Source organism: Tetrao urogallus (genome assembly GCF_951394365.1).
Source record: "Tetrao urogallus genome assembly, chromosome: 7".
Lineage (NCBI taxonomy): Eukaryota > Metazoa > Chordata > Aves > Galliformes > Phasianidae > Tetrao > Tetrao urogallus.
The window spans coordinates 49,208,549-49,782,966 of record NC_136820.1 but is presented as its reverse complement, the minus strand read 5'-3'; the positions used below and the strand labels follow the sequence as shown (position 1 = coordinate 49,782,966).

General features: G+C 46.5%; 17 protein-coding genes across 18 annotated transcripts; 6 read left to right on the top strand and 11 right to left on the bottom strand.

Moving 5' to 3' along the window:
• Positions 1 to 46,606: 46,606 nt before the first annotated feature.
• SEC22C (SEC22 homolog C, vesicle trafficking protein) lies at positions 46,607 to 57,570 on the bottom strand (the record flags this gene model as incomplete). Its single annotated transcript, XM_079538571.1, has 6 exons — positions 46,607 to 46,807; positions 48,104 to 48,169; positions 48,745 to 48,863; positions 53,502 to 53,684; positions 55,153 to 55,316; positions 57,389 to 57,570. 6 exons carry the CDS (start codon positions 57,568 to 57,570, stop codon positions 46,607 to 46,609), a joined length of 915 nt encoding a protein of 304 aa, XP_079394697.1.
• Positions 57,571 to 87,002: 29,432 nt separating this feature from the next.
• Positions 87,003 to 124,644, top strand: NKTR (natural killer cell triggering receptor; the record flags this gene model as incomplete). Its single annotated transcript, XM_079538694.1, has 16 exons — positions 87,003 to 87,060; positions 94,335 to 94,409; positions 98,636 to 98,743; positions 99,515 to 99,559; positions 101,049 to 101,136; positions 110,699 to 110,728; positions 112,136 to 112,281; positions 113,043 to 113,265; positions 113,526 to 113,681; positions 114,957 to 115,044; positions 117,691 to 117,836; positions 118,241 to 121,159; positions 121,402 to 121,497; positions 122,411 to 122,470; positions 122,972 to 123,070; positions 124,566 to 124,644. 16 exons carry the CDS (start codon positions 87,003 to 87,005, stop codon positions 124,642 to 124,644), a joined length of 4,416 nt encoding a protein of 1,471 aa, XP_079394820.1.
• A 21,459-nt stretch (positions 124,645 to 146,103) lies between these two features.
• ZBTB47 (zinc finger and BTB domain containing 47) lies at positions 146,104 to 152,913 on the top strand (the record flags this gene model as incomplete). Its single annotated transcript, XM_079538711.1, has 5 exons — positions 146,104 to 147,468; positions 150,757 to 150,904; positions 151,573 to 151,688; positions 152,156 to 152,300; positions 152,558 to 152,913. Exons 1-5 carry the CDS (start codon positions 146,179 to 146,181, stop codon positions 152,911 to 152,913), a joined length of 2,055 nt encoding a protein of 684 aa, XP_079394837.1. The 5' UTR covers positions 146,104 to 146,178.
• A 7,656-nt stretch (positions 152,914 to 160,569) lies between these two features.
• Positions 160,570 to 169,460, bottom strand: KLHL40 (kelch like family member 40; the record flags this gene model as incomplete). Its single annotated transcript, XM_079538227.1, has 6 exons — positions 160,570 to 160,681; positions 161,319 to 161,465; positions 162,092 to 162,277; positions 162,775 to 162,882; positions 164,923 to 165,083; positions 168,315 to 169,460. 6 exons carry the CDS (start codon positions 169,458 to 169,460, stop codon positions 160,570 to 160,572), a joined length of 1,860 nt encoding a protein of 619 aa, XP_079394353.1.
• A 4,826-nt stretch (positions 169,461 to 174,286) lies between these two features.
• HHATL (hedgehog acyltransferase like) lies at positions 174,287 to 184,419 on the bottom strand (the record flags this gene model as incomplete). The annotated part of the gene is made up of 11 exons (XM_079538098.1): positions 174,287 to 174,408; positions 175,695 to 175,836; positions 177,089 to 177,290; positions 177,449 to 177,484; positions 177,834 to 177,978; positions 178,648 to 178,819; positions 181,760 to 181,969; positions 182,754 to 182,948; positions 183,081 to 183,194; positions 183,494 to 183,561; positions 184,314 to 184,419. The coding sequence occupies 11 exons, from the start codon at positions 184,417 to 184,419 to the stop codon at positions 174,287 to 174,289; spliced, it is 1,512 nt and encodes a 503-aa protein (XP_079394224.1).
• A 6,936-nt stretch (positions 184,420 to 191,355) lies between these two features.
• Positions 191,356 to 219,589, bottom strand: CCDC13 (coiled-coil domain containing 13; the record flags this gene model as incomplete). Its single annotated transcript, XM_079538720.1, has 15 exons — positions 191,356 to 191,515; positions 192,045 to 192,154; positions 196,075 to 196,234; positions 198,657 to 198,785; positions 199,522 to 199,605; positions 201,547 to 201,683; positions 202,581 to 202,787; positions 203,830 to 204,006; positions 205,505 to 205,669; positions 207,045 to 207,149; positions 209,108 to 209,224; positions 209,499 to 209,588; positions 212,611 to 212,753; positions 215,135 to 215,283; positions 219,372 to 219,589. The coding sequence occupies 15 exons, from the start codon at positions 219,587 to 219,589 to the stop codon at positions 191,356 to 191,358; spliced, it is 2,151 nt and encodes a 716-aa protein (XP_079394846.1).
• Positions 219,590 to 222,134: 2,545 nt separating this feature from the next.
• On the bottom strand, positions 222,135 to 224,463 carry HIGD1A (HIG1 hypoxia inducible domain family member 1A; the record flags this gene model as incomplete). The annotated part of the gene is made up of 3 exons (XM_079538302.1): positions 222,135 to 222,184; positions 222,854 to 222,988; positions 224,361 to 224,463. The coding sequence occupies 3 exons, from the start codon at positions 224,461 to 224,463 to the stop codon at positions 222,135 to 222,137; spliced, it is 288 nt and encodes a 95-aa protein (XP_079394428.1).
• A 7,551-nt stretch (positions 224,464 to 232,014) lies between these two features.
• Positions 232,015 to 233,587, top strand: ACKR2 (atypical chemokine receptor 2; the record flags this gene model as incomplete). The annotated part of the gene is made up of 2 exons (XM_079538161.1): positions 232,015 to 232,021; positions 232,467 to 233,587. 2 exons carry the CDS (start codon positions 232,015 to 232,017, stop codon positions 233,585 to 233,587), a joined length of 1,128 nt encoding a protein of 375 aa, XP_079394287.1.
• Positions 233,588 to 235,239: 1,652 nt separating this feature from the next.
• Positions 235,240 to 236,772, top strand: CYP8B1 (cytochrome P450 family 8 subfamily B member 1; the record flags this gene model as incomplete). Its single annotated transcript, XM_079538660.1, has 1 exon — positions 235,240 to 236,772. One exon carries the CDS (start codon positions 235,240 to 235,242, stop codon positions 236,770 to 236,772), a length of 1,533 nt encoding a protein of 510 aa, XP_079394786.1.
• A 3,734-nt stretch (positions 236,773 to 240,506) lies between these two features.
• On the bottom strand, positions 240,507 to 402,093 carry OBSCN (obscurin, cytoskeletal calmodulin and titin-interacting RhoGEF; the record flags this gene model as incomplete). Its single annotated transcript, XM_079538679.1, is given in 121 exon segments — positions 240,507 to 240,684; positions 240,804 to 240,953; positions 241,418 to 241,493; positions 241,930 to 242,153; positions 242,954 to 243,193; positions 243,439 to 243,553; positions 244,568 to 244,738; positions 246,495 to 246,617; positions 247,487 to 247,654; positions 247,753 to 247,863; positions 248,082 to 248,204; positions 249,435 to 253,014; positions 254,479 to 254,556; positions 255,118 to 255,163; positions 255,434 to 255,586; positions 256,041 to 256,067; positions 256,883 to 257,055; positions 257,199 to 257,276; positions 257,842 to 257,902; positions 258,709 to 258,909; positions 259,560 to 259,641; positions 260,057 to 260,225; positions 261,054 to 261,166; positions 261,474 to 261,607; positions 261,861 to 261,984; positions 263,579 to 263,791; positions 278,865 to 278,970; positions 280,033 to 280,162; positions 280,740 to 280,842; positions 281,111 to 281,158; positions 281,161 to 281,277; positions 281,712 to 281,825; positions 282,960 to 283,137; positions 283,681 to 283,839; positions 285,248 to 285,412; positions 286,128 to 286,244; positions 286,376 to 286,535; positions 286,812 to 286,985; positions 287,744 to 287,826; positions 288,115 to 288,315; positions 289,146 to 289,285; positions 289,782 to 289,910; positions 290,226 to 290,245; positions 291,305 to 291,371; positions 291,922 to 292,140; positions 292,583 to 292,681; positions 292,784 to 292,816; positions 293,331 to 293,528; positions 294,089 to 294,207; positions 294,550 to 294,628; positions 294,990 to 295,268; positions 295,676 to 297,031; positions 297,912 to 298,184; positions 299,713 to 300,000; positions 301,593 to 301,865; positions 302,211 to 302,483; positions 304,568 to 304,834; positions 307,918 to 308,190; positions 308,880 to 309,146; positions 310,356 to 310,619; positions 311,493 to 311,759; positions 312,377 to 312,646; positions 313,033 to 313,299; positions 315,198 to 315,464; positions 315,840 to 316,112; positions 318,250 to 318,516; positions 319,597 to 319,863; positions 320,498 to 320,764; positions 321,800 to 322,066; positions 322,617 to 322,880; positions 323,214 to 323,480; positions 324,800 to 325,063; positions 325,255 to 325,518; positions 326,258 to 326,521; positions 326,828 to 327,091; positions 327,443 to 327,706; positions 330,636 to 330,899; positions 331,746 to 332,012; positions 332,727 to 332,990; positions 334,043 to 334,309; positions 335,374 to 335,640; positions 336,515 to 336,778; positions 337,132 to 337,398; positions 338,155 to 338,418; positions 339,021 to 339,287; positions 340,012 to 340,278; positions 342,579 to 342,845; positions 344,346 to 344,618; positions 345,468 to 345,734; positions 346,347 to 346,613; positions 347,245 to 347,514; positions 347,969 to 348,235; positions 349,598 to 349,864; positions 350,468 to 350,734; positions 351,419 to 351,688; positions 352,267 to 352,533; positions 353,234 to 353,338; positions 353,925 to 354,086; positions 356,127 to 356,280; positions 356,980 to 357,092; positions 357,409 to 357,675; positions 361,649 to 361,912; positions 362,130 to 362,399; positions 362,851 to 363,117; positions 364,093 to 364,368; positions 365,134 to 365,409; positions 367,181 to 367,456; positions 368,651 to 368,926; positions 369,712 to 369,987; positions 371,589 to 371,864; positions 373,171 to 373,446; positions 377,643 to 377,918; positions 378,572 to 378,847; positions 379,685 to 379,960; positions 382,564 to 382,836; positions 385,846 to 386,121; positions 386,808 to 387,074; positions 388,101 to 388,403; positions 391,983 to 392,243; positions 394,445 to 394,714; positions 400,968 to 402,093. Coding segments are annotated over 121 exon segments (30,423 nt in total).
• Positions 402,094 to 421,657: 19,564 nt separating this feature from the next.
• Positions 421,658 to 435,087, bottom strand: LOC306948895 (uncharacterized protein; the record flags this gene model as incomplete). Its single annotated transcript, XM_079538620.1, has 7 exons — positions 421,658 to 421,911; positions 424,231 to 424,411; positions 424,539 to 424,673; positions 426,865 to 428,644; positions 429,146 to 429,247; positions 431,448 to 431,614; positions 435,046 to 435,087. 7 exons carry the CDS (start codon positions 435,085 to 435,087, stop codon positions 421,658 to 421,660), a joined length of 2,661 nt encoding a protein of 886 aa, XP_079394746.1.
• A 10,414-nt stretch (positions 435,088 to 445,501) lies between these two features.
• Positions 445,502 to 448,096, bottom strand: IBA57 (iron-sulfur cluster assembly factor IBA57; the record flags this gene model as incomplete). Its single annotated transcript, XM_079538347.1, has 3 exons — positions 445,502 to 445,893; positions 446,982 to 447,328; positions 447,825 to 448,096. 3 exons carry the CDS (start codon positions 448,094 to 448,096, stop codon positions 445,502 to 445,504), a joined length of 1,011 nt encoding a protein of 336 aa, XP_079394473.1.
• A 5,388-nt stretch (positions 448,097 to 453,484) lies between these two features.
• GJC2 (gap junction protein gamma 2) lies at positions 453,485 to 454,732 on the bottom strand (the record flags this gene model as incomplete). The annotated part of the gene is made up of 1 exon (XM_079538088.1): positions 453,485 to 454,732. The coding sequence occupies one exon, from the start codon at positions 454,730 to 454,732 to the stop codon at positions 453,485 to 453,487; it is 1,248 nt and encodes a 415-aa protein (XP_079394214.1).
• Positions 454,733 to 482,431: 27,699 nt separating this feature from the next.
• On the bottom strand, positions 482,432 to 496,602 carry GUK1 (guanylate kinase 1; the record flags this gene model as incomplete). Its single annotated transcript, XM_079538300.1, has 8 exons — positions 482,432 to 482,467; positions 482,873 to 482,958; positions 483,277 to 483,361; positions 484,085 to 484,223; positions 488,175 to 488,271; positions 489,707 to 489,748; positions 491,006 to 491,119; positions 496,560 to 496,602. 8 exons carry the CDS (start codon positions 496,600 to 496,602, stop codon positions 482,432 to 482,434), a joined length of 642 nt encoding a protein of 213 aa, XP_079394426.1.
• A 614-nt stretch (positions 496,603 to 497,216) lies between these two features.
• Positions 497,217 to 499,535, top strand: MRPL55 (mitochondrial ribosomal protein L55; the record flags this gene model as incomplete). Its single annotated transcript, XM_079538509.1, has 3 exons — positions 497,217 to 497,242; positions 499,124 to 499,295; positions 499,392 to 499,535. 3 exons carry the CDS (start codon positions 497,217 to 497,219, stop codon positions 499,533 to 499,535), a joined length of 342 nt encoding a protein of 113 aa, XP_079394635.1.
• A 1,030-nt stretch (positions 499,536 to 500,565) lies between these two features.
• On the top strand, positions 500,566 to 503,015 carry LOC306948862 (multiple myeloma tumor-associated protein 2; the record flags this gene model as incomplete). The annotated part of the gene is made up of 8 exons (XM_079538574.1): positions 500,566 to 500,659; positions 500,740 to 500,890; positions 501,577 to 501,622; positions 501,706 to 501,785; positions 501,892 to 501,964; positions 502,140 to 502,219; positions 502,534 to 502,674; positions 502,745 to 503,015. 8 exons carry the CDS (start codon positions 500,566 to 500,568, stop codon positions 503,013 to 503,015), a joined length of 936 nt encoding a protein of 311 aa, XP_079394700.1.
• A 4,168-nt stretch (positions 503,016 to 507,183) lies between these two features.
• Positions 507,184 to 509,380, bottom strand: ARF1 (ARF GTPase 1; the record flags this gene model as incomplete). Of its 2 annotated transcripts, XM_079538212.1 has the most annotated exons (4): positions 507,184 to 507,345; positions 507,773 to 507,897; positions 508,408 to 508,518; positions 509,233 to 509,380. In XM_079538212.1, the coding sequence occupies 4 exons, from the start codon at positions 509,378 to 509,380 to the stop codon at positions 507,184 to 507,186; spliced, it is 546 nt and encodes a 181-aa protein (XP_079394338.1). The 2 variants fall into 2 exon arrangements, with proteins under 2 accessions (XP_079394338.1, XP_079394339.1); XM_079538213.1 differs by lacking the exon at positions 508,408 to 508,518.
• Between the last annotated feature and the right edge of the window lie 65,038 nt (positions 509,381 to 574,418).

Genomic DNA, 574,418 nt, shown 5'->3' with positions numbered 1-574,418 from the left:
CATGACCACTGATAACTGAAGCAATGCAACCCAGGGTTTGTGAAACTAGCCAAGAACGGACCAAATTTCAACTATACTCTGAATCTACTGGAGCTGAAGCCACGGCGTTTTGATTTTCTGGACTTATAACTAAAGATCTATTAAAGTCACCAGAGATTTGATTAATAGTTAATTGATTAATAATTTGATTAAGCAATGCAGCAAATCTGCAATCATTTCATCTCAAGCGGGCGGCTAAAATTCATCAGATTAATTACATATCTGATGGCAGGCTTACACTGTGCCCAATGCCACATGAGAGACCGAAGGTGTTACGGACATCTACACGAGAACAAAAGATGTAACACAGGATTTACAGCACATACCCATCATATTGTAAAAGCAACATTAGTCCTGGAAGGGAAACCCACAGCAACTACAGCAGCTCTAAGACTCTATGTTTAGGCAGCTAGACCTCACCTGAAGTTCCTACTCCTCATCTTGAAGCTTATTGGGACTATCTCAGCTCGAGGTATCAACAGTGCAGGTGTCTAAAGCTACACCAGGCCAATTCATCCTCTGTTTCATATCTTGATTTACTGTGACATCAAACTGTGTGCACTGAAGAGACTTTTAGGTGCAGAATTTATCAGTCCATATTTTAATTTACTGACAGGCACAACTCAGGGCAGCCTACGGGTAATGCTAGGGCTTCAAAGCTTCCAAAGGGAAAAAAGACTTAATGGTGTCATTTACATCACATTTATATCACACAGAGGTTCAAAGAGCATTGCTGTTAAGGTCTCAATTGGGTGGTAACAGCCAGTGGACAAATAATGGTTGCTAATAGGGCTAAGATAGAAATCTAATGGAAAACATAAAGAGAGCAAGTTCACAACCTGAAGTATAAAAAGTCAGCCATGCCTCACTGCTTTCTGCCCCTCTGTTTTCACCTCTTTTCCCCATGCTCTGGGCCCATGCATTCTTTACCCCAAGGTACCTTCTAACAGCATCATCTGGGAACATGAGATATTCACCTGCTGAGCCAAGAGGCAGAAGAACAGGGGCTGTAAGCAGCCTGTCGTGCTGTTTACCTCTGAGATAAGCAAGGTGGCTCTATGTTTGCAGCAGAAGTCTATTTTTGTTTGTCCTGCGTCAGTCAGAAATGTAAAGGAGCAGTTCTGCTGGCTGGCCAAACCAGCCTTCCTTTCTGTGCAAACAGCTGGACAAAGGAAATGGCATTTGTTGAAGTCACGGCAGCTCGTTAAACTGTGACCTGATGTGAAAACACGAGGGATTATCAGATAGCTTTTTATGGGTTGGTTTGTCAGTATGTTTTTAATTTCCCTGGGTCCCATGCAGTACTGAGAAACATCACACTCTTCTTTCTGGGCAGTTGCAAAGGTGCATTTGAAGGCCTCATTATTAATTCATTTTACATCCATTAGTGACAAAGCCTTCTTATTCCTGGCCATGGGAATCACCTGTGTCCATACAGACATGCAAAGCCATCATTTTTTTAGTGAGAATCAGGAGTGAGCGTAATGATTAATGCTAGTTGAGTGCTTTGTACTTACATCCATGAACATCTAAATGGGGTTGGAATGGATCTTTAAAGCCTATCTAGTCCAGCTCCCCTGCAATGAACAGGGACATCCACAGCTAGATCAGGTTGCCCAGGACCTGATCCACCCTGGCCTTGCAAGTCACTGTGACAGACTTTTTCCTTATAGCCAAAGAATTTTTCCTTATATCCAAGACTTATTCCTTACATCCTGTAGCTGGGCTGCAGGACAGTGGACCAATGCTATTGTGGTCTTTGCACTGTATATCTATCTTGACAAATGGAGGCACCAGAAAAAAAAAGAGGTTGGAAAAATAAAGATTACAGTAACAGGACATGCTTTGGAGAAGACTCAGTGTCATAGAATCATAGAATCACTTGTGTTGGAAGAGACCTTAAGGTTATCTAGTCCAACTCTCCAAGCCAATGATCTCAGTTTATTCTGTGCTTCGTTTACAATGCTAAGAGACTCGTCAGTATGAATAGTGATGCAGTGCAGAGCTTCCAAGCCAGCAGCTTCAAAATAAGTGCTCCTTTCTTTATGTATAGGGAAACTGAGGCTTGTGCAGTGACGTGGCATAGACTATATAAACATAAAAGTGAAAAAGCAAAGTATGAGCCACCACAGCTCATCCAAGCAGCATCTGACCTGTTCATCACATTATCCTGCACTGTGGCTCAGCAAGGGACCAGGTAAAATCTCTCTCCATAAAGAGGGTAACTCCTGCAGTAATCAAAGAATCCCACACTCATAGAATGGCTTGGGTTGGAAGGAACCCCAAAGAACATCAAGTTCTAATCCTCCTGCCACAGGCAGGGCCACCAATCTCCATATCTAACAATAGGACCAGATTGCCCAGAGCTCCATCCTACCTGGCCTTGAACACCTCCAGGGATGGGGCATCCACAGCCTCTCTAGACAGCCTGTTCCAGCACCTCAACATTCTCATAGTAAAAAGCTTCCCCTCACATCCAATTTAAACCTTCCCTCCTTGAGCTTCAAATGAACAGATGCTTGCTAGTTAACAAAGCACAGGGGAAGAAAAAAGTTCTCCTTCATTCTGGGATGCTATGGAAATAGGGATGCAGAAAAAGGACAATGAGATAAATACGCTTTGATCTCTTTTTTCTAGTACTGTCAGCTCTCAAATGCCTATAACAGCTGCCCATCCCTCCTCCTCGTGTAGGCTGCCAAGGCTCTGCACATCTTCAGCAAGGAGAGAGCAGCATCCTCTGCATAATAATGCCTTACAGCTTCCAGAGGAGTTGGCTGTGGTGAGGAGATGTGTCTAGCAATGTGCTTTTCGTTTCTGCTACGCACAGAGGGAGACTTACCTTGCACCTGCTGGGACATCACCTCATTGAATCCCTCCGAGTGCAGATGCTTGAGTTCAGCCTTATCACTGCATCATGCTCTGAAGCTGGTGACTTTATCTGCTGCATCTATTTGGTAAAAATTTCTTCCAGTGTTAAATTTGAAAATGCAGCTGAAGATGTATAGAGACGTGGATCTGTCAGAGAACGTCCAGGGGAGGGCCACAGAAATGATCCAAGGGATGGAACATCTCCCTGTGAGGACAGAATGAGAGCGCTGGAGAGGAGGAGGCTCTGAGGTGATCTGAGTGCAGCCTTTCAATATCTAAAGGGGATCTGCAGGAAGGAAGGGGACAGACTCTTCTATCTGTGGTGATAGAACAAGGAGAAATGGCTTCAAGCTCAAAGAGGGGAGATTTAGGTTGGATATAAGGAAAAAAGTTGTACACTCCTGGAGGAAGGCATGGGCAAACTGGTGAGCAACTTGCCTCATGCTGAGCAAGACTGAGCCACACCGAACCAAGGAGCAGAATACCTTTAGTGCCAGATCCTTCCTTTAGGGTAGAACACATCCCTCCAACCCTGCTGCACACATGGGAGGATTACAGAGTAACACCAGCATCCCAAAATCCCAGCTCCCCCAGTTTTGACATACCTTGCATTGCACAAGGACCCCCACAAGCTCACATTGGTCCATTCATTTCTTCCCACCATTACTGGGCACATTATAAAAGCTATTGCTGCCTTCTTTCTGCACCACTGATAAAATTTCAGGGCAGCTGCAGCTTCGCCCATCACTTGCAGGCAAACCTGGAGCTGAGGCAATTGTGCTTTCATTGCTGAGCATGGAAATCCTCTTTGCTTCCATTTAAGCAGTGGAAATGGTTATTGCTCCTTCAGCCTGTCTGCTGTCTGCATCCCTCACGAGGCCAGGGGAGCTCCGAAGGGTCAGTTGTGAAGGAGCAGGGCAAGGATGCAAATGAGATTATCCACAGGGCAGCTTTCACAAACAAGGGGATATCAACTGTGCTCTTTCCCAAGGGAGGGCAGGTGGTTTTTGGAGCACTGATTCAGTGCAGAGCCAAGGCCTCGCAAAGCACTTCGGTGCTTCAGTCAAATGCTTTGACATCAGTAAGTGTTAAAACTATTTCCTCATCTGTGCTGGTAAATTCGTGCAATGCCACCAGATGCTTACAAGCATTGAGAGAGGTGGCATCCTGCTCAGAGCCTCAGCTCTGCGTCCTCAGCTTCTCACTGGTGGGCTTCCACCCACCAAATGGTGCAGCCATGTCCCAAATCTCTTCCAGCAGACTCAGTGCAGAGGAAAGCTTGCTTTGCTGCTGCAGTGACCCACTTTCCTGCTGTATTTTGCTGGCTAACTCTCAACTCACGGCACCCTCAGGGACAAGCAATGAACAAGTGAGAAGTCCAGCTCCAGAGGCTGAGTTGCTTAAAAGTGGGATTCATTTCCTCCACCTGTGGTGCTCTAAAAGTCTACAAACTTTTTAGGCCATCTCTGGACCAGACAGAGCTGCCCACCTGCCAACTTGCCATGAGCTCTACCAGACCTCAGCTAGGGCAGCTGAGTGATACACCAGAACCATCTGACTCCCTCCGCTGGCTCTAGCAAGAGCTTAGAGCCCTAAAAATTTACTTTGGGCTGGACAGTAAGGTATCTGACAGGTATAGATGTCTGAAACCTATCCAAAATAATCAGTCTGTTACCTTTTTCCACCCAGTCCTGGAATGCACTCTCTGATCTGCATCCCAGACAGAAGGCTCAGCCCTGTGGGTCACAGCTCAGGAAAGCAAAGATTCGTTTATGAGTTGTTTTCCAAGCTGAGTTGTTTTCTGAGCTGTGCAGCAAGACTTCAAAATGCAAAGTGCAGTTGCCTGAGAAGGCTCTTCAATTGACCTGTAATTTTTTATTTATTTATTTATTTTTGCTTGTTACTGCTATCTATCTAAAACTCTGGTTAAGAATGGAAGATAAATTAGCCATAGACACTAGCATAGGCAGCTAGAGCAATTGCCCTCACAAATAAACCAAGTAAAGCTGCAGTCAGGTCAAGAAAAGTTCAGACAAGCATGAGAAGCATCCCTCCCCAGACTCTGAAAAATCACTGGGAAGCTCACGGTCTTTTAGTAGCAATGGCAGTACTGTATCACAGAGTTACGTGGTTACGTACTGTGCCTTTTTCAAAATTTTTTTTCCTCTAATTTCCCTATTTTATGCCTTCCAGACCACTTGTCTTTGATGATTTTTAATCAAAAGAGACAGTTCATGGATGTCAGCTGCACGCACGGCACTAATTGGAGCACTGGCTGAACTTTGCAGTGATGTCACAGGCACCTCAAAGGAGTGCTTTGGCCAAGTGGAAGCTTAAAAGCTCTCAGTAGACACCTCATGCGTTTTTTTGATCCATCCACGGTCGCTACAGGGAACTTTGTTGAAGAATAATAACCACAGATCTATCTGAATAGATAGATCACAGCAGACAGATAGATGCATCTGGTGTAACTCACCTGAAGAGACATAGAGCCCTCGGCCCAAGGTCCTCCTCTTGAAACACTCTCCACTAACACACTGAGTTAATGAAGAACTACTCTGGCCAACAATGTGATTCAACATATCTTAGCCAATCTATGTGGTCCTCTGTGTTCTCTGTGAGCTTCCTGGCTTGGACTCACCACTGGTTCTAATATCTCTTCATGAACTCCTTCTCATAGAGTTGTATCCTGCTATGCCCTGAATCCTTCTCACCTTCTTGAATGGATAACAAAGAATATCCTCAGATAGCAAGATCGATTAGCAAAAGTCACATTTCAGAAGACAGTGCAGGTACCAAAATTAGCACTGACATTTCCCTCTCTATTTATGACTCCAACCATTGAAGCAATGGCAATCACTTTTTGCTGGTTTGGTTAGTCAGTTCTTGGCAAGATACAGCACTTAAAAGTGCTTACTCAAACAAAAAACAAAAAAATCTACCTTGATATTTTTTACACCTGGCTTTGGGTTGTCTCAACATCTAACCATACCCACCAGGTGTTAAGCATTGTCTGACCATTAGTCTTGATGATCTTCAATTAAGGATAAGTAAATCAACCTGACCTGTTGGGAATCCACCCCAAATCATTTCCCAAGGAGCTCACTAAGACGTCCTTCTTTTCACAGAGTCATAAACAAGCAACCAGACTGCTTTAAGCTTATCTACTGGTTAAAGATAGCAATAATTATTCTACCTTCTGCACCCTAGTTCAAACACAGCAGCCACAGGGCAATAACCCTTATCTCCACTCCAGCTGTAAGGCAGAAATAGTCTTGGAGGAATGCCTGGCAAGAAGTCTCTCCACTGGCCTCATTAGAACTTGGACCAAATAGAGGCTAATCTTCAGATATTCCCCTACAGAGTTACACTCTTAAATGATTCATATAAATGAGGTACATACATTAAATTTATAATGCCACAGGAATCAACACACAAGCGTAAGGGAAAGCTCTTTATTGAAGCAACCTGGGCAAAATCCTTATTCTCCTATGGGGAAAAAAAGTCCTAAGGGATTTGGGATAAAAATGATTCTTCAAAGTGCACATTCAAAGAAAGGTAGAAGAATCATTTTGAATGTATCTGTGACATCTATTATTCCATAGAAAATTTATCATATTTGGTGCATTTGTAAATATATTCAAGGCAATGATTAAGCATTTTCATGACTATTTTACAGCCTGAGCTGCTCCGGAATTAAGCTGAATTCTGCAAAGTGACTTTCTTGTCAGAGGAAAAAAGGTATAGAAGTACTCAGTATTGTTTAAAAGTCAATTGTTTTGACAGCCCAACCTTCCACCAAAAGTTGGAGAGCCTTGATATATCTTAACTTGTATATGAACCTCACCTGTTGGCTACGTACTTATGGCCATGACCACAGCTCTCCTGAAAGAGCTCTGTTCAGCTTTCCACCCTGAAGTGTCCAGCACCAGGTGAGATGCTTCAGGGTGCCTCAGGCTCCAAGTATAGCTCCAGAAGCACACAAGTCTCTTGTTGCATCCTCGTGGATGTTTCAGACACCTTCAGAAACCTGCTTGGGAGGACTAGCAGGGGGAAAAGAAAAAAATAAGACAAAATTCAGAGTTTTCAAGAGGAGGAATTACAAATGGTGTGATGTGTCGAATCGAATGTTGACTCTTCCAGCCGCTGCCTAGGCACAGCCAGAAGTCCCCATGGGACACAGGGGCCACACAAATGGCTGCTCCACTCAGGGGCACACTGCAGCCATCTGGAGAGCAATAAGCTCAGCTGCATGAGCGATACAGAATCACAGAGTCACTCAGGTTGGAAAAGACCTTAAAGATCATTGAGTCCAACCATGACCTAACCATACTACCCTAACTCTAACCCTCTGTTAAATCATGTCCGTGAGCACCCGTTTCTCAATGTTTTTACTATAAGCACAGCCAAAAATGTCAGCAAAATTATGTTTCAAGGTCTAATGTCATCAGTGGGAAAAAAGCAGGTTTATGTTGGTATCTCCAGAACAAAAGTTTCTAGCACTTGGAGCAAAATGTATCACCTTTCCATATAAACAGCAGAAATCAAAAAGGGGAAGTTAGATTTCGTAACTATATAGAATAATACAGAATTCTACTTATATAGCAGCTCTCTGTCAACATCAACCCACATCCTCTCAGGGTTTAGAGAAAAGAAAGCATGTGCAAACCATACAGCATCAAGAACTGCAGAACAGCTTTTCCGAATGAACAAGATGTTTGCTCCAGAGTTGCAAATGGAGCATGGCTATACTTCAGTGCAACACTAAAATCTTGACGTTCCCACTGTGTTTGCAGTGTTGTCTCTACCTAGCATGGAGAAGTTCAAAACTGGAGTAGATGTAACAGCATCCAATCCACGTCTCTAGAGTCAATCCAAGACTCCAGTGGTGCTTAGGATGATTACCTGAACAGAACTCAGCCAAATGGCCATTGTCCTTATGAGAGCCTTCCAGAAATCCTGGACAAATCCTGGATAACTGGTCACATAGTACTATGCTATGTCTGTGCTGTATGCAATGGTAATCCAGCATATCCTGGGCATGCTGGATTTGTTACCATGCAGCACTTGGTCTGTCAGATCTGGATCCTCCAGGGCATGCTGCAAATCATTCCTGCAGCCCATGGGAGCTGCTATGCAATCCGTTACCCCTCCTGTTTGCAGAGCTGCTCACACAGCAGGTGTGCAAAAGTCATCTCACAGTGCATCCCCTGGATTCATCATCACACACCCTTGCTCACGTGGGTTTAAATACAAAGCACACGAACTGGGCTCCATATTCTCTAGGGTACCAAAGTGGCTCTGCGTGGCATTGCCACTGAAATTACAGGAACTTCTGCATGTTGGCTCTTTCCAAAATTGTTTTCTCAAGCCAAATTTTAAAAGTAATTCCCTAGTGCACTACTGCACAAATCAGCTGCATGCTGAAGACTTCTACCACTGCTATTCTTCTGGTTCAGAAAAAGTTAAATAGCTCTCTTCACTGGCAGTAAGAGCAGCTTAGATTATTATGCTATGGATTGATTGTTTCTTTAATTATATGCTGTCAATCCAAACTTTACAGATTTTCCAGATATATTTGTTTCTTTTTATAAGCACGTGCGTGGTTACGTAAATGTATGGGAGGTACATAAATAGGCTATTTTTTTTTCTCATTTCAGCATTAAACTGCAGGAATGACCTGCAGTCACACTTGAAATGGAAACTACTGCAAGCTCCTGAACTACTTTCTTCAACACATCCCCCTCTTCCCACCTCCTCTTCATCTCCCTCCAAAATCAGTTACAAAGGAAATAGTAATTAGCTTCCAGCATCAGACATTTCTGTATTATATGCTGCTCTCAACTGACAGATACCATACAGTAATTGGGTCAAATGCACAGATGCTCAGAATAACCAAAGCACTGTGGTTTTGCCTGCAGCTCAGTTGGAGAACGAATGGAGGATTTCACATTAAAAGAGAACCCAACACAGTTGCTTGCAGCTCAGCTTCTTTAAGGATGCCTGACTTGAGCTCTTTACTAGCATGAAAGATTTATGAGAATTTCTTGCAAAAGCTACCAATATCTGACTAGTAGAAAAATCATTTCACCTTTACAGAAAAAAACAGTGGGATAAAGAATCACAGGGATATTATTAACCATATCCAACCTGAAGCTCCCCTGGTGCAACTTGTGTCCATTCCCTCTGGTCACATTGATAGCTATGCAGGAGAAGAGGCCAACCCTCACTTTAAGGCTCAAGCCTCCTTTAAGGGAGTTGTAGAGAGCTGTGACATCTTCCCTGAGCCTCTTCTTCTTCAGGCTAACAAATCCCAGTTCCCTCAGATGCTCCCCATAAGACTTGTGCTCCAGACCCCTCACCAGTTTTGTTGATCTTCTCTGGACCTCAGTGTCTTGAACTGAGGGACCTAAAACTGAAGACAGTACTCCAAGAGCGGCCTCACCAGAGCCTCAGTCCAGTCCCATCTGTGGAAAAAGAGTTTAAAAGGGGCTCTAAAGGACAGGACAACTTTTTCAAAGGAGATTCTGAGAAGCAGATGGAATCTACTCCTGGTCATAGCTTTGCAGAGCCTTAAAATGTTTCAGTAGGGATGTTTGGACATCCATCTGGTCCTAGGGAGGCAACAGAGCATGCTGTACAAAAAGATACCAGTCAGTCTCCCCTTTTTGCTCTGCAAAGATCAGACATGTTTGATGTACACAGTGGTTTGTCCCTCTTCAAAGTCTTAGACTTGTCCAAGTTGCTCAGCAGAATTGCAGTCCTCATAATTTCCAGTCTAAGAGGGATACGGCTTCCTGCCTGGCATACAAATTAACAGATGCAGAAGAGCTCTTGATCCCAAAGTAAGGATCCTCAGAGCTATTAAGTCTTGACATGCTGGGCATGCAGATTCCAGCTTCAAAGAGCAACTCATCATTATTTGCACTGCAGTCAGAGCTAACAGCTTTTGAAGATGCCCACTAAAGACATTCCAGCTCTAGTCCATGCCCACCACCCTCTGGGGCAGAGCCTTTTCCTCACCCCTCAGATCCCTGTGAGGAGCTGTAAGGTCATGAGGGGCTGTATGGCCATGAGCCTTCCCCTCATCCTCCTCTGCTCTGCCAACAAACCCAGAGCCCTCATCTCTCCTCACAGCCCTCGCCCTGCAGACCCTTCCCCATCTCTGCAGCCCTCCTTTGGATGCTCAATAACAGCTCTGTGTCCTTTGGACACGGCAGCACCCAACCTGCATCCAGTGCTTGCCACAACACAGAGCAGAGGGGACAGTCCCTTCGCTCGCCCTTGTTCAGGTGGGTTATTTCCTTAATGTCAGAGCAGCAGGATTATCAGACAGAACCTAGTTTCTCAGCAGTGAATAGCACAGAAAGACTCCAGAGTCCTCACCATGCTTCCGCCCTGATACATGAAGATCTCTAAACCACACTTTACTGGGCTTTCAAACATTCTATATAGGAAGTTTGGGGGCTACCTTCCCAAGCCCCTCCATACCTTCCAGCACCTCTGGGAGCAGATGCAGCTCTGGCTTGCAGCTCAGGGACCAGACAAAAGGCCACCACTGCACAACACAAACTGACTGTATGGACACCGCTCATATTCAGCACATGGAAGCTGACAAACCTGCAAGCACTGGCATGAATCAGTGATGAGTGCTGCAGAGCCCTGTTAGAGAGCTCAGCTAGCTGGAGCAGAAGTGACCGGAAAGCTTTGGCTTGCAAGAGAAGAGAGAGGCAGCTTAGGATTAGGAGGAAGTTTTTCACACAGAGAATGAAGCATTGGAACAGGTTGCCCAAGGAGGCTGTGGATGCCCCATCCCTGCAGGCATTCAAGGCCAGGCTGGATGTGGCTCTGGGCAGCCTGGGCTGCTGGTTGGTGACCTGCACACAGCAGGGGTTTGGAGCTGGATGAGCTTTGTGGTCCTTTTCAATCCAGCCCATTCTATGAGTTTATGATTCTATGATTCTGCTGTCGGTCTGCAGAGATATCCAAGTGGCAGTTCCTGGGGCTGCTAATTTCCCAGGACAACGAGATGAACCTTTTCCTTTCATATTGCTGTTGGCTGGCAGGCAGTGTGTGTACCTGAGAACACCCTCAGCAGCATGAGAACACCTCATGTTCCCATACACACCGCATGCCTGGAGCTACACACCGCACTCGTGTGAGCTCTGTCACTTTTTGGAGAGCACGGCTCCAGAGAAAGAAGCATAAGCTGCTGCTCTCTGAATACTAATACAATACACGAGCACATAACATGCATGCTAATTGGTTGTATTGGGCATGCAGCTGTCTCTAAGAAACTGAATAACTCTGAATGTAGAGTTGGGATTTCTTACACTCTGCACCATTTATTACCTAACGCCACAAAGGCAGCAGCCCCACTTCTGCAAGGAGCCAAGACAAGGCAATCTGAGTCTATGCTTGCTTTCATTAAATGTTTCCCCATTCTACCAATTTCTTACTCAATTCGAGGTAAGGAAGTATGCCATTAAATATTCATAGCATTAAAGGTCACGTGTGGTACAATGGCACATGCAGATACACTGGGGGGAGAAAGAGATCTTTGAGTTTTCTTTTTCCTTTTTTATTACTTCCTTCCCTCTCTCCTTTATTTTCTCCTTTTTTCTTTTGTTTCTTTTTCTTATTTTTTTTTTTTTTTCTTTGGGTCATTTTCCCTGGAGGTGCTCAACAACCATTTAGATGTTGTACTGAGGGACATGGCTTATTGGGAAATACTGGTGGTAGTTGGATGGTTGGATTGGATGATTTTGCAAGACTTTTCCAACCATGGTGATTCTATGATTCTGTAAATGCCTGAAAGAAGGCTGTGGTGAGGTGGGGGTCAGGAAATGTGAAGATGTGGCACTTAAGGATGTGGTTCATTGCTCAGTATTGGTGGTAGGTGGATGGTTGGACTAGATGATCTTAGAGCTGTTTTCCAACCTTAATGATTCTATGATTCTTTTTTTTTTTCCTCTTTCTTTTACACTGGGGGGGAGTGGTTACATATGGCTGTTCTGTCTGGGTCACGATAACTATCAGAGAAAAGGAAAAAAAAACTTTTTTTCTTATAATGCAATGATCACAATTATATCTCCTGACAAAACTCCTTTGGAAATCTACAGCATTTGTTTTTGCAACGAGGAGGGCTTTTCCAAGCCTGATGAAGGGAAAATAATGAAAATGCTTTGAGTGCCACTAGCCTGGGATTAATCCAAAAGAGGAACATCAATAAAACATAATTTGTCCTTCTTCAGCTGATATTTATGATTAAGTCATGAGACGTGGAGTCCAATGCTCCTCTCCTCTCCTCTCCTCTCCTCTCCTCTCCTCTCCTCTCCTCTCCTCTCCTCTCCTCTCCTCTCCTCTCCTCTCCTCTCCTCTCCTCTCCTCTCCTCTCCTCTCCTCTCCTCTCCTCATTGCACCCTGCCACTGCAGCAGGCATTAAGCACCCAGTGCTGAGCATCACCTGGGTGACCAGGTATCTGCTGAGCAGAGGGTGTGAACTAAATCACACCTCCAGGCCTTTCCCATCTGCACTGCCTGGCTGCTGCACAAGCCCAGGTGTTGCTGCTCTCCTCACTTGTGTGTACTGCCAGCTTGTACAGGCAGAGTACAAATACTGTTAGTATAGTTACTAGTAGAGCATGGATCCAGATAGCAAACAACAGTGGATTAGGAGAGCATGAATAAACATGGGAGACAATAAACTTTCCCCTTGTCTTTAATTGTGGCGGTAGAAAATCGTCTTCCAGGGACAAATGGTTCAGGAACAAAAGCCAAGCCAGGGACTTTCTTTGCTGGTAGGTCAGAAAGCAGACTCAATTCAATGATTAACAGTTTAACTTACACAAAGTAAGATAGCTTGGTGCTATAAAGAGTTATATGAATGTACTTCACGGAGGTGAAGGTTGATAAGGGTCAATAACATCCAATTGTCTTCAGCAGATGGAGAAGATTTGATCTTTGTGATAATAAAAAGGGACTCTGAGGTTTTGTTGCTGTGGCACAGCAATTGTGTCTGTGCATACATTCCTACCTTCAAAGGCCCCGCTCTTTGGAAACTTAGTTTTTGAACGTGGGTACGCTCAGGAAGATTTCTTCATTTTTGATTTTAAGTAATCTTCAAAGAAAAAATGTGAATCCACGGCTCTGTTTTGAACTTAGAGCTTCATTTCCTTTGGCATCTGTTTTACTTTTATTTTTCTCTTCTATCACACAGAAATTCACAAGTGGCGTAGCACTGCCACGTAGGAATTCTCCGTGCCTTATTTGAATTGCACTTTATTTACTAATTAGGTTATGTTCAACATCTTGAGCAAATTTTCCTTCCCTTCCTATTTATCCGAGGGATTGTTTTGCTGGGGGTGTTCCTTGAACTTTGTGTGTTGATGTATCAAAGCTAGGACAGGGGTATGTCAAGATCCAGAAGCCTTAAAAATCCACCATATCTACTGCTTCCCTGGCGTTCTCAGCAGCAATGGAGCTGAGAATGGTTGGACTTGAGCTGTAGCATTGCTGTCTCTTCAAACACATTATAGTGCAGCCTGCAATCAGCTTATCAAAGCAATGGAGAGCAGTCAAGCCACAACCTTAGACTATCTTGTATTGGACTCTAGAGATCTGTAATTATTGTGGTCAACTGTGATAGCCATGGGCAATCATGGTGCTCCAAAATGCTGGAAACAGAATGAAGAAATCAATGCCATGCAAACTGGGTGTATGTACAGTGCCCCAGAAGAGGAAGGTGATTCCTCAGCTCTGCTGCCCTTCTTCGTCTCAGCTGACTGGTGACTGCTCTCTGGCGCAGCAAAGAGGTGGACTGAACACCAAATTACCTATCTGATGCCACCTGATACAGTCATCTTTCAGCCACTTTTACTCTTCAGTGGCTCCTGGAATCACAGATGAAATGGGACAGAGCTTTTTGTTTTGAACGATTCCTGGCTGTTTGGGTGGAAGGGGAAGGTTCCCTGGTTACTGACCTCGAGATCATGGTGGCTGGGTATGGGAAAATACAAGCAAAGCCAAAGACATGAGATCAGAAGCATACTCTGTCTGTGCTGGGAAATCCCTCTGGGCCTGTCCTTAACAGCAGTGAGAAAGACAGAAAGCCAATGTACTCATCCATCATCATGACAGTATCTATACAGGCAGCACTTTTCATCCGAGGAAACTGCGCACTTATCATATAACTGTCTGTAGAGTTTGCAGTACATTTCTCAGCCTGCTATCTACCCTCAACCCTTCCTGTGAGAAGCAGATCATGGGGTCACACAGTAACCCAAGGGGAAGAGACCCACAGGCATCATCAAGTCCACGGTTCCACATATAAGTGCACTGCTCAAAGGAAACCGAAGCAGTAGACAGTGTGGGTGGTAGAAAACTATTTAAACAGAAAATCAGCCTTGAAATTAAAATGCATGCAAATGTATTAGTCCAAGAAGGTGTAAATCAGCTGCCTCCATCACTCCAGGTGCTACACACACGAGCAGGAAGGAGAAAGGTGTTCTACTAATGGATCTCACTGCTCCTTTCTCCATGACAGGATGTTCTTCAGGGGCTTTTGTGCCCTTCCCAACCACATCCATCCCAAAGTATTCCGCATGCACCCCTCCCTGTGTTCATGACCAGGTGCTCACCTGATCCACAACAATTCTTAAAGGCAACTGGATGAGTTTGAATCCCAGCAACATGAAATTGTGAATCCAGCACCACAGGATCCTACAGTATCCTCTCATGGGCTGAATGGGGTCCTTCCCATCCAGGACTCTATCTCCTCTTCCATCAGCAGGTGGGATATATTGGACAACTCCTGCTGTTTCTGAGGTAACATGTCATCTCCATTTGCTTGAGTGAAGGATGGCACCTACCTGTCAAGCCAAGTAAGGCTATGGGAGGAGAGAAGAAGGCGTTTGAGTTCTCTCTTTCACCCTGAGCAAACTGAGAAGCAGAATTCAGCCCTGCCTGGTTGCCCAAGGATAAGCTGAAAGGAAGAAGACAGCCACTACCTGTCGAAGTATTGCCAAACAAATCCTAGGATTTGATCAGGTTGTGGTTTCAAATCAGGCTTTAAGCACTGCTCTCTGGTCACAAAGGAGAGCAAAGGACAGAAAACTATTCCCACTGGATGCTGTGGAGTTGCCATTCAGGATCAATGCCAGCAGTGAAGCTCCAAAATTTTGAGCAGCTTTTTAAAAAATCCCGTGTAGCTCTAAGCCCTGCTATCATTATTTCCTTTCTCAGTTACACCCACATTCAGCAAACAGGGGATGATTTCTCTCCCTCTATCACATCTGTTCTCCCCAGTGTCCCTGTCTCTCCCCAGATTTCTTATTACACAAAGAGGGGCCAAACCCTGCTGGTCCTCTACTTCTTCATCTTCAAATAGCCAGTTTTTCAGTATCTCCCTATCACTGGATGTGTTTAGGAACTGACTGCCTTGGTATCAGTCAGATACTTCTTTGGTGAAGATTTGGTGGGCGCTCTTCCTCTATTTGCCAGCAAGCACATCTCTGTCTCCTACTTGCTCGCAGTCTTCTACAGAAGCTTGTCGTTTTCTCTTGGTGATGCTCAGACAGCAGCCAGAAGCAGAAGGAAGGCTCATTTTCTCAGTGTAACTTCAGCTCTGAGAACTTCAGGTCTGAACAACGTGTCGGAGTTGTGATGGCTGCCATCCCATCTGCTCTGCATTCACCTGAGTTTCCTGCCATCGTGGCTTGATGCAATCAAGGAAATAGCACCAGATGTTTTTCTGCCTCCTGGGTACCACTGTCAAAAAGTCTCTGATCACTGTTAATAACACCGGTTTCAGTGAGGCCCAAATTCTTCTAATGCGATTAACAGGGGGGTAACAGAATTGGTTTTATTGCACCTCTACTGGGGCCTCATGGCCTATTGACGCCACATATAACTCCATGGGCCTACACACCCTTCCTTCACATACACCCACATTTGAAACCATCAGAAGTTTAATCACATTTTTCTTCCCAAATTGCAGCTCCAAGGCGACTGGGTGACCTACAGCTGAAAATGGAGGCTGTAGATTTGTTTTGATTAAGATGGATAAGCCCGTTTCATATTCGCAGCAGAGAAGGGCAGTCTAGGATTGGTATACATCACTGCTGGATCTGCCTCCAGCAATAAAGTCACAATTTCCACCATGAAGCTGAATGCAATTTGAACAGAGCCAAGCAGCTGGCCGGGAGAGGGCTGGGCCGTGGCAATTTAAACCTGGCTCTGATGGCAGGTCTCAGGAGGGAATTAGCTGCTGTTTATGCAGCATTCCAGATGTTCTGTTTCCTCTCTTCCAGAATTCTCATTTTCCTTTTCCAGTTTTGCTAATATGAAGATAAGGGAAAAAGGAAGAACAGGCAGAAGGTGTATGAATCCAGAACCTCCACCCCAGAGGGACAGGTTGTGCTGGCAATGCTCTTCATCGCATTCATTAGGATTTAATTGCTTGATTTCTATGTTTTGTGGATGTTGAATGTGTATACACACAGAGTGGAAAGAAAGTGGGTGAGCAAGACTAGGCTCTTTTTCAAGTGAACCACTTACCAGCGTTTGCAGAACGCTGTAACTTGCTTTTATCAACATGAAGAGGAAAGTTCAAAATGCTGCCCTCCTCCTGTGGCCTGATAACCATCCAGCCTGAGCAGAGTGCCACATTGGAGTAGACATGATAACGGTGAGATCTTTCTTTGTCCAAAATTGTGTTGCAAAATGCCTCGTATATATCAATAAAACTTTTGCAGTCTTGCAAGTGTCAACTAGTGCAATGTATTGATCATGCAGTGAATGTGTACTGAGGAACTTAATGTGTCCAGAGCACAGAGGGACCATCTCCAGCTTCTGCCAACTCTCCACATGCCAACCCAATTTACAGTCATTTTGCACTTGTCCACAGATGTCCAGTTTGGCATATTACTGCAAGAGGCAGATTAGGAGTTAAGTCAGTGTTCAGCACCTTTTTATTAGTATATCTCTCTGCTGTGAGAAGCTGCCATGATTTATCTAGAAACACATGAGCATACAGCTCCCAAAGGATTAAAGATACAGTGAATGCGTTGGATTCACTGGTGAGGCTACAGGCCAGAAACTCTGCAGCTATTGCCCACCTGAGGAGCCAAGATAAGTGCAGCCTGGATAGAGGTGAAAAAGATGAGAATGGGAGCACCAGTTCAGGCCACATGTGTTTCAGTTGCATCCTTATCTCACAGAACATATGATGAAATCCAGCGCTCCCGAAGGGAGCTGGCTTGTTTTGTCACCTGCCTTTCTCTCTGCCATCCCTTGGGGACAGGTTGATGAGATACCTCAACTGCACCAGAAGATGCTCCTGGCTGAATCACACCCCGTGGACAGAGTGCTGTTCTGCACTGCATGATTCCAATGGCAGCATGCCTGGGTTCCTCTCAGCTCACCGGAACGCTTTCAGCCTGAGCCGGACTCATTATGGAGTCAGAGCAACTCCTGCGCTCCGCATTCATTTACGCTCAGAGGCATTCACAAAAAGTTCATCTCTTTTCTCAGTACCAGGAAATCATTTCACTTGTCAGCAAGACAGAGCCTTTTTGATCAGCCTCAGACAGGATGTCTCAGGGTAAATGCTTTGCTGCCTGCAGCAAGGTGCAATCTGTGCTCCTTTCCAGGCATGATTTCCTTTGTTTTTCACCCTCAGGTTTTCCTTCATATAACCAGCTCTGCAGACTGGGACAATTTGCACACTGTTGGAGCCCATTAGATAAGTATTCAGCCTTTTCTTTTCAGTCTATATATTTTACTTCTTTTTAATTCAGAAAGGAATGAGGGCCCAACAGAATAACCTTTGCTGGACAACTTTTTGTTTGAGCTTGTCCCTGTATGTGGTGTAAGGGTAAAGTTCTTTATGATAAGGGCAGTGAGGCACAGGTTGCTCAGAGAGGCGGTGGTGCCCCATCCCTACAGACACCCAAGGTCAGGGGATGGGGCTGTGAGCACTGACGGAGCTGTGGGTGTCCCTGGGCATCGCAGGGACTTCAGAGGTCCCTTCCAAATCTAAGGATGCTATGATTTCTCTATGCAGGCTGGTGGAAAATTCAGCAGATCTTGGCTTCAGACCCACATGTGGGACACAGACCTGTCCATGTCAGCACACAAACCATGCTGGGAAACGGGGCAACAAACAGGAGGAGAACGGGTGATACCAACCTCTGACACATCCGTGCTGCCATGTTGTTCTTCCAAATGAGCAATTCTAAAACAAAAGGAGAAGGAGCATTCTTTAGAAGTTCAGGTGTTTTGATGACATTTTTGAAAGAAACTATTTCCACCCACGCAAGCTTTTCACTCTTCAAATTTTCCTTAATTGCTCCATTGTTACCTCAGCGCTCAAACTTTGATCAGAGCACTTTGATTCAATTGAAATGTTTTATTCTTAGTTGCCAGCAGCTCAAAACATCGCTTAATCTAATTGTTCTAATTACAGGGGGAGGGCAACTTGCCTGCTCAGAGCACAAGGTAGCAAACAGCTCTTTTGCCATAGCTATAGGTGCCATAGCTGAGGCACATGGTTCACCACAATGTTCCAACCAGGGCAGAAGGAGTGTGCATTTTCAGTTTATAAGTTCATCATGTCAGAGAGGAAGGGACATGAAAGGAGGTTGTGGATGCCCCATCCCTGCAGGCCAGGCTGGATGTGGCTCTGGGCAGCCTGGGCTGCTGGTTGGCGACCTGCACACAGCAGTGGTTGGACCTGGATGAGCACTGTGCTCTTTTGCAACCCGGGCCATTCTAGGATTCTATGATTCTGTGATCAAAGTCAGGGTTCAATTCCATTCCCTTCCCCCAGGCTTTCTGTAGCATCCATCTCAGTAGGCACAGCTGCCTCTCTCTGAGCTCCTTGTTCCATGTGAAGTCACTCAAGTGGGCAATTCACCTCCTCCTATGTATATGTCAAACATCTTCACTCTTTAAAAGCACCAGCTTCTCCCCTAAGCCCTTAATCAGAGCCTAGAGGCGTAATTTATCTGCCTGAAAGCAGATTTCTAGACTCGTTTGAGACTCATGGGGCTCTCCCACTTCACATCCAGCTGCCATTTGAGGACACCTGAGTCCCTTGTAGGTGCTGCCAGCCCTACACAGACGTCTCAGATACCCCAGATCCCATGAAAAGGCACTAAACACATACATTCTGTCAACTGAATAGAGCTGATCACAAACTTTAAAAGAAGAAAACAGTGCTCTCCTAGGAGCCTGCTCCAGTAAGTGAACCACCCTCCCCATTAATACATCTCTCCTTGCTGCGTTGTGTTCTTGTCGAGATTAAAGAGCCCATTACCATCCAACATTTTCCTCTCAGTGATGTACTTCTAAAGACTGCAATCAATCCCCCTATTGACTGCAGAGGGGTAGATGGTGTTTGTGAGGTCTCGCTGTAAGATCTATTTCCCAGCTCTGAAATCATTTCCAGGGGCAGCAGCAATAGGCGGCGTAGGGCAAAAAATAATCTTTGAATGGAAAATGGCTCTTTAAAAGAATTAATTCTCAGTCAATGCACATCATTCACAGGGCTCAGAACTGCATACGTACAATAAAGACTTTTTAAAGACCAATTTCTGCTCCTTCACAGCAGCACTGCCAGCACAGAATGCCATTCACATGCTCAGGAATGAATCCTGCTCTGTACAATGCAAGTCTCCTCTCACCCCACACCTGCTCTTAGCTCTCATGGGGTAAACAGCCAAGGTGAGTTTTCTATGGGAATTTCTCTTGTCTCTTACACTGAGAGAAATAGGTAGCATGTGAACTCCTGCATCCGCTGATGCCAAGGGCACGGGAGCAGGGAGCTCTGCCAAACAGCCAAATAGTTGAAGGGAAAGTCATTTGTTTAGTCACCCGTGCTGTTGGCTTTTATTACCGTGCTATCAACCTCTACTGCTTCCAACAGGAGGAACTGAGACATTTATTACAGTCGTCAGCTAATGCGGGGAAGTAATTATGCTAATGAACAAGACAAACAGAGATTTGTGAGGCAAAGTCGGAGGAATGAGCTCATGCCATACATCAGAGCACATTTTAGCAGGGTATGGGTGACACACATCCTCACGACTGGTGAAGGAAGGAACCAAACCAGCAATTTCGGGAACAGAGGGGCAAGGCAGTTATTGCTGCTCTGGAAAGCAGTGATCTAAATGATAAGGCATGGAGGGCACCTGGCCAGGGACCTGTGAGACATGCGCAGCCCGTGAGTCCAACCTCTAAATCTTATCTGAAGGACATAAACCATACAGCTGTACGCCACCAGCTGCCACAGATACATCATAAGAGAATGAACCACTCTCTCAACTCCCCAGTTAATCAATGCATTCTTGGGTTCTGCCAATGCACGTTGTCTTATTGTCTTTCCTTGCTTGACGTTTGCTTCCCACTGAAAACCCTCCTGTGACCTTTGCTCAGCTGATAGCTGGCAACTTGTCCCTGGGTTCGGGTTAGGATAACTTGTCCCTGCACAAAGGTTGTGATGTTTCAAATCACTGCAGTTGTGGTATTTAACACCCTTAGGGGCAGTTTGGCCATCGCAACACAGGTGTGAGCATGTCCAAACAGCTCATTCCTATAAGCACGGTAGCATCACTGAGATGAATCATTTCAAACCCATCAGCCTTAACCTGAATGTCACTCCACACTTACATCTTAGAGGGTCAACCAACACGTGGTGCCACGTGACAACCCATGGCACCAAACCACAGCTCTGGTTACAGAAGCATACTTGTCTTAGTTCCTGGGGCTGGGACCTGTTTCAGTAGAGGAAGTGGAACAAACTGCACTGCTATAAAGTTCTGTCTCAACTGTCCTAGGCTGACCTGGGTGCTCCTAGCAGCTGGGAGGGCTTGTATGGCACTGAGCTTGGGTGAGGCAGACCATAAACCCTCCTTGTTTGGCAGGATGGGTGGGAGCTCTGATTCTCTGGACTAATATTATCAGGGAAAACTCAATTACACTGAAGTTTTTCAAACTTATCAAGGAAATGCTTTAGGAGACACATTGTTTAGGAGTTTGCACAGGCAGTCAGTTGAGGAAGAAAGGAAAATGGGCAGCAGATCTCTCTTACGATAGATTTCCAATGTGTATTCAGATCTGTTCCTGGAGGCATTCAAGGCCAGGCTGGATGTGGCTCTGGGCAGCCTGGTCTGGTGGTTGGCGACCCTGCACACAGCAGGGGTTTGAAACTAGATGAGCATTGTGGTCCTCTGCAACCCAGGCCATTCTATGATTCTATGATTCTATGATTCTACTAACTGAATCGAGGAACATATCAGCATTCACTCTCCAGAGAATAATGGAAAGGGTCGAATAACTACGGAGAGCTTTGGATGCATCTTTGTCTTTCAGGTTAATTAAGGCATCAAGATAAATTGAAAGAATTAAAATGATGTGCTTCTTGGGTTATTCCTTAGGGCAAGAAGCTGACTGTGTGAATTTCCAGCATTTGTGTGCAATGAATCCTTCAGCAAGGCAAATAGAGGCATTGCCACATCCAGACCATAAAGTCTGTGAGCCCTGCAGGACATTTCTTCAGAGCCCGGAACTCATCTTGCCTCTCAGTACAGACTGATGGTGACCTGGCACTCAGGAGGATGCCCAGGGAAACCCTCAGAGCATTTTGTGGCTGCTCAGGTACCTCTGATTCTGAACCTCAAGCACTCTGCTGTGACTTGGAAGCCAGATTTTTGCATGTTGGAAAACAGACTGCATCCAGAAAGGTGGTGAAGTCTTCTCATATCCAGCTCCTAACCCCGGAAACAAAACATTTCTACAGAAGATGAAATTAAAGTCATAAGGAAAGATTTTCACTGTCACAAACACATAAAATAGATGCTAAAGACCAGAAACATCATCACTTCATGGATGCAGAGAACAGTTTCAAGTACCATTATCCCTGCTTGACTTGCTCTTGACAACACAACTTCCTCCCAGTGCTTGTTAATGCCAGCATAAAGAGAAGCCAACCACTGACAGATACCATCAATGCTAATAAGCAGCATGGTTGCTTGGCACACAAAGATCCTTCTGAGAGCTCCTAATAACTGAAAAGCAGCTGCTAATACAGCTACATCCCCTATGAATGTAAGTGAAAGCATCGCTAAATGGAGAAAGTGAACTGCAAGGGAATCGTACAATCTCCGTTGATTTCATGGCAGTAATAACATTTCAGTTTCAAATCCACCATTATTTCAAATGAGAACCTCTCAGAGATAGACCACAACCTCTCCCTTTCCCTTTGCCATGTTATCTCTTACCTCATGGCAACGCAGAGGTGGTCCCAACGCTGAGGACTGTGACAGCTCATAGGTCAAGGTGCACTAATCCTTATGGTAGCACAGCAAGGAAGGGAAACGTCCACATTCCAGATGATTTTATGTCTACAGGTCCTCGTGTACAGGATGAACACCGTGTCCTAGGAGAGCCTGCTAGGTCCTGTTCTCTATCTCTGGGGTCAGTACATCACATCCCAAGGGCACTGTGGCCATCCCTTCTGTTAGCCATCTTTGCCCACGCAGCCTTGTGAGTGCCTGGCTACGGGATGAAGGTCAGAGAAAGACCCAAAGTGGCTTTGATGAGAAATACCTACAGTTAGTTACACAGCCCCGGGCTGCATTCTTGACAGATCTAAGACCTCATTAGCGCAGTATTGCATTTACTTATGGAATTTGTAATGCACCTTGGGATAAAGCATGCTGTGTAAGTGGAACATAGCCAGCAGTTATCAACAATTCAAACAATGCAAAAATCAGGACTCTCAGTACTCATCCTCTTCATCCCTCTTGCAGTTCTTCGCATTGCTGGATGTACAGAGGAGGGAAAGAGGTCCGAAGGGCACCAAGGGGAGTAATTGCTTCCATTTGGTTTGTGGAAATTGTTAACAAGAAAAAGGTGAAAATCTTTTCTCTTTCAAGTGGGACTAAAAAGCAAAGATTTGATTGGAACTGTAAGGATTGGACAGCACAGGATTTGCACCAGTGACGGCTGCAGGTACAGAGAAGTGACTTCTGAGACAACATGCTGGGTCAGGGGTGAGCTCAATACAACTGGAGCAGGAACAAAGTGAAATGCAGCAACTGCTCTACAGAGTCCAAATGTCACAATGCACCAGACCTGTTTTGGTTGGGATGCACTGGGATCAAAGTCCTCTGAAACACTGAAAACCCTTTCACAGTCGCTGTGTTACAAACACATTTCTGTGTTTACATGAGGAATAACCCGGTGAGCTGCTCTGCCATCCATTTATATCCTTCACTGAGTCTTCAGCATTCTCCGCATAGTCCCCCTGCAACAGGAGGCTTCTGTCTGTCCAAATATTTATCTGGGTGTCATCACTTGAGCATCTGAGCACTTATTCTTCTTTAAACAGCCTACCCTTAGGAGAAGAAGTTTCGTTCCTGATCGTGAAGAACATCTCCATTAGGATGCCAATTGGGCCAGAGCAGCATTGCCAATGCTATAACAACATCAGATCATCTTTTTAACAATTCCAGGTAGCCTGCATTCCTATTTCATTCCTTCCAAGAGAAACCAGGTCAATCATGTCTTATGTCACGCTGCAGAGATTGCCTACCAACAGAAAAAAGAAGAAGCCTGGCAGCAATTACACCGAGTGCCCCATGTCCTCGTGTACTTTCTCCAGGGGGAAGCAACAGAAAGCAGTCCTGGCATTCCCAATGCAAACAAATCACGGAGTCATAGAATCATAGAATGGCTTGGGTTGGAAGGGACCTTTAAGATCACCCTTAAGATCCAACCCCCCTGCTGTAGGCAGGGACACCTCCCACCAGGTTGTTCAAAGCCCAACACAGCTTAGACTTGATCCCAAGCAACCCAGTGGCACCCATTAAACTTGCAGTGTCTGGGCTTCCTCCTGCCACCCATCTCTGCAGAGCAGCCCAGGTGCAGTGTTTTACAGCCCTAAGAATGACCCAGAGGTCAAAGAAAAAACATCCATGCCTCTGGAAAACCAGGTTTGATACAAGAGGGCTGCAATTTGTCTGAGCAGACAAAGCTGAAGGAAACAATATGGTCATTTCATGGTTTGCACTAGCCAAAAGCAGCAACTTCTCCTGTTCTGGAACCTGGAATGAGGAAAGAAAGGAAAGAACACGGCTTGCCAGCACTGAGGGCACCACAAACACGTCATAGGAAGCCTTGGGGTTAAGCTAACAGCCAGCTCCAGATGGGCAGGATGGTTCCTTCCTGAAATCTCTTCTAGAGCACCAGAAGCTTTGAACACTTCACAGAATCACAGAATCATAGCATTGCCTGGATTGGAAGGGACCTCAAGGATCACGAAGCTCCAACCCCCCACCAATGCAGGGCCATCAAGCTCCACATTTCATAGCAGCCCAGGCTGCCCAGGGCCCCATCCAACCTGGCCTCCAACACCTCCAGGGATGGACGGGGCATCACAGCCTCTCTGGGCAGCTGTTCCAGCACCTCACTGCTCTCACAGCACAGAACTTCCCCTGACATCCAACCTCAATCTGCCCTCTTTCAACTTCAAACCATTTCCCCTTGTCCTGCTATTATCTACCCTTTCAGCAAGTTGACTCCCCTCTTTTTGACTTTAATTCCATTTCTAGTTGCTAAAGGCTCAGGCAAAGCCATAGGATGTGCGACAGCAAGCCTGGCTGCAGAGGTTCCTTACCCTGACTTGGTCCCACCACTGCAGTGACAGCATCCACCACCAGCTTGGCTCCAAAGCTGCTACCTGACAGTGGGGTTTTGCAGGAGCAAAGCTCCTAATCCTTGCAAGTTTCTGCAAACCACCCCCACAGATTTCTTTTAGCAAGACAGTGAAATGTAACCCAGATAGACAGAGCAGAAATACAAAAACAATAATGAAAAGTAACACAGATATTAGTCAATGCACTGAAGTTAGTGGCAAAAAGGGTGCTCAGGCATCTCCATCCCCTATTAGCTTTCAGTCCAGGAGTTTAAGGATTTTTTTTTCTCACTGGAAATGTTGTGTTCGTCTCATTTCCTCCAACACCACCTAATGGCATGCAAGGAAACAGCAGCTGTATCCAGATAATTTGTGTGCAACTGGTGCTTCCAGGGGACATGGTGCACAGCTCTGTCATCACAGGTTTGCTTCAGTGCTGCTCCAGGGCTGCTGGCCATGGCCAGGCTCTTCCAGATGGATGTGTAGGTTTAATGGCACCAGGCAGGGACCTGCTGGCTCCATCTTACAACCACAACTAAGCCACCTGCCATACAGACCTCTTCTCAAGCAGGTCTTCAGCTTACATCTCTGGGGATGATCAGGTGTAGATGAGGATCACACAGGATGGGATGATCATGTGTAAATGAGGATCTCCCCTCACTGACCTCACAGCAAGACTTCTAATCTTGAGCTGCTGGGTCTTTTTGTCTCCCCAGATATTCCTCCCTTTTGTACTCCTTCCAGCCCCAATTGAAATGTTTAGCATAAGAAACATTCAGTGCAGTTCTCCTGATGCATTCCTGTGGATAGGTGTGATGCTGTCTCAACATGCACTGTATCAATACATTCTATTTTCAGCAGGAAGTTTTGGTGCCAGGATGTGTTTAGTGCTCCAAGTCTGCTTTTTAATGGAACACATAAGTGAATGTGAACGTGCCTAGATTAGCAATGAAATTCACATCAAGAAGTGACACTGTGGGTTTTACCAACAGAGGGGATGGATGCCATGGAGAAATACAAAGCCTTGCCTCTTTCTGCTCCCCAGAAAAGCCAAAGAATGTGTCTTTTTAGCAATGAAACTTGAGGCAAAGGCAGGTGTGACCCAACTCCCTCCATGCATCTTTCCAGATGCTCTGCCCCAAACCTGTAGAAATGCACAGGTTGTGGTGGTATTGAACCCAAAACAATTGGCCCCATCCATCTGGCCTGTCCTTCTTGCCAAGCAGAAGCTGTCCTCTGGCAGCACGAGGAGAGCTGTGCCTGGCTGACGGGCAGCTCAGCTTCGCTCTTTCAAGAGGTTACGAAGCACTCATCTTCCTCCTCACCCTGCGCAGCCTTTAATTAGAGCATCTGCCCTCTGGAGATCACCCAGGCTCAAGCATTCCTCTGGATTAGGAATAAAAGTGTCGTTTGGCACTGACAGGCACAATAATAAGAGACCTCGACAGGTCTGCCAGAGCTGAAAGCTGCTGGCAACGTACAGAAAAAAAGCCAGTGTCTGTGGCGTGTCAAGGATGTCTTGTCTCTTGAAGGGCAAAGCAAAGAGAGAGCTTGCTTTGCTTCAGCTATGCCACAGCACCAGCAGGAGCCTGAGCTCTCTGCAGACACCGCCATAGCATGGGCCACCAGAAAGACCATAGCATGGGGACACAGGAGAGCAGCACCAGCACCTGGCTTTGTCCCACGCCTCCCAAGTGACTTTGGTGGCTGTTTGACTGAACACGCTCCTCAATTTCCCAGATTTCCCAGCGAGACTCCCTGCCTGGTCCTAAATTCAGGTCAGATGTTAGGAGAAACTTCTCCAAAAGAGTGATGATGCATTGGAAGCGCGCAGGGAAGTGCTGGGGTCACTGTCCATGGAGGTGTGGAGATGTGGCACTTGGGGACATTACCTGTGGGCACGGTGGGGGTGAGGATGGACTTGAGGATCTCAGAGGGCTTTTCCAACTGCAATGGTTCTATGATTGCATGATTCTGTAAAAGGGGACTAAAGGCAGCCTGGGGAAATTTGGGCTGCAGTGTAGCTCACGGGGCTGCCCAACAAAGGTGCTGACTCTCTTTTTACCTTCCCCTCCACCACACAAACCTCCAAGCATGCATCTTGTCTGTGCCTCAGTTTCCCCTGTTTGAAATACACGGCGTTGGTCATGGCTGCAGAAGACTCCTGATGGAAGTGACACAGGGCAACACATTCCCTTAGTATGTGGGGGCCAACCCCCTCCATCACCACACTGCTTTTGGCAGGGTCCCTTGGCTGAGCATGAAGATGCTTTGGGAGAAAGACAACAGCAGTGTCTGCAGGCATTTGGATCCATTCAACACTCCTCAAGGAAAGGCACGTGCTTGTTAAGTCTATCTTCAGCAGCAGCAATCTTCTCTTGTTTGTTCATTACAGACATGCACGCTGCTTTGCTTTGCTTGGTGAATGCAGAGGGGTCTGTTCCACCTCCCACATATAGGGCTAAATTTGCTTTCTTCTAACATCCTATTTCTCAGCTCCATTGCCTTTTCACGCAGACTTTGAATTACAAGTGGCTGCACTCTGCAGGCAGAGCAGGAGCAGACTTCCCCTGTTCGGTTATGCCTGACATGGGCGTTTGCTCCTTGCTTGCCAGAATGCAGAAGGAAAACAAGCAGCACTTTTATCTTGGTCACATAAAAATCAGCCTGGCCCTACAGAGCAATGAGAAGGAAAAGCACCAGCACCCTGCTGCCTTCTATGCTCACACCATGTAGGTGTAACCAGCAGGGAAACCCTAAGGCACTCCACATGCACCTCCTGAACCTGTTCAGGCTATCTTTTCCTAAACACAACATCCGTGGGCATGCAGAAGGTGCTTCTCTCAAGTCTCCTTGCTGCTCGTTCTTATTCAGTCCTGAGGGGCAAAGGCACTGCTTTTATTGCTGGGATAACTATTTATGGCAATCGCTGCTAACAGCCAGAGAGAACGCACTTGCTAGAACACAACTTGAACACAAGCTCTCAGTTCCCAAGTAATAAAACTCAGTAATAGATTTCCCATGCAGAAGTTCAGTTCCCATCCAGCAGCATTTTCATTTTCCCTGTTTTTACTGCTATCGTCTTCATAAACAACCCTCCTAATGTCCACAATTGGACCCAGAGGTCACCTTTAGCCTCGGCTAGGTCACGATCTGCCACGTTCTTTTTCCTTCCCTTTGGGACAAAGACCTGGAGGCAGCTTTGGGACATCCATCTCCAACAGCTCTGGCAGCAAACTCTTAGCAGTGGAATCTGCCTCGAGCTCGCATGCAGACACATCCCCGTGCACATCCAAACCAAGCTTTCTCAGCTGGGTCCTGAGAAGAGCCACGAGGATGCTCAGAGGGCTGCAGCACCTCTCCTACAAAGATGGCATGAGCTGGGTTTATTTCACTTGGAGAAGAGAAGGCTCTGGGAAGACCTCATTGTGGCCTTCCAATATGTAGAGGAAGCTTAGAAGCAGGAGAGGAAACAACTGTTTAGATGGGTATATAGTGATAAAACAGCGGGGAATGGTTTTAAACTACAAAGAGGAGATTCAGATTCAATGTCAGGGAGAAGTTTTTCACTGAGAGGGAGATGAGGTGCCAGCACAGACTGCCCAGAGATGTTGTGAAATCTTCATCCCCAGAGGTGCTCAGGGCCAGGCTGGATGGGCAGTGCTGGTGTCTGCTGCTGGGGACTTCATCCCAACTGGAAGATATACTGGATAATTTTAATTATGGGAGGTTCTGTCAGAGCCCTGCCCCAAATTTCCAGCACAAAGCAAAGAGGAAAACTCAACTCCAGGCACCAAGCATCAGCAGATTACAGCATCCTGCTGTCTGCTGAGCTCTTCTGCTCTGAGCAAAGGGCTGAGACGTGGATGGTGATGTCTGACTTGAGCAGCTTCCTCCTTGAAGAGACACGGAGCCTCGAGCCAACAGGGAACTCCCAGCAGAAGGCCACTCAGGGAGCCGGAGGGAGGTGGTGCTGGCTCTGCCGCTGCTTTAATCAGCCTTTCCTACTGGCTTGCTTTCCCTAGAGTTGTTTGGAGCAGTCTTTGATGTTAGAGGGAAGGACGGGTGCAGGACTCAGTGGTGCACAGCCACAGATGTACTCATTGCCCTGAGCACTGCAGAAATGACGGAAAACATGATGGGAAAGGACATCAGGAAGACACTTGTCTCCCTTCTGCTTCAAGGCTTCATTAGTTTTACCTAAACTGCCCTGATGATGTGTTTCCAACCTTCTTTCTGCAGGAATATATGTTCTTCCCCAACATCCCTTCATGTTTTGCTCTACCCTTACCTCTAAAAACCTTTTCCTAGCATTTAACTAAAACTCCCCCGTTGTAGCATAAACCTACAATTCGTATCCTTTTCCCTTCAGATATGGAAAACAGTTTATTCCCTTCAGTTGCTATGTATCATTTTTCTGAAAACTATTAACATCTCCTCTGCTCTTTTCCCCAACGCTGAATGCATTTATCCCATATGGCAATAGGTTATAAGCTGTTCTGACATTTGTTTTCCAACAGATCTCAAAAACTGTCCTTCACCCAGTTTGGCCTCCTTCTGAGTATCTTTCCTTGTCTCCCCAGCCCTTAAATATCTGCTCTAATAACGTGAGTCATAGAATCAAAGGTTATCCCACATTAGAAGGAACCCACAAGGATCATCGATTCCACCTCCTGGCTCCTCCTCTGGATGCACAGCACCCTTCTCCATGGTGAAGCCATGGAACAAAAAGAGAGACCTCTGCCATAGGTTTCAAACACCAACTGCTTTTTTTTCTCAGCCACCACCAGCAGTATCCCTGAAAGAGCTATTTCACAATGGAGCAGAACATTGGATTCAGCTGTGCTTATAGTATAGATCTACCCAGTTCAGGGATCAGAACGGAGTGATTTACTGCCAGGTTTGCCATTTTTCACATGATGAGAGGTAACCCTCAAAGCCAATTTGTGAGACTGCTTTTCATCACCTCTGAGGGACTTCTAGAGCTACACCATGCGAGTAAAACAGCAATGGGAAGAGTGTTTGAGCACTGAAACTTGTCCGTGCCATTAACGAGTAGGAGTAGCACTGCAGGATCGACTCACTGGTGGGAAACAGCCTCTGCAGGAGCTGAGACACCATCCCTGGAGGTGCTCAAGGAATGTTCAGATGTTGCACTGATGGACACAGTGGGGAAATATTGGTGGTAGGTGGATGGTTGGACTGGATGACCGTGGCGGTCTTCTCCAACCTCGGTGATCCTATGGTTCTGTGATTCCCAAAATCACACCTGCAGTCTTGGCAAGGTACAGCAGCAGGTGTCAAAAACATCACACAAGCGAGCAAGAAGTTCAGAAGAAAGGACTGAACCCCTGAACTCAACCCCTGGCCCTTTCATTCCGCGTCATGGAATGTGCCATTAAATTTACCACAATGGAAAGTTTGTTTCTTATCAGCTCATCTCACCATTCCTTCTTCTCCCTCCTGTGTTTCCACACGTGCAGGCACACAGGTATTTGCACAAGGCTATCCCACGCAGCTGTCCCATAGAGCTTCCATAGGCAGCAAGCAAACGCACCCGAGCAAACATATGCCCAAGCACCCAACACAACCAGAATCTCCAGGACCATCTCTTTTGTTAGCTTCCCAGTTTGATCAGACTGCCGTTGTTCAGCTTTCTACACCATGTTCTCATTCATGAACTCATTTATTTGCACCACTTTTGAGTCGATGCGACTTCATTGACTTCTAAGGGCTCGCTCTGGATTCATGCTGGTTGAGCAGAACGGAACTACTCAGCGATTCCATTAAGTGTTCTCCCCTCAAAGTAATACATCCTAGATGAGAAGAATACCTCTGAGTGAACACAAATTCTGTAGAGCATAACATATTTCATTACAACACAAGTGTCTGCTTCGGTTCCTACAGCGAAGTTGCAGTCCCTGGAAAAGATAATAGATACAACTTAAACCAAAACAAGCAAGCAAATGTCCTGTGTGAAAGATGATGTAAGAAGGCCCTTGGCAAAACTCTCTTCAGAAACCTAGATTATTTTATCACCATTTTTAAAGGATTTGCCCAAAATGTATAGGCAAAAGGTGCAGTCCTGAGGGAAACACCACTTGATTAAAGAGAACGTGGACAAAGACGCCCTGCTTCAGGTGGTCCTGCTGGAGTGAGGTTGGACCAGATGCACCCAGAAGTTCTGCCAACCAGGCTGTGATGTTGCAACACCTCCCTATATTAATCCAGAGATGAAAAGGTGCGCCACATCGTGAAATGCATCTTCACATCACTGCCAGTTCATAAATACCTGTTGGCCTTGTCATAAAACCGTGTGGATGTTGTTGTAGTTTTACAGCTTCAGAACTTGAAGTCTCATGAGAATGCAAGTCAATGCAAACCCAGCAGGCTGCAGCCATCCAAGCTTCACCTCCTGCTGTGATTTCTGTCTGGGACAACTGATGGCATCAGGAGGGGTCCCTGTGCTGCACAGCTCTACCATTCTGAACAGGCTGCCACTGCTTCAAGTGTCCTGTCTTACAGAGTGGTAACCTGACCTAGGATCAGAGGGAATGGCCTCAAGTTGCACTGGGGAAGTCCAGGTTGGCTATCAGTCCCTGGAGGTGCTTAAGAACCACGGAGATGTGGCACTGAGGGACTTGGTCAGTGGGCACGGTGGGAGTGGGTTGATGTTTGGACTCAATGATCTTAGAGATGTTTTCCAGCTTTAACGATTCTATGATCAGTGTAACAACGTCCAACAGCAGCAACAGGAGACAGCAGAAGAACAGCTTCATTTATACAGGGCAAGCTGTGAGCAAGATGCATTCTTGCATCCAGCAATCTGAGAAATGAGTGAATCACCGGCTGATCTCCTGATGCCCACGTCCTCAGCATCCCACAGGGCACAGAAACTGCCAGCCCCAACACCATCCATAGCCGATGTATCTGCACGAGCCAGAGAGTGATTTCTTTTAATTTATTTTCTTTTAACAATAGCTGTTTGAGGTCCTTTATCTGTTGACTGTTGAGCTCTCTCATTAGTCATGTCCTCTCAGCATTAACTAATTGCTTTTCTAAGTTTCTCAGCAAAAACCTCATAGTGCCAGAGTCATGCAGACAAACAATATATGAGGATGAGCCAACAAAAGGCCATGAACTACGTGGTTTTTCCACACCATTACAGCCACAGTGAAGATGGAGCAGCGAAGGCACTCACACTCAGGAACAAACAGAATGGGGAACCACTTCTAAGATAACTCTACAAAACTGGGGGGAACCAAAGACCTGCAAGACACTCACTGTCATTTCCCTGTGAAGGACAGGGGCACTTCTACTGGCACATAGCAGCCCTACCTGGTTAATAACATCGCTATCATCACAACCAGACAATACAGCATAGTTTTGGCTTGGCACAGCAGTTTGTCCTTCCCTAAGCACCCTGACCTGAGCACTGGCTGTGAGAAAAGAAAGCATCTTCATACACAGCAGCCTTTCACAGTTGGCCTTGCATCAGCTCAGCTTGGCACGGGGACAGAGAGCTTGGCTTTGGTTTGAGGAAATGTTCCAGGAGATGATGGCACTAAAAGCAGGAGTTATTCTGGGAAATCCACGCAGGTTTTGGCTGTGGTCCTAAAGGAAGGAGGAAACGCGGGCAGTAGAGTCAATATAGCAAAGTTTTGTGACAGAGAGGTGAGCTTCAGCAGAGCCACAGGTGGGAGTCCCTGCCTGAAGCTGCTTTATCCCAGCTGAGAACACAGCCTTCCCACTTGAACTTAGATGCTTGCCCCAGAGAACAGCAGCTGTAGGCAAGGGCAAAGCAAACAGGGACTGCAAGACTTCAGCTTGGCTCTCGCTCCCACTGGTGGGCTTGTGACAGAGGGATACACACAAGTTCCTCTTCCTCACGGCTACACAAATGCACTCCCCACAGACATTTGCACACCTACACGTGTGTGCACGTGTGGCTTTGTGTCACCCCGTGCCCCACGGCAGTCTGCTCTGGGGAAACACAAGGGCTCCTCAAAAGGCATCAGACGCCGATATTCAGACAACCGAATCCCAGTCTGCCTGAGTTAGGGGAACAAAAAGACTCAAAGACACTAATTTGCATGTCTTATTAGCAGAACTCCATTAATATTCAGATGTTTATCGCACCACTTATACCACTAATCATTTCTTTTTAAGAGCTGCTTGTACACGCTCTGTACAAACCTACTTGCGGAAGAAAACCAGCAATTATGCTAAGCTCTCTCCAAGTAATTCCAGCCTCTGTCAGCCCAGCATCAGCGCCTGCTCATCTGGTGTGTGCTCCACCAGAGCCAAATCAGCCTAACCTGCTATCTCCATACTGAATTTTGGGATAGAACGCAATGCACCCACATTGCCTAAAAGCACCCGAGGTGCAAGGGGATGGGAAGACCACCGAGCAGCATTTCAGTGTGAAAAAAGAACAGCCTCCTGTAGGCTTTAGAGATACACCATCCAGCTCCTTCCCTTCTTGTGTTAACCAGCGCCACAGAGGAGGAGATCAAACCTTTCATTACACCAACCGTCCTATCCGAAAACAAAGAGGATTTTCTGAATGCACTGCCCTTTCCTTGGACTGAAATCAAACCAGAAGGATAGAAACGAAACACAGGGTAAGGTGAAAGGCTCCATGTAGGATTACATTTAACGTTCACACAAGCAGTGCATAGTTAGCACCTACGGGCCTCACGGCTATGGCTACACAAGACTCAAAACGATGGGATGGCAAGGGAGAGAGCAGGGATAGAATTATTTATTTACTTATTTATTGCCTGCCACTGCTGGGGCAATGAGATGCAGTATGGGGGGAAATGTAATTTACCATAAAATCAATGTCTCTATTGATTTTTCACGTCAAGTAGATTTATATATTTGGTTTGATGGGCCCAAGTTTCAAACAGATTTTATGAGTCTTCATTGGTGATGGAGATTGAGTGATTGGAGATGAAAAATATCCTCCTGCAGGCACTGCGGTGCTCCTGCTTGTACTCACTTGCCTGGCTGCTTTTATTCATGCACGCAGGGCATCTGGGGTAGCTGGCACCCTGGATGAAGTACACCCCATTCTGGTGCAGGGCTTGGTGGATTTGGGCAGTTCTTGGTGTATTTCTGACAGTGCTTGTTGATAAGCACAGGTGAGTTTTGCCTTTGGTTCCTCATCTCTGTTGGGCTCCAGAGCCTTCACTGAAGTCTGTAAGCTGAGCCAGCATGGAGGGGGACATCTGGGGACATCTTTCAGGATGATCTTTCAATTAAATCCTTTTTTTAGGATGCACCTATTCAGGCAGGCCATTTGGAAGGTGAGAGCTCTTTCCCAAGACAGCAGCTGAGTGGAGCTCCTTTGGCCAACTAGAGAAGTGCTCCCCTCGGTGCTCTCTGCGCAATGAATCCTAGAATGATACACTGGTGTGGGTTGGATGGGCCCATCCATCAAGGCCCATCCAGTGCCAACCCCCAGCAGCTCAGCCCCGTCCTGCCTGCCCTCAACACCTCCAGGGATGGGGCACCTCCCCAGGCAGCCCCTGTGGGTCATGTAGTCTCAGCACTACTTCACAGTGCTCCAGTGGGTTTGGGCTTCTGTACGTGGTGATTTGGAGCTGATTGTTTACCACGGATTGTGGTATCCAGAAAGAGGATTTTGGAAGGGAGCAGGATGGCAGGGAGGATGAAAACCAGTCAGTGACAACTCAGCGCTAACGAGAGCGACAGAGAGTAACCAAGAGATAGGAACAAGGGGTTTTGTTACCGTTATTATTTGTTATATCCCACACATAAAAAAATAAAGCTAGGGTATTTCTTGGGCCCCTTATAGTGCAGTGTAAGGAAAATTCAGCAAACCCACGGGTATGCTGATGCTAAGAAGCATCTCACGCTGCCATCCTGACTGCTTTTCAAGTCCCTAAATCAGCTGAACAGGAGGATAATGAATGCTGGAGAGGGAAAGCAACTGCACACTGAGCAGTTCTTTCATTTACTTTCTCCAGCGTATGCATCCAACTCTCCAGTGGCACTTTGCCCAGTTCATTTAACTTTAGCAGCTGCTAAATGAATATGTGATCAGAAAGCATTTCCAATAAATGTGATTACTCCACTGCTGGGGAGGCTTGCGGCGAACGCAGCCCAGCAACATTTTATACGCAACAATAAAAAGAAAGGGAAGAAATCAAACAAGGAGGCTTTTCTCAAGAAACCCCAGCTTAACTCGGCTCTCAGGAGCCAAAGGAAACCGGTGTTCAGATTCTAACCAGGTGGAAATCACTTTAAACTGTGAGCAGCATGTCTTCCTTTGGATCTCTACGCTCCACAGCCACCCTGATGGCTTTTAGGGGAAAAAAACCCTCTGGTGGAAATAAGAGTGATTTAACGCAGCAGCAGCTGCAAGCTCAGCTGGGAGAGGGGTCCGGCTGTGTGCACACATCTGCTGGCACCACGGCTTGGATTTTGCCCTCAAGCATTCAGGCACTGAAACTATGCCCAGCTCCTCTCTCAGCCGTGCCTCCCAGATCGCAGACGGCAGCCATAAAGTGCGGCCTCCCTCTGAGCAAATAAGACGGATGCAATAAAAACGTTCCCGACCGACGTTCATGCAGGTCAAAGGCACTCGTGAAAATGCAGTGCTTAACTAAAGGAGAAACAAAGAGAAGAGAACAGCTGCGTGGAGCCCCGTTATTTCTTTCTCTTTAAGCATGCCTCCAAAAGCCACTGCAACAGACGCAGAAAAAGCTAGGGCTTTTTAAATTTTGTTCTTGTTGTTTGGTGAAGAGGCTCCTTTTTAGGCTCCTTCACATGCTCCCACAGCAATAGAACTGAAGGTTGGAGCAAGATGCTTGCTTCTTTTTTCTTCAAGCGCTAAACTGGAAGAGGAGGGAATTGTTTCAAAGTTTCAGAATGCTCTGTGGGGTATTTTCATGAGAAATCTCATCACAACAGGTGATTTCCACGGAACTGTTCTTCAATAGCCTTAAAAAAAAACCTCTGCAGCTGCTTGATGCAAGAGGAAACCAAGAACAGAGAGAGCAAGAGGTCTTATGTACTGCAAAAGACTCTTGCATTGACAGCAGATCTTCTGATCTCAAGGGGACCTGAGCTTGGAGAACAGATGCTCTCATCACTTTCTTGAGCTTAGACACTCTGCTAACCATGATGGCTGATTTCTATGCCCACCTGACCCAGCCTGAGCCCTGGGTGGCCTGCCCCACATCATGCAGGATCTGTAGGGAGGAAGAATTGTGCACAGGTTCTTCACAACTGTGTCAAAGCCCATCCATCTCCTTGGCCTACAGGACTCTCTGTTGAGACGTACGCTGGTCAGTCCAAAGTGGGAACCCTTAAAAGTTAGAAAAACATTTACTCCAATTGAAATGCAAATGTTGTCAGCTGCTTTCACTAAGATGAGCCTCACAAATCTGGCCCCAAACTCAACTTGTACCTAAAGCAAGGGACTGGTTTGTCAAAGGTAGTCTGAAATGAGTCCTGCTGCTCAGGTACTTGAATATGCATCTCACGATCTGGCACAAGGTTTTCTTTTTAGGTTTTGTCTTTACTTTCATCTTCACTACACTTAAACCCTCAGGTCTCTCGGAATCACCAAGGTTGGAAATGACCACTAAGATCACCAAGTCCAAGCCCAGCCCATCCCCACATCCCGCTGACCGTGTCCCTCAGCACCACATCTCCTCGTGGTGCAGCAGCCATACGAGGCCAGGACCCATTTTGTCACCTCTCCACGCTCACATAAAGCAATGCTTACTGAACCTCGGTGCAAATATTTTGCAGGCCAAAGTTAACGTTGCTTCTAAAGCCAGACTCATTCAACCATTGCCCACTATTCCTTTGAGACTCCACCACACTGTGTACCAGGACCATTTGCACTCCTGACTACTCTCATTGGTACGGGAATGAATGATTTTCTCCCCAGGCAGAGCTGGGTGCGTGGATACGACCTGGGAAGAAGTGCTGCTTTTGAAGCTGGATCTGAAAAACTCTCAAAGTGCTTTTATTCCTTTGATCGCATACCCAGGAATGTCCAAATCAACACCAGGTCCCACAGTTAACCACCTGAAGCCCGTAATCACTCAGTACATCAGTGGATTTGGGCACTGTACAGCTGACCAGCCAGTATCGAATTAATTCAAGCTTAACCATTCTTTTACTAAGCATTTAGACCCTAAAAGGTAGCAGGGTCTGAACAAGGCTCAACAGTGAATTTTACCTACTTGAGACTGTCAGAACAGCTGCAGAGACCAGTATGTCCCCATCTTTAAAACCCTTATGCGATTAAACTTTTCAATCACAGCCTTCCGTGCCTCCTGAGGAAAAAAAAACCGTCCCACATCGAACGAACTGCTTCATCTTCAGGATGTTGTGTTCAAAGCCATGCACGGGGCCCTGGGCACCCAGCCCACAGCCCACATAGAGCTCCATGATTTTTAAGACCTTTTCTAACACAAGCCGTTCTGTGATATCTTAATGACTGGAAAAAATGATGTAAGGATGTAATAATACCCAAGGAAAATAAAAAAGGGTGTGTTCTAGAAAACAACAGAGACAACTTTAAATAGCAACTACGTGTAATGATGCTTCTTCATTACCACCAGTCCCTAAGGTCAGCTTTCCAAGCAGGAATTGGGATCATTCAAGCAAAAGCAATCCCCCCAGATTGCATCGTCAGCCATAAATCTGCTGTGCTGAACGTCACTGCTGTCCCCAGCCAAGGTTAATTTGCTGTAGGATGGCTGTTTGCACGTGTAAAAAGACAGACATCTCCCTGCCAGGAGAGCCATACGATGTGCACACTGAGTGATAACAGTGAGGGGCTTCAGATCGCTCTCTGGAGCCTTCATGCTGTTTCCAAATAACATTAAAAGCTGTTTTAGAGTGAGACAGTCCTTGGGATGATCGATTTGATTTGGGTTGCTGTTTGGGATATTTTTTATGTTATGCTGAAGTATCTAAGCAGCACGCAGAATCCTAAACCAGTCTGCCCTAGAGCATCACAGAGGCACTCACTGGAAGGGACACGCAGTCCAACTTTCTGCTCAACACAGGACCACCACCAGCACTGGTTCACTTTGGTCATGGCTTTGCCCAGCCAGGATGTCACAGCCTCTAGGGAAAGAGAACCTCCAACTGATGTGACCAATTCCAGAACTTTCCTTCCAATGGGATTCTATCTGCATCCAAGCTGCAGAGCTGCTCCATCCTCGTAGACCGCATGCCTTTGCCCACGGCCATCATGATTTATGGTCTGATTTTAGGGAGGTGCTGCATGGAGCGAGGGTTTGGACTCTGTGATTTTTACGGCTGCCTTCAAACTCAGGATATTCTATGATTCTGTGTTCTTTCAGAGGATTCCCTCCAGTTTCTCCACTTTCATTTTGGATTGGAGAGCCCCATGTGGACTCAGCCACGGAGGTGCAATCTCACCAGCACCACGCAGAGGTGCGGAGCAGGAGCCGAACACACACTGCTCGAGAGATGACCACGTCCTGTCAGTCCACTTGCAGGGAGCACTGCACAAATCTCTACTGTGAAACAAAAGGATTATCACAGCTAAATAATGCAGCGAGGTCAGTGAGGAAGAGCTTAAAAATCCAACCCTCCATCCGACTCACTCCTCCTGAGAAGCATCCCTCTCTGAATCGCCTTCAGGAGCAGGCAGCACAGACAACCTTCATTTCAGATTATAACTTTCCTCCGGAGCTCAGTTGTCGTCCACACATCAGCTGGCAATTCCAGGTTGGATTGCTTCTGCTTAAACCTGGTGAGCAGACAGCTGGGAGCTGTCACAACAGAGAATGTTCCCATCAGGTCACTGACCAGGAGTTCATTTCTAGGCTCACATCTGAGCTACTGCAGTGGACGCTGGGTCATGAGCTGGCTTTCTTGGCTCACAGAGGGAGCCGTTCCCAAAGGGAATCATTCCCATGGGAAACTCAGATGCCTTCATCATTCTTTAGCCAGGCAGGAGCAATGACTCTGCAGCAATGACCCAGCAATCCCTGATTATGGCCACGAGACCCTGTGAGCAACAAGAGAGTGGTTTCAGAGCAAGGCATTGGTGGATGAGTGTATATGATCTACACAGTGCATGAATGCACTTGGGGGCCCAGGATTTGTCTAGCAAGCCTAGAAACTTCAGCTGACCCCTTTGCACTGGGGTGGTAGTGAGTTGCAGCTTCCACCAAGGCTTTCCTCCCCAGCCAGGCAGCTCCACTGCAGCAGATTTACCGCCAGCAAAATCCATCCTGCTTTCCCAGCCCAGCCCTGGCAGTGAGCAGTGCCATCTCGTTTTGCAAGCACACATGTTTCTCCAGGAAGAAGTGTCCAATGTCAGCTCTGCCTCCATGAACCCCCAGGGAGCTTGGGCATCTTGGATGTGGGATGGTGATGGAGCAGATAGAACCAGGTTTTGCGTGTCCCAATTCCTGTCCTTCCCTGCCTCTTTGTTGTCTGTTTATCCTTTATGGCCCCATGCTGCTTTCTCACACCCATCCGAGCTCCCCTGCGATCACAAGGGGGGGAACATTGTGATCAGCACTGCTGCCAGCAAAAAGACAAGAGGAAGAAGAGCTCATAGCATCACCATTTCCCACTTATTAGCAAAGCTTCAGAAAGGAGGCTTGGCCTCAAATGCCTTTCTTTCCAATTTAACTTTCTGAGCAGGTGGATTAAGCACCAGCATGCATGCATGCCTCCAGACTTGTCGCTAATTAAGCCACTGGATTCTCCTCTCCTAAAGCCTCCGGTTCCTTCCAAAACCCTTCAGTCTGAGAACAAAGCCCCGAAGCTCAGAACAGCAGAGCCAGTGCTCAGCACAAAGCATCACGCTTTGCACCTTAAGGATGAGCGAGGCAAAAAAAGAAAACAAGATGACTTCGCTTTTGACAAATTGGTTCCAGCCTCGCTAGCTAAGTGGATTTGCATCCCCTGCTGTCTCCAGGGTGTTTTATCTCTGTTTTGCAAAAGCTACCGGGAGAACCGTAGCGTTCATACGAGCAGGTAGAAAATTGAGCAGGTTCCCTGGCCTCAATCCCAGCCTGGGCGCACAGTCTTAGCCTGTGTTCTGCTGCCTCCCAGTGCCTGCGAGAGAGAGCAGCAGAGAGCTCGAGGAGTCGCACTGAAGTCGTTTCGTTTTATTTTATTTTATTTTATTTTATTTTATTTTATTTTATTTTATTTTATTTTATTTTATTTTATTTTATTTTATTTTATTTTTATTTTTTCAGTTCCAATTTCTTCTCGCTGCATTCCAGCTTGTGTATGGAGGGGAGGGAGGATCAGGAGATCCTGTGTGAGCATGAGGAACATAGCCAGGGCCTGGAACAGAGCCTGCACAGCTTCTCTCTACTCGGTTCAGCTATCAACTACCAGAGCACAGAGCTGCTCTCTCCAACCCCAGCATCTGCAAACCAGTCTCAGCAAGAAGCTTCAAGGCAAGGGGAGAAAAACGATACTGTGACTTGAGAGCATATGGGCTGGATGCAGAGCAGCGGTGCAGGACACACTGGGGGAGCCTTGGCAGTTTGACCATGCTGCCAAGATGTCTCAAGCTCCAGGGGTTTCTGTTCCGTGAGCTGGGAGTTTCTCATGTGTATTAAACATGTGAAAGTAGAAAGTGTTACCTTGGGAGGAGTCCCACATTTGGGAAGGATGCTCCAGTTCCAGGCTATGCCTGAGGCAGATGCCCATCCTTGTTCAACTCACACATGCCTCGTGTTGTACCTAAGTTCAAATCACACCTGAGACAGCAAAAACCAACACGAGGCAGAGCCACTGCAACCCCTGCCCTCAGAACCATGCTCTCCAGGCTAAGGTTGCCATCCAAAAGGCAAATACAGGTAGTTTGGAGCTCATTGCACCAGATCTGAGCCCTCAGTGCTCAGCCAAAGCGTGCAGAAGGAGGCAGCACCTCCTGGAAGGCCTCTGTTGTGTTTTGCATACCAATGAGCACTAATGTATTTCAGAGCTGAACTTTCCACACAATTGCTTTTTAGTGTTTCCCTAAAAGAGCCCAGGAAATGAGGGAATTTCTAAATTCATGTCTTTTCTTGCATAATGAAAGAGTAAACCTCCATGGCTGTACCTCATGCTGTACCAACCAGTGCTTTACCTTTTAATGGTCGTTATTTCAGGCCTTATCGTTCTGATATGAACGAGACTTACTCCACCAAAGGGAATTCAATGTGCTTCTGTGCTTGGCTAATCTCATAGCTTACATAGGAATGGAAAGAAAAGACTTTTAAGAGCTCATTTTCTGTTACCGTTTAACAACCTTAAAAGTGGTTCTGTAGTAGTAAAAATTAGTATTTCTAGCTAGAAAAAGGAGCTAGAAATCACTCAAGGGAAAGACCTGCAGCTTTGGGGATGGGGAATCACCCCTCCTATTAGACTGATCATTTGGTTTCAGCTAATTGTTAAAGACACAGAAGTGCAAATTCATGCTGGCGTTCACCAAGAATTCAAAGAAAAGCTGCTGCCTTACTGGTGTACTGACCCTTCTCTGGGTCAGGCCAAGAGAAGGGACATGACCTTTTTTCTGCCTGCCCGCAGAGCAGCAGCCATCAGGTCTCCCCATAGTGGCTGATGGATACAAGTGAATGATGCTACATTCACAGCATGGCAAACGTCGGCAGAAATCATTCATTCTCATTCTAATTCTCATTTATTGGCAGACAACCCAGAGGTACCCAATTCCTACCCCAGGAGGTGCCTCAGGCCAGGCTGGATGGGCTCTGGGCAGCCTGGCCAGGTGGGAACAACCAGCCCAGGACAGGGGTTGGGTCTGGATGACCTCTGATGTCCCTTCCAACCCAACCACTGCTGGATTCTGGGGTGCACCTTCACACAGAGGCAGCACGTGTGAGGACAGAGCCGATCTTTTTCTCTGATTCTTTTTCTTGATCTTCCCTCCCTCCTCAAAGTTTTGGGATGCAATTGGGTCACATTTGTAAGCTGGCATACGGCAGAAGTTGAGTTCCTCTGTTTAAAACAAAAAACATGCATTTCCATCACCTCAAGAGCTGCTCCTTTTTGGCACGAGGACCCTCTGATCCGCCCGCCTCCTTTTATCAGCATCTTCAAAGAAAAAGGGAGTTATAATTGCTTTCTCCCTTCACCTTAGAAAGAAAAAAAAAATAAAGGGTAAAGCTGCTATTCTTCTCCCCTGGCATCTGGAGAAGAAAGATGCTTTGAGCAACTGCTTGTTTACAGAACAGAAATAACACCTCCCAGCCCTCAAAGGGCAGAGCAGTTGAGAATAAGGCTCCTTCTGCCCTCCCGCACCTTCAGCATTTGCTTTTTACCACCTACTGTCTGCACAACCCACTGTGCTGCCCTCTTCCCTCATCACAGGGGCACACGCAGGCTGTTCCACCTCTTTTCAGTGCTGCAGCACCTCAGATGTACTGCTGACATGTCAACGCCTCGAGCCAGCATCCAAGCATGCTCTGAGGGGAACAGTCAAGTCAATGCAAAGAGGGGGATGTACCTTTGTAGCAGAGGAGGAACAAAAATGAACCTGAAGTTCTGCTTTTCTTACAGCTGCCTTCTTGACCGCCATCTCGGCACGGAGCCTGCGAAGGAACAGGGAGACATCAGCACAAGGGTGCAAGCCTGGCTTCTTCCAGCTTTGTGATTTTTGTGAGATCCTTTGGCTCCTGATGGCCCAAAAGGGATTCCCACTGAGTCGTGCCATTCAAAAGCACCACTCTCTCCCAAAGCTAACTCACTGATACCCGAGCCTGCAGAGGGTGGGAATGCTGACCTTCCTGTCACACTCAGTCATCAACAAAAAGCCTGATGAGGTTGTTTTCGGAGCCTCTATCAAAGGTGGCTGAAATAAAAACCCGCATTTTCTTTTGTTATTTTGTATTTTACATATCCACAAACTCTTAGCTGACAGGTAGGACGAGCTCACGGACGTGGTTCAATTCACAGAGCAGGCTAAAACCGAGCAGCTATCTGCAGAACCCCCATTTCTCTGCCAAGCAGCTGGAAATGGACTGACAGGACTTTGCTACGTCAGACTTCAAATAATTCACTATTTCAGAACGCAGGGGTGGTAGGAAAAGCCTCTGCGATGTGGTTCTCTGCAAAGAAAGAGCAAGACTGTTAATGGCAGATGATATCACAGCCTGCTGCTTGAAAAAGCAAGCTCCTGTATGTGTTTTTTATACAGTTCAACTCATGAATCTCCAGTGTGTGGATAACTGCATCTAACAGCTACCCAAACCAACACAAGAGCTGCTTTTTGCTCAGAGACTGCACACGATGCAGCAGGCCTTGTGAGAGCATTCAAAACCACCCATTTCTGTTTGTGAAAGAGAATGACTGCACTGAGCTTAGCTCTGAGACGTTTTGGGTATGTCCACACTCCTGCATCCCAAAAGAGCCCGTCTACCTTGCTTCCAGCATGGCCAGCTACTTCAGAACTATAAAGGAAGGCAGCCATTACAAAACCAAACAAAAGCCATTTATTAGATATGTACATTTATACATACACATGCAAAATGATTTTATACACATTTACACAGGTTCAATTATTAATAGAGTGCAAAAACGTCTAAAAAGGTACCAGCCCACCTTCTATAAACTTAACAGGTATTTAGGAGAAAAAAAAGAACAGAAAATGGGGTTCATAAAGTGACCACGCTCTGCAAACCCTTAAGTTAATGAAGTTTCCTCTGTGCCAACTTCCTCACGCTGTGCTGCTGGGTGAGGAGAAGAACCTCCCAGGGACTCACAAACTGAATTAAGGAGATACAAGTCAACCTGCGTTCAACAGCTTGAACAAAAAGGGATGGATCCCTGTTTGGGGATTTAACACAGCCATAATCCCACGCTATGAGTCAGATTTCATGTACTCAAACTGCAAGTCATTCTTTTTTATTAAATCTTAAAGCACTGAAATCAATGTAAGCTATGCTATTCCTCCTGCTGTTTGGCTGGAGGAAAAGGTTTAACTGTGTCAATGCCATATGGATACAGCAGCCATTCTAAATAACAACACAAAACAAAAATTGGGTCAAATGCTTGCTCTTCCTTGTACCCAAATCAAAACCCACACCTGCAAAGTGCACAGATACGGTGCTCATGTGAATGCACACAGATTCTTTAATAAGGAAAAATTAAAAGGTTGTGAAGAGATTAAGCCTCACAGCAAATCAAAGCTTTGTCTGCTCAGAAAAAACCCAGTCATATCCTCTATCCATTCCCTAAAGCATTTCCACAAAGGCAGAATTGCACCAACTGATTTTATTTGACAAAGCATTCTCAGGAAGAAAAGAAAACACGAAGGGGAAGGCTGAATTTAATCTCTATCAACTCTAATTAGGTTAATTACAAGAGCTGTCTTAACACCTTGTTCTACCTTCCTCACCGAAGTGAGCTATTGCTCACATCACCTGGCACAGGGATGCATTTGTTTTATGATAAAGCAAACAGATGCTCAGGAGCCATCAGGAATATTACAGCTTCTTCCCATCAGCTAAACAGGGGGACGTGGAACACAAAGAAGATAATGGTTCCCTGGCCCCATGCCCTGGCTGTGATCTGCATGCCTTATGTGATAGCAAACCAGCTTTACTGAAGCCCTAAGGAGAACCAGTGCAGTTCTTTTGGATTCTCAAGCCTGACTGGAGGTGAAATAAAGGAGGAATGGGGAGTTTGAGGATGGCAGAGGGCCCTTTCACCAAGTTTTTGTAGTAGGAAATGCTTTATTCTTTCCCCACGGTTAGCCAGTAGGCTGATAGCCAGTCCATGCCCTAGGCAACCAAAAACGTGTCAGATCCACTATCTTCCTTAGACTCACAGCACAGCTGGGGTTAGAAGCAACTTTAAAGGCCATCCAGTTCCAATGCCCTCCCATGGGTGCAGCTGCCCCCAGCAGACTGGGTTAGCAAAGCATTCATTCCTAGGGAGAGATTTTTTTTTTACATGCCTTTAAACTTTCTGGGGACAATGTGGAGAAAGGGAGGTCAGGAGTTGGGCTGGTTGGTTTTTTGTTGGTTTGCTTTATAATTACTTGAGTTAGTTGTAATCCAGCTGCATTTCTTAGTTCCCCGCAGCCTCCAATCACACTGAAAAAGCACCTCACCAACCTCACCAAGTAAAACTGGGACTGACCATGGAAACCTAAAGCTTGGTAGCTCTAAAACCTGCACATCCGTGGGGACCCCCAGGTGCCAAAAGCACAGTGGCTCAATGCTGGCTTCATCTTCCATTCAGCTCCAGTTTTCTGCCAGAGCATACAACAGAAAACCAATGTTAACCCACCCCTTACAGCACACGGCCTTAGCAGTGCTCCTAACTGGCTGGCTGAAATCTTCCTCCATCATTTCTACTACATACTTCCAAGCACTTTAAAGCACTCACTATTTATTGTGACAGTAATTGGTTAGCATGGAATGGAAAAGAAATGCTTCTGTGCTACCATGCTGTCTCAGAAACCATTCAGGTTATAATGGGCTGCAGGTTGAAGTCAGAAGCATCAAAGAAGTGCTTCCAAGGTGCTACACAATTCTGGTCTAGCAATCCACTGACACCAGCAACGCTGGCATGATGAGATTCCAGGGAAATTCACAGATGTGCAAGAAACTTATTCTTTCTTGTGTTCCTGCAAACTCAGGAAGACATCTCTGCATGGTGTTAATCTCCCTGCAACCACCAGAGGTAGAGACTGTGAGAGAAAAAAAAGGTATCTTTGGTGGAAATGGAAATGGGGTCACCAGGAAATAGGCTTGTAAGGAAAAACAACAATAATAAAAAAGAAAAGCAATGCCCATAGTTGGACAATAACACGCTTACAGTTCCCTGTATCTTTCCAGTTTGAGTCTTCAATCCTTCAGGGACAGCAGCATCAAAATGCTATGCTTTGTTCGTGTATGTTATGCTTTGTTATGTTCATTTATGTGCCAAACTGCATCACATTCTGTGATCCTGATCACATACAGGAACACCCAGTGCAGCAGAGGTGAAGAAACTCAGCTCCTAAGTAGTAGAGCTAAGTAGCATCCAAACTTCCATGCTCATAAATTCATCTTAGTGTAAGAACTCAACACCAAAAACTAAAGGTGTTTCAGATTAAAAAAAGAGAACCTGCTCTTGCTCTCCATTACTGGAGATGGCTTTCAATTCAACAGCTGTACTTTGCTCTAAAGGTGAAGGTCTGTCATAAGGAGGCTTGGAAGGTTTGTTATCTGTACAGACCAAGCAAACATGGGATTGCCCTTACAGTGACAGTGACCTTAACCAAGGAAATAAAGGCCACCTGAGCTGAAAGGTCACTTGTGTTCGCTTGGTTCACTTTATGCTGCCCTAAGCATATTTGGGATTAAACAATAAGTACACAGTTAATGACAGTGTGCTGCTCAGCCAGGAGATATTTATAGCCTCTAGAGTTTTCGAAGAAGCCAGTCTTGTCCTCTCCTTCAAAACCCAGGAAAAACATACCCTGAATCTCATCCTAACGCTTTCTCCCATTGATAACTCACCTAACTATGGCAAACCACTCCTTTCCTTACATTTACCAAGAATCTTAACGCTTAGTAAATTCTACAGACAAAAATATTACCCACCACTTTACCTTCACTTCACTACAATGCTTTTAATATTTTTAGAAGCATTGGCAGGCCAAGACATTGGGCTGCCAAACTGTCACAAAGCCAGCAAGACAGATGGCAAAATGCTGTCTGGATGGTGGTAGTCAAGGAGTAAGAGCCTGTTTATGGTAAGGAGAACCTCGACCCATTGATGACACCTGACAAAATCTACCATGCACCATTAGCACACATTATGTGGAACACAGCTGAATTCTTCACTGTGTGAATGAACTACAGGAGTATCCTGTCATAATTCCACGTTGCTTTGGAACATCCTCCTTGCAGTAACCATTGTCACAAGTATTTAAAAATACTTCAAACTATTTTTGGCCATTTTAATTCCAAAAAAAAAAATAATTTTAAAAAGAGCGTTGCGAACCCAAAGTCTTTTTCATACTCCACAGTCAGGCTGTTTCTCCATAAGTTGCCTTGTCAGTATCTGGTAGGAGGAAAGAGATGCCACTCCTATGTGAAAGGCTATTTGCCAGAGATTCCGTAATCCATACAAGTAAATATTGCATGAACAAACAGAGCAGAAGAGTACAAATGTCTTCACCTTCCTCATGGAGCTGTAGAACAGGTACAAATAACACTGCAACAGAAACACAGGAAGAGTGTTAGCATTCAAGGACGTACATAGAGACAAGAGGCATAGCTGGAGGCACCCACTATTGCACTGATCACTAAGCAGCTCAGGGCTTCCTTTCAGCTCCCATGCTGGAAGTTCCTCCCACAAAAGCAGGGCAGCAGCCCCAGCCCACAGCTCTGGCTGAGCCTGTCAGCACAATCCCTCCTACCTACCTCAACTTGGAACTAAAGGAGTCTGAAGTTAGAGCCAGCTTGCAAAACCCACCGAGGATTTTTGGAAGCCAAAGGCTTAGAAGCAGGAAATGAGCAAAACTTGATCTGTTGCTGCTGTATTTGCTCTTGGGATAAGTGAAGGGCTTCATCCTCTAAGCTGACTTGGTAGCAAGACCATCATTTCTGTCAACGTGCGGCTCAAAAAGCGTTCAGGGCTTTTTTTTTTTCCTTTTTTAATTCAAAAATCAGGTAGAACCCACTTGCTAATTATGGACAAAGAGCAACAAGCCTTACAGGAGAAAACTAAAAATCTCACCCACTGCTGGCAGACAAATTAGTGACTTTAAACTCAGACAGCAACAGATCAGGCTTTCACACTTGTGGTCACAGCTTCCAACTGTGCCAAGGACACAAGTAAAGATCATGAAGTAGAAAGCACTTCACATTTCAGCTCCATTTATGCACGAGTATTTTGTGAAGATGACCTCTGCAGACAGGGAGAGAGTGAACTTGTTTATTTTTAAGCTTCTTTAGCTTCAGATTTAACAGGAGAAATGGAGGACAGAGCATCCCTTTGTAAAGACTGATCTGCATCTACTTTCAGATCCAGAATATTACCTCCATTTTGAAGCTCTGCCATAAACAGAGGTGTAAGAAGGCTGAAAGACACTCAACTGCCTATCTATTATGATCCAACAAATAGCAATTAAAAATAACTTTTAGTGTAAATGACATTTTCAGTGTGCTTGGCCTTTCGAGGCGGTTAGGTTACAAAAGTCTTTCAGCCCTGTCTGCCACTGTCAGAAAGGCATCATGAAATCCCTTTGGGAAACAAGCCACCTTTGGGTGTGCACTTGTCACACTCAGCTCAGTTACAGCACAGAAACACTGCAAAAGCTTGCAACTGCAATTTCCAAGGCTCATACATAAGGCACTCTTAATTGTAGCTGTGCCACTTCACTGGAATACCTTTGTGGAATCAACTAGATGAGATGCTAGAAACCAAGCTGTGCCTCTGCTTAGCTGGAAACCATTTTGCATTGTAAACTGTAATGTCAAAAATGAGAAAGCAGCTTGTTTAACATACCTGAAAAACACAGGCTAGAAAAGGTAGAAAAAATGCTACCACATTTCCAATTCCTTCATAGTCCTCCTGTTTGGATAAAGAAGCAACAAACAAGGAATCACATCAGCTACAGTTGTTAGCAAGCACTACTTCATATTTTAGAATATTATCGTTCATGAAGCAGCTCTCAGCCTAGTTTAACTTGATTGACTGCAGCAGTACCAAACAGCAACAAGATCAATAGGGTTGAACAAGGCACTAAAAGCTGAGGCTTATGTGATAACACCTGCTAAGTTAAACTCTGCATCTCTACCTTCAGGACACTTCTTTTGGTCTTTTTTTAAAGCTGTTTGCAGTTTCACATTTGTGTAATAAAAATTGCAAAGAAGTATCTAGAACAAAACAAAGAAGGAAAACAATCATCACAAACCCAGTTCTGAAAGACTAAAATACTCCTCCAAATTTCAGTCTCAGCAGAAAGGAATAAAGCACAGCATGCTGGACAGACAACAACATACTTGAGTTCCAGCAGGAGAGGAGAAACAAAACACTTCCTATGGAGAGATGTATGTTCTGCTACAAAGCAGAACAGCCGCCCTTAACCTGGTTACCCCAGTAACTCTCCTTCTTCATCTCATCGACAGCTTTCAAGTCAGTTTTACCTGAAAGGAATGCTCTGCTAGGTGAACTCCTCGGATGAGATTCAGAGCTGCACACATGATGTTCAGAACAAGTGACAGAATGCCCAGGGGGGTCACACGCTCCATTCTGTAGGCAGGAGCTAAAAAAAAAAATAAAAAAAGAGCACATCAAAAGAGAATGAAATGAGAGACAGTGAAAGTCAGCAGCACTGCTTTGAATCTGTTAACAGAAAGCAGCTCAAATGAGCTTTCATGGATGTTTAAAACCTTCCATGCTTGCTCCAGAGAAGACCAATAATGAACAGGAACAACTTCTCTGTCGCACTGCCCTGCTCAGTTTTGGACACCTAGAAATCAGTGTCAGCTCTGGAATTCTTCTAGAACGAATTGAGCAACAGAATTTGCTCCTGAGCCATTTGGCACTGATTTCTTTTGTGCTACATATATGTATTTTTGAACTGTTTATTACAGCACATTAACATACTGACTGCTCTTCTCTGGACAGTAGTTAAGTTAGAGAGATTTCTGATGTCTATAATAGCAGGAGAGCATTTCATCCCCTCCCCAACCAGCATTCACATTCTTCTTCCCACTGACAGCACGATGCTTCAGTCCAGTATCCTGATGGATCCAGTTTCTCTATGGAATCATACAATGCCTTGTATGGAAGGGACCTCAAGGATCACAAAGCTCCAACCCCCCACCAATGCAGGGCCACCAACCTCCCCATTTCACAGCAGCCCAGGCTGCCCAGGGCCCCATCCAACCTGGCCTCCAACACCTCCAGGCATGGACGGGGCATCACAGCCTCTCTGGGCAGCTGTTCCAGCCCCTCACCGCTCTCACAGCACAAAACTTCCCCCTGACATCCAACCTCCAGCTGCCCTCCCTCAGCTCCAAACCATTTCCCCTTGTCCTGCTGCCATCTCCCCTTTCCAAGAGCTGACTCCCCTCCTGTCTGTAGGCTCCCTTTAGGTACTGCAGGCTGCCATGAGGTCACCCCACAGCCTTCTCTTCTCCAAGCTAGGCAAGCCCAGCTCCCTCAGCCTCTCCTCACAGGGGAGGTGCTCCAGCACTCTGATCATCTTCGTGGCCTCCCCTGGACCCTCTCCAACAGCTCCCTGTCTTTCTTGCACTGGGGGCCCAGACCTGGATGCAATATGGAATTTGGTGCCCTAATCGAGCACCTGCCTGAAAGTAACATGCAACTGCTGAAGCCCAGGACTCAGATGCTCTGCTGCTACAACAGTTCCTGTGGCAGTTCTCCAGACAATACTGCCTCTGCTCCTGGCAGTGCCAGTCCACAGGGCAGGCTGACAGAACACAGCCAAAAAGGGGTTAGGAACCAGACTGGATGCAGCAGATTTTGGCTTCTGCTGCTTATTTTACACTGCACTGCATTTCCTTTCTTTCCCTCTCTCCCAACTGGCCTACATTCCAGAAGCAGCCATCTAGCTCTCTCTCCCTTCTCACCTCCTCCTCTACTATTATGTTCTCTAACACCCATGCACCCAATACTATTTATTCAGGATGACCTAATTGCTTCATACCTAATTTAGGTCAAAGCAATTACTATTGATTTGCACTTAACTGTGGAACGTGGCACTTCTAATTAAGGGCTGTGTTAGACCAAAAACTCACCTATTTCCCAACCTAGCTATCCTTGCCAGTCCAACATTAGCTTACACCCACGTCTTGCTATGTTCTGTCTCTGCATCACCACAACAACACTTTAAGCATAACAAGGGCAATCTGCACCTCAAGTATCAAATCCAGACGCTCTCCTGCACCAACATCCACGAGATAAAGGACAGAATGAAGGAGCCTTCAAGAAGCCTCCCCTGTCTCAGGATCTTCTGCCTTCTATCCAGAAGCAGGCAGCTCCTGACTACTGTAGATAAACTACATCACAAAGCAGAGATCGATTCCGGCTCTGCTTCAGTGGCAGATGAAATACTTCAACTGCTGAAGCACTGCCCTGCTGCAAGGCTTACAGAAAACACTTCTGTCTTCTCCTTTAAGGGAGATTTTGATTGATGGATTGTAAAAATCTCAGTGCCAAATTAACACAAGGATACAAATGATCTCTTATAAATGCCTACAAAATTAATTTGTGCGACACACATTCATACCTCCATAATTTTATCCCCAAAACTGCTACAGAAGAAAATGTATTAATCTGGCTTGCAATATGTCACATTATTTAGTATTACTGTGTATTACAGTCACACACATTTTCATCTAAATAAATGATGCAAGAAATCCAATCATTTAAAGGCAATTTTGCTGTTTTGCTATGCAGTGAAATGTGAAGTCCAAGCAAAACAGAAGCTGTACCAGCATGTTTTGTTCTTACACTGACTGCAGCACTGTTTCCTCTCACTTTCCACACATTAGATAATGTTGCAGCTATGAATTTATCTCGTGGAAATCTCCAGATAAAAGACTACTGTATCTCTTCCCTGAGCTGCTAAGATTTGCTTTAGAGGCAGATTGCATCTTCCATCAAGCACAAGTGCCATTCTTTGTACAGGATCTTGCAGATACACATGTCAAGAGTTCTCAGACCTCAGAGAAGAGCAGTGCAACGTATTGCTTCTACAGGCTGCAGACAAGAAGATGCAACACGATACACAAGTTACATTTTTGCTCAGCAGGATAGAAAGAAGTGCCATCACAGATTAGAGATGCCAGTCTGTGCAAACTGATCTTTAAATTGCTGTGGGGCTTTAAGCCCTTCTGAGGTTTAATCCACAAACGTAAACTGCACAAAATGAGTGAAATGGGTTCTGCCAGGGCAAGGTTCCTACAATTCAGGATGCAGATTTTATCATGTTTTCACCAAAAAACTTACATTTCACATTGCTTTTATAGCCACACCCCCTGTCTGCAAAGTGGGATGAGTTACACTTACACAGAGACACAGGTTAGACTGCTGCAACAAAAGCTGAGGCCCTGCAGATATTTGTTGACCAACGATACAAGGTTAAATCTTTCCAGAAGGAAGCAGGCTGGGTTTAATTAACAAAGGAATGAACAAAACAAAGGGAAAATGACAAAAAAAAAACGCCCTTTGTATTCTGTCTATACAGTGACAAAGACAAAACTGCCCTGACTCTTCAGACTCCTTTCAGGCTAAGATGAAGAAAAGCCAGAGGATGTGATCGTACAGCTGAAAGGCAGGCAGGAGCTACAGCCAATGTTCTCATCAGTCTGGGATTCATCTTCAGTATAGAATGTTTAATACTGCTCTCCTTTACAACCAGGACACTTTGGTGTAGGCTCAATAAGTCCCTTGTCTAGCAGAACCTGAATATAAATAACACTAATAAGGAAATAGACACCATGCACACAGCTAAACTTAGAGCTGCTAAGTGGGATTCAGCACTGAGAGGAGAGAAAGAAATAAACCAGGAAAGCTGACTGCAGCTGATGGAAACAGATGATCACCAACACGAGCCTTAAAATAAGGATAGAACAATTTGAGCATTCGGGTTAGGCCACAGAGAAAAAGCCAGCAAGACAGGGCAGATGGAAAACAAAAGAAAACAATTAATATGGAGGAACTGAGAACAAATTTCTGCTCTGTGGACACAGATCAGCCAGCATGTGTTTACTGGCACTGACGCTGTTCACAGTGGTGCAAATAATTTCTAAGCCCTGCCACATCATGAATTTATTTCACCTCCAAGCACGGTTTGGAGGCACACCCACAAGTCTGACTCCTAAAGCAAATGTTTTAATTTGTTTTTAATTCCTCCTGGTCACAGATCCATGACAAATGCCTGCATCAAATCAGATTCCAGTTCATCCATCGGAAACATGAAGACTGGGCAATTGTAATTTAATGTTATTAGCATTTTATAAGCCAAGAATAACAACAAAAAAGAGGAAATAAAAGCTCATGGTACCCTAGCTGTATTCAACCATAACACTAATGGGATTAGGATCATTTTATTTTGCAGAGGAAATAAGCAGGACTTTGATCACAGAACTGAACCACAAACAAGACGACGCTAACTTCATAATCACGAGACAGAGGGCAGCACTTTCAAAAGCAGGAAAAATGTCAGCATCTTTTACAGAAAATTCCCTGCTTCATGTAGACGTGCAGCTCACCTTTCACAACTTCAGTCAGATGCACTAGATTTTAAAGAGTAAAAGCATTGGAGAACAAGATGGACAGTCTGAGAATGAGCATTTCACCCTCAGCTCAAACACATTCTCCTAAATCTTCTCCTTCATAGAATCACAGAGTGGCCTAGGTTGAAAAGGACCACAGTGCTCATCTAGTTTTAACCCCCCTGCTATGTGCAGGGTCACCAACCGCCAGACCAGGCTGCCCAGAGCTTGGGCTTCCTTGGGGCTGAAGTCACCTAATGAGATGGTAATTACTATCTTCTAACTGAATTTGCACTGACCAATGGAAGAGAGGAGCTTCTTTAACCAAATACAATTCAGCAATTAACTGCTTTAAAAGCAGGATGCTTGAACACACAAAATGCCCGACTCAATTATAAGCACTCGCCCACAAGGAAAAGTTTATTGAAGGCTGGGAAAAAAATAAAAGCACTACCCCGAGCACATACCTGCCCCAAAGGCCATGAGCTCTTCCCCATGATACAAAAGCAGGCTTTTCTCCCACGTTTCATACACATTATATCTATTTCCCAGTGCAAATGAGCAACTGCTGCTGCATGCTTTCATGCACGCTTTGCTGCCACTTGCAGGGTGAGGTTCAGCAAGTCTACTGTCACCTGTGCACAGCAGTAACTTACCAACCTCCACATGCACTCCTGTGTGCCCACCATTAGCCATCCCATTCATCAGCTCTGCATCCTCCAGCTTCAGCTGAACAGGGGGCTGCAACCTCAGCTCCTCCTCCACCTTCTCCCAGCTGACCTTCGTTGCAGAGCCACTCATGTAATTAAAGCGGTGTTTTACTTTCTGAATGGCATCATCTGAAACATAAAAACACGCGTGGATTTAGCTCTGCGCAACTGGAGTCAGTTCTTCATCGTGGCCTGGGTTGCAAAGGAGCACAGTGCTCATCCAGTTCCAACCCCCTGCTGTGTGCAGGTCACCAACCAGCAGCCCAGGCTGCCCAGAGCCACATCCAGCCTGGCCTTGAATGCCTGCAGGGATGGGGCATCCACAGCCTCCTTGGGCAACCTGTGCCAGTGCCTCACCACCGTCTGGGGGAAAAACTTCCCCCTCATATCCAACTTAAACCTCCCTGTCTCAGCTTACAACCATTCCCCCTTGTCCTATCACTACCCAGCCTCACAAAGAGTTATCATCAAATCATGACATTCTGTCCTTTGAGGATTTGTTTTTCATTCTGTACTCCTACAAGTCCTGAATGAAGCAACTGGACATCACAACTTAAAGAGGCAACACAGACAAAACATATGATGGCTGTATAATGTGCTCTCATTACGGATTTCTCAATTTTTCTAAGCACAGTGATACCACGGAAATCCAGGTAGAACTGTGTGAACCCACTGCACTGCTGTATCCTCTCCCAGAATAGTTTATTGCTGCAAAGGAATGTGTTTTAAAAAGGCATGAGGTTCAGTAGAACATCTGTTACTTAGCAAGAAAACCATTTATATCAGGGTAAAAAAGAAACACTAGGCATGATTATAATAGAATCACAGAATGACCTGGGTTGGAAGGGACCTCAAGGATCACGAAGCTCCAACCCCACACCAATGCAGGGCCACCAACCTCCCCATTTCACAGCAGCCCAGGCTGCCCAGGGCCCCATCCAACCTGGCCTCCAACACCTCCAGGCATGGACGGGGCATCACAGCCTCTCTGGGCAGCTGTTCCAGCCCCTCACCGCTCTCACAGCACACAACTTCCCCCTGACATCCAACCTCCATCTGCCCTCCCTCAACTTCAACCCATTTCCCCTTGTCCTGCTGTCATCTCCCTTTTCCAAGAGTTGATTCCCCTCCTGTTTGTAGGCTCTTCAGGTACTGCAGGCTGCCATGAGGTCACCCCACAGCTTCTCTTCTCCAGGCTGCACAAGCCCATTACAAAGCACTACATGAATCTAAGTCATGCCAGAAGTGAATGTGTCCCTAACAATCTATTTTGTCTTCCTCTTTCCTTGTACCCATCTGTCTTCACCCATCAGATTCCTTGTGACTACATTATGAAGTGTGTGAGATGTGGATTTCTTGTTCTTCTGTGCTTACTTATTAAGCAGCACCACATTCTGCTCATCTATTACCAGGGAAGAACAATCATCTAATAGTTCAGCACACTTATAAAGTCTCCCCCTCCTCCTACACATGCATGCCAAGGCACACACACACACACACAGACTCATTCTTATGACCAAGCTTTGGCCAGGAGACATTATTTAACATTATTAAAGTATCAGACAATAAATTCTTAGTAGAGAACAAAGCTACAAACCAAATTCAAGAAAAGCATACGGTCTGGAAGCTAAACTGATGCTTGTTGTGTCATAGGAAGCAGCAAATTCCCATTGAAGCTCTTCCAGGAAGCAAAATGCCATGATGGTCGAATAACTGCTGGAACAGATGGCCATGCAGGCAATCTCCCCAGAAGACAGGAAACTGAAATATTAAAATAAAAAGGATTATCAACATAGAAAGGCAGAAGGGTCATTCAGAACGTGAGAAGTCAGCTGTGCTTTCTATCAAAACAAAATGTACAGACTGCAGTGAGTGAGGGAGCAGAGTGTGAGGGATGCATTGGTTTGGACAGTGCTGGGACAGTCCAGAAAACACCATGGGGAAGAAGATTTAGAAAGAAAGCACAGTAGCTTTCCACAAACAGAAACAAGGAAGCTTGCTCACCAGGGGCAAGCAGGTGGATTCCTCTTGCCCCCTGAATGCAGTGACTTCATATTAAGAGGTATTCGGTTCACTTGCATAAAACCAAGAATGCTATTAATGCTAAGTGATCTATAACAAAGCAAGATGATCTCCTGTAAGAAAAATAAAAATCCTCATCCAGAATTGACCAGAATACAAACAGGAGGGAAATCAACTCTTGGAAAGGGTTGATAACTGCAGGACAAGGGGAAATGGCTTGAAACTGAGGAAGACTGAGGTTGGATGTCAGGGGAAGTTGTGTGCTGTGAGAGCAGTGAGGTGCTGGAACAGCTGCCCAGAGAGGCTGTGATGCCCCGTCCATCCCTGGAGGTGTTGGAGGCCAGGTTGGATGGGGCCCTGGGCAGCCTGGGCTGCTGTGAAATGGGGAGGTTGGTGGCCCTGCATGCAGCAGGGGGTTGGAGTTTCATGATCCTTGAGGCCCCTTCCCAAGGCATTCTGTGATATTGTGAATAGAAGTTTATGTATCCAAGTTTCCACTTACAGATGCCCCTGAACCTACTAGGACACTGAACTGGCATTTCATGTGAGCAAGGCACAGCTGTGTAATTAAGGACATGTAATTAATTACTCCCATCTAGACTTTATAAAACGTGGGAGTCAGGGTACCTTGTTCAGGTGTCAGCACTCAGGGCAGCCAGCTAAACTTCCACAATCCCCAAAATAATCATAGAATGGCCTGGGTTGCAAAGAAGCACAATATGCTCATCCAGTTCCAACCCCCTGCTGTGTGCAGGTCACCAACCAGCAGCCCAGGCTGCCCAGAGCCACATCCAGCCTGGCCTTGAATGCCTGCAGGGATGGGGCATCCACAGCCTCCTTGGGCAACCTGTGCCAGTGCCTCACCACCCTCTGGGGGAAAAACTTCCTCCTCATATCCAACTTAAACCTCCCCTGTCTCACTTTAAAACCATTCCCCCTTGTCCTATCACTATCCACCCATATACACAGTCATTTCCCCTCCTGTTTCATCACAGTCTTGTATATCAGCAGAACACATTACTACTGAAGAGCATCAACACAACCTGAAGGAAAAGGAATTAAAAAGAATCTCTGATTTCCTAATTCACTCGGCTCAAGCTCATGTATCTGGTTTCCCCAGTAACTCCCTCTGAAAGAGACACAGTTCTAGCTGAGGATCACTGTAAGTTTTCCTGCAATCACAAACTAAAACTCATTTTTAAAACTAAACTGAATAGGAAACAAAATTTCTCTGAATAGAACCTTGATTTCTTGAAATAAAGACTAGCAGATCCTTCTCTGACAGAAGCAGGCTGAGATTTCTCATTTCTCCATACAGCTCCAGGCCATTGTAGGCAGATCTGTGCAAGTCAGGATAAGAACTGGAGGAACCCATGGATTTCCAGGTCAAGCAGATCACATCGTAGCAGATCATCTACTGAAAAGGCATCAGGAAGATCTGACTGTCTGCAAAGAATGGGGTTTGGGCTCAGTTTCAGACAAAGCTAGTTAATTCCTAGGCACCAAGACTCAGAAGTCCAATCCACTGCAGTTGCCAATAGTGACAAGTATCACCCATCAAGCAGAATGGGTTTGCTACAAAAAATGACAACCAAACTAAGCAACTCTTAACATATGCTTACAAAACTGAGTAGGAGCTGCACGGCTCTGGCACTGTGAAATTCAGTTTCCAAATACAGCCAGGAGGTTACAACCCAGACACACACCATAGGGTTTCAGAGAACACACCTCATCCTTAAAGTTCAACTAATCTCCAGCACAACCATCTTAAACTGAAGTCACAAAACAAGGCAGCTGAGGTAGGGACTCACTGGATGCTCAGCTCACGTCCTTTCGCTGTGCCTCGACTTGGATAGCGTGCCAGAACTGAGGATAATGCCTTCAATTTCTTTCTGCATTCCAAAAAGTCCTGGTTGAAATGAAAGTCCGTGGAGGCTGAGAGGGGAAGACCGTCTCTCACCCGCACCACACAGGCAAAGAAGATCATGGACATTCTCCACTGGAGCACTCATGAGGACAACCTGAAAACAAATCATGATTTAGGTTAAAGATACAGCAGCGGATGCCTCCTCAGATCTTTACAGACACATCTCAAAGAGCTATTTACCATTGCTCCCAACAAATCCTCTTTCAACAGCTCTGCTGCTGAAAGGCAATCAAAGTATTCCCAAAGGTCAGAGCTGCGGCCATCTGTTGCCTCTCAAACAGGAGAGGTGGGGATTAAATAGTGAAAATGTTCATGTTCTCCCTCCTACTTCACCTAAAGCATCAGAAATGCTGAGTTCTTTGTATTCACACAAACCAGCTCACTCCTAAGGACACTGCAGCTTCATTAGTCGTGTTAGTGCTGCAGCAAGGCCTGACTTTCCAGTGCAACACATTTGTAAAAATGGCTACAGCCTCTTTTTAGAGAAGCAATTACAGCTAAATATGGAACAAACGTTGCCCTCTCTTGGCTTCTTTTTCAGGTCACGATCTCCCACCGTAAGCTATTACTGGAAATTACCTGGTACATTCAGATCACACAGGAGATCTGTCCTTTACACACGCCATGAGCACTCAGCACAAGATGCTGGAAGACCAACAGGGCAGCTCCCATCGCCTCTGAAAGACAATCACAGGCAGAATTTAAGATAACCCACTAATCAGCCCTCATATATGCAAAACCTGCTGTGCAGTGGGTGAACACATCCTCGAAAGCAGTTTGCCTTAAGGAAAACAAAGCTCATTTTCTTCACCAACACATCCTAGATGCATTCAGAGACACCCCCTACCATGAAACGACAAGCAAAGTACTTTCGATACCACAACCACTGATTTCAAGTTACCCCAGCTTGCTGCAAAGCACCTCTAAATCTGCAGACATCAAGAGATTACCACAAACAACATGAGAAATAAAGAAAGGCCTTCGCTCTGCTTCAGGCAAACTAAATAAATAAAGCATTAGATGGAAAAAAAAAAACAAAACAAAACAGAAATATCACTGCAAAGTCAAATTTTTGTTAGGGGGAATGACAGCTTTAAGCAGCCTGTATCAAAAAATCCTTTCCAATGCTCCAAGTGTCTTTACAAGGCACCTCTCCAGTGGTTTTGCTGTCTCAGGAGGTAAGAGAGCAAAGCATGTTCCCTACAGCCATTCATAACCCCTTGCCTGCAGTGCTCCTATCATCTCCTAAGAGCTGAGCTCTCTTTTCCACCACTCATCTTAGTTGTAAAATCAAACTAAGCTTGCCAACTTCACTTCAGTGTGCAGCGGAATGAATTTCAACAGTAATCAGAATGATTGCACGTCGACTCGAGACCTCACATCCTCACATCCAGCGTGTGGCAGTAGCATGGATGGAGCACTGCAGAAAACTGCTTCAGCTTTAGCACAGAACACAAAAGGAAATTGCCAACTTGGAAGTATTAATGTTAACAGTCACTTTTAAGTACGGTCACACAGACCAGAGCTGCTTTACAATTTCTACAATCACAGAATCCATAGAGTTGGACTGAATGGCCTTTAAAGGTCCCTTCCAACCCCCCTGCAATGCACAGGGACACCACAAATAGACCAGGTTGCCCAAGGGCTGGTCCAACCTTGCCTTGAAAGTCTCCAGGGATGAGGGATCAACCCATCTCTGGGCAACCTGTGCCAGTGCCTCAGCACTCTCACTGTAAAAGACTTTTTCCTTACATCCAATCTAAATCTGCCCCTCCTGAGCTTGAAGCCATTGATTAATGGTTGGCAATGTACAGCTCAGCAATGTCCCATCTGGCAAACACCATGTGGGGACTGCACTGAACATTCTCATTTATCTTTCAGATACAGCCAGGAGATGACCAACAAAACAGAAAGACAACACATTTATTAAACAGGTATCTTTCAACTCACCGTACCATCAGCAGCCAGAGTTTAAGCTTAAAAATATACCTATATGTCCACCACTACAGATAACATCACCTGTAGTTAACTGCACAGCTCCCCAGGGTGCACAAGGCCTCATGCAGCAGGGTGCAAGGTGCTCAGGAAGCTGGCAATCAGGGATTCCATGATCTGCTGTGAGATCTATCAGTTCTCCATCAGGCACTCCTCCAAAATAAATGCCAGACTGCTGCAGAGAAAGAAGCCAAGGCTCCCCCAGAGGACAGAGCAGCTGCTGTAACTTACTATCATCACTGTATTCTTCCAGCAGGTTGGATTATTATTATTATTATTTTTAATCTACTTGCCTGCAAATGTTTTAGCTTTGCTGCCTAAGGAAATGAAGTACATGCAGTGATTCTATATCTACCAACCCCAGCACAGATACGGAGGCTCGAACCTTAAAACATCTGAGAGCAAAATGGCTGGAGATGCCTCCTCTGATTCCACACCTCCCATTCATAGAATCATAGAGTCACAAGGTTGGAAACGACCTGTAAGATCACCCAGTCCAACCATCTCATCACCATTGCCACCACAAGCACCAAACCACATCACGCAGCACGTCGTCCACACACCTTTGAACACTGCCAGGGACGGCGACTCCACCACCTCCCTGGGCAGCCATTCCACAGCCTGAAGGCATGTTTGCTCAGCTAATACCCTGCTCCACACCAAAGTTGTGTGCCACTCTCAGGTATCACTTCTAGAGATTTCTGGGAGGCTTACTAATAAACAGAACACACAGGATTTTCAGTGATTCAGGGGTTTACTTGCAACGGAGGCATAGCTGAAAAAGCAGAGCCAGAACAACCACAGTGCTCATCCAGCTCCAACCCCCTGCTGTGTGCAGGTCGCCAACCAGCAGCCCAGGCTGCCCAGAGCCACATCCAGCCTGGCCTTGAATGCCTGCAGGGATGGGGCATCCACAGCCTCCTTGGGCAACCTGTGCCAGTGCCTCACCACCCTCTGGCTGAAAAACTTCCTCCTAACATCCAACCTCAACTTCCCCTGTCTCACTTTAAACCATTCCCCTTGTCCTATCACCATCCACCCTCACAAACAGTCATTCCCCCTCCTGTTTATCTGCTCCCTTCAAGTATTGGAAGGCCACTATGAGGTCTCCCCCCAGCCTTCTCTTCTCCAAGCTCAACAAGCCCAGTTCCCTCAACCTTTCCTCAGAGGAGAGCTGCTCCCAGTCCTCTGATCACCTACGTTTGAAGAGGCTTTCAGAATCACCAGGTCCAACCACCAATCCAACCCACCAAGTCCTGTCACTGCACCACGTCCATCACTCACTGCCACGTCCACACCTCCCCTCAATCCCTCCAGGGATGGGGATTCTATCACATCTCTGGGCAGCCCATTCCAGAGCCTCACCACTCTCCCCGTGAAGAAAACACCTTCATAACGTACCATCCTGATCAAGGTGTACCCAGAACCGAGTCAATCTGTGATCCTGTCATTCCAGTCTGACTTAACTTCCTCCTCTGGCCCCTCTCTGTTTGCGTACGATTAGCTGCCCAAAGTATCTGCACTGGACTTTACGTGGCAGGCCTTTGAACTCAGCTCCTGAACTCTGACAACGTCTTTGTGCCTTTTGATTAAGCACGTATCAAATCTTCCGGAATATGAATCACTAACAACCAGTGGAGCCCAGCAATTTTACTGGCACAAAGCTAGTAAAGAACAAGCTGTAATTTGTAACTTCAGTAAGCACTGCTTGTTATTTTCTCGATGTGAAGCACCTGCACATCCTACACTTCAGCAGGAAACTGTTCAGTACTCCCCCAAGCAGTATTATTTAGAGCCCTCCAGCAAACAGGACTCCTCAGGCCGTTCCCACAGCAGGCACCTAACTGAACTTCTCCAGAAGGCAGCTCCTCCATCCCTCACTCCCTAAGCAGCAGCTCACTCTCCCCAGTGACTACCTAGGGATTATTAAGGCAGCTCAAATCAGATCTCTTACTGTTATGCAAGCTTCTCCGTAGAAGATTAGATTCAATTCACTAGCATCACATTTCTAAAGAAACTCCTGCCTTAATTTCCATACTTGGAATCCACGTGAAAGGCTCTGAAAGCAAACACACGCCAGTAAGTAGCTGATGGAGTGGGGGATTATTTTTAAAATAATATTCTTTAAGAAGTTATTTTAATTAACCATCACGAGCAGAAGTTTCCTTTTAAGAATGGCACAGCATGAACGGGTCACATCTTGCCACCAGTACCTCTCTTTAGCACTCATTTTCTCTCCCTGTTTAGAATCACATTTCCTTTTCTCTAAGCAAAGGCCAGTTGAGATGTGCAACCATTCTGTCAATTTCTGATCTTCCTACTGCAGCTGTGGTAAACACCACCATAGCCCAGGAGACCCCTGAAGCAGTCAGATTTAGCTTACATCTCTCCAGATTTAGCACTGAATAAAAAACCCCACCTGAAAGCAATGGATGCCAACCTTTAAAACAAGGTTTGCAAATATCCAGAGCCTATAGGCCTCAATGAAGCCTATAGGCTTTGTACTCATAATCAAGGGGAAGCTGATATAAAACCTTCCATCACAAATTATGTCCAGACATACTCCTATCAACTATCACACATAATGCACATTACGTGGAACTCAAACCCCAACATTCAGCTCCTTCTGAAATCTCCTGCCCCATGTTGACTAAACCACACCTTAACATCTCTCTAAGGGTCTGAAGCTCTTTCCCTTAATTAATCTCTCAAAAATATACACCACCTGAAGTGCAAGCAAACACACAGTCACAAAAGGATGAGTTGAGGCTGGAAAGGACCTCTGTGTCCATCTGCTCAAACCCTTGCTCCAGCAGAGACACCCAGCACCACATTCAGGCGGCTTCTTAAGATCCCCAAGGAAGACACCCACAATCTCAGGGTCCCCGTAGCAACGCTCCAGCACACAAGTGCTTCCTGATGGTCAGATGGAGCCTCCTGTGCCTCAGTTTATGCCTTCTGTCCTGGTACAGGGCACCACTGACAGCAGCCAGGCTCCACGCTCTCTGCACCTCCTATCAGGGATTCACGGACATGAACAGGATCTGAATCTCTGTGTTAAGCAGCCACAGCTCTCAGCCTCTCCTCCCGGCACAGCAGCCCCAGCGCCTGCAGCATCACAGCAGCACTTGCTGGCATCTCCCAGCTCTTTGTGATACTGGAGGCCCAGGACTGGGCACAGCACCGCAGCAGAGGCAGGATCACCTTCTCCTGCTGCTGCCGCGTCCACCAGGTTCAAACACACACACACCACCCCATGTCCCAGCGCCTCCCACCCCACCTTCCTCACCTCCTCCCCTCGCGGATCCTCACACCGTCCCTCCTCGCACCCTCAAACTTTCCTTCCAGCCCTCCCACCCCATTCACACACCCCACCCCTCCACCACAGGGTCTCTCCACCCCCCCCCTCGGGACGCAATATCCCCTCACGACCCTCCCTCCCCCTTCAGACACTTCTCCAGTCCCCAACGCGGGACGGAGGACGACGAAGCAAGACAGCGCCCCGCGGGCCGCAGCTCACCTTCCCCCGCCCCAGGCCTGCTGCGCCGCCACGGAGCGGCCCGCCCCGCCCATAGAGGCGGCGGCAGAGCGGGTAGAGCGGCCGCGCGCAGAGCATGCCGGGATGGGGGGGGGAGGAATGGAAATGGAGCTGGAGGTGGGATGGAGCTGTTGCGGGATGGAGCTGGAGCTGTTGGGGATTGGAGCTGTTGGGGGATTGGAGCTGTTGGGGATTGGAGCTGGGAATGGAGCTGTAGGGGATTGAAACTGGAGCTGTTGGGGGATGGAGCTGTTTGGGGAATGGAGCTGGAGATGGGGCTGTTGGGGGAATGGGGCTATTGAGGGAATGGAGCTGTTGAGGGATGGAAATGTCTGGGGATGAAGCAGCTGGGGGATGGAGCAGGATGTTGTCCCGGTGGTGTTGTTGCTATTTGACAGTGGCATCAAATGTTGTTTCTGCATTAGAATTGGATAATATTTTGTTATTTCATGGTCTCCGCTGTCACAGTTCTTTTTGGGAGTCTTTCTACTCTACTTGGGGGGGGGTCTCTGATAGTTTGCATTACCTATCCTCTAAATGAACCTTCTCCAGGAATTCATGCTCAGTATATATGCGTGTATTTTATCATATACATTGCAAGAATATCCTGCACGGGATATTGGTGTCATGGCATGCCCAAGGAAGCGCCTGAAGAGACAGCAATTAACAAATAGAAACTTTGATTGTGAAGCTGGAGTACCCAGCCAATGGGCAAACAGGGGAGGGGGTCAGGCAAAGGGGGAAATAAGGTACAAAAAGCTCTCACTGTGTCCTAGCATGGTTCGAGACAGGGTATGGCAGTATGGCAGGGGTTTGGAATCATAGAGTCAAAGGATTGATCAGGTTGGAAAAGGCCTTAAAGACCATCATGTCCAACAACAACCAGACCATACTGCCTAACTCTAACAGCCCTCTGCTAAACCATGTCCCTGAGCACCACATCCAAATGGTTTTTCAACACATCCAAGGTTGGTGACTCAACCACCTCCCTGGGGAGCCTATTCCAGTGCTTAACAACCTTTTCTGCATAGAAGTTTTTCTTGCTATCCAACCTAAACCTCCCCCGGTGCAACTTGAGGCCATTTCCTCTCCACCTGTCACCTGTCACCAGTGAGAAGAGACCAGCCCCGCTCTGCTGCAATCACCTTTCAGGTGTTGGAAGAGAGCAGTAAGGTCTCCCCTCAGCCCTGTTGCCCTTCTCTGGACCTGCTCCAGCACCTCCGTGTCCTTTCTGTACTGAGGTGCCAAAAATGAACACAGCACTTGAGGTGAGGCCTCACCAGTGCCAAGCACAGGGCAGGATGACTTCCCTGGTCCTGCTCACCACTCCATTCCTGATCCAAGCCAGGATGCCATTGGCCTTCTTGGCCACCTGAGCACACTGCTGGCTCATATTCAGCCAAATGCCCATCAGCACACCGAAGTCCCTTTCCCTTGGGCAGCTTTCAGCCACTCCTCCCCATCTTTAAGTTCTCCTCCAATCTAAGCCATTCTTTGATTCCATGAGTTACTTTCATCCACGCAGGGAACTGCTTGCCTCCTTCCTGTAGTGCAGTTTTGACCTCCATTTTATTCACACTAAGAGGAGTGACACACCTCTCTGTTAAACAGCACCACCAAAACAAACAGTTGTATCGCTTGATATTTGTTTTCCCAAGTTTCTAGGCCTCTGTTAAGCCAATCTGTGATACTCTGATTTCATGATTCTATCTTAGGAAGCTGATGACCTCCACCCATGCATGTCCACAATGTAACAGGCAGCTCCAGTGCTGCATCTGCGCTCCCAGGCATGTTAAGGGAGCGGTGCTGAGTCTGAAGCCATCGTTCTTCTCTCTATGATGGGCAGAACTGCACGTACCATTGCTGTTACACACCATCAGTAGCAGCTGCACTTTATTATAAGGCAGGGGGAAGCCAGTTTAGGATCTTAGGGTGTTGCAATCTGTGTGCTTCTCAAGTCCTTTAGAGGAGCTGGCTGAAGTCGGGCTCAGTGGGATTTGCTATCCCAAGACAGGCATCCTTTGAAAGCAGTAGAGACTACAGCCTTCACTTCTCTCTCTTACCCTTCCAGCTATTCAGTATTCAACATGTTCTGTGGCCAGAGGTCTGCGCACGGCTGTTACTCAAGCTGTGACTGAATTGTTACTGGCCCAGGAGGGATAAGCAGACAGAAGCTGTGTCAGATGGTTAGCACTGCTCAGCAGAGATTATGATTGATCACACTCATCTTGACTTAGAGACGAAAAGCTTCCTGCTACCCATTTCTCATAATGCAGTACAAAATGCTGGCTTCCTGTCCTTTGTGGAGACTGGAGGGTTGATCTGTGAATAATAATTGTACGTTAAGGAGTGAACTCCTTATGTTACCATTGCTTCGCAGCATCCCGATGAATGACAGCCAGCTCTCTGTGGGGCTCCACCTTCCTGACCACACAAAGCTGCAGCACAGAAGTGGCTGTGAAGATTGGTAAACATGGGTCCCTTCTGGCAACCCTCTGCAATTTCTGGTAGGCAGAGCTGCAGCTGTTCTTTCCCATTTCTACTCTCAGAAAAAATGAGATGGCCAACCAGCAAAAACACTGTTGTGCCATGCTCAGTCGGTAAAGCTGCTCAGGCCACCATACGCTCCATACCTTTCCTGTTGCTTGACCAGTCTGCTTCCACTATCCAACATCATTGCTCTTTTCAGTGGATTTGAGTCAAGAAGTCTGAAGGCTGACTCCAAACAATTGTGAAGAAAAAATGTTTCCAACTGCATCAGCAGTAATTTACCCTCTGGTGCTGAAGAGAAAAGAAACAAAAAGCTGATTTTTTCTTTTGCCACAGCTCCAACTATAAGAAATGAGAACAATGAAACACAGAACAAAGATGTTGAACTTCCGAAGAAAACAGTGTTATGTGCAGACGGGCTTGAACCAGATAAGCTGAGATGATCTGTATCTGAGAAGCTTTGCCCGGCAATGGAAGCCAATCTTTGCTTCTATTTTGAAGCAGCACATTCTCTGTCAGAGACAAAAGTGTAGACTGAGTATTTAGGAAAACAAAAAAGAAAACCATCCATCAGTGAGTACTTTGGTGTTTGAAGAATCATTTGACATTAGACACCACGAAAACTTCAGCTGCAGAAGAGCTTTTTATGTATCTGCTGAGAGATAGTGATAGAAACGGTTAGCAAAGACAAACCAGACAGAAAAATACTGACTCCTACTCAGACTATTCCATTTTTCCACTTTTTGTTTTTTTGAAAGGAAGAAAGAAAGAAGAAAAATACAAACAACCTCACAAAAGTGCATAGCCTGAACCCAGAGCAGCTCCTGTGTAGCCAGGACACTTTCCTGACACTGAATTTGAGCTGATGGAAAACTGCACATTGTCACATTGATAACAGGTGACAAAGCTGCCACATGGAATGCATTTGAAGGTTTTCTTCCAGTAGGGGATCTGGGCTGGGGTTAGCATGTATTGCACCACGATACCTTCAGGGTCAGGCAGGAAGGGTGGTCATGCAAAATCAGGTGGTAGGCCTGTAGTCCCCAGGAACCTGTGGAAGTGCCAGCCCTCAGGAGAAGGGCCTTGTTGTGGAAATAACCTGCTGGTAATTCAGTGAAGGAGTTTTTTACACTTTCATCTCATGCACTAAATGCAAATTTGCTTCTTATTGCTGTGACATGGTGGTTAAAAGGAGACAGGATACTCCTCCACTTGTTTCTTCACTGCATTCAGAGAAGAGTGGTTTTCTTTGCCTGACCTTCTGTTTGAATTATCACATCAGCCACAAAACAAAGAACTGCTTTATTAGATTGCTTGTCTACCAGATTTTCATAGGGTTTAATGATCCTAGCTACGACTGGGGAGGAAAGATCAGAGCAGTTTTCAAAGTGCATGACAAATACTAAAACTTTGACTAAGAGATCTGACATGCAAAGCCCTTGACGTATTTCTGCATAAAACAAGTTGGCATCTGGCAGTGATGTTAAAAACAAAATAGACATGATAGCTTGTCAGAGTTCAAATGTCTTCACCCATACTTCCTAACAGAGCAAGAGCACTGGACAAAAATCTTGTTTTTAGACAGCCACCGTGCTGGTCCCAAGATAAACAAGTGAGTTACCCAGCTGATAGCATGCAGTTCTTACAAGGAAGTTCCTTACAAGGAAGGGTATACCCTAATCTGAAAGAGAAGGCTATAGCAGTTTTGGTGCACCTCACAGCCGCTCATTTGTGCTACATGGATATATCTTGTGCATGTGTACAGTGGAGCTAAAAGCTATTGTATATTTAGCTACTGAAATAATGAGTCTGAACTATTTGCGAAATGGGAAAAATTTGTAGGATTAAAACCTAAACACGCTCAATTTTATACATACCCAGTCATTATAGCTTCACTGAAAATGTGATTTATGAGATTTGTCGCTTTACCCGAGATCTTGGCTCACGGTGCTCCTCTGATAACATCTAACAAACCAAGGTAGCACAAGACCTGGTCTCCAGCCAGTGTTTCTTCTGTATATTCTGTATATTCTGCCATATTTCTCTCCCACGCTATCAGCAGGGTGACAGGCTGTCAAGAGAAATATCGTTAAACATTTTGCGTCACAGCCGTGTTAGTGTAACACACTGGCTGAGCACTACATCCAGACTAGTGTAAACACTGGAAGGCCAGTCCCTGCACTGGGTTGTAACGCTCACAGGATCACAGGCTGCTGGAGGCCATCAGGTCCCACTTTGCTCCAGGAGGGCCACCCAGTGCTCAGCACCACGTCCTGGCGGCTTCTGTAGATCCCTAGGGTGGATCACAGCCTCTCTCATCCCAATGCCAGCACTCTGGCACCTGCCCAACATGGAAGTGCTTCCTGCTGGTCAGATGGGGCCTCCTGTGCTCCAATTTGTGCCCACTGCCTCTCGTCCTGGCTCCGTCCTCTCTGTACCTCCCATCAGGGGTTTGCAGACATGGATGGGATCCCTCTGAGCAGCAGCAGCTCTCTTGGCCTCCCCTTCCTTCCAGGTCTCTCTTGTACTGGAAGCCCAAAATGGGACTCTGTGCTCAGATGTGGTCTCAGCAGTGATGAGAAGAGGGGCAGGATCACCTCCTCAGCCTAATACAGCCCAGGACACCATCAGCCTTCTTCCCAAATCGGAACATCACTTGTTCATTTCATTAGTTCCCAAAATATCCACACTGGAGGAACATAAGGCTGGATGTGGGTCTGGGCAGCCTGGTCTGGTGGCTGGCGACCTTGTCCATGGCAGGGGGTTTGAAACAAAATGATCTTCGAGGTCCTTTTCAATTCAGGCCATTCTATGATTACATGACTATGATAAGAAGCAAAGTCTCACATTTTCATTTTCTAGTGATTTTGAAAGGGGACTTGTAACTTCTAACATTGTTATCCATTATTGTAACAAGAGGTGAAGCCACCTTAGCTCCACTGGACTGTGGAAGACCACAATATAATTTGCAATGCAAATCCTCAATTCTGTAAGTATTTGATAAATGAGAGTGATTTATTTGTTTTGCTATGCTCACTGAACTGAATGCATCTCATCACATGTATTTTACAAACGAAATGATGGTTTGTATAAACATTCTCAGGAAATGGGGTTTGTTTTAAACATAATATGAAGAATCACTGAGTTATTATTGAATCCTGTCATACTAACAGTTTAATGCCAATAAATAATTAGGTCATAATGACAAATGACAGCGGTGCTAATTCAGACCAAACACCCATTATTTCAGGACCCTTTTCCAGCAGTGCCCATAAGCAGATGACAAAGCGATGCTTCCCCCACCTTCCAGTTGCCCACTGATTTCATCCCAAGGAATTTCCTGAACCAGATGCACTTTGCAGCCTGGAAGGCCAGCTGTGTTCTGGGCTGCATTAAAAAGGGGTGGCCAGCAGGGACAGGGAGGTGATCGTCCCCCTCTGCTCGGCTCTGGTGAGGCCCCATCTGCAGCTCTGCGTCCAGGCCTGGGGCCCCCAGCACAGGAAGGACGTGGAGCTCTTGGAGCGGGGCCAGAGGAGGCACTGAGATGAGCAGAGGGCTGGAGCAGCTCTGCTGTGAGGAAAGGTTGAAGGAACTGGGCTTGTTCAGCTTGGAGAAGAGAAGGCTGGGGGCAGACCTCATTGTGGCCTTCCAGTGCTTGAAGGGAGCAGATAAACAGGAGGGGAACGGCTGTTTGTGAGGGTGGATGGTGATAGGACAAGGGGAATGGTTTTAAAGTGAGACAGGGGAGGTTTAGGTTGGATCTGAGGAGGAAGTTTTTCAGCCAGAGGGTGGTGAGGCACTGGAACAGGTTGCCCAAGGAGGCTGTGGATGCCCCATCCCTGCAGGCATTGGAGGCCAGGCTGGATGTGGCTCTGGGCAGCCTGGGCTGCTGGTTGGTGACCTGCACACAGCAGGGGGTTGGAGCTGGATGAGCACTGTGCTCCTTTACAACCCAGGCCATTCTATGATTGATTGTATGATTGTAGATTCTGTGATTCTATGTGATCTGTCTACTTGGTGATCCTCAGCAGGTCGCTCCTCCCCAGGTCCTGCCTAATTTCCCTTGTTACTCAGCAGGACTTTCTGCATCCACAGACTGTCACAGAGTTCTGCAGCTCAGATATCCTCAGTGTGAAGAGCCACCATTTCTTTCTCTGTATTTACACAGAAACAAGTAAACACATGCTGACTTCCTCGCATATGTTTTTTTAAACATGATGGGATTACCCTGAGTTTCTCATGCATGTCTCTGATGTTCTCATGACTTGCATACAGATGATTTCCATTGTTTCTACATAGCCTACAACAGCTCCTTCCCAATATAACAAATCATTTTTATTCGTGGAAGAATAATTACCACTGGATAAGTTCATCCTGCAGCTCCAGCCTCAGCTCGTTTCTACATTGCTAGCAGCAAAGTGTTCACAGCACATAGAGTCAGCTTTGAAAGACATTAATTAAGTAATCATGCAGTCAGTGCATTTTATACTGGTGGTTTAAGATTGAATGGCTCATGGAAAATAGTGATTGGGTGTGACAGAACTTGGAGTCTTACCACAAAAATGCATTTCTGTATTTCGTTTTGTGTTAACTGATTTTGTTACTCAGAAACCTGTCATCACACAGTCAGCTCCGTCCATCCATGGGAATGCCTAGACCCCATCAGCAGTGGGAGACAAGTCTGCATTCTCTGTGCTTCCTCTTGCTCTCCGTTCAATGTCCAGCTCATCCTTCAATGACAGAGGCAGCAGCTCACTTCTCAAGGCAGCTCAGTGCTGCTTTTAACTTTCTGCCCAGCTTCTACATGACATAGAAGTGACACAAGTGGCTGGAGGTATACCAGCACCCTAACGTTCATTCCTGGCACAGGATGGGTTTGGTGGGCACAGCTGTGAGGAGGATCAGAGAACACAGCAAGAAAAAAGAGATAGTGCACCAAAAGCTGCTCTTTAAAAGCTCTGTCTGTTCCCTGATCAGAGCGGAGCCCCAAGGGCACACTGGTGCAACCAAAGGAGAGGTGCAGGAGGACAGTGAGAATACTTTGAGCCTGTATCCTGAAGGCTTTGAGGAGGTTTCGCATTGCATTCACCCTTGAGTCAAGCTGCAACTTGGAATATTTTTATCAGCAGGGAGCCCTACGTCCTCTGACTTTTAAGAACCTGAACAGCATAAGCAATGTGCCAGCTGTGCTTTCTGCTAAATGCTGCCCCATCAACACACTTTCATTCTGTACTTCATTCGCAGTCCGCATGAAGCAGAGATATAGCATCTCTGTAAAGTGAATTAATAATCAATTATGCATTTATCTGTACTGGCAAAGAATCACATCACTTTAATTCTAACTTAAATGAGCAGTCTGGGAATACACCTTAACTTGTATTGTATCTCCCTGCCCTCCATCTGCCCTGTTGCCTCTGCAGGAAGCAGCAGTGAGGCAGAGCAGAACGCAGCCCTATCTGCAACACAGAACTGCCAAGGACCAAGGGCAAGAGCTGGTGATGAAACAGCTCTCATGCCAAGCATTGGATGGTTCACGGGTGAAGGCAATGGGCAGGACTTGTCACATGTCAGAGCTGATCCTGGGCACAGGTACGTAAAGCCCTAGGAGAGGCAGGGAGGTGGCAGAGCCTGTTGGTGCACTCAGGTCTGTGGCAGTGGCAGCCACCTCCCTTCCCATTGCAGTTCATCCCCACGCCTTAAATAGGTTTGGGGTTGGAGAGGCATGGATTGTGAAACACACAGGTCTTAGCTGAGTGTGCATCCCATCCCCAGCATGCCAGATTCACCTTGAAGGGGCCAAAGGCAACCAATTTAGGGTGCACCACTGTGAGATGCTCCCAACAGACTGTATTTCCAAACAGATTATGGGCAGTATGGAGGAGTGTTTCTGTCCCCTTCGAGGTCACTGGCAGTCACTGCACTTACCTCGTGCTCCTCCCACCAAAAGCAGTGACAGTCATCAGGGGGGCAAACTCAGAGGCAACAAAATTACAGGATGCTTGATCCAAGGCTACAGCTGCACAATTGTGTGGTACAGGTGGCTAAAATCCCTTTTGGAGAGGAAAGGGCGAGGTTGCAGAGCTTAGTGGTGCACGCAACATGCTGCTGAAAGCCTCCTCTGGTCCTTCACATCCTCTTGTCATGCCTGTTAACATTTAGGACTGGATACTTTGGCCAGGACCCTCTCAAACTGGCTGATACTTAGTGCAGCTGTGAGGGAGCCAGTACAGCTTCGTATCCCTCAACACAGAGCCTTGCATTTTCTGTTCCCTCTTCATTGTAAGTCACAGTAGCTTCAGACTTTCCAGAAGGTGACATCTGCTTAATGTTGAGATTTGCTATTTCTTGGGAACCAGCAGGACAATCAGCCTAGTACAAACATTATGACAGCTCTTCCTGCAAAGATCCATTCCCCCTCCTTCTCAAGTGATGCTGTGGCATCTAAAAAGCTTTTAACAGGAGCCACTTTAAAAACCTGGGCAATTTTTTGGCCTACAGAGAAGCTAACTGGCTACAGCTATACCTGTAAATAAAGGTCAGGCTTCTCCTCTGACCTGAGGCACACAGCACGTCACTGCTCCTATTTATATCGCTGAACTCTGCTCCCAGTCCTTCCCCCCAGGACGAGGTGGCTTCCTTCCTCCCCCTGGCCAGGAGTAGCTGCTGGCCCCTGACCTTCTCCAGTGTGATCAGCAAAAGCCAAAGCCAACCAAAAGCATTGCTAACTGAACGGGACAGACACCCACAGGCCAGTGTCCACACCGGGGTCTGGCTCTGTGTAATTTACTGGTTTGTACATATCCTTCTATATGCTGGGCTAAGTGCACGTGTGATCATTTGCAGGATCTGGCCCTAAAACCTGCTTGATTTTCTTCTCTGATTCTCCACTTAAAAAAGAGGAGATTTATTTTAGCTGTTATCTATAGACTGCTGCATTTCTTTGTTTCCCTTTAAGTGACACTGGGGAAAAACCCAATCACAAATGATGTCAGACTGAATAATTTCCTCATCCTTTTGGCTCTGAATGTCTGAGAATTTGGGTGCCAGCACTTCTGCCTTTTTCCATGCTGCCTTGCCTGCCTCGTGTAACTCGGTCTGGCTGTGCAGGAGGATGAGCTTTTCCTTTTGTGCCAACATGTAGCAGTGCTTTGTTAAGAGGGAGGCAGTGACCTTGGTTTGCAGGCGTCTCGCTGTCCCCTGTGGCACTGTGAGATACCAGATAAAGAGACTCTGTGCTTGATGAGCACATTTGCCTTCCATCTTTGAGCCAGAAAGTAAATTTCAATTTCATAGCCTCTGTTTATTTGTTAACCCTTCAACACCTGCTTCCAGGGTACTTTTCTTTCTCCCAGCCTTCAAGAAGATTCAAACTGGAGCTTATTTTCTCCTCTCTAGCAGTAGGCAAAATGCAGTTTGAGGAACCATTTCCCCCCAGGATCTCCAGGATCTTCCCCACATGAACGCATCCCAGTGGTAGCACAGGCATGCTGAACACACAGGAATGAAGCACCACAACTTAAGAACAAGTATCAAATGTGGCCAGTTGTAATTACAGGGAGAATTTCAGCCAGCAATTAGAGGCTGCATTGGACGAACAACACAGCTTTCATTAAGTCTGGGAGCAGAGTGATGTTGCCTCGAGTACAGACCACATTAACCTCGGGTTACTCTGGGTGTATTGCATTGAAAGGCTGTACCACCGACCCACCTTTAGTGCCATATCCTGCCCTGCTAGACCAATGTGTCCCAGCACAGCTCAGTGTTGATGGCAGTATTTATGGGGTGAAGAGACTGCCTTCCCTCCAGCTGCATCTCCTTCCAGCCAAGCCCTCACTCCAGCCCATGTGGCATCCAAAGTCATATCCATTTCAGCCCATAAAACCTAAATCCCAATGTTTTCCTCATCAGGGAGATCCTTTTTGACAGTCATTTGATTTCTCCTCTCCGGTTACATGCCCTACCCTTGGAGGTGTTCAGGGCCAGGTTGGATGGGGCCCTGGGCAGCCTGGTCTGGCATTAAATGTGGAGGTTGGCAGCCTTGCCTGCAGCAGGGGGTTGGAGCTTCATGATCCTTGAGGTCCCTTCCAATCCAAGTCATTCTATGATTCTATGATTTTAGGATTCTATGATTCTATGACATGAGAGGCAGTTTGAAAATTGGACAGCCTATGCCTGGTAAGTAGAGAGAAGAAAAGAGCTCACATAGCTTCTTTTGGGCACTATGATTGTCAATTTTAGCAAGGTTGTAATGTTTTTAAGATCATTCTGCACAAATGAAATACTGGAGATATCACAGCTTTCTTTTACAAAGAAATTTGTAAAAATTTCCCCGTTATGAGATAGGGAAAGAACAGGAGAGCAGAGCAAAAATAGGCATCCTTGTAAGTCTAAGAGAACACCAGCCTCCTCTGCTTTAAAAGTCTCATTGATTTTAATTCAGTTCTGGGATTATTTGGAGCAGGACTCAGGGATGAGCATCTGGAGATGATGGTATCGCAGCTGTGCACTGGGAGCGGTGCAGCGGGAGGAGCTGAGTCACCTGCCAGCCGCGTAACGCCTGCGCTGAAGGGAAAAGGAGCAGCCCTGCAGCAGGTTTACACAGTAAGACGTGGAAGGAATGCACCTGAGAACTACGCACTGAACAAGATGGGTTAAACCATGCAGAGATGTATCTTCTTGGAACAAAAATCACTTGCATACAGCAATCGTGCTGGTTTCTTGTTTTCATACACATAGCCTGATGCTTTGCATTGATGATTTACTGTATCTCTGCCAAAAATGGATTGTGCAACCTGAAATCTGAGTATGAACAGAGTGAAACTTCCAAATCTTGCTTCCCCATCACTTAGGAGCTCTATGCAGCCTGAACAAGGGGGCTGCTGCCTGAGCAATGCCCACACATCGTGTGTGTGCTGCAGCAGAAAAATGCTGGCCAACCAGGAGGATACTTTGTGAGTACTGAGCATGGAAGGATGCAGAAAATGGCTGCGTACCCACATTTACACAAATCCCATAGCCCAGGAGCTGTTGTGTTTTCCATGCAATTCAGTGCTGTTGGAGAAGGGCTGGAAGCTGCACAACAGTTGGATGAGTGACTCAAAAGTGGTTTCAATTTTGTGTTCTCAATCTTCCTCCCATTGCATTGCCCTCAGCAACTGATGTCTGTGCTCACAGATATTGTTTGTCCTAGAAACCAGCCTTCTGCAGCACACTTATCCACCCGAGACGCTACAATACCACAACAGTGCAATGCTCTCGTTGTGGCTAATCCAGCTCCACTCCGTTTTAGCACCTCTGGTATCAACAGAGCCCGTAACAGTCTGTGAAACTGCAAATGAGAGGTGAAATTCTCGGGAAAATTGTTTGGAAAGTCTGATCAAATGGGGAGAAAGAGAAGAAAAAAAACAAAGCGAAAATAATCCTGAGCCTCAGGAATAGAAAGCAGGCTGTGCCGCCTGAACACAGTGTTTGCTGTGAAGAACAGGGCGCGGGCTCGCTGACTTTTGCAAACACTGCAATTACTGTCTGGCTGCCCTAAATCTTTGCGTTCTCTCTGGAGATTTCCTCTGCTGTGTGTGATTTTTCACTGCTCTTCCTACGAGCTTTCTGTTCCCCAGCAGTGTTGCTTGCATTATTTTTATGTTTTCCCCTTCATTTCCCTATAATGAGGACAACAGAAAAGCAGTGTGTAGGGGCAGAGTGTAGCGATGGGTCAGCAGCAGCTCAGTGCAGCCACACATCAGGAGGCACCTCCTGGCACCGAGTTCATCATCCACTGCTGGAGCCATGTCTGCAGCAGAGAGCATCTTCAGTGAAGGATGACTGATGCACTGCTCTGGCAGGGGGGAGAGTAAGAAGCAAAGGATGAGAGCGATGGTCCAAGAGAGAGGCAGCAACACATGTTTTGCCTGAAGAAATGAATTATTTTTACCCGAGAATGAGGGGACACAGTTTGCTCCTATTTAGCCTGTCAGCAGAATTCGACTCATCTGCAGCATGCGTGTCAGTGCCAGCAGGGCACAAGCAGGAAATGTGACCGTGCAGCAGAGCTGCAACTAAATCCTCTCTAATGAAGTTCACCAATGATTTTCCTTGGCTCGTATATTTAACCAGATCTGTGCGTTTCCAATTCCTGGGTCAGAAATTACATCCAAAGTCTGTTCCTGCTGTGTTGGCAGCTCTGGTTTGGGCAGCTCTGCAGATCTGGCAGCGACACTGAAGCTCAATTTTACAGAATGTAGAAGAAACATTTTCTAATGTAGCCACGACCAGAAGCCAAGGCATACAGGTTTCTAGAGCTTATAACAGCTAGATGTAGAAATTCGTCATGGCTACTATAAATAGAACATTAATTAGATAATTTCAAGATAGACTGTTTCTGGTCTAGTATGAAATGGGGAGCTTGGTGGCCCTGCATGTGGCAGGGGGGTTGGAGATTCAGGATTCTTGAGGTTCCTTCCAACCCTGGCCATTCTGTGATTCTGTGGTCATGAGGCCTTTTTTTCCCTACCCCAGTTCTATGTTGCTGTTCCTAGGACATACATACAACACATAGGATGTGTTGTAAAGAATTCAGTGCAACTGCTGGCACAGGAAAGCATAACACATTTTTAGGAAATACAAGATGCTAAGGGCAATAGGGAGGTGATGAGGAAATGAAGCTTCATAGCCTTAAAGCCACTGAATCTACGCTGACTGACTTAGCTGCTGACAGCAATCGTGGCATGGCTGGATTTTCTCAAATTCAGTTCCTTAATTTACCATTAATGCTTCCTTTATTACTGTGACTATAACACGCTTAGTTTTTCATTATTAGTCTCACAAAGCCAGGCGGGAGCTCCAGATAAATGTTGGACACATTTGAGCACCAGGACTAAAACTAATCGGGTGTAGCAGAACGACACGACACATTTCCCATTTGATCCATAATCCTCCATCAGAACAGCCACGTTTATCTCTGTGTGACTGACAGATCGCACAAATCCATCGGGGGACCTTCACCACGCTGTAGGTACAGAAAACCTCAGCTCTGCAGTTCAGGTTCCTCCTGCTTAAGCTCAGGCACTTCCCCGATGCTCCTACAGGGGTGCTTCCCTCTCCCCTGGTGGATACTTCAGATGAATCAGGCCAGCAGTGGGGATTCACATAAACCTTAAGCTGAGTGACAAAGGTTAGTGCTGGAGATTTCTGCCTGTGCTTGTGCTGCAGCTGGAGCTGTGCAGGGAGGTGGAGTTGGCAGCATCCCCCCTATTCCCACCGTGTGAAATGGTGTCAAGGTTAACAGTTTTTTCCTCTCTCTCCTCCCAGTGAATGCCCTCCAGTTATAACGAGTTTTATGTACAGAAGCTTGAAGGCTCCATTTTGGAAATCTCTGCGTGGTTTCAGATGCAGCCTCGTTGCTTTTGCACTGCGGGAAGTTTGGATGTGCCTTGCAAGGGGAGCAGCACACAAGGCTTTGTGGAAGGACCTGAAGCATTTTATTTCTCTTGGTCTTCCTTGGAAAACTGCCCTCGTGTCCATATTATAAACTGATCAAAATGAAGGATGCTACAATTACCATCTTGATATCATGAAATGTCAGTGTTAAAAGTGCAATTGCAATATATTTTAAATTGCAAGCAATTACTGTTTGCTAATAGCACCAACTGCAATCCATTAAATGAGTGTGCCAGCACCACTGACAGTATGTCTGCAATTGCAAGCAGGCTGCTACGCTAGAGCAAACCTATGGAAATCTAGCCTGCATCTCAAGTAGGAGCTTGAATAAATACCAGACCATTTTATTTATATTCTAAGAGCTAGAATTTAAAGCTTAAAGGTAATACCAACCCATTTTATTTATATGTTTACATTCAGGTTTTACTTTAAGTTCCTGTCTTCTCATAAGACAAACTCTTCCTATGCAGAGGCATAAACAAGAATCTCAGTAGATCACACTGGCAGTTTTATATCGCCCTGTCAACCATGATCTTTTAGTATCAAATTAAGTGAGGCCAAACGTTCCGAACTCCACATTCTGCAGCTGTTGCAGAAAGGAGAAATTGTCGCTCCCAAACAGATCAATGCAGGATCCTGTCTCTGGCAGTGGTCAGTGCTGAATCTTTCAGAAGATAAACCCTATGCAGACAATGCACTTAATTGTTCAATCCAGGAAAAGAATATCTTCCTGACCTCAGCTGATGGTAATTGCACATAGCTTTATTTATATCAACGTTAGCACTAATCTTGATGGCTATTACTAACTCTGTTGCCAGGAGGGACTGCATATTTTATTAAAGCTGTACTGTAAGCTCACTATGCCAATTGAGGACTCCTGGCAATCCTTCATTCCTTAGCACTTCCTCCTATAGAAACCTCCCACCCCTTGCAGGGGATCCCTGCATGAATCCATCCCCCCTCATCCCAGCAGCTCTGCCCTTGCCCACATGCCAGAATTTGTGTCCTCTTTTATTCCAGGATTCTCCCTTCCTCCCCACTGCCAGGAGCAGGTAGTTGTTTCCTTTTCCCCTGCTCAGAGCTGCTGGGAATTACATGCCTTGCTCCAGCCACGGCTCTGCTAACCTCTCCTTACTGGCACTGTTCTTGATATTAATGATATTGTGCTTAGGAGCCTCAGCTGCACATCCACGGATTTAACACCAGAACAAAGTGCTCGATCATCTGTTTGACCTCTTAGATTGTGGGGGCCATTACATTTCCCCAGTTACCTTTGTGTTGTGACTTGAATTCTTTATTGTAAAACACTGCCAGCTCTCAGGATTTAGATGTACCTGAGACGTCTTTGCGCAGAGTCAGCTCAGCTTCAATATGATTTACTGGACCAGGATCAGCAACGCATACAAATGGAGCTCGAGCTGGGGCCAAGCTGGGTCTAAGAGCATCACAGCTGCTGATCCCTGCCCAGAACCAGCTGAAGCACTTCTGTGCCACAAGTCACACACTGGGAGCAGCAGCGCCGGGAGGGCAGCGACAAGGCGTCCCAGCAGCAATACATGAGGCACGTCTGGCTCAGCACAGCAGATGAATCATTGCTCTTGGCAGACTGGTCTGTGGAGCTGCTTTGATGCCTCTGCTCCACCATCCTCAACGCAGGCACAGCCCTGAACCTGGTAGTTCAGTGCTGGCTGCATATGCTTGCCTGGCATCACAGGTGAATTATTAAACTCTCCTACAGTCCTCAGTGCTGGCAATCGGGGTGCACAAACATCCAAGCTGCCTGAGCTGTAACTAATGAGCACTGAAGTACCAGAGCTAACTCCATTTCAAGCATTTTCTCTATTGTGCTGCTCAGCAGTGTTTGCAGATGGTGCCCATTGAGAACAGTGAGATGGAGTTTATACACCTCTAACACAAAGGTAAAAAGGCAAAGAAAATGTTAGAGAAAGAAACAAGAAAAGAAAAACAACTAGAGGAAGGAATTGCTGTCCCATTTTCTCCTCAAAAAGGTGTTATTAGTTTGAATCAGAGTGATACTGGAGATGGCACATTTCATGCCAAGCTCCTCGCAGGGTCAGCTGGCCTTCTGCAGTGTGTATCATCCTTCCTTTTTCTTGTTTGCTCAGTTCTGGTTTTTATTTCTGATTTCTCCTTCAGTCTCACTTCTGAATAAGGATAGGCTTTTAGTCTAAATTGCCTCACTTCTTTTACTGACTTAAGACTGATACAGGTTGTCAGCGTACCTGCCAAAAGACTTCTGTTGTCATCCATTCCAAAAGCTCAAAATTACAAAAGATAACGGGCTCAGAGAAACAGATGGGAGACAGCAAGAACGCAGTAACACAAACAGCCTCATTTTACCATGAGGGTAAAAACTCACTGGTGTGGCTGCCGTGCAGCGTGGCCCTCTCACTTGGTTCTGTGCAATACCCCAATGCAAAAGCAGACACTGGTGGCTAACCTGTGCTCCAGGTTAACTGTGTGCTGTGTGAAATGCTCCCTTTTTTTTCTTTTGACCTAATTGAAATATTATTGAATGAGTAAATCAAGTCTGATACGAAACAGGATTCATCTTTCAAATAAAGAATGGATTTGATGACTAGTAAGACTTAATTTTTTTTCAATAGCCCTGAGCTGTAACCCACTGAAATAAATAGAAAAAAAAAGTGCACTGAGGTTTGGATCAGGCCGAATGCAATCTCTGACCTGCGCAATTCACCATCCCACGTGTCAGACATCTGGTGTTATGGATTAAGAAAACAGTGTCACCAGCCTGTGCAAAGCACTGAAAGAAGAGTGAAATAGAGATATTTTTGTAGAATTACTATGAGAGAATTCATATACTGACAACAGAGAGCAAATGAGCAGCTAGGCAGATTGTAGAGGTAGGAACTGGTATGGAACAGCAGGGAGGATTCTATAGGAGACCCTGTTAAATATGGCCCCGAGCTGCTGGAGTACAAGAAGCATTTGGGTAACACTCTCAGACACAGGTTTGATTTTGGGGTGGTCCCTGTATGGATCCAGGGCTTGGATTCAGTGCTCCCTGTGGGCCCCTTCCAAATCGGGATATTCTGTAATCCTATGATGTTGATGCAGTGCTTCAGCTTCTGGATCCCATCATATTTAGCCTCTTTGTCAGCATCTGCTCATGAACGTTCTCTGGATAAGATGTTGGCACTGCTGAGATTTATGCTGTATGCTGTGTCAGCCAGAGAGGCTGAAGCTATTTATTCTTTCATGGAGAGAACAGGCAGCCAGAGAAGACCCCTTTCTCCATAATCTTCAAGCCTCCCAAACCTGACTTGCCCGTCAGCATTTGGCTGCTTTATTTCTTGTCTCAGCAAGGTGTTGTAATGACCTGCAGAGAACATACCCATCTACGTCCTACATCGCAGTTTACATGAAATACAGGCGTCAGGGATGAGAGAATAAATACAAACACTTGAATTTAGGTGGTAATGCTGGTTAGCAAGTTTATTACTATATTAGATTTTGTAATTTTTATATTTTAATATATTTATTAGTATATAAGAAAGACAGTGGGGCACTGGAGCATGTCCAGACAAGGGCAACAAAGCTGGTGAAGGATCTGGAATTCAAGTCTAATGAGAAGCAGCTGAGGGAGCTGCGATTGCTCAGTCTGGAGAAGAGGAGGCCCAGGGGAGACCTCATCGCTTTCTACAACTGCCTGAAAGGAGGTTGGCCTCTTTTTGCAGACTAGTAGTGATAGGATGAGAGGGAATGGCCTTAAATTGCTCCAGGGAAGGTTCAGGTCGGATATCTGGAAAAATTTCTTCTCAGAAGGAGAGGTGAAATATTGGAACAGGCTGCCCAGGGAGGTGGTGGATTCAACATCCTGGAAGGTTGTCAAGAAAAGTGTAGAGGTCACCCTGAGTCACCCTGACCTGTAGAGGTCTGGAGCGGTCACAGACCTGGGTTGATGGTTGGACTAGACTGCTCTTCCCAACCTTGATGATTCTGAGATTCTAGAGAAGCTGTACACACAGGGACATACCCTGCCTCGTTACAGAATTTAGCACATAACAGATTAATGATTTGCTTATATTTCTATCACACTGTGACAGTCATTAACAAATTCTGCTTACTGCCTGGATAGCAGATGGCTCCACCTACTCATGCCAGGGATGGAAACGTTCCGAAAGCTTCAAGGCAGGATGGGGAATGAGCTCAATATTCCTTTAGGAATATTGTTAACAGTTCAGGTATTGAGTGATTTATAGCTCACAGGAAATCCCTACGGAAAGGGAAGCATAAATAAACAGAACCCCAGGGAGCATTTGGATGCTTGAGGTTACAAACATCCCCGTAGGAGTCTGAGGATATGTGAGTCAAATCAACGCTGCTTTTCCCAAAAGCAAGTCCTAGGACAAAGGTTTGGCTTGAGACACAGATTTCAGCTATGGGACAGCTGCATAAGTGTCCAAGGAGTTGGTCAGGGACTGAAGAGCTCTATTGGAGCTGACTCGGAGCTATATGGGTGGCTGGAATTTGGTTTTGTTTTCTTTCCATGCCCCCATCACTGTGAAGCTATTAATGACAGTGCTACTGGGCTGATAACAATAAATGTGCCCTTTATTTTTACCTAATGCCCATGATCTGTGGAAGAGTGATTTCAAAAGATCTGCTCTCCGTTTCTATAGGCACAGCAGTCTCTACAGCAAGCTTCCAGGGTCAATCCTGCACTGGAGTAACCAAAAAGGGTACAAGATTGCAAATAGCCTTTGTGGGCTTGCTGAGTAGCTGTTAACAGGTGGTGCCAAATGCCACAGCCATCACCAAAGGCAGACATTAGTAGTAGTCTACCCTTTGAGACCCCAACATCTGATGCATTTCCATCTCCCCTCCCCTCCCCTCCTCTCCCCTCCCCTCCCCTCCCCTCCCCTCCCCTCCCCTCCCCTCCTCTCCTCTCCTCTCCTCTCCTCTCCTCTCCTCTCCTCTCCTCTCCTCTCCTCTCCTCTCCTCTCCTCTCCTCTCCTCTCCTCTCCTCTCCTCTCCCCTCCTCTCCTCTCCCCTCTCCCGTCCCCTCCTCTCCTCTCCCCTCTCCCCTCCCCTCCCCTCCCCTCCCCTCTCCTCTCCTCTCCTCTCCTCTCCTCTCCTCTCCTCTCCTCTCCTCTCCTCTCCTCTCCTCTCCTCTCCTCTCCTCTCCTCTCCTCTCCTCTCCTCTCCTCTCCTCTCCTCTCCTCTCCAGTTCCCAGTTTACTCTGTCCTGGCTGAACAGGAGCACTAACTGCCTCTCCTCCGGGTCCCCATAAGTGCCCAGCATTATAATGTTTTCTGTGAGGAGGACAGGAGCTTCTTGCCAGCCATACACAGACCACTGACATCTTGGCATGCGGTGTGCAGACAAATGTCAGGTATCACAGACGTGGTGTGGATTTTGATCGGCAGCCTAAAGCTGACAGATTTTGTAGTTTATCACTTATCCCCAAGCCATTGACTTCCCTTCAGCACTCCACACTCCTCACTCAAATGCTGGCATGTGTGTTTTTTAATTAAGCACTTTTTCAATGTTTAAGTTTGCTTAATGGATAACTGCCTGTTGGCTTCTCACTTTCAACTCCTTGTTTGCTCAGCAGCGAGGCATTTCATAATTAAAGCAAGTTTTCAGTTGTTTCAGTATGCAGTACTTATACTTCAGAAAAAAATACCAAAGAAATGACTGAATGACTGAAGGAAACACTTACAGTGCTCATCTGTTCTTCTACAGCAACTCAAGCTTTTAAATTTAGCCGTAGAAATTTCTGGCTCCTTTATCCAGCATCTTTTGTCTGTTCACAATTTGTGACCCCTGTGAACGGCTCTGAGTCAGTTCTCTCAACACTTCACATCCATTCACACCAGATGAGAATCTGTGCAGAGCAGCTATGGAGTGAGACAGAGAATAGGTGGTCGTGAATTTATCTCACAGAAGTATTTTGAGCACCACCGCCTCGACAGAAATGCCCCACATAATGAAAAACCATGTTGAAAATTTCCTCTAAACATTAGCTGGTTAGGTAGAGCTTCCTTGGCCAATTTGAACTAATATCAGGACAGTCAAAGACATTCTGGAAAACGTTGTGGATGCCCCAGCCCTGCAGGCATTCAAGGCCAGGCTGGATGTGGCTCTGGGCAGCCTGGGCTGCTGGTTGGTGACCTGCACACAGCAGGGGGTTGGAGCTGGATGAGCACTGTGCTCCTTTGCAACCCAGGCCATTCTAGGATTCTATGATGATGATGAAGACTGTGTCCAAATTTAAACAGTTTTACTGATTTGCACAGAGCTTGCAGAACAGCTCAGCAATGGCTCCTGCACCCTCCTACTTTTCAAGCTCCTGTGGACAAGCATGCTCTGTCCCAGACAGGAGTGCAGCTTCCAGCCAAGATTTGTCAATGTGAATTCTTGGGCACAACATAACTGGGAGCCTCTGAAGTTGATTTGGGGTAGAATAAAGTTGGGTCTGCCTACATGAGTGCATGCACTTTTTTCTATAGGATTGGAACATAACCAGGAAAATTTAAGGCTATAAAAGTGGATGTTTCACAAAATCATGGCTGATCAAAAACCAGTGTCATGCAGAAGCAATTCTTAACCCATAGCTACGTACACTGCCTTGCAGCACAGGCCGTAATCCCCCTCAAACAGCCTACATCCACAGTCACTGAAATCAATGGGGACTTTGCCATGGGTTTCAGCTGGCAGAGGATGTTTCCAAAACAGCCCCAGAAAGATCTTCATTTGTAACTCAGTGTCTCACATTTCAAAAGATTGGCCTCAAACTGTGCTTTAAGAACTTCGTTCTTTTTTTGTACGTCTTTCTTCCACCAGGCTGCATATTTACCAGCTTTAGTCCTAGAGATGATCTTAAGAGCTTCTCCCAAGAGGACCAGAAACTTCCTTCTAATTTGCTTCCTTATTAAAATAACCAGGGCTTGAAATTTCCATGTCCTTTATGAGTCTTTTGCTTATTTCTTTGTCCATCTGCCTTTAGTAAGCAGCTCATATTCCAAAAACAGATGAGCAAGTGACTGTGGGTAAATGGAAACTAATTAACACTTTATTTAAGCTCAGGAGGAAAAAAAAACCAAAACCATAAAAATACGAACTTAATTTAATTGTTCAGCAATATTAAGGAAGCCGAGAAGACTTGCTTTCAAATGTTTGGAAAGGAATTCCTATGGACCTGCTATAATTTCTCAGTAGCTTTGCTTCTCGGTGTCCAGTTTTCAGGGGAGGTAAATAATACCTTTCTACATTACAAAGGCACAGACAAATAATTCAGGGCTATGCTACATTTTTTTGGATAGTTTACAATGCAAGTATCCCCAAAGGACCTACACAGCTCCAAAGACAAGTTTCCTTAGGGAGCACAACTATGCATGAGAGACAATAAATGACAGCATCTGACGGCTAACACTTCATGAGATATTCAAACGCTACGGGGACAGAAGCAGTAAAAGCTATAGAGCAATTACATCTAAGACAATTCCACTTTGTTACATTTTTATCCTCTAAAATACCCCTTGATTTCACTACTGCCTTTGCTTATTCTCAGATTTCTTATTGAAGACGTCTGAATTTTTGCACAGAGAAGGATGTAACCGCAGACGCTGCTGCTAAATAAAATTACTGCAATGATTTCTGGATTGTACTTCTGAGAAGCACTGAGGAATGCATTACATCTCGGGTGGTGAAGGCTTATAATAAGTGTCCTCACTGCTGGGAAAGCTACAGAAGTAATATGAGGCAAGTTTAGCACCAAGCAGTGGTCTTGATGGAGTACATGCAAGCTGGAACGTAGGGTGTGCGAGGTGCGTGCTGGGATGGGGCTGCCTTCCTCTGTCTTCCAGAAAAGCCATTTCCATAAGGATGTGAGCAAACGCCACAGATGTGATGGATCCGAAGGGCTACATGAGAAGCAGAGGTAAACTGCTGGCTGTGCTCGGTGTGAAGCAGCTCGGCCTGATTGATGCAGGCTCAAACTGAGCAGGAGGATTCATGGACTTAATAAGAGAGCAGGCACCTCCCACCTGAACAATTTAACAATTCAGTTTTTAATAAGCATGTACTGTGTTCACTCTGAGATGGCCTGATACCCCAAATTCAGAGAAATAAACTACGACTTGCTATGATTTTCCCCCAGACGGTGGTGAGGCACTGGCACAGGTTGCCCAGGGAGGCTGTGGATGCCCCATCCCTGCAGGCATTCAAGGCCAGGCTGGATGTGGCTCTGGGCAGCCTGGGCTGCTGGTTGGTGACCTGCACACAGCAGGGGGTTGGAGCTGGATGAGCACTGTGCTCCTCTGCAACCCAGGCCATTCTATGATTCTATGATTCTAATATATTCATGTGTATACATGTTTGTTACTGCCATCATATACCATTTGGACAACGGCACTTTCTCAAGCAGATTTGCTCTCTGCAGGTAAAAATATTCAGGTTTAAAATACCCAATGTTATTAAAAATATCTCTTTATTCGTCAGGGGAATTCCAGCCCCGGTAAGAACACAGTATTTGTGCCATGACAGAACATTACAATTCCTTAAAATTCACCACAATCCCAAGATACCAGGAGAGCAATGAAAACTCCGATTTAAAAAGCTAAAACCAATATTCACACCTCAGCTTTTCTTACACTATTTAGACCCAAAAAGGAAACTCAAAGCAGTAGTGCAGCCTCCAAAAGCAGTCTTTATTTGGTGATGAAAGCATTTAACAAGAGGCTTCCCCATGCAAAGTTTTCTGGGTTTTCACAGAATCACAGAATCATAGAATGGGCTGGATTAAAAAGGAGCACGATGCTCATCCAGCTCCAACCCCTGCTGTGTGCAGGTCACCAACCAGCAGCCCAGGCTGCCCAGAGCCACATCCAGCCTGGCCTCCAATGCCTGCAGGGATGGGGCATCCACAGCCTCCTTGGGCAACCTGTGCCAGTGCCTCACCACCCTTTGGCTGAAAAACCTCCTCATATCCAACCTAAACCTCCCCTGGCTCATTTTAAAACCATTCCCCCTTGTCCTATCACCATCCACCCTCACAAACAGCCGTTCCCCCTCTTGTTTATCCGCTCCCTTCAAGCACTGGAAGGCCACAACGAGATCTCCTCACAGCCTTCTCTACTCCAAGCTAAAAATCCCGTGCCGTCAACCTTTCCCGTTAACTCTCACCTTTCTCAACCTTTCCCCATAGGAGAGCTACTCCAGCCCTGCGATCATGGTTCTGTGCTCACGCACAGAATATGTATTTTCTTAAAGAAGAGGAGACATTTCTGCACGGGGCACTCGAGGGAGAGCAGCCGTTGATTCTCCTCACAGAGGAGCGGCGGAAGACCGCCGCCACGAGGCAGCGTCCACAGACAGAGCGGCGCGACCGTTGGAAAGGCGGGAAAGAGCGGGTCTGTGGGGAGAGCGGGCAGGCGGAGCGGGGGGGCGGGGCGCGCACGCGCGGGGGGGCGGAGCCTGGAGGGGCGGGGCGGGGCGGGCCACTCAGCGGCCGGGTAATGGCGCTCGGGGCCGGCGGCGCCTCCTCACGGGGGGTGGGAGAGCGAGAGGGCGGGGGGCGCGGCGTGGAGCGGGGACAAAGCGCGCGGGCTGCCAGGTAAGGCCGTGCGGCTGCCTCGGGGCTGGGTGAGGGGCGGGCGGGAAGCTGGGAGGGTTCCGTTCCCCTCCCCCACGCGGTGTTCTTCTCAGTGTGGGGGTCTTGGACTCTTTTATCCCTTCCGAGCGGTTCGGCCTCGTTGCGTCCCTTGTGAGAGCAAAGCGGGGTGGGGATGGGAGGGGTGAGAAAGAGGAGGGGGAGAGAGAGGGAGGAGGAGGGGGGCGGAGGGGGGGGGGAAGGAATGGGGTGGGGCGGGGGGGGGAGGGGGGGGGGGTGGTTGTCCTACTTTTGAGTGGAAAGAAAAGGGAAAAACCTATATGTGTATAAAAAACAAATAGGTTCTAAAAGCAGTGCCCCCTCCCGGTGCGCCGAGGGGCTGAGCGCTGCTCCGTGTCTGCGGGCAGGTGCTGAGCCGGGCGCCGCGGGGCCGCGCTGCCATGGGCGTGCAGGACCGACCGCAGTGCTTCTTCGACATCGAGATCAACCGCGAGCCAGGTAACGGCGTCACCGCACTGCGAAACGGGAGCCCGGCGTCTCCCAGCTCGCGTTATCCCTACGGAAAGCGGAGGGGCTGCCAGTGCGTTGTGATCCCGCGCTTGACCCCCCCCCTCCCCCTTTCCGCTGCTGCCTTCACTTTCTGCTTTTTTACCTACGGCTGACCTGCCCGTTTTTGGAGGCAGGCCGTGTTAGTTGTGGGATGTTTACTCGCTGCTTGCTTTCACGGGGAGAACTGATAGCTTTGATGCGCTTTCACTTTCATTCTCTACTTCGGTGTCTCTTTGAAAGGCTTTGAAATAAGAGTTTCTCTCCAAGTTGCAGCTGTATTCAAATACAGCCGTAAGCCCTTCGACTTCCATTTTCACTTCATCTGAAATTGAAAAGGGTTTCAGTGCTAACTCCAGTGGCTGATAAGGTATATCTGTAAATCTTTTGTTGGTCCATCTGCCATTTGAGATGCTCTACCATCTCAGAATACATTTTTGAACAGAGAAATATTAATATAAAAGGGATTTTAGGGTGTTCCCTTGGTTTGATTTCAGATTTACTGTGGAATCAGACAATTAAAAATGCTGTAGGGTGGGTGAGTTCCTGGCTTAGGAGAGGTAGTTTGATGAGATTTGTTGTATGAAGAGAATTCATGCTTTATCTCATTTGCCTTTAATCTTTGGAAAGGATTTTAGGTTTGACTTCTGTGAAGAACTTCTCTGTGCTGTTTCCCACTGCTCTGCCTTTGCACACACACTTCTGCTTCCATTTCTCAATACCTTACCCCTTCCTCCACCTTGTACATCATAAGTGGAAGAGACTTACCTTGTTTTCTCTCGTACCTTTTTGGATTTGATATCTGATAATGCTGCCAGAGAGGTGTTCACATTCCTGGTGGTGCACAGATTAGGTTACCTGGAGTAGGTGCAGGGCTCTGGTTGTTGCTGCTGGTATCTGTTTTCTCTTTAAAGCGTTAAGAATCTCATGGCTGTACCTCGGGTTCAGAGCCCTGCTGTTTTTATTGCACTGATTGGTGACATATTTTTGCAGGAAAACATGCCAATGTATGAAATATTAGTGCAGGGCTTGAGGGTAGTGTGCTTATACCACTGTGTGCTAATGTCTGTTTATCAGCTTACTGTGCAGTCATGCCTTAGGTTTTAGAGTTATGTTAAAAAGCTTAAATACAGCCCTTTTGGTTGTAAGATGACCTTCAGAAGCTGCATCAAGTGTGAATGATGAAGCAGTGCTTCCAGACTACATGAAGCACTGACTGAGAGATGTATCTCAGTAGTATCAGCAGGAGAGTACTCATTTTAACTTTTCAACTGCCACCAATCTCCACATCAGCATTTTCCTTATCTGACTTGACTTAGAAGTAGCCTATCTGCTTGTTTATTAAATGTGGGGGGAAAGACCTGGACAACAGAACAGTGCTGCGTTTTTTTGGCTAGCCAGCAGGTAAAGCATTGCCCCCTGCTCTGTCTGCTCTAAGAAAACTGAACTGGTATCTACAGAAAAGGCAGAGAACAAGAGGATGTGCCTCTCACGCAACAGGAGACGTCTCCTCACCTGCAGGACTCAAAACTGTGTCATGTTAAACTCATTTTAAAGTGTTGATTGCTTGGAGTCCAAGAATGTGCCTGCACACAGCTGCCAGCTCAGAGCTTCCCCAGCAGAGATTCACTTACCCAGGGGTTGTGTGGATACCTGTAGCAATTAAAAGCAGGAGTGCAGCTGGTAGATGAGATGAAAAGCAGCAGCAAAAGGTGATGTGTGTGTATGTGTGAGAAAAGGACTGCGGAGTGTAAATGAGTTTCACTGGTAAATTATATCTGTTACAAAGTACAGGGATGAATACTGCAGCACTGGTTGTGCTTTCAGGAAACTGCATCACAGCTTTTGTGCTTCTCAGCTGGTTAATTTTAGCTACAGAATGTTGGAATAAAACTTGCATGGCTTGTTTGCAGCACAGCAAGAGGCACAAACTGCTTTCTATCAGCATTTTTCAGTGTAATTTGATATTTAGACTACTTGTAACAAGTTGCCACTGAAGTGTTTTTTTATGAGTGCGCATTGTGATTTATTTTTTTTCCTAAAGTAAATGAAGATTAAATCAAGAGTGAGCATTTATTTTGACACAGGCAGCAGCTCTCCCTTGTTTTGTGTCCCTGCACCGATGGATTTGGGCAGGGATGGTATGCAGAATTAAACTGCATGCAGTAAGCCAAGAATCTGGGGATGGCAGCAGATGTCTCTTGTAAATAATTCTGGCTTTACTCTGATGAAAAAAAATTTGCTTGGATCTGTTCTAATGGTCATAACACCTGAACATCACACGTGACACTGCTGCTGCTTCATGTGGCCCTGCAACGTTTTCTCATTTCTCCCCACCCCTGCTCCTGATTTTGTCCATTAGAAGATACATTACGCTCAGTTTTGCTTTGTTTCATTCCTGCTCACAGCAGAACTTCCCTTATTCGCATCTCTTTTCTTGTGTTTTCTGTTGTTGCTTACCCCCTTGTTCATTTTTCCTTCCACTTTAGTTTTTCTTCTTCAGGTGTGTTCCTCCCTCTATCAGTCTGTTTATAGAATCACAGAATGGCCTGGGTTGCAAAGGAGCACAGTGCTCATCCAGCTCCAACCCCCTGCTGTGTGCAGGTCACCAACCAGCAGCCCAGGCTGCCCAGAGCCACATCCAGCCTGGCCTTGAATGCCTGCAGGGATGGGGCATCCACAGCCTCCTTGGGCAACCTGTGCAGTGCCTCACCACCCTCTGGGGGAAAAACTTCCTCCTCATATCCATATGAGGATATCCTCCCATAAACAGGGGAGGTTTAGGTTATCCTCATAACCTAAACCTCCCCTGTCTCACTTTAAAACCATTCCCCTTGTCCTATCACCATCCACCCTCACGCACAGCCGTTCCCCCTCCTGTTTATCTGCTCCCTTCAAATATTGGAAGGCCACCATGAGGTCTCCCCACAGCTTTCTCTTCTCCAAGCTCAACAAGCCCAGTTTCCTCAGCCTTTCTTCATAGGAGAGGTTCCTTCAGCACAGCTCTCTCTCTGATCTGAACTTGTGTTAAAGTCTCTGCTGTACAGGTCACCATAATACTTTGTCTGCATTAGTAGAACCAGGGAGGCCTTTGAGTCTTTAGGCCTTTGAAGGCAAAAACTTGCAGGTAGGCAACAGAAAGCAGATTGGTGTTTTGATTGCAAACCTATTGGCAGTCCAGTTGGGTGTGATGTGTGAATCAAGAGGATGTCGTGTATGGGGAGCTCTTACTGGGGAGTGTAAAGGCTGTAGAGCATCAGCAGCTTCTGGGGGAAACTGGTACTCAGAATGAAAATCCTCTCATTATACAGAAATGGGCCGGATGAAACAATACCCAGTATTTATCTTGAGGTCAAGAAGAAACTAAATTATTGAATATGGAACACCGAATGGATGGATCTTTGCTGTCAGGAGGAATCATAGTGTTGTTTCTCACTTGCATTTCTTTGTGGCACTGAAAGCAGTACGTTTGTGTTGTGAGCAATGCTCAGTGTTTGCTTTTGTGACTATGATGGAACACCACAACAGGGGGTGGTTCCAGGAGTGAACCAGCAGAGCTGGCAAGGGGAGCCTTTGCTTGAGTGCAAGACAGGGTGTGGAAGCTCTATCCAAGCATTTATGTATCAGGGTTTCTATAGGTTCAGCTCAAAGGAAACTTCCGTTCTTGTAAATGATGTTTTAAATTCAGTCTTTTTCTACAGGAAGCTTTTGCATTTCCAAAGTCTGTAGCCATGCTTCTACTTTAAAGCAATGCTTTAAAATATTTAAGACTTAGGATTCACAAATCTACATATGGACATAAAAAATGTAAGATAAAAATGCTTTCATTTCAGTGAGTTGTATCTATATTGCAGTTGCAGATTAATCTGAGATCTTTGCTCTCTGGAAAATGTGTTATGTGTTTGTCTCCAGAGTTTGTTGCTAAAACAGGTTAAGCATCTAAACTGGGGGAAATTGCTGGGTAAGTATTTGAAATAAGAGATACTTGAAGGGATCATACAAACAGGAGAGGAATGGCTGTTTACAAGAGTGGTAGGACAAGGGGAATGGTTTTAAAGTGAGCCAGGGGAGGTTTAGGTTGGATATGAGGAGGAAGTTTTTCCCCCAGAGGGTGGTGAGGCACTGGCACAGGTTGCCCAAGGAGGCTGTGGATGCCCCATCCCTGCAGGCATTGGAGGCCAGGCTGGATGTGGCTCTGGGCAGCCTGGGCTGCTGGTTGGTGACCTGCACACAGCAGGGGTTGGAGCTGGATGAGCACTGTGCTCCTTTACAACCCAGGCCATTCTGTGATTCTGTGATGATTCGGTAATTTTAATAAACTTTGCTAACAGGAGTCTGTGTGAAATTGCAGCATGGATGTTCCTACCATGAATCTTTGTCACTTCAATTGAATCTAGAACTTCTGCTTCTGTAGATGATGAAGTAAGGATTCAAAACCAAAACAGAAGTAGTTTTCATCGTGTACTCAGAAAATAGAGCTTTGAAACTGGCTTAGTTTTGTTCATTATGCTGTCTGGTTTCTGTAATTGATGTAGCCTCGTTAGCTATACATAACAATTCATGAAATAAAACTTCAAATCATCCTAGAATTTATATATGCATTATTTACTGTATTTAATTAATGGAACAGAAATACTTTTTATCATTTATTCCAATTTCTAGCAAAAAATATCTAAGTACTTTATCAAAGTGTTGATTTCTGATTAGCAAGAAATGTGAAATCAGGATAGACAAAACCTCTGTGGTGGAGAAATGGGAGTCCTGTGAACGCTGCAGTGTGGTATGGATGAATGCATCTCCAAAGCTGTGAATGGAAGAGAACAGTCTGAGCACAGAACTAAAAGTGTAGAAACGATCTGTCTGCTGATCCATTAGAATAAACTACCAGTAACAAGTGTAACTGCTTGTGCTGCTGGAGGATTTGCACGCTGTGTCAGGTGAGTTTTGTCATTAGGAAGAGCCAACAGCTCGGTGTCTGTGGTTTAGTCCAGATGCAGCACAGCCTTCTGCAGGCCCACCGTTGGCCGACGTCAGCTGAGGCCTCAGCAGGGCTGTGTGTGCAGGCCTTGCTCACTCAAACAACTCTTGTGAGCTACTGGTTTTGTTTTAAGATACGATTTGAGCCTTACAGCAAACCTGTTCCTCATTTGGGTAACTTAAGCTTTATACCAGGGAAACAAATCTGGAGAAATTACTGGCAGCTTTCTGTATGTGATGACAGTGGAGGAAATTCAAGGAGGTCCGTAACACCTCGGGTGCCTTTTACACTTTTGTTACACCAGCTCATTCTTCATTCCAGGTTTAAAATGAGGCACTTTTGTGTTTTCAAGGCACAGCTGAGGTTTGTAGATTTTAAGCAGACTTTTAACACGCTAAAAATATATTTGTTCAGTGAACAGCAGTAACTTTGTGTATCTGATCAGGGTGTCAGTGTGTTTGATCTTTGGCTTGTACGCTCAGCTGTTTGGCAGCAGCAGATGTCACCTCTCAGTGACAGCTTCAGGTAAAACACAGGTAGTAGCCCAGCAGATGGATGCACAGTGTGTGGTTGGTGTATTTATAAACACACTGCAGCACTTTATGTAACGGGATGTAAGAAGGTGAGCAGCACTTTGCGTGATGGGGAGGTTGGCTTATTTTTAAAATGGAATCTGTAGTCTTTTGATGCCAGGTGTGTGCTTTGCAGTCTGAAGGAGTTGAAAGGCGTGATGCATTCACGGATCTCACTGACAAAACACTGAAAGTCGTGGTTCCCTGGAGGTGTTCAAGGCCAGGTTCATCCTCCAGGAGTCACAGCTGATGTGTGCTGCTTGCAGTGCTGCCTGCAGTGCTGTGTATGGAGGACAGGAGCCCACCGTGGGATGGCTGCTGTGCATTGGTGCCTAGGTGCAAAAGGCCCCTCTGGAGCCCTGAGGTGGGAATGCCTCCTGCTGATCCACAGCTGTCAGCTTGGTCCACCAGCAGCTCTGCTCATAGTACAGTGAGGATAGTGATGGTTTTCCTTCCCCTGAAAGGCATCGTGTGTTATTTCATGAAGGGAATGCAGGAGGAAAGGTGGAGGAAAGTTGTGCCTGGCTCTCTGAGCGCTTTGTCCCCCTCAGTTCAGTGCTTTTGCAAGCAGAGCGGTGGGATTTCTGCTGTTCTGAATCACCGTGCTTATAATGCAAACTGACAACTTCTTTGCCATTTCTTCATTCTTTGAAGGCTGTCTCTACCCGTGTCCTTTAAGGTTTTTCTGCCTGCTGTAGCACGAATCCTCTGAGAGTATTCACACTGAAGTTAAGAAACTCATCGTTTAAACAGCTGAAGGCACCTTGGATTTTTTTAGCTGAGATATAAAATACAGGTGGTCCCTGTGTTGTTTTTCCTTGATCCCCATCTTTGTGATCCAAAAAACCTGATAATTGTGCTTATTGGGACAAGGCCTTCAAATTGAATATCATTTCTTAGGAGCCTCTCTGAATAATTCACAGTGCCAAAATAATAAACAAAATGTGTTTGAATTTCTTTTTCCTTTAAAGGAAGGGAAAGAAGTTTAATTCCTGACCAGTTCAATAATTACACTGAAGTCTTACCAGTTGTGTACCACTAGAGGGTGGTGCACATTAATAGTTTCTGGCCTTCCTGCAATGCTGGCTGGCCATGTGGCATTTAACCCTTAATTTATGCCTCACTTCGCAATACAGAGATGAGAACTGCATAATTCACAAAGTTATCATTAAGGATTTCATGCATCCAACTGTATTTCTGTTTTGACTGTAGAAACAGAAGTCCCGAAAATGCAAATCTCAGAAAATGAAATAGGAAATGTGAAACAGTTCTAAAGTTCTTTTCTTAGCTCTTCAGCACTGTAATCTGTTTCTAAGGCACGCAGTGTGAGCACTGCCAGTGGTGTGGGAGTAGCTGTGCTGAGTGGGGATTGCTCTGCTCAAACTGTACAGAGGCAGCAGTGTTTGATTCATAGTATTTGGCAACTGAAGCATTAGTCCTGAAATTGCTAATGCTGTCCCACCTGTCTTTCATTTTCCTTAATTGAGTCATCTATTACACTTTCTGTTGAAGCCAAAGGATTTTAGGCCAAGGGTTCTGCTGCATTTACAGTCCTTAACTCAGCATGGAACTAAGATGCAGTTATGCAGATTTATTCATATGCTATTTTTCTTCTGTCATCATAAAGAATTGTAAAACTTTCTTTTTTTTTTTTTTTTTTTTTTTTAATCTTTCAGTTGGTCGAATTATGTTTCAGCTCTTCTCAGATATATGTCCAAAGACATGCAAAAACTTCCTTTGCTTGTGCTCGGGTAAGTAGCATGCTTTTATTTAACAACTTCAATGTTTCTTACAACTTTCTTTAAGTGGGCATAAATTGTAGGTTTTGTTTGCTTGTTTGTTTTCCTGGTGAGGACAAAGCTGAGACTTGGTAGTGCTCAGGAGGATTTAGCAGCACTGGAAGTAACCTGGAGTCCTGTAATGGTTACTGGGTCAGAGCAGTGGAACAGCTACAGGATTCCAGAGTGCAAGGCTGTCACTTGGTGGGGCAAAACGTGATCATCTGTTCCTCATTTGGGCTTCATTAAAGGAAATTGACACAGCTAAAACAATGGAGAAATTATTGAGCACCTAAGTGACACACAGGGGAAAGATGAGCAGGACTTCATCAGGAGAGCCATCAGGTGTTAATGTCACTGCACGGTGCAGTGGTGACACTTCACTTGGCTCCATGTGAAATGTTAATTACTCTTATGCAATAAAAGTATGTTTGGGGTGCATAGCAGTACAACGTGGATCAAAGGAAGTCTGTTACACCTTAGGAGAAAACTGGTTTACATTCAGCAAAGCAAAGGATGGAGAGGGAACATTGTTCCCTAGGAGTCCTGGGGATGTGTGGTGGGAGAAAGGAAGGCGAGGATCTCTAAAATGAAAGACAGCAGTAGCAAAAGAATTTCTGGGTAGAATCCAGCACCCTTTGCCCCATTTCTTTTCTTTTAAGCAGGAATTCACTTTTTCACAAGATTTCTAATGACTGCAATAGTAAGGGTGGTGAGAACTCAGTGGTTTTTTGATGTGTGTGGGGCTCCTTGGTGGTTTTGCAACTGCAAGTTAGGAATCAGTTTTGATCACATTATTGCAGGAATCGCTGTTACTTACGCAGAGAACTCATTCTGTGTGTCTTAGTGGTCTTGTCCTGTGTACCTTGAATTCTCCAAAAATATACCTTAAATTAACTGCACCAATTAAGGCTCTTTTAAAGTTAGCCAGTAGGATGGCTGGTGTAGTGTCTGAGCCTCGTGTTCTGTAGCTCTTTTAATTCCTTTCAGTGGCTTTGCTAGGTTAAAGCTAGCTGGAGACCACGAGGTGTGAACCAAACATGTACTTAGCAGGAGAAAGAACAGTTACAAAGATCTGACAGCTTTCTTGTGCATACCTGTTTAAACTCTGCTGTACAGCTGACTGTTCATGTTTCATTGAAGTCCAGCTAGAATCTGTCTTTAGTTGGGAGAACAGTGAGAGAGAGCCTAGAGTCCTGAGTTCTGTTTAATTTGAGATCAAACTCGCAGACATAAAAGCTACCACAAACCCTGGTTTCATTCCTGCAATTTGCTACTGTGTACTCACAGGACAGCCATGATTTGATAGATATGTTTTAAAGATTGCTGGTATGTGATGTGCATTTTTCCCTCTCTTAACTTAATTATCATTTTTGCACATTTCTTATTGTGGTGTAAGCAATGATTAAGAGAATTAAATTGTCCTTTTTTTTTTTTTTTTTTTCATCTTGCCCCTGGAAGCCATCTCTGCCACTGCAACTCTCCAGATTGAATTTGGGATTGCTGAGATTAGAGACTCAGGTTGCCTGACTAACATGTTCTTGTTTGTATCAAGTGCATCTGTGCTGCTGTTTAGTTTGCTCGAGTTGCTTCCTAGGAACTCTGCCTTTCTGTTTTCTTTTCTACCTCCATGACAGGTTCTTTCAGTGCATTTCTTACTGCCAGTTTATCTGCACCACGCAGATTTTCCCTGCTCTATTGCACAGCATCATACAAGCATCTATGAAGAAAATTTACTCTATCCCAGCCAAAACCTCGACTGTAACCACCCCTTATTCCATGCCACTTAATTCATGCGCAGGTCATGTGCTCTGTAATGCATCTTCATTAATCACCTCCCTTTCATTAATACACAGATATTATTCCACCAGTGTATGGGCTACACGTGTGAAACGTTTCAGTCTCAGTCCATGACCCACTGTCTGTCTGTTGTGGTTGCTTGGGGCAGAAGTGACCTGGAGTTACTGGATGCCAGAGGCACTTCAGGTTGAGTCTATGCTACACTTGCACTGCTCCCTGTGAGGCTCATCTTTTGTCTCCAGCAATTCCTTCAATAGAAGAACTTGCTGTGAAATGCAAATCAAGTCATGGATTGCAACAGTTTAAAGATGCATCCATTAGTCTCCACCTTTTTGCCTTTTGGACCAGGCCACAGGGCTTTAGATGGCAGTGAACTCCCCTCACTCCAGCTCCAGCCTGGGCTTTTCCATTGGCCATGGTCCCTCCAGACACCTGCTGGGTCTGCTTTATCCATGGTCACAGATGCCTTGAGGTATTCTGGCATGCTCTTGTCTGTGATCACAGATGCTGCAAAGTGTGCTTGCTCCTGTATGGACTCATCCTCAGGTCACAGTCCCTCTGACTTGAGTTCCCTCTGGCACTCCAGCTGTTGCCATTCATACAGTGCACAGGAATGGCAGTGAGGTGCTGTTTGCCAGCCCAAGCTGTTCCCAGGCATAGCCAAGCACGATCATAACGAGGAGAGCAAACAGCAAAACAAAAAGCAGCTGCTAAGAGCACTGGACTGTAAAGCAAGCAGGCCTTGTGACAAGCATGGCAGCGTAGCAATTAGCAACTAAACATCTGTAGCATCTATAAATTTGGTTTAGCACTCCAGTTCCTGATGATGACAGATTTGATTGTTTGTGCCTTGTGTTGGATGCCAAAAGACCTGTGGCTTAACTTTGCAGGCAACTCAGCATCGCACAGATGTTCACTCACTGCTCCCAGGTGGTATGGGGGAAAGAACTGGAAATGTAGGAGTGTGGGAAGTCATTGGTTGGTATCAGGATTGATCTCCTCTGATCATCTTAGTGCCCTCCTCTGGACCCGCTCCAAGAGAATCACAGAAACACCAAGGTTGGAAAAGACCTACAAGATCATCCAGTCCAACCATCAACCTGTAGCCAATAGTTCTCACTAAAGAGCTCTACATCCTCCTTGTGCTGAAGGGTATTGGGAAGCTAGACAAATGCCATCACTCCCAATGCCTCCCCATCATACCAGTCTTTACAGAGAAAAAAAATCTCTCAACTGAAACCATGACATTACATATATTGCTTCAGCATCTCAACTGTGAGCTTTCTGTCCAAGGGTGCTGCCTGCTGCATGGGGCCACAGATGAGAACTATGGCCAGGAACAGCAGCATCCAGCACTGCTCTGGTACCTGCTGTTTCCCTGCCCTCAGGGTAGGTGTAGCACTCCAGTGGTGCAGTTGCATTTGTCTTGATTATCCTAGAGGACCTGCTGAGCAGCAGTTTGGTGGGAGATGAAGGTGATCTGATGAGATTGCATGGACTTCTGGCAACCAGAACTGACTTGTGAAGGGCTGCATTGCATTTTTAGAGTTTGAAGCTGCTAATGCCATTTCAGCAGCCAAATAAGTCGCTTGCTTCCAGGAGTCACTTCCACTTTCCACAGTGAAATTTACTGATGGAAGTTTGTGTTCTTGTCAGGCATGCTTCTGTCCTTATCTTTGGTCTTGACAAGAAATCTTTGAACCGTTGGAGACTTACAGCATCGTTTCCTGGTGCTGACATCCTGTTCTAGTTGTATGCAAGGACTGTGTTTATTTAAGAATGTACATAACTTGTTTCAGGTCGAGGTGTTGTGCCCTAAGACCAGATCCCAGTGTTTCAAAAGCTGTGCCTCTGGCTGTGCCCCTGCTGCTCTCTCTGTAATCTCTGTGAGACAAGGCAGGATGTCTTTGTCAGAAACAGGTGGAAGAGAGCAGGGTAATTCTGGCTGCAGTCCTGCAGTCTGTCACTGTTGTCAGACACAGACCTGGCTACTATGAAAGAATGCTGTCTGCCTTGACAGCAGAATTTTCCTTGCATTTAAATAAAAGCATCTGGACTTGCAGACTGGCATTTGCAGGTCTTTCAGTCAGTCCATCTGCCAGGTAAACATAAGGCCATTTGCTTTTTGGAGCTTTGTCAGGAGCTCGCCTTCCTATAATCTCAACAGGAGACTGCTGTTGGGTACCTTGTGCAAAATATCTGAGGTTAGGTTGGCAGAACGTTAACAGGGCCTGGGACTGAACTTTACCTGCCTGACTGCTGTTTGTGAGAGGCCAGGAGGCACCAAGCAGGAATGTATTTGCTTTTATAGTTAAAGGGTTCTAGCACTGAAGGGGTAAGATCCTTCATTTTGTTTCAGTGACAATCTGCTGACTGTTCTGTGTTTAAACTTCTTGCAGGTGAAAAGGGAATTGGCAAAACAACTGGGAAGAAGTTGTGTTACAAAGGCACTACGTTCCATCGCGTGGTTAAAAACTTCATGATTCAGGGTGGGGACTTCAGTGAAGGTAAAATGTGTTCTGTGGAGCAAACGTTATCATCCCTGTGGTTGTAATGTCACTTTAGAATACAGCATGTAAATATTAAAATGCCTTGAAAGTATGATCATTGGTTTTCTGTTTCTCTGTTAATTGCTGAAATTCTAACATGTTTCAGCTGTCGTTGATGCTTTAGAAAGAATTCTTAAAGAAGAAAGCAGCCTTGCTGGAGTTGATAACAGTAGAGCAGAATTCCAATCCAAACTCTGATGTTGCTGCTTTTCATGTCAAAAGATCTTCCTTCTTGTACCCTGTATCTTGAGGTCTTATAAACTGATCTAACGTGTGTAAACTATAACTGATAAAGTGTGTGTGGTGGATGACTACCTTGTGCTGATGGTCAAGTGGAAGTAAAGGTAACGTACTGCTTGCTCATCTCATTGTGGTGGTCTCTCTGAGCAGGACAGGATTGGTGGTGATGCCTACTGTTGGCTTTTTTGCTTGCTGTTGCATTTTCTGTTGCTGCTGCTTCAGCAAACAGCAGGGAGAATTCGCCTTTGGAGCCTCGCTTCAGGCTTTCTTGTGTTCAGAGGCACAAAAGCAGTCTTCATTTTCAATATTCGGAGTGTCAACAAGATAATGAACTGCATAACGAACGGTCCTGCCTTTTAATTAAGGGCCTTATGCTTAGCTGTTAGTAACTGGCTGGAGTCTCCTGGTGTGTTATAAATTGGCACGCGTTATGCACAGCGCTTGTTATAAACAGAACAAAAGGTTCAATTTGTGCTTTTTAATGCACAGGTAATGGAAAAGGAGGTGAATCTATTTATGGTGGCTATTTTAAAGGTAAGAGCAAGTACATCTTTACAGATTCTCAATTCCGTTCTGAGAAGTCTTGATTCCCAAGATACTTAATGAAAAGAGGTCTACTTATAGATCACCTTTTGCATGAAACTAATATTGCATGAGAATTATTTTTATATGCATGACTTTCAGATAGTTTTATTTTGTAATATTTAACTTTAACTGACAATTAATTAAGGCTAACATTATTGGTTAAACATGACTTTCAGCATGGAGGTTAGGCAACTTTATTCATGAATAAACTCCTATCTTCCTGCCTAAAACTGTCAACATATTCTTTTGTTTATAGAGAATGTGGTCTTTTGCAAAATGAAAAGGTAAGAGACAAAAGCTCAGTAACACAAATTCAAACTCTGTTCCCTTGTACCTTCCCTAGTAAATACATAGACAACTGATACATCCGTTTGTAGATGGATATCTGTGTTGCTTGGAGAAATGAGGAGTTCTGTGTCTAACCTTTCTGAGGGTTAATGACTTATTCTGAGAGAACACTGGCATAATTTTCAGTTCTAAACAATTTTTTCTTCTTTTGTTAACGTCCCTTTTCTCCCCTTCCCTACTGAAGGTTTGTATTTTTGGTGTTCCTTTTGAAGTGTTTGTTTATATGCTACACAAGTTGCTTTCCTTGCAAAGAGTTTTTAAATGTATATTTACCTCTTTTTAAAAACAGTTGTTGGAAGGAAAATGGTGAGTTTATGAAGTATTTATTTAAGGACATAACATTCTTTCTTGCTACAACAACAAAAAACCAGATAGTTACTGTGGTATTGGAGTGTTAATAAGATGTTCCTAGGGTTTCTTTCTAAAGAGTGCACTAAAGGTGGTAAGTTCTAAACATGCAGTGTTGTGCTTTGATATATAACCTTAAAAATAACAGCCTCTGATGCCCAAGCTGTAATTTTTACCTTTGAAAAGGAGCTTCAGAACAATATCTGGTTTTGTACTATGCCGTGCAGCTAGAAGTGCTCTTTAATTCCCTGGAATATAAGATGCACGTTAAATTCAGTCTTAATTGCTTTTACGTTGAGGTTGAAGAAAGGATGTATTCCTTAGTTCCTCTTTCTGGTAGTCAGGTTTTGTTTATTCTCGTGTGTTCTGAGGCACCCAGCTTGGAATGGCTGGGTTGCTCTCTTACAGTTCCGTGCCAGGGCAATGGCCCTTTCACTGGGTGCCCATACATAACAGTGTGGTGTACATGAGGGCTCGTTTTGGGATCACCTCACATCCATTTTCATTAGAGACGTCCACGGCATTGCTGTAACTTGCTGTATAAAAGAATGTTTTCTGTCTCATGAGTGTTTCTGCTGTAACTTTCGAGAGGCTCAATTAGATTTCTGTTCTGTTTCCAACCTGTTCAAGTTTCTTTAGCAGCGGAAGAATTTCTCCTTGTAGTAGCCATTAGTTACTAAGAAAATCTGACTGGCGTTCCTTGTCAGGGAAAATCTGACAAACATATTTTTTCTTCAAACAGATGAAAACTTTATTCTCAAACATGACAGAGCGTTCCTTTTGTCAATGGCAAACCGAGGGAAACATACCAATGGTTCCCAATTTTTCATGTGAGTAGATGTGATCTGACAGTTGAGCTTTTGTTAAACAGAGGAGCGCTGTTCATGAGAAAGATGGTATTGCTAAATTATCTCTAACAATGTTATCCACCTTACTGTGAATAGGGTTGAGTGGATACCTGCAGAGCTCTAATAGGAAACAAGTTACCACGGGTCGCATGGGGCGTTCCTTTGGGTTAGAAGTGGGTCCTATGGGATTGCTCCTTGTTTTTCACCCTGAAATTATGGCTTTGCTATTGTGCTCAGTATCCAAAAACAGATTCTTTGGTTTTGTGTTGTACCAACCGAATCTTCACAGAGTGCTTGTGGATTACAATGCTGAGCATTGTACGTAGGAAGCAGCAAGGTCTGTGATAGAGGTGGCCTGTATGTTTTTGCATATGCTATTTTAAATGATTTCCTTTGAGAGACGAGGGGTTTTTTATTAATTATTTCATTCTGGGAAGGGGGACCTCATTTAGTTTTGTTGTTTCTCTTCTGGAGTTTCTGTTCCTGGCATAATTTTTTTTGCTATACTGTTGAATAATCCTGTTCACATGTGTACACTAATTGTCACGGTCCCAGTGCTGTAGAAAATAATGTGCTGAAAATCAGGTTTTCCCACATAACCTTAAACAGACAAAAATGAATCCATTGCAGCATATAGCCACATCCTGTTCAATTGCAGAACACACGTTTCTGTCATGGATGAATGCTCAGGTGTGATGGCAGTCAGGCTCTTTTGATTGAAGATTCTGGGTCCAGTATTTAACAGTTTGTATTTGGGAAGATGTGGTTCATAACTTTGGGCTGGCTGAGAACTTTCATTAAGAAACAGTGCTGGTGTTTTCAAAATTAAATTCTGCTGTAGTTGCTTAGCTGTAAAAAGCTCTTTTTCTTTGCCATCTTTCTTGGGGGATGAGTGAATGGCGCTTCACTGTCTTCAGTAAAGGAGAAAATTCTCCTGAAGAGTATTCCTTTTCTTTTTGTTGCCTGAAAAAGAGCTTCAGTATGACACAATGAAGTTCAGATAAGAGGCATTCTTAGGTCTCTTCCTAAAGAATGCCCTAAAAATGGAAAACTAATAAGAAACCTAAGAGTCTTTCACAGTTCCTACTGTTCTGACTTTCCAAAGAGAGAAAATCACGTCGAGAGCTTCTTTTCTGTTAGCCTCAAAGCAACATTTAGGTGATATGCCTCCTTACAGCAAATCTGAATGAAGATATATATATGTGTATATGTATATATACACACACTGATATGAGGAACAACCTCTGTATGAAAAAGAACCCATGGTTTCAAAAGCACTCTGCAGAGCACTGCGTTGCTGTTTATCACTTGATGGTGCATCTTTTGATTTGTGTGTCGCAGTTTTCCATTTTTAAGCTTATCTGAACAAAATACATGAAAACTTTATGGTGCTACATCTATCAAGAAGCTATCATTTGAGGGCTCTAAAGTTTCTTTTTGCTCCTGCATTTAATTCAGATGTCTTCCTCTTTCACTTCTAGCAGTAGGCTCAGCTTACTTGCTCAATTAAATTTAATGTACTTAATGGACATCCTGTCTCTCACCATGCAAAGGAACATCCTAAGCTTGTGTTTGATGCTAAATTATAATTGACATAGGACAGGAAAATGTGAACAGTGCTTGAGAGTGCTTTCATTAAAGTGAAATGATTTTGAAAGGTACTTGTATCCTTTGAAAATTCTTTCTCTTGGCTGTCCTGTAGCACATTCAAATGTCACCAGTTTACCTTAGGGTTACACAAATGAATCGTATGCAAGAGTAAATTCCCAGATCAGTGAGATTTAGGGGCTGCTGTGCAAGTCTTTAATGCACTTGTAGTGCTGTAGACTTGTGTGAACCTTTTGACCAGGGCTTTTTAATGCATGCAGTGAATGTTTGAGATATCCTTGTGTACTTCAGGGCATGTAGGTGCAGTGGACCATCCACAGGCCACCCAGCACTCCTGGAGCAGCAGCTGGAAGCCAGCAGGGGATAGCACAGGGCTCAGGATGGCAATTGAGCATTGTCCCTAGCTGAGGTGGCTTCACACTGATGGGCAGCAAAAGTCCACCACACCGTGCTGTTACTGCCCTTCCCCAACTGAACAGGGAGAGAAAACATGAAGAAAAGCTTGTGGGTTGAGATAAAGACCTGTCAATTAACCATCAGAGGCAAAACAGATTCTGCATGAGGGAGATGAACATAGTTTATTGACTACTGTCAGTAGACTAGAGCAATGACAACTAAAAGAACCCCTTCCTCCTACTCACCCCCTTCCTGCTCGTGGCACAGAGGAGCAGGGTCAGTCCATAATACCTGGCCTCTGCCACTCCTTCATGTTTGCTCTCTGCCCCTGCTGCACATGGAGACGTGCTCTGTGTGGTGCCCATGGGCTGCACAGAATCACAGAATGGCCAGGGTTGGAAGGGACCTCAAGGATCATGAATCTCCAACCCCCCTGCCACATGCAGGGCCACCAACCTCCACGTTAAATGCTAAACCAGGCTGCCCAGGGCCCCATCCAACCTGACCTTGAACACCTCCAAGGACAGAGCATCCACAACCTCTCTGGGCAGCCTGTTCCAGTACCTCACCACTCTCTGGGTAAAGAATTTCCCCCTGATGTCCAACCTAAGTCTCCCCTCCCTCAACTTAAAACCATTTCCCCTCATCCTACAGGTATCAACCCTTTCAAAGAGTTGATTCCCCTCCCCTCTGTAGGCTCCCTTTAGGTATTGAAAGGGACAGGGATATTGAAAGCACAGGGATAGCCTGCTCTGCCACGGGCCTTTCCTGGGCTGCAGGGAGCTGGAGCACCTCCCAGGGCTGCTTCTCTCTTATTTCTCACTCCTCTCTCCCATCTGCAGTTGCACAGCCTTTTTTATTTCTTAAACCTGCTCCCCCAGAGCACAACCCAGTATTGCTTATGGCTTAGCTCTGCCCAGCAGCAGGTTGCTTTTGGAGCAGCTGGAGCTGGCTCTGATCTGGCATGGAGCAGCTGCTGGGCTCTGCTCGCAGAGAGCAGCTCCCCACCACCAAAACCTTGCCTAACACATTTGCAGATGCCTTTTTTAATGTAATCAAATTTGTGCATTTAAGCTGAATGCCAGCATTGGCCTCCGATGCAGCAGCTTATGTGGGAGTGATTACAGCACCCATAGGAGAGTGCCCACGATGGCAGATGTGCATACATACAGTCAGTGGGGAGGTCAGGTTCATTTTCAATAACTTGATCTGTGAAAAATAGGGATGGATGGTGAAATGTAGACCAGCAGTCTGTATTGGTACATACTTTTTTTTTTTTTTTAATGGTAGAGCTTGGTTTCTGCTTCATAGCATATAGTGTTTGAATTTCAAGATTCAGAGTAGGAGACAGCTGTTAAAGATATCTAGTCAGATCTAGATTCTGACTTAAGACTTGAAAAAGTAATCTATTGAAGCAGTTATTCTTGCTTGCTGACATTTGTGTGGTTACTGTAGGGAATGTACTGCGTGTTCCTACAGATTTTCTTTAATAACATAACTTACTTCCTTTAGTGGTGTACTTTAAACAGAAATTCAAATGTTATACTCAAAGGAATGCCCAATTCTTCAGCAGTTTATCATTTAGGAAAAAAATCTTCAAATGTGTATGTGCCAAATGTAGCAAATAGGGAATGCAAGTAAGTTAATTTATGTCTTTGTTCAGCTGAGACTGAAATAATACAGGGAATATTGAATATATGTTTTTACTTGCTTATTGAATGCACTTTCCCTGCTTACTGCACCAAATGTCGTCAGGAATAACTATCTTTGTAGGAACTAATCAGGCAGTGAATCTCCTTGACAGACTGCATTAGCAAACTGGTCACCACGGGACTGAAAGTCGTTAAAACGTGATCTGTGCTGGTCAGTTCTGCAAGTGATGCAAGGGAAGTTAGGAAGTGTGAGTGAAGAGCTGGGAGAATGAATGCGAGGCATCGCTAGGCAAGGTGCAGAACTAGAGCAAAGGGAGCACATATATCATAGAATGGGCTGGACTAAAAAGGAGCACAGTGCTCATCCAGCTCCAACCCCTGCTGTGTGCAGGTCACCAACCAGCAGCCCAGGCTGCCCAGAGCCACATCCAGCCTGGCCTCCAATGCCTGCAGGGATGGGGCATCCACAGCCTCCTTGGGCAACCTGTGCCAGTGCCTCACCACCCTCTGGCTGAAAAACTTCCTCCTCATATCCAACCTAAACCTCCCCTGGCTCACTTTAAAACCATTCCCCCTTGTCCTATCACCATCCACCCTCACACACAGCTGTTCCCCCTCCTTTATCCGCTCCCTTCAAGCACTGAAGGCCACAATGAGGTCTCTCCAGAGCCTTCTCTTTTCCATGCTAAACAAGCCCATATCAGAAGTGCTATGTTTGATGCTCATTGACTATTCCTACGTAGAGCAGGTGGGTTGAAAGGCAAGGGCTTAGCTACAGCAGGATTGCTTTTCGTGGATACATGCTTCAGATATGCCAGGTCTGTTCATTCGTGTCTATAGAAGCACTCCCTGCTCTGACAGAATGCATCATGCTGAAATGATGAGGGATGCACAGGCTGTGTCCTTTTGTGCTGTTAGAGTTGGAGTTTCAATTCTCTGTAACCAAAGGCATCTTTTCTAGTGTTTATTGCATGATTGTGTTGAAAACAGTTTTAAGGCAGTTGTTTATAAACAAGCTTTTATTATTTTCAGATAGCAGCACTGCTTATTTTTCTGTGAATTAAGTTTTTTCAGAACCATCAGTTACCTAAAAAGTGTTCTGAAAACCATAGTATGTTTATCCTTTCTTTTTTTTAACTACCCCATTGCCATGTTGATGTACAGATAAGGAGTTTCTTGGATGAGGGTAGTTTGATAAGAGCCATCCTAGAATCACTTCCTTTTTCCCTGTAGTCCAGTACCCGTTTTGGACTGTTGCTGAAAGTTTTATTATTATTTATTACTGTTATTAATGGGAGTGAGGGGGTACCTGTGGAGCTTCATACAAATGCAGCTTATGTCTTCATGTCACTTAGTTAGAGCTGGAGGGATGATAAGCCTGTTCTGGGGTGGTCAGCACAGAGCTGGGTTGCTGTTGGGTGATGTTTTTGCAAGCTCCTCGTTGAGCTGATCTGATGAAGGTAGCTTGGCTCTTTTGAGCACCTCTTGTGCCTGTGGTGCTGCCCAACGTTATAGAAAGACTGTAATACAAAATAATTGCACCTCTCGTGAAAGTGATTATAGAAAGTACTATAAAATTTGAGAGTCTGTTGGCTTTCTGAGTGCTCATACTCACCTTTGCTTCTCTGAAGTGATGCAGAATCAACTGAGCTGCGTTTACTACAGGAGCAGAAATGTGAACGTGCAGAGTGAATAAAGAAGTATAGAAGCATAAAGAAAGCAGTGGGAGTCAAATAAGTAGCCAACTTCTTAGTTGTCATTTGGAAGCTTTTGATAGTAATTAAATTACTGCCCTGTTGTTTAGTTGTGTGTTAGCTTCAGTAATTGAGGGATATGTTCCTTCTGCATCACAGAGAGGAGTCCCAGGTTTTGTTCCTTACCAGCTCAAGCAGTGTTGAGTTCTTGCCTTTGTGTTCAAAAGACCTTTATTTAAAACTTGAGGCTGTTTTGATAGGTGCAATTCCCACCTCGATATTGAGATCATTGTCAGTGTGATTGTCTCCCAAGCTCCTTCTCCTTGCTCAAAACTAAATAACCAAACATTCTTCAAACGTGTGGTGTGCCTTGTTACCGAATAGAAACCAACTAACCTCTTTGAAATGCTAAATGATAGATGAAATCAACGATGAGGATTTTACAACTGATTTCTGAATGTCACTGACTTCTCGTAAGTGCCTCGTATCTAAAGGTTTCCAGTGTGCCACACCGGGCATTTTTCTGAGCAGCCGTCCCTTTTTTCTTTCTTGCAGATGAAATAGCTTTCAGCTGATTGCTGTACACTTTACAGAGATACAAAAGTGAACAAAATCAATGGCAGGTGCTGATTTTGCAGTGTTTTTGAGCAACAGTGCTGTTTGTGCACTTGGCACGCGGGCAGGTCCCAGGGGTTGGATTGAGGCTGACGTGGAAGTGCAGCCCATGCAGAGGCATTCACTGGATGCTTGTATTTGTACTATGTTACAAAGGGATCATTTCCATTTCTCCCTGCTTAGATGTGTGGATAATTGCTGATGTGTTTTTAAATCATTGCTGCCCTTCAGAATTGCACCAGCATCAGTTGGTGTGTTTTTTCCCCTTAGTGTCTGCAGTGTTCTTGTTTCTCTACACTTCTAAGCAACTTCTAAGCACAAGCTTCCAGTAACCATTCATGTATTTGAGAGAAAGCAGCTTTTCTCTTTTTATACACAACTTTCATAGTACAAGGAAGATGTAAGCTAACTATGGATTGTATAAAGCTGTGGGCTTACCAACACCTTTCATTTGTCGATCAAAACAGTTAAGGGCCTCCATCCTATGAAGCACACGCATAGAATCGTGGCCTGGGTTGCAAAGGAGCACAGTGCTCATCCAGCTCCAACCCCTGCTGTGTGCAGGTCACCAACCAGCAGCCCAGGCTGCCCAGAGCCACATCCAGCCTGGCCTCCAATGCCTGCAGGGATGGGGCATCCACAGCCTCCTTGGGCAACCTGTGCCAGTGCCTCACCACCCTCTGGGGGAAAAACTTCCTCCTCATATCCAACCTAAACCTTCCCTGTCTCACTTTAAAACCATTAGGGCTTGGTTCCATGGAGCATTTGAACACAGATGTAACCACCAGCAGACCCACTGAAATCAGTTATTTTGCTTAAAGTTGTGCATGTGTTCTAACACTTGTGCTGGATTGAGCCTTTCGGAGGGGATTGGGAGGATTCTAACAGTTTGTCTTTCTCATAGTTCATGCAAGGAAGTTATTTCTGCAGTTTTGTGTTGTTCAAGAGAACTGACTGTAGTTTTCAAAGTGCCTTGTATTCTAAAGAAAATTTAGAGCCCTCTTTTTAGGCATCCTTGTTCTGCATACAACTTGATTAATATTAATTTTAAACTTGTATTTAATAAAACATAGACTCAGTTTTGTCTGAAAATGTGTTACAATTTATTTCTGCCATTTTTGTGTAAAATTTACAGAAACAGTGTTACACCGTGCGCTCCAAAGGTAATGTCTCATTCCTCTAAGGCTGTGTCCTTTCTCTCTTTCTGTTTTTAATCTTTCTTGTTTTGCTGATCATATTGTTATGTGCATTGAGTCCTTTGTCAGGCCTCAGGTTCTTGGGGGGGGTGGGCAATAACACGCTTTTACCAAAAAGATGCTCTTCTCTTCAGCAGTACCTTAAACCAATTTGCATTACTTTGGATGAATAGAGATGTTTGTCCTTCTGCAGATAACGTGGAAAATAGTAGCTGTTTGTCAGTGTTTCAAATTATGAAGCTTCTGTAGAGAAATGTTTTAATGAAATACTATTTCTTGGGAGGAAATGATCATAGCTCTAAGCTTCTGTAGTGCCAAAGCAGCAAGTGGGTTTTGTCCCGATGAAGTTTTATGGTCAAGGTATAAATGTTCAAGAAGTGAAAGGTGCAACATAGGCAAAAAGCTTTGACATGCTCTAATAAAGTGCAAATGTTTGCAGGCTGATTGCAGTGCTACGACCCTGGCCTTGAGATGAGAGAACATTCAATAGAACAGTGAGGAGTTTGGATTCTGCTTCCCTTTGGAAGTGATCTAAGTTGCCAAACTCCTTCTTTTGCATCTAGAAAGTTTCTTCTTGGGTAATGCTTTTCTGTGTGCTTTCCCATCCTGAGCAGGCAAATGAGAAGAATTCTGTCCACTTTTTCTGTCAGCACAATGAAAAGCTAAGTGGCTTTACCAGTGACCAAGTTTCCTTGTCTATCAAGGATGAAGTTGAGTTAGGATGAGTTCAATAGTTTGCTCAATTGGTCTCCAAGTGCTGCTGCAGCATGGCAGGAGCGCATTGCTCCAGCATTCACATCAGGGGTGTCTCAACTTGTTGCTTTCTGTAGCTGATTCCAGATGCTGAGTCTCATTTACTGTTGCTTTCACTGAAGTAACCCACTTCTATCACTGCTTTGAACTCCGCTTTATAATTATGCCTGCTTACAGTGTTCACTTAACAGCAGGTCATTAATGCAGTTAACTTTGCTGATAGAATTTCCAAAGCTGGGAGAATGTTTCATTTTGCAGCAAGATGCTGAATTAGTGAGGGGAAAAACAAGGAATGCCCCTACTGCTGAGAAATGAAATGTCTTATAGCATCTCTTTGCTTGCATATGAGCTAAAGAGGTTCTCTGTAATATTAGGGTTATGGAAGCAGGTCTGGTTGGTGTTTGGAGCCTAAAGAAATCAGAGTGTAAGCACTTCTGATGGGCACTTCCACCTTTTGCATGCATGCCAGCACTGCAGCATCTTGTCAGCTAATAGTTGAAAGCAGAGTGCAGCCACATGCTTGAACCCTGTTTTATTATAGCAGTGAAAGCCTGACTTCATTGTACCAGGTCTGTGTTACTGTAAATGTAGAAGCATATATGCCCTGTGATATTTTTATGCTGGGGAGAGTAATACAGTGGAAGGAAGCCAGAAAGACAAGGCACTGCCTGGGGAAGAGAGGAGGAGAACACTTTCCAATAAGAATTTGAGATATAAATGATTCTGATGAAGTAATTTGTTTTCCTTTTTAGAGAATAGTACAGAGAGGTACCAAGTCGCAGTGTTACTATCAAAAAGTTGAATCTTAAGATATCTTCACAGATGCACAGCCTTGAATATTCCAATTAAAATCCAGCCTGGAAGTTTAGCAGAGCTGCCTCCGATGCCTATTAGCAGAGTGCACAAAATGTAATGCAGTGCCATTTCCACTTCAGGCTAGAAACAGCTAAATGTGGGAACTGATAAGTAGGGAGCAAGTCTGAATTTATCACAGAAGTAAGCTGCAGGGTACCACGTAATGTCTGCTTGCACTGTGCTGCTATTGCTTTTGGGAAGCCTGTGAGCTCATCAGCTGAAGTACTTTAGTCCCGACACTTAAAGCTAGAGCTGCTTTGTATCCTGAGTCTTGAGGCCAATCAAGTAGGTGGAAAGTAATAGGAAAAAAAAAAATCAAAAGCAAAGAATCTATCACATATGAGAACTCTTTCCCATTTCTTTTTTAAATAAAACTGACTCCAAAGTGACCGTGTAGCGTAATAACAATGAGAGAAACATGTAAATTTCATTAGTTGCCCAATATTTATTTGCAAGTTGTCTTTTTTGTGATTAAAGATGTTAGTGATATTTAAATGTGTATTTAAAGAGGCTTTAATATTTTTCGTTGCATGCATAAAATGGTATTTGGTACAACTTTCGAGTTAAACTTCAAGCAAATTTTGATTAAAAGATTAAAGAAGGGCCTGTGTCTATAAGCTGTAAGATGTTTTTAATTCCATATATGTAACTGAATTTTTTCACTATTTTGTCTTACCTTCACCTTTTTTTTTTTCCCCGTGCCATTCTTCTCTTACTCCATCTGAATCCTTGATTTTTATTTTACCATCTTACCATCTTGCTGTTTGTCAAACAGAACAACAAAACCTGCTCCTCATCTTGATGGGTAAGAATATTTCCATTTCTTCAATGATGAATGGAGTTGGGATTACTGATGAGTCTTCATGCGTTGTTTTGGAAGTAGAAGCATAGAATCATTGAATGGCAAGGGTTAGAAGGGACCTCAAGGATCACGAAGCTCCAACCCCCCACCAATGCAGGGCCACCAACCTCCCCATTTCACAGCAGCCCAGGCTGCCCAGGGCCCCATCCAACCTGGCCTTGAACACCTCCAGGGATGGACGGGGCATCACAGCCTCTCTGGGCAGCTGTTCCAGCACCTCACCACTCACATAGCACAGAACTTCCCCCTGACATCCAACCTCCATCTGCCCTCCCTCAACTCCAAACCATTTCCCTCGTCCTGCTGCCATCTCCCCTTTCCAAGAGCTGACTCCCCTCCTGTCTGCAGGCTCCCTTCAGGCACTGCAGGCTGCACTGAGGTCAGCCCGCAGCTTCTCTTCTCCATGCTGAACAAGCCCAGCTCCCTCAGCCTCTCCTCACAGGGGAGGTGCTCCAGCACTCTGATCATCTTCATGGCCTCCTCTGGACCCTCTCCAACAGCTCCCTGTCTTTCTTGCACTGGGGGCCCAGTCCTGGACACAGTACTGCACATGGGGCCTCAAGAGGACAGAGTAAAGAGGGACAATCACCTCCCTGTCCCTGCTGGCCACCCCTCTTTTGATGGAGCCCAGGATATCATTTGCTTTCTGAGCTGCAAGTAGACATCAATAGGAAAACAAATTCTTAGTTCTGTGAAAGATGATGTAGCGAAAAAAGATGGAAAATTTTAGTTTGAGTTCTATAAAAATTCCAAATGACAACTTGTTTCCTAAAGCTTGAAAGCTTGGAAGGCCCAAAACCTTCCATACTCATTTATTTAAACTTGGTTGCTGCCCTTAACCTACAATTCAAGATACAGGTAATTGCAAGGAGGAAAAAGACATGTGGTATGGTAGAACAGAGTTAGAGATTCATGAATTGTAACTGTGCCTTCAGAGTTAGTGGGAATGTGCGTGCTGAGTTTGCATAGACCTATAAATGCTTCATCTCTGGGGAAAGTGACAATTTGTGACCATCTTTGTTTCATCTGCCTGATGCTCAGCATCTCAAAAATAGAAGGCTTGGTTAGAATTGATGACCTGTTCATGGTGCCCATTAGAAGAGAGTAAGATGGTGTCAAGTTGAAGCAAAAAACACCTCCTGATCACGTTGCATGAAATCTTAGCCTTGCTGTCAATGTAAAAGTAATTTGAAAAAGCCTTGTTTTTAAATGTAATATTTTTAAGAGCCAGATGAGCCCAGTGAAGCTGAATGTTTCTGGTTGAGAATGACTTTTAAATCTGAAATTCATTGGAAGAAGATTACGGCGATATATAAATGCTTGTACTTCCCAACTGTTTTGTTTCTGCAGCGTGCACGTTGTCTTTGGACTGGTTATTTCTGGTTTTGAAGTAATAGAACAAATAGAAAATCTGAAAACTGATACTGCCAGCAGACCCTATGCAGATGTACGAGTCATTGACTGTGGGGTGCTTGTTACAAAACCAGCAAAAGATGGTAAGTATACATAAGCTGAAGTTAATTGAATGTTGACATTGTTTTCAGAGTCTAAAAACTATGCCAGCATCTAGAAATCACTGTGGTGAATCTATCAAGTCTTAATTTGGCTCTGATGAGTCTTCAAAATTTAGAGGTTGATGGAGGCAAGCAAGGCACGGGAAAGGAGGTTCTTTGACCTCAGTCTTTGTGGCTCAGAACTTGCATGTCTGCTTCCTCTTCTCCTTCATTAATCTTTGTGGTTAATGTTACATACTCGAAAAGTAATTACCAGTTATTTTTCAGAGCTTGAAAGATAGTTGTCCAATCAGATGCTTTTCTTGATGGGGGATCTTGCGCTGTTTCTGAAGGCTTATTTTAATGTTGGAAGTGTCCTTTAAAGGTCATCTTGTCCAACTCCCCAGCATCTGAGTGTTAACTTCACTTACTGACCTCCAATGCACACCTTTAAGGTGCTTTGGCTTTTCAGTGGTGCATCTCGCATGGCAGAAGTTGTGCATAGCAAGTCTTACAGTTCACTTGATAGCAAACAAAGGGATTTTTTTTTACCACCATCCTTATTGGAAAATTGATATTTTATTGATAGTGCTTTATGCTGGATGCAATCAAATTCATGCAATTGTCCTTTAGCAGACCTCGCTGTGAAAGGTTTACAGGCTGAGCTCCTGGAGAAGTATGTGCCTTTACATGTATAAAGTTGTGTACCTTTATGTATGCACACTACATGTACACACTGTACGTTTAAAATGTCTGTTTCTAAGCTTTGGAGAAGAAGAAGAAAGTGTGTTCTGACTCAGAAGCTTCAGACTCAACCTCCAGTGGATCAGAGCCCTCAGAAACATCATCTGAAAGTGAAGCTGAAGATGAAAGAAGCAGAAGAAGGAAGCGTAAAAGAAGAGCTAAAACCAAACAGTCAAGAAAACGGAGGAAGGAAGAGAGGAAGAAGGAGGATCTGAGGAGCAAGCGAACCTCAAACCAAAGATGGTGACTAGTTTCTTACATTTAAGGATTTCAGAGAAATTTGAGAAACTTTCCTTTTTCATGAACTACTCATGCAATTAATATGAAGGTGCTTTTATTCTGGAAGTTTGGGCGCCATCCTTCCGCGTAAAATGAGTTAATGACAGCATTTTGTTTTCATAGTCATCTGTAGCTCGTTTCATCACGTGGGCTTATTTTGGGAATTCACCCTGGAAAATGGTGCTTGTCAGTTGATTCTGAATTATAACCTTTTTTCCTCTTAGCAGCCTTTCTGACAAGAGCGACGTAACAGAAAAAACAGTGGATGTCAGCACAAAGAGGGATAAGCCTGTGGTACGTCCTGAAGAAATTCCCCCAGTGCCTGAAAATAGATTCTTGCTGAGAAGAGATGTGCCTGTTGTCAGTGCAGAGCCTGAAACGTAAGGAGTTATCTAATTATGTTGACTTTATTGCTGGGAATTATGCATAGAACTTTGCCACTAACGATGCATTTCCAGAACTTGTAGCAAATAATGGGTGTAGCATCAGGATTTCCAAGTGAGGTACTTTAAGCATCCTACTTTGAGTATTTCGTTGGTAGTTTCCTTTCGGAATGGCTTGTTTTTGTGTTTGGTTTTTTTTTTTTTTCAGTGAAACCTTATGAATTCATTTCACTGAACCATAAGGATCGTGCGTATCATGGCCTTAAACTCAATTACAAACACTGCATACATTGTTCACTAATTCAAGAGGAAATTTTGCAACAAAAACCACAGCAAATATGTCATTGCAAGGCAAGCTTGAATGGGAGAAGTGATTTCTCAGCTTCTTAGACTAACCTGGTGTAGGGAACCTGCTTTGGCAGGGGGGTTGGACTCAATGATCTTCTGATCCCTTCCAACCCCTACAATTCTGTGATTCTGTAAAGGGAGAAAATTTAGTGCAAAATCAGTGAAACAGTCTTGGAAGCAGTCTCTAATTTAGAGAAGAGGAGACTGTTTCTGTGAAAACGACTTACTTTCTGTTTGGTGTGCCTGATAAATTGCAATTTTTTTCTCCCAAATTTCTTCACTTTTGAATTCATGTGGGCACAGTCCTGGACATATCTAAAAACTGTAATCAATTTTTTATTTTTTCTTTAAATTTGGTTAACTATATAATCTTTTGTGAGCTTTTTCTTGAAGTGCTACACGTGTTTTCAAAGCCTTATCTGCTTCTTTCAAGGATGTTGTACAACCTCTGTAAAAAGGAGTGCTGAATTACCTCTTGTTGCTGAGGAAGGAAACAAAGCTTTAGAACTTGTGGGTTGTCTGAGCTGCCATTCCCTGTGCTGAGGCATTGTTGTGTAACAGCCAAGATCCTGAAGCTATTCTTTCTGTGTCCTCTTAACAATTTGTTCACCAAACACAAGCTGGCCTACTGAGAAAATCCACTTCAACAGAGTACTGTGCAAGTTTGTCATTCGCATTTATTTATCAGGAGAAGAAATCAGATCTGCTGAGCAGGCTGGAAACCAGCGTACGTGTTGGTTTGCCTTTCTCTGCAGATCTGTGCATGGCTGACTTCTTGGAATGCCATTCACTAAATTCTTAGTTCTACCCTATCAAAGTAGACTATTAAGATGTTTTGCATGATTAATATCAGTTTTAGGTTGAAATTAAAATGGTTACGTGTGGGTTTATTTGTGTAAGCTCATATTTTATTAATTTATGTAGGAAGCTTCTTGATGCTACTCCAGTTCTAACTGACCAGAAACCATCAGTGTCTAAATCTGGACGAAAAATTAAAGGAAGAGGCACAATAGTATGTGATTTCCTTTTTTCTTTCCTCTCATCCAGAGTATTTTCTCTGACCTTGAACTTTGAATTTCCTTTAAGGCTCTGTGTGATGTTGCTGCTGTTGTTGACTGCTGTAGATTCAAGCTTAGACGTTTGAAATATTGTTTGTTAAGTACTTCATTTTAGAATACTTTTTCCCCATCCTTCTTATTAATGTCCTTTTTTGCGTAAACACTGTTTGGGAAAACAAATGCATACTCACTCACGAGTGGTTTCCAACATAAGGAAGCTTCAAACAAAAGAAAATTATTTATTTCCAAAGACTGACATTAATTCAGCAAAGATTCATCCTAGTTGAGCCACAAGATCTGAAGCAATGAGACGTGACGTGAGCTTGCGCTCTCATCCCCTTGCATTTCCTCACTGTGTCTGTGAAACACTGGGGCTGGAGTAGAACCAAAGAAAAGACTCTTCTACAGTGTCTGATGCATAAACAGCCCTTCCTGATGCACGTCCTGATGGTTGTGCACACAGTGCTGGGAAGCAGCAGTACTGCTAGCAAGTTTGGCAGGACCACTTCAACTGTTAGTTCTACTTGTTGACATTTGAAGTGTATCTTTTGTTTCTTTTCTTTTTTTTTAAGCTACTTAATGTAGCTTGTCAGATTTCATCTGCTCAGCTACTTGAGATGAAATCCATGTAGTTTCACAGGTAACACTGATGGGCAAGAAGTGAGTTTTTTGCGTTGCTAGTAGAGAAGTAGGCTTTTTTTACAACTATACAGACTTGGTCCATTTTTTTTCTACCTTCCTCTGTGAAGACTGTCACTGTTAATTATTTGACTTTTTTTCTGCTTCAGTGCTCTGGTAACCTCAAGGCTTTTGCATTAGTGCTGCTGTTCTTAAGAAAAGTTTTCTTGTCTCTTCTTTAATAACCTAAATCACAGGCCCAAAACACTGTTGTTTTTCAGTCAGCAGAAAAGGGAGAGAAAATAAAAACATCTTTCCTAAATGTGCAGTTGGTCCTTCAGTGGGTGACCTTACATATAGATATATAATGATTAATCTACCTAGCTGAAGACACTTTTCACAAGGATGGTCGTAGCCAAGACTTCCCTGAACATGATTTTTGTTCTGTCACAGCCACTGCATTTGAAGAATGTCTTTTTAGCTTTGCATCCTTGTGAAGCAAGGATTTTAAACCTCAGAATTATTGGCTGATGGCTGTAAGGTGAAACAAGGTACTGGAGTGTTTGGGCCGCAGCTGAGTGCCTCTTCTTCCCTTATTTGCCAGCCTTGACATTAAATCTGATAGCTGTTGTCCTTGATACATCTGACAACTTTCATTTGTATTTGACTCTTGTGATATCCATTAAAGGAAACCTTTGAAATACAGTGTTTTGAAATATTTATGTAAGCAGAGGTTTCTGGAAAACTAACATAGCACTGAGTAGAATTGGCTTTTGCCAATTAGGTGCCTGTGTCTTGTTTTTCCTAATTTTGGCATCCTCTCAGGAAAAGTAAGAGTGAAAATAATAACTAATATCAGAAATAATTTAAGCCTAGCAGTAGAGGAACGTGTTTTCTACAGCCTCTAGTAGTTCATTTAGCTTTCTCTCTACAGCCAACTACTCAAGGTGCTCATTTGTAGTTTTGAATTCTCTTAGGTTCTGAAGGGGGAACAACACCTTTTTTATTTTCAAGCAGTCATTGCTTCAGAAGAAAGGGTAGGGAATCTCCAGGTCTCCATGACAGATGCTCCTTGTTTTCTTACATGAAGAGAAAAAGGCTTGAGAGTTCTGCCTGAAGTTATCCGAATTCTATGTAAATCAATACATGTCTTTCTCTTTTTATATTGGCAGACAAACTGTTGTTTGGTTTTTTTCCACGTGCTGTTTTACCAGTGGTTCAAAATAATTGAGTAAAACCCAGAAGTTTTTCTTCTTTGTTAATTGAGTTGAGGAGCATCTAATTTCCTCATATGAGTTACTTAAGTGTGCATCCTACTGGGTAATGGAAAATAATGAGTTAGCAATGTTATGAGTGCTTTGCTGCTGCTGCAGGAGAAGCTCTTGTTGCTCATTTGAGTGTTGTGACTAAGCATCATTTTTGAGCATGAAACTTCGTTACACTTTTTAAAAGGATTTTTGGCTTGTAAGATATTAACCTGACTGCCCATTCCTGAAGGGCTGAACAGCAGTGACTTTTGAAATAGAGCTCATCTTAATGCTTCGAAGAAATTTAGTGTCTCCTAACTGAAGTGAAACCTCTGTTCTTTAGCATCACGGGGGAAAACAGTAGTTTGGTTATCTGCAGTAATTATGATGCTCCAAAAGGTGCTCCATAAAGGGAATTTGACTTCTTCCTAAATTCTTCCTTTCATGTTTAAAACAAACCAGCACCTGCTCAAGCTTTGAGAACTGCCTTCAGAGAATGAAAATACAGTTAGCTACGTAATCTGGTCTCACATGTAGGATGTGTGGGTGCCCAAAGTGGATATTTTTGTCAGGGCTTCGTAATTTGTGTTCTTTGTGACAGTTTGAGAATAGCATTGTCTGGTTGGTGTTACGAAGATGCATGCAAAATCTGTATGAGGCACCATACACTTATGCATTGTTCATTCTTCTTTAAAGGAAGCTATATTCTTGAGTGACTCTTCTTTGCCTTTGCAGCGATATCACACCCCACCTCGATCACGGTCGTGCTCTGAATCTGATGATGATGAGAGCAGTGAGACTCCTCCTCACTGGAAGGAGGAAATGCAGAGATTACGAACATACAGACCACCTAGTGGAGAAAAGTGGAGCAAAGGCGATAAGTAAGAGCCTTAATACAAATACACAGTGTCTTTTTCTTTTTCTAACACCAATTGATTATGTAGATGTTCCGTGTTGTTCTTTTTCGGCTAAATAGAATCTGTAAAAATATCTCTGTATTTGGCATCTCTCCATGTCTAACGTTCTGCGTTTAAATGGAATCTTTCTTAAAGCCTTTCTGGTTCAGAGATGTAACACCAGATGAATGCATGCTGAAAAGGCTTCATGTCATAGAATAACTTTTTTCTGTTGGTGCAATTGGAACAATTCAAAATGCAGTTTTCTGCTAGCAAATGCAGGCATTTTTACAGTTCATTCATTAATTGCCTTGGGGCAGAGGTGGAGGGGAAAGGCAAAGTTTTTAAAAGAATTTTCACTTAATGTGGTGCTTGCCTGTTTTTTCAAGGTTAAGTGACCCATGTACAAGCAGGTGGGATGAAAGAAGTGCATCACGGAGATCAAGATCTTGGTCACATAACGGCTACTCCGATCTGAGTACTGTGAGGTACTCCAGTCACCACAAAAAGCACAGAAAAAAGAAAGTGAAACATAAAAAGAAGTCTAAAAAGCAGAAGCATTTCAAGAAGCACAAGCAAGCTAAAAAAAAGAAAGCATCAGCTTCATCAGAGGTGGAATCCTCACGTTCGTTCAGGAAGAAGAAATCGTCCTGTGATCGTGAGAGGAAATCTCGTTCCTCCTCGTTGTCTTCTAGACATTCTTCCAGAAGAGACTGGTCTAAATCTGATAAGGAAGACCAGAGTTCATCAACTTTCTCAAGCAGAGAGAGTCGGTCGTACTACAGGTCCAGGTCCAGATCCAGATCTAGGTCTAAGTCAAGGTCTTATTCCCAAAGAAGTTCCAGATCAAGGTCAGCCTCTAAATCATCGCGTTCTCGAAGTAGGTCAAGATCAAGTTCTAATCCTAGGCATCAAAAGACTGTTTCCAATTCTCCACGAAATATTTCAGCACGGTTAAATGAAAGTAAGTTGAACAAGCCTTCTGACCCTGTAAGAGCAGTTATACTACCAAGTGACAAGGTCGTCATCCCACCAGTTGTCCCAGAGACCCTCCCTGTAATACCCTTAAGTGATAGTCCTCCACCTTCAAGGTGGAAGCCCGGACAAAAGCCATGGAAGCCATCTTATGAGCGAATTCAAGAAATGAAAGCTAAAGCAACCCATTTAATACCCCCCCAAACTAATTATAATTTAGTAGTTGTTAAAGAGGCTAACACATCTTCGTATCAAAAGCAACAGGGCAGTTCTGACAGCGATCGAAGCGGCTATTCCAAATACCGCAGTGACAAAAGCTCAGATAGTTGGCAGAGATCGAGAAGCAGGTCCTCTCGAAGCAGGTCGTACTCAAGGTCTTACACAAGATCTAGAAGTCTGTCTAGCTCAAGGACGAAATCTCGTTCTTCTGGCAGATCACCATCACTGAAATACCGCAGTGACAGGTCAGGATACAGTGAGTCAACGTCTTATTTTTCCCTCAGTGATGATGATAGACACAGAAGCAAAAGAAAATCTGCATCGGGTGATCAGAACGCGCGTTCTCTTAAAGGGAGGCAAGAAACAAGCTCTGAAAGTACCCTTCCTTACAAGGATACGAAGGACTACGATGAGTCTTCTCGAGGAGTGAAAGAGAGTGACAGTTTATCATCTTCAGACTTCTCTACTGACAGCGAGCGTTCTGGGAAAGTGAAGGGAGCCCAAGAAAAGGAAGGCCATTGTCAGTTAGAAGGAGATGCTCAGCAACAGGATAAAAATACCTTCCGTTCTGTGAGAGGGGAGGAGAAATCCAAGTGTGAATGGGATGGTGACCGTTCTAAAAAGAAAGCAGTCAAAGAGCAATCTTCTGAGCAACCTAGAGGTGGTGCAAAAAGTAAACAAAAATCCTACTCATGTAGTAAATGGGACTCTGAGTCAAACTCGGAACGGGGAGATGCTCATCGTGGTAGGGGAGATTCCAGACCCTCGTCCGATAAAGAGGAAGGAGAGGCCACATCAGGATCTGATACAGAACTCAGTGGTATCAAAAGGAGAAAAACGAAATCCAATTCCTCAGAAGGCGTTCTGGATTCTGATAGTGCGTGGAAAATAAGCAAACAGTTGCCATCTTCAGAATCTGAGAGTTCTCGTTCTAACTCAACGCATACCAGAGGAAAGGCAAAAAAACACAAACACGAATCGAAAAAAGCTCTTAAAAAATTACATTCCAAAAAAGTGAAAGAAAAATCAAAAGGGAAAAAGGAGAAAAAACACAAAGTTCAGAAAAGAAAAGAAGTGTTTCACTGGCAGCCCCCACTGGAGTTTGGTGAAGAAGATGAAGAAGATATAAATGAAAAGCCAGTTATCAAGGATGACAAAGAAAAGCAGCTTAGCAAGGGTGTGAAGGATAAAAAAGAAGAAGCTTGTGAAAAGGATGAAATGGTCAAAGACAAAACAGGAAATGGTGAAAAACCCTGTGCAGATGAAAACCTGCTAGTTAAAAATACTACTCCTAATGCCTCACCAAATCAAAATAAACTTAATAACGATAGCATCAATCCTAACACTTCAACCAGTATATTAAACTCAGGAATAAATGTGACTACTTGCAATAACGAGACTGAGCATGCTGAAGAAAGCAACCAGAATGGATTGGATGTAATTCAGACAGATGACAACATGGAGATTTGCACTCCAGACCGTAACTCACCAGGGAAGGTGGTTGTGGACGCTTTGTCTCCTGTCATTCTCACGGATAAACCTCAGAGTTTAGGTGCTAGTATAAACAAAGATTTACAGACCTCCGAACAAGATGCTGTCAAACCAGGAAACAGCATTGCAGACTTCATTAATATTAAAGAAGAAGTAGGAAGGCAAGAGAATAACTCCGTTCCTGCATCTAATGCTAAAGACTGTAGTTTGAAAAGTGAAATTGCTGAAAATGCACAAAGCAATTCAATTGATAATAAATGGAAGCCCTTGCAAGGTGTTGGTAATCTGCAACCAGCTGCAATTAGTACTGCCATGGAAGTGAAAAACATGGCTGCAGCACCAGAGGCTAAGCCAGCAGGTTTGAGAATTGAAATAAAAGCTAAAAATAAAGTAAGGCCTGGATCTCTGTTTGACGAAGTTAGGAAGACAGCACGACTAAATCGAAGGCCAAGGAACCAAGAAAGCTCCAGCGAGGAGGAGTCTCCAAGTAGAGATGACAACAGTCCATCCAGGAGCCTCAGCAGGTCTCGAAGTAAATCTGAATCTAAATCCAGACACCGAACGCGGTCTGAATCGTACAGTCACTCGAGAAGCCGATCCCGAAGCTCTACGTATTCTTACAGGTGAAATGTTTGTGTGTTCACAGCCTACCGTGATAACTTGAAAGTTTCCAGCATTCTGAGGCATGTTTTTCTTCCTCAGCTTAAGTTTTTTCTTTTAAAAAGTGCTTATAATTTAGAGAGTGTGGAATATATATTTAGTTTTAAAGGTAAACTTCTAAACGCTTTTGCTTTTCGTTGCCTTCTGCTTTTCACTTGTTATGTTCCACTTTGTGATCGTCTCAAGTTGTGTCCACTGTTTGCAGGTCGAGAAGCTATACAAGAAGCAGAAGTAGAGGCTGGTACAGCAGAGATCGGTCAAGAAGCCGAAGTAGTTCTTACCACAGTTACAAGAGTCGTAGGTAAGCTTCTCTAATGGAGACTGAGAATCATAGAATCATAGAATCACCAAGGTTGGAAAAGACCTCAAAGCTCATCCAGTCCAACCGTTCACCCATTCCCAATAGCTCCCACTAAACCATGTCCCTCAACACAACATCCAGCCTTTCCTTGAACACCCCCAGGCTCGGTGACTCCACCACCTCCCTGGGCATCCATTCCAGTGCCTGACCACCCTTTCTGACAAGTAATACTTCCTCATGTCCAGCCTGAATCTCCCCTGCCGTAGCTTGAAGCCATTCCCTCTGGTCCTATCACTGATGACACGAGAGCAGAGGCCGACCCCCAGCTCACTACAGCCTCCCTTCAGGAAGTTATAGAGAGCAGTGAGGTCTCCCCTGAGCCTCCTCTTCTCCAGGCTGAACATTCCCAGCTCCTTCAGCCTCTCCTCATCAGCCCTGTGTTCCAGACCCCTCACCAGCTTTGTTGCCCTCCTTTGAACACGTTCCAGGGCCTCAATATCTTTCTTGCAGTGAGGGGCCCAAAACTGGACACAGTACTTGAGGTGCGGCCTCACCAGTGCTGAATACAGGGGAATATTCATATATGATTATGATATGATATTCATATATGATATGATTCAGTGAGGTATATTAACAAAGCAGTGAATTATGCCCACAATTCTCGATGCTTCCAACTCTGAGCAAGTTGAAAGTGGGCTCGGCCATATGTGATGCAATCTGATGCATCCTCTTAAAAGTGCAAGTTAGAGTAGTCGTATTTTGAAATTTCCTGTCATTGAGAAGCAGTTTGCTTTAATGTCCAGCAGTATGGGTGAGGAGTTCTGGAAAATGGTATTCCCCTCTGCCTTTGTTGGGCCCTGTTCTGCACTCGTTCCTGATTACCTTCGTGTGTTTTTTGTTTGCTTGTTTCTAGTCGAACCTACAGTAGAAGCCGATCCAGAAGTAGTTCTTATGGTCACCACAGCCGGTCCAGGTATGGATAGCAGTTCTGTGACAACTTTGAAATAAATGTACTTACTATAAAAATATCTTAGTGTAAGAATACCCCTTTGTCTGTGGTACTTAGGATTCAACTTCTCGTGATAGCAGCCTCCCAAGCAGAATCAGCGTAAATGAGGCACTTTGAACATAACCAAATCATGTCATAAATAATGGTGAAAAATGAAATTTGAAATATAAATTGGGATAATTCTGTTACTTGTTTGTTAATACTTCTGAAAACAAGTTGTCTTCCTTCACGGACTGTAGATTCAAAAATTTGAGATTATATTTCTTCTTCTGAAGGTATTTAATTCTGACATCAAACTTCTATGAAAACTTAGTATTATCTTGTGTTCTTGTTGAAATTATCAAGAATAATTTCTATACAGCAATTCATTTCTTTGTACATAAAAGTCTTTAGAACGTGTTTAACACAAATGGCATTGTAGACCTGTGACTATAAACCAACAGTGGCTTTCTTTTCCCTTTAAAGTAGGTCATACACCTATGATAGTTACTATAGCAGAAGTCGAAGTAGAAGTAAAAGGAGCGACAGCTATCGAAGATCTAGAAGTTATGACAGGAGATCCAGGTATGTTATTTGCTTGCATGGCTTTAACCCTGTATTTATGCAAAAAAAAATCACAAGGTATGTAGTTCAGTTAATGAAAGCTAATGTTTTTTTCCAGAATATAAAATATATTGCAAAAATGGCCGTGTATGGTCAAAATAAGCACTTTCTTTTTTAATTTTATTTTTATAATCCTTCCCTTAGGTGTTTTATTTCAATCCTGCAGTGAATTAGCTTTCAGGATTTAAACTGGGTGCCCTGTCATGGATTAAAAGCTACCTAGTATGCAGAGAATTCCATTGGATGATGAATGCTTTTTGGCTAGACTGTGAAAGTGGATTTAAAAACAAAAAGTGTGCAAAGGAAGTGGAAGAATTACTGCTATCCAGAATTAATCTTCAGCTTCCTAGAATGTGTTTCAAAAGAGTATTTCACCAGTAAACCCAGCTTGCTTTTTGTGTCAGCGTTTAGGATAAATGATCCTACTCACACCAGGGCAATTACCATAGGTGTAAGTGAGCACATTGCACCACGATCAAGAGTGGAAAGTGAGCTTTATATAGTGAATAGAGTGCAGCAGTGATTAATCCCATACCTTTTAGTAATTCCCTTACTAGTCAGCAGTAAGTCAGGCAGATCTCTGGCTACTATAAATTTTCATTTTTCTGTTCTCATATTTGTTTTTTTCATACGTGTTTTTTTTCTCTTACATGTTTTTTTCTATGACTTTGTATTAACTTGTAATGGACTTTGCTGCCACCCAGGCTTCCATCATGTGTTTGAAGGAAAATGAATGAGATTAATGAGTGTGAAAGTAGTCTTTCAAAATTATTGTTTTAGGATGTCTGGAAACTTCAGAGAAATGCTGCTTGTGCCTGCCCTGCCCTAGCAAGGCTTTCCTTGCAGGCATGAGGCTAGAAAATTTGTGAGAAAAGTTTATTCTGTTTAATTTGAACACTGTATAAATGGAACACGTCCTGTGGCTTATCTGAAACAATCTGAGTGCTTGGCCAGGTGCTGAAGTTGGAACTCTTGGTTTGGATAAGCTAGAACATTTTAATCTATTTCTCTCCTGCAGTCGCTCCTGGTGTTACTGTGGGGCCTGATTTTTCAGGCTCACCTCCATACTTCAAATTGCAATACATAAAGCAAAGGGACAGAAGATCATCTCGGTTGAGAAATAAAACTATATTTGTTAGAATGTGCTGCTTAGTCAGCTATTAATGTTAACAAAAACCAAATTGTTTGGGGGCGGCAGCTTCCTTCATCTGTACTGAAGAAAGGAAGAAATGTTACGGTTACAAACAGAGGTTGACTTGACTTTTGCTGGTTCTCATCATGTGAAGTTAATGACTATTTTAATGGAGTGTCCCATAGTGTGTATTCCAGTTGTGACATAAGATATAATGTATGTTCTCTTGTCTCGTGCATCTCTTGCCAATCTTCTTAATGCGGCGCAATTTTGAGTTGGAAATTCAGAATGCGATTTTGAGGCATTTCAATCTTTTCTTTGTAGATCTTATGGCTCTGATAGCGAAAGTGATCGCAGTTACTCCAACAACCGAAGTCCCAGTGAGAGCAGCAGATACAGCTGAAAACGTTTCTTGGGCAATGGAAACCATATTAAATCAGTTTATCAGTGTTGCATTTAGAAAGAAAAACAAGAACTGTTTTGATGGTGTTGCAAGTGAAGTTTTGAAGGGTGTTTGCTGAGCTAACCGAAACTTTACCGTTTAGCAGTGAACTCACTTGACTGATTGTATCCGCAAGGAGAGATGTGCCGAAGCCCAGCTGATTGGTTTTATGTCAAACACTCACAATACAGAAAAAAGTTTGATTTCCTTGAATCGGATTTTCCAAGCCATGAGAGACACGTGAGTGAGTTTGCTGACACTGCTTTCTCGGTGCAGCAGTTGCTACTGAGGTATGTTTATAAACAGGGCTCTCTGCCTGTTACTATTAAATATATGCTAGCAACTCAAAAACTGTGACGGACTTCTTACCAAGGCTGCCATTTCTAGTTTGTTAACATGCTTTTTTTAATGCTGGAAGATGGGTTCCACGCTGTCTTGTTTGACTGTTGCAATATATGAGAGGGTATACATACAACAGGTAGGTGATGAAAAGAAAGACTGCCACTCTGTCTTAATCCTTTCTGTACTGTGATACTGCAGAAATCCGCTCAGAAGGGTGAGATTACACACAAGAGTATTGTGAGCAAGAGTGTGATGAGTGAGTTTTGATCCTACCATCCAACCTGGCCACACTTTTGCATTTAAAAGCGAATTCGGTGATAAACAGAGGTGTTCTTCAGAGGCTAAAGAAGTGTTTGGAAGCAGTCCCATTTCAATTCATCTTGCAGTGCTAGGCATACTTCAACACGTTCTGAAGCCCAGTGTTATGAACAGTTAGTTGAGGATATCACGAATTTGATCAGGACACTTCTTAAAGTCTTAACTGACGATGATTTTCAAGGAGCCATAAGGGTTCCTTTATAAGCTGTCTGTAGATGTGTCCCCTTTGCCATAGGAATATCGGTGTGCGGGCACTGAATTACCTCTTGTCAAAGTGGTATGATTTCAGAAATGCTCGTATGCCTGAAGAAAGCATGAAAAGTACTTTCAAAATAACCTCCAATACCAAAAATGACTTCATGTTGCAGTTAAATGGTTCACAAGAAAAAAAGATTTAAAGCTGAAGAGCGGAAATTTTTGCAATATTCTGATTGAGCTGATATAAAACCATTTGTAATGATTTTCAGTGTCTAGAAAGTTATATACTAAGAAGCAGGTTTTTTTAATAGAAAATACACCCTGAAAAATGGGGTCTGTAGTGAAGAAACAGACTAATGTAGCTTTAGCAGAGCTAACGAGTACAGTTGTATTATAATAACTTTCATTACTGACTTTCTGTAATCCCTTGAGATGCTTTAGTTTTCTTCAATGTTCTCAAAGATTGAAAATGATTTTTTTTTTTTAAATCAAAACTCAACGTCTTTGAAAATCAAAAGCAATCATTTCATATGGGATTTTTGGTTGAGAACCCCAAGTTTTAGCCTTTGGTACGTGAAAGCAGAAGGGAAGTCTGAGGATTGATGGATGTGCTGCATGTGAACAGCTGAGGAATATCTGTACACAGGTTCCTGAGCCTGGTTGTGTCTCTCCTCTTTCCCACCTTTCCAGGAGGACCCAAAGCTCTGTGCTCAGACACTTCCTGCTCTTGTAACTCCACGAAAGACTGTGCACGTAATCCTCCCAAACCAGTAGTTTGTAAGGTTCTCATAAATGTATTTAATGTTAAATTGCGTTTCTCGGATAATTATGTCAGCAGATTTCTTTCTAACGGAGCAGCAGCCATTTCAGAGTCAGAAACAAATAATCCCTTGCTCACTCGAGATGATGTTTGTTGCAGTTCCATAGTTTGACATCCTTTGTTACTTCCCTTCCACAGAAAATAGCACTACTGGTCTGACGTTGTAACGAAAGATTCAAATATAAGCGTTGCCACTCAACATTTCTTCCAAGAAAATTGCCCTAAAATCTGATTCTGTCACGTTTCAATTCTGAATTCATTGATCATTAAAGCCGAGGAAGGGCAGGGAAATAGGAATGTGGTCAGTCCAAAGTTACTGCAGTGTTACCAATATCTGTTTCGTATCTTGAATTCAAGCTTTATAAAGAAATTCCATCTGGTAGATGGTTGGGGGAGGGATGTGAGGGAATTGGAGGGCAGTATTTTTACTTAGTGAATTCCATTCACTTGTGCTCCAAATAGAAAATGCACCACTGAGCTGGTTTTCTAATGTTGGTCTGTTTTTGCAATTTTGTTATTCAAAAGTAGTTGCTGTTTATAAAAATAAACTTTTGTACATATCTGAAAATGCTGTTTTCTCTACATCTGGAAAAATCCATTGCTGCTTAAGGGAAACAGGGAAAATGATAACAGTGCTTCGGTTTTGGTATCCGCTTGTCTGCTGCAAGGCTACAAGTTGCCTTTCCTTCTCCTGACCTACATAGGAACGATTCCTCCACGAGGCTCTGCTCGACGTTTACTGAACAGTCAGAGGAGGAACAAATATTTTGATATTTCCAGGTGATGTGAGGTCTCAGCATTGCCTCAAGATACATAAAAGGTTCCTCTCCGTTGTGAAGAGCTCCACTTAGCAGATCTGTGCGGGAATCTGTGTGCTGAGTTTTACCACTTTGCTAAATATTCTCTCCCAGCACGCGTTCCCCCATCGTTTCCGTAGCACACTGGAGATGTGACACTGCTTGCAGTCAGCAGATGCGATGGCTCAGCACACAAACCTGTCAGTCTTTCAGACCTTCTGTTCCAGAAGGATTTCGTTGGATGTGCTGGCGTTGCCCTGACAGAAGGGCTGATTCTTGGTCTTTACAAACTGGATTTCCCTATGGTGAGGATGAGGGGAAGTTGTTTGCTTCCATCCTTGATGTGACCCGAGGACCCTGGCATAAGCACAGGCTTATGAGCATCGCTTTTGAGAAGACACAGGCATGGGATTCCTGGCTGTTTTTGAGGGGTGCTCCAGAACCTCGCTTGCTCTCACTCCCAAAGCGCTGCTTGCTGCACGTGTGGGGCTGAGCTGAGGTCAGGCCATCCCCTCCTGCTGCCTGCACTGGTAAAAATAGAGGAGCTGACAGCCTGCTGTGCTTCCTCCTGGGGAGGCTTTTGTATTAAAAAGCCCTCAGACTTGCAGTGTATTCAAGGTAGCCATTACTGGACTACAAGAAGAGATCGGGGTGGGGAAACAGAAAGCAGGGAAGGAAGCTTCTCCAGAGCAAGAAGAGTTGAGCTGCCCGGCTATGAGGTGTCTATCAGATGAACAAATAGTTCTCACAAAGCGTGCATTTACAGCGCAGCTCTCCTGCCCTATCTGCACGCAGAGAGATTGCATTCCTGCTGCTTTATCGCTTTTAAACAAGGGTTATTTGTGTCCTTGCTCTCGAGGGTAAGGAGCGTTTCAAGTGCTCTTTCTGAAGATCCCCGGGTATCCGGCGGTGTATTAAATGTCTGTGGCTGGCTTGGTGTGTTTTGCACTGGCTCTTAGCGGCGGGAGCCCGGCGTGGTATTTAGATGACCTTGAGCTGCACTCTGCAATCCATCTGGTGCAATTGCCAAAGCCAACGCTGCCTGGGATTTAAATCACGACAAGATAAAGCTCTGCGTGCTCCGCCCCTCCCTCACATCCATATAAATAAGTTTTGTATATACGGCTGTGGAGCTAATGGCTTTGCACCCGGCTGTAGCTGTGTGCCTGTCAGAAATCGTGTCAGCAATTAAAGGGACCCGGCTGTGAACTGGTGAACATCCACGTGGCCCTCGAAGCGGATGGGGCTGCACGCACAGCATCGGCCTGTGAGCTGTAGGGATACAGATCTCTGTCTACACGTACCGATGCGTTTATAGGAGAGAAACATTTCACAATCGCAGCAGAGGCCCAAAGCATGCACCCTTAAGGCTGCCACATCCCTTCCTTTTATTTCCTACTGCTGCCAGGAAGGGGCTGGCTGTTCCCTGGCCTTTCTTCCCAACCCAAGTCATGGTGTGTGCTCTTAGGGACGAGGATGAGCTCTTCCCCTGTTCTCATCTCAGCTGGGGGCTGAGTGGTGAAAGCCACGAGAACGACTTTGGAAGGTCCTGGGGAAAGGGAGAGGGCACCGTCGGAGCCCGGCCCCGTCTGCCTGACTCCATCCTACACTCTGAAGTGCCCTCCTGACTCCCTGTTGGCACTGGCACTGCTGCCCCATCCCTAGAGGTGCTCAAGGCCAGGTTGAATGGGGCCCTAGATGGGATGGGTTGGAGCTGCATAGGCTTGAAGGTCTCCTCTAACCTAAGCCATTCTATGACCGACCTTGGGCCTTACTTTTGCCTTCTCTGTAGCTAAAATCTCTGCCTTGTGACAAACAACTGCTCAATTTCAAGAGTCAGAAACCCCTTGGGGATGGGCTTCGTGGGGAGGGATGATGTGGGGAGCAGAGCGGTGCTTGCCTCTCTTCCACCCAAACCTGGTGTTGCCTGCTCATTCCCAGAGGCTTGGTGGGATTTGAACCGGTGCTACGGCTGTAAATCTCATTGTTTTCACCCAACCTGTCTGTAAACATCTCCAGTGCTGAGGTTCAGCTGTAGTGCCCAATCCCAAATTGTCTTCATTCATCCCTACTGCGAAGAAGGCAGTTTTCTGACATCTACGCTAAAGTTTGTTGCTGCTCCTGCAGCCTATCACTTCTTCCCGTAGTCAGAGAAGGAAGAGAACAACCTTTTCCATTTAACCACCTGAAAATATTTGTGAAAACCTCTGCCATCTCTTCTCCAGACCAAATACCTTCAATCCCTTTGGTGGTTTTCTTTTATTTTTGATCTTATGTTTCAGCAATTTCTTAGACCCTGAGCCACCCCACGTGCGGCCAAGGCCGTGCTCCCAAGCAGACCCAGACATTGCTCCATGTCCCTGCAGACCCCATTCCCCCTGCTTCATCCCTGCCTGCAGTTTGCCCTTTTTGCAGCAGCATGATGAGGGCTGTTTGCATTTGTGCTCTGCAGCTCCAGCCTTCTCACACAAGCAGAAAGTTTCTCCTTTGTTTCCAATGAATCGCAGCCTATTTGTTTATTTTTTTTCCAAGCCATTTCTCTAATGCATCAAGTTTGTTTTGAAGTTTCAGCCCATGCTCCAAAGTGCTCAAAGTCCCTCCCAGCTTGGTGTCATTTGCAGCTGCAATAAGCAGATTTTCTATTCATGCAAGTAATTATTAACAAAATATTTTGAGCAGTACCAGGCCTGGGACAGCTCTCCAGGGACTCCCAGGCTGTGAATCTCCTTGGTTCCATGGTGAAGCATAAATAACTCCTCCAGGCGTTGTCCCCTCCTGCAGCCCTGCTTGCCTCCAGCTCCGTGTCGCTGTCTCTTGTCATTCCCCAAGTCTGGATTTAAATGGTCTGGATTAAAATGCTCACCAATGACAAATCTGGACATGGTTTTTGGTAAGCCGTTCTGGGGTTTTCATCCCATTCTGTCCTTTATCACCATCACCATCATAGAATCGTAGAGTCACAGAATGGCTTGAGGTGGAAGGGACCTCAGAGATCACGTAGTTCCAGTCCCCTATGTTGGCATCACCCATTGAAACTCAACTCCTCCTTCAGCTCAGCAGTTCTCAGTACTTTTATTTAACGTTAATATAAATCAGATTCCTATTCCTCACTCCAGAAGTGTTTTATTTTATTTACTTATTTATTGCAGGGCTACCTCCCCCACAGCCATCGCTTTCAGCAAGGAAGGAAAGTTTCACTGCTTTTCCTGGTATTTGAGTATTTTCTATATCTGAGTGTTTACTGAACAAAAGGTTTTCTTGCTGCTAATCTCATTTTTTCCATTACTGATGTATAGCCCTAACGGGATGGAAGATTTCCTCATGGATTCCAAGGACCTAAAAGCCAGAGAGGAGAGAAAGCGCTTTAAAATTAATGTACTTCACACCTACCTGCTTTTCCACTCCACCAAGTGTCAGCATTCCCTTTGCAGTCTTAAAAATTACTCTCAAAATCATAGCATCAGAATTGGAATCTTAGAATCATGGAATAGTTTGGGTTGGAAGGGACCTTAAAGCCCATCCAGTTCCAGCTCCCTGCTACAGGGCTCCTTCTAAGGGAAATGTAAGAATCTGGCTTGTTCTAAGAAAATAAATGAGCGTGCTTGGGGACTGACCCAGGAAAAGCAGTCCATATTCACCATTATTTTGGTCTCTGCTGAGCTCCCAGAGTCAGCCAGCACAGAGGGCAGATGGAGGTCTGAACTGTGGGACTTGGTGCTGACATACAGCATCCTACAGCCTTTGCTTCCTGCATCAAAGCTTCTGCCTCGGTGAAGCTTTCCCTGTTCCCTGGAGATGCTCTCGACTGTAAATGCAGCTCTGGGTATTTCCTGTAGTTCTTAATCTTGATAATTATTTCAATCAAGCTATCGATTTATAACTTCCTGACTAACGAAATGCTGCCTCTTACCACGTTCTCTTTTGGTACGCAAAGATGCCTCTGAATGGCAAGCCCCATGCTGGGAAGACCAAGCAACTTTCACACGTGGCTCATCACCAAGCGGATGCGATGCCATGCAGTGAGTGTGACTTCTCCTTGCCAGGTTTCGGGGTGACACTGAAGGAGGCACCCATAGGTGCAGAAATTCAGCCTTCGCATGCGTGAGTGGGTAAGGATTGAAGCTTGTTGCTAGGTCCTGATGAGGTCAAGCTGAGATAAGGAGCAATCCAAGTGCATCTAGCTGGATTTGTGTGGATGGTTAGGCATCATCTGGAAGGTCTTTTTCAGCCCATGTGGTTCTATGGCCTGGGAGAGCCTGGTCCAGTTAACTGCTCCATGCAGATCTGCCTTCCCTGCGTCTTTTTATTCATTTGAAATTGATTTGCTACTCATTTTAGTAATAGGCTTGTATCCACGATATGCATGGTCCCTGTGATTTGGGGCACCTTGTTCACCAGCTCTCCTCAGCCTTCCCCTCTCCAGGCTGAACGATCCTGGCCTTCCCACCTCTCCTCAGGAGGTCATTTGGCACAGGGGACGCGGCTCAGTGGTGGAACTCAGTAGGTCAGGCTGACGGTTGGACTTGGTGATCTTGGAGGTCTTTTCCAACCTAGATGATTCCACGATAGTATGAGTTTTGTTGTTCTCTCTGCTTCTCCAAAACCATCATGCTTCTCTTGGGGATCACAATTACACACTGCATTGGACATGCTTGAGAAAAGCACCAAGGCAAGACACCTTGGCTTGGTTTTTTTTGGCTGCTACCTTGAACACCATTTGCTGAGGTCTTGGTGGAATTGCTTGGTGGCATTGGGTGACGCTGGGAGAGCTATGCAACTGGATGGGCTCCTCGCCCACCGGGGCACTGCTGATGCTGACCCAGTGCCAGGCTCTGGAGAGCCACACTCTTTCCATCCCCAAAAGAGACCATTAAGCGCTCCCTACCTTTTGCTCCCTGCCTTTTAACCACCAAAAAGGGCTGCAGGAAGGCCCAGTGGGAGAATCCAAATGTTTCTTTCCCCTCAATGTCAAGACTGTCAAGCCCAGTTGTTAGTAGAGATAGCTCTTCCAATGCAAAGCGGTGAGAACAGCTTGGCTTATCTTGGCTCGCTTGATGCATCCAACACAGAGACCTCGATCTTCAATCCTGCAGTTAATCCATGCTCTAAATGAGCTTTTTTTCCCCCAAATATAGTGCTATCTCCAGACCTTCAGACTGAGAATGAAGAAATAAGGCAATGAGAAACCCTCAGCTTTCAGCAGGGCACTCATAGAATCGTTAAGATAGGAAAAGACCACTATGATCATCTGGTCTAACCATCAACCCATCCCCTCCATGCCCTCCAATCCGCATTGAATTTGCACAAAGCAGTCAGTGATTCCATAATTTCTTTTCTGGGATAAAACAAGCTAAATATTCTTCAGCATATCTATAAGTATGTGGAAGGGACTCTGCCCCTTCCTCCTACAAGCAATTTTTGCCTTAGTATTTAGCTCTTCTCATCGTTCAAGGACTTTAATTAAACTTCCTCACGTTGGCATCACTGCATATAAAAAGCAAACCTAATTATTGCAGAATTCGAGGGAAACAGAATCTGGAATCCACTAAAAGCTCCTCTGAGAGGTGAATCTTGGATTCAACAGCTCCTTGCTGGGGGAGAAATTATGGGGTATGGGAGGAACGTGGGAAATAGGAACTTGCAAGGACAGACAACGGCTTCTGGCAGGTTGAGACAGCTCCAAGGCAGCGTGCTGGAGCAGCCTGTGTTCCCTTCACTCCCCACAAAGAGCAAAAGCTGTTTTTGGTGGGATTTTGTCCTCTGGGGAGGAAAGGACACAGGAGGCCAAGCAATGGCGGTGCTTGGGGCTGTGTGCTGACCATCCTCTATGCCACCGCAACCTGCCCGTGTCTCTCATCCGTGAACCTCATCCAACACCCGAAACTGCTCCAATAACCCTTCATAAAAAAACAATTCTTCCTTCCCTCGATTAGAGGCAAGGAAAAAAAAAAAACAAAAAAACAAAAAAGAGAGAAGAATTGGGGTCAAGGCGAAGCAGCGGCCGTATTTCTGCCGTCCTTTGGGAGCCGGTCTGCACTCACTCTGTGGGTGTTCTCATTGCACACGCTGAACACAAGACGCTTTCCCTTAGTAGGACAGGCTCTGTGCCGCGGCCCTTCTCGCCCGGCCATAAAAGGGCAGCGATTTCGGTGCGACCCCAAGCCCTCCCGGCCTGGTCGGCTGCATCCCTGCGCTGCTGCTTCCAACCTCCTCGCCTTTGGCTCGCTCTTCTTTCACGCCTTTTGTTTTGTCTCTCTCCTCCTCTCTGGAGGCTGCAGGGATTGAGGCCAGAGAGCCTCCAGGAATGTTTCTTGCTTTCCCTCTTTTTTTTTTTTCTCTCTCTCAGTCTCTTGGCCTGATGTGATCCCTGCTTTTCCATACTCCCTGTGCCTGCCCAGAAAATCAACTGCGGGGTGAAAACCGGTTGCTGGACCAGCAGTACATCCCCAGAGGGTTGGCTGTGCCCCTCCATCCTGTGCCCCTCATCCTGCAGGTGAAGCCCTGTCTGTCTGCAGGGCTCTTCCACCTCCTGCTCCGCTCCATTCTGCGGAATGGTTGGGTGCTGCCATCCCAGAAGGATGCAGAGCTGTTATGGAGCGTCCAAAGGAAGGCTGAGGCAGGGAAAGGTCTGCAGGGCAAGGGGTGTGAGGAGAGCTGAGCGCCCTGGGTTTGTTGGGCCCAGAGCAGAGGAGGATGAGGGGAGGTTTGCAGCCCCTCATGGCCCTGCAGCCCCTCATGGCCATGCAGCCCCTCATGGCCCTGCAGCCCCTCATGGTCCTACAGAGACCCTCATAGCCTTGCAGACTCTCATGGCCATACAGCCCCCATAGCCCTACAGCCCCTCATGGCCCTACAGAGACCCTCATGGCCTTGCAGACTCTCATGGCCCTGTAGCCCCTCATGGCCTTGCAGACACTCATGGCCCTGCAGCCCCTCATGGCCTTGCAGCCCCTCATGGCTCTACAGCTCCACACAGGGGAGCAGAGGGCCAGGTGATTCCCTAGAGGACTAAAGCCATGGGAAGACAATGTGAAACATCAGGGATTGGTTAAATCAGGGCAATGCGAAGCTCTCCTGGTTCCCATGAATAATTGCTGGCTCCCATATTGCTGTGACATGGCCAAGTCCTTCAGTTAAGACCTGCTGTGACCATTTGCTTGGTTGCCGTCTCACAGCCCAAGGATTAAAAAGAAGAGTGAGATCTGCAGGAGATGGCCCTTTTATGATACTCACCCCCCTCCTGTATCACCAGGGCCTTCCTGCTTTTGCTCCTCACCTACCCTTATCTCTAGGGCTTCTCTGCCCATCCATGGAATCATAGAATCATTAAGACTGGAAAAGATCTCTGAGATCCCCAAGTCCACCCCAACTCACCCCACCAGGCCCGCTGCCCGCATCCCTCAGTGCCACATCTCTATGGCTCTGGAACACCTCCAGGGACGGTGACCCCAGCACCTCCATGGGCATTGCCACTCATTCATTCCTAATACCCAACTTGAACCTCCTCATGTGCAACCTGACGCCATTACCCCTCATCCTGTCACTGTCATGTGGGTGAAGAGGCCGACCTCCACCTCTCTACCACCTCCTTTCTAGTTGTGGCCTCCTCTTCTCCAAACTGAACCATCCCAGTTCCTTCAGTCACTCCCTACAGACTTGTGCTCCAGACCCTTCCCAGCTCCATTGCCCTTCTCTGGACATGTTGCAGGACCGAGATGAAATTCCCCAATGGCAACAGTGGCAAATGAACTGAACATAGCGTTGCTTTGCTGAGGTCCTTCTGTGGGGAGCTGTAACCCACTACCATTTTGATGATCTATGCAAGATGTGACAGGGCCAAGTCCCAGGCAACACCACCTGAGAAGCTTGCAGACCTTCCAGATCTTCACAGGAAGCACCAAGAGCATAGAGCTATCCTCTTCCAGAAACCCCAGTAGATGAAGAGGAGGAAAAACAGTCCCAGAAGGGAGATCTGTTGTCTACGTGCTGGTGCAGGGATCCCTGGTATCTCAACCCGCACAGAGGTGTCCCATGTCTCACCCTGCTGGAATCATGGAACCACAGAATCATTTGAGTTGGAAGGTTAGAGGCCATTTGGTCCAACTCTCCAGCAGTGAACACAGATACCTACAGCTCCATCAGCTGCTCAGAACCTGACCATGAATGGTCCAAGGATGGGTCTTCCACTACATCAACCACATCCACTACAGGAGCAGGAGCAGACCTGGCTTAAATAGGTTGGAAGGATGGACATGGAAACGTCCTTCCCATCAAGCTCTCCCTTGACGCTCTGCATTACAACAGCCACAGACCTGACCACGTCATCTCTCCCACTCAGCAAAGTCACCGGACGGGGTTGGGTGGGATCCCACCAAACTGGGTTGGGTGAGGTTTGCTGGGAGATACAGGAAGTCGGTTCAGCCAATTCCACGTGAGCCCGTGAGTAGTGTTGGCCAATGAAACTGTGTGTGCTTCATCTTTTAGGAATGTTGCTGCAGTCACCGTTGTCAAATGAAGTTTTTCACCAAAATGTGTTGTCAGCTGTGTCTGGAGCTCCTTCTGGGACATTTCTCCTCGTGTTGATGGCAATGATCTTTGGGGGAACAGCTTCTCCTACATTGGGGAGGAAGAAGCATGGATGGCAAAGACCAGGCCTCCACGTGAGGGGTGGGCTCTGCATCCCAAAAAGCCCAGGGACCTCCTGGGAGTTCACCCAACCCTAACCCTAACCCTAACCCTAACCCTAACCCTAACCCTAACCCTAACCCTAACCCTATAGGCTTTGCCCATACCCAGCACCCCTCTTCCTTCAGACCCGTGAGCTCCAAATCTCAGAGGGCTTCAGGCTGCTCCCACCCCTGTCCTGTCTGCGGGATTTGGGCCCCGGAACAGAGCTCAACCCCTACTCCCATCTCAGCCTTCATCTCACCCTCACCCCATCGGTGTCCGCATGTCCGCTGGGTGTCCTCCAGCATCTCGTGGAGCTCTTGGAAATGCTTCCAGGCGTGGAGACACGTAAAGCAGGCCAAGCAGTCATCCTGGGAAGAGCTCTCTGATACGGGAAAAGAGCCGGTCACCTCGGCCAGGATTTTTTTTTCCTATAGAGCAGGGTTGAAAGCAAGACAGGATTAAAACCAAAAATTAAATAAACCCAGGAAACGGAGCGCAGGCAGGACGTGGCTGCAGCGACATTATGCAAAGGGCCGTACACATCTGGAAGAAGTTACAGCGCACGGCAACCGAGTCTAAACAAGTGCAAGACGTTACTGCATTTCTGTCTGCAAAAGGGAGTGGTTGGCAAGAGGGAAATGGCCGGGAAGGTGGGATGGAGATGCAGCAGATGGGGTTTTGGGGACCCATCGGAGCCGCTGTGGTTTTTGGTTGCAGGGCAGCAGATGGGGATTTGATTTTGGTGCGTGGGGAGATGTGTGATTTGAAACGGGGAGGTGGGGAGGTCTTGGTGAGACCCACGCTGTGCTGGCAGCTAAATCACACAACCTCACCCATGAGACCCCAAAATTGCCTTAGAATAGAATCACAGAATGGTCTGGGTTGGAAGGGGCCTTTAAGATCATCCGGTTCCAAACCCTTTGCTACAAGCAGGGACACCTCCACATTCCCACCATGGCAGGAGAGCTGCTCCACAAACCCCTTTCTGAACCAAACTGAGCTCATTATCACCCCATCACTCCCCAAACCGAGCTTTCCCAACCCAAAAAGCCAAATGGGGGGGGGGTTCGCTCTCAGGAAATGATCCCTCCCCTGCCTCAGTTTCCCCAGTGGGCACTTAAGGACGCTCATGGAGGACGAGGGCCGTCGGTGCTGCTTCCACACGGGAGTGGGGGGGAAGGCGATGCCTGGGGGGGGGATCACGCGTGGAGGGGGGCGGTCGCGCGTGGCGACGCGGCGGAGGGGCTCTGTCCCTTTAAGGGGGGCAGCCGCGGCCCCATCTGATGCGGAGGCTCCAATCAGCGGCCCTCGGGCTCTTGGCAGCCCCAGCCGCCGCCGCTCCGCATTCCTCCGTCTTCCTAAAAGGGGCGAACATGGCGATGGGCAGGATGAGGTGAAGGAGCGAGGGAGGAGGGGAAGGAGAAGGAAGGAGGGGAGGAAGGAGAAGAAAAGGGGGGCGGGGGGAAAGAAAAAGGAAAAAAAAAAAAAAAAAAAAGAAAAAGAAAAAGGAAGAAAAAAGAGGGACGGGGGGATGCAAGCGGAGCTGGCAGCGCAGTAATTTCCTTCCCACCCCCCCCAACCCCCGAGAAGCAAAAAAAAAAAAAAAAAAGGAAAAAAAAAAAAAAGAAAAAACCGCAAAGAAAAGGGAAAAAAAAAAAAAAAAAAAGCAAAAAAGCGAAAAAAAAAGAAAAAAAAGAAAAAAAAAAATAAAGGAACAAATCGAACGAGCGAGAGAGCAGCCCTCCCTCCCGGGCAGCAGCAGCCACACAAGCCGGCAGCTCGGCTGTTTTACATGGAGAGCACAAACCCCCGGCAAGCGGAGGAGCAGCGGGACTCCGCGCGGAGATCTTTGCATCAAAATGGTAGAGCCTGCGCCCCCCCTCCTCCCCCCCCTTCCCTTTTCTCCTTTATTATTTTTGTTTCTTTCCTTTCCCCCCCTTTCCTCCCCCCCCCCCCCCCCCCCCGGGGCTCGGGGCTTTGCTGACTTTGCAGAGGCCCTCCTGAAACTTACCCCGGAATCCCTGCGGAGAGGGGGGGTGCATCCTTATGGGGCGGGGGTTGCAGGGGTGGGGGGGTGCAGAGGGGCTGGGCTGCGCTTATGGGGTTTGAAGGTGGGGGGGGGGGGGGTTGGGGACACGGTGCACGAGGCCCTCATTTGCGTGCGTTTACAGTAATAATAATAATTATCATTATTTCCTTGTCGTGTCCCCCCCCCCCCCCCTCCCCAACCCCCCCTCCCTCCAGCATGATGCACAGGCCCCGTTCTGCACGGGGTGCCCTTCCTGGGTGCCCTCCCACCTCCCCCAGGCTCCTTGTCCTCTGTCCTATGGGGGACTGTGCTCAGTGCTGGGGGGGGATGGCATTGAGAACATGATGGGGGGGCGACAGGGAAAGTTTGGGTGCCCGCTGCTCACCCAGGGCCGGAGGATCCTTTGGCATTGTGCAGCCTTTCTTGTTTCCCGGATGACTCCTTCATTTTGCTTAATTCCTCCCGGCGGTGACCCCCCCCCTCCCCCTTCCTCCCACATCATCCCGGTGGGGCTGGGGGCACCCAGCAGCTCCCTATGGTGGGGAGATGGGGGGGGGGGGGGGGAGAGGGGGAGGTTGTGGCACCCACTGCAGAACAAACATCTCGGTGCATGCTGCTAGAAAATAAGAATATGCCGAGGAGGCACATTGCACGGGTGACCTATTTTAGCCAGCAGTTATGTATTTTGTATATTTGGGGTGGGGGAAGGATTTGACCTGCACCAAACAACCTTGAACCTGGAGGAGGGGAGGAAACGTTCCTCGGGATGCTTCAGGCAACCCTATCCCTGAAAGTGTGCGGCTGTGGGATGGACCAACCCGTGGTTCTGTGCCTGTGATAGCAGCCCTGGGGTCACCCAGGATGAACGTAGCGATGGGGATGGAGGCCCTGCTGTGGGGATGTGGTTGGGATGCTGCTGTGGTGCCCCCGGTGTTGTAACCCACAGCTGGGATGGGTGTGTGGTGTTTCTGCTGGTACCCATTCAGCTTCCGAGATCTCCGTGTGGAACCACAGCCTGAGCTGTGTTTCTTTCCATTATTTTGTCTTTCTTTTATTGCTGTAGAATTAGGTTTGCACCCATCCGTGAAGCAGAGCATCCCTCCGTTGCTGCACTGTTTGCATCCTACTCGTCCCCCACCAAGGGATGGCATGAGCCCGGGGCATGGCTACTGACCCCATTGCCCAGTGCATCTTCCCCTTTTTTCTCCTAACGGCAGCACGTGGTGATGGGCCACCCCACTGGGTGCACCACCGTTCCTCGTGTCTCTCACTGTGGCCACCTGGGATCTTGTCCCCATGCCCCTCATCAGGCGGTGTGACCTGGTGTTGGGTCACCCCCTCTGGGGCTGTAGGGCCATCCCCATCTCTCTCATTGAGGCCATCTGGGGGCTCAGTGAAGTTCCTTACTGTGAGAGTGGTGAGGTGCTGGAACAGCTGCCCAGAGAGGCTGTGGATGCCCCATCCCTGGAGGTGCTCAAGGCCAGGTTGGATGGAGCCCTGGGCAGCCTGGTCTTGTTCCCACCTCCTAGCTCAATGTGTCTCCCCCTCTTCAGCACAGTGTGATGGATCGTCCCATTGGAGCTGTAGGGTCAGCCCTGCTGTCTCTTAAGACCATTGGGAACATTTGAGGTCTTGTCTCCATGCCCTTCATCAGTTGGTGTGACCTGGTGTAACCTACAGCCTCACTGGAGCAGTAGGGCCATCCCCGCTGTCTCTTGTCGGGGACACTTTGGGGCCAACCTGGGATGATTTGGGGTACGGGGCCAGGATGGAGGTGTCAGCACATCTGGGATGGACTGGAGGCTTAATTGCAGCACAAGAACCTCCATGGGAGGACAGAGGGACTGCAGGAACGCTGGTAGGAGGACTGTGGCTGGGACTGGGACCTTTCAGGCAGCTGTGGGGCCTGGGCCAGGTGTGAGCAGCATTGGGTTTTTGGGTGCTGGAGAGTGGATCTCAGTGACTGCTGGCTCAGGCCCTGGGTCAGTGCTGGAGGTGGCAGAGGAGCAGCAGTGCCCACGAGGTTGGGTTGGCTCTAGGGGAAGGGTGAGGGATGAGAAGCTTTGGTGACACTGGGAAGGGTGACGTTGCCATCCCCCTGCCCAAATCCATCATGCTTGGAAGCATCCATTCGAGTGGGATTTGTGGAGATTTCTGCATAGGGCTGGGAACATCAGCAGGATCCCGTGGTAGGGATGCTCATGCACTTCCCATCTGCACATCTCCATAGCATGGTGACGTGGGGACACGTGTGCTGTGTCCCTGACCCCCTTGTGCCAGCATCTTGCACCGAGCTGGACAGCAGCTGGATCCAGCACCTGGTGCAGCCACTTGGCCTGCAGCCCAGCCGGAGAGGTTAGCACTGGGGTTTGTCCTCATTTCCTCCCTTCATCCTCCTTCCTCTTGTTTTTCTCAGGCAGAGCAGCAGGGCAGAGGCGGTGGCTTTATGTCTGTGCATCCCCAGCGCCCATCTCTCCCTCTTTGGGGTCTCCCATGGGCCACACACTTGGTGGCACAGAGCGTTACCCCGAGGGATGCATCCTATTTGCAAGCAGTGTGCTCCAAAAGAGCATCTCTGGTGTGCCTCGTGGGGGACAGGTGTGGGTGCTGCCATAGCCGGGGCATCGCTGTAGCTTTGCATCTCTATACTCGAAAGGAGAAGCAGAAAAAAAGCTTTTTAAAAAGAAGTATAAAAATCAAGAAGCCCAAACACAAACAGCCCTTAAGCAGCGGCTCCGGCTCCCCTGTGCGGAGGCCCCACAACCCAGCCTCTGTGCGGGGCCCAGGGTTGGGGAAGGAGCCGTCCCCGATCCCTTCTCCGGGGCTGGTCCTGCTGCTGGCTTTCCAGATGGTTCTCTGGCAATGTGGGTGCTGGCTTCTAGGAAATAAAGCATCCCGCAAAAAAAGTAAACCATAGAAGGGGAAAATGAGCCTGGAAAGTTTTTGGCTGCCCTCAAAATCCCAAACTCGGTTGTCTTTGGGGCGGCGCAGAGCTCTTCTTTGGGTGCCCGATGCCCTGTGGTGGGATGGGCGCTGGGAGCATGGCCCACATGGATATGTCCACTGCCAGCATGGAGCTCCGTCCTTCAGAGAGAAAACTCTGATTGGAGGCAGGGGAAGCGCTGGTGGCCCGAAGGAATGGGGCCAAACCCTTTGGGCCTTTCCCACCTCGTGCCCCAGAGCATCCCCACGGATGGGGTGCCACAGTTGGGCTCTCCACTGCTTTCTCTTGCTGCTTGTTTTTCTGAACGGACCTTGAAATCCCAAACCGGCCCTGCAATGGGAGGGATGCAGCAGGGATGCTCTGGCAGCCTTCTGCTCTTGGGTTTTTCCAGAAAGTTGTGTGAATGCAATGCATGGCAGCTGTACCAGAGTGCTGGTGAAGGGAGGAGATAGAGAAGGGCACGGTGGGGAGAGCCTTCCTCCAACACAGGGCTTCTGTGCACAGCCACGATCCAAAACCCAGCGGTTTCTTGGGTTCCCGATGATGGGTTTTTTTTTGGTGACAGTTCTGGAGTTTGGGTGGTTTTATGGCTTTTGAGGATGTGTCCTGAGTTTTTTGGTGGCGTTTCTTGTGTTTTTTTTTTTAGCTGCTCAGCAGTGCTGCAGGTCATGGGGTGGCTTCATTCCCATGAGCTTTGCACTGTTTTTAGCATTATCTGCTCTCAAAGCCAGAGAAGGGAGGATGCCAATCTCATCCACGGGCACAGGGCAAGTGATAGGAATAGGAACCTGAGGGCAGATTGTAGGGATAAAACCCCACAGTGCCAGCGCAGGGGTTAGCATCATCTCAGTGATGCAGTTTTGTGTCATGCAGATTCTACAACAATAGGTTTTAATGCCGTTCCTTTCTTTAGCAGAAGTGTGGCATCAAACAGGGTTTCAGCAAAGCACTTTCTCCTCTAAACACAGCATTGTCCAAATCGCAGGTAGGTTTTAATTATTTTTGACAAGCAAGATAGAGGCAACATCCTGAGCTACTTATCAGAGCTCTTTTCCTTAGTGCAGTTTAATATTGAAGGTCAACATTCAGTGCTTCAGCAGCTGCAAAATGCTACCAAAAAGTAGATTCATAGAATCATGGAATGGCTGGGTTGCAAAGGACCACAGTGCTCATCAGGTTTCAACCCCCTGCTATGTGCAGGGTCACCAACCAGCAGCCCAGGCTGCCCAGAGCCACATCCAGCCTGGCCTTGAATGCCTGCGGGGATGATTGCACAGGAGAACTGAGTTTTGGGGGATTTTGGGGGGGCGTGAAAAATTGGAAGGGAATTCCCAAAGCAGAGCTCCGTTCAAGGCAGGGTGTGTTTACATAGCAATGCTGCTTCCCTGGCCCGGTTGCGGCTCCCTGCGGTCCAGCGAGCATCACCCGCGCTTCCCGCATGGCCCTTATCTCTGCCCACATCCTGCTGCTGTGCTCTGGCTGAGGGTAGCAGTGAGGTTGCTTTGAAGGGAAAGGAAGGAAACAGGGGCTTGCGCACGAAAAAAATAGGAGTAATAAAAAAAACGTGTGAGCACTGCGGGCCCCGCATGCCCCCAGCATCCTCCCCATGGGCTGTTTCGGGACGGGGCTTTGGCAGCGCTGGTTGGAAATGCTCTTAAAATAGAGCTGGAGGGAAGCGTCGGCGCGGGGGGGGGGCTGGCTGCAGGCGCCGGCTGGCCCAGCAGGGTGGGGAGAGCACGGCCCCGCCGCTTTCGAATAATCCCTATGGGGCTCTGCTCGGTGCTGGGGAAGGCAGAGGTTCGGTGATGGCTTTGGTTGGTTGGGAGAGTTTTGGGAAAAGGAGAAGGTGTGAGTGTCCAGTGGAATGGGGGCACCCAGTGGGATCCCCAGTTTGGGATGGGGATGGGGTTGGGGTCAGTGATGGAGATTGGAGATAGGGATTGGAGATAGGGATGGGGTTTTTGGAGATGGGGACAGGGATGGAGACAGGGTTGGGGTCGGAGTTGGAGGTGGGGACAAGGATTGGAGATGGGGACGGGATGGAGATTGGAGACGGGGACAGGGGTGGAGATGGGGCTGGAAATTGGAGTTGGAGATTGGAGATGGGGTCAGGATTGGGGTTGGAAATGGGATTGGGTTTGAGATTGAGATTGGGGATTGGATTGGGGTTAAGGTTGTAGATGGAGGTGGGGTTGGGAATGAAGGTGGGGGTGGAGATGGAGATGGGGACGCAAAATGAGACTTGTTCCCACCAGGCTGGGCCTCTTGCAAAACTAAACCAAAGCGACGTGAGCTGCCAGCAAGCCAAAGCCGTGATGGCAGAAAAGAGCAAAAATATGATTTGTTTTTTCAGTTAAACTACGTGTATATATGCATGATTAGCACATTGAAGGGGTTGTGGGATCGATCCCCTGTGCTGATGCAGCCCTGGGGGGGGGTTGTTTGGGGGTGAGGCGGCGATGTGACCCCCATGGGTGCCTCTCCGATGCGACTCAGGGCTTGGCTGGGACGCCAGTTCCGGGCAAGAGCACGAAAGCATCTGATAGCAATAAAAAGCAAACCCTCCTGCTGACAAGTCCGGGCTGAAGTCACTGGCGGGACGCGGCCAAGACACGCATTGTCCTCGCCGCTGCTGGGACTGATTAGAGCTGCCTGGCAGGACCCGGTGCTGGGTGAGGGGTCAGCCCCTTTTTGCCAAAAATGCCTCAATCTGGAGCAAAAAGCCAACGTTTGTTTTTCAGACTGGGCTGCAGCGGAGGCGATGCTGCTCAGAGGACCCCATTTCCCCGGTGTTGCACCCATTTTTCCACTGCACACCTTGTGGACTCATGGCATCCTGTATCAGGAGCAAAGCGAGGTGCACCCGGTGTTGCAAATGCTAAAGGCAAAACCCAAATGTAGGGCTTTTTTTGGAGTGAAATCAAGGCGGGAGAGTCCCTGGCAAGCAGCAGACTGCTCGGTTGAAAGCTTGCTGTTTCTTCAACGTTCACAGTGATTTTCATTATATCATCATTTTTTCAATTCGCTTGGAGGAGCCGAGCCATCCAAATTCCTTCCGTCGACGTGTCCTTGGCAGTCACAAGGGTTAGAGAGCAGAGGGGACAGATGGATGGACGGGTGGGTTGGCAGGTGGATGGAGGGGTGATGGGTGGATGGAGGGGTGGGAGCACGGATGGGGGGATGAATGGGTGGGTGGGTGGATGGGGGGGTGGGTGGAGGGATGAGTGGATGGATGGGTGGGGGCATGGGGGCATGGATGGAGGGATGGGGGCATGGGGGCATGAATGGAGGGATGAGTGGATGGATGGATGGGGGCATGGATGGAGGGATGAGTGGATGGGTGGGTGGGGGCATGGGAGCATGGATGGGAGGATGAGTGGATGGATGGATAGGTGCATGGGGGCATGGATGGAGGGATGAGTGGATGGATGGATGGGGACATGGATGGGAGGATGAATGTGCGGGTGGGTAGATGAACAGATGGGTGGCTGGCTGGATTGTTGGTTGGTTGGTGGATGGATGGGTGTTTCATTGGTTGGTAGATGGATGGATAGATGCACCAGCTGGGATGCAGCATTTTATAACAAAAATATCCATCATATATACCTTCCCCACTTCCTTGCCCTGCTGCAGAGCTGGGAGCAGAGCTGCATTTTTCTCCTTTTCTCAAGGACATAAGTGTTTGCTGGGACTGCCCTGTGCCAGGGTTGCTGAGTTGCCGAGATGGATGGCTGCAGAGCAGAAATTCAGAGGAAAATGAAAAATTTTAGCAGGGTGGAGGAGGGGTTTTGTTTGTTTGTTGAGAAAACAAAGAAGAAAACACCCTTTTTTGTTATTTAAGCATTTTTCTGGTATGTTTTTGCCTTTGGCTTACAAAAAAAAAAAAAAAAGAAAACAAGACAGAATGTGTCCTGCTGGAATCATTCAGTTGATCAAGAACTGTTGTTTGTCCCAGAAAAAGTATAAGCTGGGAAAGTCTTCTGGTGCAGAGGGTGCAGGATGAAGCACTGCCCCCCTATCACTGCACTGCGCCCCAGCCCCTCTCACAGCCCATAGTAGGACAGAGAGCATTCACAGGACCGTATCCATCCGTGCCTCTTGTCTTGGGTGCTCAGCATGGAAAACAAGGGGAAAGAAAGTTTGGGTCTCCATAGGACGGTGGGTGAGGGTCCTGGGGTCTGTGCCTTGCAAAAGCACGTGCAGGTCGAGTTAAATCACTGGGCAGCAGCCCCAGCGCTCACAGCATTTCCAGGCTTGGATTGTTCTGGGTGCTGCCTTTCCCGAGGCAACTAGAAGATGAAAGTTTAATTTAAAAAAAGAAAAAAGAAAAAAAAAGAGGGGAAGGGGGGGGCATAAATCGTCCTGGTGAATAATGGCAACGTGAGTCAGCGCACGTGGAGCAGTTCGGTGATTGCTTTTAAGGGCCGTGTGCTTAATGTACTCCTGTGCTCAGCTGGGGATTTGCTCGGCGTAGGGTGATGGGAAGTGCCCATGGATTCACCTGTGGGTCCTTGGCCTCGTGGGAAGAAGAGAAGTAGGAGATACGGCCCAGGGGCTGCTGTCTGTGAGCGTAACCCAAGTGTCGTGGGATTTTATGTAATTGTGTTGTAGGAACGGGGAAGTTTAAAATCCTAATTGCTTCCTTGCTAGGTGGAAGGCATCTCATCCATTGCCTAGAACTGGTGAATATCCCCACCATAGCTCCCACCCCATCTGATTCAGGAGGCTGAGGATGTATTAAAGTGCCCCTGTCCTGCATGACGTCTTCTGTCCGTGAGTGTTGAGGCTTTGGCCTCCACCAGGCTATGGGGCAGCCACGGTGCTTCCCACCTGCACTGAGGGGCTGTTGTCAAGTGCTTGTGGCTCTTCAGCCTGTTCTCACAGCAAATTTTCTCCTCCTTGATTGAGTCTTTTGGTTGGCATCTCCAAGCTGTGCATTGTAGTGAAGCTCTTTGGTTGGTGTCCCCAAGCTTAATTTGATGGTGGAGCATTTTGGTTGGCATCCCCAAGCTGGGCCTGGTGGTAGAGCCTCTTCTGTTGGTGTCCCCAAGCATAGTCTGGTGGCAGAGGATTTTGGTTGACGTTTCCAGGCTGGGTCTGGTGGTAGAGCCTCTTGGCTGGTATCCCCCAGATGAAGCTTCTTGGTTGGCGTTCCCAAGCTTAGTCTGGAGGTGGAGCCTCTTGGTTGTCATCTCTGACCCGGGACAGATGGACAGGGATGGGTGACATGGCTGGGTGGGTTTTTTTCCTGGGGAAAGAGCCTTTTTGAACAGTTTTATTTCCTTCCTGCCCACAGCTGATAGTCGAAAAGACAACTGACTACCCTTCAGCCGAGTACTCCCTGGTGGAGGATGTAGCCCTCCACTTCACGTGTTTGATGGACAGACTGAACGAGCAGCGCCTCTTTCAGCCGGACCTGTGCGACGTGGACATCGTGCTGGTGCAGCACAAGAGCATCTTCCCGGCGCACAAGGGGGTCCTGGCAGCCTACAGCCAGTTCTTCCACTCCCTCTTCACCCAAAACAAGCAGCTGCAACGCGTGGAGCTCTCCCTGGAGGCCCTCACCTCTCAGGGCCTCCAGCAGATCCTCAACTTCATCTACACCTCCAAGCTCCTCGTCAACTCCTGCAATGTGCAGGACGTGCTGAACGCGGCCGCCGTGCTGCAGATGAACAACATCGCGTCCTCCTGCCAGGACCTGCTGGACACGCGCTCGCTCAGCCTGGCTACAGACATGGCCCTGCCCGCCGAGGGCTGTGCTGGCCCTCCTCCGTATTACTGTGAGATCAAGCAGGAGGTGGACACCCCTCACCCCAAAATCTACGCCCGGGAGGGCACTGATCCCTACTCGGTGCGGGTGGAGGATGGGGCGGGTGGTGGGCCGCTGCCGCCAGGACAGGCCAAGCAGTACTACAAGGAGGAGAAGGACGGAGGTCCGGGCGCTGTCTGCAAGGTGGAGGGCGAGGAATCCGAGGAGGACTTGGACAGCCAGAGCTCCTACAACCGGGAGCAGATCATCGTGGAGGTGAACCTCAACAACCAGACGCTCAATGTCTCGAAGGGCATGGAGGGGAAGGCGGCCGCCAGCGAGGCGGCTGTGATGGGGCGGCCCGATGGAGATGGACGTGACACAGAGGAGGATGGGGAGGAGGAGAACGAGGAAGGGGATGAGGAGGAGGAGGAAGAGGAGGATGCGGAGGTGGGTGAGGAGGAAGAGGAGGAGCACAGTGAGGAGGAAGACCTGGAGGAGACAACAGAAGAGGAGGAGGAGGAGGAGGAGGATGAAGACGCATCAGAGGTGAAAAGGGAAAAGAGTGGGCAGACCCGCAGAGGAAGCCGAGCGTCCAAAGCCACCAAATCTGCCATGGCCACCCGGTCCCAGGAGATGGCCAAGACAGAAGAGGAGGAAGAGGAAGAAGAGGAAGGGCAACGAGGGCGGAAGAGGAAGAAAGAGCAAGACGGGCTGGGCCAGAAGGTAAAACTGGAGGAGAAGCAGCACTACCCATGCAAGAAGTGTCCCCGGGTCTTCAACAACCGCTGGTACCTGGAGAAGCACATGAACGTCACGCACAGCCGCATGCAGATCTGTGACAAGTGTGGCAAACGCTTCCTGCTGGAGAGTGAGCTGCTGCTGCACCATCAGACCGACTGCGAGAAGAACATCCAGGTGAGCCCAACAGCCCAGCGACACCCCCCAAGGGAAGGGGCGTCCCACCATGACGGGGCATCCTGCTGGGGACGGGATCCCACCAAGGGGGGGGACATCTCACTGTGATTGGACAGCCTGCTGGGGAGGGAGATCCTGCTGTGATGGGGCTGAGGTGGTTCGTCCCACCAAGGAGGAGGATGTCCCACCATGACAAGACATCCCAACGGGGAGGGCATCCCATCCAGTCAAACCATAGCATGGTCTTGTGTGCTGATAACACTTTTGATGTTGTGGGTGGACGTGGTGGACTGGAGGGAACCTTGCTTCTCCTGTGACTTGTCTTTGAGCTTAGAGGTTTCCCACGGTGGCATGGGACCAGAGGATTAGTGCTGACAAACAGTGTCTTCCCTTTGGCCAGCCAGGTAGAAATGCAGAGTGGTTTGAGGGGAGTAGTTTTTCTTTGCGTTTGTTCTGTTAATCTGGATAAAACACTGCAAGCCTCTAGTGGAGACGCACTCCAGCCGGTTCCACCCAGGCTTAACCCAATTTAGCTTGATTTGAAGAATTGCTGACATAAGTAAGTGGTTTTAATCTGCCTTTTGTGCTCTTTAGCTCACGTATTTAGCGAATTTCCAAACTCACTTGACATCCATGCAAGGCTCAGGGACTGTTTGTCCTTCGCCTGGCACTGATGGGATCCTTGTCTGCACGTGCAAATCTCCTCCGTTAGATCGGTGCACTTTTGGGGTGATAGGCAGGCATCCCTGCTGAGCACAAAACTGCACATTCCTGCAAACTTCTAATTCCCTCTGAACAGTTCTGCTGCTGTTAAGAAAAGAACAAAATCTGCTAGAGAGCTTCACACCAAATGATCCTTCCATCACACGGTGGGATTCTAAGGGATTTTGCACCCCTCCTTGGTGAAAGGAACGCAACCGGGGTGCCACTGCAGCCCTGCAGTGCTTGCATCTCGAATAAAATAGGTGCCAAAGCCCTTTGGAGTGTTTTTCCTTCTGAAAAACACACAGTTCTGATGCCTGCTTTTTTGGGATGCCTTTGCATGCACTGAACCAGGACGGCTGAATCCATGCCCAGCGCCTCTCGCACGCTGGTGCCTGGTTCAGAGCTCATCATAAAGCAACTGAAAGATTTTCCCAGGGCGTTTCTTCACGCCTTTCTGCTGCTTTCCTGGTGGACGTGGGGCTATCAGCGAGCGCTGTCACCTCTTTGCTTTTTTTCCCTCCTCCCTTTTTAATCCCTTTTCTGGGTCATTTTGGAACAGGGTGAGCCACAGCTGCCCCTGTGGTGACCTCCCTCTGCGGAAGGCTTGGCTCATTACCTCTCACTTACTCAGGCTTTTTGCATTTTATAAATAGCAGCCAAATTCACTCTATTTAGCCTGACAATATTGAGTAACTTTATCAGTGTAGCATGGAATTATGCCTGGTTGGAAAAGGAGATTTTTTTTGGTCTCTGTGTTGGACAGTTTTTAAACACATCCATGGAAGGACCGTTCCTTTTACCCTATTTGTGCCACCTAAAATCTATTACTGATTTGTCCCCGGATCTCACCCTGAGGGCTCTCAATCCCTCTCTGCAGCTTTGCTGCCTGTGAACGTTTCCCATTGACACCCGTGACCCCATCACCGCTTTCCTGCCCTGCTGCCTCAATAAGGATTCACCCTTTGCTTTATCACGTTGTTCTCAGAATCTCTCTTGACCCTCTCCAGTGTGGTTTTCCTCTTCACCTGCCAGAATTTATCTGATGACCTGCCTTGTCCTTTGCCTGAGGGCACAGGGCTCTGCCCTTGGGGCTGCGTGGTCCCAGATGAGGACTTTCCTACATCTCCTTCCTCCGTCTTTAATTTTAATATTCCCCTGCAGCCTTTTTCCTTTTAAGTGGAGAATACGGAAGTTGGTCCCGAAACATCTCTTAAAGCAGAGATAAAACTGCTCTGATCTATAGAAATATTTACTTAGAACCAGTAAAACTGCTCGTGCTGAAGTTCAAGCCTGCCAGGATGAAGAAATCGAGTGCTGGGAGTGCCTCTGTGACCCTCATTTTGCCTTCCAGGCACCTAACTATAACTGACAACATGACATAATAGTATATTTTCTGTGGTACTGCAGCCTCGTTCAGTGCAGAATTGGAAGGAGCATCTCCTCCCCTGGATGGGTGGAGAAGGTTGAGGCAAATCTGTCTGCACCCCCTGTGAAATCCCCCATGGGTTTGCTGATACTGCTTGGCTGTGCTGTTGCCAGACGCTTCCTAGGCATCACTTATTACTCACAAGGAGAAGAGATGTTCTGAGCCCCGTTGGACAAGAGGAGTTGGACAAGAGTACATGGGGAGATGAAGGCTGCTCCAGCAGAGCAAGGGCTGTGCAATGCTTTTTGTTTCCCCAAGCTCCAGGCTGATCTCATGCACCACTGTTTTGGGTTCACCTCTCTCTGTTGGAATTCAGAAAGGGTTTTGAGCCTGTGCAGAAGCTGGGCATGTGATAAAAGTGGGCATGTGATAAAAAGCCAACGGCATCCCATGCCAGAGGTGAAAAGCCATCCATGGAGGCACAGGTTGCAGCTTCTCCTGGCAGCTTTCTTGACAAGCATTGAGCTTGATGGAGCAGCAGCAAACCTGTATTGTGATTCCCAGGAGGAGACTTTGCTAGTGATTAACGTTGTCACATCCTGTCATTCTGCTGTGCAAATGAGCCCGTTTGGGGTCTGCTTTGCTCCGTTAATGGCCGTTTTCTGAATTAATGGATGTTCATAGATTTCGGGAGATTCATGGGTGTTTTCAAAATCCGTGGATACTAGTAGAGTTTTGGGGATGAATACCAAATTTCAGAGAGCTCATTTAGTGCCGGGATACCTGCTGAAGACAAAAGTCATGCTACCTTAGCTTGGTGCCTCTCCTTTTTCCCTGTATCCCTTGCAGCTTTCTGATGCTAATACAGCGGGGTTGGATTTTTTGGATGTAATGTCTTTATTGTGTGCAAGCACGAAATCCCCAGCTGGGAATGAGACCCTGGTGCACGAGCCATAGGTTTTGCAAGTCTCATAGATCCACTGCCAGAGGGATGTGTCCTTCCTTGGAAGGAAGGATCCACATCAGCCCAGCCAACGAGCAGAAAATGGGGTTTTGGAGCTTTTGAAGCCGCAAGGTCTGCGGCAACCTTGCTTGTCGTTCTGTCAGCTTCAGGTTTTGTGATGATGTTGTCTTTCAACAGCCAAAGCAAAACCCAAATACCGGCAATGCCTCGGTACGTTCCCCTGCCTCCCTGCCCAGCCCCTCTCTCGTTGCAGTGTGTGACGTGTGGGAAGGGCTTCAAGAAGCTCTGGTCGCTCCATGAGCACAACAAGATCGTCCACGGCTACGCTGAGAAGAAGTTCTCCTGCGAGATCTGCGAGAAGAAGTTCTACACCATGGCCCACGTGCGCAAACACATGGTTGGTGAGTGCGGGGGGCGCCGGCTCTCACTGGGGGGGATCTTCATTAGGGGGTGCTGATGTGGGCTTTTTGATGATGAAAGGCATTTTTCTATTGCTGCTATGTTGGGAGTTTAGGGCTGGGCTAGCTCTTTAATGGCAGAGCAAAAGCATAGAAATTTGGCTTTTTTTTGTCCTGCTGTGCTGAGTGCTGAACGCTGAGCGTAGTTCTGCTCTGTATTGCTGCTTTTGGAGCAGTTCTCTGCTGCAGAGCAGGTGTGGCACCAGGAAATCTCATTTATTTTATGTAACCAGAAAAAATAAAAAGACATCAGAAGTGATCAAAGGAAGGTTTGAAGTGTAACCATCCTTCCCATGTAAAAAGAGGATGAGCCTGTGCCGGCACTGTGCTTTGAAAAGCAAATCACAGATGGCGACAGCAGCCACATCTCTGTGCTCAGAGGCACTAAAAAAGAGCAAAAAAGGGTGTTTTTTTTGGCAGATAGCATCTTGTGCTGGCTTGCATAAAGGAGGGAAGGTCAGTGGTGAGCCCCAGGTTCATTGGTGGCACGGTGCTACCACACGTCTTCTTGGGATGATGTCTTTGGGTTGGCCAAGTTTGAGTGTCAGTTTTGGGACCACCAGAGGCCAGTGCATGGGGAGGGTGTGTGACACTGCTCATCTGTGCTGCAGCTCACACCAAGGACATGCCCTTCACCTGCGAGACCTGCGGGAAGTCCTTCAAGCGCAGCATGTCCCTCAAGGTCCATTCGCTGCAGCACTCCGGGGAGAAGCCTTTCAAGTGTGAGGTGAGGTCTCTCCTGCTCCCCACATTCCCCATGCCCCGTTTTCTCACAGATGGGGGCAAAAGAGCTGGGGAAGTGTAGTCCAGTTCACAGTCCTTTGTGCTGTTTGGGTGTTCCCTCCCTTTCCCATGCTCTGTGTTCCCTCCTGAAGGCCTCACCTACCCTAGAGTTAGACTGAGGCTCTCAGTCTGTCTTGGATTGGAGGGGACTTTAATGATCATCCAGTTCCAACCACCTTCTATGGGCTGGGTGCCCCCCACCAGCTTAAGCGGCTCGGGGCCTCATCCAACCTGGCCTTGGGCACCTCCAGGGATGGGACATCCGCAGTCTCTCTCCGCAACCCCAGAAGTCACTTATTTGCATTATTTCAAGGAAAAAGCAATTTTGTCCTTTTCCCACATGAGGTGAGGGTGGGCTGGGATGTTGGGGTGTTTCTTGTGCTTAACGACCACTCATCCACCCCACTGCAGAACTGCAACGAGCGCTTCCAGTACAAGTACCAGCTGCGCTCCCACATGAGCATCCACATCGGCCACAAGCAGTTCATGTGCCAGTGGTGTGGCAAGGACTTCAACATGAAGCAGTACTTCGATGAGCACATGAAGACGCACACGGGTGAGAGCTCCTGGCTTGCTGGTGATGGGATGGGAGTTAGCAGTTGGGGATTGGGATCGTTGTCAAGAAGCGTGGAGATGTCAAGAAGTGTGGAGATGTGGCACTGAGGGACATGGTTAGTGGGCATGGTGGGGCTGGGTTGGGATTGGACTTGATGATCTTAGAGGTCTTTTCTAGCCCTTAAGGATTCAAAGATTCTGTGGGGATGAGGGAAGGATCCAGTGCTGCTTCTCACCTTCTCCCCACCAAAAACCCAGGTGAGAAGCCCTACATCTGCGAGATCTGCGGGAAGAGCTTCACCAGCCGCCCCAACATGAAGCGGCACCGCCGGACCCACACGGGCGAGAAGCCCTACCCCTGCGACGTCTGCGGCCAACGCTTCCGCTTCTCCAACATGCTGAAAGCCCACAAGGAGAAATGCTTCCGTGTCAGCAACCCCTTGGCATCGGACACAGCGGTCCCTCAGCCTGCTGCCAGCCCGGCCCCGCTGCCCCCCGGCGTCTCCCCGCTGCCGCTGCTTCCTCCCCTGCCACAGACCCTCCCTCCTCCTCCTCATCTACCACCCCCGCCTCCCCTGTTTCCTGCGGGGAGGATAAATTCAAACAACAACTAGGTGCCCTCCCCCTGCACAGACTGCTCTGCCCTTTGGAAACACCCGGGGAGACGTGGCTTCGCTTCCTCTCTGCCCCATTCCTCCTCCTCCTCCTCGTTCTGGGGTTGTTTTGGTGTTTATTTTTCTCTCTTTTTTCTTTTCTTTTTTTTTTTTTTTGTTTTCCCACACAAAGCCTTTCTCTGTGGGGAGTGGGAGCAGGAAGAAGTCCCCAAGGAGCTTAGATGTGGAGGGGGGGACTGTATGTAAGGGTGCAGATAAAAGACATCGCTCTCTATTTCATCTTGGCCATGGAGCCCCCTGGCAGCCCTCCACCAGCACTCCCCATCATAGGGAAAACTGGGAAGAAAAGCATCTCTCAAGGCATTTTTCCCACTGGGAGACAGTGATTTGACCCAGCAAGGTGATGCAGGCACCACTGGCTCCATCCCCAGCTGAGTTGCTTATTCCAGCCCTTCCTGGTTGCCCTGTCACTATGCATTGCATTCATCTCCACGTCAAGAGGTCGGTGGGGCTCAGAGGGACGCCACGCTGTGCCGTCGGGCTGCCAGCACTACAGTGTTTATAAGCAGAAATCTAGCTAGTGGTGCTTGAATCCCTGTACTGTAAAGCTGGTCTTTCAATCAAGCTCTTTCCCCAAGAGTTGAGGTGTGCTAGCTTCCCGGTGGCATGCAGCAAAGCAGGTGTCCCCATTGACAGCCATCATCTGGCCTTGCTAGCAGCCCTCTCCTTGTCTTCCTCCCCCAGCGCAGGTTTTTCTCTCAACAGACAAAAGCACAACACTGGTGCTGTGTTTTGGGGGCATGGGCAGCCTGCTGCCCTTTTGTCTTTGGGATGCCCTTCTCATCCCATTGAGAGATGGGTTTCTGGAGAAACTCTGGTGTTTGCAGAGTGGCTTTGGGAGAGCTGGGATGGCCTCAGGACCAGTGGGATGACACCAGGATGTAGCAGTGGGATGCAACCGGTCCTTGGCAGAATCAGCCCAGAATAGTGCCTTAACAATCCAAATAAACCCGACCTGTGGGTGAGCTCCATGTGTTGGCTGGGAGCTGCTGTGTCTCATCCCAGGCATTAGAGTGGAGGCAAGGCCTTTTTCTTGCCATGTCAGGAAAGCCCACTTTGCTCTACCAAGCTTCGCCTCCCCATAGGGTCGGCAGTCCCCTCACAGGGATCAGAAGGGACTGATGTGCCAGAGAGGGCTGTGGTTGGCTTGGTGGTGCCCCATGGTGTGGGTTAATACGTCTTTGGCCACGCTGTGTTTGTGTGTTTCTCTCCCAGCGATCTGTATGATGCTGAAGTGAGGCCGGCCTTTCATTTCGCTTACTCATGCCAGCAGAGAAGAATTGTGGTCTTGAGTAAGGGAGGAGCTGACATTCTATTAAGGCTTTGCTGTTGTCTTCTTGGTGAATGCTGGGGTCCAATCTGGGTCTCCTGCTGCTGCACTTTGCCTTGGGATGTCACATGTTGCTCTGACCATGACTCTGTGGTCTCTGGTGCAGTGTCACTGTTGTGGGTTCGTTTGGGGAGCACTGCAGGAGCTGCAGAGCCTCCAGCATGGGCAGAGAGGTGCCAGCCCGGGTGTAGGGGATTCCTTGCTGCTCAGGGCAGCTCTGCAGATGTATGTGGATATCAGTCAGGTTGCAGAGGAGGCAGTGAGGAGGTTTCTTGGTGGTCAGGAGTGAGAGAGGACATTGGGTGGGCTGCAGGAGCCCTTTCTTGTGTGCTCCTGTCTGGGAGGTATCAGGGTGCTAGGGAAGGTGAATCACACCTGGCCCTGCAAAAGGAGTCTTGGTGCTTCGTCTCCTGGACCAAATGAGCAAAGCCCTTGTGCACATCTCCTGAACTGGGCTTAGGAATGTGTCTGTGCAGAGCCAGGAGAGCTCATCATCATGCTCAGGGGCGTTGCTGGACAGGGATGTGCATTGAGACAGGTCTGAGGAATGCTGGCTGCTCTGAAAGAATAATGTTTGAGCTAACAGCTTGGGTGACCAGTGTCCCCTGCTGGATGACTGAGTGGTGTCCCCATGCCTGACATCCCTGGAGAGCTTGCTGTTCTCATGGGTTGTTAGCACTTTGTAGCAACAATTTGCATGTCACTGTACAGGCTGGGGTCCAGTGTACCAGGATCAGTAGCAGGGCTTCACCCTCACTCCCCTCTGCCTTTGAGCAGAGGGAGGATGCGATGGCTTAGCTGCCTCAACGTATTTAACCTTCTCAGATGGGTATGAGGAGCTTGGCCACTTTCCGTCCTTCATGACCCTGGCATGGTGCAAAGCTTTCTCAAACACCCACCTGTGAGGGACAAGTGCTCAGTTCTTGGGGCCCTTGACTTTTTGAAGGGACCATGACCCAGCCTGGGAGGTGGCTGCTTTGGAGGAGCTATCAGTAATACCCCCGGAGGTACTGGAGGGCCTCGGTAGAGCAATCTGTGCTGTCTCTTGCTCCACTGCCTCGCAGACCTTATCCCTTTGGGCTCCCTCGCGTTTCTTTCCCCTTGCACTCGGCCTTGAGATGGGATGGGAGCCTGCACCACGAGGAGACTTCACCTTGCCTTTGTGGTCTCTTGTGATGAACCCCATTGGCCTGCCTTCCTGGTAGACTTCTCCCCAGATAAATCCCCCCTCCAACACGCCCGTGCTCCTTTATCCGCTCACGTGGAGGTGGCTTTCCCCATCCCTGTCCTCATCCTCTCCCAGCAAGGACCTGTCCCACTTGGATGCTGACATGGGATGAGAGCTCTTTGTTGGAACTAACAAAGCCAAGTTTGGTCCGGGTGAGATGAGCAGGTGCAGAGCGCTTGCCATCCCTCATCCTACAGCAGCCAGGCCTCGCCACATCCATGGGAAGCCTCGCGACTGAGCTCGACCACCTCCAGTCCCCTTCAAGAGACGCCCGGAGAGCCACTTGGAGACATTGAGATGTGACCATGCACACAGCACTTTGGAGAACCAGATCCCTGCTGTTCCCTCCCCGCTTCAAGGCCTGGGCAGCTCCTAGGAGTCCAGCGTGGCCTCCGAGCCCTTTTGTCTGCACCCTTGTTTGGCCCTGATGTGTCCTGTCATGTCTGGTGTTCGTTAACGTTCTCAAATGAGTCGCTCTCACAGAGTCTTGTCCCGCTTTCATCCCGGTTGGACCATGTTGGCACCCTTTAGGTTAGATGGGGGATGAGACAGGAGAGTCGGGCCCGTTGTGTTCAAGCTTTTTATATTTTATTTTATTTTTTTATTTTTAACTCTTGCACCTTAACCTCTCACATCCCTTCTTCGACAGACTGCAAGGGTGGAGAGGGGCTTGATTCCCATTATGCAGCTCACAAATACACCCCAATGCGACGTTCGGCCGACGGCTCTGCCCGCACCCCAGACCTGTCGGCGTTTGGTTTTGATTTTCCCTTTGGTTGAACTCTGGGGAGGGATGGAGCTGGGCAGGGAGGGTTGTTTTTGTTTTATATATCCCAGGAGCCTGGTAGCACAGACCAGTTAGCCTCATAAAGTCCATGAGGTGCGGCTGGCCCTTCGGACCACAGCCATAACCCAAGCGCGATGGGAAGGTGATGGACTGACAGACGGTGGGAACGGCTGTGACAGTGCAATAGAGACGAGCATCCGCTGCTAGACAACTCCACTGATTCAACTCTTGGTTTGCCTGAAGTCAAGAGGGAAGGACAGATGGACAGATGCCCTTGGTTCACACGGACAGAGAGAGCTTCCCCAAACGCAGCCCTGCCTGATGAGACACAACCGCAACGGAGTTGGGTTGAACTTACAAAGAAAGAACTTTTTCAAAGAACAGGAAAAAAAAAACAGAAATAAGAACAACCTCAGTCGCATGGAACTTGAAGGAAACGAATGAAACCCCAAGCACTTGCCTCAGAACTAGTTTCTCATGCCTGGTGTTTGGCTCTGTATTATTTTATGACATTCAGTATCAGTTGCCCAAACATGCCAACTTAAGAGTGTATCGGTGGCTCTGCTAGTGTGAACAAACTAAACGAAGCACTTTATTCTGTATAGATAAGGGAAGACAGGGAGGGGAGGGGAAGCTTGGATGCGTTTCAGAAGCGTCTTAAGTAACGTTCTAGGAAATGTATTATTATTATTATTATTATTATTATTATTACTTTTTTTTTATGACCATGTGTAATCAATATATGTTTATCTCTAACGCCAAGTACAGCAGTTACTCTCTTTGGGATGGTGTGATGAGGGGGAGGCCAACCCTGCTGGTTCAGCCCGCCATTGTGAGGCCACCAGGGGCGAGTTTTGCCTTGTTGTTGGCTCCATTGGCTGATGCCCGGGAAGTCCCAAGAGGTGCATCAACGCTGCCTTCCAAGCACAGCTCACAGCCAGCCTTGGCACCACGACCCCAGCATGCATCGCCATCCTAAGCTGTCATCTGCCCACAGGTGCTGGAGCTGCTCTCTGGGCTGCCCGCGAGCACGACGAGCCGTGGTGGGCTGTTCTGGGGTGTCCATAGAGGCCAGGTCCTTGGCCGTGCTTTGAAACCTGCTTTTGGCCTCTCACCAAGGCACGTTCAGGGCTTCCTGAAAGCGGTGAGAGGACAGAACTGGGCCTTTCCACTGCGTTCTCCCGGTCTAGAAGTGTTACGACTGTTACCAAAGAGGTTGCAAGTGGAAGGACTGAATCAATAAACAATTTGTCTTTTATAAAAGAAAACGTGGAGCTCTACCCCTTTCTTTGTTATTGTGGCATGCTCTCACAGCTGCTCTTGCATCGCATATGTGGACTTTGTGTTGGGTTTGGTGGGAGGTGTGTGTCTGTGTGAGACAGCCAGGCTGTTGTGGGACCAATAGAAAAATACCTTCTCAGGGATGGGTGATGAGGGGGTAGAGGAAAGGCTGGATGCTTATGGCCCTGAGGTGCTAGAGGAGGTGAGGACTGAGCTCTAGGGTCACATTGAGGGCACAAAATTTGAGTCAACTATGAGACAAGGCTCCCCAAGCACCTCTGAAGGGAAATGAGAAACCAAAGAGCCCATCCAAAAGCACCCAGCATCTTTATTGAAATGGAGTTATGGGAACCTGGCCGGCACCGATACTGGGAAGCCAATGGAAGAAGAGCTGATTCTGCTGCACCTTTGGGATGTAACCTTTCAGCTAGCATTTCTGGAGGAGATTTCCATAGGGGACGTGTCCTGATGGAGTTGTGTGCATCTCAGCAAGGAAGATGCTGGGCAACAGCAAGGAGTGGTGCCTCCCTGAAGGTTGGATGATTCGTCTACTGAAGGTTGTCTTTGGGCTGTAACAGCCCTTGGTGGGAGGTGCTGGACAGTCTCTGGGCCAGACTTTTGCTTGGCCATGTGCTGGCTTCCTTGGACGAGCTCTGGCTGGCGTTGGCCCTTTTTGCCAACACCAAAGGGAGATTTCAAACTGCTGCTTTATCTTCTCTTGCTCTGTGCTGAAGGTGGTACCTCCTAAAGTTTGTGATGGATGTGAACAACATGGGAGTTCTCAGCTCCTATTAACCAAACTCCCAGCAGACAGGTGCAAGGTGAGGACCAGGATGCTGACTGGGCTTAATCACTGCTTCTCAAGCCATTATCAAGGGACCACACTTCACTAATTACACAGCGCAGCAGTGCTCCCATTGACTTCAAAGGGCCACGCCATTGGCTTCAAAGGGCCCACATTTCCCCCAGGAGCAGCTGAGCTGTGAGGAGAAACCTCCACGGGGAGGAACCCTCCCTCGGGACCAAGCAACAACAGGTTTCCATTCCGCAACCAGCAAGAACTGCTGAGCTACTGGTTTCCAGCCCCAGGCGGGAGGTGTTGTCCCACCCCTGCAACACATGACTTCGTTTTTGAATTCCAGGCTCTTTCCACTTCTGACATAAGCCATTACAATGGCCTGGGAGCCTTCCATGGGAATTTCTCCAGAACTGGAGGGAGGGTGGCCGTTTATTTATTCATTTATTGGTTTGTTAGGCCACAGATTTTTTCTTTGTGTTTGGTTGTTTCGAACATTTTGGTTGCTTTTTTTTTTTATTTTTTTTATTTTTTTTTTCCTTTTTAATGCTATCAGCTGCCAGCCAGTCCCTTCAGATTTATTTTTCTCATGAAAACGTTTCATTGCTCTTCTGACATAATCGTCTTCTAAGGAGATTATCCTGTAATTCTTAGAAAATCCTTACGGTGAAGGCAGGACAAGTCTCTGGCTCCTTTACTCATGGAAAAATGTCTTTACTTCCAAACTCGTTTCAGTTTCTCAAGGCTGCGTTTTGAGCTCGACAAATCAGCCGAGCTTCTGATAGCATAAAGTTTGTGCTGCTTTGAGGGCATTCATTTACAAGATCCGTATTTGTTCTTTTTCGTTACGATCGCCCCTGTTTGTTGCACCACGTGATGCTGTAGGCATCCAGCTGGTATTTCTCTTCCTAGATAAGTTTCTAGTTCTTATGTCTACTGAGAAAAGCTTTGAGGACACGAGCACTAAAGCTTCTGCTCTGAAATGGGGGAAAATCTGGGGCTCCCCGTGGGGCTGGATTTCTCCAGGCTTCTCATCACAGCTTTTTCTCAGTCCTTGCATTTGGTTGCTGTGGACATCCATTTACAGCTCCATCAACATTCAGAGAAAGGAAATTTTGGGGGGAAATATTGTCAAGATTTATTCTGAAATGAACTGCAAGTCACTCAGCATGGACATCGTTAGATTTTTGGTCTAACACATCTCTGTCCTGCTGCTGGTACAGCCGTGTTTCTAAGAAAACATCATCATGATCACTTAAAAAACAAAACAAAACAGAACACAATGCATTTTGTCTCAGCAGGAAGCTCTATTTGAGCCAAACACTGCTGGGATCTCCAAGAATTCTGCAAATTAGAATAGTGCTTTAAAAAAAAAAAAGTTTGTAACGATAAAAACGAAAGCATAAATATAAAACCTTTCCCTAAAGAAAAGCACTTGTCCCTCCATACATGAGGACATTGTAGTCTGTGATTGACTACAAGGAGCCCTAAGGGATGGAGATGAGTGTCATACCTGTAGCCCCTCTTGCAGCCCTTACCTCCTTGCATCTCTTCAATGCAAAGTCAGGATGGAGGTGAAGAACTATTTTTTTTTTCCTGTTCATTGTAATGTTGAAGGAATTTCTGCTGCCAGTGCTCACGAGCCTTTTTTCTTACAACTTTCTCATCTTTATGACCTTCACCACGTGGGAACTCCTCAGAGTCCCCCAGATCTGACCTGCACTACCTGCCTTTCCCCTCTGAAGTGCTTTGTAGCACAAAACCTGCGGTTGCCTTAGGTGAGGAAACGTATCAGAGACCCTTTTGTCTGGAGAAACTTAATGCCTTCAGAACCCCCTTCTAGCTCCACTGATGGCTGGAGAAGATTGGAAAAAACATGGAGAAAAAACATGGAACAAGAGAGGAATCTCTTTGTTCTGCCAATTGAGGCTGGATTAGCGCATTGCTCCATGTTGTCTGTCTTCCCCAGCTCCTTGCATGCTCCAAAATCCTTTTTTAGTTACCTTCTGAGCATCAGCAAGTTGCCATAATGCTTCAAGTCAATTTCCCCCCTCTCCCATTTGACTCAGTGATATGGTACCAATCACAGACACAATGTCCTGCACAGTATCTAGAGAAACTACATCTCCTACCACTCCCCATCCCTCCCTGCCCACTGAAGCAAGGAAATGATGCTACATCTTCGTTAGCCGCAAAACATTGAGGCGCACGGGAAGGAAAGTGGCACCAGAGGCATACTGGATTTCACGGAGGACCCCTTCCCACTTCTTCTGCTCTTCGTCGTACCTGAGGAGAGACAGACAGACAGCTGTGGTGAGGAAAGCATCCCCTCTCTCCATCTTTTGAGCCCCCCACCTTCACAGCACCGTGCTACGACATGCCAATAGCAGCTGCTGGAACCCTGGCGGGTGGGTTGGTATCACCAAGATGGAACATCCGTGGTGAAGGCCAGGAAATGCCTGCTGAGGGTGCTCTACAGCCACAGACCCGAGGGATGGGAGCTAGCCCTGCAGGAGCAGCTGTCAGAAAGTGCTTTCTGTCTCTGCTCCCATGTAAGACAATCTGGTTTCCAGCCCAAGCACTGGCTTTTCTCAAGGAGAGCGTTCGTTGCACAAACACTGCTTTGAGCCAAAGGGGGGGTCTGGAACCATCTCCAAACAAAATGGCAATTTGGGAGAAAGGAGATTTTCCCTACTATTTCCCTATATAGGAGGCTGGGAGAAACCACTGAATCACCTAACGTGCCTTCCAGCACAGTACAGGGCACACATCTCTCCCAGAAACTTCATGCAGCCTCGTGTTGGGGTAGCAGCATTTCTCTCAGACTGAAGGCATAAAGACCAAAACTATCTGTTTCCCTGGTGTCTGCTACTGAGTATATCATCCCCCATCTCCCATGGAGAGCCCCGGGGAAGGTCATCACCTCCAGACGTCGTTCAGCTCTGTTGGCACCAGCTCCCCGGACTCCGTCTCCACCGTGGCAAATCCTCCAAGCAGGTAGAGCACCCCAGACAGGCTCACCAGGCTGACGGAGCTGCGCTCCTGAGGGAACTCGGGGAAGGTCTCCCACCTGCCATGTGGAGAGAGGGACATGTTAGGGCACCCTGCCCACCCTTGGGTCTCAGCAGCGCCCTGGGAATCAGCGGCTGAATCAATTCACGGCAGGCTAACTCGTGTAGCCTGGGATGTTGTTTGGGATGGGATCATTCATTTCATGGTGCTAGAAATAGCTGTTTTCATCATCATAGCTCTGCTTCATCTTCTGTGAGTAAATGAGCTGCAATGTACACCTAGCATGGACCAGCAGGTCCCATTGCTGGACTGGATCCCAGAGCTCAAACTCAGGGAACACGTTTCTTGCACTAGGTGAAGATGATAAGATGAAACAACAGCCTCACAAAGCACCCAACAGCTCAATTCATTGATGACCCACTTTTAATCGGAGCCTGGAATGATCCTGAGATGGTTGGACTGGATGATCTTAAGGGTCTTTTCCAGCCATGGTGATTCTGCGATCCTCAATAAAATGGTACTAATGACAGAAGCAACGTGCTACATAATGTCCTACTCAGTGAGGCCTCATTGATGCCCAAGGGAGGAACTGATGTGAGGAGCTGCAAGAATGGTTGGAAGCTCTTAATGTATACCTACAGCTGGTGCTGGTGTAACTACAGCCCAGAGGTGCTCAGTACGTACTTGTTGGTGGCAATGTCGTACACTTCCACTGAGTTGGTCAAACCAGAGTCGGTCACGCCAGCTGCCACGTAGATTTTGTCTTTGTGCACAGTGGCTCCAAACAAGGAACGAGCAGTTTTCATGGGAGCCAGCTCCTTCCACTCGAACTTATTGGGGTTGTAGACGCACATCTTCTTCAGGCACTTCCTAAAGAGAGAGGAGAGAGAAGGGGAGCGTAAATTGTCAGCTTTGCTCTGCAGGAGTTTGGGGATGCCAGTTGTGAAGAACATGGCTCTTTAGAAGGGATTTCAGTTCCCTCTGTGTTGGCCTTGGGGCATTTGCTTGGATAGGCAAGCTTGACACGTTTGCCCATGCCCAGGGACGCCATTTCTATGTGCAACACATCTGTTTCTGATGTGACTACTTTGGATAATCTGAAAAGCTCAGTGCTGTGTGTGCACACCTGGATAAAGAGTCCATAACTGCCCCGCAGGACCTTGTGTGCAGCCTTCAGATGCTGTTTCAGTACTGTTGGCTCAACCTAACACTGCAAAACACCCTCACAAAAGTTGCCCAACACAGCAGTGTGAGGTAAGTGAATGCATGTCATACTCCTTCCAGACCAGGACTTCTTTGCTGGGTTACAGCAAGTTTTGCTCACTCTATTGGGATGATTTCCAGGTTTCTCTTGATTTTTGACCTACTTGTCACTTCCTTTGCCTCCAATGACATAGACAAGGTCCTTGTGTGATACCACTGCGTGGCCGTAGACTGCATAGGGAAGGGAATCAGCTTCACCCCACTTGAAGGACCTGGATCAAGGAAAGATGGGAAGAAAAAGGATTTGTAGCTTGCTGGGTGAGGCCCACAGTACACAGTGCAGATCCTAACAAACAGAAAACACAGTATCTTAAAAGCATGAAGTTTCCAATGGGATAATGCTCAACAAGTGAAATGCTCATCTTAAAAAGAAAACAAAGGGGAAAAAAGTTTTATTATGTAAAAAATGAAATCCAATGAGACTTAGAGGATACTCACAGCTTTTCCATGACAGAGGCTCTTGCTTTGTCCTCAAGTGGGGCTTTAGCACACCTCATGCCTTTATTTTTACTTCTTTCTGGTTTGTGCTGGGTGGCCAAAAATGGAGCCAGCTAAAATTTGGATGTATTTGTGGTGCCTAGACCCAAAGGAAGGCTAAACACCTATGCTCAGTGGGCAGGTACATAGGCCCAAATAGGGCTGGAGTTTCTCAGGATGTGTTTTGATGTCCACGTAGCTCAGGTTCATTGAGAATCATAGAATCAGAACTGTTTGAGCTGGGAGGGAACCCTAAAGGCCATCAGGTCCCACTCCCCGCAATGCACAGATTCCCACAGTTCCATCAGGTGCTCACAGCCCCATCCCCTGACCTTGAGTGTCTCCAGGCACGGGGCACCACTGCCTCTCTGGACAGTCCATTCTAGTGCCTCACCATATAGGATCAGCCTCCAAAGACCTGCACTTCATAGAATCATAGAATCATAGAATCATAGAATTATAGAATCACCAAGGTTGGAAAAGACCTAAGAGATCATCCAGTCCAACCGTTCACCTATTCCCAATAGCTCCCACTAAACCATGTCCCTCAACACAACATCCAGTCTTTCCTTGAACACCCCCAGGCTCGGTGACTCCACCACCTCCCTGGGCATCCATTCCAGTGCCTGACCACCCTTTCTGACAAGTAATACTTCCTCATGTCCAGCCTGAATTTCCCCTGCCGTAGCTTGAAACCATTCCCTCTGCTCCTATCACTGATGACACGAGAGAAGAGGCCGACCCCCAGCTCACTACAACCTCCCTCCAGGAAGTTATAGAGAGCAGTGAGGTCTCCCCTGAGCCTCCTCTTCTCCAGGCTGAACACTCCCAGCTCCTTCAGCCTCTCCTCATATGGCCTGTGTTCCAGACCCCTCACCTCACTTCATTCTACCTAAGAATGGAAATGCCTCCTAATTGCCTGACCACTCCAGTTGCTTCCATAGACCAGCGCTCTGTCCCCTCCAGGTTTGCAATAGTTGAACTCTTTACCTAAATTACACCAGAAATAGGAGTGGTGTTGCTCATATCTCTGCCAACTTACAGCCAACACTCAAGCCACCCCTGCACAAATGGCAGGAGAACTCACAGTGCTTCCCAGATAATACCCTGTGTTCCGGGGCAATGAAATTGGTTTCAAATCGCAGCCTCTAAAACAGTCTTTGAAGCAGATGTATCTAAAAATAAATGGAGCAGAGGCTTGTTAACACCTACCACTCTGCCTCTTTAGGGCAGAGAGGAGCAGCCTTTGGATATTTCTGCCTCCCACGAGCAGAACAGGACGGTGCCTCTAAATACAGCTCATGACATAACCTGGTTCAGAGCCCATTGTGCAAAAAATAATTGGATATTATGCCCGATATCCATCAGGGTGGGCCATTCAGTGCCACATCTGAATACTTTCAAAACAAACTTTCCTGTCCAAAGGCACGCCCCGTGAGACCTCAAACCAAGGGCAGCAGCAGAAGGAAAAGCTTTTTCTCCCCTTTCTCCTCTGGATGGGTCCCACGTGAGCATCTGCCAAGATCACTGCTTTGTAATTTAGTATCTCCATTTCTACTTCCACCTTGGGAGCTTCGATTACAACAAGCGATGCTGCTGCAGAGAGCAGCTCAGAGCCCCACAGCACAGCCTGAGTCCCAGGGTCTGGCTGCAGAGTTCGAGCCTTGTCACTGCACTCCGTTGGTTGCTGGGGAGCCGGATTCACTTTGTGCAGCAGCTGCCCCACTTTCCCCTGCTGACCTCCTACTGCCCCACACCTGCACCCCGGCACTTACAGGCGGTCGTAGCACAGCACTGAATCCAAGGTCTGCTCTCCCTCTTTCAGCTCTTTCCCTCCGACCACAAAAATGGAGTTTTCTGCCTCTCCCAGGCCAAAGAGGCAGCGAGGGGAGGGCAAGGGGGGCATCCCCAGCCAGTCCGAGTCCAGATGGTCATACTGAAAGGAAACACAAGGTCATTAGTGTGTGTCTTCCTGCAGAATCCAGAGGCTCAGAGCAGCACCCATTCCCACTCGCAGCTTGTCACAGGGACATGTTCCACTCTGTGCAAAGCCTTGACTTGGAACAAGCTTGGCCATCTTTGGGTGGAAGATTTCCATGTTAGATTTAAGTCTTAGAGATTTTGCCAGAACCTCTCTGCAAGCAGCATTTGTCTAGGTGCTTCATTGTGATATTTTCCATCTCCTCGAGGTCATGGTGTATTGCCTACAATTTGGGCTAAATAGCTCACTCACCTCAGACAGTGAAGAGCAAAATGCTTTCTCCTCCCACCAGTTCTCCTTCTTGCTGGCAAAGATCAACCAATGGCTTATTCCTCTGCTTTTCAGGATGCTGGTGTCCCCTACCACCTCACTGTGTGAATGAAATGCATGTGCTTCTATCTGAACAAAAGCCCTTTACACAACACCTGTCTACCCAAAATCTACAGTGTACAACGAAGCTGAGATCACAGAATAGAATCATTCAGGTTGGAAAAGACCTCCAAGCTAACCAAGACCAACCCCAACCCACCCCACCATCCCCACTGACCACATCCCTCAGTGCCACACCTCTATGGTTCTGGGACACCTCCATGGATGGTGACCCCCACCACCTCCCTTGGAAACCTGTGCCAATGCATTACCACTCTTCAGAGAATATTTTTCTCCTGACATCCAACCTTAAGAGACGAGACTGCAAAGACCAGAGCTCTTCAATGCTGACCAAAGTGAGTGATAAGACATGGAGACTGAGACATGCAATGCAGGTAGATCAGATGACCAAATCTTGGATGTCTGTGGATCAAGGCATTCCTCCACCAGAGAACAAAAAGTCATGAAATGTTATGAGACAGAATGGGGGCTGGGGGGCACTTTGGACACCAAGGTGTTCAGTGGGAGCTGTAAAATGGGTCAACGCTTTTAGAACAGCTTGGCAAGGAGCATCACAGGTCGAGTCCAGAGTGACCTCTAGCAGCCGTTTGGTGGAACCCTGCAGGAGGAAGCTGTGATGGAGCACAGCCTGAAGCACTGTTTTCTATGGGCTCGGGCCAAGAAGTTGCCTCCAAAGCCTTGGCCTCAGCTGAGTGCCTGTGATTGTTGTCCCTTTGTGAGCTGTGGTCCTCGTTTGTGTTATTTATGGTGCAGGAATGAGCAGCACCGTCACCAGGAGAGTTCCTGCTCCTCGATGGGTTCAGTATTGTTTTCAAAGCATAAATCTTAGAAGTGACAAATAGAGGATACCGTTTTCCATCTGGAATGTCAACGGAATCATTCTGTTCCTGCCAAAATCTGCAAGGCCTCTGGGATTTATCAGCACTTATTTATATTGATGCTTGCCCTTAAGTGTAAACTAATCCTGACTGCAGGAGGAACAAGAAACTGGGGAGAACAGAAACAGAGTCAGGAGGTGTAAGAGGCTGCTGCACTGTACAGGGGTTCATTGTACAGGGACCGGCCTCCATCCTTGCGAAGCTCCAGCTGAAAAAGGCTGAGAACACCTTATTCAGACAGCAACACACACTGAGGGCAATGATGAAAGCAGGCTGAAGGGGCATCCAGATATCTCCCATCCAACTCTGCTGCTCAAAGTCACCAGGGCTTTCTACAGTTCGATATGAAATGTCCCCCAGGATGAAGGTTTTGTGACCTCTCTGGACTGCCGCTCCAGTGCTGCACCACCTCCATTGTGAATCTAACTGATATTTCCCTTAGTGTCTCTTGAGGCTATTGCCTCTTGTCCTTTCTATGTGCAGCCTTCCAGCCCTCACCATCCTGGTGATCTCTTCTGGCCTCACACCAGCACCTCTGTGTCTTTCATGTGCTGAGAAGCCCCATATTGGACTCGACGTCCACATCCACACCCACACCCATCTCACAGATGTGGTCTCCCATACATCCAGATGCAGTCTCACAAGTGCTCAATCAAAAGGAATAAATCACTTCCCTCAACATGTTTGCTGCAGCCCAGGACATGGTAGACCTTCCCAGCTGCCCAGGGAATTAACTTGCCTGGTCAGCAGCAAAACAGGTGGAGGACTGATCTTTAGACATAGGTTTAGGCTGAATGTGAGCACAGCTAGGGATGGAGTTGCCCGTATCTGCTGTGGTCAAAGCTCCTTTTCAGTGCGAAAGGTTGTGTGCCTAGCACTAATTCCCCAGGCATTCCCCACTGCCTTCCCTCTCCATTCTGCTTTCTCAGGCTGCTGTCTCTTCCCATTAACTCCTCACTTCATGTGGGCTGCATAGGCTCCTAAGTCTGGCACTTCAGGTGAGGACAAATACATTCCCTGCACACATGGCACAGGTGCACAGCCCTGCTCATGCAACATGGCAAGCATCAAACTTCTGTGTCTCAGCATGGGAGCTGGTGTTGCTTTATCCTTCCAATACTCCGTCTCTTCCTTCCAAAACAGATGTGAGCCATGGGAACTTGTTTACCCAGGAGATTTCTGGGTAGAGGGGGAAGGACATAGGATTTACTGGATTCCTACAGGGTCGGCAGGAAAGGCAGTGCCCTGTTAGGTCCCCATAAGGAAGGTGCTCTTGGGTTACAACCCAGCCTGGGGCTCAGATTGCCTGCTCACAGCCCAGCCTGCTCACAGCTTTGGTTATTGCTGAGTTAGAATAGCCACTTTTCCTGTTAGATATCCCCCAGAAATGCCACAGCAGAGATTCCCTTGCACACGATGGAACTAGAACACAATCAGGGACAGGAACAGCATTGGAAAAGAGGATGATATTGATAGGAAGGGACATGTTCCATGTTCCTGCAATGTTTACTCTGTGGCTATAGCTGCTGCTGTTCCCTGTGTTGCCAACTGGCAGAATCACCTCTGTGTTTTGCTGGGGGTTCATGCCCAAAGAACATAAAGGATGCAAAGGCCTGGTGCCTCCAACCTAGTTTGTGTGCCCTTTGGCAGGCAGGGCTGGAGCAAATGCATTCGCCAAAATGATGTCAGGTTCAGGATTTGGACCATTAAAGCCTTCTTCATCAATGACCAAAAACCCCTTTTAGTGGTGTGTGCTTTAAGAATGTAGCAAGAAAGTCTCTAATAAAGCAACTTAAATGTTTCAACTTCATTTACCTCTTTCATTTTAGCATCACTTGACAATGGATATTGCTAACATCAATTCAGACTGACCGTGCTCCTGGTCAAAGAAAATAAAGAAGCAAAGACTGTACAATACCTGTAGGAAGTAGGAACTCATGGGATCCTCTTTGCTGTCCTCATTGTAGTACAGTCCTCCGACAATGAAGATCTGATTCTCTTTGGTCACCAGACTGACGTGGTTCTTTGGGATTTGAGCAGACAGGGAGGCAAAATAGCACTCGTTGGCAGTGGGATCATAGGCCACTGCTCCACTGTCGCTCACCATGAAAATGAGGTCCTGGAGGAACATCCCAAAGCGCATCGTGTCATTTAAGATCCCTGGAAGCACATCCTCCTCTGTCTCTTCCTCCTTCTCTATTGCTCCATTGACAACATTGCCTTTTGCTTGCTTTTCATCGCTTTTCTTCACTTTCTTCTTCTTCACCACGGTGAATTTGCCTTGCTGGGCATCCTTCACCATCTGCAATTTCTTGAGCAGCTCTGGGCTGGACTTCACCACAGCCTGCTTCTCCACGTGGTCCTTGATGTAGTCCTTGGGCATGAGACGGAAGCGAATGCTTTCAAAGACAACAGGCAGGGCCTTCTGCCGGCTCTCCTGGTCCTTGGTGCCCACCCACTTCATCACCACTTCAAAGACATTTTCCTCTTTCTCAATGTTGAGGGAGTCACTGGAGATGATGGCGATGAGCTCATCGGGTGAGAGCTGGTAGAATTCCTCATCACGAGAGACCAGAGCAAAGCGATCGCAGATGAAATCTCGAGCTGCCACAGCCAGCCGGGCGCAATCCAGCATCAAGCCCAGCCTGAAGATAGCCAAGCAGTTGCTGAGGCAAAGGCGCTTCTGCAAGAAAGACACGCAGACAGTGAAGATGGAGGGGATCTGGAACATGTTGGCCACAGAGAAGATGTCCTGAACATTCTGCTCTGTGATCTCCAGCTCAGAGGTGTAGATGTAATGGAGGATCTTGCCCATGACATCTGGATCGACATCTTCCAAGCTGACCTCCCTCTTCTTGCTCTCTTCCATGTCCGAGAGGAACATTGCCCGGAAATAGGGGCTGCAAGCTGCCAGCACCAGCCGATGGCAGGGAAACTCCTTTCCCTTCACTTTCAAGACACAGTCCAGAAACTTGTTGTGGTCCAACATGTCTTTGAGTCCATCCTGGAGGAGGGTTTGCTGGTAGAGACGCAGTTCTTCCACTTGATCAAAAGGCAAACCCATGGTGGAGAGTAAGAACTCCTTTTCTTCCCTAAGCTTTCTTTTGTGTCTATTTACAAATATATCTGTATGTGTGCCTTTGGTAAAGAAACTTTCTCAAAGCACAGCTCGCAGGTCTCCCTTTCTTCCAGACCGTCAGCACACTGGGAATGTGAAACGCTCTCTACTGTCGCAGCTGTCTGTGTACTTCAGCTTCCAGCGCAGGGCTTTATATATAGCCACCGTGTTACAAAGCTTCAGGAATCCATTTTGGAGCATGTGTAAGCTGATCACCCTTCAATATGACACACTGGGCAAGGGGGAAGGGAGGGGACTGGGGGGAACAGCTGTACTTCAGCCTCGATGCTTCAGGAACCGTCTGTCAGCTGATGAGTCACCACGTCCCCTGATGGAAGGACGGGTGCGACCCTACGACAGCTCCACCGCACTTGGGAAATGTCCTCCAGATGAATCAAACACCGTAATCTGCCTCCTGGGTCATGAATGGCAGGGATGAGACCTCTGACGCTGCTAAACAGAACATTCCCAAACTGCTAAATCTTTCGCGGTGGTAAAAACAGGTCGTGAATCAAAGCTAGAAAGCAAGAAGGGAGAGTCCGTGTGTTGCGGCATCCCTGATGCCCAGCTCGTCCCCAGGGCTGTGCAGGTTTGCCCTTTCTTCTCCTCTATAGTCAGTTTTCAAAGGTCTGGAAGGGGATGGGGAATGAAACACAAGTATCTGAGGCAGAACTAAATTCAGAGACCCCAACAGCGAGCTTCATCTCACTGACTGAGGCACCTGAAAGCAGGTATTTACTTGTGAGTTTGGGGTCTTCTGCTGAGGTCTACTGGGATTCAAGCCCCACGCTGAAGCCTGGAGACACAGTGGGGCAACATGACCAGCCTTCAGCAGGGGCTGCAGAAGAGCCAAGGGCTCTGTCGGGTCCTGCGTCCTGCATGGACATCGCAGAGCCTCAAGGCCTCAGCTGGCTGCTCCAGGTCCAGCTCTTCCCATGGAGCTCGCAGGGAAGAAAATTGGTTTGGGCAGACATAGGTGAGCAGAGCAACTATGATTATTTGTAATTATGGTAAAACTCCTACAAGAGTCTGTTTTATCTCTGTTATTATGGACCCTTTGGGCTTTCTGACACTCAGAGATGGCACAGATTTAATTAACAAATTAATTGGATCTTTGCAAAGCCATTAGCCACACTCTTCTTGGTGTATTTAAAGCCACATAACCCCTTGCTCTGGCATGGGTGTGTTGATAAGTATGCTTTGTGACATGATGGTTATCTGAGTAATGAGGGAGGGGTTGACGCTGGATGAAGCCGTACTGCTGAGCTTCCAGCAGCATCCCAGGCAGTAATATAGCAGGGCTATAATCATGTGCTGATTTCAGCTCACATCATCAATTCAGGATCAGAGACACGATCAGAGGATGAGCACCGATCTTTCAGCTGGGTCATCCATCAGCAATGTTCATTTGCTCCCAGATATCTGGGGCTGGACAGCCCCATCCTCCCCTCTCCCTTCTTTCTGTGTTAGCGTTCCACTTTCACAGTGTGGTCACACTATGGTTTGGAATTATCCTCCTCTGCCTTTGATCTTTCTTGAGCCTGGACTTGCTTTACTTCTCACCATGCTGCTCAGTGGGTGCTGCCATCCCAGATTTCCTTCCATGTTGCTCATGTCACAAGATGCTGTCTCTTCTCACTGCTGATCCCCCTTTGTGTGTAAGTCTCATCGCTTTAGAGATTGATGGGTTGATGGAAAACAGAGATATTTCCAAGCAAACAGGGCCTGAGGGCTGTGTTTAGGCTCCCTATGGCCACAGAGAGTTGATTCACCTTTGGGAGTTGATTCACTGCACCCAAGTTGGACAGTTGCCTGAGATGAGAGAACTCCACTAAGGTCCATCTTTCCCCATTCACCTAAATCATGAATTTATCCTAGATAGCCTTAACTGCTCCCAGTGCCTCCTACCCCTGGCAGAGATGGATGCCATCCTTGTGAAGGCCTGTGGCAGCATTTACAACTGTGAGCTGGGCAACTCTGAGTAGCTTTCAGCCAGCTGACCCTGGTCTAACAGAACTACAATGAAGAGTGGTATGCCCAGTGACCAAGGGATGAAGTCAGTCGTCTCCAGGTGGGCAACAGTCACCCCACTAAGGATGAGAGTGAGTGGAAACATATGTAAATCATCCTAAGGGGATGAAGTGCAGGAGGATCGCTCCCTCTCATCCAGACCTTTAGAGCAAGAAAGGTGAATGCAAGAATTATAGCTGTGTCAGGTTGAAAAAGGTGCCTTGTGTAGAACTACTCACCTGGATTTGTAGTTGTAGTAAAAAGTTGCTTTTCTTGCTATCAGAGCCAGGCAATAACAAGGTTGGATTCGATACTTTCCCCAGTGGCGTATGTTGAAACTGAGGGTCTTCTACACAAGGCTGAGCACTGAGACGTGGCAGTGGTAGCAGTGCTTTGGTGCTCCTGACCCATAGGACCCCTGTGGGCTTCTAACAGCAGTGATAACCAAGGGGAGACCTTCAGGCAAAGGTGGGCAAACTTCTCCCACGAGCTGTTCTGTAACAGAGTGCTCTACCAGCGTCTAAGATTAGCTTCTGACAGCTCCATTAGACGTAGCTGCTGAGTAAATTTAGATCCTTAGTGAATGGGTTATTTTCTCTCCCAGACTATCCAGGCTGGGAGGGCAGTGCAGAGTCATTGGCTTTGCCATGTGACTCATCTTCCCCAGCACCAGGAGATGGTGACCCTTTTTCCCTTCCTGTGCACCTAGGGGTGCCCAAAAAGACAGAGCCCTTGGACTCTGCAGCTCAGGGAGGCTTCAGCTGTCTGCAGACACCTGCATGGGGGAGAAAAATTGGATTTTACACTAGGAGAAGGCACAACATGTCATAGCTGAGGTGCTGGATCGACACCTACCAAAGGTCCAGCAGCAAACCTCTGTTTAAAAAAAGGTGTGCCTGGCAGCTGGAGGAGTTCTATGGATGCGACTGGAAGTGCAACAATGCCTCACTGCATTTCCAACGTTTGGGGCCAGGCTCCCACAAAGAAAAACCACATGGCTTCTACCTCCAAAGCTACACAGACAACAGTTTTACAGCAGTAGGCTCATAAAATGGTACCAGCATGGCAGTAGACTCAAAATACGAATCAAGCTACAGCCACACATCACTGGCTTTGATCTGATAATGATGAGTGGGTCTCTCTTAAAATCAGCAGTGTCCTTAGATGTCAAAACTGCAAACAGACCCTGGATCTCTCAGTTCCAGGGAGATCAGCATGTCTCCCAGGGTTCTCTGGAATCATAGCAACACAACACTGATGAGTGGTAGGCACCATAGATGTCCAACAATTTTTTTACTACATAAATAAATGACATTTATCAGGTACTTTGTCAATCACTTGGGCAGAGCTGAAAGCTGACAAGGAACCATTCCTGCTTCATCCACAGAGAAGCCAGAACACAGCAGCACCAAGCATCTCAACCCATGTTGCAAAGTGGTCCACATTCTACCCTCACCACACATTGACACCATCCAGACATAAGGCCTCTGAAAGCTGCTGTAAAGTGCAAGAGAGCTGGATCTACTTCCAGTGACAGACCCAGCTCCTCCCCAAGGCACCGTGGGGTCATTTATTCAATGCACTTCCCATATAGTGCCCCAAAGCCCACCTCTCCAAGGAGGCTATCAGGCACTTCCCCCCCACCACCCAGCCCCGAAGTGCTGCCCTTTATTTGGTGCCTTTCTCCTTCGGTTGTATGTATGTGTGTGTGCTCGTGTAGCACAGGCTTAGGCTGTGTGCATCAAAGTCAGGCTGGGAAGCTGGAGATGGGCAAGAATTGACTACTGAGCCCTTGGCCATGGACAGGAATGTGAGCTTCAACCTTTGTCCACGGCATGCAAAAAAACTGAGTGGTACTTGGTTTGAGTCCCAGGGCATGTGTCACAGTGGGGTGGTTGTGATGGCCACACCAACTGCATAACCCACTGCAAAGAGCCCTTTGGGGCTGAGCTGGGTCTGGCTGAGCTTTGTGAGCTGTGCTTTTCCTTCCACACGCCCACCCTGCAGACGAGCAGCACGTGATGTGCTCTGGCTGTGAAGCAGGCATGCCCCCTGCGTTGCCACTGACTACACCTGAAGCTGGCACTAAATCATTTCTCAAGATGTTTAGGACTGAAGGGACCTGTTTTGAGATACTAACAGACATCAGTCTGCACCGCTGACGGCAGCGGGAAGACAATTACTCTTCCCTTCTGCAGTTCCTGAACCTCTTTCTCTTTGCTATAAAAGACTGTTCTATTTATTTATTAGCTTCTTGGTAGGCATCCATTGTGCTGAGCCATTTCACAGTCCCTAATGCACAGCCCCAGATGTTGAACCATTTACGGTATATGATGACCATTTCTTGTAGCAAAAGAAAAATGTGATGCTTTGGCTGGAAGCGACCTGGAGATGGGAGACCTGGGCTGCAGGTCCTGTGGGAGAGCCAGATGCTGGAGGATTGGGTGTTTTGGGGAGCAGAGGGTGAAATCTCTAAGCCTGCATGGTGCCAAAGGGTCAGAAAAAGGATGGAGCTTTAAAGATGTGTCCCAGGAGCCTATCTCAGTGGTCCGCCACGTGTGGGGAGCGTACAAAATGCCTGCTGTGCCACAGGAGATCCCTGCAGCAAAGGGGTGGCATCTGCCTTCCAGATGACTTCTCTATAGGTGAGTTACAGCAGTCTGATTGCCAGGAGTGCTTGGAGAGCCCCCGACAGCGGCTGGCCTGGCAGAGACAGTCAGAAGGGAGTCCAGGCTCTGGGGCAAGCACACTGATATCTTCCTCTACTCTGCCTTGGGTTTGTCACTCTTCTCCTCTTCCACGGCCAGGATGCGTTCACGCTCTTTGATCAGCTGCACTCCACAGTATGTGATGAACCAGATGGACAAGGTGCTGACAGGGAAACCTGGAAGATGGAGGGAGACGTGGTCATCTTGGTGTGCTGCTTACCTAATGGGGCCAACGCTTCTCTGGCACCTCTGCTCCTCGGGTGGGCATGGGAGGTCCCCGGGTTCATGGCTACAGTTGTTTTTCTTTGTGGATCCGAACCAACAGCTTCACAGAGGGAGGAGAGAAATCCCCAAGGATGGGTTTTAGATGAAGAAGTGCTTAAAGCCATGAGGGCATCCTGGATCACAGTTAATGTTGTGGGAACATGCTGGCGTTTTGCTTTGAGCTCTCGCTGACCCCCAGATCTGCTTTGCCTGTTGAGTTCAGACTCAGCAGTTGGCTTCGTAACCTGCCATCACTCATCCTTGTTCAGCACTGCAACCTTCTGGAATCTTTAGACCCTGCTGACACTGAGGGTTAACCTCAGCTTAGTTGCATCCCTATGTGGGAACACGTTTTTGTCACCTTGATAAGTAACAAGAGCTGGGAGGATGCCTTCAACTTAGGAAGGGCCAGTGGGCGTTTGTGACAAGTTGGGTATCCACAGCAGATAGGAGGCACAGGCTTTGTACCTGCTAAAAGAGGACTTCTGCAATGAATAATGCAACCCACAAAAGCCAGCTAACTCAGCAGGCAGGCACTTCTGGCACATAGAGCCCAGCACGTCACATTATCCATTTCCTAAGCCAGACCTGTCCCATAGGGGGCTGGAGAACATGGATTCCAGGTGGCTATTTATACCGTGAGTTGCTTGAGAAGACTCCAAAATAGTACCAGCATCTGCCAACAAGAAAATGTAGATAATTCTGTTCGTAAGGAGCCTAGCATAAGGATTTGTACATGTCACCTTCAGGCTGGCACAGAAAGAGCTACTAAAGAAAAAGGAAATGAAATAGGATGAGTACATCCTTTTCTCCAGTAAAGGGACCATTCTACACCCAGGGACTCAGCCCACCTGGGAGAGGTCCCCAGCTGCAACCTCTGTATTGCAGCAAGTCACAGCGTGAGGCTGTACGGGGAAATGCACAAACAAAGGCAGCTCACACCTCAAAGAGCTGGCATGAATCATAGAATCATTAAGATTGAAAGACCAATAAGACCATCTAGTCCAGGCATTAACCCAGATGGGAGCTAAGAGATCCATATTTTCACATCTTTCACAAGAACGGACGTGGCTGGGAGCAGCCATGTAACATGGCATCGGCCAGGCTGCCTTAGACACTGGAGGACTTGGCAGCCCACACCCCATATTTGCCCACCAGGACAGGGACTGCTCAGCGGGGAAGGCCTCTGGCACCTTACCTGTCACGAGGAGTCTCTTGGTGACCAGCAGTGCAAACTCCAGACTGTTGAGAGCTAGGATGTTGTAGAGGACGATGGCCCAGAAATTTGCTGCCCCGAAAACAGCCCTAATCCGCCGAGATGTGGCCGCTGACATTTTGGCCTACGTAGGAGAGAAGAACAGAGTGAGGGAAAATGGGGCGGCAAGGAGATGCTGTTAGTCCGACAGCAGCCAAAATCCATCAGGGTGGTACACATGGTTTCATGCTAATTGTGATGGCTGGGCACTCCTCTCTTCATCTGTTGCTATTCCTCGAGGCAGATGAATGCTGCTGTTTGCTGGGATTATTATTAGCCCTACATCCCAGTCACTCCCAGCTCCCCAGGAGCAGAGAAGTGGTTTACAGCAATCTTCTAAGAGCATGATGCATCCCCAGACCACTCAGTGCTGAGAGTTGCAGTGCTGCAGGGAAAGAGATTTCGCTGCCTGAGGGTGCCTTAATCTGATTGGAAGTAAAAAGAGCAGAGCAAACAGGAGGATTGCTCTGCCATGTTTTTGTTTAAAAGGAGTCTTTACTGACTCTGTGTAGGACCTCAGGCTTTGGGCTGCGCAAAACAAATAAACAACAAAATTGTTCCCAGAATGGAGTTTTTTCCAACCATGTCTCTGAGGCATCTTGGTCCCAAACAAGGATGGGGCACTGAGCTTTGGAGTGGTTGGAAAACAATTCATTCTAAATATTTGCTTTTATCAGAAATCAGATCAAAAGCCCTCAGAATGCCATAGCGTTTCGCAGAACAAGAAAAGCAAATGATTTCTGCATGGAAATGTATAAGAAATTCCCTATGGACAGACCTCTGGAATCCATTTGTGCTATTTCAGCGCCTCACTGGAGCTGCAGTCCTGCACTTCTTTTCTCTTTGAAAGCTCCATCCTCTGCCCAAATTTCCTATGAAGCATCATAGGGGTGGGGGGGGATTTGCTCTAGGTGAGTGACACCATGCAGGAAATTCAAGGTCTTCTTGCATAGGTGTGCTGGTATCACAGCACCAAAGAATAGCTTATGTTGGAAGGGATCTTAAAGACCACTGAGCTCCCATCCTCTGCCATGGTGCCCCCACCAGATCATGCTGCTCAAAGCCCCATCCAACCTGGGCTTGAGCACATCCAGGGATGGGGCATCTGCAGCTCTCTGGGCAGTACCTGAACGTAATGCTGATAGGAAAGTACTGTAGGAAGCCTGGACATGGAGCTGCATGACATCATTGGAGATGCTGCTCTTCAGTCTCAGCTGAATGGGTTTCATTTGTCTAAAGAAATGTGAGCTCCCTGCAGTCGTAAGTGTTTCCAGGAGCAGAGTTTGTCCCCAGGCCCGCCGTTGCCCCCCCCACCTGCTCACAGAGCATCTGCTCACCTCCAGTTTGGAGAGGGGCTCCCACTGGAAGAATTTCTGCACCCAGAGCTCAAAGTTGAGGCCAAAGCAATTGAAGACAGACCAGATGAAAACAATCTCACAGGGTCCCAACCACAGAGTGGTGACAGCAAACGTGGCAGTGGTGGCCATGAGCTCCTTTATGACGTTGTCGTGGTTCTCTCCAATGTGGTCGTACACATACCTAATGGTCAATGAAAGTGATTAGTGCTCCCCATAGTCAAGGAAAATCCCTTCTTCCACATTCGCCCAAGACATGCTTCTCACAAACATGTCAATCTGGAGTGCATGATGAAAGAGAAGACCCCAAAATAGACAAGAGGTGGTTGAGTAGGCACTTACTTGCACAGCCAGTCATTGATCCCTCTGTCAAAATGCCTACAATACAAATGGCAAAGAGCACATTAGAACACGTGGGCTAATGACACCTTTCCAACCATAGAGGGTGCCTGGTCCCCCAACAAGGTTTACTTTGAACCTCATTCACAGTAGCTCTCCATGCTCTTTCCTAGAATAAGTCCTGCTACTGTGTGATCCCACTAGCCTCCCTCCTTACCATTGTTCCCTGCCCAGGAATATTTCCTTGGGCTATGGCCAAGTCTAGTCTATAGTTTCAGTACAGCCAACCTATTGGCCAGCTGCTCAGAAGCACAGCTCAGACCTCCTCATCTCCATGCATATTATTTTTAGGGTCAAACATGCTGCCTTCCATCAGCAACATACTCACGTTTCTGCAAAGACGTAGAGCATGGTGATGCATTTTGGGGGCTGGGGTGGGTCCAAGTGGTCCAGTCTGGCAATGGTGTTGATGACCCCAAACATGACAGCAGCTTTGACCCAGTCGTACACCAAATTGGAGTAGGCCAAGCCGGCTGGAGCAAAAACAGGAGTCAAAAGGACAAAGAGGATTTTATTCTGAGGGTCACAGTGTCACCTGAGCACCCAGTCACACCTCATCTCCCACTGTGGATGAGGCAGACCTGGCTGATGTGGTCAGCCTGCACAGCTCCATCTGGAGTAACATAACACATATGCTTGATCAGGCCTTCTGGTCTCTCAGGACACCCTAAATCAATGTTGGAGCCATCATAACTGCATTAGGATTTCCTTTTGGCCTCCAGATGCCATTCCATATGACAAGGGGCTGCTCTAGGCTAGTGTGGGTGTCACATACCCTGTGGCATCTTAAATTCTGCCATTGGACATTCACTTGGGAGACTGAAGTCTTCTATCCAGCTGCCAGCTGAATGCCAGTGTGCTACCACTACTCATCCTGGAAGCTTGGTTTCTAGAAGACCTTGGTTCAGACCTGCCCACAGCATAGCCAAATTTAAATAGAGATCAGGTTTCCTCAGACCTTGTCTCCCTTTCAGTCCATAGAATAGGAATGACAGGGAGCTCAGTGGGAAGAAAGACTCTACTCAAATATGTCCAACATAGGTGCTGCTGAGGCTTCCCAATGGGGTAGGATGGGGGTCTGAATCTCTCACCACTGCCTTGAAGCTAAGCACAAAGGTGAGCACGTCCCCAAGACCACTCACCCAAGGCCCAGTCTGAGAGGCGGTTCACGAACTTCAGGTCGGAGGGGAGGGTGAGGATGTAGAAGAAGTGGAAGAAGATGTCCACAGCAATGATGGCCCCCACATGGAGGAGGGCATGGACCCGAATGTTCCTCATCTCATCATCTTTGCGATGCAGATCTCGGGTGCTCACCTGCCAGGATGGCAAAGCAGGAAGGGCTGAGCTGGGGGGCAAGGTGGGAAGCAAGACTGGAGAAATATTCAGGGTCCAAACAGGGACTCAACTTAGGAATTAAGGGACTCCTTTAGGAATCACACCACGACATACACTGTCCAAATTCCCATTGCTTAAGGAAGACCCAAGAAGAGGAAATGTCCTCAATGGGGTGAACACCATAACAACCAATGAGACGGAGTTTAGGATCTCTCCTTGGGGACATTCTCAAGAAATCAATTTAGCTTAAGGCTGATCTTTGCATAGGTCACTAAGTGTCAGTGTTAGATGGCCTTTTTTGCAGTGGAGATCTTCTAGCACTAAGGCATAAGACTTTACTCAACTTTCTTACACAGTGGCTGCAGGTTTGCTGTTCACAAGGAGCTGTTGAGGCAGAGCTCAATACAGGATACAGTGAGGCTTTATTTCAGGCACCTGAGACAGCTTCATTGCTTTTTGTGACTGTAAAGCAGCCTCCTTCGCTTTGTCATCAGCTGCTCTACTTCCCCATGCTCCTAAAGAATCTCCTTTTTGATGTCCCCTTGTATGTGCTACAGCAATTTCTTTGGGTAGTTTTTCCCAAAACCTGCCTAATCAGTTCTTCATGGGCCTATTTAATGTATCAGGTTCTTCCTCTGATAGTTTGAGATACCATTTCCTTGTCTTCTTGCCATTTCCTTGTCTTCCTGCCATTTCCTTGTCTTCCTTGCCATTTCCTTGTCTTCCTTGCCTACGCTTCTAGCTGTAATCTACAATATCCAATTAAACCCAAACATTTTCACAACTTCCTTGTTCTGGGCTCATAGCCATCCCATCTACAGGATGCCACAACTTGTAAGAACAGGCATCCACGTGCTGGCAGCAGGGCTGGTCCCAGCCAGGAGCCCTGCCCAGGACAGGTGGGCATTTGGGCTGGGCTCATCTGGGAGGAGGAGGAGGATCAGGAGGATGGTTGATGAGCCCTGGAGCTTCTGCTGTAGATATCTGTTGTAAGGGAGAGGGGCAGATGCACAAGGGGCATTTGGGAGCTCTCAGTGGGGCTTTCCTCTCTGCAGCACCCTGTGAGGACACGGCCTCTGGGAGCTGCCATTTCTCTGGATGTTGTAATACAGAAATCATCAGAGCGAGCAGTTGGGATTACACTAGGCAGACTGATGGCCTCGCTTCCCTGCATCGCTGTAAGAATTGCTGCTGTATTTAAAATCCTCTTATGTTTATGACTTTCCCTTTATTCCCAGTGGGAGGTGGGAGTTCTCTCAAAGCAATCTGCACGCTGCCGCACCAGCCCTGCCGTCAGAACCAGATGATTCCTGAGAATTAAAGCCTCTGCCAGATTTTAGCCTGTCTGTTGTATGCCAAGCACTTTAAGGACACAAAGAGGCTGCTGAGACGGAGAAGAAAGCAGGAGAGGACATGGGGATCAGGTCTCTGTCCCCAACACTTCCAGCCCCCACAGAAGTGAGCTTGTTTCCCTCCTGTCAGTAAGAGAGACAGCCTGAGAAGGATTGGCCAAGCCGTGGTTGAATAGTAGGAAAAACTTCTTCTTTGAAAGAGTGGCAATGCAGTGGCACAGCTGCCCAGGGAGGTGGTGGGGTCAACATTGCTGAAGGTGTTGAAGAACCGTGGAGATGTGGCACTGAGGGATGTGATCAGTGGGCTGGGGTTGGACTTTGGGATATCAGGGGTGTTTTCCAACCTGAATGATACTGTGATTCCACGGAGTCCCACTACCCATGGGGGATGCAGAGTGAAAGGGCCCCTCCAGGACACAGCACCATTAGGAGCCAAGGAGATCCATCCCCTAACGAGGCCATACATCCCATCTGGAGAAAGGACTCAATCTATCCGCCTTTATAATTACTACTGGGTAATTAGGAACTAGCTCTACAATTAGCCGCAGGGCAAGCAGTGCAGGGTGGCACCTCGCCAGGAGGTGGCAGTGGTGTCCAGGCCAAGGCAGGTCCCCGGTCTGTGGGGTGGGAAAGGGGCTGGACTCTCTCACCGTGCCTTTGGGGACAGGGTTTTACGCAGCAGAGGAGGGGATTGCTCATTAGGTGGCTACAGACACCCCTATCTGGGATTATGTGGAAGGAGCAGGAAACAAAGACCCACTCACATCATCTGTATGGTGATGGCAGCTCGTGTCTTGCAGGCACCACAAGTCCAGTGTTCTGATTTATTTACACCTGAGAGCATCATTAGAAGAAACACAGAAACACAGCCTGGGCTGTGTTCTCTTCCGAATTCATGAAGGAATGTCTGAAATGTTCTTGCATCCAGATGTCAGAGCCCCAAAATTATTAGAAGTATTCATTCTCTGAAAGGAAGCAGCGGCGTGGACAGTAATCATTAGCTGGGCTTCCTGGCACATCAGCAAGCCATACCAGCTTACTTGGGTAAGACTTGGGACCAAGGCTGGTCACTGGGGTCGAAGGATCCCAGGACTGGAAAAGCAGTTGCTCGATCTTTGAATGTGAAAGAACCCAGATTCTGCTGTTTGGAGTCTGCCCTTCACAAAGCCCCCTTGGTTGTGTGCAGTATATGAGATGTCCAAGTTTGGTCATCTGGATCAGAGGAAGCATCAGGACAGAGGCTGCCAAAACACCGCAGCACAAGTGCCCAACAAGCAAGGGAACGAGATGAGCCCTCCTGCCCTCAATTCCAACATGGCACATTCACCATGACAGTGTCATCCTTTCTGTGTTGGTGAGGAGAAATGGCCAAAAACCCAAAAGAGAAGATGAAAAACCCATCAGTTTTCGCCCCTCACCAAAACACACAGCTCCGTTGTGCAGCCTGGTCTGTGTCCATGGCCTACATGACCTCTACGACTGCTTATGCCTTCGCTGTGGCCAACAGTGGGGATTTGTAGACCTTCAGTTCACACAGATCAACTCGAGAGGCCATAGGGACGCTCACCTGGGTGTGAAACTGGTCAAACGTCATGACAGGCCCGAAGAAGAAGAAGGGAAGGTAGAAGTTGTACTTGAGGAGGTCGAAGATGGAGAAAATGCCTTCCTTCCTCTCGGAGCTCTCGAGCGCGAAGCTCATGCAGCGCATGATGGTGAAGCCACTTCCTCCATAGAAAAGGACATCTTGAAGATCAAAAGCTCCTGTTACAAACCCGCTCTGGGTGAGAAATGGACAGTTACCACCAGGCACGCGGCATCACTTCAGTTCTCCCTCATCTTGCAGAAAACATCCACTCTTGGGGCAGTTGGCAAAGCCCCTAATTACGCTCCGGCAATTATCCCTGCAGCTAATGAGCATTGCTGTTGAAGGGTCAAGCCAGGGCTCCATTTTCATTCTGGTTCCTACATCCCAGAGGAGCGGGAGGTCCTCTTAGCCAACACAGCCCACAGTCACTTGGTGAAGATGTGTTTGTGATCTGGGATGGGAATGTCACTTTGTCCCGGGGCAGAGGGACAAAGCCTCCTCCTCCCCAGAGGGAGGAGGGAAGCGGTGGAAGCCCAGTGGAGAGGCAGGGGCACATTTCAGGAAGTGATGATAGGCAGGGATTGGCAGTACTGCCCTTCAGAGGGACTGCACGGCTTTATAAGGTTCTCCCTGGGCTTCTCCCCACCCACCAGTGAGAGAAAGCCTTTAACTGTACAGGTAGGCACCCATCCCAGTGCTGCATGGCAGGTGGGGAAACTGAGGCATGGGGGAAGAAAATTCCTTGCTTGGTGTCATCTGACAAACTGCTGTCTAAGCAGCAAGATGGAAACCACAAGTATGTGACACAGCCCCCAGGGGACTGCTCCTGAGCTCAGTGCCACAATGCTGCCCTGCTCTCAAACCCTAAGGAGCTGCCACAGGTCCAGGAAAAGGAGTCGGGGTTTGGGGACACTCAAGGAAGTAAAACCCAAGGAGAGGGATGGGAGGCAGAGGGGAGGCTCAGGATGGCACCTACCTGCCAGGAGCTGAAGGGCTCCAGCTTGATGGAGGCGAGGCAGCAGAGCCCAGCCACATAGCAGAGCCACTTCTGCTTGGCCAGCGCCACGGAGTAGAGGATGAGGCAGTGGGAAAGGATGATCATCAGGTAGGTGAGCCCCATGCTGCCCAGCACAGCCAGCATCCCATAGAGCATGTATACCACGGCCCGGTGCTGCGAGGGGAAACCATCAGAAGGGTGGCAGCCCTCAGCCCTCCCTCCTCCAAACTGCCCTGCAGCGTCCCATCCATGCCCGCCCAATGGATGCCAGGTAAACCCACTGCTTTTAACCCAGCCCTGACTCACCTGTGGCACTGTCATGGAGCACACCTTGGCAAAGAGGACGTGTCCTGAGAGGGTGAAGATGATGACGTTCCTGAAGGAGGTGAACCACATCATCCACTCGAAGTCGGCTACGTCCTGTGGGAGCAGCAGGCTGCTTAATGGTCCCCAGCCTCTATGTCCCCACCCCACTGCCCATTCCAAGAGGAAAGCACATGCATTTGAGAGCCCTTTCTTCCCTATTTCCACCCAAGGGCTGACAAGAACTTTAGCTTTGTCATAATGCCTGGGAAGAGACAAATCCAAATCAGAGCATCCTCCGTGCTGCAGGGCTACCATTTCCCTGACAACATCCACTCCTTTCTTAAGGGACAAAATACACGAGGACTTTTCAAAAGTGTCCATAGCAGAACAAGAGCTCTGCTTCCTCCTCTTACCATTTTCCTGCCAAAGTAGTGCCAGCCTGGCTTGATGCCATCCCGAAAGGCTTTTCTGTTCATGCTGTCTGCAGAAGAACAAGAGTTATCATAGAATCATAGAATGGCCTGGGTTGAAAAGGCCTTAATGATCATCCACTTTCAACCCCCTTGCCACAGGTAGGGTCACCAACCACTAGAACAGGCTGCAAATTTCTGGGGAGAAGGGTTCAGGCTGGATAACAGGAACAATTAATTCCTGTAGGAGTGGTGCTGCAGTGGCACAGGCTGCCCAGGGGTGTGATGGTGTCACTGCACCTGGAGGTGTGGGGATGTGGCGCTGAGGGCCATAACAGGCATGGTGGGGTGAGGTGGGATTGGGAATCTCAGTGATCTTTCCAACCATAGTGATTTTACAATAAAAGCAAAGAGGGAGCTATGTTTTGGCAAGGCAAGGAACCTTCCTCACCACGAGGATGAGTCATGGGGGCCCAAACACCCTCAGCCCCATCCTGAAAGTTCCCATTTCTAATGGAAAACTGGGAGTCAGGAATGTCAACCATTCCTGCATGAGTTCCCACTTGGAGGGGTGCATTTTTCAGGTGTTTCTTTCTACTTCTAGGCAAAAGAACCATTGGAAAGTGATACTGTGTGATGCTGGTGGCATGCTCAGGGCAATGGCTGGAGAGCCATAGGAATGGGGCCATGTGGGCAACAAGGCTGAAAGCAGTGGGTATTAAATCCCTTTGGATCCACTCTAAAGGACTCCCAAGTTACTATCCCCAAACAAATTAAAGCTATGATAAGGAAGGAGAGGAGGGACACAATGAGGGACATTTACCTCTGGATGCCTCAAAGATACCACTGCCACTGTACAGCACGGCACAGGTCACAACGAGAGCATAGAAGCCCAGCTCATAGCTGGGCAGCATGGTCTTAACCCCCATAGCTGTGGGTTACTGCTGGGTGTAGGGGATCCAGACCTGGGAAAGGGGAGGGAATAAAACCCGAGGTAAAAGCTCAGCCACCCCACAGATGCCTTAAGTTACTGCTGGTCCTCAGTCGCCCTGCTTGGTGGGCTCCTGCGTAGGCTGGTAGAAGAGGAGCAAGCAGCATTAGCTGAATGCTGGGGGAGCCCCAAACCCACCCAGGATACAGGATTTGGGCTCACACCCATCCCAAGATTAGGATGGGGTTCTTCCTGCATCACCCCTCACTTCTTGATGGGATGCAGGTCAAGCCCAAAGGTGCTGAAGGGGATGCAGAGGAATTTCCCCCCTTCCCCACCCACTGCCTGCTTACTGCAGGTGCTTTGCTTTGCCCTGGGCTCTCAGCATGTACCTGTGTGCTGGGGGTGTTCCCAAAGCCCTGGGCTAATTACTGCTGCCAATACTAATTAACCCCGGCACTGCACCACCTTCCCATCCCAATCTCCCATTGCCTCCGCGGGTCGTCAGCTGCCCAAATCCTTTTGGGGCTTGGGGGGGAGGAGGAGCAGCAGCAGCAGCAGCAGCAGAGCTGGGGTCGGGTGAGGGTCCTGCCCTGTCAGCTCGGTGCCACCTCACCCCGTGGTGGCAGTGCCCTACTGCCCTGCCAGCATCCCCCGATCAGCAGAGCTCCGCGTTCAGACGGCAATTAAAAGCGGACCCACATCTGCAGCACAAAGCAGCGGGGTGGATTTGGGGTCAGCGGGCATTGCGGAGCCTGGGAGGGGGGGGAGCATGCTGCCATCGCTCTGCAGTCCCTGTGCGGCGGGAGGGCACCGGGGGATGCGGCTTTAAAGAGCTTTTATCCTTTTCCACGTTTCTCAAGGCTTTTATTTGCTTGGTTATTTATTCGCATTAAAGCGGGGGGGGGGGGGGGGGGGGCAAAATTAGTTTTAGCTGCCAAGCTCAGCATTTCCCCTTCAGGGTTTGTCCCCCCCCCCTCCCCTCCGAGACCCACATCATCCTCACCCCCTCCCCACCAAGGGCACCCCCCCCCAGGCTACTATTCCTCCTCCCCCTTCCCTCCCCCCCCCAAGCCCCATTTCTCTCCCCATTACTGACCTTAAGCCCTTGGGGGTGCCAGCGTCCTGCAATGCAACCTAAGGGCTTGGGGGACAGGAGGGGGAGAAAAGTGGGGGACAAAAAAACAACCTTAAGGCAGAGCTCTGGGGGGCTGCTGGCCTTCCCTAGGGCATCTCTCAGCCCAGCAGGGCAGATCTGGGGGCTCTGTCCCCCCCAGAGTGCCTGCAGAGGAAGTTTGGCCAGGAGTGGAGCACAGCAACGGGAGGTATTTTTATTTTAGAGCAGCGCTGCAGAGGGGCTGGTTCAGGAGCTGTCTGTCACTGCAGCTGCTGGAAAGGACCTGAGCTGGCTGCCAAAGCCAACCCGGGCCAGGTCTGGGGCTGTGCTTCCAGCCTGCAAGGCTGACCTCAGTGCACAGGTGGGGAAACTGAGGCACGCTGTGTGTGGCTGAAAGAAGGGGACTGGCTGCGGATATGGGCAGAGTGATTTTGGGGTTGGCCAAGAATGAGTCAACGCAGCATCTGGTATCTCTGTGTGCCCAGCTCTCTCTGCCCATTCCCTACGAGGTTTGGTTGAAGATCCTGGTGGGGTTGACCTCCATGAGCTGCCCTTGGGGCTGGGGGAGCGAACAAAGGCAGGTGTGATCAACACCCCACAGGCTGGCTGCGTTGGGGTGAAATGCAGCACGTTCTGGGCTCCAGAGAGAGGAACCACCCCAGGAGCTCTGTGCCAAGGGGCTCCCCCTGGCCTGGGGCTGGATGAGGGCAAGTCAGAGCCCACTGCTCAATGGTGTAATAATGAAAACCACCAAAGCCTTCATCCTTCTGCCACAGCTCCGTCCCTACCCAGAGGAACTTGGCCCCTCACACCCTGTTATAATTGACCAGGTGCTCAGAGAAGAAGCAATTAAGAGCTCGGTGTTGATAAGCAACGAACACAATTTACCATGCTCCATGTGACCGTGATGAGCCTCCGCTCACTGACAGCAGTGTGGTTGATGTCCGGAATACATCAGGGTGCCTCAGAGAAAGGAAAGCTGTGTCTGCCCCTAAATCTTCTTCCTTGACTGTGCTCCACATTGGGTATCCTCAGCACGTTCACTGCCTGAGAAAAGAGGAAAGCAGGTCCCTTTATTTTTATTTTATTATTTTATTTGATTATTTCATTATTTATCTTGCCTTCCCTTTTATCTAATTTTATGTTTCGTTTTTACCCTGGGTAATTTGTGAGCTTCCTGGATGGAAAGTGCAGCAGAGGTGCAGCAGTTATTTCACAAGGCTCTGGGAACCGTGATGATAAAAATCATTTAGCTTTAATTTATAGATATTATAAAAAAATTAGAAAAAAAAACCCTCACTCTCTATTTCTAACATAGAAAGATTTATTTTTAATGTGACCAGCCTGCCTTCCTCAGCACAGGGGACACCTGTATGTTTTATTGCCCCAGTACTGCAGCTTTACTAAGGGCTGTCTATGGCCTCGAGCTGATTTAATGACAGCATCTTCAAACATCTGTCGGGTTGCTGGAAGATGTGGTACATGAGCAGAGGGCACTCCTCTCTTTCGTGTGCAGGGAGGTGAGTGGGAAGGTGGTGGGGCTCAATGGAAAGCCTTACCCCCTCCCAATAGGGCACAGCACCAACGTGAGATGGGGACAGCTTCCTCCTGGCCACTTCCACCTGCTTCGTCTTGCTGCCTCCCTGCTGCTGGAGCAGCTCTCTGTGAGGTGAAATGGAAGGAGAGAGGATTGTAATAAACAACATGTGTTGCTTCATACTGCCTCAAGTTCCCCCACCAAATCTGCCCACGTACATGTGCAGCTGGGAGCTTGTCAACTAGGACCTCAGCAGGCACCTCCCTGGCTAGCAGAAGAGCATGGGAGAAGGAAATGTGGGGAAATACATCCATCCATCTAAATATCAATCCATCCAAACTTCCATCCATTCAAACTTCCATCCACCCACCCACACATCTACTCATCCATCCGTCCGTCTGTCTGTCCATCCAACCTTTCAGCCTTCCATCCCAGGTCACCCATGACATATTTCAGTCCCCCAGAACAGTCCTGCCTTCTCCCCCTGGCCCCCAGTGATCCCACCAGAGCCTCACACTCCCCCCAGGATCTCCTGCTGCCCTGGGAAGGGCTCTAAAGAAAGCTCCCAGCATTTGGCAAGAGCAACACCCCGCATCAGTTGAAGCCTGCTGCCATTAGCCCTTCTTGTCAAGATCCCCTTTCCTTCCTGAAGAAGTACAGATAACTATTCTTGCTGACAAACGAACTGCTCTAAAACCCAAAGCTTCATCCTGTGCCAGCAGATGGGGTTTGGAGCCTTTGCTCTGTAAGAGGAGATGCGTGGGGATTGAGGTGGCATTTGTTGAGTGAGGCTGCCCTGTCCTGTGGGACCAGCCAGCTCTGAGCAGAGCTCGGAGGGGAGAGGATGAGTGAGAAACCCAACACCCCTCTTGGCTCAGCGGTGGCTTAATTTAGAGCACAGGGGCTCTACTGTGGGCTTTTTCCATTTAAAGCTCATTCATATGTCATGCAAGGGGTAATGGCCCCAGTGCTTGCAGGGCAGCAGCAGCTGCTGGCTGCGGGCAAAGCAGTTTTCCTTTGTCCCTTTCTCCCTGCTTCCCCCCACAAAGGAGTTAAATGCATCTCCTCCTCACATCTCCCTGCTCTGCAGCCTTTCCAACGAGGCATTTGCTGCCAAGCTCCCAAAAACCAAAGTGACCAAGTGCTCTGGAAAGGCAACCGTCTCCCAAACGCAAAACCCCCATGGGTTCGATGCTTGGGGAGGGCACACACCACCCGCAGCCCAAATCCACGGCTCTAAATTGGAGCAGTTACAGTGGGATCAGCTTTGACCTGCTGGCTGATCCTCTGTCGCTTGGCTCAGCAGAGCCCGAGGCACGGAGAGCTTGCGCGTGTCGATACCATCTATATTTAACTGTGCTAATGCAACTTAATTCACGTTATGGCCAGCTGGGGCAGCGGGCTGCGCTCTTGCAATGCTTGCTGTCTGTAGGTAAGGCTGCTTGTAACAGGCCGAGAGGAAAAGGCTGACAATTAATCGAAGGTCAACAGGATTTATTCCCAGTGGCTCAGCTGTACTTTTCAAATGGGATGCATCCATCAGGCACTTTCTGGCTGCTTAGTGGAAGCGCTCTGCTGAGACAACCTTTGGTCTTTGGACTTGTGTTCATAGCACACGGTGGCTAAAAGCTGCCTGAAATCCAAGGAGGAGTGTTCACAGCCTCAAATACCTACAGTAGAATTCACTTTAGGGCTGTTCTTCACAGCTTAACCACCGCCACCAGCCTGCATCAGCAGCACAGAGCGTCGTCATCGCCATCAAAACTGCAAAGAGAGACTGAAAAAACTCAGAGCTTCTCAAAAAGTGGCCTGTGATACAACTGTGCTGTGTGAAGGCTGTGCCAGTGAGGAAAAGCTGGGTGTTCACACTGCTTTTATCTGGCAGAGAGAGGCACAGTGATGGCTGGCTGCAAAGTGAAGCCAGTAAGATTCCAATGAGAGTTAACACACGAGATTTTAACAGGCTGGTTGTTGATCTGGTAGGAGAAACTTCCAAGGAAAGCAGGCAATCCAGGAGGTTTCAGATCAAGCCCAGCTGCATCCCTACAAGAAATGTAGTTCAAACAGCACATCAAAATGGCTGGGGAGATTCTCTGGCTGAGGACCTGCAGCATGGGATTCTGCAGTGAGACCAGTGTTTGCAGTGGTTTTGGTCTTCAAAGATCTCACTGAGTTTCTTAAATTTAATGACAAAACTATGTGAACTGTGCCTCTTCCACACCTTGAGAAAATGGGAATCAGCTGCTACAAGGGTCAGTACGGGCAAAAGTCAAAGGCAGGTCACTCTGTTGGTAGTACAGAGGGAATTTATTTCAAAACTAAGGTGAAAACTGAGAAGGTCTGCAGAATTTGGCCAGAGTTCAGATCCCCAGTACTCTGTGATGGGAGACAGATTACACATTGCACATTCACTATGACTTATTTCTTCCCCCTTCTTCAAGGCATCTTCTGGTTGTGTGCATCAGAAAAAAAAGGGAGAAAAAGGCTTCTGTGCAACCCCAAACAAGCATATGCTTAAAGAAACAAGTGTTGCAACACTTAAGAGGTTTCTACCATATGCTATCAAGCCATATGCGTTCTGTAACATCTAGCACTCCCATTTTCTCATCTGAGTTTCATCGGTTGATTCATTGCCACCTCAGGAAGGATTTTGCTAGAGAGCATTATGAGGACAGGAGACAAATACCAACCACTCATTGGAAAGGACAGCAGTTTTCCTCTTATGTACTTACGGGAAAATATTATTGATTCACACTTCTGTGTAAGCAAAACCAGAATCTCCAGCTGCAAGCTGGCAGCCTGAGCTTAGCAGCTTCTGCATAGCAAAACCTCCACGGCTCAGGCCACGCTGTCGGGTGATCTCCCTACTGCAGGCTCTGAAAATATCTATAGGAGGTAGGCTGAATTATTCCCTTTGGTCTGCACTGCATTATGCATCATCAGGATGGAGCTGAACAGAAAGGAAGTGCTTGCAGCTCACTTGGACAAAACTTTGTCAAACGCTCAATGCAGGATTTACAACTCCTCCAGCTGACAGGAGCGTACTGTGGGTTGCAAGATGCCTTTCCTCTCGTGCTTCTGGCAGGGTGAGCAGGAGGAATCTGACAATAAGCAGTTTAGGCCCCACTTTTTGGAGAAAGACCCCTTTGCTCATGCTGGGTAGAGAGCAGTCATTTGCCCATCCACAAATCCACTTTGGGATGGTGATGGCTGGGGTTAAAGTCTGACAAACTTCACGCTCACAAAAAGAGGCTGACAAAGCAAAGCAGAAAGAGAAGAGTTTTCAAAAGACTTTCATCTGAGAAACAAGGCAGAACTATTCAAAAATGACTAGCTCTCTATTTGCTTGTAATCCCCAAGGCTAGCTCTCTGCTGGCAGGCTGCATGCTAATGTCTTATTAGCTTGCATTTGGTGCTCTCATCCTGCTGCAAGAGAAAAGGACAGAGACGTAAGAGTTTTCAGCGCTTTCAAAAGTCCCTCCTCTGCTGTAATAAAGCTGCCTGCTTCCACCAGCACTTCTTTCTAATGAGAACAAGACCTGCCTGACGGATGGCTGCAGAGAAATTGGGGAATTCAGAACCCAGATGGCCAGTTTCATATGGGATGAGCTATTACAGGGAGCTGCATTTAAGGTAAGTCTTACTGATCAGAGGAGCACTCCACAAAGATTTCCTTTCCCGTGGAAAGTCTACTGAGTTTCAGAAACCTTCTCTGCCATTATGTTCAAGCAAAGAAAGAAGCTGGGATGGTCAATAGAGAGCCTACAGAGTGCACTTGCTGATATTCTCAGGCTAGGCTAACCCACTCCCTCAGCACTAAAGTACTACAGACAGCCTTAGGCAGACCGGTGTCAGTGTGCTGATAACAACAGAACTTGGTTTGCTCCTGGCAGAGCTTTGGAAGGGGGCTGACATAACTGTTGTAAGGCAAATTCCTTCATGTGCTGATAAAGGCAGCAGTGTAAAGAATATCGAGCCCTCTCTTAAATGAAACCAGGGAGGCTTTGCCCAAAATCACACTGCAGAATTGCAGCTCTCTAAACTGCACCAAACTCTGGCAGGTGCAGCCTGGGAGCCACCTGCTTGCTAACTTTTACAGCCTGAATTTGCCAACATGCAAAATCTTCTGTCTTTCTGTATTCCATCTCCATCTCTCCTTCTCTCCCACAAAAGCTGAAGACATGACATGCAAAACTACACTTCCAGTGCATTTCAATCCATGGGCACAACTCCTGGCCTCTCTCCTTTCTCTGCAGTTCAGAGGGCTCTGATTATCTTGCTTAACTCTTCTCTTGTTTCTGCTGCCGAATGGCCTGTAGAAAGATATCCTTCACTTGGTCCATTGTGTCTTGGTACAGCTTAAAGTCTTCCTCTTTCTTTCTCACAGTAGTCTCCAAAGCAGCCTTCAGAGCTTCATTCTCATCCAGCTGGATCACAAGCCTGTGAGGAAACAAAAGGAAACTTTCATGTGAGCTTTGGAGCTTCAAAACAAATTAGAACAGTGCTTCAGCTCCAGGGAAGCTGGAACACATGCTCTCTGGTCATTTTGTAACAGGCATGAGAAAGAGCAGACCTATAAACACTTGCTCCTTTTCTCGTAGAGACAGAAAAAGGTATCAGAAGACAAAGATTCTTCTCAGATGTTTTGTTAAAGATCATAATTATTTTTTTTTCCACCAATAAGCTTGCAATCAATAGCTAAGAAAAGGAAAAAATAAAGGTGTCTCTTTTGAAGTGCTTCATGTTGCTTTACATTTCTGGGTATCTGTGTCATTTTTAGGCAGCTGGTATAAGAATGATACAGGAAAACTCCACGCAGAGGATCTGTGATTTGTACAGTTTGCTGGTTTTCCTTCTGAGGAGCTGGTCCAGGTAAAATCACTGCTAGGAGGACAGCCATGAATGGGAACTATTACTGAATAGCAGTACTGAATGGCAGTAATGCAGCATAGAGGAAGGGAAACCATACCTTGTGCTGAGCTCCTCTATCTGTGACTCCAGAGGCAGCTTGGACAGCTGGGCTGCAGAGAGCTCCTTCCTATCACTCATGTTCAAGGACAGCCTTGACTGACCAGCAGACTGACCTGGAAATTTCATCACAAAATGCAGTATTAGTAAAACAAGCAACACAAATAATCTTTTCCACCACGTGAGACTTCAACTGAATCTCAGGATACAGTGAATAAACACAGTTGTATGTATACCCAAGAAGACAGTGTAAATATATAGGACAGAGTTTTATTTTAATCTCCTTCCAGCAAAATGAAAGCATGATGAATATGCATTTTGGGGCTAAATGTGTGTTTATCTATCTAAACAGGAAAAAGAATCCAAAATATTCAGGCGCCCGAAACAACAGGTGACAGTGTAGAAACAAACAAAAAGTATGATTTTAATGTCTACCATTGTATTTCACTTAAACTAATGACAGCTGTTGCTTACTGAAGGCCAGTGATGTGGCACTCATTAAGACAGCTTTTTGAAAGTAATTGGTGATCCTCAGCATAAACATAATCTAGATTAAACTCAGTAAAGTAATTAAACATGTATTTCAAATTAAGATTGTAAATGGAGAATGCTTTCCAAAATAAGGTCCTCTCAGAACAGGGAGTGTTGTTCCTGTGATTTTAAATGGACCCAAAATCTTATTTCAGGGTTGTCTAGGAAGGGTTATGTGAAAATATACCTCAAATTTACCACTGGGAGTGGAGAATCAAACTGGGAGTGACCAAGGAATCCCTACAGCAGGAGGTTCGGAGAAGACAAGCAAGGTCAGTGTGCTCACAAAGCTCAGAAAATAATGCAGGAAGCAGCCATAACTACTGGAAGAGAAGCTGGACTTAATCTCAAGGCAATGAACTTTTCTCAACACCAGAGGGTGTCCATCTTTGTAGATAAACAGCTGTGTCAGTTGAGTAAACGTAAATGGCTTTCCCTAAAATAATCCACAGAATGCGCTGCCTTTCTGAACCAGCCAGAGCAATAAGGGGGAAATGCATGCGTGGCTCAGTCCAAAACAATGTAACAACCAACCAAACTGACCCCTGAAGAGAAGAACAGGCTTCAGGAAGCTTCAAGCCATGTATTCTTCTTGGTAGCTGAGGACATCATGATGCTTTGACTTGTAATGTGAACCATGTTTGATTCCACTGCATCTCGCAATGGCTTGTGTTGTGATTTCAGCATATTGTTGTATCACTCTTCTACATTAAAATCCCTTGTAATGCAAATACCTTCAAATAAGTACATTTAGTATTAAAACATTGAATCCTTCTCATATGGAATACCTAAAAGAACGTGGTCGGGGAACACTCTGAGTACGAAACCTATGAGGAGAGAGGTCATACTTTATAACCATAAAATGGTTCAGAACTTGATGTTGTGTTTCACAGGACTGAGGAAAACCTGCTTTTAATCTCCTCTGGGATTATTCTTTGCTAATTAGAAATTTGGATAAGACAGAAAAAAAAACCCTAAACCATCATTAATTTTAAAACATGACTGAGTTGTTTCTAACTACTCAGCATCCCTCAAAATGAGGAGACTAGCAACGTTAGATTAGTAATTAGATCAGCTCACTCCAATTTTGCATTTTCAAAAAGAAAACATTATGTTAATTAGTGGGTTCTCTAGTCTATTTTATGCTCAAGTTTTCATTCCTTATTTCCTCAATTATCTGGCATGAAAGAATTTATATAACCTACATAGTTTGCTGAAGAGCTATATTACAGCCTTGTAGGCTTGTTTCTTGTATAAACTCCAGAGAATTTTGGCACACCACAAAGGGCAGAGCTCTCTTCAAACAGCTGTGGTGAAAGACTGTTACCTCCTCATCTCATGGACTTACAGATTTCTTCTTACCAATCTTACTGCCAATCTTTTTCTACATTTGTTTCTAGTCCTTAGGCAGACGTGGCTAATGAACAAAATATTTAGTAAGAAGAGATCTGTCAAGCTGGTAAGAAAAGCCTGCCTCCTTCAGCTCTGAAATGCCAGCCTCTCAGAGGCGAGTTACCAAATTATATTGGCCAAAATGGCTCTGAACCTGAAGAGTTTATCACCATTTCAATTTGAGGGTGCAAGGGAAATTCAAGTTTGCCTCATGCAGGATAGCAGAATGCTTTACACAACCAGGCTGTATCAAAGTTTAAGCTCTAAATATCAGTTTCTCTTCTAGAAGACAACACCAAGATGCCACTATAAATTTAAGGCAATAGGTCAGAAGAGAAAGCCTGGATTGATGGCTTATTCCCAAACTCACCTGCCTACTGCCTGTCTCAACACACATTCTGATTTCTTCCTCAGAAAAAACCATCTGAGGGCTCCAACACCTCTTACATCCAATTCCTATTGGAATCACAACTGGTACCCTATGCTACTACTTCTGTGAGGCCCTGCAACACTCTTCTATCAGAATGATGTCCTGTATCCCAGAGCCCAAAGGCTGCAACAATTGGCTTCCAAGCCCTGTTCTGTCTGACACGGTGCTGGTCACTGAACTGCACCTTTCTGTTTTCTGGAGGGAGTCTCTCTATTGGGATCTAAGCTTTTCTGCATCACTTAATACAGAGTCAGTTAATACAGTTAAAACAGCTCTGCAAGTCAGAAGAAAAAGACATGAAAATAAGCCAGTGTTGGCTGGGGCTTTTGTTAAGGGCTCAGCAGTTCTGCTCCAAGGAACTGATCCATATTTTACAGAGGGAAGCAGGAAGTACTCATCTGGGACAAAGGTTCTTCTGAATCCTATTCCTGTGAATTCAATTCTCTCTCTACGCTGGATGAGTGAAAGGCAGTGCTTCATTTGAGGTCCTAAGCACTGTGTACACCTTACATCAGGGGCCTAGCTCCCCTGGATGAATTGAGACCACAGTGAACACCGTGTGATTTCTTGCATCATTGCACTGCTCCAAAGAGATTCTATTGCCAAACAGGGATATGACCAAGAGCACTGTAATGAGAGATGCAAATAAATACAACACAGCCATGGTAGCATTTCTTACCTTGCCTAACCCACACCAAAGGAGAAACAAGACATCAGATGGAAAGGGAGGTCACTGTTCATAAAGGTCATGGTGCTCAATGCAGATCAGCTGTAAGAAGCTGATCAGGTGGGATTAGTACACAAAGTAGTGCTGGATGCAGTCACTATAGAAAACCACACTATGCATCTACTGAGCTCTATGGCCAAGGATCACATGTTCCAGTGTGGGGCAGGCCAAGAGCACGTATCGACACTGCAGTGAAACTTGTGATCTCTCTAGTAACTGCAACTCAGTCTGATGCCATCCCAGTATTTGTTGAATTGAAATTCCTATTACTACTGTTGGTCTATGGGCATTTAAATCCTTTTTACTTTATGAAAATACATATAAAAATGGGAATTTCTGGAAAAGTTTCCTTTAGAATATGTGTCGTTTTATTGGTTTAGACACTTGACAGAATCAGAGTCCTTAAGCAATAAAAGAATCTGATCAGGGAAATAAAAATTTAACATCCGCCATGAATTCTCCTCCTTTAACTATGCTAGTAAGGCTTTCATATTTATAGCTGAAGATTAACATGTTCATGGGATAATAAATTACACCGGATCTAATTACTACATCACCAGCAATAGTTTTTCATAGATGCTGACAGGCCTTAAATTGGGATGCGTCCTTTAATTCTGTTCTTAACCTTCAGATGAATCTCCCAGGCAGAAGTACAAAGGGAACAGAGCAGTGGTCATGATGGGGACACAGCTCTTTCTGTAGACCACCAACCCTATGAAAACAAGATACTGCACAAGTCCTGGTCTCACTTAAATGTGTGGCAGAGTCCCCTTGAACAAAGAGCGGCGAGGATTTCATCTTTGGTATCAGTCCACTGTTCTGAGTTGGTCCAAAGCCCTGGGTGTAAGGTCAAGCATTTATGTAGGTTTGAGAGATGAGAGTCCAAATGTTGCTGCTGTCTGTTAACCAGTGATGTGAGATGGGGGACAAAGTTGTAGGTAAGAGCTCCACCTCACCTGTTTTGCTCCTCAGAGGAGGTTTCTGTGTACTTGTGAGCCTCCCTGGATCCATTTGTAGTTTTTCAAGCTGCTGCTCCAAAATGACACATCGCCGCCGCTCTTCCTGAAGTCTCTTCTCAGCTTCCAAGACTTTATCACTGCCTTCTTCTATCCTGATACAAAAAAAAAAAAAAAGGTGGTTCAAAGCTTAGTTATGCTGTGATAAAGAATCAGCCAGTCTTAGCACTGAATTTCGTGCTGCATAGCTCCCAACAGGGGGAATGGGAGAGTTTTCCATGCATCCAAACTCAGAAATTCCAATGCAGTTATTTCAGATGACATCCTTTCAATTTGAAAAACAGAATTAACTAATGAGTGTAATTATAAATAATAGGTTCATTAATAGAGGCTGCCTAGATCCCTCAACACCAGCCACTTGTGTGAATTTCCTACTCAGATGAGCAGGCAAACTGCAGAGAGCTTTTATTGCAGGGATAAAAAACTGCATTTTTTTTTAACACTGAGAAGGAAATTTGGAAGGAAAACAGTTTATGAAAACACTGCCTAGCATTTAGCTGTTCTGCATCAGTTATCTGCAAGCACAAAAAGAAGCTGGATGTTACTTTTAATAAACTTGGTCATTAGGTACCCTGTGGAAGGAAAAAAGTGGAAGAGAAGGCAATGGCTCACCCTGCAATACAGTAAGGAAGAGCAAACCACCTCTCTGTTCACCTCCCATAACATCTTAGCAAATTATCTAGATGGGCACTCACAGATGCAGTCAGTGGTGCTTCTCATGGGGGCAGAGTCTGACATCAAATGAAGAGGAATTGAAAGCTAGAGAGAATCCTGAATGGACTCAGTGTATTGGATGGTGCAGAATAAGAAAACTCCCTTGGCCCCATGGGTGGTAGTGGATTATTCCTTGAATCAAAAGATGTGATTAGCCTTGCTTCCCTCCCAACCAACATAACTAAACAAAACATTACAACTATAATAAAGTTATATCACTGCATTTAAAAATCTAGCTACAGGCAAGGCTCTGACCTCCTGTGGCAGTGAATTACTGGTGAAAAGCCATGTGAAGCTGTATTTCTCCTCGGTGGTTCTGAATTGATTAAACTATTGTTTGACCAGGTGTTCCCATAGCAGTTTTCTCCACAAACAATGGAGAAAAATGACAAGACTAGTTGAGTTTTATGAAATTTTCCACCAACATGAGCAGCAAACTGAAATCTTGCTCCAGCTTTTCCCCTCCCAAAGTAGGGCCCAATCCTACAGCCTGCTAACAACACAGGGTGTTCTGACAGTATATTCTGCTCTGCAGTAAACAGCACTGAAATACAGTCTGAAGTTCTAAAGCCTGCTGCAGAGAAATCCTACTTGTGTAACCATTCCCAGTGCTCTCCTCTTGGCTTAAGCATTGTATACATCCCTTGAGTTTGTTGACCTATACTCCAACAGAGGAAGGGGAGAGGAGGAATGCCTCCCTTTTTTACATATATTCCTGTTGAAATATAACTGGATGTTATATTATCCTGAGGTCATCCAAGAATTATTGCATACAATCTCACAAAATTTACTTTACCTGCAGGAGCCCGTGATAAATGTGTTATAACTGTGGAGCTGCTGAATCATCAGTCTATGGCACATTTTACTTATAACTGTGCATTTCATTGCCTCTGCATTCTTCATTATCCCATATTCACAACGGCCCCAATTCAGCAATCACTCACATCTCCACCCTTACCTAATTGCACAGCTCTATTAAAGTCACTGGGCTTACAGACATGAACAAAATGATCCCAGTGCATATTTCTAGGACTTATTCCTTAAAAGCACAGGAGGTGATTTATGTTTTATAACTGTGGTAAAGGTGTTTTTTTTGACTGTGATTAATTGTACAGAACAAAAATTAGGTAAGTGAGAAATGATCACTAGTGCAAAATAAAGCAAGCAAGCAAATAGTTCTTATCATTTTCAAAAAACACAGGGAAAAAATATCTTCTTACAAGCTGGAATAGAGATTTGGGAATGAGATATTACGCACTCTCTGACTGGGAAAAAGTTAGTGGCTGAATGGTTTCTAAAGAGCAAAGACTGCTTTGCTTGCCCTCTGAAAGCATAGCTTGATTTTAACCTTGTCTCAAGTTGAATAATGAGAACAAAAATATCACTTCTATACTTCAGTTAAACCAGAAGAAATTCATTTAAAAGGTGAAACTTAGAAGAATGTGAAATGCTTCTCAAGCAGAAGTTGGGTTATAATTACAATGTCTTTTACTGATGCATAATACTGCTGCCTCAGTAATGCCACACATACACAAATACACCAACTCCACTTTTACCTAAGTGTAGCAGACTTGAAGTTCACTCCATTTTTTCTGTACTTTAAGAGAATAAATACATATAATAAAAAAAAATCATCAACTAGGCAGTGAAATTGAGCAGAAGAATTTGAAAAGCCACTATTTAAGGGATGTATCACGCTGGCAGAGCGTAGCATAGCGGACAGCATGGCACAGACTCTCACGTGTCTCAGCCACTCCTTAAGCACAGCATCCCATAAGGGACACTGGCAGAATCAGTTGCTACCTTTTCTGCAGCACAGCAACCAGTTCCAGGAGCCTGTCTCTCTCCACTTCTGCAGCCTGGCACAGGGCCTTGTGCTCTGTGATCTGCATTTGCAGCACTTTGAAATCCAGGCTGTCGATGCCAGCAAGCCTAAAAGCAGCAGAAGCATAAAAGTGTCTGTTTCCCATTTCACGAATGAAAGAGATGACAGCATTTGAAAAAACATATCAAAATACACTTGTCTGAAGACCAGCCAGGCTCACTACCTCCCCCCAGCATCAATCCCCATACTGCAGTATATGGGATATGTGGAAGCAAAGCCACTCTTTCCAACAGTGCTCTCCCCCTTCCCATCACCCTTGAAAACAAACTTCCCCCTGCCATCAGTTCACAGACTCTCCTCCTGCTGCTGCTGCCAAAGTAAGAGAATCCTACATGAGGATTCTCCAAAGTGCCACACTAAGCTATTAAATGGCTTGCTATTGATTTTCTCTAACGGAAAGGCTTCAGGCAGCATTAGTAAAATGGCCTTTCTTGTTCCTAATATGCGATGAAATGAATCTCCACGTATCTCTTTGTTATGTACTTCATTTCTCCTCTTACCTCTCCACACAGGAGTGTTCAGGAATATCTCCTTTAGAGCCAAAAGCAGGAGAAACCATGGTGGTTGGGGATGAAAAATGGAAAAAATGGGGCATAAAACTAGCAACTGATTAAAAAAGCAAGACAGCAAGGAGACACTACAGCCTTTGTCAAAACCCTCTAACAGTATCAGACAGATGGTAAAAGATTCTGCCATTACTAAAACAAGGCAGCTAAAGGCTGCCAGCAGCTTGTGGAGTACAACAGGTTCTCTTTCTTGTTTCAGATAAGTCGATACACATACCTTCCAGGTGTGATATTGCTACTGAGAAGGGAAGGTTTGGTAGCTGCTGATTCTATAAGCATATGGCCCATCTTGGACACCGTGCTGAAAGGAAGAAAGCTTTGTTAAACACTGACCTCTACAGAGGGCAGTCCTCCAAGAACTCCTCTGATTTTCCAATGTCTGTGTTTATTGCTGCCTTGCAGGGGAGAGCCTCCTAGAGCCTCCTGAGGGAGTATCACACAGGCTTTGCACACAGCATAGCTCAGCTTGCTGTCCAACCCCACAACACACTGCAAAAACAACTTCAGTGTTCAGTGTACAAAATACGAAGCTCAGTTTTTCATCTCTGTGCTTCCAGAGGTACTTTGCTGGCACCTCATGCCAACATTTTGTACCACAACATCGTAGCATGTGGATGTCAAGAGTAGCCACAGAGCAACTGGTGAGCAGAACCATCAGAACCAACCTAACCCCTGTTCCACAACAAGGTGCAGAACTTTAATTCTTGAGTTCAGCCATCTGAAGGCAATTCCCTGTAGATGTAACCCATGTTTTCTGGTCTTTAAGCTGCAGCTAACAGAGGATAAAGCCTTAATATAGCATAACAGCTATCTAGGCTGTGACTGGTTAACCCATCCCAAAACCAAGTGGAGGTTGGTAACGACAGACACGGCCCAGCCTTAAACTGCAGATTTTTACTTTAACGTCTCCAAGGGGCTTTAGATCCTATTTATAGCATTTTTCATTTCATCTTTCTTGATAGGAAAAGATGATTCACTGAAGTAAAATGGAATGGATGTTTCATCAGCTTATTAAAGTTAATGGAATGAGTGAGCCCTGCTGACCACATTATTAACAGCTCTTGCAGATTCAAGAGCTTTGCTGCCTACCTGATATCAGCCATTGCCTGGCCAGCACTACGTTAGCTACATGCACAAGCAATAATTTATGCATTGCACTTAGGGGCTCCTACAAAGCCTGCACCCAGCCCAGCTTTCATGTTCACCCTCCTGCTTACTACCAGCAGACATTTGAAGTAACAGACAAAAGAAAAAAATAAGTGGATAGATCACAGATTTGCCCCATGAGAGCACTACATCTGTGAAGTTACAAGTCAGAGAATAAAGCCAATTGGGAGTGCAGAACCCTGGAGATGCTACCACTCTGCAAGAGAAACTTTCAATTAAGGATGGTGTTCTAACACTCATTTCAGAACAGCCTGAAGAGCCCCTTTAAAATGTTGTGGTAATGTTCTACTTAGACACAGGGAGACATCTGGCAATTTTCAGGCCAGTCTTGGTGTCTAAAGTTATGTGGTAGTCTAGCTAAGGTTTCAAAAGAGAAATTAGTTGGAACTTTACCATGGTAAAAAGTTTACTCCTTCTGAGAATACCCACTTCAACTCCTCCTTAGCAACAAACCCAGCATTTTAACAGGAAAGAATACAGCTTGCTCTGGTGTTGTGGTACCTTCACAGAGCCAGGCTGAGCCACAGCCTCATCAGTGTGAACGAAAATCAGACATATGAGCATAACTTACATGGACTTCAGTAAGGCTTTTAAAAGGATGCTTGTTAAGAGTAAAGAATGTGGTGTGCTTTCAACATATCTGCAAGGAAACACTACTCAAAGCATCTTTATTGATTTAAGCAATGCACTGGTGATTTACTGTTTACCTAAAATGGAGTTGTGTATTAATTTGCCACCCTATTTTCAGAATGCTGCTCATTAGAAGCCCTGTTTCTCCTAAGAGAGAAGAATCACAGGCACTTAAGCTAACCACATAAACATTATCTGAGCTGGAGAAAGAGAATTAGCTGCACTACCATCATGCCAAATGTAGTAATGTCTGCAAGTCTGTGTATCCTTTTCTGTTCCAGCACAAATGTCCAAGAGACAATGTGATTACAGATCCCCATATACCGTAAGCAGCCTGCCACAACCACTGGCAGACAGCACTAGTGGCCTGATGAAGTTGTCTGGGAAAACCATGCCTCTGAATAACTGACAGCAATGTTAAAGACTGACATTAGGGTCTCCTTACCGAGCAGATGCAATCCTTCCAGCCTGATCACTGGCTGATGTCAGGGGATTAAGCCCACAAAAACGTAGATCTTCTGAGTGCACACAGGGTGGTGTAACAACAGCTCCTGAATTGTCCCCTTGATGGGCAGATTTCTTCTGTTAATGTTGGAGCAGGTTACAAAACCAATTACACAGTTCAAAGAGCTGCATCAGTCTGATCAGCAGATCACCATTATTGCTAGAAGCATGCCAGAATTTTTAGCATACAGGACCTGCTCAGAAATGTTTATTTAGTTTCTAATCATCGCAGAACACAAAGCAAATGTCAGAAAGAAGTGCAGTTTCATGTAAGATCATAGGGTATACACATGTCACTACAGAACCTACAGTGCAGCACCACCACTGCCAGTATGGTTGGTTTGTGTCCCAGTCACAAGATTTATCTTGGATTCAACACTCTAGCCCCCATTTCCAAGGTATCTGACAGATTCATAACCTCATATGACCCTACAAGGGTTTTATATCTATGGGAACTGGATATCTACTCTTAACAAAACCAGACCACAGAAGAAGACTTTGATATGTTAGTGGACTGCCTGTCAATTTCTATGCCTGTGTTCTAGCCATACCACCATCTTGTTGAAGACATCTTAACCCATTAGCAGCCAATCCTTCTGATTCTGGGCACGATGGCAAACTGCTGAAGTTGGCCTCACCTACATTTGCCTGCCTGCATCCTTCAGCAGCCAAGGATGGGCAATACTGAGAAATCCCTACTGTGGCCCCATCCCTGCTGTCAGGTATTCCACATCCTGGGTGTGGAGCCACATGCTGATGGCATTAGTATCCCTGTGTTTTCTGCTGTTTAAACAAGTTGTGTACAAACAAGAAAGAAAATTGGAGTTACAAGAGAGAATTCCTACACCATCATTCCAGAACAGAAGTAACTGTCAGTAGGGCAGGTACCATCATGGTTAACATCAGAGAAGGAAGTGGAAAAGCAGATCTGAAATGATTACAAGCATGCTTTTCTAGTTCATTTCTTCTGACTACCTGAAGTGTGAGTTGCCCAATCTCCTCTTCCAGCTCTTTAACCTTTGCTTCTCGTTCAGCCACCATCTGCCTGAGCTGCTCTATAAGGCAGTTTTGTTTCTGAGCCTCATTGTTCAAGTGCTGTCCTAGCAATTGCTGGGATTCTTTGTTCTTCTCGTCCTGCTGGCTCAGGTGCTTTAAGATTTCCTGCATTTGTTTCTGCTGGCTCTGATAAAATAGAAATAATGAGTGAAATACACATTTTTGTACACAATGATTAGTAAGACTCTGTGCATGGTCTAGATTCCTCCAAGAAAAATACACATTTATGAGTGCTAGGGCAAGCCACTGCCCTATCAAACTCATTCTCTGGTGTAAGCAAATCGATGTCACTATCTACTCCAAGAATTTGGTCCATTATGTTTTAAGTGTGAGGTACCTTGTTTTCTCTCAGCAGATAACCATTAAAAGAATTGCACAGCACATCTGCTTGTAATGTCCAGATGTGCTCTGCTGGGTAAGGACATCTCTCCTCATTGGTCATATCAAGGCTTTAGCAACAGGATGGTTCAAATTAGAAAGATCCAAGCAACTGAGATAAACAGCTCTGCAAGAGCATGACAGAGGGCATATATTTCAGCACAACTCCATCTGGAGTCCCCATTTAGTACTCCTAATTTTGAAGGTACCACAGCCTCTTAGCTTCAGCTACTGCAACCAGACGTGCCTACAGTCTAGTACTCATGATTCACAGAATCACAGAATGGCCAGGGTTGGAAGGGACCTCAAGGATCATGAATCTCCAACCCCCCTGCACATGCAGGGCCACCAACCTCCACGTTTAATGCTAAACATTCAGGACAGGTTCATGCGTTTTGGGCTGTGTAACACAGCAAATTAAAGTGCAAGACTGCAGGCAATCTCAGAGAAAAAAGTAAAAACAAATCTGAGATCAAAATAGAAAATACAGTCCAGCTTTTTGAGTCAGACATGAAGCCCTTCCTCTAACTACTCAACTTCCCTATTTCCAGCATTCTGCAAAATGTTTCTATACAACTCTTACAGCCATTCGATTCCAGCTGTCACTCCTGTTCTGCAGCCTTCACATAACCTGACCTAAAACATAGAAGGGCTTTAGCTAACTGTGAAACCTCTGGCCATCACAGTGTGATCCATCAGTTCCAGTACACACTAAGGTTGTGTCACTGTGTCTTTAAATGACTTCACATTTCATCATTTATAGAAAGAGGGCTGACTGCAAGGGCAATACCAGTAAGGCATCTATGAGCTCATCATCGTGTTTTCCTTTCTCCAGCAGGGTTATGATCTGTCCCTTCAAGGTTTTCACTTCGCTGCACAGCACTTTGTTCCTGGCTTTTGTTGCATCGAGGTTTTTTTTCACTTCCTCATGATTTTTTTTGAGAGCATCGTGTTCTACAGTGAGTTTCTGCAGGGATGCAAACACATCAGAAGAAATGACAGCTATAGCCTGTCACCAAGCCCTGCATGCTTTGGTGAGCAAAAGGAGTCACACGTTGCCTGGAAGAATTGGAAGAAAAAAGGCACTGACATATCATATCCTTCCTAAATATGCAGAAATTATAAATAGTACTGCTCACTGTCTATTTGCCACCAACAAAAAAAGACCAGGCTGATCAGAAATACAAGGAGACAAGGTTGATTCAGCACGTCAGGAAGCACATGATAATTTTGAGTTACAGTGTAATTCTGTATGCTCCTGCTCTTCTATTTGCCTCCTTATCCACCACGGGGAAACTTTCTTACTTCCAGACACAGGCTGGTGATGCCACAGTGCCTGCTAGAAGCAGTGCCTGCCGTATGCTGTCTGCTGAGCCATGCTTTCACCTGGTTGGAACTGATCAGAGAGCACTCTAACAGCCCTGTAGTTATGGACAAGTACAAGGAACCTGGGGGAGGGAAGCCTGAAACACAAAGGCAGAGTGAAGCCATGCAGATTACAGTTATCAAAGGAAACCCTCCCTGTGCTGCATGCCCGTGGCTATAAACCTTTCTCATTCTCACAGCTGAGAATGAAAGGTGTGTATTACCCCACTGCTCATTCTACTGCACAGTTAAATTGTGGTGGCAACTAATGAAGCACTGGAATGGTGTTCAGGTGGCTTTTAGAGAAGTGAATGCAGGAAAAGAGCTTAGGGAAATGTACTTTGCTAGCCTGTGCATGCACAGCTGACACCCACACTGCACCCCTCGAGCTTCTTGTGGACACAGAACTTCGTATCCTTTCCATTTTAGGGCTTACAACACGTGCTATTAGCTGTAGCCCCTCTCAATCCATAAACACTGGATGCCTTTTTATCTTTGTAGCAACTAAACACAATAGATGGAAGGTAAGAGCCATTTTCAAAATGCCTCTTGAAATGAGTCTGGTGTAATTCTCAGCTTTATTCTATTCAAATGTAGGAGCCCATCACCATAAAGATACATCAGGTGTGAGGGGCATGCTTGTATGAAGAATGCACACCTGGTCATAAGGAGAGAGGGACCCTGCAAAGGTTGCATGCAGATGCAGCAGGGATTCTTCCTACATGTGACTACAGTGCAAAGTCTGTGTCAGCTGCACTGCATCCCTGTTCCTCTCTCCTACTGCCTAATGTCATATACCAGGCCTAGTTGTCAAGTGGCCACATCTCAGACCAAGTAGATGCATCTGACACGTGAATCATGAAGCAGAGGGAAGACCTATCAGGTACTGAATATTTTGCCTGGCCACACAAGAGTTCAATGCAGAAAACAAGCACGGAAGTCTTTTGCACAATCTGTGAAGCATGACAGAACTTCCTCAAGCAGATCAGGCGGCTTCCAAAATGGTCTCCAGGTAGGATATGTAACATATACCCTGAAGGTAAGGCAGGATATTACACTAAATATCCCAGTGAGACTCAGATCAGCTCATAGGATTTTACCTCCAAGGCATCTTTCCTTTCTTTTTCCAAACTGCGAATTTTCAGCAAGTTCTTCTCTTGGGCTGACAGCTTCCTCAGATCAGTAAGAGCCAGCAGCTCCTCATCCGTTTCACTCAGTAATGCTCTGCTCTTGTTTTGACCCAACTGATTCTCCAGCTCTCTAACCTAGGGGACAATACAGAGGCCAAGCACCAAAAAGCACATAAACAAAGGGAGCTCAGACCGCAGCATCTTATCACTTACTTCTTGACATTGTCATGGCTAACAGACACAGAGCAGTGAGCGTTTGAAAGAAACACATTTCTTAGCTGCTAACAAACACGTGGGTGCCCAGGGCATCTGTGCAGGGAAGAGATATGACACAAGGTACCTAGCCTTGTTTGAGGTGTTCTGGGATGCTGGAGACACGTAAGGTGCAGGATCTATAGGACATCCATACTCCTTTGGAGCAATGACCACAGGGATACCCTGTGGCATCCCAGCTGGCATTAGACATCTGTGTGGGCAGCTGAACTCAGCTGCTGCATCTCAGCTATTCACTGCAAGTTTACTTTATAGCCAGGAGAAAGAAGTGGGCACTGCTACAGTACATCTATTCTGCTCTTTCTTGGAGGTGTCTTCTGAGATAATATGCACCCTGTTGATCTATTGACTGTAATTACTGACAAAAAAGGGGCCTGTGGAGTCTGCTCAGACAGAAATTTCTGCAGTAGAGTGCAGTGCAATATGGACAGACTTCAGATGAATCTCAGCCAGGGGGTCTAATGAAAGGAAACTGTAATTTGCCTGTGGGAATACAGAGATTAACAGTTTCAGTCAATAAGAGTGCAAAAGTCACAGTATATTGGCATGTAATTCAATATCAGAAAAATAGGAAGACGGTGTTTCAAATTACATGAGAGAAGTTTTATGTAAGACACTGACAAACTGCCTTCCTGTCCTGATCTGACATTTCAGCTACACTGTGCTCTTTAGAGTTAAAGACTTTACTTTTCCTGGGGGAACAACTTGAAAATCTTATCTGGCCTCAATTCTTCCCATGTGACTTCAAGCACTGAACAAAGGTGTGTAAGTCAGAGCACAGAGATGGACAAGGCTCCTCTGTACTCAGTGGGGAGAGGCACCTTCACAACACCTTGGGATTTTAACTAACCTGCCACAGCTCTCCAAGGTCACCAAACTCTCTCCTCCAACACAGATGCTACCCAGATAAATACTGGGGTTTGCATGGCTGCAGTAGACTAATTAATATACTCTCTAGGAATTCTGAAAGATTGCACACATCCATACATATTTAAAATTTAACACATCACCACAATACACGCTAAAATAACATTCCAGAAGTTATCCTGAAGCTTTTTGAACAACTGCTTTCCTCAACATGACTATTTATTTGCAGTAAATACTTTTAACTGGGATACACAAGAAGGTATAGGTGTTAAGAATGACTTAAAAAACTAACAGTTTACCTCAGACATCTTTCCTACAGAGAGCATCCCAGCACCCAGCTTGCAGAGCACTGTGCAGGGTCTGAACTCACCTTCCTTTGGAGAACAAGAATTTGCTGGGCTCGCCCACGCCAGCTGCCAGAATTGGTCAGGAGACTTTGGATATTCACATCCTCACCAACTTCATTTGCTAAGAGCTACAAAGAAGGGATTAACATCAGCAACAAGACTAGGCTGAAACGTGTGCTAGGGAGAGAGGAGCAAAAGCCACTCTCTCTAGTGGTACACACAAAACACTGTATTTATATACACAACTATAGCCTTTATCACCTGTACCTGATGTCCAGTACCCCATGTGATGGAAGCTCTTTCAAATCATTATCATCATCCAGATTGTTGCTGCTTAGGAGGGTCTGATTAACAAAACTGCCTTTATTTGTTAAGGTAGATCTTTCAGTATTTCAGTGTTTAGGTATTAGTCTTTGATTATTATTATTTTTTTAATGAGTCCATATTTTGCTGCCTGCCTGTGGAGAGTGCCAAATTGGACCATCTAGCTGTATCTAGTTGGGTGTTGTGAACAGTACCCACTACTCCTGACATCCAGTACAGTTAGCATAATAGACATCATGAATCAAATGGCCACAATATGTAAACAGCCTGATCACGTATCACTCCCCTTCTGTCTCCTCCTCTTCTGCACTGTGATAAGAACATCTGCAACCAGCACTGCCACCAGGATGTGGTGACCCCTGTTACAGAGCAAACAAGCCAGCTGCTGGCATTCTGATAAGAAATACTGATGCTCTCAAAGCATCCAGATATGGTGACAGCTGTTAAGAATCAGGGAAGCATAACACGAGACACTGACTACAACATCAAGCAGCTGCAAGTGCTAAGTGGGACTCAGAACTGAAGTGCTGGATGGCAAAACCTGTGCCCCCCTCGATGGCCAGGGATGCCTCCACCAGTGCCTTCCTTCTCTAAGGTCTGAGTGAGTGGCTCATGTTCCTTTAGGTGAATTCAGAGTCTAGACTATAGACTATCACATGCTGATTAGTGGGAATTCGATCTGCAGAGGACCCAGGTGATAAAAAATTCTAGGTGACTAAAAATTCTAAATAATAAGAAAGCAACAATACTAAAAAAAAAAAAAAGAAATCGATGTAACAATAAGCTATGATGGTTACTGAGATTTTTTATGCAATAACACAGCTCTAATTATAACTACTAACTTGCAGGCACACCTTACTCTACCAATGATCTCTAAAGGAACCTGACTGTTCCCCTAAAACCAGGAGAAAGGTGTCAAACTGTGCCACCTCTTTAAGAAGAGCATTTCAAATAAATCAAGATTTACTAAGCATTACTAACAGCTTTCAAAGTATCTAATTATTTTCTATACGATCTGTAACTAGAACTAAGCAGGAACAGAACAGGGATCTTGTCTTAATACACACCCCTGCAATCAGGCATTAAGCCAACCTCTCTCACACAATTCTGAAAGAGCCACATTACCAAGAGCTAAAGTTAGTATGATGAGCATTTAAATTATTTATAAAAAGGTCAGCAGAGTTCTATTTTTAGAACCATACTCTCCACTCTGATCTGCATTGCAGGTCTCTTACGCAAAGTAATGAAACCAAAGGAAGCAGAGCACAAAGTAATGCATTAAAATCCATCACGAATCAAAAAGGAAAGGGTTACTCTGGATGTCACTCCACCAAGCTGTTTGAACGTGCTTTAGTTCAAGTATGATCTTTAATCTCATTAATGTTCATGGGCCTGAAACCTACATTAAAAGTAAATACACAATTAAATGCTTTGGAAAAGAGGAATGGATCTGAATGTATGCTTCAGGTCAGTCAAAACCTATTTTGCTGGACTGAAACATTCCAACCTTCAAGTACCTCTACCAGATACAGCAGAAATCATGGAAACATTCATCCTCCTTATGGTGGCACAGTATGAAATCAGTGTGTCCACGTGTGTATCTTTCCAATGCAACCACTGCATCTGTGGTCTCTTATACTCTCAGAGCTCACTGGAATCATGGAGGCTAAAGAAAGCTCCAAGAAAAAGAAGCCATCTTCTGACTTCACATGAGTGAGATGGGCCTGGGATCCCAGCCACAGATGTCATCCTGGAACAGTACCTTGTGGGTCATCTTCAGCTCCTGTTTTGCAGACTGCAGCTGGTTACGATACTCCAGCACTTTGAAGTTGGCTGTAGTTAATTTTTCTTGCAATGCTTTCACCTCTGGACTTTCAGCCTTTGAAAAAAAGAATGGATTTGGTAAGAACAGAATCTGCAGTGAAAAACTGAAGTTATGATTCACAGATCCAACAGAATCTCTTTCTTCCAGACCCATGAAAATGCATTCCCTACTTTCTAGGGTACAGAGGAAGTGAAAACAGAGCAATCTGGCTACAAAATTAGTGATGGGGACACATTCCTGTCATAAGAGAAGAAATGCACAACAGCAAAAAACTAAATATCAGCTTTTATTTCTGATCTGATTTTCTCTCCACAGGTACAATTCATACCAAGTTTCCTTCTATCTTCTTCAGAGCTGTTTGCTTGATTCCTGCATCACTGCCACCAAGAGAATGTATTTTTTCCACAGCTGTCTGTAGCTGGAAAAAAAAAAGCACTATTACAAAGCAAATACAGTGAAGAGAACACCTTCATGGAGGATTAACTGGTAAATAATGTAACAGCAATTTTAATGCCCTTCTAAAAAAGAAAAAAAAAGAGAGACCTTATATTTCCCCCTTGTTTTTAAATATAACCAGTAGAAAAGCCTTGTCCTGAAACGCTTCCCAAAGAAGCCTGTAGTATTTTATTGTGGAACAACTTCAGTGTTTTCTGGGGAATTTTATCATCAGAGGCTCATAAAATAAGTGTTTATACATATCAGTGAATGCCCAGTTCAGTGCAGATCAGGATGATTGCTGTTGTTCACTTTTCAAGAAAATCAGGATATTCCATAACAAGCACATACTTCTGTCCACCAGAGGAATTCAAAAGGAGACATGACGACCTAATGCCCTACATCTGTGATTTAGTACTGATGTCAACACCCATTTTCTTTAGCTAGTATAGCTTTAAAGTAGTATTTCTCAGTGTGTAAAGCATGTGTCTGCTATTGCTTGAACAGAATGAGAAGGCAGAGGCACTGTCACCCCCCCTCTGAATCATGTATTTTTTTGTTGAGACTGTGAAGACTTCTTATAGGACCCTGAAGATTTCTTATATGCAGCTTGGAGCATAAAAGTTTGGGAAATGTTGCTTTAAGGGGCTGAGATTTCATTCTTTGAGGTGGGAAGAAAATGTTGATAATTTGCCTGAATAGAAGAAGGTTCTGATGAATAGCTTCCTTATTACAGCCATATGTGGAGAGAGTGCAATTCAGGGCCACTTGAGCCTTTCTTTGCAAAGAAATACAAGCTTAGGGCACCCTTCTATCCAGTTCATCAACTTTCAGCTGGTGGCAGCTACCAGGTCAAATTCTAATCATGTTTTCTGCAAAGATCCACTTACAGTCTTTGTTTATAAGTACCACTCTTTGCTAAGCAATTGCTCAATGACTAACCATGCATTTTGTTTGTGGGAACACATTCGTCTTAAACCACTCATGATTTCCATATTTTTCAGTTCTCATGCAAGCTAAGAGCTAGCTATAAAATAACAGGGTTTTCCACTGGTGTGGTACTGATGTATTTATAAGGTACCTTCAATGTAATTCATGTCAGACATGGCTTAGTGGGAACTATTAGTGATAAGCAGACAGTTGGACTGGGTGATGTTGGAGTCTTTTCCAACCTTGGTGATTCTACGGTTTCACTGAGTTTAAGCCATCTAGGAGCATGCACATGGGATGAGATTCAACACACAAATCAGTGCTTTTCCTGCTCTCACTGTGAATGTCTCTATTCATAATTCATGGAATTTAGTCAATACATCATGGAAGTCTACTCTTCAGCCAGGTCTACATTAGGTCAAGTGGATGCATGAACTGAGGGCTCTGTTTCTGCCCACACACAGCTGTCTAGTCTTATTTGAAGTATCCTACTTATATTAATATAATCCTACTTATATTAACTATAATACCCAGACTGCCAGTCCTATCACATCAGCCTGTATGGGTGCCTAAGAGGTGAAGCAGTGCCTCAAATGGTGCTTTTTTGCCTATGAACAGAGAACTGAGATGTACTTTAGTTGTCTTGGTTCTTTCTATCATCAGTGGAAAAAGATGAGTGCAAATCATCAGCTTAACTTCAAATTACTAAATAGATGTGTGTGTTCCTAGCTGTGGTAGCTTTTCTTACACATCACTCAATATTTCATAGAATCATGGAATGGCTTGGATTGAAAAGGAGCACAGTGCTCATCCAGCTCCAACCCCCTGCTGTGTGCAGGTCACCAACCAGCAGACCAGGCTGCCCAGAGCCACATCCAGCCTGGCCTTGAATGCCTGCAGGGATGGGGCATCCACAGCCTCCTTGGGTATTTCTGATAGATACCCCCACATTACAGTTCATCTCTATCTCAGAAGAGACAAGTAGCTTCATTGGGTTTTGATTTTGATGGTGCTAACGTCCAAGGAACAGATTGGTTCATATCTGAGAAGTTCACCTCTGCTTCGATCAGCAATTACTGTTTCTTCACCTCCTTTTCTGAAGAGTCTGCAGTACTTTTCTTTTGGGTAAATATCAGAGAATGTCTGAAGTTTCTGTCTGAATCATGGTCATTGTACTTCTTCAGCAGAGGATTACAACCAAGACAATTTTTTTCTGGAATATTTCCTGTAATTATTTATGGCTTGCTTCCCTACGTGTGAGACTTCAGAGGTCCCCAGCTACGCCAGATATTTCTTAGCCTTCCAGCCAGAAGGGTCTTCTACAAGACCCTTCTGACCAGAACTCTCTTCATTTATGCAGTTCTCAAACATATCATCCAACACTTCTCCATCTTTCAAATAATAGGTACAATTCCAACGGATGAATCACTCAGGACAATACGTGATTGCAGAAGATGGAGTCAAAATGCGTTTGTCAGATAGCAAAATAAATGTCATTGATACATTTAAGTGATGTCTTCTGAGGAGGCAAAGTGCAGCAGAACACATTAAAAATGATCAAAAATTTACCCAAAGTGTATAAGGAACTACAGTAGGAGCCAATGAACAAAGTAAACATGGAGATCAGGGCACCTAATTTTCATTTCATCTCAGAAAAATTAGTCCTGTGGAAGGTCAGCCCATATAAAGAAGTCAGAAAAACACATCTGCCTGAGTAAAGATCTGCTATTTAAGTGATGTAAATTGTTCCTACCTCAGTTCAGACAGCATTTATGCCACTTGTGCTTCAAAATACAAGTGAACATTCCCAAATGGCATTTCACACATCTTTGGCTCGTTCTAACTTACTGATGTCCTCTCCTAGCTCCTCCTTTGCGCAGTGGTGGAAACAGCTGAGGGCACACATCCCTCCCTCCCAGCACAGATAAAAATGATGAGAACTCCAAGCACGGATGCAAAAGCAAATTCAAAATGGTAACATGAATCAACCCCACAGCTGCTACAGCTCCTCAATCCCAAAAGCTGGACTTCTCTGTTCTAGCATAAAGAAAAAGAAAACAAGAAAAATGTCTCACTTCTCTCTCCAGCTCCTTGACTTTGTTATTCAGTTGCTTCACTTTGGCTTTTTCACTCTCAGTCTCAGCAATTATCTCACGGTTCTTTTTGGCCAGTTCAACTATTTTAGTAGCTGCAACATCCCCCGCTAAACCAGACGTCCCTGGAAAGTACACAAAAAAGCAAAGGATATTTCTTACAGGCAAGAGTCACAATAGATTATGCTTTTGTTCTCTGTCCAGCTCACAGCATACTGTTATTGTCTAAGCCATTTCTCAGCGCCGTGCCAGGCACTTCAATGAGTAATAGAGGGAAAAGAGGCGACAGTGATTCCAGCTGGATTGCTTGGTTCTTTGAACAAGCACCACAGTGTGCCTAGCAAAGCCACATTTCACACTTTAGCAACAGCCACGTCACAAAAGACCACAACAGTGGTCATAGCAATATTTCTACAGGGAAATGGTAGAGGTGTTTTCTGCTCATCGTTGCAAAGGGCTGCTGTGACCAGGTGGCATAATGTGGCACGTTACAGAAAAAGACAACACTCTACTTTGCACTGGTTGTTTACTTCTGGAGTTGCTGAAACAGAGGTGCAAACTTTGGTAGACATCTGTCCTTAAAGGTCAGGGACGTTATTGCAGTTGGGTGCTGGATAACATCCAGGAGATTTCTTTGTGCCTATTTGTGTGTCCCTTGTGATTACACACGGAGCTTTACTGTGATCTTTTAAACAGACACTTCACTCACTTCCTCATCAGAAAGGGCTAATTAGTGTCACAGATAAAGAAATCCCTGGAATGCCTTGTGCAGTCCTGGCTTTTGTTAATACCACAGAGGTGAAGAAAAGCTTTCGTACAAGTGCAAAATTGATATAATTACACACAGTGCTCAAGAAAACATCTAGCTCAGCAGTGAGAATCAGCCTGCAATAACACCTTACATTTGGGCTAGATGAAGACTGTACAATGAATTAGCTGCTATCGTTCTTTTTAACTCTTTCACTGCTTTTTTCTGCTGACATCTGTGAAAATTCATTTCTAGAACTACAGTGAGATGCAAAGATGACAGACCACTCTTAAATGAATTTTGAGTCCTGTAAAACCTCTGGAGCAGGTTCACAGAGGCTATGCAGAACACAGGTGAGAACAGAACGTGAGCCCATGCCACTATTTTAAAACCTTGTGAAGTAAATAAGAAGTTCCTTATTTTTAAAAGCATTTGCACTGTTCTTACTTCTTTATCTGATATGTTTCCCCTAGCAGCTATTTATTCCTTAGCTTTCATAACAAATAATGGCTGCTAAGGACAACAATACATATTAAACTAATCTAGAAACAGGCTCAGGCTCCCATGCAGTGTCTTCAAACACATGGAACACATTTAATTAAAGGTTCTTGTTTCCCTGAAAAGCATGGGAGTCTCTTGCTACAAAGTAAACAGGAAACACAGAGGTACGGAGCAAACTGCCACAGTCTGGTTGTTTGCCAGCCAAGAAACTGCAACAGCATTTCTGGCTCCTGTTTTGACCTAGCAACACCGTATCATCTACCCTAAATAAAAGCTGCAGTTAATTATTAAGAATAAGAATATAATATATGCATTACTTAGTCCTGCTTACTGCTGCTCTTCCCCTTCACTGCCAGCCGGGTCATCATCGCTGTCCTGCACAACAGTGGCACCCAGTGGAGGAGGTTCAAACTGCACAATTCCATCTTCAAAGGCCGTCCAAACAACTTCAGAGCTGGACTTTTTGTTGAGCCAGCATTCTGCATGTATCCCATTCAGGCATTTAAACAAAAGAAGCCTGAACAAGGAATTTAACACCAGGTAGCTGAGAAACCTGCAACGCTGCTCTTTGACATTAATAAAAAGGCTTCTAAACTTTCTGAGTCATCATTTTTTGTGCTGATAGTGGCAGGTTTGTAGATCTGTGAGGAACACAAATTACTGTGTATTCCAAAAGAGCACAGTAATTCTTTAAAGGGACATCTAGTTACTGATAACAATATTCTGTGCCTTTGGCCTGACATGTCTGCCAATATCAGACCACTTCTTGTCCTTCAAGGAGCTCTCTAAGAAGAGGAGCAGCAGCATTCCAATTTTGCAGCTCATGAAACTGAAGAGTAAGAAGTAAGATGCAAGTGAGATGCATACATGTCAATCCATGTGTACATGCTATCATGTCAAATCACTGCAAGGAGCTTCCTGCTGCCAGTGAGACTCCCAGGTGGGAGAGATACTGATGTTTAGATAACTGCAAATGCCAAAGTGTCAGCTTAGGCCTTGCAATTCTTTCTCAGTCATAAGAGCTGAATTTGGATCTTCTTAGCAGAATTGTATTACAGGAGTGGAAATGGAGGCAAGCACATTATGCCTGAAGTACTCCTTTTCAGCACAGAACAGGTGAAATAGATGTCACATAAATATTTTACTGCCAGGAGGTTTATTTATCTCACAATTATGTTGTTTTTCTCCTTTTACTGTCTTCAGCAGCAAGCAAACACTGGCACTAGTGTAGTGTGAACACAAAGCTACTGTGTTTACCTGACAAAGCCAATCGATCCTCCTGTATTTTTTTCTGCAGTTGCTTTATTTCAAAATCTTTCTCTGTCACCAGTTTGTACAGTCTGCAGTTCTCATCCCGGACCTCTCGAAGCTGATCGTGGAGTTGTTCATTCTCAACCTCAAGCAATCTGACAAAAAAAAAAAAAAAAGGAATGGCAGATGTCACTAGAATGTGTTTCAAACAGATGCTTCTAGAAATAAAGTAGTGAAACGACTGTATGCTAAACCAGGAATGAGTTGACTGAATTAAGCAGAACATCCTGAACGCCAGCTGGTCATCTGATATTTCACCTATTCAGTGAGCTGATGTCTTTTTCAGAAATTCTGCATTTCCTTGTGTTCCCAGGAGCAAAACATCACAGAGCAGTTATTTTTTCCAGGGCTCCTGAGGCTGCTGAAGAGTCTCATCTCATTCAGCCTTACCTACCTGGTTCTTCACAGGAAACAGGTGGGCTTGCCATTCAGCACCTGTGACATTCAGGCTTTACTTTCTGTGCTTACCAAAGCCAATAGAAGCCAACAGAGCACAAATTACAAAAGCTGCTACTGAGGTTCTTCAAAAATGAATGCTTCATAGCAATTCAAAAAAAGATCAATTTCCCATGTCCTCGTTTGATGTTCTTGGAACCTCACCAGGATGGATTACCATCAGTTTGTATTGTTCATGTTACTTTGTGGAATTCACTTAAGAAAAAAGAATATCAAAAAGCCCTCTGAATGAGAGGAAATAGCCTTGCTCCTCCAATTCTCTGTTACATTTAGTAACGTTTATGGGTTTCATTTCTCTCAGACATTCAGGGATTGAAGAACTTTAATCTCTTTGCTGTCCTTTCATGACAATTCCACCAAATGCAAAATCTGGAAGTTAGGCCTTGGGGGCTCAATTAGACCCTGAAAACACAGACACCTATCCAAGATGTCCCAGAGTCATCCGAGCCCACTCTCTGGTGAAGAGATGCAATTTGATTATCCACACACAGGTGCCATCTGAGCTGCCCATCCAGCCCCCAGCTGCTGCTGCTGAAAGGCACAGGTCTCCTGCTTTTCCCATGCAGATATCCCTGATACCCTGGGGCATCCCAGATAGCACAAGGCACCAAGCAGCCTGCACTGTGACCTTGGATATAGGCATTTTGTGACTTACTCCAGAATAGAGTCCCACGCCTTAAGCCTACAGGCAGATTGCTCCAGCCTGCAGCTGGTAAAGGAAGTTGGTAGCTTGGGTGATCACAGAGATTTGGATGAAGGCCAATATGTGGCTATAAGCACAACCAGAGCCAGATGTCAGCTATCTCAACAGCCACCTAACTCCTTTCTCTCAAAAGTTTAGCAAGTTTTTTGCTCAAACCAGTCTCATAAATGCATGCTCTATATGTGCATGTCAGAATAAATGACCCCTTAAAACACTGTTATAAACTCCAGAGGCAATTTATAAGATGATTCACAATCCATAATTAAGCAGCGCACTTCTGCTCCAAAGCTGAAAATCAAAGGGAGATCAAAGTCAGTTGTTTACAAAGCAGAAGAAAGCAAGAAGCAATCTGAGCAGAGAAAAGACAAAACGAAGTTATTCCCACACGTACTACACACAGAAGTTAGCAACAAAACCGTGCTGACTGAGCGAGGGATACATGGACAAAAACATTGTCAACTGTTACGAAATTAACATGTAAAGAAGGTTCTGAGCTCCCAGCACACCTGGTCAGAGATCTCTTCCTCAGAGCTGGCTTCAGAACCTTAACAAACAGCACTTCTGGTAAAATGGCTGGAAATCCCTACTGCACCAGAGCTGGAGTCTGATTTGAGAGACTTCTTCCCACCCCATCACAGAGTGACTCTATGCATTACAAAGGAGGTTCCCACCCAAGTGGTTCAGCAATGGAAAAACAGTCAAAAGAAACAAGCTGCAGAAAGCTCACTTGTTTTACCATAGTTCAAAGAAACAAAGCCAGGTACAGCTTGTGAGCATCTATAACAGATATTCAGGTATCTTTCCCAACCCTGTTACAGATTCTCCATTTGATGGGGAAAATCACTTAATCTTAAAGGCACCAAAACAGATAAAGTCACAGAAAAACAGACAGAAACGTCAGCTAGACACATGCCTGAATAAAAACTGGAAGGAAGAACGGAAGGAAGGAAAAATGAACTCCTGGGGCCCACAGGAAGAATGACAGCTGAGAGGATGAAGTGCTGCTGTAAACAACATGGACATACAGAAATCACTGCCACTGCAGACCATATGGAGGAGTCCTCCTACTTGGGAACGGCTTTCTAATGTGTTGTCATGGGAATACAGCAACACAGTATCCATACACAAGAATGAATTCTTTCCAGAAGCAAACCCTGCCTGGATTTGATAACTGCTCTTCTGCCAAATGTAGACATACACGGACAAAGGACAATCCAGAGAAATCTGTAGTCTGCTGCACTTGGGATGTCAAATGAGGGCTTTTAATGGTCAATGCTACTGAAAAAAAAGAAAAGAAAAGCTAGGTATCAGCTCTTGAATTGCTCAGACCTAAATTACTGAGGTGCAAATGTCAGAGAAGCATTGCCAGCATTGCTGGGACTCTCCTGTACTCTGCACCTCACTCCACCAGTATGTCACAGCAACTCCTCAGATTCCTTTTCCCCGATCAAATTCACAGCTGAAATGTGGGAATCAGTCTCCCTCTGCAAAAATAAATCAAATCTCCACAGTGTACTTTACATATTATCATAAAAAAAAAATGTTGAAGGGGACAGTTGTTAAGAGGACAGATCAGAAGTTTACACTGGGAAACCAGACTGCCTTGGAGAAGAACCTATGTGTGATGACTTCCATCTTTGCGTGGAAAGCAAGAAGGAGAGCTTCAGTTTCTTTCTGAAAGCTCAGCTCCCTGCTTCCACACAGGTTTCTCTCTCAGCATGAACACCATATTCCCAGAAGCACCTGAAAACTTCACTGGTTCATTCCCAGGTTCTGCTGCAGCATACATAATTGGGTGTGAAGCAATCTTCAGAAACAAGCTGCCCAGGGTAACACAGAAGGAAGAACAGCATTTAGGGCCCAATAAAGCTTGGTTAGTGGCCTGATAAGCCTTGCTAGAGGTGTCTTTCCCCACTATAGATTATGGGAGGTAAAATTGTCTCAAAGGTACATACCTGTGTGACTTTCCAGGAAGGAGCTGGCAGCTCCTTCTACCCACCAACGCTCCACAGCCCACCTCCCTATCATGGCAGCAATAAAACAGTTTGTGTGGCTAAGGCTATAATCTAGATCACTGAAATAAAAATACCCTTGCCCCAGAAACTGAATTCAGTTTCCAGCACAGTCCTGAAAACAGCTGTATCAGTAGAGCTGCAAGTGGTGAGCAGAAGCAGGAATTCTTTAAGCTGTCTTCACCACTTAAAAGGGGGAAAATCACAGAAGAGCCAACACTGTAGTAACGTCCTTGGGATCTGTCCAACTCCAAACCTGTTCCAGTTCATAAAAATACAAATAAATTAATCGTGTCAGGAGACACTGACTACATCCTAGGAGGAAGATGGATGATCTGAGCTGGGGTTTCAAATCTGGTCCAGTAAATTGAATTGTGCACTCAGCTCCAAATGCAAGATAAAGAAAGATTCGCAGTAGAATGTCTAGTATCCTGATAACCCAGATACTCCCTCAGTGGGTGAGATAAGACCCAAACCTCTGACCCACTATGATTTAAAATCCTACCTTGTATATCCCTGTCAAGTATCTCACCCATGAGGCAACCTTATCTACAAGACTCCTAGACATATACTTAATCTCCTGTGGCTGTCTTTTGACCTACTAAATCATGTCATATGTGAAGAATACGTGGAGGAACACTTCCCTGGGCTGCAGGCCTTTGGTTTATACCCACTAGCTGCGTGATGCTTTGCACATATTGGTTTCTGGAAATTAGTCATGTAGAGAACTTATTTACAAAGCTAGGCAGGAACTAACCAGCAGTTCAGTCACCCTGATGGTCAGGTAGTACCAAGCTGGTACCTTAACCCCTCTGTGCTGCAGCTCTCTACTTGTGAAATACTAAAAAAATAAAGAACATATCACAGTGCAAAACATATCAGACACAGTGAGGGTCTTCTCAGGATAATGGACACTGAAGACAAAGTGCTCTTCTACTGTGACTTTCATAAGATTATATGCTAAACACACTTTAGGTGATCTCCTGAAGGAGCAGTGCTGCTACACTTTTACCTTTTGCTGTCATCTTCAGTTACAGGTTGTTCTGTTTCAAACAAGTTTAGATCAGTCAGGATGTTGAAAGTCTCCTTTCCGTTGCCATTGTTAGCCTTCTGACTGTTCTGCTTTTCCTTCTTCCTCTCCATTAGATTCTGTAGTCTTCTCTGCTGTTGTACCTGAAGAGCTTTAAACTGGCTTTTAAAATGTTCGTTCCCACTTATGTCTGATTCCATTGCTTACTAAAAGCATCACAAGAAGAAAATGAAGAGCAAAAGAGAGCAGAGATCAATATCACATTCAAAACATCCTCTTCTAATAGCTGGTTTGTAGTTTTTCCACACCGACCTTTGCACAGTCTCCCTGCCACCACCTCTTCCTCTCAATCACTGTGCTCTTCAGCCTCACAACCTCACTTTAATGGCCTTTTACCACAGATGCCTTTCAAACTGAAAAAAAATTTTCAGGTCTATCTTCACTCTAACATTAAAATAAGTGTTTTTAAATGTTTTTTTTTTTTTTTTTAAACAGATCCACTTAAAACAAACGTCTTTAGAGAAGAGCAAGCCGAGGCTGAAACGAAGCCAGTGTAACAACCACGTTACAGAGACTGAAAGTCTCTTCACACAGAGGGTGGTGAAGCACTGGCACAGGTTGCCCAAGGAGGCTGTGGATGCCCCATCCTTGCAGGTATTCAAGGCCAGGCTGGATGTGGCTCTGGGCAGCCTGGGCTGCTGGTTGGCGACCTGCACACAGCAGGGGGTTGGAACTGGATGAACATTGTGGTCCTTTTCAATCCAAGCCATTCCATGATTCTATGGTCCCTGTTTATCCACACTCTTCCTTTGGCCACCAAGAGCAGGCTGACAACCTTCCCCCATCTTTCCAAGGGCTGAGTGGTAACATTAAAGCAGCAGTATCACTATCCATTCCAATGCCTACCCCCCTTTTCACTGTGATTAAGGCAATCTGTTTTCTAGAGTGTTCCAGCCCTCCCTCCTTCTGTTTAAGGCCAAGTGCACCTTTGGTCTGACAAAACCAGTGGCTAAAGCTCCCACATGCACGCCCTGCAGACAGCGATTAGCACGGGGCCTATCTCACTCTGAGGCAGCCAGCAGCCTGATGAAGGACAAAGTGCACCTGCGTGATTGTGGGGGACTTTATTCAGCACCAAGCCTCGCTGGGGACGAATAACAACCTGCGTGCACCGTTCCCCCTCGGGGCTCTGGGATGTGCCACAGCTCACCCTGCGCACCGTCACAGGCCGCGCTGCTCCCTCAGCCTCTCTTGCCGACCCACCCGCTCCGAGCCCCAGGAGCCTACCTACCTACCTACCCGGCCTCCCCCAGCCCCGAGGCCGGCGGCGGGGCCCTCAGAGCCCGCGTCGGCACGGCCGTACCCAGCCCCTCCGGCTCCCGACTCCGCCGCCGGCCCACGCCGTTCCCATAGCAACAAACAGCCGAAGGCGGAGCAAAGCGCGGGGCCGCGCATGCGCACCCAGCGGAGCGCCGCTCTCCTCAGCGCGGCCGCCATCTTAGCGCCCTTGGCCTCCCGGCGACCCGAGGCGGAGATTGGAGGCACCGTTTCTCCATCCTGGGGAAGAGGAGGGCGGTTTACGGCTAAACGAAGCGGAGCAATCTCCGCCTGCCCTGTATCACCTGGAGGTGTTTTCCAGCTGCCCCGTGGCTCAGCACACCGCTCCCCAGGAAATCCTCACACAAACGTTGGTTATCCACAGTGCTCTCAGCTGTTTATTCACATTGCATCGCACATTCCTCCCCACAGCAACGTATCACAGAGCGGGAGGGCACACCTTATTTGTGAGACATCATATTGGCACGATGGAATGTCGGCTAGACAGAGAAATATCTTTTTTTTTTTAAAAACCAACTCACTTCATCAACACATTTATTTTTGTGACTGCTGTTAGAAATACGAGGGGTTCCTGCATAAAATCACATTGGCAGTTTACAAAGGTTTTACACCTCACCCAAGGGGCTTTTCAGATGCAAGTGCTTCAAAATTTCTATGGGAAAATATAACTCTGTAAGTCAGAGCTAGATGACGCTTTAAAAGCATTAGAATGCCAAACCCAGACATACTTTAAATGTTACATTTAAATATTAGCCAGAAGAACACTAAATAAAGTTACAAAATACAGTATTCCAAGGGTCTGAAAGCCTATGGTAAAAATAAGGAGACTGTGTCTTCATTAATGATGAATAAATATAACATTTAAATAGCTGAAACACAGCAAATAACCTCATGCCTTAAATAAAAAAATAAAATAGATGTTTATAGATCTCTCTATTTTAGCAGTCAGTGCTACTGGAAGCTTCTACATTACAAAGCTGGAGGCTGGCAAATACACAGGACAGAAGATAACATGAAAATACAGTGCTATCTTACAGATACGGCCTCTACACCCTGGCTGAGGCTTAGCAAAGGTAGCTCAGACTTTGTCATTTTGGGCAATGGCAGCAAGAGAAGTCACCAATTGTAGGGCTGAGTAAAACAGCCAAGGGGAAGACTATGGGTGCTCTACTATATCCCCTAAACAGCAGGGCATGATAGGGCCAATCAAAGAGAACCAGACTGCCATACCCATTCGCCTGGTATGCAATCATTTAGGCTGCCAGCCTCAGAACAGCGTACCATATACAAAAATAAAGGGCAATTCTCTAAAATGATATATTTTTTCCCCCTCAAGAACCCCTTGATATGAGGTCTATAGATGCAGTACACAGGTCACCACCGGGACAGATTTAGGTCATCCTTCTATTACTCCTTGGGCTTTATCACGTACTCCTGAAACATGGAATACAGCACACCTATGTGACAGAAAAAACACACACACAAAAAAAAAGCTGGATTGAATACAAAGCATTCAAAATCTGAAGTCTGAAATTCTGAGCAACAGAAATAGCATTTCCCTTCCTCTTCTGTCATTTGTGGTTTGTTTGTTTGGTTTTTGTTTGTTTTAAATAGTCATGATGAACAAACACTACAGGACTTTCCGTGCACAGAAATTTTCCTTCTTGTACACAGATTCCCAGCCAGCTCTAGTCTGCTTTGCAAAGTCAAGCTTTGCTTTTGCACTTTCTGGGAACGCAGTTTAGGCAAGCCGTGTTTTGTGGGATGCTCATTCAAAACACACACAGCTAAAATACCTAAATAGGGCCTCGAAGTACAGATCCTTCAGTACATTCAGGGATAATTCTGGGCAATAATATTACTGTCTATGCAAGCTGTCTTTCCAGTGCATTAAGTTCAGAAACAGCAACATATTTACATGGGAAAACATTAACAGCAGGCAGTCCTTTATCTTTTCCTCTAATTTCAGTACCTCCAGAAGCTTCCCACCTGTAAAAGCAGTCAAAACTTCTACTCTCAAAGCTAGTGGAGTTTAATACTCAACACGTGTACTGCAACATCCACCAGCAGGAAAAGAGGTGCAGGAAGGTCTCCACAACCCATGGTGCTCCCTGCTCAGTACGTACCACACGTTATTGCTCCCACAACGAAGCCCTGCGCTGCCACACGCATGTGAATCAGGTGAAGCGACATCTTTGTGTTCCCCCGATGCTTCAGTTTGTACAGCCCATAGCCTACCACCACGGCAAAGCCAGCCATCCCTGCAAAGGAGGAAAACATCCACGTGAGTAAGGATCGCCTCCCACATCTTGGTGACTTTGATCTGCCTCAACAAATCCTGAGAGTAAGCATGTTTTTGTCTGATCTCTGCACACAGCGCAAGTCCCTGTCCTTCCCACTGCTTTCCACCTCATTTAAGTCACAAGTCAGCAGGGAAGACAATGACAATTTCCAGTGGTGTTAAGACACAACAGCAGAAACTCAGGGATCATTCTCAAGGCGTCAGAATTTCTTCAGTATTTCTCAGAGAGCACAAGAGCTGCCTGCTTTCTTGGAAGGAAGCTCACAGTCAAGAAAACGGCTCAGCATTGGCTGGGACACTCAGTGCTAATGGTTTGTGGAGGCATCCTAACCTGCCTGCCAAGGATGTTATTTTGGGTGTTGTCACATTTGGCCTTCTTTCACCTGGACACAGGTCATAAGTTCCTCTCCCACAATACAAGACAGATGTTCACCAAGGTATCTTCACAGGGACACTCCATTTTAGTCCCACAAACCACACAGCCCAGGCTATACCATTTCTTTCCGGTATACAGAAAGGCTCTCACAGAACACCACGCACAACAGTTTTCAATCCCCGCCACTTCAGTCCACGTTTAGGATGATTATTTACATAGTTCAAGGAAGGCTGCCAAGTTTTAAGGACTGTGTGTATTTTACTGCCAAAAGCCCAGACAGCTTGGCTACCTGAACAAGAATATTACCAGTTCCACCTGAGAAGCTAACAGCCTTTCTCTGTGCATGATTTACAGAATAGCTTCATAAAATACAAATTGAGAATTCTAGTGCCTGCAAGTCAATCTGACACAGTTTGAGGGTGAGTCGATCAGCCTAGGGGAACCCAACCCATGGAGTATGCAGTCTGCTCCAATGAGCCACAGAGCAAAGTCCTGTGACCACAGAAACCAGAAGCAGCAATCAGCTGTTGTGGAACAGCTCACCCCAACTGACCTGAACACCGTCCATTTAAGGCACCTTGAAATCAAACTCTGTGTCCTGTTAGAGGCCGTTCCCAGTCACAGAAAAGTTCCCAGGGGGCACACAAACCTTTCCTCAGAGCTCTTCCAGTAGCTCAGCAAAGGCTGAGAACTCAACCAGTCTCCTCAAACTGGGGAACCACTAAACCTAAAGACGAGAGGCCTCATCGATTTCTCTCTTTACACAGCAGCAAATACCTCCGCAGGTACGATCAGCACTGCTGTTACCACGTAACAACCCTGCGTGAGGAAGTCATTTCAAAGAGGAAGTCCTATCAAAGCAATTACCTATTCACTGTATGGGACTGTGTTTGCCATATTGATTTCCCATGCACAGAGAGCCTATGTAAGTAAGTAAGCCCAGACTTAAGCTCACCAATTGGTACAAATGGCGTCTCCTTAAATTTCCGTAGCAGCTTCGACGTCTGGCTGGTTTCAGTCTCATACTCAGGGTAAACAGGTTCATGTCCGGATGACATGGTGCCTGCAAAGACAAGGAGTCTCCCTTGAGATTTTATAAATAAGTTAAAGGGAACTTTCAGAAAAAGAAAATCCCTTGTGTATTCCACAGGAACGGAAGGTCAGCTTAGTTCAGTGCAAGCTACAAGAGCTGAAGCTGAGCTGAGGAGTTGCATGCAGATGATTTAAATCAAGCAAAGCCTTGGGAAGCTTGTGTACAATTCAGAAAAAGTTTGATGGCAGAAACTTGTTGCTCTATTAATCTTTCACCCCACGACAGATCCCAGCACTCCCACAGGCCCACGGGCAGCAAGAGGCTGCTGAAAGCTTTAATCTCTGCCCACATTTCCTTTCACTGCTCACCACGCTGCTTCGCTCCCTACCAGCAGATTCCTTAGTAGCTGCCCTCAGCTCATCCCTCCCTTTTGCTGCCTGCCAGGAAATGCAACAGAAGTGCTACGGGTGGAAAGAGCAGCAGAAGGTCAGTGCTGCCTTTAGTGGCTGCTCTGTCACAGCTGCAGCCCATCCTGCTGGACAGCAGAGCAGGAGCGTGCCCTTGGTGGACACAGCAGCATCACAAGCAGTTGCCATTGCAGCACAGGTGATTCCCCAGAGAGGAAAAAGAAACAAATAAAACCAAACATCACCGCATTTACAAGAGCTCTACACGCTGAGCCTACACCTAACTAGGGAGATCACCACCACAACTCCCCCGGTTGATCCCACACCACCACGCCGCGCTCCTCGTTCACCTCCCACTGTAAGCATCACTCAACAATCAGCGGCCACTCCTGCTACCACAGCCAGCTCAGGAAGGATTTCTACCTGCATCAATCCAGCGCTGCCCCAACACGCTCGATACCAAACTCGACCCAGCCTCCCCCGGAACCGCACTGCAGAGCTACGCTAAGGGCAGGCCGTGGACCTGCCGGAGCACACCACGGAACAGGCAGCACGCCCGGGCCAAGCAGCATTTCCTGCACACCCATTTCACCCCACAGCTCTTTAGAATAAACGCTCAAACCGCTCCCAGGGCCCTGCCGAGCTGCGCTCCGCCCTTCTTCCGCGGGACCAGGCACCTCATGCCCGGGGAACGCCAACCGAGCCGCCGGGAGCACCCAGCGGCCCGAGCCGCCCTGACCTTGCCCGACACCCGGGACACACCGAAGCCCGCAAGGCCGCCCACGAGAACGGCTTCGACACGGAGGAGGCGAACGAGAAAAAAGATAGGAAAGAGACAGGCCGGAAAACGACCCTCAGCCCCGCACCCGGCGCCCCGCTCCCACCGCACAGCGCGCACTGAAGCCACCTCTCCGCACTCGGCTCCCGACACCGGCCGGCGTCTGCGGCGCCAGGCCCCGCCCCCCCCGCGCTATTGGCCGGCAGCCTCGCCCTGCCTGAGAACTACAGCTCCCAGAGCCCCGCGCGCCCACCGCCAGCCAATCCCGAGCGCCGCTTGACGAGGCGGAGCTTTTGCTCCTTATGTGGAGTGAAGTCCTTATATGGACTAGGAGGTGAGGCAGGACGTGACGTCACTCGGGAGCCCCTCCCCTCCCCCCCATCAGCAGTGCCTGTAGGAGGGGCGGCGTGGTCTCATACGGACCCTTGCATCCCGAGTGCTCTTCTGTGCCGTCCCTTCTGCACTTTTCTGATTGCAGCTCAGCCCTTCTGCTCCATCTTCTTGCATTAAATTCACTTTGATAACAAAGGGACAGAGGGGATCCTGCTTCCTGTGCCCAGCACTGAATGGAGAAATGGGAGGGGGGGGGAACGACAGGGAGGATTTTGCTTTTTTAGGGCAAAATCAAACAGTGCATATGTTGCAGCATTGATACACAAAGAAGAGATGTCAGCCCGAGGGACGTGGTGGTCAGGGGTGTCTGGAGTGGCTACATCACAATGTGGGGCTGCACAGGTTCTGGGTGCTGGAAACCCTGAATCACAGAATGGCCAGGGTTGGAAGGGACCTCAAGGATCATGAATCTCCAACCCCCCTGCCACATGCAGGGCCACCAACCTCCCCATTTAACACTAAACCAGGCTGCCCAGAGCCCCATCCAACCTGGCCTTGAACACCTCCAGGGATGGACAGAGCATCCACAGCCTCTCTGGGCAGCACCTCACCACTCTCTCTGTAAAGAACTGAACAGCCAGTGAAACCCATATGGAACACATACATCCCCCTGTGAAAGGCAGGGACGTGGCCATGGGGTCAGGAGCAGCCATGTGTGACCTCAGAGAGGCCTGAGATGTAGGGCAGTGAAGCTGATGCCATCAGTGCTGTCATTACTCTGCCTGCCCCAGGAGTTCAGCAGGGCCATGAGGCAGTGCCTGTGTTCAGCTATGGATTGTCATTATTATTTTTTTCCCTTAGTATTTACTACATCACTAAGAACAAACAGTATTTGCAAAACCATAGGGATTTGGGGGATGAGCTCAGCACACTGTTGCATTCCCAAGAGTGGGTTTTTAAGCTGCTGTTTACAGGAAGCAAAACAGAACATAGTTTTTCAGCAGCTTGTTGGCTTTTTGCTTCAAAAATTATGTTGACGTAAACGCACATTCAAAGTCAAATGGAAGTTCTCTAGTGGAAGGCAGGACCCTGCTTTGCCTCCACCTGATTTTTGCCTTTTTACCTTATTTTTATTTTCTAAATTTGAGCTCAGTTTGCCGCCTCCTTACAGTGGGACAGGGATTTTAAAGCCTAAAGACAGCATAGAAATTGTTCCTGATTATGGAAGCAGTGCCTGGAGCTGAAACAAGACTCCCCCTGAATATCCTGAAGATGCCTAAAACCTTCTCCTGAACTCGGAGGCAACTTGCCAAAGAAAAACAGCATAGGAAAGTGCTTTGTGGAGACCCCCACCCCATTTCTGCAGGCTGGGGCCCCAGAAAGAGCAGACTCCTGCTTTTCCAGGCAGCAAAAAACAAGCAGTTCTGCTAACCCTTTTATTTTTGTTTTCATGCTACTGAACGTCCCTAAATGCGCTTTCCATTATTGATAATCTGGTTACATTAATTGCCAAAGCCATTAAGGTTCTGCAGAGTATAAAAGGAAAAAAAGGAATCTGCAATTACCAGCTCCCAAATGGAGTTAAAATCTGGTAATAAATGACAGCGAGGGCTGCTCTTGGCCGTGGCTGTTACAGACACATTTAATTCCCTACAACTCTGAGCTCTGAGCTCAAGGGTAGAAACTCAATTATAAAGCCAAACTCACTTCGTTTTCATTGCTGGGCTAACAAAGCTCCTGTCACCTGGAGCAGCCCCATCAAAGGTTCTTCTTTTTGCTCCCTGCTAATGTACATTGCCCAGATGTGCTCGAGGGCTTGCACAGGCCTGTGAGGCAGCTAATTGCTGTAATTGACCAGCTAAATGGCTGGTTTGGTTCCCTTTGGAAACCCGAGTCTTAGCCTGGCAGCAGAAACAAGCAGCTTTTGGTCCTGCATGGGCGCTGTAGGGAAATGCAAGTTTGATGCAAGGGCAGAGCGTGGAGGAGCTGAGGTGTGGGCTGGGAGATGCATAGGTTTTCCCTGAAGAGTGTTTTAAATCAGTAACACCCATATTTTTGGTGCAAAAGACATTTTGGAATAGTGGACAAGGAAGTAACCAACAAAATGTGTCTCAAAGTACCACAGCAATAGCAAGGAGAACACGGAGACCAGGCTGGAGGCAACTCCAGCACCAGAGCAGTGATATTGGACATCTCACTGCAGGATGGTTTCCTGACATTTTCCAGCTGTCAGCACTGGGTTTCCTGTTGGTTGGTGTCTTCTGTGAGATGCTGTTTCCATCCCGCTGTGCTTTGGGGTCGGTTTGAGCCCACGCAGTGGTGGCAGCACTGATCTCGCTGTCACCCACAGTGTGTCAAGAAGGACCCAAACTGTGGAGGTTCCTTGCTGTGAGGCTTTTATTTATTCATTTATTGGAGGTTTCTGCCCATTCTGTTGTCTTTGCTACTCTTCCATTGTTTTAAGAACACGGATGTGGAATAGAATCATAGAATTATAGAATCAGTTGAGTTGGAAGGGACCCTTAAAGGCTATCAGTCCAACTTCCCTGCAGTGAACAGGGACACCCACAGCTCCCTCACAGCCCTATCCCCTGACCTTGAGTTTCTTCAGGGACTCCAGGACATCCAGCTCATACCTCAGTTCTTGAGATTTCACTCCCCAAAAGCTGTGTTGATTTTTTTCCACACAATCCCCATCTCTGGAGGTATTTAAGAACATGTAGACATGGAAATATGGGATGTGGTTTAGTGACAGGACTGAGTAGGTCTTGGACTACAGTGGATGTTCCCAGTAATTAAAGCTTTTACAAAAAAATCTAGAAGGAGCGTGCTGCCACATCTGTGGTTGTGAGGTAGCAAACCCAAGGCCAACGGGGAAAAAGAAATGAGAGGCATGGAGGAGAGAGGTGAAGAAGGAAGGGTTGTGGATGGATGGGGACGAATGCATTGCAGAACAAAGAGAAGACAGGCAGAAGAGGCTGGTTACCTCTAAGCAAGCAGCAGGGCTAAGTAATCACAGAATCACAGAATCACAGAATTGTAGGGGTTGGAAGGGACCTCCAGAGATCATCGAGTCCAACTCCATGCCAAAGCAGGTTCCCTACAGCAGGTCACACAGGTAGGCATCCAGGCAGGTCTTGAACATCTCCAGAGCAGGAGACTCCACCACCTCCCTGGGCAGCCTGTTCCAGTGCTCCGTCACCTCACTGTACAGAAGTTCTTGCGCATGTTTGTGCGGAACTTCCTATGCTCCAGTTTCTGGCCATTTCCCCTTGTCCTGTCTCCACTCACCACTGAAAACAGTCTGGCCTCGCCATTCTGCCCCCCACACCTTAGATATTTATAGACCTGGATCAGGTCCCCTCTCAGTCTTCTTTTCTCAAGGCTGAACAGACCCAGTTCACTCAGCCTTTCCTCATAGCAGAGATGCTCCAGGCCCTTCACCATCTTTGTGGCCCTCCGCTGGACTCTTTCCAAGAGAACCCTGTCTTTTTTTGTACTGGGGAGCCCAGAACTGGACGCAGTGCTCCAGATGAGGCCTCACCAGGGCAGAGCAGAGGGGGAGGATCACCTCCCTCGACCTGCTGGCCACGCTCTTTGCAATGCACCCCAGGATGCCATTGGCCCTCTTGGCCACAAGGGCACACTGCTGGCTCATGGCCAACCTGTCGTCCACCAGGACACCCAGGTCCCTCTCCGCAGAGCTCCCCTCCAGCAGCTCATCCCCCAACCTGTACTGGTGCATGCAATTATTCCTCCCCAGATGCAAGACTCTACACTTGCTTCTGTTAAATCTCATCTGTTTTTTTTCTGTCCAGCTCTCCAGCCTGTCCAGGTCTTGCTGAATGGCAGCACGGCCTTCAGGCGTGTCAGCCAATCCTCCCAACTTCGTATCATCACAAACTTGCTGAGGGTGGCGATTATCCCCTCATCAAGGTCATTGATGAAGATGTTGAACAAGACTGGACCCAGCACCGACCCCTGAGGAACACCGCTGCTTACAGGCCTCCAGCCAGACTCTGCACCGCCAACGACGACCCTCTGTGCTCTGCCAGTCAGCCAGTTCTCAACCCACCCCACTGTCCACTCATCTATCCCACACTTCCTCAGCTTTGTTATAAGGATGTCGTGGGGGACAGTATCAAAAGCCTTGCTGAAATCAAGGTAGACTACATCCACTGCTCTCCCCCCATCCACCCAGCCAGAGACAACATCATAGAAGGCTACCAGGTTGGTCAAGCATGACCTGCCCCTGGTGAACCCGTGCTGACTACTCCTGATAACCTCCCAAATAAGCCCAGTCTGTCTCGCCTCCTTACAAATCCTAATTCAGCTTTTTTCAGGGGTGGTGTCAGCTCTGCAGTGACTCCAGGAAAAGCAAAATGAAGGCAGGGCAGTCACGCTGAGCTCACGTTTCCTCTTGCACCACTATGAGAGGTTCGTTCCTAGAAGCCTGAGTCAAACTTCTGTCACAATGGGAACTGCCCGCCGTGGAGCAGCGGCTCTTGTAAGCGTGTTTTCTCTTTTGTGCTTGTAGATAATGGAAGAACCTGGAGAGCTTCCTTTGGGCTGGGGTTAATTTCCTGGGAGGATTAATCGCTTCTTTACTCTGCAACATGGGATGTAGTGTGAATGTCTGTGCCAGTGCTGTAAGGAGGAGGGACGACACAGCCAGGGGAGAAGCAGCATCTCGGAGAGCTGGAAAAGCCCCAGAAGTGGGGGTGTGGGGTGGCTGCCCCAGTGTGGGTTCAGGGAGTGCTGGAGCTGTTTTGGAGTCTGACTGGATGTCAGAGTGGATGGAAAATTGTTGTCTTCCTCCCATGGACGTGTAGTCCAGAATGCATTCAGCTGCAGATGATTTTTCTCCAAAACATGAAGCAGAAAAAAAGCTCATTCCCAGAAAGTTTTATTCGGTGCTGTTGTGCTGTGCATCCATCTGGCTGCCCTCTGGTGGTCGCTAAAGGAAGGTGAGACAGCAGGAAAACATCACAGCTCTGCTCGCACTGAACTTTCTCTCCTTTTCAGCTAGCCTGGGATGGACCCTTCAGCAGTGTCAGATGCGGGATCACAACAGGTATGTCTGTAGCTTCAGCTCGTGCAGCTCTGCACTGCAGGGATCCTCAGCACTCTGCTCCAACCCTTCTCTGAGATGCAGGGGCTCCTGCTTCAGGCCCTTCCACGAGGAAGGCCTGGTTCTGGTCCTAGCTGCCTTTGGGGATCTTGGTCATGGGTAGGGTTGGAGTTAGCACAGCTCGTCCTGGGAACAGCAGCTTCATTTTCTCTTTACTTGGTGATTCAGTTGCGGAGAGCAAGACAGGAGAGGCTGAAGGCAGGGAACTGCACTACACACATGCTTTGGAATTGCTGGAAAAATGGGTCCCAGAGAAAATGAGGGCAGGCTTGGTCATGATGTGTGCCCCAGGGGTGGTGGGGACATCTACAGCCAGTCTGACCTCTGTGACAGCCTTGGTTTGCTGTTAGAGCCTGGAGTCTTGATTATTAAAACCCACTCTGACCTTCATGGTACCAACTGGAGATGTCTCGGGCAGATTTCATCTCCCACCGTAGGAGATTTCATCTCTTCAGTAACAGATATTGCCCCGTTTGGGTGACTTTTGGAAGATGACTTCCTCGTGATGCTCTCGTGGTTGGAGTTCATTCAGAATCAGACTATGAAATAGGAAGTTCTCTCAGTTAGTGACCATTTCCTGAAGTCTGGTCTGTAGCTGTTGGAACCAGTGTGCAGTCCTCGGGCACAGGAGGAGCAACTCTAATGCATAGCCTTGGGCAGGGGCTTCAACCCACCTCTTGTCTTATGCTTTCATTCCTGGAACTGACACAAAGAGGAGACCTGTTGTACCGCGAGAAGTTACTTTTTGCTATTTTGTTTCTGAGAGCAGCCCTAAAGCTAAAGGTGCTGGTGGCAGGTTCTGCTATGCTGAAAAGCAGGATGTCAGTTTGGATATTAAGTAAAATTTCTTCTCAGAAAGAGTGGTAATGCACCAGCACAGGCTGCCCAGAGAGGTGATGGAATCCCAGTCCCTGGGAAGGGGTAGATATGGTCAGTAGGGTGAGGGTGAGGGTAGGTTGGGGCTGAGCTGGGTGATCTTAGCAGTCATTCCCAACCGGAATGATTCTGTGATTCTATGCTGCTTTCTCAGTAGGAGTCCTGGTGAACACAGAGCAGTACACAGCTGGGTGTGGTGCTAGACTTCACGTCATTTAGGGTAGAAACTTCCTCAAAAGTGCAGTGGTGTCAGAGGGAAGTGGTGAATCAGCTCAGAGGAGACCATGCTTTTCGTGCATGGGAGCAAGGAAACCTAACGTATGATTTTAAATGTTTGTGTCTATGGCTGTCTTCATGCTGTAGGCAAAGACCAAAGAGTGCAGGACATGCGGCATAGATTTAACCTTTAAGCTGAAGAAAACATTCCACTTTTGCTTTTCCTGCAATTGGAGTGACGTTTTGAAATGCCCTGCTGATCCCCTTCTCTCGTCTTTTGCTCCTAGACAGCCACTTGCCCTGTGCAGCTTCAAAGCTGGCAACAACAACAGCTACAGCCTTGCTGGGTGGCCAAGATTACACTGCCAATTCAAGTGACTACCCCTATGAGTACCTGAATGAGGAAGACTACGTGCTTTATGGCCTTTGCACCAAAGAAGAAGTGGTGTCCTTTGGCAAAGCATTCTTGCCAGCTTTTTACAGCATGGTTTTCTTGGTTGGGTTCATTGGGAATGCTCTTCTGTTTACTGTCCTCATGTATGTCAGTAAGCAAAAGAAGACAGCAGAGGTGTATCTGCTGAACCTGGTGGTTTCGGATTTTCTCTTGCTGCTAACCCTTCCTTTCTGGGCTCTGTTCATTTCTCAGTGGGTGACCTGGGATCTGTTGTGCCCAGTCTTAAATGCCATGTACATCATGAATTTTTACAGCGGTATCTTTTTTGTAAGCTGCATGAGTCTGGACACGTATCTGCAGGTAGTTCATGCCTGCTCTCCTCACAGCTCTGCGACACGGAAGAAGTCCTTCCTCATCTTGTTGGTGTTGTGGGTCCTCTCCATACTCCTCTCCATTCCCGATGCCCTCTTCAGCAGCACGAAGGAAATGCACAACAAAACCATCATGTGCACGCATGATTACGGCCAGAAACACTTCTTTTGGAAAGTTGTCTTTCAGGTCACTCAAAACATCCTGGGTTTCCTTTTGCCTTTCTTCTTCATGGTGTTCTGCTATTCCCGCAGTGTGTGTGTCCTCACCACGTCTCGGGTGCCTGGCTCGAGGAGAGCACTGCTCTTCGTCTTTACTCTGGTGGCTGTCTTCTTTATCCTGTGGTTCCCTTACAACATTGTCCTCGTCCTTCACTCCCTGCAATACGTTGGTTTGATCCAGAGCTGTGAGAGGAGTAGGCAACTGGACTATGCCATGCAGATCACAGAGAGCTTGTCCTTTGTCCACTGCTGCCTCAACCCTGTGCTCTACGCTTTTATGAAGAAACGATTCAGGTTGTACCTACAGAAGATCCCTCAGGCTTTCTGTAGGAAGGGCACCTTTGACATCCAGCTCTCAGAAACAAGCTACTCTTGCAGCAGATACGCCGCTCATATAGAAATGTTGAGCGTCACCAACACATGATAAATTCTTTCTGGCTTTTGCCACGGGGCACTGTGCTCAGCCAGGCTCACCCCTTAGCCTACCAGGAGAGGCAACAGGAAGAACAGGCAGTTTTAAGTGGGTCTGAACCACACTGAAGTGTACTGAGCAGGACACTGTGTCCACCCAAGGGATGGATCCTTGGTCTGAGATCAGTTTGATCGTCACAGCACCAGAATTCAGACCAGTAACTATCAGCAAGAGAGAGAGAGAAAAAAAAAACCACAAAATGAAAAAGCTCAACGGAGACCATCATTAACAGACATCAGTTTAACCTCTCTACAGAGTGGCAGCATGGCCTTAAACAGAAGAGCATGGATAGCTATTAGCCAATTCTTATGACTGATGTGGTTTTACAGTTCAAGGTTACTAGTTTGTTGATCTTTATTTAAAAGGTGCTGTTCACCCCAAATGTTTTTGAACTTTAGCTGGGCTTTTTCCAGCCTAGAAATCAATTCAGCATGTAAATTGGCTAGAACTGTGCAAATAAAGTTTATACCTTCAGAGCACATACTCATCACCTTCTTGATGTCATTGCTAGACAGTGTTACTGATAGAACTGAGAAGGGTTTTCAGTTGAACGAAAAACATGCATTTGTTTTCACTGCCATTATTGTCATCATCACTGCTATGTGTTTCCAAAATGGTAAAGCTAGGAGCTTCACTTAAAAAAACACCAAAGCAAATATGAAGGTGATGCTACGCTGTGATCTTCGCTACATGGGTCAGGTCTGCAGCAGGGGTGTGGAAGGGAAGAACAGCTGGGAAACAAATCTGAGATAGATAGAGATCTTCATCTCCTGATCTACCCAGGGAGAGCCCTTGGGACTGTGAAGAGCTTTTGATGAGATGCTTAGGGGAAGAGGTGAAGGTAGAGAAAACAAGGGGTGAACTGGGGAGGAACGAGGGTGGGAAAATAGGGAGCGGGTGGAAGCAGCTTGCCCTGGCATGGTCATCTCCTTACTAAATCCTTTTCCCTAACTCTCTCACCATGTAATGCCCCTTTATCCCACTCGACGCTGCTGCAAGGTCCGCATGCCAGCAGCTGGATGCCCAGTAGTGCTGCACTGGGCACAAGGGACAAGGTTCGTGGGGTCCCCCCACCCCAACGGGAGACACAGAGGACCAGAAGACAACGTGAGTGGAGCTGTTGCAGACCTTTCCTTCTCTTGGCATTTGAGACCAAAGTAGCTCCACTCTGTCTCCGGCTTGATCCCAATTCCAGCAGCACTTCAAACATCTGTTCCTCCTCTCTTTTTTCCAGCCTGCACTGCATATCTGTAGCTGAGTGTTAAATGCAGAAATTGCTGAGGGGAATTCTCCAAAGACCCTTTTTCAAAACAGTGCAGCCCAGAAAAGAGGTTTGGCTTATACTGCTGCAGAGCTCACGCTTACACCCATCCACTTTATGCGGCAGCCTGTTGACTGCAGTGGACTCTAACCTACCTTTCACTTTAAAAATCTCTGTGTGTCAGCCAAGAAAGAGATGTCCTCACTCCAAATTGGAAAAGCAAATAATTGCTGCCAATTGGGGCAGATGCTGTCAGCTCTGCACCTGCGTATCAGCTGCTGATCGGAAATAAAAGGCACTTCCCTCACTCTGGGTCAAACCCCCAGCCAGGAGAAGCGCTCAGATGGCATTCTGGACAGTTTTCCTCTGTACCTTGGTGGTATTGCTGCTTGGGGGGCTCTACCACCTGGGGGCCTTTCGGAGACGAAGACCCAATGAGCCGCCTCTGGACAAAGGCATCATTCCCTGGCTGGGTTATGCACTGGATTTCAGAAAGGACAGTTCAGCGTTTCTAAGTAAGATGCAGAGAAAATATGGAGATATTTTCACAGTGCTGATCGGAGGCTATTACTTTACCTTTGTGATGGACCCCTTCTGCTTTGGAGCCATTGTGAAGGAATCACGGTCTAAACTGGACTTTCTGACCTTTTCAGCTAACTTGGTCTACCGGGTTTTTGGCTACAAGTCCAAGACGAACAACAGTAGTGCTCTGCATGTTTTTAACACGAAGTATCTGATGGGAGATGGACTCACTCTCCTGACACAAGCCACCATGGACAACTTCCAGAAGCTGTTGTTTTTCAAGCTGAGCTCAGGAGAGGAGAAGCGACCATGGCAAGAGGCCGGCCTCTTCCACTACTGCTACAACATCGTCTTCAGAGCTGGGTACCTGGCTTTGTTCGGCACCGAGTCGTACCAAGGGGCAGGGAACAAGGAGAAAGCTTACGAGCAAGATCTCATCCACTCCAACCAGCTGTACACCGAGTTTCGGAAGTACGACCGCCTCTTCCCCCGCCTGGTCTATGCCGTGTTGCCTCCCAAGGACAAAGTAGAAGCTGAGAGGCTGAAGAGGTTCTTCTGGGATGCTCTGTCCGTGAGTAAGAGCTCTCGGAAGGAAAACGTCAGTAGGTGGATAAGTGAACAAGACAAGTTTTTGGCAGAAATTGGCATGCCTGACTACATGCGGGACCGCTTCAAGTTCATGATGCTGTGGGCATCCCAGGGCAATACAGGCGCTACTTCCTTCTGGCTCCTCTTGTATCTCATGAAGAATCCAGAAGCTATGAAGACTGTAAAGGCAGAAGTAGAGAAAGTCTTGAGGGAGCACGGTCAAGAAGTGAAGCCAGGAAGCCCACCAATTAACATCACCAGAGACATGTTAGCCCAGACTCCTTTTCTGGACAGTGCCGTGGAGGAGACCCTGAGGCTGATGGCAGCCCCGGTCCTGATCAGAGCCATCCTCCAGGATATGACCCTCAAAACGAGTGGTGGCACAGAGTACAGTCTGCGCAAAGGGGACCGAGTGGCTCTGTTCCCACACCTCTCTGTGCAGATGAATCCAGAAATCCACCCTGAACCTCACAAATTTAAGTATGACCGCTTTGTCAACCCAGACGGCACCAAGAAAAATTTTTACAAGAATGGCAAACGGCTGAAATACTTCAACATGCCCTGGGGGGCCGGTGTATCCATGTGTCCTGGGCGGTTCTTTGCTACAGAAGAAGTTAAATTGTTTGTGTTCTTGATGCTGACTCACTATGACCTGGAGCTGGTCAACGACCAAGAGGAGATCCCAGACATAGATTTGAGCCGCTGGGGATTTGGAACCATGCAGCCTGTTCACGACGTTCAGTTCAGATACCGACTACGTGTTTGAAAAAGCTGTGGTGTTCTGCTTGTCCAGATGTTGCTACGAAATAAACCGCCCGAGCTGGTGGCTGCTGGATCCATGTGGAGCCAATGCCAGTATGTTCTTCTTTGCTTAACAGCATGGTGGCTTTTCTCTTCGTCTTCTTTGCATGTAGCACAGCCCTGCATCACCCCTTACCCTGTCTGGGTAGGGCAATAGAAGCTCATCTGCACACCCACAGGGGAGCCCAGAGATACAATAGTGAGGTGGAGGACCCCAAGTAATGCCCTGCTGGGTTACTCCCAGCTCTTCACAACGGCTACCAGCCTGTCAGAAACCAACTTGCACATGCCAAGAGGAGAATGAGGATGTAACAGTAGGTTAATTAAGGACAACTGGGAACCCAGATTAAGGATGAATGCCTCAGCTGGGTCTCTTTGCGTCTGTCTCACCAGAGCAGCAACCCCACAGCCCAGGCATGAGGCCTACTGAGATTAGCCACAGGGATTGGGATTAAAGGGTGAGGCATTTTGTGGGGCACAGAGGAGAGGCAGGTGGGGATTGTAACAGGTTTATGGTGGGATGCTTGAGGAACGAACCAAAATGGAGAAAAGGAGGGATTTAGGTGATGCAGGGAGGAAAGTAGAGTTATAAAGAGTTAAAAATGTGCAGGTGTGTGCAAATAGTCAGCTCACCCATACACTTGCCTTTCCACACTGTGCCCAATCTTTCCTTAAGAATTGCCCTTCTGTGAGTGGAGAGCTGGGGTCTGGTGTGCAAACCTGGTTCCTGATGTCCTCCCAGCCTTTCCTTGAGGCTCATGTACTGGTGTTGTTCCCATCTAATGCATGCTGGGGGTACCTCTTCCCTTTTTTTTTTTTCTTCCTTCAGCAGCCAAGGGAACATCAGTCCCCACAGGAGTTAAGTCACAGCACTGTGAACCAACTTGCTGCAGACGCCGTCTTTGGAGGTTTTCATAGAATGGCTTAGGTTCACATCCCTCCTGTGCTGGGGATCTGGATGCAGTGCTCCAGGTGGGACCTCACAAGGGCGGAGCAGAAGGGGACAGTCACCTCCCTGCTCACTGTTGTCCCTCTGTTGATGCAGACCAAGATGCAGTTGTCCTTCCAGGCTGCAAGAACACACTGCTGGCTCCAGAATCCTCAAGCCTTCTCCACACGGCTGCTCTCTGTGAGCTCTTCTCCCATCTGCACTCATATCTGGGACTGCCCCCACCCAGGTGCAGCACCCTGCACTTGGCCTTGTTCAACCTCATTAGGTTCTTGTGTGCCCACTTCTTGAGTTTGCCAAGGTCTCTCTGTTATGTACAATCAAGGTCCAGAACTCAAATGTTTTATTATGTTTCAAAACATCAAAGCCAGATTCTGCTTTCTGTTGTGAAGGACGGGGCTATGTTATAACTGCAGCAACTGAGCAACTGTTGTAACTTCTCCTGGTGAAGGCAGAGCTGTCCTAGGAAAAAAATAATCTGCATTTTAGTGCTTTGCTGTACTCTAATCGGTGTGTGTGTGTTTTGTTACAGCTTGTAATGACCTCAGATCAGAGTTGAGAGTGGGTTCTGAACAAACATGGACTGGGTTTGGGAAAGAGAGAGAAAAACGATGAGAATGGCAACGATTCAGCAAAAATATCTGGTTTTAATTCCTTGTCAGAATAGATAATTTAACAAAACAATATTGAGTCTATAAAAGACTTCAGACATGCTCAAACGCATGCAAGTATGAGAAGCAAAAATCACTTAATTTGAGGAATAGTGTAAAAGCTCCAAACGGGTAAATCTGCAATTAAAGTTTATGCTTGGATGGGTTGTCCACAGAGCAGTCCATCCCAAAGCGTAGCAGTAAGAGGAAAAACCAGACTGTGCCAACAGATACCTTATGGGTCCTGAAAGGTTCATACACCACACCTTATCACGCTGTCTTCCATAACTCCTTGAAACCCAAGAGAACCGAGCATGAAATCTGGCCCTAAGACCTTGCTTTTCTCTTCTCCAATGCACTGTGAAGAAAGCATGACCTTAATATTCAAAGATGTGCAGACTGACAAATCAGTGTCTGCTCTGCACAGCACAGTGGGAACTGCTTTGCTCCCAGCTTGCTCCATACACAATGCAGGAGGAGCAATCAGGGTGCTACAAGCTTCAGGTCTGGGGCAGCATGGGTTGAATATGTTGGAAAAGATCCCCACTGGCTAAACAACATCATGTCTAGCATTGAACTGTAACATAGTAGGAACTGATTTCCCCTCTTTGACCTTCTGAACACAGTGAGGTGTGGCTTGAGGAAAGGCTGTGCTTAAATGCTGCATGTAGGGAAAGCTCAAGAAACCCAACTGCACCCATAAATGCATCACTCACATCAGAGAAACCCAAAGGAACACAGAGGTTATAGATACAAAGCAACGACACAGCGAACACCATCCGTCCTCAGCAGATCTTGAAGGACTGCAGCGTTCAGGATGCCCTGGGCTTTCCTGAAGAATCTGAAGACAAACTGATGCAGATGCAGTGGGGCAGGTGAGGGGTTGTTGTGAAGTCCTGTGTGATGGGTAAACCAGTCATCTAGTTCTAATGGGAGATTTCAAAGACACATGCCCCCCCAAAAAAAGTGTTGTGGTGTCTACAGACCACAAACCCCTTGAGGAACATGACCAGCTCTGCAGCAACAGCACTGGAAGTGCCCACGGAGAGCATGTAGGCTCTATGACAGGTGGTTAACTTGAGCCCCAGGGAGAGCAGGCTACAGCTTTGTGAAGATTTGGGTAGGACAGACGTGCAATTTATCAGTGACTGGAAAGCCCCAGTGCTTTTTCCATCCCTGCACTCACCCTGTGCTACAAGTGCAATGTGCTGAGCCTGACCAATGGATGTCACCAGGGTCCCGTCGCCCAACCCTGTGTCTGACACAAGGCAAAGACACCATGGGACACATCACAGACATGGCAACACAGCACACGTCTCGTGGGGAGGGACTCACAAGGTCTCTGGTTCAACCCCCTGCTCACACTGAGCTGCTCAGGGCTTTTATCCAGTTGGATCTGTACATCCAAAGCCGTAGGATATGTTGCTGCCTGGCATCAGCCCCTGGAAGCACTGTTTCCCCACAGTGAATCTTTCTGACTTGTTTTCTGTTTCCCCACTCCCGCTATCACCTCCTTGGAGCTCTTTTTGTATTAGAGTTGTTTTCCCTTTATAATTGTTTTCCATTTCCTTTGGGATTTCACAGAATCACAGATCTGTAGGCATTGCAAGGAACCACTGCAGCCCATCAAATTCAACCCCAGGAGGCAGGCAAGAATCCCACCAGTCTTTCAGTCCTTGTAGCAACGGGATAAGCGATCCAGTAGCATCTGAAAGTGCATGGTGCTGGCATCCTGGGGACAGGGCAGAAGTCAATAGCCAGTGTTTGCACACTGACTTCAGGGAAGATTTGCTAAGCTGCTCAGGGCTAGCAGCTAGTCCCATTCAGAAGGGGCTCTGCAAACCTTTCCTGCCTGTTCCTGGAAGCACAGAGCCAAGTCACCCAAGTACTGTCAAGTTACCACCTGTCAGCTGAGCCACGTTAACTGCATTTCAGCTCTTACCAGGTGGCAGTGCGTTCATTTGCTTAGCTGTGCTGAATTGCATTTAGGAAGAACAGAGTCAGCTCAGGTCAGCTGATGGCGCAGTAACTCGACAGAACAGTTTGCTACCAAACACAGAGCAGAAGGGGAGATGATCCGTGCCTATCTCCACATCCCCTTCACTGTGCAATCATGAGGCCGTACTTGGAGCACAGCAGACCCCTTTTCTTTTCCCGGTCAGTGAGGAAATTTCTCAGTTTGGTGGTGGGGAAGGTAACCAGCGCTTGCTGCCTGTTGTCCAAACCCGTCTCCTGAAGCCACGGGCTCTGAAGGCACTCGGAGGCTGACGGTCTTCCCCTGGGACAAAGGGGAGAAGGTCGGTTGGGTTTTCTCTCCCAGATCCCAAATGGGAGAGAAAGAAGGGGGGCAGGAGCTGGGATTTGCACAGACTGCCAGGGGAGCCGACGCTGCCTTACCAGGGGTTTGCACACAGGGTGCTCTGGAGAAATGACACTGCTCCTCCGGAGAGACCCGCGTAGCACCGCGTCAGCTTCACCTTCCCCTTCCTGGTTGTTCTCAGGAACTCGCAGGGCACATCAGAGCTGACTGGATAGGTGGCGCTCAGCCTAGCCCAAAACAATAGCATTATCAGCACAAAGGGCATCGCTTGAGATGCTCCTTCCCCTGGGAACTCCCATCCCATCATGGCAGTGCAAAGAAACATCACATGGAAAACAGAATCCCAAAGAGCAACGTTCTTCAGTGGGCTCCACGACTTCAGCTGCTTTTCTGCTTGGTTTAATTTGAATTTTCTTGTTCAAGTGGGGGCTTTTCAGACGAGGCTGAGCAAGAAACACAGCAGCTGCTGGGCTGCAAAACTACCTCCTTATTCCACTTGGAGATGTGGCTGGGACTGAGCATCCTTGTACAGTGCAGCCAGCTCCACAGCCTCTGCCACATGTCTTTGGTGGCACTGCTCAAGGGAGAGGCTACTACTGATGTTAATATCTGAGTGGGTACAGCTCCCTTTGTTGATGGCTTGGAAATGGCACTTTTAAAGCCAGGGCTATGGAAGGACAGGCTGACTTACATGATGAATGCCGTGATTCCAACGGACCAGATATCAGTCTGTGGGAGGGCTCCTTGCTCTGTCAGCAGTTCTGGAGCTAGAAAAGCAAATGGGTGTGAGCCAAGCTCCCCTCCGATGCTACAGCACCAAAGCCAGCACTTAGCACTTGCTAAGGTTTTGCTACCTTCCTGAGGATGGAGAAAATCTTTCCGGTACAGGGAGGTTGGCTAATCTCAGTCATGGCCGAAACAAAACCTTGAGAACATCAAAACAACGGGGCTTGCTGGCACAAACACTACAACCTTGAGCATAGGACACATGGACACCAGCCAGAGCACCATTGGTCATGACTTCTGGCTCTGTCCTCCATGGTGGCCTGGGAACTGCTGTCACACCACCCATGCCCATCAGCTCCCCGTGAAACTTCTTGCTGGGGTCACCTGCACTCTCAGTGCCTTGCCCAATGGCTCAGCCTATCTGTTTACTGCAGATTGCATACAACATCAGGGTTGCTGTGAATAAACTCTACTCACCCATGGTTTCAACATAATCCATGCATTTGTCCAGGGTAATGACCTTGTCTTGTGTGTAAAACTGTGCATTGCCAAAATCCAGGAGCTTCAGCAGGTTGGGCTCAGTGATGATCATGTTTTCAGACCTGAGATCCAAGTGCAAGATGCTGTGTGCGTGGAGGTACTCAACTGCACTGAGGATCTGCCACAGGTAATCTCGGACCTCCACCTCTGAGTATGACGTCCTGGTAGAAGAAAGTGGTAGAAACCAGAGGTGTCGTATCTGCCTGCCCAAGAACATCATTCTGCCCCTGCTATAATCCTCCTCTGTCTGTATGATCCAATGAGGCTCTCAAAAAACAACTCCAATCGTTTCAGAAATCACGTAATCATAGAATGGCTTGGGTTGGAAGAGACTTCAGGGATCATCTACTTCCAACCGCCTGCCATGGGCAGGGTTGCCAACCATCAGCCCAGGCTGCCCAGCATTCCATCCAAGCTGCCTTCGAGCTCCTCCAGGATGATGGGATCTCTGAGCAGCATTGCCAGCACCTCACTGCTCTTTGAGTAAAAAAATTTCCTCTTAATATCTAATCTAATGACTCCCTTCTTTTAATTTAAAGTCATTCCACCTTGTCCTATCACTTTCTGCCCGCATAAAAGTCAATCTCCTTCCCTTCTATAAACTCCCTTAATCTATACAGAGATTTTTGCCCCTGTCGTGAATCAGGCCAACAGATGCAAGAGGTTCAGCAGGCTGCAAGAGCCGTGTGTCAGAGAAAGCAGAAGTCAGAATGCAGATTTGATGCCCACCATTCCCACCCCCTTAAATCAGAGGATTCCAGCAGATTCATTTTCTGCCACTGTGAGAAGCAACATGGAGGGGAAACAAGGCTTCCTGAGATAGAGTACAATGGCAGTTATGCTATGACAGCACACTGGGACAGATGGAGGGAGCTGATCCTGCCTGACAAGTGAAAGCAATACGTGCTTTGCTACCTACTCCAGCCCTGATGGGAAAACCCTTCCCTCCACTTAGGATTACCTTAATGCCAAAGAGTGGAGTAGCTCTGGTCCCACACACATCTCCTGGATCAACACCAGGTGCCGGGGGCTGACATAAGCTCCCTTCAGCTGAGCTATGTTGGTGTGATGAAGCTTCCTGAGGACCTGGTACTCCAGCAGCACGCTCTGCTTGTCCTCTTGCCAGTAAGGGATAATTTTAGCAGCTAAAGTCTTGCCGCTTACTTTTTCCCTGCACTGTCGGACGATGCTGAACCGCCCCCTGGTACAAAGGAACACAAAGGCAAGTTAAGCTTCTCTGCTACTCCTGGAAGAGCCAGGAGCTTCTGTATTTCAAGATCATATGGATCCCATGCTGTGTTTTTCATCCCTCCCCTATGTTGAGTTACTGCAGCAACTGTCACACTTTGCATGTCCTCCCGTGTCTCTAAACTGTGCAGTCACTTCAAACTGCAGCACGTGCAGCACTTCCTGCTGGCTGGTTGAGTGCTCAGCTGGATTCCCTACCTTTTGATCTCTGTTTGGAAGGCGTAGGTCTGATAGGTTGGGAAAGGTTCGGGTGGTGCAATTATTTCACTCTCTTCCTCAGCTGTTGGGAAATTCTGCATTGCAGCAGGGAATTCTGCAGAGAAGAAGTGGAAATGATTACATGGGAAAACAACTCTGTGTGGAAACCAGAGCTTCTCTGAGCTGCTCTCCACTACCTATGGACAAATAAAGGTGACGGTGGGGCTTTCTGCATGGAAGTCTGCATGTTGGCTCCTGCTTGCAGCACAAAGTTCGATGTGAATGCAGCAGATTCTGGAATGGACACCCAGCAATTCCCTGGTGGAATCCCTCCAGACTTGTGCAGGTTGCATGTGGTGATGGGTTTACAGTTGGACTTAATGATCTCAGGGTCATTAAGGCTGGGAAAGACCTCTTGTGATTCTGTGAGTACGATATCAAACAGCAAAGCAAATCATCAGAGTACACTAAGACACTGCTATGTGTCTTAGTCTAGGATGTGTCTAGGATGAGAAACGTTAGGAAATACTACTCTGAAAGGGTGGTCAGGCAGTGGAATGGGCTGCCCAGGGAAGTGGTGCAGTCACCGACCCCGGAGGTGTTCAAGGAACGTTTGGACGTTGTGTTGAGGGACATGGTTTAGTGGGAGCTATTGGTGATGGGTGGACGGTTGGGCTGGAAGGTCTTGTAGGTCTTTTCCAACCTTGGTGTTTCTGTGATTCTGTGAAACACATCTTGATGTCAGCGTGCCCAGGCACATTGAAGTGTCTGCTTGGGAATGCTGGACACGTTCAGATGAAGGGATCTGATGCTATGGGCCCTGGGTGGAATGACTGCAAAGTATGTTTGCAAATGAATCCCAGGCCAAAAGGAAAGCAGATGATTTAGAGTGGGTTAAAAATATCTCTGTGAACGGATTTTTACAGAGAACTCTTCCCCACTGGGAGGAAATTCCAGTTGGTCCATCTTTCCGCTCCTTGAAAGAAAACCTTCTGCTGTAAGGATATCTTTTTCATGTGAATGTGGATCTTTTAAAAAACAAGAGAATATTACAGGGTATTCAGGGAAGAAACAAAGAGTGCAATTATTTAGATGCCAGAGGAATACAGCGCTCTCCCAGTGCTCTTACCCAATTGATCCTTCCCGCTGATTTTCACTGCGGCAGATGGGCTGCTGTAAGGGCCCATTCCTGCCTTGCTGGTGCAGGCTATCCTGAAGCAGTAGGTAACATCTCTGGAGAGATTTTTGGCATAGTAGCAGCAGTCAGCGATGTCAGCAGCAAGAGTCTTCCACTCCCCATCTGAGCCAAGGAAAGGCAGAAGAAAGAGATTAGGATTCACTTCAGACGTCAAGTCTGTTTTTGTTGTTGGTCGGTTCGATGGTTGGTTGTTGGTTTTTGCTTTCTTCTTTCTTCTTTTCCCATTTAACTCACAGTGCTGGCAGTATGGAAAAGCGATGGAATCTTTAAGTGCAGGTAAAACTGATCTGATATGGGCTGCTTTTGTGTGTGGTGCAACCAGCTGTGAATGTGACCAAACCTCTTCCAAAGTCAGCACTTTTCTGTTTGATCAGTCCAAGGTGTGGCAACACTGCTTCAAAGGAATGGTGAAACTTCATGCCAACAATCCCCAATGTAAATAGACCTCAAGAGCTCTGAACTCTGAAAAGCTTAAAGAAAACCCCGGCTTTATCTGCTTTATCCCTTTGGTCCTGTCTTGAAACTGAAAGCAGGAGGGTGGGATTTCAGAGCACAGCCATTCATAAACACCCTTCTAGCTAACCCAGTACTTGAAACTGAGGCCAAATTCCCTCTGCTTTTATAATGTATGGGAGGTGTCTCAGGGAAATGAAACTAGGTTTGTCTTGGGACTGAGGTGTGAAATAGAAGATCAGCAGCAAACGTTTCATGTGATGCTGTGTCCCACTTTGTCATTGCTACTGAAACTGTCCGAGATTAAACCCATCCTTTCATTCAACTACACCCTGACAGACACCCTCAAATCTTAGCACAGGCAGTAATTCTCTTAATATAAAGGTATCAATGACTTTGCAGGGTTCTGGTTGGAGTAGGGTGTGTGTGCATGTAGGAAGGAGGAGATACAGCTTAGAATCAGAGAAGCACCTGCAGAAGCAGCATGCAAAGGCCTACTATCAAATACTGAATGAGGCAAGGATTATTTTTTCTGCTTATCTTAATCCTCCTGTGTTCAGAAAGTAGGATTTCACACGTCCCTGCCAAACACACCGAATGTGACTGTACGTAGTAGATGCAGTTTCCCATTTTTCCTCCCACCTGGAACAACTTGCATCTTACATCCTCCCTGGAGCATTGCCTGCAGTTGTGTCAAAAGGATTAAACAACAAAGAAAGCTGCAGTACAGGAAAAATGTTATCAGCTCCAGAATAAAAAGCTGTGTTTGTGTTATCCAGAATGAAGTGCACGTATACTGGGAGAGTTAAAAGAAGGTACATGGAGCAGCTCAGTCCAAAGGTTTATGTTTACATGACTGCAGTAGAGATGATGTCAGTCACAGTATTCACAAGAGCAGCAGAACCAATCCCAAGAGAGACAGAGAGGGAACTGACTCAGAGTTCATGGAATTAAACAAGAAAACATCCACTGACTTCACTGTGCTCTGGATCAAGCCTTGGAAGAGAGCCTTGAAGGGATGGCATGCAGGTTTACCAAACTTCTGTCATATGGCTCTTCACCATGAATTTAACTGATAGAAAAAGAAAGCGTGGCTGTTTGGCATGGGGAGAACTGCCTTTTTGATGGCCATCTTTCTCCATACAGAGAAAGCCTAGGTATATGATGGTATTATCTGATAACCACTGGGCTGGGCATTATTAGTGTACAATTATTTCACTCCCATCTACAAACGAGGGAGGTCAAGTGAGGCAGTTTCTGAATAAAATTAATATATCCATATATATATATATGGAGAGGTCGTACAAATTGGGATGTTCTCTGCTAGGTGTGAAGGCAGAGCCCTGCTGTAGGAGCTGGATGATTCTTTAGGGATCTCTTCCAGCTTGGGATATCCCACAGTTACCTTTACTCTTGCACTGGACAGTGTAACGGACACAAGTGTTGGTTTCCACAGGTTTCCAGACCACTTGTGCTCCATCCTCATAGACATCCACAACGTCAGGGGGTGCAGGGCTGGGAGGAACTTCTGTTGAAACGAGGCAAAAATCAGTGACTGTTAGCTTTGTTATGCAGGAAAAGCTTTTCCGTGTTGCAGATATTCAACTTCAAATGTATACGCGTCTGTATTTATGGATGTGACCATTCCTCATGGAACAAAAGTTTAACTGTGCCTTGTTTAAAATAAATATTAAGGTCTTGAAGTCTGATGTTATGTCTGTGTTTACTAGCTGAGTTCTGAACCCAGGAGAAAAGTTAAAGAATGTAGAAGAGGGAATGAGAAGCTGTGGGTGCCCCATCCCTGGAGGTGCCCAAGGGGTCCTGGGCAGCCTGACCTGGTGGGGTCACCCAGCCCATGGCTGAATGGGCTTTGAGGTCCCTTCCAACCCAACCATTCCACGATTCTGCAAATCAGCACTGCAAAATGTGCCACGCTACCAGCTAGCAAGGGCTGTGAACTACAGCAGGCAAAGGAGAAACTTTCCCCTGAATGTTTCTGCAGGAATCTCACCTTGGAGATGCTTTACAGGTCACATTTTCTTGGTGGCAGAAGAACTGCCATCCCTACACTTGGGTCTGCCTTCAATTTCAAGGGGGAATGGTTTTAAAGTGAGACAGGGGAGGTTTAGGTTGGATATGAGGAGGAAGTTTTTCAGCCAGAGGGTGGTGAGGCACTGGCACAGGTTGCCCAAGGAGGCTGTGGATGCCCCATCCCTGCAGGCATTCAAGGCCAGGCTGGATGTGGCTCTGGGCAGCCTGGGCTGCTGGTTGGCGACCTGCACACAGCAGGGGGTTGGAACTAGACAATCTTTGAGATCATTTGCAACCCAGGCCATTCTATGATTCTATGCTTCAAAATCAGCGCTTGCAGTATAAAAATGTAGATCCTTTTGTTACCTGCTTTCCTTACAACGCAGGAGGTGGATGCTGAGCCCAGGGAGCTGGTGGCCACGCAGGTGTAAATGCCAAAATCCTCAGCACTGACAGAGAGAATAGTTAACAGCTGGAAGTGCTTGAGTGTGGACGAGATGAGGATCCGACTGCTGCTGTGGACTGGCATCCCATCTGCAAGGTGGAACATATGAGAAATAAGTACCTTGGCAATGTAGAGGTGCCTAAGCCACCCCTGTCCTGGAGGGACCTGCGGAGGGCTGCAAGCTCACCTCTGAACCAGCGGATGTGCAGGGAGGAGTGCGGGGTCGTCCGGCACGACAGCGTCACGCACTGTCCTGCAGCAGCTGCCTGGTCCAGGAGCTCCTCAACAAACGAAGGTGCTGCCAAGAAGAGACAAACATTGATGCAGAACGGCCAGGAGCGCTACGTGGTGAATGAGTGTGAGAAGAAGACTGTAAAACATTTTAAATCAGAGTAAACATTTTGTTCATGCCCTGGCATTCCTCTGACCGTGGCTTTTCAGAGGCGTTCATGGCATGCAGGCAATGAGGCTGTGTTCAGTTCCATGCACACCACACTGCTTATGCACCAGCAATACCTTTCTCTTTTGGCATGAGGCTTGGTAATTTGAACGAAGGAAGTCCTGATTTCCACTTCAGAGATCCTTCAGCTCCTGCTAAGGGCTCTTTTTCTGCTGCCTCACTTCCCAGCTCACCAAACTCTGTTTCAAAGAAAGGGTGAGAAGTCATTCAAGGCCATCGTTCCTTATCATTCACAGCAGGCAGTTGAGCCATTCACACACACACAGCTCAGCAGGGAGAGGAGTCCTTATCAACAAGCCTTCAGTCAACATGAAAGGCTGTGACAAGTAGTATGAGGAAAATGGTACTTGATTGAATATGGCTTAGTTAGGAAGGGTGGAGATATAAAGACAGGTTTAACATGAGGACAGGTCTTAACACGAGCCAGCAAGGTGCCCTTGCAGCTCGGAAGGCAAATGATATCCTGGGCTCCAACAAAAGAGGGGTGGCCAGCAGGGACAGGGAGGTGATTCTCCCCCTCTACTCTGCTCTTGTGAGGCCCCATCTGGAGTACTGAGTCCAAGTGTGGAGCCCCCAGTATAAGAAAGACAGGGAGCTGTTGGAGAGGGTTCAGAGGAGAGCAACAAAGATGATCAGGGGACTGGAGCACCTCCCCTATGAAGACAGGCTGAGGGAGCTGGGCTTGTTAAGCCTGGAGAAAAGAAGGCTGCGGGGTGACCTCAGTGCAGCCTGCAGTACAAAGGGAGCCTACAGACAGCAGGGGAATCAGCTCTTTGAAAAGGTTGACAACTGCAGGACAAGGGGAAATGATTTTGAGTTGAGGGAGGGGAGATTTAGGTTGGATGTCAGGGGGAAATTCTTTACAGAGAGAGTGGTGAGGTGCTGGAACAGCTGCCCAGAGAGGCTGTGGATGCTCTGTCCATCCCTGGAGGTGTTCAAGGCCAGGTTGGATGGGGCTCTGGGCAGCCTGGTCTAGTGTTAAATGGGGAGGTTGGTGGCCCTGCATGTGGCAGGGGGGTTGGAGATTCATGATCCTTGAGGTCCCTTCCAACCCTGGCCATTCTGTGATTCTGTGACAGGTTCTGCTGTCCAGACTTATGTATCATCAAGGCAGGAAGCCAGAGTGAGTTCACCAACTTTGCCCAGTCTTTAGAATTTGTCACGCTCAGCTGATAACTGCAGAAGATGCTGCAGGGAGTGAAGCGTCTCATTCAGCCCCAATATGTTTTCATGAAAACTCGGGCAGGGGAATTTTAGCTGCTGCCATCAGCAGGTCAGCCCAGCTGACTCTGCAAGGAGGTCAGTTTTGCAATGGCTGTCTAACCACAGCCTCAGACACACTGGGGACACAGGGGCAGTTGTAGCAGTTATAGTGGGGAACCTATGAAGGCACAGTGTGAAATACTTACCTTCCTCTGACTCTGGCTCTGGAGATATCTTTCCTTTTAGGATTCTTGAAATATGGGCAACAGAAGCTTTGACTTTCTTCTTCAGGCTCTGCTCCACTGACCGCTCCGCTGAATGAGACCTTCCATAAGGTTTAAAGAGCCCTGGCTTGCTGTAGAAGGAGCTTTTCTGCTTACCACTCGAGTCTTTCTGGGGGCCATACATTTCCCTATGACTCTCTGCCACTTTTCCCGTAGCTAACAGGTTCCCCCCCTCTGAATCCTCAGTTATTTCCAAATGGTTCCTCCCTTTCTTTTCTTCCACCTCTTCTCTGATGCACAGCCTCTTATCCTTATGCAGATGTCCCCCGGGAGGTGACCTTGCCCTTTCACTTAAAGGTATGAACCGTCTGCCCGTCGGTTTGGGCTGAGGCTTCCTAAAATTCATAAATTCAAACGGAAAATAGACAATGTCATACAAGTCTGAGAAATTCAAATAGGCAGGCTCCACCTCCGAGATGTCAAGTTTGGGAGTTCCGCTGCCGAGACACGGGGTTTCATCCGACAGGTCTTTGATTTTCACCAAAGAAACTTCTGGGTGCCTACCAGTGCCTTTGCTCACTGGTGCTTGGCTGGGGGCTTTCCCAACAGCTGAGCTGTGTGTTGGGGGAATGCTCTCTTGGCTGCAACTGGGGCTCTCGAGTGCTGAGTCCTCCAGGTGTTCACATTCCTGCCCTTGCAGTACTGCTGGCTTCTCACTCAGTGCAAAATAGGATTCAGCAAGATCTTCCAGCTCAGAGAGTTCTCCTATTTTACCTCCTTGTAGGGAATGGTAGGAGATGTCTGTAGGTGCTTGGCCATCGGGGCCTTTGTAGAATGTATCCGGGGCAGAGATCTGCTTTCTGCACTCCTCCTGGCCAGCAACCGACTCTGCCCACACGTTCATCTCTTCAGAGAGGGAAACCATCTCGTCCACCAAACCTTCCAGGGCAGCAGACTCCTCGTCACTGTAAAAAGAAGACCTGTGCTGTGACAGGTCCTGACTTCCAGCCCTGCAGAGCGATGGTGGCACAGGTTGTCCAGCATCATGGCTTCCACTTCCCAAGGCAGTATCTCCGTCCTCGCCATAAACCATCAGCTGTTCCTCGTATTCCAGCTGATAGACTGAAGCTGGAGACTGAACTTGTGCTGGTGGAGCAGCTAAGATACTCGGGTGAACACCCTCCTGAGCAGAAGAAACTTTCCCACTAGGATAAGCAGCCTTGTGCTGCTCCAACACCTGACTTCCACTCTCAGGGAAAGGAGCAGATGAGGTCTGTCCAGCCTCTGGGCTTCCGCTTGTGACGATGGATCTCACCTTGCTGGGAAATGCTGCCTTGGGGTGTTCTTGCCTTTCGCTCTCATGGACTGAAGGCAGATGTGGTTTTTGGGATGAAGCAGTTACAGATGGGTGTCTGTCCTCCAGAGCAGCAGGCGCTGTGCCACTGCCTTGAGGAGCCTTCTGGGGTACAGCTGCCTGGATTTCAGCTTCATGGACCAAACTGGGAGCAACCTCTGTGACAGATGGACCTTCACTCCTCAGAGCAGCAAGCCTCTCCTTGCTGTGAGCTGGCCATTCAGTGTGCCCAGCTCCACCAGAGATGGAAGTTCGCACTGGTTTTGGTGGTGGGACTTTGGGAACAACTGGATGCTCCCCCTTTGGGATGGCTGATGTGTCTGCATGAGGAGAAGCCTTCTTGTGGGCTTGGCTTTCACCATCATGGGCTGCAAGCGAGGTGATCCCTGCAACAGCTGGTCCTTCATCCCCCAGGACAGTAGGCATCACTTCTTTAGAGGTCTTCAGCTTCTGGTGAGCATCTTTATCAGCTCTCTGTGGAACGGGTAGGATACCTGGCTGTTTGCCCTCCAAGGCAGTAGGTGCCAGAATGCTTTCATCAGAAAGTTGCTGCATTTTGTCTTTATGTACTGGAAAAGAACCGATTTCTGTCTGCAGGCCTGTTAAAGCAGCGGAGCTTTTACGCTCGGTGAGATCAGACTTGGAAGCACTGGGAGCAGAAGGCTTCTCGGGGGATTGTTTCCTCCTTTTCTCCATCCAAGGGGCGGCTGGGGCTGTCCTTTTGATGAGGAAGCCTTCCCCTTGTAGGTCAGGATGGCTGTGGGCAGAATCCTGGGGTGGGGGGCACACTCCAGGAGCAGAGCTGGAGGTGGTCTCTGACTGCAGCAGAGCCGAAGTGGCCTGTTCACCCTCTTGCACAGCCACGTCAGAAGCCACAGGGATAGATTTAGCCTTCGGGGTTTCATGTTTTTGAGCTGGTGGCACAGCTAGGTCTGAGTGCGGGGCAGACAGAACGGGGCTTTTGCCTTCCAAATCTTCCTCGTCAATATAAGTAGCTTTTGACTTCTTCAGGAAATGCTTCCTATTCTCGCTTCCATGAGGTGACACTGGAAGTCTCTCTAGCTGTTGCACAGAAACAGATGGGCACCCATTGCCCTCACAGTGTGTGGAAGGGGAGAGCTGCTCTTCTGAGCAGTCCTTGCTGGCTGTCCTAATGTCTCCTGAAGTGCCCGCAGCACCTCCCTTGCCTGGCTTTGCAGAAACATCACAGTGCTCACTGCCTTCAGGGCAACTTTCCTGTGCCGCGACATCATAGTCTTCTTCCAAAATATCTTGTTCCCTCACGGATCTGGAGGCTCTCAGCCTGTAGTCGTCCAGGGAACGGCTTCGGCTGGCGCCAGCAATGGCGGGATGTGGGGGTTTCCTCGCAGTATCAAATGAAGCTGATTTGGTCAGGGAACCAAGCAGACTCTCCCTGTGCTCATCTCCATCCTTGCTCTCCTCTTCTTCCAGTTCAAACTGTTCCAGAAGGGGTTCACGGAGACCACTGAGGGGCACTTTGGAATATCCAGCTTTCCGAAAGGTCCTCCTGGCCCTGTCCAGGTGCCTCCTGAGCTCCCTGCCTGGAGAGGAAGGTGCCCTCGCAGGGAGCTCGGCTGCTTGGCTATAGAAAGTGCTTTTAATGACACTCTGTCTAGGAACACACACAGGTGGCTTTTCTGTCCCATCCCCGGCCTTTTCAATTTTGTCCATTTCAGATAAAACTACGTCTGGTTTCTGTTTGAGATCTGATGGGCTTTCTGCAGAAGTCTTCCCCGATGAAGGCTCAGTTACATGACTCCTTTGGGTCGTCTCATCTCTGGGATGAAGCCCTTCCTTTCCCTCTTCTAAAATACCCGCCCCAAGCTCTTGGCTTTCCATAGATGATTTGTCCCCCGCTTCACTTTTCATTGCAGCATACTTCCTCCTCATGGGTTTCACTGGAGGGATTGAGAATTTGGAGTGCTTCTCTTCTCTCACGTGCCTTGGAGGCTCCTGACTGCTTGGTGCATCGAATATGGACAGGTGTAGTTCGGGTGTAGAGCCAAAATGCCTCTTCTTGGGGAAGTGTGAGTTCTCGTTGTCTGAAGACGAGCCGCTGGTGCTGGAGGAAGTGCTCTCCTCAATCAGGTGCCTGGAGATGGCCAGGGAGGTGTTGTCATGAGTCCTTTCCAGGATTTCTGGGATGGATCGCATCACCAGTATGGATTTATAGCACATCAGAGACCGCTGAAAGCCGAAACAAAATGCGGTGCAATCAGATGGAAACGTGGGAGGAGAATGGCAAAGCGAAAATACAGCAATGATTTTCTGCACTCAGGACCACTCAGAATACTTCAACAGCCACTCTTTAGTAGATACAGTCCATTTAGGCCTCAGTTGTTCTCTGAGCATCCCTATTCTCTCATTCACAGCAATAAAACTATATTGGCTTCAGGGCACACTTCTTATGAACAGAGAAGCAGGACAAAGCCTGGGGCTTATAAAGACAATCTAAGCATTCAAAGCAGATGGAAAAAGTTTTTTTTTAACTGAACACATTAGATAAAGGTCTTGCTGAAGTAAATGGCCTTAAATCCACTGACTGTGGTATGACCTGCAGTGGCTCGGGCCAATGGAAGCCCCACCATATTGCAGGCAGAGGGAATCATCCACTCCAACTTCAGCCATGTCAGACACGGCAGTCGAAGCAGCTGAAGTTGAGCAGCTGGCCTTCATTTATGGCTAACAGAGGGAATTGGGCTTCCTCAGCAGGCAATCGATCTGACTATTTTAGACAGCTACAAGAAAAGAGGAGACTTGTTGGCACATGTCTCCTTGCAGTTCACTGTTTGCAAAGACAGCTGAGGGGAACCAACTTAAACACAGCCACGTATCGTACGGGCACCTGCACTGGGGAGGTCATTTCCTCCTTGTTTGCTTTTTAGGACTTTTAATTTCCAAGTCCTACATTACTGGGACTGGTCTACATAATGGGAGGTGCTCTCTTCTCTGTGATATCCAAAGAAAGGATATGTGGGAACAGCATAAAGCCACACCACAGGAGGTTCAGACAGGATAGTGGGAGAAATTTCTTTACCATGAGGGTGGTCAAACTGGAACAGGCTTCCCAGAGTGACATTTGATGCCCCATGCCTGTCAGTATTCAAGAGGCATTTGGACAATGCCCTCAGATAATGCTTTGGCTTTTGGTTAGCCCTGAAGCAGTCAGGCAGTTGGACTTGGTAATTTTTGTAGGTCCCTTCCAATTAAACTATCTATTATGGTCTGTCCTATTCTGTTCCATGCTATGCTACTCTTACACATCTGGAGTGTAAGGGGCACAGTCCATGTATGCCAGAGAAATACTTAAAAAAAAACAACAAAGTAAAAGACCACATTTCTTCTGACTCCACTGCTCTCTCTGCTGTGAGCAGGAATGCTGACACCTCCTCACATCTACCCACCTACAGACAAGTGCCTTAACCTTTGTTTCAGTGCCTGGAGGAAGAGCCCTGCACACAACCCAGGACGATAATAAAGCCCAGGTAGTTTATTTCTGCCACATTCATTGGCTTCTTGGCTTATTCCCTATTTGTAGCCATGCTGAGATCTCTGCTGTGCTCACTGTCTTAGCCCAAAAGACTTTAAAGATGCTAATGTAATTACAAATAATTATCTAAAAAGAACCCACATACCTTAGGGCCAACTCACCTGCCACTTGCTCCGAGCCACAATGAATTTGAGCTGCTTGGTATTAATGAAATGAGCTGCTTCGAGGGGAAGATTGTGCTGCCAGGTGGAACGAGAGGAAAATCAGTGGATGAAAAATCCTGACTGCATTTCCTGATTATTACTACTATTATTTTTTAAAGGAGTGACGCCTTCCACAATTGCTTTATTTGAGAAATAACAGATCAAATTCCACAAACCCATTATTGTAGGCAACATCAGCTTTTCAATTATAAGAGCAAGCCTCCTGCAGTGCATGTTACAAAGCTCCCATGAAAAAAAAAAACCATTTAACTCTTTGCCTGTAGGGATTTAAGCCACTGGGATGTAAAACATAACCTCCTTCTGCAAAGCCACAGCTTCTTCTCTATACGGAGATGCTGTATTTACTCATATTGGTAGTAATCTTTGGAAAGGGAGGATATCCTGACAATCAGCACCAATGTGCCTCCTCTTTCTGGAGAGCCAAACCAGCACTTCTGTGTAGGACAGAAAGTGGGAGACCGAGGGAAGGAATAAAACAGCAAACAGCTCTCAAATAGCCTTAAGAGTTGCTCTAAGAGTCTCTTCCAATCCAAAAAAATAATGATTGATTGTAGTAAGGAACCAGGACCAACTTACCATGAACCACCTGTGGGAAAGGCAGTCCAAAGCACCAGGCCTGTCCCTGATCAGAGAAAAGAACACCATGTTAGCAAATCACTTCAAACAGCGGTCAGGAGATGCTCCTGAAGGTGCCCACCCTGTGCAGACACATTTCTGTTTAGTCTTTCACTGATGTTTTGGAGCTGAGAAGCCATGCAGAAAGCAGCATTCAGCCCCAGGTTTCCTTTCCTTGAGCTGGAACAACCCTCCTGGCTGCTTTGAGGATCACCACTGATCCTGAGATCACGGCATCTCTGCGGGCTGCCTTCAGGAAGCACTGAAAGGCACTTACTTGGGCTGCTGCTGCAGGATCCGCTTGATAAAATCTTTTGCATCTTCACTCAGATGAACAAAATCAGGAGCGGTCCATGAAACTTCTCCTTTCTGGATATTCAGAAGTGTTCCTCTGTCATTTTCCCCAGCAAATGGAGACTTGCACGTCAGGCTTGTTTATTGAACACCGTAAAATAGAAGGGGACAGACTTTAGAGCTGTGTTTGCTGTTCAAATGAGCAAAGCACAAACATCCACGTGGGGCTTTCAATTGCTTGAGGGACTCTGTGTGGGGGACGTGCAGTGCTCACCAATAGAGCATCCACTACAGAGCATCTTTCACCCCATTTTTTCAATATCCAACTGAATTATTTATCCCTGATTGGCAGGTGAGGTCGATGGCTACGGTGGCTAAAATGGGCAAGAGGAAGACTTGAGTGCTCAAGGCTTTACACAGGGACCAAAAGACCTTTGGCAGCACAGAAAGAGCAGCCAACGAAGAGAGCTACAAAACAAATCACCGAAGATCTCAATGCTTCACTCCTGCAGAGCCCACACTTGATGGAGCTGGAAGGCTCTGACCCACAAAAGGGCATCAAACAAGAGCATCCAAGCAGGTGTTCTTACCTTAAGTAGGTGATGACTCCAACAGCCCTGAGGACAGAGGGAACAAAAATGTCAGATGCCTGTCCTTTTTGCCCTCCTCAGGCACACTGCCCCTTTTCCAAGGTCATAAATCCCCAAAGCTTTTGCTTTCACCCTTTGTTGGTTTTTTGTTGTTTTCTTTTCCTTTCTTGCAGCATTTTTATAAAACTGGTCTCAAGTATTCCTCCGTTTTTAAAGCATAAGTGAAGAAGAAGGTTCAAAATACTTCTGTGGAGTTTGTTTTTCTTTTCTAGAGGGCCTCCTGGGGCCACGCTTTTGAGCTACCACCTATTTTATTAAAGACCGCTTTCCTTGGGACGCTTCTTTGCATTAATTAGCTGTCAAGCATCAATTACTGTTGACCAAAATAGAAGAAAAAGGAGCTTTAAATAGCCTCAGTGTGTTTTGGATTCTCAGTGTTCACTTTCAGTTTCCCTTATTGTTCCCTTTCCTTGCATGGAATCACCATTATTAACCGCACCATCTCTACCAACATACGGTATTATTCACTCATTAATTCTCTCTTTGTGCGAGCAATTGGTACATTGGTACAGTTGCTACATAGCAGACACTCCAGGTTTGTTCAGCAGCACAGGATTCTGCACAGTGGGCTCCCCATAGTTCTACACTGTCATTTTGGCAGAGCCAAAGGAACTGAGCTTGTGTCAAAAACTTCAAAATGGTTTGATGCAACTGCAATGAATTGCCCTGTAGGATGAATGCACACACAGTAACATCGTTACATGCTCCTCAGGAAACACTTATTTTAACCCAGATGACCCAAATTCAGGCCGTTCAGTGCAAAAGCTTTTTAGAAAGGTTACCAGATATCTGTTGCCTTCGACACCGGCGACTGAGAGACGATTTCTGGGGCAACGAATTCTGGAGACCCGTATTTACTGAACTGAGGCTCCAAGGGTGTGATCTTCTGAGCAAACCCAAAGTCACAGATCTTAAGGTCTTCCCTCTCGGGATAAACCATAAGGATATTCAGAGGCTGGAAAATGAAATAAAACAAAATGTAAGGAAGCTTTTATTGAGATCAGGCAATATTTTCAGTTGCAGATAAGAATAATTCGAATGGAAAATACCTAAGCCAACAAGAGGCTATGGGAAACAAGACCTGCCACTTCACGTTACCTTAATGTCCAAATGAAGGATGTTGTTGTCATGAAGATAATTGATTCCTTCCAAAATTTGCTTTATGTACAATTTCACCTGAAAGAAAAAACAACAACACAATTTGTAGCAATCAGCCATTAAGTCACTGAATATTAATATTAGGTCAAGAGGATCCCTGATTCCACCAATGGCTCTTTGTTTCTTTTAATGTGATGGAGGAACAGATTGAGACAGAAAATTTACAGCCACCTTCAACTCTGGAAGTCCTCTACCTTTCAATCCTGAAGTGTTAACTGGCATTTCCCTCTGAACATTTCCAAGAAAAATCAGTTTTTAGCAACAAATAGGGGAAACCTGGCTTCTAGACGGGGGATGTGAAACCCTTTGAGCACCCAATATTTAAAAAACCATGATAATAACAATCAGAAAAACTATCTGAGAAAGCATCATTTCATTTCAGATCTTTGGAGACTGAAAGGGAGTTGGGTGTAAGTACAATTCTCAGGAGACAAAGGCAGTGAAGATATGGAGAGACAGATGATCGCTAACTCAAGTGTATTTCTCACATTGGAAATAGCAAATGCAGGTGAATGTTATTCTGTGCTGAAGGATCAGGTGGTTCCCACTGACTTTGGACACTGCAATAAGAAGGGGAGGTTACCTCTGCTTCGGTGACCACACTCTTCTTGAATAAACGGTCGAGGAGCTCTTCACTGGAGCATCTCACAACAGCGTTAAGATAAAACAGAACCACAGTTACAGACTCCTAGAATCATTCAGGTTGGAAAAGACCTCTAAGATCCCCACGTCCAACCCCAACCCATCCCACCATGCCCACTGACCACATCCCTCAGTGCCACATCTCCACAGTTCTTGAAACGTATTCAAGGCTCTGGAGATCGTGGCTGCTCCCCAGAAGGGCAAGGCTGGCCTTGCTCATGCTGATCTCCCAGCGACACAGCCCATGCTGTTCCAAGTCTTTATGCAAAGCTACCGCCTCAAAACCAAGGGCACACAAAGACCTGGGGGATTTGAGTCTCCAGATTGCAGTGCTGCCTTGTCTCTTCTCCCAAGTTCCAGCACCTCATCTTCCCTTCTCACCTACAAAGTAGCTGTTCTGCTCTTATTAGTGGTGTTCATGTGAATGCCTGCTTGCTTGGAGAGCCTCAGGTTCTGCTTTTTAGGAGGTTTCTAGCATCCAGAAGCTAAATGGACATTTTTACTTTGTAGCCACCTCGTCTCAACTAAGAGAGGCCAGAATTCATGAGATCTCATTGGGAGTCCTTCCCTTCCAGAAGAGAGCTTTGGTGCCTAACAGCTCATTCACACTCACACATGCAGGTAGAACGGCTTTTCCTACAATAGCAGAACACAGTAAATCAGTGAGGACGCACAGAGCGCTGGGGGGAATGGTTGGGTGTGTTCTGCTATCTCAGCAAAAGCTAAAAATTGCTTATTAGCACAGCTATTTAAGCAATGACGTCCGCTCATTACTTTCCAGCCTCCTCGGAGACACAGAAAAGGATACAACTCCAAGATCAAAATCAGGGTTTTCCGTGTTTCAAACTGATCCAGCAGCCTGGTGATCCTGTCGTGGGACAGAGAGGACAGAATGTCCCTCTCCTGATGCGCCCGAGCCTTCGTTTTGCTTCGCAGAGGGATGAATTTGGCAGCACAAGACACTCCGTTCCCTTTGTGTACAACTCGTTTCACAAAGCTGAAGCAGCCCCTGGGCAGAATCAGAGGACAAACCCGGCTCAGCCCCACTTCAAAGCTCTTGCACAGCAGGTGAGGACCTTTCCGTGCCCCAGCCTTGACGGCTCCTGCTGCTCAGGGCTTACATTCTCCAACACAGCTCCGATTTCCCTGTGTGTGAGCTGCTATTGCCCTCTCCTGGCTGTCTCTAAAACTAAGCAGCGAGTTCCCATTGAAGGAAAAACCTTTTCCAGATGTGTGCTGACAAAGGCTGATGCTGTCAGATCCCTTGGATGAACGCGGTGCTGGTGCCTACACTGCTGTGGTCTTTTGAGCTTAGTATTGCCCAAGAGCCATACGTGGGCACCTACTCATGGAATCATTAAGGTTGGAAAGACCACTAGGGCCATCCAGTCCAACCATCAGCCCATGTCTGTGATCACCACAGGCCGTGTCACTCAGTGCGACCTCAAAACCCCCAAGCACTTTATCAGTTGGAGTGACCTGTGGGCTCCATGCACTCTCCAGCCTGTCAGAAACTTCAGAACAGAGTTCCCAGCACCCCTGTATCAAGGCAATCTCCCACTTGGATTTATTCATGGTTCTGCCTCTTGTTCCTGCTGCTGGCAGCTCGGGTGGGCAACTGGATGTTGGAAAATGTTGGATGCTGGAAAACCCATTTACCTTCCAATCTCCTGCTTAACCTCATACAGGGAATGGAGTTTTCTCCGGGTGGCCACTTTCTTTGCTGCTTGGTCTTTCTTAGCTTTGGAAAGGAAGAAAAATACGAAGGTTAATATTCAGATCGCCAATGGTGTACAAAGTTATTTCAGGACAGCGAAAGGCAGGAAAATGTGCAGGGCTCCTCTAAGCTTCTGCAGAGTTTGGTATAGCTGTTGGATTACACAACTTGCCAACGTGAACACTGCAGCATGGCCGTGCTTATTTCTGCTGCCCATGGTGTCACTTCATCACATAGTCTCAAGCAGAGATAGAAGAAACAAAGAAGCCCAACTCATTTGCTCTTTGCAGGTCATTAGAAGATTTCCCTTTATACAGGATAATGCCATACTGCTATCATGCAGATGCTAAGCTGGAACACGTGGCAGACACCAGAGGAAGATGAGTACACACTGCAGAGGTTATTGAAGCAGCTCACGCGGCTCAAAGAATGGTGTTACCTTCATGTACAACAAGCTCTGCTTTGCACAAAACCTCCCCTCCTGCATTTTTGGCAACGCAGGTATAAACACCACCATCTTCTGAGACAACGTTGTCCAGGATTAAGAAATAAGTCGTTCCTGCCTTCCCTTGATGGAGCCTAACGCTGTCTGTCAGCAGCGTGGTGCCCTGGAAGAATGGAACCACTTTTTGTTATTGGAGAACCAAGATGGAAACAGATGTTTCTTCTCTTCAAGAAATGAGAAAGAAGAGCAGAGTTACAATACATACTTTTCCATCTACCGAAGTCACTAACAAAATGCTTGCTGAAGAAGAACCCATGGCTGAATGTTTTTCTGCTTATACAACATTTCTATTTCAGAGCCTATACATTAGAATGAGGGCTGGGGAGGGATCCAACTTTGGATGTGGTTCATTCTTTGGCTTTTCCAGCACGCCAAGCCTGCCTGACTGGGCAGGAAGGTATCAGATGAAATCTAATACAGATTGATTTAGGAGTGATGCAATATTTGAAGGGGAAAACAGTATTCTGGGAAATGATAAATGATTTCTCATACTTTTTATTGCATTATTTACTGTCCTTGCACTCTGTTTATCAAGTAACTGTGAAAAAGATACAGAGCCTGAGTCACGCTGACAATTGGAGTAAACATTCTTAATCCCAAAATTCCTGACCCTAAAAATGACAGCATACACCTCGGTGGCTCTCAGACCGACACCAACCTCCCTTCCTGCCTATTCATGTACCCAAAATGATCTTATGGAAGGAGCCCCAGTGACACTGGAACATCACAAGGCAAAATTCAAGTGTGGTGGATCCAGGGAGAACTGCAGTTAATTAAAAACGAAAACAAAAACAAAAACAAACACATCTACAGATAAGATTCAGTGTAACAGGTGTAGAATGACACAGCAAAAAGGCTTTCCCCATAGAAGCGTTGTTTTGCAGCCCTTTCTGTGCTCCTCATCCTCAGCCAGGAACACATTTGCCCTTACCTTAAACCACAGAACAGTAGGTGGAGGGGTCCCTTCGATGACTGCCTGAAATTTGGCACGCTCCCCAGCATCCACCTGCACATCCTCTATTGTCACTTGCATATAGGGAGGACCTGGTGAGACACAATGCTTTGCTGGACCATGACTTTGTTCATGCTGTGCTGATGTAGGTTCAGTGACTCTAATGGGATTTATGGGATTTCCAGACCCAGGGTGTGACACTGGCTTAATTTCAAATCGAGAGATATCAGTGAAATATTTGAGTTTCTTTATGGTGGCATTACTTTTAGGCTCCTGCATGCTTGTTACTTTTTGTTCAGTAAACAGTTACTGGTGAAGGAGATGAATTATTCCAAACAAAGCCACAGGGAAGACAGTGATAATCACAGGACCTGAGAAATAGAGAAGGCTCCTCCTTACTTGTTGGGGTCTTCTCCTCAGTCTTATACACACGGGTTCTTTCTGTGGTCTCAATATAAACTTCACTGTGTACGTCCCAGACCACATCCCCTTCTCTCCTGTACCAGTCTCCTGTCCCCGCAGCCGGTCGTATTCTTTCACGAAGCCCAAGAGAAAAAGACCCAGTCACACAGCTGCAGAGCTATAGGATTACATTGAACTATGAGTTTAACCACCAGACTAACCAACATCTACTTGAAATTAATACAAAAAGAATTTTGATCCAGTGGAGTTCATTTCTCTCCAATATTTTGCATCCTTCTTGTGCAATGCAGAAGACAAGAATGAGTTCAAGTCACCACTAGCTTCCCTACAGAGAAGAATCTGTGTATTAGAGTGTATGTTTACCTGGAAATGGGAACAGTGCGCTCCTGAGTGCTTTCAGCTCCTTTAGATGTCTCCTCATGGGAAAGACCAAGGCTGGGCATTGGTACGCTTGGTTCTTCAGTTGGAATCTGCCCTTGTGCTTTGTCTGATAGCAGAAATAGGGAAAGTTAGGCACATCAGCTGTGAGGGCACATCTGAAAACCAGAGCAAACCTGTGAAGCCATCTCTAGTCTGCCTGGTGTCGGGACAGAATTTTTCTAACCTCAGCTGAGTGCAATCATTGAAGCTAAGGGGAGAATTCAGCCCTTTTGAGACAACCATATAAAGCAAAGGCCTTGAACAACAGCAAGGAGGCTGAATGGACACAATGCTGACTGGCAGCACAAGTTTTTCTACAGGGAAACACATGCAGGCACAGGTAGGAGAGGTGGTCAGCAGGAACAAGAAGGAAATTGGGTCAAAGATCCCATCTGGGTGGGAAATGAGTTTGGGCTTTCTGGTTACCAAAATATTTGCCTTCTTTTCACACAAATGTGATTAACGAGATGATTGTCAAGTCATCATCTTGTTAGAATAATGCCTCTACTAATAACTTAATTAGTTGCCTCAAGTGCAAGGACTGCAGAACCATCTCCTTCACTACTCTGTTCTCTCTGCAGTTGAGACCAAAGATGTAATCCATTTCACATTTTACTTCTGATGATTTTTGAGTCATTCTTCTTCACCACAGGATTATTTGCATGCATGATTTCCCATGCAAAAGGAGGAAAAAATAAAAATAAAAATTAAAGCCCTGTCATTTTTAAGCAGTTATTTTTGGTCTGAGTTCATGAAGTGCTTCTATTCTCCTACAGCTTTAGGCCAAAAATATCTTTTTTTTTTTGAAACCACATCTTTAGTTTGAGGGCTGTGGGCTGCATGACGTTGTCCTTTTAGGTTTGCATTGGTGGAGGCCAGATACTCTGACTTGACACAAACAGAGAAGGACAAATTGCTGTGGCAGAAGCAGGAGGGAGAGCGGCAGGGCTGCAGCTTGCTCACGTGCTTTAAAAACAACACAGATGTGAAACCTGAGGACATTGTGACACACATCATTGGCATCAATCAGTTAAATGGCTGAGGGGTCTGTTCAACTCCAGGGCCAAGAGACTGCAGGGGAACTTGTCGTGCCCAACATGCTGTACATTCTCTGGCAATTGGTAAAGGGATTTCAAATCTCCTGCTTGCTTTTGGCAGATAACATGAAAATCAAGAGCCCTTCCCCACCCCAGCACATCCAAAATCAAATTACTTCTGTGACTGCAAAAGGGAGAAAAAAGGCGAACAAGGAAAATAGGAAGTTGGGGGGAAAAAGGAGAAGGGAAACAAGGAAAAAAGGAAAAGGGGAAAAAAAGGGAAAAAGGAAAAAGGGAGGAAAAAAAGGAAAAAATACAGGTTAAAAGTCCATATATGGAAAAAATTCTCTCCTTCTTCACTTTGGGCAGTTGATGAACCAAACTCTGCTTCAGACACAGTCTTCAAGCTCCTGTTTCCAGGAAGCTCTGCCCCAAAGCTGTGCCCAACCCAACCCCATCCCACAGCCCCATGGTTTGTTGTCTCTGCATGTCCTCTTTCCTGTTACTGCTCAAAACAATAAAGCAGAGAACTGCAGGAGTGGGGAGGGGGGAAGAAATTGTGTTCAACCTTTTTTATCTCTATCAACCTCCATGCACTGCCTTCCAGTCTCATTCCAGACCTACCCTGCCCCCCAGCAGCCTGGGTTTGGGTGCTGACTTCGTGGAGCAGCAGAGGCCCAACTGCTGCATGGTCACCTCCTGGCGTGTCGGGGGGAAGAGTCACAAGCAGTGATGCTGAGTCCACAAGCTTCTTCAGAGCTGTCTTGATCTCCTTATCAGCACGCCGAAGGGAGGCCTGGACGGAGGTCTCCAGCTCTGACTGTGGAGATGGTTTTCCTACAGACAAGAAGAACTGCATTTCTCTCTTTGGTGCAAAAAGAAAACAATGGCAGCATGCAACCCATTGCAGTCAGATGGAACATCTGTCTTCACGTCCCTCCCCTTCTCCTAGAGCTCACAACAAGGAGACAGGCACACAGACTTCAGACAGACACATCCCACCAGGACAAGGACACTCCCAGACTGTGGAAAGAGGGATTTGTTTCGTGGCTCAACCCTACGTTGTCTGGTTGGGCAGATATACTTCCACTGGGGTCAGTGAAACAAAGCCAGTGGTGATGCACTGCACTCACAGAGAGGCTGGGTGCAAGGAGGAGGTTATTATCTCAGGGAAAGGGGAGTGAGCACTTACCAGACTCACCACTGCCCCTTGAAGAAGGGTTGCTGCTTCCTGAGCCTGCAAGGAAGGATGGCACAGAAGGCCCTGAAGCTCCTGCTTGCAGGAGAACGTTTTTGTCCTACTTTGTGGTATGCAGGTTTGCGTGACGCCTTTTAAATTTGCACCTGATGGTGCTTTTGCAAGCCAGCTCTAAAGGCAAGGTCACTTGTGTATACAGTACTGCAAAATGACAGTGACAGAGAAGCGTTGTAGAGGAAGATGTAATTTCTGCCTCAAGAAATGACAGCTTTGAAGGAAGAGAGATGACAAGGCTTTCCAAACAAAAATAGATTCTCGAGCACATCGCTGCAGGACAGACACCCAGGAGACAAACAGCACACACATCCCCAGTCAGCAGAGCAGAGCATAGGCCAAGGTGGGGATATTGGGTGAATCAGATGGGGAAGGACCTCAGGAGCTGATCTGATCCAATCTCCTGCCCAGCACTCCTTAAACAAATCTTGATGAGGCACAACAAAGGGGCAGGAGATATCTAAGGATGCTAGAACACTCATCAAAGACAGACAAAACCCATATCAGATTACAGCTATTCATCATAGTCACAAAGAGTACAAACTTGAATAAACATGCAGTCCATGATAAAAAGCTCTGCTTCAGACACCCCTTCTGGTTGCCCAAGCCTTTATTATTTTAAACATACTTCCCATGTGTATGAAAATGTGTTTTCCATGAATAAAATTAAAAATAAATCCGACTATATTCTTGGAGCAGAAAAAAATGACTCCCAGCCATACTATGAACTGATTCCCAGTAGGCAGCAGCCTTATGTGTGGTGTTGTGTAAGTGCCAGTGGGCACAGATCTGCAAGCCTGTGGACCAAGATGCAGGGAGAGCAACTGGGAGCTTGCTTGAAAAAAACAGTAAGAGTACTTGCACACAGATGCTTCTGACTCAATTCATGCCATTCACATACAGCATGCCCTGCAGCTCTGTTTCAATTCTGCTTCTTTCTCAGCCTTGAGAAAGTAAATTCCCTTGATAGAGCTTAGCAGGAAAACTTGCTTGAGTCAGCCCCCTTGCTAGACATATTATCATCAGATGGCTTGGGTTGGAGATCATCTAGTTCCAATCCTCCTGCCATGGGCAGGGTTGCCAACCAATAGATCAGCCTGTCCAGGGCCCCATCCAACCTGGCCTTGAATGCCTCCAGGGCATCTAGATTTTGTTTTGTTTACAGCGTCCCCTCCATGGTGATGGAGTATTTCTGTTCTGGGGCTGTTGATGGGAAAAGCAACTTTTGCTCACACCACGTGCCCCAGACTGCCCCATTGGTGTCCATTAGCCATGGGCTGGGTGGAAAGATCTTTAAAGACTTGGATTTCCTGGAGTTCCAATTGTGCTGCCCTACCAGCTGGGCAGCTGCCAACAAAAGAGCTGTTTGGAAAGGCATGAAACACCCTTACTACCTATCAAGGAGAAAATATAACTCTGTTTAACTTGGATTTGTGGCATTGTGGTCAAATGTGGTTGTAAGCTCGCTACAGACTACTGAGGCAAGAGATTCTCAAACACTCCTGGTCTATAAGACAACGTGGGATTCTTCTCCTCTCTGTTGCTATGGTACTGCTTTCTTCCCTGTTTAGTGATGCTATGTGCTATAATCCAAGCTGCTGACCTGAGGAGCACGAAGATTAGCTGTGGTACATCAGGTTAACCCTGTAATGATGTCTGCAACGCACAGCCTGTTTTACCAGTTCCAAAATGGTGACCATGAACCTTTCCACCTCACATCTCCTTCAGCCAATAACCAAAACCACAAGAACCTCATGGATTCTGAGCCTCCAAATCAGCCTCAGGGGATCCAAGTAGGCAAAAACTGTTCAAAATTATTTGCTCCTACAGCTGAACGGGAAGTGTCCATCAAAAGAGGTTCTTCCATTTTAACTCTTCTGGAACTGTCTATAAAAACGGCAGCCAGAACCCGAATGCGTTGCTGTCCTTGGGCTGCAGATCTGCTCCTGCTTAAGTTGAGGGGAGAAGCTGATGAGATGATGGAGTATCAGGTGCAGAGAACAGAGAAGAACACAGAAACCCAGCAAGTTTAGAGACAGCTGATGCAAGACATTTATTGATATCAACTCAGCATCTAACAGTGCATCTTGCATTTGTTGTTTTTGTTGTTTTTTTTTTAATCTCAAGCAAACTGAAGTTTCCACTTAATTAATACCCATTTACCTGCAGGAATTACGGCAAAACATTTCTTGTATTATTATTATTTTTTTAAACAGCTGCATGTTTTCATCTACAAGAAATAAACCCCCACACGTCTCATTAGTTATCTACACAGTTTAATCACTTACAAGCATCATTTTTAATCTCTAGGAAAATATGTTGAACGTGTATGTAGCAGACTGCTCAGACACCTTTCATTTTGTGAACAGGGCTCCACAACAGATTTCAGACATTCGTTTTGATTGCTTTTCTTTTGCTTAGATTTCAAATGAAAGTGTAAGCAGATGTTAATTGCTTTGAGCTAATGAATATATATATTTTTTCTAAGACCAACGGAACTGCAGTTTTCCAGCTTCTTTAAAAAAATATATACCTGAGCATCAACCACATCAGATTGAACCTCCACATCTCTTCACAATTCTTTACTATCTCTCGAGTGAGAGTATGCTTTAAAGGCAGAGCAAATTCCTTTCTCAGCAGTGCCTGTGTAAATCATAGAGGTTGGAAAAGACCTCCAAAATCACCCTGTCCAACCGTAATCCAAAAGAAATCCACTGTTTGCTGTGGAGTTATTCTGGATAGATACCTGAAGAGCTGAGATCAGAACCAGGCCTGATTCAAAAACGTTTTCATTTTCAGAAGGATTTCCCTGATGTATTGTTTGTTGCTTTCCAATGCAGAGGGCAGTAGATGAACGAAGCACAGATTACATTGCTTACTCATAAAACAAGCAGTATAAACCAAGGAGCTCTTATCAAAAACAGGAGAGCAACACAAAAGAGGTCTCATTTCTTTCACCGCGTGTGATCACTAGGAAAGTGCCCTCTATCTTGAGGGTAGTGCACATGGTATTACACAAGATATCCTGATGGATCTTGAAAAGCAAAAGGCTGAGAAATGCATTCATTTTTGTCACCATATGATCAAGGTTCAGCCACAGAAGAAAAAAATGTAGTTTTTTCTACAAGCACCTCTTGTAAATTCAGACCCTGTTTGCAGGAATATTGCCTGGACTCCAGAACAAGCTTCACAATATCACCTAGTTGGGAAACACTGAGACAGAGCATCACACACCAACATTTCCAAGGCAGTAACTCACTCATCCTCTCTATTCATGCCAGCTAGAAGCTGCATCTGAGAGCATTTCTGGTTTCCCTGTTCCATCTACATGAAAACATTTCCTACTGCAGCATGGCCACACAGCTCAGTAGGGATAAGGTGTCGGGACTCCTCACCCCACAACTCCATTGGATAGAGAGGGCCAGTGCTTGGTCCTACTGAGATCAGTGAGAAATTCCAGTTGACTTCAACCAGGACCACTGTTTGGGCCTTTCAGATAATTTCTTTCCAAGGCTGAGCAATGTGTTGAAGCTCTCTGTGCTTTATCCTCTTTAGCGAAGCCAACAGGAATGGGCCATGCCCAGTGCATCTGAGCCTCACAAGCAGGCTGCAAAGCTGCAGAGAAACTCATCAGACAGCAGCAAGGCGACCTGTGTGATGTGATCCAACACACACTGCTTCAGTAACACGAAGCAATTGTAACTGACAGTGCTGCCAAGCAGCCCGATTTATTACAATTTATTTTTCAACCAGGCATTTGTGGTAAAGATCTGCTTGTGGTTTTCTTTGGTTTTGTTCTTTTTTTTCCTCTTTTTTTTTTTTTTTTTTTTGTGGTGCTCCTGTCACTTTGCTGCAGATCCATGGTGAACTCTTTCTAGCACATCAGGAGACGTTCATCTGTTAACAGTAAAGTTTCACCACTGGCACAAGTAGGAGATCAAATATACCAGATCATTTTTCCAATAGCATATGTTGACAAAGACCACATTTGTGGTTCTTTGTATGCATTACATTTGATTACAGTTGCAGAAGTCATTTTGTGCAGCTCTTTAATCTTCTGCTGCACATTAAGTGAACCTATATTGTAAAATATATGGTTTATAAACCCACTAGGCTAGTATGCAGAAAAATGAAACCTACGCCTATAGCGGACTTGAAAATAGCAGTCATTGTTAAAAATGGCCTTTTTTGTAGTTTTTCTTACGGTGGAAGAGAGCAATGAAACCTTTGGCTTCCTCAAGTGTAGAGAAGTGTAGAGTCAAAGCAGTGTGGAGCTTTGTAACCTTGAGTGCACGCAGTGACAGATGGCTTTAGCAGGGAACAGTCCTCCCATGCTGCTGCTGGAGGATGCTGAAAAGCGTCGATTCTTTCACTTCCTTGCCATGCTATCATTCACAGGTTTGCACTCAAAATAATTCTTAAGTTCGTGAACAAAAAAGCACTTATCCACGTGTATCTGTGTCACAGGTAGGAGAATCAGGCTTTTTCCAAGCCTACCCCCGCAGCTCCTCTATGGAATGATATATGTTCACCTCGATCGAAGCTTTTACAATTACAGACTGATCTGACAGACGTGTTCCCTTTAAGACTGGAAAAGCTCATAATTAAATACATTTTACTCAACGATTTTCCCTCGTACACATTACCTTGCCATCATTTTATCATTCTCACCAATTCCCCTCACCCACAAAAATTGTGATCATTTGCTGATGGTGTTTTTTTGTTGTTGCTGTTGTTCTACAACACTGCTTCCTCTTGCAATGACAATTATGCTTGTCTCTGCTCAGCTCTGGGAGAGGTCTTCTGTGCTGATGTGCAACGTGACGGGCTCACCGACTGTCCCATAGCTGAGGGTTCTCGTGGAAACTTCAGTTTTAAAGCTTGACTGCCCGTTGTCTGCCGAGAGTTGGACTTCAGTGCAGAAAGATGGTTTCACGGTGAAGGAGGGAGCAGAGGAAGCTGCCGCGTGCACCCCAGGCTTCACCTCCATGCAGGCATCACTCACATGGATGGAGATGTTGGAAGAGCCTACGGACTGCACACCAGTTACTCGAGACGTCGAGACGAACACGCTTCCTGGAATGTGCTCCTCCAACGTGCTGAAAAATGTCTGCCTGGGCTCAGACACCACGGGTCTCCCCAGGTTCAGCAGCACTGGCTTTCCGATGGTGGGCTCGCTGATCTCTGTCTGGAGCACGGAGATCTCGCAGGGTCTGTCTGTTCTGTGGTTCTTATCGTCGCACCCGTAGGTCTCGCCTTCTCCTGGAACGTAATCTTCAAGATCCTCCAAAGTCAACATTTTGCCGTTGTGGGTTAAAATTTTGAGGTTCCGGGTGCTGATGTCTTCCGCCTGCACTTCCTCTGGTTCATCAATCATAACGACATTCTCCTCTTCTGGAAGGACATCTTCAACCACTTGGGGCATCCCCTCTTCAACAGGCCAAGATGTGTCTAGCTCATCCACTTCTTCAACCTCTGGCCTCACCGATGAGAAGAGAGGTCCATGCTCATCTGCTGCAGCTGTCTCAAACCTGAAGCTCAAAGGCTCACCCCCACAGGCGAGCAGTGGGGAAGCAACCCTTGCCCCACAGTGCTCACTTGTTTCCTGGGGGCAGCTCCTTTCTTCAGATCCACAATCAGAACAGGAGTTATTTCCTAGCTGCTCCGACTCGCACGGGGAGCTCCTGTCTTCATTGCTGCCTTGAGGTCCTTCCTGATCCGCTGCATACACCAGAGGCTGGATATTGACTTCAGAGAGACTTTCTTGGGGCAAAGATGTTTTTGACTGTTCCACCAATTTATTGTTGGAATTGTTTGTATTTGGATCATCATCTGGGGAACGCGTCGGCCTTGAGCTGGGGAAAGTGAATGTTAACACCCCCGAGTCATCTTTTTCTTGTTTTACTGGGGAAGATCCTCTTTTCCTTGCAGGCTTTTGTGATTTTTTCACCTTGAATTCAATTATTTCTTCCACTTCAACCCATTTGGGCTTTTGCTCTTCCATCTTGGTCTCCACGGTGATCTCTCTTGCTGCTGCTCCTTGCCTCTCCTCTGGCTCTGTGACATAAAGTACGGGGACAGCAGACTTTGAGGTCGCCTCTTGCTCATGCCTGTGGACAGGCTGCCTGATCTTAGTGACAAAAACTGGCTCTGGAGTTGGCTCCGCTCTTGGGGAGCGGGAAGGTGAATGGCCTGAAGAAGAACGGGCAGGAGAAACCCTTCCCCTTTGCCTTGGGCTCTTCACCACAGTAGTTATTGTCTCCTCTCTGATGAGGGAAAGGGTTGAAATGGAGTTGGCAGGAAGACAAGACTTTTTGGGGAGCCACGCTCCGTTTGCACATGCCAGCGTCGATCAAGGTGCTGTAGTGGGGTTAGTCTTAGGAGCATCCAGAGTTGAGTGAAGCATGTCATTTCGGAATGGATACACACACAACGCACACGCCCGCATGCCCATCACTGCCTACTTGCTGAATCAGCCAAAACCTTTTTGCCTAAAGTGGATCCCAGCTCCTTCAGCCTCCTTGTGTGCACAGACACATGCCCAAATGAGAAATGGTCTTCTGGACTCTACTGTATCTCATATGCTTGCAGTGAACACCTACTTTGTGCCCAAATAGCAGTTGCACCCAAAGGTTTTACGCACTCTAGTTTACCCATTTCCTTAATGTCCATGGCTAAGATCTAGGCTTGGTCAAACAAAATGGTAAAATGTTTTTTACTTCAGTAGAGTCAGTAAAGTCCTCTCTTTTAGTAAGTCTATCTTATCTCTATTTTATTGATTAAAGATTCTTTTTAGGCTAGAGATCTTTTTTTTTGCACTGGCAGAATAGTAATGCTAAAAGGGCATTAAGCATTTGGAAGCCAGGAAAGTTTAGAATACTTCCTGCAGAAGTCACCTATGCCAAAATACACTTGTTATTCATAGTACTGTTACTGCAGACACAGCCTGATCCTACTATCAGCAACTGATATAGGAATACAGATCAATCTGGAATGCCTAGTTGTTATCTCTCAGAGTAATTCTGCTGGTCTTTATATTCTTCGAGGTATCCAGTGTGGTTGGGATTCCTCACCACCTGTGCATACATACATTCTGCTTGTATCGAGATAATTATCTACTCCCATCCCAAACTGACTTTAAATGCATTTGGGGACAGGAATATCCAAGCTCAGATTTTAATGTTCTTAATTTACATGTTGAACATGCAGTTTTCCTGCAGAATTCTTTTTGTGTCATTTTTTTTACATGGAAAAACCTGCAGGTAAAGACAGAGTTTGATTTGCAAGTGTAAGGAATCTGAAGTTCTGCTGCTTCAGTGGAGCTAAGAGGAAAGGTGATTTTGTTTCTGCCCTCAGATTTTCATTCTACCTCCAAGCAATAGAGACTTGAATAATAAAAAAAAAAAATAGAATGAACTGAAGGATAAAGACAACCACCGGATCCAGGAAGGAGTGATTATGTACAAAACAATAATTTTTATTTTGTTTTCTCAGTTCCCTCACCAGCCTCAGCACCTAACTTGACCAGGCTCATCTGCTCCTGCTTTGCTCTTTCCCACAAGTTACCATCACCTTCCTGCTCTGCCTTCCCACGCTGACCTTGTCTGCTGACACTGCTCTGCAGAGCCTTCATCATGACCACAGTGCCTTTCTGACCTATCCAAAACCAAGTCCCTCCTGATACAGATATGAATGAACCCACTTGTGTTTGCACTAGACTTAGCTCTACATTGCAAAGTTTCAATGCTTTCTTGGCTCTGGGATTTACAGGGACGCTGCTCAATCTTGTCTCTAAATTATCTGTCAGTTTATTTCCTGCTTATTTCCTGGTAATTTCAAAAATGCTTCTGTTTCTCAGCTTGCTATGTTTTAAAAGTTGCGATGTGCCCTTAACAAGCTGATCCCAAACCATATTCCATCACCACCCTCATTTTAGCTTGAGGGCCTCCCAAATGAGCTCACAACCCCATCCTACCAGCAAAGGGAGGACAAGTTCCCTTAGAACCATGGAATCATTAGGGTTGGAAAAGACCACTGTGATCATCTAGTCCAACTCTCAACCTTGTTCTGAGATCCCACACATAAATGTACCAACATACACCCTGTTGGGGCCACAGCCCTTAATTTAAGAATCAGTTCCTGAGCTGTCCAATGCAGTGTGTTAGAAATTTAGAAGCCAGCTTATCTGATGGTATTTTGCATTATTTTGATATTATTTAATCAACCAATAGAAGGTGCTGCTTCTGATCTGAAATCATAAAGGAGAAAGGGCTACTATTAGCTTACTGAGGGGAGATGTGAAAAAAAGCATTTTTCCACATGATTTCCAGGTGCAGAGATGTAGAAAGGTAAGATTCACTAAGCGTAGTCTGGCTGAGAGAGATTGTTTCCTGCTCAGGACTTTCTTGGGATGTTTCTGAATGCAGTATCAAGAAGTTTGTCTCTGTTCTGCTGCCCAATGGAAATCCGAACCTTGCACCTTCATTTTCTGGTATTTGAAAGGTTAAAAAAAGGTAATGACTCAAATTGTTAACTCAAAGAAATTAGTCAAAGGCAGACCTAAGTCTTGTTCATCCTTCCCGTTCTCTGCCTACTTGCTGGCTCAGGGCAGGAGCTGCTGGGTGTTGGGGCCATGGCTTCATACAGACCACTGGCTCCAGATGGACATGGATGATAACTGATAGTCATCACATAAAATAATAGAAGGAGAGATAAAGCACTTGTGGAGTCATATCTTAGCTGTCATTTCACAAATCAGCCTCATCATTTAACAAAATTGCTTCAAAAAATGGCAACTATTAGAGTCATGTCCAAGGCAAGGGCTGGTTTTAGCAAAATCATGACTTTTGTGGGAAAGCACTTACCCAAGGACAAAGTTGAATGTCTTGAGGGAGCTCCGACAACCTAGCATATAAGTACAGTCTTCCAGTATCATACAATTCAGTTATGCCCTTGTTTATGTTGCTTAAAACCAAGAAGATGCTTAAAGATTTTAATGGCTGATGAGCTCCCACAAAGAAAACACCATAGGCTGTATTTGTTACGTTTGCTGGTCTTTTTGAGTACCCAGTTCCTAAAGTTGGTTTATTTCAAAGCTCTGATTCAGATTGTACCTTCTTGAGCTCTTGTGCAACTCCGGCAATATTCAGTGGAACTACTTCTCATGTTGTATCCTAACAAAAATTTGGCCTGTGCTCTGCCTAGCTGCAATGTTGCTATTTCTCTGAAATGGACAGTAAGATTTTTCATGTGGTCACTTTGCACAACACAAAATACCATCAGATCTGGTGGGATAGGGGCGAACACACTTGCATGGCCAATAAACACAAGCTTGTTATTGGATCATGCAGAGGCAGCAAGGCAAAACACAAATGTTACCCGAAAACAACAAAAAATAATCAGCACTTACATGATGATGGTTTTCTTGGGCACTTTAGTCTCTTGTTCAGTGACTACAAAGAAAACAGTATGAACAGCATGGGGTTAAAGAGAGGCAAAAGCTGAAATGATGAAATTAACTTTGCTCAGTTAATCAAAATAGACTGGAGTAAAAAAAAAAAAACAAAACGCCTGTACCATCCCATCCATGCTTTCTGTGGTTATTTCCAGCATCACGTTTAGTGATTGTGACCAAGAATGAGGATTCAAATGCTCTTTGAGTAATTTAGATTTGCTAATAACTGTGTTGAGAACAATATTTCAAAAACTGTTGTTTTTTTTTGCTACTGTGAGATCCTGACTTTTGTTTGAAAGGCCAAATAGAGAAGACAAGTTACTGCGTTTTTTACCTCTTTCCCTTCCCTGTAATACAGTAGTGACGGTGTAAGAAACCTGGGAATGCTTTGAGATGGGAAATCCTGGAGAGCTGAAATGCTTTCAACTGTGCTTTCACTTACTTGAAGAGTTTCCCCCAAACACTGAACACTTCCTACTGTGGACTAGATGCAAAATCCCAGCTGACAACAATGACAACGAAAATCATTATCATCAGAACAGAAAATGAGCATCAAAAATCTCAGGAAGCCCCAAGGTAGCCCTGTAGCACACTTACATTTGCTCCTTCCCTTTTGTTCTAGCGTGTGCAGTTTTTGTGAGCCCTGCCCCATGCTGAGCTAGAATCTTGTAAGGCATGCCAAGATATAGAAAAAAAAATGATAGAAGATTCAATGACTTTGCAAGTATTTGTTCAAACAGACGTTTTTGGAACTACAAAAGATAGCATGTAAAGAGCCAATAGAGATTTTCAGCAGGTCCCCAACTTACAGAATCATAGAATGGCCTGGGTTGCAAAGGAGCACAGTGCTCATCCAGTTCCAACCCCCTGCTGTGTGCAGGTCACCAACCAGCAGCCCAGGCTGCCCAGAGCCACATCCAGCCTGGCCTTGAATGCCTGCAGGGATGGGGCATCCACAGCCTCCTTGGGCAACCTGTGCCAGTGCCTCACCACCCTCTGGGGGAAAAACTTCCTCTTAATATCTATAAATATTTATCTGCTGGAATAAAATCGAGACACAGAACTGGGCTGTTTAGAACCTATTCTGAACCACTGAACCTATGTGAGATCTGGAAAAAAAAAAAAATCAACATCTAGCCCCACCTCTTCTTGAATAAGTTAGAAAAGTTTCTAAGAAACTTAATTTAATCTCAAAATAATTTTCTAGCAATTGATTTGCAGCCTTCTAGCCAGCTTATAATCAAGCAGCTCTGGTGTTTTCAATTTGGTACAATTCAAAGTGAACTGCAAATTAAAAAAACATATATTCCTAAAAACACAAAAAGCAAGAGATTCAATTCTGTTGCAAACTGAATTTGTTGTAAAACCTCTATCAAGTGGGTCCTGGTGACTCACAGTTCACTGCAGAACACTTCTGTTTTGTATGTGCTGTGTCTGAGGCGTGAGGGAGGATTTACACAGCCCTCTGTAAAGGATAGAACCACATGAAAGTAGGATGAGAGAATCTGGGTTTCTTTTCCCGAGAGGAAAATATTCTGCATCCATTTTAGCACCGGATTTATCATTTCAACTTGTTTGAGAGCGTTGTAGGAAAACAGCTTTGCAAAGCAGGAGGCCCTGAGAAGCAGGTTAAAAGCTGTAAGCATTAGGGTCAGCCAGTGCTTCTGTAGGGCCAGACTCCTCCTTGGTTAATGCATTCAATCAGTGCCTTGTGAGTTACGGAACATTTAGGCTTAGTCTGAATGGAAGTCGGCTCTGGTTGCTCTGAATGGTTGAAAGATGGTTTCCAATGTGGCCTTTCTTACAAACTTTAAGCTCTACTTTTCCCACTCCATGAAGCTTAAACCCATTTCCACACTGCATAATGTGTATCTCAGAGATGAACCCACAGCAGTGGATCCATGAATTGCTAAAGCCAACTGCAATATGGGAAACTCAGGGGCATAAAGCAGTTCCCTAAAGTGGGAGGCTGAGTGTTCCTCTGTATTTAAAGCAATCTTACATCTCAGAGCCCCGGGATACGTGGCTTGCAAGAGGGATGTTATCAAAAGCCAGGTAGAATCATAGGATCGCTAAGGTTGGAGACGACCTCCGAGATCCTCATGTCCAACCCCAGCCCACCCCGCCATGCCCACTGACCATGTCCCTCAGTGCCACATCTCTGTGTTTCACATACACCTCCAGGAGTGGTGACTACTGGGTAACGAATCTGCCCTAAGCTCTGCATGAGAACTGAGAGAAAGCTATAAGGATACTTGTTGCCTTGCTGTCACTGTGCTATACTTTGGGTACTTCAGGTTTTATCTTCACTTGAATATCCCATCCTTTCTCCTACTACTCACTGTTCTAGACTTGCCTGCCCAGATGAAAATTCAGCGCTTCTCAGAAACACTGGGTTTTTATTGGGAAAAAAATGAACAAGTTAGTGAATGTGGGATGAGGGAATTGCAATAACAACGTGTTAAAAAGGGATGCCAGAGCACGCCAGCCCACGCTGGGTCAGATCTGCTGTATGGAGGTTAAGCAGCAAGGCGGGTGGCCACAAAGCAGACAGTCAACTTGAAGTCAAAGAGAAAGATCTTCTTTCCATTGCATTTTTTGATGTGTCTAAAATTCTTCATATGTCTACAGAAAGAGGATTTTTAAAGCAACTCTCCGTTGACTTCAGTGCAAAAACCAAGTGTGACTGAAGGCAGAAGTCAGGGGGTCCCTTAGTTCAGTGGTTTCCATCCTTTTGATTTTGATCCTTCCAATTGATCTGCAAATTTCCATACCATGAATTTAAACCTAATGGCAAGAATTTTGCTTTTAAGACCCCAAGTGTTGGTCTGATGACCACCACTGGCTGCAGGTCAGGGCCCGTAAACCACTGTACTAACGGAATCTCAATCGTGATAGTAGGTTTGGCTTGGTGTAATACACAGTACAAGAAAATGAAAGCTAACACAACTGCAACTAAAGCCCCTTGGGTGTCTCAGGAGGCTCCTATTATAGTCACTTCCCAGAACCAACAATAGATCAGGTAAACTGGAAAACGGACATAGCAGCCATTTTCTGTTGTAGTAAAACCACACAGCAGCAATGTAGTCATCTTGGTGAAGTTATAAATAGTCCAGTTTTCACACAGAGAAAAGACTGTAAGGATGGAAAGCGAAAGCCTTCCTGAGATCCATCCATCCTCCTGTTCTTTGCCAGACGAGCTTGATTTTTCAATAGGTAGATCAAAGTGGTCACTGATTCCCAGAAAAGCAATTAACTCCCTCCCACTTTGGTACAAGCGTACTGTGCCAAACTTATCCCTGATATGATTCTGCTCAGAACAGCCATCGTGGTCCATGGGTGAGCCTGCTCATTGCTCTCGACTGCCTTGGAGCAGCTCCCACTGTTTCACCCTGGAGGTCACTCAGGGATCTATTTCTTTCCCTATTACCAAGCTCAGTCAATTGCAAATCACAGACCAGAGACTATTTCATAGCAACAAGCTCCAATTACATTTCTTCCAACAAACTCACAAAATCTTTCTGTTTATGGCTGTGGGAGTGACATCACATGATTAATTCAGGGCTGAATTTGTAACCCCATGAGCTGTTTTACAACCTTTGCTTTTATAGCATTCTTGGCACAAGGAAACTTCATGAAGATATGCCATCCTAACAGTAATTTGTGTTCCTCTACATACTGCATATGAGTTATTTTTCTCTCTATGTCTCAGCAAGGACAAATCATTAAAGTACCTCAACATTAATGCTACCGAAATAATTGTAGTGTTGCTCTACAGACACCATTCTCCCTGCCATGCTGTTTGATGATTTACAGTATTCTGGTAAAGAACCACAAGGAAAGCAAGCATAAAACCAAAACATGTGAGTACATAGATCTGGATACTGCTGTTAATGCCCTGGTGTGTCTGAACCCTCTTAATGTGTAGCAATGCATTACTGGTGTCTACAGAGGGCTGACCCCATGCTCCATCCTGACCAGGACCCTCTCTCAGACAGAGCCAACATGGGGATATAGATAAGGAAATAGGATTGTGGAGTACCATTTTCCCTGAGTATTTTTCCAGACTCTGGTCAGAAGGTCTTTATATTTGATGGCCCTCACTTGGATGTGGATAACAACACTCAAACCCTGTCAAAAGTACACTTGAACTCTTGTTATTATCCTGAGTTAATATGAAAACATCGATGATGAGGAAAGAATATACCACAGTTCTTGGCGAACCTCTGGCCTTCTTTTGCCATGTCCCAATTGCCTGCATCTGGAAGAGCTCTCTGACATCGATGCTTGTTGGCATGGAATGACCTATGCCTACCCCAGTCCTCTCTCTCACCCTTCAAAGCAGTAAGCTATCCACTATCTACTGTCCCGTGGCTGTATTACCTCCTGAACTGCTTCTGGGGGCTGCTCAAGAGAGACAGCACTGGCTGTCCCATGCTCAGCCATGCAAGGATGCTCCTAACATGTATGAAGAAACAATTTTGAATGCTAGAGAATATTCCATTCTCAGATTTGGCCACTAATCTAGATTTGTGTACCTAGCAGACTGCTTGTGTAAGTTCCTTTAGTAAAAAGGTATCTTCAGGAAGGCAACTGAGGAAGTTAACGTGCTAATAAAGGGATGTGTTATTGGATGGTGTAAGATCAGCCCATATGATTTGGTTGAAAGATGCATGGAAAAAATGGAACAGATTCTGTGATTATGTGAGTAGTCCTAGCAAAGGGTTGAACTATTGTGCAGGATATACAGCAGTCAATTCTCCTTTCCTAATAATTCCAGAAGGTTTTCAGTAGCATTTCAGGAAAGGATCACAATATATCTGCAGCTTTATTTACTGGTCCCTGTTCTCTGTCAGAAAAACGTAACTCGTGTTCTGCCAGGCTGACATACATTTCCAAGCACTGCAGCAGGAACAGAAACATTTTTCTTGGCTGGTGTGACATACCCTTCATTTACGCCTGCTTTCTCATATAATGTGTTTATGAACATTATATGATGAAGTTGATTTGCCAGATTTGGAAATCAACAGACGGTGATGGGTATATGGCTGAGCTGCAGTATACCCATGCACGTCTTGATGGACATACAGATACATGGACACCAACAATCAACATGGATAAGATGGCAAATATGTTTGAGCCTCAATGAGATGGTTTTAGAGTTAATACACTGACATACTTACAGAGCTGGACAAGGACCATACCTTCAATGGTGATGGCTTGGTCTCCTCTCCTCTCCTGGGTCAGGGCTGCAGCAGTGTGATGGTAAAGTTCTGCTCCACTTTTTGCTGACCCTAATCTGTTCACCAGCTAAAGAGAATTATGCGGTACTGAATAAAATGCAGGATGCTTTTCTACAGTAAAATCTTCCCATACTGTAACAATAAGTATTTTGCAATTACCTGACAACAGAAGCAGATGAATCTGTGCCCCTAGGCCTGAGCACAGTTTCAATGAACACATGCTGCTCACTAAGTTCATTATAATGCTTTACCATGAATGACTTACACAAATAAGTTATGGAACAACAGCTAGCTTAGTTACTCATTGTTTGCTCTGTGATTTGGTCCTAAGGTAACTATCTCTGCCAAGAGCTCAGATTCCTGCCATTTAAGTGGTAGTTAAACAGTTGTGTTAAACAGCTGTGTGGTTTGGTTTTGTTTTTTTTTAAATCATCCTTTGGTCTATTGAATCTTACTCAACCAAGGCAACACTGGATCTTGGGATCTTAGGCAGGTGATGTGGTTTTGCTAAAATCCTAGCAGGAGTCTTTAAATTGGATCAGACCACATAAAAATCAATGGAAAAATTGTGAAGTTGCTGCGAGCTCAGCCACATCCCCTTTCATTGCTGAGTCCTGAGAGCTTATTACTATTTTATTACTGTGAGTGCACAGACTATGCCTAATTTTTAGAAAATATTTTACAGCATGTTCATTCTAATTTTTAGATACTTCCCATGAATGCTTGCTAAATATACAGGAACGGCAGTGGTTTCCATTTCTGTTTACTTTACTTCTTCCTCTTGGATTTGTAGTGACATAAATCTGTTCTAGTTTGAAGGTGGTCCTGAGGAAATAATCACATCAGAATGATCCCAAACTTGCTAAGATGTAGCTCTAGAGATCTGGATTTAAGTTCCAGAGTAAGCTCACTCTATCATTACTAGAACAACCAAACTCTCAGATCAGAGTCATCCTAAGCTTTCAGATGTTCAAAGTCCAGATCAAGGGAGAACCTGACTTGTATAAACATTTTTGATATGGCACGCAGCAACAACTTCTCAGTCACTAATCCCATGCAATGGATCTCAGTGCAGTGACTTCTCCAGTCTACGTCATGTCAGCAGATCTCTAAATCTCTCTGAACTTACTTCACATTCATAGTGTCCCATGTCTTCATTGGAAGGGTTCTTGACCACCAGGACTATTACACCGCTCCGTGGTTCACTGAAAGTCTGGTATTTATTTGTGTCCTTCAACAATATGCCATCCTTGTACCATCTGCATGGGAAAACACTTCATATGAGCCAGAAAAAAAAGCAGTATCAAGATGTTCCCAGTTCACTGATCCATTTATCAGACCAGTGAGCACACAAATCAGGAGTTAATCATTAGCTAAATGCTTGTTTCTTGGAAGACAGTCATGCAGAAAGGTAGATCACACATGGATACTGAAACATGTGGGGTGCAGAGACCCTTCTCAAGAAATCTCATCAGCCAATGCAGGGAAATGTGCTTCTAATCATTGAGAAGTTATATTGAGCTTCCTGATTATCGCAGACGGTTTGCTCGATTCAAGTGTAGGACAAGGAGAATAAAGCGACGACAAAATGTTGTCAGGGCATGAGTGTTTATATCTAAGCATTATCTGTAAGTACTGTTCCACATTCCAGCCAGAAAAAAACATATTGAGAAGCTAAGGAAGGGTGGGATAGGGAAGAACCAGTGTGGGGATGGTTGTAAGGTAAAAAACTCAGGGAAGAAAGGGTCATTACTTGGGAAAAACAAGCAAGGAGGGTCTTCAGGCCATACAAAATGGGAATGTGGGATTTGTTCCCAAGCTGCTTGAGGAACTGACCTGATCTGAGGCCTCGGTGCTCCTTCGACAGTGCAGGTAAATTGAGCATCCTCACCCTCCACAAAATAAGCATTTCTAACCTTGTTCACAAACCGTGGTGGCACTGCAAAGCAAAGGTAAAGGCAGTGAACAGCTGGAAATACAACAATGCTCTAACAGATACAAAGGTGTGTCCCTGACCAGATAATTCTCAGGATTTCAGTGCACAAGGCAGTAAAGACCTCTTTTTTGACCTGAGATTTCACTGCTACTGTATCTTCAAGAAAAATTAATCTCTCTTGCATGCTATATAGAACTTCTGGAATGTCTTCATATTGATGCTCAGGGAATTACATTGCCCTTTGAAACAACACCTCTGTGCAGGTCTTTACCTTGAACAAGGATCTTTCCTAAGGTACTGGCATTTCCAGCAGGACTGAAGCAAAGCACATGTACTGTCCTGAGTCCACGCCTGTGAGGTTGTCCAAGATCAGTGTGCAGGAGCCATCAGGATCTTCTATTATAATGTGATGGGGATCCACCTCCACTGGCTTTCCATCTTAAAAATTAAGGGAAAAAACTCTTCGTAAATATTTCAGTATCAGTTATGTTTTCTCCACAGGACTTTTATCCAGCACGTCCACTTCAGAGGAATGAGAGCTGCATTTGCTTTCTAGCACCTGATGTTAGTGATTGAAGAACGAGCTCTTTACCTCCCTCAAAAGAAAATCTTCCTGTAGGTAAATGGGAGGATGGCTGGACTGGGTGATCTTGTAAGGTCCTTTCTACCCTTGTGATTCTGTGATTCTATAAATCACTCTTTGGGTAAATCATTTGTCACAGAAAGATCTATATTACCTACAGCTAACATTAAGGCTAGAATTAGGTATTTCTAGGTGACCAGCCTTTAGATTACTCACTGACAGCTTGACACAGAGCAAAGTACAGAGAGAAGAAACGTGGAGTACATGTTTCCTGATGTGCTTCTCATACCTTTGTACCAGCTGACAGATGGTTTGGGAGCTCCTGTCACTTTGCAAGCCAGCTTCACTGTCTCTCCCAGCTCGGCTGTACAGTCTGCCAGTTCTTCCTCAAAGTCTGGAGGAACTGAAACAGAATCAACAGGTTAGCCCCAAGGAGGATAGGGTGCCTATGGGATGGCTGCTGCAAGGTAAGATGATAGGCAGCATTTCTGGAATTCTGGAAAATTGGCTTGAAATGACAGTGAGAATGAAGCAACCTAGATGACAACATAAAGATCCAAAGCAAATCCATGTGCCCAGACACATGTATTTGTAAGCCAGCATTGTAAGCCAGAAGTTGAGGGTGAAATGTTTGACACCTGATGAAGTAACAAGGGACTTTTTATGGTTAGAGGTAGGGCTCTAGTTCAAATCTTGTGGATATTTCCAATGGAGTGGTCTGGGGTCTTTGTCACCAAATCCTATGGTTGTCTACCTTTCTGCAATCCCTGCCAGAATAAATGCACCTCTAGTGCCAACAGCAATTCATGTTTTAGGTGATTCAGTGTTTCATTTCTCTCTTCATTTTCAGGACTATTCTGCAATCTAGGGAACCTAGAGGGAACCTGCTTCAGCAGGGGGTTGGACTCAACGATCCCTAGAGGTCCCTACCAAACCCTGTGATTCTGAGGTTCCGTGCCTGTGCTGCAAAACGCCCTTTTTACTGGCAAGGATGTCTAAATATGAAGACAGAACTGAGCAACTACCTCAGCCTATGGCTAGTCCTCTATCAAAGCTAACCTGTGTACGGGGTTGAAATTGCAGTGGAGAGCCATCTCTTCTCAGCTCATCACCCTGTGTTTTACAGACTTGGTCTATGGACACTGAAGAGTAATAAGAAAGATATTCACTCGCTCTGCTATTGCCTCCAAATCACACAGGTCCTATGGGACATCTGACACGTAAAGCTGGTCGCTTTGGTGATATACAGTCCTGGTTCTCTAGATGGTAAATGGAGTCATATCCTATGGAGTTGATCAAGGTGCCTATCCTAGTTCAGATGGAGTACTTAACTACAACCATTCCAGTTAAAGCTTACTGCTTGCAGTCAGGCTGTGCAAATTGCTATTTAGAGCAGTGATGTGGTTTTAACCTGTGGGAAGCCTCCAACCCTCGTTCAGTTGAGGAGGTGGCAGATGACCCTCGATGGTCTCCTTTGTCCTAGAAAAAAAGTTTCCTTCTCCAATCAGGGAGCCAATCCCAAGCAAGCCATACTCACTCCAGACAGGCTGGCTGATTCGCTGCTGTATGCCACAGATTTCTTTCACCCAGGAGTTCTTGATGTTCACTGTACGAGCCTGAAGGAGGTATTTGCGGACTGAGTCCTCCCGCTCGTGCCAGATCTCAAAGGCACGGTCATCCCCTTCCACCATGTCGTTCACATCTATGTTGTTCAGCTGCAAACAGGAGGAGTGCAAGAAAGTCAACACAAATCCTTTGTTCATTTCAGGTAGGGCTGAATTCCAGCCAGAACTGAAATCTCAGAGTTTAGTACGATTCAGATCTGGGCCTAGCCTTTGTGATTCAGAAACATTATCAATACAGGTTTTAAATGGAAACAGTTATTAAACACCAGCAAGTCTCCTGCTGTCAGTGCATGCACTCTTCAGTGGACGCTACTTATGCCATTCCCATCAAAGCTATGTTACATGCTCTAACAGCAAAAAAGGAAATTAGAGTAATTGTCAGACAGTGGGAGAAATGCAACATGGCTTTGGCTGAACAGCAATCAGAGTCACTTTGCAACCCTTTCCTTGGTATTTCTGACTTTTGGATAGCAAATAAACGTTTTCCTGGCAGTAATTATTATATTCCAGGAAAGTCATGTCCAGTATTAAAGGGTATCTCAGGGTGGGGCACATAACCACCCTCATGCGTAATGCCGTAGGGTTGACAATGGGCTTAGTAAAGAACTCTAAAAGGCTTTTTATTTGCTTGACCTTCATGATATTCTTGAAGATGTAACTGTAGGTGTCTGTCCTCGTGTCTCGCTTCGGTTTGCAGATCACAAGATAATTCCTGAAGAGGAAGACATGTCTTTTGTGTCCTTTCCATGCCATTCTAGCTCCTGGAGCTCCTTCCCACACAATGAAGTGGCCCTGGCAGGAAAAGAAGAAAGAGCACATAGTTATGCTGGAATAATTGCTGTGGTGATGTTATACCATTTCTCAGCAAAAAGATAACCAATTTTTGGGGATAACAATTTTAACCATTGTATCCTTATGCTATGCACCATTGTTTTATTACAACGTGGTTTATTACACACTCATTTGATCTCCTTCACCAGAGCAGGATGTTCATTTTCTGTACCCTCATGAACTGACAACTCCAATTAATAGGTTCCCCCTGGCACCACTGGGGAGAAGCAGGCACACCTGGGGTGTGATTCAGTGGGCTTTTGTTATCAGATGTCTAAATGCAGACAGCTGAGTTGTACCAGACTGTCTCAAAATGGCTGTAATTAACCTTACAACTCCACTCAGCAGAACACTGTGATTCTCAGGAAAGGGGGACACAAAGAAGCAGAGTTAATGAATTGCCCAACGTGACACAATAAGTCTACAAAGAGACCAAAATTTGAGTAAGCATGCTAGAAGTCAAGAAACATAGAATCATTCAGGTTGGAAAAGACCTGTAAGATCGATCACCAGGTCCAACCCAAACCCACCCCCCGCCATGCCCCACAGACCGTGTCCCTCAGTGCCACATCTCCACAGTGCTTGAAGATCTCCAGGGATGGTGACACCACCACCTCCCTGGGCAGCCTCTTCCAGTGCCTAACCACTCTTTCTCACAAGTAATTCCTAATATCCAACCTGAAACTCCCCTGGTGCAACCTAAGGCCATTACCTCTCAACCTATCACTGTTATCTGGGAGAAAAGGCCAACCCCCACCTTGCTACAGCATCCTTGCCAGTCATTGTAGAGAGCTATAAGGTCTCCCCTGTAGTCCTACGCTGGTTTCTTAATAGATAGGTCATCTTTCCTCTATGCTCCTGTTCCTGCAGTGACCTGAAGAAGCACACAGCTCTTCTGAAGACACACGACTGAGTTTTGAAATGACATAAACTGATCACAAGTTGTCACTGGAGCACATACAAAGTATGTTATGTTTCCTTGAACTGACATGCCCTGCAAACTAGTCTCTTTAAAAGAAGGTGAAATTGGTCCATGCACTTTGCTCATAATAGGAGAAGGTGAAGAAGGAACAACATGCTGTAAAGATCATGGTGGGGGAGTGGGCCAAATCAAATCCTATCCTATGTGAAGAGAGGAAATAAGTACATCACATGTGAGCTGGCCCATGAGCATCAGTACTCTTGTCCTTTAAACCTTTGTCAAGCCAGTAGACCCATCTTTCCTACATACTGAGACGTGTCACACCAAACAGCAAGAAAGGGAATAAACAAGTACTCTGTTTCATACATGGAGCTTCTAATGGAGCTTCTAGTGGAGCATCTTGTAGGACATAAGGTGCACTAGCAATGGTGCACATATCACAGTTACCTGTCGGATGGGTTCACCAAGGCTTTCCAAGGTCCCAGGGTAGTTCTCAATGAGTGAGACATGGAGGTTGTTTTCTGCTCTTCGGGTGAGTGCAGACACGATGGCATAAGCCTGCTCCAGCAAAGTGCAGTTTTGGCTGTTTCTTGCTTTGTTTCGGATTAATTCCTGTAGGGAAACATTGTGAATATTACTGTGCAGTGAGAAAAAATAAGTGCAATCCTAAATGTATCCCTTGTAGTTCCTCTAGTGCTCACCCTGACAACGTCATTCATGGGGCAATGCTAAACTAAGAGTAGACATTAGATAGAAATACAAGAGGATTGAACAAGTATGAAATAGCAGTTATTTTTTTCCCCTCATGTTTGTTCACGTGCCTCTATTCCAACTCTGAAGACATGGGGAAGCACCTATGTTTGCTCTCTGTTCCAAGACATCCTTAAAATTTTAATGTTTGTGTGCAGGCAGGTGTTCAAAATTAGAAATTCAATCTGATCCTTCTTCAAACTATCCAAACTTTTGTATGCTGAAGTACATTTTGTTTTTTTGGGCAAGACAGTCTTATTTCTGGATACTTTTGTGCTACTTCCCATGAAAAATACTATTGAAAAGTGCAGTTTTTAAACTTTTGTCTGTGATCTGGGGGTTGGAGTTGGTTTGTGGTGCTGGAAACTGTGAACTGTCATCTGGATTTACAGTCATAAAACTATTCAGAGAGTAACATCACTGACAGTGATTACTGCCTCAATTTACTCAAGCTTTTGACAGTAGTTACATCAGAAAGAAGCTAAGAAAGGGAAAATAAAGAAGGATTTTTCCCCACAGGCTGCACAAAGCAGAACATAAAGCTATCAGAAACAAGCGTATAGCATATGCTCTTCACCTTGATAATAGTCTGATACTGCTGGATCCTGTTGATGGGTTTTTCCAGATAGTGCTGCAATGGTGGGATAAGTGTCTGTGAAGGATCTTCATTCATTAAAATTTCATCTGTGTATCTCTGGAAAAACAAAATACATAGAAGAATGAGTAATTATCATTATAAACAGCAGTAGTAAGGATTATACATGGAAAAATACTCATATGGTACTTCTTCACGCATGTTCAAGAGGTACTTTGGTTGCTGTTTACCTTGTAGAAATCCTGGACAGCTTTGCTGACAACAATCGACTCGGCCTGCACCCGCCCCACCAGGTACTGGATGTACTTGTTAAATTCTGCCTCGTGTTTAATAAAGCACATGGCCACATCGTCATCCGTGTCACATTTCTGCAAGCCTTGGAGGAAAGCACTGTGGAAGAGAAGAGAAAAGAGGAGAAGGAGATGCAATGAGGCTAGAACACAGCCAGATCTCTAAATCAGCACGAGCTCAGGTCAACACAGACCAAAGGAAATGATTGGGGGACCAAGGGATGCTGAATGTTTGCATTAAGCTTCCCAATGTCTCTTTACCCAGCACGGTGCTGTCCCTCTTTGCTTGAATTTCTGTAACCATAGCTGGCATAGCTATAAAACCAGTAAGTGAGGCACTTTGTGGTCTTAAAGGAAGGCACATGGGGATGCCTACCTGGAATGAAAGTGAGTAATATCATCAATATTTCTGAAGATGGTGGATTTCTGACTGGCGATAGCTCCTGGGACACTGGGACAGGTCTCGATGTACCTAAGGTGATGAGTCTGGAGGAACTGTAGATCTTGAATGTAATCTTCTTCTGAGATCAACAGCTCTTGAATAAGAACACTGAAGGGAAAACAAACAAGCAAAAAGAAAGAACAATCATCACTATTATCCTCAACATACCGAGGGGTTTTTGGCACGAAAAGTAGAGGCATTTGATCAGAGGAACAGATATCCTGGAGTGAGCTGAATAGGTTTGTAAGGGATCTGATCACAGAGGGAACTTGGATACCCCACTTACATTGGGACACCTACTCCTACCTCACAGGTATCTACTGCTAGGACTGATGGAACAGAACACAAGTGACAAAATGACCTGTGTAAAGTAAATAGCAGCAATTTTATTACCACAGTGTGCCACCAAAAATGCAAATATCCCTATGATAGAACACTCAGAACATGCTGCACTACAAGAGATTAACAAGAGGTTGTAGCTGGGCTTCCACAAGAGCTTTCACTATTTATCAGAAAACTGTTTATCTGATATAGAGCACACTGAAGTAACAGAGGTACCAAATTGTAAGTTTTTTTTGTTTGTTTGTTTGTCTGTGTGTGTGTGTGTGTGTGAAATATAGAGCCTCCAGAATTCCATCACTACAATCCTTCTTTCAAGTCCCCCAATGTGATTTAGATTGCCTGGAATTTTCCTTGGCTTTTTTATGGCAGAAGTCACTCAAACATCAATAATTCTATGTCTTAGAAAGAGTAGATGGCAAATCCCAGAGGAACATCTCTGGCATGAGTACCTCAATGCCAACATTCACGTTACATGAAAAGACAACAAGAATCAGCACTGCAAATATCAAACTACAAGAGCTTACCTGAGCTTCCTTTTATACTCATCCTCAGAAACACATTCTCCAGGGAACTCAGGAACTTCTGTTGTTCCCCACTCTGGTGACAACTAAAACACAAGAAAAAAGAAATATATTCACCTGACAGTGATTTAGTCAGTAGCTGCTGAATAATATCCCCCACGTCCCTTTCAATAACTACTAAAGCAGAAGTTTGTAATTAGTTGGAGGATGATAAGGTTTTTCAAACCCAGATACCCCTGCAATCATGGGGAATACAAAAAAAGCTCCATCAAGATCCCTTCAATAGCTTCCTCCCTGTCAGATTGTGCAAGAGAGATGTCTAAGAATGGCAAGCTTAATTGTAGATAGAAAATAAATACAGCATGATCAGTCACCTTTAATCTCTTGTCCAGGTAAGCTGGAGATACCCAGCCCTGCCGAGAAGGACTGGATTTTGTGGGTTTGGTCCTGACCAGCCACTTCAGGGGATGAGCTGAATCAAGGACTTCCACATACTGGCCTTCCTTCAAAGTGATGGCCTCCTTGTCAGGCACAGGGGGCACGTAGTCAGCTGTGACCATGTAGACATCAAAGATCTGCAGGGATGAAACAACAGTTATTTGCAGTTCTGAAGTGAATACAGAAACACCAGCAGAACAGAAGTGTTTATCTACGTGTTATCTAACAGCCCCTTTATGGCAAAGAGAAGCACTGTTTGATGTTTTCTGCAATTGGAACACCTTATTTTCAAAACTGTCCAAAGTGTTTGGGTTGTGTATAACCAGGAATCACAGAATCACAGAATTGTAGGGGTTGGAAGGGACCTCCAGAGATCATCGAGTCCAACCCCCCGAATGAGTGAATTTTGTGACAATGGAGAAGAATGGCCAACGTTGTCAAAGGTTCCATTTTTTTTTTCCCTCATCTTCTCCTTTTTTGAGAAGTGTTTTGATATAAACATCCCAAACATATGGATATTCACTAATTTTTCACTGCTATTCCCATGGGAAGAAATTCTCAACAAAATTCTTTTGGCCAACTGTATCCAAGGGCACAGAAAATCAAGCTTTTACTTCCTGAAGTTGAGTGGTGAACAAAAGAGCGATTGAGAAAATATATGGTAAATTTTGACCACGTTGTTGAAGGTCATAGAGTGAGCCAAGAGAATCTGATTCGCTGTGCTCTATATCACACGTCCCATATGCTGTACTTCTAAATGTACCTACTGCAGTGAGGTACACCCCAAAAGGGGATGGAGATTCTTAAAACTCTGGAGACTGATCATTATAAGTGAGGCTTTCTCCTTGTGTGAAATTTGTCCATACAGGTCATGGAATCATAGAGTACTCCAAGTTGGAAAGGAACCAGAAGGACCATCAAGTCCAACTCTTGGCTCCACACAGCAGCACTCATAGAGATGTCGCACCTCTCCTCTGGAATCCCCATCTTCAGATTCAGAGGAGGACTCTTGAGCAATGGATGAAGGTCTGGATCGGCCATGGCGGGGAGATGCAGAGGGGGTTTTGGATTCATCATCGCTTTCTGCACCTGGCACTCGGAGCGTAGCTAAAAAGCAGAAAGACCACCAACTATGAAATCAAGATCTCCTACTTGCACATTAAGCAAATATGTAATGACTTTCAATGTTAAAAACACAAGCACTGCCCCAGAAGAGCACTTGGATTATTGAACATGATTTCCTTCTGATGCACAGGGTTGAATAAACAATTGGAATGTCTCATGCATAAGGCTCTACGCCTCCTGTGTGCATTACCATTACATTCAAAGAACACCTTTGTTTCAAGGCAAAATTTACTATGAGAAAAATGGCTAGATTTTTTTATGCAATTCATCAAACTAGCACAGTTTTCAGCCTTGTCTGGACTAAAAACACCCCATCCAAAAATTCTTGGTACTAAACATGTGCTACTGTTCATACTTATGCAAGATGACTGCCCCAAAACCTGCTTTACAAATCTTGCTCATACTTAAAGACCAGATGTTGACTAAGAAAGCATTACATTTTCTATACTAATGAACTTGCATCTGCCAGGTTGCTTACCCTGACTTATTTTTGCAGATACCATTTCTGAGATACGAGAGGTGAGCTTCTGGAAGAATTCTTCAGTTCCAACATCAGCTAATGAAATAGGAGTTCTGGGTACACCTTCCCTACCAGCTTCAAGGTCTCCTGGAAAATATAATTTTCTATTATGCATGCAGTATGGCATTGGAAAGTTGATGATAATGATGATGATGATGATTATTATAGATAAAAGCTTCTGTGGAAGGAAGGCCTCAGTTTCTTCACCTCCCCAGCTTTTAACACTGCATACTCACATATCCTCCAAACAATTCACTCTTGAACAGAGTCCCCCCAAAAATATGATATTTCATAGAGTTGCAAGAGAACAGAAGGACGGAAGTAGATGGTTATTATGGCACTCATAGGTGATCTCAGCTGTAGGTGTGAAAGGCAGTAGTAGGAGAAAAAAGTTCATCTTACCTTCAGAGGGATGAACAGCTCTGAAAAAAAAAAAGGAGAAAAGCAGAATTAGAAGTTGAATTAAAATGTGTAGTAATAAACCCTAAATGAGAAAAGATCTCTGCTGTGCACAGGAAGCAGAAGGAAGCATGCACTGCTTTCAGAGTTAAACCACCCATCTCCTAAGCTTCAGTTATCAACTCTGATAAAGACTATGTGTAGCAAACAGAACATGTGTAGAGGAACACCAGCTATAAACCTAATTGACTAGTGTCAATTAGTTCTACTAGGTCTCTGTTTTTTTAGTGGACGATAAAATGGTCCTAATGGAGGGAGGCAGACAATTGCACATAGCAAACTGATGCTTAGGAAGGGAAATTTGCTCTGCAAATTGACATCCTGGAGTGAAACTGGTCAATTCTTTTAGGGCAGATGCACTGTAGAAGCTAGGGTGGGTTCAGGTGGGTACCACTTTTCAGAATGTATCTTCCCAGAATCCAAGCCAAGAATGGCACGTTGATAGGTTCTTCATGTGCATTTGCAGGTGAGAAGTTAGTGAGCAGAACCTTTTGATAATGCAGACCTTAACCCTGTTAATCTTTTTGGCTCTCTGGTTAGAGACAAAAAGGAATCATAGAACGGTTTGGGCTGAAAGGAGGCTTTAGTATCACCTAGTTCTAACCCCCCTGCTGTAAGCAGGAACAAAAAGGGCAAGGCTTTTATACAAAATGAACAAAATCTTTCTTTGTTCTTGTCACCACCTTCCTTGATAATTGTGAAGAAATGACTGGCATTCATATTACTGCCTGTATAGGATGCCTCATTCATAGGACCTCAAACTGTTTTGCTAGTGTCCGTCAATAAATGCTCTGCATGCCCAGTATCAAGGACTACTGGTAAGGGCCAATCCCATGCTAAAGATGGAGAAAGATGAGTTACAGAGAGACAGTGGTCAGTACTACAGATGTTGGCATTCAGAATCTATGTACAGGATCCCCACTGGAAGTAGCCTGTTTGTTTCTGTAGACACTCAGCTCCCCACTTCTGACTGTTTTACTTCTGCAGGATGATAGCTGCACTGCTCTGCTTCAGCCACTTACCCCAGGGTGGTCATTATGGCTTCTGATACCATCACACGCTCCTGGGTCAGGACTTCAGCCTCTTTCACTGCAAGATTAGGGTTCAGAATCAGAGAACAGCAGACGTAGGATGTTCTGCTTACTGTAGACATATTTTCTCGACATAGATTACTGGGAATACTGACATTGACTCCGACCCATTAACATTTCCTCAGCTGGGATGCATACTATCAATTGTGCAACACAAACACTTTGCTCCTCTGTTCTCACACAGATGTAGGACTGTCTGTCCCATTTCTCCACACTGCTCAAGCTGTGCTGCTGTAGCTCTTGGCACAGTAAATGGTGACAGTTATTTTACATAGTCTTTCTGTTTTCTTTGTGGTTAATGTGGTTCTTCTTCAGATTTGTTTGCTCTTTATACAGAAAAGATGCTGCTTTTAATCAAAGCTAGGTTCAAAAATCTAAAACATTATAGAAGCTAAGAGCATCATCACTGACAAGGCAAGAAAATTCATGGCTCATTCTGGGAAAAGATATTTATTTTGGTTGTGACTTGGTTAATTTCCTTATCAGTCACACTCTTAGGAACTGTATGAAAGGCAATGTGGAGAAAGCGTCTTTAACATATGGCTTACCATCTGCAACTTCTAGGTTGGCAGTGCAGATGGACTGGCCAGCCTTGTTGGTAGCAATGCATGTGTAAGCTCCAGTGTACTTCTTTTTAACATCCAACAGGATTAAACTGTGATGCATATTGGAACTGGCAAGCTTATATCCAGGAGTGTCTGGTTTGATCCACAGGATGTCTTCCTGAGACTCTTCTTTCAGCCAAGTAATGGTTGGTGGTGGATGTCCTGAAGGAAAACCAAAGCACTGAACTTCAATTTTCCTAATGGTGTTACTCACACACAATCATGAGCCATACTGTGAAAAAATGCTGCTTCTTCAAAAATAAGTTATGTAGTAAAGGAGCACAAACCTTTATCTGGCTCACTTATGAAGACTCCTTCTAAAAACAAACCTGTTAACCAACACGCCTTCATAAAACCATTAAGTGTTATCCCTATTTTTACAAACAGGAATATGGAGGTGGAGATGTGCTTTCCTTCAGCCGACACAAAGTTTGTTACAGTTAAGAGTACAGCCCCAGACCTCAGATTAATACAGGAGATGATGCTGCAATGACTTGGGCCCAGAGAAAGTCCGGAACGAGTCACAAAGATACACAACAAAGATATACAACAAAGATATACAACCCAAGTGTTATGCAGGGAGATTAGGTAACTACCCACTTACCTTCAACTTTTACAGATAATGTGATGCTCGCACCTTTCTTCACCTTTTTATTGGTAAACCTTTCTAGGAACCTTGGTGGTATCAGCTGCTCGTGGGAATCTGAAAATGACATTGATGAAACATGGTGACACGTCCTGTGTGAGTTCACACCACTGAAAATTTCCCAGGGGGTCTGTCATCACCTGCTATGGCTTCTCTCACCTGTTTCTGACACTTCTTCTTTCTCATCAGGATCTGCAACACAATGGAAAGAAGCAAAATGACAGATACAAACACCTTTCTGTGATTGAGTTGATAGAAAAAATAGAAAGATGATTTCAGGTGCTTATCCGTTGCAGGACATATTACATGGAAATCTTAGTTCTATTAAAACATGATAATTAAATATATTTATGAACAAAAATGACAAAAATAGTCCAAATCTCAAAATTGTAGTGTCTAACTAGAACAGCCTCAAGGATGATTATGGGAGGACTCAGTTTTAGTAAAATCAGTCATTAAAGTCCATGGGATTGGGCAGGTGTGAGATGTATGGGACAAGCGGGTCCTAGAGAAAAGGCATTTCTCATCTTTAGGATTCATAGTAAATTTACAGGTGAACTAAGATTAAAGGACATCCTAATTTAAGTACGACCTTCCCCACCTCCCTTGACTATCCTTGGTAGACTTTCTCAAGGAAAATAACTGTGAAATGGAAAGACTCACTGGAAGAGAGAAAACTGGGTACCCAAAATAGGCCGGTACCCACCTCTGACTACCAGCCTGGCTGATGAGTATGCAGAACCAGCAGAATTGATGAGAAATATTGAGTATTGGCCAGCATCTGACTTCACGACATTGAGAATTTCCAGTGAGTGGAGCTCCCTTCTATCAATCTTCAGGATTCGATCCGAGGCCTTCAGTGGCTGCCCATTTTTGAACCAATAGAGACGAGGCTCTGGATACCCTGTGAGGAACCGACACAGACACAAAGAGTGAATTACCATCATTGATCTGGGAGCATCTGCAGCCAGGCAGATCCTTGTGGACAATGAGCTCTGCCAATGGATGCTGATTTGAAGGACTACCACATTAAAATTGGCTGAAAATTCGTGGAATTGCATTTGTTTGTAAAAGTTCTTTCTATCTCTTCTGTTGCTGGCATTGCCTATATTTTTTTCCATACCCAAACACTTTCCACATTGAGAAAGTAACACTTATATTTGCCTTGCATTGCACACAGATCCAAAAGCTGAACTCACAGTGAAAATAAAATGTGCACCTATGTCTCTGGATTTTATCAGTTTCAGTACCAGTTTCAAGAACACAGAAGCCAAAACAGTTCCCATCATTTTTACAGGCAGAATCATGTTTTACATCCAGCTGGGCTGGATGATCTTGGAGGTCTTTTCCAACATCAGTGGTTCTATGATTCTGTGACTCCAAGAGCACATGGGAAAAATTTGTCCAGCACTTCACCCTGACTGCAAACCTGAAACAACAGGCAGTGTTGTGGGCACCTCTCACCTTTCACCTTCAGGTGAAATTTAGCCAGCGGTGCTCCAGGTGCCACATGAATATCATGAAGGTCATCGAGGATCTGGGGCAACTGCTCCTCTTCCGTGGTAGATTCCTCTTGTTCTCGACTAAGAAGTGATTTGAATTGGAAAGAAGGAAGTCAGTGTAACAGCGAAGAGTTAGGAATCAGGATCACCTATTTTAGGTGAATTCAGTTTGTGTGATTCATCATCATGGCTGCAGATTCAGCACCATATGACATTAAAAGTAAAGATATTGTGGAGAAATATTCAGGCCACCATGAAGGCAACAAATGAATGCTGCTATAATTATTTCACCTGAAAACTCAGCTGGTCGGTATTTCTTTATGACATTAATCCAGCCACGCCAGATTCAGCAAAAAATAGCCTTTATATAAATAAGCATAGTCATCTTACCAAGGTAAAAGAGTTAAGAGTTTGGTATTTTACCTTGAAACATATTCTTTGGCACTGTAATAAGACGACGTCTCTGTAGCATCTGCTGCTGTCTCGTAGTCAGTGCTGGTCACTGTTAAATGGAAAAGGAAGCGTTTTCTGTAAGTTGAACTTCAAAACCTTCATGTTACTGTAATTATTGTTTCCTTGTTAATGTGAGTGATCAATTTCATAACACTACAGCAGCAGACTCCCACATCCCCCTGATTTATGGAAACGTCTCATTTTATCTCAGAAGCTTTGCTCAGAGCCACTCCTTACTGTTGGCAAAACCCAAGGAACCCGAGGTTTGGAAGTGTAGCATTCTGTGGGCAATTTGTATACATCTTTTTTTTTTTTTCCAAATGTAGACAGTGTTTTTCTTGAAAAATGTATATCCACCTCTGAACGTGACCTCTTTGCTCTGTTTTTTCTGCAGTGCTTTTGAGACTTACGGTCCACTCGAAGCTCCGCCTTGGTTGAAGCCACTCCCATGTTGTTTTCAGCAAGGCAACGATAAACACCCATGTCGGTGGGGACCACAGCTGTGATGATCAGCTGATGGCATCCTTCCTGGTCCTCATTGATCATGTAGTGATCATTTTCTTCAATAGCTTTCCCATCCTTGAACCAGCGAACCGTGGGGAGGGGTTTGCCAACAACAATGCAGTCAAAGCTGACAGGATAGCCATCTTGTACCTCTTGGTTTTGAAGCTCAGTCAGGAACATGGGAGCTAAAGCCAGGCAATTAGGAGGGAAGAAAGAAAAACTGTGTTAGAAGATGTATTTTAGCAGCACTGCTGCCCAAATGTCCTTTCTCCCTCGGGGCTGCTCTGAAATGCATTTCCTTGATTTAAATACAATAATCACAGCATTCATGGCCATCTGATTATAGTCGAGGACATTTCTACTGTGAAAAGCAGCTCTGTAAATAAGTTAATACTTTGCAGTCCCTCCCCTTGTCACTGACACTAGTGAAAAATAATTAAAACATCTTTTTTTTTTTAAATATGTAAACTTTCCAGGAAAATATCTGCACAAAAATAAAAAGATTTTAGAAATTACTTGATGAGCGAGAAGATTATTTTCTGATCTGCTCCAGATGCCTTTTTCATAGAATAAACCAGTCTGCTTTACCCACCTGTATCAGAAGTCAGCAAAGGCGGTGGTGGTCTCAGAACTGGTGGAGCAAACTTCCCATGGGTGGGTGGCATTGCTTTCCCAATGCGCAATTCAACTTTCCTTGGGCCTTGTTCCAAAATATCAATCTCCACGGGAATCCCCAGGGCGCCAAACATCTCTCTGAAACGAGTGGCAGCTGTTTTTGCCTCGGACAAGACCTCAAACTTTATGTAAATGTACCGATCGTCCTCACGATACGTCTGATGGTCGACCACCTCTACGTCCCCTTCGTCTGCGCTGACAAAGAGCTCTTCCTCCACATCGGATATCTCCGTTGAGATCTTGGCCCTGAAGAGTCTGTGCAGCCTCCTTCCAGCTTTACGGAAAGCATCATCCAGGTCGCTGCCAGAGGAGCTCTCTGTCTCACTATCAGTGCTTTGTTTAATACTCTTCTCCTTCGGAAGCGCTTCAGGTTCCTCAGCACCGATCACCACCTTCGCGCTGTGTGAAACCTTCCCAAATTTATTGGATGCCTCACAGGTGTATTTACCCGTATCCTTCCTGTCCAGGCCAGTGATAATCAAAGAGCAGGTCCCATCGCTGTAGTTGTCTATGTGATAGTAGCGACCGTCTGACAGCTCCTCCCCATCCTTCAGCCAGCGGACCTTCATGTCGGTCTTGCTGTGGGCCACACACTCGAGATGCAGGGTGCTTCCAGGCTCACCAGAGAAATCTTTGAAGGTCTCAGTAAACACTGGGCACTCTTGTTGCTTGATCTCTTTCCTGACTTTGTAGCCTTTGAAAGCAGCCTGGATCTTCACAGCGGCGCTGTTCATGGAAGGATCATCTAAATCTGCTATTTCTGGTTCAGCTGGCTTGGCACCTGGGGCAGCCACAACAGTCTCCACACTGGATTTCTCCCACTGTTTCCACAGCTTGCCCGTGGAGGTGGACTGAACCTTGGTGGTAACACTGACACTTCTCTTTTCAGCTTTCTTGAGGTAGTTCACTAGCGAAGGAGTCCCAGCTCGAGATTCATCATCTGAACTTGTGAAAGAAAAATCTGCTTCTCCTGTCCTGGCCAGCTCATCACACGTGGAGTACTCCTCTGAGTAATAGTGAGACTGCTCTGCTTCTTCCTTCCTCAGCTTCTGAAGCTTCTCTTCTTCTTCTGGCACCTCGCTGATGGAATCCAAGGTGGGCTCCCGGCTCATCCGACGCTTCTTGGCCAGAGCTTCCCACAGGAGATGAAGGTCTCCCTCCTGGGCAGCCTCGGGGGGCAAGCTGGGCTGGACGTGGCCATCCACCAGCTCCTCCTGTTGGCTTGCAGGGGGGACTTCCTTGGCAATCTCTTTTAGCATTGACACTGTAGGAACTGAGGAGAAATGAAGATGTTAAACGACAAAGCATACGAGGAAGCTCTGAGAAAGCACGTGGAAACATTTTTTCTGAAGTCTGGGCAGAAGACTATTGGTGGCAGTTAGCTGTCCTGCAGCTATCCTGCGACATCCAAGTAACATGTACATAAAACAGGGCCAAACGACATGTTTTTAATTCCTTACACATTTGAATAAATAGAAATGAATAGAAAAAAATAGATTATCCCAAGTTGGAACAGACCACAAGGATCTCCGAGTCCAACTCCTGACTCTGCAGTGGACCACCCCAAATACAAACCTATGTCTGAGAGTGTTGTGCAACCCAGGAGAATCTCATCTGAGCAGTTCAAAACTATCAGAGACTCAAAAACGTACTGAGTTAAACCAAAGAGTAAGAAAAGAGTAAGTTCAGCCTGGAGAAGAGGAGGCTCAGGGGAGACCTCACTGCTCTCTATAACTTCCTGAAGGGAGGCTGTAGTGAGCTGGGGGTCGGCCTCTGCTCTCGTGTCGTTAGTGATAGGAGCAGAGGGAATGGCTTCAAGCTACGGCAGGGGAGATTCAGGCTGGACATGAGGAAGTATTACTTTTCAGAAAGGGTGGTCAGGCACTGGAATGGATGCCCAGGGAGGTGGTGGAGTCATGGTGACATGGAGACATGGTTTAGTGGGAGCTATTGGTAATGGGTGAACGGTTGGACTGGATGATCTTTTAGGTCTTTTCCAACCTTGGTGATTCTATGATTCTATGAAAAGACTAATCTGCAAATTTTTAGATATAGCTTGTCAAAGGAAACAAATTCCAGTCCAGGCTATGGAGATGCCCCTGGATGTCCATAGACAAAATAGATTAAACATCACAGCAATGCACACTCTATACCTTCAAGGCACAAGCTGGCAACAGATTTGACTTCTGGAGAAACCATACAGGTGTATGTGTCCTGATCTTCAGCTTTAAATGCGTGAATAATGAGTATCTGCTTTTTTCCATCAGAGAGGATTTCGTATCTTCCTCCAGTTTGTATTGGTTCTTTCCCTTTGAGCCACGTCACGTTCTCTTTGATTTCACTTGACAATTTGCACTCCAAGCGAGCCACTTCCCCTTCGGAGACTGATCCACCCACCAAAGGATGGGTGACTGTAATTGGAGGCTCTGTAATTGTAAAAAAAAACTAGGTAAATTAACAAAAAGAATACACCATAAGCTTCAAGGCATTCCAGAGCACTCTAAAAAGTATTCGAACATCCCATCGTTCATTTACGGATTCTTTAAGTGCTGCAGACGAGCAAAAGAAAATGGAAAAAAAATAAATAAATCACTGGCAGCATCCAAAATTTGCACTTCCAAAATAACTGTACAAGCTCTCCTAGGGGTGAAACCCATTCCATTTAAATGTATACATGCAAAAGTCATCGCATTTTTCCCCTTCTTCTGTTTCTTTTGCTGACCTTCATTTACCCATCACAACCAATATTCAAGCAGTCCTATGGATCCAAGCAGATCTTAAATGTTTAGAAGTGATGTGAGAAAACAGTGAAAGAATAAGAATAAAAAAGAAAAGAGATTGTTAAAAGTTGTATTCGTTCCAATCATAGAATCTTAGAATGGTTTGGGTTGGAAGGGACCTTTACAGTCATCTAGTTCCAACCACCCTGCTCTAAGCAGGGATACCTCACTCAGGACCAGGTTGCTCAAAAAGATTAAAAAATATATATAATCATGGTAGTTTAGGAAGAGATATATTCAAAAAATATATCAGAAAGCTTAAAGAATATTTAAAATAAGATCTTTACTTCGGAAGAAGTCTTGCCAATGCCATGCTGCTTGTACGACAGCAGTAATCAAAATGAAGTCGTGACAAATGCATGAAATGCTGAGATGTTGACTGGGACCTTGTAAGCCAATGCACATCTGAGTGCCCGTCTGCCATTGCACCTGGTGAGGGAATCTCTGCCCCAAATCCCTTGGATTTGTTGCAGGCAGTGAGCATAAACAGTTGCTGAGGTCCAGCTGGCACACTGGAAGTAATGTTGCAAAAACATCAAATTTGACCTTTAAAAAAAAAAAGTGATTTTTAATTTTTATTATTACTGTCATTCTGGGGAATTTTCTGGACTCTCAGTTATCATGGAAGAAGTTGCAAGAAAAGGTTGATGGAGTGGCTCTCCATTCCACTTCCGAAGTCACACCAACAGGCAGCGAAGAAACTGTGTTCTCCAGTACTCCTTCATAGGGGTTATCACAAAAGATATGCAATCATATGAAGAAAGATGGGTGAAGAAGACAACAGTGCCCAGGCCCACATCAGTGCCAGCCTTAGCCAGCCTTGGTTACCCAAACACATCCCAACATGCCCCTTCCGACTCATTCCACCTAAGCTCCACCAGAAAAGAAACTCATGGTGATTGGACAACACATGGATGCAGTGCAGGCCACAAGACAGCTTGATGCAGCTTAGAGGAAGTTTTGGATAGTAACAACACAGCGGGTTTTGCTTTGTGACAGCCCAGAACAATTTGTCCAAGCTCATTCTCCTGTATTGTGCTGGCAGCAAAGCACTGAAAGATGCTGCTGATTGAACTCTTCCAGGAGATACCTGGAACGGAAGAAGCAGACATGCCATGCGAAACAGGCCGACAGCAGCTTGCAGTCCTCCATGGGGCCATCTTTCCTTTCTCACCTAGCTGCACCATTTGAGGGAACTGTGCTGGCTCGCTGGCCCCAACTTTGTTTACAGCCGAGACGCGGAATCTGTAGGGTTCTCCTGGAGTGAGATTGTCCACCACAAACTGCATGCTTTGAATTATGCTCTTGTTGCATGACTGCCAGCCAACACCTGGGATTTTTCTCTCCACTTGGTAGCCTAGGATGTCGCAACCACCGTCGCTCAGCGGCTTGTACCAAGACAGAGTCACAGAGTGACTGCTTGTGTGTAAAACTTGTGGTTCTTCAGGGGGATCGGGATGGGCTGAAGGCACAACAGAGGTCCAGTGATGAACAGTGTGAGCAATATTGCTTTCTACTAAAGCAACCTGAGAGCCTTCTACAAACAATGAGACGGAAGGACAACAAGCGCAACGTTTGGTTCATTGTAAAGTCAAGTGTACGTGCCTGTGACCATGAGATGAATATCTGTGCCACTGATTTCTCCTGCACTGATCTACAGTGCTGAGAACAAATATTCATCTTCCATCTGCCCTCTCAGACACTCAGTGTCAATTATTATTGTGACTTTTTCCTGCTGCTTTGTCCCACTCAACTCAAAATAAAGATGACTCTATATTGTGCGTGTTGTTAAGGAACTTGGCTGAAAGCTCTGAGTGCATTTGGGCTTTGATTTTATACAGCTTAGATTTGGTCTTGGTGGACATCATGTTATCTTGGGGAAAGACCACTAGGATCACGAAGTCCAACTGTCAACCTGTCACCACCATAAAACCCCCAGAATAAAACCCATAAAACCCATCCAACTCCTGGTTTCACTGGGAGTTGAGGAGAAGGCGAGAGTTGCCATTGACCATGGAGGAGGAATCAAGGGCCACTGATCACTGACCATGGAAGGATGATGAGCAATTGACCACAATCCATTGGCCATGTTTTGTACACCACGTAGCTTACGTAGACTTTTTCCTACATTTTCAGGCAAATTTCACACAGAAAACCAACAGAGGAAGTTCATGAGAATAACATTTTTAAAATCCTAAGGTGTATTTGCCCAAAATTGTTTGAAGTTGAAGATACCAGGGACCTCAGAATTAATTAAAATGACAGACAGACTACCTGTAGTAATTTAAAGACAGGATGATCAGTTAATGGCTCTTGAAGATCTTCAACTACAGCTAAAACACACTGCAATTATCTCATAACCATCCGTGGGGCTGTGCCATTCCTGGGTGATCAACCTATCCCACTGTGGGAGGGAGACAGGTCTTGGGGAGCTGGGATGGACTTGCCAAATCGTTTGTACAACGCACCCTACAAGGGTATTTGGCAACTACTGTCTTCTCCACTCACAAAATACTCCAAGAGGTTCTCATTCTCCTATCTGTGAAGCTTGAGGTGGATGTCATGTGGTTGAATTCCATAAGACTGTAACATGCAGCTCAGTAATCTGAAATACTGGTTGCCTTTGTGCTGGAGTAGATCAGCAGATTTCAAAGGGTTCTGTTCTGCCCCTACTAATTTTTCCACGTGCATTCTAGCACAACCCCCCCCTGTATCCACATTTGCTGAGGGTGGCGTTGAACTCCGTGTAAATTGACTTCCATGTGACTATGTTATGTTTTAAAAAAGGCTGCAGAGAAAGGAAGCTGGTGAACATCTCTACCATCACTGGCCTGATCTAATTTTCTTCTGACAGGCTCAATTACTGCTGGTCAAAGAGCAAGTTGCCCTGCAGCACCTTCTTAGATTAAGATCGCTACCTTTGGACACGAAAGGCAAAGATAAAAAATCAGCACAAAAATTAGAAAAGTTGAGGTTGTAGCTCGGTTCCAAAGGAGATTCTATTTCCTGTGTTGCTGGGCTACAATGACAGACATGGACAACAAATGGACTTACCTAGCACAGATAACTTGGCTGATGCAATTGCTTCTCTGGAAGCAAACGTCACCTCTCCTGAATGATGCGGTTGGGCTTTATTCAGAATAAGTTTGTATTTGTTTCCATCTGCTTGTATCTCCCAGTCCTCATCTGGTTGGATCTCTATATCATTAAAATACCAGGTAACTTCATTAATTGGCACAGCTTCACTTAGAGAACAGCTGAATGTAGCTTTCTGCCCTGGAGAGACTTCCACATCCGTGAGAGGCTGCAAGATCTGCAGACGCCATCCTACAGGGGAAAATAGGTAATCAGACCCTCAATCACAGAAACAAATAGAGGTAAGAGAGGTGGATATTCACACTGAATCTCTGGACAGTCAGGCCGTAGAGAACAAGAAGATCATTAAAATGGAGGTCACATACAACACCTGAACAAATGGTATACCCTTGTTGGCTGAAGCTTCACAAAGCTTGCAAAATCCAACCAAGCAATGCCTTTTTTTTCCAAGTAGCAGAAAAACACAATGGAAATACCTAAAGGAACTTCCTCTCTCTGCCATCCATAACACGTTCCTGACTCATTTGCCCTCCCCTGTCAGAAAGGTAAGACACCCCATGTAAGTACAGCAGTTACCTTTCACCGTGAGGAAGGCTGAGGTCACTGCATCACTGCACATAAAAGTCACCCTGCAATTGTCCTGCAGAGTGAGGTTCTTCAGCAGCAGCAGATGCCTGCGCCCATTTTCAAAGTAAACCATCTCCGTGTTTTCTGTAGTTTTGGCAGGCTCGTCATCAATCAGCCAGTTGTAGTTGTAGCACTCGGGTTTGGAAAGGTAGCATTCAAACAGGGCTTCCCCTCCTTCCACTGCTTCCACGTTCTCCAATCCCTGGACGATGCTGTTCTTGGCTAGCAAGGAAAGAAAACCAACAGCATGAATTGCCTGCTGTGTACATCTGAGTATCAACAAGCCTTGGATCATCGGATGATTCCCACTGCTGGAAAGCTGATGGAAAGGGTGGGGATGAGATAGACTGTGCTTGAAGGCTTAGTTTGGAATCATAGAATAACCTGAGTTGGAAGGGATCATCAAGCCCAACTCCTTAGCTGTTATTTTTCCACCAGGTTCTAACACAATACTATATATAAAAACATTGTAACTACTGAGATTGTTTAAAAATAATGATAAACCTATGGGTCCTCATTTCATCTAGGCTTCCTCCAGAAACCTGACTTTTGTTTCTGCAAATAAAGACAAAAAATGTTAGTGCTCCTATGAACCAGTCGAATAGTTGACAGGAAGGGACAGCTCAGGAAGATCAAGCATAATCAAATCTCTTCAGTCTCACAAGAGGAAAAGTTTCTCCCAGATCTCCCAGGCAGTATAACTGCCATCAGAACTGGGAGATATCAACCAAATGACTGCTCACGGTGCAGCCTTACTCCCTTTCATGCAAAGCTATACAAGAGAGCATTATAGCTGGTAAAAAAACTGCCATCTGAGTTAACAATACATTTTGCATGTCTGCCTCTTGGAAACACACAAAGAATTAAAATCTATATTAACAGGATTTTCAACTGTAAGTTTCTGAATCATTACTCAGGCTCAGTGGTAACAGATTAGGTTTATTTTCTCATGCATGTGCAGTTAATTGTGTGGTCAGAAATGTGCCCGTGTCTACCATTTGCCTGCAGTCAGTGCATGCATCTGTTGGCCTCTGTAGGTAAACAACCAGCCTGATGCCAAACTAAGCAGAGGCTGGTGCTTGTAAGTGTAATTTGTGTTAGACTAACTCCATGGGTAAGTGATATGCACAGCAGTGGGATGCACAGTTAGGTAGATACGATTTACACAGATATCATACAGTGCTCAGCACCATCTATGACATAAATCAATGCCCTGAGACATTAGAACTCTTCTACACAAAGTGAAAAACAATGCTGATTTACTCATTCGATAGCAGAAAAAGGCATGAGCTACTAAAGCATTCTTGTATTTTACAACATTCGTACTTCTGGAGAACAATGAGGGTTTTGTAAACCTTGGAGAGCATATAATTTCATTGGGACCAATCCAAGACTTTTTTTTGGTGCCTTTTCAGAGCACTTCTTTCCCTAACTATGAAAACTAGATAACTAGATCTGCAGATAACCGCAGATCCTACCTGCTCTGGTTGCTTTTAGATAATATTCATTAATACTTTTTTAGCCCCAAAAGTCCATCAACGTAGAAAATGCTAATAATAGCCTGAAGAGTGAATAGTATTCACACCTCTAATTAGACAAGAGGGCATAATTTTTTACAAACAAAACACAGCAGCCCAGAAATCAGATCGGAACCCTCATACTTGCTGGTTGAGCTAATTCACTTGGTGACCAAAAACAAAAATTCCATATACAAACAACAGGAAAAAACCAACAGACATCCATATCAAATCATAAATCTACACTTCATTTTATCTGCTCATCCTCAGGACCCTTACAAATGCTGATTACAAGTGAGAAGGTGCTTCCCAAGTGATCAGTATTTGAAATAAGTAAAATCCCAAGCTATTTTAGCTTAGTTGGAAATAAAAATGGGTTTGATGCTATCCATTACCTATGTTAGAGAACTCGTGTGTAAAAAGCACTCTGTAAGAGCACAAAAAATGTGATTATTACTCTTTTGGACCAACATTATATTGGTAAGTTCACAATAATTCAGCAGGAGGCATTCCATAGCACTGATGTGGCAGCCAAATCCAGTTCCATGTGGAAGAGGTATGACGTGTAAGTGGTGTAATAAGTGAGCATTAATTAGAACTAAGCTCCAGTGAAATGCTGCAGTTTCATATTCAGTTCCCAATAACTCCTAGTTACTTTCAGCATCGTTATCAGCACTGGCACGAACACAAAAGATTCTAACGTGTCACTTATTGAGAGATGCTGCCATGATTTTTCCACCTCTTAGTTGGAAACCACGATAGTCTTCCTCTTTGGCTGGAAGACCTCACCTTGAACATCAAGTGCAGCCATCACTTTAGTGCCTTCAGCTTCACAAGAATAGACGCCACTGTCTTCTGGTACCGTGGGTTTAATTTTTAGCATGCTTACATTCCAGTCCTGATCGATAATCACTCGCTGCCCATCTGCAAGTATTTCCTGATCATTTTTCTTCCATATGGCGTGTACTGGCCTAGAATACTGGCATATGAACTCTGCTGTGCCATCTTCATCAACAGTTATATCCTGCATGGGACTGACCACTTCAATGGTTGGATCTGTCAACCAACACGTCAGGAAGGACATGCATTAGTGGATCCTCATGGAAATGGCAACTTAGAGACTTTTGACAAGCACAGAGCCCATGGGAAGCAAGCAGAGTGAAAGTGCAAGCAGGAAGCTGACTGGACACACTGGGCATGAACAGATTAGTTTGTGCTCGTGTCAGCATTAAGCAGGATTGAAGCAAAAGTGGCACATTAAAATTTAACTGTCACAATGGGCAATGGACCACCAGCCTGCACTTTGACCATCCCAAATATGAACTTCTGTGCAGAGTTTGGGTTTTACGCACTGCCTCGATGCCAAGATCCCCTCCAGTTCTGATTTTCCTCCCAGCACTGCTGAGGTGCTCTAGATGTGAGGTTTCACATAGGGTGTGAAACACTTGTGCTTCCCAGAACATGGCAGGAGTGCAAATCTGAGACAGAAAGTGCAGTAGGTGGGCTGAAGTGAGGTGTTCCCTGCAGTACGTGATCTCTCAGTGCCATGAACCCTACTGGAGGCTCCTCCTGTTCTCACTCAACAGAAATGCAATGCACAAATGCAAATATTAATTCCTGTCATGTGCCAGTGAGAGATACAATTTGGAGAAAAAAGATAATCTTTTGCTCTACACAGCAGCTGTTCTGGAGACTCAGCTATGTGAAGCTATTGAACTCTCCCCCATCAACCACTGCAATCTCTAGTTGAGAGCCCCAGAAATGTTGGGAGCAGCTCCTCTGAAGATGGGGGTTGGTTTTAAACATTCAGAGTCTTTCTTTTAAAAAAGTATTTATGCTTCTTGGAGAAGCAGAGTAAATCTAACCTCCAAACACTGTGAGCTTCCAAAGCAGCCCAGGAGTATCTCCCAAGATGTCAAATTGGATCACCTGCACACAACTGCAATTGATATGCTGAAAAGAAAAAACGTAATGAAATCTGAAAAGTGAAGTCTCTCTGCAGCATCCTTCTCGTCAGGACCACATCAACGCCTTTAGGAACTTGGTAGGGCGACTGATGGTGCAGCTCAGCATAAAAAGATGACAGAGAAGGCTAATAACTGTTCTTTATTTCCAGGTTGTTCTTCTGATCACAGATCAGCTAGAATAAACCACACTGCAACTCTGTCTGAATGCTCCTGTTGAAACTGGTGAGTCAGGTGGAGGGTTTGGTGTGTTACTGGAAGACAGTGGGAAGCAAAGACTGTTTTACTAACACCTCTTAGAAACTTCTTCCAAGTCTTCATCCTACTCTCTAAGTCTCCCTCCACCATTCACTGTGTCTGCAAGTGTGCGAACGGAGAGAAGGTGTCCATGGCAGAGCCTGGAGATGTTTTGTTACACCAGGACTGAAGAAGCAAGAAGGTGTCTTTGCACATGGAGGAATACTCTACCATCCCATTCCGTGGGATGCAGACACTCTCCTCACAGCAACTGTCACCTGTGGTCTTGAAGAAGGAAGGAGTCCCAGATCCAGTGGCAACATCCCACCACTGGGCTAAATCCTTGGCAGCCCCAGCAGCAGGAAGCTCCTAGGGCCTTAGGAGCCAAAAGGCTGCAGCAGGTCTGTGATCCTCACCCGGCCCAAGGAGGAAGCAGCTCTCAGCCTTTTCTCATTTGCGTGTACACAAATGTTTCCTCATGATGGGTCACTGAGTGAATGCAGTTCTAGGACAGTGATAGTCTGATGACAGATCTGTTTCTGTATTTCTGGCCAAAATGAAGTGCAGGAAGTTGGCTGTTACACAAGCATTGTAAGAAGTTGACCAGTTTTTACTGTCCTATTCACAACAGTGTTAACAGGGGTGTTTTAAAACCTCCTTCATCCTAATCCAGTTACAGTCATATGCTACCAGGATTCAAGTCTACATGAAAGAAATTTTGCCTTAACAGAAGCACAAAGTATCCACATGTCTAGAAGGCATGAGCTATGGGCTTGGGTGAGACAATCTCCAAAGCTCCCAACATGAAAAATGCTGTGATAATGTGAAATTGAAATTTCTCTGCAGCGCCTTATTTGGCTGCACAGAATACCCAACTGATTGATGCACTTGGTTTTATTTATGCCTTATGCCCAGTGGAGATCTTTGCCTACAGAGCCTGGAACCTCATTTTGCCTCTGGAAATGAGGAATTCAGAATCTATTCACATGGACAGGTGCTTCTTGGGTTTTACTGCATCGATGCTGCGCTATTCTGATGCCAGAAACAAATAATTTGGCATTTTATCACTGCATGGAGACAAATTTTCTGAATGCACGAGGGTCACCATCAGACAGAGAAGGAGACATCAATCTCTGACCCAGTGCCATATTGTGGATCGTTGTGGTGAACAGCTACAGCATGAGAGTAGATTTTAATAAAGAACATCTAACGCCTTCTATCTCTTTATATAAAAATCCCATTTCCGAGTGAGGAATGTGTTACTTTTTTAAAACAAACAAACAAACAAAAAAAACCAACCCAACTTTTCCCAATGGCCATAAAAGGACTGAACAGGAAGCAGCTTGCTTTACCGTGAAGTCTGGAGCTCAGTGTTATTTGCAGTTTGTGGCTACCCTTACCAAATAAGAAACAGCATTCATCCAACAGACAAGACTTTGCTAGTACAACGATGACCATTAGCATTCTGGCAATCAACAAACGTGGCCCACATTGCCATTAGTGATGCAGCAATGTCATATACCATCTGGTTTCAAGAGTGAGCTCTGAAGCCATCAGCATATGAGCACAAGGCCTTGTCTTGGTTAATTGTGGTATTATAAGGAAAGAAGTTGAAGGGAGATGAAAAAAATCAGGCGCTACCACTGAGGTGAAAGCACAGTTTCTTCTCCTGTATTGGTTCAGCTCTATTGAGATGTCCAGTACAAAGAGTAGTCCTGGCCCTGCAACCCTTCCTCACCTCAACCACTGAAGTGTTGATGTGGTTGTACCTACAAGGCTTCTGGAGTATGGCTGCCCTGCTGAAGCGCAGAGCTGCAGGACTATTGTGCCACAGAGAAATTGCGGAGAGATTTAGTAAGGGTAGCCAGGAAGGCAGAAGCACTTGCACACTGAGCAATCCCAGAGGTGGTCATCTCTGTCTTTCTAACAACGAAATACCTTTGACTAATAATTTAGCTGAAGATATAAGAGAGCCAGCTCTGAAGGTGACAGTGCCTGAGTCGTGGCACGCCACGTCATTTAGGGTTAAAGTGTGGATTATCCCGTCCTGCTCAGAGATTTCAGTCACAAAGTTGTTGTGAAGGGGAGATCCATCGAGCCACCACTGCACGTTCTTCACGCCTGGGTGCGACAGCTCGCAGGTGAAAGTGGCCGACTCACCCACAAAGACGTCTGTGTTCTTTAAACCAGAAACTATGACTGCTTCTTCTTCTGCATAACAGAGCAAGAGAAGGTGCCAAAGGAAAAGAAAAAGCATAAGCATACACAAGTTCCTTCCTGTAGAACTAACCGAAGCAACAGTGCACGTTGTCCAGGAGAATTAAAGTTGTAATGCTGTTCCAGGGTTAAAAATAAGCTTAATTTTTCTTCTACCCTTCAACCACCTCCTACCTGACCACATGTAGGGTAGCATGAACGTCTGCAAAAGCTGTTTCATTGCAAGGGCAATGTCCCATGAGGAGTTCCTGTGTGTTGCAGCCATCTGCACCGACATTTGTAGGCGGTGTGAGGCGGATGGGAAGCTTAACATTTAAATGGGATATTTATGTTCAGTATACTAAAAAAGTAAAACAGATATCAGCAGTGATAGAAGCCACACTGAACAACATCACGTATTCAGTATTTTTTGTAATAGTTGGTCCAGCCAAATGGTTTTTAAGCAGCACCACCATCTCCTTTGGTGCACAGCACAGTCCCTGTCCTGAATTGTGGCAATTTATAAGCACTGATCAGATCTGAACTTGAAAATAAATGTTTGTATTGTCACTTAAATCAGGGACAAAAAGAATCAAATTCCATTGGTTCGTATCTGAGACAAGTTTGGGCAGTTACTGCCGAAGATCACAGAGCAAAGAATTCAGGCAGCAAAACCAGGGCACTTCCACCAGCCTTCATCTTACCTTGCACATACACAGAACCTGCGGTGATCTCATATCCAGTGCTACAGGTGTAATCCCCACAGTCGTCGAGCTCCACGCCGTGGATGATCAGCTCTGCAGTGCAGCCCTTCAGCTTCATTTCGTACTTCTCACTGGGCTCAATGACCACCCCTCCTTTTCTCCACTCTACGGGAGCATCTGGCTTGGAAATCTCGCAGTGCAAGATAGCTGTTCCCCCTTCTTCAGACTCCACATTTTTCAGCTCTTCCTTAAACAGCACGGGTAGTACTGCAGTGGAGAAGCAGTCTCAACAGTGACTGTGCCCAGAGGTGAGGGACTTGCATGCAGTTTTCTGCAGCTTGGCATTTCCCACCTTTCTGAACCACAGCTCCCTGAGGACGATACCAAGCCCAGAGCAGGACTTTGGGATTGTGCCCTGGACACTGATGATGTGAAGATGACCACTGCTCGATATAGGATTGGCAGAGGTCATGGGCTGAAGTAAAGGGTTTCACCTGTGCATATCCACAATCTTCACTATATACAATTAGAGGAAAAAAACTACCAATAGCAGCATTTTGACATTTTATCACTGAAACAACATACTGAGGAGAATCATAAAGTCATTCAGGTTGGAAAAGACCTCTAAGATCCTCAAGTCCAACCACCAACCGACTCCCACCATGCCCACTGACCACATCCCTCAGTGCCACATCTCCACGGTTCTGGAACACCTCCAGGGATGGTGACCCCACCACCTCCCTGGGCAGCCTGTGCCAACACATTGCCACTCCTTGGAAGAAGTTGTTCCCAATATTCACCCTGAACCTTCCATGGTGCAGCTTGAGGCCATCACTTTTCATTCTATCACTGTTATCTGGGAGTAGAGACTGACCCCTACTTCACTACCATTTCTTTTCAGTGTGTTCTGGAGAGTGATAAGGGCTCCCCTGAGCCTCCTTTTCTCCAGCCTGAGCCATGTTTCCCTCAGCTGCTCTCATAGGACTGTGCCCCAAGCCCTTCATAGTTTTCATACCCTACCATGGACACTCTCCAGCATCTCAATATTTTTCCTTGTAGTGCTTAGCAGTGCTAAGCTCAGGATCTTGAAGCATGATCTTGCTGCCTGAGTTAGAATACACAGCACTCAGTATAAATTGAATAAAACTATACAATCCAGAAGAACAGCCACTAGAAAAAGACACATAGCCACAGATCTAGTGCAGCTTAGGCACAAATAGCTGTAACAGCTTCACTTACAATGGGCCTGCATTCTTCTTTAAAGAGCAGATTTAGGATCAAACCCCTTCCTGTACTTTGAATTCACAAACACAGAATGTCAGTGATTAGATTTCCATTAGTGACCAACATTGGTGATAGACGGATGGTTTGACTGGGTGATCTTGGAGGTCTCTTTTCCAACCTTGGTGATTCTATGATTTCAGTTCTATAGAAGGCAGCCAGAGCTTTTCTGCTTTCCAGCAAGGCTTGACCTACCTTTGACTTGCAACGACGCAGTGGTCTGCTGATCCCCTGAGTCACACGTGTAATCACCCGCATCCTCAGCCTCAGCATCGTAGATGAAGAGCTCGACACGCGTCCCCTCTTGGCGGATCTCATACTTGTCACCTGAGTGCAGCACCGTATCTCCTTTCCTCCACTCCACAGCGCTGGGCTTCGTCAGCTCACAGTGCAACACAGCAGTGCGCCCTTCCTCCACCTCCTCGTTTTTCAGCCGGTGTTCGAAAAGCACAGGGAGGGCTTCAAGGGGGGAGCGGTGCAAAGAGAACAAACAGGCAAAACACAGATAGAAAAGAGAGGATTGTTTTGTTGACAAGGTACTGGTAAGAACTGGAGCAGTTGTGCCATTCATGAAGATCATGTACAGTTCTGGCTTTGTGCACCCGGGTAAGAAGGATGTCTATTTCCAAGCCAGACAGAGGAGGAGAAGGGATAGAGTTAACCAGCAGGAAAAAAATCCCATTCTACACGAGCTGCATTTCTTTCCCTACATCCTAAATGTTCCCAACTAATTTCAAGAATCCTTTTTGAAGCCCAAATGCTTTTTCCTCCAAAAATAAGACAATAGAACGGATAGAAGTTCTCAAACAATGCATTCCTGCTGACCCAAAACCGCACCATTTCAAGAACAATTTCAGATCATGCAGGAAAGGATCAGTTAGGGAATGGTTAAGGCTGGGGGGACCTCTGAGGTCTTCCAAGGAGGAAATTCCCCCACCTCTCTGTGTCACCGCTCCATCATCTGACTAGCCCTCACCACAAAAGGTGTTCTACTTCCCTAATCTGAATTTCTCTTGATTAACTTGTGCTTCTTGTCTCTCATCAGTTTGTTGCACACCCTAATAAAAGTCTGTCTCTCTCCTTTCTGTAGACCCCCAACAGACATTTGCAGACAACAATGAGGTCCCCCTTCAACCTTCTTTTCCTCAAGCTGAACAAATCCAGCTGCCTCTCCTTATACTTCAACCTTCTCCAGTCCCATGACAAACTTTGTGGCCTCTGTTCCACTTATTCCAGAACCTCAGTGCCTTTCTCATACTAGGATGCTCCAAAGAGCGCAACGTATTCTTCCAGCTGCTGTCTCAGAGCTGCTGAGCAAAGAGGAAATCATACCTTTAACTTCTAGTCTGGCAGTGGTCTTCCCATCAGCTGTGTGGCAGCTGTATTCTCCTGAGTCCTCACAGTCCAAATCATGAATGACCAACGTGTGCACATTCCCATCCTGCTTGATGCTGCACTTCTGGCTGGAACGGATGACAGATGTGCCTTTCTTCCACTGCACGGGGACGTCGGGCCGGGACACCTCGCAGCACAAGTGGGCTGTGCCACCCTCCTGCAGCTCCAGGCTGTGGAGAGCCTTCACAAAGGTGACTGGAGCGGCTGCAGAGAAGAGATGCAAACACTGCTGCACGTGTGGAATCCAGCACTGCCCTGAGATTGGAGCTGTACGCTTATGGTCTCCTCTGTTCAAAGCCTGCCTGGATGTTTTCCTGTGCAACCTGCTGCTTTTGGGGGGGTTGGACTTGATGATCCACAGAGGTCCCTTCCAACCCCTGTGATTCTGTGATAGTTGCATTTGGAACCAGATGGAAGAGGAACAAACAAGATAAGGCACTGACATGGCCAGCCTTTCCAAATCAGAATAACTGAAGGGTTTTGTTTTCAGGGCAAGGATCTGAAAACACGACAAGTAGGAAATGAATTCGGAAACTATTCTTGATGTTCTTTGGTGTTGATTTTAATGTATCTTAGATGCTTGTTTGGGGATAGGTTGACTAGTCCTCAAAGGATTTCTGCTTCACTCCATAGACTATAAAAAGGTCTGAAATGACTGGCTCAGGTGTGCATATCTAACTCTAAAATGCCCAAACTGTGTTAGATGAATCCCCAAGATTTGCAGAGACCCTTCCTTCAAAATGCACTTCTCCAAAAATTAAGGCAACACTGGCAGCGCTTACCAGTACTTTCTAAACTCTTCTGTTTGGTAAGTAGCTCACCTTGGACTGTTAGCTGTGCCCCTGAGGTATGCTGCCCGACTTTGAAGCTGATGGGTCCGCAGTCTTCTAGTGTCACCTTCTTCAGGATCAAAGTGTGACGTGTCCCTTGGACTTTGATCTCATTCATTTCATTGGATTGCAGGGGAACGTCCCCCAGGAACCACTGAGCATCCTGAGTTGTTTCCTGGGACAGTCTGCATTCAAAGACTGCATCTTCCCCTTCATATGAAGTGACGTCCTTCAGCATCTCCACTATGGTTGCTGCTGGTTCTTTATGGAAAGGTCAACTAAGTTTGATTACTGTGTTCAAGAGATACTTCCTATTTTTCCACTTTAAACATTGTGTTATACTCATTCTTGACAGTACTGTATTATTTGAAAGAACTAATACCCACAAGACACATTACATTTATAATACAATATATGTATTGTGAAAATACTGTCAATAGACTTGAGTGGTTGATGTTAACATAAAACCACAAGGTTATGATTAAACACTTGTTTTTGATTCCCTAGACACCCTTGAAATCAACCTTATCCAAAATCCCTATGACTCAGTTTGGGCATAGGACAATGTCTAACTGTCAAATTTCCCAATCACATGTCAGTGCTCCAGTAATGAGCTCTGTTCAGCTCTTCCCCACACAAAGTCCTACCTTTCACGTGCACAACTGCAGTGGTTTGCTGGTCCCCTGTATCACACATGTACTCCCCAGCATCAGCTTCAGTCAAGTTGAGAATCATCAGCTCAGCCACGGACCCAGCTTGGTGCATCTTGTATTTATCACTGGGTTGCAGCACTTTCCCAGCCTTCTTCCACTGCACAGTGGCATTTGATTTTGAGATTTCACAGCTCAAAGTGATGGTGCCACCTTCTTCAGCTTGCTGGTTCTGGAGTGGCTTTGTGACAATTACTGGCAAAGCTAAACCAAGAGAAATCAGAGGAAAATATAGTTTCATTGCTGACTGCATTTAGTGAAACTGTAGGGCCATTCCAAACTTGATTAAAACTCAATGACCTGAAGGCACAAAAGAGGAATGAAGAAAAAGCACTCTGCACTCCCCAGGATGCACCATGCATACTGACCACCCCGGGAATAAATTTCACTTTACAGTGGAGTGGCCACAGTTGCTGACTCTTGAGCATCTAAGTGTATCTCCAAACAGGCATGTCAAAGCCACAACTCAATTGCCTATCCCTGATATTCAAGTTCCTGGCTATATAAAAAGGTGCATAGAAAAAGACTGTGATATAAAGCCTTTCACTTGAAAACTGGACCCAGAAGAGAAACAGTGTCTGAACATTCCTGTATGCAGGTGTAAACACTGGTGGGTTTAGACAGAGCTTTGGTGGGTTGATTTACATACAATGTGTAGAACTTGTGTTCCTTGAGCCCAGTTGCACAGAACCGTGGTAGCTCCACAGAAATTGCTGAACTGAGGTTTACAAAGGTAGAGAATGGGATCATAAAAAACACAGTTAATTCATAGGAACTGAGTGACGTATACAGGAAGAGAGAGGCATGAAGGTGCTTGCAAATGGCATAGGAATGGATGATGTATTCCACAGGACAATTAGGCAATGGCTTGAGTCAGATTTTTGTACAGTTGCATCTGCAGGAGGGGGATCCCATTGTGCAGCTAACTCCTGCAGTCCAACGACTCTCAAGAACCAAGAGAGGAAAAAGGAGAACAGAAATAATGTCTTCATAGACAAGCTTTGTTAACATCTAGTCTGTCAGCTGCATCACTGTTGAATGAGAAACCCTCATCACAAAATAAAAAGGAACAAACTCTGCAACAGTGTTCCTAAATCTTAGATTCAGAATTCCTAAATTACCCTAGAGCTTCCCAAAAGGTGAAGTGAAAGCTCGCTTCACCTTTCACTACCAAGGATGGCACAGTTTGCTCATTGCCAGAATCACAGGTGTAGCCTCCAGCATCCTTCAGCTGCAGATCATGGATAAGTAGCTCTACAGCAGAGCCATCTGCTTCATCTCAAACTTGTTGCTGGCCTGGAGCAAGACTGACCCTTTTTCTACCTCATTGGTTCATCAGGTTTGGAGAGTTCAGCATGAAGGGTGACTGTAGAACCTTCCTCTGCTTCCTGGTTTTGGAGTTTCTTTTCAAAGAGTGCTGGAATGGCTGTGACCATACACAGAAACACAGATGCATGGTCACTGTCAGAGGATGGGCTTGCAATACCAATATTCTGGCATTGCTGCATCCTGGATTTGGTGTGATAGCAGGCAGGTACATGCCCATCACAGGCGATACATCCTCAAGAGATATTTCAAAAGATGACAATTCACAAGAACTTCCTGGCTCCTCTTTATTTTAGCTGATCTTGTAGCTCAGGAAAAGACTGTATTTATAGCAGGGTAGATTCTTTTAAATGGATATATTGGCACATCTAACTTGCTTTTTAGACTGTAGGCACTGAACTTCCTTAGGTACCTCCTCTTCAGGTGGAATTGAGAGCCCAGGTAACACTGAGCACTTTGAATCTTAGACACCCTTTGCCCAGCTGGGACCACAGCTCAAAAAATAAAGGTGGCTGAGAAACAAAATGGTATCATTATATTTAGTTCCAGGGTTGGTCTCTTGAGTGAGCATAAAGGAAACCTAGAGTCTAGAATAGTGGAAGAAGTTACTATGCCTGAGACAGGAGGAGTTTAACTTCTGAAAGAAAAAGGACTCATCTGCTTTGTGTCAGTAAATTTGAAGTCAAGATTGTAGATAACACTCACTCATTACTGCTTGGCCAAGAATGTGGGAGGAGCTTCTCATCTTAAAAACAAAACAAAGCAAACCAACCTACCTTTAACAGTTAAAGTGGCTGTCGTTTGCTCATTCCCATTATCACAGGTGTATTTGCCTGAGTCTTCTGGTTTTAAATGATAAATCTTTAAAGTGTGGATTGTTCCCTCCTGTCTGATTTCATATTTGGTGCTTGGGGAAATCACCTGGGCATCCTTCTTCCACTCCACAGCAACATTAGGCTGTGAGAGCTCGCAGTGCAGGATGGCTGTTTCCTCTTCCTGGAATTCCGTGTTCTGTAATTTCTTCTTAAAGACTGGAGGTGGCACTGAAATTGCAAACACAGTGAAGGAATCAACAGTCACCTTTATTTTGCTTCCCCCCTGTTAGAAAATGACAGCCGTACAGTTAAGCAAATACTTAAACACCCATATTTTGGAGGGGTTAAAGAAGTGAATTGATTTCTGATGAAACCCACTCACAAACACTGAGCTTCAGGATCCTGGTGATTCTCCACTTTCCATCTATAGTGACGACAGCATACGAGAACACCATAGTGCACCACGTGCTCTGAAGCACAAGCACACTACAGGACTAACATGAGTTGACAAGAAGCAAACAGCGGCCTTAAATTCGTTAGTACGTGCAAAAGCAAAACGTCAGCTGTTCTCACAGATCTTTACTGCATCACAGAGTGCTTTACCTTTCACTGTGAGCTCTGCTGTGGACGTGTATGGTCCCACTCGGAAAGTGATGGTGCCAATGTCCTGCTCAGTCACCTTCCTCAGTGTCAGCTTGTGGATCTTTCCTTTCTCCACTGAGATCTCATTCATTTCATTATTCTGCAGAGCAACATCCTGTAGCTTCCATTCTACATCCCTTGCATTCTCATGAGACACCTGGCACTGAAACGTGACATCATCCCCTTCAAACACCACCATGTCCTTCAGGTGACTCACAATGGTCACATCAGGCTCTGCAAACAGTCAACATACAAAATGGAAAATATGGACCAAATCATAGAATCGTTCAAGTTGGAAAAGACCTCTAAAATCACCAGTTCCAACCATCAACCCACCCCCACCATGCCCCACTGACCATTTCCCCAGATGCCAAATCTCCACAGTCCTGGAACACCTCTAGGGATGGTGACTCCACCACTTCCCTGGGCAGCCTGTGCCACTGCTTGTTCACTCCTTCAGAGAATTTTTTCCTAAATCCAACATGAACCTGCCCTGGTGTAACATGAGGCCATTACCCCTCACAGAATAATAAAGGTTGGAGAGGACATCTGGCACTAATCTGGTCCAGCCACTGCCCAGACCAGGACCAGCTTACAGCATGTTGCTCAGTGCTGCATCCAGCTGAGTTTTACTGACTTCCTCCGAGGATGAAGATATCAAAGCCTCTCAAATTACATTTCAAACTCTGTCATTTGATTCCTTTCAGTGTATGCAGTTATATGACCATTGCCATTTGACCTGGCCAGCCTAGAGAGTTGAGCAAGGAGGAACCTGATGAGATATAACAAGTGTAGAGTCTTGCACCTGGGGAGGAATAACTGCATGCATCAGTACAGGTTGGGGGATGACATGCTGGGGAGGAGCTCTGCAGAGAAGGACCTGGGGATCCTGGTGGATGACAGCAGTGTGCCCCTATGGCCAAGAAGGCCAATGGAATCCCAGGCTGCAGTAAAAAGAGCATGGCCAGCAGGGCAAGGGAGGTGATCCTCCCCCTCTACTCTGCCCTAGTGGGACCACATTTAAACTACTGTGCCCAATTCTGGGCATCCCTGTTCAAAAAAGACAGGGATCTCCCAGAGAGAGTCCAGCAGAGGGCTGCAAAGATGATAAAGGACCTGAAGCATCTCCTGTGTGAGGAAAGGCTGAGTAACCTGGGTTTGTTCAGCCTGGGGAAAAGAAAACTGGGAGGAAATCTGGTAAATATGGGGAAGTGGGAGGTGAATGAATGAGGCCAGGGTCTTTTTGGTGGTGCGCAGTAACAGGAAAAGGAGCAATGGCCTAAAACTTGAACATAGGAAGTTCAGTACTAACATGCAGAAGAACTTCTTTATGGTAAGGTGACAGAGCATTGGAACAGGTTGCCCAGAGATGTTGTGGAGTCTCCTTCTATGGAGATACTCAAGAGCCATCTGGACACCTACCTGTGTGACCTATTGTAAGGTATCTGCTTTAGCAGGGGGTTGGACTCAATGATCTTTTGAGGTCCCCTCCAACCCCTCCAATTCTGTGATCTTTCAGTTAGTGCTTTTATCATTTGCTCTGTCTCAGAGACGTGCTGTGTACTGATTATTTTTTTTAATTATGTTTGATACTGTAATTGGGTGAAAAAAAAAGCCTGAATGCCAGATTTGAAAGGATTTTGAAATTTGTTACATCTGTAGATATCTTCACAGAACAGCACTAAATGCTGATCCCCTCTCCTGCCTTTTTGCAAAGGATTGCTTCTTCTCTGGGCTGGAGTATCTGGGTGGCACAGTACACACAGCAGGATCAGTGCACAGGATGTGCTTTCTTTGCTCGAGTCCTGCTTCTAGGACAGCTGGGTACCTGCAGATCTGTGCAGTGATCACACAGACAGCTTGCAATAGGCAGGGACTTCTCCCTGAATCTGGTGCACATACGAAAGGGCAGTACAGCAGTCTCCATCTGAGCAAAGAGATTACACATTTGCTCCACTGAAGTCATCCTCTGCATGAAAAACGGTGCAGCTGGACACAGCGTACAGAGCATCTGTAACAGTGAGGAGCCTGTGGAGTGGCTAGAGGTGACTGTTCCACACCAGTGATCAAACATGAAAGCAAGATCTGCCTGTAGTGCCGCCTTGTGACTGGAAGCTAGGGGTGAACCATCTGCTTACTCATCTGCCAAGCAAACATTTCAAGCCCCGAGTCAAAAATTACAGCTGCATTATCCTCGCCTGCCCACCACGGGATTCTTTGCCTCACTTCAGTCATAGACAACACGATTTCATATTACTTCACAAGACCCTTCCTGTGCCCTATGTGCATTTAACATAACAGTAGCAGGGATCTTTCCAAATCTTAGCATCTTAAAGTGAAAACCCCCTTGGCTCCAGTAAGTATCTCTTGCCTTTCACAGTCAGCTTTGCAGAGGTTGTCTCATCTCCAGCCTTGCAGGAGTATTCTCCAGCATCACCGGGCTCCAAGTGGTGAACACGCAGCTCACGGATGGTGCCCTGCTGCCACATTTCATACTTGGAACTTGAGTGAAGCACAACTCCATCTTTACTCCACTCTACTTCTGCTTTGCTTATAGAAATCTCACAGCGCAGCTTAGCTGTTCCTCCCACCTCCACTTCTTCATTCTTCAGCTGCTGCTTCAGCCGGGGTTTAATGGCTGCAAAGTGAAAAAGGCAATGAGTGCAATGAACTGTTAGCCTGGATGTATGAATATCAGGTCTGGGCAGCTCAGCACAAGGCACTTGAGGTCTGAAGCTGTAGAACAAGTCTGCTTTAAGTGCACATATGATAATTAAGTTTTGTATATCCAGACAGGGAGATAAAATTCCCCAAATGTGTTTGTTCCCAATGGAGTCAAGTATCTTTCATTACATCCTCTATGATCTGCTCTGAATATTGAAAAGTCCCACACAAAAAGATCTTGACTGAACAGAACATGGTACTTTCTGGTTAACATTAGCATAAATCTTTGACTTCTAACAGCAGTTATAAAGATCTGAGCACTTCTCATTTCTCTACCATCACTTCTAGACTCTACATGAGCAGCAGAACTTCTTTCCAGATGATGTGCTCACAGATGGGAACAGCCCAGACCACAGCTCACCACTGATGGAAACAAGAAGAGAATATCCATCCCATGGATGTGTGAGCAGTTGTGAAAGCTCCGTTCTTGCGGCCCCTTTATCTCAGACCTATTAGGATGCATGTAAAGGCAGCACTCTTTCACTCATCATGGGACAGCAGCATCTTCCCGGATTGGGATTCAGCCCACAGCACAAATAGTTTGGAACTCTGTGGCTTAGATGAAAGCCACAAGTTCCACCCAAATGTCAGAAGCAACCACAGCCATGTCACCAGTGCTGACTATGTGCAGACGTTACTCTGCTTTATCTAAAAATACCCTTCTCAGGATCCTCATGGGAGGACTGTAGAAGAATTGAAAACAGTCCATTTTAAAGATGCTTGTTTTGTGATTGGCTTACAACCAGTCGTTGAGCTGAGCGACCCAGCAACGAATGCCAAAAGTTAAGAACTACACAGACTTAAATAGCCATTCTGTCCACCTGTCCCAAAAGATCCACTTTTCTGTATTCTGGCTTACAACTAGACACCTCATAGACCTTTCCTCTTTATCTTACTTTTCAGGGGGAATTAGGCACCAGAGAATAACAAAATGTTATCTATACGGCTTCACAAATCCCTTTCATCCTCTGTGCCATCTTGGTGCAATGCTAACCATTCACTCTGAGGATGGCTGTGCTCTGCTGGTCTCCTGTATCACACGTATAATCAGAAGCATCCTCTGGTTCTGCATTATGGATCACAAGCTCAGCTGTGCAGCCACTTAATTTCATTTCATATTTGGAGCATGGGAAGATCTCCATGGTGCCCTTCCTCCACTCCACTGTTGCGTTATCCTTTGTCAGCTCACACTGGAATTTCACCGCTGCTCCTTCTTCAACTTCCTCATCCTTGAGCTCCTTTTTGAAAAGAACTGGTAGGGCTAAAGGAAAATGAAAACAACAAAGAACAGGAGCTTTTATTCAATCCAGAAACAAGTCCTGGCTAGATTGACACCCGGGGAACAAGATACTGCGCTCTGCCAGTGCTACGCTCCAAGGCAAGATCCATGTTTTATAATAAGCCTGGTTGTGGTAGCAGATATTTCTGCACAAGAAGCAGCCATCAGCACTAACAAAGGTTCCTTCCTTCGTTCCTGGACTCCAATCTTTCCCAGCGTTGAATTATTTGAATGAATTTATCCTTCAGTTGATGTCACAAAGATCTCAGGAGTGAAACTGTTGAAAACTCCACGAACAGCCTCAACAGAGCAGGAAGGTTGTTGTCTTTCCAGGATATGAAAAGAATTCTTTTTTGAAATACTTAAATCACATATCACGTGAAATATTCCCACATTACATTAAAACACTGCTCTTTCTTTTATTTCTCTTCCATTGTAGAGCCAGAAAGTATTTCTTCTTAGAAATCAAGACTCACACTACTGGAAGAAGAAAGTATCATCCTTGCCCATTTTCTTTGGAAATATTAATAAAGAAAGAAGGCAGGTAATCCTATTCAAGTTGTTGGTTTGTGTAAGATGAAATCTACTGCTTTTTGAGCTAGCTCACACCACGTACCTTTCACATGTAAAGATGCCTTTGTTTCCTGATCCCCAGTATCACAGCTGTATTCTCCTGTATCTTCTAATTGGAGGTTATGTATTAAGAGCTCTACCAGGCATTCCCTCTGCCTCATCTCGTATTTCTCATCGGGCTGCAGTGCCACTCCTCCTTTCCTCCATTCCACTGCAGCATCGGGTTTTGACAGCTCGCAGCAGAAAGTAGCTGTACTTCCTTCCTCTGATTCCTTATTTTGGAGGATTTGCTTAAATGTGACAGGCAGTGCTGCAAAATTTGAGAGGAAAATGTTTTAAGAGTGGTTCAGTCCAGAAACGACCCAAACCTACCATTGTGCTTCTGAAACAGCCTAATTCTAACGATTCCAAAATCCTTGGGCTGCCATTCTCCTTCTTGGCAGCATCTTTCTTGAAGCACTGTATGAATCAAGAGCTGAGGACAGACAGTGAAGTTAGGAAAGAGTTAGGAAAGAGCAAATCCCAGCACAGCCTGGTGTGCCATCTGAAGTTGTCAGACTTTCCTATCAAAGTCCCTCCGTGCCAACTAGGGCTGCTTCAGCCAATGACCACCAGGACACAGCAGGACTTGCTCCCTCTACTTGGACCCTGGTTCCTCAAAGAAAGTCTGGAAGTTTGCAATGTTGAGCTAAGAGTATTCCTCCCTCCCCATGCATGCCCTATATACTTCCACCAATGTTTAGAAGACCAAGACAGCATTCAAAACATGAGCAGCAGCAGTATGGTAAGAGCTGGCAATGAAGTGATAAATGGAGTGGAAAACACAGTTTCAGGCAACGGCAGAAAGGACTGGTGAAAACGTGTGGATGCAATTGGTTGCACTCGTGGGTTGTATCCAGAAAGTCTCCAGTAATAACACAGTACAGTCATGTATTACAGAAAACCTTCATCTCCCAGCTGTTGTATTTGTAATCATCCCAATCGGGCATTACACTCAATTATGTATCTCTCATGCCTAATGAAGCAGTCAGCAATCCCAAACAATCAATCTGCCTAATTTATTTCCTGTTATCCATTTCCTGAATAACCATATGCAGCCAAACATTCTGTGCTCATAGGGCAGGAGAGCTCATCACACTTTGACATCATGACAACATTACATTGCTTTGATGCTGATTAACCACTCCAGATGCTGCAAGCAGAACCTCTTTGTCCTGACCACGTTTCAGACTGAGGGAGAAAACATATACTGGCAGAGAGTAAAACAAATCAATATCTGTTGAGATACTAAAAGGTGCTCCTTTCACTTCATCTCTATTGAGCCAAGGGTCAGTATTCTGCCTACCATGTACAGTTACTGCAGCTGTTGTCTGCTGATGTCCGGAGTCGCAGGTGTACTTTCCTGAATCATCCAATCCTAAGTCATAAATGACCAATTCTGCAGAGGAGCCCTGCTGCTTCATCTCGTATTTCAAGCCAGGGTAGAGAGTAACATCTCCTTTCCTCCACTCTACTGGAGCCTTGGGTTTGGTAAGCTCACACTTCAGGGTCACTGACCCACCTTCTTCTGCCTCAGTATTCTGAAGCTCTTGTTTGAAAAGTGCTGGTAGGGCTATAAAATAGAAATACAGATTGCAACATGCTGCAGCTGGGGTTTGGGAAAGAGAAAGCAGGAAGAAAATGGAAATGCCAAGAGAGCTTATTTGCAGATGGCTCTAAATCTCAATGCTCTCGATTCAAAGTACAGAGCTGTTTCCCCAGAGAGAGATAATAGGAAGATATGCAGGACAAGAATAAATCAGTTTCAAGAAGTTACGCTTGCCACAAAGGTTATTCTATCTTCATCCAATCTAAGACTGAAAAATAGCAGAATATTTCTCCCACTGCTGAAGAGATATGCCAGAGATCAGCAAGGTTTGTAAGCATTCGGATCCCCTCTCAGGGCAGAATACTTGCAGGAGAGATTACAATTACCCTGACAGTAAAAGACTGAGACTGCATTTCGTTCTGCATCACATATCCCATTTTCCACCTGATCACTCTATCAGGCTGTAAAGGCCATGCTATTCCACGCACTGTCCTTACGAGTCACAGCCATGTCTTCTCTGTAAGTGACAATGAAACAAGTAAAATACAAAATACAGCTTGTTTGTTTGTTTTACCATTGACTGTCAAAGTGGCCGTTGTCTGCTGATCTCCACACAAACACGTATAGTCTCCAGCATCCTCCTCATCCAGCTCATGGATAATCAGCTTTGCAACAGCACCATCTTGACTCATTTTGTATTTTTTGCTTGCTTTGAGCATCTCCTGCCCTTTCTTCCACTCCACCGCAGCAGGTTTGGTCAGCTCACACTGCAGAGTGACTGTCCCACGTTCTACAGCTTCTAGGTCCTTCAGGTCAGTCTTGAATTCTGGAGGCAGTGCTGAAGAGTAAAAGAATTACCATATAGAGGCTGAATATTCGTTAAAAAATCAGCTAGATGAAGTCCAGTAGGAAAGGATTCATGGTACAGGTCAGTGGAACACAATGGAAACATCTTCCTTGGACACCGCATCAGGGCAAGGAAAGTGAGAGAACCAGCAGAGTTGAGGAGGATAGATACTAACAAGCACTGTTCTTCCCATATCTAAGAGTAGGAAGAAGCATATAAGCTACCCCCAATGGAAAAAAAAAAGCCCAAGCAAGCAGGAGACTACAACAATAGAGACATGAGCAGGTTAAGGAGTGGAGAACCTCAGTCCCAAGGATTATTTACCATGCACTGTTAAGGCAGCCGTGGTGGTCTTGTTTCCACAAACACAGGTATAATCTCCAGTGTCATTCAAGTCTAAATTGTGAACTACCAGCTCCACAACACAGCCTTCCTGGCTCATGCTGTACTTGCTGCCTAGGGTGAGGATGCGATGGCCCTTCTTCCATTGAACAGGGGCAGAAGCCTTGCTGATCTGACAGTGCAAAGTGGCCATTCCACCTTCTACTGCTTCCTCGCTGTTCATCTCTTCTTGGAAAAATGGAGGCACAGCTGAAGGACGCAGGTAAAATGTGTTACAAACTGAGGCTATCTCCTGCAGTGGGTGGGAGTGGGAAGTGATGGGGTACGATTGTGAAGGTTACGGAAGGGCAGAGCATTAGCAGCAAAGAGAGGAAAGAGAAACACAGACATCCTAGTGAGAATACATGCATTTAATTCTTTGGGGTTTATGTTGGCTTCCTACTAGCATAATTGCACTGTAGCCAAGAGATTTATCCCTGCTTTCTCTCAGATTCCTTATAAGAAGAACCAAGAGCAGCACCTTTGAGCTCCCTAGCTCATGCATGTGATAACATCTTCCACAAAGACCATCTTTTCCTAGTTATACTGCAGCCCTGTTGGGCTCCGAGTGTTGGCACAACTCCTTCCTCAACATCACTCCTTGTTCCTTGAGGTGTCTTTGAAAAGACACAGCCGGGGCTCACAGATGCCTCATGACCCCAGAGAAAATGTCCAGATGCTGAATCACAAGCCTGTATTCCCTTCTCAGAACACACTTTCCCTGCTTGCTTAATTCTAGAACCCAATGCAAGTTGTGTCCTCAAAATAAATGTGATGAACTTCACGTATGTCCCTCTAACTAGGTGAGATGACGGGATATTCCACCCATTTCACAAGGTTGGATATCTCAGATCTCAGACTTCACGACTCACTCAAGGTGGTGGAGCTAATTGAAATACCCAGGCTAGAAGCCTTGATTTGGCACACTTCTCAACTGCAGCAGTGTTAAGCTGAAACATCTGTTTTGGTTGCACAGCAACTGGTTCTTGCACCTAGAGATGCAATAAGAGCAGAGGAGGTCACAAAGGATTCATCCTTTCCTGCCTAGGAGATTGGACTTCCAGGGCAAACCAATCTTTTTGCAGTAGGATGGTAGCTATAGGCACAAAGAGCAACATCAACATCACTCAACACAGTAGAAATAACATGGCCACGTTCAGAATATGGCTTACTACAGCCTACAATCAAATGGCACAGATTGAGAATGCCGGAAGGAAGAGGCAAAGAACAAGCAGAATTGTGCTTTAGGAAGGAAGGGCAGAAAAGGAAAGATAAAAGAGCAGTGGATTTATGTGCTATGAAAGGAGAATCAGAAAGGAAAGATGAGAGGATAGCAGGTTTGTGTTTGAGGAAAGGAAAAAATAAAAGGATGGAGAAGAATATAGTGTGGTGTTTCAAAGACAGGAAATACTGTTTCAAACAAACAGAAAGGGCAGTTAATAAGGCTGAACAAACAGACGTGGGGAAGTGAACACCTGCTAGCAGAGGAAAGGCATGTCTAGTTAGGAAACAGGTCAGATCAATTTTACCCTGTACTGTTAAGACAGCAGTAGTCCGGTGCTCTCCACACACACAGCTGTAGATTCCTGCATCATCCTCAGCCACCCCACGAATCACCAGCTCTGCCTTGGGCCCCTCCTGCCTCATCTGGTATTTCCCACTCTCTTTGAGAACCCTCTGGTCCTTCTGCCACTCCACCGGAGCGGCCTTGGTGAGCTCGCAGTGCAGGCTGACATCTCTGCCTTCTTCTGCTTCCTCATTCTTTAGCTCTTCCTTAAAGAGTGGTGGCAGAGCTGAAGGACACAACGCAGACAAATGGTCACTAGAAAACCAGAATTCCAATCCTAACTTCTTTATCCTGCTCAGGATTATTCCCCCTTATGCCTCCCCTTTCCAACCCATTCTTTTGATAGCCTAGATCACAACCTCTGATCCAGAGTAATGTCTACCTAGAACTCTATTAATTTTAATAAAGACTTTTTACCATGAACTGTTAAGGTTGCTGTTGTCTTCTGGTCACCACAAACACAAGTGTAATCTCCAGCATCTGTTACATCTAGGTCACGAATCAACAACTCTGCAGTGGTGCCAGGCTGGCTCATTTGATATTTTTCACTCGTTTTGAGCACTTTGGACCCTATTTTCCACTGCACTGGAGCTGCTTTGCTTAATTCACAACGCAGAGAGACTGATGCTCCTTCCATGACTTCTTCATTTTTCAGCTCTTCCTTGAAAACCGCTGGCAGGGCTGGGAATGGAAAGCCAACAGACAGTGCATTTAAACTAAGACCTTTGCACTCGTGACTGGCATCACTATCAATTTAAGTTAAAGTACAGCCCAAGTCAGAAAATCCAGATGTTGAGGTTTCCACTGACAATGTGGAAAATGAGATCCACCAATGACAGTAAGAAGTGCTGAGCTGAAAGGTCAAAGTACTACAAGCTGGATGGATGCAAGATGCAACTTAGAGAATGTATCGCAGGGTTGCCCTGCAAAACATCTCAGCCTAACATGAGCATTTCATAGAATATCCCAAGCTGGAAGGGACCCATGAGGATCAGAGTCCAACTCCTGGCAGTTGGGCTGAGTTCTCAAAATGGAGCCACAGTCCATCAAAATAGGGCCATAAGCCCTCAAAATGGGGTTCTGAGCCCTCAAAATGCCCCAGTATCTCACGCCATGCCCTGATACACCCTGCCATGCCCCAGTACATCCTGCGACGCCCTCCAAACTCGCTGGCAGTATACGCTTAAATTTACAACGCAGTCATTTGTCTGCATGACAAAAACAGCTATTTCCTTGGCTCCCTTTTCAGGAAAATCAACCAAAAAAAAAAAAAAAAAGGCCAGAACATAACGTTATCCTTTTCTGAACACAGAAATTAATTCCTAGGGAAAATCCAAAAGCTGATAGGTGAACGTTTCACACCGCAGCAGGACACTGCAGAGAACCAGAGAGTGGACAGCCAACTGCAAAGTGATTTTACCATTCACTGTCAGAGAGGCAGTGGTGTGTTGGTCTCCACACACACAGGTGTAATCTCCTGCATCCTGCAGATCTAGCTCACGGATTTCCAGCTCCGCAAGGACGTCATCCTGCCGCATGATGTATTTTTCACTTGCTCTGAGGATTTTGTTTCCTTTCTTCCATGAGACAGGTGAAGCCTTGGTCAGCTCACAGCGCAGAGTAACTGTCTGGCTTTCCATGGCCTGCAGGTTCTTCAGCTCCTCTTTGAAAAGTGCAGGCAAGGCTGAAGGTCGTGAAATAGATAGAGGACATTAAAAAATGACACGTCACACAGGAGATGATGGATGAGGACATAAAGAAACAGAGGACATTTCAGTGGAGAAAGGGTTGCAATTCCCTTGCAATCCTAAGGCACAGGAAAAAACAAATAGGCATAGGCAGAAAAGTAGCCCGGATGCAACCAGAGCTTGAAGGCAGCTTACAGTTTTATCTAAACCCAGCTGCAGGTGAACACACAACAAAAAGTGATGAGCTAGGTGAAAAAGTGCACAGTGATACAGACACGTAGCTATGTTTTTTTTTTTTTTACCATTCACTATCAAGGCAGCTGTTGTCTCCCGTTCTCCACACACACACGTGTATTCTCCAGCATCTTTCAGCTCGGTGTCATGGATGAGCAGCTTCACGACGGTGCCCTCCTGTCTCATTTTGTACTTGTCGCTGGCTTGGAGCAAAGTGCTTCCCTTTCTCCACTCTACCTGAGCAACCTTGGTCAGCTCACAGCGCAGAGTGGCCGTTTGCCCTTCTGTTACTTCCTCGCCCTTCAGGCTTTCCTTGATGTGTGCAGGCAGTGCTGAGGATGCAACGGACAGAGGGTTAAACGAAGCTGCAAACAGCCTCTGGATGAAAGGCAGAGCTGGGGGAAGGAAAGGCTGGAGCAAGAGTGGGGAGATATCCTAGGGTCTGTTCTCACATCTACGTATTTCTTAAAGCCCTAAGGCCACTTTGTATTAGGGATTAGGGGTGTAGGTTTTCCCCTTAGATAAAAGAAATGCAAATTAATTACTACATCCATGATGTGCAACGTCAAACTCAGAGGAAAGTATGCAGAGACAACAATAAACATGGGGGAAAAAAAAACAACCAAAAAGAATCAAAACCATGAGCTTGATGATGAGGTCATCTAGATGAAAAACGTGATTACCGTGCACTGCTAACGAAGCTGTGGACTGCTTATCCCCACACACACAGGTGTAATCACCAGCATCGCTCTCATCTAGGTTATGGATCACCAGTTCTGCGGTGGCGTCCTTCTGCCTCATTTTGTATTTCTCACTAGACTTGAGCACTGCGTGCCCCTTTTTCCATTCCACTGGTGCAGCCTTGGTCAGCTCACAGCGCAGAGTGACCACGTCACCCTCCATGGCCTCCTCGTCTCTTAACTCTTCTTTGAAGAGAGCAGGAAGGGCTGAGAAACAAAGAGCAAACATTTTCACGACATGCAATTTATGGCCACCTAAAAGATTAACGTGATGTTCACCACTATCTATCCGTGCCTCTTTAATGACACAAACAGCAGGAATAGAAAGACTTCACACATGGCCAAAACTATAACTTCCTCACTGTACTTCAGCCTGGAAAATTGGTACAGAAGGTTACACTGTCATCAGGAAAAAAAGAAGTTAAAGAAAAGATTTATGCATTAAAGATGCCTAGCTCAAGAGTTAGAATGAATGCAAAAGGCTGATGGGTAAAATAGGCAGGCATCTTGAAAGTGCCTGTGTAATAACAGAAAGGAGAAAGAAGTCCAATGTCTCCATTGGTCCAATGTATCCACTCTTATAAGACTATCATATCAGGGGGTTCAGGAGTGTCCTAACAAACACCATTTGGAACAACTAATAGAATAATTGAGCGTAACACTAGGTGGCAATGCAGATACCTTGGGAGCAGTAGGATGGGACAGTGTCTGCTAAGTCTTTGGAATGAGGTGGAGACCTCTTTTGGTTGTAGAATATGTATGAAAGAGTTGAAGAGGAAGATCTCCAAGCCCTGACTTTGACCAGCAAGAAATAAATATATGAGAATACAGATGTGGAGAATAACTGGGCAGCTACCCATTATGAAGCTGAGGAGCTCATGGGTCTTAGGTCAGGCAAGGTGAAAAGGAAAATATGTGGGAAACAATGAAAGCTTCAATTCTTTTAGAATGGTTAAATGCAACCAAGTAGAAGCAATCTTAATTACAAGATTTAAGACAGCAGAAAGCTTCTCAAAGAAGCTATATTAAGGGCATAATCACACAGACTATCCCACTACAAGGACTGTCAGGAATAGTCTGCCTAAGTAAAAAGTTCCTCATTGCCCTGAAATTCAGAGAGCCATAAAACATAGAATCATTGAATCACAGAATGCCCTGGGTTGAAAAGGACCATAATGATCTTAGATCAGCGTGACAGAAATACTAGAGAATGGAGAGGCAAAGTCAGAAAGGTCAGGTTCTCTGTGCATCTCAGCAGGGTCAGGGCAGTTCCCAAATTCTGGACTCAGGAACTTCGTAGGCAAAGAGACCAACCAGAAAGAAGAGCTGGAAAACAATCCACAGTGAGACTTTGACATCAAATGTCTCCAGACACAGCTGTGTGCTCCATGCAGTTGTACCCAGCAACTGGGTGATGACCTCTGCTCACAGTTCAACCTGTGGCTCTTCATTGAATATTAGTCAGAATATTAGTACATAAATTCAAGAAAATCTGGCCAGCTTGAACTAGAAGGAAAAGAAATAATGTAACTTTTTTTCAGTAAGCTGATCAGAAGGAGGAAAACAACAAAGAAGGGGTTGGCCTACCTCTGTCAGGAATCTACGTTCATAGTTGGTGGCATATAGAAAAATGAAGTGTTCAAATTCCTTTTTTTTTTTTTTTTTTTTTTTTTTTTTTTAATATTTAATGATAGATAAGAGAAAACAGAAACTCTGAAGCCAAAGATATAGATTAGTCTAGATTAGTCTTACTAACTTTGCAGGGGAACTCAAGCTGGGAGAGAAACTGAAAACTGAAAGCACTTTGTGAACTGGATTAGGATCTTGAAGAAACAGTGGTAAGAAAAAATAGGCTACACTCTGGTAAGAGCAAGTGCAAAATATGTTTGCAAGCCATCAACCACACAAATACAAGATAGGAAATAATAGAAATAACAGGCAGCAGATATTCAGAGAGAGGTTTGCGATCATGGGAGATCACAGTTCAAATGCAAGTCAAGAAATGCAATTCTGATACAAAGACAGCAATAAACATGATAGGATGTATAAAGTGGAGTGTCACTGCAAGATACAGGACACGTGAACCAAGACACTTCCACTCTGCTCCAGCCTGGAAGGCCTCACATGGAGCACTTTGGTCCATTTTTGGCTACTGTGCTTCTAGTAGGACGTGGATTAGCTGAAGGCATTCCAGAAAGCAATGGAGATGAGCTGAAGTCTACAAAACATGATCTAGGTACAAAGTGTGAAAGAAATGAAGCGGCTTAATCCAGAAAAGAGACTAGAGATGGAAACATGATAGAAGTCCTCAAGTCTGTGAAGCAGTTTTACAGACAAGATTTCTTCCTCTCCCCAGTGTATGGAACAAGAAGAAAGGATCTTAGTTATCCTAAGAAAGGTTTCTGTTGGCCTTAGGAAGAACTTTCCAGCAGTAAAGACAGACAGGCAGTGGGTTGGGTATCCAGGGGAACTGCAGGTTCTTCACCATCAGAGGTTTTTAAGTATAGGTTATACAGGGATGAGGAATTGGGACTACATGACTGTAGAGGCCCTTTCCAATTCTATTTCCCACAGTTCAAGGAGGTTCAAGATGGAACCTATCTTTGTGCTGTACATAAACATCAAAATGGCCACACAAAGATATCAGCTCGCTGGCTTTCTGTGTGAGAAAGATGGCTGAAACTACTTCCTCCTGTCCTGCATTAATAGTGGAAATCGTGTTCTCCTCTATTCTGAAGAAAGTTTGAAGAAGTATTTCACTGAGGACTATGAGGAAGTCTCACACTGCACAATGCTGAGTATTCTGCAATACCAGAATACAAATCTACACAATCCTTGATCAAAGTTATACTAAAAAATTGCACTGAGATCAAGTTTTGTCTGTACCATTCATACCAATCTGTCACATCCTAACCTGACTTGAAATCTAAGTTTGCTCTTTTCCAGAATGCACATGCCCAAGTCAGAGGTGTGAAACGTAAGCGTGTGGAATCAGTGTGGTACAAAGCAACACAGTCATGAACCAATGGGAGAAGGGAGAGGAAACTTGGGAACAACATTAATGTAATCAACAGAACTAGAATTCTAGCTAGAACTGGATAAAAATAACGTGTTGTTATTGGTGTTTTTCTTTTACCGTGCACTGTCAGCACTGCAGTAGTCTTCTTGTCCCCGCACACACAGGTATACTCCCCAGCATCCTTGACTTCCAAAGCATGGATCAGGAGTTGTGCTGTGGAACCTTCCTGCCTCATAGAGTATTTTTCACTCGATTTGAGCACTTTGTGCTTCTTTTTCCACTCCACGGGGACGGCCCTAGAGAGCTCGCACTGCAGCGTGGCTGTTCCGCCTTCTGTGGCTTCCACGTTCTTCATCTCTTCCTTGAAATGTGCAGGCAAGGCTGAGGAGTTCAAAATGAGGAGAATATATGACAATGTCATATAGTTCATATAGGAGAGTCATTAAGTTACCACTTGCTTGTGGTCTGTGGACCACGTATGACAAGCAAAGCCTTCCCTAATCCAGGTAGCACTGATAATCACTCTGAGAATCATCTGGTATTGACTTTGGAAAGTCTTGTTCGTAAGGCAGAGTTTTTTTATGGCATGGTAGGTGGCATGAAATGGAGAACCACACCAGATATTTCCTAAGATTCTGCAAGACTGAATCCTGCCTCACTTTGGGCACTGCCTACCACAATGGAAAATAAAGCCAATTTAAGCCATTTAAGACCCATCATAACTCTGATATTACTGGGAAAGCTCATACATTAAGTTATGTCTGAGGCATCACCCTCACTTTTCCATGAGTTTTATGTTCTGGTAGTGAAATTACTCTTTCCTTAGACTGTGAAATTATTCTCAAAGAATGTTTAACACCACACTAATTATCAAAACTCATCACCTCAGTTTTGGGACCGCAACATCTTTACAATCAGCTTCATAATAATAAATGTGATTTCCCTTCGTTAGCAACTACTTGGGAACACGAACATCAAAAAGAACTGGGTTGGAACCAAGATGAATAACTGAAATTTTTGCAATAAACATCTGACCTGCGCCTGGCATTCACCAGCGCCTTGGGACTTTATGCACAAGTTCAATCACATGTAGCTAAATTCATCTGAAATGAGGCTGCAATTTCAATAATACTGGTTTTTTGGGTTTTTTTTTTTTTGTTTGTTTGTTTGTTTTTTTAATCTGTTTGGAAATAATCTACTTTATTGGGTATAAGATTTTTTTTTTACCATTCACTTTTAGAGCAGCTGTGGTTTTCTGTTCTCCATAACAGCATGTGTAATCTCCAGCATCTGCCAGATCTAAATCACGGATCACCAGCTCTGCAGTTGTGCCCTTGCATGTGGTGGTGACCTTGTCACTTGGCTCCAGGACTCTGTCTCCTTTCCTCCATTCCACAGAAGCTGCAGGCTTGCTTAGCTCACAGCAGAAAGTGGCCGTGCCATTTTCTGCGGCTTCCACGTTCTTCAACTCCTTTTTAAAATGTGGAGGGAGGGCTGAAGATCACAGGTGAAGAGAGAGCACTTTAAAATTGAGGAAATACCGTATCTTGACTGCTCCGTTGCCTCAAAACCCCTCGACCTCAAAAAGTTTTCATTAACACTTAGTTCATGAGAGACAAACAACCTTAGGGGCATCTCTGCCTTACTCACTGCAGCATGAATGGGAAATCAGAATTGCAAAACTGTGATTTCAGTACTGGAATGTATATTTTAAAGGCATTTTAAGATGCAAGCAGCAGAAAGTTGATGGCAGGCTTTAAAAGAACTTACACAGCTCTCTCTTGAGATTAGATGAACAATTAGCTGGAGCCCCATTACTTAAAATTCCAGGCTGCAATGCATAATTCTCACCTGTCTTTCTCAACTGTTAACCTAACAGAGCACTTTCCAATTATGTCTAAGAAAAGGAGGTGAAAAGTCAGTGGTAAATGATACGCCTAGAAATTAATTAATGAAAAATGATATTTACTACTTCATCAAGATCTTCAGTATCTGTTTCCAAACTGCATTAATGTGAAAGAACAGGAACAGAAAAGGCTGTAAGATGCTACGTATCATTCCCAAGTGAAGGACTTCCAGTAAAGGAATGTGGTAGACACATTTATCATAAAAATCTAAAGTAATAGATGGAATCGATGCCAATTTGTGATCCTGCATGAAAGCACAGATGGCAGTGCAGAAATTCCCTACTAAATGTACGTATTTTACCGTGCACTGTCAGAGATGCTGTAGTTGTCTTGTCTCCACACACACACGTGTAATCTCCAGCATCTTGTTCCTCCAGGCTTTGGATTGTCAGCTCAGCAATGGTATCCTTTAGCCTCAATTTGTACTTATCACTGGGCTTGAGCAATTCCCGTCCTTTCCTCCACTCCACCGGAGTGGATTTAGTCAGTTCACACTGCAGAACTGCTGTCCCACTTTCTGTGGCTTCCACGTTGACGAGTTCTTTTTTGAAAAGCGCAGGCAAAGCTAAGGGATGTAACATAAACAGAGTACATCAAACCATGAACGGGACCTTGGAATGTGTAAATGTGGCACTGAGGGACGTTTTAGTGGGCATGATGGGGATGGGTAGGGGTTCGACATTGGATATCCTAGAGATCCTTTTTAACTTCAGTGATACTATGGATATAGAAGGTTCTGTGCACCATTAGGCCATGGTTTTCTGCAAGTTGCCTTGTGTGGTGTCACCAATTGCACAAGGAAGTAGCAGCCCAGAGGAAGGAAAGGACACAAATACCTTTAACTGGAAGAAATAAAAGGAAATAAAAGCATGCAGAGAAATCAGAGAGATGTTTGTCTCCCGTTTTGCTCTTGTTCTTAAAATCATCTCACCCTTCAGATGCACCTCAAATCAAGTGTTCCTTTAATCTACTGGAACTGTTGTGAACTGTTGGAAGGGCATCCAAAGTTTTTTGCTAATTGCCACAGCAGAGGCAGGAACAAATTTTTGGCTCGCTTCTCCCAAATCAGGACCTTCAGAGTAATGGTTTGTTGCTGGGTTGTTGGTTGTGGGTTTTTTTGAAGTACAGTTTCATTGGTACAACACATCACAGTGCTGCAAAAGAGTCATTCGCTCCCATATTGAAAAAACCTCTTGCTAGCTGAGCTCAGCATTCTTAATGAACTTTCCTTTAAGTTTAGCAATGGCATCCAGAGACATCAGAGAGATACAGAGGACAAACCTTCTGAGAACAAGCTTGTAGCTAGAGGCCTACATGTTTTGGAGACTACCAACTGCTCTTTGCACCCTGAAAGCATTCAAAAGGCTCTAGGGAATGAAACCATCACAAGCCCATGCTGCCATTAGGTGATCTGTTTCACCCTGACACTGGGAGACAGGATGAAATACCAGCAAACCAGGTGGGACGAGCTGGTCTTTGAGGACCCTTCCAACACAAGACATTCTAAACCACGAAAAGGCTGCAGAATCACAACATCAAAACCAGTGAGGAGACCTCCCAGAGAAAAAAGTGTATCTCTGAGATGCAGCTATAATAAAGGAGAACAGGTTTTTTTACCATGCACTGTCAAGACAGCTGAGGTCTTCTGATCTCCACACACACAAGTGTATTCTCCGGTATCCTCTACCTCCAGGTCTCGGATCAACAGCTCTGCAGAGGTTCCTTCTTGTCTCATTCTATACTTATCACTGGATTTGAGCATCTTATTTCCTTTTTTCCACTCCACTGGGACTCCGACCTTGCTCAGCTCACAGCGCAGTGTGGCGGCTCCGCCATCGGTGGCCTCTCTGTTCTTCAAACCCTCCTTGAAAAAGGCAGGTAAAGCTGAGGGACAGCAACACGAGCAGTGAGGTGTGAGCTCCAAGGAGTTCAAATTAAACAGCGATATTTAATTTCCCTTTTCCTTCTTATCTTGAATGGGTTTATCGATACAAAGAACATAAATTGTCAATATTCTCCATGAATAAGTATGAGGAGCAAAATGCCATCACCAGGAAAGGATCCAATGATTGCTGTAACCCAGAGGTGTTTCACTCAGAAAAACAAATCCATACTGACAGAAGTAGAAGGCCTTTTTTTTTTTTTCCCTGTGAAATTTCCTCTAAAACCAATTAAATTGAAATGTCTGGCAAGAAAAAAAAGGGTTTCTCACACAAATTTTTAAACCATGATGGAAGTAGGACGTTTGTTAAGTTTGAACATTAAGCAAATGGAAAGGAAGTCTACATTAAAAAAAGAATGAAACACTGAGTTTCATTCTAGAAGTCAATTTGAAGTGAAATTGCTCATTTCAATACATGATGGGGAAAACAAGCAACAAGCATTTTCACTTCCACTGGCATGTTCTTTCAAACATGTCAGTCACAAGAAAAATTACTGGGGATAATAATCACTTAGCCAGTTTGCATTTGCTTTGCACGGAAGAGTAACAGAACACAGTGATCACTGGTCTGTATGTATTAAACTACTTCAGTATCCCAGGAAAATAGAGTGGGAATAAGATTTCAGGGAATAACCTGACCAGTCTGAGTTTGACAAAACCTTGAAAACACCAAGTCGTGGTCCTTTTTTGGAACTCAACGTTATTGAGCACAATGGGGATTCTGAGTTCTGATTTGGAAGAGGGAAAACCAAGATATCAATCCTCAGCAAATGGGTAGCAGCAATCCTGGTTGCCTGTGTTCTCCCCAAGCTCATACCCTGACACCCCTCCCGTGCCATGCACAGCCATGTTGGTGCCAACAGAAACACATCACTGACACCATGGAGCTGAGGATGAAGGCCTGGCAGAGGAAGGATGTGGCAGGGTAACGAGGTGTCTGTCGTCCATGTGGACAGAGAAAACACAGTAGTTAATTGTAGCATTTGTCTTGATTCTTTTGCTTTACCATGCACTGTTAAAACAGCCATAGTCTGCTGGTCTCCGCACACACAGGAGTAGTTTCCAGCATCTGTCATGTCTAGATTTTGGATTAAAAGCTCTGCAATGATGCCTTCCCGTTTCATCTTATACTTGTCGCTTGACTTGAGGGTCTTGAGTCCCTTTTTCCACTCCACATTAGCAGCAGCCTTGTTCAGCTCACAGCGCAGAGAGACACTTTTACCTTCTGTAGCTTCTTCATTGCTCAATTCTTTGGTGAAAAGAGTGGGTAGGACTGCAGAGCAAACGGAATATGGACATGGCATCAAAGCTGAGAAAGGCTGACCCACAGTCTACTTGCTCTCTTCCTTCATCTCCCTGAAACTGCATGCCGCAAGGCTTTCCCCACACTCCAGGATTATGCTCATACTTCAGTTTACCTTTTTTGCCTTGTTTGCATGCTTTAAAAGTTTAAAGCAAGCTTTTTTCTATCTACTAACTTAGCTAACAAGTCATCTACACTTTATTTTACAGATCATAAAATGAAAGGCCATATTTTCAGTAGGCCACCCAGAGCAGCTTGTTTGTCTTGAACAAAACAACACTTCTACAGAAGTACCTGAGCTGTGGCACTGTCTGTAATTTAATAAATGGATCCCCTAAGCCAAGCCCTTGCAAAAGTGCTGTTGGCTTTCTGCAGATACAGCAAACGTTTGGTGAGAATTAAAACAAAACTGCTGAACAAAAAAGGGGGCTGGGAACAGTAGGAGAGTGAAAAAAAGAGTATTTCTTCATTAAGATACTCCTTAGCATCATACTTTAATGAAAACTCTTTCTAGTTAGGAGAAACAGATGTAGCAGCCTAGGGAACTAAGAATAGATATTAATCCCACTTCTAGGACAATCCCTATGAGAAAAAAATCTAAACAGCAGCTGCACTGGATCAGGAATTGTGTTGAAGTACTCTGCACTTCAGAGGTCCTTCAAAAGAGGGGAACAGGTGAGAGGAGAGAGAGAGAGGGAGGGAGTGGTGGAGCATAGAGGGAGGAGAAAAACAGGAAAGAAAAATCTATCAGCAAGGGTGGGAATGGGAAAGTGTGGAGAGGGTCAGATGCAGTGGGAGAAAACGAGAAGGAGTTCAGAAACGTGTGCTGAGAATTTCTTTTTACCATTTACTGTCAAAGTGGCCGTAGTCTGTTGATTTCCACACACACAGCTGTAATCACCAGCATCTGCCGAATCCAAATCCTGGATCACCAGCTCTGCAAAGGGGCCTTCCTGCTCTATTTTGTATTTCTCACTTGGTTTGAGGACTTTATTCCCCTTTCTCCACTCAACAGGAGCCGATTTGCTCAGCTTGCAGTGCAAAGTGACTGCCTGGCCCTCTGTAGCCTCCTTGTCCGCCATTTCTTCTTGGAAGAGGATAGGCAAGGCTGAAGGATGTAATACCAATAGAGATGGAATCAGAAATGTAATGAAATTACCTGGACCTTTCAATGAATTACTGGACTGCAGTGTATACATTTAACCCAAGGTACTACTGCTAAGTTATATGAGGGGTGAAGACCTTCTGGAGCAGAGAGAAACAAATTAGAAAGAGCAATACAGAACACTGCTGAGCTGTCTCAAAGGAAAACAAAAACAAGGGAATACTCTCTAGCAGGATGACTGGCTCCACAGAGCTGACAACATGAAACCTCTACAAACTCGTACAAGCATCAGACAATCAGAGAACGTTGCCAAACACGCTAAGCTTGGGGTTTAACAGGACAGGTAGAATGTTTACCATTCACTCTCAAAGCAGCTGTGGTCTTCTGGTCTCCGCACACACAGGTGTAACTCCCAGCATCAGTCAAGTCCAGGTCTTGGATGACCAGCTCAGCAAAGCGCCCTTCCCGTCTCATTTTGTATTTGCCATCTGGCATCAGTGCCTTCCCATCCTTCCTCCACTCAACCGTGCTGACTGCCTTGCTCAGCTCGCACTGCAGTGTGGCCGTTCCACTCTCTGTACCTTCCTCGTTCTTTAGCTCTTTCTTGAAGTGGACTGGCAGGGCTGAGAGATGCAGAATGAACAAGGGGTTGCAACCCAATGCCTCTCTGGTCAGAGTCTGCATTGTGATTTATAAAGGACTCCCCAGACCTTATTCCAACACCCTCATCCTTAACCACATCCATCTTTTTTTTTGTGGTTCATAACAACATTCTCTAGCAAATAGCTCTGCTGCAATCAGAGATTTGATCAAGAACACGCACACAAACAACAATCTCACCCAGACAGGAGGTAAAGAATCCTCCTGAACAGTAAATCCCAAGGTATCTTTTTCCATACTAATTTAGGAAGGCATACATGTACATTAGTGTCATTCACTTGAGAAAGGTCTCTGAGAAGACATTACAGAAACACACATGCAACACTGAGAGTGATGAAATCTGGTTGTGGATGAAGACTGGGGAAAGGAGTGACACAGCAATGTGAAAGAATGGAAGGATGAAAAGAGCGGAGGCAGGACATAAAGGCTGGGGTTGACACAGGACATAAAGGCAGGTGTTGAGAGGGAATGCATAGAAAGGAAGAAGGAAGGGATAGACAGAAATATTACAGAATTGCATGAATTATTTCTGACATTTTATCATTCACTGACAAGGCTGCCATATTTTTTGGCTTCCCATTACACATGTACATGTGGAAGGATGAGAAGAGTAGACAGAGGACATAAAGGTAGGAGTTGAGAGGGAATATATAGAAAGGAAGAGAGAAGAGATGGACAGAAATATTCCAGAATGTCATGAGTTATTTCTGACTTTTTACCATTCACTGATAAGGTTGCTGTGGTTTTTTGGCTTCCCACTACACATGTGTAGTCTCCAGCATCCTTGGTCTCCAGGTCATGGATCAGTAGCTCAGCCACCGTGCCCTCTTGTCTCATCCTGTACTTGTTACTTGGCCTGAGAACAGTGTGCCCCTTCCTCCACTCTACGGGGGCCTCTCTGCTCAGCTGGCAGTGCAGGGTGGCTGTCCCACCTTCCAGAGCCTCCAGACTCTTAAGCTCTTCTTCAATGAGCACGGAGATGGCTGAGGAATGAAGCATTCTCATTTTACTTTAGGGACATCGTTAACAACTGGTTACATCTTTATGAGACTCAAAAGACTAAACCAAATTCTCTTGGCATAGCTAATAGGCTCTGACTTACCTTCACTTCCAGGATTCTACTTACACTCCATGAGTTTATAGGGAATTAAAACCAAAACGACTATTTTTCAATAATTAGAACATCAAAGTAATCATCCCTTTGCTGCCCAAATGCTGTTGGTCACGGGCATGAGAAAAAATTGTTCAGTAAATAAAGAAAAGAAAAGCATATTCTTTAATAGAACACATTTATCACCTTCTTACCTCCCAGCTCAGAACTCAGGTAAATGTCTATGTCCTGAGCAGAAAGCACAACAGTTATTTCAGAGGTGAGGAAAAATATATTTACATCAGGTCAGGGTTAATTGATTGATACGTTTTAGTATGAAGTTGTTGTCCTAGAACACAGGCAACCTAATGGACACAGCCACAGCTGCCTTTCCTTTGGACTGATCCCTTTTTTGCTGAGCACCCAGTGTAAATATGCAGCAGGACCATGGCAAGAACAATAACAAGTGCTCACAAGCAGGTGTCTCATTCCTACCATGGACTTTGACTTGGGCTGTGGTCTGCTGGTCTCCAGTGTCACAGGTGTATCTTCCCGCATCTTCTGGCTCTGCATTATGAATCACCAGCTCTGCCATTGTCCCCTTCTGCTTCATTTCATATTTGGCACTTGCCTGGAGCGTGGCTTCTCCCTTTTTCCACACCACAGTGGCATCTGCTTTTGTGAGTTCACAGTGCAGAGAGACAGATTTCCCCTCTTCCGTTTCTGTGTTCTTCAGGGTTTGTTTAAAAAGCACTGGCACAGCTAGGATACAGAAACAGGGATCAGCTCCCACTGTACAGCATGGTAGTTCGTAGACATAAATCATAACATCAGAGAATGGTTTGGGTTGGAAGGAACCTTTAAGATCACCCTTTAAGATCAAATCCCTGCTATAGGCAGGGACACCTCCCTCTAGACCAGGCTGCTCACAGCCCCATCCAGCCTAGCCCTGAAAGCTTCCTGAGATGGGGCAACTTGTTCCATGTCTCACCACTCTCACAAAGGATTTCTTCCTAACGTCTATCCTCTTCCAGTTTAAAGCCATTTCTCCTTGCTGATAGCATCTGAGAGCCTTTAAAGAGGATGTCTGGGGAATTTGGGGGAATCTAAACATCAACCAGTTTGCCACCTGCAGTTTGCCAGGTACTGGACTTGACTGCATGGTGCTCCTTCCTGCTCTCCCGTGTTAAATTTTCATGTTCTGCCTGTGCTCCCATGCTCTTGATCTCCAACTCCAGTCTTACAGCCGTGTACAACAGCAAACCAATCAGCACACAGAGCACAGGAAGCAAATCTTCTGCGTTAATTTTCTGCTCAGCGGGAAGAGACATTTAAAATCCCAGGTGAAAGACATGAAATTACATGAAAAATACGTACAACTGCTTCCAAGTATGCTACATTGCCATTACTTTTTAATCATGAGACTGTAGATGACTGCTCTGCAGAGCAGTGCAAGGAGTGCTGCAGTGCACCCAGCACTGCTTACCTTGTACTTTCACCTGAGCAGTGGTCTTCAGCTCCCCAGCAGTACAGGTGTAGTCCCCAGCATCTATGGATGTCACATCCCGAATGATGAGCTCTGCCACAGTCCCATGCTGTTTAAATTCATATTTCTCACTGGCATACAGAACAGTGCCTTCTTTCATCCATTTCACTGGGGTATCGGGTTTGCTGAGCTCACAAGTCAGTTTGATTTCTTTTCCTTCTTTAGCTTCTTGGTTTTGAAGCTCTTGCTTGAAGAGAACTGGCATTTCTGAAAAGGGACATTGCACACATTGCAGATCACCGTTACCGTTTTGTTTCATTATTTTTAATGGTTATTATTCAGATAGAAAACCTCTGTAATGAAAATGCACTCTGCAACAGCAAAAAGTATCTGAGACCATATGGTTTTTTTTTTCCTTTTAATCACTATTTGCAGTGTTAAAATGCAATTGCTTTTATTATTAACAACAACAGCAGATGCTTCCAATACTATTAATGGCACCAGCTGTGTGCAGCTGGTCTCAATATACTTGGAGCAGTGGCAAAAATCAAACTTTCCAGATCTTTACCAGTTTCCTAACGCTTGGTTCTTGAAATTTTCCACTCCCATCCCCTCAGAAGTAAACATCAGAATGGTTTAATGTAATGCCAGGGCACAGACGTAGAGCAGTGCCCTGCTCCAGTTTTCCTTGGCTTTCTGAGGAGGCAGCCAAATCCACAGAGCAATGCACAGAGCATACAAAGCAACCAAAGCCAGTTCCACAGGTGCAACTTAGATGTGTCTTGGTGACATCAGGTTTGGGAGACACTGAACTAGATTGCAGATCTGTGGTCAGAGCCTGCAACTGGTACCATAAATATCACCTGGTACATGACACAGAGGACACAAAGAAATGACAGAGCACCTTTGCTCGTGACCAACAGTGTTAATTTTTTGCCATAAGAAACCACAACAGATTTTTATCAGACACGAATGCAGACTTAAAAACAGCACCAAAGAAACGCAGAACACAAAAGGGCTCCTATGGAGGCTCCTGTGGAAGCTCTATCACAGCCTGGGATTCAAGACTTCAAGGTGAGCTGCAGTAGAAATAGCATTTACTGGGGAAAAGGGGAAGGAAAAAAATGTCTAAGTGTTTTCCTTTCAGATAATTAAAAAATATATATAATATACAACAATCCCCCAACAACAAAACCAACCCCTTCCTCAGATTATACTGCCTGGGGCCCCATCCAGCCTGGCCTTCAGCACCTTGTCTTTGTGTGTACTGGGTATTGGAAAAGTATTGTAGTGCTATGGAAAGTTACAGCAATTGGGACATCCTCCTTACATCAAGTTCTTCTCTTTCCTTACACTGCAGACCTCAGCTTTGATGTGGTTTCTTCGTGCTCAGCAAATGCTGTGAGCAGCTTCCCTCCCTCTTCATGCTCAGAGGTTCAGCTTAATTCTTTCAACGAGCCAAAGACTTCTTGCTCTTGCTGGCTTCTTTTAGGGGAAGGTTTATAGCATGAGCAGCAGTGACTCTGGTTTTGGCCCAGCTCAGTCCCAGTGCTTACCTCACGTACTTCCCTAATGCGCTCTGTGAAGTACACTAAAATCTCTTATCTCTAAGAAGAGAATATTTATTTCAGCTCAAACACCACCTTTCAGTGATTGACTTCTCCCTGACCACATTCTTTGGAACAAGTGCTTTTGGATGCACTGCTCTCAATAAATTCAGCTGCCTCAAGCAATTCCTTAGACAAACATGGGTGTATGAGCTCCCTCCTTGGACAGAGATAGCACTGGAAAGAGCTTCAGAAGGTGATCCTTTCTCTGCATTATCTTTTAGGCTGGCTGAATCTGAAGCACAAGTCTCTTGGGGAGCAGCTGAACTGGGGTGGTTCAGTCTGGAGAAGAGGAGGCTCTGAGGAAACCTTATTGCTGTCTACAGTTCCCTGAAAGGAGGCCCTAGTGAGGTGGGAGTTGGCCTCTTTTCCCATGTAATGGCAATAGGACAAGTGGAATGGCCTCAAGTTGTGCCAGGACAGGTTCAGGTTGGGTATTAGGAAAAACTCCTCCTAAAGAGTGGTCAGGTGCTGGAATGGGCCACCCAGGGAGGCAGTGAAATCACTATCCCTAGAGGTGTTCAAGAACAGTGGAGATGTGACACTGAGGGACCTGGTCAGGGGGGAAATATCAGTGGGAGATGGACGGTTGGACTAGATGATCTTAGAGGTCTTTTCCAACCTTAATGATTCTATGATCTTCTACAGAGATTGCCACCATTCTCTCATGACCCATCCTCTCCTGACAGCTCTAGGGAGCCGATACTTCCACAGAGATAAAGTTGGATAAAATGAAGTATTTTCTGTTTCATTTTTCTGTTTCGTTTTCCCGTTTCACATTCTGCCACCTCTCTGGATGCTATCCTGGGTGATTTAACTAGAACCTTTCCTGCACTGAGCTGCAAAGACAAGAGGTTCCTTTTCGGTGTAGTTTCACGTTTTCATCAGTTCTATGCATTGTTCTGAACTTGGTGATGGATGGCAAAGTAGAACCCAAACCATTACTCCAAATGTTCTTACCCTTGACAGTAATAACCGCACTACTTTTAGCTGCTCCAGCCTCACACTCATATCTGCCACTGTCTCTTTCTTCTGCCCCATATATGACCAGCTTGGCTTCAAATCCCGACCGACTGATGTTGTACTTAGAAGAATTCCTAAGGCTCTTCCCGTCTTTGCACCACTTTACAGGGCTGTCTGATTTGGAGGTTTCACAGTGAAGAATCACATCCTTTCCCTCAGTGACTTCAGTGTCAACCAGCTCCTTTGTGAAGATGCAGGGCTTTTCTAGAATCACATAAAAACGGTCTGAGATTTTCACAAGAGGTGCAGATGTTCAAATCACAAGTAACCTGTGAGGCTTATGTCCAAGATTACTTGCATTAAAACCACAGGTTAGCAAGGAATAATTTGGGCTACAAAGCCCTCAGGAGGGCATTAATCATGCCATAAAATCTGGTTGAGTAAATACTTAATGATATCTGGGAGAAACTGGAAAAAAAATGCTGTAAAACATGAGATCTCTCACATCTCATTGAATTCTCATTGAACTTCAACAAGATGGAGGCACAACTTTCCTAAACACTTCTCCACGTGTCCTTTTTAGCCTGGGCCTTCCAATGGAATGCAGAAGGCTAATTCTTGATGAAGCAAGGTGCAATTCAGATTTCTCAGCCAGTCATATAAAGGAGGGCTCACCTCATCATATGATTCTATGATTCATCATTACAAGGCCATCTAAGAAGTAGGCAGATATCCTAGACTGGTCATGTAGGGTATCTCTATCATTAATGGGAGACAACAGACAGCTCCAAGGATGGGGCATTCATTTCCAAAACATGTTTTTAGGATAGAGGACTTGAAATGCTCTCTGAAAGTATATTACAGCTCCTAGAATCAGCCTAAGCTAGCTACTAAAAGCTAAACTGACCAACACAGGTCTTACACCTCCTAACTTCTGGCTTTTTAATACATAAAAACCCAATAAGTTGGAAAATCAAAAGCTGTTCTCCTCCACAATACAGCATCATGTATTGGTTTTACCAAAACAAGTCAACCCTTTGCAAACAGATCTTTCATTTCACTTTAAAAATATCTGTTTGCAATTTTGTAGAAAGGTAAAAATTGCCAACTAGGGCAAATTTTTTGAATTTTGAAAAAAATTTCCTTGCAAGAAACAGGATGATTCTGAAAAGAATGAGAATACGATCTGACACAGAGACTGTATGGTGTACATCTCTGGGTAGTAAGAAATATTTATATTTCCACTAAGAAAAAACACTTCTCTAAACTTACACCTTTAGGGTGTCTGGCATTTGTCTTATTCCTTCCCTACAAAAGTAGGCTAGCACTGTAGTTTTTGCCTAGTTTAACTTCTCAGGAGAAAATTCTGTCAACCATGAATAGCAGAGGACATGTGCAGTGTTGCCCTTCAAACAATGAAAATTAAATTTAAGACATTAGTTGCTCTTTTTTCTTTTTTTTTCTATGAGCTAATCAACTTCTTTTCACTTACCATTGCAGTGGTGCCCTATGAGCTTAGCAATATCCAATGCATCATTGTTATAATATAACATTCCCACCTAAGGCCCAATAAACATATTGACAGATCTCCAATATCGCAAGAAACTGATTTCCCAGTCCAGGTTTTGTTATATAGGTAACAATACACTTAAGATACACAAATGATGGGGCCAAATTTATAGCTTTTTTTTCACCTATTCACATTATCCCATAGTTATTTCTAAGCATTCTCTTCTCTCCTGCAGTTTTTAATGCTTGAATTACCTTTAACAACCAAACTGGCAGATGTTTTCTTATCACCAGCTTCAAATGTAATGAGCCCCGAGTCCTTCAGAGAGAGTTTTTTCAAGGTTAGCAGGTGATATCCGCCAGGCTGAGACTGGATGTCATTAAGTTCATTGGTATGGAGTGGGGTTTTATCCAAAAACCATTGCACTTTGCTATACTCTACAGGAGAGATTCTGCATTTGAACATGGCAGATTCTCCTTCTAACACAGTGACATCTTCCAGGTCTTCTGTTATTAGCACTTTCTGGCCTGAAATGAACACAGATACATCAATTACTGGAATCTTCCATTCCCAACATGAAAACCATTGTGGAAACATCCAAGATTTTCCACGTATTTCAAGAAAGACACACACTCACGATACAGAAGACTGAAACACAATTCCCCTGCTACTGAACACAAAAAAACTATTCACAAAAAGATAATATGCACAAGACACACACCAAAATAGGATGAGGACACCTTCAGGGTACCAGAACACGTACAGCAGGACAAGTAGCCGGCACAAGGCAAATCCAATATTATGATCTTTCTCCTAATGGAACTAACTGGAATGCAGCATCAGGGAATTTTTGTACTTTTATCTCGAACTTTATGATGGAGAACTATTTTGAACTCAGAAAGACTGGAGATAGAAACTTCACACTGATTTCAGGGTCACCAGCCTCACCTTATGTCAGCATTTTTGTTTTTAAATGATACATAATGTTCTCAAAGTATAAATGCTCCAAATCGACCAATTGCTCTACACGTCAGGCTCCATGTTGCTAAATCCTCATCCATGCCCTGTGCAATGTATGTGCAATGAGTCTGAGCCAAAAATGACTGAATGTGCTGCCCACGTGCTGAGAAATAGATCTGCATGTGCATGCATGGCAGTACATCAACATGTGCACACACAAGCACCCAACAGCACTGCTCTACTTGGTACAGTTCCTTCCTTTCCTGTGCAGTTTGCTCTGTGCATGGCCTGTGAACTGCTATTCAGGCCGGAAAGCTGCAGCCCCAAAGATCTGCCATAAATGTATAAATTCTACCAAGAATGGAGAATTGGTAATGGAGAAACAGGATGCACAGTTACATGGCTCTCACGCATACCTTGTACGACCAGCTTGGCTCTGGACTGGGCATCACCAATGTCACAGGTGTAGGTGTCACTGTCACTTTTCTCCAGATTTTTTATGGTCAGCTGCAGGTCTCGTCCTTTCTGTGTCATCTCATATTTCCTGCCAGGCCTGAGCTCAGCTATGCCTTTCCTCCATATCACAGAGGATGCAGCTTTCTCGCTCTGGCATATAAAAACTGCAGTTCCACTTTCTTCAATTTTCAGATCTGAAAGTTCCTTGATAAAGTAGTTAGGCTTTTCTGGAAGGAAAAAAAAAAAAGGAGGGATGAAGGTGTAGGACAAAGAGGTTTGTTACCCCAACAAGTCCCAAGCAAACAGAGGGATCTTGAATCTCCTTTGCCCTCACTTATAGAACCACATCATATAGAGATGGAAAGAGTCAAAGAAGATCACTGTGTCTGCCCACCAACATGGGGTGCACATTTCCAGAAGATTTTGGGAAGGTTTAATAACATCATACATGTGCTGGTGGGATCTCATCTAGCAACTGTGTAAAGTTTTGATTACCCATATTCAATAAAGACTAATTCAGATTGCCATCTTTGCTTGGCTCATTAAGTAACATCCAAGATCATAGAATCATGGCCTGGGTTGAGAAGGACCTCAAAGTTTCAACCTCCCGCTACGTTCAGGGTCATCAACCACTAGACCAGGCTGCCCAGAGCCACATGATTGTGGGGATCATTCAGTTTCCAGATTATTTTAAATAAAAGACCCTAATCCATGATATTTTCAGAAAACTAATAATTGATCCTGCTTAAAAAAAGCAGAAGAGAAGAACATCTCCCACAGGTTGCAGATATTTACCTCGACTTCTCTTCATGCCATCCCTAGCGTGCTTTTCTACTCACCTTGCACAGTGACCCTGGCTTTTGTTTTAGAGTCCTCTGTCTCACAGGTGTACTCCCCACTGTCCTTGACGGTGGAGTCATGGATGACCAGGATGGCCTTCGTTCCCTCCTGCTGCAAGTCGTACTTCTGGCTTTTTCGGATTGCTTTGCCATCCTTGTACCACCTGATGTTCACATCGGGTTTCGACAGCTCACAGCTCAGGCTGATGTCCTGCCCTGCTGCTGCTGTCTTATCCTCCAGATGTTTCGTAACCTCAGTGGGTTTTTCTGAAAGAAAAAAAATACTTTTTGAGTAATGTAGACTTAGGTAGGATGTCTCTCTGTAAATACATGCATCTATACTCTGGAGATAAGTTGGAGAGGCAGTTGCAATGGAGGCCATTCTACAGCCAGCAGTAATCTGCTACATATGGGCAACGGAACTCAAGGCACCATTTGTATTGTCTTAAATCTACCCAGCTGAGGATGATGAGCCATAACTGAAAAGTGCCTCTTTCTTCACTCCACTGATCACACTGGGAGCCCCAGATGTTGCTCTCAAATGCACGTCCTAGATAGGAATTTTTTGTACAGCTATATGATGTGGAGGCCATCCCTTCACCTTATACTTAGAGGATACTTGCTCCTACAGTTCCCTGAACAGATCGTCCCTGATTTATTGTTAATGGAACAAGCTCTGCAGTGAGATGCCCATTTCCACACTACCCCAGCGTCTTGGGCAGTTCTCACATTTGTGTAAAATGTTCCATCCTTTCAGTTATTTTTAAGAGAAATTCTCAGTGCTTCAAGGTTCATGCAGAAGGCTGCTATTTAACCATATTATGAGTTAGCTCTCACGACAATCTTATCAGAGCACAGTTGAAGGAATCAGACCCCAGAATCTGTCTGATCTCGTTACCTTTCACAGCCAGAGAGGCTTTGGAGGTTAGACCACGGGCAGTGAAAATGACTTCCCCAGCATCAGCAGGAATCACACTTTTAATACTGAGAGTATACTTCCGACCCACATTAGAAGCTTTAAATCTCCCACCACTTTCCACTCGGCTCCCATTCAGTGTCCAGTTGAAGTCATCAATGCTTTCATGGGACAAAATGCATTCAAAAGTACAGTCTTCTCCCTCCTGGATTTCAGTGTTCTTCAGCCGTTTGGTAATGCCAATGTTCAGCTCTGGAAAATAAGAGATAGGTTAATATGAGGTTTATATAGAGGAAAGGCATTTATGATTGACATGAGTAGTAGTACTGGTGTTTTAACTCAGGATTTGCAGGACATGGCTGCATTCCTTACTGATGTACTTGACTTGCAAAGAATTTCTCAGACATTTTCCACTCAGAATTACCAGAAAGCTATAGAAAAAGAGACATGTGAATCTCCTGGTTTTGCTCTGGAAGGACTATGTGGACAGCAGCTCACTCGATGGAACAGAGTGAAGATGATTTTCATGGAAAAATGAGATACATTTACATCAAAAGCAATGGGAACTGTCCAGACATCACTGTGATAAATTGCAGTAACATTGTTTTATTGTAGGAACCACTGAGTCTCAAGGAGGAATAGCTGCAAGACATAGCGACCAACCTGAATGTGTTTTCAGCATCCCTTTACTGTCCACAGGACTTACCCTGAACGCCGACCTTTGACTTGGCAACATCAGTGCCAATATCACAGGTGTATAAACCTGCATCTGCCTTCTCGAGGTCGTGGATAAGGAGACATAGGGTCTTCCCAGACTGTACCAGTTCATATTTGTTGCCAGAAGTGAGCACAACACCGTCCTTTTTCCACACCGGTTTGACCTTCTCTTTGGAGACTTCACATTCCAGTTTAATCACACCTCGCTCCTCACCAAAAACATCATCCAAGGACTTCATGAAGACAGCAGGCTTCTCTGGAATTAAACAGGCAACACAGGACAACGCGATATTTGAGACATTTCCAGTTGCTTTCAGATTTTTAAAGAGGGATAAATAAACCCTTTCCAATACTGACAACACCAACGTAGAGCCTAAAGCAGTTCCATGTCTGACAACTGAATGAGTTTATGGAATTCTGACCTAATCACTAGGAGAATACAGGAAACAGGAGAGGCAGCCTGCATTGCCGTGGGTGGGACTGATATCATGTGAAGTAATTGGGATGCAGCTCTTCTAAAGCTGGAGAGCTGGCACTGCCCTCTCATGAAGCAATTACATTAGGATATGCTGCTGAACACTTTTGATTTTCCTGTTTTACTGACTCCTTTTATCTATCTTCTATTTCGCACATAGGATGTTTATACAGAGAAAAAAAAATCCACCAAATATAAAAGAAAAGAGAAGAGGAAATCTTTCAAACTCTGAGTGGACAGAATAAAAGAGCTTAATTGCTGGAGAGAGCAGATTAGAATCACGGAATATTTAGAGTTGGAAGGGACCTTCAAAGGCTATCTAGTCCAACTCCCCTGCAATAAACAGGGACATCCACTGCTAGATCAGTTGCTTAGTCATACCAGGATGCAAAACACACACAGAGTGATCTCCTCGATTTCCTACAAGAATGTGGAAGATCTCAGACTGACTTTCAGACAGAATTTCTCAGAGTGTTTCCCACAGATGCATCCATTCTAGATCAACACAGATACATGATGAAGATAACTCAGGACAACAAATCCCTATGAGTTACCTGAGCATCCACGTACAGATGTGTTTCTAAAGAAATTTTTACCTTGTGCTTCAAGGAGTTCCAAAGAACTGATCAGATTCAGCGTGCAACTTACTATGGCCGAGGTGACATATGACAACTCATCAAATCTCTGCAATTAAGTTGTGTGACCAAATTTTAAAACATATTAAGAACAGCAGCAAACTGCATTCTTCCTCCTGAATCTGTACCACTCCAGAACATATACACTGAAAGCTGTGTCCTACCGTTGGAGGTAAACACAAGCTCTGCTCCTTGCAGTCAGAAATCCTTAGAGATAGCAGTATGCTATCTCTGCATACTACTGCAGCAGTAAAAGAAATTGCTCTTGAAACTCTCATGTTAAATAAAATGATGATAATGAGCTATGAAATATTTTGGCAGGACACCAAAACCATCCTCCTCTGTTGAAACTCGTCTGCTACAATGGAACCTTCCACTGGAAGAAAGCCCCTGACGACTTGTCACCCCGGAGAGGTGAGGTTTAGAAGCAGGATTGCTGCACAATGTAGCAAACTACAGCTCCTCAGCATCTCTTATTCACACCCAGGAGGGATGTGGTCAGACCCACCTATCACCTTCAGACGCGCGCTCTCTGACACCTTCTCTGACTTCATTGTCACCATGCCAGCATCCTCAGGCTTGACCTGCTTCATCGTCAGCGTGTAGCAATTGCCAACGTTCTTGATGTCATTGTAATTGTTGGTGTAAAGGAGGGTGCCGTTCAGGAACCATTCCACGTCCTCGTCATCATGGGACAGCTCACAGGAGAAGACAGCAGAGCTCTCTTCTTCAACTTCCACATCCTGCAGGTGCTTGGTTACTTCTACATTGCGGGCTGCGGGGAAACAAGGCGCACCTACGTTACTTACCATAAAACCAGTATTGTCATGCTGGGATGTGGTAGAATTGTTGCACAAGATGATCTTGTGGTCTTTAACCTTAATTTAACCTTAATTACTCTATGAATCTACGACTATTATGATTAACAAATGTACAACAGGTAAGAGCTGACACAGTGGTCAGTGGAAACGACAACCACAGGCGTGCACCAAAAATCAGAGGCCTGTCACAGTTCAATCCACACACAAAAAAAACCCCAACATTTTTACCTAGAATTATTGAAGAATTTCAAAGGATTCAGTTCCTTGGACAAAATGGAAAACAATATGTCTCGAGAATTGAACTTATCTTTCTTTTCCACGTAATCCCATCACCTTGCCCAGAAATTGCTCCTGTGTGTGCATAACCCACCTGAACGTAAATGTTGGATTTCAGTATGCTGTAACTTTGCACACTGCATAATATAAACAGCTCAGTGAAGACTGTACATTTATAAAGTTACAAGGAGAAAACTGTAGAAGTCAACCTCAAGAAGAGAAATCTTACATGAAATGTTAAGCCATTAGGACACACAAGAGGCCATCCTCCCTGCTCATACCTTCAACTGTCAGTGTGGCCTCAGTCTCTGCAATTCCTGCCTTGCACTTGTACACACCAGCATCATCAGGCTTCAGCTTCAGGATCTTGAGCTCTGCTGAATGCTTATCCCTCTTGATCTTGTACTTGTCAGAGGGCTCGATGGGTGTGTGGCCCTTGAACCATTTCACAACCTTTGGAGAAGGCTTGAAGTCACAGGACAGGATGACAGAATGACGTTCCAAAGCTGTTTTATCCTCCAACTTTCTGGTGATTTGTATATGGTAATCTGCAAAGCAGGGTTGGAAGAGAAGAAAGGATGAGTGCAATTGGAAGAAGAGCAAAGTTTCTTGTATGCATTCCATTCAATTAATTTCTTGTGTGCTCATGTTCACAATGGTTCTGTGAAGATAAAACAAATGATTATCTGCAGGGAGTGCTATTGATTATATTTCTATAAAATAATACTGTATATTATCTACCCAATGCACAGTCCAGTTCTTATTCTGTGCTTATTGAATTGCTCTCAGTTGAAGATTTTATTCAAGTAAGAGTGAGTTGAAACATAACAGGGACTTCAGGATGTGAATGGAAACTCTTACTCTGGGGACAACAGAAGATAAAAAGCCTGGAAGCTTTGTTCCAGATCAAATCAATGACGAACTGCATGAAATACACGTGCTACCAAACTTAAACTTGTCTAGTTCAGAAATACAGTAAATTTCACCTGATTTGACTTCTTCAGAAAAGCTAAGGAAAAAATCTTAGCTCTGTAGATCTGAATACATCACTCTTACTGAAACAGATCCCTTACTGAGACCCAGCTGTCCCATTTAGTGTCCAGCAACTTTTAACTGGGAATGGAGCAGACATTCCAGGTGTACACACCATACTTCAAAGCCCCCAGAGAAGGAAGACTGTACATTAATTAATTCTTCATCCTCACGATGTAATCCAAGCTAGGACACGTTACCTCTGACAAGCAGATTTGCTGTGGATTTTGATTTGCCAATTGAGAACTGAATGGTGCCTGTCATGTCAGTGGTGGTTTTCAGTATGGTCAGTCGGTGGATGGTGCCCTCTTGCTGCATGATAATGTTTCTGCCAGGCTGTAGGACTTCTCCACGTAGATACCACTTGGGGGGTTTCACAGAAGGAATGGAAATCTCACATTCAAATTTGGCTTCCTCAGGCTCGGTCACATCCTCATCACACAGCTCCTTTACTATATTAATGGATTGCTCTTTAAGAAGGATGGAACGAGAGAAAGCAAAGATTTAGAAGGAATGAAAAAAGTCCTTACGTTATCACCCTGTTCTCTCATGCCAGCATTACTGGACATGAACATTACATCTATCAGCTAAAATGCCTTAAAACATGTTGTGAAGAAGTCAGACAATAAGACTTTGACACCCTGAAGAGAGCCCAGATCTTCTGATTCCCAGTCCAATATCCAGAGCAAACCATGACCTTCCCATCCCGATATCAAACTCTTGGCATTATAAAATGGAATAGAGGTTCAATGAAATGCAGATATTGGTAATTACTTTTGTTAACTACGGAAACTTATCTCTGAACAAGTTTTTCTCCTAGTGAAGGTCTCTACAGCTCAAATTTAATGATTCTACTTGGGAGAAATTCATTTTCCAGGATGTTCTTGCCCTTATGAGAGGAAGAATATCAATGGACTTTGGGAAAGCAAAAAACTCTCTGAATTTAAATAGTTGCTTAATTTGCACTGTGTTTTCAAAGTAAGTGACAATGGCTTTTGTATAAGCCTATCTGCATTCCATTTTTTAAAGAACTATTATTTTTTTTTACCTTCAACAAAGAAATGAGCACTGCTTTTGTCATCAAAGGCATCACAAGTGTATGTGTCCTCATCTTCATAGTCTGCATCGTTGATGATGAGTTTCCGATACACGCCATCGCTCACAATTTCATATTTGTCACTAGGATGGATTTCAACATCCTTTTTGTACCACTTCACTTCAGCATTGGCACGAGACACCTGGCACTCCAGGAATCCCCGATGCTTTTCAAGTGCAATCTTATCTCGCAGAGGCTTCACAATTTTCACAGGCAGCTCTAAAACAAACAAGCATGTGTGCATATGTATATACATATATGTATGTGTATATGTATATATATACTAATCAGCACAGTTTTTGTGAAAGAGGCCAATAAAACTCAGTAGCAATGGTTCTTTTATGGATGGTTACTTGGATGGCGACACTCTGTTAAGCGCTTGATCTAATGCACAGCAAATAAGGAGCTAATGAAAAGACTTGTTATCTCTATTTTACCACTTGGATGGCCAGATTTCAGAGATAAAGAGTAAATTATTCAGCACCGTACGGCCGTGCAGTGGCAAAGCCGGGGACTGAACTCAGCTTTCCTGAGCTCTTGAGTAGAGTGTTAATTCAAACATCTTCCTTTTCTTTCTCTATCACACTACTTAAGCTTAACATTACATATAAAAACAGACCTGTGCTCTTTTCAAACAACAAGAGAAAATGAACAATGAAATGTTTGTTATCCCTCAACGTTCAAACACAAATCAAGTCAAAAGGTAGAAAATCAACCTGAGAAAATAAACTGTTTTACTTTGCAAAAGTAAATCCCAAACGACAAGGTGTATATTTCACAGGCAGAAAGGTAGGTAGGAGTTTTTATTTCTGCGAAAGGTCCGGGTGTTGTTTAACTTCCTTGGCATTAAAGCAAAGGATGCTAGCTGGTTTAAAACATGAGATAATTCAAGCAAAGTCATCATCAGAAGCATAATTACCTTTAACTGTAAGACGGGCACGAGATTCTGCCTTTTCTGCTACAAATTTGATTTCTGCTGCATCTTTGACTTGGACACGTGTGTAAGTCAGCGAGTAGGTCTTTCCTGAAGCAGAGAACACAGAGTCACTAAGGGTGAAAAAAAATCATCTGCCAACCCACCCCACCAAACTGTGCTGGAGAGCAGACACACAACCACACATTGCTTTCTTGAGCACTGCCAGGGCTGAGCATCATCCATCTGGTTTCACACCACCACTGCCTGTTGTCATCTCAGTGAAGCCACACATTTCCCTACATCCACATCCCCATCAAAGCGTGATCTAAACATGGCTTCTACAAGGACTGACCAAATGCGGCCGCCATCATCTGTAAAGTACTTGAGACAGAAGGATCCCACTCACTGCCAGACAAAAACTCCTTTCAGAGAAGAACTGACTGCCCTGTTCACCCCCACTTTGGAAATAATTGCACTGATTTCTTACCTGCTCCTGGCAGCATGGGATGGTGGGATAGCATCGCATTTCCCACACTAAAGTTCCCACCACATCACTTGTTCCAGCCTAACTGCAATTCCAAAACAAAAGGGAAACTCCCTTCTGAGACTTCTTACATTGATTTCAGATGTCTTTTCTGCTTGTTCTCCAACCCACTCCCCACTCAGGAAAAAGATCCCCCCCCTTACACCCTACCTTCTTGACGCATTCTAATGTTGTCGTCAGCCTTCAGCTTGTTGTCATCTTTGTACCACTGGGTTCGAACCTCATCGTGTGAAATCTCACAGATGAAAGATGCACTCTCATATTCATTCACTTCCACATCTTCCAGTGGTTTAACAATCTTGATATCTCGAGCTGTGAAACAGTAGAGATATATTTGTCAGGGTGTCTCCAGAACTGAGTGCACCATCTTTACCTTACAAATATTTGCATGGAAAATAAATGGCATTACATTTTATTCTAAACCAAAATCCGTTCACGAGTCTTTTCTCTCTTCAACACAGTACATACATTATCACCCTTGAACTTAAAGACAGACTTAATAGCTACAATGGAGCATATTGCAAATAGTTTTCATGGAAGCCAGAATCTCATCTTTTCTAAAACATGTCCAGTCACATTAAGGATAGAGAAAACATAAAATAGAATGGCTTAGGTTGAAAAGAACCTTTAAATCATCTAGTTCCAACCCCCCTGCTACAGGCAGGGACGCATCCCTCCAGACCGACTCTTCTTAGGGTCAAGGCTGCTCTCAAGCCATTCTCCTCCTGGCCTGTACCTATGCTTGGGATTGCCCCAACCAAGGTGCAGGACCTTGCACTTGGCCATGTTGAACTTCATGAGGTTGCCATGGGTCCACCTCTCCAGCTTGCCCAGGTCCCTCTGGGTAGCATTCCTTCCACCTAGCATGTCAACAGCACCACTCAGTGTGGCATCATCTGCAAACTTGCTGAGGGTGCCCTTGATCCCACTGTCCATGTTGCCTACAAAGATGTTAAATGACACTGGTCCCAACACCAGTCTCCACCTGGACATTGAGCAATTAACTGCAACTCTCCGAGCGCGACCATCCAGCCAATTCCTTATCATACAGCCTTATCCTTATCCATCAAATCTTTCTCCAATTTGGTGACCAGGATGTCATGCAATGCTTTGCAAGTCCAGGTAGATAACATCAGTTGCTCTTCCATTATTCACTCATGCTGTTACTCCACCATGAAAGGCCACCAAGTTTGTCAGGCATGACTTGACCTTGGTGAAGCTACATTGGTTACCACCAATCACCTCATCTTTATTTTCCAAACTATATCAGACAGAACTCTCTTGTGTCACTATAAACCTTTTTTCATTCATATGCTTCTCTGCATGCTCCCAGTCTTTCCTTAACTCGTGTGCCCAGAACACATGGAATCTCAGGCACAAGTCTTACCTAAAGGGTACCTTTGCTTCAAAATCTCTTGAACATGACACAGTCCCTTTTAACTCTCCAGGTCTGCACTTATTTATGTCAGAACTGGACTATATTTCGGTGCTACTGCTTCTCTTTCCTCCTGAAGGGCCTGGATACAGCTTGGATTAACCTCAGGAGCAAAGTTCCTGCATAAGCCAGCCAGCTCTGAAACAGCAGCACAACCTGGCTGCAGAGTGAGAGAAAATGAGAGTTCACCAAAGTAATGGAACAGGACAGATGTTCATGAAGAGACTGCTAACACTGAACCTAAGTGGCCACATGAGGACAGCATCTAGTAAGAAATAAGAAAAAAGGATCCTTTCAGATGTTCCTTTGGAAGATGGCATCTAGCAGGGCATAGCAGACCTGCATGTTCAGTAACCAGTCTGATGCTTCAGAGCCTGGTGATTAATAACAACTGGGGTTTAACCAGTGCAATACATGGAAGGAAAATCTGTCTTGAGCATAAAGAAGAGAGGCAGCCAGCTATCATGGCATTCTCTTTAGCATTTACTACACTGGTAAAAAGTATGGCAACTCTTGAAATTGTACCCAGGGACTGTCCAAGTTTGTATTCGAGTACGTATGCAAGTCCTTCTTTGGCACTGGCAGAAGCTGAACCAAACCATGGGCATACCAGACACTGAATCCCTGATCTATGCCAGTCTGTCCAGCATTTGCTCATTTGCTGATCTGGAAATACTGTTTAAGTTCCAGAAAATATAAATCACTTCTAGTAGATGGAAAACTCAATTAGAGCTTCGTCCAAAAATATTCTTCTAAGGATAGAACAAGCACACAACAGTTCTGCCAGCATTCTCACCAAAAAGAGAAAGGCATCCAAAAATGACTAACCAAGAAATGCCCAAACTGCCCAGAAAGCATTTCTTGCTGTGGAGCAAAATACCTCAATAGGATTTATCTACTCTTTCAGTTAAACATACCATGAACCTTCAGTGTAGCTGATGTCTTGTCTTCAGCTGCTTGGCACGTGTAGGTTCCCTGGTCTTCATATTCACACTTGTGGATAATGAGACTTCTCTTATTTCCCTGGGAAGTAATGCCCACTTTTTTACTTTGCTGGAGCTCCTTCCCATCCTAGAAGGGAAAATGCCAAGTCAGATCTCCAGTCCTTCCACCTCTGCACTGACCAAAAGGAGTCTTCAGCTCCATGCTTAATACACCTGACTCCCAAGACTTAATGGAACTGTGCTTACTGGAACATATGCTGCACAGTGCAATGTTTTCAACGTGTGGGGAGGGCTGTAGAACAAATGTAAATTCTGGCTGACCTGTGACAGCTTAAAGCACTGCAGAGGATTGGCAACAAGCCCATTTGTACATTATCTTGAAGAAACGACATTATACCCACGTAAGGGAAGAATCAGCACAGCCCCACCAAGGTACACAAAGTGCCTGAGCAAATTCTCAGACTGTCAGGTGCAAAGAAAACTGAGGTTTTACCTTAAAACTCAGTTCACAACGGAGCTATAAATTCTGGGTGAGAATTTCTGTGTGAGAGCTGAAGCTCAAGACTGTACTCCTACCAACAACATTTTGTGCAGCAAGACTTCAGGAGTTCACAATAAGCTCGAGACAAATTTCAATTTCAAGCTGATAAATGAACTCAGGATATAACAACAAAGAGTGCTGATTTGGGGCAAGTAAAAGAGCATAAAGAGAGCTATTCCAAAGCTATAAAGCAAAAGCTCAGACTTGCATCCCTTGGAAGTGAAATTAAAGGCTCTCATTCATTTGCAGAGAAGCGAGAAATGAAAATGTCATTGCGTGCCATACCTTGAACCACTTGACATCCACATTGGGCCTGGACAGCTCACACTCGAATGCGACCTTGTCCTTCTGAGTGACACTAATATCTGCCAACGGTTTGCTGATTTTCACAGGCAATTCTGAGAAGGAAAAAAAAAGGATGTGCATTTAAGTGGGAATGAGGTCTCCAGGAGCATCTGGCATGAGGAATAATAAAAGGCAGGGCCTACTTTCCATGCTTAATATAACTTGTAATTAATAACAAAAACCTACTGTTTTGAGCACGTTATCATTACTCGTGCTAGGGACAATGATGTTACAACAATCCTCTTGATATTTGAGGGATATTCTGTTGGCTCAGTGCATAATGTTCTCTGCAGTTGCAAAGAAAGCTGGTTGTGCTCTTAAAGTACTCTGGAACAGGAGCAGATAACCAAATCCCAAAGCAAGCAGTACCTAACACAGTGAGCCTCCCCGATGAATGAATGCTCTCTGCTTTAAAGGAGATGAGTCCTGCATCTTCAAGAGTCACAGAAGAAAGTGTCAGTGAATGTTTCTTCCCCTGGACGCCCATCGTGACATTTGGTGCAGGCTTCAGCCTCACGCCATCCTTCTGCCAAGTCCCTTCCACATCCTCGTGGGACACCTCCACAGAAAAGGTGACAGTGCCCTTCTCAGAGACTTCGAGGGGCTGCAGACCTTTCACCAGCTTGATCTGCCTCACTGAAAAACAAAAGGGAGAGGTTGGAGATCTCACACCAGGAGCTGAGAAAGAGAATCCTAGAATGAATCGTAGAAAGGTTTGGGTTGGAAGGGACCTTTAGGATCATCTAGTTCCAACCTGCCTGCTGCAGGCAGAAACACCTCCCTCTACACCAGGTTGCTCAAAGCCCCATCCAGCCTGGCCTTGAGTGCTTGAATAGCATCAGGACTTCCAAAAGAAATTACTTCCCTCTTCCTCCCCCAAATACAGTATCTGCAAATTAAACAACAACCTTTACAAAAAGGAAAACTTGTTCATAATCAGATCATGTGTGCTCTTCTTAAATGGATCCTTCCAGATGGAAATAAACAGCCACAGGCAGAAGTTTCAAGTGGCCTCTAGATATTATCCCACATTGTATTGCACACAAGACCAAAAAACAAATTACTTTTGCAAAGTTGTTCTTCTTATTAGGCAATAACCATTTGGGGAATAGTAGAACTAGATAAAGTTTAACTTCATATCAAGAGACTTGAAATTTAATTCTCATGTTCTTGGTATAATTTCTGCTATGATTATTTGGCCTAATTATGCTTTTCCCCGATGAAAGCCTAGAAGTGCATCAAAAGAAGGACCAATTTACCCATGACTTTTTTATTTGTCTTACTCAAACATCTCCTTCTGACCACGACTGGCAATAAAATATTCAGCCAGAATACAGGTTTGAGCAGCTCAGTTGTTTCTAGGATCTCCTGGAATCTTAAGCTTGGAACACACGCTTGTCTTTTGATTAAGTGCCTTTTACAGTGGAGTAAAGCAATAGGTTTTCACATAGCTATTCCTCACTGACTTTGCTCTGAACACATTCTCAAACCATGCAATATCAGTCCAAAGGGAAGAGAGAGAGACGGGAGTGATGCTCACTGCCAGACTGTGAGCATTCAAAGAACATCTGCTGATGAGCTCCAATATAGCCAAAGAATATATTCAAGTATTTGCTTAAGAGACAAGAAATATGGAGCATAACTTCAGTCTTCTGCTGTTAAACTCTTGCTTCTACCATAAACCAGGATAAGAGCTCAATGCTGTTTTAGATGGAGGACTCGTAATTAAAATAACTACAGCAGAATGAGGAAAGGGGCACACTATCACAGTAATTCTCTACTACAATTAGCTAAATTCCAGTTTGGATCATGTTTCACCTTGGATCACTTAAATCTTCAGCCACTTGATGAAACTATCTCAGTTCGTCTATAGAGAAGCTATTTTCTACATTGTCAATAAGCTGTGATTGCAGCTGGATATCTGGAGAGCACAAGTCCTGTAGTTATCTTGTACCAACATCCTCTCCTTCCATCAGAACAGGAAGTTTTTAATTCCAGACTCATGCAAGCTTGCATAACACACCTTGTGCAAAACTGTGAAAACACTGTTGGCAGCTATCAGGACAGCCAATTGCTTCCTGTATAGACATTGCTCTATCAGTTTTGCTTTTTTTGCTTGGCTGTAACAACAGACGGTGTCTAAAAACTCACACAGCTGAAGCAACCATGCTGATATATCGCAGGCATTGGAGGTGCTCAAAGTCATGGAGATGTGGCACCGAGGGACATGGTTAGTAGGCATGGTGGGGTGGGCCGGGGTTGGACCTGGGGATCTCAGTGATCTTCTCCAACCTGAATGATTTGATGATCTTGCTGGAAGGAAACTGACACAATCAGAGCTTGAAAAAAAATGCCTCGGGGTGCAACTTGTAAGAGGGAACGAAGCAGCAAACTGCGCAACGCTGAGCTGCGCTCTTCCAACACGAGGTATCAATGAGCTGCTGTATTTCCCTATCTTATGTGGAGCCATTCATCCAATCTCACTGAAACAGTAAGCCTGAACCTAAACATAAATCAGCATCGTAGTCACCTGTGGTTCCTTAAATATCCAGAAAGACACTCCAGAGGGTAATTCAGTGCCTCTACAAATTAAAGCAGTCTCTGGAGGTCTTGGTATTTTTCAATCTCTGTTGGCTACAGAAGGATCTGAAGTGACGCACATGGCCCAAAGATTAGCACTGACAATCAGTTAATATCTGCAGGTTGTTTTGCTTGTTTGCTTGCTTGTTTTATTTCCTACAGCCATCCAGTTTGGAGAAAAGATGAGCAACTGCCAATAGCAGTGATAACTGCACATTTTGGGACACAGAAGCAGAGTTTTGTGACAACTGTCAGCCCAGAATATGTTGGTGATGAAGCTGTCCTAACAGTGCATGCCAGTAATTTGACAAACCCTGCTCTGTGTGAGACAGTTTGTCATCAATTTTTGATATTTTTGATCCCCAGTTTGCTCTTAGGCAAACAAACAATAAACAAACCAAAAACCAACCCAGTCCTCATCTCACCCTTTCCAGCTGCTGCCTCACAGAAGTGGCAAAATAAAAACTCTTTTGTACTAGAAGAGAGACTTGCAGTGGAGTAACTTAAATCAGAACAGGAGACTGAAGGTGTTGGGAAAGACATCCAGGCTTAACTACAGGGCATGCATGCAGAATCACAAGACAAAGGCCAAAATCAGAGAAATCAGAGCTTTGTGAGAATTAATGGGGTTGTTGTCAGTGATTTCCTCATGCCCAACCTATTTGCAAATGTAAACCCTTCCAGTGAAAAAAAGGAAAGCTACATATAGGTGGGGAGAATTGTTGGTGAAATTATTTGTGATGTTTTCCCTAATAATATGGCCAAAATCCTGGAGCAAGAGTTAAACTTAAGCATTCACTCTATGTAAGTAATCTCATGGAAGGAAACTGCAAAGCTAATCCACAGCTAAAACAGTTTAGAGATGAATTGCAGAAGCTTGTTTACTTTGCAGAAGTCTGAGCTTTAACCTGCTCTAACATCTGTGCACTGCTGAGATTCTGCTACAAAAAGTCTGAAGCAATGCAACAAACCAACCTAAAGAACTCACACCACCAGAACACAAAATTCTATGGCTGAAAATACCTACAAAAATCATCCAGCCCTTCTCCATTGCTGCAGGACATGTTCAGCTCTCTGTGTCCCAGACATATTTCACTGACCTTTTCTGAAACCCGTGGTGGAGGCTTCAAAGCCCCTCCAAATGGCTTATTCAATCATCCAACCATTAAAAAGCTTTTTTGTTGTATAACTTGTATCTTTCTCATTGCAATTGAATTCCATTATTTCTGCACGGAGAACAGATTGTTTGATTTTCCACTTTCTAAGAGCCTTTTATGTACCATAAGCCTGCTGTCAAGTCTTTCAGTACCTATTATTTATGACCTACACAGCAGCAATTGGTGGCAGGGGCTTTGTAGACAAAATTAGATAGACCTTAAGTGCTTAAATTCTGTCCTTGTCTATTCTGTAGCAATCATGGCAAAAGGATGCAGGAAATAGGACAGAAGTACAGGGCTACACCTGAGGCACCATTAGCTTACTTGAAAGGAAAGCATCCATAGACAGATTGGCTCTTGTGTTTTTATTTTGATTTTTTAACTCTGACTGAATATAAAGAGATTCTCTGAAAGATGTGCTTTGTAGAGAAGAATGGATGAGTAAGCAGGGAATAGGTTGCTGATAGCTATACAAATGAAAAAAGCAGACTGCACCAGAGTGAGAAATACCAGAATCATAGAATGGCCTGGGTTGAAAAGGACCACAATGCTCATCCAGTTTCAACCCCCTGCTGTGTGCAGGGTCAGAAACCACCAAACCAGGCTGCCCAGAGCCACATCCAGCCTGGCCTTGAATGCCTGCAGGGATGGGGCAGAAGAAAGAGAAGAATCAGCTAGAAGATTATGGTCAATGAGAAGCCTTCTCTTCCACCTTATCTCAGGAATTTATCTGATGGCCAAGCCCACAGCTGTGACCCCATGTCCCCATGGCAAGAAGGGGTGGCAGTGGCCATTGTGATAATGGAGAAGACCTGAATCCAAGTTCAAATCGGATCCAGTGTATTTACAGACCTTGCAATCATTCAACTTACTTTCCACATTGATCTTAGCTTGGGTCTTGTCATCAGGACTCTCACAGCAGTAAAAGCCCCTGTCTGCAAAGGAGATGTCCTTAACTATCAAGATATGCTTTGTTCCCTCAGCTTTGATCTGTATTTTTTCACTTGGCTTCAATACAATGCTGTTCCTCATCCACTTGACTTCTCCAGGCTTGGTCAGCTCTACCTCCAGGGTCACTGTGTCTCTCTCTTCAACAGTTTTAGGCTCCAGTTTCTTCTTAAATGAGATTGAGGCCTCTGGTAAATGAGAAGAAATAATAGCAACAATGTAAAGAATCCACAAAACAGTTTTTTAGAAAGAATTTAAATGGCGGCTCCAGTCCCAGTGCACTCTGGGGAACCCTACTTAAGGAAATAAAATTCCATACCGTTACCCATAACCAGAGGAAAGACTACATAAAACCCACAAACAGCACCAGTGACAACCTGTCAGAAGGGCATTACTGGCCCTTACCCCGGACTCTGAGGTTGGCTGTGCTTTCTACGCCCTCAGCATTGGCAGAGATTTCAGCTGCATCTTCCAGTGTCAGATCAGTGATGGTGAGGCTGTGGTTGGTGTCCTCCTGTGAGATCACATATTTCTTGCTGGCTTCAATCTTGTCACCATTCCTGAACCAGGTGACCACAGCATCACTGGGAGTAACAGTGCACTTGAACACAGCCTCTTTTCCTTCTTCAGAAGCCACGTTGTTGAGACTCGTAACAAATTTCACCACTCTGGGAGCTGATGGAGAAGAAGAAACCACTTAGGAGCACATCTTTGAGATGCAGTATGGCAGTGATTTTATTGGAAGCATCAAATTTTACAACTCGCAGTAAGTGACCACCATAACGCCCCACCACATCTCCTGTCTGTAGGTTGCATCTATAAAGATGCAAGACAAAAAAAAAAGAGAGGAAAAGAAGGGGAAAAAAATCCCATCCTACATTTGGGATGCTTAACTCCAGCCTCGATGTGGCACGAAGGTTGATTTGCCCACCTACATGAGCTCAACAGCTGTGCTCTTCACAAATAGATGTTCCACAGCGATTTAGAGAGGAAGCGAAGTTCCGTACTCAGTTGTCAACACAGGGAGCAGCATAAACACATGAATAAAGTCAGCTCTGCAGGGTTGTAATGGCTGATGAAGCCAAGAATCCTTCCCCACTGCCACCCCTCATTCGCAGTGACATACCTTTGGGGGTGATGGTAATGCTGCTCTTGTCATCTCTGGACTCACAGAAGTACTCTCCCTCATCCTCAGCCCGGATCCCTGTTATTGTCAGGGTTCGTTTGACCCCTTCCACGTGAATCTGGAAACGTTTGCTGGGTTTGATCTCAACTCCATTCCTGCGCCACACCACCTTGCCTTTGGCATGGCTCACTTCACAGCTCAAAGTGACACTGCCTCCAATCTCAGCCTTAACGGCTTCGAGCCTCTTGGTGATCTTCACTGGGATTTCTAAGATGCAGAGGAAAGAAAAGAACTGTGAGAAAGTAGAAGTTATGAACTGTGTTCTACAGAACCTATTAGAGCCAATTTAAAAGGGAAAAAACAACACAAGAAAGACAAAACAAACAAAAAGCCACAGACAGACTTGGGGATCGGGGTAGGCTGAAATAAACCCAAAATATGGAAATCTGGAGAGATTTTATTGACATGGAATTATATGACCTTTATCATTCTGCAAACACAAGAACAGTGCCTTAAAGAGGCTTGAAGTTTACCTTCCTGTGTTTCTAATCTTCTACCTGATGAGATGCATGGTGCTATTGTTTTATTTTGTTGCTATTGTCGGTTGGTTGGGACTGTCCCTTGTTGCTGCTTTAATTGTTTTTAGTTTGTTTGTTGGTTTTAAATCAGAGTCTAATTTGCCTGAATGTAATTAAAAATCTGCTGCTAGAACCCCAGCAGCCACATTTGTACCGCATGTAACTGCAGACACAGCCAATGGGATGTGACACATTCAACCTGCTGGGTGGATCACTCCCATGCACTCACTGCTGAACGGAGCTGGTGGGGTGCACCCCAGCTGCAGATTTCTCCAGCGTCTGAAGGGACATAAATCCCATTCTACATCCTCCTCATCAGATTTGTCATGCTTAGCAGAGTCAGGAAGAGCTGAGGCTCTGCCCATGTCCTGCCAACTGCTTTACGAGGGGATAGAAATTGTGTGATGACAGTGGGAAACAAACAGCAGGAAAAGAGCCCATGATAGCTCTTGAGATCTCAAGCAGCCAGCAGAGGACAAACTTGGATCTCTGGAGGCAAGAAGGACTTTTCTGGTCTATGTTGGGGATGCCACAGCAACTTCAAAGGCAATTAAAGTATAAAGGTTGGAACAGCTTTTAGGAGAGATCAATCTTCTTCACTTTATCCTCCCATAAGAAAAGAGCAGCTGTTAGGAAGGGATACAATTTGCAGGCTGCTGCTCACCTTTCACTTCTACTTTGAATTCCTGCTTGTCATTCTTTGTTTGGCAAGCATACACAGCAGTGTCTGTGCTCTCTGCCAGGTTCACTGTCAGAGTCCTGGATGCCCCATCACTCTTGATCTCATACTTCTTGCTCGCCTTGATTTCTCTTCCATCTTTGTACCACTTCACTACAGCTGTTTCTGGTGTTACTGAAGTGGTCAGAGTGATGCTTTCATGTTCTTGTACAACGAGAGGTTCCTTCTGGACAAATTCCTTTCCAAATTTAGCCTCTGGTTCTGGGAAAGATATTGAAACAGGAAAACTAATAACTTCTCAAATCCTCAAAGACAGCAGTTTGCAGTTTCCACGACTCACAATTGCACACCAGCTCCATAATCTGTTAGAACATAGGAATATGGCTAATACAATCTTTTGCTGAGTGGGAAGAAAGAAAATGATCCATCAGGAAATCCAGAGCTTCTGCTTAGAAGAGAAGCAAAGGAATGGAAATTGAAGTATGCATTTTATTTGCTACCCGTGAAAATGTGTTTCTTAAAAGTAAAATTACCTTTGTAATTCTTCTGCCATTTCCAGAATTGTAAAACTAATTGAGAAGTATTAATATGCTGAGTATGGCCTAAGTATGGCCTATTTTCTATTCATTTTACTCCCTTTCTCTTGGCCTCTTCATATCATACAATGCTTTGCCACAGAACTGGGCAGTTCTGGAACACACAGCAGCATCACTTAATCACCTTCCTCCCTATCTCTCTCTCTGCTCTTCAGAACTTTCCATGCCCACTTTCAGCTCCTGGTCACTGAAACAGATCAGGTGATGAGGTGTGCAAAGATAAGCAAAATCTGTATAGCATTTCCTTAGTCCACAACCAGAATCTCACCTTGCTACCACTACATTAAAAAGGAGAATCTAATGTGTGGTGCAGTTCACTGATGTTGTTTCAGAGGGAACCATGGCTGCACCATGCCCACAGGGTAGAAGATAGCCAGTCTACCCCTAAGCCACAGCATTGCTGCTTAGTGTTCACAAAGTGAACGCTCACCAGTTGCTTCCAGCTTGAAGGTCAGCTTCTGGCCAGCAGCCTCACAGACGTATTCTCCAGCATCTTTCTTCTCCACCTGCTCCACAACCAGACGCCGGGTTTTGCCCACAGTTTCCATTTTGAACTTTCTAGAGGAGGCAAGCAGTCTTCCATCCTTGTACCATTTTACTTCGGTTGTATCCTGTGCTACTTCACAGCTGAGGGTGGCACTTTCTGCCAGGGCAGCACTCACCTCCTTCTGCACCTTCTCCTGGTTTATAAACGCAGGTTTTGGCTCTGAGTGCAGCAAAGAAAGAAAGTATTGGCTGAGGGACTGAAATGAGACCACCTTGCAGGTTTGTATGGACAGGTTGGAAAACTTTCAGGTTACCGCTTGTGCCCATACTGATTGCCTTCACTAGAGAATATCAACTCTTCTGTTTAAGCAAACTGTAATGCCAAATCTAGGCAAGAAAGAACCTAGGAACTGAAAAGGAACCAAGAGGATCCTTCACACCAGTCCCATGGTTGCAAACATATTTAACCCAAACGTTCCCAAAGAACATCTGTCTTGCAGGCAACCATAAGCCCCTGAGTTCCTTTTACTAAAGACCCACAGTGAAACATCAAAGACACATAAACGTGTGACAGCAAAGCCACTGGCTTCATGGCTCACTTTTCATGACCCAGAACAGTATTCCTGGCTTCTTGAACACACTCCTCATAGCCTCTTTCATTGCCACAGCTGTGACTGTCAAAGGCACAAAGGAAATATGCTCTCCCTACAGCACTCAGGTAGCCCAGCACAGTGGCTGGCAAAGTACACAAGTATGTTTGCAACTTCATAGTTCCCTTTGACATCACAAGCTTAAAATAGGTTGGGGACCTAGCGACCTGGTCTGAAGAACCCTTTGCTGGGAACCTTTCCTGACCAAAGGCCATTAAGCACCCAGCAAAATGGTAGGGCATCTTGAAGGCTGAGATCTCAAGTATGTTATGTCACAAGTTGGAAAAGAAGCATTTGCAACCCATCACAGTGAGTGCTGATGCCAAAATGGCAAATGACAAAACATATTCCAGCCACAAAGCTTTCAGAAATGAAAGTGTGACGTGAGAAGAATTTTGCAATGGCTCTCTCACAATTAAAATCTTATAACAAAAGAATGCATGAGAAAAAATACTTAGGTGTTTTCTGAAAAGATTCTTCTAAGGAATGTTTTCTTGTGGTAAGTAGATGCTTCACAGTAGAACAGAGAAGAAACCAAGCAAGCAAAGTGTGAAATGAAGAAATGCTTCTCTGTTAATGATTAATCGCCTATTTGCTGCCATTCAGAGCTATTTTCATTTTAACACTGCTCTTGTGCTGGTTATCAGCAGAAATTTTAGCTCAGCTGCTTTCTGCTGGTCCAGCACTGTGTGCAGAAATGCTTCACAGCAGGATCACTCTGGGCACACATCTCTCCACTGCCCTCCTTTAAATTCAGCTGAAAATGTTTCTGTTCCTCATCCTGATGGCTCCTAACTTACCCTTCTATTTTTGCCTCACCAACCCAGTCCTTTGTTCTTTGTGTGCGATTTGCAGATATTTTACTTTGAGTTTTGGGAACACTCAGCTCCATCAGGTCTCTCACGGTGCGAGGCAGACTCACCATTCCAGATGCAGCCCCCAACATAAAGGCATAGCAAACAGGCTGCTAGGAGGAGCTCCTGCTGCCCCTGCCATGACAGGCTGCACACAGAAGATGCACTCCAGCCTCACCACACACTCTTGTCTTGGTTAAGCGTTTCAATGAATAACAATCACTGTTTGGGATCTCAGGCACAGGATGAACTTGAATAATATCTTGAATATTGCTTCTATTGTATGTATATCAGCAATTATTATTCTACAGACTGAAAGAGGCCTTTGTGCCACACTAAAACCAAATACTTCACTTGCTACAAATCCAGGCAATCAGGGGAAAAAAAGCTCAGCACAGACCATTGCAACTGGATCACTGCATAACAGCAACTACAGTTTTTGCTTTATTATCCTCTGCTGTAATACAGACAAGACTTGTTTTCTCACCTGTGACGTGGATCTTGAAGGTCAGTTTCTGGCCAGCAGCCTCACAGCTGTACTCCCCTGCATCTTTCTTCTCCACCTGGCTCACCACCAGCCGACGCAATTTGCCCTCAGACTCCACCCTGAACTTCTTGCTCGAGGTGAGCAGTTTCCCCTCCTTGTACCACTTCACCTCAGTCTTGTCCTGGGCCACCTCACAGCTCAGCGTGGCATTTTCTGTTGGTGCAGCCTTCACCTCCTTCTGCACCTTCTCCTTGTTGATAAATACAACTTCTGGCTCTGAGAAGAGAAAAAGATTCATGTCTGAGATATGAATTTGCCCACTGCCCTTCTAGCTTACAGGAACAATGGAAAACCATCTCTGACCTGGCAGAACACACCTAAATCTGCTGGAAGAACATGGAAACTGTGCCATGGAAGGTGATTTGCTTGGTTTTCATTTGCTTGTCTGTCTGCTGCAGTTCTGCTTCCTAAAGAAGCTTTTAGTAATATTTTTGTGACAAAGCAACTATCTCCGTGCAGCAAGCTAGGATATCTTAAAGCCACTGTACTGCAGTCAAAGGAAGAAATAGTTTTGGTTGAAGCTGAGTGCAAATTGACTAATTCCTATGTCAGGAAATGTACCATGCTGCATCAGAGACCCATATCATTCGTTTCTTTTGTTCCCAACAGCTGCCTCTGCTGTCAGCGCTGGGTCGTTCTGTTCCTGCAAAGAGTGACAGACCAGGACTTCATGTTCAGGACTTTGTCACTATTTCTCATCCCACCCTGAGAAAAGCTTAGCTTATCTCACATTATTGCATCCAAATGGTGAAATACCCTCATCCTCCAGGAGGCACATTAGTCAGGTCACTTGCAAGAGAATTAGGAGGCAGAGAGTACGCCAGAAAACGGAATTGTTTTTCCTACTCTGGAGCCACAGTAGGGCAACGAATCTTGGGTGACTCTCCACACCACTTCCTTCCCCTTGCTGCCAACTACTGATGCCTCAGAAACATTAATCTACACGAAACCTTCCAGTTATATCTTCCCCACAGGATGATGAATAAAAAGGGATCAGACATTGGGCTGCTACCCAAATGCTCACCACATTGCTCCTCTTCTAAAACCCTTAGAGAATCAGTTGCATTGCAGAGTTGTCCAGTTGTAGAAGTGTGTGTGGGGATAGAGAGGTACAATTAGAACCTTTCTGTATATGGCTCTATTCCCACAGCAAAGGGAAACTGTGGAAGTTTCTAAAGAATGGAGCTGCCTGTCCTAAGGACTTTCTAAAGCTTTATAGAGATATAAAGGGAAATATATATTTAAACTCTTTTCATCATTTTTCCATCAGACCTAAACCATACCAGTCATGATTTCCAAAAATATGACACCTAATAGGAAATATTCTTATACAAGAATAATAATTTTTCTAAATATTCTAGAAATTATTCTAGAAATAGAAAGAAAAGGGCAAAGAATGTCCTCTCTCACCTGTGACATGAATCTTGAAGGTCAGTTTCTGGCCAGCAGCCTCACAGCTGTACTCCCCTGCATCTTTCTTCTCCACCTGGCTCACCACCAGCCGGCGCAATTTGCCCTCAGACTCCACCCTGAACTTCTTGCTCGAGGTGAGCAGTTTCCCCTCCTTGTACCACTTCACCTCAGTCTTGTCCTGGGCCACCTCGCAGCTCAGCGTGGCATTTTGTGTTGGTGCAGCCTTCACCTCCTTCTGCACCTTCTCCTTGTTTGTAAATACAACTTCTGGCTCTGAGAAGAGAGAGATGCATTAGTTGGGCCACTTAGAAGAAGAGCAGGATTTTGGCAAGGAGTCAGAAAACTGAATCAGTTCTCCCACTCTGATGTCCCAGCAGAATGATGTGGAGAGAAGTTGTGCAATCTGTGGATGCCCCATCCCTGGAAATGTTCAAGTGCAGATTGGCTGGGTCTTAGAGCAACCTGGTGTGGTGAAACGTATTCCTGTCCACGACAGGGTTTGGAACTGGATGATCTTTAAGGTCCCTACCAACAAGAGCCATTCTATGATGCTTCTTGTATGATTCTCCATGTCTCTTTCTTCCCCTAGCTGCAATTTACTTCATGTCTTAGAATCATTAACTTATACAAAACATTCCTGTAGTGTTCTCCTCACAAGCTGAAATGAGACATTCCAAAGTAAAGTAAATGTGCAAACATAGGGCACACACAGCCTAGTGCTTGACACAAAGCCCCTGTTCTGAAACTTCCTGAAAATCAGCTGCAATGCAGAGTTGTCCCAGTGGTACCAGTATGTGAGAATGGAGAAGTGCAACCACAACTTTCCTTTCTATGGCCTCATTCCCACAACAAAGGGAAAATTCCTGAAGATTTTAAAGGATGGAGATGCCTCATGACTGCATTTGGAATAATACATTCAATTTCCTCATCAGAAATAAGCCACCCCAAAGATCGCCTCCAAAGATTTTAAGCATAACAGGAAAAACTTACAGACTAACAATCATGTTCTAAAATACTCTGGAAATGGGAAAGAAAGGCTGAAGAGTGTCCTCTCTCACCTGTGACGTGGATCTTGAAGGTCAGTTTCTGGCCAGCAGCCTCACAGCTGTACTCCCCTGCATCTTTCTTCTCCACCTGGCTCACCACCAGCCGACGCAATTTGCCCTCAGACTCCACCCTGAACTTCTTGCTCGAGGTGAGCAGTTTCCCCTCCTTGTACCATTTCACCTCAGTCTTGTCCTGGGCCACCTCGCAGCTCAGCGTGGCATTTTGAGTCAGTACAGCCTTCACCTCCTTCTGCACCTTCTCCTTGTTGATAAAAGCATCCTCTGCTTCTGGAATTGAAGGCAAATGGGCAAATTTAAGACATGAATCTTTTCTACACAGCCTTCCCCACATGCCCACGTTAGTCTTTGGATTGTACTGTTGAGGGTAGCTTTCCCACTCGCATTTCCTGCCAGTGCCATCAACTGAATGCCCACATCTGAACTACATCAACTGCCAGCAAAGATCTTCCTCCCTGACACCCCAAAGCAGCTTAGATAGCCATAAATTGTTTTCATTTATACTAGTATCATGTTCCAAAACGTTCAGAGAAATACCCATTTCCCCAGTGTCCAGCAGCACACCAGCACACACAGTCATTGAAAAGTTTGTTTCATATAAGGGGACAGGCATTAAATTGTCCAAACAAGCTGACAGCTGTAAGTTGTTTTCCCAGCAAAAGCCAAGCTAGGCTTGAGAAGCAGTCTTTGCAGTAATAAACATTGTGTATTTATTATCTTTATTTCCTCAGAGCTCCAGGGATGTGTCAATCCAGAGCTGTGTTTCTGTAATGTATTGAAACTAGTTAGCCCCATGGTGCTGCAATTGTTCAGCACTGCACCAGCTCAGAACCAAAAGCAAACTAATACATGAACTCCTCAGTTTGCCTTAAGTTTATCAGGACACAGGTGAGGGTCAAGGTTAAATCCTGTTTGTGATTAAGTTATAGTGAGGAAATCTATTTTTCTCTCCTACTTATTTCTGAAAACACTTCTAATATCTCATTAGTTTTCAGAGGCCATAATAAAATACTTTCCCCTATGGAATCATAGAATGGATTGGGTGAGAAGGAAGCTTTAAAGGTCATCCAGTCTGACCTCTTGCCATGATCAGGGACATCATTACTAGACGCTACTGACCAGCGTCCCCATCCAGCCTGGCCTTGGATGCTCCTGATGATAAATCACCCACAACCTTCTCTGAACAATCTGTTCCAATGTATCACCACCCCCATCATAAAGAACTTTTCTTATGTGCAATCTGAATCTACCCTCTTCACTCCTGAAACCCATTGCCCCCCGCTCTTTTGTTATAGACCCTAGCAAAAAGTCTTCTTCCATCTTTCATATGAGACTCTTCTAATATACTGAAAGTTTGCCTTCCCCTCTTTCTGGAAAGAAAAGCACCAGCTTTACACCTTTTTATTTCCTTCATACCTGCTACAGAGAAGCAAACAAAAGAAAACACATGAATACTGTTTATTGGTGTAGGTTTCTTTGATTTAATAGAAACCACTAATGCCTCCTTCCAGCACTGCGACTGAATGCTGTCTCTGAGATTATGCAGGAACAAGCACTTGCAAGGGAGTCTTGTGCTCTGAAGATATTTTTAATATTCTTTAATTTCCCCCGTAATTACTGAATTCTCATTTTGCTATCACTGCATTTCTCTGAGATCCAGTTATCTCCAGCATGTCCTAAGCATAGGCTACCAAAGTCCTCTGTGTTCACAACTTCAAAAGGCAAACAGATTGTGAAAAGTACATGAGTTAAACAGTAGAATGTAAGTTCTGTCTACATCACTGACTGCTGGGGTTGAATGTGTCAAGCCACTTAGCTTTCCCCTCTTTCTTTTTTGAGGGGTTCAATACAGATGAAGCAATTTCACTCACCTGTGACGTGGATCTTGAAGGTCAGTTTCTGGCCAGCAGCCTCACAGCTGTACTCCCCTGCATCTTTCTTCTCCACCTGGCTCACCACCAGCCGACGCAATTTGCCCTCAGACTCCACCCTGAACTTCTTGCTTGAGGTGAGCAGTTTCCCCTCCTTGTACCACTTCACCTCAGTCTTGTCCTGGGCCACCTCGCAGCTCAGCGTGGCATTTTCTGTTGGTGCAGCCTTCACCTCCTTCTGCACCTTCTCCTTGTTGATAAAAGCATCCTCTGCTTCTGCAGATTGGGAGAATATTTAGAATGCACAAGTATGTTCACACTGTCCAATGTGTTCAAAACCAAAAGCAAAATGCTGCTTATGACACCTTCATGTATGTTTGTCATTTTAGAATGGTCTCGTTTGTACTAAAGGTGATCCAGATTAAATATGTTCAGTCTATTAATTACCAGTGACCCAACACTTCATTCATTGTCTGCTATATCCACATATTCTTCACATCTTTAAATATTTTTCATATTCATACCTTTAAATATTCTTCATACCTTCAATATTTTCCAGTAATTAAGGTTTCTGAGCCAATATTTTCCTTATTTAAGCCCAGAGCTGTTTCTAAAAGAGCTCCTTGCAACCTCCCCCTGTAAGTGGCTGGGAATCTAGATACACTAATGCACCAGAGAAGGATGCATTATGTGAATTTGAGATCCTTTTTGACTCCGTTTCTGTGTAGTTCTTGGAGCTGTGCATAACTTGTTCCTAAAAAATCTGTTTTTAGAGGGGGGTGATAGTTTTAGGATTACACTGATCAAAAACTGGAAGCAAAAGGAAATACCAAATATAAGCATGTTGTGCTCTGTGATATGCAGGTCTCAGGAATGACTCTAGAAAAACAGTAATTTAAATATTTCTTATTTGAACCTGAAATGCTATTTACACAGACCAATGTATTATGCAGTATTTATATGACCCCTGATGGTGCTTGTTTCTGTCCTTGTAGGCAGGAGTACTTCTTTTACTGCATGCCTACAAACCAATCTCAATTCTTTACCAAATCATCAATAGTGTGAGTAAGGCTTAGTTACTGAAACTCAGAGGCCTCTACTGATTCTCAGTAGTAATGAATATGACATCATGACATAAGTTAACTGCACTTAAATTCAGCCGCCTGAGAGTTAGGGTTGATCTCAGCTCCCACAGTAACACATTCAAGCTTCAGTTTCCCAATGAGAATGAGGGATTTGAAGCTCTGCTGTACTCAGTGGTGACCTGCAGTGGAAGGCAGTGGATAATATGCCTCACCCTACAGCAGACACCTGATGGTGGCAGCTCACTCCTCAGGCTGTATTGACCACAGCTGACCATATTCCAGTTGCCCACATACAGGCATCTTGGGCAATTTGACATGCCCCGTGCATCCAAGATATCTTCATGAGGCTGGGAAACATACAAGGCTCTCTCTCAGGAGAGCTTTCCCTCTCAAACACAGCAGCTGAATGCCAGCAGGGATCTGTAGAGAATTTCAGGTATAACTGGAAACCAAGCGGGACTCATGGGCCATTCTGTGATGAGAAACAACTCTCTCACCTGTGACATGGATCTTGAAGGTCAGTTTCTGGCCAGCAGCCTCACAGCTGTACTCCCCTGCATCTTTCTTCTCCACCTGGCTCACCACCAGCCGACGCAATTTGCCCTCGGACTCCACCCTGAACTTCTTGCTCGAGGTGAGCAGTTTCCCCTCCTTGTACCACTTCACCTCAGTCTTGTCCTGGGCCACCTCGCAGCTCAGCGTGGCATTTTCTGTTGGTGCAGCCTTCACCTCCTTCTGCACCTTCTCCTTGTTGATAAAAGCATCCTCTGCTTCTGCAGATTGGGAAACAGAAAAAAAACCCTAAACAAATGGGCTTCCATTTTTACCCCATGGTTTGCCCTACAAAAAGCTGTAGAAGTGCAGAGTGTTTCTGATGCACTTACATGATGGACTTCTAGTGCTAGCCAGCTACTAACAGCAGCCCAATTCAGAATAAGCTTCCTATGCCTGTTTGGGTCCCAGGAAAGATCCCAGGGTATTGAAGTTGCTACTGATGCACAGGCTCCAAGGACGAATGCAGGACTAGCAGGTATGGGGGGACTGACATTGCCCTTTATTTACAGTGCAGACATGGAAGACCATTCATCCAGATCATTCATGCAAACATGTTCAGGCGTACCCAGCTCAGGTGACCAGGAAGGCTCCTGCTCCCCAGCAGTCATGGCAAACCCCTCCATGACCTTTCCTATCGCCTTCCTCCCCACTGTCGCCCTGTGAAACATCCTGCTACCATCCTTTTCCCTCCCTTCATGACTTTCTCCTCCGCATGGTGTCTGATCTCTGAGTGGCAGCGGTTGCCTGGAAGGGTAAGTTCAGGTCAAGCTCCTGTGCTGCTGACCGTCGCAGTACATGCAATCCCAGGATTCACACCACGGCTCTGCCAGCAGCACTGCAGTCCAGTGAAGGCGAGAGAGCAGAGCAGCAAGCCAGTGCAAGAATGCAGTTTCTATGCTCTACGTTTGAGCTCCCTGGTTGTACTGACTGTAGAAGTAGCATTGTCTCCACTCGTCTTCAACAGCCCCGGTTTTGATTGATGATTTTCAGAGGAGGTTCAAGTTGCATGTTAAGAACAAATTCTTCTTAAAAATAGGGGTGATGCAGTGGCACAGCAGCGCAGGGAGGTGCTGGGGTCACCATCCCTGGAAGTGCTCAAGAACCATGGAGATGTGGCACTGAGGGACGTGGACAGTGGGCATGGTGGGATGGGTTGAGGCTGGATGCGGGGATCTCAGTGGCCTTTTCAAACCTGAATGGTTCTATGAAGATTAGAAGGCTTGCTTATTAACAACATACATGGCCTATACCAACCAAGTGATGCAAAACTTCTCACAAATGCATTCCAGCCAACTTGTAGAGCAAGCAACACTTTGGTAGGAGCTCAAGGACACACGATGGTCTGCATTAAAAACTGGATGATAAAAAAACATAAACGTTTCATCTTCTATCCAAAACTTGGATGATAAATATGGAGGAAGCATTAATCAAACAAGTTCCAAAGCAGCAGTGAGTGCTAAGTTTAATATTACTTGCTAAAAATTAGCAAGTGTCCTGGGTTTGGGCTGGGAGAAAGCTCAAGGGATGTACCAAACCATATGGCATCATGCTTGGCAATAAAAGCTGGGGGGGAGAAGGAGGAAGAGAGAAATGTCCAGAGCAATCTTGTTTGCCCAAGAAACCATTATGCACTATGGGAACTGTTTTCCTCAAAGTGGCTGCACATCTGCCCACCGATGGGAACTGGCAGATCAATTCCTTGGTTTGCTTTGCTTGCATGCACAGCTTTGTCTTTAGCTGTCAACTCCCTTTACCTCAGCTCATGAGTTCTCACACTCCTGCCCTTTCAGTTCCCTCCCCTATCCAACCTGGGGTCAGTGAGCAGAGATGTGTGGTGCTGAGCTGCTACTGGGTTCAACCACAGCAGCACAGAAGGAGTTATTCATCTTCTGCATTCTTGCCCTTCAACACTAAGCATTTTTACAGCAATGGGAAAAAGTGACTGTATCTTTTAATGAGCTCACAAAGTGACTTACACTAGCCAGAAATCCCTCTCAGAAACACATCATAAAGCTGAGCAAGCAGTCAGTGTAGACGAGGTTTCCAATTTCTACCATCATTTGCAGGTGAAGTTCCACTAGGATCAAGGTGATGGAGCTTCAGCCCACTTCAAATAAGGATTTCAGTGCACACCACAAATGTTGAGATAACGAGATGGCAGAATCAGCCCTTTTTACTGTATTTTTTCTATAGGTGTCCAAGGTGTGCAGCACTTTTTTTTTTATGATAAGCAAGAAGGCCGATCTGCATCCTATAATGCTCAACACTGAGCACCTAACCTTCAAGATGTCCTTAAAATGGGATGGTTCTGTGCTACTAGCGGAACCCTGGGGTACAGGAACCCTAAAATGCTTTCTGAGTGCAATGGTAAGAGGATAAATTAAGACTCAGAAAGCCACTGCACTTTGGGATTAGCTTGTAAGATGAGGATTTCTGCAGCGAAAGAGCCAACCACTCAGAGTACTCATAATCCCTCCTGACTTTCACACCGGATCGTTTTGCAGTGAGTGCTGGACTTGCACGTCATGTTACAGTGGTACACATGAGAAATACAGCAACGGTAGCTAGGCAAGCACTCTCCACTTATGGCAGAGGGGGAGGTATTACATTACCCTGTGCAGCCATGAGGTCATCCAGTCTGAAAGAGAACAGAAAACCTTTCGTTTCTGAGGCAAACAGCTAAGAATAGCCCTCAGCTAGCAAAACTCAGTGTAAAAGCATTACATTTCTGTGTTTTCTCTCTACACCTCTGCAATAATACGTGGGCTGGCTTTGGCCACTGAGGATTAACTTGGTTGAATCCAGCTGTTGCCATGGTCTTTCCATCATTGTTCATGTTTCATTTCCTCTGGCAGACTCCTCTCAAACCTACCCTTCCTGTAATCCAACTGTCAATTTGCTGAGCCAAAAGCATGAGCTACACAACTCATAAAAAAGATCCAAAGGCCCCAAATCACATCCAGACGGTGTGTGAACAGTAAGAGCTGATAGTTTGGAGTCTACACCAGAGGCAGAAGGAAATCTTTCTCCTACAAGAGCAGAGGCATATTGCACACAGGGACAGAAGGAGCAGAATGCCCCAAGACAGAGAGAGCAGCAAAGACTGCAACCTTTACAAGGGAACAGAACGCAAGCTATGTCCTGCAAAGACTCCAGGTCTCCAGCCTGTGTGTGAGCAGAAAGTCAGTAGACTCCCAGTACAGTTGCTCCTCCACATAGCTGATAAAATGCCAAACCCTGGCCACCAGGATTAAGCTCCAATGTGTTTAATGCCGTAAGAAAGGAGAAAATAGATTCCCTGTCCTGATCAGAATACGAGACAAGAGCTGTAAAGCTAACAGAGAACAAGTTGACTTATGAGCAAAGCCAGTAGAGTGTAACAATGAATAAAACAAAAGAAAAAACGTTGTCATCAGCCAGTTCAGAAATGTCACTCAGAATGCATCTGAAGTGCCCATGGCTATCTGGAGCATAGGTTAAAATTCACTGGATTTTGTGCAAAATATATTGACACCAAAGCAATATCTACTGCAGTTGGAATGATAGATCTGCCTCTGTGCTAAACGCTCAGACTAATGAGAAATGTGCAAATAGAAAAAATAAATGGACTCATGATTGGTCATTACGTCTATAGAACACGGAATGAACAGTCATCAACTTTGGATTCAACAAGCCACAGGCAAAGTGCAGTGCATCTGGCCAAAAGTTCTTAGGAAATGCTACCACCACCAACCAAACCTCGGTGCAGCCACAGTAGAGATCTGTAAATACTACTGTTGAAATATTGATCGGTAGAGCAGTGCTGCACACTGTTGCATACATCACTGTTGGACATCCATAGACAGCTGATGATGAAAGCAGTCGTAGGGGAGGAGCTGGATGAAACGTTGTTAAAAACAAATCCTGATTTCAGCTGCACGCGTTTGTAAGCATTTCTTTTTCATCCTTCTCAAAACAGTTTCATGGCAGAGTCAAGAGCGCACGTTCACATACAAATTTCCACAGCCAGACTGTGGAATAATCAAAGAAATTTTCTGTTTTGGGAGATATGACATCTTGCAGAGAAAAGACTGACATGAAAAGGAGAAAATACAATGACTTTCATGCCTGAGTAGCAAAAAGAAGAGGAGGAATACCACCCTGGAAGAGATTTTATAGAGCAGTGCCTGCTAGCAAAAAACTATAGATTCAATATCAGAGCACAAGGAGAATTACAGGCAGTTGAATGGCTGATATCAGGATACCTACATGTAACAAGTGTTGTGCCCTACAAAACCTTACTGAAATGTTAGCTTCGACAAACATCAAAAGGCACCTCAACAGTATTCCTACCTTCTGGACAGACAAAAAAGGAGGAAAGAAAACACAGACACAAAGAAAGGAAATGAAATGTCAACCAAAATGTGTTTCCTACCAATAACATGGATCTTGAAGGTCAGTTTCTGGCCAGCAGCCTCACAGCTGTACTCCCCTGCATCTTTCTTCTCCACCTGGCTCACCACCAGCCGACGCAATTTGCCCTCAGACTCCACCCTGAACTTCTTGCTCGAGGTGAGCAGTTTCCCCTCCTTGTACCACTTCACCTCAGTCTTGTCCTGGGCCACCTCGCAGCTCAGCGTGGCATTTTGAGTCAGTACAGCCTTCACCTCCTTCTGCACCTTCTCCTTGTTGATAAAAGCATCCTCTGCTTCTGCAGATTGGAAGAAGCAATTTACAGTGAACAAGTATGTTCACACATTCTGTAGTTTTCATCTTAAATACAAACTCCTGCTTACAAGAACTTTTCAAGTAGTTCTGTCATTTTAGAATGGCCCCATTCATAGTGAGGAGACTGCTCAGATGGGACATGGCCCTGTGTACAACCTGAGGACAATATAGCAGCTGCTTCTGAGTAAAATATTCCAGTGCCTGAGAAGCTCAGGTTCTTTCCATCTCTATGGATGCACGATACCTGTCATTTTGTTCCATGATGTCATGCACAAGTAGGTATCTAACCTCATCTGCTGCTGGTACTCAGACATAAGCTTCATCCACTCTAGATGCTTTCTCGAGAATGATTCCAGCCCTGTTTTACTACAATCCCTCTAAATCACAACAGTTTATAAATTTGTTTACTTCACTACTTTTTCATAAAAGAACAAGGGCTGTTAAGTGGGATTCAACTCACAGACTAAGACATCTAGCTATAAGCATCTGTGTGACAGAGTACACATAAACTGGTTGCCTGAGCTCTCATTGCTCAGTGAAGATCTACCCAGTCCCTGTAGCCTAAAGAGCGATTTATTTTGCTTTGGACTTATTGAGACTCATGGGCCATTCTGTGACGACAAACAACTCACTCACCTGTGACATGAATCTTGAAGGTCAGTTTCTGGCCAGCAGCCTCACAGCTGTACTCCCCTGCATCTTTCTTCTCCACCTGGCTCACCACCAGCCGACGCAATTTGCCCTCAGACTCCACCCTGAACTTCTTGCTCGAGGTGAGCAGCTTCCCCTCCTTGTACCACTTCACCTCAGTCTTGTCCTGGGCCACCTCGCAGCTCAGCGTGGCATTTTGTGTTGGTGCAGCCTTCACCTCTTTCTGCACCTTCTCCTTGTTTGTAAACACGTCTTCTTTCTCTGCAGGGAGATCACAACAGTCACACAGAGATTTCTGCTGTTGTCTGCTGCAGAGCTTACTCCATTTCCCCCCCCGTTTCACTATAGTTGCCCTTCACAGAAGTGTCACGATGCCTCATTAAGACAGGAAATTGGGAAATGAAAGGTGTATGGGACAAAGCTAAACATTTCATACTCTGAACACAGATTTGGACAGGAGATTTTGAGCACCTGCATGCACTGCCTGAACCCCCCTCCCTCATCTCTTTTTCTCTTCTGATGTCTCTTTATAGTTCCACTAGATCAGAAGGGAACAGCTCTCTGGAACAGGTTGCCCAGGGAGGCTGCGGATGCCCCATCCCTGCAGGCATTCAAGGCCAGGCTGGATGTGGCTCTGGGCAGCCTGGGCTGCTGGTTGGCGACCTGCACACAGCAGGGGGTTGGAAGTGGATGAGCACTGTGCTCCTTTGCAACCCAGGCCATTCTGTGATTCTATGAGTCTGTGATTATTTGCATTTTCCACCTATTTGTGTCATTCAAATTTCATAACCAGATCTCTTCAAACGCCTCCCCTTTTCTCTCCCCTTGCACACACGATGTGCCCTCGTCTGGTAACCCTGCACACACCAGCTGACTGTGAGAGATGCAGAAGTTACCCTCCTTGCCTATCATTTGTTGCATTTATTCACTGCTGGATGTAAAAGCACATGCATAGCAGTGTTGCTACGACACTTGACAACAAAGCAAGTCCTACAGCCAAAATGCTTTGCACCAGAGAGGCTGTAAGTTGATCCTTCAAATTCAAGACATGCAAAATGAAACATTCCTTTATCCCTGGGATTCCAAGCATTTTCTCACCTCTGACTTTGACTTGGAATGTTGCTTTGTCATCCTTTGTTTCACAGCTGTAGCTCCCTTGGTCTTTCAGGGTCACGTTTTTGACGATGAGCTTGCGGTGTGTCCCTTGGGAAATGATGGTTGTCCTCTGGTCCTGCTTTACCTCTGTTTGATCCTTCTTCCATACGACAGCTCCGCTTGCAGCTGACACCTCACACACCAGCTCCAGGTCTTCAGAAGGACTGACTGATATTTCTGGAGTTGTTTTGGGCTTGTTGACAAAATTAATGGCTTCATCTGAAGAGAAAAAGAGGAAGTGGTTTACACCCTGACTCAGGCTTATCCAGCACAGAGTTAAGATACAATTAGAACTGATTGTAATTTCTCTGCTCATCACACTTGGGTGATCAAGTTTCATCTCTGGAGGCACTCACATACAAACTTGTGCATGATTCTGCTGTAATTTAACTACGACAGTGTTAAAGCTGCTCTTACACAGCCAGTCCTCCAGCTGAGATACTGCAGTTACCTGTGCTGGGATACTCATTGCTCAAGTTCCAGTCATCCAGACAGCTAGTACAGAATGGCCTCCAGTTTGGCAGCTGGCTGTTGATTAATACTTTATACACTGACACATATGAATAAGGTAATCTTACATACACGTGCACACTCATACACACAGTTGAACTTGTTAATCTAGGGGGGTACACTCCAGCTGGGCTATTCTACAACTCTGTATTAACACATTAAGCATCCAAATGTGACTGTTTCCATAAGTAAAATTGCTGCAGAATTGCTGTGATAGAAATAACAGTCAGTGTGTTTTGCCAAACAGGTGGAACTGGAAAATCTTTGCAGTTCTGTTTTCATCCTTCTCAAGTAGTGCTTAGCCTCAGCGCTGGTGGACATCCTATTATAATGCACCCAGGTATCCCAGTGTGTCATGAGATTGCTGGTTCTGCACCGAGGCATTAATGACAGACCTGTGTAAGTAAAGGGTGCAGCTGTGCAGCTTCTTTTTTTTTTTAATCATTTCTGTATTCTGCACGTTTTTCTGAAGCTAAATGAAGGCAGCTAAGTAACGTGTTTGCAATACGTGAACAAACCTATTCAACACCCTGTCTCTAAGCTAACGAGCAGCATTTGATGAGCACATCAGCATTTCATGCCCTTCGTTCCATCCAGACAGAACCTGCCTGAGGAGCAAACTGATGGCTGTCAGCTACAGGCAGTCCCAGCTTAGTATTGCATTTCTTTTAGCAACAACTGTTGCTTTCAGTCACTGAAAGCACCAAGGCCAATTGCTGTGCCAGGCACATTATGGCAGCGAACAAATATTTCGTTAAAAATTGCAATAGTTAGGAGCCATCTATTCTTTTAAAAGTAGATGACCAAAGAAGAACAGTCCCTCTAGAGTCAGGCTGTTGAGAACTAATAGCATAAATCAATTCCATACAGATAGTCTTAGGGGCAGGAAAGTAATCTGTTTTGTGACCATTTGGGGCTCCTAATTAACCCTGCTTGATGGCTTTTCTGTCTGAGCCACGTGATGCTCTGTGATAGGAGTTACAGCCATGCTTCCCTTAACCCTACACACATGGCCACCAAAGCAGGAGGCATCCAATCTCAGGGAATCATGCAGCCTTCTTCTGCATTTGATGCTCAAAGACAGCCCCAGAACTTTTAAAATCTTATCTCTCATCCAATAATGTTCATCAAAGAGTGCAAGTTGTCCTTTGGGGATATCTTTTGCTCTGCATCAACCAGTTCAAATGGAGTCTTCTTGGCTTGTTTTAGATCGGTTTTTCAACAGGTAAAGCCAGGGTCTTTGAGTTATACTCAAAGTGAAATTGCAAAATGTAGGATTCTCAACCAAATAGAACTGAAGGTGGGGTGCAGAGCGAATACCTGAACCAACACCACCTGCAAGCAATCCTTCAATACCTTAGGAAACCCCAGTGATCCCAAGTCCAGTACTGTGCTTGTTTTATCAGGTCTGCTGAGTTTTTTGGTTAGTTAGATGGTGAGCATCACGATGGTGATGGCTGGGCAGCTGGGCGAGAGGATCTTTATCAATCTCAGTGACTCTGTGACCAGAGTAACATGGCTCTGCTGTTAAAGGTCACAAGCATGGCACTGCAGCACATGCCTACTCAACGAGAGGCTTTCAGTAGAGTTTCAGTTTGTGACTGAGGACTGGGCTATAGAAAGCAGACTCAAGGTACAAGCCAGAAAATAGAACTTCCCCCCAGGCTCTGCGAATCAGTCAGCTGAATTTCACAGATATTGAATTTCACTGAAAATTTCTGGTGTTATTTTACCCTCCAGCTCCACCCTGAACAGGAACATGTCAGTGACAAGCATTACTCCTGCAGGCTTGACCTGACAGTGCTTTACAGTACTTTATGCTGATGGGCACATGCCATGAGCTAATGGCTGTGCTTACAGCACCTCAGGGAGACACCTCAGAGATCACAACGTCCTTTGGGTACAGCAGGAGACCCTGAACAAATATGCAGTTTATTTTGTCAAAAGAGGAAACAGGATTCCCATGCTAAGAATTTAGGACTTCTGTCATAGGTTCAGAGATAATGGAAGTGCTGAGGCAATTCATGAACTAGAAGAATGAAGGCCAGATGTGAGGGGTCAAGTTGTGACTCCAGCCCCAGCTGGAGTGAGGGCTGACCTGAATTCATCACACCATGGTTCAGTTATTTGCTCATACTGTGGATTTGCATAGGGACCACAGTAAGGTCAGAACACTTAAATAGTACTGTGCAATCTTTGTCCTAAATGCTGGAAAGCCACAGGGTTAGACAAGTAAAAGTAGACAAGTAAAATGAACCAAGTCTTAAGTGCTTAACATGGATTCTGATCCCACGTTTGCCTCACAAACTTACCTGAGACTTTCAAATCAAAAATCAGAGTGTCATCTCCAATTTTGCAGATGTATGTTCCCTCATCTTCTTTCGTCACAGCCGAAGCCACGAGCTTATGCAGTTTCCCTTTATCTTCCATTGTGAATTTCTTACTGGCCGTGATTTCTTTGCCATTTTTGTACCACTTAACCATGACATTGGCTTCTGAGGTCTCAGAAACAAATTCAGCCTGTTTTCCAGCAACAGCCCTGATAACTCCTCCAGTTTTCTCTTTGTTTATGAAGTTTGCCAGTGCTGAAACAAAATATGGATATGCAGGGATGGTAAATAATTGCAGGGACATTGGTGAACATGAGGTATTCATTTATCATAAGACCAAATGTACACGTTCATTCTTGGTTCTAATTGCTAGATTCCAGTTCAGAAGCCAACAAACTGGCAGCTTTTATAAACCATGTACCAAATTATCTTATCTCCAACAGGCAAAGGACAAACACCACACAGGGGACTGAGCCAAAAGAAGTCCTAGGCTTCAAGAAAATATTTGAAATAGGAAAACTGAGGAAAGAATTGGAATATGCAAACTGGAAGAAAAGCAATGGAGGATGTTCAATTACTGCTTTGTAACCTCCTGGCAAACAAATCAAGATGGAGATATCACTTAGGATTGAAAAGAAAAACAGAATTCCTTTCTGGAAATTAACTGGAGCATGGAAGTTAGATGATGAAACTATTAACACATAGCGGAATAATTGACTGCAAATATTCAAAACCTCACCACTATCTTTGCCAGAAGTTTAAGCCTAAGGCCACAGTCCTGTTTTACCTTAGGTAATGGAGTTTGTTTTCCAACTTCTTGTTGACATATCATTTTTAAACAGTGCACACAACCGAGTTGGTCTGTTGAGACTGTGAAGTCAAAGCTGCTAAGATCAAAGTCTGAATTATGCATGCATTTGTTCTGCAGTTCCAAGAACATCCATGTGTAATACAAATTCAACAACATTTTACAGAACGCCCGTGTTTTAGGAGCTCAAAAGCTTGCTGATGCACACTGAGGTGCCCAAGATCCTGTAAATACATTTAACTGCATCCTATAATACAGTCAAATTTAATTCATTTTTCAGAAACTGTCTCTTATAATCGTAGTCCCCTCACCACTGCTGGATGTGAGCCCAGCCACTCAAATTGGTTTTCACTGCAGATGCTGCAGCAAGGAGGAACAGCCTCTGAACTGGACCAGCTGAGCATGACCCTACCTGAATCTGCTCCAAAGCTGTTGTTACCAGCAATGCTTCCTGGTGAAACACATGGGGGTCCTCCTTTGATTCCAATCCCAACCCACCCCACAATGCCCACTGACCACATCCCTCAGGGCCACATCTCCACAGTTCCTGAACACCTCCAGGGATGATGACTCCACCACCTTCCTTCATGGGATAACAACACCTCTTGTACCCAACCTCCCTGCAAAGGATGGATGTTGCTGAGATCTCTGCTTCTCCACCAGCGTGGCACAAAGGTTTGGGAGGAAGAGCAGGAGAACAGTTTCATTCACGTGCCTTCCCCTTCCTTGGAAAAACCAGGGTGAAACAGCAGCCACAGCAGGCTGAAGGGGACATCTCAGATGTCCTGCCTGGACACAGGAGGTCCCATATCAGAGAATGTCTGGCATGTGAAGTCTCGTGGCAGTGCAGTGCATGACAAACTGCAAGAATGCTTTCCTGTGGGCTCCTTTGGGCACGAGGCCCAGGGGTGACACACCTCTGGCTGCAGCTCGACAGAGCCTCCCAGCAGCCACGTGATGCCCATGTGATAGACACAGCTGATCCTCACATCAGATGATTTACCAGCTAGCTCTGATTTACAGGAACAGAAGACACAGGCGGTGATGCTGCATGGTGAAATACTGGGGGAACGTGGCATGGATATGAGATTTGTGAGCCTGGGGATGGACAAAGGCAGGATGGACAGGGCAGATGGAGCTGTGGTGTCCCTGTTCATTGCAGGGGAGTTGGACTAGCTGACCCTTAAGGGTCCCTCCCCTGTATATGAGATGTATGAAAGCTGATTCTGCAGTAACCAAGCTACCAACAGCAGTTGCTTGTCTTACAGCTTGCCAGCAGAGATTTTAAAATAACAGCACTGGTTACTCATTTGATAGTCACATTACAGTGCAAAGCACATGGAAACGTCCATCAGCTAATTCAATTAATTCTACGGGCAGAGCTGCCAGTGTGAAATATTATGCTAACACGACAGAGAGAGAGAAGAAAAGCAAAATTAAGACTAGCTGACAAGTGTTGGCAGAAAGTTCTGCTCTCCATAAATTTAGTCCCATTTTTCAGTTCTGTTTGGAGCTGTCTCCATGCCTCTTTGGAATCTGTTCTTTGAGAATAACCAATTAAGTAAGCTCTCCAATGCCAAAGTGCATACACTACTCCAGGGCTTCGTTGTTTCTGCATGGATCAACAAGGGTGACAAGCCAGGAGAATGTGATGAAGAGCCTCATACATAATCAGTGTAAAAAACAACAACAAAAAGAAGGCAAGCATTGCTGGAAAGAAGGTGCATTTGTATTCATGTAATCTGCAGAGAGTTCTGCAGAAATAGAAAGTCTTCCAATGGAGAAAACAAAGGATCTCATTTATTGCAATCAAGGCCCAGCATGTGGATCTCAGAGATGAGACCTGCAGCCTGCAGCAGAACAGGGAGCTGAGTGGAAAAGTTAAGTTTCTCACTACATCTGTGTAAGAAAAAAACCACCATGGAATGACAGCTAGGTAAACTGGAACACTGGAACAGGCTGCCCAGGGAGGTGGTGGAGTCTCCTTCTCTGGAGATGTTCAAGACCTGCCTGGATGCTGACCTGTGTGACCTGCTGTAGGGAACCTGCTTTGGCAGGGGGTTGGACTTCATGATCTCTGGAGGTCCCTTCCAACCCCTACAATTCAGTGATTCTGTAAACACCCCAGTAACTCCTCACAGCTATGGTCCACAGTTTGGATCACTGCTACAAAAAAAACTATTTACATTCTCCTCTGGCCACCCTGAGAGAGGAGCAGGAGGGCTAGGATGCTCTTTTTCCTATCTTTCCCTTGATTCCTTCTGTATCTTAGGGACAAATCACAGGACAAAATACAGAAATCAGGTGGCTCTACAAAGTGGATTTGCCAGTTCAAGTCAAAATAACCACTGAAAACACTCCAGATGCTGTCTGAAAGCAGCTGCACTGTCGGGGAGTCAAGTGAATGCAGTCTGTTGGCTTTGAGCAGGAAGAAGACAGCCCAGACCATCACATACCTTTGACTGAAAGCTGATAGAGCATTTTATCCCCCTCACAGATGCACTGATAAGTTCCAGCATCCTCCATTGTGACGTTGTGAATTTTCAGGACGCGTCTCTTCCCCACAATCTGCAGTTCGTGTTTTTCATCGGCTTTGAGCTCCTTCCCATCCTTCATCCACTTCACAGTAGCGTCTGTGTCTGAAAGCTCAGCCTGAAGTTTGGCTTCCTCACGCAACCGAGCAGAGATCTTTTCTACATCTTTGCTCTTATTGGTAAATCTCACTGCAGCACCTGTCAGGAGCAAAGGCCTCGTTATTTTGATTTATATCAGGCCAACATGATCAATGCTTGCTGCAAGATCTTCCAAGAAGCAATATGTTCTGTTCCTGCACTCATATTGTGTCAATACTAAGCAATTCAAGATGTTTAATTTGGTCTTCTTGCCATATTCCCTAAGAAAAAATACATCTCGTTCTACGGATTAATAATGCTCTAAACATGCTTCTGCAGAGGTCTTCACCCAAAGACAAACAGGTCCTCCCATAATGAACGTTTATTCGTTATCTTTTGTCATGCAAAGCTGATTGATAGAGATGTCATTGTCATGATTGCTGCTCTACTTCTAAATGAACCCAGTGCAATCAGAAGGGCTGGCTGAACCTGGAGCTGAAAGTACTGCTCTAAGGTGATGCAGTGGTAGAGCTGGTGACCGAATGCACTGACCAATGGCTGTGGACTGCAGACATTCACCAGATGGCACGAAGCACTCTAGTTCAGCAACCCAGCTGGGTAGATTGGCTTACTCTAAACTCAGTGCTGTCATGTTTAGGCCATTACCAGGACCCACATTAGTCCATTGATGCGGTTTCAGATATTTGGTACAGAAAGTGAATGCCTGCAGCCCCAGTCCTAATCATCAGATCACAGCAACTATGCCTTGACTGAAAGATGCTTGATCATTCAATCACAGTAAATACCTCTCACTCTCATCTTGGTGCTGACATCAACATTTTTGGCAACAAATTTCACTTCTGCTCCATCATCGCTCTTGGTGACGTTCTTTATGATTAGACTGTGAGTAGTTTGGGTTCTCTTGATGATACAGGTCTCACTTTCCTGCAAGACTTTGCCATTGAGGTACCAAGTTCCAGAACATGTTGTCGTAAGGTCAATAGTAAACATGGCATCCCCTCCAGATACAGCTTCACCAGTTGTTAGGGGAGATTTCACAGCCAGGACTGGTTCTGAGGAAGAAGAACAACTTGCATGTCTGAGATCAAAAGGCACAAGACTGCCATGCAGCAGAACAGCTCTTCCTAAGAACAAAGTTCTTAGACTAAATGAGACATGAGAATAAAATCCTGCATATGTTTTGCATGCACTGAATACAGCGCACGATTGATGAATGGGATTTGGTTTCTACAGCTGCAGTTAACTGACCTGTGGCACAAGAGTAACTCCTGTTTTCTGCAGAGATAGAACAACAGGCATACATTAACTAAGATGTTTCAAGGCATAACAGACCTGCTAAGCATCTCAAGCCACTCAGGATGCCTAGCAAGCGTGTTACGTTGTTTTAGTGAGACGTACTGCTCTTATATTTCAGAAAGATCCTCAGCAGCCTACCCCACCCACTAATTGCTTCTGGATATTCCAGGGAAGCACAAGCATATTCAGGCAGCAAGGGAAAAGAACGACACAATAACAGAAATGACCAGAGTCTAAGCAGAGACTGTTCAGTGCAATGAATCAAAGGAAGAAACAACCCCATGGCACACAGTGATTCTGTGGCACGTAGGCACCCAACAAATAAAGGGTAATGCTGCATTTCTTCTAGTTGCTCTGAGATGAAGGAGAAACCAACTGGAACCTGGTTTTCATGGCATCATGATCATCACATGAACACTCTTTAGATGCAATTTATGGATGCAGATTTATGGATGGAAGATTAAATCATGAGTACATTTCTACTTCTCCCTTTGCATGAGTACCGGAAGAAGCACTTATATGCTTAAGACCTGTTACAGAAAGCTCTGCCTCTTGCACATGTGAGGTAACATAAGGATATTCACAGCTCTGTCACAGAAACATAACTTGCATCACTTTAGCAGTAGGTGGAGGCTGAAACGAGACAGGAGAACTAGGAGAGAATGAAAGACTTTGGTGCGTTAACGCACTGCTTTCCTTAAAGCCAATGGAAATGCCTTCAGGGACCCAACACAGCTGCTCAGCACACACTGATCCATTTCTGTGGGGGTTTTTGTGCTTACCAAGGTGCATGCTCCCTGGGAATTCCAGATACGGGCTCTGTCCATGAGCATTGACTGCAGACACTCGGAACTGATAATCAGCCTCTTCGGACAGATTGCTCACCGTGAACTCTGGGACAGGGACGTGAGACTCGTGGCACCTCACCCAGGTAAAGCCCGTCAGTTTCTTGCGTTCCACAACGTAGCCATCGATTGGAATGGGGCGGTGCATCTTCGGGGGGGACCATGCCAGCGTCACTGAGGTTTCTGTTTTATTTTTCACCACGGGGTCAACTGGGGGCTGAGTGGGAGGCTTTCTGGGAACTGAACAGAAATACGTACAGAAATTTTATCATAAAGTCATTTGGGTTGGAAAAGACCTTCCAGATCATTAAACTCAACTTTCAGCAGGACCTACTGAGTCCCACCATTAACTGTGTCCCCATGTCTCTTAAATACCTCCAGGGATGGGAGGCTCCAGAGGTGAAAAACAGTGAGAAACCCACTGTATCTGACTGAGAAAAACTAGAGCTTACAATGGTCTTAAACATTATCCTGAGTTAATAAATCCCTGCAAAACCTTTGCATTGCAAAGCAAAAGAAGGGATAGAAGATCCTTTCAGAGTTTACTACGAACAATTCATAGGCTGAAGCTTTCAATGCTAGATACAGACCCATCTCACGTCCTGTACAGTTCCTGGATAAAGCAGCAAGCTGATACTGTTTGTTATTTGCACTCAGAAAGTGGATAAAATCATCATTAGAGATTGTGGTGTGAATCCAGGCTTTAAAAAAATATATTTATTAGGGATTTTGCTCTTCATCCACCTGTCCACTACGTAAGGAAAAGCACAGGGATATTTTGCTATCTCTACGCACAGACGTGGCATCCTGAGAGGCAATGTAAATCCACTCCTCCACCAGGAGCCTACGGTCTACATTTCTCCTCAAGAACCTGTTCCAGAAGCGTGGAAATGTTTTAGTCTGGCTTCTTAACAGTTTTAAGCACAGACCAGCTAAACGTGGCACGGCTACAACATTTTATAGGTAAATAATAGATATGAATAAGCAGTGCAGTGGTTTTGGAGTCTGTTCCTCCATGGACTCAATTGCTTGGTCCATGAGCTTGGCTGTTCCCCACAGCCACTTTCTTCTGGGAATCTCCCCCCTGTTCTGCCTTTGAATTCTGTGCCACTCCCACACAGAAGGCATTTTGTAAACTTTGTCTCCCAAGAGTGATAGCTGTCATCAGGGATCTCTGTCAGGAAAGACATGTTTTAACAATTTATGCAGAGCCAAGTTTGGGGGCTGAGGAATACAGTTGAAAAGGAAATGACACAAAGACACATCCTTGCCATGGGATCCTGCAGCCAAAGAGATGTGGCCATTCTGGCACCTGAGGTCATGTATGACAAGTTTATTCCTGCAGGTGTTTGCATATTGAATACATTCACCCTCTGGTTGCTTTTGAACATTTTAGAGGTTAAAATCCCATCAGACTTATTCACTATGTGCAGCCACTGATACAGGCAGGAGGCTGGGAATTGCCTGATGCACTCTAGTTACAGACTACTGTCACAGTAAAGGATTGATTTCGTTTAATTTTGGCCATCAGAAAGTTTGGTGTCTGGTTTAAGTCAGCCATCCAGACTCCAATTTTAATCCTATGGAGAACAGCACATTTGGGAGAACTCATCCCATCTTAAAAGACATGCTTGAAATCATAGAATCACAGATTCTGTGGGTTGGAAGGACCCTTAAAGACCATCCAGCTCCAACCCCCTGCCATGGGCTGGCTGCCCCCCAGCCAGCTCAGGCTGCCCAGCACCCATCCAACCTGGCCTCGAACACCAAGGATGGGGTATCCACAGCTTCTCTGGGCAGCCTGAAATGGAAGTAATGAGCCACAAGTTGAAGATATTTAAGTACTCATGACTGTAGAGAGAGCCTGTGTGCTGAATCTAGATTAAAAACTAAAGACTGGAGGAGCTGAGCTGTTCTCTGCCTCAGTTTACCCTTCTGCAAAACGGGCATAATAAAAATGCAGAAGCCTGATCAAATAATATATAAATATCGCCTGCCTAGTAAATGGTATTAAATTGCCAACAAAAGACTCATCCAGCTAATTGAAAATGGTGTGGACACGATGTACAGGATTCTTCCAGCAGCCAATCAAAAATGCAAAGTGTAAAAATAGGAAATCTCAATGCGATACACTTTTCCTTCATTACATAAATAGACACAACTGTTTTGGGGTGCACTGTTAGCAGCTGCTGGTCAGAGTTAGATGCCAAAGGTCCCACTAACATAGCATGAAGCCAGAAGCCAGACGCCGGAATCAGATCTCCTGACCTTACCACCAGAAATTGAGATGTCATATTTTGCTCAGAGGTTCCTGCTTGTAGGAGGACAGCTTCTGAGTTTTTTCTGCTCCAGGAACCAGCTCTAGCTTCACAATTTAAACAGCAGTCAGAAATTAAACTGCACTTTGTCACCTCCATCAAATAGAATGAGTGGTTGGATGGTACAGCTTTCCAAGTAACTTAGGAACCATCACAGCAGTAAGATGTCCACCTTTTTTTTCCCCCCTCATTAATACATATAGTTTAATAGCATCAGAATGCCCCAAGTGCTTCAGATAACACAACAGTTGCAAACCTTTCTTTAAGGATTCCTTTTTCACCACTGAGCAATTGCAATTCGGTGGTGCTGGTGGGAGAAAGGCAGCACTAATCTTCCCAGATGGTGAGTAGAGTTGATGTTCACATGCAGAATGGTGCCTCAGCAGAGCCAGAAACCACTCATTTGGGAAGCATAGCACCAAAAGAAATGTGAATAGCCTCATAAAATCAGGCAGCTTCACCCAAATTCAGGTCCATGATCTGCTACACTGCTCCTGCTGCTGCTTAGCATGAGACCCTTGCTCAGATCAGATTTGCCAGCTGAAGGAATCCATCACCCTGCCTATGTTTCAGGCTCCCAGGTAAAGCTAAACAATCCAAAGGCCTCTACACTTCTAGCATAGCTACCACCAATGCACAGGGTCCTCCCAGTGCTGTTGTGTCAAAAGGAGAATGAGAGAGGATAGGGTTTTGTGGTCTCCACAAAATGAAGGAAGTCATACTTTCAGGAAGAAATATTTTCCCTTTTTCTTGCAGTCTTTTCATTTTCTTTTCCTTTAATGCAAGCAGCTTTGTAGCTTACAAATTGTTTTCTAATCACCTCCTGGTATGGACAAATCACACATCTTTTACTCCATGTTTTACACAGTTATCATTTTATATCTGTTCCAGTATGGAATCACAGAATCCTAGAATGGCCTGGGTTGAAAAGGACCACAAAGCTCATCCACTTCCAACCCCCTGCTGTGTGCAGGTCACCAACCAGCAGCCCAGGCTGCCCAGAGCCACATCCAGCCTGGCCTTGAATGCCTGCAGGGATGGGGCATCCACAGCCTCCTTGGGCAACCTGTGCCAGTGCCTCACCACCCTCTTGTGAATGAGAATGCCCTGGGATGTTGTGCCATGCTCTTTCCCCAGAACTTGTCTTCTCTGGCTCTTTTGATCTCTCCATAACATCAGGTTGTTGGCGTTTCTGACAGGCCAACTTCCCACTTTCTGTGGCCACCACACAACTCATCATAGCAGTATCTATAAAGAACGCCTTTAATACAGGAGTGTTTGCACAATGGGGGATCAGAAAATCATAGGTGGGTTCAGGTTGGAAGGGATCTTAAAGACCCAATCCCCTTCCACGTTGTCACCCACAAGATCAGGCTGCTCAGGGATCCATCCAACCTGGCCCTGAACGCCTCCAGGAATGGGGCACCCGCTCTTCCCTGGGCAGCAGTGCCAGCACCTCACCACCCTCTGAGACAACACCAAGAACACAAGGGAAACTTACTGGTCACAGTGAATTGGGTAGAAGTCCTGCTTTCATCAGCCAGGAAGACGATCTCACCGGCGTCTTCCATCGTGCACTCTCGGATGATCATGGTGTGCTGTTTGCCAGAGCGCGTGATGGAGATTCGATCGCTGGGTTTCACCTCTTCTGCGTTTTTCAGCCAGCGGATGTTCTGGCACTCATTGTCCAGCTCCACACAGAAAATGGCTGTGTCGTTAATTGAAACTGCAGTCTTTCGTGGAAGTTTTTTAACGATGTTCCCTTTAAATAGGAAAATAATTATGGTTCACAAACAGCAGATAGAAAGGTGTCCGGTAACAGTGGACCGCTCAGACAACAGCCAGATTAGTCAATAGTTGTCACCCAATAAAACATGGTAGACACTACACATGCATCCCTCAGTGAAATCCCGGGCTCTGTGTTACACAGAACAGATAATCCCAAGGATTCGTTTTGCCCTTCAAGAATAGAAAAGCCATTTTATTTGACTACAGTCTCTCGTGATCCTAGTCTAACGTGCGGTGTCTCCTGTTGGGCAAGCACAGTGTATTTGGCTTTGTCAAGAATAGGTTTGACAGTGATAGGGCTTTTATTTCTGCATATGCTGGGAATTCTTACAAATGCTTAGCTGAAATAGGTCAGTCTTAAAACCAGACAGGTCTTCAGCTATCTTCGGTATTTTGCTTCCACCAAATGATCAGGAAATGACACAGCTGCCAAGTGCACCGATGACCTAACTTAACAGAAGATGGAAAGATGGAAAGCCATCACATCTCTTTAATGTGAACATGAAAATTCACGTGGAATCAATTCACTGACGTGTAGCTTTTCCATGCTACCATGATTATGAATTAATAGAATAATGTCAGAGTTACAAAATGTGACTGTCCACGGGAGAGTTTGTTCAGAAAAACCGGAAAATCACCCCTATCAGCAGAGAGTGACTGTCTCAAGCCCCAGAACAGTTTCTGCAAGGCAGAAGTGCCCTCTAACAGGCAAAGCATCTAGAGATATTTCATGGGAAGCAGTGCTGAACTGTCTCATGAAACAGAGCAGGCACACTTCATCAGGAGCATTCAGTAGTCTGGTTTTCTGCTCTTCCTCTCTGAAGCTTGGCCGTGTGTCTGCCCTGTGCTGTCCTAAGCAGTGCCATTGAGCTGCCCACTTTGACAAGCTCTCACATTATCCCCACCCCACCCTGCTCTCTCGAATCTTCTCCCTCTGGGCAAGCACAGGGCTCCTTCAGGAAGGCTCTGCCTCCTTTCCCTCCTGAGAGCTCCACCTGGCTCAGACAATCTCTTTTGAATGGAACATGTCATAGAACCATAGCACAAACAAGTAAATACGAATACCAGCTAGTAGGGCCAAACACACTCAAAGCATTTGACTGGTTCAGCCCCAGCAGAAGTCAAAACAAAAGGATGTCTGTTTGAACTCTCAAATGTCCACAAACTAAATTACCCCTTCTGCCTTCACTCATGTCAACTCTTATGTCTGTGATAATTAGGCAGAAAGGAATTTGCACAGTGACTCACAGCACCAATTTATGAAACGGAGAATTCTGTCTTCAGATGGACTAAAGTCAGGTTTCAAAGGAGACAGGACAAGTGTGATCCAGTAGGTCTCCAGTTTGCATTACAGCAGACATGTCAATGACACCAGAGCAAGCAGCATCAACATAAGAACTGCAGGTCCTGGAGCTGTGCAGCTGAGTACTTTTTCAGATAGCATATGAGTTCTGAACTGAAGTTGCCTTCTGCCAACTGTCTCTGATGTGCAGATTGTTGTGAGACTCCCATGATGTACTCAACTCTACACTTACATTAAATTCAGCACTGAATCACTGGACTCAGAGGTCTTGGACACAGACCTATATCTACATTTGATCAGCCTTTCAAACTTCAAAAAGCAGCTCCAGATGTCAGGGCTCTAAAATATGATTCAGGTTTGCAGTCTGACATCATATGGATGACCACAGCCTGCACCATGCATCAGACCATAAAACAGCTGCCAAGCCAACTTCCCAATCTGATCTGCACCACTCTCAGACAAGATTTACCATTGTGTTTACCAGACACCTGACAAGACCTGTGTGAGATGGTGCCAGGAGACACATCCATTGCTTGGGATCACGTCAAGGAAAGTCTACATTGCTGAGCTATAGCTCAAAGGCTTTGCCCTCCAGAAGAACACTTAAAGCATAGGCCTCTGCTATGTGACGTGACTTGTGCAGCAATGCAGTCTCTTCTCTTTCTGTGACCCTGTGTCCTAGATAAACCCTGGCAAGAGACTCAGGGACCCACAGACAAGTTGCTCTCTTCTCACGTGGTAGGGGTTCTCTGTTCTTCTCTGTGTGTATGAGATAAATGCTGTTTGTAAGCTCAAGTCTGGAGTCCCACATACGCATCTCTCACTCAACAGATGAGACTTGGCCCATCTAAAATAGTAATGCTCTTTCTTACCTTGGACAGACAATTCTGCAATGGTCCTGCTCCCTTCTTTCATCTCGCAGATATAGACAGCATCATCATCTGCAGTGACATCCTGCACTGTGAGCCGGCGATACGTGCCCTCTTCTTCTATGTTGTATTTCTTGCTCTGCCGGAGTTTGGTTTCCTCCTTGAACCAAGATGTCTCCGTACTGGGAACAGGCACTTCACACTGGAAGGTGGCAGATTCCTTCTCCCAGACTTCAAGATCCTTCAGTTTTTCCTTGAAGGGTATTGGTGGTTCTTCAGGGCATTAAAAAGAAAGGAGAAACAAGAATTTGTGGCAGCTTAGTGTAAGAGGCATTAAAAAAACACCTCAGTAAGAAAGACTCAAACTCTGTGAGAAGCAGTAGGGCCATGAGGGGCTATGGGGCACCATGAGCCCTCCCTTCAGCCTCCTCTGCACTGGGCCCAAGCTTGCCAACTGCCTCTGCTTTCCTTCACCAACTGTATCGCACCACTCTGGCTTAGGGAGAAAGAAGAACGCAGATCAAACAGGAAAACAGCTGCGTGGCAGCGAGGGGAGATATTTTACAAACAGAACGCAGATACCATTTAATTCCCATGACAACTGAACTGTGAAATCACCCTGATACCCCAACAACAGAGAAAGGGGCATTGAGCTGAGCAGGACAGCCGGTGATCATCAGCCACATCAAACCTTGGCCCTAAAATACCCTAGACCTGATGACCAGGACCCTCCACGTTGTAATGCTGGGATCTGTGTTGGGCATGCTATGGCTTGCAAGTAGAAGGGGCACATAAATCACTTCTGAGAAAGGAGGGCTGATGTGTGAACATGAACACACATGTAGAGCACGAAAACCTACTTTGCAGCCTGCAGCATTTTCTGTTGGACAGAGCATGGTTTAAAAGTTGTCCCTACATCTTTCGGCAGCTGAGCCACTGTCTGTCCCTCCTGCCCCATCACTAGGAAAGGAGTAGAAGACACTGATGCTAAATACTGTTTAGGTTGTTTTTCTGGAGCTGGAACTTCATTGGAAACCTGTACAATATCTAAGCAAGGAGGACATGCCTTTTGGCTTAACGTGACTCATTTCAAGGCAAGTCAAAGTCTTTCCTCAAAGTCTTCAGCTATGGCAGCACAGCCCTTTCTCCATATTAATTACCTCTTTCTCTCTACCCAAAAGGCAGCTTGGACTCCTGTGTCTCACATCTGAAAGCACCCCACGTGGTCAGGGGGAATTAAGTGGATGCAATGCTCTTGTCAGGGGACCAAGCAAGAGGACGACGTCAAGAATGCATTTATCAGAACAATGCCAGCATTGAAGAAGTGGTTGCAATGCAGCCGTGTGAGATAGGAGGCACCTTGGAGCTGACTGTGAGAGCAGAGTGATGTGCCCAAGGGCCAGAAGGAAATATAAGGCACACCTGAGAAGTACACAGGCTTGTTTCCATACTTAAGCCATGTCATTAACACCTCTCTCTTTTCAGCTGCTGAGCGGTCACAGATATCATCTGAAAACAACTTTGCTTCCACTGTTTTGACATACGCACACATCTTATTTTGCTCTGAATGAGGCTTCAGGGAGACAGCAGCTGACAAATTAAATTAAAGACTGCTATTTTCCCAGCCCGTTGCTTTTTCCTGCTTTGGAGATGTGTGAGAGAGGCTCTGAAATCCACCACCTTTTTAATTCCTGAACATATCTTCATCTTGCTTATGTAGTCTAACATGCCTGGTCAGCCACCAGGCAAAAGAGGTTAATTTGGGCAATGTTTACATGAGAAAGAGTTTTAGTGTATTTTCTACTTAACTAGCTAAACAGGAAAATAACTAAACGCATTCATGCACTGGTCAGGATAATGAGTGGAGCACAGACCTCTACATTATCTTCTCTCACACCATATGGGGCTGCAGCCCATCAGATTGGGCAAATTTTCCAATGTTGGAACCCTCTCTACAGCACCCAACAGAGTTCAGAATCATTCTGTGCTGTAACTACCAGAGGCATTTCAGGAAGGGGTGCTGCAGATATCAGCATTACATTCCATCTGTCAGACTCCATAAATATCAGCTGCCCAGTTCTAAATGGCTGTTTGTCATCTATTACTCTTCCACAAGGTAACTCTCATTGTAAGGTCTTCCTAAGTATGATTCCAATATGGAAGATACAGCCATCTGACAAGCAGCTGGTTTCCTCCTTTTGCCCAAGGAGGCTGTGGATGCCCCTTTCCTGGATGCATTCAAGGCCAGGCTGGATGTGGCTCTGGGCAGCCTGATCTGGTGGTTGGTGACTCTGCACACAGCAGGGGGTTGGAAGTGGATGAGCACTGTGCTCCTTTGCAACCCAGGCCATTCTATGATTCTGTGATTATCCAAAATGTTCAGAATACCTAAAAAACGTCCTTAGAAGATAAGCAGAAAGTGTGCTCATCTGAGGTCACGTGCAACATAATTCTCACCTCAACTACATCTGTTTGATATAAGTGCCACCAAAAGAATGAAACAAAGTCTTTGCAATAACTCCAAACCAAGCTTCCTCTAGAAGCATTTCCTTCCATGCAAGCTCAGTGCTCTGAATTTGAGCACCAGTTCTACTTTGTCCTTACATCATCTCAGCTCCCAGCACAACTCATTTCCTTCACACAGAGTGCCCTGAGAGGTCACTGGAATTCATTTCTACTGTCAGTATGAATTTCTTTTAAATGATGATTTCTCCACAGTTTTTTACTGCACTTTTTTTCTATCTGTCTGTTTTTAGTCAAAGCAGCTATGCTCACTAAAGCGTATGAGGGCAATAAAAGCATTTCTATAGAAGGGAAAATATGAGATCTACGAAATTCAGTCTACTGGGAAAAATGTGAAATGGAAAGAAGCAAAGCAGAGCCCTGAGGGAGCATGGAGCAAGAGCAGCTCATGGAGTTAGTTAGAACTGCAAGAGCTTAAAGCAGCTATGAATTTGGCTGCTTGTCTTGAAAACACGTCTCCAGCATCATAGGCTCTTGCTTGGTCCCTACCAACCAGCATGGCAATGAGGTGATGTTATGTTTTAAATACAGGTCCTGCTAACATATTTTGCTAAGAATAGGTGCAGCCTGCAAAGAAGCTAAAGTCCCCTTAACCTTCCCAGTGTACACTGGCCCTCTCAACCTGGGCTTTCACCTGCCTGCACTTCCTCTTGCCTACTCTCGGCCCTTCTTGTAGTTGTCTCCATTTATTATTCCAGAGGCATTTCTTCCAGAAGTGATGCAATGACAGTGAGAACACAGGAAATACTTCAAAAAGGAACAATCTAAAGGTATACAAACTCCCCTTATCTCATTCCTTTCCTTAGTTACAGTGCTTCCCAAATTGCCTTTGTACCTCCATATTTCTCACGTTGCCGTTCTCTTTCAGATCTCAGATCACTCCAGCAGTCATCCAACATCATTTTGTATCAGAGGCAGAAAGAAGGGGCTTTGGCACCAATCTGTTTTTCCAGCCTTGACCTTGTTGGTTAAGCAACCTTTAACCTTTCTATCCAGTATCTGATTACTGAACTACTTACTGAGCATTCAGAGACTCAGCCCCAAATTCCTTTACTCAGACAAATATTGCTTGGTCCAGGCCCAAGGATAGAGACCTGTACACTACTCTTACTGACTTTACATGTGGCTCAGGAACATCTTCAAAGCCTTCAGGAAATTCAAGTAATCCATTCATGTATCTCCCATCATCTCTGATCTTTGGTTTGTTAAAGAGGGGGACTTGGGAAAAGTTTATTGACTGCTTTTACAGCTCACATTTCAGTGCATGGCTTGTGATTTTATCCCTGCTCTAGATATGAGAAACCAACATCACTGGATAAGAGTAATCAACTCTTGGTTTTCCTTAATTGTGAAAGAGACTCTCTTCATTGTAACCTCTTCCTTGGGACTTCTATTTAATTCAGTACATCCCATCCAGGAACAGATAAAAAAAAAAAACAAACTTTTTTTTCTTTCAGTTCAATACTTAAGGCATGGGCCTGGCAAAGTGCTTACACATGTGTTGGGTTTAGGATCTAGACTGAAAAAATATAAGAGGCAAGCTAGAGGCTGTGTCCTTTGGTCTGCTATGCTGCCATTAGATACTTCGGAGACAGGATGCTGGCCTAGGTAGTTTTTCTTCATGCTGTATTTTAAACACCCACAAATATTGTCACTCAAATTCTCGTGTTGAAATTATGTGTTGTACGTGAACCAGAGTGCCCAAATTGCAGTTAAACCCGTGAAGCTTTCCTACCCAGGTGTCATAGAATGGTCTGGATTGAAAAAGACCTCAATGCTCATCCAGTTCCAACCCCCTGCTGTGTGCAGGGTCTCCAACCAGCAGACCAGGCTGCCCAGAGCCACATCCAGCCTGGCCTTGAATGCCTGCAGGGATGGGGCATCCACAACTATCTGTGGATCTGTATCTATCTGTGCCTATGGGTAAGCATGGAGGAAGCAGCATCACAAGCTCCCTAAATACTCTGTTATCTGCACGCAGTCCAATGCAGTCACATCATTCAGCCTCTTCTGCACAACTGAGCAAAGAGAGGATTGTGGGGCAAGATGATCTATCCCTCAAAACATGACCTCAGATGAGCTAATGGCATCATCAGTTGCACATAAAGGATGAAATTAAAAGCTCCCTTCATTGCTACATCATCCTGAGCTGTCTTTGAATGGATGAGGACTTCTTGTGACACAAAGGAGAGCCATTAATCAGGGCCTAATTATAACCAACACAAGTAGATTTTCCATGGTTGCCTTGGCCTGGTCAGAAAGCCCTACATGGTATAGTATCACAAAGAAACAGACCACAAACATTTCCACTTGAGCCCTCTGACTCACATCGCTTGACAATGGACATTGATGAATAGCACTTTGCCATGGTGCTTGCTCCCAGGCCTGCTGCTTCGCATACTTTGTCTGCTTTGGAACAGGCTGCACCCCTTGGGAATTATCAAACAAACATGGGGCAGTGCTTTTCAGAGCCAGACAGACACTAGATGAGGAAAGGAGCTGGAGCCACGCTCAACAAGAGCAGCCACCCCAGAACCTGGCTTGGTCTTCTCCTTTGAATCCCATCTCATGCAGTGATCACAGCTTTAGGAAGAGCCAAATGCTCCTTTCTACACCACTCAGCACCTCCACAGGATGGCAATGAGTGGGACTGGTGCCAGTGAGCTGCAAGGATTGAGTGTCACTGATGGACACAGAGCATGAGTCACTGCTGGGAAAGACAGTGAGAATGAAGAAATGTCCAGAAGAGGAAAGCCACAAAACTAAATGGCCAGTATGTCTTACAGACCAGTATGGAATGCAGGCACTTCCTATGCATTTGAATTTCTGACACATTTTGCTTTCATTTCAAAGAGTCAATTTTGCAGTGCAAAAGGTTTTTTGTTGTTGTTGTTGTTTTTTAGCTTGTTTTTTTACATCTGAGAATCAATTTATAGGTGCTGCCTGGGTTTCATACTGCTTGCTGAAGCCTTGCAAAATAGAAGTTTGAAAATACACAATTTCCTTTGTGAAAACGTGCATCACATTTGTTTATGTTCTGAAGAGCTTGATCTGATCTGCAGCAGTGCTGAGGGATGCTCTGAAGGCAAATCCATCACCCCCCCAAATACTGCAAGCAGAGGCTTCCTGGAGTTGGTGGAGTTCTGGGAGGACACCAGGACTGCAGGCTGCCCAACAGCACGAGCTGGGAAAAGGCTGAAGCAGCCTGGCAATAACAGGGCTGCTGGTGGGTCACTCTGGGCAGAACAGAGGAAGCTGTCATTGGAGTTGTATTAGGGCCCCTGCAGGGTCCAATGCAGCCTGACATATTCAGTTTGCAGAGAGGAGTTTTCTCTACTTCTGTTTAATGGCGTGTGGTGAGATTAGGAGTGTGGTGTGATTAAGCCCTGTAGTGAATTTAAAACCAGATATGATTAAAACCTGGAGGGGAAGATGGGGCTTTGGCACTCACTGGAATCAGAGGATGGTGGTTGATCTCTCACATTAAAGCTCCCATCTCTCCAGGTGTTATAATAAAGATCTAGTCCATCCCAGCTGGCCCACAGCGTGCCAGTTCTACATAGAACCATTAAGGTTGGATAAGACTACTAAGATCATCTTGTCTAACCATTAACCCATCACCACCATGCCCACTAATCCTTGCCACTCAAGGCAACATCTGCTCTTGAACACCTCCAGGAACAGTGACTCCACCACCTCCCTGCACAGCCTGTTCCAGTGCCCAACCACTCATTAGGAGAAGCAGTTTTTCTTAAAATCCACCCTGAAACATCAGCCATTCCTGACTGAAGCTTGTTTACGGTGCATCCTAAAGGCCTTCAGTGATGAGACTCCCCCTCCCCAGGCCACCTGTTGCAGTGCTATAACCCCATTTCGATCTGCAGGGGTTTTTACGTCCAACCCATGCTCTCTTCCTGCAGTTTGGTGGCAGAAGCTTTGCCCACTTTCACACCAAGCTAGAAGCATCACCTTCCCACTTGCAGGAGCAGGTGGAAGCGCTCACCTTTGACAGTGACCAACACAGAGCTGTAGGTCTGCCCTGCCAGGTTGGAGGCCGTGCAGGTGTACAGCCCATTGTCCACTTGCTTGCAGTAGAGGATCTTCAGCACAAAGTTCTCCTGATCATCCTCATAGATGACGTGCCTCCGCCCTTCCACAATGACCTCGTTGTCCTTCTTCCACACGATCTCCGGCTTCGGCTCCCCAGTCACGTAGCAGCTCAGCTTGGCGTGCTTCCCTTCCGTCACGCTGCAGGTGCGCGTCAGCGTCCCAAACATGGCATTGCGAGCGCCTTTGGTGGTGAGCCCGGCTGCCCGCTCGTAATCCCGGGAGAGGCTGTAACCGATGCCAGACAGCCCTTCTGTTTTGGAGTAAGACTGGGCTGACGTGGCATCGAGAGCCCCGTAGGAAACGTCCATCTTCCTGATCTCCTCCCGCCTCTTTTGCAAGTGAGACAACAAAGAGGAGGTTTTGCCACAGCTGGTATCGAAATGGCTGCCCGGGTTGGAACAGCCCTGCGATTCCACAACCAGCGCTGCGGAAGCGCTGGCGGAGCCGATGGGATTCTCAGCCCGACATGTGTATGTGCCACTGTCCCCCAGCCGGGCACACTGAATGGTGAGAGCATTGGACTCCCCAGCTGACTCTATCTGGAAGCGGCCAGCGTCAGCCCGGTTCCTCAGGTGTCTGCCATCTTTCTCCCAGTTCACAGAGAGGGGAGGGCTGCCTTGGACTCTGCATTTGAACATGGCATCCTCTCCCAAAGTTACTTTGATGGAGGAAGGTTTCTGGATGAAATATGGGGCCGACTCCGTGACCGTGGTCTCCTCTCCGACTTTGATGCTAACAGCTGCGAAAGCTTCCCCGATGGTGTTCTTGGCACGGCAGATGTATTGGCCGCTGTCCTCCAGGCTCAGATCATAGATTGTCAGCTGATAGAGGTCCCCATCTTCTGTGGTTTTAAACCTTCCCCCAGACCGGATGGGAAGTTTGTCCTTTTCCCAGCTCACAACTGGGATGGGGTTTCCAATGATTTGGCAGCTCAGTGTGGCATCCTTCCCCACGGACACTATAAATGCCTTCGGCCGGGTCAGGAAGCGGGGGACTCCACTGAATGAGCTGTAATCCATCTTGGTTACCTAAAGGATGAGAAAGAAAAATGTCACAAGCAAGCAGATTTGATGGTACAAGCAAACAACTGCTGCACTTTTGTGTTATCAGGACATTTGTCATCCAAAGCAATCTGATTGGAGTACATTTCCACTGTCCTTTTTATTAGGGGTGAGAAGACCTTGCATACTTCTTACGTTCAAACTGAGTGATGTGAATCTGCTGAGAAAGCAGCCCATTTTCCCACTGAAGTCACTGGGTAAAGTACAAGTCTTCAGGCAGTTCATACAGAAGCATCACGATGGCACTAAGAAAATGATCAGTGCTAGTGCTATATAACATATGGGCTGGTTTTGTGGTCATAAAGACATGAAACTCTGAGTGATGGGTCTACCTATCAAAATACCTTCTCTGTGCCCATCTTCCTTTCATCTATTCTTTTTTTCCTTTTCATTGCCCTGAGTCTCTTTTCAATATTTCTCCCTTTTCCTTGCATCTGTTGCTTTAATTCTGCCCATGTTAAGCACCCCACCTCTACTCTTGAGCCCCCTGCTCTTTATCCTAAGGCCTTGTTCTCTGAATCACGTCCACGCAGACCCACGTGAAGGAACAACCATGGGTAACATATACAGGAATCTAAACCAATGCCAGGCTTCCTAAAAAAAAGCATTATGTTGCTTAGGGCTTGCTGGAACGACATCTCAGCACCTGCTTACTGTGCTCTGAGCCCTTCACTTCAAGAAAGACTGGGAACTTCTAGAGAGAGCGCAGTGGAGGGCTACAGAGATGATGGGATGTGGGACATCTCCATTACGAGGAAATAAGGAGAGCCCTGAGACTGTTCAGCCTGGAGAAGGGTGAGGGGAGATGTCATCAATGCTTATATATATCCGATGGGCAGGAGTCGAGTGAATGGGGCCAAGCTTTTGGTGGTGGTGCCTGGCAGCAGGTCAAGGGGCAATGGGCACAAACTGAAGCACAGGAAATTCCATATGAAGATCAAAAACAAAAATTCTTTACTTTGAGAATGGCAGAGCACTGGCTGCCCAGAGAGCTGGTGGAGTCTACTTCTCTAGAGGCCTTCAAAACCCACCTGGATGCTTTCCTGTGCAACCTGCTGTAGGGAACTGCTTTAGCAGGAGGTGGGTCCTTTCCAATCCCTGTGATTCTGTGCTTTGCTTTCAGGGTTAGCTGCATAGCAGCTGTTTGGCAGCACAGATCAATCGAGAAGAATCATAGAATCATTAAGGTTGTAAAAGACCACCAGTATCTAGTTCAACTGTTAACCCATCCCCACCATGTCCACTAAAACATGTCCATCAGCATCGTATCCCCACAGTTCTTGAGCACTTCCAGGGGCAGCAGTGTTCAGAACTGAAGCTAACAGCAATTCTGGCGCCCCTGCATGCTGAGAAAGCCAGAAGCAATCCGTGGCACTCACTGTTCACAGAGCCCATCCGTTCCTGTGCAGCTGGAGAACATCACAGCAGAGCACAGCATTTTGAGTCACCTGAACTTTGCATGGTACACAGACTTACTCTGTTCCCTCACGACTCCTGAATATTCTTTGCCTTCTGCTGGAGTGAAACTACTTCTAATCCCTCAGGAGCAGCCCTGCTCTCTGCACAAGCACTTCTTGGATGAGCAAAGCACAGCTAAAGGCACCAGAAACCCAAGCGCAGCAGCTAACTGTGCCTGGAAAAAGGATTAGACAACAGAATAGAGCTCTGTAAGGAGAGCAAACCCCAGCTCTGAGCCTCTCTGAGAGCCCTGCTCCTGAGCAGTTTCTCCCCTAATCACTCCCTGTCTCCATGTGTGCAATGCCAGACACTTCTGCATTAGCAGCTTGCACCTCTTGAGCCATAGGAATGATTCAGAGGGTCTGCAGAGCTCTCACCTCTGTGCTCTTTCACCTTCAAAGTGCCACATACAGTGAAGCTACCAGGCACTGTGCTGGGAGGAACTCAAAGGAAATAATAACCAGTCACCACGACAGAAATATCCTGCTTAATCCTATGGCAGCCTGGCTTCCCTGCTGGCTACACATCCACCCCCTCTCTCACCCAATGGCAGATGACCTTACCACTTTCCCCTCCAACCTCCAGCAGAAAGCAGTGAGAACAAGCCAAAAACCTGCTTGGTTGCTTTAGCCGCAATTCAGGCAGAGGATTCACCAGGTTTTCCCCCCTCCTGGCAGAGTGGGTGGGAGGTGGCTGGGCTGCTCACCTGCACCACGACCTTGGGGAAGCTGCTCGTTTCCCCATGCCTTGGTTTTCCTCCCATTTCTTCTTCATGTCAAAACAGTGATGGGCTCACACTCAGCATATATGACAAAGTACTTACCTAGAATCACACTGAGGTTGGAAAAGAACATTCAGATCATCTAGTCCAACCATCTGTATACAACAAATCAGGCATGACATTAATAGCAAATTATTTTTCATTCCATTTACTCTGGTGGAGGTTGGAAGGCACAAACTGACATTAAAATTGAAGAATGGGAAAGTGGGGGCACAAAAATCCAGGATGGTATTCGTATGAATCATTGCTACTATTGAAGATGGTATCACAGTCTGCTCCAGAAATCTGTGAACCAGTTTGCACTTCCTATTCCCTTCAACTGCATCCAATCTCTGTCCTCGCTTGAGCTTTAAAGTATATTTCTCATAAACACTTGCAAGGCTGCAAGCAGAGAAGCTGCATGAATGGAAGATGCAGGCATTGGGCTGGAGCCAAAGTACACCGAAGTCAGTGGAAATTTCCACTGAGGTCAACTGACTGATGATCAGGGCCTTGTGCTCATTTGAGGCAGTAGAATTCTAATCGAGGGTGCTGAGATGCTGGGATTGAAGTTCACCCCTGGAGAATCAAGCAGTAGCATTTACTACAGTAACAAAGAATAAATTAAAACACAGGCTTGGAACCCATGCGCCAACCTTCCCTGCACATTAGGCTGAATTTCAGGCTGCATCGTAGCATCAAATTGTTTGGCCCTGTCTTTCGAAGGCATTGCCTTGTTTCATCCTTCAGACACCAACTCCATTCCAGCTTCAAACCCATGATATCACAAAGAGCAAAAAAAAAAAAAAAACAAAACCAAAAATGGTGTTTCCAACCTTGATGATTCTATGATTCCTTATTCCTTCGGTAGGCTGGACTAATAAAAACACATTTGTACATTCAAATAGGAGAAAAACCATTTCCCTTTGTTAGACTGAGAAATGGATGAGGAGCAGGATGGAGCACAGAGCCTTGTGGGCATATTGCTGTAAGGCCAAGAGTTGATTTTTCTAGAGTGTAACATTGTAAGAAGTTTACTAAGCAAATACACTAATGGAGACTCCTTGCAGGCACACACAAACTTCAGTGCCAATATTGACCCTCTGCAAACGTGAGGACTGATCTCTTCATAATCATAGGGCAACAAAACATGAGTAAACCTCGTCAGTGCAAATGCCCCTTCCAATTAATCTTAGACATTTACCAGTGCCACGTTTCACTTTATAATCTTACTGTGATGCATCATTTGCAGCAGAGATCACATTCACATGTATTTCTGAGCATACTGGGAGCAAAGTACTGGGAGCAAATTTGGCCTGTGCTTTTATCCATTCAATTTTTCCACTTTTTTCATGTGTCAGATAATACAAATAAAATCAAATCACTGCCCAGGAAACAACAGACGGCCATGCACACAGTCAGGGTTCCACAACCGTGGAGATGTGGCACTGAGAGACGTGGTGGGGGTGGGTTGGGGTTGGAAATATCAGAGGTCTTTTCCAACCTGAATGATTCTGTGACTCTAACATCTGCCTAAAGCCAAACAAATGCTGAAGTCTTAATGCAGACCAAAAGCACAGAGGTTCTCCAGAACCCACGTTAAGACCTGTGCCATGCCTGCTGTAGAGTTCATCTTTCCTGGACTTACTTCTGCAGCCTTGCTATCCATCCTCTCCTGAGATAAGGGGCAATATAATTAGGGAAGCTCCTGTTTCTGAGCCCCAAACCTTTCAAAGAATATCATTAAAACATAAAGCTTCAGATAAAAATCAAGGCAGTGATGGTATTTATGCAGTTTACATGTCATATCTGCCTGTGTTTTTCCATCTAAAAATCAGAGCAAACTGCTCTGTGGGTGGGATGGGAAGCTGATGGATCATAAAACGGACAGTGCAGATTTCCTTTGATGTTTTAAGTGCTGCTGGGCAGTAATCTCACTGCCTTATTGCTTCTAACAAGCTCTCAGGGAACAGAGGTCAGAAAGCAAACGGCATGAGTGCAGGGTCAGTTGCAAGCTCAGTGATGTCAGAGCAATGGACACCTAGGAACCATTACAGTGGTGCTTCACAGATGAAAGGCACAGCAGCACAGCCAGTGCTCCGTGCCCATTATGTCTCCAAACGAGGTGCACACAGAGATTTGCACAGATAGACTGATCTGAGATGACGGCATTCATCTGGCGCCTGCTTGATCAGAGCAGGAATGGGATCTGTCAGTGAGGAGCTGAATGCAGAGCTGAGCTTGGCCTACTCTGAATTCCACTGCAGTGAGGGACAGCAGATCTGGCACATCCAAAGGTCACAGGATGAGCAGTGGAAGAGCTTGCTGTGGTGGCTGAAGGATAGGTGTGCTATAGGAGATGTAGACACAGAGAAGTCTGTGCAATAAACTAAGCCTACTGCAGTAAGCTTCTGTCTCAACTCAGGGTAGGGCTTACTTGCACTCCGTGTTGCCTCTGTAGCTGGCTAAAACCTACAGGAGAGGTTAAGGGAAGCTTCCTAAGTGGCTATTTGCTAACACGTGGTGCTCAACATGAGCAACCTGAGCAAAATTTGGCTATGCTCATGACAATTTTACCATTTTGACCTGCAGAAGTCAATTAGGGCTAATTACGCAGCAAGTATCTAGGAAGGGACCTGCATCAACTCACACTCCTGGAATAAATCCTTTCTCAACACACTGAATATTTCTAACAACTGGTAGCAAATAAAAGACTCAAACCTTCAGAAAATTCCAACAAGCATCACCCACATGGTTTGTGCAACCACTGGGCAATGTAGCCAGATCACCTTCCAGTCATATAAGCAATGTGTGGTAGTTACACAGTTGGTGTAACACATGGGAGACTGAAGTGAAATAGATGAGTTAATCAATATAAATCCAATAATCCCCACTCCAGATTACGTGACATCTTTTGTTTTTCTAAGCCTGAAGCCACCCAGGCTGCTCTGATCAAACATAAGTAACATCTACAACACAGGGGAGGCCGTAGGTGTAGGGCGATGCTCATTGCTGCTTCACAGGGGTGAAAAGGACAGAAATAGAGGAGAAATATAATTCTGGGGACAGAAAAGGGATGATGTAAATGCTAGTAAATTCATCACGAATTTCTTCCAATTGGGTTTTGCCTGTACCATATCCTGGATGCAAGTGGCTATGGCAGAACACCTCCACCTGCGTAGGCAGCAAAGACTGGGAGCTTGAACAAGTGAACCTGGGAGGTTCAGGAGCACAGTGGACTCACACTGATTTATATCACTTAATTAATCCTTTCCATAGACTTCTCTCTCCCTTGCAACAGAATCACAGCATCACCTAGGTTAGAAAATACCTTCAAGATCACAAGGTGCCACCACTGAACTATGTCACTGCAAGAAAGATATTGAGGCCCTGGAACGTGTTCAAAGGAGGGCAACAAAGCTGGTGAGGGGTCTGGAACACAGGCCATATGAGGAGAGGCTGAAGGAGCTGGGAATGTTCAGCCTGGAGAAGAGGAGGCTCAGGGGAGACCTCACTGCTCTCTATAACTTCCTGAAGGGAGGTTGTAGTGACCTGGGGGTCGGCCTCTTCTCTCGTGTCATTAGTGATAGGAGCAGAGGGAATGGCTTCAAGCTACGGCAGGGGAGATTCAGGCTGGACATGAGGAAGTATTACTTTTCAGAAAGGGTGGTCAGGCACTGGAATGGATGCCCAGGGAGGTGGTGGAGTCACCGAGCCTGGGGGTGTTCAAGGAAAGGCTGGATGTTGTGTTGAGGGACATGGTTTAGTGGGAGCTATTGGGAATAGGTGAACGGTTGGACTGGATGATCTCTTAGGTCTTTTCCAACCTTAGTGATTCTATGATTCTATGATTCTATGTCCTCTGGTGTCACCCCCGTGCATTCCTTAAATACCCCCAGGGATGGGGACTCCAGCACTTTCTTGAGCAGCCCATTCCAACACCTTCCCTTGAAGAAATCCTTCCCAATATCCAATCTAAATCTCTTCTGGCACAACCTGCATCCACATCCTTGCAATATATCACTTCTAACACAGATATCCTTAAATAAAACAGTCCTGAAACAAACACCCCCAACTCTCACATACTTTCCCATCAGCATTAACAGAGCAATAAACTCACTTCTATTAAGCTGGAAGACTTAAAGTGTATTTAAGGGGAGGGAGCTGCGAGATGACAGCAGCCATAGGGACAAAGAATTCCCTCAATGAGCCACGATCCTCCGTCTCCAGCGCCTGTAATCTAACGAGGACGTCACCGTCCTAACAGCCACTCCACCCCATTTTGCTGTGGGGACAGAAATAGCTTCAGCTGTCGGGCTCCATCTCTGCTCATCACAGCCACTTGGAGAAATGTGAGGAGGGTGGGGGCAGTGGTTTGAATCGGTGTCGGCACCGGCGAGGAGCTCAGAGGGAAAGAGCTCTCACTAAGGATTGCGCCCTGCAAATAAACCCTACAAGCTCTTCTTGCTGTCACTTCCCTCATTTTTCCAGGCTCTTCATTCATGCTGCTATCACAAGTTTGGGGACAAATTACATCAAACACAACCAATAGAAGTTTAATGCTGACTCTCCCCTATTTTCTCCTCTAACTTGATCTGTGTTTCTTTTTTGACGCAGCCAGAAGTAAGCAAGCAATGCAATCCATGTTTGTCCCCCAGCTGAAGGATGGATTTACCATCTTCACCCTCGGCTCCATCTCCGAACGCGCTTCACAAACCACACTCCAGTGCAGTAACACTGACACAGAAACAACCTCACCCTTCCACAGCCACAAACGCCGTTCTCTTTTTTATCCCAAATACCCAAATCTCACACCTCCCCGCAGCTGAAGGTTTCGGTCTTACCTGGAGCCTGAGGAGATAAAAATCCGTGGGCAGGGTGACAGAAAGCCGCTTCCTATGAAGATGACAGAAGGTGGAAGGGGGAAAAGGGGAACAGAGGACGTGGGGACACCATGTTGGCTTTGGTTCCCCCCTTTCCCCTTCAGCAAAATAAAACAGAAACCCCAGCGGCGATAGGGACGCACGGCACAAGGTCCCCCTGAGTTCCCCGCAGTGCCTTCGCCGCTCGGGGTTAGGCTGTGCCACCCCCTGCCCACCCCTCCTGGCTGTCACATTGCTGACGTGCTTTGCTTTCCCCCCACAGCACAGCTCCAAAATAGCTCTGGGTGTCATTTACCGGAGAGATTAGGTTTCCTGCGGGAGAGAAGCAAAAGGGCATGGTTTGGGGAATGGATGGGGTGGGTGGCACAGAGGTGGTGTGGGGGGACAGAGTGGGTCAGAGCTGCTCAGATCCATCCCACAGCCAAGGGATAAATACACAGGGACTGAGGGCAGGCAGATACCAACTTCAGACACCGCTCCTCTCTAAAGGAATCACAAAATCAGTCCAGTTGGAAAAGACCTCTAAGATCCCCAGTCCAACCCCACCCCATCCCCACTGTGCCCATGGACCACGTCCCTCAGTGCCACATTTACACATTACTGAACACCTTCCTCAAAGGTACCAGCTCAATCATAGGTGTATTTAGAACCACAGTGGCCAATAAGCAGCAATAACAAAGCAACATCTTGCTTTTTGCAGCATGAATCTTCTCTGAACACTGCAGAAATGGCTTTGAGTTGCACATCTCAGAGATATAAAAATTGCACTTCCTACATAGCAGTAGAACTGCTAATTTCAAACTATTTTCTCAAAGCAGATTTTGCAATCAAAGTTTGCTGTTTAGAGTTTAAACCCCAGTCCCACTATTAATCTGAGAGCTAGAACAGACCCAGCTGGCTGCCCCTGCACCACTTCACCTCCACATGGCCATCAGGAGGGAACTACGAGATACGTTTATTTATGGCAGCAAACAAAGCAGATAACATTCTGAGTGTCTGAGAGCAGGGCTCAGCTGGAGGCACGGCAATATCAAGGTTGGAAAAGACCAGTCAGAACATGCAGCCCAACCACCACCCCATACCTGCCATGAAAAATGTTGACTCAGTCACTTTCCAGAGGAAAATCCCAAAGGGGATTATTAGAAATGTTGAAAGTAGGGGCTGAAAAGAGGAAGAGGGACCAAAGGCAGGGGACCGTGGCAGCTGTACAATGCACAACATCAATGTACAGTTATTGAAGCTGTTTCTGCCTTGGTCTGCACATAGCAGAAACCATAATTTTGAAGCCTCTAGTTAAGTCTCACATTAGGTTTGTGTTGGGTGAAAACTAAAACCCAGTATTGGTCTGGATGCCAGTGAGGTTACACTGGAAGAAAAGCTGAAGGAGAAGGTGATGAAGAAAGGTAGTATGATCAGAAGGATTCCATGAACGTAACACAATGGGATGAGCGAGGATGTTGGCCAACAAAAGACACTGAAGCCATCCAGTGCTACAAGTAGGGCTGGTTTCTCTGCACTGAAGTTAGGCACAGGACACAGCTGACTGGTGACTTTTATGAGGGAGAGGAAAGGACACAGTTCTCAAATCTTCCCATGGCCACAGTCCATCACTCACCAACGTGACATGGAGAAATGGCAAGTTTCTGCTCAGCTTCCCCATTCCTTTCGAGTCAAAATATAATCACGTTACCCTGAAAAATGACCCTAAAATTCCAGGATTGAGGTGGAAAAAACCATACCTAGATCTCACATGGTGCTTTCCAAAGATCTTCCCGACGATAGAAAAAGCCCAGGAAGAAGCAGATGCATCCTGGCTTATGACAGCACTGGGAGAGCTTCATAACTCTGAACCAGAAAACGCTACGAAGAGATGAAGTTCACAATGCAGATCAGAGTATTGTTATAAAGACCATTAAGTCAGAAATTGTGGGGGGGGGGGGGGAAAAAAAGAGAGAAGTAAGCTACCTGTACCACATCTCAGGAGATAAGGAGAGGAAAACTGAAAAACCACAGCTTTTTTGTCAACAGAAGGGAAATGAACAGCAGGCCAGCTGGACTGGGAAACCTTGAATGTCTTTGAGTCCAGGATTCCAGACAGTTTTCCACCCAGTTTGCTCTCTACCCATCCAGTCTGTATTTGAAGATAAGGATGCATGGGTGAAAAATAACAAAATCATGATAAAATCCACTGCTTTCCCCATCCCCAACTACCTCATTGCAGAAGGCCCCAGGTTGGCTCTGGCACCACCAACTGTTGATCTATCCACACCTACTGTTCCTAATCACCTGCTGGTCCTTCATGGCCACAGGGAAGATTTCCTCTGTAATTTTTTCAGTTGCACGTGTTTGCTTTGCTCAACAATCATTCTATCTAGATCAGTTGCTGCAGATGGAGGTGTTGTCGACAGGGTGATGGATCTCATTGACTCTATTAAAGCACTTTGACTTTCAGTATGGAGCCACTGACTTTGAGCTGTCCACGGAACTTGAAGCACTGCTGCAGATTTCACTGTGCCTGCAGGTTAATTACAAGGCAGTTGCAGGCAGCCTTGTAAGCTTCTACTTAACTCTATTCCATGTCCCTTCTTGCTTCCAGTCTCAGTCGTTTACTCACTAGACACAACTTGGGCAAACAATTCCAAACGTGACTGGGAGTGAAAACACGTAGCCTGAATAACAAAGTCACACTTCCTCCCATACTTCGTAAAGTTTTACAATAGCAAATGAGGTGAAATGTGATATCCAGTTGAAAGAGTCAGGAGAATTTATGAAGACACGACGTAACTTGCACACTGGTCGGGATATTTGAGCAATACAGGTTTTCAAACCATCTTTGAAATATTCATAGAGGTCTTTACCTACTTTAGGTCTCTAGTTCTTGTTTCTATATTCCTCCTAAAAGAGTTCATTGCAGTCACACCTGAGCTGCCTGTGCAGGAACATCAGGACAACCACCCAGAGTCGTAAATAACAGCCATACAAGTTGCTTCCTTCTGGAGATCCCAACCACCATCAGGCACAGAAGGTGAAACAAATGGAAAGAAAGTCTGTGGCAGCTCAGCTTTGGCATGAAGCATCAGTGACCACCTACTTACTTGCAGTTTTTGGGAGAGCATTTGTGAACTGTCAGACACATTAGAAGAGCTCAAGAGCATGAATAGCACTGTGCTGTCCTTCTCTACTCATCCTCATTGTAAGACAAAGAAATTATTGGGATCACATTTAGCTCACATCATCTAAGCTAATGTCCTACTCCACACTGCTCTCCAGGTGTTACTTTGAGACAGAGGCAAAGGCTCACAATAAGCTTTATTACAAACGACTTGCAACTTTGGTTGCTCCCCAGCAGCTTAGGCTGCCCAGGACCCCACATCCACGGCCTTGGGCACCACCAGGAAAGCTCAAGAAACATCAGACAACATTGGAAGGGCTTCCAGCACCCAATACTCTGGTTCACCTGTTGCATTTCAAAGGTGTTTGTTTTAAGGAGAGCTTTTAAACATACTTTGGTCAAACAAACGTGTGACCATCTTGTGTGGGAGAATCTTTCCTACACTCTGAAAAGGAAGCACCAAAACTGGGTTTAACTCCAAAAAACTGTCACATTTATCCAATGGGAAGAAGATCCCTGTTGGAATTACTCCCACCTTGATGTATATTCAGGAGCATTTGCCTCATGGTTTCACCCATCTCCTTGCAGCTTGTTTGTGCAGTCCTGAGTGCTGGCAGAGACTGCAAGACAAGAGAACATCTCTCAGGAACTTTTATAGACTGACTCAAGTATCTTGACAATGAAGAAAAGGCAATCTGTCTGTGGAAAGGCAATCAAGAACAAACAAAAGTGACACACGCTTAGTACTAAATGCTTCCAAAAATAGCTTATAAAAGGTTCATACAGCCATCTTTTTCAGTGTTTTTGCATCTTTAACATAAACCTCTTTCTAGGCAGTAGATCTGAACCATTTGTCCTGTAACCTTGCGGGCCCTGAACAGGACAAACACTCCATGCCCTTCTATTCTGGCAGGAATCCTTGACACAGATGCAGACTGTCATTCTCGCTCATCCTCAGCAGCTCTGGTTCTGACCCACTGATTGGATCAGTGATCAGGTTGGATATCAGGAAGAATTTCTTCTCAGAAAGAGCAGTGATGCAGTGGCACAGGCTGCCCAGGGAGGTGGTGTGGTCACCAGCCCTGGAGGTGTTCAAGGACCACAGGGATCTGGCATTAAGGGACATGGTCAGTGGGCATGGTGGGGGTGGGCTGGACTTGGAAATTTAGTGGTCTTTTCCAACCTGAACGATCCTACGATTTGTTACCTTTGATTGGACTAAATCCACTAAGCTTGAAGAGTAAGGATCAAAACCAGGCACAGTTCCACTACTGCTGTGCTGGGGAAGAGCAGGATTACCGCAGGCTCTCCATCCCTTTGTATCCCATTCTGCCTACTTCAAAGCAGCCAGGCATTGCTGATCCCAAATCTGCTTGTCCTCCCCGTAATCCCCTAATCCTTCACAGAACTGCATCTGCACAACCATTTCCTATGCTGTCATTGTCCACTGGATTATTTTTAACCCTTTCCCTCTGAGAACTTCATATATTTTTTCAGACTTCTCAGATTTGTGATTGTGGAACTCTAAATCCGATGTACCAAGGCTGTGACAGACTGCACAAAACTCAAATTTTTGGTAACAAATTGGTGCCTACAGCAGAGCTCATTTGATTTCATTTGACAAAACCCTCTGTCCTCACAAGTGCTATGAAACCAAACTTCTCCTTCCCCCAGGCACCTGCTTAAGGCTCCAGGTGAAAGCATGACCAACCTCGAGCTTTTCTATAAATACAGCTATAGAGCACAACTGCAAATTGCTCCCGCTGTGCAGCTGATAAACTTTTGAAGGGACATTCATCATTACCTACTTTCCATTGCATGACCTCACATTCCTCTTAAGCTTTACTGACGCATACCAGAAGCCAAAGGGTAGAGAGAGAGCTAGAGGAGATGTTGCCAGACTTCTCATAGGTACAGAAAAACCTACAAAGTCAAGGAAATCCCAAACAGGACAGGAGAAAAGGGAATATTTTCTTTATGAGGGTGGTGCAGCATTGGAACAAGCACTCAGAGAGGCTGTGTAGCGTCCACTCAAATTTCTCCACGAGTGGACAAGACCCTGAGCTATGAAACTGGCTGTGCTATGAGCAGGGGTGGAAGCAGATACTGCAGGAGTCCGTTCCAACGACGGTATTTTGTGATCCTATGGGCTCATCAGTTTATATGAGATGTCATTGAGTTGGACCTGATCCCTTCCAACTTAGGACAGTCTATGATTCTCTTCATGAAAGTTGTCTAATATGTCCTGAATGTTGCATGGCTCAGCTTTGATATCAAGGGAATGAAGGTATTTATATAAGATCCACCTGTGACCAGGCTTCCATCCTTTCTCCGCAGACTATTTTCTTCATGAAGAAAAAGCTGCTAGTCACAGAACCACAGAATCACCCGGGTTGGAAGGGACCTCAAGGATCATGTAGTTCCAACCCCCCTGCCTAGCAGGGCCACCAAACATACACATTTAGATCAGGACATACACATTTAGATCAGGCTTAGTCACAGGTTAGTCATCAGATTTAGTCACAGGTACTGGATTGATTTCTTCTTTTACAGTGAGAGCAATGCAGTTGTCATTGCTAAATAATATTCTCTGTAGAAAATAGACACTTCTAAAAATAAAACTGTTCCTCAAAAATGTTTCCATTGCTGTTAAGCAAACACCGTGTCTCCCATGGGGATTTCTTTGTATTTCTTCTTTCTGATCCCTGCCTTTTTCTGTTACAGCTTCACTTGTAAATACTCCAGCATTCCTGAAAACACACATTCCTGAAGAGCAGAGGTTTTTTGGGTGGTTGAGTTTATTTCTTCACTTTTTCTTCCCACCCTAGTGATATTGCTTCCAGAAGTGACATTTCCATGAAGGCTAGATTCAGAAACATGTTCGTAGCAGGTTCCTCTGACCAAACATCACCAAGTGCCAGTAGCTTGCCAACCATTTCCTGGCTCCTCAGCATGAGCAGCACCTTTCACCACAAGGTTGAAGATTTTTACACTGAATAAAATAGAATTTAATCATAATCAAGTACTCATCTGTTTGTGAACAACTTCTCTGCTGAGAGTGGTGAAGCTCTTGAAAGATATGCCGACATCCTGGAGCACACACAGTCATCTGGAGAGATCAGACAGGAGCTGGGCAGAAAGTATTGCATGTAAGTATTTAGAAAATACTAAACCATCAGAAGAAATGAGCCCTTTCCCAGTGACTCAGCAAGTCCCAGTGCCTCCCAAACACCTCCTTACCTTCACGTTGCCTCTCCAGCTCACCCATCTGTTGTCCTGCTGAGCTGTGCATTTCCTTACTCTACACACTTGAAATTTATGCATCCATCCACATCCCAGTTCATCAGCTGGAAATCAGAAGTCTTCTCAGCAACATTAACAAGCACTAAGGAAACAATTTTCATTTTTATATAGAACTATATCAGAACCAGGATAATCCTAATGGATTCCTTCCAAACTGGGATATTCAGTGGTGACTCCAATCTCAACACTATAACCAAACTACACGTCTTCATCAATCAGCATTATTTAAAAGATTAATTTGAGGCTGTGGTGGAGGAAATAGGCTGGGCTAGGAGGAAAATGTTTGACTGTTTTCACAAGTATCTTCCTTTGCAGGCAAGTTGCCAGCATAGTTATACTAAAACAGTTGCAATTATTCCATTGCAGGTGTTTTGGAACAAGTATCAAAGCAACCAGGCTGTATTTGAGTAAACACAAAGAGAGCCATCAGTGGAGGCACGTTTCCCTAAGCTCATGCTCAGGAACAGCGCTCCAAAAATCCTGTTCTCTCCACATCTGACATTGCTGCCCTCAGTTCTGAGCAGTAACATAGCATGCCCCTTGGAAATCTCATGCCAGGCTCCTCGAGACAAACCAACTCATCCTCCTATGAGCCGTGCAATGCTTGAACTGCTACCAGTAACAAATTCACTGTGTAAAATAGGATTAATCCCATCAACAACAGATTTCACAAGGGGCAGCTTATAACCCATCTTTAATTAGTGGAGGAACCGTGGACCTGTCAGCCAAAGCAGCTGGCCAGACTTGCAGCACAGCATCTTTGTGTCACTGAGATAAATCACCCTCAACCCTTATAAACTGCTTAGCTATTGTGTGCAGGAGGGTGTCTGACTCTGCTAAGTGCTGGTAGTTTATCTGTGACATTCTTTGGCTTTTGATGCTTAAGCCCACCCAGTGTGCACGCAGACGCCCTGTCAACGTGCAAACCCAGATTTTGGAGTTTCCATATACCTGAGATCAGCCAAAACCATCTTGCTGAGGTGGGGGAAGTACAGCTCTGCACATCAGTGATCTGCAAAGCGCTGCCTTCTTTCAGCATCTTTTAGGGCATCCAGCATAAAGGAGCTCTGTTGCCACTTCAGCTCATCAATGAGCAGCCTTGCACAACTCTGCATCCAGCTCAAAGGATCTTCCAAGCCCAATAAAAACAAACCCAAACTGCCCCTTCTTCACCCACAGGACGTGTCAAAATAATAAAGTCAATGTCATAAAAAGGGAAGATTTTAATTGTTTTCTTAACTGTGTTAAAGCAGAACACACAACATCTTTTCAAGGCAGAATGACAAAACAAGTTAAACTCTCTTGAAGAACAGCAGCTGACAAATAGTGCAGACTGATTGAAACAACAAGCCATAAGTATTTATTAAGGAGGCATACGACACAGCTGGTTATATAAAAGGAATCAGTCACATTCATAATACCCCAATAAATTACACTGGCCATTATTAAGTACAGATTTCTCTCCTTTCTGAGACTCTCACACACGTAACACAAACCTTCTCATCAACTTTGGCTGTTGTCTCACCAGCAATTATGGTTGAATTGTACTTTCACACACTGCTGTTGGGTCTATTGAGTGGATCAGCTCTGAGTCCTCCTGCAGTGACACCAGCAGTGTCAAACTTGCTATAAAATACATGAGTTTGAACAACAAACGTGTAAAAGATGCTTCAGACACCAAATAGTATATTAAAATACAGACACTGTTCATCTTTGCATATATCATATAAAACAAAAGGAAACTTTTCCCCCTTATATAATGGGAGGCAGCCTAATTTGGTGAAAAAAAACGATGCTCAGTAAGTTATTACTGTGCATAAATGAGTTTTAAACTGGTTGTATTTCATACAACTAAAAAATGTAAAGTAATTTCCAGCTGGCAGGGACTGCAAGTTGATTGTTCATCCTTTCTAACCCTCTTCTGAGAGACCAAATGTGAACAATTGCCAAATGAGCATTAGAAAGGAAAAGAAGCAGAGAGGATTTATAGCTCCACTTGCCCACATTTTTTCAAGTTGCTCCCAGCCCCAGGTATTTCTGGTCTCTAAAAGCACAGACAGCACACATTTTTTGCACCTCTGATTACAGTATTGCTAATGAAGAAAAATAACGACCTCCCATTTTATGTAACTGAAATTGATTGGCAAAGTGATATATATGTATATATATTTTTTTAAGTTAGAAAGTGCCCTACAACAAAAAGTGAGGGATGCCTGATTTCATATTGCATTCCCAAAACAACAGGGAGTGCTGGTGGCAATGAACTGCTCCAGAAATCAATCCAGGCCTTCAGATGGCTACAGCTCATTTCTGTCCAAGCAAGTGGGAGAGAAACAAGGTGCAAAATCCTTCATGAAACCCACGCATTCAATTCAGCCAAAGCTCCTGCTGTGGGTCCATTCCTCAGCTTTAAGAGGAAAACAATCCTGTTAATTCCATGTTTGTCAGCATAGAAAGAAACAAAATCAAGGTCAGGAACACACTTTGCTGTAGTTTCTTGATAGCCAGTGCTCCAAGCTGCTGGCTTAGTGGAAGCAGGGCCACAACACCCATCTTTTCAGTAGCCTAGTGCACTTATTTAAAAATAACATTAATTAAATACATGCATCCCAAAGTCCACAGCTCTCATACATTCACCAATGTGCAACAGTCACTCTTGTCCAACATCACGTACAGCTTTTAAGACTTAATAATCCTGAAGAAGTTTTCTCCACCTTAATGACACTACAAAGATAACATAGAATAGTGGGGCCATAAAGTAGAACCAAATACATCAGCAGGGCAGTAATGATGCTAGGAGCAAAATCCTCAAAGCACCACTGCTTAGGGTTGCTCCGAAGTGCAGCACTGACATCATCACTCCTGAACAGAGTAAAACAAAGTCAGCTCTCAGAACAGGTAAGAAAATAAGCTTTAAAGAAATTCATACAGGCTTAAGGTTTGTTGGTTGCATAACCTCTGTAGCAGTTCAAACATGGCAACAACAAATTCCAACATCCTACGTGAAGCTCAGAGCAATAGCCTCTGTGCTGTAAGGCAAATCAGCTCCAAAAGATGCACGCCCAGGTAGGGAGGTTTATGGCAGCAGTGAATACCAACAGCAAAGAAAAACATTCAGCCTGGGAAGAAAAAGCAACAAGAGCAGCTCAGGAACAATTCAGTCTGCCAAACATTTCTGAGAACAGCCCAGGCAGACAAAGAGCACGAGCCCAGACTGCCTCCCTGCCTGTTGCTCCAGGGAAATTGGAGACAAAGTAATGCAAACTTCTTAGTGTAAGTTGATATAAATCCCACCAGATTCATTTAATTTCCAGAGGTATCTGTGGAATCTGAAGAAAAGCAGGGATGCCAAACCTGCTACCAGGAATGACATCCTGGCTCTGATGCAGGGCCTTCCTCTGAGAAACAGCAGAACCAAATCACAAGAACCCAATGGCTACTGCAGTGCCCAGAAGTAACTGAGCCTTATGTTTTACCTTGTGTTGGACTCCCACTTTGGGATTTTAAAACATGACAGATCCACACTGCATGAAAAAACACCTAACTTAGCAATAACTGGGACTTGAGAGGGGACTTTGAAGAGTCTTGTTTCCTTAGGTGGGAGCAGATCTGTAGCACTGCTACAACTCATTCAAAAAGTGTGAACTGCAAAAAATCAGCCCAGGAAAAGAAATAAATTAAGTATCTCAGTAGACCTACTTATGGAAACAAAGCAAAGCAATTTTACCCTATTGCTTCACAAATGGGAAGAAAACAGTATAAATAAGAAACAAACACAGACTGTGAAATGAAGTTACCTCTCCGGGTTAAGTGTGAGCTAACAGCCCAAAGCTTTGCTCTCGTTGAAGTCAGCAACTGTGAGGATGATCAGCAGCTAAAGCCAGGAGCATTATCCTTATCCACACCAACAATTCAGTGCAAATACACATCCCATGCACTGTGACTCTGCAGCAATGGTGCACAGCACTACCAGCCCACCCCAGCTGTTGTCAGATGCAGCCACACTGTAACTCCTTGTAAACAGGTAATTAAACAGCAGTGCAAAACAGAGGTGAGCCTCCTGCTACTTACTGTGCTCAGAAACAAACTGCTGAAGGCACATTAACAACATTAGGAATCAGTTGAGAACACGTCCCTGGAGAGTAATGATGAATGCACAGCACCACAGTAAGATGGACCCTGCTCTATACACACCCTGCTACAGGGTGCTCCTGCAGGACCACAGCTGTTCTTCCCAGCTCTGCCTTCCTGTCAATACAGTAATCACAATTAAAAATTAGCCATGGGCTGAAATACTGCAGACTCCACTTTTCCAGCTGTGTAACAGGGGATCGGTTTCTCAAAAGCCAGTTTCACCATCTTAATTTGTGCAAAACGCTGCACCGGCACAAAGAAAACCCTCACACTCAAAGCAACTCTCCAGTGCCCCGTGTTTCTTTGCCTTCGAACATTCTGCAAGTGCAATAACTGGAAACAATTCTGGATTTACCCACAAAAGGTCAAACTGCACTTTGAATGCTATGGAACACAGATGCATCTCTATTTATACCTCTCAATAACTTCCCTTATGCTTAATTCACTTTGCAAGTGAGAACTGCTCTCCAAAGCCATTCATTACTGCAGCAATAGCTAAGAGCCACAGCTGGTTAGCAGTCACATGGAAGTGGTGCTGTTGCATTCAGGCAGTTGCTGAAGCACTGAAACATTCACGTGCTGCAAGAAGAAAACTGGAATCACTCATTCTGCTCCAATTCTCCCCCTGAACATTCACACCAACACGCAGCACTTCTGATTGTCTAAGCCACAGAACGGACACCAGCTAACAGCAATGCAGTGTGTGAAATCTTCCACACAGAACACAAACCATTGAACAGCTTTGGTAACCTAGGATGTAGCTAGCTTTGTGTAAATATCTTGCAAACATCCCTCCCCCCCACCAAAATCCCTATGTATACGTGTTTATTTATATAACAATAGACATATTTCCTGAGTAAATTGTTAAATGTGATTATCTGCAAGGCTTGGCAAAAGATCCAACTTTATATTACTAAAATAGAATTTGAAATAAACATTCAATAAACACATGAAAATAAATATGGAATGTTTCCAAAGATCTGTGGTACCATGAGCACACGTTCATAACACAGAGCATTTTTCAGTGAAGTCACACTAGGCTGTGCAACTACTGGCTTCTCACCCAGTGAGAAATCAATAAATCTCTTCTCTAATCCTGAGCCACTATTTTTTTTCAGTCTCCTGTCAACATGCATCTCACTGCAAGTCTCCAAAATCTTTGTATTTAAGATGTAAAACATGCTGATACTTGGTTTAAGACGTAGGAAAGCTCTATCTACCTTGGTTTAGCTAGAATCTGGCAGCACAAATGCTGAAGCATCTCACAGAACCACCATTAAAAGCTGATTATTCTCAAACATAGCAATAACCCAAATTCCTCAACTGAAAAACACCACAGGAGCATGGATTGCTCCGTGACAGGATGCAACCCACTTACTGATCACTTTGGCACTGAAAAGAACTACGTAATGGTGCAGAACAAATCAACACCTGAATGAAATACCTTTCAAATGACTTCTCCCCCCTCTTTTCAGTATGCTGGACCATACCATTAACACAGAAAGGAGAATTAAGTTCCACCGCACTGGTTTCTCAGGTCATGGCTTGAATCACAGCTGGTATGGAGCTTTGGATAAGCAGACAAGGAAACTTCAGCTACTGTTTAGTTCCTCTTAACATTCTAACATAGCAGACATTGTAATACCAGCAATGTTACCACTGCATTAACGCCAGTAAGGGATGCAGAATCACAGTAACAGAAATGTAGCCCTGATCAATTGTTGCAACCTTCCTGCTTTCTCATAACCAATGGAAAACACTGTCAGTATAACAGGCCACTTCACCCTTCTCCCCCCCATCCTCGGCCTCCTGCCCCCCTCTATTATTATTATTACTTATTATTATTATTACTATTATTATTACTATTAGCTGTCATTCCAGAATCCTCATGGGTTCCTCAGGCTTTTCTTCTCTGCTTCTTGTGTTGTCATTCTCCATGCTGGCGGATCCTCGTGTGCTTGTGCTCAGAGTACAAAGCTCTTGTGACGTCCCTTCAGCTTCATGCTTTACCAGGCTGCTTGGGGAGGGTTTTGGCAAAGCCATCTGTAATGCACACCATAACGCAGTGCGAGCCCTGCGTGTGGAAGCAGCCAGCTCTCTAATGGCAGCTGCCAGAGCCAGAACATCTGCAACAGAAAAATGCCTTCTGGGTAAAGCTAGTACACGAGCCCGATTCATAACAACACACAGAAAAGCTGCCTGAATTCATTTAACACCATCAGTACACAACATTTGATCGAGAAACAGCTGATCTTGTGCTGTCACTGTAACTGTTGAAGCCCTATTCAGCTATTCTTCTCTTGCAACCCATAGGTAACAACACCTCACACTGATAGCAACCATAACTGTGCCCAGAGTTTACTGGACTAACTCGCCATCATCCCTGCAAGAGAATAATTAAGCCTATTTAATTGATGCCATCACAGGAGAAATGCAATGATACAGTGGTATCACACAAGCACGATCAGTAAGCCTGCCCACCACGGTGCAGCCTAATGAGCTCCATGCAATCCCTGGTGCCTGCTGTCTACCTGCTGGTGGCACTGACTCACAGCTGAGCTCTGCTGTGCCATCAGCTTATAGATTTGCTCATAGGACTACTACATTTAAGGATACGACATCATTAAGAAGATGTTTTGCTTTGACAAGTGGGTGTCAACCATTTTGACACTTTACAGTTCAGTTTTCCTTCCTGCAAGGAGGGCTTTCTCAAACACTGCTGGATGCCAAAGAGCTGCACTGCCATCCCTGCTGTAGTGACAGGAAGTCAGACACTGCAGAGCAGTGCTGAGAAAGGATCCAATGGAGGACGGCAGTGAGGCTGAGGAACATCCCCCTCAAAAAGCGTTTCTGAGAGAAGTTTACTTCCAAAAATATCATCTTCCCCTCCAAAACCCAAATACCAGAAGATATCAGCTGTGCAGTCATCATATTGAATAGCAGCTTCCACTCATCCTCAACTCTTGGAAAGGAATGCAGTTGCTCTGGTTGTGCTCTGGGCTCCATCAGCAGAGGGGTGGCCAGCAGGGACAGAGAGGTGATTGTCCCCCCTCTACTCTGCTCTTGTGAGGCCCCATCTGCAGCACTGCATCCAAGTGTGGAGCCCACAGTACAAAAAAGACAGGGAGCTGTTGGACAGGGTCCTGAGGAGGGCCACTAGGATGATCAGGGGACTGGAGCACCTCCACTATGAGGACAGGCTGAGCGAGCTGGGCTTGTTCAGCCTGGAGAAGAGAAGGCTGTGGGGTGACCTCATTGCAGCCTTTCAGTACCTAAAGAGCCTACAGAGGGGAGGGGAATCAACTCTTTGAAATGGTTGATACCTGTAGGACGAGGGGAAATGGTTTTAAGTTGAGGGAGGGGAGATTTAGGTCAGACATCAGGGGGAAATTCTTTACCCAGAGAGTGGTGAGGTACTGGAACAGCTGCCCAGAGAGGCTGTGGATGCCCCGTCCTTGGAGGTGTTCAAGGTCAGGTTGGATGGGGCCCTGGGCAGCCTGGTTTAGCATTAAACGTGGAGGTTGGTGGCCCTGCATGTGGCAGGGGGATTGGAGATTCATGATCCTTGAGGTCCCTTCCAACCCTGGCCATTCTGTGATTCTGTGTTGGTACTGAAACGTTGGTAATAGACAAAAATCTGTGGCAGACTGCTGCTGTGAACTAAGCACATCTCTTCCAATTAACACTTTGCTTTCAGGAAGCCAGCTTTGCTCACCTCATGGAAAACTGAAGATGTAAAACATGCTGCTTTCCACAGCTTTGTATCACATGGCTTATTTTCTAACAAGTGCTTTCCTACAGCTATTTATGATAGAAAACAAGCTACAGTTTGTTAACTTCCTAGCAATTAACGTGCTTTCAAAGTCACCATTAGAAAGCAGATTTATGACAAATTTGTGAAGCAAGTTGTCTAATTAAGAAGCAGTTTTGCTTGGTGACAGTGAAACTGCAGAATAGCACACAAGCCTCTGGAGGAGTACACACTCCAGCTGGAAATTAATCTGGCTTTACTTCAACAGCAATTTGGAATTAGAAAGTGTAATTTCTGGCAGTTTTGTGATTTAGACAACATAGACACTATGAAGAAGCACAGCATTCATTACTTTATAAGCTGAAGACTGGTCAAATAGCAAGGACATAAAGTTAAACTTGTTTAAAAACAAGCAGGTTTTGATTTATAGGACTACTTATTTTTATATAATATCACCAAACAGTTTTTACAGTTATATTTTAAAAAGGAAGAGAAGGCTTCAAAGTGTTTGAAATAGTAAAAGCAAAGAAAAAAAAAATCTCGTCAGCTTAATTTTACACAAGTGGAGGTAAGTCTTGCAACTTCTTTGCAGAAGATGCAATAAATCATTGCCACCATGCATTTCAAACTACATGTTTTCCACAACTAAATCTTCAAAAAAGCTCTTGGAGCTGCTGGAATGGGGAGCTCTTACCTTTCTCGCTGTTGTAACGCAGCACTCCTTGTCTCTGGGGATTAACAGCATTAACAACCTCATCCTTACGCCGTGCCTGCGTTACGTGGATGGCTTCCATGTGGTGTTTCAAGGCAGCGGACACGTTACCGTGCACAGGGGCACCACAAAGCATTTCCATTTTTCCTATTAAGGTGAGCACCTACCAGGCACATTGAAAACACCAAAAATCACCACGTGTCGGCAACTCTATTAGACCAAGACAACAGAAAGCAAAGAGGAAGCAAAGCATTTCACCTGGTGCTGTGACTCCCTTCTGGAAAACTCACCCTGGCCTGTTCTCGGAGCTGGTCTACAATCAGACGATCCACTCGTGATGGGTGGGCAGGGAGCTGAGACACAGGAGTGTTACTGGAGCTAGAAACACGCCTTCCTGGAAAGTTCCTTGCAAGGTCAGCCTCAGTCTGCAGGGGAAATGGAAATAACATCACAGTTGAAAATTACAGTGAAAATCCACATTGCCATTTGCTTAAGAATTTTGAAATAGAATGGAAGAGTTTCCTACCTTTACTTCTGCCTGTGTTTACAGTAAAATGCTCCCAAGTATCTCTCTAGGTATGCAACCAGCTGCTGTAGGATAGGAATACTTCCTTGATTCAGCTCTACTTTAGAGAGAATGCTTTTAGACAGCACTCGAATCTGCACAACCTCATTTTCACTAACCTGGGACACAGCCTGAGGCATAGAATTTCTGGCAGTGCATCCCAGGCATTTAAATCCATGTCTCTCACTGCATCTCTCAAATGCTGCATGTTTGGATTATCGATTAAATGAAACAGGTGAACACACCACCACAGCTCAACTGAAGGACATCAGGAATCAGCCACATTTAACATAGCCTGGTATCAGCTCAAAAAGTCATCAGCACAACTGCTGAGCTTCCCAGTGACAAAGGAACCGGACAAAACGTGGTGTAACACAAGCAGTGACAAAGCACCACTGTGACTATTTTTGGCATAGAAACTTCTTAAACCTGGAATAAAAGGTGGCAGAGCAAGCAGTGGATTCTGTCTTGGTCCTTCTTCAGTGTACAGTGGATTGAGATTAGATATCATGCTGCTGTTCAAGCTAAGGCTAAGTCCACACTTACATTTCAACCTGTGCTGCCTTTCTGCTTTACTGACGTCCTTATTAACACCCCAGCCCTCACCAAGTACAGTGTACTAGTACAAAATCACAGTTGTTCCTAAGTAACAGATCTCTGGAAGAGTGAGATTTTTAGAGAAGGAAAGAAGCTCGCTGCCATTGAAGTTCAACACAGCCCTCTGGGAACTGAAGCAGCCAGCTGATCAGACAAGATGGAATTAAATGCAAGCTTCACTGGAGGAAAATTCTGTTGATCCTCCTCAGAACTGCATGCAGGCTGAGAAACTTAAAATCTGCTCCTGTGTACCAGTGTAAAGGTGAGCTACACATACACTAATGACATAAACAGCACTGACACAGAGGCCTCAGCCCTGTCCTTGGGCAGATCAGACTGTTAGAACAGCTCCTCACAAAGTCTTAATCCCTGCCAACCAGTGATCTCCCAAACAGTACCCACAAACAGCAACGAATGCAGATCTGGCACGTTCCTATCAGGCAAACAGGATGCAGTCATCCTCTTTGGGGAGAAAGTGTTTTGGCTGCAGGAATGTGAACCATGCTATGGAGGCTGACTTGCAGGACTGAGAACAGCTTATACTGACTAATGAAGCCACCTGCATGTTCAGTGCTTAACCACAAAAATCAAGCACGTAGCCAAAGGAAACCTCTAGCAGAAAAGTCAATTATGGGCAAACACAAATGTGCTTGATGAGATGAAGACAAATTCAGTCATCCCAAATGACTCAGCTGAAGTCCCAGTCCTGCACCAACAGGGCTGTATTTGTCACAGCACAAAACAGGAGTGTTTCCAAGCATTTCCTATGAGGAAAGGTTGAAGGAACTGGGCTTGTTTGTTCAGCATGAAGAGAAGGCTGCAGGGAGACCTCGTGGTGGCCTTCCACCCTTGAAGGGAGCGTATAAACAGGAGGGGGAATGGCTGTTTGTGAGGGTGGGTGGTGATAGGACAAGGGGAATGGTTTTAAACTGAGACAGGGGAGGTTTAGGTTGGAGCTGAGGAGGAAGTTTTTCCCCCAGAGGGTGATGAGGCACTGGCACAGGTTGCCCAAGGAGGCTGTGGATGCCCCATCCCTGCAGGCATTCAAGGCCAGGCTGGATGTGGCTCTGGGCAGCCTGGGCTGCTGGTTGGTGACCTGCACACAGCAGGGGTTGGAGCTGGATGAGCACTGTGCTCCTTTGCAACCCAGGCCATTCTATGATTCTAGGGTAGCAAATATTGCAGGTTCATAGAGAAAAATGTTGTTAGCAGCCCTGAGTGGAAAGAGACTTAGAAATCAAAGCTGGAAGACGCATATGGTTTAAAAGCAGTCATGCCAAATAATACAAACATTATATTCAAAGCAGGTTTTTTTGGGATGGTGTTTTAAGCGTTTAAAACTAACTTAAGTGTCTCCTCCTCAAAAGAAGAGGAATGCCAGGGTATCCATTCTCTGTAAGATGCTTAATGTAATCAGTAGCTTTGACAAACAGTTATTGTCACCGATGCTTTACCTTTTTCCTCTCTTTCTCCAAAGCCCTCCACTGCTCATAGCACTCCTCCAGTTGCGTGTGAAGCTCGTTAGAAGGTCCACTGCGGCTCCTGGGAGGTCTGCACTTGTTAAATGGCATTGGAAAGGCAAAGTATGGGGCAGTTATTTCCCCACAAAAGAGGTCACTGATGAAGGGATTCAAGTGGTTAAAATCATCATAATGGAGAAGATCAACAAGTTCTGAGAATGGAAAAGGTGAAGGAGGGAAACTGAAGTTCTTTGCTAATGAAAACAGATGGTGATTAAACGGAAAAAAGCTGGGAGTTTGCTTAAAATCAGACATGAATGGGAAGGAAGGAAGAAAAGGACTGGTAAAATCTGACATGATACTGCCATTCTGTTCATGGCTCTTGTGGAGCATGTTGTACTGCTGGCAGTTTGGGGTTGCATATCCAAAATGAGGAATGCAGTTCCTCCTGCTTCTTCTATCATCTTTATTCCTGCTTTCCTGGGTTTGCTTTTTTTGAAACCTGTGGCACATTTCAGGGTTTTCACTTAAAACATTCTGTTGTGTTAACCAGCTGGATGAAAAACTAACAGGGAATTTGCATTGCTGCCCCTCTTTACTAGTCAAAGAATCATGCCGTGAGTGTCCAGAAGGGCTCATTTGCTTCTGAGTGTCTGAGATGAAATTAGAAACTCCCAAACTGTTAGAAATATTGTCTGATGTTTGTAACCTTCCATCTTTTCCCAATGGGAGGACTGGTGAGGTCTGTGAGTAATAAGAGGGATATGCCATAGGATGATGTGGGGAGGAGCCCCCAGACGTGGTTGAAGCTCCAGATGATGACTGTGTGCTCATTACCACTTGCTTTCCAAACACAGCACCTGATGCAGCTGTTGGACTGGAAGATTTCCCATCCCGCCATGTATGTCCATGGTACAACAAGTAATTCCCATTTTTTACTGACAAATCAAACTCAGAAATTTTATGAGTGTACTCTTCAGGACTAACGTGGTTCTTCCATTCATTATTATTATTAAAAACATCCCCTAAAGTAAAGCTTTGATGACCATTTTGCACATGGGTTTCCCACGGTTTTCTGTTTGTCGCTCTAGAAAAGCTTTCCTTCGTTGGTTGACTGAAAAAATACAGCGATGGATGAACAGATGGCTGGGATTTCTGAGCAGCTGTAAAGCTTTCACAACTTTTAGAAAAGAAGTGGCTGTTCTGGGGCACTTCATCCCAAGAGTCACCAACAGACTGATTAGAAAGACCAGGAGAATGTTTAATTTGTTCATACACACCATTTCTCATCACGTTGCCTCTTGCTCTTTCAGTTCTCCAGCACCCTGTCTGAATGATAGGGTTATCTTCCATTCTGTTTTGAGAAGAGGTGCTAAAACTGGAACCATTTTTTTCAAAGTCTCCATTTAAGCTCATCTGCTCATCTCTGCTCCAATGCTGATTATAATCCGCGCTTTGAAACGCGCACCTTTCTTGGAGAATGGAATTCTTGTTTTCCAAAGAGGAATTTGCAGGATGGCCGTTTTTCACAGCGTTGTCAGGCTGAGTGCAGGGGTCAGATGGAGAAAGCCAAGACTGGATCAGATAAAGGTCTTCTAAACCTCTGTGCAGCAGCTCCACGTCGTGCGACTGGAGCAGCTGCTCCCGGTAGCAGCTCTGTGCGCACATCAAATCCTCATTGCCTACAGAGTGCTCAGGTGAAAGCCCTGAGAATTCACAGTTGTTTCCTAAATCAGAAGCCCACAGTGGTGGCAACAATCTTGAAAGTGAATTCCTGTAACAGAATTAACAAACCTCCAGCAACAGGGCGTTTTCACACATTGCAACAGCTCACGTCTCAGGGTTATCTTCTGCCCTGGACACATTTCCCCCTTACATTCTTGGCTCAGGATACCCAGCTCTCCTACAGAATTTAAGGGGAGGAAATCTCTACTGCAGTTTAATAAATGCTAAATGGAATCTGACTGCCATTGCTGTTCTCTATGGTACACGCATTCAGAACTGCAGATTTCAACTATTTTGTATGTGATGATTTATAGACAGCTCTCTATTGATTATTTTTAAACATTCCCCCCCCACCCCCCCAGTGCTGTGACCCAATGGAAGAGTGAAATTGCTGCATTTCTAACAGGCTACTTCTAGTTAAAAATAAGTTTTCACATTTCTTTATGAGAAAGCCCTTTATCTCTCAATTCTGTGCAATTTTAAACATCCACACGGGTGACAAAAGGATGTAGAAGTGATACACAACAGAAGAATTTTAGAATAAACTGACCAATCTGTTGCTGGTTCTGCCTTGTTTGGCTCCTCTAGGATGCTCGACACCAGGCCAAACATATCAGGGCCATTGCCAGAATAAGAAAGATTTGTCTGTGCCCTGAAAAACAAAAACAACGAAAGCATAGCTAAGTAAATCTTTTTTTTTTCCTTCTAAATGAAACATACTAAAGGTAAAGCATTCATTTAACCTTTCACTCGTATCAGCAGTGCCTCTTAATCGTGTGAATTCAATGTATTCTCAACACACACATACAAATTTATTCCTGCATTTGTGACTTCTCCAGCCTAAAACCAGTTGAACATTTCCTTTAGCATTTCTAACTTGTTGCTTCCCAGAAGGTTTTTCTTGCTGCTGTGTGAGGAGACAGAAGCACCAAAAGATTTTCCTCTTTCCAATCAATGCAGCTATTTAACAAAGTGCAACATTTCTTCATATTCTGACCACCTCCTTTGTAGTGTAAATATGATCTTCTCAAAATCTCGTGGTTTTGAATTTATTCTACTTTGATATTGAAGAGCTGTTACTTTAATCTTAACACCTTTTAAATTTAACCTTTTTCTCTTTATTAAGAATCACTTGAGCCTCTTTGTAACCTGCTTTTAGAAAAGGATTGGTCACAGCTTTAATTATTACTGATAATACCAAAGGTGCTCAACTATCATTTCCCTTAGATAACCCCAACTTCCAGCTGTTACATCAGGTGCAAAAATGAGACCTTCACAGAGCTGCCTGCAGTGACATTTAACTTCATATCAGAAACTAATTAAAACTTAACACGCTAATTAAGATGCTATATGTTGCTTCAACAAATTTCACTCTGCCTGTTCTTGTTCAGCTCAATCATTTCTGCCTCCCTGAAGCTCTCTCAGCCCTCCCCTGGTGTCAGCTTATCCAAACAATTACACTGCTTCATTTGCTACAGAATTATTTGTGCTAATATTGCAGATTAGCAAAGACCAGGGCTGTGGGATAAACAATTAGAACTGTCACTTTGCTAATCTCTTCCACAATGAAGATTAGCCACTGATGTCTTGCTAGATATTAAGACCTCTCCACATTTTAACTTCTTTGTAACACATGTGTCTTCCCTAACTGTTATCTTACAGCACCTCATGAACCTCTGAAGTTCCTCCCTTCCCATCAAACTTCCTCTTTCTTACTGGTAATTAATAATTAAAAAAAAAAAAAAAAGTGAGGAACTACTGACTGCCTTGGATACAGAATGATAGAACATCTGAAATTGGAAAGGACCCACAAGGATCATGGAGTCCAAATCCTGGTTCCACAGAGGACTGCCCAAAAATCAAACTCCATGTCTGAGAGCAGTAGAGACCTTCAGAGAGATCTTGACACATCAGAGCTCAAGCAGTCACCAACTGCAGGAAGTTTAACAAGACCCAGAGCTGGATTCTGTGCCTGGGATGAGGCACCACAATGCAAGAAGGATACGAAGCTGTCAGAGGGCACCCAAAGGAGGGCTGTGAAGATGGCGACGGGTCTGGAGGGTAAGGGGTGTGAGGAGCTGCTGAGGGACTTGGGTTTGTTCAGCCCAGAGAAGAGGAAACTGAGGGGAGATCCATGGCCCCGCAGCTGCTCATAAGGAGCAGAGTGGCAGCACTGAGTTCTGCTCTCCAGTTGCAGGGACGAAGGAACTGCATGGAGCTGTGTCAGGGTGGGTCAGGCAGGGGTGAAGGCAATGTGCTGCCCCAGAGGGTGGTGGGTGCAGCCCCAAGCTGCCAGAGTTCGGGGAGATTTGGGCAGTGCCCTCAGACATAGAATTTGATTTTGGGGCAGGCTGGTATAAAGCCAGGGGTTGGACTCTATGATCCTTGTGGTGCCTACCAAGTTGAGGTGTTTGCTGGTACTGAATAGTAAACATCTGACACTAGAAATGCCAGCAGCAGCAGCTTGGGTAGCAAGAATGGAAAAGCTACTGTGCCAACCTGCACCAGCCCACCAACCCCACAAACAAGGCAGTATTACATTGCCATCATGTGGTATCAGCAAAAAACAGATAGTGGGAAGCTTAAATTATTTTTTATGCATTTCTAAATCTGCAATAATTTCAACATTATAATTTTAACTGCTGCACACAATACAGCCCTAAAGAATATATTTGAAAGAGAACATAATTTTGGGGGGTTACTGTAGTTTCTGTACTGTGAAGCCATAATTCCCTGCTCCTCACAATGCTTTTCGTTTACATGTAGCAGTTTCCCATTTAATTCCTTAAAAATTATTCTTAGAAGAAGTTTAAGTTTATAGACACACGCACAACCAGCGTGTGTAAACATACCGGTTTTTGGTGCAGTCCTGGAAGGGAGTTTTGGTGCCAACAACTTCCCCACATGCTGAGCAGTCACTGTGCAGACAGGAAGATTCTAACGGAGGTGATGGGCTGGTAATTGCTCCTAATAACGGGGAAATTAATTGAGTGTCCATTCTTTGTTTCTTGCCGTTTACCTTTATTGAAAAGGTGAAAATAGATGTTAGATGTGTAGGTCAGTGAGCAGTAAAGTTAACTAAGTAAAACCTCCCTTTTATAGCTTAAGCTAAGTAATTTTTCAGGAAAATGTAACGTGGGAATCACCAGAATGCAGTCTAAAACTCACTCCCTTCCTTAAAACTTGTTTCCCTACCTTAAAACAGTCCTAATTTGACACTCCTAAAGTAAATAATAAATATTATACTACACAGTAACAGGAATTCTCTACAGATTTCACACTGCAGATGTTCACACGCCAAGTTCACAAGATGAGTCTTTTAGTCTATGACTGGAAATGCACACAGGCAGCCCTTCTGAGCAAACAGAGCAGAGCAGTAACCCTGCCAGATCTCTGACAACACAGGATATTCCTGCAAAGAACCCCACATAAGCAGGGGGAGACACGTGTAAACTTTATAGAGGAAAATGTGGTTAAGAGAAGTTCCCCGTTCCCCTTCACCCCCCAGAATGGAGAGCAGTGCCTGGAAAAAAAAAGGAAGAAACTCTCAGATTAAATGACTGGAAGTTCCAGTGTATTTATACACTAAGATCACTTCTGTGGCCATGAGACCGCCTGGAGGCTGTCTAAGCATCCCCAGCTTCATCTGGATGTGTCAGTCAAGGATTTGCAACAAAAACAAGGGTTAAAAAGGACCAAAAAAAAAAAAAGGACATGGTGTGCATGTCACTGCTCTAACAGCCCTCCCAGTAAGCAGCTTTGTCTGTCTGTCCAGGTCTATCTGTTCTGAGACACAGAAGAGTGCAGCACCAGAAAGATAATGGAAAAGAATTGGAGCTGCTGCCAGCACCTGTCCTGTGTGTACAACGGGGCAGCAGAAAGAATTCAGGATGCACTGTAAGAAAACAGCACCACCAAAATGTAAGTTCAGAAGCCATACTGGACTCTGGTTACCTGGCTGCTGAGGATAGAAAGCAAGACCTCTTCTAAGACTGAGGATAAAATAAACTTCATAATCCTCCATTGCAAACACGGCTGGAGAAGGCACAGTGTGCCTGACTTTTTTTTTTCTTGCTTAATAAAGAAAGAAGAGAACTCTTTCATTGGCATGGTCAAACTAGTGCTGGATCAAAATAATCACTTGCTAAAACCCCCTTGGAAACCACACACAGATCTCAATCATGTACTTCAAATCCTGGAGAGTGTTAAAAGCAGAAAATGAAAGGAACAAGCAATGCTGCAGTGACAAGTGTGCCTTGTTTGCAAACATTCAAACTGTTGTACTAAGCTTTCATTTTTCTGCTTCTAAGATAAAAACTGCATTTTCACTTAGAGCCACATTCACACGGCCAGAATTGCCAATTCTGAGACAGTATTTGCTGTTGGAGAAGCATCTCCAAAGCTCTTAACGAGTGAACAGGAAAAAAAAAAGCTTAAGGGAAATTTACACTGCCTGAACACAGCTGTGTGTGTTAAGTCTCTCTGGAGCCTCTGACAGGCTTCTTTGAAAGTCATTTATGTCTCTGTAACCTAAGAGAACAAAACCTCACTGCTGATCATTGCACTCTCTCATGCCTCATTTGTTTAAAAGAGAAAATAACAAGTTAATTCTCTCCTCCTGTTTCACCCTACAGTCTGGACACATTCTGTAACGTCACACAGAAACATGCTGTCAATGTCTGTGTCAGTAAGCAGAGATAAGATCCCTCTCCTGTCCCACAGCACAACACTGCCCAGGTGACAGAGCAGCTCCTATGTTTGCAGATGAGAAGTGTGGTATCCAAACTATGCTCTACAAAGGATGAGCAAAGCACAGGTGGCAGTTCAGAAAGTAGGAGCTCACCAAGACTAAAATTCCAGTAATAATTTAGTGGCATCAGCAAGTACATTGGGCTCTGGTCTTGTTTAGTCCCTAGGGAATCAACACACAAATAAATCATGTTCCTTGGCTAAAATACAAAATACTTCTGCATAGATTAAAAATAGGATCTGTAACGAATGGATTTGTCTTTATTTTCAGGGCCATAAATCACTGCTGCTATGAGCTGTGCAGCACGATGTGACTGAAGCTCAGCAGAAGAGGTACTTCTTGTCCCCTCAGTGCTGCCTCACCTGTTAGCACTTCCAAAATACTGGAGGTTCTCTTTCTATCTTGTTTAGGAACTTTGTTCAACAACTGGGAAACTCTGCTCTGTGCTTTACATACCAGCTAGTAGCAAGCTGCAGTAAAAAAAGGAGCAAAGCAGTGTGCTGTCTCCAACAGTTTGCTTTGTTTTCAGTCCTCTGCTGAATTTCAGAGTGAGACTTTCCTTAGCAGGCTCTGCAAAGGAAGGGCTGCCTGCAGAGCCACAGATGTGCTTCACTCAGAATTTCAATCTCAAACAACATAAATCAGTAAACAAAATGCTTGTCTCTAACAAAACCAAATAGCAACCCTTAATGGTCTCCTCTTGGATTCCTACTTCATTCTTTCCACCCTGCAAGTCATGAGAAACCAGTGCTCCCACTAAATAAGACCGTATCTGAAACCCAGATAGGCCATCTCAGCAGACTTTTTCTTCTTTCAAAGCATAACGAGACACAGCTTCAGTTCACTTCTGCAGAACAGAAATATGCACACACTAAGCTCGCTCTCTCCAAGCCCAACTGAGCAAACTTTTTTTCCCCCATGCTTTTTATCATCCATCGCTGTTATGAAGTCACACAATGTCTTCAAATGCACACAGAGGGCTTTTAACTTCTGGGAAGCTCAGAGGAGTAAATGAACTTGAACATTCACCAAAAACATTCGTCCTAAATCAGGAAGAAGTCCTTTTACAGGCACTTATCCGAAAACTGGAGGAACATGCTGTTACAGACAACTGGTTGCAGATGCTTTTTATAAACAGCAGTCAAACTTCCTTGTAATGCCAGTAAGTGACAGCACTGCACAGTATAGTTACTTTCACACTGAATGTATTTTCTGATTTATTAGCTAGACATTTCCTGCTTTTAGGGGCTCCACAGCCCAACTGTCATTAAGAACTCATTGGTTTCCAGGGCATTTCTTGCTTGTTTCTCTGTTTTCAGCACAACCACCTGAAATCATTCATTTCACATAGCCAAAGAGTCTTTCTCCAAAGTAATTTCCAGCAGTTGCTCTTCCCACTCAGTGGGAAATCTCACAGATAACAAGAGCCTCCCGAAGTCAGCCTGAATGAGCAAGTGCTGACTGCCCCATCATCTGGCTTCATCTCCTGCACTGACACAAAGCAATAGTGAGATCTGCTCCAGCTGTAATGTAGCATTCTCTGTTGGTTTTTTTTGTTTGTTTTTGGTGGTGGATTCTTTTGTTTGTTTCATACACAGATATTCAATATTAGTTACGCTGGAAATGATTCCCACAGTTATAAAAAGTAACATAATATAAAAGTGTTTGTTTCCTTAAGCAAACTCACTTTTTGGACCCACCTGTGACTTGTAATGACCACGTGTGGCAGTTGGTTTGACCATGTCCTCCTTACCAGCAGGCAAGATCTCTTCTGTAAAGTAGGCAGCATTGCCACCCAAGCAGAAATTCAGATTCCTAAGGGCAGGCTTAACCTATTTTAAAACAACCAGAAAGAGAAAAAGAAACAATGAGCAGGCCTGTCAATGTCCTATTTGTTAGGCAGGAAACTCATTTACAAACATTAGAGAATAATCTCCCATGCTGTTGTTAGTGATAAGCAGCTCATTCAGTTCCTGCAATTCGCATGTGTGCCATTTCTCCAACGTGAGCCACTTGCACTGCAGGGTACAGTAAAACAGTGCCCACAGCAGCCAGTCTGCACAATACAAAACTGTTGGGTTTCTTCCTAGCTGACACAGAACTTTAATTGGTGGAAGAAATGAACGGGGAAGGGGCTGCTCTAAAGGCCGAGACAAATCAAGCTAGGATGTGCGACTGTCATGTCATGGGCAGTTCTTAAAACTTCACACAGCATTCACTCTTCTAAAGGAATCAGATTATGTCAGACGATGCCCACATCCAAACGTGGCTGAATGGGAGAGCTATGGATTTACCCAACTGTTGTCCACCCACAAACCTGCTACAACATTTCATGCAGCACACACAGAAGTTTTCACTCTTCTCTTTCCCAAGGCCCTGTTGGAAACAGGCACTAAGCACGATGAATTAGTTCACCCACTCCTGACTGTCAGCTTCCTTGGGATTCTTACAGCATTTCCATCACCATGCAGCAGAGAAATGCGCTCAGACTGACAGCAAAGTCTGGCAGAACAGCTCTGCAGGAGGGGTGCAGGTACCTGTGCCTCTTGAAAGAGCAGAGCTTGCTGCTCTCACATCAGCTGGTACAACATAGCCCTACAGCAAGGGAAGGGCTGCAGTAACACAACTCCTGGCTCTGCAGAAAGCCCTGCAGCCCCCCTAAGGAGGAAGATCGTGCACCCGGTACTTAAGCTGAGCTAAGCCAGAAGGCTCAGCACTGAAGCGATTCAGGTGCATACAGCTGCTCCCAGGCACCAACTTTTTACACTGCTTCCTTTCAGAAGAGATGCCTCGTAATATCTTCGCACCACCTGCGATGGTTTGTTCAGTTAGTGTGTCTAAACTGTTAATCTTGACTGACCTTTTAACCGGGATTCTCACAGGGCCGGTTGATAGCTGAAATCTCAAACAGTCCATTTGCATCTCAAAACAGTCGCTACTTCGAGCATTCAAGGCAGTGCAGGAGTCACATTAAAGTTCACAACCTGAGGGTGCTACGTTAGAGCTTTGTTAGAAGCAACGCTTTAAAGGAGCACCGCCAGTTTGGGTTTTGTTCAACTGACAGATTTTTTCATGGAGCACTTGAACACGCCCTGAATTTGTATACAGCTTTAAATTGTGGGAGGTTATTTTTATTGGGGTTTTTTTTTTCCCCCTTCTGACACTGAGCCAAGAGCAAGAAGATGAGCGACCACAACCCAATACCTGATGGCAACAAGCTGTTCTGTTAGCAGGGAAAACTGACCACCCGCTTCTTGTTCTCACCCCACCCCATTTCACAGATGTCCAGAGCTCACCAGAAGAGTGACACGCATCTCGACAACGTAACCCACATATCCAACAGAAATGCAATCCCACAACCCTTCACGCCAGTGTAACATCTGCTAATCCTCCCATTTTTCAAATTAATACTTTTTTTTTTTTTTTTAATTAACACTAGAAACTTCAAATGAACCTTGCCAACAGTGAGCACTATGTATATGCACAGCCCACCCTACTCACACAGGTCCCAGAGATGAGGTTACATGGCTGCACCCCCTGCAAAGCCTGAAGGCCCTCGCTTCTCTTTTTGGCACATCTGCTTTGGACTTGTTGTATTTAGGCCTACCTGCTTTACAAAGCCACAAACCAAGGTCTGTTGTAGAACAGATCCCCAGTTTGCTCCTCAGTTCCAGCTTCGTGAAGGCATTATCCTTGGAACAGCACACCAGTACCTTTGTGAGGTTCTTCTTCCAAAGGACAGCATGCAGAACAGTCCCACAACATTAAAGATCTGCAAACCAGGACCGTGACCCAACGCCACAAGCCCTTCAAACCGTGCAGTCCCACCACTCCTAAGTACATCTGCACACAACAACACAGGCCTCCCAGCCTTACTCAGAGGTGTCTGGGGACGGGTTGGTTTACAGAAGACTTAACACACTCATCCCCAATTAGAGAACTGCTCTTTACAAAGCACTGATATCAAGCTGCCAATTGTAAAAACAGAAAACCCAACTCAGCTGTGAGATGCCATCATCTCACAGTCCCAATCTGGGACAGCTGAGGAAAGGTGTTATGAAGGCAGCTTGTTACTCATCACCAAGCAGCCCATGACTCCACCATCGCAGCAAACAAACACACTTAAGCAGAGACACACAAGGGACTGCCATGTAAACAACTGACTTTTTACCCCAACTTCTAATGGCTACAACAAATCCAAACGTGGCCAAAATATTACAAATAAGAGCACAAGATGTAGATGGCATCCCTTCAAATAGACTCTTGGTACTAATATACTCTCAGTAAGTCTTTTCATTTAGGAATACAAAACTTCAATTAAAGTTAGGAAATACTTGTCCAGATGTGTTGGATTATCAACTATAATTTAACCTCCCAAATGAGGTGTTTTTAGAGTTATTTTTAAACAAACATATAATTAAGTCACCGACAATTTCAGCATTTTACCATAAAAGCCTTTGAAGTTATAAACCAACAACTGGGGCCAAATAAAAACATCTTTAACAGAATGAGGATTAGCATATGTCACACATCATTAGAGATTCCTGTATCTCAATTTCATTGGACTACTAAGATGAGATAGAAAGCTGCTTTTCTACTTGGTCACTTCCCCAGTTTGTGAAACCCAAGCAATAAATAGATGTCTTCAAGTTTGCAGGCTTGAGCACTTCAGGTCACAGTGCTGTTCAACAGCTTCAAACTGTCTCCCAGCAGAAATTAATGGGGGAACTATTACCTGTTACTCAGTTTCTCCAAGTTTTTCAGCGTCTTCGAGTACAACAGCAAGAGCCCTCAAGTTTCCCAACCACTTTGTGAGGCTCACAGCACGACCCTCACTAGAAAGCTCTGCAGGTCCACGTTAAGAGGCGTTTGTGCGTGGAGGTTTCTCAGCTACTCATCACACACAACCTCCTGCGAGGCTGAGCGCTGCCGGACCGACAAACGACTGAGCTTCAAAGTGCAGCATCATAGCAACCCGAGCAAACGCTGCACTGCAAAAATCGCTTCTCTGGATTGTTTTGCAGCTTCCTTACGGACACCTACCACCTCCCGACCAACGAACACGCACAGGAGCCTCACCCCGCGGTGAGAAGCGGCTCCCGCCGAGTCAAAGCTGCTCAGCCCTCCTCCCCTCCCTCCCCCCGAGGCGGGCGGCTGTGGGGCAGCGGGAAGCAGCGCAGGCACCGCCCGGCAGCCCCGCGCTGCTCACCTCCCCGGGGCGGCACGCACGGCGCTGCCAGGCTGTGGGGCTGCGTCCCTCCTCCACCCGTCCAAACGGCGGGACGAACGCAGTAGAACAGCAGCGGTTTTCGGGCTGCGGGCTTGGAAGCGGTCCATAGAGACGAAGTGTCAGCGCTGGCGCTGAGAGATTTCTGCACGGAGCTATTCCCGGGCAGAGAGGTCCCAGAGCTGCACGGCACGGATTGCTCGCCCTTGAGTGTCACCTCAGGTACACGCTCTGCCAAATAGCTCTGCAACAGCTAAAATCCGCCCCTAGCAAGCAAAGATTTCACACTGCCAAAGGTCCTGCTGCAGAAGTGAAAGAAACACCGAGCTTACATGTTTGGTCTTCTTGCTTTACAACCAGTCTGTGCCATGTAACGTCTGATGTCACTGCAGGACCAGTATGTGGAAGTACTATGGGAATTGTAGTTTCCTCAGCTGGGCAATAGCTGCACAGTACAGGACCCAGGGGCCTGGGAGCAGCCTCCTTCTTACAGAGGCTTGCAGGAACTGCTGGCAATTGCAGATTACCTCCTTTAGTTGGGAACTGTTTCTCAAATGGGAAAAAGCATTCTGGTCGTTTCAGCAAGCGTGCACCTTCTTCTCACAGAAAAAGGAGCTTCTAAGCAACCACTTTCTGGTGATCACATGCTTTCAAATTCTTCCAGTTGTAACCAGGAAGCACCACCCAGCAAGGAGATATTAATTGCTGCAAGGTGTAACAACGCTCCAGCTGAACAATAAAGGAGTTCTTATAACAAGCTCATTGCCTCTTGTACCCCTGGGGGTTTGGTTTCTCTACAAGGAAAATAACTCACCCAAACGAATGCTTTTGTCACTGCTCACGATGCATCTGCCACTTGGATTCCTATTGGGCTCACTCAGCCAAGTAATTGTGAAGACTCAGTGAGCAAATGCAGCCCTTGGCTTCCTGCAAGAAGAGTTAAAAGTTAAGGCTACTCCAGTCAAAGGCTTTCCTGCAAGATCAAGTGCTGCACCTGATCCACCTCCTCCCACTTTCAGTCAAATACCTCTATTGCATATGGATTATCACCTTTTACACATTTTTCCTTAGTAAATAAGTTTTTTTTCCCTACAACTCCATGCCTTAATTCAGAACCTTAATAACGAATGCTGGTGTTTCCCTCACACCATGTGCTATAATAGAATAAAGAGTCACAGAATGGCCTGGGTTGCAAAGGAGCACAGCGCTCATCCAGCTCCAACCCCCTGCTGTGTGCAGGTCACCAACCAGCAGCCCAGGCTGCCCAGAGCCACATCCAGCCTGGCCTTGAATGCCTGCAGGGATGGGGCATCCACAGCCTCCTTGGGCAACCTGTGCCAGTGCCTCACCGCCCTCTGGCTGAAAAACTTCCTCTTAACATCTAAACTAGGAAAATAATAGTTTAAATTAAGTCTGAACAGTTTTAATAGTTTAAATTAAGAAATCCATACAGACAACAGAAAAGGCTATCAGAGCCTCTTTCATCTTTAAATAATAATAAAATAGCTATTCTGGTAAGTTGATTGCTATAATAATAAAAAAAAAAAACAGATCAGTTGCTGGGATGTGTCATCCATCATCAGCCAAGTATTACTGCAAAGTCTTGAGACTGAAATAAAAGGAAAGCATGGTGCCAGCAAGCTGCTAGCAAATCTTTCCAAAAACCCTCAGTTTATCCTTCAGCCGAGTTAAACCTAAAAACATACATTTCTCATCCTGAGCAATAACACTGAGGCGCTTCCCATGCTCCAAGATGCATCTCACAGAATATGAGAAAGCTCCCATGACAGCTACAAGTGCTACAGTAGGAATCAGAAAACTCTTCTGAGATCCTGGATGGCTTCATGCAGGCAGACTGTAAACTAGAGATCTTAGAAGGATGATATTTAGAGATTATATACATCTTCTCTGTCCCCAGGGTGTTCTCACTAAGTTACAGTGACTTCACCTCACTTTCACAGAATGATTTGGGTTGGAAGGACCTCAAGGATCATGAAGCTCAGACACCCCACCACAGGCAGGGCCACCAACCTCCACATTTCATACCAGCCCAGGTTGCCCAGGGCCCCATCCAACCTCTGCTCCAGGGATGGACGGGGCATCCACAGCTTCTCTGGGCAGCTGTTCCAGCACCTCACCACTCTCATAGCAAAGAATTTCCCCCCAACACCCAACCTCAATCTCCCCTCCCTCAACTCCAAACCATTTCCCCTTGTCCTGCTGTTATCTCCCCTTTCCAAGACTTGATTCCCCTCCTGTCTGTAGGCTCCCTTTAGGTACTGAAGGCTGCAATGAGGTCACTCTGCAGTCTTTCCTTCTCCAGGCTGAACAAGCCCAGCTCCCTCAGCCTGTCTTTGTAGGGGAGGTGCTGCAGCCCCCTGCATCATCATCATCAAGATCCATCACTGCAGCGCTTCCCAGTGATAACATCGCTAAAATACACTGAAGAGCTTCCCACAGCACTTGACCTGCCCCAAATACTAAGTTATTCCACACAGTCTTCCTGACATCATAGCCTATAGAAAACAAGGCCATCCTTTCCAAAACCCTCAGCCCTTGCTGACATTATCACTGCTCTCCCTTTGGTTACCCTCCACAGAGCTGTGCTGGCACAGAGTGAAGGCAACCGTCCTCCTCTACATCTGCTGCAGGTAAATTTAAGGCCCTCAGCACACACAGACACAGCGGGAAGCTTCACACTCACTGCCAGGCTTCCAGAAGAGCACATTTGCACCGACGTTGCCAGTAACACAGAGTGAATACAAGTGTTCCAGGCAGTTTGATCCCCAGCCACGCTCTGAGGAGGGACTGAGGAAACAGTGCAAACATTCCCAGTGTTATGGCAACACAAACAGCGCTGACACTCATCTTATGGATACGGATAAACCCCAACAGCTTCAAACAGAGCCTGACGGCAAACCCTGCTCTTGTTCAACCTGGACAAGGGGGAGGAAAGAGAGGAAATCCAGACACAAATAATAACAACAATAAAAAAATATGAATTATTTCTGCTCGCTTGAGAACAGCACGTTACAGAAGAGCCCTTTCAGAAGGGCTCACCACCTTTATAAAAGACAAATGGCTGAGAAAATTCTGAAGCCAAAACGCAGCAGATCTCATTGCTTCCACGCAGCAAAAGCCACACTTCCAACAGCAGCACCTGCACCTCCAGCTCCAAGCAATAACACCCGAACTGCCCTCGTTGCTTGGGCGGGAGCAGACAGAGCTGGGCTTAGCAGCTGTGAAACAGCCAGGAGCAGCGTGGTGCACCTGCAAATACAGCCTTTATTCACACCCAGCCTCGCTTTCAGGGATCCCCATACACTCTCCCTGTCCGCCTCCTCAGCACACAGCACAGCAGCAGCCTCACCTCAGCCCCACGAGCCATAGGGCTGAGGGGCGCGCCCTGCCCGCCACCATTTTATCCTCCCCGCCGCGCGGGGCTCAGCGCCTCCCCCTTCCCCCCTTTTTCCCGCCCAGAGCGCGCGCCTTTTCCCGCCTCCTCAGCGCGTCTCCCTCAGAGCCCTGAGGAGAATCTGCTGACCGAACGCACGTACAGCTTAAAGCGTCTCCAAGTGCTTTACTGTTACTACGGAGCAGCGCTTCCTACCAAAACCACGTCTCCCCATCCCCTACCTCCTTGTTCTCACAGGGTGAACCGTTGTCATTGTGGCGATTGAGAGGAGGAAAAAAAAAGCATCCCGTTGATTTCAGCAGAACCAGGTGATTCCTATGGCTTTGGAGGTTAGGAGCGACCCGAGCGCTTACAAAGCTCATGGGCTGACGGTTGGACCAGATGATCTGAGTGGTCTTTTCCAACCTTAATGATTCTGAGATAAGTTTTTTTTTTGTCAGAACAGCCCTTCTGCAGCCGTCCCCTCCTGGCTCTCATGGAGCAACTCCCCACCTACAGAGCCCAAGAATCTTGGGCAGACAGAGACAGAGAAAGACAGAGCAAGAGAAAAGGCAGACAAAGACAGAGCTGCCGCAGTTCTTAAAAGTCACAACAAGGAATCCCTACACACGTTCACTAATGCAAATTATTGTGGTTTTTTTTCTTTGGCTGAGATTTTTCAGCTGTGTTTGGTCTGAGACAAACAAACAACCCCGGTGTGGGTTTACTTCATCCCTGAGGTAATGCGTGCAGCTGAACTGGGCACACGGGGGCAGCAGGTGAGAAAATCAAAGAAAAGCGGTGAATTTGTACCATAAAAGTGTCCCGTTCTCAGCCTGGGCTGCACTGTGTGATGTTTCTTGCAGCCTTCATTTGGTTAGACGTTTCAGAGCAAGCAGTTTGAGAAGAATATGGGCAGTCTGCAGGGAGGCAGCTCCTTCCTAGAAAGGCATCAGATCATGCAGGCAGTGGCACTTCAGTGATTTATTTCTCAGTGTTTCTTTCTTCCTGCTGAAATCTATTGCTAGAAGTCCCATTTCAGCCTGTTAGCTCATGCAACCGACAGGAAGGGCTACTTTTTGACTGGCCTCTGCCTGACGGCTTCTCCATTCAGCAGCAGATTCCTTTATGCTTCATTCAGCTGTGCCACAACTGAACGAGACTGATCACTGCTTGTCCATAAGGAGCATGCATGCCATGAGTGCCACCTGGCACAGCGCAGCTGGTCCTCTGACCTTTCAGCCCAAAGCCCATAGTGATGGAGCACCTCGTTAAAAAATGAGGCTGGCAGGGACGGGGCTGCCTCTCAGACTTCTCTCCATGTCCCTCATCAGCTCCAGAAGTGGCCTACAAACCCTCAACACCAACCCAGGACCCAACCCAAGGGTGGTTTTTTTGGGCGTACATATGTATTACCTGCACTCAGAAACAAACTAACAAAACCCCAGCAAAACAGTTGTTAGCAACAGAAAAGCTTTGCAAACGTTTCAGAAATGTGTGCACACCAGAGATGAGGTGAAGGGCTTCCCCAGGCAGAATAAATGCTGTGCTTATTCAGGCTGCACGTACATTGTGGCAACAGCACAACAGCACCATTTGGGGCAGGCTTTGTGCAGGGGATGGATGAGAGAAAACGCTGCTTCTGACAAAGCAGCATCACCACAGGCTCACATTCAGAGGATCCTGAAAGCATGAAGAACTGCACTTTATTTTTCCAGCACAGAGAGTTTGTTAGAAATCCCAAATCCATCAGAGCAGGTCAGTGCAACGTAGAACATCTCTCTGGTCAGCAGCCAACCCTAAAACCTCATCTGTTGTTTGTTCTCACAAGGTAAACAAGAGCTAGTCTCTCAGAACAATCATTTAAATTACCAATCCAATAAACTTTTAATGAGATATTTCACAGATTCCATTCACAGCAAGCATAAGGGGTTTTAAACAACAAAAGCATTTTTCACAGATAATTCCTCCTCACAGTACCAAAATGCACTTTGGATGTTTTTTATTACAAATACGCACACAAGAGCTTTTTCAGTCACCTGCTCACTCTCTCATCGGCCCCTTCTCACCATCCATGCCATTACCAGACTGGACACATGGGACTTATTGTAATATAAAAATAAATTGGCCTCCTATAAATTACCACAGGTTGAGAGGGTTAGTAAGCACAGAATCTGCCTGGCTTTGGGGGAGAAGAGAGGGATGCAGTGATTGAAGAAGGAACAAGAAGATTGCAGAAGGAACAAGCTGGAAGGCAGAAGGGCAGCACGAGAGAGAAAATAAAAAGCAGCAAAGCAACAATGAAGTCTTGGGTTGTTCTGAAAACTCAGAGGGACGGAAGGGTGAGAAAACCTCAGCTAGGGACGGTTTGTTTTGCGTGAGGAATACAGATCGGTCTCAGGAGAACAGGAGTGGCCAGAGAAGTGAATATGGTGAAAGTCCTGCCATGAACACCAGGCTAAGCAAGGTGGCACTGACCCCTCCAGAGACCACAGCCGCGCTGAAGTCTTCAAGACAGTTCACATTAGGGTCCATTCACAGTCCTCCTGCTTTGTGCATTTCAACACAACACCTTCACCTGGGCATTACCTTCATTTGCAACTGTGTAACTAAAACAGCACCAGGAATCTTTCCTCCTGTGTAACTGCTGCAGTCAGAAACAAATCACTAAGATGCCAAGACAACAACTGTTGTTGGTTACCTCGTCAGTTACACTGTAGGATAAACATAGTAACAGATTATTCAGCCAAGGACCAGTACACCAATACAATAGTGACTGCTGGGAGCGCCTTAAAGACCTTCATTTCTGTAAAATATCACTTTCCTTTCTGAAACAGTTGTCTGAGTGAATGAAGCGTGCATGGCCAAGGTGAGCAAGGGCAGAGGAGCTCAGATGCAGGTTGCTGCTGGCTGTGCTCCCTCTGCTGGCTCTGAGGCAGGGCACAGGAAGGGGACATTTGTGAGTCTTCCCACATTTCTCATCGTGGGTGACGTATTGAAAGCAGATCCGAAAGCAGAAGTAGAAGGTATTCTATTCCTCTTCCCGAACATAATTAGCAGGTAGAGTGCTGGGAAACAACACCCACCCAATCAGCAAGTTTAATCAGAAGCTCAATGCATCAAATATTTTGCAATGAACACTTCAGCCTGAGTTCAGATAGCAACAATACAACCTACTGAAGGTAAACTCAGCATGCTCTCCAATAAAAGAAGACAATACCACAGCTGGGATACCATGAACAGAAGATTTCAGTGCATACAGCAGTGAAACTCAGCCGGAGTCAAACCCAGCAGCACCTGACATCCCCTAAACAAAAGCGGGGCTGCCTCCTGCGTCCCCTGCCTTGTAAAGGTGTCTCCACAACGTGTAACAGCAACCTGCTGCTGGTTGGCACTCCTGCAGTTTAAGCCCATCTTGCAGAATTCAGCTAATACACCTTCATCAACACCGCAAACAACAGCTGAGTCACCTTTCCAACCCTGCCACACAAAATACATTCTCAATAAGGCAAATGTGCAAGTGGTGGTTCCTCATTTATTTGCTGGCAGTTTTCGGCCACCACTCAGGTATACTTGCAGTGAGCTTCACTTTATCACCTGCTACATTTAGGCAGAGTGGTTCATTTATATTAGCCAGCCTCAGCAAAGCTATGCCAAGTTCATCTCCTCCAGCCCGGAACTTGCCAGCTGCCTTTCCCGTTTCAGTCAAGATTTCAGCACCCTCAGGAACGCTCTCCTGAGGAAGAGGAACTGAAAACCGCACGGGCACCAAACGCTTGCGAATGACACCCATGTGGTGGGTCCTGGCTGTTAGCTCCTGCCCGATGTAACAGCCTTTGGTAAAGCTGACGCCGTTCATGTAGGCCAGGTTGGATTCCAGTGGAAGGGCTACTCCGGGAGGGAGATCTTTCACACCTTCAGGAATTCCTAGGGAAAAAAAGGAAATACAGTAAGATCTCTGGCATTTGAGATTTCTGGAGTATTCTTCCTCTGTGTTATAAAGCCAGAGGTGAGAAGAAGCAATGCGAAGCCATGAGCTTGCCAGTACTCTGGTCTGGGTGTTAATACATCATTAGCTATAAACACACGGGGGTAGCAAAGATTATTTTAAAATGTAATTGGAAAAACTGCACTGAAACCTAATTTTGTGAAACTTATAGCACTTCTGGTGGAAATGCAAAGCACCCAGAGCCATACAGACTCCCACACAAAGACATCAACATTTAATGTCAATGGAAAAACAAATTGTTTTCGCCTGCATCCCACGGGTAGGCTTCAATGTCAGTCAGACTTATTTCCATGCAAGCAAGATGGCCAGCTGTCCTTGCTAAAGCTAGGAGCGCTCCTTTTGTGGCCAGCGCTGGACCCAGGTTTGTGCAGTGTCACACAGAGGAGTGCTGGGACTCCTGGCAGGCAGCACACCACCACACTGCAGCCCATTCTGACCCATTAACAGCTTGTTTTTCTGCACCAGATGGACTCGGGTCATGACCACCGTTTATTAGCAGAGGACCATCCTCTTTCAGTCTGCTAATGAATTTAATCCCCTGTCTGCATGGACACATTAAGATCAACAGCAGCTCTGCAGAGGCCTTCAGGATTGAGTTCCTTTTCAAATCAAACACACGCCTTGGCCTCTGAGTTAACTCTGCAAATCCAGCAGTACATTTTTAGGAACGCACACTGCGGTGTTTCATTTTCTTTCCTTAGTAACAAGGAAAACACAAACGGTGCATCGTTCCAAAATAATCAGAATGACTCAAACCACTGAAGTTTCTCTCTTAGCAAATGAATAGTTCTTGATTCTGTCACAAGGCAGAACACTGGATTACTCGCATCCTCAAAGCAGCAAAACTTTCTGCAGGTATTACAAAGTTAAACACACCAACACACACCCCTGTGGCTTTCTAACCCACTGCCTGACATCAGAGTGTGCAGTTTGATCACGAGATCCTGATAATAAATTCACTTATCCCAAACCCAACAGCAGAGTATCAAACAGGACGTGGCTTTACCTTGCTTATACCTGTGCCTGTGGTAATCCTGAACGTTTTCAACACGACTTCCAGGGATAACCTCTGGTAGATCCGCTCCCGCCTTCACAATCAGTCTCCAGCCCATGACTTCTGCCCTGGGATCAGGAGTTAAAACCAGAGCCCGCTCTGCACATTGTGCGAGGGAGCTGCTGACGTCCCCGGCCTGCTCCCCAGGGACGACGGCCCACAATGCGAGGTCCAGGCAAGGGCTGATGCTGACTTTCCTCCGGATCTTGTACAGCTTCAGATGTTTCTGTACGGCGTCCAGCACGCTGCTGTCACACTCCAGCAGGATGTGTGGCTCTTCTTCTTGACTCTCATGAAGCCTTAAAAAAGCAACACCTACAAAGTCAGGAAAGCCAAACCCCCAACAGAGGAAGTACAATAAAAGGAGGGAGACTTCAGCTGGATACAAAGAAAGGTTTTTCATAATAAGAGTGCTGAAGAACCGGCACAGGCTGCCCAGAGAGGCGGTGGTGCCCCATCCCTGCAGGCACCCACGGTCAGGGGATGGGGCTGTGAGCACTGATGGAGCTGTGGGTGCCTGGGACCCGATGGCCTTTAGCGATCCAACTCAAATCCCTTCCAACTCAAACGATTCTGCGCTTCAAACAGGCTCTATTATCTCAACCCTGGTCTGAATCCGGCAAATGCCAGGGGCAGCACTCGGCACCCTGTATCACAGCACTCACAGCCCCTTACAGGTTGGGTAAGCACACTGAGATCCCAAGGCCCGCCCGGTGGCAGTGAGGTGGAATTACGGCCTGCCCCTCCGCCCCCGGCCCGGCAATGCTCTCGCCCAGCTCCTCCCCCCGCTCTCACCTGTACACGAGGAGGTCGTACAGGCAGCGGCCCTGCACGTTGAGCGCATGCGCGTACAGCGCGCGCGGCGGCCCCGCGGGGCCCTCCCCCACCGCCACCAACCGCGTGACGTCGTTGGTGAGCAGCCCCTGCAGGAAAACGGCCGCCTCGGCGCCCCGCACGCTCAGCAGCGCCCGGCCCAGCGGGAAACAACGCCAGGCGCCGTCCCCGCTCCCACCGCGCCCCCACAGCCGCCGCAGCCCGGGCAGGCCGGCCGCCGCCCTCACCAACATGGCGGCTGGTCGTCAGGGGCGCCCGTCGGCTCCTGCCGCCTCTGCCGCCATCTTGTGTGTGTCGGCGCCACCTCGCGGCGGGGAGGAGCGCTGGGGAGCGGGGCGCGCCCTCCTCTGCCTGGCCACGCCCCTTCTGGCTGGCCGCGCCCCCACAGCGGAGCCGTGAGGGTCCGTGCGTCAGGCGGGTGGGGGCTGCTGGTGGGAGTGGCAAGAGGAAAAAAAAATAGCGAAAATGGAAAAGAAACAGGAAGCCTTTGTTTTAATCCTGCATGCCCCTGAGTCCATCGCAGCGCTGCAGCTGGGGTCTGAGAGTGGAGCAGAATCCGTCGTTCCTCTGCACTTAAGGCTCTCATTGGAGCGTTGGTGGCAGGGTGACAAAGTGCGATGCTCCCGACCAAGCCCTGTCCCAAAGAGGACATGGAATCATTCAGGTTGGAAAAGACCTCTGAGATCCCCAAGTCCAACCCCACCCCACCCCTTGACCCCCTGCCACATCTCCATGGTTCTGGAACGCGTCCAGGGATGGTGACCCCACCACCTCCCTGGGCAGCCTGTGCCAATGCATTATTACTCTTTCAGAGAATAAATAGTTCCTAATATCCAACCTGAACCTCCCCTGACAAACCTCGAGGCCATCCCTCTTTTACTATCACTGTTACCTGGGTTCAGAGACTGACTTCCACCTTGCTACCAACTGCTTTCAGGTTGTAGCCTCCTCCAAACTGAACAATCCCGTTCCCTCAGCCACTCCTCACTAGTCTTGTGCTGCAGACCCTTCTCTGGACATGCTCCAATGTCTTTCTCATAGCGGGGGGGCCAGAACTGAGCGCAGCACTGGAGGTGCAGCCCCACCAGAGCCAAGAACAGAGGGACATCCCCCTAAACCTCCTTGGGAACATCCAAGCAGACATATTCAAACACCTCGGTAACAGCTTAGCTTACTTTCTCCTGCCTTTCTCTGGAGTGCACAAGCTGTCATCCACAAACTCTTATGAGCTACAGTTGTTCAACCCTTGCCCTGTGCCTTAAATGCTCCACTGCCCTGGGCAGCCTCTTCCAGGGGAAGAACCTTTCTGTCATCCCCACCAGATCCTTCCCCTGACAACTCCACGTGGGATGCAGAGGTCAGTGCCACAGCAGCACCGCGCTAAGTTCAGTCACCAAAGCATGCTTCACTTTGACATCAACCCAGCAACCAACAGCAAGGATGAATTCCCCCTATTTCCCAGAACTTGCTCGTTTAAGGACACCTTGTTAATTAACAATTTTTTTTTAATTTGGTTTCTGTAGCACTGAGGCACTCCTGGCTGTCCACCTTCCCCATGGACTCCCAGCAGAGTCCCTTATTCTCTGCCTCTTGGTAGGGGCCAATGGAATCCTGGAGATACTGCAACTGCCAGAGGAATGGAGAGAAATGCACCCAGAGGCTTGCAGAAGCCTCTTTGGACAGTGGTGGTGAGTGAATGTACCTAATGCGGGTTCATGGCAGGAGCAGGAACTGAGGTGTTTAAGAAAACCGAGCTGTTAAGAACCGTGGAGATGTGGCACTGGGGAACAGGGGTAGTGGGAGTGGTGGGGATGGGCTGCTGTTGGACTTGGGGATCTCAGAGGACTTTTCCAACCTGAATGATCCTGTTTTTTTGTGATTCTCTTGCAGGGCAGGTCTTCTCAAAGGCCTCTCCCATCGTTTACTCTGCTGCAGCCGTAACTTCTCCCGGACTCAGCAAAGTTTTTTCACTTTTCGGAGCACAGGCTTTCCTAGGCAGCTTCAGCTCCATGCCTGAAGGAACTGCAGGCAGTGATTCATCAGAGAGACAACACATCCCAAACAACCAGAAGGTCAACTACTTCTTAAGGCAAAAATATTTTGCAGTGATTTATAGCTGTATGTGGGAAAATAGAGGTCTTATATGGCTAAAGCAGGCAAACAATAGATGGGGAAGAATTTCTTCTCATCAACACTCATCTTTCTTCTCACGGAAACATCACACACTTTGCATTCTGTAACAAAATGTAAGTTTTATTCTTTTTTATTAGTAATGGACGTGGAATAGCCGGTTGAAGAGTCGGGCTAATGTTTCATTCTCTTTTGACCAATGCTTAACCTAACTACAGTCCAGATGGAACATTTACACTGAGAAATACTTAGAGAGATTCAACCTCATACTCAAAAATTTTCTAGTACAAATACAGTTAGTACATAAAAAACGAACAAAAAAAAATATCCCAGAAACTTCATAACAGCACAGACTGGTTATGGCCTTGAGTTAAGTTCAAGTATTTTCCAGTGGAATGCAATGCAAGCAACAAGGTAATCTGGCTTTTACGTGGGACATTCCTGGCCCTGAATGGTAAGAACAGAAACGCAAGGGCGGGCACTTTATCCAGCAAAGCTTAGTGAGGGAATCAGCATTTATGATTAGTTCAGCTACAGAGCTAAACCCGTCTGGAGCGTGAACTAAATGACTAATCTGCAGAAAAGAAAGCAAAGCATTAGTTGTAATACTGGCATTTCTTCCATGGCCAATGCTGCCCGTCGTCTGCTTGAAATTCCTCAAGCCACCGGTTTGGTTTGTGGCGGGGCTTTTGCTTGTGGTTACACGTATTTTGCCTTCCTATCCTTTTCCTGCCCTAACAGACACAGTAAAGACGGGATTTCCCTTCCTGCTCTGGAAGGGGTCACTGCTGCGGAGACGTCGGTGCCTTGGTGGTGGAGGTGACTCAGTGGAGCACACAACATCCTAAGAGCTCCAGAGGGCAAGCAGTGGAGGAAAGGGGGAAGTGAGCAATTCGGTATATCTAATTATAATAATAAGCCTCCATATTTATAGGGCTATCTGACTCATGCTGGTGGCTGGAGGAACAGGGGCGGCTCCTTCTTGGTATGGAGGAGCGTATGGGAGCTTGGCAGCCCACCACAAGATCCTGGCATTAAGCAGTCCTGCCAGCAGCGTGCCCTTTTGCTTCAGTCCCTGTCAAAAAGCTTGGAAAATGAAGAAAAAAAAAACGGGAAAGTGAGATCAGCCCTCATTTGCAAAGCATTTTATACAAGGAAGTTTTCAAGCCCTACAGATGAGCAGGGCTGGCTGGGAGGACGGCAGAGTGAGCAGTTACCCTGCCTGATGAGGAGCTGGTATCGAACACCCAAGTGTCTGCCCCGGCTCTAGTGCTCATCAATACTGCAATTATTGACTCCCACTATGGAAAACAGCGTGTGCGTATTAAATGTGCTGGTGACACCAGCCTGGAGGAGGCTGCAAATCTGCTGCAGGACTGCCTGATCATCCCTCTTGGCGTGCTGGATCCATGGCACGGAAATGACAGGCTGGTGAAAGTAGGGTTGCTTGGCTTACAGCAGAGCTAACGGAGATAAGACAGTCTTCAAACACCCCAAATCTTCAGGGGAATAAGCCCTGGGCTGTCTGTACCTTCACAACAGCACTGCCAGCAGCACCCAGTCTCCCTGCATTGCCCGAGTGGGTGGGTGCCCATATGTAGGCCAAGGAGCAGCGCGGGCAGATATGTTTGTCCTACCACCGTGCTGTGAACCTCTGATGAACCGTGCTCAGAACCTCATAGTTCTGAGCCTCTGATGGAAAATTCACATTACAAAACATCCCTGCACGCGATGTGTGTGTGCTGCTGCAGACCAGTGCTGCTGCACGATGCGCTGAGCCTCCTGTGGGATGCAGCTGCCTGTATCCAAAGAGAACAACTCCAGCAGCAAGAGCAGGCAGCGCTCCAGGCAGTGCCTCCTGCAGGATCGGGAACAAGCCTGGAGCTGTCTCCAGACTGTTACCCAAAGCCATACCGAATATTTGCAGCTGGATACCTCAGAGAACATTTCTTTGCACCTTTGAAAACCTACTGTTTGCTACCAGCACTGTTCTCCAGGGGCATTGCACAGCTTTCGTGCTGGCTGGGGAGAGCAGATGCCCTCAAGGCTTCAGAGACTGATCTCAGGGTCATGAGTAAGAGCCCACCAAGAAGTAACATGAAAGGAATAGTGGCATGAGGGCTTGTATGCTGGCGTGGCTGTAAGGGAGCAGCTCAGCACAGGAATGATGCTGTATTCTGTAAGGATTTAATTCTTCCTTGTAAAGTTTGATCTGGAAGGCTCTGCCTACTTTGCCTCCATGGTGGTGAATCACCACAGGCATCTCAAGAACGCCTCAGCTCCAGGATGAAATCACCCACCAAAGCACATCCAGCACCAGCAGGAGCCTTGGAGCTCCTGCAACTGCAAGGAGACTGCCTTAAAACCAAGCAAAGGCAACAAAATCTCTCCATAAAACAGAGGCAAACTTCTTGCTGCTGCCCTGGGTCCTGTCCACCAGGTCTTCTACTGAGCCCCCTAGCAAATGTATGGAAACCTGCCTGTTTCCCACTGACACTCCTTCTGGATCCAACAAGATTTCCCAGGGAAAGTGGAAGGCTGTAAAATTACCAGAGGGTTGATATCACATTTATATATATATCTCTATGTATCTATATGCACACACACATGTTCATGTGTCCATATATATGCTGACATGTGCACACACACGCATCGTATACGCGCTATGCATAGGTCTGCTGTCTGCCACTATGTATAACAGTTCGATTAAACAGAAAAACAAACCTGCCAACACTGATCTTCCCATCTTTACTCAAATTTAGCACGTGAAGAAGTCGACACCCTTTATGACTTTGTTTTCCTGGTTGCAAAAAGGCACTTTCTGATGATGTGAAGCAGCAGTTTGTTAAAAACACTGTAACTGCAGTGATTCCATCTGTAGCAAGCGCTACACAGGCACCAGTACGAGCAGCAGTGTCACTGCCAACTCACACTGCGGAGTGTTTGGCCGTGTTTGCTTTTTGTTTCAGCACACAATGAAAGATGAAATCCATCAGTGCTGTGCTATGCATGCACCTCTGCTGCCTTTGCTTCCAGTGCTGCCTGCTGTGCACTGAAAAATTCCGGTGAGACGTTAGCTGGGAGCGTGCCGTGAAAGTTCATCGACGTATCAGTCACTTTCCTTTCTAATCAAGGGATCGGAAATTAATTTTGATTAAGGATATTTAGTAATTAAAGGCCGTCTGACTGCAGCACTGTGTGTGGGAGCTGCTCCCTGCTTCCATCACAGCAGGCTGTCCAGCCTCGGCGGGATGCAGCGGTCGCTGTCACTCACTGGAGGTTCCCGGCTGGAGGACGTGTTGGAAAGAGGAAGGAAATGTCTTTTGTTAATGCACCGGAAGACAGTACTAAATTGGTCTGAAATTCCTTTTCTCTCTTGACTTCCACAGAAAAAAATGCATCTGTGCCCTGTGAAATAAACTCGAGACATACTGAAAAACAGAACCCCAAATAAAACCCCACTTACGCTGCCCTCTCTGCTGGCAGACAGGCTATATCCACACAGACGTCTTTCCATCCTTACTGCTGGAGCTGCCTTTCTCCAAGGACGCCTTGGGCTTAGCGCTTTGCTTCTCCTGGGCCGTGTTGGCCCTATTTTGCTCTACCACCGTGCCACCCGAGGCAGGGCTGCTGGTCCGGGAGGGCTGCGCGTTGCCCTGGCTGCTGCCATAGCTCTGAAACGCTATGTCCAGCTGCTCCTGGGCCACTCGCAGGTGTTTGTGGAGGGTGGACAAGTCCGCTGGGATGTTCTCATCTGGGCTGGTGCACTGCTGCTCCTGCGCAACGTTAGCCAGGTTCTGCTCGTGAGCCATCAGGCTGTTGGGGATCTTGGTGGACTTCTCCGATTTCACCACCAGGTTGTACTCGGGGGGGCAGGAGATGTTCTTAGGGTAGGCGTAGTTGTAGGGGGGCTGCCTGAAGCTGTTGATTTTCCGGTTGCGGATGGCATCTCGGATGGTCCCGAAGCCCAGATGGAACATCTCACACATGTTCAGCAGCAAGCACAGACAGCTCACCACGTACATCACCAGCAAAAAGATTGTCTTCTCAGTTGGCCGGGACACAAAGCAGTCCACCGTGTGAGGACAAGGCAGTCTGTTGCAGACAAAATAAGCTTCTACCTCAAAACCGTACAGCAAATACTGCCCTATCAAAAAACAAACTTCAAACGAAGCTCTGGTAAGCAGCTGGAAGACGTAGATTTTCATCAGTCCTTCCTGCTGGATTCGCCTCCTCCCATCGTGCTTTTGCTGCTCTTTGCTCTTGGGCTTGGCTTTGGCTTTCTCATTTTCTGCTGCGTCGTCGGAGATCATGGGCTCCTCTTCATCCGCCTCCATCGCGTCCTCCATGTTGCGCACCGCCTGCCAGTTCAAAGCAAACTGCTTCTTCTTCTTGAAGCCCTTGAACTTCTTCTCCTCCTCCGCTGACCGGGCGATCCGGTGGATGGCGTAGCCCAGGTACATGACTGAAGGTGTGGATATCATGATGATCTGGAAGACCCAAAACCGAACGTGAGACAGCGGGGCGAAGGCATCGTAACAGACGTTGTCGCAGCCGGGCTGCTTGGTGTTGCAAGTGAACTTGCTTTGCTCATCAGAGTAGATGGATTCTCCACCGACCGCCGTCAGGACGATGCGGAAGACGATGAGCACGGTGAGCCAGACCTTCCCCACGAAGGTGGAGTGGTTGTGGATCTCTTCTAGCAGGCGGGTGAGAAAGCTCCAGCTCATGTTGGTCATAAGGGCTACTCAGTTATAACCTGCAGGAAGAAGGGGCAAAAAAAACCCACACAGCTGTAAGTTAACATCCCATCAACACATTTTGTTGCCCTGTTTCAGGATGGGAAGTCCTTGGGTAACTGATAATGAATACAATACAACATGGCAGCCACCTAGGCACACAGAAGGGTGCTCAACTTGTGATAGCTGCTTGCTCACATGCTGTGGGCTCAGGCATCTGGGCTGAATGCGGGAGCAGGGGATGCTGAAATGTCTTTCATTAGTGAAGCTAGAAAAACGCAAAGAATCAAAAAAAGAATGGGAATATTTATATTTACAGACTGACGTCCCTTTTAAGTCCCTCTTGAAAAACAAATGCTTAAATCAAATGCAGACTCTTTTATAAATAAACCTTCCAAAGCTTTCAGAGAAAACCATGCATTTATTAGAAGACCTGGACAGCTGGAGAGGAAGTGGAACCATTTTGTGCTCAGCTTGCCTTGCAGTGGGGTCTCACCCAGAGCTCCCTGGCATCATTGGAGCGCCTCAGCCCTCCAGGCATCATTAAAGACAGGTGGTAATTGTACGGCTGGGCTGGCAGACACCTAGGGGTGAGAGCGATGGGGAAAGCACCCGGACACGAAGGGCACCATGCTGGGGGACGACGGCCCCTCACCCTCGAGCAGCAGAGAATGGGCTCATCCTTTCTGCAAACCTGCATCCCTCCTCTGCACCAGGCTCGTAACCTTCATTGAGAGCCCAACCTACAGCAAGCCTACCCAAATCCCCGTGCTGCCCCACAGCCCTTTCATTTACAGAGGTAAAAGTCAAGGAGGACGAATCATGCCACAAGTCACTGATCCTGGCTCAGCTTTGCAGCGCTTTTACATGGAGACACCAAATCACACCCCAAGGTTTGCACTGGAGGCTTTGATCCCGTGGATTGGGCCTGGAGTGCGAACAACCACGAGCAACAGCAAAGGAGCAAGAAATGCAAGATGATTTGCTCTGTTCTCCACATTTTCCTTTCCTGGAATGTCATTTTGTTCCTGCTGCTTCTTAGGACGGGCGCCAAGCAGCTCTGGTTTGCTCAGCACCCGCCTTGCTGCAGCCCTGGGAAGCAATGATGCGGCCCAAGGCTCAAGATGCAGCGAAATTCTTCCACTGTCGAGGGCTCCCGAGAGCCAGCAGATGGAATTTTCTAACCCTGCTATTTCTAGATCAAACAAATCCTCTGCGAACCCAAACTTCCGAGTCTTCACACACCAGAGGGGGACTGTGGGAGCACTCTGCAGATGGTGCTGAGGAATGTTCCTGTCCTGCAGCTGGGGAAACTGAGGCAAGGAGTAAGGAAGCAGCACGCCCCAGCTGGGAGAAGAGGTGAGAAGGTCTCCTCTCTCCCCTCAAGTTACCTGCTGAAGTTCTCCACGCTACAGGAACCAGAATCCCCATCTCCTGCCTCAGAAATGATGCCTTGGACCCAACAGTCAGTAAAGAAATACTGCTGCAGACACAGTGGTTCAACCACAGAATAATGTGGAAGTGATCCCCACAGCGCTATTCTTTATTTATTGGAGAACTCTGGTTTAGCATTGCGTTTTTTAATTTCAGACTGAATAGAAGGATGAAGATTTTTTACAGTAAGGGTGGTGAAGCACTGGCACAGGTCATGCACAGAGGTGGTGGGTGACCCATCGCTGGAGACACCCAAGGTCGGGGGACGGGGCTCTGAGCACCTGGTGGAGCTGTGGGTTTCCCAGTTCAGTGCAGGGGAGCTGGACCAGATGGCCTTTAAGGATCTCTTCCAACTCAAACGATTCTGTGATTCTATGACTATTTATTCAGGGATGGGACATCATGCCTTTGGCTTCTTTCAGACTCAGTAGCTCCCCTTCAGAGCAGAGCAAACCTTCCTTTGCTCTGTGTGCCTATTCAGTCATGAGCAGAATGGGGCATTGCCTGACTTGCAGGATTCACGCCGGGCCTCGGCCAAGACTCAGCAGGTAGGGGTGGCAAAAGGAGGCACTGGGGTGCTGATTGCCCACTGTGGGACATGGCACATCCATCTCTGGAGCATCTGTGCAGCCAGGGCAGGGCTGGGGCTTGGGTAGTGGACCCAGCCCGGTGGTCTCTGTGCCACCCATCAGCATCCCCAGTCAGCTGCAAACTCCACATTAGCTTATTCTTTGTCAGGGAGCGTAGTCACAGGACAGGAGATAATGGCTTTAAACTAAAGATGGTAAGTTTAGGTCAGACAGCAGGAAAAAATCCTTCACAATGAGGGTGGTGAGGCACTGGCAGTGCTGCCCAGAGGAGCTGTGGATGTCCCTCTGGAGGCACTCAAGGCAAGGTGGGATGGGGTTTTGGTAACCTGGCCTGGTGAGAGGTGTTCTTGCTCATGGCAGGGACTGGAACAGGACGGGCTTTAAGGTCCTTTCCAACCCAAATTCTGGTTCTGTGATTCCATGACACAGTTCCCACAGGTCAGTTACCTCCCAATAGCAGTTTGCTGGGGCACTGAGGACTTGACAAAGGCAATGATGGATTTTGGAGGAAATATTCAAGTTCTGACCTAACGTTTGTTAGCGAAGCACACACTGATTCCTCCAGGAAGCACATTTCAGACTGGAGCACCTGGCAACATCGGCTTAAACCCTTCACAATCCCCCCGCATCAGGGAGAGAATTCACAAACTAACAGAACAACCAGAAGGCCACTGCTTGGAGAACACGATCTGCGAATACCAACTACCAGCCACAGCCTGTGCTCAGCCTGCTGTGCACATCTGGACGGCAGCAACATGTGCAGGAAACAGCCCCCAGCTGCTCCTGCACTGCTGGGACCCTGCTGTGCCTCTGGGCATGACTGCACCTCAGTGACCGCGCTGTGCTCCCCCGTACCCAGACACACAACAGCAGCTGAAGGAGACAAGGGAAGAATCCTCCTCTGATCAGCCCAATGGAGCAAGGAGCGCGTGGGGCTCCAGCACAGAATGGATGGGGTGAGGGGGGTTTGTGGGGCTCAGTTACGTGCAGAGAGATCCCAGGGGGGACCCGGCGTCCCCGCAGCTTGGAACCCATTCATTCCAGCTGCACACATCAGGCTGACTGGCACTGGGCACACGTTTCACTTCCAGACAGCCACAAATAGAAGTTGGGATCTCTCAATGCGACAGCGGCGATTCGAGTGCCTTCGGCTCAGCCTTAAAATAGTGGAAATCCCACGGAGCCAGCAATTAGCTCTTGATTCCACTTTCTCACCACCAAAATCCCCTCTGTGCAATTGCAGATGCAGCTGTTGGAACTGGGAAAAAACTTTAAAACTTGGGTCTAAAAGAAGCAGAACGAGAAGAAAAAAAAGAAAAATAGGAAAAAAGCATATAGATCTAGCTAGCTTGACGTCCTTCCTTTCTGCTCGCTTCCCACCCAGTTGTTTAAACCAAAGGCAAAACAATGGAAAATGTACTCACGGAGACATGGTGCTGCTTGCCCTCCTCCACCAGCATTCCTGCGCCTTGCCCTAGATAAAGTCCCGCCGTGCTCACGCCATGCTCCGCTGGGACGCCGAGCCCTGGGGCAGGATTTAAGGCTCTGCAGACCCCGCCTCTGGGGCAGCCCAGCTCCCACCCCAGCCCCTCTCCTCGCCGGGTGTCCCCAAGCTTTGGGAGAAGGTGCTATATATACCGGGCAGGAAGGAGGCATCGGTTTTTAAATCCAAACAAACCGCCGGCTCTGGTTTTAGGAACGGTGCCTGGAATTTTGCTGCCGAGCTCTTGAGCGGACTGGAAGTAAATTAATAGCATCGGCTAGCGGTGCTGGTAACAGATTTGTAAGACAGAGAGCATGACTAATAGGGAACATGTGGAAAACGCATTTTGGCAAAAGCTCCTTGGGTAGAGAGCAGGGGGAAAAAAAAGAGGCAAGGCTCTGTAGTGAGAAGTGATCTGAAGGTCCTGCCTCGCTGCTTCCCCTGTTCATGGATAGGGACAGCTGGAAAAGGGTTTTTAGGTACATTTTAGGGCTTTCTGGTCTCTTTGTGGAAGGAAAAAGAATTAGTAAGTGTGGGAATGTGCGTGAAGCCTAAGGCAAGTGGAGAAGAGCCCCTGTCTCCTGGGGGCATCTCTCAGCCCTGCTCCATCCACAGGGACCCTTATTGTCACCAGTGGGGTCAGGGCTCCAGGTAACTGCGGGGTCAAAGTGGGGAACTGAGGCAGAAAACCTCCCCAGGAGAGGGAAACAGCAGAAGGGATCAGAGCCAGCCTTTGAGGGGTAAAAACATGGGAGGAGCACATTTTGATCAAAGGGGACATACGATTTACCAGCAATCTTCGTCCCAAGAGGGTTCTGACTAAGCTGGGTATTCCAGAGAGCCCAGTGGGATGTGGGGTGGCAATTCCTGCTCACTGGAGCATCTCAGGCAAGCAGCAGCAGCAGCACAGAATCATAAAGACCTAAAAGATCACTGAGTCCAACCAGCAACCCATCACACTACGCCCACTAAGCATCTTCTGCACCTCTCCACGTTGGCGGAGCACTTCAGCCAAACCACTGTGTCCACAGATCAAGGTGTATTGTGGTAACTTTAGATTATAAACTAATTACCCTTGTGCAATGATGAGCTAATTCATTGTTCAGAAGCAGCTGTCTGTGATAGGTAGGTGGAAAGAGCCTCGTATTCAGGGAAGTCGGAAGTAGAGGTGAAGATGCCCTTGAGGGGTGGCTGTCACACTCAGAACAGGTCTGGGGAGGGATCTGGGGGGGAAATAAGCTTCTAAAGAGATTCAATAGTCACGGCCTGGGTTGAAAAGGACCTCAAAGATCATCTAGTTTCAACCCTCCTGCCATAGGATCACCAGCCACCAGACCAGGCTGCCCAGAGCCACAATCCTGGCTTTGAATGCCTCCGGGGATGCGGGGATGGGGCGTCCGCAACCATCCTGGGCAAAACGATCCTGCCTGCATGCTTCAGAGCTCAGCACACCCACAAAGCTCGCACTGCCAAAGGAGCTGGGGGGATATGGAGCTGTTTCCAGAGACCGCCAGATCTGTTGGGTCTCCTCCCAAAATTCCTGGACATCTCCCATCGAGACCAGACCAAGAAGGATAAAATATTCACCCCTGCACGATCCTTCACATCCGGGGCAGCACAGGGTGTCACCTGGCTGTCACCTCCATTCTGCCATCCCACTCCCAACACATTTCACACCTGCCTTTACAGGACCGTGAGACCCACCAGACCTGAGGGATGGCCGCCAGCATCTCCTTCCCACCACAGGCTGGGGTGAGACCTCCAGCAGCTCCAGCTGGTGCAGGATGGAGCTGTGGAGCAGGATTATTAGTTACTTAAAAATAACTTCCAGACTCCGCAGGAGTGCAGGCAGTGGCTTTGAGATAAAAGGCAGCTCAGCGCAGTTCCAGTCCCACGGGTCACACAGGCTCTTCAGACTCTTTGCAAGGTTATTTATACACACAGTAATCTCTTCTGGTGGACGTCTTCTTGGAGCATCCATGCTGCAAACAAGCTGGCCATCATCTTCTCTTGCTCCAGGCTCTGGGGACTGCGTGGTTCCCATCACACCAACCCAACCCATCGCCTGGGGAAGGCTGAGCGTTTCCTCCTGCCTGCTTTCATTGGTTTTTTACCATTTGAGCAGGTTATGCAAGGGCCAAAACCTTGGCTGCGCGTATCCAGGGTAATAACAGAACAGCAGGGGTATGCACGCTCATACACAGCCTGTGTTTTCTTCCTTCCAAGGCAGACACTGGAGAACAAACAGAGATTTTGTAGCCATAAATAAATGTTATGGCCTAAAAGAGCAATAGGAACCTTTTCACTCCCTGTGCAGCATCCAGTGCCCTGGGCTTCAGTTAGTGCTTGGCATTGAGAACAGGAAACAAAGGGGGATGGATGTGACAAAAGCCTGGACACTTCTGGCTGCTGGGGGTCACCTCACCCAGCTGACACCACTGGTATTCCTGACGTGTTTCTCTTGGCTTCCCACTGAAATGAATAACTGCAGTCGTTAATTACGGTTCTATCTGGTGTTACATCTTCCTGCTAAGTGATGAGTAGCAAACATACGTATCCAGTCTGGCCCCAGACCGACACAGCTCTGTAATGCATGACACTGAGTTCACTTTCTTCTCTAATTTTCACCTTCTGGGTTTTCATCTGATTTGTTTCAAAACTACACGAAGTGAAGAAATGCATTCAAATAACGAGCTTGCTTATTAAAAAAGAAGACCCATGAAGCAGCATCACATGAGTTTGGAGACTTATTTTACAGAACCTAGAGAGAAAAAGGGATCTGCAGCCCACGGCTCACAGCGAGCGACGGTGAGAGCCACAGAGAGACAGGCTCAGCTCTTGGCTTTGTGAGCAGAAGTGACGCTTCGAAACATAACAGCTAAATGGGGAAAAGGAAAAAAAAGAAGAAAAGGAAGAAAAAAGGGAAAAAGAGACAGGTTTTGATTTCATTAGCGCTTCTGGTTTGTTGCGCTGCTCTTTGCAGCCCCACGCCTCCAGCAGAGCCGTTCCAGAAACAGCGCTCAGCAGAGATCTTTGTCAGATGTAAACATGTGCTTCAGGGAAGGGCAGCCTCCGTGTCAGCGCTTCCTCCTGCGCTGCGCTTCCCTTCCTCCTGCCCTTATCTGCATTGTCTTCTGCTGGTCCTGGGCGGGCACCGCTGGGTGTGGAGGAGGAGGAGGAAGATGAAGAGGAGGAAGACGAGGAGGACTGCCCCATGCCTGCCACTTGACTTACATCCAGCCCAGGTGGTGGGTTCTCATCTGTCCCCTTCCTAGGGCTGTGAAATTGGTGTTTCCTCAAACACCACCTCTAGAAGATCACAGTCTTGTCCTTAGTCACAAGAATCAGAGAATTTGTACTCTTGTTTAGTAGCACTAGTGATTAATAACTCTGACTTTGCCATTTATGCCCTATTTCGCATGCAAAGTGGGCTTTATGGGCTCATTTTTGCTGTAGAATCACAGAATGGTTTGGGTTGGAAGGAACCAATTCCAATCTCTGACACAGGCAGGGACATTTCACTGTAGACCAGGATGCTTCGGGTGTTGTCCAAGATGTCGGACTAATCAGGGCTCACATCGTAAGGATGCAGCCAAAACCTCAACAGTCTCACAGTAAAAACGTACAGGCAGGGTGAATCACACCCGTGTTCAGATCTGCTCCATCACAGAACCCTGTGTGGGCTTCTCAGAAGAACGGTGGTGACGACCCTGGTGCGGATACGGCACGTCACCCCATCAGCACCGGGTTCGTTCGTCTGTGCTCTCTGCTCTGCATCCATCTGGTGGCCCAGGTGGTGACGGGATGATGGCAGGACCCGGTGATCTTAGGGGTCTCTTCCAACCCCAGTGATTCTGTGAGCAGGGACGGTTGGGCGTTGTGATCTCCAAGATCTTTTCCAACCTTAGTGATTCTATGAGCGGGCATGGAGGGGCTGGGCTGATGGTTGGACCTTAACAACACGACGATTCTACAATCTCTTCAAAGTTTTAAGCTGGATGACAACACGGCGGTGGGTCTCCGCCCCTTGCAAGGACCAAACTGAGAAAAAGAGCCCCTAAGGATTTTTGGCTGTGTGACAAGAGGATGCCTGAAAACAAGGCGAAGGCCGATTTCTTTAACACGCTCTGCAAAAATCAATTCAAGCTCCCAGTCACCACTGCATTTGGAGCACGGTTTGGCATTGAAGATAAGTCAGAAAACAGAATTTCTATTAAATTTGCTTTGGTTGGTGATCAGAGGAAAAAGCCAGATGTTAGCAGGATGAAGAATGTTCCTGCTGAAAAACAGTGCAATGTTTCCCTGGGATTTCACTGAATCATAACTGCGGAAAGGTAAAAGCACTTCTCTTTGAAAATGACAAGAAAAATCCAATAAAGGGAAATAACAATAAGATTTAAATCACAAAGCACAAAAGCCCAGAGGAAGCATTTAAGCTCGGGCTGGAGCACAGAAGATATTTATTCCAGCCCTTCCCGACTGAAATTTTCGCTGCACTGGACGCATTCCTGAGATAAATTTCGATGTTGACAAAATCCCTTTTTTTTTTTTATGATGGAACCTTTTTTTTTTCTGACGTTTTCAAGGCTGACATGCAAAGAGGTGGCAAGAAAAGAACCGTGATGGGGACACTGCCCTTCATAGCATTCTTCTCTCTGTCTGTTCTCGCTCCAAAGCAAGCAGACCCAAGGCAGAGATCTGCTTCAACAGCCAGAGGTCTCTGCAAAGGCCAAAGCGAGCAATTATTCCCTTTATTTGCTTCCCTTTCCTGAAGCAGCCAGAGAAGCAAAGAGGAAAAAAAAACCCCACATTTCCAACCCCACCCCATGTGCTGGGGCCAAACCTGGCGCTCGTGCTGGACCACGTCTCTCCCACCAACCCAGAGCATCTCCTGAACGCTCATAACAGGAAGCAATAAAGCTCCCAGCCGGCATTCCCAGCACTGCTGGCTGCCAGTGCAGCCCTATGAATCCAGCCAGGCTCGACTTGCTGGAGACCTTCCTGAGCGTGCAAAAAAAAAAAAATCCCCCCAAAATCAAAAGAAACCGGAGGAAGCGGATCCCCAGGCAATGAGTGGCCGGGCAACAGTTCACCTCCACCCCTCATCGCCCTGAGCTCCTCCTTTAGCGCTTCACTGAGCAGAGATGCACGGAGAGGAGAAAGGCCAGGGTGCATGGGAAAGATGAGGGAACTCTGGAAACATTCAAGCGGCATCAAAAACGGCCCCATTTTGGGCTGTTCCAGGGAGCTGTTTTTCTATCTAGCACCTGTCCACAGGCTGCTGTTAGAGGGGAGCCTGGAAGAGCCCCAGGAAAAAGGAGGAGGAACAAGAGGAGCAAAGAGCAGAGGTTCGTGCAGCGTCCTACAGGACGAACCCAACCAGGCTGGGAACTGCAACTCAGCATTTATGGACATCTTGGAGGTTGGAGATAAAGACAAAGTCCCAAAGCAAGGGCAGAACGCTCACCTCATCCTGCAGACACTGAAAATACATTATTTCATTTGTGCGTGGTGGATCGCTGACTCTGAGAGTCTGACTATTATTTAGCAGCCCCAGTCAGAAAAACGATGGTGTCACCTTCACAGCACATACCTCTCCTGTCAGACACAGGGTGGGGACAAGTGTCACTGTGACCAAAGTACTACATGTAGCAGCTCTCAGGGCAGTTCTCCCACCAGGATTTAACTTGGTCCATGTGGATTAGTGCAGCCCTACGTCCCCGCCAGAAAGTGGTAGCAATGAGAACTGGGTACAAAGATATAAAGGCTTCTTCACCACTCCAAAAATAACTGCAGTTTGCCAAGTGCAAGCATTTACAACACAGAAAAGACATGAATTCTGCATGAGGATGTCCCCCACCACTCCGTGTGGGAATGCGACCCATCTGGATGCAACCTGATGACCAGTACTAATAAGATTTAAACACAGCTGAAAGGGAACAGAGCGTGAGTCTAAAACATGATAAATGTGGAAATAAACAGGTTGGATGTGCTGTTCTTAGATAACAGAGGAAACTGAAAGCAAAGTGAAAAGGAAATGGTACTACTACGAGATTTCCCACCCTTCTAGCTGGGTACCGGCACGACTGCTGCAGGTTTCTATTCACCCAACCAAGATTTACTGTTGCACCAGTATCACCAGTAAATATTTCAATGGACACTTAGGTAATTATACACAGAGATATTTAAGCAGTCATATCTACGTGCAGAAAAGAGAAATGAGAGACAGAGATGCCCGGAGGAGCGGTACGGTACCTTCCCCAGCAGAGCCGGGGCTGGGAGCATCGGTGGAGGATGGCTGCTCAGATCCAAAGGGGAGCAAGGAGTGGGAATGGCTGGGAGCCTTCCTGGCCTTGTTTATATAGGTGGGCCCCCACCCTTTGTGAGGCTTTCTGCACTGAGCCCCACAGCTGGATCCACAGTGCCAAGAAGGCGGGACACGTGTGTTTTCGTCCCCAAAGCTCGCAGGATGGGTGGGATGGTGTTGGACGGGTGTCTCTGCCTGGAGATATATGGTGAGGTGGAGAGGTGCCTTCAGGCTGGTGTCCAGGTAGGAATGGAGCCAGTCCCATCTGGCACCAGGCCATGCTGATGCCTGAAGCTTTGACATTAAGAACTTCAGAGCGTGAGGTCCGAGCCCTTGGGCACCCAATGAAGGGCTGATGGCACCTCAGCCACTGCAATGTGCATGAGGACACAGCTGCCTGTGTTATGTGCTGGGTATCCAGGGATCCAAAACACTGCCAGGACCACCAGTACCATCAGATCTTACAGGAGCACCAGGCTTCACCTACACCACCACCAAGCCCTACACCACCTCCACCAAACTGCGTATCAACTCCACCAAACCCTACACAAGCACTAGTAAACCCTACACAAGCATCACAGAACCCTACATCACCATCACCAAGCCCTACATAAGCACCACAGAACCCTACACGAGCGTCACAAAAACCCTCCACCAAAGCCTACATCCCATTCTGTACACCCTCCACCTTATACCCAAACCCTCCAGCAGAGGAAAGACCCATGATGTCTCGGTTGGCACCATAGGCTGAAGGTTTTCTCCATGCACAGGACTAAGGCAGACCCCACGCATTTGCCCCTACCAAAGGACGGACCAAGCTGATTCCTGCTGCTGGGACCTCTTCACCTCACGTGGAGCCAGGTGGAAAGGAGCTGGGAGAGCTGAGCTGCAGCCAGATGCTCTCAGAGGATCCTCGTGGCATGGAACCTTCGTCACTGCAGCATCGCCCTTCTGGAGCCTCAGTAGGAGAGCATAAATCGCAGCACAATCCCTAATGAGCAGAGGGGGCTGTGAGGGTCATGGGTCCTGAGGTGCAGGCAGCCCCAGGGAAGCTGGCTGTGAGCTGTCCTGCAATGTGAGTGCACACTTTGCTTTGCAGCAGGTTGCTCGGGGGAATGAGCAGCAATGAAACACTGGAGAGGAGAAAGGGCAATATTGAATCCAGCTGTGAAAACAAAGATTAAAACCCTCTGAGCCTACAACCTCCCTTGGCCAACGAGTGGGAAAAACGTGCCAGTGTTAATTTCTGTCTCCTCATCCATCCAGCAGATGTTTTTTCATGAATGAGCATGTCGAGGCGGAAGGGGAAGAGGGGGAGATTTGGGAGGAGGAGAACAGCCCTTCCTCACCTTTGACACAGGGAAGCCTCTGCACAGAGGCTGCAGGGCTGAGCCAGCAATGCTTGGGGCTGACCCGCAAGCTGAGCAAGTGGAAAGCAAGATGAAGCTTTTTTTTTTATCTCTTTGCTGATAGAACAGAATACTCCCAAAGGTAGAAATGTTTCCAAGAGATCATCAGGTGCATGGGTGCGAGTTTTGGTGGAGCACTGAGCAGCAACGAGCAGCCAGCATCACTGGGGCTGCACAGGGGTCACACATCCCTGTACCACGTACCAGGCACTTGTCTGGCTCCCAAGCAGCGATGTGTGATGCAAGCTTTCCCCTCTGCCAGGTTGAGATGGGACACAGGATGCTACAGGCACAGTTCAACCTTCAGTAATGCTAGAAGCCCACCCTGACATTCATCAACTCCTCTCCCAGTTTTCTGCTTGCATTTCATAGAATCATAGAATGGCCTGGGTTGCAAAGGAGCACAGTGCTCATCCAGCTCCAACCCCCTGCTGTGTGCAGGTCGCCAACCAGCAGCCCAGGCTGCCCAGAGCCACATCCAGCCTGGCCTTGAATGCCTGCAGGGATGGGGCATCCACAGCCTCCTTGGGCAACCTGTACCAGTGAACACTGATATGTTTAAAGAGCTGAACAGCACGTAAAGTGCAAAGGAAAGAGGGAGCAAAAGAAAAATCCCTCATCCTCCTTCACCATCTGATACACAGGTCTTAGAAACACCAAGTCAAGGTATCAGTTACCCTACAGGCAGACACTGAGATGCAGGTTTACTGCAGGTTGGTCTCCTGTGCTGGTCACTAGCTGGGCACCTGGCAAACTGCATTTCGGTACTCCTGAACGCCTCTGGAGACTTTCTGGATCAAATAGCTGCAAGCAGTGACCTGGCCATGAGCAGAAACTGAGGAAAGAAGATGCACTTGTAGGAGAACCTTCTTGAAAATTCACTCTTTCCACATCTGGCCCCTCCCCTCCCTTCCTCGAGACGGCTGGATTCGATGATCTTGGCGGTCTTTTCCAACCTTAATGACTCCATGATTCTCTGCAAGGCATCCTCCCTTTAGCCTCCAGACAGGAATAATAAAGAAACCACAACACCATCTGTGTTTCCGAGGAAGCCTGAGGAGTGACTACAGAAGTCCCTGCCCCTTCAGACACACAAACCAAAACCACAAACCTGGGCAGCCTTGCTTTACAACGGGACAGTGTGCACAAGGACGGACAAGGCAGAGAACTTCAGGCCACGGGTGCTGCTGCAGGGGGCTGGAGGAGCAGCATCCAGCTCACTGAGCTGTGATGTACCCAGAGACTTGCACTGAATGCAGACCTTCACCCACCACAGCCTTTATTCCTGGATGGGCTTTGGGTCCCTATTGCTTTTGAAGCCTGGGAGCCTTCACCTCAGCCTTTTAGAGCCAACATCAGTGCTGCTCGGCCACCTCTGCACCATCTCCTGGGCGACCATTCTGCCGTTCTTCCACTGCAGTTCTGTCTCATGTGGGTCCTGACACAAAGCAGCTACACCACTGCCTCCCTCTTGGATGGGTCTCTCCTGCCTACACCCTTCCCAAAATGTCATCACTTCACCCCAGACCATAATCCCCTTTACCTCTGCCCCTTCTGATTTAATCTAGCTCCAGCAACAAACAAAATCCAGCAGATCCTCTCCATGCACTTCTCAGCATCCTCAGGACTGCAGCCCTCGCTCTGCTGCTTTCCATTCGAGCGTCTTCATTCCATCCCCCTTTCAAAAAACTGGCTGACCAAGTGTTTTATTTCTTTGGCTGGAGCCCTTCTTTTCTGCTCTGGATTTAATTGTCCAGTTGTAACAGCCAAGAATTTCTAAAACCTGACGGAAAATTAAAGAACCAGTGCAGGAGTAAAACCACTCCAGCCTTGGAGAAGGGCGCTTTCATTTCCTGCCAGCCATCCTCTGTCAGGCACTGGGAGCAAATTGCTTTGTGCCTTTCCAACCACTAAATCCCTCCCTTGGACCCGTAATGGGGGCACAGCTCAGCTACACCTAGTTCCAGCTATTGAAATGACGACGATGGCCTTCATCCCACAGGAACTGACCCCTCTGCTGCAGCAGGGGCTGGTGGAAGTGTTGATGACATGTGGACATCAGTGACCGCGACAACTTTCCAGCGCTGTGTGCTGGAGCCAACGCAGAGGCAGAGGTGGAGGGGTGTGAGCTCAGGGATGGGACGTTGCCACAATGCTCAGCCCCACAGAGAAGTCAAGGGTTGTGTGGAGGGGGAATTAGGCTTTGCTTTGGGGTTGTCCTATCAGTCTATCGGGGGTGTATGGCGGTTAGCCAGAACACTGCATGTCAGCATATCCAATGCAGTCACGACACAGTAATCCTGCAGTTGTGATACCATCGCTGGGCTTCACAGAATCAAGAAATGGGGGTCCTAGGACCAAGGGTCATCAAGGAGCAATGCAAATGGCCCTCCTTGCAGCTCGTATAGAATCCTAGAATGGCCTGGGTTGCAAAGGAGCACAGTGCTCATCCAGTTCCAACCCCTGCTGTGTGCAGGTCACCAACCAGCAGCCCAGGCTGCCCAGAGCCACATCCAGCCTGGCCTTGAATGCCTGCAGGGATGGGGCATCCACAGCCTCCTTGGGCAACCTGTGCCAGTGCCTCACCACCCTCTGTGTGGAAAAACTTCCTCCTCATATCCAACCTAAACCTCCCCTGGCTCAGTTTAAAACCATTCCCCTTGTCCCGTCACACACATCCCCAGCCCATCACTGGCTCCATCCATCCCAGCCAGCTCCAAGACAAGGTCTGCTCTCCCCACCTGCTCCAGTCCCTCCCCAGATTTCTGATAAGTCCTTGCTTATGGCTTTTTAGGAGCTTTTGCCTATAATTTAGTGAACTACCAATTCCAATACTTTTCATCCCTATCCCTGCAAATTCCACGAAAGAACAGGAAGACCTTGGACTGTGCAATAGGCAGAGCAGGGTCAGATGTACATCCCTGGGCAGGTCTGTTTTTAAGAAGCAATTACTGGCAAGGGAAGAGGCAAACCCTGCATTCCTCAGTGAAGGAATCTGGATGATGTCACCTCCCGTCCAGGCACAGGAGCATTCCTGAATCAGGCAGCCCCTGTCCAGGCTACAAATATTTGTGTTGGCCCCTCTGTTGGAAGCTTCCCTTTACAAGGAATATCAGCAGGATGAGCCCTCCTGCTGTACGGCTCGTTTCTGCCTCCACACATTAACAAGGGCCACAGGTTAATAGAGGTTTCGCACATACCAAAGTTTTACTGCTCCAGTGAGCCAGTCTCCACCACATTCACTCAGCTCTCAAGTGTCAGAGGCACAGAGCTGTGCCTCCAGTCCTGTGGATTTCTCTCCCTCCCTTTCCAGTGGGACGCAATGGCCTAAAGCACATCAGGATCTTTCCTCATCAACTGCCTGGGGATAAATTGCCCTTTCACCCAGGTGGGGAGGCTCTGCAGATGCTTCTAGGAAAAGGGGCATGGGGCAAGTGGTGCAGAGGCAGAACCACGTGCAGCACAGTGGCTTCTCCCCAAAAAGGACTGATGTGAAAGCAGGAGGGGGAAAGTTGTTCCAGCAGAACACCTGCCCCAGTCCCTGACCACACTCCGTTGTGTCCTCCAAGGTGAGATCCTTCAGGACGTTTGAGGTGGGATCCTAAAGAGTCCTTTAGGATGCTTGGGTGGGATTTCACTGCCTGCATTTAGGTGCTGAGTCACCCTTTGGAGCTCAGCTAGGTCCAACAGGAGAGGGGTCACCCTGCCTTCAGCAGAAGACTGCAGAAGGGCAGCAGGATGCTTTCTGTGGGATGTTTGCGAGCTTTGGTTCCTCCAGACCCCACAGATGTTAATGGGATCTCCCTAAATTCTCTCATTTCAGTAAAACCTGAGTTCTGCCACTGAGATCCCTGCAACCTCACAAAGTGAGAAGGTCAGGGGGATGGAAGTGATTCGTATTTACACCAGCAGAAGGTGCTCCCCTGTACGAGTGTACAGATGAGCTGGCTTGCTTTATACGACAGCACTTTTGAGCAATCGTTTTTGGAGGTTCCCCAAACCAGTGCCTTTTTGCTGACCACGCTGTCCTGCTAGGTCAGGGGCTGCAGGCAGGCAGTGCCCTGGGCACTGCAGTCTGGCCTCTTTGGGCACAGGACATGGCTGTCATTGGTGTCACAGCTTCACTGGGACCAGTGGGCAAAGTCCCCTCTTCACCTCGGCCAATGGGGCTCTCACTCCTCTCCCTAAATCAGCTCTTTCCCAAACGACTGCAGGTCTATCAGCAGTGCTCTGCTGTTACTAAACTCCAGCTGTAAGAGCTGTCAGCAAATATTTCAAGCTGTAGATAAACTACACCCCACCAACATAAACACTCTGCGATGCTTGATACAAATCACTCAAACTGCTGCTAAAATCTTCTGGACTGGCCAAGAAGCGCTGTGACCTGCCTGGAGGCTCCAGGACTGCAGGTCTGAGTTAAAAAGAACGCTGCCAGTCCAAACCTTGCAGCAGGGCAGCTGCTGGGAGCAGAGCTTTCTTCTCATCCTCCCACCTTGGGATCTCCGGGCAAGCTCTGCTCCTGGAGTATCAAATTAAATCAGTTCCACACCCACACACATCCTGACCAGCATGTAAAAACCTCACGTGTTTTTGCTGCTAGACATCTCTTGCAGAAAGCTGCCTGCTTTCCTCTGCTGCTCTCCTAGTCTCGCTGCCCTGAGGAGTGAGGATGTCAGCTTTTTTCATCCATCGCCTTCCATTTTCTAGGGCAGCCATACAACAGCATCTAGAAATAAGCTTTTCTTACAAATGAGCCTCTCATAGACTCCTCAGGAGAACCACGGAATTATTCAGGTTGGAAAAGACCACTCAGATCACCAAGTCCAGCCGCTGACCCCCATCATACCTCTGACCACATCCCTCAGTGCCACGTCCCCGTGGTCCTTGAACACCTCCAGGGCTGGTGACCCCAACCACCTCTCTGGGCAGCCTGTGCCACTGCATCACCGCTCTTTCTGAGAAGAAATTCTTCCTGATATCCAACCTGCCTCCACTCATTTAGAGGACAAAAGCAGATCAAAACCTTCCCAAGGACCTCCTTGGATCACAGCTGCACACCACATACAGTCCAGCATGGACTCACCCAGCAGTCCTGTCCTCCCCTGTTGGCCACTGAAGCTTTCTCCAGTCTCAGGGCAGAAACATCCTTGCTCAAACCCTGTAGCACTCTGTAGAGCCAAGATGGAGTTATTTTGGCCACGGCTCTCCCCCAAGAACACACCAAAAGAGCAGCAACGCAAACAACAACCCCAGGGCATCTGGCAGGCCAACAGCACAGGCACATCTCCCAACGCCACCAGGGTGTGCAGTCCGTCTCACCAGGGGACGTGTGCTGGAGCTCCGCCGGCCCAATGGATCTCCTCATCTCTCCACAAGGACGCTGGGCAGTTCTCCATGCCTTGGTCCCAGGGATGGAACGTGCCCTGCTCAACCAAACGCCGTGTCCATCCCGTGCCAGCATCGAGGCCTGTTCAACCAGGAGCCAAGCAGCTGACTTCTCCAGCAAAGGTCTTCTGGATAGAGCAGCAAGCCCAGCCAAGGAAGGCGGGTGCACACACCCCTACCTCCGGGCACCTGCTTCACCCTCGCTCACATCCAGGGGCTCCAGCTCCATCCCCAACACACGAAAAATGCTTTGCCTGAGTTGCTGGTAGCCTGAGAGCTCCCACCTCCTGCTAAACCCAGCCAAGCACCTCGTCAGCATTCAACAAAGCCCCATGGAATGTCAGCCTTCCCCTCGTGCCCTTGGAGAGGTGGCTACATCAGGGACAGGCTGCTCCTCCCCAGCACCGCCTTGGGAGCAGCGGGAGGATTGTGAGAGCCAGCAGCCTTCCCAGAACTGAGCACTCACAGCCAGGATATCTCAAGTGGCTGAAAGCTGAAAGCTCCCTGCCTGGGAGCAGCATTTCTGAGGGAAAGCATTCGTTTCCTTTCTATCATCAACGTGGCATTGGGATGGGGAGCTGATCTTGGAGGCTAACCCCCGATGCAGAATATCCTGAGTTGGACCCACAGGAATCATTGAGTCCAACTCCTGAGGCTGAACGCGGGGACGGGAGCAACGTGCAGGGCAGAGGGGTGGGCTTTGGAAGGGTGATGGCACTGGGAGCTGCAGACAGCAGAGCTTGCAGGTTGAAGCACCTCATCTGGAGGGTCTGCATGCCTGGTTGGGATTTGGTGTCTGCAGGACAGACACTGGTGCTTATGCAGATGCCCCAAACATCTCAACTGGACCTAAAATGCCATCCCCAGCCAGAGGATGGTGCAGAAAACCCCAGCGACATGGCAGAGCTCACACAGGTCCCCAAAATACTCTCTGGGTGAGGGACGCACGTCTGCTCTTGCACTGTGTCACCGCGCAGTGACTGCTCCCCACGGCTGGGCAGCCTGAGGGGGAAACAAGGACACGAGCTTTGCAGTAGTCCCAGTTAACTGCTTCTGTCTGTCAAAGAGGAGGAAATGGCTGAGCAGAGCAGCCAGCAGCACCATTGTCCCCAGCAGGAAAAACGGGATGATAAAAACGTGCCCAAAAGAATTTGGCTCAGGAACCAGGAGCAGGTTTCCAAAGCAGAGAACATTGGATGCATGGGTAGGGCCATTTCCCAGGCTGAGTGTCACCAGTGGTCATTGTTGGATTTACTGCAACAGATACCCAAAGATGTGGTCCTCAAAATCCTTTTCAGCCATAGTGTGGGACAGCAGAACCCCACTCAGCCTGCAGGCTTGGATATTAGCAAGAACTTCTCTGAAAGTGTGGTGATGCAGTGGCATGGGCTGCTCTGGGAGGTGGTGGGGAGGGAGGAGAGGAGTCCTTGTCCTGGAGGTGTTCAAAAACCATGGAGATGTGGCACTTGAGGAGCACAGTCAGCAGAGGCAGGTGAACGGTCAGACCTGGATGATCTTAGAGGACTTCTCCAGCCCTGATGGTTCTATTATTGCAAGGAGGCTGTGGATGTCCCATGCCTGGAGGCATTCGAGGCCAGGCTGGATGTGGCTCTGGGCAGCCTGGGCTGCTGGTTGGAGACCCTGAACACAGCAGGGGGTTGGAACTGGGTGAGCACTGTGCTCCTTTACAACCCAGGCCATTCCAGTATTCTATGTTAGGGTGCTGGCTCCCAGCTCCTCTGTTCCCTAAAATTCCCACCCTGCAGCTGCAACCTGGCCCTGGGCAGGAAGCACAGCAGGAACATCCCAGCCCTCCTGGTGGGAAGGAAGCAGGAGATGCTTGGGGCCGGCAGCGATGCTCCAGCTCGGCCGCCCGCCCTGAGCTGCATTTCCGGGCCACGTTCCCAGGTTCTATCTGTTTGTGTCCTGCTGGTGGGAGAACTATGTCAACACAGAGCTAATCCTAGTGGAGAGGGCAGTAACACGGCCTCAGTGCCTGTCCTGACCCTGTGGAGCAGCTCATACCCACGTGGAAGGATCTGGGGGGCAGAGGGTCTGTCTCTTGGTTTGTTGGCCCACAGCAGAGGAAGCTGAGGAGAGGCCTCATGGCCCTACAGCCCCTCTTGGTGGCCTGTAGTTCCATAGCAGCCACCTCATGGCTAGACTCAGGGATCCTTGAGGGTCCCTCACAACTCAGGATGCTCTGTGATGCTGAGAGAAGGGGACAAGCTTGTTGATACGTACAGCTGCTCCAGGGGAGGTTCCACAGAAGATGGCCCCAGTTCTCCTCAGAAGCGGAGAGTGAAAGGATAAGCTACAATCAGAAAAAATTCAACCTAACACACACAAAAAAAATCATTTTCTCCATGACAGACACTGGCACAGGGAGCTGGTGGAATCTCCACCCTTGGAAATAACTCGTTTGGACAGGGCCTTGGGCAATTCCATCCAACAAAGTTGGCCCTGCTCCGAGACCACCCGAGGAACCTTCAGCCCCTGTCACCCTGCAATCGCACACAACACCATCCCCATCTGCCCCCTGCCCAACATCCCTCACACACACCAAGGAGGGCTGGGCAGCCTCCCACAACACTGCTCTACCCCAGAGGAACGAGAAGATGGACCTCAGGAGAGAGCACAGAGATTGCAGAGACCCTTAAGTCATTGCCCAAATGCTTGGCTTGCCTATACAGAGCCTTAGGGACAGCCCAGAGCTCTGGGGGCTGGCAGCATCAGGGTCCAAACCTCTGGGAGGACAACCAGAGAGCTGAGGGGATCCACCACCGTGCCAAAAAACGTCCCCAAACAACACCTGATTCCTCTGCAGAGACAGACAGAAAGATAAATTGCGCCAGCAAGGTTAGTAGCGAAACAGTAATTTCACTCCTTATGCCTTAATTTATAGGGGAGGAGTGAAACAGGGACTCTCATTTTCCTCCCAGTTTCCATAGCCCCATTCTCTATGGGTTGCACAGACAGCATGCAGCAGCCCTGCAGTCTTTCCTCTTTTTCTGGCAACGAGTTGCAGAAACAACAGCAGTTTACATGGCCGGTCACCAAGATCTCCAAGCAACGGAGCAGGTCAAAGGGAGCTGCTCAGCCTTAAAAACGACCCTTGTGCTGCTTGGATGAACCTCAGGTGGAAGAGCTCCAGACAAGCCATAAATTAGGAGTGAGCTGTGCTGGGCTCCACCTCCGCTCCAGGGGAAGGAGGGGTTTCCTTATGACAGACACTGACAAACATCTGCTGGTATTTCTGTCTTGGAGAACACCCAAGGATTGTCTCAGAAATAGCTCGCGTAGTTTGCAGGAGTTCCTTCCTTGGGATGCTTTCTAAGGAAGCTCTTGGTGGAAGACAGATTGCCCTCCTGTGGCACTGCAAGGGAATTTGGGCAGAACGAGAAGGTGCCTGTGGGGCTTTGGGTTAAAAGTTACCCTTTGGGGTGAAGGTTAAGGGTTGCCACTTGGGGTTAGGGCTAAGGGTTACACGTTTGAGTTAAGGTTAATGGCTAATCATAACCCTTCTGGGTCAGAATTAAGGGTGAGTGAGATTTAAGGGATAGCCTTCTGGATTTAGGTTTAAGAGTTACCTTTTTATTACTTGGATTTAGGGTTAAGGGTTGCACTTTCGGATTAGGGTTCTACTGTGCTCCCCGTTGGTTGCTCAGGGACATGATTTAGTGGAGGATTGTTAGAATTAGGGTAGGATGGTTAGGTTGTAGTTGGACTTGATGATCTTTAAGGTCTTTTCCAACCTGAGTGATTCTATGATCCTATAATCGGGGTCTGGACCCTTTGCTCACCGCCTGCCAGCACAGAACACGGCTTTCTCCTACACAGCATGGATTCAGTGAAGTTATATGACTTCATATACCAACTTCTTTGGTACAGATGAAATGGACATTTGGGGCTGGAAGGGAGAAATGCCTCCCCTCCATCTGGGACCAGCAGGACCTAAGGGGGTCCTTTTAGCATTCAGGGAACCCATCTGGACACACTCTGGTTGCAACCGAGTTCACTGTGCCCACCCCAACCACATTCACTGCAATCATACCAGCGAGTTGGGGAGAGGAGGGATGTAGCTGTGGGTCACCCACCAACCAGGGGGGAAGGTGATCATTTTTTTCCATGGGGATGAAGACAATAAAGGCAATGGAAATGCAGTAGCATCTTTAAGCTAGATCCATCTAAGGACCTAGAGGCGTTAATAAGGGATGACAAACTGAGCTCACATCCTTTAAAAATAAAATAAAATAAAATAAAACCACAACACAAAAGCACCTCACACAGAGCATCGCCCCTTCAATGGACCTTTTGTCCTTGGGTGAAAGGCAGCAGCTGCAAAACTGCAGCTTCTGCTGGGCTGAGCTCCATGCACCAGTTCCCATCCGTGCTGGGGCTGTAAGGAGCAATGTCAAAGTGGAGCAGCAAAGCAAGCAGACTGCAGACCTGAAAGCTGGCAGTGCTGGGTCTCACAAACACAACCCAAGGGTCCAATAACAGGATTCTGTTTGGTATATGAGGAGCAGCACAGCTGCAGAGGGCATGAGGAAGAGTCAGGCTCTGTGCTTGAAGTTCACTGAGCGGCCTGGGCTGGGAGGGACCTCAAAGATCATCCAGTTCCAACCAAGTGTATGCAGGTGGAAACCAGATCCTGAGGCATCTCCTCGCCTTCTTTTAGGGAAACGCCTCCAGTGGCTCTGGGATGTGGAAGAGATTTAGGATGGGGATCAGACGGAGCTCAGAGCACAGCAGTGTCCCCATCCCCATGGGGCTGTCCCACTGCTCTTCCTCAGGGCCTCCTCCTGATGTCAACACCTCAAAATGGAGAGAAAAATGGGATCTCAGCTGCCCTTCCTGCTGCCTCCCCACCTCTGAGAGGCAGAGCTCTCCACCAGAGCCATTTCTCTCCTTGAGGAATTAATTTATTTCTTGTTCTCTTCAATTCTTTATCACTTCCCTCTCTTCGTAAGCAGCTCAGGATAAGTCCAGGTGCAAACTGACCATGCCCAGGCAAACCCCGCAGATGTGCACAACGGATGGCACAGAGCAATTTATACACCAAAATAATCTTCACAGCTCCCACCAATGCATGCCTTCCAAGGGGAGGGACGAGGAGCAGAGCATCCTTTTGCCCCCATCCCAACGTCCCCCTTCCCAACCCGCCGTATCACAGCCACCCGTACCTTTCACAGCCAGGAAAAAAGATGCGGATCCTCACCGCATAACCGCAGCCCTGGGGGCAAATCCCTGCTGCTCAGCTGCCCGCAGCCCTGCAACAAAGCCAAGGAGGAGGCGATTATCCCTGGGCATCTCTCTGCCAGGCACAATGCGGCCACAGCCCGGCCGGGTGCTCAATGCTGCCATTGTCCCCCCCCCCCCCCCCCCCTCCATGCCCGTGGTGTGGATCCTGGAAATAAGAAAAAGTACTCCAGGGGTGCAGCAGTAGTTGGAAAATGGGGTTGAGATGGATGAAAGAGAAGGATGGCCCCTTTGGTGTCGGAAGGGATCCTTGTGGGATGCTGCATTCAAGGGGAGGACCACAGCAGGAGGCAACCAGGACGGAGAGGGCTGCAGGAGAGATAGGGAAACCTGAAGGCAGCTATTGGTGTGCTGGGAGGTGGGAACCAAGCTCCCACCTCTCTGTAGGGGAATTCCTTCTCTATGGCTGTGGTCAACAGAACAAGTTAAAAGCAAGGGGGGTTCACAGAATCATATGGGTTGGAAAAGACCACTCAGATCATCCAGTCCAACCACACACCCATCCCCACCACAGCCCTCGGTGCCACATCTCCACAGTTCCTGAACACATGGACGGCGTCCCCATCGCCACCCTGGCATCCCATTCCAATGCAATACCACTCCCTTTGAGAAGTACTTTTTCCTAATATCAGCAATAAAACCAGCTAATGCACCTCTGCTGGGGAAAGGATGCCCACTATGAAACTGCTTTGCTTTCCATCACTGAGACTTAATTTGTAGCAGAGAGAAGCAGAAACGCTGTGTGCCCAATGCTGCTCTGAGGACTTGGCCACTCCACCTGGACCTGGGAGCAGGACCTGTCTCTCAGGGGTCTCCTCACTGTGGGACAAAGCCTGGCTGTGCTGAGCTCAATGTGAGCACCAGCATTTGATCTTTTCCTCCTCCTTTCTTTTTTATTTTTCCTCCCTAAATTACCGCCACGACCTCATGGCAGCCGGGACGGGGGAATGAAAAAGCCAGAAAACATCCTGCTCCTCCCTCCTTTCATGCCCAGGGAGGAAGAAATGCAGAGCCACGAGGGGACCACGTCCCTGCCTGCACCAGCATCCTGTTGTACCAGTTGCCACTGCACACAATCTGAATTGCAGATGGCTCCGGGCTATTTATGGCGATGGAGCCACGTCCGAGACAAGCAGAATCACAGCTGCTATTGTCAGAAAAAGCAGCTCCTGTACTGAATTCCCTGCTTTTTGCTCATTTTCATGCCTGGGCTCTAAGGAATTACGAGCACGGTGCTGTGTGTGCCCCCCCACGGGTTGGTGTCCCTCATTCCCCAGCAATGACACAGCACAGCCACTCAATAAGATGACCCAAATTCATCACTTGCCCTCAGCCCCACTTTCCTCCCAGCACAGAAAGGGGACAAAGGGTCTCCTTCAAGAGCATCGCTAGATCTGTGCTTGGATGAACAGCCCCCTGGATAGAGTCCAAATGGGGCTGGTTGTCCCAAACGAGGGTTAATTGGTGGTTGGGATTTTCTGGGACCTACCTGCTCGCTGTGGAGCTCCGGGTTGGTGCCTCAGGATGAGGTGGCAGCAGTCTGCATGCAGCAATCCCCTCACAGTCCTTCAGGCAGCAGAGGCAGGCATCAGCAGCACAGGCAGGGACCGCATCCCCCTCGGAGCTGCATTACCCTTTATGTGGGAGCTGCATTGCCCCCAAACCATTCCAGTGCATCCAGGCAGCTCCCTCCTGCTACAAAGTCAGGGCTGGTATGGCAGATTTGGAATATCAAAAAATAAACAGACAGAAACTATCAGTCTTAGAACCACAGCATCGTTTAGGTTGCAAAAAACCTTCAAGGTCATCAAGCCCAACCTTGAACCTGACCCAACGAGCCCCACCACCACCCCCCATCCCACAGTGCACAGCCCAGAGCCCCGTGCCAGCACTGCGCCCATTGGCCCCGACAGCAAAAGTTGAAGGCAAAGTGAACCGCAGAACGAACCAGACAACGACAGGCAAAGCAAGAAATCATGATGTTTTCCACTTCTTTTTTTTCTCCTTGCTTATTTTCTGCTACAGATGCCCAATTATTTCCCAGGATCGCTCAGCCCCCAGGGGCCCTTTTTGCAATCACACGGAAGCGAGCTTGAAAATCAGCGCTGCCTCCAAAAGCAGCGATGCCAAGAAAAGCCACGGCAAGGACAGCACTGCAGCCCATGGGCTCAAGGGGGGACGTGATGATGGAAAGAGCCACGGGCTGGTGGATGGGCTTTGGGTTAATTTGGGCTGCTCGATGCTTTCCTGGAGCACAGCTCCAGCATTTCTTGGCTTCCCCTCGGTTGATTTGGGTTGGGACACCCAGAGCGGGCTCTGAGGCACTGCCTGCCCTCGTGTGTCCCTGCCATAGCAGCGTGTCACCACCCGGTCACTGCTGAGCAGCACCTTGGTGTCCTGTCCAAAGAGTGGAGGAGATCCCTGCCATTGCACATCTTAAAGCCACCGCCCAGACACTGGCCTTTAAAACTGCTATCACCAGAGCCCTTGGATGAGCAGGAAAGTGGGAAAAGCTATCAGTTCATGGCCAAAAAAATAGTGCAGCAGCACAGTTGCAGGGATAAACCTTTGTCCCACACCATCTTCCTGCAGGAGGGATGTGGGATGAAGCACCAAGAAGCTTCCCAGGTGAGAAGGTTGGGAAGTGGGGTGTAAACGTCCCCTTATTGGCACAGGGGGGTGGTGGGGTCACCGTCCCTGGAGGTGTTTCAGAACCATGGAGCTGTGGCCCTGAGGGGTGAGGTCAGACCAGGTGACCTTAGAGATCTTTTTGAACCTTTATGATTCCACGATTCTGCTGCTCCACAGGGTTGGCCTTATAAACAGCCCCCGGGTGCCCGAGCTGCTCTTCTGTAAGGGACAGCTTCCAATGCAAGCAACAGCAGAGCCAGCAAAGAACTACTGAGAAAGAGCAACGCAGCTGGAGAACATCCCAGCCTTCCCTTGAGGGCAGCTGCTGTGTTCAGAGCATGGAAAATGACTTCTGCAGATCGATCACCGCTGTCTGATGCCTCAATGGGCAGAGCAGACAGGGGTGGCTGCCCCCTCCTGTCCTCTCCCCCTAGGCTGACTGTCTGTGGTTTTGGTGGCACGCTGGGAAGGCCACAACAGGTGCTTCTGCTCAACCTGTTAGCAGGAGGTGACCTCAGGGTCCACACGCACTCCCCCCTCGTTTGTGGATATGTGCCCAAAACCCTGCATGCAAATTAGGGTCACTGTACAAAGAGGTGGGATGGCTGCCATCGGCCTTGCAGGACCAGATGATCTCAGTGGCATTTTCCAACCTTGATGATGATTCTACGACTCCAAGCTGCCACTGCCCCCGGCCACAGGGCTGTCCCTGCCCTCAGCATCCCTCCAGCCACAGCTTTGTCTGCTGCCGGTGCTCCCCAGGTTGCTCCTCTTGGCTGCTCTCCCCATCACCATCGCTCCCTCATCCCACAGCATCCCACACATCACAGCACAGGAGCAGTTCACGAAGGGACACCTCACCAGTTCCAACTGCTGGGGCAGGACCCTCCGGGCACACCGCACACCTCCAGGATGGGACACGAGCTGAGCACACGACACCCTCAGAACCTGCTTTTCCCACAGTACTTTAAGAACAGAAGGTCCTCTCCAGAGCTCTGTGTGCAGAGATGCCCACCGTGCCACGGCAGCGCCCGCTCCCTCCTTCACACACCACCATCCCGATGCCCACCCCATCGCTTCACATCAGCGCAGGCACTGAGACGTTCGCTGCTTCACTCCATCACACACAGAGGCAGCGATGGAAAGCAGGCCATCCAATACAGGGCAGGTTATCGAGGACTTCCCTCCTCGTTACCACCGCGGAAGAGCACAGCAGGAGGAGAGACCCACGGCTGAAGGGGTCCTAATGACTTTTTCCCCCCCCCGGCACAGCATCGCCTTTGTCATCTCCCATCACCGGGTGCTGCTTACCTCTCCCGCAGGCTGTGCTCGGGGCTGGCAGCCCAGCTCTGGGCACCGTGGGGCTGTCGGGCCGGCTGGGCACGTTGCTGGGCACGTCCATCTGGTGGCAGCTGGGCAGGTCCCACGCGATGGACGGGGACCTCGGCACTGGGGCGAACGCCGCGAACCTCCGCGTTATGCTGCTTCGCAGCGTGGGCCCCTGCGTTATTGCTGCTGTCATCTCTGCCACCTAGAGGGGAAATTTCCCCATTGCAACTGAGATGCTCAGCGCCACGATGGGGGAGAGCAGGATGCTCTGCATTAGGTATGACCCCAAAATGCTCCCAAGAAGAGTTTTTTGTGGTCACTTAAGCAAAACTTATAACCTTGCTGCACGGAACTCCTGACAACAGAAGGAAGAGCTTGCTCTCATCCGTGACAGATACACCCCAGGAGAGGCAAACAATAAATATAATTGCCAGCTGTTACATTTCTAAACATTAGTGAGGTACTGCAAGGGCTGCCCAAGGTCTGGCTTATAGAATCATAGAATGGCCTGGGTTGCAAAGGAGCACAGTGCTCATCCAGCTCCAACCCCCTGCTGTGTGCAGGTCGCCAACCAGCAGCCCAGGCTGCCCAGAGCCACATCCAGCCTGGCCTTGAATGCCTGCAGGGATGGGGCATCCACAGCCTCCTTGGGCAACCTGTGCCAGTGCCTCACCACCCTCTGGGGGAAAAACTTCCTCCTAAAAGGAAGCTCTGTACTGCAGAGGTTGCTCAAGGTCTGGTTCTGCCTTCTGCCATCCGCAACATGAGTTCAGTACATAAGGAGACCTGGCACGAGCAGGACTGGAGCAGGGCAGCTGGGTAAACCAGGATGAGATATAAAGAGGATGAAACCTTAAGGAGTTAGAAGTGTAAGCCTGCCCTGCTAAGACATGGTGTGCAAACAGGCCTGGCACTGCACATCAGTCTGCGTTCCCTTATGGAGATGGCTGGAAGAAACCACCTGCAGGACACTGAGGGACTCATCAACTCTCCAGGATCAAAACCCAAATGCCTGTGTGCTCCACAAGAGGCTCCAGGACAGCCAGGCTGTGAGCAGCTGTGCTGCATCCCTGTTCCCACCTCTCACCAAACATGTTGGGCTTTGAGCACCCAATAAGGGTGCTTCAATGTCTCTAAATTTCTCCCATTTGCAGCTATAAGAATAACCAAAAATCTACCTGCATCCAAAGTCCAATGGTACAAATATGTCTGAATTATAACACTGCTGCCGAACTAACAGAGGGAAGGAAGAACTCACAGTACTTCTCTCCTAGAAAAAAAAAGAAATATCTGCGGATAGATCATATCCTGCAACTATTCCCATCCCCTCTCAGCTTATTAAACAAATCCATCTGTTCACAAGGACTGTGGTTAGAGCAGTCAGGCTGTGCTGACATGCTGCTCTGTGAAAGCAACAGACCCAGAACAGCACAGAGCCTGAGGAGGGCAGGCAGAGATGATCAGAAACGCCCAGAGGAGTTGTAGCAGATCCACAGAAGAGAGCAGAGGGAGCAAAGGGAGGTCAATGCTTGTGACACTGACTGCCAGCAAAGATGAGTGCCCATCTGCCCACATTGCCCAGCAGCTGCAGCTCCTGCCCAGGCTGGCAGCTCTGCCCTCAGCAGCAGGTGCTGTGCTATTGCTTCCCAATTATCTGCCTGAGGTACAAACCTGGGAGAGCACACACACCAAGCAGCTGGCCAACAGAAACATGAGCACGAGCAGGTTTTGTTTTCCTTCCTTTTAATAGAAATATCCTAGAATAACACGGGAGGAGGATGGGCCTAAAGGGAATGTCTCTTGGAATGAAATGCTGTGATGTGGCTCAGGAATGATGCGATAAAGTTAAAACGTCCAGGCAGGCTCAGCTCAGGACTTCCTGGATTCTTGGGCCTTCTGGATTTCCTGCAAGAAGATCAGGAAAACAACTGAGCACCGTCACTTTTGGGAAGCACTGGTTTCACAGATGTGGAGAGCAGAAGAAATCACCTCAGCAGAAGCCCCATAGAAAAGCCCCAGCACCATAGCATCGAGGCTCTCATGTCAGCACTGGCCTTGGAACACAGCAAGGTGTGACTGAGAGGCACCTCACAACACCACACCCCTTCTGTGCTCTCCAGAGGTGCACCCCTGTTCTGCCACCAGTCCAGGACTGAGCCGGATCCATTTCCCACTCCTGGGCCACAGACCCACCATCATTCAGCAGCTCAACCTGGATCTGCTGCGGGCACACTTCTGTGGCTGGCTGTGGTCTGACTCCTCAGCCAGGCCTACCCAGGGAGAAGGCAGCAAAGCCCCCCAAGGACTCACCTTCAGGAGCTGCTCCTTCAGTTCTGAATAGGCTTTTTCTAGATCATCATTAATAATGACCAAGTCAAAGAGGCCAGGCTCTTTACCTAGTGAAGGAGACAAGGACAGAGGGCTTACAGAAGAACACTCTCCTTTCCTGTGTCATCTCTCATGCACGACCTGAGTTCCTGCAGCATTTTATTATCATCATTTCAGCCACTGCTTATGCGCTTCTCTGCTAAACGCCCTCAAGGAACTGCAATGGGAAATGATGCAGCATGATGCTTAGATCAAACCCAGCTAATGCCCAAACCCCGCCAGCGTTCCTCTGAGAAGAAGAGTCAGATGTCTGTGCAGAAAACAGGTCCTCCACTCCCCGTGCACCCCTCTCCCTGGGCACTCTGCTCAAAGACTCCCAGACTTACTAAGTTCCAAATCTACACGGGCTGCAGTCAAACGCTTCTGTAGACTTTCTTCTGTCTCAGTCTGTCGGTCACGCAGTCTTTTTTCCTAAACCCAATGACAAATACATTAAAGAAATGCGTACCCCAAATGCTGCATGCAGGAAACGCCCCATCCCATCACCAAAGCAGAGATATCTTCTGCTGTCAGCAACAGTGGGAGTGACATAACACTCTGCTGAAGGCTGGGGGCCTCAATTCCAGCGCAAACCTGTGCCCAAGCTCAGCCTGGGCTGTGGATGGCTGATCTACAGCTCCAGTTCCCAGTCTCTTCTTCTTCCCTGCATATTCATGCCCACATTCCTCCCTGAACCACAACAGGGACGACAGGGATTCACTTCTCCCAGAGGCACAGAGCAATCACTGCTCTTCAGGACCACACAAGAAGGAAGGGGTGTAGGTTTATCAGTGCTGCAGAGAGACAGCCTCCTTAGGTCTAACTTCAATAACTGGAAGCAAGTCTCATCACAAACTCTGCTTACCTCCCAGTGTAAGCACAAGTAATGTGTTTGGAGCTTATAACCCAGCACAAGCAACCACACTGACAACATGGAAACCGTGCAGGAGAGACACGAATAACAGGGCTGGGACAGGTTGATCACAGGGACCCAGGCTGGGCAGAGCTAACAGCGTGCTTGGAAACCTCTTCCCCACTCCCCCAGTCCCTAAGAACGTATCTCCCTTCAACAGCAAGGGGGGGAACCCTCATGGCTTCAGAGCAAGACGCCGATTACCTCTAACCGCTTAACGGCAAAGGAAGGCGGCCGCTCACCAGGACGTCTATGGACGGAGGCTGCACGGAGATGTAGATGGGGTTCAGGTCTGTCTTCTTGATGTTCTTTACGCCTTGGATGTCAATGTCCAGGATGCAGATCTGGTTCTTGGCCTGAACAGCCTGCACTGCACCTTTACTAGGGACAGATAAACCAGGGAGCAGTCAGAGCCTCCAGCACAGCAGGGAGGTTTGGGACTCCCCAGCAGTAGGTCTCCTAGGGCTCCCATGTCCCCAAACTGCTGCAGGAGGGAAGAACGTCTGCTTTGCTCTTGCTAAGCAGTTTCTCTTCCCTTGTGTGTCCTTTGGGATCCTGGGGGTAGTGCAGAGGGCAAAGTCCTGATAGAGGGTGTGGAAATAGATAATGCGACTATTCCACGAGGAGAGGATGGTGACAGGACAAGGGGCAGTGGTTTGAAACCATTACAGGGGAGGTTTAGGTTGGATATGAGGAGGAAGTTTTTCCACACAGAGGGTGGTGAGGCACTGGCACAGGTTGCCCAAGGAGGCTGTGGATGCCCCATCCCTGCAGGCATTCAAGGCCAGGCTGGATGTGGCTCTGGGCAGCCTGGACTGCTGGTTGGCGACCTGCACACAGCAGGGGTTGGAACTGGATGAGCTTTTTGGTCCTTTTCAACACAGGCCATTCTATGATCTGTGCTCGTGGCCCAAGCATGGGCCATTAAGCTCCTCCCTTAGACAAATACAGGAGCAGTCTCACCAAAGAACAGAACAGAGAATTTTCCTTCCCTGATTTCTGTACCCATGCACTCTCCTGAAGGATGCTTAATGGATGCTTTGGACTGCTGCACAAGATGCACAATCAAGAAAATTCTGTAATGATTCTGTTATGTGCTCAAAGGTGACTGTACCTTCCTACAAAGCAGGCTGTATACAACTGCCTCCAGCTTTTTCCAGAATACTTACAGTTATCCTTTGAAAAGCAGCAACTCCATCCCTCTGCCAGTACACAAGAGGTGCCTGGATTAATTCCTGCCCCATCAGGGCACTCCTTGGGCAGGATTTGTACAGGGCAGCAGGCAGGATCTCCTCCAAGACAGGGCTCAGTGGCACAAAAGCAATGCACAGCTAGGAGCTCAGAGGTGGCCACTGCAGAAATTTGGAGGGAGCTGAATAAGGAGTGGCAGCAGAAATGAAGAGAAAACGTTGCCCTACAGCCAGCCCTAAACGTGCTCAATTCCTTGCCTGTAATTACAGCACCTCTTTGGATCTCTCCTCGTGAACCTGCACCTGCAAAATCTGCCCTGTGATAGAAAGAGCTTTCCACAGAGATGTGCTGAACACAAACCACCACCAACAAGCATTTCTGTCCCATCCTGTGCCCTAGGAATGAAGCAAAGCTCTGGCCAAGGAGGATTCCTTACTGCCAGCACTCCTTCCCCAGCTCTCTCCAGTGCTGCTCCCCGGTTAGCAGTGCCCTGGGCTGGAGAAGACAAAGCCTTCACCAGCACAAAGCACCCACGGGTGTCAGGCAGCAGATGCTCGGGGTTACAGCACAGGTGTCTGCAGGGCACAAGCAGAGCAAACTGTGGTAGCACAGACGAAGAGCCCTCAGCCCATGGATGCCACAACCTCAGTACGACCTCCTGCAACCACTAATAGAAAGGATGGAGGCAGCATCAGCAGAAGGTGCCCCTCAGAAGGATACAAAGAGCCAAAACGGGGAAAGTGGCAACGATTTCAGGTAATCTCTGAGCTCTGAAAAACCCCAGAGAAGAGCAAGGGAGCAGCCCAGCACACCTATGAGCAGAGCTGCTCACACCAGACAGAAGGGAAGAGCAAGCTGACAGGCAGCCCATCTGCACAGCTGACCTGCTTGGTGGCAAGGACTGCTGTCTACAGAGATGCTGCTGTCACAGAGGCACAGGGGGCCACGAGGGTCCCACAGCACAGGTCACTTAAACCCCAGCAGGAAGGGGAAAGCTGCAGTGATCCTGTGAGACCTGCACTGTGACCTGTATGAATACAAAGATTTGCTACCTTGCCCAAGGGGGCAGCAGCAAAAGCCCAGACCTGAGCATCCACAGCAAATCCACAATGTCTCCCCAGAAGAGCTCTTTTTCTTGCCATAGGCTTCACCTGCTGTCAATGGGTGTCCAGCAATTCCTGCTACAAGTAAGCCACTGAGAGCCAACAACAGCTCTCAGCACACGGCAGAGAACCCCATGCTTCCATCCTGACCACAACCTGTAATTTAAGGCAGCTTCCAAGAAGTCCTGGTTTCTGTGGGCTTATCAAATACAATCCTTCAACTCTTTCAGGACTCTGAAAGAAAATTAATTTAGATATTAAATATCATTAGCTGGTAAGATTTAGGGAGCACAAAAGATTGGCAAAAGCTTCAACTCCCCTGATAAGCATGAGAGACTCTCCAATTAGCACATATCTCATGAGAAATAGGCACTTATATGGAAAATATAGACTTGGATAGTTTTGATATATATTTTGTTTGCCAAGGGGTATTTAATGCTTTGGGTTAATTTCTGATCTGGGTTAAGTTCAGCCTCCCACACTGCACGTTTTGTGTGCATACGCAGAAGAAACTGAAGGAACACACACCCCTCATTCTTCTCTGCTCCACTCAGGGTCAGCCAAACTGACAGACTCTGGGCTCACAACAACACAACCTTGTTTTTCCGAGGGCATTCAGGTACCCCATGTCCTCCTGGTAACTTCTAACTCATGTTAGTCTTTTTCACTCACGCCTGTTTGAATTCTGTGGGAATCAGCTGCAGAAAGGAGCCCTCCCAGCACCAGCCCTGATGGAAGGGCACTGCCACCTCTTCAAACCACAGCAGACATCTGAGAACTGCCACCTCCTCCGCACCAAGCAGCATGGATTACGCAGGGCGCACACGGAGGAAGGAAGCCTGTCCTACACACCATAAACCCTGGGATTAAGGAGTCTGAACTTGGCTTCTCCTTGGCGCTGGGCATCTGAGGTAAACTGGAAGATGAGTTGTCAGGTTGGGATTCTCTTGCCAGATGAGCAATGCTGAAAGCACCGAGGCCAAAGCAGAGACCATCCTCCTCTAGAAGCTTCAGGGGGCCATGGCCACATCCCTGAAAGACTGCCCAAGCTGTGGGAAAGCAGTGATGTCAGTGCATAGTGCATTCAAACAGCTCTCTCTCCTTTGAAGGAAGGCTGAGAGCTGGTGTTGTCTGGCCTGAAGAAGGGAAGGCTTAGGTGAGACCTCACTGTGGCCTTCCAACACGTCAAGGTGGTTACTAAAACCCAAACCACACTGATAATGAATGAGCCACATTAATGGAATGCAAAGTCAGCAACCATTCCTTCAGAGCTGCACATTCTTTTTCAGGGCCCCAGGTTGATGCATCCCATAAGGAAACAAGATTCAGAAGCTCTCTCTGCTGTCTCCAAAAAATCCCCAAAGAAGCACATTGAGCCCTTAAGGAAACACAGACCTTCCTGAAAAGTGTTCCATGTTCATTCAACCAACCAAATCTCTCAGACATATTTAACTCTCCTCCTTAGCAGGTCCTTTGCTGCATTGCCACAATTTCCTAGCAATAATTACATAAGATATTTGACTTCTAATTAACATTGCCGCTTAATGTTTTATTGATCTTCAGCTCTGATGCCCAGAGCAATGCTATTTTAAAATCCACCTAATTCTTTAACCACAGTCAAGGGTGGCACAAAACATATCTATGTATAATCAGCTGCCTCAGGAAAGAAGCACTCATACTTGCTTCACAATCATAGAATGGCCTGGGTTGAAAAGGAGCACAGTGCTCATCCAGCTCCAACCCCCTGCTGTGTGCAGGTCGCCAACCAGCAGCCCAGGCTGCCCAGAGCCACATCCAGCCTGGCCTGGAATGCCTGCAGGGATGGGGCATCCACAGCCTCCTTGGGCAACCTGTGCCAGTGCCTCACCACCTTCTGAGTGAGAATAACAGCCAGTGGAGATGCCATCCCTTCTGCCCCTGGTTTTACCACATTCAAACTAACAGGTAATGTGGGATGTATGGACAGGAAGCTTCCCCAGGTGAATCACTTTCTCCTCCAGCACCACCTGTGCTCAGTGGTGATGGTCTGAATGCATACCTCGTCCCATACATATTTCCTGAGAACTCTGCGTGCTCAATGAATTCACCAGCATCGATTTCTTTCTTCATTTCTTCTCTGGTCACAAAGTGGTAATCTGAAAATGGGAAAAACTCACAGAAATTAGCAGCTTGGAAGGTAAACTTGATGGCCAAAGACATGCATGGGTGCTCAGGGCAAACACACCTGAAAATCTGTCTGAAAATCTTCAGACAACCTTGGCAGACAGTAGATATCTACCTTCTAATCAACACATACAGCACTCCCTCTCTACCCCAACTGACCAGACATCTGCTCCAATGCTTCTGGAGCACTGTGAGGCCAGGCATGCTGCTGTGCACTCTTCTTCATGCTCGCTCCCTCCTCCCCACCCTCCTGCTTGCACAGTGAGAAACTCCCCTGCAATCCTGGAACGTGTTACAGGAGGACTGCCAAGGCCAGTGATTTGAAAGCATTTATGATTACAGAGTAGAACGGGGAAAGACAGAGAGAGACATAAAAGGGAAGATTAAATATAAAAAGAACAGAAATTATTCTCTCTCTTTTATTGAAACATCTCCCTCTCATTTCAGAAAGAAGGCTGCCTTTGGAAATTAAGCGCAAAACTCATTTGCTTCTTTCTGAAATATGGCAACAAACCAGGAAAAGCATCTTGTCAGCTGCACACAAGCTATTAACTTAGATAAAGACTCATTAAGTAGGTGCATTTCCCAAAACACTGTGCCTTGGATGAGCTAACCAGAGATGCTTGACACTTTGGAAAGGAGCATATAAACAGGAGGGGGAACAGCTGTTCATGGGGGTGGATGGTGACAGGACGAGGGGGAATGGTTTTAAAGTGAGACGGGGGGGTTTAGGTTGGATATGAGGAGGAAGTTTTTCCCCCAGAGGGTGGTGAGGCACTGGCACAGGTTGCCCAAGGAGGCTGTGGATGCCCCATCCCTGCAGGCATTCAAGGCCAGGCTGGATGTGGCTCTGGGCAGCCTGGGCTGCTGGTTGGCGACCTGCACACAGCAGGGGGTTAAAAATCAGATGAGCTTTGTGGTCCTTTGCAACCCAAGCTTCTATGATTCTACGAGATCAAGCCACTCAGTGCTCACATACAGACTGCAGTGCTTAAACTGAGAGCCCCACACTGACACAGGGATCAAGACTTTCAAAGAAAGAAAGTCTAGAAAGACAGGGAGCATATGCTCTGCCTCAGTTAGCATTTCGCTGCTTAATTCAGTCATAGTTCTGTTCTGTCAAATCCATTCCTCTTCACTTCTTCTTTCCAGTGTACAGACTGTGCTGCAGAATGGCAGTCACTACAGTCTCACGGTCACTGAGGTCAAAACCAAAAGGTATTTTGGTTATGAAGGTTATACATCTTCAGATAGATCATTACTGACCACTCTCTCCTTCTGCCTACAGAAATGCACCCTATAAACACAAATGTAGGACCATCACTTACCTGCATTTCCCATAAGAACTTACCAGACTCATTACTGCTCTGAAAACACGTGAGACATGCCCAGTTACAACACACTCACCTTTGCCATTTACTTCTCCGGGTCTTGGCTGCCTCGTTGTATCTGCAAGCAAAAAACAGCCTTGGAAAGTGCAGGAACAAGGAAGTAGCAGTATAAAAGACAAAAGAGCACCACACATAGAAATTAACTCAATCACACTGCGATGACCAAAGCTTCTGGAATCAGTGTAAACCACAGCCATGTCCACAACTGGCCATTAATTGAAGAATTCTAGATAATCTGGAAGCAATTGTGATTGTTAGGTGCACAGCAGGCAGTCTGAGTCCTTACACACTGGGTTTAGCTTCCCATTCTGCTACAGACCTCCTGTGTAATCCTGGATGTGGCATTCAGATCCCTGTCTCGGTGCAGAGGAATTAGCAGTGTCCTACTTTGCAAAGTTATCTTCGTTGGAAAAGATTAAGCAGCACCTACAGACACACTTAAAATAGCCAGCTTTAAGGAACAAGGGCAAAGTGCTGCACGAAGCAGGTGAATAAGTCAGACTGCTTTTGAAACCTGTTGGAAGTCATTCAAGTTTGCATTATTTTAAGAAGATGCTCTGCAAACCAAAAGAAATCTGGTCAGTGTGGAAGGCAATGCCAGTTATTTTATTTAGGACTGGCAAGAGTTACAGTAAAGCAATGGGGTGAATGAGCTACGTGTGCAGCCCAAACTCTGAGGGTAATCTTTAAAGCGTCACTAAGGGAAAAGGAAACATCTGTCTCCCAACAAGCTGCCCTCTCCTGTGGCTTCAACAGCACATAGCAACACTGCAACCACAGTGCTGCATTAAGGCCCTACAGCCCCTCTCAAAAGACCAAGGAGAGCAGCACATCCTGCAGAATTCAGTAGGAGAGGAAGGGGATTTAAAACAATTCTGCTCATGTAAATGGATGGTGATCATACAAATCCCCCAACCTGTGCTGGTTTTGTCCTAAGCCAATGCCCCTTTCCCACAGGCTCCCAGGGACAGAGAAGCTGCACTCACCCACCTGTTGTGTGTCAGGGGACGTAACATTCCAACACTGCAAGCCACATCTCCCATGACTAAGGGAGATGTTCTCCTGAGTATTTGCCAGCACTGCCTGCAGCCAGGTGTGAGTGGGTCATGTCAGCAAGCCAGGGCTATTTTCATGTTACAGGGAACGGTGTTAGGTCGAATAAAGGTCCCCTGCATCATTTAGAGGCACCAAAAGCCCACAGACAGATGCAGGCAAAGAACAGAAGCCTGTTATATGGGACGCAATTAGAGGTAGAGAACTGGGCTCTGGGCTTGTAGCCTCAAACTCCTTCACTGCCCGTCCATCAGATACTCACGAGAGACACTGAAGCCGAAGATGTTCTCATAATCTTTAAACAATTTCTTTATCAAAGTGCTCTTCCCTGCACCTGATGGGCCACTCAGAACCACTGGTCTCGGTCCCTGCATGGCTACACAGACAAACAAACACATGGCTGGTTAGAAATATGTAGAAAACATGGGTACAGGCTCCCAGTGGCATCTCAGGACCACGAGTACCTGTCCCTTATTTGATACAAGTTTCTGGTGAAAAATGTTACATTATGAGAAATCAGAAGATGAGAGCTGATGGAAAACACTGAGGAACGCAGGAAATCCAAAGAAAATTGCATCAGCAAACCTGCCACAAATGGAGGAAGTTGTCACCTCTGCACTGAGGAGAAAAGGCACCGGCCTGGCTCTGAGGGGCTGCGTTTGGAAAGCTGATGATGGGGCCACCAGCAATGCAGCAGGACAGCATCACTCTGCTTTGCCTCTCATCCTGGTCTGCACGCGTAACAGAAGGGAAATAAACCTCAAAACCCTGCAGCAGTGCCTGGGGACACAGCAGGCCACAGCTGCACTCTGCAGCACAAAGTGCAGCTCGAGGTGTGGCAACAAGCAAGAAGGGTTTGGCTCCCAGCAAAGAAACAAGGCAGCCTTGGGTTACACGGACCTCTCTATTGTTTCTTCAGCCAGAAGGAAAAGAGTGGGTGTTTTCATGCACCTGCCTCCCTGGGGAGGGAGTGGTTAATTACTAATGGTTAATTACTAATATGTGAATTAGGAGGAAGTTTCTGTAGTACAGTGCAGGGTTTTCTCTGGGGACTGTCATCCACCAGCAGCAACTGGGCAGCCTCCAAGGCAGAGGCGATGCTAAAAGCAGGACAAACCCAACTATTTTTCCTACTTAAAACCCTCTCCCTTCCACAAGCAGCGAAGCCCCCAAAAGGCATCTCTTTAGCCTGGCCCAAGGAGCATTCAGCACACAGACAGCATAATGCCCTTCCATTTCAAATTAGATCATAGCAATGTCATCCTGACCTTACAAATCACTTTTCAAAGAGCCTTAAGCCACACGCAACCTCTTACAAAGCTGCTGCCAGGGATGGTGTGGCTGGCTTATGTGGCTCTGCTGCCTACCTGACCCCAGCCAGGTCCCTCCTTATCCCCAGATCCCTGCTGCACAGCTCTGTTATCTCTCACACACCCACCAAGCAGCACTAAAACCAGCAAAGCACAAGTTCCCTGCAATCCAAGCCTGAACAAAAGGCAGATACCCAAAGACTACCCAGACATCCAATGCATACATGGCCATAAGAACACCTAAGTTCAATCACCAGCTGTCAAGGAACTGTTTTGTTGCTGCAGGGTTAGTCCCACCATACCTGCATTACCGTGCTGCTGAACGAGGCTCCGTCATCCCACAAAGAAAGTAAAAATGATGAACAAATCTTTAGGAAGTCCTCTTGGGTACAGACCTGTGCTGTTCTTCCCTGAGCCTCTGGTAACTTCTAAACAGCCCAGGTTTTCCCTAACTGCTCAATACAGAAAACAACCCCCCCCCTGCACCACCCCACCAAACTCAATGCCTGGAGCAGGGAAGCAAAGCTGCTCTTGCTGACTTTTCTGAAGCATCTCTGTCTCCCCTTGTTCCTCCCACCCACAAAACAGCAGGAGAACATCAGTGAACCCTGACCAACAGAAGAGAAACATCCCAACCAGGATGCTGCTCCCCTCTCCTTCCCCTGGAATCTTCTACCCTCTCTCAGGCAGACAGGAATGTAAAGCTGCTCAAATCATTGTGATTATTTCATCCAAGCCCAGGGAAATTGGGAAGGAATAACAACCTGAGTGCTGGCTTCCAGTGCACCCCTACCTTTTGCTTTTGCTCCCTCGCAGCCAAGTTCAGTTCCTCACAGTGGTGACAGGTTTCAATCTGAGCAGGCAGGCAGAGAGCTGAGCTATTTGTGAGCTGCCTAATTACCACGCTGCAATTTTAAGGCAGCCAATGGAAATTGCTCGCTGATCTTTAATCTCCTCTTGTACTTTCTGCTCTGCTCCCTGCTCTCCTGGCAGGTGAAGTCACAGTCAATCACCTTTAACAAGCTGGTGGATGCCAGCACTTGCTGGCACGGCGGTGGGACACACTGCCTTTGGGATTTCACCTTCTGCAGAAAATGTTCTTTTGGACTGAAGTTGGCATGGCTGCTGCTCCCAGCCACTGCTCCATCTCAGCTCAGTGATTAACACAACTGTCTGTAATGACAACACATTCCTTTCCTTGCCCAAACCTCCAACCAGCACATTTCCAGCCCCTCTGCAGTGGAACACAGCACATCATCCAAGCTCTCTGCCTCTCACCAGCCCAGCAATAGGAACTGCCCCACTGTGGCTAAAGTATTACAGTATCAGGACAAAAAACTGCACTCAAGGTGTCTGACCAACGCAGTGGCCTTTTATGATGGAGCAATGGCATCGGTGGACAAAGGCAGAGCAACTGATAACGTCTACCTGTACTTGTGCAAGGACTCTGACATGGTCCCATACCACATTCTTAGCTCTACATTGGAGAAAGATGGATTTGAAGGGCAGGCTGTTAGGCAGATAAAGAATTGGTTGGATGGTCACAGTTAAAGGGCTGCTGTCAATGGCTCTACATCCAGGCAGAGGCACAGGGCAAGCAGTGACCTGGCTCCACATCCCCAGAGAATGCCTAGGCTGGTCAACCTCAACCTGTAACTCCAGCTTCTGTGTTTCTACAAGCCTCCTTTAAACCTACAGCCTCCAAAATCCTCAGTGGACAGGACTAAGTTTCCTTAAAGTCTGGTATTGGAGGCTCTTGACCTCGAAACACATCCCTCCATCAGATGCCAAATGTTCTGCCCAACCAGGGCAAATACCAAACCTCTCCAACACCCAGTTTTCCTTTTCTGGACATCTGGATGTTAAGAATCTTGCACCTGCGTTGTTATTGAACTGAAAGCCAGGGGTGCCAGCCACTTGCTGAGGTCCTGGTTTGCAATGAAGGCTGCTGGCACTTGGCTGTGAGGGAGGAAGGCTGCAGGTGAACCACTCAAGGATGGCTGAGCAGGGAGCTGTGCCCTGAGGACCTGGATTCCTTTGTGTCTGATCTGTGTGACACTTCTCCACATTCTGCAACCCCTCCCTTTACTTTTTTTTTTCCCCCCACAGCAATACGCAGAAGTGAGACAGGTGTTGCAATCACAGGTCTCACCTCTTTAAAAAGGCTGAAAGTAAACTTAAGGACTGGCAGATGTTTACTCCTGCCTCCATCTTCTTTGCTAGAAACCTCTACAGCAAAACAAGACAATTTACAGGAAAACACCACATCCATTTTCACTGCCAGTTGAAGAGGCTGAGCCCTCTGTGTGCAGCAAACAGAGCATCCAGCTACGAACTGGAAATCCACATCACTGTGGAACAAAACCAGCTCAGCACTGGTTTTATTTTTTCAGCCCTTTGCTCAGATTTTGGCACTTTCAGAGCAGCTGATTCCCAAACACAAAGGATCTCTCCTAAAGTGGTTTTGAACCCAGCCTAACCACCACCCAAACCCACAGCAGCGTGGTTTTGCAGCTGCAAGATGAAGGCTACAGAGATGCTGCTGGGCTGCAAAATGATACAGGGTGCAAACAAGAAACCATCCCAAAGGCAGGGAGCAAATCTCCCTCTGGTCCTGCTTGGTACAGGCAAGGTGAATTTTACCTGGCAGGTGGCAAGCCAACCAGCAGGACAAAGGCCAGACATCACAAAGAGTTAAACATAATTAATGCTGATTAGCAGAACAGCTTTGAAGAGAAGGTAAAGCCCCACTACAAAGGAGAAAAGCAGCTTAAAGGACAGTTTGCTGGGAGCCCCAGCTAAGGACTCCTGGATTAGGAATAAAATCCCATTCCCTATTTTTAGCACGTTCTCCATGAACTCCCAACTCCTCCTTTCTAACTTTTAGGACTGATTCTTAACAGCTGCTGGACACACAATCATTAACCAGGAGCCACAGGAACTATGCAGAACAGGGCTAAAAGGAGAGGCTGCCTGAATGCACTGTGGGTTGTTTTACTGAAAGGCATGACTTGCTTTTACCCTTCCTCCAAACTTTTTCTTTGCCCTCTCGAGTGGTTCCACTTGTGACACATGAGAAGAGAAGGGCAGCTCTCTGCTTGCATGGAACCACACCTGAGCACCAGCCCAGCAAGTGGGCTGTCTCACCAGCCACGTGAAACAAGTCGTAGAACCATAGAACCACAGAATCACCAAGGTTGGAAAAGATCTCCAAGATCATCCAGTCTAACCGTCCCCCTATTGCCAATAGTGCTCACTAAACCCTGTCCCTCAGCACAGCATCTAAATATTCCTTGAACACTTCCAGGGTCAGCGACTGCACCACCTTCCTGGGCAGTCCATTCCAGTGCGTGACCACAGAATGGCCAGGGTTGGAAGAGACCTCAAGGATCATGAAGCTCCAACCCCCTGCTTGCAAGCAGGACCACCAACCTCCACATTTCATACCAGCCCAGGCTGCCCAGGGCCCCATCCAACCTGGCCTTGAATACCTCCAAGGACAGGGCATCCACAGTCTCTCTGGTTCCAGCTCTTCACTCTATCTGTAAAGAATTTCCCCCTGACATCCAACGTAAATTTCCCCCCCTCAACTTAAAACCATTTCCCCTTCTCCTGCTGTTATCAACCCTTTCAAAGAGTTGACTCCCCTTCTGTTTGTAGGCTCTGAAAGGCTGCAATGAGGTCACCCCACAGCCTTCTTTTCTGCAGGGTGAACAAGCCCAGCTCCCTCAGCCTGTCAACGAGGTAATGAGGATCCAACACAGGTACGATAATTAAAAGCAGATTCAGTGTGCTATCTCCTGCCTTCATTAATTCTGTATGGGGATTTCTCTGACCCACAGCTGGCAATTCCTTCCTCCTTCAGAGAAGCATTGATAGGAGCTGAGCAGCCCCATGCAGCTGGCAGGCACACCGAGCCATGCTTTACCTGCAAACGATCACCAAAAATGCTAATTTGGAATCATAGAATTACTCAGGTTGGAAAAGATCTTACAGACCATCAAACCCAACCACAACCTAACCATATTACCCTAACTCTAGCAGCTCTCTGCTAAACCACGTCCCCAAGCATCACAGCCAGGCTGCTTTTAAACACATCCAGGGATGGTGACTCAACCTCTAATGCCCAGACAGAGGTATCTGAAGAGAGCAGTAAGGCCTCTCCTCAGCCTCCTCTTCCCCAGACCAAACAGCCCCAGTTCCTCCACTCTCTCCTCACAGGCCATATTCCCCAGCCTTGCTGCCTTTCTCTGGACCTGCTCCAGCACCTCCACGTCCTTTCTGTACCGAAGTGCCCAAAACTGAACACAGAATCTCCTCCCCAAGCCTGCAGGGCTCCCTGGGGGACAGGCAGGGTACGGCTGGGCTCTGAGCCCCCTCACCAACCCGAGGAGGCCCCGCACCCCTCACACACAGCTCCCTCGGGATGCCGATCCCCTCCCCTCGCTCTCCTCGCCCTCTGCCCGCCCGTTTCCCCACACACAGCCGCTGCCTCCCGCCGCTCACCCGCCGCCCGGGCGATGGCCCCGCGCAGCCGCCTCCAGCTCATGAGGGGCGGGGGGCAGGAGGGGGGGCGGAACGCGGCGCTGGGGATTTCCGTCAGCCCCTGCTGACGTCACGCCAGGCGGCCAGGCGGGAGGTGCGCCGCTGGGGGAGGTCACGTGAGTGGGAGAAACCATGAGAGCGGAGTGCGGGGGGGGGGGCACGTGTTTTGTCTGTGAGGAGGGAGCGGCGTGAGGGGTCGGAACGAGCGGAGGGTGTGGGTTGAGGGCACCGCCGTGCCGGGAGGTGGCGGCGGGGACAGCGGTGCTATGGGTGGCGGGGGGAGGGCATCACCGTGCGCTGAACCATTGCGGGAGGGGGGGGGGGGGTATGTTTGCCGGCGGGGGGGAGAACTGCATGGGGCCAATCCATTGCGGGGTGGGGGCGCCATCTTGGGGTCAGGAGCGCGGTGAGGTGCGGGCGCCATCTTGGATCCAGAGTGAGGGGCGGGCGCCATCTTGAGGCCGGATGTGGGGGTGGGCGCCATCTTGAGGCTGAGGGTTGGGGTGTCCCCGCGCTCTGCTGTGGGGATGTCACGTCATGCCAACCATCCCCTGAGAACCGACCTTGTGTCCCAGGTGACCCCAAGAGGCAGCGCGGCGTCCCCTCGCGCAGAGCACAATGGAGGCTGTGTGGAGAGCACTGAGGTGAGAACGGTGCTTGGCCCTTGGGAGCCCCAGTCTGGGGTCTGAAGTGCATGTTCATCACCTGCTCTGTGGTAATCAACCTTATGCTCTCAGGAGAGACATTGTGTATTTTGGAGTTGTCCACAGAATCACAGAATAGCCGGGGTTGGAACGGACCTCAAAGATCACGAATCTCCAGCCTCCCTGCCATAGGCAGGGGTCCAGGCCTGGTGCTTGGTGCTTTCCCACAGATCAAGCTCAGGCAGGAAACTGTTGACACAGTATTTATTCGCAGAAGTTACAAAGTTAATAGTTTTCCAGCTTTAGTTGCAGTCTTTCCTACAGTTATAATGTTGCTGGCTGTATACCTCCATTACTACCTGCTCAGGGGAAGAGCCTTCGCCTGGCTGTGCTTTCTAGTGCTATAATGAAAGCACTGCAGTGAAGGATTCGTGGCTTTTCTTTATAAGTTGGCAACGTCCCCCAGAGTATCACAGAATCATTAAGCTGGAAAAGTTCTTGACTATGAGAGTGGTGAGGTGCAGGAACAGCTGCTCCACAGAGGCTGTGGATGCCCTGTCCCTGAAGATGTTCAAGGCCAGATTGCATGAAGCCCTGAGCAGCCTGGTCTAGTATTAAATGTGGAGTTGGTGGCCCTGCTTGCAAGCAGGGGGTTGGAGCTTCGTGTTTCTTGAGGTCTCTTCCAGCCCAAACCGTTCTGTGATTCTGTGAAAAGACCGCTCCTGATTAATATTCCCTTCAAGGCCTCCTGACTCTGGGTGTTTGTTGGTTAAGGATAGCAAGTATTTGTTCTTCCGACACCTAATGCAATGGAACTAGGTGATCTTGGAGGTCACTTCCAACCCAAGCCATTTTGTGATGCCATCCAGAAAGATCCAGGCAGGCTGAGCGGTGGGCCCAGGTGAACCTCATGATGTTCACAAATCTGAGTGCAAGGTCTGCACCTGGGTTATGGCAACCTCCACTGTCACGTCATGGGATGTAAGGATGGGGCACAGCCCTGCTGAGTGGGAGCTGGAGATGCTGGTGGATGGCAGCTGGGCACGAGCCAGCACTGCGCCTTCCCACCCCAAAAGCCAACTGTACCCTGGGTGCATCCAGAGCCATAAGTGACCAGATTTCAGCATGAGGAAGGGGGTCTGTCCCACTTGTCTGTGTTGTCAGACCTCACCTGGAGTGGTGCATCCAGATTAGGATGAGGGTTATGGCAGAGAGGCACAGGTTGACCGTGGAGGTGGCGATGTCCCATCTCTGGAGACACCGGAGGTCATGGATGGGGCGGTGAGCACCTGATGAGCTGTGGGTGATCCTGTGCCCTGCAGGGAGTGGGACCAGATGGCCTTTAGCTCTTGGAGAAGGACCAATGTAATGCCGCTAAGATGATCAGAGGGCTGAGCACCTCTTCTATGAGAAAAGGTTGAGGGAACTGGGCTTGTTGAGCTTGGAGAAGAGTAGGCTGCAGGGAGACCTCATGGTGGCCTTCCAGTACTTGAAGGGAACATATAAACAGGAGGGGGAATGGCTGTTTGTGAGGGTGGATGGTGATAGGACGAGGGGAATGGTTTTAAAGTGAGACAGGGGAGGTTTAGGTTGGATATGAGGAGGAAGTTTTTCCACACAGAGGGTGGTGAGGCACTGGCACAGGTTGCCCAAGGAGGCTGTGGATGCCCCATCCCTGCAGGCATTCCAGGCCAGGCTGGATGTGGCTCTGGGCAGCCTGGGCTGCTGGTTGGTGACCTGCACACAGCAGGGGCTTGGAGCTGGATGAGCGCTGGGTCCTTTGCAACCCAGGCCATTCTATGATTTTACAATTCCGTGACCCTCACAGGTCCCTTCCAACTCAAATAGTGCCACAGTTCACGACTGCTTTGCCTCCCGCAGCGCCCTGCAGCCCCGCTGCCTGCACACCGCCTGCAGCCGCCACAACTCCAACCGCACCTCCATCACCCACCTGCGCCGCCAGGTGTACGGCCGCCTCTACCCGCTGCTGCTGGTCCGCACCGATGGCTCCACCATCCACATCCGCTACAAGGAGCCCAAAAGGATCCTCATGGTAAGGGACGCGGCCCAACAGCTAGAGATAAGGGCGCTCGGGGGGGTGTGTTGCTTTCGGTGCTGCAGCCTCACTCTCCCGTCACTTGCGCCCCAGCTGCCCTTGGACAGCAGCACGCTGCCTGAGGCGGAGCGCAAGGCCCGGCTGCGGCGGCAGTTCCCCAGCAAGCTGCAGGCCAAGCAGGAGGAGGTCTTGGAAGAGCTGGACTTGGAGAAATACAAGAAATTTTGGAAGAAGTGAGGCACCGATTTGGGATCAGCCCCCACCGAGACTCCCTACCAAGCGGTGGCTGATGGACACAGCTGTAGAAATAAAGAGAAGAGCAATTTTGTTAAGAACTCATTTGGGGTTTTTCGGTGGTTTTGCCTCATTTCACGACTGCTTTGGGCGTCTCAGGGCAGCATGGCCGTTCACCCTCCCCTCTCCTCTGCGTTATGGTGGTACCGCCCGCCTCCCCTCCCGGCCCGGTGGTAGCGCCCAGGGCGGGGCTACAGCGCGCGGGCCCCGCGGCCCGGAGAGGTGCGTGGCGGGGGCTGGGCCGGGCCGGGCTGGGGGGGTTCCGGGTTGGGCCGTTTTCCCCTCCAACGCTTCTGTGATCCCGAGTGTGCGGCACCGGCCTTGGGGTCGCGGTTTCCCCCTTCCCTCTCTTACTGCTGGGCGGCCTCCCCCGTGCCGTGCAGCCGCCCCTTGGGCCGTCCCAACTCATGCAGATCCATATTGCCAGCCCAACTAACCTCCCAACCCACTCAGACCCTCATTGCCAGGCTACGTGCCCCCCTGTAATCCATGCGTCCCCAGTGGGTCATGCAATTGCCTCCCCCCCCAACCCACTACAGATCCCACGGCCAGGCTTTGCAACCTTCCCGCCCTCCTCTCCCAAACCCGTTGAAACCCCCATCTCCAGACTCCAACCCCACTATCCACGCAACCCTCCCCAAAGCTCTGCATCCTCCTCCACCTCCACACATTGCACAATCCACCCCATACTTTGCCTTTCCCCCCTGTTCTTTACAACTCCCCCCCCCAAGACCTCAGCATAACCCGTGCTTGATACCTAAAGCTTCCTATGGCTTTAGGATTGCAATGGGGGCCACCTCCCTGCCCCCCTCCTCATCGCACTGCAGTGGAGCCCTGTGTCTCCCTCACCCCCCCCCCCAAAATACATTGCTGGGGGGCCCTGCACCTCCCCAGTCGTCCCCCCCTCGCACTGCAGGGGCAGCCTGCTGTTCTGCCGTGATAACGGGGCCCATCCTTGCAGCACCCCATCACCATGTTCGGCTCATCCCGAGGAGGGGTCCGGGGGGGCCAGGACCAGTTCAGCTGGGAAGATGTCAAGACAGACAAACAGCGCGAGAACTACCTGGGTAAGGCCTTCATCCCCTGGCCCTGTGTGCGGGGTGAAGATAAGGAGCTGGGGACAACATGGGGCCTTATGTCCCTGCAGGAAACTCCTTGATGGCACCGGTGGGACGCTGGCAGAAGGGCAAGGACCTGACGTGGTACGCCAAGGGCAAGCAGGAGCCCGCCCCGCTGTCCCGCGAGGAGGAGCTGGCAGCCGTGCGCCTGGCTGAGCAGGAGGCCATGATGGCAGCGCTGTGAGCACCCCCCTACAAATCCCCTGTGACACTCCCCCAAAAATAGACACTCTGAACATCCCCCCCCAAAAAAAAATACCATCCAAAGGACCACGCAGTCGTTGGTCACCATCACCAAGAGCTCATGGTGTTGAACCAGCTGAATGTCCTTTTATGATGAGGTCGCCCCTGTGGTTGACCAAGGCGAGCCAGTCGATGTTATCTTTTAGGATTCCAGTCGAGCTTTTCATGCTGTTTCTCACAGCGTGGAGAAACATGAGCAGGCAAAACCATGCGACGGTGGGTGAGCAGCAGGTTGACAGGTGCAAAGGGGTACAGCACCAGGCTTCCATTTAGCTGGCAACCACGCGTTGCTGGTGCTCCAGTTATCTGTAACGTCTTCATCGGTGACTTGGATGTTGGACAGGAGTGTGTTCTGAACAAGACTGGTGCTGCTGATAGAATGGGAGGAGCTGTTGACTCCATCGAGGGTGGAGAGGCCTTGGGGAGAGATCCAGATCTTTCGTTAGGGAAAGGCTCTGCCCCATTGGACAGTAGGCATGGAATGGAGGTCCTGGAGCAGTGGGCTCTCAGACGCAGGGATGGGATGTGGGTGGTGCTGTGCAGAGCTGGGGGTTGGACTTGAGGATCCTTGTGGGTCCGTTCTTACTGGGACGTGCTGTGACTCCATGCTTCTGTGACTCTAGGGGCTACAAGAACGTGAAGAGGCAGCCCACAGGCCTCAGCAAGGAGGTGAGGGCGTCCCCGCTGTCCCTGTAGGTCAGGGCATCCCCCATGCTCTGTGTTTTTATGAGGTCTCAACGCTTTGCCCGCAGGACCTGGCTGAGGTGTGCAAGCGGGACAGCGCAGAGCGAGCCGAGGACGTGGATCGGGTGGTGGGCTTGGGCAGCTCCAGGTGGGCACCGAAACGCTGCCTTTCAGAGCGACTTTTTAAAGACAAAATGCCATTCTTATGTTGGTCTTTTAATTTTGTGGCCCATGGATGTGGTTTCCGCCTGCAGCGGCAGCGCCGGGCGGGTGATGCTCTCCAAGGAGGACAAGGAGGCAGCCAAGATGGGGCTCTCTGTCTTCACGGTACGTTGGGTTGATGTGAGATCGTGAAAAATCCACGGGCGTTTAGGTCGGAAGCGACGTTTGTTCCCAAAGTTCTCTTTGAAAGGCAGAAAGAGCTTTTATCCTGTGTGTGTCACTCAAAGCACTGGGCAGGCCCACGCACTCGCTCTGTGCTTTTCTCTTCCCTGTGCTCCAGCACCAGAAGGTGTGCAGCAGTCCTGAGGCGTCGGGCTCCAAGAGGAAGCAGGACAAGGAGGAGAAGGCAGAGGAGAAGCGGTGAGGACCGGGATGCGTCCCGCACTGCCCTGCCCTGGTTGGTGGGTCAGAACCAGCCAGGAATGGCCGTGCTTTTCTTGGCAATATTGTGCTGAACTGAACATTTTGCATCGCAGCTTGGTTTGGGCTTGTCCTGCTTCAGTCTGAATCCCCCTAAACCTCTGAGTCACCCTCAAAACTCCTTGTTTTTAATTGCTTCTCCTTTATTAAAGAGGCCTGGTGAAGGCCCAGCAGGGGTGGGTGTTTGGCACAGAAAGGGTTGGAGGGGTTTGCAGTGCAGGAACCCATCAGTGCTGCCCTGTTCTGCTCCACAGGACGGAGAGCAGCAAGAAATCCAAAAAGGAGAAGAAGAAAAAGAAAAAGAAGAAACACAAGAAGGAGAAGAAGAAAGACAAACACCACAAGCGGGACACCACCCCATCATCCTCCGCCTCCTCTCCCGACCGGGACGAGAGGTAGTGGGGTCAGAGGGGGAGGCACACGGCAGGGCTGTTCCCACGAGGTGACACCGTTCTGTCCCTGCAGACGCCACCGGAGTAAAGCCCAGGACCGCCCTGCATCCCACGGCGGCCGTCCCGAGGCATCGCGGCACCGGCACCGCCGTGACACGGACTCCTCCCACAGCAGCGGGGCCTCGGGCAGGAGCCCGTCCTCCCGCCGCCGGAGGGCGCGGAGCCGCAGCAGGAGCGGCCAGCGGCACCCGTCCCCGAGGCACAAGGGCAGGAGGAGGAGCAGGAGCCGATCTCCTCGATCCCACAGGGCCAGACAGCGTCACGATACGGATTCGGGTGACTGAGGGGTTTTCCTGGAAGGGATGTTCCATAGGTTAGATATTTTTTAAGGTTGTTATCTAAATTAAAGTCACAGCTTTACAACTGCCGGGGCTGCTGGCCTCGGTGCAGACTGGTTATTGCCTGCGTGTTACAGTGTGGACACTGTGTAACACAGCTCTGTGGGATCTATGGCTGTCACCTTCACTTCCCCTAAGTTAAACCTGGGGCAGCATCAGAAGCTCACCCTGCTGTTTGCTTCACCTGTGGTATATGGAAAATCAGAATAACACCATTACAGAATGGGAGCAAAATACAGCAGGTGCTCAGGTGCTCACTCCATGGATCTATCCTCTCCAGACTGACCTCTGTGGGGTCCAGCATACAGCTCTGAGCCCCAGAAGTCTTTAATTTGGGGAGACCTGGGTGTGAGCCACCAGCCAAGGCAGGAAGAAGCAGAGATGCCACAGCAGGGAGCTCTCACGGGGATGGCAGGGCGACAGGCGTCCCTTTTGGCTGAGAAACGGCCTCTGGCTAAAAAGGAAAGTGCTGAAATAAGTCCTTGGCAGACGGATGGGGCTGCAGCGCCTCCTGCACGTGTATGCAGAGCGCTGTTCCCATCTGAAACCTCACGACAGAAATACGGGTGTCTGTGTGCTCAGCGCAGGGTGCGGGTTTTAAATCCGCAACGAGCGATAGCGGTCCACGTGGAACGGGGGACGTCCCGAGCAGCTCCTGCTCGCGGGGCCAACAGCACGGAGCACAAGGGCCGCCTTTGTGTGAGCGGTGATGCCATTCCTCCCACTCGCGACAGGGCTGGTCTGTGTGTCTTGGCAGACAAACCCCTCGTGCCGGGGGCCGGTGTCAGTTTGCACTTGGGAGGTTTTCAGGCTCTTCTGTTACATGAGGGGCTGTGCCACCGCACTGCCTGCAGCCCACGTGGAACAAGGGCTGCATTCATTGCAGCAGGAGGAGCTGGAATAAAGCCCTTCTGTCCGGCTCCCCTCCCGGCTGTGGGCATGTGCTTAACCCAGTTGGTGCGGGCAGCAGATGTTGCACGGGTTCTTTTTTTTTTCCTTTGAGATGTTTTTTTGGTTGGGGTTGATGCTCTGTTAGCAGGACCATGGCGTGAGTCCTCTTCATGTGAGCGGCTGCAGCCCCGTGTCCACATGCGATCCGGTCGAGTCCAGGCCTTCTCCCTGAGCTCACTGCCTTCAGGGTCACCTACTGCTGCTTTTTGTGGTCTGGGCAATGGCTGGTGCTCACTGGGAGCATCCCAGCACAGGGCAGTGGTGGGAAAGTGGAGCAGCACGGCTGTGCTGCCTGGGAAAAGTTAATGCAGCTCCAGGCTGTAAAAGGAACTAAAAGCACAAAGTCTGCACCAATCCCAGGGCCCAGCTTGGGACACTGTTCTCCAGTGCTCTCATTCAGCTTCGTTTCCAAGCAGGGCAGGATCCTCCCCAGGATCTGAGCACTTTGAAGGTGAGGGTCAGAGAAGCCCCCCGAAGCGGTTCACGCCATCCCAGGCTGCGTCCCCTCCTGCAGTCCCTGCTTCCGCTCCCACCACTGCCATCAGCCCACCTCCAAGCGCTGTCTGAAGAAGGCACCTGTGCCTACTTCACACCCAACCCCACATCCTAAGGAGCAAAAGGCTTTGAGAAAAGGCAAAAAGGGGCGTGAAGGATCCTCGTCCCCACCTCAGGGCTGCACAGCCATCCAGCCGCCTCTGCTTTCCTGCCCAAGCTGCTACACAGGTTCCTGCAGACAGGGAAGGACGGATGGCTAAAATCCCTGCAGGCTTGGCCGAGCCCAGGCCAGAACAAAGCCGGTGCTGCCTCGAGCAGAGGGCTACTCCCACAGCTCACTGATCCCAGATAACATCCCTACGTTCCCCATCTCTTCCTCCTTCCAGCACGGGCTGTATGGCTGGGGCAGGCTGGACATCACGAACCCTCACACCGACACACCTCACACAGCAGTCAACCAGCAGGATCTCTGCTGTCGGTGGTTACAGGGCTGGAGTGCAGCAGAGCACCGGCCTCCATGGAGGCGTGGGAGGAGAAAGGAGTCGGGGGCTCTGCGCAGTGACATCAGCAGGAGAGCTGGCCCTGCAGGTTCAGCTCCCTCCCAGAACAAGAATAAATAGATGCCCTGCTCAGCTAGGCACGCACACAGCCTGATTCACAGCTTGAAAGTCAAGGCGAAACAAACAGCTTGGAAAGAATAACCTGACTTACAAGGATTTTGCAATCCCTTGTCACTGTTTGCTCAACACTGATTACTACCAAGACAGGCTGGTCAGAGCGCAGGAGCCCTTGCTGGGAACCTTGAATAAACCCAATTGCTGCCTGCAGCAGCCTCAGCTGAAGACAGCAGTCAGAAGCATCTCCCTGAGCCTCTCTCTGAAGCAGGGCAGCCAGCCCCACAAGGAAGCAGTGCTGCAACTCTGGGCCTGTCTGCACACACACACACACACACACACACACACAATGCATCCTTCAGATGAGGCAGCTGCTTGGAAACAAAACCCAGGGAGCGAGGGGAAGTGGAATCTGTGCAACAGATGAGGAGCTCGATGGAAGACCATCTCGATTCACTCTGAGAAAAGCCGTGCCAGCTCAGCAGCCCACGAGCTCAGCACCCACAGCTTCAGGAGGGCAGATTTCACCCCCAGGAGCGCATCGCTCACAAAGCCATGGTGAAAGGTGTGGCTACGCAGGAAGCTGATGGACGCCTTAAGGGAGGACGGGGACTGAAGAGATGAACAGCAGGACACAGTGCAAGTTTCATGAAACTTTTTATTCAACAAGTATTTCATTATGATTTTGCCAAGATGATCAAATGAACAGCAAGGCATAAAAAACATGAAATAGTTAAGAGATTTTATTCTAATAGCTTTAATTACAGTGCTTGTTTGTCGAAATGAAAACTGAAAACAAGTATACAAAACAGTTGATTACTAATCGTGTATTGAAAGCAATAAAGGTTTCCACAACACTAAACAAACCAGTTCTGATAGTTCCTCAAGTTAAAGTTGAACAGCTCCAGCTTCTTCAGTGTTTATCAAAATACAAAAGAAAAGTAAAGAGGTCTTTTTTCTGATGGCAAATCTGAACCTTGCAGTATGAGGGATGCCAAGGGTTTTCACACATATACAGATATGGGATTGTTCCAAAATGGGATTGAATACTTCTAGAGTGGAATGACTCTCCTAACTCTCATGCTTTTTTTTATTCCCCTAGACACTATACATAGATGTTTGGTGTTTTTCATGGCAATTCTTACTTAAGTACAGTACTTTCTGACCATAGAGCTTAGGACTGGTACAGGCTGTGCTTTCTGTGGAAAAGTTTGCCTTCTGGAGTGGTTTACACACAAAAGTACAAAACACTTTTGACAAATACAACAGGCTAAAAATGTGACTTCCAGAAATGATTCAAGCTCAGTGGATGTGACCAGTCTCACCTGAACCAAAAGGCAGAGGTTTAGCTTGAGTCTGCCAACTCATCTAAACCAGGTCTGACAAATCTTGGAGCAAGTATGAACAAACGTGAGCTACAGAAAGAGCCAGAGATCTGTAAGTTACGACCTGTGTTCTAACCCAACGGAGCCAACCTGGTGTCAACTGCTGCTTCAGTTTCCCAAGAATCAGGAACCACCACGTCAGAGCTAGAACAGCAGAAGCTATGGCAAACCTTTGTGTCTTGAAGTGTTTTTACTTTTCCTCGACTATTAAAAAAAAAATAAACAAACAAGATACAGTATTCAGGTTAAAAACCAACCACCAAAATGGACCTCACAGATCTCACAACCCATCCGAGATAGTATTCAGCTCTACTGCACTAGGACTGCTGGCAACCCCTACGTTAAGCCACTCCATCCCTTCCAAGTACTAAACAGTGAGTTGATTCTTTACAATAAAAAAGCTGAGTAATATTGCATAGGAGTACCAGAAACTGCCTCATTGGAAACAAAAACTATTTACATTAAATAAGAAACCTAACTGTTTTCTGGCTTGTATTTGCCACATTTACAGCATGATGCAATATATACTGTGACAAAAGAAATGAAAACAGCTTCCGGCACTCAATACCACAAAGTAGCACAGTTTGCCACATTAGAGTAAAGCGAAGGGCGAATAGGAGGAAATAAGAGGGAGGGGTGGAAAAAGAGGGAAGAGGAAGGTTTATGGTTTCATTTCTGGTTTCGGAGCTGATTGGACAACCAGTCCAGTCCTTCATAGAGCCCGTCTCCACTAGTGGCGCAGGTGGCCTGGATGTACCAGTTCCTGTGACGAAGAGAATGCAGTCCCAGTTTGTCTGTGATTTCCGCTGCATTCATGGCGTTGGGCAGGTCCTGCGGAGAGCAAGAGACGCGTTTCTCTCCTGCCAGCTGAGCAGCAACACCCGCCCTTCCTGAACTGAGTGCACTGGCTGTCAGCTTTAAACCCACTTCACGAAGTGAGGAATGCTCACAGTTACAGCTCACCTCCTGTTTCATTCACTTTCCACTCGGGAAATATTTTCTGCAACTGCAGCCTTGATTTAACCTCAGCTTCCACCACGCAGTACTGAGCAGTACTGAGCACCGCTCCAAGCTGTACTCAGCTCGGCACTGCATCTGTTAATACTACACTTTCCTATTCCTAGAAAGGACTCGCAGCTTTTCCACCCTTCCCAAGTGAGCACAGCTGATGGAGCAGCAAGCTGTGCCTCCTTTAAGTTCACCCACAGAAGGTGCTTTCAGGTAAGAGCACACACACAGACACCTTCCTTTGGCGTACCTGTTTGTTAGCAAACACTAATAGAACAGCATCTCTAAGCTCATCTTCTGCCAGCATTCTCATCAGTTCTTCTCTGGCCTCATTCACTCGTTCTCTGTCATTACTGTCAACTACAAAAATCAAACCTAGGAGAAAGCAGACAATAAGCATAAGCACGCAGCACGTGCTGCTTACACGCGGTACCTGGTTCTGGACATCAGAATTTAGCTGCAAAGAAAAACTACTTGAAAAGATGAAGTTCATACTGTTGCAATCTCATGTCTGAGAGAAAGCCTGCTCTTGCCAAGAGCTGGTGAGAACAAGCAGTTGGTGTGCACGATTTGGGGCTCGCTCTCCAGCTACAGGACCACTCAATATCTTCCAATGAGAAGCACCCCTTAAAATCCTGACAGGACAACATACGCACATTAAAGGCAAGCAGTGGGAGGAATGACAAGCTCTCGGCTCTCAAGGCTGCCACAGCCTGTAGGAAACGAGCAGCAAGGACTGCTTTGAAGTGCTGGGTGCGAGCTGTGATGCTCACAGAGGAGCAGGAGTTCTGCACTCAGTGATTCAGACGGACAAAGATGACTGCTTTCCAGATATCCTTCTACCCCTCCTGCTCTGCAGCCTGGGATGTAAGTGTCAGCACTCACCTTGTGTGTTCTGGAAGTAATGGCGCCACAGTGGTCTGATCTTATCCTGGCCGCCTACGTCCCACACTGTGAAGCTAATGTTCTTGTATTCTACTGTTTCCACATTGAAACCTGAAATAGAAATCGTGGCAAAATCTCAGTTAAAACGGGTACAGGTCAACTATGTTCATTTAGCAACTCATGTTCAGAGTCACTACTAAAAACATCACCTTGAAATTTAAGTCTGCTTTAAATAAGCAGCTTTACACTGAGGCCCTCTGAACAGCCAAACGTGGGCTCCCTACAACTGCTTCTCTCACCACCACCCCGCCCCAATTAGTTAAACTAACAAACTTAACAGCTATAACTGCTACATGAGCAGTGAAAAAATAATCAGAGCAAACCGTGTTATGTTAAATAATAACAAAAAAACCCCACAGGCTTCTGAGGACAGGAAATAAATCTTGGATCACAGTCCTCAGCCACTCTCCTCCCAGGTAACATAGAGGCACTCCTCCATTTCTCAGCCTTAACCACTCGAGGTCACAGCACAGTGAGCAGAAGGCAGGCAGGCTGCCCCAGCCCACAAAGGGCCAACCCACAGATGACTGAAGGGAGGGAACTCACAGGGGAAAAAAAACCAAGAATACAAATCTCCTCCTATGTGAAAAGATTTGGCTGTGCTATCCTCGTACAGCAGCCTCAGCAATTGTTTGCTCTGATAGCAAAGTCAGAGTGCAGCACTACGTCACAAACCAGCAGTGCTGGCAGCAGAGGTGAGGCACTGCTGCAAACACTGCACCCTGATCCCAAAGCCAGCAGTTGATAGAAAGACAAACATCTTACCTATAGTGGGAATTGTAGTTACTATTTCACCAAGTTTAAGTTTGTACAAGATAGTCGTCTTTCCTGCAGCATCCAGACCGACCATCAGAATACGCATCTCTTTTTTGCCAAAAAGGCCTTTGAAGAGGTTAGCAAAAATATTTCCCATCTTGAGATATGCTTTCACTGGCCAGTGAAGTCTGGAGAAAGAGATCACAGAATCACTCATGAGTCACCGAGGGCTGTGTTCACACCTGGGCACAACCAGCCACCAAAAAGGCACCAGACAATGCAGACCTGTGGGCTCCCTGCCCACGGAGACCAGGAATTTTTCCATATTGAAGCAAAACAAGAGACAAACAGCTCTGCCACAAGTTATCCCTGATAAAAAGACACTGCTCTGATTTCAGTATTAAACTCTGCTCTCAAACTATCCTGTTATTGGCTTTCAGCACAACGGACAACTTGGGGCAGTTTATCCCTCCAGCTTACGGTCTCACCATAAAGCACTACTTCACCTGAAGTGCAGCTTTTAATGCATGCTCGAGTTTTCTCTGTTTAGACATTCCTTCTTTTGAAAAGGAAGCTGAGAACGTGGCTCGGATTCACTTCTACTCAGAACGCTTTCCTTCCTCTTGAAGCCTCTGGCAGTGGGCAGTGAACACAGTGCCACACAAAGCAGCATTACGTTCACTGATGCTGGAGAACTTCTTCACAGAACCCATCATGTCTCCAAACCCTTACCTACCAGAAATGACTGCTGCGTTGGAGGGGTTTCTCCCTTCACTCTGGACATTCAGAAGGGATCAGCAGCTTCAAGAGCTCCTGCTGGGGCCGGGGGCACCACTGTGCTGTACTCTTGGAAGGGGCTGCAGCCCCAGTGCTGCTCTTCCACAAGGCCCTGCCACCCCGACCTGCCATCACACACTTCAGCACTGCAATCCAAGAACCATTATTGTGCTTGCATGAGATGAACAGAGCAGCCTGGAAGCAGTCGGATGTGGTGAGGGCTGTTACACACTTCTGCTGCTTCATCTAGCAACGCTGATGTAAGTTTGAGACAAATCAAGTCCAGCTGAAAAGCCAAGCTTAAGACAGCAGAAACACACAGAGCAAAGACTTGTAACGTTCAGGGGTTGGGTTTCCTGCAAACCGAGTCATAACTCAAATATGAACTCTGAATCAGCTCTCAGAGCTGTTCTCAAAGCCTTACGCTGCAGCTGTGTGCTTGAAACACAATTCTCACAGGACACGTTTTCCAGAATTGCTACTCAAGACGATTAACAAGCTGTAAAGCTGCAGACCAAAGCCTCGCCCTACTGCTCAGCTCTGCCTGCCCTGCTCAGCTCCAGGAGGCCCGAGCTGCCCTGCCCCTCCCAGGAAGCGTGCTGGAAGCGACTCTGAACCCAGAGCTGAGCACTGCGATGTGAATGGAGTCACATGTCTCAGCACAAAGCAGCCTCGAGGTGCAGAGTCCACACCGAAGTTTCTGCACGACAAACAGCACTTCTGAAGTTGTAACTCGTGTCGGGTTGTTCACTTCACACACCGAAGCTCCATGCGATTGGAACTTCACAGCTCCATCAGCCAGAAGGGCAGCCTGTGGATTAAAACCAAATGGAAGTTTTGGAAGTTCTATTATTTCACCATTTCCTTCATATTTCTGAACCGCTACCATGAATATTCAACAGCCACTTCAATCTATGGAACTTACATAAACAGGAAAGTTAATTAGGAAGTAGAGAAAACAGTTTTGCTGGAGTTCTTGTTTACCCAAATCATTCACAGCAGGAAATGTCTCTCCCCAGCAGCTCTGGCCGGGATGGAGGCTGTGGGGCTTTCCTTTGTCTGCTGCCTGTGCTGACTCTATCTGCTGCTTCATCTGAAAAAAATGCCAGGGCTGAAGCGTTACCTCGAAGCAGAGCTCTTACAGCAATCCAAAATGGTGCTTCTGCAGAGGAGCTGTAAGCCCTGCAAGAGGTTCCCCCTCACATGCACAGTCATAATTGGCTGTTAAATACTTGGGACCAAAGGCAGCAATCAGGTAACAGAACCAAACCTTAACACTTACTCTACCCCTCGGAGAAGCCACACTGCCAAACACACTGCACAGCCTTGGCTCTAAGAGTGGTGAATCCCACCAGATTTCCCTTCTCCCGGCAGCTCATCAGTTCCAGGCTGCTTTATAGGAGAGCAAGATATCAGGAGAAGCCCACGTGCAGAACTCCCCCACGCTGCTGTGGTTCCCACCAGGAAAGCTGCTGGATGCTGCTGAGGCAGAAGAGGTGTCTGCCTGTGTGTCCCTCCTCTAACAGCAGCCAGCACATCTGCCTGCTGCTACAGGAAAGGGAAGCTGCCCCATGCCTGCTCCCCTCAGGAGGCCATCTCTGCCACCGCTGTGTAACACCACACTAAATGAGCCGAAGCACCTTGAGTTCCCTCTCCCCTGCCTGTAAAATCCTTAACCAAACAAGCAACAGGGCCGTGCCCAGCCCTCTGACAGCCAGGTCTCTGTTCTCAGCTGTGCCATCTGACAGCCCAAACTCCACCACCATGCAGACAGTGCCGCCACAGTCCGGAGCAGCTTCCCACCCACTAATACAACTCAGCTGAGGATCACACGACTGCTTGCAGTGTACTTCAAAGCTGAATCTGCTTAGTACAATTCTCATTTCAGTCCGTTAGTCAGACCAGGACAACATACACATTCCAAAAATCTGGGAAAATTTAAGAGTCTGTTAGGTTTACCAAATAATCCTGCCACTTCTCAGCCATCTTAAAACATCTGCAACCTGTGTCACAAAACAGCTTGGGCTGGCAAGGACCTTTAAGATCATCTAGTTCCAACCCCCAGCTATAGACGGGACACCTGCCTCTAGACCAAGCTGCTCAAAGCAGTTTGAATCAACAGCCCAAGCCTTCTGCTGAGCTAGTGTGCACAGTGCCCCAGCACAAGTCCAGCTCCTCCAGACGGAGGCCCAGCACTGCCCCCAGCCACTCCTGTGTCCCTGCACAGCTCTCATTTCTGCTCACCTTCACCTGGCCTACTCCTCCAGAGATGTGTGGCAGCAGAAACCTGCTGGGCAGGTTCAGAAAAGCTAAAATGTCATTGGTAAATAGCAAGAAAGAGACATTCTCTGCATAAGGCTGCAGTTCTGTTTCAAGGAAGCCAGGTATTTCCAGCAGCCTGTTTTCTAGTAAGCAATATGGTTAGATAAGCCATTAGGAGACAGGGAGCCTTCTTCAGAAAGGCTTGGTATGATGAGTTAAAAATGAATGAGCGTCTGCCAGAGCAGGCAGACCAGTGCCTGTTAAAGCAATACAGCCCATGAGTAACAGCCAGGAATTGTCTCTATTAATTGGAAGGGGTTAGAGAAAGAGCTCTGAGAAGCTTCTCAAGCCCAATGATCATTGAGCATTTAATCTGCTGCAGCACTCCGTATTTAACCACACATTAGTGCATTTCAGTGCCGTTTCATTCAGAGCCCTTACCCTGAGCCCTCACTCACCTGCTGAACAGCCACCCCACAGCACTAGGACCACGGGGACACGCAGCATATGGGGAAAGCACAGCTGCATCTCGAAATCTCTGCCTTTAAACATGGCATAAAAGACCCAAACTGAAGGTTATTTAATTAGCAAAATTACGCCTGCAGTATAGAAATACATTTATTTCCCTTCTACACACCAACCCTTAGCACGCAAGGCTTCTGAAGCGGCTGAAGAAGGGCTCTGAACTCGGCAGGCGGTGTAACAGAAGTTGCCTCATGCAATCATTTTGGCAATCTGTTCTCTCCCTTTGATAAACAGCAGCAGCAATAAGGTCAGGCAAGAAAAGCTCAGGCCCAGCACACAGCCACACAGAAGGCACCTGCTGCCTCCGAGCTGGGAGCTTCCCATCTTTGCTTCAATGCCTCTTTCAGAGACCACCAGTGTCCCTACCAACCTGACAGCAGCACTGACTCCACCCCTAACATAATTAGAACAAAAAAACCCAAATCAAGCCCATAATTCCTAAACTGGAATTAATACAATCTGATTGTATCAGCCACAGGAAAACAAAGGCTGATTAACAGAAATACTGATCTGAAATCAGCCCGTTCCCACTAGTTGGCTTGCACCATCTTTACTGCATCTACATTGGAAGCTCAACATGCAAAAACAAGCACAAAAATCATACACAAAAGAGCACCAAACCCACGTGTACACGAGAGGTGATAAAGCTTGTTAAAATCCAAGTAGAACAGCAGCTGTTGGTGTTACATATGAGACTGAGCAAAGAGCTTCAATTTAAGTGCAAATCCAAGTTGGCAGCTTGTTCCTTACAATTTAAAGTGTGACTTTGAAGGGAACGTGAGAAGTGATCCAGCAAAGATTAAAACACTGCTACAACTGAGATGAATTCAGGCCCACAGTTCTTCATATCACCTCATTGGAGGCACAGGCTGTGAAGCACAGCTGTGCTCTTTGGAACCTGAAGCAATTTCTGTTACAGTTTACCAGCCTTCCCCATGCAATAACCTGAGTGAGAGATGACCGAGTACCAAGTACCTCTTCAGCACTGGAATTTAGCTCAGATCATTTGGATTTGATTTCCTTGAGATTTTAGAGCATCCTGATGTCACTAGGCATAAACTAAGCACAAAACCCAGGAATAGCTGACACGTCTGTTGGGCTTCCATCAACAGAACTGCATCTCCCCACTTGGCACTGGTGGTGCAGACATCCCCAGCAATCACTGCCTGTTACCTGCCTCCCAGAGAAGCTCAGATGCACAAAGCATCATGTAAAATACAAGATGCAGTTACATAACTGCACTCCCATGTCAAGAGGCACAGCTGGATGTGGTCTGCAGAGGTTTGAGGAGACCAAGTGAAAGGCACCCAACCACACAGTGCGTGCTTGAGGCAGATGGAGCACACGTCAACCTCCAGCAACAAATGAGGTAATGAAAATGCTTCTGATGTAGCACCTTCAATCAACAGAAGTAGGCTGAACATCTTGCTGTCTATACACATTACCAGATATAGCGCTTCCCAAATGCTGTACCAGTCTCCAGAGAGCGCTGGGCTCAGAGCAGCAGGAAAACAGAAAATAATTCCATTTACAAGATCAAGGCAAGGGCAAAGGAAAGAGGGAAGGTTTCCTATGGGGTGATGACTGCTTCCTCAATACCACAAGAGCTCAATCCTGAAACAGGCAGATAAACAGGAAAAAAAAAAAGCCAACAAAACAGCATCAAGCAAAGAGGGCAGGCTGCTCAACTCCACCAACTGGCCCTGGCCATACTCTCACCTTGATGCAGATGCAGCCACTTCTATTTCACAGCCAAATCTCAAACTGTTTTAAGCAACTGCACACTACCACACATAACTCTAAAGTGTGTTTTTCCAATGGTTTGTACATCTGGTCTGAATGATATTTTCTTTATGAGACATGTGGGCGAGCACAGGAGGGGCCACAGTTGATGTTTTTAGAAGTTGTTCATGGCTTCCCTGCAGACTGCTCAGGAAATAAAGCAGTGCCAACAATTCATAACACCCGGATCTGACCGACTCTACGTTCACCTGTCAGATGGGGGCAAGCTGCTGTGGGAACACAGCTCTGAGAAAGCACTTTTCAGTCAGGCTCTGAGCAGTTTTTCAAGGCTGAGCTATTTTCACACGTTTAAAATCTCCAGTTCTAAGCCAAATAAGCTGTTATTCATTCCTACCAGCTGGGCACTAAGTCAACGTTTACGCTCCTATTAGAAATGGCAAGAACTCACTGGAGAGCATCAGTAATGAAATTGGCTTTTGGTATGGGGAGAATGTCAAAGCAGTGCCTACACAGCTAACTGGGTACAGGAACCAGGGTATGAATAAGAGCTCCGTTAGGCATGAGGTTAATGAGAACTGAAACATCAGCAGAGCTACTGCCACAGTCCTTCAATGTTTGCATGAGTTAGAAACAAGAAACAGGAATGGATATTTGTGAGCAAAAAGAGAAATATGCTGAACAACAGAAAAAACAGCTGCTGGAGTAGGAAGCCAATTATAAACCTCTTTACTCATCAATTAAGATAGGGAATAATGGCAGAGGGCAGCGCATCTAATAAAAGCTCTGCAGCATTCCAGTAGCAAAGCTTTGGCAAAGCTTTCCAAAGATTTCTAAAAACGAATCACCACTATTCCTTCTAAGAAAAAGTGCACTGATTTTTCACCAGCTTCATCCTCTGTAAGGAAACGAAACCGATTCCTGTGAAGGCTGATGAAATCTGTAAGAACTCTACCTTTAAAAACTGCTGATCAGTGCAAAGGTGGACTTTTATTTCTACACCGGCCTTCTTTGAGCTTCAGCACTGCCAGTTCAGCTGAAGCTTTGCATTGTGAGCTTCTCCTTCTTTCACCAATTCATGTAATCAATAGCTCACTTGATAACCTCAGTGTGATGTATGAGAGTTGCTTAAAGCAGGTTTTTCCAACAGGTGTAACTGGAGTGCTACAATTATAAGGACTGGAATGCAGCCCCCTGTCCCCCCTTGCTGTGTTTGCTTTGAAAAAGCACAGCTCCAGGCTGCCCCTTTGCACTAACACTCAATGGGGTTGGACTCGATGATCTCTGGAGGTCCCTTCCAACCCCTGCAATTCTGTGATTCCCTACAATTCTGTGAACACAGGGAGCTGCACATGCCAAGCAAGAACACAGCACTTCTGCCCTAACCCTTTTCAGATCCCTGTTGTATTTCACAACTAGGCAATCTCCAAAACCCAGCAAAAGCCAAGAATTACTGGGGAGAGATTTACTTTCTGTTATTTGTGTTTTTACCCCTAATTCCAGGCTCTCAGAGGTGTGGTCCAGCAACTATCACATACACCATAGGCTACCATAGCAGCGAATGCTGTCCTGAGCAGAGATGACATCTGCTTGAGTCATTTTTCCACCTTCTGCCATAGTAGAAGGGACATCAAACACAGCAAACCAATAGAGCTGAAGAAGTTCAAGTGAGGCAAGCTACCTCACCCTTTCACCCAATGTAATTGCAACAACAGACAAAGCAGTCCAACAGGGTTCTGGAGCACTAGGTGCATTTTAAACACAAGAAACCCAAAGTATTATACCAGCCTCCCAAACTTGGGTTTCAAAGAACCCCTTTCTTTCTGTACCTGTAAGATTATGAGTACTTGTATTGACAAGTTGATTACAAAACCTGTGAAGCAATCCTCCAGTCCTGCTGGAGTTCTTTTCTCCTACAGAAAGGTTTCAAATCAGTTGTAAAAACAGCAATAACCACATCGCCAAATGACCTTGAGCAATTTACTGTGACTTGGATTTCTTTGCCTGAAAAATAAGGTTAATAGAATGTGTTGAAGAGGGGCCTTGCAGCCCTACAGCTTGCAAAACAAAGATTAAAGTATGAGATAAATCGTTCACATTTTATTTATTGACAAAGTTACATTTCAAAACAAGAACTCTTGGTAGAACTGCAATCAACCTGTGGAATTTGCTTTGGCAAAAACCTAAGAGCAAAGCAGCAAGGTCAATGGCAAACACAACATTTTGGTGGTTTTATGGCCCACTAAAATTTTAGTCACTCTGTAAACGGCTTCTTTCAAAAAGAGGCTCCCACTGCTAACCTACCACTTCATCAGATGGAGGTTATCAATCTGAAGTATCACCTCAACTGCTCACAGAGCAATGACATCGTGTTTTTAGACAGAATGTAATATCCTCCCATTGGGGGACTGCCGTGCCAAGGAAAACTGATCTCCCAGGGCGCCAGACCCGAGCAACGGATACCAAACCGAGCCTGTGGCGAGCCGAAGCTGAACTTCCCAGCAGCCCAGCACGAAGCCCCACACAGGCTCAGAGGAACTGCGAGGAGAACAGCTTTCGGCTAACCCGAAAACCAGGCAACCTCTCCCCGCATCCCATCCGCGGGCGGGGCCGAAGCCGGAATTGGTTTGGGGAAGAAGAGAGAACAAGGCCATCCCGCCTCGCTCCCAGTAGGGGGAGGGGAGCGGCGCGGCCCCCCCAACCTGTCCCTGTGAATGATCCGCCCGCCCGGCCCGACCCCCCCCGCCCTCAACGAGAGAACGGAGGCAGACAGCACGGCACCGCGGCTTACCTCCCCGCCAGGAGCACGGCAGGAAGGGACAAAGGCAGAAGGCAGCCGGAAAGCCGCAGCCCCGGGCCTCCCCTCAGCACAGGGCCGCCGCGCCTCCCCGCCGCCCGCGGGCCTCGGCCTCCCCCGCTCCACCCAGCGGCTGAGGGCGGATACGGCGGGCGACGAGAAGGAAAATGGGACGGAAAGAAGATAACGGAAACCCACCGGTGTCAGCTGCTGCCCCGGGCAGTGCGTCTGGCTGTCCTCGGGCTGTCCCGCTCGGAGCCGGCTCCCCCCGCGCCTCTCAGCCGCTCTCCGCCCAGGCACACAAGATGGCGGCGCTCCGGGGCCACGTCAGTGCCAGCGCGCGGGGCAGCATGGGTAACCGAGGATGCGAGGGGGCGGGGTTTAGCGTAAACCCCGCCCTCCGCCTAACCACGCCCAATCAGCGCCCACGCCCCTGGACGTGTGGGGTTTGATTGACGTGCGGCCGTAATGATGGGTGGGCAGGAGGGAACGGGGACGCAGAGTGAGTTGTGTGGAAAATAAAATTGATGAGGCTTGAATGCTCCAGAGAGTGGTGTAGGAACACATCTGGTAGTTGGGGATGTTTTCCTTTCTGCTATGGGTTACTTCAAGGTAAATTGAGGCCATGTGGTGTCCCAGGCTAACTCCTAAGTACTGCCTTTATAAACACAGGCAGAGGAGCTTTAAAAGAGAGTAGGCAGCCATAAAAATGGCTTATTCTGGATTCCCCCCCAGTGCTCGTATTTACACTTCGAAGCCCTCCATCCAGTTCTCAAGCAAGTGCCCGCCAGCTGAGCATGCTCAGCATTCCCATGTGCTGGAACCTGAAATGCAAACTGTCCTTCAGCATCCTTCCTTTCCTTACCCAGCAGCTTCAAGGAGAGCAAACCAATTTTCCCTGTTCCCACACAGGGTTGCCCACCAATGTTCCACAAACAGCTCTTCCCATGTGCATAAGCTGAAGGGACAATAAAGGATGTAAACAACTCATGCCAAACCTTTGAGGAACAGCCCATATTTCCCAGCCCATGCCCATATAAAATACTGCCAGTCTTCATGATCTCACATCTGACACGTCCCATGTGTTTACTCAGCTCAGACTGCTGTCAGCAAAGCATCCCTGAGTGATGCTTCTGCTAAACGAACACTTAGTGGCAAAGGACATGGAGAAGGACCCAGGAAAATCATAGAATCACAGAGTTGGAAGGGACCTTTAAATGTCATCCAGTCCAACTGCCCCGCAGTGAAGAAGGACTCAAAGCTCAATTGCCCAGGCCCTGCTCCAGCCTGGCTTTGAAGGTCTCCACGTGCTCAAATCCTTCCTTCTCCCCATGTTTCCTACCAAGTCCTGCTGTCGGGAACTCCTGTCACTTATATGTCTCAGAATCATCCCCTGAGAATAAAACCCCATTGGTGCATATATCCCCTTGGCCAAGAGCACTGGCTGGTGTAACAGTGTGATCCCCTTGTCTGTTTGCTGAACCAGATCAGGACGGTGCTCTGCACTAAAAATAACCCTTCTCTTCCACCCCCCCTCCCCCCCACTTTCTGTTATTTTTAACCCAGAGCAGCTCTTCACTTTGACTCAGTGAGTGGAGGAGCTGCTCATCCTGTTGCTTTCTCCTTATCCCTGCAAAACTCTGACTGGCATAGGGTCAACAGGGCCAATCCAAGTAGGGTGCATGGCTTTAGGGCTAGATGGTATCTCAGCCATAGAATCATAGAATCATAGAATCATAGAATCATAGAATCACAGAATGGCCTGGGTTGCAAAGGAGCACAATGCTCATCCAGTTCCAACCCCTGCTGTGTGCAGGGTCACCAACCAGCAGCCCAGGCTGCCCAGAGCCACATCCAGCCTGGCCTTGAATGCCTGCAGGGATGGGGCATCCACAGCCTCCTTGGGCAACCTGTTCCAGTGCCTCACCACCCTCTGGGGGAAAAACTTCCTCCTAATATCTAATCTAAACCTCCCCTGTCTCAGTTATGCATGCACAAACCCAGTGCTTGCAGAGAGCAGAGGTGATGCTGTGCACAGCAACGTGTCCCTATCTGAGTCACAGCTGCTATGATGGAAGATGAACATGGTGCCCGGTGACTCATGGCGTTTGGAGAAGGAAATAGGCTTCCTTGTGCAGCTGGGACGGCAGACGTGTGGCCACCTTATTTTTCTGTTGAATGAGAGTTCGGGGCAAAGGACAACATAGGATTCTCTGGGATACTGGGATGTGGACACTGGGTGCACTTGGGGGTGGCTTTTTGCCATCCGATTGCCTTAGAGATGCTGAGCTTTCCTCCTTGTTGGCAGCCTTGGGTGACCAATCTGCAAAGATATGCCCTGGCTTTTTGGGGTCCTGGCAGACACTGGGTTGATAGCTACTCAGTTTTGTGCTGCTCTGCAGGGCTGTGTTAGCAGGTCGGCGTTATCTCACCTCTGAGTCTCTCACACTCGGGTGAGAATCACAGTTACTCACAGAAGCTGAGATATTCTTCCCCCCCAACATCTGTTTGCTACATTATCTACAGAAAAAAAACAGCAATTATTCCTTGCTTTTGGGGTTCCTGGGGTCACCTATTGGTGGTTTGAAAAGCAAGACTTCCAGTCTTTGCTGGATAATATGGAAGATCTACCATGTTTTACCATCCTGGAGGGTGAATATGAGGATAAAAGCAAGCTAAACTCGACAGGCAGAAAAAAGGACAAGTTTCTCTGTGGCAGAAAGACCCACGTTCCCAAGAGCACCTCAGATGTGGGGCTGAAGCACAGAGAGAGATGAAAGCAGAGCAGCCTATGACACCAACTCCCTTGGGATGGTGGGCAAATGACTGCAGCTCTCTCTGCCTCACTTTTTTCTCCTTAATTCAGAAATAGCTGCGTTGCGTGACTCAGGGACGTGCAGCATTACATGCTGGGAGCAGAGTGTTGTATAATGCGAAGTGCTGCTAATATTTAACACCACTGCTGACACCTTTGGATAATCATAGAGCAGGAGCATCAGTAAGGTTGGAAAAGACCACAGAGATCATCAAGTCCAACCCCAACCCATCACCATGACCACTGAACCCAGTGCCACATCTCCACAGTGCTTGAATACCTCCAGGGTTGGTGACCCCATCCCTCCCTGGGCATCCTGTGCCAATACATTACCACCCTTTCTAAGAAGAAATTGTTCCTAATATCCAGCCTGAACCTCCCCTTGCACAACTTAAGGTGATAACTTTGGGGCCACAGTGCTCTCCGTTGCTCATGCAAGGGGATGATAGGCTGTTAATCAGTCTTTCGGAACCTGGGGAAGATGGATTAGAAAGGATAGGTTGGTTCTTCTGCTGTCATTTATCCATCCCACCTCCCTTTAGCTCTTACAGGGCAGATGTCCCTGCTGAGGAGGTCCTTCAGGTCTTCCTTGAGTAATTGGAGATAGAAGGGAGCAACTCATTCATTCTATTCCAGATACCAGCCCCAGTGGTCCTCCATCACCGACCATAAACCATCTGTACCATTACATCTCCATCAGCCACTCATGGCTCCAGAGATATTCATTGATCATACAGCCCTCCTGGGGCTATGAATACCCCCAGCACCATTTAAACTCCACAAACTTATTTTAACTCAGCATTCAGGTTGAAAAACAAACACCAGAACGATGCTTTGCCTGAGAAAAGCTTTGTGATCTGCTCAGCCTAACCTGGAAACTCGAATATCTGTGGTCAAGTGGTGCTTGTTGGGTGCACTTTCTCCACAGAACACATTCAAAATGGAAGTGCTACCATTAATGTTGAGTACATCTGATGGCACTTTGGGCAGCAGAAGCTCAAGTCTTGATAAAGGCATTGGTTGGTACCATGAGCAGTCTCTTCCTCCACTTTTTCCAATTTTGGGTTTACGCTGTGGGCAGCATTGTAATTCTGAAACTGATGTGCCAGTGGTGCAGAGACCTGTGATAGTGCTGCATCAGGAAATGAGGCTGCATCAGGCTGCCCAATCCATGGAGCTCAGGTCATAGGTCAGAATCCTTGAATTACAGAGTCATCATCCTGGATTTCTAGAGTCCTAGAAACAAGGAATGGTTTGGACTGGGAGGAATCATCTGATCCCAACCACTGCCATGGGCAGAGACACCTCCCACCAGAGCAGGCTGCCCAAAGCCCCATCCAACCTGGCCTTCAGCACCTCCAGAGGTAGGGCATCCACAACGTCTCTGGGCAGCAGTGCCAGCGCCTCACCATCATCATAGCGAAGAAATTCTTCCTAATGCCTAATTTAAATCTACGCCCTTTTAGCTTAAAGGCATTACTGCTTATCCTATCACTACATGCCCTTGTAAATAGTCCCTCTCCAGCTTTCCTGTAGGCCCACATGTAGAAGGATGGTATAACGTCTCTCCAGAGGCTTTTTTCTTCAAGATGAACAACAATCAATGCTCTCAGCCTGTCTCCATAGGAAAGGCCTTCCAGTACTCTAATTATTTTCCCTCCTCTGGGCTGCTTAAACACCATTGTACCTCATCTTAGGGTATCCTTGGCACAACTCATGCCACCCCAGCACTACCATTTGGATTTCTTCCAAATCAGAAGCATGATAGATCCATGGTATTACATTCAGGAGTATGGACTGATGGTCCAACACTGCTTGGGCTCACTCTGTTCACGTTAACTTTATGGACAAACCTGGGGCAGTGACACTGAGTTTAATGGCCAGCTCTTCTTCCAATGAAGTCTTGTGGGGTGTGCTGAGTCTGGTCTCGTCTCTGGGACCAATTTGGTATGTGGGATGAGCAGTGCAGCAATGCCAGAGAATCTTCCTTTGTGTTATCCTATCCCTAGTCCATCAGCGACATTGCCAGAGCTTTTTCAGGTTCTCTCACAGATGGGAGATATTGTCCAAAGGCAAAGATGAAAGACAGGAGCATCAGAATGTCCCATTTGGAGAGCTTTATTCAATTTTAAGGTGCTCCATAAGGGAAAGCTGTCTTTCCACCTCCATGGTGCTACCCTGCTGGGTAGGCTTTGATGTCCTTATGCTTTTAATGACCACGCACAGGACTTAAAATGCTCAGATGAAGTATTTCACCTGTAGCAGCACATTGCCATGAAATTCCTCGCTCCGCTAGTAAGACTAATTACACCTCTGAAGCAGCAATATTGTGTTCTGCCACCCTTGGCTTTTTCCAAAATGATTCCCAGTTAATTAGCTGTAACAGAGAGTACCCCAGCTTTCCATATGAAGTGGCTCGGCTACAGAGATCTACAAGAAGAGGTATCAAGGTTATTATCAGGGTTTTTTTCCTGGATGGGAATGAAGTTTCGGCCGTTCTCCATCATCAGAACCTCATTACGTTATGCAGTCACTAATTGACATGCCCAAACCTGACAACTTGTGTCAAAGGGGAAGACGGCAGTCACCCTGGGACCCGCCAATCAATGTCACAGCCATCCCAGGCCCACGCTGAACTCTGACCGCCCGCAAGAATGGCAGCGATTGTTTCAGTTGGCAGGAGAAAGATGGAAGCCAGCCTAATTATAACATCAATGTCAGGCCACATACCCCCGCTGGACACCTGTGTGATGGAGAAAAAAACAGACAGCAGCTGTTGGGGTCCAGCTTGTGTGAAACTACTCAAGATGTCTTGGCTTCTTTGGGTTTTTCGGGACTAACAACTTCACTTTGAAGAGTTTTGTTCATCCAGGAGCCATTTTGTGGGAGTGTGGAGATAGAGCATCTGCAACTAGAATGATGGTAGGGGTGAGAAATGCCAATATTCAAGGGAAATCCTTGGCTGCCTGCAGCCAGGTTTGCCAAGCAGAGGCAGTCGGTATTGGTGCAAGGAGGAAGGACTGCAGAGAAGGCATTGGGGGGTAGAAAAAAAGGTATGATGTGGTATGGTGTGGTATGGCATGGCATGGCATGGCATGGCATGGCGTGGCATGGCATGGCGTGGCGTGGCATGGCATGGCGTGGCATGGCATGGCATGGCATGGCATGGCATGGTATGGTATGGTATGGTATGGTAAAAAGGTGGCTTCAATCAGTCCAAAGTGGGATCATTTAATTTCATTTTGCCTAACTACAAGGTAGCCATTCACAGACAAGTTCATTCCCTGCTCCTTTATACAGCTGTTGCAGAGGAACATTGACCTAAGGCTGTGATTCATCCATCCTTTTCTAGATACTTGAGATGACTGCTGGGCCTTCAGAGGAGCCTTCAGTTGGTGCTGTCTTTGTTTCATCAAATCTCCTGCATGGAGAAAGGTGAGCAGGGATAGAGGTGAGAGAGGTCCTGGGCTGACATCATGCAAAGATCAGATGAGAACTGGGGGTTCTTGTAGCTGTTCCCAGGAGTGCTTCAATCCAGATCTCATAGCCACAGTGTCCCCTCCTCCATGGAGGAGGCTTGCTTATTCCCTATACACAGTTTGGGTCTCAAACTCCTGCATTGCCAAACAGGTCCCAAAATCATCAACAGATTTTCCTCCTGATGAATGGCTTGTCCTAGCCTGGACCCTGCAATGTAACAGGTCCCCATGTGATTTTTAAGCTTTGTCATAGTTTTTGCACTGTCCCACAGACCTAGAGCTGAGAAACTTCCCCCTCTTCTTGCCCTGACCACATGAATAGTAGGATCTGTGAGGGCAGTACCAACGTGATGGGGTCACATGTGAGGCAGGTCATGAGTTTTTCTTCAGCCCAAGGCAAATCTGCTGAAGTCAAAGACAGTTTGATCTCGATATGGGGCTGGGCTTGCAATGCAGAGAAACAAGCAAACAAACAGCTGCTCCCAAGGTCCCAGAGGAATTTGCTAAAATTCAAGTGTAAATTAAGCTCAGCTCCTGGCTTGTATGGCCCACTAGTGCTTGAGCAACCTTCCATTTAACTGCAGATGAGGGCATTCTTGTTTAAGGATGCTGTCAGTGCTACAAGTTCTCAGAGGTCCAGGGAGTTCATGAAATGGAAATCCCATCAAGGATCCTTAATCTACCTGAGCATCCAGATTGCCCCACGAGGTTGTGGATGCCCCATCCCTGCAGGCATTCAAGGCCAAGCTGGATGTGGCTCTGGGCAGCCTGGTCTGCTGGTTGGTGCGCATAGCAGGGGTGTTGAAAGCAGATGATCATTGTGGTCCTTGTCAACACAGGCCATTCTGTGATTCTATGAACCCTGGCAGACGTGATTGGAAGTTGGGGAGGATCTGCTTGGCCTGCCCCAGGGTGGCTGCGATGTCCATGGGCAGCTCTGTATAGTGCCTGTGAGCATCACAGGTTTAGTGGGCACAGTGGTGATGGGATGACAGCTGGACAAGGTGATCACAGTGATCTTCTCCAACCTTTCTGATTCTGTGATCACAAACGAGGGTACCGGGAGGTCTTCTTCGCAAGGGCATCATCTGCAAGGACATCTTCCTTGCCCAAGAGCACATTGGAATGCATTAGCAGAGCAAGAACTGGATCAACCACCTCTCAAGCAAGGACTGGCCAAGGGGTAACCACACACTCCAGACCCTGGGGTGTCTTTTTCATTCCCTTCAGGATGCAGGGGAAAATCTGTGCCCACCCCCTGTTATGATGCGGTCTGGCCTTTCTTGTTTTAGCCATCCCTTGGGTGAACGTTCATTTATTTCAATTATCTCTTTACATTTGCAGCATGTGCCCTGCACTTATCTCTAGGGAAACAGCTGTGATTTATCCTGCGGAGTTAGATTGCAATTAACATTTAAGCCCATACCCGTGATGTGGTTACAAAGGCAATATAATGAATCAGCCTTTTAATAAGCTCCATAACCTTTGAAAACTCACTTGGGTGGGAGCTGAGCACACGCGTGTGCCAGCAGATAACGCATGGCTGATGCTGGCACTGTTGAAATCACTGCACCCTTCCCTGATCTGCTGAGCAGCACCCGAGGAGCACGTGCTGCTCAGTAAATTAGAGCTGGTGATGTGAAAATAAATCAAAATAGAGGCTGATTTCCTATTTTATTCTGCAGGCATTGGCGCAAGCTGACGGTGTGGGTTTGCTTCTAGGAGTTGCTTCTGGTGTTTTGATGGAAAGGCTGCAGGGGACCATCTACCCCTTGCCATCACATTGGAAAATGAGGGAAAATAATTGAGATTTTGGGGTGCAGGACAGCAATCCCAACCTATTTGCAGCCAGGGTCCATGGTCTGAAGCAGTGCATCTCTGGAACTTGAGCTATCCAAGAAGCAGTAGCCAGATGGATCTTGAATTGCTGGAGGTCAGCAGGTGTGGAAATGAAACCAGGAGAATGTGGGTGGCATAGAGCATGGTGGGGACTTCACAGAAGGTGCTGGCAGAGCCCATCGTGGGCTTGGTCCCTGCACATGGCATGAGTGTGACAGGGCACAGCTCTGGGACAGGCCACTTGGATGGTGCACAGGGATGAAGGTCGGGAGGAAGGTCACAAGATTGACTGGTGACTCAAGCAGAGAAGATGTGGGTTTGGGAGGAGTCGTTGGGAATTGCTTTAGCTATCAGACATTGCTTAGCTAAGCTCTTCTTCTAACACCTTTCTCCTTGGAGGAGAGAAGGCACTGGGGAGACCTCATTGTGGCCTTCCAATACTTGAGGGAACGTATAAACAGGAGGGGAACGGCTGTTTGTGAGGGTGGATGGTGATAGGACAAGGGGGAATGGTTTTAAAGTGAGACAGGGGAGGTTTAGGTTGGATGTTAGGAGGAAGTTTTTCCCCCAGAGGGTGATGAGGCACTGGCACAGGTTGCCCAAGGAGGCTGTGGATGCCCCATTCCTGCAGGCATTCAAGGCCAGGCTGGATGTGGCTCTGGGCAGCCTGGGCTGCTGGTTGGTGACTTGTACACAGCAGGGGTTGGAACTGGATGAGCTTTGTGCTCCTTTTCAACCCAGGCCATTCTATGACTCTATGATTCTATGGTTCTCCTTGGTTACAGAACATGGGGTGTCCTTCAGAGGAGATGTGGGTAACTGCAAGGTCCTAATTCTGAGTCATGCTGGAAGAGCACCCACTCTGCTGGCTCCTTTGCCTGCAGCCACTCCATTCAACATCTCCAGTATGAAAAAGGCCTTGAGCCCTTTTTTTTTCTAGGGAACAAACTACAGCAGTGAGTTTCCTTGGATTGCCTTCCTTCAATCAGCTTTTCTAAGATGTGCCAAAATAGCTTTCCCCAGCGTATGTCCTCACAGCATCTCCTAAACCAGAAACCATCATTCTGACTTCATCCCTGGTACTCCAGCAAGCTTCTCTCTTGGTTTTGGACTCCTGGAGGGTCTAATCCTCTAATCCTTGGGTGATGCTGAATGGTTCCCAGGTCTTAATGAGGTCCCTTATCATTTTTGAGTCCTTCTCACTGGTGACAGGTGACAGGACGAGGGGAAATGGCCTCAAGTTGCACCAGGAAAGGTTCAGGTTGGATATCAGGAAAAACTTCTTTACAGAAAGGGTTGTTGAGCACTGGAATAGGTTCCCCAGGGAGGTGGTTGAGTCACCGTCCCTGGGTGTGTTGAAAAACTGTTTGGATGTGATGCTCAGGGACATGGTTTAGCAGAGGATTATTAGAGTTAGGGTAGTATGGTTAGGTTGTGTTTGGACTTGATGATCTTTGGGGTCTTTTCCAACCTGAGCAATTCTATAATTCTGTGATTCTATAACTGTGCAGGCAATTTCAAACACAGATGCCGTTTTATTTTTCATTTATTTATTTCGTTTATTTTTGCTGCTGGTTCAATGGGAGGTTTCCTACAGCAGATGGCAGCAGTGGCTTTGTGAAAGGCATCCGGGCCCCGGTGATGCTCAGCATCACCTTCACCCTGCCCTCTGCCCAAGAATCAGGACAAAACCCTCCACCCCTGAACCAACCACCATGGAAACCTGCCCGTTTTTCAGGAGCAAAAGATCAAACTCCAATTGCTTGGCTGTGTGTTTAATAGAGGGGTTAAGCATCCTTCCCCTCTCTCGGGGTCCTGGTGCATACATCCCTCCTTCCCCAAAACCCATGTTTTAGGAAGTGTGTAGGACTTCATGCTGGAGCTGAATCACCTCCTGTGGTATTTTGGAGCTGGGACACAGCCAGCTTGATCCTTATTTCTCCACAACAGTGATTCCCACTGGAAAATCAATTGCTTAATAGGTTTGTGCTTCGTAATGATCGTGTTTTTCCTTCCCACTCTTTCTTCTTTTCTTTTTTTTTTTTTTTCCTGGCTTATTTTCCAAAGTCAGGGATGCCTGGCATGGAGTCTGTATGTGTGTGTTCACCCTCCCCAGCCATAGATTGATCCAATTGATCCAATTATTCCCACTCCATTCAGGACTGGAAAAATGCCCTTTCCAAACACTGGATGGGATTTCTGCCTGGTGCCATTAGGGGACAAGCAATGCACTTGGGGCCACAAGGATGAGATATCAGTGGCAAAGACCCTCCTGATCCTTATACGGGGAAGAGGACCATGGTGTGCTCCTGTTGAGCATCCCTGATTGGGGACAGAGCACAGCACTTCTGCTGTTGTTAATTGAGGTTCCTACATAACTACCATTAGCACGAGCAACTCTTTGGTCCCGCTCTGTAAAACCCAAATGATGGATACAAAGAAAAGGACTGATTTATGTATTTTTTTTCTTAAGGTATATGTATTTATATGCATATATTTGCGTGCATCAGTGGCAGACACCTCTGCAGCTGGTGCATGAGCTCAGCTTTGTCCTGCTGGAGCCTGGGTGGTCCCCCCAGCATCGGCAAGTGAAAAGGGCTCTCTGAAGCACTGCACTGCTTTATGGCAATAACTGCAGGGAGTTATTCTCCCCAGAATTAAGTCCATGACCAGTGGAAGGGCGTTAAGGTAGTGCTTCGCAGCTCCAATTATCTTGGCTGCCCAAACAAAAAAGCAGATTGTGTCGCCGGACAAAAGGCATTTTCTATATAACTTCTTGTCTTGAGGCATTCACAGTGTGCAATGCTGATACAAACACCCCAGGGCTGGGCTACCTCATGTTGTGGTCAAACCTCCCCAGAATTACTATTTGCTGGGGAATTGCATTCAGTGGGGGGAAGCCAAAAGGGCATTCAACCCATTGCATTGTAGCCCGATTGGATGCAATGGCTGGAGGCTGTGATCCGGGCAAAATCTCCACTGGCATGGGAGCAGGCATGCAAGGAGACATGCAGGCTGTGCCTTCAGCATGACAGTCTGTGTTTCTGGATCTTGTCTGCTGTTCCCTCCAACCCTGTGGTCACCAGAGAGCAGAGCTCAGTATTGCCCCTCTGCTCCCTGTGTGGAGCTGTAGGGCCATGAGGGGCTGCATGGCCATGATGAGCTGTAGGGCCATGATGAGCTGTAGGGCCATGAGGGGCTGCATGGCCATGATGAGCTGTAGGGCCATGATGAGCTGTAGGGCCATGAGGGGCTGTAGGGCCTTGAGGGGCCAGTTGAGGGGCCACTGCCAGCTGAGTGGACATTTCCAACACTAGATGGAGCAGTAGCCCTGGACATGAAGGAGCAAAACCCTCTTTCTCTTTCTGAAGTCAATCCTTTCCCGTATCTCAGGCAGGAAGAGAATTCAGGGCAGAACAAGCCTTTTTCAGCATACAGGTCTGTTACCAGCCCGGTGGCCCTTGGTGTCCTGCAGTGGGGACCTTCCCTCCCTGAGCTGCCCCCTGCGGAGGACAAGGGATTGAGATTCTGCCACTGGGGACATCGCCCATTGTGGGGTCTAGCAAATGGGAGATAAAGAAGAGGAGTTCTTGTGGGGATCGAGGAAATCAGACCCTGGGTCATTTCCTCTTTGCTTTAACACAAGGGATATTCACTCACCCACACAAGGGCTGGGGATTAAGAGTGGCAATATGGCAGTGATGGTGGTGGTAACTGTCCTTTGGGAAGTGGGGACCCACTGGGGAAGATGTCATGGCGGGGTTCAGCCCCTTGAACCTACTCTGAGGTGGTAGAGGCAAGGAATGGGGACAGTCACTTGCTTTGTGGCTGTGAGGAGACCTGTGGTTTTCTCAGGAGCTAAGGGAGCTCCATAGCTTTCACACTGGCTCATCCCTACCTACCATGCAAGCTCTGAACATACAGAGCCAAAGGGAAAGCACTTCTGCACATTTCTTCCTTCTCCAACATATTTCCCATCTTTCATCCATGTAGGGTACCTGTAAGCCAGTACATTGCATTTTTCCCTTGCATTTGGAGAGTACATGAGCTGCGTTGCCTCAGCCCTGTAGAATAAACTTTTTCCACCAGATGAGCAGGAGCCTCCAGGATGGAACTGCAAGCTGAAGGAAAGCTATTGGGAGACAATCAGCTCTTTGGAGGTGCTGTGAGATTCAGGACATACTGAGAAAGTGTTAGGAGTTCCATATCACAAGGCTCTGTCTACATTCAGTGTGTCTGGTGTCATGGAATCATAGAATGGCCGGGGTTGGAAGGGACTTCAAGGATCATCAAGCTTCAACCCCCTGTCACAGGCAGGGCTGCCAACCTCCACATTTAATACCAGACCACGCTGCCCAGGGCCCCATCCAACCTGGCTTTGAACAACATGGATGGGGCATCCACAGCCTCTCTGGGCAGCCTGTTCCAAAACCTCACCACTCCTTCTTGTCTCATGGCTGTTGTATGTTTGCCATCTGTGGGCTGTGTCTCATCTGGTTCATATGTTGTACTGGTGTGAATTAGCAGTGAGCCTTCACATCAGCCTTTTGGGAACTGGTATACCAGGAAGGCACCTGTGGTGCAGCAGGGCAGATGTCCTGATGGTAACAAATGTCTGTGTCAACTCCGTAAGGCAAGACCCTGAGTGACCTTACACAGTCCATCCACACTCATCACCTTCACCATTTGCTGAAGAGGAGGACTTTGAACTGAGCTGGCCCCAAATCTTACGCAGGGAGACCAACCATTGCTCTCTGTGTGTAGTGGGCTCAGCCTTGAGTCTGCTTTGCTGGGCTCTGGACCCTTGGTGGTTGTACCTGAATTCAGCTCCTGTATGTCTCTGTATTCAAGAAAGTGCCCAGCTCCCAGTGAGGCAGCTCAGCCAAGTTCCTGCTCTTTGGTGAGGTGGATGCCAGCATCAATATGGTTTTATGGGTCTTTATGTGGAATAACCTCAAGGCCACCTGCCTTCAACTCCTGCCCAGCAGATCCTACAGGAGATGGAGCTGCATGATCCTCCTCCTGCTAGATTTCCTTGTGAAGGTAAATGTGGCTCTGGCTGTTCTGGCCTGACCCTACACCTAAATCTTTCCTCTTGCACTGTGAAACACCTTAAGGTCACCAGGCCTTGTAGGCTTCACCACTGCGCCTTCAGCATGTTGGTGAAGTGTACAGCCCTTAACAGCATCACAATTTCCTCCTTTCCCTAAATCCTCAGCCATTGGGTGCATGTGCTTGGGCAGCAGGAGCTTGGGAGCTCACCTTTATTCATGGAATCATAGAGTAATAGAACCATACAACCATACAGTCATGCAGTCACATAATCAATCACAGAGTGGCTTGGATTGGAAGGCACCTTACAGATCATAATCACAGTCTTCAAAACCTGCCCTGCATCTCCCCAGTGCTAGGAAGGTGCCTTAGCTCAGTGATGACCAAATCCCAAATACCTGAGGCTTGAGTCACGGCGCGGGAAGGAAACGTGCATAAACAAGCAGCAAGCCAGGAAACTCCACCGTGGCGATGGACAAAGGTAGAAGTCAGTGGCTTGGTATGTCTGCACAGTAGCAATGAAGCCTAAGGTAGCAGGTTTCAGCTGATAATCACAGCACCTCAGGCTGTGCTCTTGTGAGAGGCCAGGGCACATTTAGGCAGTGCTGCTGAGGAACACCCAGGCTGCCAAGACTGTGGGCTGGGACAGTAGGAAAAGGCACAGTGCTTCACTGAGATCAGATGGGGAGGAAATAGGAGCAAAGTGCATCCTCCCAGAGGTCAGTGCTTGGGGAAACTGAGGCAGGGCAGTGGTAGCTCGTGTTTCTTGGCAGAGCTGGGCCAATCCCCTCTCCAATCTGCTGTGGGTTTTTGAGACCCTGTTCTTTTTGCATTGCATTACCTGTGAACAGGCTCTTCCCCACACCCCTGAGCCCTTGCCATGACCCTGAGTCTCTCTTCCCTCTGCCAGACTAATGAGGAAAATAAACAGCCCCAAAGCTTGGCTGTCAGTGCTGGATTCCAGCAGGGTTTTTTCCATCCCATCACTCCAAAATTTCCCCTCCAGCTTGAGGCATGAAGGCAAACAAGTCTCACCCAACTGCTACCTAAAGAAGGTCAGTTATCCCCCCATAAACTTCCAGTCCCAAATCAGGAGGGGACGTGCACAATGCTGAGCCACACGTTTCGTGTCTCAGATTCCCCTTATGCAGAGTGAGATCTCTGAAACTGCCCTCTTCCAAGGATGCTCTGGATGTAGTTATGGCACTGTTAATTTGTTTCTGCTGAGTGCCACAGGGCAGCAGAGAGAGCACTTTATCCTGAGGGAAGGAGGAAAATCTGAGGAGGGCATTGAGCATGGGTTGGAAAATGGATAGGGATTGATGCACCTGGGGAGGCTGGAGAATTGGTAGAATCATAGAATCATGGATTGGAGATTGATCATAGAATCAAGATTGGAAAAGACTACTGAGGTGGTGGATGGTGATAGGACAAGGGGGAATGGTTTTAAAGTGAGACAGGGGAGGTTTAGGTTGGATGTGAGGAGGAAGTTTTTCAGCCAGAGGGTGGTGAGGCACTGGCACAGGTTGCCCAAGGAGGCTGTGGATGCCCCATCCCTGCAGGCATTCAAGGCCAGGCTGGATGTGGCTCTGGGCAGCCTGGGCTGCTGGTTGGTGACCTGCACACAGCAGGGGGTTGGAGCTGGATGAGCACTGTGGTCCTTTTCCAGCTCACTTCAATGTCAGGACTTTATCTCATGGTGGCAAGCCCTGGGCAGTCACATTTGCTGTGGTGAGAGTGCCTGGCTGGCTGGGAAGCAGCCGCTGAGTGACGGGCGCACGCCGAGTTTGCATTTCTGGCTGGAATGCTTCTTATCACTCCCCTGGCATTTCCCATTTCTCTTGTGCCACACTTCAAGCACAAGAGGCACATTGTCACCATTCCTTCAGCGGTGAGGGGGGGGAATAGGGGTGGGGAAACACCCTTCCCTGCCTGCACCTCCGTCTCTATAAATCAAGTGGAGTTGGACGGCACCCCGGTCAAGTATGAGCATTTGAGCTGCGATGTGAAGTCATTTCAGTAATGCGTGCCCAGGAATGCACCTTATCTGATTTCCATCCCATAGTTTCTTTTCCCAGTTCTGCAAATGGAGGCACTGGGTCCTCCTCTGTCCATTGGAGAGCGTGGGCACAGTGCCAGTATCTGCACTGGGGTCAGGGTGGGGACCGTTCCCCACGAAGCCAATGGCATTCAGATGCTAAACAGCTTCACAACCTGGACAGAGGACATAAAAATTGGTCTGGGAGCTTAAATATGCATGTATACAGATAGATTCCCTTCTAGATTGTTGCAGAGCGGGGAGCTTTCCGTGCTGGATTTCTTTTGAAAAACAGCTTTTCCTCCACTAGAGCAGGAGGGGGCTGGTGGCCTGGGGAAGCACGCCTGGAATGCGACAAGCCTGTTCTCCTGCTTGTTTGTGTAAACGAGTTGGGTCTATTCCCTTCATCTCCAAGTGCATGTTTTAAGCCTTCTTGCAAAGCAAATTTATTTGAGAGCACACAGATGCCAGCACAGGGGAGACGCAGGTTGGAGATAATAGTATGATAGCAGTAATTGATTAAGGCTAATTAAATCTCTATTTTTAATTTTTTAACCCAGAAGTGATGAGCGGTGAACAAGGTCTCCATCCAACACTTCCCACCTTCATGTCCATAGCTCTTCTTGCCTGTCTCTCCGAGATCACCTGAGCATTCCTAGTTGGGAACTTCCTGGTAAGATTCGGGTTGGATATTAGGAGCAGTTTCTTCTCTGTAAGAGTGGTGATGCATTGGCACAGCTGTCCAGGGAGGTGGTGGGGTCACCAACCCTGAAGATGTTCAAGAACCATGTAGATATGGCACTGGGAGACACGGTCAGTGTTTGTGGTGATGATGGGTTGATAGTTGGACTTGGGGATCCTAGTGGCTTAGGAAAACCACAATGTTTGCCACTGCCAGCCTCAGTTATAGCAGTTATTGACAGCAATTTCTCAGTAATCACTATCATGGTGATGATGATGATGATTTGTGGCCATCTACAACATTCCTGGGAATGTCACTGTTCCAGGTGGTGACCAAAGATCCCCAGATGCCCCAAGACCATCTCCTGAGTGTGACAAAACCATCCTCAATGTCTTGCCTTGCTCCCATGAGAGGCAGCCAGCTCCATTTCTCCTCCTTTCCCCATGACACCTGGCTGTCAAACTGCCTCGTTGCTGCTGGGCAGGCTGGCATACAGCTTTGGCATCCCCTTATCACATCCTCCCAAGCAGAATTTCAGACCAAGTTGTGCAGGTGAAGACAGACGTGGAAAAGCAGCTTCTGTCTCCAAACAGTGTAAGGTTGTGTAACTATCTTATACTCACAGGTACCAATGCAGCCAATGGCAGCTTACTTGTAACAGTTCAGTTAGTACCCCCATCTCTTGTTCTCAAACCTCATTGACAGCCTAGAGGCATTGTCCATGGCCAGGTTCACCCTGTCAACTGGAAGAGGGTACATTTAGACTGGATATTAGCAAGAAACTCTTTGCTGTGAGGGTGGTGAGACACTGGAACAGGTTGCTCAGTGAGGCTGTGGATGTCCCCTCCCTGGAAGCATTTCAGGCCAGGCTGGATGGGGCTGTGAGCAGCCTGGTCAAGAGGGAGGTGTCCCTACCTATAGCAGGGGGTTGGAACTAGGTGATCTTAAGGGTCCCTTCAAACTCAAATCACTCTATGATTCTATGATTCCATACCTCCTGGAGATTTAGGTCCATGGTGTTGACCGTTGAACCGAGCCAACGAACTTCTTTTTTGCAATATTAATGGCAAGTGGATTTTGTCCTTCCTTAAGAAAAAGGCATCTACTGTGTGCCTCAGTTTCCCTCACTGAGAAAAGTCAACTTGTGACTTAACACTTCCCTGGAAAAGTTGGGTACATCTTGACAAACAGACTGAGGGCTGGGCACTTGGGAATATTGCTTTTTTTTTTCAATGAAGGATTCAATACCAACACATTCCTCTTCAGTGACCTACACGAGCAAGGCAACAACAGGCTGAAGGTGACAGAGAAGGAGATGTTATAAGGTCAGACCCCCAGATTTGCAATGCTACCATTACCATCCACAATAATGGCTACATTACAGGGCCATGGAGCAGGATCCAAGAATATGTGCTACATAGTGAGTAGCAGGAGACCTTCTACAGCCCTGGGGTCTTACTTCAGAGTGCATTGGGGGTTCCAGTGACCTAAAGGCCTGTTTTGACTTGGTTTGTGCATTGTCTTGGTCTCCATGGGACTGTTGGACATCAAGCTTAGTTTGATTTTGTTTTTTCTTTTGGCTTCTTATAGATAAACTGTTCAAATTCTGCTTTTTGAAAAGAACTGAGGGCAGCTTTGGCCACCTGTGGAAATAAATGGCAATTAAACCTATAATGAAATGAAATTTATAAGGAAGAGCTATTCTTATTGCATCTGTAGTCATTGTAAGCCCCAAACCTTCCCTTTCTCTTTACCTTATAAACAAATGCTTACAATTAGGAAAAATATGTATTTCCTACTGTCAGCTTTAGCAAAGATGATCCTGCTGATTCTTCTAGCTTTGCATCCCTAGCTCTCTTTGTCTTCTCTATGCCAATGGAAGTGGAGCAGAGGTTTGAGGACAGCCTTCCTGCATCCTGACAGCTCCCAAGACATCAAACCTACTTTGTTGCACACTGAGGAGTGGGTGGGAGGGTCTCCTGAACTGGGAGAAGTGTATGCCCCAAAAGAGGGACAGGTCCTCATCCCATCCCATCCTTCTCCATCCCATATTATTCCCCTGTATCGAGCCTGTTTTGAGGTGTGAGAAACCAACATTTCCAAACCAAAAGTGTGTCCATACATTCAATCCTTTCATCTTCTTACCCTCCAGTAGAGGGAAACAATCTCTCTCCCTGGCCATGGTCAGTGGGGAATGGCACCAAGGCACTTTTCCAAGGGAACTTGCTCCACTCAATCTCTGAATTCCCTCCCGGAGATGCTCCTTTCTTGGATAACCACACTCCCAACAGATGTGGTCCTTTAAGCCCTTGACTTACATGGGACTGATTGGACTTGATGATCCTTACAGGTCTCTTCCAAACTCTTGTACGATTTTGGGTCAAGCAGTCGGATCCAGCACTTGCCCCTCTCCAATGGAATTCTGCCTGTCAGCCGAGGCCTCTCCAGGCCCCAGATGTGGTGTTAAATGCTCTGAAGCGTGTCAGGCTTCCAGTTCCATGTCGGGACACGTCTGAGGCATTAAGCTCTGAATGCCATGTGAAGATCAGGAACATTTTTGTGGCAAGCTGCCATCTTTCCCCATATCGTTTACCCCTGAGTGACAAACCCTGGCTCTGAAATGCCTCTAATGCTTTGCGGTGCTGTGGCTTCTCTCATGCAATGGTCTCTGAGTGCAGCGCAGACATTATCTAATTACGTCCCTCCCTGAAGCAAAATGAGGCAATTCCTGCCATTTTCAGCATGCTTGTGTTGCGTCACATGGAGCCAACCCAGGCAGACAGATTATCCCCAGTGCTGGTGATACTTGAGTCTGCTGCTCTGTTTTGCCTCCTCGAATGACAGGCAGAGAGGAAACAATGGGTTCATGGATTGTATACGCTTGCATGCATGCATGCTTGCCCCACTGCACCCAGTTTGAAAGCAAGGAAGAGTTTTTCAATGCATCTTTGCTCGGGATCTCATTTCACTAGGGCAAAACTGCTTCAGACTGCATTTACTGAGGCACAGAATCACAGAATTGTAGGGGCTGGAAGAGACCTTTGGAGATCAAGTCCAATCCTTTGCTAAAGCATGTTCCCTACAGTAGGTTGTATGGGAATGTGTCTATATAGCGAGGTTTAGTTGTCCTGAAAATCTCATCATCTCCACTGGTCTCAGTGGGTGCCCAAGAAGACATCTTTGTAGGCACCTCAATTTGGATGCCTTAATTTGCCTGCTGACTTTTATACCTCACACTAGGTAGGATCCATCCCAGTACAACTGTGACTAACAGCAGTGGGACCACACTCCAGGTCTCCACTAAAGTGTCTGTGCTCATTTTCCTCATGCACAGAGACAGATCCCAGCTACATGGGATCTGCACAGGGTGGAAAATATTACACTGTTGTGTGGTCTGGGGTTATTTTCCTTTTCATCCTTTTCACTGATTCAATGGGTGAAGCTGTCGACTTAAAACCAGGAGTCAAATTTTCCTTCCTTTTCTTCTTTTCCTCACCACTTTTTGGCCAAAGCACTCGGGTCATGTACTGATGCAGATCAGATGAATTAAGTCAATGATTTAATGCCACTTGAGTGCCGAGAAGTAAATATTCAGCACTGAAAAAAATAAAAACATGCCAGGAAATCCAGCACTAAGTACAACTTAAAGTCTTTTAGTGTCTCGCTTGACACTACTAGGCCAGCCAGGCTCCTGTTCCCTTGGTAGGATCCACCATAAGGATGAGGACAACCTTTATTTTCCATCCTTTTCTTAGTCTCCATCCCTTTCAGAGGGTAGTGCGGGGTGCACAGGCTTCTTCCAGCTTGAACAGGGTGGGAAATAATGATGGTGGCAATTTTCCCATTCCTCTGCAAGGTGAACTCCAGGCTGTTGAGGAAAGAGCAAAGAGTAGCTCCACATCATGATGACGTTCTGGTGGAGAGATCAGCCCTTTCTAGACCCAGAGGTCCAAGTTCAAATCTCTTTTCCACCCTCCACTGGTGGTGATTGAAGGTGGTAGCTACTAAAAAAAGTATCACAACACCAGGGGAAGAAAAAAACAAACAAAGAGGAAAGGGGAATGAATGGTGTGGCGAGTTCCCAGCTTGCTCTTGGCACGTTTTTCTTTGGCAATGTGTCTTGCGTGCTATTTGTTCTTTTTGGGGAGAGTCCCTCAGAGAGCTGTTGAGCGCCCTTCATGGTCAGGACTGTAATTAGCCACTCGTCTCTCCCTGCAGGCATCTGAATGGGCTTCCCCAGCACGTTGTACATCCGTGGGTAGGGCACACAGTGGAGGCTGGCAGCCTCTGGGCTTCGCAGGGGGAAGAATTTGCATCAGCTTAATCAGAGGTAATGGAGTGGGCCAATCTCCTTTCCTCCTTTTTTTGTTGTTTGCCTTTTTGTTTTGCTTTGTGATAGGTTGCTGAATGCATGAAGTGAGGTGAGTTGGTTTGATTTCATTAATCTGTTTAAAAATATAGAGCTGGTGTCTGTACATTTCCCCTCCATCTCTCTTGACAGATTGTTGGCTCTCTGTTCCAGTAATCTTGCTAGCCGGCAAATTCCCTCTGCTGGCACAACTGCCTCCCGTTTTCTCCCAGCTGTGAATCTGCAATATAATCCAACTTTCCCCAGCAGCACTATTGTCTTCATGGGAACAGCACTGTGCAGTGATTTTATACAGTTGTTGCAGGGCATAAACATCCTGGGGAGGCTGCGGGGTCCCATCCCTAATGAGGCAGCAGTTGATGGGCAACTCAACATGGACAACCCACTGGGAGCAGGGCTCTGCCAAGTGGCCACACCAGGCTTGCTGATACCAATGTGGTTCCCTGATTGCTCTTAATTTTCCAGAAATGGTACAGGTCATGCACAGCAGGTCTGGGTGCACTTATTCAGAACCTAAATTATTACCAGGATCGAGTAATGGGAACTGGCATCTGCCCAAAAGGGAATGAGAGAAACTTTCTGGACAGATTCTGCCCTGTCTAGTGCTGGGATCTTATCAGGGCTGGACTATGCTGAGGAAGGATGTTTATCCATTCAGACACTTTTTGTTGAAGAGATTTGTCCTCCATCAACAAAAAACCCCATACTCGTGTGGAGAGCTTCCTCTGTGCTGTGGCAAATGTACTTGACAGCGTGTACCTAAGCCTGGCTCTGAAAGCAGCCACTGTGCTAAAGTGTTTGCTTGGCTTCAGAAATGTTGAGAGAGGGAATTTCTCTTTAGGAAGCTTGAAAATGTTGGTTCTGAGTTCGCTCTGTGCCTGATCCAAAGCCTCTTGAAGTCAGTGCAATGCTATCATGGGTTTTGAGTCAGGGTCCGAGCCCGCAGACTCATATTTGAGCAGGAAAATAATTGATAGTGGATATCTCTAAATTAGGAGAGCTATTGTTTCCAAAGTCCCTCACTGAAATGCAAGGGGGAAATAGAGAGCTGATGCTTCTGCTCCACTCCAGGCACTGGAAATGTTATCTTCTGCATCTCCATCTATATCAGTGCCCAGTTGGCTTTGGAGGCTGCTGAAACTGCATTCTCTGTTCTACAAGGCTAATGTCCATCCACAAAGAGATGTTTTTTAATAATTCTCACATTACCATTTCTGCTGACATGCAGATGTTTTATCCACCTCTACGAAGCTTCAGCAGGTTGTGTTTAAAGTGATGAATGTGCCTTTCCTCTCTGGCATTGCAGGAATGTGAAGCTGGTGCAAAGGTTTGGGTGCCAACACCCAACCATGGTGACCCTTATGTCTCAGGGAAAAACAGGAAAGGGTGGCATCATCCAGAAGAGCATGGGAAAGACTTGGTCTGAATACAAAATAGCTGTGGGAACAGCCAAGCTCGTGAATGAGCAAGGAGGGCCCCAACTGCAAGGGACAGTCAGGAGAGAATCAGGCTGCAGCATGCGCTTTGTCCTGGTTTCTGACTGATTCTAATGGAGGTCAGTCTGAGAGTTCCCATTAGAAGATCCATTTCCAGTATCTTGAGACTCTTCTGAGCCTCAGTGTTCTTTCTTTCCTTCTTTATAGCTGGTTGGAGTGGAGCAGCTGTTCATGAGATGGATGTGTGCTCTCAGCAGGGCCCGGGGCATGCTGCTCTGGGTGCTGCTCATCTCCTGCAAGATCAGTCACTGCTGGTATCAGCCCTGCATTCCTGTGGGCTGACTGACACCTCCAGCTTTCATGGGGCAGCAGTAGAAAAGTAAATTTTCCTTCTAGGTACCTTTGAGAGAAGGAATCAGTGAAGAATTTCCAGTGGAAAAAAGAACAAAAAATAACAAACAAACAAACTCTTGCACCCAACTAAGAGGAAAAATAGATTGCAATAGTGTGTACCATTGGGAGGAATTTTCCTCTCTGGGGTTGACCGGGGGAAAGGACTTGAACGGACAGGTATGAGGTCAGAAAAGATTATCAGGTCATTTCTTTGCTCAAATGAAAGGGCAGGTCCACCTCAGCAGCTGGCATCTCTCCTGTGTGTGCTGTGGATCAGAGATCGCCACTGCACCTTGCATTGGGCATCTCACTCTGATTTCCTTCTGCTTTTGCAGAGCTGGATGGATGATGCTGATGAGCTGAAAGCCTCTGCCCCAGAGGGCATGGCACAGCTCCCCAGGGCAGTGGGCATGGCCCAAGCTGAAGGAGCTCATGGAGCATTGAGACACTGCTCACAGACACTGGGATTGGGCTGTCCTGTGTGGGACCAGGGGTTGGACTCCATGATCCAAGTGGGTCAATTCCAACTCAGGATATTCTGTGATTTTGTGATAAATTTTATGTACCTCCAAGGATGGAAGTACATCTGATCTACTGTTTGAACACCCTCAGAAACAAAAAAGCTTATTCTTACATTTAAATGGAATCTCTTGCTTTTCAATTCAAGTCCTATTAATTATGTTTTTTTGAAGACCAACTAGGATCTTTGAGCTCAGCTCCATTTCCAGTGCTCCTTCATAATCTGTTTCCCAAAGGTCTGAATTGAAGTCCAAATATACACCCCATGTCTCTGGAGATGGTGTGCAGACCTGAACCTGCCCTATGGATGGTCCCACCTGATCTACCCCTTCAGATGGGAATCACAGAATCATAGAATGGCCTGGGTTGCAAAGGAGCACAGTGCTCATCCAGCTCCAACCCCCTGCTGTGTGCAGGTCACCAACCAGCAGCCCAGGCTGCCCAGAGCCACATCCAGCCTGGCCTTGGATGCCTGCAGGGATGGGGCATCCACAGCCTCCTTGGGCAACCTGTGCCAGTGCCTCACCACCCTCTGGCTGAAAAACTTCCTCCTCATATCCAACCTAAACCTCCCCTGTCTCCCTTTAAAACCATTCTCCCTCGTCCTATCACTATTCACCCTGATAGCAGCGAATAAGACGGGCCACCTTCCAAGCACCATCCAAACATGTCACCGACACATGCTTCATCTAATTTGGGTGGTGAGACATGGCCTGAAACAGGCTTCCTAACATGGAGAAGGAGATGGGGGCTCACCTGGTGACTCTCTGCCACCCCCTGGTCTGCAGGCTCCAGCCCCATGGCCCAGGGGGAGCGGGCCACGCACTGGGCTGACAATGGGCTTCTTGTTGGGCTGAGGTGTTCAGCAGGACCCCGAGGTAAAGGGGAGACTCCCTTTTACTGCTTCATGCTTAATAACAGGTTTGAGGATATTAATTACCTTCATTAGAGCTGGCCAAACCTGTTTGGCTTGGAGCTGGGAGTTGGTGGGGACCAGCTCTCTCAGCTCTTTTCTTCTCTCAGGTCTCATGATGTTCCCCAAAGAGTGAAGTCTGTCCTGCTTCATATGTAATTAAAAAGCTTTTGAGAGGCTTTTAGACCCTGCAGCTTTCCAAGCAAAGAGCCTTCTTCTTCTGAGAGCAACTGCTTTGTATCAACAAGAAATGTGCCTTTCTTTTACTTCCACCCCCCAAAGAACAGATGATTTTAGCAATGCAGAAAGGCATTGGGCACTTTCTGAGCCGCAGGTTCAAGGCTGTCCTTAGAAGACTTGTGATTGCAAAACATCTCATTCTAGGGATTATAAATCCCCTTTGGGAACGTGGAGGGTGGGTTTGTAGATGAATAACCTGGCCCAGCTGTGAGGCCGGCAGCACAGGCAAAGTTTCCTGCCTCAGTTTCCCAGCTGGGAAATGAACCAGTCATCACTTTTACTGGGACACAGGTAAGTATTAGTGCCAGTAATGCTCAGCTGGGGCCTGGGGTATCACAAGCAGTACAGTTTGCTGACTCAGTTGTTCAAAGCTTTCCCAGACAAGTGACATTTGGGGGAATTCCATGCCAGCGCAAGGTGAGGCATTGGTTTCGGACAGGTGCGTGGCTTCTCTCCTGGTTTCCCTGGTCATCTCTCTCCCATTACTTATGGAGTTTGCTGATGACCTGTTGTCATGATTCACCCTTCTTTTTTCTTCTGCTGAGCTCACCTCAGATTGACCTCTGAACAGTGACTTATGCACTTATTGGTCACTCTCCCATGGCTGTGGTTCAACCTGTGATTTCTTTTACTGGAAACCTTGGGCTGCCTGTGGAAGCACAGTCCTTTCCTCCCAAGCACAGTCCTGTGTGGCCTCTCATGAGCTGATGGCATGTCACTGCAGTCCCTAATGTCACCCATAGCTCTGAGGGATGACAACACCCACACCAGATCCCTCCAGACTCATTGTGTTCAAATAACAACCATTGCTCTCTTTCTCTATGTCCTGTATGTTCTACCTGTACTCCCCAGCTCCAAAGCCTCTTATCTCATCTCGAGAAAGCACAGGGACAAGCTGTGGGTCACCCTTCTTTAAGAGGTGTAACAAGGACACCAACCAGATGAAGGCATCCTTCCAGTGACTACACAGTGAGTCTGAAGCTGTTCGTGGCACATCTTGTGTAGGTTTGATTCCATCTAGAGGTGATCTTGGGTCATTCTGCATGCCTGGGATTGACTTTGTTTCATTGCTACAAGGATCTATGGGATAGATAAGGCTGTGTTTATGCAGGAGCCTACAAGTACTCAGCACATCCATCCTTCTCTCCTTTCCAAAGAACTCCTTCTGGAGATGGTCCAGCAGTGCTGGGTACCCATAACAGTGGCATGGGCACTGGGGCTAGACTGGTGCAGTGTCTGTTATCACACTTACTCTTTTCCCTTGCACCACAAAGATAATATTGCCTCTTTCTGTGGAATGTTCTGTTGTCTATAAAACACAGATAGAAAATATACAGTCACAGACTGTACTGATTGAGGACCCCCTTAGCGTCCTTTCCAGAACTACCTTCATTATTTCAATGATTTCACTTCCTGCAGGGTCTTATTTTTGCATCAGGGCTGTTCTCTGGAAACTCTGGAAACTTCACATTACAGCCCAGGATGGAGATTGATATCTTATCCATGTCTGTGAGAGATGTTAAAGAACGCTGCACTGCAGTCATTGGCAACTTGTGTACAGTGGTGTAATGATAAAACCTCCTGATAAAACTCCTCTTCAGTGACATAAACCCAAACCATTGGCCAACAGCTTCCCTCCTGCATTTGCTCTTTGGTGTCCCCTGAAGCTGGGATGCAAACAGGATGTAGGGACAACAATCTACCAGGCTCCTTCATGCAGAGAAGCTGCAAGTGGGATTTGGGGATACTTCCTGGAGGTCTTTTCCAACCTTAACAATTCTCTGCTTCTATGAGTGGGCATGGTGGTGATGGCTGACAGCTGGATGTGATGACTTTGGGGGTCTTTTCCAACCTTTTCCCTGGTTCCTGCTCTAGCAACATCTCTGATCTCTTCCAGGAAATATCTCCTGTGCTTCAGCTCAAGCCAAGAGTAAAAAAAATGTTTCAAGCACCTCAGCTTGTGACCTTTCTGTAACTGTTTGAATGAGTGTATTGACTTGTTCTGTGAATTATAAACTCCATTAACCCCTTAGTGACTCCTCCACGACGAGAAAGGCTTTGATACGGGAGTTACCTAATGTGCTGAAATCCCTTCAAGCTTATAGGAATGAGCAGCTTAATCCTTCCTGTAGCTCTGGTTCAAAGCACCCATTTCACCAACAAACGCCAACAGCTGCTGGCTAAAAATTCAAGATCAGCAGCTTCACCACCCAGCAGCACTGCAACCTGCTCTCACAAACGCTCCCGTAGCTTTCAGTATATAAGAAATAAACGCACTGTCCCTTTAATTTTGCCCTGTGAAGGTTTTCTTCTTAAACAAAAAAACAAAAAAGCACAAAAAACCAACACAAAAGCCCAAACCGACTGCACTCCAGCAAACACCTGTACTGCCACTGAAAGGCCTTTTGCTAATATATTTTTCCCGCTGCTCTTGATCACACCTGTCTAGCTTTGGGCAAAATAAAATATTCACATAGCTGCCAGGAGTGAAGTTCTTTCCTGGCTTGAGCTACTGTGCGTAAAGATCTCCAAAGAAATGTCAGATCGCTTTATTGAATCCTACTGAAAACTTGTTTGACAGTAGCATGCAGAAAGGATCAGGACCTCTCTGTAATTGCCAGTGAGTTGAAAAGAATGCTTGTTTTGAAGGCTTAATTAATTTATTTATTTTTTCCTTTCAGGAGGGGGAATAGTTTTATTTTTATGATGATGAAGGAAGGTTCTCCTATGAAGAAAGGTTGAGGGAACTGGGCTTGTTTAGCTTGGAGAAGAGAAGGCTCTGGGGAGACCTCATTGTGGCCTTCCAGTACTTGAAGGGAACGGATAAAACAGGAGGGGGAATGGGTGGATGGTGATAGGACAGGAGGGAATGGTTTTAAGCTGAGACAGGGGAGCTTCAGGTTGGATATGAGGAGGAAGTTTTTCCCCCAGAGGGTGGTGAGGCACTGGAACAAGGAGGCTGTGGATGCCCCATCCCTGCAGGCATTCAAGGCCAGGCTGGATGTGGCTCTGGGCAGCCTGGGTTGCTGGTTGGTGACCTGCACACAGCAGGGGTTGGAACTGGATGAGCACTGTGGTCCTTTGCAACCCAGGCCATTCTGTGATTCTATAATATTTGGAAACATTGCAGACTCTGATGGAGCTCTCTGTGCACACTGCATGCCCATCCCCATAGGTGCACGAACGCACGCTGCACACATGAGAAGGGTTAGAGCTGCAGCTGGATTGCAGCCACCCCTGGGCAGGGCCATCCAGCAGCATGCACAGCTCAGCAGCAGGACACAGATTAATATGCAATTTTTCAGGTGCTTTGAGCTTTACATGGGAGTAAAAAGCACCTTTATGCAACAGGCTTCTGCCTTATGCAGGTCATAACCCTATGGGTAATAGGCAATTCCACCCTCTGCATACCATGTCTTACAACTCCAGCTGTTTCCTGTGAGTGGAAACAAATGCCTATTGTAGTGCAGAAAATAATTAGGAGCAGGTGAAAGCATATTTTTAATGATCCTCTGACCAAACTGATATTTAATTTAAAATAGGAATATTTCCCTCATGAATCTTTGCCTGTTGCTCCCAGATGTTAATGATGGTTTGTCACTCCTGTGTCTGCCGTGTCAAGTATGTGTTCCACAGAATGAGACCTTGTGCTAACCTTTGCCATAGGATCTTGGAGATGCTTCTTCAATAATTCCATCATTTTGAAAGGAGCAGCTTGGAATTCCTGCAATGATCAAACTCCTGCCTTTGAGTTGGGGGATGCAGCTGTAGAGGCACAGGACCCTTGTTCCTATTTGAGCTTCCATTCTTCTGTGGTCATTTCCCTGCTAAATGCCATGAGACTTTTGGGAAACCCAAAGCCATCAGAGGCAGCTGCTCAGAAAATGAAGAGAGGAATCTTGTCTTCCTTGGTTTGAACTGAAGTCCATCAAATTCCTGAGGGAGTTGGCTGTTGTAGTCACCAAATCAATCTCAATGATATTTGAAAAGTTCTAGTGGTCTGGAGAAGTCTGATGACTGGGAAAAAGGCAATGTCACATCTGTTTATAAGAAGGGTAGGAAGGACAACCCAGAAAACTGCTCTTGAGCCAAGACTGCTGTGATACGACAAGGGGAAATGGTTTCAAACTAAAAGAGGAGAGATTTATATTGGTTATAAGGAAAAGTTTTTTTACAGTAAGTTAGTGAGGCACCAGCGCAGGCTGCTTGAGAGGTAGTGGTGCCTCATCCCAGGAGACACTCAAGGTCAGAGGATGGGGCTGTGAGAACTGGTGGAGCTGTGGGTGTCCCTGTTCGCTGCAGGGGAGTCGGACTAGTTGACTTCTAAAGGTCCTTCCAACTCAGACAATTCTGTGATTCCTTGAAGACTCATCAAAGAAGTTGCCACCTTGTTGTGCAGATGTTCAAAGTTAAGAGGTTTGGACCATTCCCAAGCTCTTTATCTCCTAGCAGGACTTTTAATCTGCCCCAAGGGGACCCATTTTTGACAATGAAGGTAAGACAGCATCATGGTTACACCCGTGTTCTTGGTGGAGTTAAGGTGATCAAGTGGCTAACTCTATTTATATTGTACATGTGGACACCAATTTTGACATACATTTTGACTAGAGTTCAGGGGCCTCAAAATAACTTTCAGCAGTGCATAGTGAAACAGCATGAAGCAAAGGGGCTCAGAAGGAGCCAAACTGATTGACAGAAGAAGGAAGAAGTGCTGGTTGAGGCAATGCCTTCATCTTTGTGACATCAACAGCAGAATGCATGGCTGCTGATGGATGGATGTTTGCTTTCCAGCTCCTCTAGACATCATGTTTCACAGCTGAAGGAATGAGCAAATGCTTCCTTGGGCTTTCCAACAGGAGACTTTCAGTTAACCAGCAGCCTAAGCAAAGCCTCCTTATAGAACTAGCATGAAGCCATTCATGGCTTCACCTTAGAAGGGACTCCATGAAGCTTTAGTGTCCAGACACAGATCAGATGAACTGATTTAGTACCCATCACATGTTTACAGGATCTCATGAAGCATCACGTTGTGAGAATTGGTTAGAAATCTAACATGAACTCCATGCTAATGATAAAAGGATGGCTGACATGTATGTCATTCTTTTTGGAGCTGCAACTAGGGAAGAAGCAATGGACGATTTTCCTGATGGTTGGAAACCTGGAATTTGCAAAGTCTTCCAGAAGGAGAGATGTTTTTGTATGGGTTTGAGAGGACTGGATGAGAGAAAATGAAATAAGAGCAGGTGCTCTAACATGGCTGACCTGAGTGACAACAAGAATTTCAGATCGTCTTTATCTGCATAAAGCTCATGTCAATTTAAGAATCTTGTTAGGGCTGTGTCTGCAAATCCTTTTTTATCAGTCTTGCAAGATAGAGACAAAAATGTCTTCATCTGATGACATCTAATGTCACTGGAGGAGCTGGGAGTACATAACATCAGCCCAAGAACTTGTTTGTTCATTCAGGAGGTACCTCCACCAGCAGGAGCTGCTAGGATTGTTTGGCTGGTAGAGCTTTCCAAGGAGACCTCCTCTCTCACAGTGTTTCTGTCTGCTGGATCTCATCCATAAACATCTTCATTAACACAGCTGTCGACCCAGGGATGTGCCAGTGCATGCAGGATCCGATGCTGACATGACCTGGTGTGCTCATGCTGGTGAAGCTCTGCTCCATACAAATTCATGCAAAGCCTGCTGTTATGTCAGCCCAGTGGAAACACTCTCCTGAGTTTTTGCTTCGCCCTCACATCTGTCCATGTGTGCATACCTACCAATGCCCACGCATGCACATGGCCATGGACTCTGTTCCTATGCTCGAGACACTCCACTCAGACCTCAGCACATCTGGGGGTCCAGGCTTGGGAGGGAGAAACAAGGAAAGCAGGGTAATGTGGGCTTTTTTTGCTACGCTAGGGTAGAGCTTATGCTCAAACCTCTTTTACTTTATGAAAGCCCAGAATCACCTCCTTGTACAGAGGGACAGTCCTCTTTGGTTGCAAGTCAGAGCTGGGGTAGCCCTAATTGCTCACTGGGGTAAAGTGTCTCTTTCTCCCCACAGCTCTAAGTGAAGCTTGGTGCAAACAGGGTCTGACCATGGGATTCCATTCTTAGTGGTGACTAAAAGGGGGTCTCAAGCTGGATCTACAAGTTGCTCTGTGAAGGTGACAGTGTGCTCAGGTCTCCAAAATACTTCTTATATGATGCTGCACTTTTGATGAAGACAGTCTCTGTGTATGTTAGTTCCCCATCAGCAAATCTTCACTGTTCTGCTCTTTAGATGGAGAATTGTTCTAGCAATAGGGCAATAGGCTATTCTGCACACTGCCAGCACCATGTCATCTCATGACAGCAAACTCTGAGGCTTTGGAGCTTCACCATTCAGTAATCACTGCTAAATGAGCAAAGGGGCAGGAAGGCCGCTGAACTCATAACAGGCATGTTTAAATCAAGGAAAGAAAAATCAGAGGCCAAAAATTAAGGTGCTTTGATCCTTGATTTTATGTCAAGAGAGACGAAAGAAGAACACTAAGTCTTTTTACTTTTTACCAGCTGCTGCTTGAAACAAAATAATTGGATAATTAAAAGGCCCTGCCTTATGTCAATTTTATTTAGGTGCCTTGATCCACTGATGGAATGTGTCATTGATAGAAGGTTTAAGAGCTCATTAGAAAAATCCCAGAGATAAACCCTGGGCTCAGCCCCTTCAAAGGGCCATCAGCTAGAAGGGGAATAGGAAAGGTATCCCAGTGCAGCCCAGCATGAAGGTGAGAAATGGTGCTAGGCAACAACTGTAGAAAAATAGTCTATGCCCTTAGCATCGACCATGCTAAACACCCTGTGTCCTCCCTCACCACCCCAACAGTTGGTTTGGGCCTGAGGGAACCAATTTGCCTTCTGTGATGGTGTGATGCTTCTCTCTTTGGTAAGGTGATGAGAGTTTGATGGGATGTGACCATAACATCACAAGATGTGATGACCATAATCACTTGATGTGGCAACGTCTTGCAACTCCTTGAAAAATGTATTTTCCTTCTCAGCCTTCCCCAGCCATAGCCAGCATTGCCTGATGTTGAATGCTGAGGGTAGGAATGAAGACCCTACACAAAATAATGTGGTGAGCCCTTCTCCTCATCTCTTGGCTCCCTAATCCCACATGACCCAGTTATCCCCTATAAGTATGCCATCATCAGTTTTAGAAACAGAGTTCAGAGTGCTGTTCAGGTAGATCCTTTTGAAAAATGAACCTTTTTCTGAAATACCTTCATCAATTTGTGAACAGTAATATGATTACTGTCCCCACTGACTCCTTTTCCCTGCTTATTCTTTTTGTGACCACACAAAATGGCCACAGAATCACAGAATGGCCAGGATTGGAAGGGACCTCCAAGGATCATGAATCTCCAACCTCTCTGTGACAGGCAGGGCCACCAACCTCCCCATTTAATAGTAGATCAGGCTGCCCAGGGCCCCATCCAACCTGGCCTTGAACACCTCCAGTGATGGGGCATCCACAGCCTCTCTGGGCAGCTGTTCCAGCACCGGGATTCCGGAGATGATGCAGTGTTACTCTCTACAACTGTCTGAAAGGAAACTGTAATGGATTGGGGGGGGGAGGGTCTCTTCTCCCAGGTAACAGAGACAGATCGAGAGGCCTTAAGTTGTGCCAGGGGAGGTTCAAGTTGGGTATCAGAACAATTTCTTCTCAGAAGGAGTGGTGATGATGCAGTGGCACAGGCTGCCCAGGGAGGTGATGGAGTCACCATCCCTGGAGGTGTTCAAGAAATGTGGAGATGTGACACTAAGGGACATAGTCAGTGGGTATGGTGGGGGTGGTTGGGGTTGGACTTGGTGAGCTTAGACATCTTCACCAATGTGAATGATTCTATGGATCTATGATTCTACCTGCTCTGGATAGGACTGATTTAACGCCGTCTTAAGGGAGGCAGATAGCTGAAGCCATTCTTACGACCATTTCAGAAATCAGTGGATAGGGATGAGTGCCATTTAGGGGGTGGAGGGAACAGTCCTTTGGTGGGGAGAGGCCCCAGAGGTCTAGGTGTGCCCCTGATTAAAGCTAGCTGAGATGAGTTGAGCTCTCTTGCAAAGTGATTCAGGCGCTCTACAGAAAATCCCTTGATATGCTGATATGCCTGCAAGACTGGATGGTCTGAGACCTGCCAGCTCTGTGCCACTGTGAGTTGTGCATACAAGTAAGTGAAGAAATAAGAACCTCATGTATGCACATACAGCACATCATGCTAGATACAACGTGCATATGTGCACACTAATAAAAATGGTATGTATATGTAGCATATGCTATCTGCCTAAATTCTGTGTGCCTAGCTGTTTCTCTATAAATAGCATGAAATGCACTCTTTTTTCAATAAGGGGGATGACGAAGCACTGGCAGAGGTCGCCCAGAGAGGTGGTGGATGCCCTAAGGTCAGGGGATGGAGCTCTGAGCACTTCATGGAGCTGTGGGTGTCCCTGTGCATTGCAGAGGAGTTGGACCAGATGGCCATTAAGGACCCCCTCCACCTCAAATGACTGTGTGAATCAGATTCTGTGGCTTTTATAAAGAGATGGAGACCAACTTTTTACACAGTCTGATAGTGATAGGAGAAGGGGGAACAGTTTTATGCTGTGTGAATCCCAGAAGGCTATGATCCTCATAGCAGTGGGTGGTAGAAACTGCAGCGTGTAAGCGATGCATTCTTCTTTATTTGGTTTGAGACTGATTTACAGGCACTTGTGCAGCTTAATTGGCTTCACCAAACCCTCTGTGGCTTAGCACTGCCATGGCTGAGAGTGGGGTTTGGCTCTGATTTCCTATTCCCTGACTTCTCCCTGGAACAATTTGTGCACTGCTCTGACATGTGAAGAGATTATAGTGTTGGCTTTGGAGCTGATTACTCTGCATGATATCTGCATGATAAATATCTATATAAATAGCTTTCCGGAGCAGATTTCATTAGGCATTCCTCAAGAAGTGTCAGAGCCTGCTGAGGAGCAGCCACCACCTCGCAACCTCTTGGCCCCTCTTGGGCCCCACCTCAACCCCAGACTGGTTGTACTTGGTGTGTGGGGTCGTGGGGTGAGGAATGGCCATGGGGCAGTGCAGCTCCTCAGGCTTTGCCACCTTGCATGGGGTAGTCCCAATGTGTTGGAGATGTTCCTGGTAACCAAGAAGAAGCACAGTGGGCTTTTCTTGCTTTAGGTGCACATCATCACGTCAGTCTGCCTTCCCTATGCTATTGGATGCCCAATTCTGGGAGGTGTTCAAGGTTGGGTTGGATTGGGCACTGGGCAGCCTGATCTGGTGCCTGATTCAGAGATTGACAACCCTGCCCTCAAAAGGGGGAGCTGATCTTTGAGATCCCTTCCAACCCAAGCCATTCTATAATTCCATGATGCCCAGGAGGGGCTGAAGTGGACGGCATCTTCCTATACAGCTGATTCAATTCCTATTCAACACATAAAAATGTCCATCTCTCTGCCAGGAACTCTACACAGCTCTACATAGGCCTAAAAACCAGTCTGAGACGTGGTGGCAAACAAAACAGGAAGGCAAGTGGCAGGTGGCTCTTTCTCAACAGACACACATGACCAAATCTGCCCATCTGTAATGTGTTAAGAAGACATAGCTGGTTTCACTGGAAGTGGACAGATACAATGGAGTAAGTGTGTATACACTCACATTCTGTAAGGAATAGGAAAGAAACGGGAAGAATATGATGAAAACCTTCAACTGACAGAAAGAACGGGAGGACTCCAGTGTGAAAATTGCAGTCTTCACAGAAATAATTAAGTCTCCAGTCAAGTCATGACAAATTCCCACTTATGGTGGCTGCATGGACTGGGGGTGACTCAGGTAATAATGTTTCCATGGTCCTCAGAGGACACTCTTCCTCCCCATCCTCTGCCTCAGTTTAGGGACAGAGTTTAAAAGGCCAGAGAGAAGGACTGTGGTTATTCTCCCAGGCCTCCTGTGTAAGACAAGCAAGGCAGAACGCTGAATAAGTTACAGCTTAAACTGGAAAATATGTTTAAATAAAACATTTGGCCTCCCTTTTAAAATCGACGTTATGTGAATTGTCATAGTCTCTGCTATGTTATTCCATCAGACAGTGAACTTAAGTATTAATGTATATGCCACATTTGGTGTTGAATTATGACCAGGGTTGATTTATGGCATTCAAATCATCCTGTACATTTGCATGATAGGCTAAATAGCCCTCTATTATTGAAGTTTCATTCCACAGATTGGTACTCATGAGCTCTGGTCAATTCAACTATCATCCTCCTGTTCACTGAGTTGATGAACCAAACTCCTTGCTGTAAGAGCTTCCAACCTTGCCTCCAATTTCAGAAATCTTCTAGAACTCCTTTTCAATTGAACAACATCCTTTTTTGGGATTATGTCTCCCAGAAAAGAAGCAATGCTCTCTTTGTAGCCTGGGTTGAAGAGCTTGTAGGGGGAATTTCACCTGCACCCACGATTGGCCTGCCTTGGACAGCAGGAAGACCCAGTCAGTCTGTGTCCTTTTACTCCCTTGGAGGAGGGAATTGGATCATTTGATTTATCTTCCACAAAGAGCTCTGGTAGCCTGCTTTGGATCCTCCCCAGCAAGATCCATCCCAGACCTCACTGAAGATCACTACACCTTTTAGAACAGAACCCTACTGCAAGCCAGCCAGGTTGCCTGCTGTAATGCCTGTGTTTTTTCCAAGACTGCTGTTTCTCAGTAGGGGGAACGTGGTAAAATTCTTTGCTTCTGCACATCTCCCTCTACATTTGACCCTAGCTGCTGGCTGTCTGCTTGCACCTAGCTTACCCAGTGAACCTTTTTCCTCCATATCGTTGACCACAGCCTCTTTATTATGTGCTAACCCTGTAGATCTTGTGCTGTCACCAGTCACCAGCAATTATTATTATTACTTTTTTTGCTCGTGCTTTAGAGAAGATGTTAAAATGAGCAGTGAGGTGCTGTTCCCTGTGGGACCCGACTAGGAGCACACCCATCTGGCGATGATCCCTTGTTTAGTGTTACGCTTCGAGACCTACGTTAACCAGTTTTTAATCTCTTTAATGTGTGCCATATTTGGTACTCGAGCTCCTTAATCAAAATATCATACAGTACCCAGGCAATTGCCTTGAGGAAAAGCTAAGTAAAATTACATCAGCACTCTTCCCCTTATTAACCACGCTTGTGCTGTTATCAGAAAATACATCAAATTAATTTGACAAGATCTATTTTTCATAAACCCAAGTTGATTGGCAGCAATTATATTACCTTGCTTTGATTCCATAATAAACAAATCTCATATTAGCTATTCCATTATTTTTTTCTGAGATTAATGGCGGGCTGACAGCCTGGAACCCGTGGTGTCCTGCATCCACACTTAAAACTCTAGCAGAACATTTTCCTCTGATCCTCTAGAACTTCTCTAAGTTAAAAGAATTTGGAAGAGGCTTCAGTCCCTTCTTGGCCAGATCTTTAAAAGCTCCTGGCTGCAAATGATATGAATCTGCAGATTTATTAATGGCTAGCTGTGGGAGATGCTGATTACCATCTCCCTTGCTTATGGTTAGAGCTGCAAATGTGATCATCAGCAGTGTGGCAGAAGGAGCTGGTGCAGCTTTTACCCAAAATGCAGAACTGAAGTATTTATTGAACACACGTGGCTTTTCTCAGTTACTACTCATGGCTCTGCCATTCCCCCAGAGGAACAAATTAATGCTCTCATCAGGATTTCTTTTGTTCTGTGTACAGGAAAAACACCTTCTCTTCAGCTTTGCTGACTACAAATATTTCTTGAAGCCCTTTATTTCACTTACTGATTTTCTCCACTTTTGAGTTCTAGCTGTAACAAAAACATCTTTTTCTCTCCATGCATTACACTAGTTTTATTTTAGTACAACAACACACTTGTTTGTTATTCTTTATCTTAAACGCCTGCTTTTATTTTCCTTTTTAATCTAGCTTAGAGAAAAAATAGTATGGTCTCTTCCTTTGTTGATAAGGTTTGTAGGTTTTAAATCAATAAGTGGAAACACTCCTGAATAGTTCACCTATTGACACATGCAAAGTCTCTCTTGTTGAAGATACTACTTGAGTACTTGGATCATAGAATCATAGGATGGCTTGGGTTGGAAGGATCCTCACGGATAATTGCAGGGCTGCCAATCTCCCCATTTCACAGCAGCCCAGGCTGCCCAGGGCCCCATCCAACCTGGCCTTGAACACCTCCAGGGATGGACGGGGCATCCCAGCCTCTCTGGGCAGCTGTTCCAGCTCCTCACCGCTCTCACAGCACAGAACTTCCCCCTGACATCCAACCTCAATCTTCCCTCCCTAGACTTCAAACCCCTTGTCCTGCTGTTATCTCCCCTTTCAAAGAGTTGATTCCCCTCCTGTCTGCAGGCTCCCTTTAGGTACTGCAGGCTGCACTGAGGTTACCCCACAGCCTTCTCTTCTCCAGGCTGAACAAGCCCAGCTCCCTCAGCCTATTTTTATAGGGCTTATCATCCTAAGCCTATGATTTTTTAATTTTATGTATTATTTTTTTTTGCCAATCTCCTCACTTAAAGGTGGTAAAGAAAAGAATATTTGAAAAAAAAAAAAAAAGAAGTACAATTTTGTCTGAATTTCAGAATTTCCTCTTCTAGCTAAAATATGTTTCCTAGTTAGACTTCAACACCAGACTCACATATCTGAGTCATCCGGGCGGTGAAGACACCATCCTCTGAGGTATTTAGGAAAAGTACTGATGTGGTGCTTAGGGATATGGCTTGGTGGTGGACATGGTAGTAAGATGGATGGATGGACTTGATGATCTAAAAGGTCTTTTCCAACGTCAACTCTTCTGTGATTCTATGGTCTACATTTAGATGTTTATGCCATACAAACCTAGTGCTTGAGATTTCCAGATGAACTATGGAGATTCAGTCACCAGAGCCTACAGAGCAATCTGTACAACCAGACACGTGTAGGAATTGCATGGGATCTCCAAGATCTACTCGTACCAGGGCCCCAGCTGAATTGCCTGTATGGTGGATACATGGTGCCTTGTGGGATTGCTGTCACCTGCGGGGACTTCAGAGCCCTTCACAGCCACAGCCTGAGGACATCTCACTTGATGTGAGACAACTGCAGTAGAGACCCAGACACATAAAGCACATGGGGCCATCGTGCATGCTGGTGACTGAGTCTGGAAATGACTCTCATCTCTTCTTTAGAAGTTCTCTCGTATTTTAATTCATATATAGTAAAAAAGCATTGATGAACTTCTGGAACTTGATAATAGAGGAGATTGTTAAGGCAGATAGTATTGTCACAGTGAAAAAAGATTAGACAAATCTGTGGGCAGCAGGTCCACCCGTAGGTAGAAGGAGTCAGTAGAGTACATCCCCAGCATTCCCATGTGATGGCTGTGGATGCTGGAGCAATATGAGGGAACTGACTGCAGGAAATGACCTCCTTGCAGAGCATCTGCTGTCACTGTGGTCACAGAGAAGATATCGAGCTACACCAACTGCTGGTCTGACTCAGTAAAGCAACACAATCTTATTTCTTTGTGACGTTTCTTAACGTGAAAGTGCAGTTCTTGCTTTGCGACTATTTTGCCTGACATGTATCTTTTCCCCCTTGATTTCAATATCCAAAAATTGCTTTACATGTTTCTCTGAAGACCCTGAGCCCAGCATGGATGCATCCCCAGCACTGCCACACTCATTGGCTTGGCTGAGTTACATCTCCTGCCCAGGTCCCCTCTTCACTGGAAATGACCAATGTGCCTTGCACAGTCCCTTCCTCTCCCTCCTCCCTGGAGGTTACCAACCCTACAGAGTGATGCCTTACCAGAACTCTGATCTTGCTTCTGAGCCAACACATTTTATAACCTGGTTTTTCTTAGTGTAAACTGATATTGGCAGAAGTTTATGTCAATATGCTGAGCCAATCCCCCGAGACTCCAGATAAGAGGCAAACACTCACTCTTCTGCTGCCCATAGCCTTGAGAGAGAGGCCAAGCTCAATCTAATCTTTCTGTTTGCATTATAAGCATGCCTAGAGGCCTTGCTGTGCTAGGTCCCACATATCGACCTAACAAAAAACAAACCTGTTGGCCAAAATAGAAAAGGGACCTGAAAAAGATGAATGGAACAAAAAGCACAGAGAGCATCTCACGCAGGATTGGTTAGTGGTGGCTGGAAAAATACACATAACTCTTGGTGAACTGCTTTGAGATCGAGGGCATTGCTACATAGCATATGTGAATTGAGGTGTGAGGTGGAGAAATATTCAGGTGGCTTTGGGCAGGGTGTTCTCATGGCATTTGAGAGTAACCTGGTGAGCTCCCCAGCACTCTGGTCCCCTCCGGGTAGTTTCCATCCAGAGAACCCCAATGCTTTCTAACTGGGCTCTTATGGCTCAGCATCATGAACGGTCCGCTGCAAATTTGACCTTGAGACTCCTCACGAGGGCACTGGAAACACTGCAGGGAAAGCACGGCTTATTTAATTAGTTAAATAAGGCCCTGAGAGCTGGGTGTTGAAAGCTCTCTTATTTAATTGCACTCATTTCTCTCACTCATATCTCCTCACGGTGCATGCCCCACCTGCTTTAGTCATCATGAGCTAACTGGTGAAGATGGACATTTCCCAGTCACCAAAGCGAGCTGGTGGGAATGGGATAGGAAAGGGCAATGAACTCGTCAGTGCTGCACCCATGATTCAAGTCTAACCAAGCTGTGGTGACATGGGGTGTAACTTATTAGTTTTGAGTTGTTTTTTTTCTTTTAATAATTGCTCTCACTGAGAAATCTAATTGGAAGTGACTGCTGTAATGGGCTGGAAGCCATGCTGGAAGGATGCTGTTGGTGCACACAGCCTGTCAGAAGAGACGTTTGCAGGCAGGATGCAGAAGATGTGATCCCAGCTGGGACCAGAGCCCAGCAGAGGGCACTTGCAGAATGCAGCAGGCTGAGTCCTTAGGCCACAGCCTTAATTACGGGCTGTGGTATATAGCGAACTCCTTGTCTAGAGTCTGTGGTTACTCAGTGTATCAGTTTCATAAACTTCCCTGCTTGCCCTCTGTGACTCAGTTAATAATAATTAAATGATTCTTTAACAATGCTGGGTGGATTTCCAGCTATTTTTCAATATACATTAATAATCCTTAATGCTGGTGAACTTCCAAAATTCCTGGGGTCTGGGTTGCTGAAATATACCTACGCTGATGGGTCTGATTCTCTGTTCCCTTGGGCAGTCATTTACAGGTATTTAAAATGCAAAGTAGGTGTAAGTGAGTAGAGAATGCTGATATTGGTAGTATTTTCTCTTAATGGTGCTTTCAGGTTTGTGAACCTGGTCCAACACCCCTTGGTGCTGCAGAAGCAGCAGGCTTCAGAAGGTTATGGAGGGGACTAGGCATGGCTCTGCAAGGCAAGAGGCACTAGATGTTATCCGAAACTCCTCCAAAAGCCTCAGCTTGCTGACTCTGTGGAATTAGGTGTCTCCTGAGAACAGGCTCCTGGGTAGTGCTGCGTCTGCTTACCAAAGGAAGTGTTCAGACGCAGCAATTCCTACAGTATCTGGGCAACGTCTGTCTCCTCTCATATCCACAGTCTGATAGCCTAAAAATGTAGAACTAACTTAGCAAGGCATTTGTCTTGAATGGTCGTTGCAAAGTCAATGGCCTGTGGTCGCACTGGTTTTGACAACTGCACACTCTGAACCACAAGAATATGAGCCCCCAGAGTCCTAAAACTGGGAGGTAACAACACAAATGATCACCTGGCCTGATTCCTAGCATCATACAACCCAGAGGACCCCATCCAGTGATTCCTGGGGTGAGATTTAAACACCAAGTCAAAATATCCTTTTTTAGAATAAAAGAATGGCCTTGATTTATCTCATTAGCTAGCAAATTAATTCTACTCCAGGCAAAAAATGTATGCTTTATTTCCAGCCCTGGCTGATCTAGTGAGTCATCTGCTCTATTTTAGATATCTGCTTTATGATAGAGTGATTAAATCCCATGCCACTGATGACTTTGCTGGTAAGATCCTCACTGACCATAAAGAGAAATGAATGAGGTTAGCTCAGAGACATCTTTTCGTTACATGAAAGCTATTCAATGTAGGAGCTGTGTCTTTTAGCCCTTGTCTCATGTAATGCTCAGTTCTGTATGTTAGGTTAAGGACAATTCTTCTGTTTGAGAATGGTGTCACGTTTTGCCATACAGTATTTTGGGAGGAATCTACAGATCTTTAGAAAAGCTTGGTGTGAGAGTAACCACACAAAAGCTGTCTGGATGCCCGTCTTCGTTACCCATCAGTACCCATCCATGGGCACCAAGGCTCAAGGGAAAAAGCACATCCAACTTTTTCACTCAGCTGGCAGCCTGTGCTTCTGAGAGAACAAGGAATCACAGAATCATTCAGGTTGGAAAAGACCACTAACCATCAAATCCAACCATCCATCCATCATCTCCATGCCCACTAAACCATGCCTCTCGGTGCCACTTCTACATGTTTCTTGGACACCTCTGCAATTCACATTTGTGATGTTCCCTATGGGACAACGAATCCCTCCAAAATTCTTCAAGTCCTTAAAGTCAGTGGGAACTGAGTATGGAGTTCAGTTTGTCTGCTGCAGGGTGAGATAAACTGTACATCCACTGGCAGCAGCAACCAGACCTCCACAGCCTATAAAAGAAGCCTATGGGGACTCCCTTGCCCAAGATGGGTTTATTTCATGTGTTGTTTTTTTCTCCTGATGCCTATGTGAAACACAATCAGAGGATCAATTCTATTAAATCTCATCTCTTGAAATCATTTTTAATAACGAGTGATTAAAATGTTGTTGAACACAGGGTTTCTTTCCATGGACTTTGGTGGGCTGTGGATCGGGTCCTGAAGGGTGTCCGTATCCACCTGGGAATACAGTAGCATGGGGATCCCGTGTGGATGTTTAATCACACCTACTTTTAAAGAGAATATGTGATTCTGCTTTCAATACATTTGGTCACAGGCTGCTACTGAGGCTGGAGGACAAGCTGTAGCTCCATTAGGAGATGAAGACGTGGACAGACGTTGTTGCTTTCTTGCTGAATGGCATGTAAGGTTCTACCTAGTGTTGCTGTGCTTTGAAGCTATGCCTCAGTGCCCTGGGATCCAGCCAGGCAATGGGAGGTGGTGAATCAGCACCTGAACTAACATCCAAATAGCCACATGCTCAGCTGGCAAGAAATGGCAGCTTCCTACAGAAGTCAGTGGAAACAGGCTGAATTATATCAGCTGAGGGATTGGCTGTATGTGTTTTAGGTGAATTACTCTCTGTTTTCTCAACACATTAACAGGCTGAAGCAGGTGGATAATCCTTGATAGATGGTGCCTAGCTGCAGAGAACTTCTTTCACCTTGATGTTAGGTTTTTAACACAGCCAAGCCTTGGCTTTGCAGGCTAACACACTAGAGGGGATCTAAAGGAATCATCCTCATTATCAGAGTCATCCCATTATTGAAATAGCTCCAATGATTCTTCACAATTACAATGTCTAATTTGCCCTCTGAGCAAAAATGATATTAACACCAATGACGTGCTCAGCCCTTTTCCACCTGCAAATGTTTTGGGTAATCATTGCAGGTGCTTCTTTATAAAATGAAGCAACTGCTTTTAAATATTTCAATTATTTTTATTAGATTCCACTGTTTTGCAAACCTCATTGGCTGCTGGCCAGTCCTCAACCTATGCGCCTGTCTTTTAGTGGCTTATTATTGAAAAGGATTCGCCTTGCCCTTAGACTGGATGTGTTTGTACAAGTGAACTGTCTGCTGATAGAAACAGATGTGCAAACCCCAGATTTCATGCATGTTTGGTCCATGAAAGTCCTGAAAAAAAGAGATGTTCCTCAGCTAATAAGGTGATACAAGGGATTCTATATGTAGGCATGATGGTGTTGAGTGCAGAGAGCTTGATCAGCTAGAGCAGTGCTGAGTTTGGTTGCTTCTGCAGCAGGATTAAAGGCATACAGAATGGCCAGTTGGGACTACTAGGAGATCCTGACAAAAAGACAGGATCATGTGGAGGGGCTAAATTTGATTCAGTGAATGCCCTTGGGTTGTTCTGTTGGCTTGACACTGACTTCATCAAAAGGTGGGATGGGATGGAAGCAATGCTTTAGGGGCTCCCACCAAGTCTGTACCAAAATTATCACAACCATCATCTCCAATAATAACACTTTTGGAGGCTTACACACCACAGCCTGTGTTATGCAGTTTCCTATCCTCCTTTCCTCTTGTCTGAAGAGATACATGACTTCCTGTTGAACCTGGAATGCTGTTGACAGAGCGACATTGGCACGTTTTTTTCTTACAGTAGCCACAGTTCTCCTCCATATATTTAGCACTCTCCCATTCTCTTTTCCTGAAGCAGAGCTGCTTCCCTCCACATCCACATCATTCTGAGACAACGGACAACTCAAGAAGGCCATAAAACTACAGATCTTATTGCTTTTCCTCCTTAGTAGCTGGAGATCAGGTGAGAGGGGCCTGGATCTGGTTATATGGCCATTCTCGTGTAAAACACAGCTGACAAGGCTGCAGAAAATTACGATGCCTCCTTTTGCTAAGGCAGATGAATAGCTCCCTTGCTATGAGTATCTGGATGCAGGTCCTATTCCCTGTTGGTCCTATAACCCTCATCAAGTGTCACTGGCAGGATGAGATATGGCATCAGGAAATCCCTCAGCCTCCCTTTAGCATCACCCCAGGGCTGCATTACCAGGCTGCTTCCAGCCCTGGTGTTGGGTCTGGTGCCCAGCCCATCTGGCCCATCTCAAGGGAGGTGAGACAGCCATCGCCTTCCCTTGTTCTGCCAACACTTTCCCCCTTCACCAAGCTGCTAATTGCAGTTCACAGGGAGATGCTAGCACCTTTCACCACCTTTACCTTCTTGCTGGGAAAATGCCGAACTTTATTGGCCCAGGAACAGACATTCAGACTTCAAAAGAAATCCTGCGTGTGTTTGTCTTTGGAGGAGGAACAGGACCGGGTTTGGGGCTCAGAAAGTGAGTGCAGACCATCGCTTGCAGATTCTGCACAGATCCACCAGATGTGCAGTGACCAACCTTGCTGGGACTGTGAGCTTGCTGCTGGGTTCAGCTGAAAGTGGCCAAAGAGCTTGAAAATGCTTAATAGAAAAGGAGGGCTTGACTTATGTGCTTTAAAATCATGTGGCCTGTGGACCATTAGCCCTTTTGGCTACATCTGTCCAGGCGGCTAGAGCCAGAGATGCAGGATGCATGAGCTCCCACATCAGTCTTCCTTGCTACCATTGTCAGTTGGCAGGTTGAGGGTGGTACATAGTACTATTGGTTTTGGTTCACTATTTTCCCAGTTTGTTAAAAAACAAAAAGCAACCAAACACAAAAAACCCAACCCAAACCCCCCAAAATCAAGACTGAGAGGTTATCTTCCTCCCTGATTTCTTTTTGTTTAAATCAGCATGATTTCAAACACAGAAACTTCTTGGATGAATCAAAATGGTGTTGTCTCACTGTCTTTACTTCTCCTGCTCCATGGGTGGTGGAGAAAACTGGACGTTTCCTCCCCAGCATCCTGGATGTTACCTACAAAGTGGAGGCGATCCTTTGGGGTGGGAAGAGGTTGCTGGGGGTGAGGATTAGCTTGGGGTGAGCTCTGCACTGCTGCATCAAAGTGAAGGTTGCATTTGCAGTTGGGAGGTGGGAATAGAGAACGAGCCTGGTGAAAGTGGGCTGTATCTGAGGGCACGTGTTGGGGTGTGCTTAGCAATGGGCACAAGCCAAGAACCCAGCAGAGCCAAGGACAGCCTTCTGCCAGCTTAGAGAATCCTGTTGCTGCACTACAGGCTTTTCCAAGTACAGCCCATGACTTTGATTTCCTAGAGGAGCAGTGCCAAAGGCATTTGGACACCTAAATCCCAAAGGGAAAAAAAAAAAAAATCCAGCTTTGGTCTTGTCCTCTAATTCTGATTACAACTTCATGGTGAAGAAAGTGCAAGTAATGTTTATCTTGTCCTCTGGCATGGCCCAAACTGTGTGCGTGGTCTGGATTTAGATGAGGGACATTTCAGCCCCACCTGCTGCTTCTCCTTGAGGAGCCTGGAGCAAATCATAGAATCATAGAATCATAGAATCACCAAGGTTGGAAAAGACCTAAGAGATCATCCAGTCCAACCGTTCACCTATTCCCAATAGCTCCCACTAAACCATGTCCCTCAACACAACATCCAGCCTTTCCTTGAACACCCCCAGGCTCGGTGACTCCACCACCTCCCTGGGCATCCATTCCAGACATGGAACAGCTTTGGTGGACAACTGCAGACAGGTTCATGTCTTGACATCAGCTTGGAAACAGCCTCATGCACACAGCCCAGAGGAAATAGTCCGTGAGTGGCAGCTGCCCTCTCTCAATTCTCTCCATCCACTGATAAGGCCAGTAAATAACCCTTACTGACCTTGGGTTGATGATCTTAGTGGCCTTTTCCAAACTCAATGGTTCTATGATTCTGTAATTCTCATTAGACAAATGAGTAAAGGAAGGCACGGAGGTGGCTTTCCTCCTGTTCTCCCAGGAGGGGAATTAGGAGATGGATAACCTTTTTATTCGCGATACAACTATATCAGCAGTTGGCTGATGCAAAGTACAAAGCCACTTTTTAAACAGAAATCAGTGTTTCATCCTTATTGAAGGCTGCTTGGTGTTAATGTCTGGTCAGATTCATGAACTACAGCTTGCCTCTTCTGGATGGGCTAGCTCAGCAGCTGTCAGCAGGACCTGAAAATACACTTTCCTTCCCCACTTTACAGGCACAGCTCCTACACAGTCCAGACCTAATTTAAACCACAAGCTTTTCTTCTTCACTTTCATAAGGTAAAAATGCCTGTCCAAAATTTCCATTTAAATCTAATCAGTTGCTACACATGCCCATCATCCTTGCTTGGAAATGCACAGGACATGTCCATACAGCTCTGTAGCACTATATACTCCTCCCTACACCCTCTCCACCCCCGCTTCCCACCTCCCCCCCTCCCCAAACTATGACTCATCTTAAGGCAGAAGGTTAATTTAGGTTAATTATCTTCCTGGTTAGCAGTGCGTACATGTTCCGAACAGCAATAAAGGTTTGACACCCCTCCTGCTGCTGCAAATCAATTTTCTTCCTCATTTACTGTAAATGGAAAGGAGCCAGGTTCTCTGGCATCAAAGTAAACATTTCCCTGCATGAAACTCAACTTGTGAACCTGGTAATTTCAGATTTGCTTAGAACATGCGCATTTGCCAAGAAAAAAGAAAAGCAGCTGTTTGATGTCTCCAAAAACTAGAATTAGCCCTGTAGATCAAACATCAGTTTGCCTGCTGCTTTAATAATGGAAGGATCCAGTTGCATTTAGCACGAGGATATCATTACACCATGCATGGTGCTTACATATAAGCTAACCCCTAATTCTCCTACTTAGAAGCTAATGCATATTATTATTATTTACTCTCTGAGTTACAACCCCAGTCACGATCGAGTCCTGTGGTGTTAGGTGTTCAACAGACAAGCAGAAAAGGAGAGTCTCTGCCCCATAGAGCTCCCAATCTGAACAGACAGAGAAGACAACAAAGGATGTGTTGCTGCCCTTGGGGGAGGAGAGCATGAAGGAGCATGCAAATACCCAAGAGCAAGTTTACAGCAGAAACAAGAACAAGATGCTGGTGGTTAGAGTCCTAACCAAGTCAGCTGCCTCTTGTGAAGGTGGATATCTCTAAATGGTGGGAGTGGGTTCCTCTGACTTCAGCTGCATGAAATTTAGGCTTTTTATCTATGCTGATCACTCAGGTTGTTTCCACAGCCAGTGGAGATGGGCCAGTACCTTTGGAGTATGGTTCAATGCATCCTCTTCAGGTGGGACACTTTTTCCACTGATTGCTATGGGAACAAAGTCAGCTGTTGGAGATGACCTCAGAACCATCTGAAATGCATCAGGTAGCTATGACAGCCAGAGAATGTTGGTAGCCGTGGCACCTGGCCTATCAGAGACCTCACAATGTGGACCTGGTGGAGGCCAGGTGAGACACAAAGACCTGGTGAGGGATCCAAAGGGCATCTTGAGTCAGCTGTCTCCTGGAACACCAGATGAGACTAAATATTTTATAATGGAAATGAAGTCCTGACTTAGATCACAACTTTAATGCAGAATTATAGGATATATTTTCTCTCAATAAAAGGTGTTTCCTTCCACGAGATGTAGCAAGAAGTTGATAAAAGAAGGTATGAGAAGAGTGGTGGTTTTAATGATCAAGATGAACATTGCTTTCTAGAGGTACAAGGTTGGGGCCAAGACATTCTGTGTTACCAGGGCATTATATTTTCTTCTATATATAGGAACAGCTTTTCCCACTTTCAACCCAATGCCTGTGAAAGTCTCTGCCCAGGGCTGAGTGCTCTAAAATCTTTTGTGGAAAAAGCCTACAGAAGTGCAAAGTCTTCCTGCAAAGTACAAGAGTAACTAAATATTGCTGCCATGTGATCACGGACTCAAAATGCCGACTGGTTTCTATCAGCAATATCCTTGTCTCAATCTCATCTCCCATCTTTGAACAACAGCCGCTGCCAGGGTGAGATCTTAAACATATTTCTTGTCTAAGTGGACATTTGCACTTCTCAGGATTAGCAGGATATGTCAAACGGCCAACTTTGCCCCTTCCAGGCTGGGAAAAGGATCACTGATGGAGGCATATACTGAACCCTCTTTGGGATGATGGTGGGCAACAAGGTTTTAGCTCTATTTCCTCTGTTTTGATCAAGCTGTAAGTCAAGGGTTACTTCTTATGTTCATTTTAGCTGAGCAATGCCTGAAGGGAATGATGCGTCCAAGTGAGCTGGGAGTTCTGCCCAACCTGTGCGAAAAGGAAGGAGCCATTAAGCCCCAAATTAACTTTGTACAAGTGTGTGAAAATAGAGGACAAGAACTGCTGAGCCATGAACTGCCAAACTTTAAAACTTGTGCTGCTCCAAGGCAGCTGTTCACAAAATATTCATCCCATTTGGAAATAAAAAGCCCCAATCCTTCCATGTTTTCCTTCATCCCATTTATGAGGCTGGTTGAAGTCTCCTAGAAACTTGGACTGCAGCACCACTTACTCTAAGGAAGGATATGATTAGTAGACAAAGCAGTGTCACAGAAGCATCAATCTTCTGAGAGGGGCAACTCATTGCATGGTCTCATCACAATGAACCACGTTTCTACTGTGATGGTGGGAAACATGAAAATCCCTTTTCTTGCTGGGTTGCAGTAGCTCAATGACTGATGAAAACATTCCATAAACATTTAGAACTCCAAGAGGAACAGAAAAAAACATATCACAATGATCTCTCTGGATTATGTAGGTAAAGAATTAAGAGATACTTGTTGGATATTCAGATTTTTTTTTTTTGTATAGTTCTTTTTTCTTGCTGAGGATGGAATTGTCAGGTCAACACTGCCAATACTGCTGGCTATTTGGCTCAGGAGGCAAAGAGAAAAGTATTCAATTTATTTGTCATTCTTTTTCTGAGCTCTTCCTTGACTTTTCTTTAGAACAAGAAGAAATAAACGCACAGGTTGGAATGAGATGCTTCCTTACATTGACTGGTCTTTACCAGTGAACTCTCTCTTTATCCATTTTTTCTCTTTCTGATAGTGAGCCCCATATACAGTGGAACTGAATTTTCTGCATCCCACCTGGAATGGTTTCTAAGATGGTTTCTATTGGTTTACTGTGCCATTTGGGTGATTATAATAACCCTTTCTGAGAAGAACAGAAGAACTAGAAGACTACAATCCCAGGATCTCCATACCGCAAAACAGATCACTGGAGCTGAAGAAACAACTCACTTGTTGGTTCCAGAAGGTGTTTATCAGATCACTGGAGCTGAAGAAACAACTCACTTGTTGGTTCCAGAAGGTGTTTATCTTGCAGGTGGGCCACACATTACAGAGGGAGGGGACAGTTGCTTCCATCCCATTAAATATGATTATAGCATTTAATTTGCTTTTTGCTTCACTGTTGGCCTCAATGTGCCCAACCAAGGCTCTCATTTCCCTTGGGTTTCACTAAACTATCTCCTTGAAAGAAATATATGGCAGATAGCAGGGACATTATTTTCAGCTCAGTGCTCCATTTCCTCACCCAGTGCTCACCTCTCTAAACCTTTGGAAACCCAAGGGTGAGAAATGAATTGCTGATACTGCAGTTCAAGTGAACAAGAAAGTGGTGGATGAAGGTACCACCATTGGCTAAGACGTCCATGAACCATAGGAGGGAGTGCATTTACGTTGTCCTTTTGACCTTTGTTTCAGAGCAATAGCACAATTCTTAATGAAACAAAGTCTCCATTGTGCTGAGTTTAGTCCAGGAGCATGAATTCTGCATTTGTGTATAGGCCAAGGGCTGTTCTTCTGTCATGGGGCCAAATGCACGACCCTCCTCTTAGGAAGGAACTGCCTTTTCTCATCCAATTCCACTTCCCTTGGGATCTCTGATGGTCTGAGATCACATTTAAATCTCTTTCTTTTCAACCACAATAGGCAGCAGCTTGACTGCTTTTAATGAAGCTGTTAAAATCGTACAATTCAGGTAGCTGAGGTTTGCTCAAAGAAAACATTGAAAAAAGTCATGGAGTCTAAATTTATCTCCTGATTGAACAACTGTGCTGTAGTGCAACAGATCCTGAGCTTTCTCACTCTGTCCCCTTAGTGCTGCAATCTCTGATTTCCCATTTCCAGATCTGTGCTGCTCATTCTACAATGCCTTGCCACACATTTTTCTGCCCAAACCTATTCGTCTAAAATAAATCAGATAAACTGCTCTCTAATGGTGCTTATTTCTCTCTCTTGACACCACGAGGATTTGCATGGGTAGCTCACACCTGAAGTGAGCTGAGACAAACCCCCTCCCTGCTGCTTGCCCTTGGCTGGTTTGCATGAGCTTCAATATCAGACTTGTTCAGCTCAGTACGACTGCATTGTTCCCAAGAAGCTGGAAACCACACATCGTCCTAATCCTGGAAAGTGAAATATATCCCTTAACTCAAGAAATCAAGGTTTAGGTTATAGGAGCAGAGCATTCTCCCTTGGGCTATGCCATGTGCAGAGCTGGTAACGCCAGGGTCCCTTTATGCATGTGCAGCAAATCAGTGGGTACAGCCAAGCAATCACCTCATGTTTTTAATTTTTATTTTTTGCTAAGAAGGCAGATTTTACTTCAGGATTACTTATGCAAACAGCTTTCTCTCTACATGGATATAAGCATTAATTGGATGATCCACACCAAGCCAAACAGTTGTTTATGAGATGTTTATGAGGCAGAGGCCAAGTAGGTATTCATGAGGCAGTGGTGGTGCCAAAGTCAAATAGTGCCTTTAAGCAATGACTGGCACAGAACCATCTCTTCAGGCTCAGCTGCAGAGGAGAGCTTATTGAATTCTCTGGTGCATCTGATGAAGCACTCTTTACAATTAACCCAGTGGTGAGATGGATGGGGAAGAAGCTATGTTCTGGCAATAGGAGAGACTTTGCAGAGAAGACAGAAAAATCTGTGAGAGAAAAATAACCTTGGTGCCCCTTCATTGCCAATCTGCAAGCCTGAATGTACAGCTTCTTTGCTACCCTTACAGCTTGCCCTCATGTGGGGGCTACAGTGCTGCTTCAGACCTTAACCTTCGGAGACCTGAGGCCTTATGACCTTGGAATTTGAGGTCTTGTATGCTTCTAGCATTTATTTTTTAATAGGACATAATTATGAACTGTTGACTTGCACTGGTATCATATTTTTTCTTGTCCTGTGGAGATTTTATGAACCTCTTGCACACAGAAGCCATATGACTGAGATCCATCAAATCTTAATGGGAGAAAGTCTTCTTAACAGTAGCTGCCATTCATCCAAGCCCAGATATTCTGGACAGATGCTTGTCTAACCTTCTGAGTTTCATCATCCACCTAAGATTCCTCATAGTCAATTTGTCCTTAAGCATCTTAGCATTTTCCTCTCTCTACTCTGAACCTCTTCCAGTTTGTTTACATCTTTTCTAACATTGGTGTCCCAGATTAGACCTTTAGCTCCTTATACATATGCTTTCTCAGGAAATAAGTTTTAGACAAGTAGCTTCTCTCTCTCCTTGTCGTTCTCCTCTGCAGGCCTTGTAGGTCCCCAGTGTCATAGAATCAGAGAGTCACCGAGGTTGGAAAAGACCTCCAAGATCATCCAGCCCAACCATCCGCCTACCATCAATATTTCCCAACTAACCCATGCCCCTTAGTACAAGGGACTGCCTTTGCAGACCCTTGGAATATCTCACAGTGTCTCACAAGTAATATTAAAGGAGAATTATTTCAAGAAGAGTCTCAGGACAGAGTCTTTGCCACATTCTTTATAAATGCAAACACCTCTCTTGTTTGGTTTTGTGTCTGAGCTCTGCGCTGTGGTCTTTGGTCACTGGGGTCTTTGTGTGTCTCACAGCCTGGAAGCAAACTACACATCTCTGGTGCAAACTACTCATGTTGGGTTGCGAGTCAAGAATCCAGTTGCAATGGTTGGACTAAATGATCTTAATTGTCTTTTCCAAACTTAATGATTCCATGATTCTCTGATGAGGGAGAAGCTCATTTTACTTGTCTGTTTTAAGCCTTTGTGCCAAAGTTGAGGTCTCAGCTGGAGCAAGTTGTGTTTTAGAATTGTTTCACAGTGGAGTGACTACATCCAAAAGCAGGAATGGCAGGTGCTGGCACAGGAGTTGGAAGTGGTTAATGGAAGGGGACAGACTGATGAGGAAATGTCACTTCACAACCTGAGGGGATGCTCCACCATCAGGAGAAATCTGCAGGAGCTTCCTGAGTCCTGGATGGAGTAACATTTTCCCTCTTCTGTCCTTGGTTACACTGACCCCATGCAACACAGAAGGACCACAACCCTACCTACACAAAATACCCTGCCAAATGAAAAGACCTTATCAAAACAAACATCTGTGAGGCCAAGCAAAAATCCCAGATGAGTCATGTAATTCTGAAAGGGATTCTGATATTACACTGAGAATATAGGATTAAAGATAAGAATTTTGGTAAGAATCCTCAGTTTTGAAGTGGGCATAGGAAAGAAGAGACACTGGTCACTGGCCTGTAATAGTACTGCAGCTCACGCACTTGCAATAAGAAACTTCCTTTATATCACTGAATATGCAGATATCAGCAACGCCCCCAGCTGTGTAAATGCCAGATGTTTATTTACAAAGCAAAAAGCCACGTGGGAAGGGGTTTTGTCTGCCTTCAGTGGAACCTTGTGGCCTTATTTAGAAGAAGGATGTTACCAAGATAAACACAGCTGGTGCTGTGGCATGAGAACACAGGACTGGAAAAACAAAACAACAAAAAGAGGCAAAGGAGACAAGCCAGCATCTTCCCAACCCTTGGTTAGAAGCTGTTGGCTGGAGTCATAATTTACCTCAAAGACACAGGACAAAACCCTCACCATTCCCTCCTGCCATGCTGAGATCTGAAAGTCCAGATACTGTGGTGGGCAACGCAGGAAATCCTCTGTCGGATGGTGAGATGGAGCTCCTGCAGGGCGGTGGGTTGTGTGTGCAGGGCCTCCCTCACTGCCCTCTGAGCTGCAGCTCAGCAGCAATTACAGCCCTGGTGTGCCCTTAATAAAGCAGAGGTTGGCTCATTATTCACATAATCACCTGGAAAATGTATTTCTCAGGCTTGTTCTTTGCTGTCACAAAGCCTTACTTCTGTATCTCTCCCTGTGTGTCCCCCCCTCTCCCCTCTTTGCCCCTGTGAAGTGACCAGGGATGGTTCGCACTGCAGCCCTTGCCTGTGATTAACGTGCTGACCTAGCAATTATTCACATCTGGATGGGTCTTTGTTCTACTTTGAAGTCTCTCAATGACTTTTCTTTCCCCTCACCTGTCTTCATTTTCCCCTCCGCTCCCCACATCCCACCTCCTCCTTCTCTATTACTCCTCAGAAGTGTCAGTGGGCCCAAAATGAAATACTGAAGAGCCCAGAAATTCCTCCCTAATGGGCCCAGGTGAGCGTGGAGTGGGAAAGGGAAGGACCAGACCTTGAAGATGACCTTTCCAAAGTGCTTAAGTCAATAACAGTGTGCAACCTGCCTCTCCCCCTTCCTAGACCTTTGCTTATAATTGACGATGTGGAGATGGACTGGGGGCTCTTTCTTCTCTCCAAACGTGTGAGATCTTTTAATCTTAACCAAAAAAAAAAAAAAAAAAGGAGTGAGAGAGAAAAAAAAAATGAAGCAAAGAGCTGAGTGATGGAAGAGATAGGTTAACTGGTTAACCACAAAGTGATGTTGGGGAGCTATGATTCTGATCACTGGGAGAAGAGTCTCTTGAATGGCATCTCCTCTCACGAGTCTTCTTTTGTATGGCGGTAGAGGAGGAGGGGATGCCTCCTCTTACACATTCTTACATCCAGCAACAGAGGCACATTCACCAGCAACTGGTTAAGAAGAAAGATTAAGGGTTGTGGGGCTTGAGGGAGTGGGAAGTCCCTTTGCTTTGAGGAGATTAACTTTCCAGCAGAGTAAAACACAAGGCGATAGTCTTTCAAAATTGCCTTCCAGCCGTGACAGGCAATGGTTAGATTAATTAGATTACGAATGCTCTTTTATATTTGGCAGATGGGTTGGGACAAGGTGAGGCAGGGGGCTGGGAGAAAAACACGTTACTTTTTTCTTCCAATACTGCTATTCCTTAATGCAACACAGGAGCTCCCAGTGTGTTGCAAAAGTCCTGTCTCCTTCCAAAAGGTTTAGTGGCTTTGGGAACCCAAGGCTGGAGTCTCACTGCTGAGGAGCTCATGAAGAAAAACTGTTCATGATCTCAAATGTAGCAGGGCTAGATTTCAGGCATGGACAGCCATCAGAAGCAACAGTAGATGCAGAAATATCAGACGTCAGAGGTAACATGATTAACACAGATCTTTTCCACTGTGTAGAAGCTGAAGATGAAGTAGGAAATGACAAAGGGCTGTTACCCAAGAAATCACATCCAGACAAAGTGGTGTCCATTTTTAGAACAGAGTATGAAGAGAGTTTCACTGAAAGGTCATGCTTAGATTTACACGTTTTTTTTTATGTCCATATGGCTCTTGTCTCCAAGACTTTCTGCAGGTAAGGAGAAGAAATAGTTTGCACTTTGTTTCTATGGGAAACATGCTGTGTGAAAAGACAAATGGGATGGAGTTTGAAAAACTGTGGGGTAAAGGCAAAAATTAACAAACGTCTTATAAGGCAAATTTCTTGTTCCTGGAACTGTCCTAACAAATCATATTAGCCAGCTTGAGATGTCAAAAAGCTTCATGTCAAATAAGACAACTTATTTTTCCTTTTATATTCAATGGGTAGAAGTAGACATACCTATGGATGCTTCTCTGATCTTCATTTGGGATGAAATACTTGAATTCATTTTCAATTGCCTATGAATGAGGCCAGATATGACCAGTCGTCACTATTAAACACTGAACTACAGATGAGCCATCACAGATTTTTTAAGGCATTTCCAACTTTTGCCAAATTTGAATGCGTTTCCCTCTAAAACATTTCGTTGGTTGGGAATGAGCTCCGAGCTTCAAGAAGTTATGCAGATATTCACATTCCAAAATGTGAGCTGTCCACTGATGCTGCTATGGAGCTATAAGGTCACGATGTGTTCTCCAGTTCTGTTCCATGAACCTCAGGATCCAAGCTTGCCTCCAGGCTCAAGGCTGTTTGAAATCCAGGTTGGCCCTTTCGGTAAGGCAATAGCTGTTGAGGGATACAGAGTAGTTTATCCAGCTGTGGGGCGTGCAATTAGAGAAGTCTCATAGATCATAAATAACAATATTGCAAATTGGGATGCAGCCAGACACTGCAGGGAAACCATTAGGTTGAAATGCTAATGAAATGGCAGTCTCTCTGAGGGGCAATGTCCATTTGTGTGGGCATGGATTGAATCATAGAATCATAGAATGGTTTGGGTTGGAAGGGACCTTCAAGGTAACCCATTTCCAACCCCCTGCTGTAGGCAGGGATACATCCCTCTAAACTGGGCAGCTCACAGCCCCATCCAGCCTGGGCAACCTGTTCCAGTGTCTCACCACCCTCATAGTAAAAGTTTCTTCCTAATATCTAGTCTAAATCTACCCTCTTCCAGTTTAAAACCGCTTCCCTTTGTACTGTTATTACCTGCTCTTATAAGAAGTCCCTCCCCAGGTTTCCTGCAGGCCCCCTCAGGTACTAGAAGGCCACTATAAGGTCTCTTTGGAGCCTTCACTTCTCCAGGCTGAAGAGCCCCAGCTTTTTTTCAGCCTGTCCCTGTGGAGGAGATGCTCCAGCCATCTGATAATCTGCATGGCCTTCGTCTGGACATGCTCCAAAAGCTCCACGTCCTTCTTGTGATGGGAGCTCCAGAACTGGATGCAGTACTCCAGGAGGATCTCATCAGAGCAGAGCAGAGGAGCAAAATGGTTGCCCTTGACCTGCTGGTCACACTTCTCTTGATGCATCTCAGGATACTGTTGGCCTACTGGGCTGCAAGCACACACTGCAGCTCATGTTGAATCTGTCATCAACTGACACTCCCAAATCCTTCTCCTCAGGCCTGCTCTCAAGTCGTTCTCCACCCAAACTGTATCTGTGCTTGGGATTGCCCTAGCTCAGGTGCAGTACCTTGCACTTGGCCTTGTTGAACTCCATGAGGTTGGCATGGGTGCACCTCTCGAGCCTGTCCAGGTCAGGTATAGTGGGCAAAGTGATGATGGATACATGATTAGTGGCTGAGCTGCTGGGAATTAGCTCTGCAGAGAAGGATCTGGGTGTCCTAGTGGAGCTAGTAGTGTGCTCTTATGGCTAAGAAGGCCAATGGGACCCTGGAGTGCATTAAAAAGAGCATGGCCAGCAGGTTGAGGGAGGTGATCCTCCCCCTCTACTCTGCCCTGCTGAGGCCACATCTGGAATACTGTGTCCCCTGCAGGACCATACCCTTAATAACACTGACTGTTTTGTTACTTTCCTCTGAAATGAGTGAAGCTTGTAAAAATGTGAGGGGAAAGAAAGCAACAGGGTGGAAATATGAATACCAAAGGATTTAGAATGGAGAACTGAAACTCATGGGTGGTTAATCCTCCTGCTCTGGGCTCTGGTCAGAGTAACTGATCAAATAGTGCATGTGAGTTTGTTTGAAATCCAGCTAGCACCTTCCCATCCCAAGTTGTCATTTCGTGCCAGACCAGCACCCATATGACCCCTGAGCATGTCTGCAAGTGTGAATCTGTTGATATGACTCAGTTGTGACTGACAGATCACTCTGCATTATTTTTTTTTCTTCCTAAACTCTTTGCTTTTAATTTTAAACCACTGTGCTAGTATCCTGTGGTGATACAGCCCTCTCTGTTGGCTTTATCTCTTAATTATACAGGGATTACTGTAGAATTAAAGGTGTATTTATAAGGCTTTTAGAAGGAGCCTGCACCCTGCCTTGTCGTGAACCAATCTAGTGACATTTACTTCCTTTCTGACCAATGCAACAAGTCTCTTTTTCTCTCAGACTTCTAAACCTGTCCATAAAATAACCCCTGACCCCACTCCTCCCTCTCTGCACTCCTTCCACCCGGTTTTCTTCCTGTAATAGGTCTGAAAAGGTTGAAAGGTGCTGAACTCTTGTGTGGGGAATTCAACTTTAAAGACCCTGAACTTTTGTATTCCCTGAGGGATGCAGGGGGCAGGAGGAAGAAGGGGTGGTGATTGTGCTTTAGCACAGTGACCTAACTGATACATCTCGTGTACATGTCATGTTAAATGTCATCTCTAGGGCTGGGACGACTCCGGATAACCTGTCTGGTCAGTAGAGGTGACGGAAAATACTTAGCTGCAAGCCATTGCTTTGAGAAAGCTTTGTCTTTTATACTTCCTTCACTATTTATTTATGGGTTGGAGATTTTTTTTCCCCTCTCCTTGCAAAAGATCCATCACCTTTCTTTCACTCTGGCAGACCGCAAAACTTTGATGAGCAGCAACAGCAGCTGCAAAGTAGGAAAGAAATGGTGAACTTCATGACCAGCCATTCTTTAGGAGGGAGCAGAAATGAGAAACGGTGCCTGAGAATGACAGCTGAGAGCAGCTCAGTTGGTTTTGTTTGGCTCATCAAGGAGAAAGGTGCTTGGATGGGACCTTGCACCAGAGCCTCAACCCTGTTTCATGCAAAGCCATGCAGTGGTACCATCATTGTGGCCATCTGCACTTCTCACCCCTCCTCTTGTCCCCCTTCCCTCCATCATTGAGCCTCTCAGTCTCTCACTACAGATGATTTAGTGAGGCCCAGGGACATACCTGGCCCAGGAACACCCATGGTTGCTTTCTGGACTCTGTGCTCACTGCTGGAAAATAAATGAGTGCAAAGCAAGAATTATTTACTGAGAACCTTCCTACTGCCTTAGTTTCCTGATTGCATCTGTGCCTCTTGCATGTGCTGTTTTCTAGTTTCCTTAGTATTTTTAGTTTCCAAATGATAATTCCTGAAGTATCTTCATCTTGATCTATGCTCAGATGTATTTGTCCTGTTCAAGGCACCTAATTCTTGGAATAGAATCATAGAATCATTTGAGTTGAAAGGGGCCCTTAGAGGCCACTTGGCCCAGTGCTCCTTCAATGAAGAGGAACACCTACAGCTCCATCAGGTGCTTACAGCCCCATCCAGCTTTCTCACTTTCCCTAAGTGTACATGGGAACTTTTCTATTCCAGGGTTGGTATGAGGACTACTGAAACTGAAATAAGCAAGGAGTAGATATTTCAGTCACAGCATTGACTTCCACACCTTTCCAGAAGGAGACACTGGTCTCCAACTCATCAAAACTGTGCTCAGCCCTGACAGGCTGGTGGTGCCCTGTGGTGCAATTATTGCTGTTAAAAGGTTGGCCGAAGTGCTTTTTTTTCCCTTTCTTTCTGGGTGATGGAAACTCCAAACTTGGAAAAGTTTGGTAGGTTTGTGAACTTAAATTCCACCAGAGTGAAGAGATGGCCAACAGGTGGGATGCTCTTGCCAACAAACAGACCCAGTGATGTGTCTGAGAGAGTTTTATCCTCCACCAGCTTTCCCCAAGAGCAAGCAAACACACAAAGCAACCATCTTACAAACAACTATTTTTACACAGCTGGGATTTCCAAGGCAAGGCATTTCCTATCTTGGTGCTGCCTTTTCCCTTTGCCAGCAGGATGCAATTCAGACTTGAGGTTGCAAGCAGGAACAAGT